This window comes from Poecilia reticulata, chromosome 7 (assembly GCF_904066995.2).
Source record: "Poecilia reticulata chromosome 7, P_reticulata-male-v2, whole genome shotgun sequence".
NCBI lineage: Eukaryota > Metazoa > Chordata > Actinopteri > Cyprinodontiformes > Poeciliidae > Poecilia > Poecilia reticulata.
This window is the reverse complement of record NC_088836.1, coordinates 9,880,907-10,447,900: the sequence shown is the minus strand read 5'-3', so window position 1 is coordinate 10,447,900 and position 566,994 is coordinate 9,880,907. Positions and strand designations below refer to the sequence as shown.

The 566,994-nt window shown below is 39.0% G+C and overlaps 15 protein-coding genes, 2 long non-coding RNA genes and 27 other non-coding genes across 58 annotated transcripts; 5 read left to right on the top strand and 39 right to left on the bottom strand.

The window, feature by feature from the left end:
• The first annotated feature begins 16,352 nt into the window (after positions 1-16,352).
• On the top strand, positions 16,353-81,231 carry sema3bl (sema domain, immunoglobulin domain (Ig), short basic domain, secreted, (semaphorin) 3bl). Its single transcript, XM_017307989.2, has 16 exons — positions 16,353-16,718; positions 36,972-37,132; positions 45,306-45,365; positions 52,132-52,251; positions 62,297-62,387; positions 65,429-65,545; positions 65,731-65,873; positions 67,854-67,968; positions 68,136-68,205; positions 68,800-68,944; positions 72,687-72,918; positions 73,451-73,542; positions 73,755-73,796; positions 73,894-74,119; positions 76,382-76,509; positions 77,487-81,231. The coding sequence occupies exons 1-16, from the start codon at positions 16,613-16,615 to the stop codon at positions 77,991-77,993; spliced, it is 2,355 nt and encodes a 784-aa protein (XP_017163478.1). The 5' UTR covers positions 16,353-16,612; the 3' UTR covers positions 77,994-81,231.
• Positions 81,232-94,062: 12,831 nt separating this feature from the next.
• sema3b (sema domain, immunoglobulin domain (Ig), short basic domain, secreted, (semaphorin) 3B) lies at positions 94,063-221,724 on the bottom strand. Of its 4 annotated transcripts, none has more exons than XM_081608830.1 (21): positions 221,580-221,724; positions 219,911-219,995; positions 171,905-171,987; positions 169,292-169,632; positions 117,581-118,087; positions 115,619-115,776; positions 114,448-114,510; positions 108,502-108,621; positions 108,283-108,376; positions 106,921-107,040; positions 106,672-106,814; positions 106,460-106,574; positions 104,977-105,046; positions 104,677-104,824; positions 102,696-102,915; positions 102,516-102,607; positions 101,688-101,729; positions 101,225-101,382; positions 101,052-101,107; positions 99,047-99,186; positions 94,063-98,172 (listed from the first exon to the last, which is right to left on the bottom strand). In XM_081608830.1, the coding sequence occupies exons 5-21, from the start codon at positions 117,759-117,761 to the stop codon at positions 97,660-97,662; spliced, it is 2,433 nt and encodes an 810-aa protein (XP_081464956.1). In that variant the 5' UTR covers positions 117,762-118,087; positions 169,292-169,632; positions 171,905-171,987; positions 219,911-219,995; positions 221,580-221,724; the 3' UTR covers positions 94,063-97,659. The 4 variants fall into 4 exon arrangements, with proteins under 4 accessions (XP_081464956.1, XP_081464957.1, XP_017163467.1 ...); XM_081608831.1 differs by having other exon boundaries at positions 104,677-104,821; positions 221,580-221,723; XM_017307978.2 differs by lacking the exons at positions 171,905-171,987; positions 219,911-219,995; positions 221,580-221,724 and having other exon boundaries at positions 169,292-169,755.
• A 2,827-nt stretch (positions 221,725-224,551) lies between these two features.
• apeh (acylaminoacyl-peptide hydrolase) lies at positions 224,552-239,235 on the bottom strand. 3 transcript variants are annotated; one of them, XM_008423835.3, is made up of 22 exons: positions 238,845-239,234; positions 231,391-231,526; positions 230,247-230,322; positions 230,101-230,176; positions 229,912-230,024; positions 229,702-229,836; positions 229,508-229,599; positions 228,856-228,893; positions 228,640-228,761; positions 228,500-228,560; positions 228,268-228,362; positions 228,097-228,148; positions 227,752-227,772; positions 227,357-227,466; positions 227,102-227,234; positions 226,659-226,742; positions 226,489-226,569; positions 226,072-226,160; positions 225,731-225,924; positions 225,363-225,465; positions 224,909-225,015; positions 224,552-224,832 (listed from the first exon to the last, which is right to left on the bottom strand). In XM_008423835.3, the coding sequence occupies exons 1-22, from the start codon at positions 238,960-238,962 to the stop codon at positions 224,733-224,735; spliced, it is 2,136 nt and encodes a 711-aa protein (XP_008422057.2). In that variant the 5' UTR covers positions 238,963-239,234; the 3' UTR covers positions 224,552-224,732. The 3 variants fall into 3 exon arrangements, with proteins under 3 accessions (XP_008422057.2, XP_081464953.1, XP_081464954.1); XM_081608827.1 differs by having other exon boundaries at positions 229,702-230,024; positions 238,845-239,235; XM_081608828.1 differs by lacking the exon at positions 227,752-227,772 and having other exon boundaries at positions 229,702-230,024; positions 238,845-239,235.
• Positions 239,236-239,889: 654 nt separating this feature from the next.
• ifrd2 (interferon-related developmental regulator 2) lies at positions 239,890-251,849 on the bottom strand. Of its 2 annotated transcripts, XM_008423837.3 has the most exons (14): positions 251,406-251,849; positions 251,190-251,322; positions 249,162-249,218; positions 245,034-245,150; positions 244,786-244,870; positions 244,184-244,308; positions 243,837-243,994; positions 243,422-243,475; positions 243,082-243,260; positions 242,281-242,389; positions 241,904-242,038; positions 241,654-241,782; positions 241,460-241,555; positions 239,890-240,852 (listed from the first exon to the last, which is right to left on the bottom strand). In XM_008423837.3, exons 2-14 carry the CDS (start codon positions 251,230-251,232, stop codon positions 240,772-240,774), a joined length of 1,368 nt encoding a protein of 455 aa, XP_008422059.1. In that variant the 5' UTR covers positions 251,233-251,322; positions 251,406-251,849; the 3' UTR covers positions 239,890-240,771. The 2 variants fall into 2 exon arrangements, with proteins under 2 accessions (XP_008422059.1, XP_008422060.1); XM_008423838.3 differs by lacking the exon at positions 249,162-249,218 and having other exon boundaries at positions 251,406-251,842.
• A 624-nt stretch (positions 251,850-252,473) lies between these two features.
• Positions 252,474-259,144, bottom strand: amt (aminomethyltransferase). Its single transcript, XM_008423839.3, has 9 exons — positions 258,491-259,144; positions 257,217-257,384; positions 256,983-257,063; positions 256,357-256,488; positions 256,126-256,204; positions 255,809-255,954; positions 254,849-255,029; positions 254,443-254,598; positions 252,474-253,953 (listed from the first exon to the last, which is right to left on the bottom strand). Exons 1-9 carry the CDS (start codon positions 258,617-258,619, stop codon positions 253,778-253,780), a joined length of 1,248 nt encoding a protein of 415 aa, XP_008422061.2. The 5' UTR covers positions 258,620-259,144; the 3' UTR covers positions 252,474-253,777.
• Positions 259,145-259,510: 366 nt separating this feature from the next.
• LOC145552199 (uncharacterized) lies at positions 259,511-262,275 on the top strand. Its single transcript, XM_081608826.1, has 4 exons — positions 259,511-260,025; positions 261,141-261,287; positions 261,399-261,614; positions 262,028-262,275. The coding sequence occupies exons 2-4, from the start codon at positions 261,152-261,154 to the stop codon at positions 262,162-262,164; spliced, it is 489 nt and encodes a 162-aa protein (XP_081464952.1). The 5' UTR covers positions 259,511-260,025; positions 261,141-261,151; the 3' UTR covers positions 262,165-262,275.
• Positions 262,276-263,644: 1,369 nt separating this feature from the next.
• Positions 263,645-316,817, bottom strand: hyal3 (hyaluronidase 3). Its single transcript, XM_081608824.1, has 7 exons — positions 316,709-316,817; positions 267,028-267,291; positions 265,577-266,012; positions 264,481-264,628; positions 264,268-264,394; positions 264,104-264,193; positions 263,645-264,022 (listed from the first exon to the last, which is right to left on the bottom strand). Exons 2-7 carry the CDS (start codon positions 267,262-267,264, stop codon positions 263,723-263,725), a joined length of 1,338 nt encoding a protein of 445 aa, XP_081464950.1. The 5' UTR covers positions 267,265-267,291; positions 316,709-316,817; the 3' UTR covers positions 263,645-263,722.
• On the top strand, positions 268,084-268,535 carry LOC108166746 (uncharacterized). Its single transcript, XR_001777128.2, has 2 exons — positions 268,084-268,186; positions 268,277-268,535. It is a non-coding gene; the product is annotated as an uncharacterized LOC108166746 (long non-coding RNA).
• On the bottom strand, positions 268,722-277,321 carry naa80 (N-alpha-acetyltransferase 80, NatH catalytic subunit). Its single transcript, XM_081608825.1, has 2 exons — positions 277,244-277,321; positions 268,722-270,132 (listed from the first exon to the last, which is right to left on the bottom strand). The coding sequence occupies exons 1-2, from the start codon at positions 277,267-277,269 to the stop codon at positions 268,947-268,949; spliced, it is 1,212 nt and encodes a 403-aa protein (XP_081464951.1). The 5' UTR covers positions 277,270-277,321; the 3' UTR covers positions 268,722-268,946.
• On the bottom strand, positions 273,129-273,240 carry LOC145552393 (U5 spliceosomal RNA). Its single transcript, XR_014088428.1, has one exon. It is a non-coding gene; the product is annotated as a U5 spliceosomal RNA (small nuclear RNA).
• LOC145552391 (U5 spliceosomal RNA) lies at positions 273,930-274,044 on the bottom strand. Its single transcript, XR_014088426.1, has one exon. It is a non-coding gene; the product is annotated as a U5 spliceosomal RNA (small nuclear RNA).
• Positions 277,202-277,316, bottom strand: LOC145552394 (U5 spliceosomal RNA). The gene has a single exon (XR_014088429.1). It is a non-coding gene; the product is annotated as a U5 spliceosomal RNA (small nuclear RNA).
• Positions 278,150-278,264, bottom strand: LOC145552404 (U5 spliceosomal RNA). The gene has a single exon (XR_014088439.1). It is a non-coding gene; the product is annotated as a U5 spliceosomal RNA (small nuclear RNA).
• Positions 280,353-280,467, bottom strand: LOC145552367 (U5 spliceosomal RNA). The gene has a single exon (XR_014088402.1). It is a non-coding gene; the product is annotated as a U5 spliceosomal RNA (small nuclear RNA).
• On the bottom strand, positions 281,145-281,260 carry LOC145552379 (U5 spliceosomal RNA). Its single transcript, XR_014088414.1, has one exon. It is a non-coding gene; the product is annotated as a U5 spliceosomal RNA (small nuclear RNA).
• On the bottom strand, positions 282,511-282,627 carry LOC145552390 (U5 spliceosomal RNA). The gene has a single exon (XR_014088425.1). It is a non-coding gene; the product is annotated as a U5 spliceosomal RNA (small nuclear RNA).
• LOC145552372 (U5 spliceosomal RNA) lies at positions 284,726-284,840 on the bottom strand. Its single transcript, XR_014088407.1, has one exon. It is a non-coding gene; the product is annotated as a U5 spliceosomal RNA (small nuclear RNA).
• Positions 286,122-286,236, bottom strand: LOC145552389 (U5 spliceosomal RNA). Its single transcript, XR_014088424.1, has one exon. It is a non-coding gene; the product is annotated as a U5 spliceosomal RNA (small nuclear RNA).
• On the bottom strand, positions 288,342-288,457 carry LOC145552377 (U5 spliceosomal RNA). Its single transcript, XR_014088412.1, has one exon. It is a non-coding gene; the product is annotated as a U5 spliceosomal RNA (small nuclear RNA).
• Positions 289,746-289,860, bottom strand: LOC145552371 (U5 spliceosomal RNA). The gene has a single exon (XR_014088406.1). It is a non-coding gene; the product is annotated as a U5 spliceosomal RNA (small nuclear RNA).
• On the bottom strand, positions 291,113-291,227 carry LOC145552385 (U5 spliceosomal RNA). Its single transcript, XR_014088420.1, has one exon. It is a non-coding gene; the product is annotated as a U5 spliceosomal RNA (small nuclear RNA).
• Positions 293,327-293,442, bottom strand: LOC145552375 (U5 spliceosomal RNA). The gene has a single exon (XR_014088410.1). It is a non-coding gene; the product is annotated as a U5 spliceosomal RNA (small nuclear RNA).
• On the bottom strand, positions 294,724-294,838 carry LOC145552386 (U5 spliceosomal RNA). The gene has a single exon (XR_014088421.1). It is a non-coding gene; the product is annotated as a U5 spliceosomal RNA (small nuclear RNA).
• Positions 296,085-296,199, bottom strand: LOC145552380 (U5 spliceosomal RNA). Its single transcript, XR_014088415.1, has one exon. It is a non-coding gene; the product is annotated as a U5 spliceosomal RNA (small nuclear RNA).
• Positions 298,304-298,417, bottom strand: LOC145552392 (U5 spliceosomal RNA). The gene has a single exon (XR_014088427.1). It is a non-coding gene; the product is annotated as a U5 spliceosomal RNA (small nuclear RNA).
• Positions 299,706-299,820, bottom strand: LOC145552370 (U5 spliceosomal RNA). Its single transcript, XR_014088405.1, has one exon. It is a non-coding gene; the product is annotated as a U5 spliceosomal RNA (small nuclear RNA).
• On the bottom strand, positions 301,070-301,184 carry LOC145552384 (U5 spliceosomal RNA). Its single transcript, XR_014088419.1, has one exon. It is a non-coding gene; the product is annotated as a U5 spliceosomal RNA (small nuclear RNA).
• On the bottom strand, positions 303,287-303,398 carry LOC145552388 (U5 spliceosomal RNA). The gene has a single exon (XR_014088423.1). It is a non-coding gene; the product is annotated as a U5 spliceosomal RNA (small nuclear RNA).
• LOC145552369 (U5 spliceosomal RNA) lies at positions 304,683-304,797 on the bottom strand. The gene has a single exon (XR_014088404.1). It is a non-coding gene; the product is annotated as a U5 spliceosomal RNA (small nuclear RNA).
• On the bottom strand, positions 306,049-306,163 carry LOC145552383 (U5 spliceosomal RNA). Its single transcript, XR_014088418.1, has one exon. It is a non-coding gene; the product is annotated as a U5 spliceosomal RNA (small nuclear RNA).
• LOC145552374 (U5 spliceosomal RNA) lies at positions 308,267-308,382 on the bottom strand. The gene has a single exon (XR_014088409.1). It is a non-coding gene; the product is annotated as a U5 spliceosomal RNA (small nuclear RNA).
• On the bottom strand, positions 309,670-309,784 carry LOC145552368 (U5 spliceosomal RNA). Its single transcript, XR_014088403.1, has one exon. It is a non-coding gene; the product is annotated as a U5 spliceosomal RNA (small nuclear RNA).
• Positions 311,032-311,146, bottom strand: LOC145552382 (U5 spliceosomal RNA). The gene has a single exon (XR_014088417.1). It is a non-coding gene; the product is annotated as a U5 spliceosomal RNA (small nuclear RNA).
• Positions 313,252-313,367, bottom strand: LOC145552373 (U5 spliceosomal RNA). The gene has a single exon (XR_014088408.1). It is a non-coding gene; the product is annotated as a U5 spliceosomal RNA (small nuclear RNA).
• LOC145552366 (U5 spliceosomal RNA) lies at positions 314,597-314,711 on the bottom strand. Its single transcript, XR_014088401.1, has one exon. It is a non-coding gene; the product is annotated as a U5 spliceosomal RNA (small nuclear RNA).
• LOC145552398 (U5 spliceosomal RNA) lies at positions 315,589-315,703 on the bottom strand. The gene has a single exon (XR_014088433.1). It is a non-coding gene; the product is annotated as a U5 spliceosomal RNA (small nuclear RNA).
• Positions 316,818-319,938: 3,121 nt separating the features above from the next.
• prkar2aa (protein kinase, cAMP-dependent, regulatory, type II, alpha A) lies at positions 319,939-362,734 on the bottom strand. Its single transcript, XM_008413198.3, has 11 exons — positions 362,050-362,734; positions 360,329-360,600; positions 336,366-336,401; positions 329,019-329,155; positions 327,557-327,663; positions 324,807-324,948; positions 324,349-324,450; positions 324,155-324,229; positions 323,991-324,056; positions 323,576-323,714; positions 319,939-321,339 (listed from the first exon to the last, which is right to left on the bottom strand). The coding sequence occupies exons 2-11, from the start codon at positions 360,564-360,566 to the stop codon at positions 321,215-321,217; spliced, it is 1,167 nt and encodes a 388-aa protein (XP_008411420.2). The 5' UTR covers positions 360,567-360,600; positions 362,050-362,734; the 3' UTR covers positions 319,939-321,214.
• A 3,377-nt stretch (positions 362,735-366,111) lies between these two features.
• Positions 366,112-404,123, bottom strand: mgll (monoglyceride lipase). 3 transcript variants are annotated; one of them, XM_008413205.3, is made up of 8 exons: positions 403,928-404,123; positions 401,306-401,444; positions 390,326-390,432; positions 386,223-386,359; positions 376,747-376,857; positions 376,271-376,360; positions 374,445-374,660; positions 366,112-373,385 (listed from the first exon to the last, which is right to left on the bottom strand). In XM_008413205.3, the coding sequence occupies exons 2-8, from the start codon at positions 401,431-401,433 to the stop codon at positions 373,254-373,256; spliced, it is 921 nt and encodes a 306-aa protein (XP_008411427.1). In that variant the 5' UTR covers positions 401,434-401,444; positions 403,928-404,123; the 3' UTR covers positions 366,112-373,253. The 3 variants fall into 3 exon arrangements, with proteins under 3 accessions (XP_008411427.1, XP_008411425.1, XP_008411426.1); XM_008413203.3 differs by lacking the exon at positions 403,928-404,123 and adding an exon at positions 402,787-403,883; XM_008413204.3 differs by lacking the exon at positions 403,928-404,123 and having other exon boundaries at positions 401,306-401,883.
• Positions 404,124-407,326: 3,203 nt separating this feature from the next.
• slc26a6.2 (solute carrier family 26 member 6, tandem duplicate 2) lies at positions 407,327-425,602 on the bottom strand. Of its 2 annotated transcripts, XM_008413200.3 has the most exons (20): positions 423,935-425,602; positions 423,389-423,528; positions 421,901-422,040; positions 421,437-421,547; positions 420,407-420,582; positions 419,427-419,591; positions 419,190-419,342; positions 419,033-419,115; positions 418,797-418,944; positions 418,580-418,693; positions 416,277-416,354; positions 415,759-415,854; positions 415,120-415,226; positions 414,802-414,871; positions 414,033-414,125; positions 412,228-412,350; positions 411,897-412,043; positions 410,620-410,674; positions 409,745-409,890; positions 407,327-408,003 (listed from the first exon to the last, which is right to left on the bottom strand). In XM_008413200.3, exons 2-20 carry the CDS (start codon positions 423,514-423,516, stop codon positions 407,980-407,982), a joined length of 2,157 nt encoding a protein of 718 aa, XP_008411422.1. In that variant the 5' UTR covers positions 423,517-423,528; positions 423,935-425,602; the 3' UTR covers positions 407,327-407,979. The 2 variants fall into 2 exon arrangements, with proteins under 2 accessions (XP_008411422.1, XP_081464949.1); XM_081608823.1 differs by lacking the exon at positions 423,935-425,602 and having other exon boundaries at positions 423,389-423,898.
• Positions 409,884-415,892, top strand: LOC103467118 (uncharacterized). The gene is made up of 4 exons (XR_534036.3): positions 409,884-410,040; positions 411,930-412,073; positions 414,045-414,143; positions 415,786-415,892. It is a non-coding gene; the product is annotated as an uncharacterized LOC103467118 (long non-coding RNA).
• Positions 425,603-435,574: 9,972 nt separating the features above from the next.
• On the bottom strand, positions 435,575-441,928 carry LOC103467121 (uncharacterized). Its single transcript, XM_008413206.3, has 4 exons — positions 438,746-441,928; positions 437,838-437,893; positions 437,058-437,405; positions 435,575-435,815 (listed from the first exon to the last, which is right to left on the bottom strand). The coding sequence occupies exons 2-4, from the start codon at positions 437,887-437,889 to the stop codon at positions 435,598-435,600; spliced, it is 618 nt and encodes a 205-aa protein (XP_008411428.2). The 5' UTR covers positions 437,890-437,893; positions 438,746-441,928; the 3' UTR covers positions 435,575-435,597.
• A 495-nt stretch (positions 441,929-442,423) lies between these two features.
• Positions 442,424-450,090, bottom strand: wdr6 (WD repeat domain 6). 4 transcript variants are annotated; one of them, XM_008413208.3, is made up of 7 exons: positions 449,961-450,090; positions 449,613-449,694; positions 448,542-448,685; positions 445,503-448,017; positions 444,739-444,816; positions 444,232-444,348; positions 442,424-443,387 (listed from the first exon to the last, which is right to left on the bottom strand). In XM_008413208.3, exons 2-7 carry the CDS (start codon positions 449,680-449,682, stop codon positions 442,565-442,567), a joined length of 3,747 nt encoding a protein of 1,248 aa, XP_008411430.2. In that variant the 5' UTR covers positions 449,683-449,694; positions 449,961-450,090; the 3' UTR covers positions 442,424-442,564. The 4 variants fall into 4 exon arrangements, with proteins under 4 accessions (XP_008411430.2, XP_008411431.2, XP_008411429.2 ...); XM_008413209.3 differs by having other exon boundaries at positions 449,613-449,732; positions 449,961-450,089; XM_008413207.3 differs by having other exon boundaries at positions 449,613-450,090.
• Positions 450,091-450,771: 681 nt separating this feature from the next.
• Positions 450,772-454,317, top strand: fsbp (fibrinogen silencer binding protein). Its single transcript, XM_008413212.3, has 4 exons — positions 450,772-451,066; positions 451,877-451,923; positions 452,050-452,218; positions 452,738-454,317. The coding sequence occupies exons 1-4, from the start codon at positions 450,862-450,864 to the stop codon at positions 453,097-453,099; spliced, it is 783 nt and encodes a 260-aa protein (XP_008411434.1). The 5' UTR covers positions 450,772-450,861; the 3' UTR covers positions 453,100-454,317.
• Positions 454,318-458,540: 4,223 nt separating this feature from the next.
• celsr3 (cadherin, EGF LAG seven-pass G-type receptor 3) lies at positions 458,541-565,557 on the bottom strand. Of its 3 annotated transcripts, none has more exons than XM_008413213.3 (37): positions 559,123-565,557; positions 538,885-539,228; positions 535,657-535,945; positions 518,518-518,740; positions 516,277-516,392; positions 515,760-515,848; positions 515,427-515,441; positions 514,918-515,075; positions 511,610-511,773; positions 510,217-510,342; positions 509,154-509,323; positions 507,466-507,651; positions 505,145-505,255; positions 504,845-505,013; positions 493,425-493,566; positions 492,041-492,161; positions 490,618-490,801; positions 490,324-490,425; positions 490,141-490,235; positions 489,515-489,724; positions 481,182-481,380; positions 475,024-475,221; positions 474,751-474,937; positions 473,947-474,114; positions 473,259-473,385; positions 472,744-472,950; positions 469,998-470,172; positions 468,854-468,966; positions 468,149-468,228; positions 467,425-467,551; positions 467,217-467,336; positions 465,228-465,325; positions 463,988-464,079; positions 463,399-463,572; positions 461,702-461,890; positions 460,372-461,193; positions 458,541-458,850 (listed from the first exon to the last, which is right to left on the bottom strand). In XM_008413213.3, coding segments are annotated over exons 1-37 (11,562 nt in total). In that variant the 5' UTR covers positions 564,593-565,557; the 3' UTR covers positions 458,541-458,848. The 3 variants fall into 3 exon arrangements, with proteins under 3 accessions (XP_008411435.3, XP_017161178.2, XP_008411436.2); XM_017305689.2 differs by having other exon boundaries at positions 460,134-461,193; positions 559,123-565,556; XM_008413214.3 differs by lacking the exon at positions 515,427-515,441 and having other exon boundaries at positions 460,134-461,193; positions 559,123-565,556.
• Between the last annotated feature and the right edge of the window lie 1,437 nt (positions 565,558-566,994).

The following is a 566,994-nucleotide window of genomic DNA, read 5'->3' as shown; positions in this document are numbered from 1 at the left end:
TGTGTGAGATAAATAGGGGTCACAGAGGCAGCTATTGACAGACATAAAAAAGGACACTTTGAACCTTCAAAAAGAAAATGCTACTCTGCCTGATGTTATAAAGAAATGAGGGTAAAATGAGCAACAAGTGAAAAATAAAAAGGAAACCGACAAATGAATTGATTTTATTCATGCTGGTATGAAATGTTTGACAATGTGGTTCTGGAAACTCAAAGTCTGATTGTAATTGTACAAAAACCTGAAACTATTATTCTCCTTTTAGTTTAATTCATATTTATTGGAGTGGCATTTGCCAGAACAGACGATAATATGAAATAGTGAACCAAATAAAGAAATAAGGAATAAGATGCAGAAAGACAAATTACATTTATGAAAGTCTTCAAGTTTTCAACTCTGAAAATAAAACAAAACAAAAAGCAGTTGAACCTGAGAGAATCTGACAAGAGTTCACTGATGTTAGTGATTAAGATTCAAATCTAAACCAGGCTTCCGGAAATTTTAAATAATAATAATAAAAAAGAAAACTAAAACGTCCAGCACAAGCAAGAACATTCAAGCCAGAAAGTACCAGACTATAACATTTGGCTTGAAAACTGAAGACGAACAATTGAAAGGCAGAAGCTGAATGAACTGAGGAAGGTGAACGACTAACACAAAGCAGGTGTTACTGTTAAAAAGCAGGAAACAAACTCTGAATAGGAAACGTCATCATGACCCAAAACAGAACGTTCAAATTCACAAAACCAAAGCGGCACAAGACAAGACAAAGAAAAACACAATCCTCAAACTATGACCCACCCAAACTTCCCAGAATGGTCCGATTCCACATAAATCATTTGATTAGATCCCTGCAGAAAATTTCAATCCAGCACACAATGTTTGGTTTATGTTTGATGTTACGGAGATTAGTCTCTGCAGCTTCGTGGAAGCAGAAGAGCAAAACATCGAACTGCAACAGAGGTCACTGAAATGGTCACTGAAGAATTAAACTGCTTGCTTTCATTCTCGTCCCTCTTTGTGACTGAAGCTCCTCTTTGTTCACTGACTGCCGTGTTTACTCAGTGATTTGGTTCTGGCTCACGCTTTTACCTGCTGGCTTTCAATCTGAGGGCACTGTACATGTTTTTGCTCACAGTTTTGTTGAACAAATGTGACACATCTTGGCTGTAATGGAGCTGTGAGAGAAAAGCTGGCAGCTGTCAGGAGCCACAAATGAGAAAATGTATAATGTGCAGCGAATGCTTGATGATGTGCTATATTGTGCCATGTCACAGATCAAGAGAGCGTGTTTACATTTTTTTTATTATACCTGATGTTAGCAAAAAACGATGACCCTATTGATATAAATGTCTGATGCATGCCAGAATTATCATTCAAGTGAAACCGCAGCTCAGAGTGAGTTAATTTCAGGCTGAAAGTTAAATCGTTTAGCAAGCCTGACAAGAAATTATTTTGCAGAAAATCAAATAACGCTTTCCAACAGTTTTTTGGTTTTTGCGACTGTTTTTGGTTTGCAGCCAGTCTGTACGCGGTTTGCAAAGGTATTCATATCCTTTGAACTTTTGACTCTCGCTCACATTACAAGAACAAATGTGAAAATATTTCATGCTGTAGATCATCATAATGTAGCATCTAACTGTGAAGTGGAAGGAAAAATCAGCTATATGGTTTCTTTTCTTTGAAAATAATCATTGGAGTGCATTTGCATTCAACCATTTTCTGTCATTTTTTTTATCTGTATTTATTCACAGTAAAAGCATTCAGAGTAAGACTCCACCTGCTTTGCATGTGCACATTGGGAATTTTGATGCCCATTCCTCTTTGCAAAACTCTCAACTTCAGTCAGTCAGACTGGACATAAAGCATCTGTGAACAATGAAAGTTCAGTTTTGGGCACATTTGACTTTCATCCACATATTTGGTGGCAAAACCTTTAAATGGAACTTCTTCTGGCTTTTATTACCCAACACTGTTTTTCTTCTTGCTACTTTTCCATAAAGGCCACATTTGTGTGCTGCATGATTAATAGAGTAATTTTGCTGTAAAATGGTTGCATAGACAAGCTGCTGCCATCATATCCATGCAGCAAAACAAAGTAGTTGCTCAGTCATCTGTCATAGCAATATTTTGAACCAATTAGAAAAAGATTGCTTGAGTGTTCTGTCTGTCTGTCTGTCTGTCTGTCTGTCTGTCTGTCTGTCTGTCTGTCTGTCTGTCTGTCTGTCTGTCTGTCTGTCTGTCTGTCTTTACCCTCATTTCTGAAATTTTTTAATACTTTAATAAGAACCGAGTTTCTGTTCTACAGAAACTCGGTTCTTCCACATCATTAATATTAAACACGTGTCAGAAGAAGTATTTTATAACTGTGTCCTAACACACGCGTTTTACTCCTTAAAGAAAATCTAATTTCTGCTGAACTCAAAGAAGCAGATTCTTTGGCTTTATTATTTTGACCAAACTGTGAGCTGCCAGCTTGAAACCGTTGGAACCTGAAATCACCCTCCACTGGGCACGCTCAGTAGCATCTGCTGGTTTGGTCTGTGGTCAGCGAAAGGCGGAGTCGGCTTTTAAGGCAAGAGGAAAGATGTAGCTGCTCGACTGGGCATCAGCGAAGCAGAAAGACTTTTATAAAAGTGCTCGGAAGTGGAAGTGAAAGAAAATGGTGAAGGGAGGGGAAGTAAATCATGAAGGTCTTTGATGGCTGGTATTAACTTTAGGGATACACAATCAGTGTCTGAGTAGACGACATTAACTCTTGAAGTTTGCCTGAAAAGTCTTTTTTTTTCTTGTTTTGCTACTGTAACTATTAAGTAAGTATTATCTGTAATAAACTGAGGGGATTTCAATAGTTTAAGAATGTCTTATTTGCATGTGAAGACACTTACCAGTAGATGTTCTTTGATTAATGCAATCCAAGATTGAGTTTATGAATACACAAGATGTTGGAACCAAATATATTTTTAGAAAAAGAATACTTTTTTGTATAGTTTTTGCAAACAAGTTTCACAAAGCAAAATTATTAATGAATTAGATTAGATTAATGTGGAATATTTCAGCCCAGGTTTGATCAATCTATAAACTACAGTTCTTTTTATTCAAAATCTGTGCTGATGCAAAAAAAAAAAAAATACAAGAAAAATTATTTGTATTTTCATAAAAACAATTAAGTCTTCATAAGTTTCAAACTCAGACCGTAAGAATTTCTGTCCTATACAGAATAAGTCATTCAGACAAGTAGGATTCCTTCAAAACGAAGGATAAAACCATTCAGCTTAGCAACAAATAGGAATGTCAAAATAGGTGTTTAGATACAATGCCAACACTTTCATTGCATTAAAATCTGATGATGGTACAACTGACAGATTTTGTTTTAGAGCTTTTTGTTGTTTCCATGGTAGAATGGTGGCCAGATCATTTGTGTAAAGCCACGTGTCGTAAAAAGAAAAAAATTGCCGACTTTAAGCTGTTGCACCTGGCTGAGTGATGAGAAACATGGCGGGTCGATGGACCAAAGGAACTGTCCTTTGTAGCAACATAAAGAAGAATGAGATTCTTTTAAGTTGGTAATTCAGTGCAGAACACAGTAAGCTATTTTTTTTGTCTTCCCCAGTTAAATGTCAGTGAAATTTGGAGCAGCTACAAACAAAACATGAAAGCTGTAAAATACCCAAGAGGACCCATGTGGGCTTCAAAGCCTTTGGACAGAAAACGAAAAGCAGAATGCTGTACAAAATATGCAATACACAACAAAAAGATGAGAAAAATGGGTAGGAGCAGATGTCGTTGTTTTACAAGTCATTTGTGCAAAAGAAGGGGAAAAGGTCATTTTGAATTCCATCAGACTATCAAAGCAGTATTTATTGAGGAATCAGTTTTCTTTTGTTTTTTTCTTCAGAGGAGTTTTTTTTTCTGCATAAGCAAAATTGTGTTCTAATTAAATTAATGAGAACTCAATAGGTCCCAGATGCTTTTTAAATTATTAATCAAAAGTGGGTTCAGTCATTTGTTATAAAAATGTAAGCAATAATTTTTCATGGCTCGGTTTCGACCTAAAGAACTGGGTATTTAAGGGTCACCCACCGTAAAAAGCTTGAACTATTTTGGGTTTGAGTATATGTTTTTCTTATATCTCCTTATTTAAAAAATCTAATTGGGGAAAACCTAAATAATTTTTTTTTTCAGTTTTCTTGTACTAGACCTTCTGTTTTAGTTTACATCCTCTTTCTGTCTGTTGGTACTATATTTTACCATAAAGCAATGATAGCATTTATGAATTTTTTTATTACTATTAGTTTTTATTTTTTTGCAAAAATGTAGGCTAGCTGCATGATGGGGGAAAATCATCAAGCTGCAGTGAATAAAAATTAAATCATAATCTCCCTTCTATTATATCACGATGCCAACAGCTGATTAGGTGTATTCAGCACACAGATGGTGGAGCATGCAGGTGGTGCATGTTTTCATCTTCATCGGAGGAGAAATTTGAACACCTGTAAGTGAAAAACAGACGCAAGCTCTCATACACACACATCCAAACTGTAGAAAAGGGAAGTGACAGATGATCAATTGTAAAAGCTCTCTCTCACACGGAGCCCTTTCTGAGCCCCAGCCGTGCTACCAGGTAGTGTTTTAAAGACTTAGATCATTTTCAGGCTTATTTTCATAAGTCTTAATGGTGATAAATTGAAGGAGGTTTGATGGAAAGAAATGTAATGTCTCATAAATTTTATGGTGACACGTTTTCTTTTCAGAGGTTTGAAAGGCAGTATACTTTCAGGGTTAAGAGACATTAAACAGAGCCTTTTGAATCCTGCCGTGAGGCCACAGCAGGAGGAAGGTGGCTGTTTTTATCTCCATATGCTGGGCTTTACTAGATCATAGATGTGGCACCAAACAATGGAAGCTACACTTATAGCACCTTACAATGACTTATAGTAAGATAAGAATTCAACAATAATATTAAAATATTAACATATGCTATAATTATATATATATTTTTGCCTTGTAAGAGTGATTTGTAACTGAACTATGTACTACAACACAAGGTGCCCTGCAGGAATCTTTTACTATTTAGCTAGTGCAATTTGCAACTTCTGTAGTCCAAATTCTCTCACGCTCCAGCGCGTCCATTCGTCATTGAGCCTTCGTCAATGAAAGGCGCCGGCAACCCTATAAATGACGATGACCTTCTGAATTCTTTCCCTTTGCTACAGGACATTTGAAGGAGACGCCTGAAAGAGCATAAGAGGAACCTGCTCTCTGTTCCTCCACAAATACATTGTGTGAGGATCCCGTTCTGTCCTCCCCTGTCCTCAGTCCCTCACCATCAATACCATGTGAAAGTCCCATTGTGTCAGTTTATGCCATCAGTCCCCCAGTCAGTGAAGATCCCGTTCTGTCATCCCCTGTCCTCAGTCGTCCATGAAGGACAGTGTTTGAGATAAAATATGTAAAAACAGTAAAATGCTGTACAGTAAAGGCAAAAAATTCAACGCAAGTACTGTGGAGTTATTAAAAGTATCATATAAATAGTGTACTCTACTCAAATGGAATGTGTAGTAAGGTATGTTAATTGAAAAAAATATTCAAAAATCAGAATTGGAATAGCATATTTACTGATAACTAGCTGGCACTTGCATCTCAACAAATGTGGCTTGTTGAACCCAGAGAACTTCAAGACTATTTACCCGTGCCGTGTCTTCACCTTGTGCCAAGAACTGCACATATTTCCCACATAACAAACAAAACTTGAACTGTCCCCAGATTTTCACCACAGAAGTCGCAAAACATGAAACATGGCCACCTAAAAAAAAAAAAAGGCACAGTTGAAACCAGATATTTATACACCAAGAAAAAGATACAAACATCTCTCTCTGTCTGTATAGATAGATTAAGATCTATCCAGAATACAAAAAACATGTGAAAAGAAATGTGGGAAGCGTGGTTCATGTATTCATTTAACCAAAAGTGAAGTGTTTGTTTTAAAGGATTTTTTTTTTTTTTTTGTCAATTAGATTATCAAACTTGGCTAGTGTAACATTCAAAGCAGTTTTGGAGAGTGTGCCCAGTTTAAAGAAAAATCAGATATATAAACATACAGTAAATACTCAAGGGTAGAAGAACCTTGAAGCTTAAAGAAGAAAACGGTGCTAAGTGAATGTTGTGTCTGTGTTGGTCCGAGACTTGTGCAGAAGGCCTTTATCATGATATGAAACTGAGCTTAAATAAACTTTTATTCCATGAAATGTTTTCATAAGATTGTAAAAATGCCTTGACTTTAAAAGTACCATTTAAATGAATGATCAAACGTGGTCTTTAAAGGTGCAGTAAAGACCATGTAAAATGACTTAAAATAAATTAAGAAAAGTTTCATACTAAAGTGAAACATCATCACAATGCATGTTAAGACCTGAAGTTAGACATGCATTAGATTGTTTGACTTTGGGATGATGATGAGTCCCTAACATGTTTTAAACTTCTCTAACTCAGATATTGTCTCCAGGATTGAATCCCGACTATGATCTCCTAATTTTTTACTCGGGAAGCTAACTTACCAACCAGCAAAGACAGTGGCCACATAAACATACATGCAATCTGTTTTTTACTGAATAAGTTCTTCCAGGTCAGGTAATATATAACCTGTGTAAATTGGAGAAAATCCTTGATGAGTTCAAGCTTTTTGTGCACATTCTTTTGTTTTTCAGATTGACTCAAGTGTTTTATCACAATTTCATGCCTGAAAGAAGAACAGGTCAAGTGCAGCACTTGACTGGTAAAGTAAACATGACTGATAATAGCCATGTTCATCTCACAAGAACTGTATATTGGAACAACTTGTCTCTGCAAGTTTAGGAAAAGTGTTCCAATGTAATTTCTGTTTTGGCAAGCTGGACCACTCTGGGTCAGATACCATCTTCACTGAGTGATTAGTAAAGATGGTGTTTCATTTCAGAAATGTGGGGATTCAATCAATATGGATCCACACTATCTAATTCTAATCTTTTATAAGATCTTCTTAAAAAAAAAAACAACCCTCTTTCAAGCAACATTTCTCAACTTGAACAACTCATCCCAGCATTATCCTCCCTCTTGAGTCTAATCGTCCAGCTGTTGTGGACGAGCGCGTCCTCGCTCCGACCACCCAGGTCACCTCCTAAATTTTAATAGAGCCAAATATTGACAAACCACATATCACTCAGCACCAGTGACGCAGCATGTGCACAATCGCACACCCCCAACACGTGCATACCTCCTCCTCTTCCTCCTCCTCCACCCTGACACTGATGATGGATGCCGTTAAGGATGGAAGAAATCAGCAGAAAAACATCTGCCACTGTGATCCTGAGGTCACGCAGGTCACAGACCGTGGCCGGTGTGTGTTTGTGTGTGGGTCTGTGTGTTCATGACACAATCACACTGATCAGCCACTTTGGGGTCCTGACCTTGGCGTGCTGTGGGAACCTCACAACAGTCATCACTTTGTCTCGACAGAGTGGACGCACACGACCGGCGTGTTTTTCTTTAATTTGCTGATAATTGTTTAACTCTTTTCTGCTCGAGTAGACGGTAAACAGTGATGAGTGATAAGATTGCAGGGGAACCGCTGGGAGGATACGGTGAGGCTCTTACACAAACTGGAAGAGTTCTCAACTCGCAGCAGTGATTAGAAGGGGTTTTTAAAAATTAGTTTGTATTTTGCATTGATCAACAGGCTCTGACGAACAACAGGAGCTTTATTAAAAATTAGAGAGCAGCTACATGATTTACCGCCTTTAAAAATAACACTAAAGGTGCTTAAAATGTAAAAATCCAAGAGCTGAAAATAATTATCTTTAACGTTCAACTGTGAAGATAAGCTAAAAGTAAACTTTTCTGTAAGTTACAGTGATACCCCGTTTGTATATCTCTGCTGGAGGATAGATTTACATTGCTGCACACCGAGGAATGCTAGCAACAGTAAACCTTGTCCCAACACACTATTAAGGGCAATTTATGTCGACATTTCTTGTGATAAGGAAGCCACTGGTAGTCCGTCTCCGTCTTCTTGCAGGGATTAGCTGGAAGCCAAAGAAACATGCACCATGATGGAAAAGGCTGGGATAAAAAAAAGTGGATGATTTAGACGAAGGAAAAGAAAGTTACGACAGGAGAGGTTTCTGATTTGAGATTTCGCCACTGTTATCTCTTCTTATCTGCACCGGAGTCGGTGCTTTCAGATCCTTTATTAAGGCTGGATTTAAAGTTTCAGCTCAGGAGGAAATATATGTTGACAACAGGACGAAAAAATGTATGTGTTGCATGACCTTTCCCTGCTAAGCCTTTTTATTTACTTTAGTGTAATTAAAGCATGGAGCAAAAAAATGTTAGGAGTTTGAAAAAAACAAGCTGTCATATTCTGAATTTTAACTGCTGTTCCAATGAAAAGTAAGATGATTGTGGGGATACTGTAACTTATATATCAAATATTGACATGATGCAATCCTTTTGAAGTGGTATGTTACTGCTAATCTGCATAATAAAGGAAACAATATGCATCTGACTGGTATGAATACTTTTTATATAAGTATTACCAGTTTACAAAGTTCATAATAGATCATGGTTCAATTCATAATGTCTCACTAGTCCATATTTTAATACAATTGTGACATCTATCTTGTGGAATACTTTATGTTTGACATGTTTCAAATTTGGGACGATGTGTTCAGGGTGATTTGAAGTTCTTGTTTTCTGAAATGCACATTGTTTCACATGCAGGTCAAAACGTTATCTGACAAGAACACCTTCTTTCATGTTGTTACATATACTTCAAAACAAAGTCTTAAAATGCATGCCACACTTTTAAGGTTATTGTCTGTAGAAATCTTTTAAAGAGCATGTAAGATTCTCCTTCCACATCACCTTCTGTGTTACTTTGTGCTCTAACAAGCAGTTTTAACACAATAAATGTCAAGACTGCAAGAAGTTAAAACATGTTTACTTTTACTGACATACAAAAAACATTTGAATATTTATTGAGATCATTTTGAAGTAGATAGCAGTAAATAAAATTATATTCCAAATCAAACTCCTCACCTCAAAACACAAAAACATTTATCATTTCATTTTTCCTAAACCCTAAGTGAGCTCACGGCCATTTTGAGGATAACAAGGAGCTTTAAATGACTTCCTCATGCAGATCCACAGCTACGGGTTTCCACTTTCTTTCCCCAGAATGGAAGCCCCCATGTGGTCTTTTAAGTATGTCAGCTGTGTTTCATCCTGGTCTGGGAGTGTTTAGCATCCAGTGGTCAGTGGCAGGGTCACAGCTTAATCAGGACAGCAAGGAGTCCTCACTGTGCGTAAACGTGGGAGTTCACTGCTAAGGTCAGCCTCTAATCAGTCTAAATTGAGTCTTGGGGCACCTAGAGGTCCTGACAGGGTGCATGTTGTGTGAGTTTTTCTTTGTGTGTTTTTGTGTGTGGAAAGGCAGCGAGTCCCCAAATGCTGGTCGTCTTTGCACCATGCATGTTGAAAGGCCTTTGAGTGAGTAGTTGCAACTTGCATCCACACTTCTATTACAGCCTCTCTCTTTCTTTTCCTCTCTCTCTCTCTTTTTAGCTCCATCAATTCTCTCCTGTTGCCTTATTCTTCTTTGATCTTCCATCCACATTTTTCCTTTACTTGTTTCCTTTCTTCTGCTGTCTTTCTCCACTCTTGCCTCCCACATTACATTCCCTCTTCCATTCGCTTTCTTTGTTCTTGTTCATGTTATTTACTCACATGAGCTATTATGCTTACCGTTATCGTTTTGTGATCTCATACTCTATCAACTTTGTGGCTGCTTTCATTCATCTAAATTTGTTTCTCTCCTTGTATGACATATAGCACCGTGAAGTAGAGTACTTCTGACATTACTACTATAAATGCCAGTGTACTTTATTTGGTATTTACATCACTGATCAACACAGAGCAGCATATAGTTAAAGAAATGAAAAAAAAAAAAATAAACGATTGCTTATTTTAACAAAAATACAAAATCTGAAAAGTGTGAAATGTCAATCTATTTAGATGACAAATGAAAAGATTCTTGTGAAACCAAATTTTCAGCCGCAGGTTGTAATTGCGGCTGAAACAAAGTCTGCCAGCCTTTGACTGGTGACTGAAATTTTTGGAAATTGTTCTTTGCAGTTGTTAGCTTGGAAGAAAAGCATCTGTGTAGATCAGTGTTCAAAGTTCTGCCACAATCCATTAATTGGATTCAGGTCTCGACTTTCGATTTAATCGTTCTAACGCGTGAATCATTTTTTGACCCTAAGAAAGAGAAGCGTCCGTGCAGCATGAAGCCTTCTCCATAATGTGGCGTCACATGGAGGGAGTGTACAGAGTTACTTGCAGTGATTCTGAAATGTGGATTATAACAGTTCCTTGTTGACTGATGCTTTTTTTCTTTTTGTTCGTTTTGGTTATGGGTAAAAGTGAAGTTTACAGTCTACAATTCCTACTAAATAAAGCCTGTCTGGAAAATATTACAAAATGTAAGAGCTAGAATTTCAAGTCTTTTTTTTTTTTTTTAATCTGAAAATACTGAAAAATATCAAACATGTGGCATTATATGGAAGTGGAGGAGACACACAATCTACTGTGGCTACACAATATGATGCAGTTCAATTGCTGGTCCCACAGCTGTGAGGATCTTTCAGTAGGACAGCTCTGATGTGGTTTCCAAAAATCTGGCCTTCATGGATGACTGGTAAGAAGAAAGCAATTGCTGAAAGAAAAGCCATAGAAAAGTCACATTGAGGACACAGCAGGCATGTGAAGAAGCTGCTCTAGTCAGAGGAGACTAAAATTGAGGGGATTTTTTTGTCTACTTGCAAAATGCCTTGCCTGGATGTCGGTGGGTGGTTCCACTCAAAGTGTGATTAAGTCTAATGTTTTAGAAAGGTCCAGTGAAAGTCCAGAACTAAATCTAAACGAGACAGTAACAAAACACAAGTGGTTCCAAAATGTTGTTCTCAAAATTTTGAGGATTACATCCCCCTACACACCACATCCACAGGCATAAGAAGAAAAAAAAAAGGTCAGTAACTTTTAGATTCTCACTAAGAGCAGTCCAGTTATCCCAGTTGGACTGCCTCAACTAACAGGAACAATCTGGCACTGAATGGAAACCCCGCTGGTTTTCCTACAGTGGCTTGATTAGAGGATGGTTTTCAGGTGGCAGAGCAGCCCAGCAGGAACATCCTCGCCTTTGGTACATATCAGCTGCAAAGAGGGGGAGGGAGGAAACGAGACAGCAGAGGAGAAAAAGAAAAGCACACAACCACTGCAGACTCAAGACATGACAGCAAAATTGGTCTTGTGCCATTTATTTTCTTTACTTATTTCCTTGTGCATTAAAATAATAATAATAAAAACGCAATCTGCACCGTTATGTCTTTGGTAAAGAATGTGTTTTAATATTTCAGTGCCAAAATAACTAACTGAAACTGCTAGTTCAATAAAAATGTTGTGTTAGCGCTGGAGAATTTGTTTTTCCTTTGACAATTCGTGTCCAGCAGCTTTCGGACATGGCTGAAATTTGTTGCAGCAGAGAAAGAATGTTAGTGGTATAATCATGCTAACTGGCTGGAACATTTGTGTGCGGTTCATTTACGGTTGTGCGTGTGGGGGTCTAATGGGCCTCGGCATATCAGATTGTAACCTTTCTGGGTGTATCCCGTCTCTTGCCAAATGCCAGCCTGGGACACCTTCCAGCTCCCCTGGCTCACTGCTGTTATTCCATTGATGTGTGTTTTTGTTCTTTGTCAACGTTTCCTTGATAAAATCAAATAATACCCTTTTTTTTAATAGGTTGGCACGGTCTCATGGCGCTGCAGAATGAGGTGAGCTGTTACTTTACTTCTCTCTTTCTGAGAAGAATCACAGCAAACAAGGTAAATATTTTCAAGACATCAGCAAATTGCTTTTATTTTTTTTTAAACTTGATTTAGCATTTTTTTAGATTAATCCACTTTAACCACAGTGAATCTTTGTTGATATTTAACTAACTTTCCATACAGTGAATAAGATGTAGAAGTCAGTAAAACCTTGTTGCTAATATATAACATATGAAGCTGAAACAGACTCTTAAAGAGGAAGCAGTATTAACTGGGTGATAATTAAAACACGAGTAATGTGACCAGTAAAATTAAATTTTACAATTTCTGTTTTAATAACTAATCATGACTACTTATCTGATTAATTGGATTAGGAGTCTTTAGAAAAACTTTTGTATCTTGATTTTTAGGCACAGGTTTTTAAAATAATTTCTTAATTTACATAATTCAAATTAAACGAAACCTCTTAAGATGAAAATATTTTTTGCTCCTTTTCATTTAGCGTCACATAAAAGCCAGTGTTTCCATTATCTGTGTGCGGTCACTTTTCTCTCATCAGGTAGAGAGAAGTTGGACGATACAATCTTTCCCACTCCCCAGTTCCTGTTTCCTGGCTGGATATTTCTGCAGTAAGTTGAAACAGTTGTTCCTTCGACCACTCTTTCGTTTCTTCTGCAGTGGGCAATAATATATCATTTTTTCAAATTTTGTGTTTATTTATCTGGGACCATTTACAGAAAATGTTAAACTCTGACTTACTTCCTCCTACAGTCCAAAAACCAAAAACCAGACTTCTTGGTTAACTGGTCTCTCTAATTGCCCTTAGGTATTAGTGTGTGATCTGTGTGTGTGTGTGTGCGCATTGTTATTTGACCCTTGTGTCTCTGTGCTGCCCTATAATGGACCGGCAACCTGTCCAGGGTGTATCCCACCTTTCTCATCTTCTGACAAAGCCTGCCCTGAATCGCTTCGTTCTGCTTTGTCTGCAGAAAAACTGTACACGACTTTCTTCCTGTCTGTCCTAAGAATGTTTAAACATTTATGAATCCTGAGGCACTTGCACAAACAAACCAGCTGTCTTGGTGCGTTGTGGCTCAAATTTGTTCTCCATTCATTATTTCTGCCCTACCTCCCACATTGTGAATTCATGAACCTCTACGCTGCCATTCCCAATCACCACTCCAGATGTTTCAGCTGGATCTTTCAGAATGACACTGCGTCAAAACGCTGTAAAGAGTTTCACGTTTCATGACTACTGACAGCTTAGAGAGCATAATTTAATTCTGGGAGAATTTAGAGAGGTGCAAAGAAAGTCCTTCAGGCACTCAGTGCATTTCCTAAAAAGTCTGGCGCACTTTTCAGAATGAATTACGTCGTTCAAGGCCTTGGAAGCCGAGCCTGAGACACAAGACGATCCTTTGTGGGATTTTTAAGAGAAAGCACCACGCAGGTTTGAAAACCACATGGGTGCTGTCAGTGATTAGAAATGACACAGAGGAAGTCAGATACGGGGTTAGGAAAGTAAAGAGCAAATCAGAGCAAAGTAAATTCACTTTGCTTAATTATCCCGGCTGCTCATGTTCCTCCAGCTTGCTTGGTTGTGGTTAGAGAGGCAACCATCGTCGTTTAAAGTCAGCAGTTTCTTTGTTAAATGCAGGGAACACTTCACAGCGATGGCAAGAAGGCTGCTGCTTTTACTATCAATTATTAAGCTCTTGAACACTTGCCCCATGTGTGGCCTCTTCTGCTGGGTTCCCACGTCTGTTTGTCCTACAGACAAGTTCTGTGCGGTCAGAAGCTTCTGAGAAACGAGAGAAAGGGCATCAGCCAAAAAATACCTCAGTAAATGCTTCTAGTAGACGGTGCCTGGCAAAGGTATTCATACACTTTCACTCTTTTAACAAGACTTCAGTTTATTTTTACTAGTGCTTAATTGAAGAGCCGACACAAAGCGGTGCACAATTCTCAAGTAGGAGAAAAAAAACATATCTGGTTTTCAACAAAGCTCGTTTTTAGCATCCTCTGAACTTTTCACATAGCATTGTAAAATCCATCATGACAAAAAATGTAAAGCGACATGCAGATCTGCTAAATTATGGCCTTGAAACAAAACCTACGTTAGTGCTGAAGATGTTTTTCTCAACGTATAGATATAAAACCAGCTGACAAAGCAGTAAAAAAAATCAGAGGAACTTTGTAGGGAGGAAAGGGCGTGCATTTCATTCTCTAGACACATACCTGAAAAGACTTAAAGCTGTTATTGCAGTGAAATGTGTTTCTTTTATAAAGAAACATGATGTCTACATCTTTTAAACTTTTTTTTCTTGCAATATCAGAGGTGAAAAGTATTAACTTCCATCACTTGATACCTCTTCGATCTTGCATATGGGTTTATTATTCCAAGACAGTGGCTTTCCTCTCAGTTGTATCTCATTTTGTTCTGTATCAGCTATATCGCTTCATGGGTCGAAACCAGAGAAGACGGAACAGATCGTGTTTAAGAGTTTCTGGCAACCTAAAACCAAAGAATTTCAAATGGATAAAAAAATCTTTCAAACATGCCTTTCCACAAAAGATGCAAAAAAAGATGAAATTGGCAGGAAATAACATCTTTTATCCATCAACAAGCACAGTGTTTAGATGAAATACAATCTTATCTTCAAGGAGAAAAAGATCACTTCAGTGGGTAAAGCACTACTACCCATTGTCAAGTAGACTTGTGGTCTCTTTTGACCAAAGGAAGCTATTTTCTTCAGTGATACATAAATATTTACTTCAAGAGGTTTTGGAAGGTCTCCTTTAAGAAGACATCCGATATCTTGTTGCCCTGTTGGATGCTGCCTCGAAACTACAACTTACTTTTCTGTGGCTCTAGAGGTCCGCTATTTCATGGCAAGTTCTCAAAAATGATAACAGCTCACATCAGCAACCAACAACTCAAAAAGAAACGCAGAGCACTTTGTTACTCGAAGCCCCGAGGGTTCCCAGAAAATAGTTACACCCGTCTTGTTTCCCACCCTTGGCCTTTCGGCCCGTATAAACCTTGTATGGGAGTTTCTTTCCTGCTGCAAACAAGTGCTCCCAGAAGAAGCAGGGCTACAGCAGCATTGATACCTTGAATGGCTCGGTCTCATTCTGCCATGACCCCTGTGTGCACTTATAGACTTGCATGTGAATGGGATGCGTGTATGAGAGGGGGGTGAGTGTTTAAAAGGTACGGCACAACTTAATTAAACCCCTGGGATGGTGACAATGGCTAGGAAGGGGTCAAAGAAGGTCACTTGCGCAGAGGTTTTGGAGGAGAGAGAAATGTCGAGATGGATGTCTTTGTCTTTTTTGTTGAAGCACAGCTCATGAATTTATGGGATTCTTATTACCCTAGCTAAGCCAGAAGGTAGGACTTCCCTCATTCACATAATATGAGCCCTGTTCGCTTCACATCACTTTAGTTCACTTTATCTGGACACTTCATGTCCCAGTTGAGCCTTCGTCATCATGCAACACATGATAAGTTGTGATTTCTTGCCGTAAACTCAATGGCATTTCATTTTGTCTCTACACTGAAAAGTAAAGTAAAAGTTTTATATGAACATCCAACATCTATAAATGTGTATTTCTATTTTATTCTATTCTACCAAAAAAGCCCCCTTTTATGTTCATTGGCAGCTCTAGTAAAGATATTCCATCTCTTATTGCTATGCCATATCTCCATCTGGAACACGTAATAAAAATATCCAACCAATAATTTGAGTGCATTTCAGGAGTCTAGAATTTTATATAAAAGTGTAAACCAACTGGAAAAGAAACAAACAAGGCTGGACGATGACCGGTTACCAGAATACCAGACATGGAAAGGTGATAGAAAGAAAATGAAAATAATATTATCTCTAAAGCTCTTTGTTAGGAAATGGCTACAAATTTTTAAGGTAATTGGGGTTATGATGTTGTAACAAAAGCTCTACATTCATTTATCAGGTACCATCAGATGGCTAATTAATTTGCTATGACAAATGTCTTCTTTGAAACTAATAAAAAATGTCAAAGTGACACCAAAATTTCCAGTTGGCATCAATGAGAGGGGAAGCTATTAAATCAGTCAACTGTGGAGGGGTTAAGCAATAAGCACAACCCACATATGGAGTCCTCAGTCCTCAACGCGGCCGTCGCAGGTTCGATTCCCGGCCTGCGACCTTCGAAGCATATCTTCCCCTTCTTTCTTTACCCTCTTTCCTGTCAATTCACTTTCAAAAAAAGACCAATAGAGCCAAGAAAAACTTTAAAAAGTCAGTGAAATGTGTTTTTCTAAATAATTTTAAACGTTTCAAAGTGAGTCACCTTTCGCCTATTTAGTATGAACTAATACCCCAGGGCAGAACTGCGCTGTGTAAAAGGATGAGCGAGAGGTCTCTCTCTCTCTCTCTCTCTCTCTCTTTCTCTCTCTCTCTCTCTCTCTCTCTCTCTCTCTCTCTCTCTCCTCTGAAAAGGCGTGGAAGAGACTGCTGATGGGCTGCTGTGGGAACTGAGCTGCGGAAAGCATTCAGAGCAGAGTCAGTGAATCTGCTCGGCAGGTCTGGCGAGCGGCGGTCACTCCACACAGAGGACAGCGTGCGTCTGTAGTTGGACGCTCCGGGAATTAACACACCGTCGAGACCAAACACCTTGATGAGAAGGGTCAAGCTAAAATTCCCTTCGGACTTTTGACGTTTAGTCCAAGAAGATCTCAGTGAGAAAAAGAGGCGCATCTGTTAGTAATTATGGGATTTACACCTTTCGTCTTCAACAAAGTTGTGGTTGCGCTGCTTGTCACCAGCATCTGCGCGACCAAAATAAACGTGCCGCGCCTGAGACTCTCCTATAAAGGTAAAGCTTTTTTCATTCTTACAGAGACGCTCTTTATAGTGGCTTGTTTGCGCGCTTTCCGGCTGCAGGTGACACTAATTGGTAGAACTGTCCATCAGATAAGGAATATTTCTTCATTGTAGTTTTCTGTACATGTCCTGCTCTTGTTTTCGTTTTTTTTTTGTTGTTTTTTTTTTCTCTCCTCTCCTTGTGGTGGTTCAAGCTGGAAGCGTTTAATCCGGGTCGCTCATTTGGCTACTGTTTCGGAGGTTTACGTGCTTTAGGAGGAGCACATGCTCTGCAGCGCAGTCAGAGGAGGTTCTTTTGGCGCAGCTTCACCTCTCTGCGGTGAGAGCCACCGGGGTGCGACCATCTTATTAAAAGAGTTTATTAGGAACGGCAACCGCGTCGGAATTCGGAAGCAAGTAACTTTACTGACATTTAAACTGCTTGAAGCACTGAGAGGAGAAGCGCTGACCGTATACTGCTCACAGTTCTTTCACGGGCAAAACTGACTGTTATAATTTCAGCAATAAAACTGCTCTGGCTAGATTTTATTTGGTATTTATGAGAAGAAAATATGTTTGCGTAACAGCGAATAAACACGTGCATACATTTGTTAAAGGTGATTAGCGATTTTAAAAGTGTACTTTATCAACTAGGTAAACTAAAAGAAGAAGCTTAGAAATGTTGCTGAATGAGTAAAATTTTTAAACTATATTCCAACAAGATGATACACCAAACAGGGCCGTATTTAGGAGGATGGGGGCCTTTGGCTGCAGCCAGTTTGGTGTCCTATCCACTTTCTTGTACACTTGCAAGAAAGTGGATAGGATAAGAAAAGATCAACATTGAGGTTTTTATCCATCAAACTAAACTTTGTTTGTATTCACTTTTCTTGAAACTTATTTATAAACAATCATTTCTAGAAGCATATTATTTATGATTTCCATTTACCTTAATGTGATTTTATATAGTCACTGCAACAATGCAAACATATACCAGGACAGGTGAAGCTTATGTTTAATGTCACCTGGTACATCTAATGTTCTTGGGGATTAAAGTTGGGTCTATGGATGTCTTGAAATACAGGCATGTTGACCCTATGGTACCAATATCTAGTGCATATTGGTTATCTTTATAACAAGTAAACACATTTTACTACCTTAATACCTTTTATGAAAGCCTATAAAATGCCATCTTGCTTTAATGCAGAAAATTGCTCAGCCTGGACAGTTCTTAACTTTTTCTAGATAATTTCAAGTCATTGTTCGATCCATATAATATAATCCTTATTCTTAATGTCTTGGGTATAGATGCCTATTCATTCTGTTTTTGGACAGTTTACATTGTTTCCTTCCCTCTAATCTGACACAGTTGTCGTCCATGACTCATTCATAGATAATGAGCTGGTTTAAGAGTGCGTAAGTACTGTTGACTGTTGTTGCCAAGTCTGGCTCATTGTTTCATCCAGTTTCACCCAAAGCAGTTCTGCAATTATCATTGGCCCAAGATATCTCACAGGATTTCCTCCTCTTCAATTTTCAGTAGAAAAGCCACCATTTGAGCTTATTGGTCTTCCCGCACTGCAAATAAACAAAGCTCAGTGGGTTGGCAAGGAATGAATAGAAGAATTGAGCGTAGGAAGGTAACTTGGATTTTTGCGAATAAAACAACAATTGCTCATTTAAAAGTTACAATAGTTGTCTTGGTAAATTCTATCTCTTAAGGCCTTTGCAGAATCTTGGACTCAGTATTTGTTTAAATTGACATTGGAGGAAATCTTTGATATGAAAATACAATTGAGTTTGAAAAAATATGTTGATATCCTCAAAGGCTAAGTTGGAAAATGGGTTAGTATGAGCTTTTGTTCAGGACCTTTGTTGGTATTTAGTCTATCAGTGCTTGTTTGTTATGGTTCATTCAACATGTTTGTAGTTGTTTTGTACATTTTCAGTGTACTGAAGAACTGGTCTGAAGTTCTGTAGACTGAACTTAAAAGATGTAACAGTGTAAAATAAACCATTTTTAACACTGTATAACACATAGCTGCACTAATAACTCTTGACATTCAGACTGTAACAATCACTGGAAATGGATGCCAATCATTTCTGTTTATGCAATTCATAAACATGACATTTTCATCACCAAATCAAAGTAATTTCCACTGCTTTGGCTTTCACTGCTGCTCGCTTGTTAAACGATCTAACCTCATCGCGCCTACTCTTTGTGGTGTGGTTACTGACTGGCGCCACCAGCTGTTTATCTTGGGGCATTTAACATCCAGCTTCCAGTGGTTACCCCACCAGGACAAGCTACGACTGACCGAAATCAAACATGAAAAATAGTTACATTTTTTAAAAATGTGATTTTTTTTTTTTTCTTCTTTTAATTCCAACTACAGGTTGCCTACTCGGGACTGAAATATGGACAACATTTTTATTAATAGAAGCTCTAGTGAGATTTCTTATCTTAAGCAACCAGGTCCAGTTAATGCACAATAAGTTCAAACCTCTTTGAGGCACTGCGTTCACAAACACTCTTCACACTAAAATGGCTTTTTAATGAATGAAACGACTTCATATGTAACTTCCAACATTCTTGCATGTGAAAGGGAACTCTCCACTTGGCCCTCAAGGAGTGTGGGAAGAGCTCTTGCATTGAAGATTCTCATTAGTGACCACACAGCTCTTTGCTTCCTGTCTCATTGACCTTTACTGTGACCTCTCACTTTGCCCTCCCATGCATTATTCCCCCTAGCGTTGGCTCTCTTCTTCTTTTGTAGCCTTTATGCATAAATCTCCTCCTGTCTTCCAGTATTCCTCGTCTGTTTTATGGATGCCTTTTTCTTGTCTTCAAACCTTCGTTTTGCACATGTTTGACTGTGTATTCAACCAGTTGCCTCGCACTCAGTTTTAATTCTCAAACACTCGGGGTGTTTGCGCTGCCAGGAGGATGTGGAAGTAATTTAGTGGAAGGAAAAGGCATCATTATCTCATTTCAATCAATTAGTGGGTTGAAGTTGAAACGGGAAGTCGAGTGTTTTTCCCACTTAACCGTATGAGTGCGTGTGCTTTGTGTCTCTCCTTTGATGTGATTTACTACACTTTTGACACCTTCACTTTTAATAAAGCTGGACTTTTCTGATAAAAAAAAGTTTGCAGGTCTGTTTACATAAAAAAAAAATTCTGTCTTTCCATAAAAATGGTAAATATCTTTTAATACACAATTTCAATATAAATACATAGATTTTATATCTCATGCACCTAACCTGATCTCTCTATGCATTTCATAAGATATTTGATCGTTTCATTGTAATAATACATCTTTCAGTTTCACTTTTTCTATTTTTTTCAAACAGTGTCTGTCTACTTTTTAGCTCACACACGGTCTTAAACACACACATTCTGTCCAATACAATATTCACTTTGTCTCACTGAAGGCAGGGGGGGGGGGGAGGCAAAGGGGCGTACTTGAAAACTCAAAAGACTCACATCAGTGTCCTGTTTTAATCCAACTGCGCTGGTTTTCTAAAGGAAAGGGTCTGTTTGTTTTTGCACCCTTTGAATAAATGAGTGTGCTTTCTCAGTCGGCCTTGCTCGAACGCCGTTACCGCTGGGCGTGAGTTGTCCGGCAGCAGGGCTGGGATAGCCGTCACCAGGAGTCAGACGGAGACTCCAGACCTGCTGGAATGCAGGGCGTCTCTTGTCCCGTCATCTTCCAGCTCTTTTCTTTGTCCGTTCGCCATCCGTCTTCATCCATCTCTTTTACGCCGTGAATAATGTAACAACTGATTCTCTGCAATCACTCATTGCAGTGTCTGTCTGACTGCAATTCTCAAGTTCAGCTGACTTGTGCTTCCAAACCTCCTGCATACGATTTCAGACTTGATATCAAAGAACTAATAAAAGAAAAAAAAGAATAGTGAGAAAAAGCTGGGAGAGTCGACAGCCAAACCCAGGGGCCAACTGGCTTGGTTCAGTCAGTTTTTTTTTTGTTTTTTTTTACATCTCTGCTGTAAGAAATTTTGGGAGGAAAGACTCTATGTCTACTTGAAATAAAACATTAGGGGGCCTGAAGCATGATCAAGAGTATAAAAACCTAAATTAGACAATAAATGAGTAAAAATCTAAATACATAAAAAGAAAACAGAATTTGCTGTGTGGTATAGTTTTATTCCTTGTTTTAAAGCCCAGTGTCCTATTTTGAAAAATAAGTTTATTGTTCTTTGCATTTTCAAATGAATTTGATGTTTGTAAAAGTAAAAAAAAAAAAGTTTGTTTCAATTTCAATCTATTGTCTTAACCTCTTCCTGGCATCATCATACATGGAACTACACCAGTTTACGTTCAGCAGAAGAGGAATGAAAGAATTGCCAGGTCTGAATGTGATCTAGACATTACAGAGTTCTGTTTTTTTCATCAAACTGTAATGATGATGCAATTCCTGCTTTTCACAGCAGGTGGCAGACCAGACATCAGGCCAGTATTGGGCAAACAGAAAGTTACCCCAATAAATAATGATCAGGTTAAGCATCTGAGAGATAGTAAAGGCGAAATGGGAGCTTGTCTAAAGGACATTTTCTTGAATGAACAAATGCAGAAACTTCGACATTTAGTGGCAGGCATTGAAAACATGCACAGTAAAATATGTATAGGTATATATATTTGCATTTGTGTTATCTCCAGTTGAAAATTTATCCAAAGTACAAAGATTTATATCAAATTAAATGAAACTAACATTATACTGCATGCTAAATTTACAATGTCAATTTAGAGTAATGCTACAACGAGTCTGTTGTGGAATAGTCCTCAAAATCAGAAAGGCAAGAAAACATGCCTTGAAAGTAAAAGAAATCTGTATTGATTTTTATACATCAGGAAACTGACAGAGACTAGGACACACCTACAGCTTTGAATTAAGTTTATTTTACACATTTTCCCAGACGCTCTGTGTTTTCTTGTGCAAATGAGCCCAAATTGCTCATTTGGTATTGCAAACACACACTGTGTACCTTTAACATGGTACATCACAACAAACTCACTGTTTGAACGGATTCAAAGGGTTGACCAGAAAGATAAAAAATATGTGCTTATTTTTGTAAGTTGCACAAAAGTAAGAGTGATTTATATACTCAGTAAATACAACATGATACCTGTTGATACCTGCGCTGGATTAAGACGGTGAATAGCTGAGACATGGCTGAGCTCAAAGCGCTCAAGTTATTAGTGCTGGCCATTTATATTAAAAGCTGTAAACACACCATTGTTAATAGCTTCCTATTACAGAGTCATCAGGTTTTCGTGAGATGTTTCACTCATCTGGTCTGTGGATCTGCTGAGGACAGTAATTTGCAATATGTACTTGTCGATGCGATGTGATGAGATAATTTGCGTGAAGAAGAGTGTTAAAAGTATTGAGAAAGCAGAATATAAATTGTCAGGGTAGTTAGGTTTCCTGGCTTAATGCTTCTGAATCAGCCAAGCTTTGGTTTGTGTGCTGCTGTTGCTGACGAGCCTCATTAATTGTGTTCCTGAGCCTTTTTATTTAAGACGTTGCAGACTGACATCTGTGTCTGCTGAGCTGCTGAATGTGTTTGTTTAAAGTCTCCGTGACACTATTGCAGTCACTCAGGGTTTACGCATCTGATGTAGACATCTGAGTGTCAGTTGTGTGGCGTGTCAGCAGTGTTTCTCCTGTAACGGCTCTCAGATGGCGGCCTGGCGACTGAAGACAACAACATCGACACCGAATGTGAGAGAGAACTGAGGACAAACGCAGTCAGATCAGAGATGACAGATGGGAAGGGAGCTGAAAAGAGCTTAAGTATTGTATCTGAAGTGGAGAAGAAAAGGTGGGAACTCACAATTAAAAAGCATAACAGGGTAATCTGCATAAAAAGAACTACAGAATCATCATAAACACATTGTCTTTCCTGTTTCTGTATTATTTTGGGACTTAATTACAACGCTGATAAAGAATAAACATCACTGCTGGCAACGTCTTTTTGTTTATAAAGAAAATTAAATGAAGCCCATTTAACTTGGCAAAGGAAAACTTAACTCACCTGGAAATCCTGGTCAGTTGTTCCAAGTTGTTTTTCTTCCATAACCAAAAAGATTAATTTTAGATGGCATGTGTTGGTTTATTTCATGTTGGGAGAAATTTTCAGAAAATGAATCTTAAACAAACTTTATGTGAAACACTGCAATGCCAAAACACAGACAATGCAGCATTTATTCATTGCAGCACTTGTAATGAACTATGACCATGAAACTTAATCAGCCTTGGATTTAAACAGCCTTTTAGACTGTGTAATTGTTTAATTTTCTAAACGTAGAGATGTACTGGTTGATTTCAGTTTGGCCGGTTTTGAATAACTTTCCTTGTGTATGTTGACCTTCTGAACTTCTAAAATCTCTGTCCTTAACCATGGAAAGTTCCTGCTCATCAGGTTCCAGGTATTTCATCATTCTCTGTTATTTAAAAAAAAAACACACAAAAAAAACAGGCTGCTTTCTTGATGCTGGATACAGCATAAATACCTTCATTAACTTTGTCAGATTGTGTCAGTTCATCAAAATTAAGCTGCGTTATGGTTTATTTTTCTGCCCGGCGAGGAATAAAGGCAGATAAAAGCTGATATTAGATGAGGTTGTCTCTGAGTCTGGAAGAACATTTTTCTGTTTTACATTTAAAACAACACTGTATAACGTCTAAAATAAATAGTTGAGAGAGGTGCAAAAATGAAGCAGTTTGCACTATTTACGTCAGAACTCAGAAGACTGAATGAATAGCGAGCTGCAGAGGAGGTTTTATAAAAAGGAGGGAAAATACAGGAGATTGAAAAGTAGTGCAGGAATGACAGTAATGAAGGGAAGAAGAGCCAACCTGAATGCTGAGGAACACTGGTCCCTTTGACAGGCAAAGGTTGAGAGTTCAAGTCCCAACAATGTGGCATTGACCATCTGTCATGCAGATTACCAAGGACCCCAAGCAAACGCAAAACACTGTGTGAAGTGTGCGTGTGTGTGTGTAGGCGTGTACATTCAGTCCCCTTATTCCTTCCATCTCTTTTCATTGGGAAATATGTATGGCTGTCCACTGTGATTCAGTTACTATTTTAAAAAAAAGTGTGTGCATAGTTCGGCTGCAAATGTAGCCAACAACAACCTAGATGTCCTCAGCATGGTGGTAAATTTAACACCAACGTCACACATCACAGTAGTAGACCTTGAGCAAGGAGGGTTCAAAACTTTAAAAAAGTATTTATCTAATCTCCCTAAACTCTATCCCACTCGTAAAGTTAAAGAAACACACCAGCTTCACTCTCAGCTGCTCTCAAAATCTCCCTGATAACTATCTGTCTGTCTTCAAATGTTGGAGGTTTTATGAGTTTTTAAAAGGTTCTTCAGTTTCTGCATGTTTGCCGGTGTGGCACACCATGCTGCTAAGACCCTTCATGTTGACCCTTACTGTGGATTTGTTTCAGAGCGTTGAAATACAGATATGAAATGTATACATAGCTGAAAAAAGTGAATTGGCTATGACAAAACCTGAACTGCATTACGTAGACAATAATATAAGTTAGTTTGTCTGTAAAAGCCAACCTAGGTTGGCATAGATACCTGAAACACATCTAGGTGATTTTGAAAGAAAAAAAAAAAAAGACACCAAGTCACTACCTGTAAGCAACACTGTGCTGCCATTTTAACTTGTCTTTAGAGATTGTGTAGTTTACTTAAATCAGAGAATTAAGTACGGCTGCAGCAGAGACAGTCAGAGCAGTGGAACCATTAAAAAAGCCCCGTTGTCTTGGTGAAGCAGGAATAAATAAAATACCCTTTCTGAATTTCTAGATTACAGAAATTCTCTCCTCTAAGTATAACATCATATTTTGTTCTTTTCCATGTTCTTTTTTTTATGTAGTCTGCCAAATGTTGAGATTTGGAACACAGTTTTCTAAAACTGGGCGTTAAAATGGCTCTTACACTGTTGGCCTGAATTCTGCCATTGAAAAATCTCTGCTAATGTGAGGAAATGAATGTGACTCTGGGGAAAATCAAGTCTTCTGACTTCTTTGAAGCCTATAATTTTTATGCGCTCCTAGTTAGCAGAGTGCTGAGACCAATGGGTTGGACTTCACAGTGTTCTTCTGCATCTTGACAGAACGTATCGCTTTTCCATAACATCACTGTTTTGCTTTAATTTTTCATATTACCCAACCAATTATGTAGAATTATTTTTTTAATGCTCTGTCTATCCAAGTGCTACGGATAATTATTAGTTAGCTATTCAAACAATAAGGGATTCCTTAAGTTTCACTTTAACAAGGCAGCATGACCTTTTTGCTGTGCAACATTTGTGAAGTTTGAGTCACAGATGCATTAGTTCTGTAGCAGGGTGCACATGTGCAGCAGCATGCCACATGAGAGCCATATGGACACATTTATCTATATTTCCAAAAGAATCTGCGGCATCTGGCATGCCAGGTGATCAAGCTACTTTGATAAATGGTTAAAGCATTTTGGGAGCATTACTTTCTCATTGCATCATGTCTTTAAACAACTAAAAAAAAAACAGATATTCTATAGTGTTAGTTATATTTTGTTGTGCAAAAATTAAATCTCTTAAACATTCAAAACAGGATAGGATCAGACATTTAAAATAATATAACTATTTGCGAAGTCAATGCTGATTTGGTTTACCAAATGTGTCTACAACAAAAGTGACATTCACTGTTTAATTGAATTTATTCTTTTTACTGCAAGTTTTCCAGTGTCTGCTTTCAAATATCTGTCAAATAAAGTCATAATATTTACTGTCATATTCTCGGAATATAATTAAGCATCTTGAAGAACAATCCAAATTAATTGGCAGGAAAATTAGTGATGTCAAAAGGGAAACAACTTTTTTTAGGCAAAGTAAAAAAAAAAAAAACAACAAAGCCCAGCCCATCTAGAACCACCAGAACTTTTTCCAGTCTTAACAAATCGGTCCACAGTTTAAGCAAAGACTTGTGTCAGACATAAAAATCAAATCTCAGAATGGAGGAAAATTAGGCAATTTACCCAAATCATAGTTTATGAAATAAAACGATGTTCTCTTTTGAATCTGACATGTGCATGCGCAAACGAGAAACCTGGAAGACTTTCAAACCAAAGTGTAATTTTCTAGTGACTCAGAGCCCATATGGTCCCCAGACTGAAATAAATCTGTTGGCTGGATCATCCCTAGCTTCCCCACAAAATGTCAGCAAACTGACAGAAGCCATATCAAAGGCTTGTGCCATTGTAGCGTAGAAATGTGAAATTACCCAAATCTGTTTTAATTTCAGGTTAAAATGTGTAGAAAAAGAATTTAATTGACAATAAAATATGACTATTAAATTTAACGGCTACAATCTGAACACTCAAATGTTTTTTTTTTGTTTGTTTTTTAAAAAAAAATGCAACAAGTGCAATCTGTTTCCAAACAGAATTGCGTTATACAACTATTTTAATATTGGTCAAAATAAGGGATTTTTTTTAACCATAATAATTGCAGCATTAATTTATCCGTGACATCCGCTATTAACAAAAACTAAAGGTCAGACAGATAAACCAAAACAAAGTGGGACTTTCTGTCTCCTGTCGTTTTATAGTCCCATGTAGCCACTTAGCATTTTGGCCCGGAGCCATTGTGAAGTGATGGAAAACAGAACAATGATGGTGGGAAACCTGGATGATGGAGAAGATTACAAACACGTAAACAAAAACACTTTTATTTAGCAATCAGTTGGTTCTGCATCTGTCCATCTGAACATGGACTATACTGAACCATGATTACTATGGTGTACCACTTTTTCAATTACACAACAAATTATATAAAGCACAAAGTGAGGAACTGAACCATTAATCAAAACTTTAATTTTCTAGACATTTTTTCTGTTGAGGATTTTTCTGGTATTTAATGTGAAAGAGCAAGTCTATGTCTAGTACATAGACATTTTCAATTATTAGAATACAACACTTATGTTAATTTATTTCAGTAAGTAAAACACATGACATGGACTAATTACACGCAGACTGATCCTTTTTCAAGCCTTTAATTTAAGCTAATCTCTGAAGAATGCATTTTGCCTTCTCTGCAACAATTTAACCCCCTCTAAAAAACAACAAAACCCTCTTCAGTGTCTTGAGTAATGGCCAGAAATAAAACCACAGTCAAATGTCGCTTGGACAGGTTGCAAGTCCACCACAGAAAACGCAGAGATACAAGTGAGCAAGCAAAATGGAGGTCAATAATAAGGAATATGTTTCTGGCCAGGAAATTAAAATTATTTATGATCATAATAAATTGAAATAAAAGCTCACACCAGATTTCAGATTTGGTTGCAATTAAAAGTGTGTTTCAACTTTTATAGTTAAGAGTTAGCCAAACCTAGGGAGTGAGAAAGTGGAATATCACATGCATCTGCTTTGAGCTGTTTTGAGTTAAAGTGTGTGTGCATGCTCGTGTACATGTGTGTGAGGCCGGTGGTGATTTGGCTGAGCACATGAAAGCAGATTTCTCTGACGGAATAAAGGCTTCAGATCAAGCTCGACGGCAGTGAAGGATGTGAGTAAAGTTGTTAATGAAGTCCAAGAAGAAAATCAGGAAACAATGGAGGATTGGTCGTTTTTAAGAGTGGATTATGAAGGGAGTGTTGCAGAGGTTAGGAGGTACATTTCAGAGGGAAACTGAGAACAAGGACATGGGGTAAAAAATGACTGGTGTTCAAAGAAAGTGATGGAGTGGGGATGAGGTTTCAATGACTGGAGTTTAAATCGTTCTGAAGGAGAGGAGGGAAAAGAGTGGTTAAATAATGGCAGAGGCAGGAGGTATAAAGAGCAGGAAAATGGATTAGATTGGGTTGAGGAGTGGGATGGGTAGAACCAAATCCAGAGAGGAGTGAAAAAGGGAGATTGATTGATGATGATGATGAAATCTGGGAAGAGAGAATGGTACATCTGTGTGGGATGGTGGGGTTGACTCTATAGAGGAGGATGAGGCAACATCCTACGCTGTGTGTCAATTCGCCTGAGAGAGAGATCAAATAACAGGAAGCATCTTTAAGGGAGAGAGATTCGTTAGCACTTATTTTGTGTGTGAGAGAAATATAGTATATAGGAGAAATATAGGATTTCTGATAGAAAAAGATAGACGGAGTAATAAACACAGCAGGTGATTACAACATTAAAAGACAAGAACCTCAACTCTTCTCTTTATTTGTGGTTATGGTTCTCACTTTTTGTTGCTGTTGTTGTTAAGTGATCTCATGTGTCTGGTTAAGATGAATAATGAGATGTGACATCTCCAGCAAGGAGCAGGAACAACTTGGCCTGGTATCTCCTAATTAAATCTGTCATCAGTTATATGTGCTGCTATTTTCTTGCCAGTGTGATTCCCTGAAACCTTAATGACTAATTGTTTGCTGGAGTTTTACAGCTCTTCATGCCAACTGCACAAGTCTTAACAATAACATCTGACATCATTTAAAAAAACAAAAACAAAAGACAATGTGCTTTAAGGAGTAAAATGTCAGAGTAAAAATGTGGTTAGCTACAAATTTGCTCATAAAAAAATGTGTATGTAGCCCGGAAAACACTTAGCCTCACAGGACACAATAACTGGGGTTCTTGATGTTCAGTATATTTTATTTTCAGTTGGGACAGATTGAACAAAGCTGTCTTGTTCCTTATTATGGTTCAAAAATCAGAACATAGGTGTACCAAACATTAGGTAACTATTCATGAAATGTGGCAGATCTCCAAAATAACAGGGAAAATACACAAAAAGAAAATGCAATATATAAAAGAAATACGGCAGTGGCCTCTGGCTGCGCAAACAAAATACAGAGAGCTGCATTACGCCACACTGATTTAGAGCGCATGGAGTTGTGATATGACTTATTTTATCAACACTTACATTTGACAGTAATGTCTCAGTTCACTCTTAATGCTGGAGAACACCGATGATCAGACATCTTATTGTCACGTGCACGAAATGGCCGCCCTGCACCGCACATTCAGGGTCCCTGAACCATCCGTTTCAGAAATACACCATCTTATTAAAATACTGACTGCTTATCACATAAATGAGAACATATTGACATATTTCAACAAGTGATGTTTACTGATTTTATGCCAAAACTATCACCTGCAGATAAACCACATACAGTTCACGTCCAAGTTCATCACGTAGCATAGCAACACCGGAAGAGAAGAAGATGCATTTCCTGCCCCGTCTTGGGAAACAGAAATCACTTTGAAACACTGCTCTCTGGTGGTCAAAATGTGCAGTACCTGAGACCAACTACCTGAACATATTTAAATGTGAAAAACATACAGATAGGAAATAAAATTACATAACTGAAACAAAATCACTCAATAGCATTGCTACCATAAGATAAAAAGAAAACCAACACCTTGAAATAGTACAATTATTTAACCAGAATTTACCACCTGGCTACATGTAGGAAAGATGTAGGTTGAAATTTGATGTAATTGTTTAGGCAAAATTTTGTCAGCAGTCAGATCTATTTTAATGGCTACTTTCTGGGCTGAATGAAGGACAAGACTAGCCAACCTTAAATGACCACATAAGAAGACCCATTGACTTTGGTTGTTTGGAGGTATGATTTTATATATTTGACAGCTGTCACAAGGCAAGTTGTGGGTTTTGTGAGCTAAACAAAGCGAACAATCTCTAGTTTTTACAAATAAAGTCTTCAAATCTCAAAGTTGTGTATTAAAGAATCTGATGTCAGTCCAGGGTTCTTCTGGCACTCATTGAATACAGCGGTATTTTCTCTGGAAACAACTTCAGCTCAAAAATAATGTTGTACATCTGAAACTGCAATCTAATAAAACACTCTGTACTATTTGATGCCACAACCAGCTCAGACATTAAGTTATATTTGAAACTTAAATATTTTTGATTATTTTAACATAACAATAACTCCAACATTAGTTCAGTAACATATTTCATACAATGGCTGACTGCACATTTTTACGCCCTTAATCCCAGTAAGCATGCCCCACACAAAACGGGGTGTAACATAAGTGACACACATTTTATCAAAATGCTTAATTTCATCTCATTTAGAGTTATAAAGAAATTATATTCAAGCCAGACTAGCCTTGTTGGTAACATGGCAAGAAAACGATGCAGAAGGAGCTTAATCAAGAAGTCTGTTTTATGTAGAATGCACAGCATATGTATATTTAGGAACGCTAGAACCAGCAAAAAATATATTGCATACTTTGTTCTTCTACGAAAAACACCATAATGCAAGCAGGGCAAGTATCGGAAGGTAACACAAAACCTGGGAGAGAAGGATGAAAAGGAGTGGAAGGGTGTGCAGTGTTTTTAGTCCACACAGCAGATTCCAGAAATATTTGACACTCTGCAATAATATACAACCGAGATCTAATGATACCCTGGGAAGTCAGTCAGCAGTGTAATGAGTCTAATGAAACCTCGTCGGTGTGTTTGCGTGTCAGAGCTCAAGACAATTAAACGTAGAGGAGTAATATTTAGAGAAACAGCCAGTTTTGACAGCTCTGATGTGGAAAGATGTGTCTGAACCAGGGTCCTATTTATTCATGCGGGGCATGGGTCTGGCATACATTTTGAAATACAGGGGGTCTAATAGGCTTCAGATGTGTCCCCCTCTCCTTCTCTTTCTAAGCCAACGATAACACCGATAGCAATCACGCAGGTGTAGATATGCATGGGTGTAAATCTGTCTGAGGTTTAATACAGCTTACTCTGTGCCTCTGAACAATTTGTACTTTGGAGATTTCAGTGCACGATTAAGCGTTTTGTGTTACCTTTTTGCTTTTAGAACAAGTACGTATTTCTTAGACTGTTTTCTTTTTCCTCCTTGAACATTAAGACGTTTTTAAAGACAATTACTTTAATTGCATTTAAATCAAATCAGACAAAACCTATAAAATGAACTCATAAATACCTATTTGCAGTGGGGGTTTTTAGCATTCATTAAAGTGTTGTAGCTTAAATAGATGGTTTTGGACCCGTTTGCATGAACATGGAAGGATGCTGTATCTTCGACGGTACAAAAATAAAAAAGGAAATACAAAAATCTGACAATAAAATCCAAATTACATGCAGTATATACTGGAAGATGAGATAAAAGAAAACGATGGATGATGCTGAACTGATTGGGGATGCAGAACGTGGGGAAAACGAGGATCTAGAGTTAATGTGGAGATTGAGAAATCTGGAGCCAAGTTTCCGAACTCAGAATAAATCACATGAGATCGAAACAAGAAGCTAAAACCCCAAGCACGACCAACAATGACACAAAGTATGCAGTCATTTACCAGATGTCAGTGTAATGTTTGTAACAGTTTATTTATTGTCATAATAAAAAAGCTAATTCAAAAGCCAGGAGTATTGTTTGATCGTTGACATTTTCTCATTCTGAAACTGGTGCAGCTTTCCTGTATGTGGGAAAGCTTTGGAAAACTTCTAAACATTTGCCGGGAAGAAATTTAATCAGTTTCCAATATTACTAACAATAGCTGCATTTGTTTGTCACACAAAATACAGGAGGCCAGGATACAAAACAACCGACTCTGTTTGCCATTTAGTGTCAGCAGAGAAGCTAAGCTGCGTGTTTTTGGACTGTCAAATCATTTATAACAGCGCTGGGACACCTTCACAGAGCAAAAAAGTTTATACAAACACAGGAAGGATGGAAAAAAAATCAGCTGCGGATAAGCTTTTCCAGAGAAAACATTTCCAACTCATTGGAAGGGAAAACTCAAATGTTTGCTGGTGTCATTTTCATCACAACTCATTTCCTCTAATCCTCATTCAGAAGTTTGATTACATTTCATTGTTCTTTGCGTAATGGTGAAATCATGTAAGCTCCCACATCAAAGGAAAACCGCAAACCGCACAAGTGAGTAAGACGTCCACATGTCCCTCCGCCAGTTCTGACAGGCGTCTCACCAGGGCAGGCTGACTAAGCAGAACGCTGCATAAATTACTGCATAAACATCTCCGCAGATCTCACAACGGGGCGATGCAAAAGCTTAGGTTGGACACAGTGAAACCAGATGCTGCTTCGCCTGTCGCTTCGGTTTGGCACGTCTGCTGTTTGTGGATGCAGCGTTGGCCCGCTGCCTGCGGGGAAACGATACACATTGAAGACAGATGTTTCACCTTGGATGCTGTCAGAACTTTGCAGCTATATATGGTCTACAGGCAAAAGATGGTTGAAGGAAAAAAAATGGCACAAAGGATGAAAAGGGATCAGGTTGCAAAGGGCAGAAAGTCGGGACGGCATCTAGACAGGCAGGAGAGATGAAACTACAGATATGGCATTTAAAGGCAACTTCAAGAGACAAGAAATAACGAGACGGGGAATTAAGGTTGAACGTGAGCGTGATGGAGATGAAGAAAGGGAAATTATTGAAGGAAGAGAGGCGCAGAAGAAAAGTCAGCAGGAGTTGAAATGTGGCTTGTGAGATGTTAGACGACGGTGTGACTTCAGCAGTGAAGTGATGAGCTGCTGGAGTGATAACAAGCCACAGATGGAAGCTGTTAACTCACCTTTTATCCTGTCGTAGTGTTGGTGTGTAATGTACTTTTATGTACTTATATTTTTCGCTTTGGCTAGAAAGGGACGTGTATATATCTGTGATTTATAAAGTTTACAGGTGGAGCTGGAGAGGAGAGACTGCTTATGCTTCCAAATGAGTTCAGGGTAAATACAAATGCCACAAAGATGAAAGTTACACACTGTGAGTTTGGTCAAGGAGCCACATAATGTTTGCTCCTTTAAAGAACACAAGGGGAGGTGACTGGATGTTTTAAGGAAGTTGTAACATACTAACCAAATGTTTGTACAAGTCGTGGTTTTGTGCAAACCACAAGTGGCTCTTTGCCTTAAAGTTTGCCTGTGTTAAAACTGCCACCATGTTGTGACAGCATAATATGAGACAGATAATCTGTAAAAAGATCAATCTCCCCCTTCTCCTCCAAGTGGTACTATTGCTGTCTGAAGAAATGCACCACTCCTGGTGGAAAAACCACCAATCAGAGACAGGAGGAGGGACTTGGCGCTGTCAATCAACCTTGTGAATGTGCTCCTAAATGTGGAAATTGTGGAGAGGCAACTCACTGTTGCAGAAAAACAACTTCATCCGCCGTCATCGGTGGCTATGCTAACTAGACTTAGCATTCATAACAGGCTCTGCTGAAGGGGAGAAGCTGAATAGAGAGAGAAGGGAGCGGGGAGGAAAGGAAGCGACATGCACACAGGCATGACTGACAGCACTAAGTGTTTCTAGTTAGCATTGGGAGCTCTGGGAGAAGGGAAAGAAGCAAAACCTTTGTCTCATACTACACTGGATGTGTAGTATGAGATATTTTTGAGGGAAACGGTACCGGAAGTGAAGTCAACTCAGCAAGAGCTTTGCCATCATGACGTAGTGACAGTAACACAAACTTGTTGAAACTGTATTTTTTTTTTTTAATAAAAGCTATGTACTGTAGCTTCAACCATCAAATTACTTTATCTGTGATGGTGCCATTTCTTTGTTTTTATATTTAAAGACCAAGCAATCATCTAGGAATAAAAGTTCATTTTGATTGTTCCCAAGTAGTCAGATGTTTGTGAGATGAGATAATAGGAAACTTTGAAAATATGTGCAGAACATATGGCTTCTCAGGACATTAATCCTGCAGAATACTTAGAAAATGCATGGCAGCCTGTTTTAGACTGAGCTCAAATTGCATACGCTTCGGTGTCAGATGCATACCGAGGTGATTTTTGGCATGTTTTTCACATAAGGCACCATATCCTCCTATGCCTCGGAAATGCACGGCAGATACAGAGCGGGATGAGGATATTAACATTCCATGGCTAATCTTCTGGATGTTTCATCAGCTGGAAAATGTGCAACAGTGTTTGTGTTTTTGGTGAAAAGAAAACAACAAAACAGTTTCTCACAATCATCTAAAACATGCCACACATACCTGACAGTCTTTATATTGTTTTGACTGACAACAACTGTATATCTGCAGGGCAGTGTTTATATGGAGACACAGCATTTAATTAAGCACTGAGGTAAATAGATGGATCATCCAAAACATTTAGCAATGAAGCCTAATCTTCTATAAACCCATATAGTGCTCACATATATTTTTTTATATATATTTGCAGACAACATTCACAGGCAAAATGTTATTGTTAAGCCAAATTACTTCCTTTGAACACAGCTAAAGTTAAAAATGAAGTTTCCAGTGTATAGAAGTAATAAACCTGCCTGCTTAGCACATAAACGGTTTGAGGTTTTTCATACATTTCTAAAATCTTCTGCATTAAGACTTGAGATTTAGCATTATGTCAGAATCTGGCACAGTGAAGCATTTAAGATGACATGACAACGGACTGCTGTGTAGCAATCCAAAACAACCACCAGAAAGATGGATGGAAAATGTTCAACGTTCTGAGGTAATCGCATGTCTTTTCCAAGAACAGAGGAAGGTTGTGGATCCAGATCATTAAAATGCCAACAGTAATACTGTCTTCAATCTTTAAAATCCTGAACTCCACTCATGTGCCATGTAACTTATGTTCTTGCATTTGTGGTCTCTCGTGTGTGATCCGAAAGAAGAGATTCATAGACATCTGAGATGTTGAATTGGTCTTTAAAAGATCACTGAGGTTTTATTGATACTTGGACATGCCTAAAATTCATACGTCTGATATTGTGAAGGCATACGGTAATTTTTTCCTTCAGCGCGATTACGTTTTATATGAATTATAAAAATGTAAACCCTAAAGGTATGTGTGAAATAAACTCAGTGACAGATAAAAGGGCAGTGACAAATTGTCAGAGGCAAAGTGAGGTCAATATTGCTTTCCTTTTCTGTCTTTCTGAATGATTCATGTTGTGATTTCCAATGAATCCTTTAGTCAGTGCTCTGCTTTCGGATTTCCTCTACGTCTTTATGTTTCTGCTCATTATTGTCTGACTTTCTGCTGCTCCTAAAGCCATGTTATCATCCTGTTCTTCCCAATTTTCCTGTCCTTGCTCTAACTCGCTTTGTTCCTACTGTGAAAATCCCTGTTGCCTTGCGACTTCCTTTTTCCTCATTATTATGTTGCCAGCAGCTATAAAGCCTTCCTCTCTTTGCTGGCTAACTAGGGTGTTTTTGTAGAAATAATTATTATAATTTATGTCTCTGTGGGCATTACATAGGATAGGACTTTTCTAGAGTGTCCGGTATGCGTGGATTTTAATTGAGCTGCTTTGAAGAAAATATCTAAGAAACATGTTAGAAATGTCTGAAATGCCAAAAAGTTCTTCACAACATAACAGCAACCACTTCCTCATGTTTAATGAGGGAATGTTTGTATGTACTAGCTTTTCTGTTTTGTTTTTTGTTTGTCTGCTTTGGCTGATTTGATTTATCACACACTGTAATATAAGTTTTAACCAAATGCTGAAAGCCTACTTTTGTCCACTTTAAACCTCAAGCTTTGCATACATTTTTTTTTACACCGGAAAGTTAATGAGGTCTCTCTTTGCCAACAGTTGCACTGTTTTGCTGAGATATTTATACGTCTTTACATTTTTCATGTCTTATCATGTCTTTTATAAATAACACCAATCAAGTAAATTTCAGAATAAGCTGTTTTGCATTGATAAACAAGATTTGGATTTTTTTTTTTTTTTTTATGAGAGCAACATGTGTAATCAACTCTTCCTCGTAACTCGCAGATATGTTTTCCCTAATGTTGCCCCATTTCAAGGGAAATTAACAAACAGTGGTAACAGACTTGTTGCTAAGAAGCACTACAACAAAGATAACGTTGACCAAACACAACTTTCTCTACTTTTTTGTGCAATGTTTACTTTTACAAGGCACTTTATACCTGCATTTACCTTCTGATAATTGCCAGTGGCTGGAGACTCTTCCAAATGAGCCGCTTGCACAGGGGCACAAGGCAGACTGCTAGGCAGACTGCTAATACAATAAATCAAGTGTTCTAAAACAAGCAAATTGATGGGAAATAAGTAAATAAAATAACATGAGCCTACAGCAAAGGTTTGCCGTCTCTGCACCTTTGTGAGGGTGAGAAATGGAGATCTCTACTAAAAACAGATCCGCAGTGACGGACAAGGTGTGACGGGGTCTTCCAGCTTCACTCCGTCAATATGCTTTGCTGAGTGCTGAGTGACTCGAGCCCCACTCTCACCATCCCCGTGTTTGCATGAGCATGTTTGCCTGGGTGTACTGGGCTGAGCGAGAGAGTGGTGCAGACGAGTGATGAGAGATGGGCAGAACGTCGATTCAGACCCGCATCGCCGTCAGCGGGGCTTTGACAGTCACTTGACATCTTCTCACGCGCAGCTTTTTTTCTCCTCGTGTCTTTACCTGGACAAAAAGAGAAGGAGTCAAAATGTTAAAGAGAAGAAGCAAGCCGAAAAGACGAGACGGATGTGAAACGCGTGTTAAGCAGTGTTTAATGGCTTCACTGTATGGTTGATGGAATATGAAATGCTAGATTTAAAATGATCGTTTGTATTGTACATAAATGATAAATATTTTAAACAAAAAGAATTGTGGATGCTTGGAAGATGTTGTTTTACTGACACTACATGTTGGCATTGTATAAGTTTACTTTCACACTCTGGAACATGACAACTGAAAAATGAAGTTGCAGTAACCTGACTGAACTTGCATACATGGGAAGAACAAACAAAGTAACAGCACTTATATATTTAATGGAAAAACCTGCTAAATAGCTGTTTTTATTCAGTGCACACTTTTTTTCTTAGTAGGTTTTAAATTAGACTATTTTGATGGCTTTGAAAAAAAGATAATTTGATTGTTAGAACCAAGAGAAATATGTTACACTTGGTGGTTGAAGGAGAAAGGTACTATAATAATAAATGGGGGAATCTGAAAAGGAATGAGATGATATAAGAGGACCATCTGGAAATTATTTCAGTTCTTGATACTTAACTTCTTAACCCCAAAACTAAGATGCATCATACGCTGAACTGTTAGATAATTGCATCCATGTTTCCTTGCAAAAGTTGAGAGCATGTTTGTGTTCCAAACACTGCGATGAGAGCAGGAACGGATGCTTGGGAAAACTCTTCATGTGATGAAATGTGTCCCTCTGTCCTTTCAACAGGGACATCAAAACAACAAGCCATGTCACTCCAGCTAACTTTTTCTTTTTCTCTGCTCTCTCTACAGACCTGCTGTCCACCAACAGGTCATCCATCTTTAGCGGCCATGACGGCCAGCTCTCACTCAGCGCTGTCCTTCTTGATGAGTACCGTGATCGGCTCTTCCTGGGAGGTAAAGATGTCCTGTACTCTGTCATGCTGAGTCCCGTCAGCAGTGAATCCAAAGAGGTGAGGTTTCAGTTTGCTTTAGACAGTTTGTTTGTGTTGAGGATATTTTTGTTTGTATCAAGTTTTCTGTTGTAAAGATTGACATAGCATTGCATATTTAATACACATTGACTCACTTATTTATAAAAGTTGCAGTCATTCTGCAACTGGTCTCAGTCTGTAGAATGATGATTTTTATGGGTAATGAGACACTGTGGGGTGAGTTTTTTTTTTTCTTTTTCTCCAGAACTGTTCTTCTATACAGAACATCTGTTTAAATAAACTCTACTATAAATCACGCACAAATAGGGAGTGGGGGGTCAAACCTGAGCAGACATATCATTTAATATTAGTGCAGTTGCATCATAGGTGAAATGTGGAAAATATTAAACACAGTTCAACAAAAGATCCCTTTACCGATAAACAGCAAAGGATGACAGAATCACAGATTCATGGTAAATTTATTGTTGCCCATCAATCCTTCCTTTGCTCTGTTTACCCTATAAACAGTGTATATCTTAGCATAATGTTCTTTTGCTCTATAGTTACCTTCTAGCCTATTCCATGTCAAGTTTAATGTTTCTTTTCTGATGCCTGAACACCTGTAAAGGGGAAGCTCCTCATAAATCATTTCAGTATTTATTATTGTTATATATTAACAGCAAAGATACAAGGAAGGTTAAACTACGAAGCAGATCTTCTAAAGAGAGTCTGGATGTTTAAATTTTCATCATATTGCATAATTATGTATCCAAAATAACAAAATGTTGTCAAGCCAATTCTAAAGTCAAGGCCATACAGTAAAGTCATATTTTTACTTGAATGTGAAACAAATTTTCAACAAAAACCTTTGAAGAGTTTTCAAATTCCTTGAACGTCACCAAAAACTTTAATGGATTTTACCGAAATTGTATCTGATAGTTCAGGGCAAAGTATTGCATAATATGAAGTGGAAAAGCAGCATCAAGTTTAATAAAACAGCTTGACATTGCGTAGAAGAGTAACCAGGGATAATGTTCTCTGGATGCTCTTTTTACACCAAAACTGAAAAGACCTGGTGCTGTAGCTGCAGACGGATCTGAAGTGTTGACTCAGAGGCTGAATACAAAATGCATGCAGATCTTCTCAAAATTTTTGTTTTAACATGTCTAAAATTATTGAACACATTGGGAAAACCATGTATTCTTTTCTTTTATCTTCATTTGTCTGTCACTCAAAATCCCGTAAAAGTACCCTAACACTTGTGGTTGTAATGTGACAAATTATGAAAAAATGTCATGTAGAAATTTTGTATGTATGCAAGAAAATGAAAAATCAAGTAACAAGCCACAGATGTCCTACTTGTAACAAGAGGTGAATATCATATATATATATTTTATTTTACTATGGACCTTTTTGTGTCTGGAATATTGATTGATTGATTGATTGATTGATTGATTGATTGATTGATTGATTGATTGATTGATTGATTGATTGATTGATTGATTGATTGATTGATTGATTGATTGATTGATTGATTAGTGGATTGGACTCTGTCAGATCAGAGTTTAAGTTTTTCAAACTTTTTAAAATCATAAAACTTATGAAACTTGGATATTATGACGCATACATATACTACAGTAAGTGATTCAAATCCTATGTTGGATGGTGTTCTTTATCTAATATAATTTATTTCATGGACGAGTAAATCAAAATGTGCTTAGGCACTACTGGTGGAGTCCTGAAACTTATACTGAACAGTGTTTTTTGGAAGACTAAGTCCTCAGGGAATTTGATGAGTTCAGTGTAAAACAAGATTTAATTTCACCAGCATGTGTTTCCAGACTGGTTGAAGGGAAAATGTGCTACATATGTTACATGTATTCATACTGTACCTTACAGCCTGTACATATGTTCCATAAACGGTTTGTGGTGAACAAAGGTAACTTTTTAAAACTGATATCCCCACTGCGGTCGCGAAAGGAGCAGAAACAACAGAATGTTCACTTTTTGACAAGTAAAAAAACGTCTTGACTGACACAAAGTGAATGTGTGAGTAGAGAAGTGAAATACACTGAAAACTATATATCAACCATTTATGTCTGATTTGTCTCTCAGTCCACAGAGAATTCACAAATATTAGAAAACACTCATGTTTTAAAAGTTGTCAACATTACCTTCTAAAAAAGGAGATTTATAATCGGATAGGGATGTGGCCTATAATCTACCACTTGTACTTTAAGTAATATCAAACATGCATTAGTACCAGTGAAACATTGTTTTTTTCATAATCCAAGATGTTCAGCAATGTTGCTGGGAGATATCAAATATCCACTTGCTGCCACTTCTTGACTGTTACAAGAAGTTAGAACCACAATTTAGTAACCTTTTAAAACCACCATATGTACAGTGGGGCAAAAAAGTATTTAGTCGGTCACCAATTGTGCAAGTTCTCCCACTTAAAAAGATGAGAGAGGCCTGTAATTTTCATCATAGATGTACCTCAACTATGAGAGACAAAAGGAGAAAAAAAATCCAGAAAATCACATTTTCTGATTTTTAAAGAATTTATTGGCAATATATGGTGGAAAATAAGTATTTGGTCAGCTACAAACAAGCAAGATTTCAGGCTCTCACAGCCGTGTAACTTCTTCTGTAAGAGGCTCCTCTGTCCTCCACTTGTTACCTGTATTAATGGCACCTATTTGAACTCGTTATCAGTATAAAACACACCTGTCCACAACCTCAAACAGTCACACTCTAAACTCCACCATGGCCAAAACTAGAGAGCTGTCAAAGGACACCCGAAACAAAATTATAAACCTGCACCTAGCTGGGAATACTGAATCTGCAATAGGTAAACAGCTTGGTGTAAAGAAATCAACTGTGGGATCAATTATTAGAAAATGGAACACTTACAAGACCACTGATAATCTCCCTCGATCTGGGGCTCCACGCAAGATCACACCCTGTGGGGTCAAAATGATCACAAGAACGGTGAGCAAAAATCCAGAACCACATGGGGGAACCTAGTGAATGACCTGCAGAGAGCTGGGACCAAAGTAACAAAGGCTACCATCAGTAACACACTACGCCGCCAGGGACTCAAACCTGCAGTGCCAGATGTGTCCCCCTGCTTAAGCCAGTACATGTCAAGGCCCGTCTCAAGTTTGCTAGAGAGCATTTGGATGATCCAGAAGATGACTGGGAGAATATCATATGGTCAGATGAAACCAAAGTAGAACGTTTTTTGGTCAAAACTCTACTCGTCGTGTTTGGAGGAGAATGAATGCTGAGTTGCATCCAAAGAACACCATGCCTACTGTGAAGCATGGGGGTGGAAACATCATGCTTTAGGGCTGTTTTTCTGCCAAGGGACCAGGACCACTGATCCGTGTAAAGGAAAGAATGAATGGGGCCATGTATCGTCACATTTTGAGTGAAAACCTCCTTCCATCAACAAGGGCATTGAAGGTGAAACGTGGCTGGGTCTTTCAGCAGGACGATGATCCCAAACACACCACCCGGGTAACGAAGGAGTGGCTTCGTAAGAAGCATTTCAAGGTCCTGGAGTGGCCTAGCCAGTCTCCAGATGTCAACCCCATAGAAAATCTGTGGAGGGAGTTGAAAGTCCGTGTTGTCCAGCGACAGCCCCAGAACATCACAGCTCTAGAGAAGATCTGCATGGAGGAATGGGCCAAAATACCACCAACAGTGTGTGAGAACCTTGTGAAGACTTACAGAAAACGTTTGATCTCTGTCATTGCCAACAAAGGGTATATAACAAAGTGTTGAGATGAACCTTTGTTATTGACCAAATACTTATTTTCCACCATATTTTGCAAATAAATTCTTTAAAAATCAGAAAATGTGATTTTCTGGATTTTTTTTCTCCTTTTGTCTCTCATAGTTGAGGTACATCTATGATGAAAATTACAGGCCTCTCTCATCTTTTTAAGTGGGAGAACTTGCACAATTGGTGGCTGACTAAATACTTTTTTGCCCCACTGTAATTGCTTCAGAAGTTATAGTGTTGTTTGTTATCCGTTTATTGACTTTTGTCATGTGGCTGTCATTTCAGGAGATGGTTCATTGTTACGCTGGCAAAAATGTGGAAAAAGAAAATTATTCACTAATTCAAAGTAAATAAATTACCATATTATAATTTGTAAGGAAACCAAAATATATCAAATAAATCAATGAAAATGTTTATTTGACATGGTCCATTTCGTCAGTGTTATATATACAGTGGTATTTAATAAAATACCTTTGGATATTGCAGCATAAATAACATGTCCAGTCTTTCTTTCCTGCATGGGCCTGGAATCGGGGTTGGCTGTCACAGACGTTTTATATGTTTCTGCACGTCCAGACAACTCGTTTATTTTGCCCAGTGTTTGGTTACGTGTGCTGAATAGTGTGAACTGTGCTACCTTGGTGATTCTCGTGATGGCATCTGTTCTGGCTCACTTAGCGTTGCTCAACTCAACAGGAATCCTTTCGGTGTGAAAGCAATACAGAGCTGGAACTGGTGTGTTGATAAAAGCAGAGGGCGTGTTGAAAGTTGGTCTCTCCTTGGAGGACCACATTTCTTATTTCTTGAGTGAGTTTTAATGGTCTTAGTGTTTCAGTCCAATATTTAAAACAAACAACATCGTACCACTGTTGCAACTTTGTTCATTACAGTGTTGGGTTTGGTTTTAATGCACAAACCCAAAAGGAAAAGGATATGCTTTAGTTTATGCAATGTGGTCCCAGCTTTTGACAAAACTTAAGGTTAGTTTTCTCTTTCTTCGGATGAGATTTATGCCTACTTTGTTGTATATTATTTGCAAATGGAGTTCATTAAAGCATTGGCGATTATCATGGCTCTAATCTTGGCGGAACGTTAAAGTATTGTTTCTGGATCTACTGATCTTTGGATAATTTATTTGCAGCAGCAGATAAAAGTCAAAAGACTTTGACTTGTTTGTGTCTCACCATGGAAAGTCATCAGTAGTTTTAAAAGACTGTCTTTTATTTATACATTTTAAGGATTAAAGAAATATTTGGCATGTTTTGGAGCCAGAAGCAAAGCATGATGGGAGAGAGAGAGCGGCAGGTGAAGGCTGGCTGGCCCAAAGATTTAGACAATGGATTGAATATTGCAACACAATGACTTGGACCCCTGGGACCTAAAATTGGGGCCGGGTGGATTTTAACAGTATCAGTTAAACGTGGCAGGTCAGAGTTTGTCGTGACGCAATGACGTCGTAGACACACACATTAGTATGGATTATTCTGGATCATGCCAAATAAAGAGCTTTAGAGAGCTGACGCATTTGGTTCCACCTTATTTTTAACTTCATTTTACTCAACATAAAACATATCATCTCTAATGATGATTCAGTTTTAGAAAAAATATCTGCTCATAAAGAAAGATTGGATGTTTGAGAGAATATCCAATCCTTTGATAAGAAGATGGAGCTGTCTGACCACGGTCATGTTAACTTTGTCATGTTGGATTACAGCATAATCAAGATCTCCCAGTTTCTATACAGAGTTTGAGTGAAAGTTGACATTTGCCAAATATTTTTCTCATTCAAAGAGATGTATGATAAAGTAAAGCATGGAAATATGATGCACCGGTCAAATATTATAATTCAGACTGATTTACAGAAAATTAGAGGAACCAAGTTTTTTTTGGTGTGAGCCATTTTCCTGGTGTTGACTACGTCAGCAGTATTTTGGAAGAACTGCAGCTGCCTGTAAAGAGGCCATCACTGTAGTCTAATCTAAGTGTTTTATTAAAAACCCTAAATTATGTCAGTTTTAAGTTTAAGATTAAAGTTTACTCTAGTTAAAGATTAAACTTTATGACAATATCAAATGTAATCTTGTCTTGATAATGATGTGTGTCTTGCATGCTTTTAGGTTTGTCAGTCTTGTTCAGTTTAATTAAGCCTTGATCTTTAACAATGTATTTTGAGACCAGAAGTAACAATTTCTTCCTCTGCTACATAAAGCTATATGGGTTTAAATAAAACCTTCTGGTTAAATTTATAATTATTAAATTACATAAGCCTAACCTCAGCTCAGTCGAAATCTTTTTGTCTACATTTCTCACCACAGAATAATTTTTACAGTTTTACATATCTCCAATATCACTGCAGCTGAGGACTGCTAAGCATCGTCATGAAATTATTGAAACAAGTCTGGAAATCATTTGGAAAACCATGTTTATTTTCTTGGTTTAGTTTTGTATAAAATGAACTTTTTAGACGAAGATTTCTAAATTATTGATAGTTGAGACTGACTACCAGAGACGTGTTTTTAATGACACCATTTTGTTAAGCGGATATGGTAAATATTGCCTTCCTGTGCAACTCCACTTGAAAAAAGTTCTCTCTTTCATCACAATCTGGGCTCGCTCTCCTTAACTCGGATTGTCTCCGGACGGTTTTCAACCAGACCAATCAGTGAACAGAAAGAAAAGTGTGAACAGCATTGATTTTTAGTCTGCCTGTAGTTTTAACAATGGCAGCAGAGGAAGTGAAGGAAGCCGTTCAGCCCGTCCCTTCTTCCAACTATTGAATTAACATTAACATTGTTCTGGTCAGCCCTTCTCTCTGCAGTGGAGGACAATTGTTTAGATTGCAGGCAATTTGTGGTAAGCGTCTTAACATTGAACTGGCATGTAACACACTGAATGGGTAAAATTTTAAATTTCAGCACAGCCCACACCTCCAGGAAGCAATCGTTTCTCAATAGTCCAGGTCCTCTGGACTGGGCTATTGATTCTTACCAGGCTGGGTCAGTAAGGTTCCTCTTGCTTTTCAGTTTTCACATTACTAATACAAATGAAACATAAAGTATAAATGATTTATACAATTTTGGGTGGATGCTTTTAGTTTTTCAGATTTACACCAAGTCCACTGGGAGGATTTTGGTGATATTGAAGTTTATGTCAGAGGATATACAGTGTGCCTTACAGTTTTACTGCTGACATGAACTCCATGTGTAATTGGTACAAGAAGAGAATGTGGTTCAGCTTTGAGGCCAACAAGGCACTTTACTGCTTCTGATTCATTCTCACTCTGTCCCTATAGTTGCGGCAGGAGCCCTAAACACATGCACATGTTCTCCATGCATATTCTGGAGTCAGTGAGCCAACCTAATGCAAGTCTGGATCATTTGTTTTTTCCCCCCACTGGTTGCTTTTATCTCGACTAGCCAAAACAAAGGCAGTTTCCTCCTGGACCAGACAAATGCTTATTGTCTTTAGAAGTCGGTACAAAACAACAGTTTTACCCACGTCACTGAACCCCGACAGAGGCAGGCCTGGACCTTTCTTTACAGAAACAGCAAGTATTAATACAACATTTGCAGACAGCAGTGGAAAGAAAAGCCTCAGTGTCTTGGGTACAGTTTTCATTTCACACACGTCACCGAGAATCCAACAGATTTTCTCATTCACGCCTCTTGGACCGTTACAGTGGGAATCTAGAGGAGAAAAAGAATAGAAAATCCTACTTTATATCTGCATTTTTTTAAAAACATACTTGTCATATTTAGTATATTTTGAGAATAGTTTTGATTCTTGTTGCACAGTTTCTCAACATTACCAATAGTCTTGAACAAAGAAATCATTTAATAATCTCTACAAACCAGGGAGCAACAGCACTTGTCAATAGAAAAATAAATCCTGGACATGAGATCATAATACAGGTTTAATGTTTGTTTAAAAAGAACCCCGTATTACTAAAGATGGGTGCGAAAACCGAACAGAATTTAATAAGACCCATAAAAAACTTTATTGCTTCGTCTGAAATTACATCAGTTTCAAGCCTGCAAATTTTATGTACCATTTTCAAATATTACCTCAGTACGTCCTATAAAGCGTTGGCTTGTCTGCTGTGAAGTTCCCCCTTTGCTCATTAAAAATCTTATGTATGTGATCTACTTAGTAAATTGCTTTCAATTCATCTGATTTAATGATACTAAAGCCGAGTACATGTTTGTTTTTGTTTATCAGAAAGTTGCGGTGAAGATGTCAATTGAGGGTAATTGTTTGCTTTACCATCAATTAGTAATTGCTTCCCCAATCACATTTTGCTACATTGCCAAATAAAATGGCTGTTTGTATAATTTCACTGTTATGAGGCTATTATCTATCCAATTCTATTTTTCTTTTACTTGTGTTCTAAATGCCCCTTTGGTTTGTCTTCTTCCACAGATCTATTGGCCTCCGTTACCTGGAAACAGAGAAGATTGCATTCAGACAGGGAAGGAACAGGTGAGCACTGCTTCTCTTTTCTACCTCTTTTAAAAATTGCAGCTTGTATTAAAAGTATTGAAACACCTGGAGCTTTTCCACATCTTTTCATGTCACTACCACATGGTCAATGGATTTTATTAGGTTTAATGTGAAAAAAACAACACAAAGTACATAATGAGTCTTCAATAGTCCAAAAATCAGCATTCACTGTTTTTTGTCAAGGTTTTCACTCCACCCAGATTATAAATAAGTGTTTTATTTCCAATGGACCATAGTTTGTCTAAAACTACAGCTTTCTGGCCTCTAAACTGTCCCTAAAGGAACAATTAGAGAAAACAAACTTGGGGCTAAACAGCTGAGGCCTGTTTTTTATTGTAAGGTCATTTCTCCAGTGTCTCCCAATGAGACATCTTACAAATGTACTGCAGCAATGTGTAAAAGATTTAAACCACCTCTACTTTCTTTATTTTGATTTTCAACATGCATACTTTATTGGAATGGTTCAGAAATTGTAAAAATTTACCAATTTCCCAGATTCTCCTAAGATTTTTAACATTTTTTGTTAACAGTATTGCTCTTTTTTTTCACATTTCACAGATTTGTGACTAAATTACTGTTGCGTACTTGGACCTTCACATGACAGCATGATATGCAGTATTTCAAGTAGGATGTAATGGTAGATGAAGCTCACAAGAACAAGACAAGATTTCAGCAACAATATTTAGAAAAGTTTTTTTTTCAGTTGACAGAGTGAATATTTCACAAATCTCAAACTAAACGTTTCAAAACTAGGTTCAGATCTAGAACCTGAACCAAGCGTTGGTGACCTCTGGCATAATTATCTATTGAATTCGATAACTCCTAGGCAGACTTTTATGAAAGCCATCAAAGTGTTGCAATATCTAGCCAGTGTTGCTCCTCTGTAGAGTAAAACTCTGTGCTTGTTATGTCATAAACACTAAATAAAGCAAGTGAATGTAATAAGGAACGCGATAAAATGTAAAAAAAATCTTAACTCCTTTAACTTGAGGAGCTGCAAAAACATGTTGGTGCAAATAAAATCCTAAGTAAGTTTAAGAATTGTTTTGGAAACAAAAAATTCCTACAATTTTTTTATTTTTTTTGTCGCACAGTGAATGCATACTGAATGAGTTATAAAAATAATGAAATTTCTTAAACAAGAAGTGTGACGGGCATCGCATCTGGAACGAGTTAGAGTTTGTGTGTCCTCTGTGCTTTCACATATAAGTTATAAGCTTTGTTTGAAGTGGCAGGTGTCTAGGGTGTCTTATAGCAGTTTTATTGTGCGTTTTTCATATGCTGTTCACAGCAGTCATGCAGGGGAAGATGCGTATGTGTGCAGAGGAGGTGCAACACTTTATCAGAGGAGTCAAAAGGCTGTGCATGTCGATGTCTTTCTGCATTCCTTCACAAATGCTGTTTTTTGTCAGTTGTTTGGTTTTAAACTGAGTGAAAGGGTTTCAGACACCAAACACTGACAGATTCACGCCGGTCTACATGTGTTATGGCCCGTCTGTTGGCTGTGCACGTCTAACACAGACAGAAGGAAGGTTGAAAGGTGAAAGGTTTTCACCTTGTTCTGCTTTACGTTTGTGTTTTGCAATGTAAAAGAGATATCTGGAGTCTTGCATGGCACTAAGAGTATACAAAACGTTTGGTTTGAGTGCTAATAGTAAGTTTATACATATATTTAAAAAATGTTAAACATGTACATGCATTTATGTACATAAAAAAAGTCTGAAAAAGCAGGGGCGTGGCATTGGCATCCATGTTAAAACCTCACAGCTGCCACAATCATTAATCACTGCTGAGACAAATAAATACCAGGCAGAGTGAAGGCATTTAGTGACTTCAGCTAAACTTGTTCTGCCTTGTTCTCGCTGCTCCATTTCTTTCCATTTCATTGATTTGCATGTTGCTCTTGGAAGCTGACTACAAATGAGTTGGGCACATATTCTTTTCCCTAGCGGAGAAAATTAGACATGTAATGCAGTGTAGTACCTTTTTATGTTTCTTGTTAGTTTCTTGTAGTACCTACCCAAAATTTAATATTGCAATGTTTATAAGCCATGACATTTAATTTTAAAAAAAATAAGAGAAAGTATGTTATTGTTTATATATAATTAATTCTTTTAGTGAAACCACTATTGTTGTCTGTAATCCAACCCTATGGTAAAGCTTCATCACAGAGGAGCTGCTACATTGTGTTCCCTCTGTGGATGAAGTGTGGTAGAAAAATGTCTTTTGGGTAAATGCCTATTAACAAGAACGTTGCGTTCTGCATGGATTTTGCATGTTTTCTACATGCATGCATGTGTTCTCTATCCAGCTACTCCAGCTTCTTCCCACAGTCCAGACATCTGAATGTTGAGATCTGGTGACGGCTGTGGTAATAAACTGTTTATGTTTGTATCTCAATGAATCAGTTGTACACAGCTGGTCAAGTCGGTGCAATATTTCTTCAGATCCAAAAAGGCAGAAAAATTCATAATTCTTGATTTGTGTTGCTAACATTAGTTATCCTGGTCATTGAGCGAAGTCCAGTGGCTACCCTTGTTCCAAATACATGCTGTGTGAGGTCCTTACTGTTGTACGAGTCAAATTCTTACCACCAGACTTAAGGTAGTTTTATATAGTACATTTAGATTTGTTCAAATAAAGTGTTGAATATCAGTCGCACAAATTCTAAAAATCTGTTTACAAACTAATGCTGAAAAAACTGGTCTGTGGTCTTTGCAGGAGCTTTTCACATTGTTTCTCTCTTTAGAGTTATTAGAAAACAAGATTGTATAAATCATTGCAAATGGTAAATAAAACTCTTTAGGCTGCTCAATTGAGGTTTTCTCAATTGAGTTTACTAAAATTACCATTTGTTTGGTAACATAATAGGAGTAGTTATGAGTGTTGGGGAAAAATGATCTCATTCCATGTTGAATGACTTTCCAGTCCTCTCTGGAAATGCATCATTTCAGATGCATTTCCAGCTGTAGAAACCAAACAACTGGATGGTCTAGTTCATCCAGCTGTGCTGCTGTCCAGGTCTTACTCACACATGCATAACATTTCTGTATTTGTTTTTATGTTTCTTGTTAGCATTACAGAATCAGTCTCATTTTCTATTCCATGTTGTTTACACTCCAAACCACTCTGTATGTCCAAAATTGCTTCTCAGTGACTTGTTTACTATTCATACATGTTTGTCAGGCAGCCAGAACCTGTCGATGGATTTCATTAATGACAAAAAAGGAACATTTTTACCTCGCAGCGGTGATTAAAAAATTTCCGCATTCTTCCTGTTGTATTGACATTTTGATAACGAGCACAGCATTGTTGCTTGCAAAACTGTTTGCCAATAATAATAAAAAAAACAAGTTTGCTCAGAATGAGAGATTTGCTCGATGCAATCGGCTTTGCTTCTGTAGATAGAAAACCTCTTATTAATAAGCATTAATTGGTCAACTGAATTAGTCTATATTGTTTTACAACTAGAACTGAACTGGACAGTTTTTAATTGGATCTGAATCTAACTATATGATTGGACTCTAAGTGTTGAACTTAAACTCATTTGCCTTCAAATTACTTTTGTGGGGGTTGTTGGTATTATACAAGTAAATTGAATTAAACTAATTGATTAAAATATTGCTTCATATATAACGGTTTTACATTAATATGCTGAAATGTTCTAAACTTTGGTAAATGATGGGATGAAATGTGACCAAAGATGCACATTTCAGATGTTGTATTATTAAATTACAGCCCAGTTAACCAGCTATACAGTTTCAGTGGCTGCTTTTGGTATATTTTCTAAAGCACTCTGTTCTTTCTTTGGAGGTTTGTAAAAAAAACATTAACATAGTGTCTATTGAGCTGGAGTCCAGCATGGAGCAACCTCTGATGTTTTTCAGAGTTACCACAAAGTCTTTAAAGACATGCACCCTGGTTGTCAATGTGCTGTCATGTATGCAAACTGAATCTGGGTCTAGTTTTTTTTTTCTTCAGTTCTGTAACACTGTTTGTAAGATCACTGGATTAGTTAGTCAAACTTCCACAAAATGACTGAATGTGGCCAGACAGTTGGGTTTCGTCAGCAATGAGGTTGCCATGTAACTTCACTACACGCTGACTCTTTGCCTGCTCTGTGCTATCCAAAACAATTAAGCTCACTATTGCTTCACTGCAGTTTTTTATCTAGATTTCCACACAGCACTGTGAACTCATACGGATCTACACTCCTACCAGAGCAAGATGAGATTACAGTAAAAAAAAGTACAGGAATTGTTTTACTGGTTTTACATCAGGGGATGAACTTTTACTGTGTTCACATGTAACTGAACTTTTGAGTGATTGATGGAAACACATTTTCTTCTTGTTTCATGCTGTAAATTGCAAAGCCCCAGGGAAACCTACTTGACAATATGATATTACTCATATTTATTTATATTAATGATTGAAATGGCAAAAAAGGAATAAAACTATGTTTTGGATACAAAATTGTTCATGTCAGAACTATTATACATGCCAATGTGGTTTTTGTGGGCAACATTAAAAAAATGTAGCATGTATTTCTGTGCAGGAATATTTGTGGTCACCCAAATCTTTCCTAATAATCAGAGTTAAATACAAGGAACATTGCTGGCCTTTGTCTTCTCCAGATATTTATGCTGTAATTTTCAATTCTGGCCAGAAGAGCTGAGAGCTGAGTGTGTTAGAAATCAAACCGCTTCATTTTTTGCTGAACCACCCTTCCTCTGCTGCCACTTCTTCTCTGAAAGACCACACAGAATCGTAACACCCAAAATCCCTGAGTGGAAGGCTGGAGACATATTTCAGCTTTTCAACATTTCATTCCACTTTTTGGTCTCCAAGGCACCTAAGATTTCTAAGACAACTTTCTTGCTGAACGTGAGGCAGATTTACGCATGTTGGGTCCACTCAGCTCAGTGGGATTTTGTGCATCCTGTTGCAAAATACAGACAAAGAGAAATCCAATGTTTTCTTTTTTGGTTGGCACACTACCAGTGCCAAAGCTTTTCTGACAAACACTCAACCTAAGATAAACTGCTTATTGTGCATTTTTAAATTTGTGGTTGCATTACTAACCGTACGCAGCAATGTCCACATGTGCTAGAGAAATGTTCCTGAAGATTTCCAAATCAACAAGTCAAAGGTAGAATCTCAAATGTCTCCTTTGCATTTTTTTGTCTGCACATATTGAGGTTGTCTGTGATTGGCCAATCTGTATTTTGACGTTAGTGGTTCACCTTTCAGAGAAGTCACTGAAATGAGAGGCTTCTATGTGATATGTATTCAGATACGAGCAAATTATGCGGATTTTGTCCTGTGATGTCTGAAGTCTGTGTGTCACTTGTTTGATGAAAGTTGTTTCTCAAATCAAAGCAACACGAATTACGTCATGCAGACATTGTTGCTAAAGCACTGAAGGAAAAAAGAGCTTAACAGCAACTTTATAAGCACATAAATAAAAAAGAAAATACGGAAAAGCACAAATATTCTTGAGTATAGTCCTTGAAATTTGCCAATAATACTTTTCTCTTGGCATATATACATTTTTATGAATGCATATTTACCTCGATTGTTTTACTCAGTCTCTCCTGTCTGTTTTGCTGGTAGCAACAAATATTTTATCACCAAAATATTTAAAATTTGTTGAAAGCCACAGTCAAAATGGATCACCTTTTATCCAAAGGAAAAGTAAAAAAAAAAAAAAAAACTAAATGTAATAGTACTTTTATACATAATTACATAAAAAATGGAATAAACTGTGTGTAAACTAAAATGTGTTTACTGTTTAAACTTATTTTGATCATGAATATTTTGGACTGCATGCATGAAGCGCATACTTGAGCTTAATTAATCTTCAAGAAATGACAACTGACAATTCAATTTCTTCTCGCTAGAAAACAATCTTTGGTCAGCTGCTGTTTTTGTAGCTCCTCCATATTCATCTGAATCCTTGTAGAAATATCATGATACTTATATCCTTAGACATAAAGCCTTTTGGTTTATGTCACTGATTTTATTTATTTATTTATTTTTATCTGAGCCTTTGTCCATCACCTTTTTCTAGCTGTTTCAGTAAAATATTAACTTTTGAATCTTTCGTGATTTAGCCTTCTGTCATTTTCTATGCTTAATGTGACGTTTTTGCTTTTCCAAAAACCTTTACAGGAAACTAAAATATTGTGCAGGCTGGACTGATTGTTTTTATAAGTCATATTTTATGAGAAAAGTATGGAGATATTTAGGCTTGCATACAGGCATCCATTCTGTTTTTGACGTCCTTTTGATATTTTCATAGCTTTTTCTGCCAGTCATGGCTGCCGTCCAAAATTCAATCCAAAATATGAGTAGTTGGAAAACTTTTAGATTTTATCAGATGACATTCTTCTTGGCCTTCTCTGAAAACATATGTGATCAATAAGCCTCATTAAAAAAAAAAAAATCATTTAGGCCATGGAAATCAGCTTATCTGCATTTTGACAACAGTCACTATGATTTGATTTATTGTTTGGTTCTCCCTTTATTCGCCCAGATGTTTGTGTGCACAACAAAGCGCTCTTTCATCATGTTTTTGGGCAGAAGTTTCCTGTTGATATACCATAAACATTTAGCCTCCTTTTTTTATATGTTGCGTGCACTTAAGGGCTTTCTGCACTCAGACGCTTTAATGACATGCGCATGTCAGAGATGTAAAAAAAAAAAAAAAAGAGCTTTAATTAGTCTGTGTGGATTTGTTTTGCAGACGGAGTGTGCCAACTTTGTTCGCCTCCTGCAGCCATACAATCGCACTCACCTATTGGCCTGTGGTACCGGAGCATTCCAGCCCATGTGTGCCTTTATCTATGTGGGCCACAGAGGAGAGGTAAGTGGAGGAGTGAAGGAACGTTGTGCATCTGTTCTTTGTCTGGATGGATATAAGCAAACAACTTTGCACACACATGGAGCAACAAATAACAGGGCTTTTGAGGAAGCATATGACCTAAACAAAAAATGTTTAGCTGAATGTATGCTGAGCTGCACTACAGCACATTATCTGAATGAACTTTGAATGTTAATTTCAATAGAGAAGATAAAAACACCAACATTTCCACTAAGATGGTAATTATAGACTTTTGGGACGAACTATGGAGCTTTTAAAACATTTCTGCACTAAAATGTCAAATATTTACTTACTTTTTTATTATTTGCACACTTTTCACAGTGCAGGTTCTTTGAGGAACAATACCTACAAGGTACTACAAGAGTGGACAGCTAAGAATGAAAATTATAGATTTACTTTTTTTTTTCTTTCTGACATATTTTGAAGGAAAATCTGTGTTGTAATCTGGAGAGAAGTGTAGAGTAGAGATCACCTCAGAATCTGATAGACTTAATTAACTTTGGCAAAAAGAGCAAATATTCTTAACTCAAAGATGCATCAACAAAAGCATTTATATAAAATACTTGTAGCTTTATTTTTTTCTCACTACAGTTGAATGGGAGATGTGTCACATTAGAGGTAGAAAAAGTTTTTCTTTTCATGGCGCCATATTTTTATATGATGGAGAGAGTACATTGCAACAGCGGGTAATTTTATAGACATGTAGAAATATTTCATTAAAACTAAATTGTACCAAAACCACATCCCATAATTCAAAAGTGGACAAAATATGGAGGACCTTTGCAGGAACAGACGAGGTCTTCCTGGCTCATGAAGCATACAATGGGTTTCCTGTAATACTAAAAAGGATGTGACAGGTTTTTGTTTTGTTTTGTGTTTTTTTTGCTATGCATAAAGCATTTATAGAATGGTTTTGGTGGTGCAACCTGGGGACACTTGGAAGTGGGAAAGGGAGAATAAGCATGACACAGCAGGAAATGTTGATCAGAGAATTTGAGGCTAGATCGGTTGCTCCATGTAGCCCAAAGTTACAACATCAACAAAATTATTGTTGCGCTCCTGGCGCCACAGCTGCGATGCGCATTGTGCTAGTGCGCTGGTTGCTGGTGACTAAAGAGAGTTGTGATGTTTTATGTGCTCTTTGGATGCAAAACTATCTGCTGTTGTATGTGGTGGTGAGTAAGAGAGTACAACAAATTTTACATGCATATAGGTAAACGTACATGTAGGTTAAACCCTAAGCTTGGGGTTTAATATCATTTCAGTTTCAGAGTGTCTCATAACAACAGAGGCTTCAGAATCATAGGCCTCTTTTGTTGACGGTACAAAAGACGCTTATAAATGTATGCAAAGCTGAGGAAGAATTAATGAAACCTGAATGCAAAATTTTAGTCTTTTTCTTTGACTGGGAAATATTTCAACTGAACATTATCCATCTTAATGACAGCAGCTGGTGCATATGAGATGATGTCTTACTCTTGGAAACTCTAGGTTAGCATAGCAGAGTCAAGTACAAAGTTGCATTGTGTGTTGGATCAAATAATGGAATAGAAATATAATGAAACGCGAAGGATTTCCAAGTGAGATATTTGGACAGTCTGAAGAATTACTGGGTGGCACTGAAGTGCTTCTGTTAGGGAAACGTTCTTGAAAGAAGTGTGTTTTGCTTCCAGTTTCCAAAAGGAAAAAAGAAAATAAACTGAGACAGGCTGGGGGTCTGGGTACAAATCACTGGGGTCTCAACAGGCAGCTCTCTGGCATGAGTTTTGTTTAAGGGCGACTCGGCCACAGCACAACCCTCTCTATACATCTTTTTAACTGCGCCGGCTGTCCCTCCTCGTATCCACTCGGCTCACAGTCAAAGCCATATAAAGGACAAGAACCTATGAATGAAGCCATTAAAGCGATCCTGCATTATTTTGTTGTTTCAAGGCAGTTTTTCATGGTTTTCACTCCTGCTACAACCCAGCAGGAGGGGGTCAAAATCTGGATTCAGACAAGGGCTGGCTGACATTGGTAGAGCTGTGCAAGGGAAACGAGTGCAGCGGCAGAATGCCAACCATTAGCGAACAAATGCATTGATTTGTTAGCATATATAAAGGAAACTGAGTGCGGTGAAACATTATTTTTTTCTTAAGTATTCAGTTAGTCATCCATGTGTGTGTTCCCTTTCCCTTTTGGTGTGTGTGTGTGCGTGCGTGTGTGAGTGCGTGTGTGTGCTTTAGCCACTCCAACAGCAAGTCTTGTCCTCTCAGGTAGTCGATTCTGTCAGTTTTTGGTACTTCTTTTTATCTAGAAGAAATTATGAGGTAGTCTTTTGCTCACATACTTGTGTAATTACCAATAAAAGCATTAAAAACATAATAAAATGGCCAAAAACCATATAAAAACTCATCAAAAACGATAGAAAAAAAATCAAGAAGTGAATTTTCCCACTTCCCACCGTTCCTCCAGAGCGTTGTGAGAGAGTCTAATGGCCAGTGGCATAAATACATTCCTGAACCTCTTAGTTGAACAGCCCACTGACAGGAATCTGAGAGAACTCCTCTACTGGGAGAAAGAAGTGTTCAAGAGGTGGGCGGTAATTTCCTGAACTATCTTCAACTCCTCTTTTCCACCACCATCTCAAAAGACTCCAGACTCATACCAACCACAGAGCCAGCTCTCCTGATGAGACGGTCCAGCCTCTGCGTGTCCCCCTTTCCTCACCACTGCATGCAAAAGTCCACTTGAATGATCGTCTGATGAAACATGTACAGTAGCCTAGAGCTTGCATGAAAAAAGGCAAGTCTGCTCTCAAAACACATGTGGCTCTGCCCTTTTCTGTGTATCTAGTCTGTATTTGCTAACCAGTTCAAGATTTTGTCCCAATGTACACACAGGTACCTTTATCTGCTGAGCACTTCTGCATCCTTACCATCTATTAAAATGAGATGTAATGAGTGCGTTGCCCTCTGAAAGCTTAGTAACAGCTCCTTAGTGATTTTGCGCTGAGATCTATTCTTCCTGCACCACTCCATAAAGCCCTTCATCAGTCTGCTCCCCCTCCTATCCCTAACCTGCAATATTATCTGAGAATTTCTTCCATGAAATATGTATTAGAGTTGTAGTTGAAATCAGTGGTGTACAAAGTAAAGGGTTAAAAGCACCGTGCCATTTGACAGAAGAGCACCAAAGGTAGCCTGTCCATTTATTGAACCAGTCATTTACTGGCGAACACACAGCTGCCTGTTTGTGTGACCTCTCCCAGGAAATGAGTCTCCAAGGCACTCCGACTGGACACTGGGTGGGATGACCTTTAACCTAGGAGGCGTTTCATCTCTGTTAGGGGCAGATGTACCCATTTACTTTCTAATGCTCTCACATCAGCCAACTGGTGTTGTTGCAACGTTGTCTAATGCCACAAAATTTCACATAAAAATCTATAAAATCTGTGAAGAACAAGGCTTTTCTTCACAAATCAAAATCTGTTAGTATTGGAGACTTTGTTGTTTTCATATTGGCTAATTCCCACAGTATTTTTATGGGATAAAAACACAAGAGTGTGTTTGACAGCATTCTAGTCCATTAAACACTAAACACACCCTCATGATGGACAAGACTGATATCTGGCTACAGAGAACAGTAATTTCAAAGCCATAGAAAGTTTTTTTTTGTTGTTGTAACGGTTGTGTAATGAGACTGAATTAAAATCTTAAATTTTTTTAAAAAATGGCGTTATTTACAAAAGGTTTTAGTAAAACCAGCGTATTAATTAATTCTTATCATATGGTATTCATCTATGAGTCTGCTTTCCTCTGGGAACCGTAACCACAACCTGACACTTATAGATGCACATAGGCTAGAGTCCCCACGGTGAGCGACACGACTGCCTGAGGAGAGTCACAGACGTACAAATAAACCTGCGTCGTACAGCGACGACATGAGGAGGACAAGACCACACGCACATACACAAACAGCCGGTCAAACGAAACAAATGGCACCAAACTGAGCACATAAATACGCAGAGATGGCGACAGAAACATACACAAACATGATGAAAGACATGGACGTCGAAACACAAATAAAAAGAAATGAGCTGCGTGTTGAACCCCACAATGAAGAACAAAGAAGAGTTACGTTTTTGCAACAAACAATAGCTGTCAAGAGTTAGGAAATATACTGTAAATGTTTGCATACTCAGAATTCCTGAAATTGAAGCTCAGTGTTTCCTCGTTACAAACTCTCTCTCAGCTCAAATTCTGAAGGGAAAATGCAAGCAACATCTCTAAATGTTGTTTCTAACATTGTTAAAGACTAATGTAAATTGAAGCCTTGATGGCTACAGTGAGGAAAGTCCCACAATGCAGCGCCTACTCTACTGCACCACAACAATCTCTTATTTTTTTCTCTGATCCTAAACTGGAAACTGGATGGGTTGTCCTCCCTTTAATATTTTGCTGCAGCTGCTTCTGGATTTGGTCTTCAGTATTTTTGGCGCTGACCTTTGTTTGATTGAGTTCATTGTCTAAAGGTGAATGCCACCACAAGAGTCAGTCCAAGAGTTTGTCTACATTTATTCTTTAGACGTAGTAAAAAAGAAATCATTAGGCACTGTGTTGATGGACTTGGTGGCTGCCCCCATTGTTCTTGAATGATGCGCTTGGTAAATTTGTGTTTTAGTCAGACTTCATCTTATAAAAAATATCTCAAGTTTGTTCAAGTCTTGCTTTTGAAATGGTTCAGGGATCAAATCTATTAAAGATAAAAAATATCAAAGTTCAGAAGAGGTGCATCTTTATCCTAACCGAAACTTTTAGATTTTTCCAAATTCATATTTTTATAGCCATCTTATTCTCTGTACCTCATTGTTTCTACACCCTTTTGCCCTTTTTTGTCACAGTGTCCATAAACACATTGAGCAGAAGTGGAACGCCACATCTTTTCTGTGCACATGGAGACTTGTTCAGATGGGCCATATTGGGTTCAGGTCTATAGTGGTTGAGTCTTCATAGGCCAGTCGATGAAGCAAGAACAAAAGATGATCTGACTCTGGAGTAACTTAACCCAGGGGTATCGTAGTGGCACAAAGTTGAGTAAATGAACATGAGAAACTGCTGTGGGGGACTAGGGAAGTAAAGCAGAGAGGGAATGGGCAGGGTAAACCTGGAAAGAGAGAAAATCAGCAGAATATAGAATCAGAATTGGCATAAATGACTGAAAAACAAACCACGATTCACTGAGCTGAATTCAAAGTCCAGCAGATTGTGATAGTCAAACTTCTACTGGGAAGTTTTCTCTCTTTTAGCACTCAAACATCTGGGCTGCATGCACATGTCTGAACAGAGTCCTGGTGGACCTTAATGGACAGACATGAATCGACAGATCAGCAGAGTGGAGAGCGGCGTCTGAATCTGATTTTAGCAGAGAGTTAACGTAACTAAAAAGTGTTAGATTTGGATGGCTAGAAGATATTGTGTAAGGTAGAGATTAGGGAATTAGCAAAACAGAATTTTTACTTAAAATGAAAATAATGCAGCTATCTGGATTATGAGTGGGAAAGCACTATATTAAGTTCAGTCCATTTACTGTCTGCTGTGACTTTTCTCAGTTTTACTGTGGGGTTCTACAGTATTGTGTTGTATTATGCTTGGCAGAACTGAGTACAAAGAGCTCTGAATGTTTCCTTCTCTGTATCACAGAACTTGTGTGTATTTGTTTTGACAGAGTGTGGCCCGAGTGACTCTGACACACTAATGAGCTGCTCGATCCCCGTGGAGCATGATGAGAAAACACATTCAGACACAGACATTCACACGCAGCGACGCTTAGAAAACTTGACTCTTGCTCATCTGGGATGAGCAAATGAGCAGTGTAAAAACATACAAAAGGGCAAAACACAGCCAACACACACACACACACACACACACACATGCACCCATACACGCTTACAAGGAGAAAACCAGATGGGAAAACGAGATATTTTTCCATAATAATAATAAAAATCTTTGAATCCTCAAAAAAGAACCAGAATGACTAAGATTATGATGACAAAATGCAAACCTTTTCTTGATTTTTTTTTTTCATTAATAATTCATTTTGTGTGGATTTTATGTGAAAGACCAAAGAAGTAATACATAATTGTGAAATGAAAAGTAAACATTTAATGGTTTTCAAATGTTCTTCCAATAAAAATCTAAAAAGTGTGGTGATAATTTGCATTCAGTCTTCCTGAGCTAATATTTTTGCAGAACCTGCTTTTGTTGCAAAACGGCTTTAAATCATCCAGTTTTACTAGTATTTTTGGAGTTCAGATTCGTATGTGGATTTAGGTCTGGACCTGGACGCTTCTGCAAGGCGCTGCAAGTTAAGAGATTAATCAGTGTGAGCTTGTGTTTCAGCGTTGTGCGTGCTGGTGGGCTCTGCATATTCACTTCACTACCTGTAAAAGTCGTTCAAACCTCTTGACGAGCACTTAAAAAGCTATACATGTTCCAAATTTTAAAAAAAAGTTAAACATCCTGAGACTGCCAGGAAATTTTCCTGTGTCGGACCACTTTGACTCGTTCATGTTCCTCAACACGTACTGCTGTGCTGCATGTGTGTGTGTGTGCGTGTGTGTGTGTGTTGCTGCACGTCTAAAACTAAATGGGTTTTGCGCGTATTGTTTGCCGATTCTGACAGGCGTTTTTTTTTTAAGCTGCTGACTTCAATGTCATCATCTCCCCTGTGATCTCTGCTCAGCGAAGGACTCGCCCACCGTGTAACAATACTCTATTGTTTATGAGAGGAACATGGACTGAGAATCAGAGTTCACGGCCAGGGCACTTTAATTTGTCACATGGGTTTGTATCAAAGTCAGAGTTTTATAGTTGCTCCTGTCACCTTCCATTCCTACTTTTCTCCTGGAAACAGGCCGCGTTTGATCGCAGAGACATTTCTGGTACAGACGGCCTGCTGGCATTGAAGTGGAGGAAGAAAGAGTGGAAACAAAAGGGCTTTAATCCAAAGCGACCCTTTCTTGACCTAAAAAGTCACACAGTCTGAGGATGTGGACTGAGTTCATTAAGTCACTTTGACCAACCAGTGAGTTAAGTCAAAAAGACCCCGTCTACCCCCCTCAGCACTTCAGCATTTTATTAAGTTTTTTTTCCATTTCTGCAGTCAGAACAAAAGATGTGAGCAGATTCATTTTCACTCAAAGACTAGTACAGATCCTGTTCAGGATAAAGATTAAGTGTTGGTCCTAATGAGGTGTAGTGGGAAAGTGACGCCAGACAGACAAGAACACACTGGACTTTGCACCTGGTCCTGTTGCGGATGCATTCATTGAGGTTTCCCTGTCTGCCCCTTTCATCGTGCGCTGATTTGCTGAGCTTTGTGCCACATAATTCACCGGAGTGGGCAGCATGAGTTACGGCTCTGAAATTAAAAACCCTGTCGAGGTTCTGCATCTGTTAGCTGCTGTGAGGTGGGGCTATCGGGAAGCAGGAAGGAGTAATTTTGCAAAATGTTGCATCTGAATTTATTTGGAATACCAGAATACAATGTTTTAACCATGTAGAGCTATAATCAGAAAAACCAGAAGGATAAATTAATTTTTTTTAAAACAGCCAACACTCCCCAGGTCTTTGCGTTTTGTTCTGTTTTTATTAATAAACTTAAGCTTTTGTTGCTAGCATCTGCCTAAATTTTCCAAGCATTGCTTAAAGAGGCACTGATGGATCAATTATGTTTTAAAACCAATCAGTTTAGAATTTAGTATCAACATGAATATTATGTTAATGATTCATTTGAACCTTTATTCTCCAGGACTGAAAGATCACACACACAGTAAAACCAAGAGCTGAATAGACAAGTTTGAATTCAACACAGGCTTTCCATCCATCCAGTTTCAAAATTACACATAAAGTCTCAATTATAGATACACCTATTTCTTATATAGATTAATGTCCATGCAAATCAATGAATAACAAGTTTCTGGCATTAGTACCACTGGTTATTTCGCCACTTTTCTTGACAGAAATGGTAGAGCTCTTAAAAGTTCTTTAACTTCTGTAAAAAAAAAAAGTCTCTATGGTAAAATATCATTGTATTGTTTATTAATTTCTGTTTTTACTTTTTGCAAAAGTGTATTAATGTTCAACAGAATTCAGATCTACACTATTCCGTAATGTTGGCCTTTTTTAAATTAGTTTTAATGTTTGTTTGGGATCAGTGCCTCGTTCGAAAACCCAGCGGGAGCCAAGTTTCAAACATCTGACTTGACTGTAAAAGGAAATAAAACTTGTTCCTTGGAAAAAATCCAGGAATGATCAAAATGTTGCTGCTGCCAAGCTTCTTGTGCTGAAACACCAGTGTCACAATGTGACTGAAAAACATTTCCCATGGGAAGAAAGAGAGAAAGATCGGCCTTTCCACAGACTTTCAAGCATGACTGTCATTTATAGCTGCCCACGTGGAAAAGACACCTTTTCTGATCAGACAATATAAACATTGAGCTAATTGGCCACAATGACAAGATAAACTTCAAACTTAAGAGGCAACTAAGACAACTGTCAAATATTGTGCTGATAATATCAAATATTGTGCTGATATCGTGCTGAGGATGTTTTGATGCTACAACTTGTGACGCACACAAAATGGGCAGAAAATAATAAGGGCGGGATTCCTTCAAATTGTTCAACTTGACACAAATCAACAGATTGTTCAAGCTTGGACACCACAACATCCATGTGAAAATGCATAGTCTATGGTTTAAACTTGCTTTTTGACTGTAAAACCAATGGATTTAAGTGAGATCTGCCTTTTCTGCCAGTCTCTGTTGTTCCAGAACCCAAATATTAGGGTTAATGTATTTGGTATGTGAAGTAAAGAACATGAGTTAATTAGAGTGGACTCAATTAACCTTTTTTATGATCTGTGCTGAATTGTTTCTTAATTACTTTTACGGAACAGGTAATCAGCTTTATGCTTATTTGGACCGTGTTGTAACGAGAAACAAGTGCTAAACTACCAGCTGTTAAGGTCTGTTTTTGTACGACTCTGTGGTAATTTGATCCGATTTTGGTGGACTGCTTTTATTATTTCTAAAAGAAAAATGTTTTTGGCAATTTGCTCAATTGTAGGATATCACCTAAAGAAGTTCATTTACTCTTACTGGTTAATTTTCCTTTTGCGCATTTTGAAAGGCCAGATTTAAAATGTGTCTTTAGATATTTTATTTCAAAATGTACATTGTATATTTGTTGAAAACTACTCTACATGATTGACAATGGAATATTTTCTGTTGTAAACAAAAAATAATTAGTTACCTTGCCAGCATAGTTTAGCAGAAACTGATGAGTTTGCTTTTCGGTCTGCAGGAATACATTTACTGTCAACAAATTTGTTACTGTTACTAAAGTTAAAAATTTAACAGCAGATTTCATTTGATTGCAGTATTTTCTTTTATTACCCAGCTGGCTCCTCTGCAGCCAGGTCTCCCAGGACTGATCTGCACTGGGAACTGAGTGGGAAATTAGTCTGAACTCTGGCAGCTCCGCTAATCCTAAATTTCCTCTTATCTCAGACGGCCCCTTCGTTCTCAGACAGGCGAGAGTTCGATGAAAGGACGAGTAAACGTGAAAAACTGTGTGAAACTGCAAACCGTCCCAGTTGGACTAAACTGAACGTTGAGACAAAGACGAAGAATCTCTCCTCCCCCGCAATAAAATTACAGTAACGTCTTTAAAAAAAAAAGAGAATATGTTTTGTCTGCTTTGTACCTGCTGAACTTTTGCTTCACAAGATAATCAGTTTCAGGTGGTGCAACAGGCTGACCTTGTTTGTAGACGGTCAATAAAAAAAGATTTTCCACTTGGAAGAGCTGGTGAGGAAAATACGATTCAGTTAATATTTCAACTCTGTAATCTGACTCATGTGAAGCAAATCTATATTTCTCATGCGTTTCTGGAGCTGTGATAAATATCGGCTTGATAGAGTCCTCCTCGGGGCCCACCTGCTGGACTTAATTTACACACTTGTAACTGTGCCTTTTCTTCCCCAGCACGTGTTCACCACGAACCCGCTGAATGTGGAGAGCGGACGAGGAAAGGTTCCACATGACCCCAGCTTTCCGTTTACAAGCACCTTCAGCGGTATGTCACAGTTCACTTTCCATATGTGTTTATCACTTTAATATTTTGTTTGTGGAACTAATAGAGGAATGTTAATGGTGTGTGTGTAGAGTCGACCATATGGGGTGTAATGTCTGACTCTGGTTTGTTGAGATCCAAACTGATGCAACCGTAACTGTGAGTCCAGTCCAGCCCATGATAAATACATAACTCTTGTTCGTATTTCAGCACATAAACAGTCTGAACTAAGCTTACAGTCTTCTAAAAGGCAGCCTTTAATAACAGACAGATGATGATATAATTGGTCAGCATATTGACTTGACGTAACTTTTTGCAATCTGGACCTGACCTGATGATCTGCACCTGTTCTCTTTACTCAAGCTAACTGGACTTTAGTTTGGATCTGTTCTCCTTCACATAATTTCCATGATGTAGCTGTTGGAAATCAAACAGGGTTTCGGGATTTAGACATGTGACACTGATACGTTTTCCACTGCAGCAACCACTAAATTCAAATTCAACTCAAAAATACTTTATTGATCCCAAAGGGAAATGAAATAGAACACGCTGCTTGAATAGTGTTTAAGTGGTGTGTCAGGTGACATCTGTTTGGAGATGTCACCTGACAAAATCTTCACTCAACTGAACTAAAGATCCTCTTATTTCAGCCTGTTTGTTTGCAAGCCTTCCCTCCTTCTCTTGCTAATGAACAGCAGGAACTATTGCAAATTAAATCAATTTAGACTTAAAACCTCCATTTATATAGTTTCACATTTAAAGGAAAGTGGATGGTGCTATAGGTTTTGTATGTGCTGCACTGCATTGCATACTGAACTCAGGATGACTCTGGAATGCCAACGTTTTGACTTTATTAGGCATCATATTGTGTCGGAAACCAGAAAACGCAACTTCCAAGTACAAGTCATTTGCACCATTACATCCTGCATTTGTCATATCTTTAAACTGCTACCTGTAAGATTTGTTCCATATAAGGACATAAATGCACAAGTAAAATATCTGTACTTGTAACCATATTGTACACCTACAATAAAACTATTTAGTGTTGCAGGTGCTTTGTCATATCAACAAGACAAAACCTTATTAAAGGCAAACCTTTCTTGGCTTTAACATGTGGTGAAACGCACACATTATGAAAATGTCCCCTCTTAAATAAACAATTCTGGGTGTTTCTCTTGAAATGTCATTAAGTATTTATTGCACCTTGTGAAGGAACACTGATTTATGCCAGTGACAGATGATCCTGGGATTTTTTTAGGGAGGAGGCCTGCATTGTGTGTGTGTGTGTGTCTGTGTGTAATGTGTGTGTCTGCATACATCTGCACAGCTGGGTGATTCCAGCATCAGAAATCATCCAGCTTTGCTTTGTGTTTGGCAGGAGAATGTTAAAGCCAGAGCCAAATATTTGGACCCCAGCTGTCATATACAGTGGCCACATGGGCACACAAATTTTCAAGCTCACTGCAGAAATAGTGGGAGATTTAGAGAGGTTCATATAGCCAGGAACATTTGATAATGTGAACTATAAATGCAGGCTGAAGACGGCGATGTGTTCAGATTACTCAAAAACAGACGCAGTGGATTTTTTTTTTTTTTTTTTTGCCCTCCTAGCAAAGTTGTGTTCAATAAAATTAATTTCTTGTTCCATTTTTTTATCTTGGAAAATTGATTTCTTTATGATTTTCAACAATTGCAATCAGTTCCACTAATAACTTAAATGGCTTGCATTCAAAGTATAATTCTTCCAAATTTTTTTCTTTCTCTGATAACGTAGCTAAACTGTGTTAAACTCATTTGTATCAGTTATTAGCTGATGCATTTCTTGATCCTTTCTCAAAAGAAACAATGGTTTGGTCAGCACTAATTAGTTTGTCTATCTTTCTATATTTGCTAAAGAGATAACATCACAGAACAAAGCTATGTGAAGACATTGTATTTGTCTCAGTGATTTTAAGAAGACTGGGTGTGTTTCTGATAGCATTAGTACTGCCAAAGAAAATAATGGGTTTTTTTTACCATGTTGTACAAAAGCAATCTGTGGGCCAGATTCAGTTTCAACATTATCCGCGGAAAAAAAAAAATTAGAAACAGCTGAGATTTCAGAACACATGGAGTTCTTGAGAAAAACTCTGTGATGACAATTCAGTATCTAAAATGTGGGTTTTTTTTCTCTTTTTTTTTTTTTTTTTACAGTTTAGTAAGATTTGCTAATGGCATAATTATTTAATGTGTTTATGTTCACAGGTCAGAGAGAGTTGTACACAGACTTGCTCAAAATAATTGCTCTCATATTTTCAGTCAATTGTGTTCAGGCTTGTGGCTAAGCCTTCTTATATTAATCACAATGTCAGAAATCAAGGAACAAGAGAACTGCTGAAGAGCGATGACGGACCCGAGTAAGACAAACGACAACATTAATCCATAAAACAATACAGTACAACAGTACTGTGAAGTTCCTCTGTCATGAATCCAGTGTGCCTTAATTTCACCGCAGCAGAAGATGATGGTTTATGACTGAAATATGTAATTGGAAAACACATAAATTTTGGTGATGCCTTTATAATTTCTTCCACTATTCTGACCTGCATTGTCACACTAATGTGCAAAGGTCTGCAACTGCATGTTTCTTTAAGTGACTGTAACCTCAATAGCCTACTTTATATTGGCCAGGAATGCTTTAAAAAAATGCAAGTCTAAGTTTTCCCACATTATCCATCTCTTTTCCTCTGTCGTTTACTTCCAAGGACCTCACCCATGTTTACTTGACTTTTGGCTTTTCACTGGAAGGAGAGATGCTGTTTTTGTTACTGATGTCCTGCATCAGACGTGTTTATTTGTCAGGGCTCAAAAACCCTCTGGAGGTGTTGTGACGGTCTGTGCAGTCAACACGTCCTGGTCGACTGCACCGGGCACAATCTTCCCGTCATCCGTGACTTGATTCATATCAAAACTATTATTGTTTTGGTTTTCAGACACAAAGAAATTAAATTGACTGTTTAAATGTTTTTCTTTCTCTCTCCACCTCTGACTCTGCCTGCCTGCAGGTGGTGAGTTATATACCGGACTGACCGCAGATTTTCTTGGAAGAGACTCTGTGATCTTCAGGAGCATGGGAGGTCGCACCACCATGAGAACAGAGACTGACCAGAAGCTTCTTCATGGTAAAAGAATTTCACTTATTTATTTTGAAAGCTTGCACAAATGGTCTGATCTAGGAGCAAGACGATGGAAATGCGTCTCTGATACTGAAAACAGCTAAATGTAGTGATGGACATCAGTAGAAAGTCAAATTAGGATTCTCCTTTGAGGTTGTGACTTTGCTCAACCTCCCGTTTACTCCTTCCAGACCCTCGGTTCATCGCCGCCCACCTCATCCCGGATAACGATGACAGGGACGATGACAAAGTGTATTTCTTTTTCACTGAGAAGGCGTCGGAGGGAGGGGACAAGGAGGAGGCCATCCACACACGAGTTGGACGAGTGTGTGTGGTGAGACATCATAATCGCGTCTTATTATTGAGACAGTAAATGATTATGTTTCCAGCTCTGAGCTTCAGTGGAGCTTTGCTGTGAGTTTGCTTTCTCTTCCAGGAGTTGAGTCCTTCTGGGATTTACCAGTGAAAACCTCAGCAGAGCTGAAGAGCCAGTGATTAGATCTAAAATCCCGACCACGCTATTTACTTCATAAATAACCTTACAGGACAGGGGATAATGTGCTTAATACTTAAGTCTTTTTATTATGACACTTGAAAACCTTTGTGTTGAAAGGACAAATTTATCCTAAAGTATTTACATTTCCCTACAGGAGTGTGAAAGTGTCATTATATTCAGACTAAGATAAATGTTTTCGTCTCCCAAACTACATGCAGCTGTCAAATTTCCCAACCAGAGACTCGGAACGCATTCCAAGCCTTGCAGCATTCTTTCACGCATTGATTTGTCTTACAAAACCATATGTGCCTTGAGAAGTCAAAGCAATATGGCTAAAGTATACATATAGCCATACTTTTTTTATTCACTTATGCACACAGCTGCTGGTCTGCAGAGAGGTATATTGTGTCAGAAGAAAATTAAAAATATATATATATTCATAATATTATAGTTTTAACTTCCTTTGAAGACTTTTATCTCTGCATCTTCCTCTCTTTCCTTTCCTCTTGTAAATTTTTGGATTTATGGGACGACAGCACAGTAAATTCATTTAAGCTTTAAAATGAAGAGCATCCAATATGCAGCTTTAATATGGAGCTTCTACGCAGTTGGTACGTTTACATGAACGTAGGTACAATAATCAGCAAAAAATGACCAATCGGAATAAAAATGCGTAATTTAAATGCCCCAATCGAAATATTCTGATCAGTTTCAGCTTGGTAGGAATGAATTTGTAATCCGAATGAGACGGTGGTGTAAGCAGACTGATGATCCAAACGGCGTGGATGTAAACATGAACACCTTCCATTATTCTGATTGTGACAAAATGATCTGTATTGCATGTGTGTCAGGGAAACAAAACTGAATACACTACTGTGTTGTTTTCTTATGTTTAGCACAGATGAAAGTTCAAGTTCTGCACCTTTCTAGGGAAATTTCTACATATACATCAGTGTTTCTATTGTGAATAAAGCCTGGTGCATTTAGATGCCAAAACACCATTTAGCATTTATCTGGTTCAGGTTTAAATTGCATTGTGGGTGTTTGGTCATTCGCCTCTCCTTCTCCCATTATTTTCTGTTTTGTGATGATCAGCATATGTTTTGCATGTTCATAAAGGCATTTGTTGCGCCTGCTAGTCTATTTTCCTGTTTGCACGCTGTTTTTCGATGTGTATGACGAAAATCAAGTTGCATCTGTTTTCATATATGCAAACCTTTTGAAGTTCAGGCCGTAGAACCGCAAATTTAGTCATTTTCTGAGTCTGAACTGAAGAACCTCAGAATTACTTGGTCACACGGTTCATCAGTCTGTCTTTTGTTGTTGGTGTCGATGTCTCTTTCATCTCGAGACAATGTTGCACTCGAGCTCGAGCTCTTCATCACGCACTCCAGCTTCTAGAAACCCGCGGGTGAAAGTTCTTGCATTGGGCCCATCATTGTTTTAAGTCAAGTATGTGAAAAAAGTAGCGGCTTGTAATCTGGAAATTGTTCATTTCTGGATTATTTTCCTTCCATTCCAGCACTTATCGATGAAAATTTTGTTTAGCTTGTTTGAGGATACAGAATTTGTTTGACTTTTTGTAAAATCTCATTAATCAAACCATGTGCATGAGATTGATCAGGATCTCCATCTTTAAAATTGGGGTTCTTCAGACGATAAAACCCCACCTTACATTACATTATAGATGGCGTCCATATGTGTCATTCTTTAATCTAACATGTTGGTCTTTAATTAAAACCAAAAGCATGAATAATGTCTGTTGGAAATAAATGCCCAGCTGTGTTAATTTGGTTGTTTGTTTGCATTTCCCACCAGAACGATGTTGGAGGACAACGAGTTCTAGTCAATAAGTGGAGCACGTTCATAAAAGCCAGGCTGGTCTGTTCTGTTCCTGGACCTCATGGCATCGACACACATTTCAACCAGCTTGGTGAGAAAAAGGCACAGATAAATAAGAGGCACCAAAAAGTTCCATTGATACATTTAGAAACTTTCATTGGAACCGTCATTAACCCCCACCGCTTTCTTAACAAACTAAATATTTAGCTTTCTAATCAAAACTCACATTACACATATTGTTTTTCTAATTTAAATCAGAGGATGTTTTCCTGCTGCGGACCAAGGATGAGAGAAACCCGGACATCTATGCGATTTTCAGCACTATCAGGTAAACGCATCTGCAGCAAAATGTGTTTTTATCCTCAGCTGAATGACATTAGGTCACTCAGATGGTGTGGATGAAAACTAGACAATGTTTAACCCTGATTGTGACTCTTATGTCCAAAGTCGGTCCTCATTTTGCGCTGTCCTGCATGTCTTTGATGTTGCCCTGATTCAGCACAGCTGAGTTAAATAAATGGGTCATTAACGAACCTCTGCAGCTCGAGGCGACATGCTGGGGAAGCAGCTCAGCCTTGAATCAGCTGAGCTGGAGTAAAAACACATCTGAGCTCTGCAGGGTGCCTCCCTTTGAGAACTGGAGCTGGACAAAACTGCTATGTGTGATTTATTGTACGAGTCAATAACTCTGTCCAGACCAAGTTGTAGATCATTTTGAACATCTTAAATAAGTATGACTGCCATGACTCGAGTTCAGCTGTTTATAGGTTTGATTTCTCCTTACATTATGTCAGACTATATATTTTCCATATATTTGTTGGTTTATCATCTTACCATTATAAACGGGTGTAGATTTGATTTTAGAGTGTAACCACACGACATGATACACATAATCTATGTAATTGTTTTTCTCTCTCTACAGTAACGTTTTCCAGGGTTTTGCTGTATGTGTTTACCGCATGGCTGACATCAGAGAAGCTTTCAACGGGCCCTTTGCTCACAAAGAGGGCCCTAACTATCAGACGGGCCCCTATGAAGGCAGGATGCCTTATCCAAGACCAGGAGTTGTAAGTGACAGATCACCAGCCATATTTCTTGTAACTAAAGAGTTGCTCATATTTAGTAAACTTTACTTTTTCAAGTGTTTATAGTCCCAACTAAAGCATATCTACATAACAGTTGACCTGTTTAAAGTGTAAAGTGTTTTGCAACATTAGGGCGCAGCATATCTCTATATCTAGATGACATTTCAGTAATCTAAATATTTACAGATTCACGTTTATTAACTGTGTGTACAAAGGCGGGGATTCAAATTGGTGAGAAACTGCTCAGTTCAATCACTATAAACACTGTGATGTTTTGTTTGATAATCAAGAGGAAAGTTGGAACTCGTTTTAAAGCAAAGCAGTGATCCAACAAACTGAAAGCACCTCGATGCCCATAAATCCGAGTTAAAAGCTTGTAAAAGCCTTTCCAAGCTTCAGGTTCAAAGGTTGTTTGTGCATGGAACATTGCATATTAATGCATTAAGTTTTATACAGCAGAGATTGTTCTGTGGTTTTCTAATTCATTAAACATTTTTACTGCATTATTACTAGTTTCCAATGCAAGACAGAGTCAGCTGTAAGTCTTTTGTAGATGCAAAATGAGAGATGAACACGGTTATTGTGTAGTGGAGAGAGTCTGAAGGTTTGATGTTTGTGTCACTAATTATGGAAAAATTAGTGACACAAAAGTGAGTATAGAAATATGTTTGCTTCATTAAACAAACATTCAAATCAAATCAAATTTTATTTGTATAGCACATTTCAGCAACAAGGCATTTTAAAGTGCTTCACATCACAAAACTACTAAATCACAGAACACACAGTCAACAATTGAAACATTGCATTTTGCTGTTATTACACATCAGATATTGTTGATCACCGTTTCATTAATTGCGATTCAAAAGCAGCTCTGAACAGGTTGGCTTTAGTCTAGATTTGAAGACACTCTGTTTCGGCTGTTTTGCAGTTTTTTTTTCCAGACTCGGATTAAAAATCTGAATTCCTGCAATTAAGGCATTTTTAAAATACAGTTATTTATATCTTTCATCTGCTACATCACAACATACATTTTAGTCAATCATTGACTGTTTTTTCTTAGCTACTGCCAGTAAGTTCACAGATAAATGCGCACATGCTCAAAAATGTCAAAAACTGACAATTTCACTACATTTGGCTTCTAAACTGTGAGATTAGGTTTTTGAATACAATCTTTGTATCTTAAACTGGATGACAACAAAGTTATAAATACACCAGTTTTTCCTGGTGGAATGTTAAACAAATCTAAGTTGGTTCAGGTAGCCTGTCTATTCAAATATCCGCCTTAAGCTTCACCACCACTGCTGCAACTAAATGCTGACAGATTTTGATGAATCTACAGTCGTGTGCAAGGCACACAAAGCTGTTTTTCAGTTGCGCGTAAGTAGCCTAAAACTCTGATTAGGTCCCCAGGATGCACAAAAACTAAGGAAGAAAAATATTATGGGATGGAAAGGGGTATAAAAAACATTATATATGAGGTGAGGAAAGTTTCCATATTGCTAAAGTAAACTACTGTAAGTGGAAGTGCAGCTGTTTTTGACTGTACACGGCACAGACCCCCTATCCTGGATTACATCCTGACTCTGAGTGGAGCGCTCAACCACATCGCTGTAACTCAGCCTTGTTACACACACGCATGCATGTACACAGGGCATGCATACGTAAAGCGATGTCGCACGGGCTATTCTGCTCCATTACCTGAGTGAATGAGAGAGCATGGAGGAGGAAGATGAATAATGTGAGAACGGAGGAGACACCTCTGTGGTTTCCCTCCACCGACTCCCTGATTAACAGGAATGTCTTGGCTTCAAACGAAGAGGAAAAACCTGAAGGAAGACATTGAAAGAAAAAAAAAACGGTTAATCAGAGTAAAATAGTGAGGAGGTGCAGGAGGTAGAAAGAGATTTGTTGTTTCTTATCCAAGGTTTGACATCTTTGAAACCTGGGTTTCAAATATTTATCTAACATTTTCAATCAATCTTAAAAATCTAAACCTAGAGAACAATTACGTATGCCTAAGTTAGTATTTTATCTCACTAAGATAAAATAAGATGCGCAACTCTTTTCTCTGAGGCTTATAAAAAGCAGAAGATACATTTTATGCCCCTCCTAAAAATGTAAATTCCAGTGCAGTTAAGGGCGTTTTTCCTCCTGAGACATTTACATCTGCTTTTTAGCTTATAGCACATTGTTTAAAGATGTGTCAGAGCTCATCCGTTAGTTGACAATATGCTGGGATAGATTTTACTGCACACCTGCTAGAGCTTTAGATGTAGAAACTTCTCAACCATAAACTGTAACCTGCTTCCCCCAAAGTCCTTCATTGTCGTGACCTGAATCTATGTACAGCTGTCGGGTTTGATGGGTGATTCACTTAAAAACATAAAATCACATTTAAGGGTTTATTTAAAATCAACTAAACTCCCAGGCCGTCACTTATAAGGATTTGGATTCAGACAGCATTATTTCTGACTTATAAACCAAATTTCCAAAACACCAGTCTGACTCTCATTTGTCCAGATGTCACTCACAAGACAAAATATTGTCTCGCTGTCGAGTGGACTTGTACTGAAGTAAATTTTATGCTGGGAAATACACATTTAAAAATAATGAGTGCAATTTTCTTATTCCATCTTTTTTCTTTTTGGGTCAGATGTGTACCAAAAATATTATTTTTGGTGAGATAACCCAGAAGCGTTATGCCTGCTTAGTGACCTCTACTCCAAGCAGCTTTTAGAGATCATTTTTCAAGCCTCTTCTTGTCAGATGTGTTTACAAGGCCAGACGGCAGAAATTGATCTTTTTTAGTTGCATGTCGACATGATGCATTTTAAGGTGCACAACCCGTCCGTAGAGAGCCGTGTCGCAGCATTCCTCATGTCCTTTTACATTCAGAACATTCTGATGTGAAATTGACAAACTGCTATGATAATAAACCAACTCATTGAAATGACTGTAAAGCTTGACTGAAATACAAAATAATGTGGGAAAGCATAATGCTTTTGGAAAGGTAGCTCTCCTTGAACGAGTGAAATTATGGAAACTTTAGAAAAGACAAATGAGGCATCACGTTTGATGGGTTTTGCCACCTGCAGAATAAATATAGCCAGTTATCTGCCAGGATTCCAGTGTTATTACCCTTTAATTCTAAGCATAATGCAAACCAGTTGTCTGGAAGATTAATGAAAATGTAGCAGTGCATGACAAAGGCTTTGGCTGCTCCCATCAGAAATCCAGATCTGCAGTATGAGTGAACCTAGAACTCCAACAGCTTGCGTAAATGCTGACTTTTGGACCGTTTTCAGCCTTCCTGATTATTTCAGTGATACGGTATCTTTGCCAAATGCTTTGTTCATTAGATTTCCTATCCCTACAGTGGCATAAGCTGGAGTTTCTACAAAGCTCTTGATGCCATAATAGTGGTCATGAACTTTCATCCAGTTTTTCAGTGAAATAAAACTCCTAATGAGGGTTCTTTGAGTCGAATTTAAGACCATAATTAGGCTACAGTTTGTTTGGAAAACACTTACAGTGTGGTGTAAAATGGTGGGAATTTGTAATTAGAGTAGAACATGGTAATCTCTTCCATCTGTTGGTTTTACTTTGACATGTCCACTTCTTTCTCACTTGCAGCATGCTTTAGCATGTGTCAGCTAGTAAAAGCTGAACAACATGATCACTTTTATCTATTTTTTGCTCAACGCCCTTCTTCCCGTCTTGCCAGTGCCCAAGTAAAATCACCAACCAGCCCGGCAAAGAGTTTGGCAGCACAAAGGACTTCCCTGACTCTGTGCTGCAGTTCGCCCGCAGCCACCCTCTGATGTGGCGCCCGGTGCTCCCAGCACTTCGCCAGCCTGTGCTGGTGAAGGCCAACATTCCTTACAAGCTGAAACAAATTGTGGTTGACAGAGTGGAGGCAGAGGACGGGCAGTATGATGTCATGTTTATTGGTACAGGTAGGCTCGAGTGATCTAATGCCTTTTTCAAAATGCAGAACTTGCATATGGTTATTTATTGCACGTTTGGTTTTCAGACATCAGATTTTACTTGTTCAGTCGAGTTATGCTGTGTATCTGTTTCATTTTAAAAGGTTTACTTGTACCTGCAGGCAGCACACAGGATCAGACATCTTTATCATCTCACTACAGATTCTTAAGATAATTTTTTGTTTTGCTAAGATCTGATGCATTTGCATGATTTTTTAGTGTTAGAATTTAAGTGTGATGATATCAGATGTCGGTGTGAAGAGTCAACTGGCCTGAATTGACTAAAGAGAGTGTTGCTCAGAAAGAGATGCAATTCAAAAGTTTCTAAGTGAAATTATTACTAGCTCCAACAAGGGTAATTTAATGGGTTCGATGTGTCAGATATGAAAGTGAACCTATTCTGCATTAAAAAATCAGATATTGACCATATATGGGGTAAAACTATTGGATGTTCCTCTGTTGTCTCCAGTAACAAATTAATGTATTTCTGTTTTTCTTGAAGACGTTGGAACGGTTTTGAAGGTAATTTCCCTACAACGTGGAAACAGTCTGGAGGCGGAGGAGGTCACACTGGAGGAGCTACAAGTCTTTAAAGTAAGCTTTACTTCTACGACTATGCAAATGATTCTACGTTTAGATAGTTCGCACCTTCCTTTGGTTTGTATTCAAAGTATCCAGGTTTCCAAATGTTTATGTTAAGTTATAATGTCATGAATGCTGTATGAAACCAGCTGTTCATGAGATGTTTTAACATTGTTCCTTTGCTTCCACCAAATTTCATTGCAAATCAATAATTTTTTTTTCAGATACCAATCCCAATCACTTCACTGGATATATCTGTGAAAAGGGTGAGTTGATGCACTGATCTCTTACCTCTGTTGACTTCCAGAAGCTGTTCTCATATTGTGTTTTCCCCCTCATTCTTTATCTCTCGCCTCCACACAGCAAGCCTTGTATGTGGGCTCTGCAGCAGGTGTGGCGCAGGTGAAGCTGCATCGCTGCGAGACGTATGGGAAAGCCTGTGCTGAGTGCTGCCTTGCCAGAGATCCTTACTGTGCCTGGGATGGATCCTCCTGTGCGCGATTCGTTCCAAACAGCAAACGTCGCTTCCGCAGGCAAGACGTCAAACATGGGAACGCCGTGCTGCAGTGTGTGGATCAGAACGTTGGCGGTAAATGGGCATTCCTCTTCTGTCCAATGCTTTTGTTAGTGGACACAGATGCAGTTCATACCAAAAATGATTTATTTATTAGTAGTCTTTTAAATGCCCATTGTGTTTCTCCTAGTTTTAATCAAAACAAAAACTTCCAAATTGAATCTGTCAGAGAATCTATGGAGAGAAACTGCAGGCACTCCAGCCTGAGAGGCTTGGAGCACATTGAAGATGAATTGTAAAATATCAGTATAAACATTCACAAAGCCGGTTAGCAAAGGTAAGAAGAGTTTGACAGCTGTAAAGCCATTAAATACATTTCTTTTGATTACTGAGAAGGCTATAAGTAATGTTTGTGTATTTTTTTATCTCGATTACCAGAGAAATACCAGAAACAAAGTGTCTGTTTTAATAATATAATTTAAAATCTCCTGAGGTTATGAATAGTTTTGGATGAACTGGTCAAAATGTGTCTCATCTTAGTAATTGTTTTTAAAATGGAACAAGCTGAACTGAAAATGATAGGTAATTTTATGATAATTGTGATTAAACACTTGTTTGGGAAAAGAGTTTCTACATCAATGACTAATTCTTACAAAAGCCTAGAGGCCACATTCAATCAATCCATGTGTTGTTTAGATGGTTCTAAACCAGGGGTGGGCAATCCAGGTCCTGGAGGCCCGGTGTCCTGCAGCTCTTAATGTCTCCCTGGTCCAGCACACTTGAATCCAACAGTTGAATCACCTCCTAAGTGCAGTCAGGTTCTCCAGAGTCCTGCTAATGACCTCATTATTTGACTCAGGTGTGTTGAAGTAGAGACATACCTAAATGTTGCAGCAGACCGGCCCTCCAGGCCTGGAGTTGGCCACCCCTGTTCTAAACAGACTCGTATCTCTTCGGTGTTCCTGTGGCTCAAGTCTAAACTGTTTACTTGCTTGTAAAAAGAAGACCACAGACTGTTTTATTTAGCCCACATTTCTCAGGATAAACTCTTTGAGAATGTGTTATTTAACTTGTGTAAACAGGAATTTGAGGGGAAACCACTCATACCTCACAGGAGTATTCCAACCATTGACCTCATTCCATGACGGCGCTCTGATTAATGTGGCTCTGATACGAAAGGTTGCAGAGAAGATGCTGCATTAATCTTCCTGTGCTCTGGAAAACAATTTAACAAATTTAAACAATTTAAATTTCTATCCGCCTATGCAAATGTTAGATTCCTGTGTGACTGTAATGTCTGCATCCACCCATATCCTTCATTGCACCCCTCTACACCTCACAACACACCAGATTACTCCCTCAAAATCAACCCCTGCTGGTGTTCCCTGCTTCTTTGCTAAGAAAAAAAGGTGCGAGTATTTCAGCAAAGATTTGTAGCTGAAAAGGTGGAGAGAAACGACTTACAGTTAAAGACTGAACCAAGTCAAACATGATGTTACTTCATGTATGCTTGTAACGACTAACAATTATTGAAAGCTGATGGGATGAAAGAGACAGAAGCACTCATTCCACTTTTTAAATCCTTTCACAGCCAAAAGTTTAAAAAATACATGGATTCAAGTGCAAATGTTTATAATTTTGACAAGAGAGTTCAAAACAGATGGGAAGGCATAACAGTGATTTAAGAATTAGCAGATAGAGACATGTCTGAATTTGTTCACACACCTGAGTGTTCGGTGGTGGAGCGACGAAAGACGCCTCTTTCTAAGCCTTTCAGTGAACCTTAGTGGACAAGTTGTCTTTGCTGAAGACTTTTGTTGAAGTGTGAAAGGAGAGATGTTATAGTGGCTTAGTGTGAATTCATCCTTTTCTAAATTCCTGCAGCTGTTTCATAACCAATCATTACCATCTTGTCCTTTTTCATGATTTGAACTTGATGCTTACAATCAAATCACTTCATATACATGCATAAATCACTGTGTAATTATTTTAGTCAAGTATTTTAATGAATTGTTTATATAATTTGTCACAAAATAATTTCATATAATCAGATATTAAATGCTTACATTTTTTGTATAACACTTTATTTAATTTTTATTCTGCAATATTTTTAAAATATTAAGTATTTCCCATATATTTTGTCATGTTTAAGTCTAAATAATATGCATTTTTTCTAAAACACCAGCATATTTGCGTGACGTAGGCTTAACCAATTCCAATGATAATTAATTTTTTGTAGAAGTTTAGTTCTCGGTCATAAATGATTTATTGTCATGCTTTTGAATTCTAGATTTTCTCTAAATCTTTTTTTTTTTTTTTTTTTTTTTTTTTGAGAAGACCTGGACGTGACTGAGGACAAAGTTGTGTATGGGACGGAGAAAAACAGCACCTTCCTGGAGTGTGTCCCTCGCTCGCCGCAAGCTTCCGTCACCTGGCTCGTCCAGCGCGATGACCGCAAGGAAGAGGTGCGACGACACACATCAGAGGTGTCGAAATGAAATGCACGTGCGATGGTGACGAAGAGGAAAAGTGTTGGAGCGGGGTGAAACCTTTGTGTGGTTTCAACAACCGCCTGTAAAAGTGAGATTAGTCATGTGGCTGATACATTTGACAGCCATTTGGCATGTGGTTCAAATTAAGCAGTTACATTTCAAAGCAAAATGCTGAGTTGCCTCGTCGCTTGGATAAACAGCGAATTCTCCTCCGGCCTCCACATCCACATGCTGCCGACGGATCAAGTGTCACTTAAATGTCTGCGGGCCACCGTGACTTAAACACAAAGCTGTAAAGTCTCCTAAAGCTGTATTTAGAAAATGATGTTGCTGGGTGGAAGCACACCCACAGAAACCTTTCGTTCGTTTGAGGTTCTGCTCCTCTGAGCTCGAGTGAATGTCCCGCACCGCCATATTAAAGCATTACTACCCCTCTCCGTTTCCCTGCAAATAAACATTTAGCTGCCACTAGCTGACAAGACTGCATGTTTGGGTTGGCAACAGGTTACTGCTAGAGAAACAGAAGGGCAGAATGAGAAAACGTGGGAGACGGGAAGCGTGAATTATATAGGGGCAGCAGGGAGCGTTCCACTTGTTATCTGAAAAACTTGAAAGGGACAATAGGAGAAAACAAACATGAAAAAGGAAACTCTGGAGATCGTGTTGTTACGAGTTGTGCTGAGGAAAGAGAAGCAGCCGACGTTCTTGTTTTTGTTCTCATTCAATGAAAGATGAAACATTTTCTCGGCTCGCATAAATAGGAAGTGTTGGGCTTTGCCTGCAATCTTCGACGTTTTACTTTAAAACAACACTTTTCAAAGAATTTTATCGGCCATATAAATTAAATCAATGATCAAATTCAAATTTAACATACATTAGGCAGAAAATATTCTTTGTAAAATATGGTGATTAACATGCACAAACGGTTATTTTCTCTCTGTCCCATTTAGGTGAAGCTGGATGATCGTGTGATGTCAACAGATCAGGGTTTGCTGTTTCGTCATCTCTTCCGTCAGGACGAAGGTGTGTACATCTGCCGCTCCCGGGAGCACAGCTTCAGCCAAACCCTGGCGCGCATCTCCCTCCAGGTCCTCCAGGCAGACACGGTGGATGAGCTCATTGCCCGTGACATTGCGGGCATCTCTGACGGGTTCAAAGACCGGTCTCCAGGGAACCACAGGCCCTGGATGCCTTGCAGCACGGGGCCTTACAGTAGGGGTCAAATCGGCCAGTCGCGCACATGGTTCAAGGACATCATGCAGCTCATCGGGCCGTCTAACCTGCCTCACGTCGAGGAGTACTGTGAGAGGATGTGGTGCAACGACAAGCTCCGGAGGAAGCACAAGAGCATGCTGGAGAAATACCGCCAAGCTCAGGAGAGTGCCAGGAAGGCGCGCAGCAAAGGCTCCGGAGAACGCAACCGGACGCCACGAGATCTCAGAGGACGGCCAGAGTAACACCGGAGAAAATGAAGGATTCGAAATCAAAGAGAAAAAATGTGATCCTTCGTTTTCGGTTCAGGTCAGGATGGTTTTGGGAGCCAATTAAAAACCTGACTAATCAATCGGACTATGAGAATCTGGTGGATTTGTCTGTTCTTGCCATAAAATAAATAGAATGTTTTCATTTAAAAACAAAGAAAAAAGATGAACTCATTCATTCGAGTGTTTGACAGTGAGCAATTTTAATAAAGTTCATAGTTGAAGGATGTGAACTTTTCTGTCAGCAAAGACTGAGGTGTTATTAGCACATGGTAACAAGAGACTTTCATACTGAACTGTATATTACAGTATATTCCTAGAATGTTTTTTCAAGTGAGAGTTGTCAAGAATTTCTTCACTCGCATCTTTCTGTTTTTATGTTACAGTGACACATTTTATCACAGCCCTCTACGCCAAGAAAACTAAAAAACTGCAAACTTGAGATTTATAAAACATGTGCATGTAGGTGTGATTTCGCTTAGCGTGGACTTCGTTTCATGTTTGCTATTTATCCTTGGTGACTCTTATGACACTTAATGTTTTGCTGATATCAAGCTTTTCGTTGCAATTTGGAAGAACATCTGAGATTCTCCTGCACACACTCGCACATTAGCATACGTCCTTCAAGCGCCTAATCCCTGAGTGCGGTTTGTTCCATTATATATTTTATGCTTGATATTCTGTATTCTTCACAAACTCAGATTATCTGAAATTTCACTCGGCTACAACACTGAACGCATAAGCTCAAGTATCTAAAGATGAAATTTTCTGAGACGACTGTTGACGGTTCAACGGATCAAAGACACACGGTTTCATTCTTACTGCCGTGGGCTGAACTTTTCTTTAAACACAAAATAAAGATCAACACAGACCGACACAGAGATGGAAACTTCTCTGTGGCAATTGTTTTGGTTACAGACCGTAACAAACCAAGAGACGCAGGAAGACCAAAAAGTGTGTGAACGTCGTGGATGTGCGGCCAAAACCGGATCCCACCGAGCAAACCGCGCCATCTGGCACGGAGATGTTCTGCATATCTTTTGGTTCCTGTGGAAGCGATCATCAGCTTTGGACCTGACTTTGATGGCCTACAGTTATATAAATCCATTGTGGGGCAGATTGAAGGGAGTTTGGTGACCAGCTCATTGTCCAGCTGCATGGAGCTCTTAGTTGTTGCCAGTCGGCTCCAGTGTTTAGATGGATGCTACATTGTGTTTTGTTGCTTTATTGCATTACACATGAGGCAATGTTATTTATATATCTCTAAGGGTTTTGGCACAAGAGTCGCAGATCATCTTGCATGCTTGGGAACCCTTTTCATCACAATGAAATTGTTAGTTTTTCTCTCTAATTGAATTTTTGGAAAATCTGTTTTCACAATTTTTGCTGTTTTAGCTATTTTATGCAGTAACAGTTTAATCTTGTCCATGACGAGGCGATATTTGAAGGGACTTTTTCTTTGAAATGATGGTTCCTTACATCAGGTCATTTGTTTTCCACTCTTCTGTTGAGCTTCTCAGAGACATAACTGTCAAGGTTTTTGTGCTTTCTATTGTGTAAATACTATTTTCAAAATGTTACTTTTGGAACAATTCTTTGTGTTTTTTGTTGTGTATTTTTTAAAATGATTTTTGTGCTTATTTTAATTGGAATTAGCTCGGATCCACCACTATAAAGTCTATAAAGTAAGCGTATGTTAAAAGTGGAGTAGCAGGGATAGAAAATATACTAAATGGATTGAAAATGAAAGTAAAAAAATCTTTGATGTGACAAAAAAATTATTTGGAATGGAAATGTCATACACTCAAATCTGTAGCAGTAAATTGTATTTTGTAAAAAAAATTCTTTCACTTTAAGAAATGTTGTATTTCTTTCATCTTTAGTTCACTTCAGTTCCAATATGTGGGAGAAGTGCATTAAATACTAAAAATGCAAAATCTCTTTTAATTATTTAGGTATGATGTGTGTTATTACACACTAATACATGAATAATATTAATTACAAGTATGTATGTTTCATATTAAAATCCTGATTCAGAAAACGGTTTGGCTTGAATACAAAACCCTGAAGAACTCCATGGCATGAAGACAAAAAATATCACATTAATGTCAATGTAAAGAAGATGCTGTACTAATTGTGTTCCTTTTATTATTAGGGAAAAAAAACGTAATACTGATTAGCTTTCTGGCTTCACTGAATGAATTATTTTTCCAAGGTGAAACAGAGAAAAGTGGCTAGGTAAGAACAGAGGAAGGTTTTAAATGGTTTCTTTAAAAAGGTACTGAAAGCATCTGATGCAACTCTTTTTGAAACTTCAAAAATTTTTACATTTTTATATTCTGAATTATCTACAAGCTATTCCTTTATATTGACACTTTGTATTCTGGTATGTAGAGCACAGGAAAGCGCATAAAATAGCTTTAAGGCTTGCTCTAAATATCGATCGGTGTGTTTTCCTAAACTACAAAGACAAAAGAAAAATTGAAATGAAATATTGAGTAAGTTTAGTTTATGTATTCGTTTGATCTTTTTATTCTTTTAACCAAGATTTATTGCCATAAAATAACCTAATTCCTGCTCAATTTGTAACCATTAAAATAGTGTGTGAACGCGTTTGAACTGAATTTTCTACTTTAAAACAGAACTTGACTAAATCAACTTTACTCAAGTTGTGCAGTCGTTGACGTGAACAAATCTAGTTTTCTTTGCATTCAGACAAAATCCTTCAGCTGCAGTTATAATACAGTGTAAACTGTATTTTGAATTATTTTAATTTTCTTCCCGTTAGTTTGCCTCATTCAGTGTAGTAATACTTCATTGTAAAATTAATTTGAAACACTGTTTAATGCTGTGACACTTGACCCCATTAAGCACAGAGATTCAACAAACATGTTATCTTTATTTAACAGTGAATTTTTTTACAGTTCAATAAGCAGCTTCATTTTGATGTTTTACTTTTAAGCTTGTGTTCTTTTCAAAAGTTAGAAGTTTGTAGAAAAGTCTGTATTTAAAACTGAATGCAGAGTTTTAATAAAGATTTTTTTTAAAACTTGTATTAAAATGAACTTTGTGAACAACTTTGTTAGCTGGTCAATTGGTGTAAAAGGAAAATTAAATATGTATTTATGTTTTATTTAAGTCTGTTTCTACCATGCATGCTACAAACGTGTATACTGTTTGAAACAATTAAAAGTTGATTGTTTTTAAATCAAAAGCTGACCCCGCATTTGTTAACGATTTCAAGAGAAACCATTGTTTTGTTTAAAACAAAACAATGGCACCACAAAAAGCCACAACTTCTCTTCTAACTTTATATGAACACATGAAGCACTGAATTAAGAAGATGTACGCCTGCATTAGGCTAAGAATTAATAAAAGAGTCCGTTGGGATGCTGTGGTGGCGCAGGGGCAAAGCACGACCCACGTATTGAGGCCCTAGTCCTCATGACGGTGGTCGCAGGTTTGATTCCCGTCCTGTCAACATTTGCCGCATGTCTTCCCTCTCTGATTGCCCTCTTTCCTGTCTAACTACTTTCAAATAAAGGCCACTAGAGCCAACGGAAAAAAAAATAAAATCAGTTGATTGAAAATGTAAAAACTAAAGAAAATGAACCCTCCATTTTTCTGGTATTATCTGTATGCAGAGTTGTAGTATCATCTTCAGGTTACTGCAAAGGTAACTCAACCCTGAGGTGTGTTGACACATGTTGGTTATTACCAGGCACGCATATTTCAGTACTAGGGTTCAAGTCATAGTTATGCCAGATCTCACTTGTGCAACTTCAAAAGACTTTCAAACAGCAGGAAGACATGTGTTCAAGTGATTGGAGAGTTATGAGCCCAGTGCTGACCCGTGACGTTACCCAGTCACCAAGTCTGCCCATGCGTGTGATTGAAGGCTAATTGGGCTGTAACATCTGTTGAGAAGGGGGCCGACAATGGCAGCTTGTCACTTCAGCAAACACACCATTGTATTAAAAAAAAACTGCAATTCACATCTTGCCAATGGCTTCAAACATCTCAGACTTGAGTCACTTTTACCTCACATTGCCTGCTCTGTGAGGTAAAAGAGCAGGCAATGCTCTTTGCCTGCTCTTTTACCTCACAGGTAAAAGAGCAGGCAATGTTCTTTTACCTGTCTTTAGTTAACTACTATTGAAGTAGTTAACTATTTAACTACTTCAATAGTTAAAAAATCAACATCAACATAATTACAGAGTGTAATAGTTGGAAGCTAAAAGATGCTGCAGGAAATGTCTGAAAGGTTTTAGTAGGACAGTAAGACTTTATTTCTGGTTAATTAGACTCACTATGATCAATGTTGGGTGTGTGTTCAAGACAAAAGTTGCTTTAAAAATTGTCTACTTGTGTGGATACCTATGCAACCAGGTTATAAGATGTTATTTTTATTTACATTATTTAAAAGTGGAAACAGTTCTGAAATAAATTATTATGGTTTCACTTTTTTACATTATTACCAACCGTTTATGACTTTGTAAGTCAACATAAATGGATTTCATAGATGTCTAAAAAAATTATTTGTAAGCACAAATGTGTCATTCCAAGATAGTTACTCATAGGCTTTACATAGGTGCTATCTATTTAGCATTTATTCTTGGAAAAGTAAGACAGCTCATCATATGCAGGGCAAAGCAGTCACAAAGTGTCTGCAGAGTAATTGGAAAGAAGTTTCAGTGGAAAAGTCCTGACTAACCATAATGCATCTCCAAAGGCCAAGAAACAAACTGATTTGACCGAGCCAGATGGTACAGCAAAACGCATCAGTTCTAGGCTCTGAGGTGTTTAAATCCAAAGGTGTGAAGAGAAATGGCTTCATGGTCAGAGGGATTAGTTCAGCAGAGAATCTCTAGAATCCATCTTGAAAAGTTATGGATTTAAAACTTTCCTTTGTAGTTTCTTATCGGTCCATGAAAACATATCCTACACGCTCTCCTGGGATTTATCTGAGTGCTGTCCGTTAGGATCCTGAAATCTATAGTCTGCAATCGTTTGTAAACTTTCCCTCCTGATTTTCCATCGACTCATGCATACAGGCTGCAGGCCCCCAACGAACCCCAGCAGAAAGCCAGGGAGATTGTGAAATGCTTTATCTCCCCCCCTGCCCTTTGCCACCAGATGGTTCTGCTTGGATCACGTTGAATTCGTTGGAGCAGATTGTGCTATCTGATTTCATGGTAAGCTGTGTTTTTTAACACCTTGATGTTGTGCATTTTAAAGACAGAGACCAGCATACATGCTTTCATCTTATCACATCTGGATAACTACAACACTCTCTTTGCAGGCCTCAACCTAAAAACCCTTTGATTTGTTCCAGATTGTGAACAATTCAGTTTAATGCCTCGAGTGATAAGATCGCATCGAACCTGTTTAGTATCTTTGAATTAGGCCATGGTGCTTTTATAGAAAGAATATGGAAATTGTGACATTTTAAAGGTGGTTTATTGTCTCTTGGATATATATTTAAACTTAACTTTGCCTTCTTGTTTGTATTATTTAGGTCATGTGGGAAACTAGAAGGGGAAAAGACATCAAGTGCATCTGGCTGACACATTCTACTTGTTTTCAACACATCCTTATTAAATTGCTTTATGAGTCGCGTAAATGGCCATGGAGAGCTTTAGTATCAGAAATAAGCAACATAAAAAATGCACAACATAAAACACCAGCCAACGTTAAACTTCAAAATCCTCTTAAATTTTATACAGCCAAAGGTTTTCAAACCTTTTGTTTTCATTTGAACCACTTTCATGCTCACCTTTCATTGGGATTTTATGTAGTAAACTAAAGTCAAGTCCTGTATACTTGGAAAGAAATAAAAATACTTCAGATTTTCAGACTTGCTAATAGAAAATATGCTTATGTGAAAAGTATTCAAAATCTTCTGCTGCTTATTGGATATAACCAGCTTGGCTTGCTGATATTTGTCTCTATTCTTTGTTTTTGACATTGTTTTTAAGTTTTGCAACAGATTTTAGCGTAGATCCAGGTATGGACTTTGGTCTGATCTAAATTTTTACATTGTATGTTTTAGAAAGGGACTTCTGATAACTTAATCTCGACCTCTTCCTAAGAGGCCAGATTAATGCATGCCTGTGCTATTACACCTTTGAAATTATGCAGAATATTTGCCAATTTTATAATGAATTAGTAGCTTTGTGTTGGTCTGTTACAAAACCATCTACTAAAATTCAGTTGAAATTTGTAGCTGTAGTGTCACAAAATGTGGAAAACATTAAGAGGTGTGTTGTTTTTTCCAGGACACTGGAAAAAAAAAACCTTCCTTCATTTATGGTCAGTAAATGAAGGAAGGTTCACCAACTCTTTCAGACGTAAAGATGGAAAAACCTTTAAACAGTCTAACTAATTCTGATTATTTAAGTAGAATTGACCAGTATGAGGTTAGAAGCAAAAACACAAACAGAGCTGTGCCTGTTAAATGAAAAACACATGTTGGTGGAGCAGGGCAAGATCTGCAGCGTTTCAATGTGAGAACTGATCCTCTGCAGCATTCGCAAAGAAAGCCTCTTGTTTTCTATCAGCATCAATGAGTTTAGACTCCTCCTGTGGATGTAATCAGTAACAAAATAAGATGTTTGAACAAAAAAAGGTGTTTGAACTCCACCACATAAAGATAGCCCAATGGTTCAGAGCTAATAGGCCTAAATCGGAGCTTAGGAAGCAGCTGTGCCCCGTAAATTGAAATGTAAAACTTTTTCTTGGGATTCTTTTAAGTTGACTCAAGAAAACAGGAGGGAGGTTTTACACATTTTGTCACTGCAGCTGAATATGAGTAAAGGAGAACAATATATTCACCATAATTGCTGTTTCTGCTGAAGGGATACGCATTTTCAATAGACTTTTGCTGGATGTTTTTTTTTTTTTTTCAAACTCACTTGCATTTTAAATGTATTCCTATGAACTATACAATATCTGCTGTCAAGTATTGAACCACAAACAATTTTTGTACTGTTTATTGATCTATTCATCTATCTATATAACATCCTTACTTAGTACTGCTGAGGTGGAAACAGCAAATTGCAATTGATTCTCTGCTTTTGCTAAGTACTTATTCAGGAAGAGTGATTTCTGCAAAAGTCACATACTCAAACAGTCAGCTGGGATTCCTAAGAAATAAAATATTTTATCAAGAGGAAAAAAATATATAACTAAGATTAAATTCTAAGCTTTGAATCTGTTTGCATGGTTGGATTGAATTGATTCTACATATGAATAAGATTATACTTTCTAAAATGTGTATTACGGAATTGAAGCTGCATTAATGAACTGATGTAAATGAAACCAAAATTGTCCATTATGTGGTAAAAAAAAAAAAAATCCAAGATCACATGGTTTTTTACTCACTGATAAAACTTCAGTAGCTCTAATCGCAGACTCAAATTCACTCAGGAACAATTAAAGGTGAACCAGTTTTGGTTCAGACTCTTTAACCCAAGGATGCTTATTCAGTACATGCTCATGTTGTGAGTCAAACAGAGTGACTCTTGTTTTAATCTCCCCCCAAACAAGCTGTGGGAATTATTTTCTATTTCTTTATGTTTGTTTCATTTCTGTCCAATATTTAGATCAGCTGATTTTATATTTCACTCACAGCTCTGCTTCTCTACAATTGTACCTCCTATTTTATGCTTCATTAACTCTCCAAAACCTTGAAAAACAAAGCCAAAGTATTTGCCAAAGTGCTACCATTAAATTGATAAAAGTAATTCTGATTAATCTGAACCTGCTAACTCTGCTCACATGGTGTTTAAAATAGTGTCAGTTTCTCTTAAAGGCACAGGGCCCACAATTTTAAATAACTAGTTTATATTTATTACAATTTGTTGCTTTATGTTCAGCAGAAAATACTCGGATCAATACAACCATCAGGAGAACAACAGCAAATGCAAAGATTTAACTTTGATGATTAACTTACAGAAATAAGACAGAGTTGGACTGGAAGATGTTAAAAGGAAACTTCATTTTAGAGCATTTCCAGAAAATCTGCAGCAGTTATGAAAGCCAGCAACACAACAAAAAACATAGTTCGGTATTTAATGAAGACACTGAACACTGAAGGCACTTTCATACTTTAGCAAGTGATTATTAGGCCAAAATACAGACAGAGTGTGTTTAACCTTCAGCTGTGTACCTACTCTTTAACCTCATTCTTACGGAAATAGGTCATCAGTTCCGCTGCTCACTTCTCATTGTCCACCTAATGAATCATCATTGTGTCCATGAAATAGCAGTCATTAGTCAATACAGTTGATGATATGGGGGCCAGTTAATTTCCTGGTCGCAGTGATATTCTTTTCAACACTTCCAGGAAAACAGCCCCAGCTTTAAACAGATGTTTCTGCAACAACAAAAGGACAAACATGTTTTCATGCCGTTTGAGCAGTGATGCCATTGCTATTAGAAACGGATGGAGCTGCAGACTAAGTGCTGCTTCCACCCTGAACGGAATAAACAACCCTGAGCAAAACAAACACCTGGTTGGTCAGGAGTCGGGGTTAAATCGCCATGGTAAGGCTTTGGTTGCTGGGAAACCTGGCCTTTATGTGACGTACTGCTGGTTGATTACCTTTACACACACATCATTTCCTGTTCTTTTCCTGTTCAGGATCAGTGCTGAAATTGGATTTGTTTCTTTTTTTTCCCCCCAGATCGCCTTGATTGTGCTGGAGGTAATGAGCAGCCTGACAGGACCGGCGCGTTGTGAATGATGGCGGCAGCAGCTGTGCGGTTCCGTGTGGTGCTGGCTGATGAAGCAGGCACCTCTGGAACAGCCCACCTGAGACCAAACCCTTTTCAAACACACTCTGCAATACAGCTAATGTTGTAAAAGCTGTCAGTGAATCACTTGACGTACCCACGCATTCACACACACTTACACTCTACGGCCATACGATTATAGGGAAGGAAACAATTAAAAAATTTTATTTCTTCATGATTTAGAGCTGAAAAAACAATTTACCACATCTGTCTCCTGTCTCATTCAGCCCTCTTGCCTCTTGCGATATTTTGAAAAACCGATTACACACTGAGATTTAATTAACATCCAACCCCGTCATCCTCCAGTCACCTTTGTGAGGCCTGCTGTAAACAGTTTCTTTCAGTCTAGACAACACTTTGGTTCTGCTTTGTGATCAAATTTCACAGCTGTGCACCCAAGCATCAAGAATTATTCACATGTCTTTGTGTGTGTGATCCACATATAGTATATTGGGAAGTCTTTCACTTCCTGCAGATTAACCAGTGAGAATGACTCCTCACTCTTGTGAGTCATTCTCTTTCCCTGCTCTAAGAGCATGTTGAAAGCAATGCAAAAATAGAACTAAAAAAAAGAAACAGGTTTAACCTTTCATTGTGCAGTAATATGCTCTGGTTTTTAGGTTAACTCCTACTCAATAAAACCTTCAAGCAGCTGTTTTCATTTGTACTTGTAGTAATGCATTTCAGATGTCGATGGATTATTTCATTGAAGTACCTGTGTAATATTTGGTTGATTTATTGTTTATTCAGTAAGAGGTGTTTCATCCATTTAACATGTGGAAGCACTTTACAAAGAGCCTTTAAAAATATCCTGTTCACCTTTAATGATCATAAATACAAAATTCTGTATGTTTTAATCTACAGATGTCAATTTAATAGACTCGAAACATAAAAACAAAGTAGTGGGCAACAATAAATACTGCATGTTATTTACTTTTGGATAATTATTTTTGAATCATGTGAGCATTATGATTGGTTTTCCTTTTTTGGCTTTTTGAGTTCTAATTATGTCAAATACATAGAAATAACGAGAAGAAAAAGATGTGGTGAGTCGAATGAGAAGACTGGACTCAAGGTCTCAGCAGAATTGTCCCCTTTACTTGATTAGCAACCTGAGGTTGTTGACAAATGTTGTTCATTTACATTTCTTTGGAAAAGCACGGCTCCCCAGCACTGACTATCAACAGACTGAAAGAAACAACCGATCCAAAATAGGAGGTCTTAGTGCTGTCAATCATGCAGGTGTACAGTTTCTTTTCAATGTGTCGTTGCTTTACGTCTTCCTCTACAACAAAATTTAGAATTCAAAATAAATAAACATACAAGTTCATGAAATTGCTTTCCCATGAGCCTCTATGATTATTTTAACAGTGGAGTTGTTTTTAAAAAGAAATAAGTCCACCTTAGTTTTGGGCCCATGTCAGACTAGCTATTACCTTAGGCTACTGGGTCCTTAAGCTACACATAAAAAAGATGTCAACAGAGCTATCTAATGCAGGTATGAGTTATTTGTAACTTTAGGATCAGGATCAGTTCTCACACTGTTCAAAAATAAATCATTTAAAAATTAATTCATTATTTTATTATTTATGTCATTAATGTATTTATTATTTTTACAACAAAAGATATTAGTTAGTTCAAGCAATGGGACTGAACTTCCACACAAGTATGATCATATTTTGTGCCTTTAGAATTTGTTTCCATTTCCAAAACGATTCCTAAAGGAGTCGTTTTCAGAAATGTTTGTAGTTCCCTCTGACATGAAATCATGTGCCAACAATGTTGTCATCATTTGAACATGAAGTCCAAGACGCTCAAATGACTTGAGTCATGCCATTTGAGTGTCTTGGAGTGCCTTTGAGTGTCCTAAAAATTGCGACATGAATTTGATGCATTATCGTTATTATTGTTATTATGATTCAGGGAGGAAGCAAGACCTTGTGCTGACATGAAAGATTGAATTTCCTGATCTTCCTTCAGGGATATTTTCTCTTTGGCTGAAGGCGTTCCTGACTAGTCCAAAGTTCTCAGCAGCAGTAGTGCGATGTCCAAATAGTCTGCTTCTTTTCTCTGCAGAGAACATAACACTGATTAGATATGCCAATCTATTGCCTTTTCCATACAGCAATGTTTAAGCTGTAATGCAAACCCTTTGCTGCTGATGAGCCATAAATGGAGATTCTTTCATGTCTAAGTACGATAAACTTTCCCAGATTGTCGGTCAGTTAAATTTTAAAAATCCTTTCAGGTATTTTATCCCTTATTGTCTTTGTTCTCTTTTCTTGCCTAACCCACTAGTTTTCTCACAAAGAAATGTGTGATTATTAGTTTTAGCTTTTTATTGTTGTATAAATCAGAGACCTAATGTTTGAGTCTATGTGTACAGTTGTTTTTTTTTCTTCCTTATGTTGAAATGTCTTTTTCTCTTGCTGAGGGTAATCACTGAGGTAATTACTCCTAATTGGGTTCATTAATCATTAGACCTGTCAGGCTGTTTTATTATCAGGTAATAGCCAGGCATGTCTGAGTATATTTTAAGAAAAGTGGGCAAGAAATGGTTGATTTTATTCACATTATTCACATATTATACATTATTTGGTGCACTAATCAAATAACCAGTAAAAAGTCTGAAAAATGACGATTTAGCAAAAATGCTCAAAAGTTTTCAGCTCTTTGCACAGATTTGTGAATCACCTTTCAGAAGACAATAATGTTTCCATCAAACTTCTTTCTCGCTTTAAAAATGTTGTGCTTCTGTCCCATTTCTTTTCGTTTTTTGTTTGCTTGCATCTTTTTTCAAACACCATATTCAATTCTCTATAACTGAGGGATTTCAAGAGATTTTGGTTGGGCTCTGTAGATTTACTTTATGTCTGTTCTTATACATGCTACTGTAGGTTATGTACTGTGTGACTGTTTTTCAGTTCCAGGAAAACTGAAAGACTTTATGATATTTATTAACATATTTTTATCAAAAACAAACAAACAAACAAACAAACAAAAGAATCAAAATGATGTGAAAGGCAGACATACTCTGTGTGATGAAGCAAAGAGAGAAAAAGCGTCATCTGGTAAATTATGTGTAAATCTGTTCATGTCACAAATAACTTCTGTTATATTCAGGGACCGAAACTGAAGCTGAATAAAATGTGATGTTTAACAGATAAAGACAGAATGTAAGCCTTTGTCTTTCTGCAATTTAACAAGTCTTAATAATTTAGTCATATTTGGGCAAACATGGAGTAATAAAAAAAACACAGGTGCCCACAGTTTTCTGCTGCAACTTAGACTCAGTGATAAGGGTTAGTGGTAACCAGTAAAAATCAGCCAGCGGAAATGAGCTCAATTAAGACCCCACGGACCATTGCAAACCCATTTTACTCTCGCAGAATTCTGAAGGCCTTTGAAAACACAGGGGAAATAACGGGCTCCAAGTCTGAGGATTACAGACGCAATTTAATTCCCAGTGACTTTATGACTGGTGACAGCATGTTGTGCGTGTGTGTATAAGTTTAAGTGAATGCTTAAACACATGTGAGTATTCATAAATTAGGAATGAAAGCCTCACTTATTGCTGTGAGTCTCCTCCAATGTAAATGTGTGTACATGTTGCCAGTGCCCACAAGCAGTTCTTAATGGAATCAGAATGAATCATGTCGGACACGTTTACACATGCTTCGCTTTTAAAAGAGACGAGGAAAACTTTTTAACCCCTCTCCCCTGAACTTTTCTGTTTGTTTAACGTGTCGAAGGGTCTGCAAGACATCTGTCATCACATCGGCAGTTCAGCTCTGGAGATCAACTGTGAGAAAAGGTGCATGAGAGGTTGTGTTTGTTGAATACGCTTGAACAGAAATCATGGAGATAAGCCACAAAACATGATTTGAAGGAACTCTCGTAAAAAGCAACATGGTAATTATGTCGGTGTCAAGACAACTGGGTTGCAATAAAGTTGTTTTATTTAATTAGGTGAAGATTGAGATTGGCTGCAGGGCTGTTGATTTTTTTCCCCCCTGTATGTAAAGAAAAATGAATGGTCATACTTTTCTGTTCCATTGCATGCAATAGTACATTTTACACACAGCACTTCATATTTATTGACATTAATACATTTAGACTCAAATTTCAAAACAATTTTTACAGTTCATATAATAAAATCATTAACATTTTCCTTCATGCAAACATCTATCTACCATGTATGTTAACATCAATATTTACAAATATTCTGTGGAATCTGTAAAGCTTATAGACGCTAAGTCTTTTACTGCCCCCTTGTGGTTTAAACATGAAGCAACATGAAGGTAGAGTATAATTAGAAGGGGTTCGGAGTAGAAGGAGAGAAGGTGGGGGGCTGACGTATCGTTAGAGGGGTGGGGGTTGAGGGAAGAGAAGAAGGAGGGAGCGATAGAGAGACATTGAGGGGGGGTGGGGGGGGGGGGGCTAGTTTACCATTAGAAGTGTGAGGGGTCAAAGAGGGTGGGGCCGGTCTAGCGTACCGTTGAGTGCTGGGGGGGCCGGACGGACAGCGTATTGCAAGAAGGGGGAGGAGGTCTCGCTGTAGAAGGAGGGGGGCGAAGGAGAGACATTAATCCCCCGATCCCCCTATAAATGCCATTTTATTTATATAATTAGGGCTATTGTAAATGAATATTTTAGTAATCGAGTACTCTATTGATTATTCTTACGATTAATCGAGTAATCGTATAAAAAGAATTGACAAAATAAAGTATTCAATAAATCTGACATAACAGCAGTGTTACTGTCGGATATCAATATCAGTCCAATTTTTCATTTTTGAGCTTCCCTAACAGTTACTTTTTTGTAGTTTAGAAAACTAACCTGTAATAATGGGAAATGTCGCCTTAAGTGGTGGTGGGCCATAAATTAAGAGTTGGTAAATTACGGGGGGAAAAATTGCTAAATTACAGAAAAATTCTGCTGGAAATTCCATAAAAAAACTGAAAATGTATTGGCAGAAAATTACCAGGACATTTCCCTGTTTTTTTACGGAAAATTTTTACATAAAATACAGCTAAATTACGGGAAACTTCTGACGGAAATTCTGTAAAAAAAAAAACAAAACAAAAAAAAAAAACTGAAAATATCCTGATAGAGAGTTACCAGGACATTTTCTGTATTTTTTAATTATTTTAATTTTTTTTTTTTTTCAGAATTTCCATCAAAATATTTTCCATATTTTAACAGGTTTTTATGTCAAATTTACCAGTATTTTGTTAACCCAAAACTGAAATTCTCTGTCTTTTTACTCTGTCTTTTGTGATATATTCACAAACTTTAAAAAAAAAAAAATTCCAAATACTTTTGTCTTTCAAACCAACCATTGAAGTCTTTATTCTATACCATATATTAATTATAATTGAAAATATATTAAAGTTATTGTATTTAATATATTCTTAACATCTGCGACAGACTGGCGACCTGTCCAGGGTGACCCCACCTCTCGCCCGGTACGCTAGCTGGAGATGGGCACCAGCAACCCTCCCGACCCCACTGAGGGACCAGGGTGTCAGAAAATGGATGGATGGATATTCTTAACATAATTTTGAAACAAAACTAAATTCTAAGTCCACAGGAAATGTAGTTGTAGAACACAAAACACTTAGTTTGAAAGTACCTCATGCAACATGATTGAAAAATGAAACCATTTGACAATTTGCAGACTTTATTTTGCAATTTAAAACCATAAATTAACATGTCATCTAGTCTTTATAACTAACCTTTGCTATTATATATAAAGAGCTAAACATATTCTTAAGCTTGCTAATGTTTTTCTTCTGTGCATCACAACTAATTTATTGCATTTAACTATACAAATTTTCAACGTATAATCAACGTATACGTATAATTAAATGTAAAGCAGTCTTGACTGTAGTCTTTGAAGTCAAATAAACAATTTTGTTATTACTATAAAATGGAACATAAAAAAATTGCTTTTGAACATGAAAATCATAGTTTTAAACAGGACCAACATACTTCCAAATAAATGCCGAAAGTCAACCACTATTTTTATGAAATACAGGTATAAATATTTTGTTAAAAATCAAATGCTACATAAACCCAGCCGGTAACACTTTATTTGAAGGAGGGTGAATAAGACTGACATGACACCATCATAAACACCTGTCATGAACATGAATAAGCCTTCATGAATATTTATGACTGTTGTCATAAAGCGTCATTCGGTAAATCATGACACTTTTAATACAAAGTTGACATTATTGAAAATGTCTTCGTTATGACAACTTGACATTAATCTAGACAATTACTAATGATTAATAGTATTCAGCAGGTTGTTTTTTTGTCAGCACAAAGACAGTACTCTTATCTTTCATGTGACATGATAAGTGTCAATAAAATGATAGTAGCCTATTATTAAAAAAAAGCTGTGGTCAATAAATCCCCACATATTTAATTATTTCATAAGTAAATCAAAGATTCACTTCAGAAAATATTTTTTTACAATATGTAAATAAGTTACCAATTCAGACACTGCTAGGATCCTTTTATTGTCATTTAGATTGTGGTGATTTTGTTTTTTTATGCTGAGCTTGCATGCATTTCTAGGATGTGTAATATTACCGGTAATTCAAATTCTTGAAAGATTGTAGCAGTCTGTATTACAGCAAATTTGAAGAACCCTCTGACTGAAAACACTGTTTTCCCAAATCAGTCTAATGAACAGTCTGGTCAGGGTTGCCCATAATTTTTTTGATTTTATGAAGAATCCATCTTTGTATTATCATCTCCATCTCCACACTCATCCCCAGAACAGAACCATAACTAGAAATCGATAAAGTTGTTGAGCCAAAGAATAGAAAACTGTTAAGATATATTTCATACATTTAGTGAGGGTCCAACATGATCCAGGAGGGGTCAGCCCAGAACCCAACCTGATAGATAAACAGCTGCACACAGACACAATCACACATTCCCAGCCTCTTGCTCACATACAGATATTCACATCCACTCTCCCAATGTAAGGAAGAGAAAAAAATGTCTTCCTGATGGTAGTTTTATTTATTGAGATGCATGTGTAGATAATACACAGAGATTAGCAGGAAGGAGATTTGGACCATGCACACCCTTTCTTTGGTGGTTTTTAAATGTTCCTCAAGGGATGTGGATTATAGTTACCCGAGCTTAGTTTTAAAACCGCAAATTATGCACAGTTCTAGTGTATTCAATAAACAATGCGATAGTGTTCAAAAAAGTCAAGCGAATCTTTAAGTAACTGCATATTTTTATTGTATTAATCAAAAACATTTTGACATGACATTTCACAAAGACCCAGGTATATTACAGTGCACCACATTAACTTTGGCCTTTGACCTCAGACTTTCAGCTACAGACCTCCCAACACTCCACTGTTCCTTTGCCACTATATACAAAGCTCGGTTGTCCACAAAAACCGTCAGGCTGAAGACACAAATCGTGTTCAAGTGAACAGTTTACTCTTGCACACAGACACATGCACTCACTCAACATACAAACACAAAAGCCTCTCATAGTAAGCGTTGAAAAAAAAAACCCACCACATCACATAGAATTGGGATAGAAGGAAGATTTGGAACAGAGGGCTTTTAGAACAACAAAAGACTTTAATTGGACACTGTCTGCAGGAAAACAAAAGCTTTTCCATTGGTTGTAAAGGATTAAAAAAAATGCTAAGGACAAGTCCTTGTCAGCAGAACATGAACACTAGAGAAATAAATCTACATTTATAAGGAAAACACAAAAGTCCACAACAACTCAGCTTATCTTTCCACATAAATACATAGGAATAATAATGATATTTAACATTGTGCTTTCTTTACCTCTCGATCTCTCATGTCACCATGTCATTGTCAGATGCATTAGCCACAAACTTTAGTCATGCAAGTTCAAGCACAAACAAAAGCTGGGTGAAAAAGGGATACTCAGGCATGTTTGACATCACTGCTGGTTCAGAATTGGTTGGTGCACATATGTCCACAGCACTGATCAGCTGCTTCCTTAAGCATTGAAAATCCACTTGGTTAAGTCAATCCAGCCCCGCCCAATGTGGTGTCGAAATGCTGAGTGTCCCTTTCGTAGGCGTCATCGTTCAGTTTAGTTTAAAGACTTAATTACACATCTATAACAAAGGTACATAAATAACAATGACAATGATATCATACATCTAAAATCCCCACGCAAACCCGGGTTGTGCTGCCTTGCTTTTAACTGGGACGAATACACTAACTTAAGATAATTTGATTAAAACCATGATATTTGGTGGTAGCAGCACAAAACATATCAGTACAGATTTTATTTCTGTAAAACATAAACACACGTTTTATCTAAGACCCACCAGTTCCTTTCTTGCATACTGGTTATGACATACCCAAGTACCACACACAGGCTCCTTATCTGAGCCTGTTCAAGCAATGAACACTAGGGGGCAGGCTACACACACCATGTTAGCACAAACAACCAACGAATGTGGTTTCTTTACAAATAAAACACCTAGAGACTAAGACATTTATAAAGGAAAACCTTGCTGTCCTAACAGAGTTTACATCCTCAAGCAGCATCCAATGATTTCAATGACTGCAACACTACATAACAAGTGATTACAAAGTGTAGAATATTTTTTTTCACAACCTGTAGAAAACGAATTGTGCGAAATTTAGTGTGCTGAACTAGGAATCCTGTACTCACTGTGTATCAACTGCTCATCTATGCATCACTAACAATTTAGGATTGAACAGTGTGAAAGAAATGTTGTACCTCTTAGTATACAGAAAAGAAAAATCTTATTCTCACTCATAAATATCATGCTAATATATATTTATATATTTATATACTGTTCCGTAGCCCAAAAAACATGGGTTGTCATATTTTGAGTCTGCTTAAATCCTCCCCCTTTCTTCCGACCTTTCCTACCATATTTATCCATTTCCCCACACAGCACTGTTCTCATTATTTATCTTTAATGCTAAAAATGTTGGAAGCAAAAAGATAGACAGTATGTAAGAATTACTGTTCTGAATTGCGTAGAAAATTATTTTAGTTGCAATTTTTTCTTTGCAAGTGACGCTATGAGCTCTAATTTGGCTCCTAATTGTATTCTCAAATAGTTTTTTTATAGATTGATTTATTTGCTTCATTGTTTTTTTCCAGCTTTTGCTGTTCCGTAAACATCTTATTCTTCTTCCACTTTATGGAATATGAGTACATCTATCATTACTCACTCTCTAGTGGTTTTAACCAGCAATATGATTTTTTAGTAAGAGGCCAGCTATGACTCGTTCCTAACCAAGACCACATATACTGACTGAAATAAGTATTCTGATCAGAGATGCACCGAGGAAGACTTCTGACATCTGGTGATCGGAAAAGGCTGATTTTCAGCTTGACCACCTCCACTGTTGACCACTGGGTTTGAAACCTTAGCAGATTAAGTCTAGAACTGTATCACTATATGGCAGCACTGTTTCTTCAAGTAGCAGTAACCTTTGAATGGAATTTAGTGGAAACTGGTGGTTAAATTGGTTGACATTTTTTTCTATTACGACACTATAAAGCTCATACATCCTGTTAACTTTAACTGTAAACCATCACCTGTGTACTAACACTAACAGTAAAAGAGGATGTAAATCCTTCATTCAAAGTAATATTTATAAATAGATCCATACTGACTCACCATGGATCCAGATTTTTAATAGATGAAGCACTGCTACAGTTGCTGCGTGTGCATGGTCTATGTTTGTTTGGGCAAGTCTTTCAGACATTATTTATTAAATGTCTGCGGTACAAGAGTCCCACAGTGATTATAATTTTGTCATCCATCCATCTATCCACCTGGAGGGTCTCCTCCCAGTGAGACATGCCAGGATGTATTCTAACCAGACGCCTTATCCACCTTAACTGGCTCATCTGGATGTGGAAGAGCAGTGACTCTACTCCAAGTCTACTCTAAAATTGGCCAGAAAACCCCGATCGGTGCATCTCTTTGTTTTAAGTCTGTTGCTTATGATGATACAAACTCAATGTGTCAATGGAAACGGCTCCAAAAATAAAACTGACTCAAGAATCCAACCCCACAACAAATTTATAACATTTTCACAAATAGTGTGTTCCACGGGTGCTGGTAACTCTTCATGGCTCCAGGGTGTAATTTGTACAAATGACAAGTGGTGATAAGAATGGAAGGGGGGGCCACAGAAAGATGTTTGTCAATTACTCTGGTTCTTACAAATGTCACTGCAACATGCACATACATTTTAAACATAATTACTCGTTTTCAGTTCAAGACTATATTTTTGCATCATTGTTCCAGTTGTCACTTTCTCCATTCTGTCCGTATTTAGGTCACTTAATGAAATGTTATACATAGAAGAGTGCTTCTCAAAACCTTTCGGACTGTTCATGAGTGGCTGCAGCGTGTTGTCCAGAGAGTAACAGGTAACACACTAACTATTAAAGTAGTGTAAATGGCTTGTAGAATAAGCTTTAGATGTGTGTGTCAGTTTATTGCCTCCTCATGAGGGTGAATTTCCTCTCGCGTATTTGCTAGTACACGTGACTATCCTAGTGAAGAAGTGTAAAGGGATCGTGCAGAATCAGTCTGGGCAGTAAGGCAGCACATGCAGGAAGCTGGTCACAGGGATGAGGAATCAGGGGGATGGTGTACCGTATAGTGGTGGTATCCATAGATAAATAAACACAATACAGGAGGTGGAGTGTGTCTGTGCATGTCTTTATGTGTGTATTTGTATATGTGAACACCTCCATGAGTATCTGGTCTCTCAGTTACTTTATTTCACTCTCCCTCTCACTCTTTTTCATCCGTTTCTCGCCGTAGTTACTCCCGAGGACTGCGCGGTGCCCGAGAGCTCGGTTTCCCATCATGGGTCCTGCGGTTTCTCCCCTTTCGGATCTCCTGCAGGTGCTTCCACTTCTTATTGGCCGGTCGGGCAGCAGGACCCAAAGGTACGATCTCCTTCCTCGGAGACTCAAAACTTTTCGACCCCTGGTCGGCACCAGCCTGTTTCCGTGCCCAAACTTGCTCACAAATCTGGTCAACAGTGCTGAGGTTAGGGTGGTCCACCAGCTGCATGAAGTCCCGATACCAAAGCTTTTGATTGGTCAGTGAAGGAGCACCTCCGCTGCGAGGATCTAATCGAACAGGGGAGTCGGAGGGAAGATTGGAGAAGGAGGAAGATGTCGATGGTACGACTTCTAAAGTGATTCCCAGCAATGTCTGGGTGAATCCGTGCTCCATAGCGTGGCATTGGTAGACACCAACATCTCTCTTGAGGACCCGACGAATCAGTAGGCCCCTGTCTGTCTGCAGGATACGTTCATCAAGACGCACCTAGAGTCAAAGATGTGATTCAGTTCAGCTCTCACAACATGGTTCTAATTGTCTGTTGAACTGTCTCTATGGAGCCTGGTGTTTTTGTTCGGCTTCCCTGAGGGAATGACCCACCTAAATGTTGTTTCCAATGATCAAATGTCCTCTGTCTACAGAGAAAACCGAGGCCTTTTCTGTATTTAACCATTTCTCTCCTGGGTAAAGCAAATGAAAGAGCTACTAACTATGGGATATTTTTTTATTTAATAGATAAAATAGATCTCTAATAGATCTAATAGATCTCCAAGATTATGCCACAATACCTACTGCTATTTATCTGTGTGGATAGAAATTATTGACTTGTAAAGTGTCTTAAGATTACATTTGTACAGAACTGGTATTATGGAAATAAAATGTAATTACTTTCTTAGCACATCTAGTGAAATTCTTAGTTCAACTCATTCTGAATTGATGGAGTGTTTTAGAGCAACAGATTTCAAGGTTGTTTTTCTTACAGTCTCTTAATTCAACTAATATAAAATCCCTAAATTAAGTCCTGTGACCAGTTATGGTCCCGTGTGCGACAGTGCAAATTGTGAATCATTTTTAGCAGCCAGATTTTGACAGATTCTGAAGAGAATAAAAACGGCCATGTTTTTCTGATCAGTATTTTTGAAACCCAATCTAGTCAGTGGCCCCTTATTGATAGAGTTACTCTAATTACATTTTCAGTTGTCATGGGAGGTGAATCATCCAAAAGTCATGAATTAGAGCAATAAAAAGAAAATAATGAATTGGATAATCAGATAAAAACAAAACAATACGGTGACCTCAGACAGCATCGTTACAATGTGCCTTCATCCCCAACTCGTCCTCAACCTTCCCACTCTCTCACCTCCTCTCTCGGGTTCTGTGGTTGCTTCTGATAAGTCCAGGTGACTCTGGCCTGAAGGGATTTGGGGATACACTCCAAGAAAGTGCTGCTTCCCTCAACTCCATACAGCTTCCTCTCTGCAACGCGATGCTTGTGGTGGTCTGAAGGGGGCAGAAGAGACAAAGATATAATTATAGGCTTGGTATATTTGATTTAAGAAAAAAAACATTGTCTAGAAAATATTTGCCTTTTGGTACCTTGGCTTATGTTGTTTGGAAGGGGATTTAAAAAAAACTATTTAAATGTGACAGTTCTTGTACATGATAGGAAAATGTATGATTCCTCTATACAAGAGCATTTCTTCTCATTATTTATCAGAACTTAGTGAGTTGATCCAAATATTTATGCATGTCTGACTTCTAATATCCTAACTTAATGACACCTTGTGCTTTTAAGCTTTGGCTAAAATGAATGAAAGAAAAATAAATTATTCAATAAATACAGACAATGAAACTTTAGCAGCACTGGCATGGTGCTTTGAGGGGAAACAATGGTGTGTAACCTGCCAAACAGACTGACCGGCCGGTCCAGCCACATCAGAGACAATTACACTGATTTTCATCAGTTTTACTCGGCTTGAATGCCACATGATGTAATCTTATTACCCAGGAGCTCTTTCAGCTGGAGTGATTAGCCTGATTTCGTTGTGGTGTAGAAACACAGAGAGGGGCTGAATGCTCTCTTTGTGGTCTGAGAGGACAGATGTCACCAGAGGTGAAGCGTTTTGGCTGTTTTGCCATGCGGACAGTAAGACGTCACATACCAAGACTTCCATCATGTCAACACAGGAAAAGGCTCAGTGTTCATGAGAACATGTACAGCACTGTAGAATTAAAACCTGCTACATTTGGCTACATTTGTGTTTTTTTTTCACACAAATGAACCATTAACAACCAGGACTGTAACAAGATCTTATAGCACAAAAACCTTACAATACTAATACTCAGTACATTTATTGTGTTTTTCACTCAACACCATGCAGTTGCTATTAGGTTTTAGGGTAAGAAAGGAAGGAGTTCTTTAATTGCCCTGTTGTGTTGACACCATCAACTTAAGACTGATCATCAGCACTGATCAATGAAGCCGTGACCTATAGCTACATTTATTTTTAAATGTAATATAAGAAAATATACAAAAAAAGCAACAGCTGGTTCAAGTTGGAACTTTAAGCTGAGTTCATCATGTTTACATGATGAACTATGAATGTGATTATTTAACTTTGACCTGACCAAACCTAACACAGATCTAGTTTAACATAAACTGATTGGTCACCAGACTGCCCATCAACATTCACTTCCTAAAGCACTGAAGAAGCTCACATAAATTTTAAAGCATCTATAAAGCAGATTTTTTATGTAACAGAGAAAAAAAAAACTGTCACAAAGTGACCAAATGTACAAATTAACTTTAATCACACAAATAGCACAACTGACTGACTAATACCAGTTGTGCAAAAGTTGGCTTGTGATTCAGAGCCTCCAGTCAGAATTGAAGGGCTATTTTTGTTTTCAATCAACCCTGTATTGTATTTGATAAACTGTGATTCAAAATATCTCGACTTATCACACCTGAACTTTTCCACTCAGTACTGAAAAAGATTCTTTAAAAAACAAAGATTAGAGATTTCTAAAAGCTTTACTCCTAAAACAAAAAAAATTCAGCTTAATGCACTTTAGTCATTAGGATTAGACAAGCAAACCACAATATATGGACTTAAACAGGGAAGGAGATATTCTGCAGAGCCTTGTAAATACTTTTGGTAGTTAGGTCCGTGACATAACTTTAGTCACGGAAACAAACAAAAAAAGGCGATTAATAGTTTTCCTGGAAATATTGTGAAAGTCTGGTCTCCTCTTGTTCTCTTGAACCCATTATTCTACATCCTCATAAGCTGAATGTATCATTACACTTCTACTAATAAAATTTAACTGGGCCGCATTTTACAGTACGAGTGTTGTAAATTTACCTCCTGAGCAAAGGGTGTTGGGGTCCCCGTTCCTTACATCCTGTCGACGGAAACGTCTAAATGGAATATTAAAAAAAAACTGGTTATGGTAATTTCCACTTCTGTTGAGACTTCAATTTCTTTACAGCTACCTCTCCATATGGTATATATGCCATAGACATTTTGTCACAGACCTCTTTGTATTCGGTAGGTAACGAGTACAGGACGTTCCGTCCCAAGCGCAGTATGGATCTCGGGCCAGGCAGCACTCGGCGCAAGCCTTCCCGTAAACACTGCACCGGTGAAGAGGGACTTGGGCGATTCCCGTGTCCGAGCCGACGTACAGCTGTTGCTGTGAAAACAGGCAGGGACGAGATGGAAACGTTTGACAAAAAGGCCTAAAGAATGTCCATTTAACAGAATTGAAAACAGCTGGAGTTATCTGTCATAAATCAAATCGTTTATATCTCTGTAACAGTGATGACTGTGGTAATTTATGACGCCTTTCGGTGATTTGAAGTGAACTTTCTGTAACCATTCCGATTTAGTGTTGTCACTAATCACCTTCTTTTACTGTTTGTTTTTTCAACACATGGCCTCGAGGGCGGTCATGTTGTGGGCATGTTTCTGAACAGGAGAGAGTCAAAGTAAACTTACCCGTTTGGAAGAGATCTGCATGTTAATTACAGATGAGGCATCCTGAAGAAAAGAATGGATAAAAATATATTAGTACCCTTAAAGTAGAAATAAGTCTTTCTTTTGTAGCAGTTGAAGAAACACCAATTTTTTTTAGAAAGCAATATTTCAAAAACTGCTCTGTAGAAACAAGAAATGTTATCATGTAAGACGAGTGTAAAAAAAGGTGAGCATTCATATGTTTTGCTTTAAACTTCTTTCTACTTTAAAGCACAGATATCATTCAGTGTTAGAGCCATTAAAAGCAAAGTTTTTTTTTCTAATTTACTGCCCAGCTTGTAAATGTAAAGCGTTCTTGGGAAACAGTTGTTGGTTGAAAGGGATAAAAATAATATCTAACAGAATGATCCAAGTATTGTCTTTTTTTATATTTAAAAACTATTGCTAATTAAAATATTCTTTTAAATTGCTGGGTAGGGTGCCCGTCTGTTAGATCTCCAAGCTATTGTCTCTTAAATGACCATTCTCCTGATTTCCTCCTCCACACTGTATAAACAAGATCATAAATTGGTTTGTTGTATTTTAAATCAAATTTTATTTATTTATTAATTTTTTACTTTAAGCAGCATTTTTGATTGTCTTGACTTTGTTTTTCATCATATTTAATGTCTGTCTGAAGACAATTGAAAGTAAGTTGGGAAATGTGCCTTTCTGGTCACTTAAAAAAAAAACAGTGGCTACATTGTTTTTCTATAAATTGCTGCTGAACTGTTTCTGATATTTCATCTAAAAAAAATGAGGTTAGGCAAAATCATAAAATGTGGAAGTTGAAGTTAATTTTATTCTTACTTTGAAGACCTCCAGCTCTTCCAGTAAAAGTTCTTCCATGTTGTTCCAGCTCTCCTTGGGGACACTGATCACCTTTAGGACTGTCCCTTTGTCTGAAATACCACATGCTCATTATCTCCCCATCATTTTCATTTCACTAAAGAGAAAAAACGCAAAGTGAAGGAGAAACCTTTCACGTACCTGTTCCGATGAACATGACATCATACTGCCCATCAGCAGCATTGACTCTGTCCACGGCGATCTGTGTGAAGCTGTACTCCACGTTGGTCCTAACAAACACAGGCCGTCGATTCATGGGGTACACCGGGTTGTACATCAGGGGGTGGTGACGGGCAAACTGGATCACATCATCTGGGAAACCTTTTGTGGATTCAAAACTCCCAAATGTCTTGCTGGGACACTAACGGAAGGAAAGGAGAAACACATTTTGTAGTTTCCAGAACTTGCTAAAACATGAAACTGCTATGACTGAACTCATCCATTCCATTCAAAACATATTTTTGCCTTTGGTTTTATACAAGTGGAATAAAACATCTGACTCATCAGTGTTTCAGCTGGTTAAGAATGCACCAAGCCCCGGTCGTGCGGCCGCATTGAGGTCATTATGGTGTGAGGGCTGTCAAGGACTTGGAGGAGATTTACTCCAGGTCAGAGTCCAGTTTCTCTCTTTAATTAAAATTCCAGCTCTGGATTTTCTGAATACTTAGGAGCACTTTAGCACCTTGAGACATCTTAGCTTAAAGCTAGGTTATTTCTTCTTATACTCATTTACTTTGGTCCAGCCTGACCGTAAGCCTTGCAAGCCTGTGGGATCTGTATCTGAAATCCAAATCAGTAAAAATGCAGTTTTACATTATTTCTGTTGCATTCTTAAAGTATAACTTGCCTGCTAACTATGCAGTATGTCTAGAGCTGTTGAGGCCTTTTAAAATGAAGTTCAGAATGAACAACTCCTGCTGACTGAAGGCTTCTGTGGTTGGTGGAATGTCAAACCCATATTGATTGGGACAACTGTGGAAATGTTTTACACGGAAAACTGGTATTTAGCACCATACTGGGTTCTCTGAAAGTACTGCCATTAAACTGTTTTATTAACGTTATTACTGCCACTGGCATTACTGTATTTTCCACACTATAAAGCGCACCGGATTATAAGGCGCACCTTCAATGAATGGCCTATTTTAAAACTTTTTTCATATATAATGCGCACATTATAAGGTGCATAGAATAGATGCTACAGTTACATTTGGTTGCCACCCGTCCCGGGACGCAATTTGTTTCGTAATAATAAAGAAGTGGTACTTTATATAGTCGGCTGCCCCAGTCATTGTTTCACTCATGGTGTTGGTGTTGTGATATTGTGCCCAACTGCTTTCTGGGTAACACAGACCAACCGACACGCTGCCGCCGCAGTCCGTCTTCTCTTTGCCCCGCCCCTCGGCTTTAAATGTATAGGGGCTGGTCCCTTGGCAACCCTAGTCGAAGCACCCAGATGAATATCTAAAGCTGCTTTGTTGACATAAAGAATGTCAACAAAACAGTCCGACTCGGGTCGGCGAGGAGAGACTTCTGCGACTGGGCCGGGGCGTGGCCGGACGATGGTCACCCTTCTCCGTTCGCACACAGCATGTTCATGGAGAACGTGGTGCTAAATGACCTGCAGACGACCTGATTATCAGGTCGGTAGGTAGATACATAGGTCAGTCAAACTTTATTAACAAACTTTATTAACAAACTTTATTAACAAATCTGACAACTATCCCAGCATGCACTGCGCGCTTCTTCTTCTACGGGCGAAAATGAAGTCGGCGGCTGCTTACCGTAGTTGCTAGACTTGTTGTGACTCAATATTGGTCCATATATAAGCCGCACTGTCGGCTTTTGAGGAAATTGAAGGTTTTTAGGTGCGCCTTACAGTGCGGAAAATACGGTACATGATTTTTTTTTTTTGGTCAGACTCAAACCCCAATTTATTTAAAAGTAAAAAAAATAAAATAAAGAAATAAATTTAAAAATTCATTTAAAAAGATGCAACATAAGGATGGAGGTGTGCTAAATTTTAAGGAATAACCTTAAGAAAATTGGTTTTAATTATTTTAATAACCTGCTACGATTGGACGTTATTACAGTCTGTCTGCTGCTTTGTCAGTTATTAACATACCATTCCTGGGCGGGGATATGGCACTTTTCCCTGGAAAGGGACCCATTGGTAGTTAGGCCCCTCTTTGTGTGCAAAGGGCCCCAGGAAGGCCCTCCGGATGTCATTCATGGAGTAAAGACACACAGCTGAGCCTTTAAACACACTGCTGCTGGGGGAACAAGAGGAGCAGGGTTAGATACAACAAACACATGCATGACATTGTATGCACTTTGCTTCCTCGCCGTTCACTTTCCCTAATGCACACCCTCACACACTCACTCCTGCGCATAAACAAACATGCACATGTGACTCGACTCTGACCTGGAAGTAGAGAAGACAGTATAGACCAGAGGGTTCTTTTTGTCCCTCGTCTGCAGCAAGAACACGTCCCCTGAGGACAGACACACACAGACAGCCGGGTCAGGTGGCGGTAGCCCAGAGGTCAAAGGTTGGGAAAAAGATAAACAAAACCCTATGGACATGTCTAACCACTTTAAAGAGACATTTCACTGATTAGTGGGGGTCATGACATGAAACAGAATCCACCGCAGCTTAATGCGGATGTCAGGAAACTCAGTCTTGCTTCTTGAATAAAGAAGTCTTAAAATGTTACGATTTTATAGAAATAAAAAAAAGTTTACAAACTAATGAAGTCCTTTTTTTTTAACCAGATAACTCCTATAGATTACCAACGCAGTTTCACAGAAAGATTCTCTCTAATTTTGGCCTCAGGTACAGTCCCAAGCTCATCATCTAGATAAGAGACTCATCGTTCACATGGAGAAATGTGAATGGCAGGTGCAGCCCGAGGCAGGGTTAGGGTTTGGACAAAGTCTTCCACTTAGTTAACCTTTCCTTCCGTCATGAGATGAGCACAAAGGCAGGTCATATTGTGGCCCGCAGAGAGTTTCAGACACTTTGTCAGACACATCTTAAAAACTCCTGCAGCAGCTGGAAAAACCACATGACAACAGGTCTGAGAAAAACATTACATAACAAAAAGTCTTTTGGAGAAGGAATTTTGGAGAATACTGAATATTATTGTAAAACAATTGATGAATTTAGAGCATATTTATTGATGTATTACATATTATTTGGTTAAAATTTAATAAAACTTAATTCACAATGTTTTTTTATTATAATTCTTCATATTAAAAGTAATGATGCTGGTTCAGACAATTATTATTGTTTTGATTTATTTCAATGATTGGAAATGGAGGGACAGAAATATCGTAAGACATACAAGAATCATTAATTCTACGTTAAATCTGTATAGCATTTTAAATTCTGCCGTTTTACTTTAATCTCTACTTTAATATGGATCCCTTGAGGCTAAACACCGTAAATGCTTTTAAATCCTGGTGAATTTATGACGTTTTCCTAACATCTTCTCTGTTTACACCACCAGAATGTGTTTCTGGGTAGCGATCCAGAGGAAAGGGTCAGAAAATCTTCCAACTTTTTTTCCCCCCGTTTAGCTTTTCTTGAAGCCATATAAATAATCTTTTCCCTGAATTGTACAGCAGATATTTTCAGAAATGGAAACAGGAAGTATACATATCATTCCAAAGATTTCATATTTTTCCTACGCTGACTGAAAATCACTACAACAAAAGTTGAGGCACTGAAACCAGGTCAACCTTCTTCATGATTAAATTAACATACTACAAATTTTATTTAAGTTTCCTGGAGAACCCGAACTTCACATATTTTTGTATGTTATTTGACACTAAACCTAGAAATGTCCTTAAATTTGCAGTTTCATTGGAGTATTTCTGCTCCAGTGTGTGCACTGTACACTTACGCAGCTCGTCAAAGTACGTGTCGCTGCCATCAGCTCCTGGTACTGAGCAGATCAGTCGGGTCTTGAGGAACGTTGTCCATTTGTTCACCAGGCTTCTCTGTCCACCCATGTCATTCTGACAAAACAAAACTCAATTATAATCTGATTTTGCATAAACAGAGCTTTTATCCCAATTTTCCACAATGTTGCATGTTGATTAAGTGATCTCTCACCCTGCATAACTGTCCAATGCGCGAGTAAGTGGACTTTCCCAAACCTTGCGCTTCAACCGCTGTCTCCCGGAAGAAGAAAAATATCTTGTCGTCGTCTGGATTTTCACTCTCAGGGACCCAAAAGGAGCCGACAAACTTTGGTTCTGGTTGGCAGAATTAAAGGCAATTAACGCAGCGTCAGTCGTCACACCACGTTGTCCCACGAGTACGCTTGATGCTTATTTACAAGATAAACAAAAGCACACGCACCATTGAGCCAGCGTGAGTCGTGCTGTTCGGTGCGAATCGAGGGACGTTTGCCCAGACTTCTGAAGATGGTGAAGTCTCGTCCCATTAAGTCTGTGGCTACACCTGCATAAAGCTCATCGCCTGGGAAACACAAATACTGATTAGTCTATGTCAGATTCAGAACATGCATGATTTTTTTTTTTTTTACAGTTTGTCACATTGCAGCCATTAACTTCAACATGTTTTCAACACGTGGCAGAGCAACACAAAGTAATTCGTAGTAGGACACACATGGTTTTCAATAACAAAACAAGTAAATAAAACTGGAGAGCATGACACGTTCAGTCTCTGAGTCAACACTTTCTAGAACCACCTTTTGCTGCAATTACTACATGATGTCTTTTGGGAGTATGTTCCTTTGTACAAAATGAGACTAGATGTTTTTCTTAAAAAAAAATAAAGGGTTCAGTCAAAGTGAAAGAAGAATGACTGTAGCATTCAATAAACCTGCCGACTAAACTTTGATCATTATGACAATAACAGGTTTTCTTCCGACTTGACGGGTATTTGGCTCCATCCATCAACTCTTTCCAGCTTTCCATAATGAAGAAACACCTACACCCAGCATAATGACACCACATTGTTTAACCAAGGAGGATGGAGTTGTCAGGCTGATGCGCAGTGTTAGCCTCCCACCTCACATACATTCATGTAGGTTGAAAAGCAAACATTTTCTCTCATCTGACCAAAGCACTTTCTGCCACATGTCTGCTTTGTCATGTCAACGGGACTTAAAGTGTTTTTTCCACAGTGGTTTTCCTCGTGCTGCTCTTGCCTGCAGACCAGACTTGGGCAATGAAGAACTAATGACTGTGCTGTCAGCCGATTGCTTGATTAATGCTCTCCTCACCCGGCCTGTCAGCTTTAGGTAGCCACATTGTGAAAGGTCTACCACTGCAGTCTTTCCATGTTCAGATTACTGACTGAACAGGGCTGTGTGAGACCCACAAAGTTTAGGATATTAGTCTGTAATCTAACCTTGCTTTAACTTTTAAACATTCTCCTTGACCTGCCTGGTATAATCCCTAGTATTCATCCAGCTGTTTCTTAGCTAATATTATCTATCAAACCACTAAGATGGTACTTACCTGTTTGGCTTCTGTAGGTTGCAATGGATTAAACTAAAAGGTAATAGGGTCTACATGTTGTTGTGTTGGTCTAGCACAAAAAAATTAATTTCAATAAAATAGAGTTTGAGGTTGAAATTGACACAATTCGAATAAGCTCAATGTTTGAGCGTATTTGTAAGGCTTTTCAATCATAGGTGCTCTAAAACAATCACGCAAATAATCAGATCAGATAATGTTATATGGGTTCGGTTACCGATTAGCACAGAGGCAGCGTTATGCCGAGGATCGTATGGACTCTTCCCTTTCCCGTCCTCAACCTTAGAGGGGTCGATCCTAAACACATGGTCCTGTCAGGGACCCAGAGCACAAAGAAAATGATTGATACGCTACAGCAAGCAAGCTCACCTGTGAAGTGCCAGATTCAAACTGTAATGAAGTGCATTTGTGTTGGTTCGCATGGTTTGTTCCTCACCTCCATCCTGTGTCCCACCTCCACAAAGGCACAGGTAGGGTGGAAAGCCCCGGTTCCACAGGCGTACAGGTGGGTTCGATTGTAGGGATGCACAATCTTCACGTAGTTCACACAGTCAGACTGAAACACACAAAGATTGTTCTGGAATTAATTTTGCTAGGAGCTTCAATTGTGATTTTTCTTTTTTGTGCCATCGGGTTTAATAATACTTCTCCTAAGCATCATGAACTACATACATGACCACAAATTTCAGGTTTTGACAGGAAGCTGTACCAGGCAAAAGCTGGACATTGTGTCCTTCAGCTTATTGATTCACATTCCTCACATAGCTCCTCAAGCTCTGTGCCTGTGACAACACAGCCAAGCTCTTAGATCAAACTCCAGCACACTGTTGTGACGCTCTTTGTGTCCTGGCTGAACACACACATGCCTGCAGAATGTTTTTATAAGAGTGTCTACAGCTATTCGTGCCCAAATCCGAATCCAAATGAATTAAAGTTGACAAGTTTACCTCAGATCTTTAGGCTTTCAAATGAAGTATTTAGTTTAGAGTACAAGAATGAACTAAACTGAAAGCCAACTTATGGTAAATATCATTACCATAATCTTTTGCAACACCCGATACCTTCAAAACCACTTCTTGTCATCTTTGTCATTTATTCCCCTGCACATACGTTGCTTTCAGCATCTTGACCTCTTTTTGATCCTTCTTTGTCCTATCGGATAGCGTGTCATTGACCCCGAAGCACATCTGTCCATCTCAGAGTCACGTTACAGTTAGCATGTTCTCAAGGGACAGCTAATGAATGACTTATGGTGCGCTAAGAGACTACAAGATACATTAACTGTGCAACCCAAGAACAGTGAGTTCTGAGGGAGCTGGCCCTTAAATAACGAGAATGTGGACATAACAATGAGCATAACCATTATTATCATTAATGGCATTTTTCTCTAGGGGTACAGCATCATATACTGATTTGATTTGTCTGTGAAAAAAATTGCTGCGCTGTATGACTTAGCAGCAATAATGGGCCGGAAATGCAGTGTCCACTGATGCAGTGACACACAGCACTGGCAGCAAATTATGCACTTACTAATGCAGGTCATTAGTAAGTGACCTCAATTGGAGAGTGAAAAAAATGAAACAGTTTATATTTTATGTTTACTTATAAAAAATGAGAAAGTGTCCATTTCTAATCATTCACCCTTTCATCTGATCCTCCAAAAAAGAAAAAAAAGTAAAATAACTGCAGAAATATAATTTCTATATAAATCTAGCTGCTCTCTAGTCTGTATCGTATCCCATTAATTTGAACTTGTTACACACAGATTACTAAAATTAAATATATCCCATAACGACTGCTTTAACAAACAGATATTCAAATGTAAGAGACTAAAGTTTGACTCAACCTTTCCAGTAGTTGGAAGATGCTTGACATCCTCAACATAAATATCAACCCTTAGTGTGTGTAGTTGGGTTTCTATTTGCATGTCCGTGTCATGACATTGTGAGACAGTCTGGATGGCTGCGGTTCTTTGATGTGACAGGGGAGAAAAAGACACAGGACAGCATTTAAAAGATGCTTAAGAGACACACAGGACAGACACCATGACTTATGCCAGCAATCACATCTTCTCAAAGGGGGGTTTGAGGATCGGTCTGTAAATGTGCTGGTGGGGGAAGTTTAAGGGTTCAGTGACCTATGACCTTTCACTGACTCATTAGTTGAAACAGTGAGCAAAGAAAGCAGCCTGTGACCTCAACACGGCCTCACTTGACGTCTCACCTTCGCCTCTTTCAAAGCTGTATTGTCCCATTGAGGATGTCTGTTTTCCCCTCTAACCTTTTGTCTTTTCTGGAAATTATTGACCTTAAAGATCAATTTGTTTTCTGTACGCCCATCTGTCTGTTTTGATAAATAATTGCAGCAAGATAATTTCATCAATCCCCCAGCAATACTTTTATAAGTTTTATAAATAATTATTTTATTGTATTCATTCTTTTCTTTATGAACATCAGCTCCCTCTATGCTGCCTTTGACATTTCACATTTCCCACATGTGTAAAACTCATGTTTTGGTTATCGCAATATGTCTTTAGTTGCAATGGAATTAGAGCTCATCTTTCACTTCCCTTTTAAACCGTAACTTTATACAAACCATGAACCTTTAATAAAGTTAATAGCTAGGCTTTGAGTTTGCACTTGACTGGGTTGGTGGTGCACCATAGATATCCATTAGATGCACAACACCGGATAGTGTAATAGCCCTGGAAGGCCTTTGATCACCTCTACTGATCAGGACAATGCAGATGAACTGGCCAGTGTGACATTTTCCTCCAGGGGTAGGTGGATTTTTCTGGACTTTGACTTCATACAAACTGTAAAGTAAATGGATTTCTTCCTAAAACAGTTGTTTCTTATTGATTCAACATTATTTCTGCAATAATAATTTGCAATAGACACACAAGTTTATACTTGCAAAACTTTGGCAAAGACTTTGGTTACTTTCAGGAGCAGCATGGTTTCTTGTTTACATATTTAATGAGTCGCCTCACGCAAAATTCAAGAGTTCAAGGTTCCTTGTTCAGTTCAGTTCAGTTTCTCCTACAGACTTAATAATATGTATGTTGGTGTTATATCTGTGCATTCCACCGTGACCAGTAGTATTTTTACAACTTAGTGAACCATCAAGGATGTATTAATGGCACAATGATTCTTTGTCACTGAGTAGAAATGAGAATGGAGCCTCTGTTGTAATTAGTCCAGGAAAAAATCCATTGTAATTTTAGAATCCTATAAAACTATAATTTGTGCCATTGCTAAGCCTCATATTCATTTTAAGAGCTAATTTTAACTTCCTGGCAATGCCACTGCTTATTCCAGCAGTAGTACTAACTCTCTGATGAACACCTTGGTAGTCAGCTGCTCTACTGTGAAGCTTTGGTTCTGAGCTGTCACAACCGTCTTCACTCTGTCTGCACCCTTAAACCCTCACAGCTCTGAAAAATGTTTAACAATAACCGATATTTATTAGATTAATCCTGTGTCACAAGCCCCAAAAACTCTTGCACGCGCAACAGCAACAGTGCCTTGTTTCTTTCCTAATGAAAATATTCTAAATGTAAAACCATAAACTATAACTCTGGGAAAATGCAGTTAATTCAAAAATGATTACCACAGTCTTCACCCCAAAGTTCAAAGTAATAGTAATATCTCCCTCAGTGGGACGGGTTTAATTTCTATTAAGGTAATCGCTGGTCGATGCAGTAGGTGTTTAAAAATGGCCTCAGAAAAACTACCCTGGTTCCGAGGTTTCCTGAACAGAAAGTGCAGTGACAATCACTTTCTCCTGTGGATTTAAATCCAGCTTCAGAGTGTCACTCAGAGTCCTGAGTCAGACCAAGTGTCTCGGTGAAGTGTCAACTGTTTACAGCTGCAGTCTAACTGTGTTTATGTGAACACGTCTCTGTTTGTTTGGATGCTTTCCTGTGTATGCCTGTCTGTTAGAGTGATGAACCGTTGCGGTGCGGGAAATTGTTTCACTCAATTTACTGCCTTTTATAGTAAAGGCCACACTAGGTTATTGCCCAAAGTGGAATATTAAAACAAGCTTCCCACCCTAAAAACATGATAGAGTTTGATAATGTCGGGGGAAAAAAAGGAAAATATTGACGGTATTTAGGTTAAAACAGTTAAGTTGAAAACTTGTGCAAGGAGAACAGAGGACGAAGACAAAGAGAAGGAAAAAGTGTGTGAGGCAGAGATGATCCACAGAGATGGATGGAAAAACAGACTTCTCTGTAATTTGGGTCAAAAGTGTAAGGTGTTCCTGTGTGGGTGAGTTTCCACTTAGAAACCAGGAAAAAAGAGGAAGAAATGAGGAAGAAAAGGTCAACAGAAGTAAAAAGTCAATCAATCAATAGAACCAATCACACAAAAAAGAGATTTAACACTCTCAAGTTTTTAAAACTCTCTCATTCTTTTGTTTAACCTATTTACTTTTTTTCCTGAAACAATTTTAATCCTTTTTTCACCACTTATCACCGCCATCATTACTTTCTCTTTCAGACACACAAACACGCTGAAACCTGAACATACACAGTCCATCTTCTGGTCATTTGAAACTGGAGCCTGGATTTTCGTATGAATGGAGCTCGTTGTCTGTCTCCTACAGCTGTGTAATCACACTGATGACGGGTTTGCTTTACACACACACACTCACAAAGAAACACATACGTTCTGGATACTTTATACACACCATATGGAAATAAATGTAAACAGAGGCTTTATGACACACAGAGGGAAATCAATAAAATATACATGGAGACAGTTTTGTGGCACTTCACCACATTCCAAATGAACAGTAAAATATAAAACATATTAATTGAATAAAAGTTACACAAAAATGTTGCAAAGGACTTTAAACTCAAAAAGATGTATGGCCTTGCATGCGATTGATACCTGGGTGGTCTTTGGTAATCCTTAAAACAATTAGTGAAGTAGGACCAGATTTTACATGCATAATTAAATGCATGACAAGCTGCGACACCAGATCAGGGTAAGAAAAAAAGTCTGTTTAAATTTAAACCACTGACCAAAGAAAAGATACTAAGTCCATGACAAATAAAATGCACTGAATCTTGAAAATAATTATAGTAAGTTTCACATGCTTTGACTCAGTTCCTTCCATACTGTTGGTCAAGGCCACAAAATATAGTATGTTTTAAACAGTTAGTCTTTTTTTATGTTATTCAATCTCAACATGAACAACAAATAGAAATAATCTGTTCACTTCCAAGCCAATAATCACAATTCCATAAAATCTGTTTTTTTATGAATATTCCAGCACACTATAAAAATATTTATTTAGGTAAATTAATGGTCTTGCTTTGCCTTCCAATCAATTTCTGTAGTATGCATAATTTGATGCTGCCATATGCACTTCTATACAATGTCAGCTGCTCAAAACGTAGCAATAACAAAACAATAATATTACTTAATCTGAAGTCTGTTAGCACTGAGGAAGAATCACTCACATCAAGATGCTAAATGCTTGAAGTAAGTCCAACTGCAGCCCAACCTATGTTAGGATTTATGAAGCTAATATTTACTTGACAACTCAGTGGTACAGAGAGACTGCCAAAAGTACAGAAACTACACCAGATGATGATTATATTTTCTAGAAAAATACAAAGATACTGTTATGTTCAAATATTGTACCTGTCCAAATATATTTTTAATTTTACATAATTTATCCCAATATATATGTGATATACAAAACAGACAGAACAGTATATTTAATCAAATTCATGATTTTCCCTCATATTTAGACTGATGTAATGGGTCCATACACCATTATACCTAACAAAATAGAAAACAGTGTAACTACAGCTTAACTGTAATCCCAGTACAAGATGCTATGCCACAGCTCCAAAGTAATTTGATCTCTATAAGGCATCTACACCTTCGGGTTCTTAGGTGTGGGGAGGAAACAAAACAAATGTTTTTGACTTTTCATCAGAGTGTAAATCGCAGTCACATGAGGTTTAAAATAACTGGCTATTGAGGAAGTGATCTCACCACATGGTAGGTCTAAAAGTAGGGGTGCTGCACCTATTATTGCATGTTATCAGTTTACATGCTGTTATCCTGTCTTGTGATGACTCCCATGACTCCAGTGGATTAAAAGGTAGTATTGTGTTGGTCCGGGTAGGAGTGGACACCTCCATAGACCTTATTTTCATGCTCTGTGTAAAGTGTGTGATGGCTGTAGGCTCATAAGAGGTCTGATGTTCCAAAGGTTCAATAGAATTTTTACTGAACTAGTTCTTTACCAAGCTTGAGGTTTTGCTATTTTTATATTTTTCAGAGACACTTTGAAAAGGTTTTTTTTGCCTGATTCTATGACTCAGAAACTAAAAAGCAAATAAGGAAATAGGACTTACAGTGATGTCCTTGCCAGCCCAGTTACACTCCTCTCTCCAGTCAACGGGAGCTGGCCAATAGATCTGAAAAGTGGAAGAAAAGGTTAGAAATATATCAGCCATTTAAAAGATTTGTAAAGACTGACTCCACTTTTTTGAGAAAAGACACTGTCAATCTTATAGAAATGTTTTGTTTTTTTTATATGAAATGCCATCATTTTGGCTCCCAACTCACTTCCTGTCTCTCCCCTCTGTCTAAGTCTGTCATTTCCGATTTCATCTCCTCTGATACCTTCTTCCCCTGCACACGTGACCACAAAGTGTAAAAGACATCAGCTACGGTGAACCTGCAATGCCTGGCCATAAATCAAACTCACCCACATGCCAAAGTCCATCAAAGCTTTCAAGTCTCACACGTCAAACATGTAATTTACTCCAAACAGCTGTGGACACATGTTGCCACTAGACTGTTTTGCTTATGTAGCACACATAACTATAGTTTTTGTCAGTAACACTGTACATTCTTATTGTAAAAGTACACTGGTAATTCACTGAGTATTTTTAGGACTTTGGAAGTATAAGTCTCTAACTTAAAAAGGAGATTATGACTATTATGTGTTGTTATGTCTGAAGTTTCTGTTAAAGAGTTGTTTTTTTCATGTTTGTTGAAAACATTTTTTTTCAATCTTTATCTTCTCAATCTCACACTAACAGAAAATAACTTTGTGTAACTCCCTGACTCCCTGAGGTCGGAAACGGGGGTTTTCTCACCTTCAAATCCTTCCCAAACATGTGTGTTCTTGCTTGGAAGAGCAGACAAAAACTAATTCCTAGAAAGTGAACAGTAAACGTAGCCTGCAAAAAGGTCTCACTTCCCAAGAGGCCGTCTTTTGTTGCCAGAATTTCACGTTAATCTACTTTGTGATAAGCATGAATGACAATTATCCATCTCTTTTTGGTTCAAATAAAATAATCTATTTCACAGCTTTTCTTTATCTTGATACAAAATACTAAGTACACAAACACGTCTAGCCATTGTCTACGATCGCGGAAGGACTACTGCCACTCGGCAGGAAGTGGGGTGGACTCTGGAGAGGTCGCCAGTACATCTCAAGGTGGTTAAATTGATGCCCAAGTTAGTAATTACAATCTATTAAAAGGGCTTCAATATTAAAGCATATTTTAAACTTACCTTGTGTTCTTGTTTGGCAATGTTGTCCAATGACAGGGACAGCAAGAAGTTTTTGGCCCCTACAAACAGTCTGCCCCTCTCTTCATCCAGCAGCATGGTGCTGAAACAGCAGGAGCGCTCCAGCTCAAATCGCCGCACGCCGTGGTACTGTTGCAATTCTAGGCAAAAAAGTAATCAATTAACCATGGCAAGCAAAATTTAGGTGATTTATAGGCAGTGTATTTGTTACATTATCATCTACAGTATAAACATTGGGAAAATAAAGATTTGGTGACATCACTGTGGGAATAAAAATGCTTCTTTACTAACTGTGTTGATCAAATGCTCTGTAAGAGAGTTAGCAGTAGGAAAATAAGGATAGCTCCAATATGTTGTGCATTAAGAATTGATCTTGAATATTTACTAATATTTAACACTTTCCATGGAATAACTTGACAACAAACAAGCAATATCTCCTTGGGAATCAATTAAGTGTATTTTTTCTATTCTGTTCTAAAATATAACTTGGGAAAATATCAAATATCAAAACAATGTATTGGATTGTTAATGATTTCTTATTTTTAAAGTCAGCTGGCTACAGGCCTGTAATATTCTGTGGTTGATTAAAATATTTTTTTGTCATCTACTTAAATTTTCAAGGCTGTGTCCCAAGGCAAGTGACTTATGAAGAGGACAGACACAATCCTCCATCAGTAATGGTTTCAATGGAAAAAATGAGTGACTACCGTTACAAAGTTGGCAAAAACAAATCTAGGGGGAACGGTGCCCAGGAAAATCTAGCTTGTCTTTGTAAATTTAAGTTACAACAGTCCACCCAGGCAAATGGAAAAAAAACAAGCTTGCTGGCCAGAGAAGTTAGAAAAATATCCTCCCCCATTGTCCTAACTTAAACAAGGAGTTTAAGAAAACAAGGCCAAACCCATATAAATTTAAACATTTAAAAGGCTTTATTAGCTTGTTATTGCTCTAACTCCGACGCCATAAAAAGGCAGCCTGCATCACATCAGGGACTTTATTACTCAATCTTACTATCTTGCGGCTAAAACAACCTAGACTCCAATAAAAGACATGCTGAATCAAAAAAAGACAGATTTCAATCCAATAATTGGTAAAGAATGGTGCAGACAACCTCATAAATCCAACTGTCTGGTTAAAGCTACACTTGCAGCAGACATTTTGACATGTTTACTACTGGCTAGTAGCTAGCTTGCTACTAGCTAGCTAATAGTAGCTAATAGTAATATTTAAGCTTATTTACAGTTCAAGTAACCTAGCTACTTAAGCTGTAAGCTTACTTATAGTATAAGCTAGTTACTAAGCACACAAAACCAAACCTTTAAAGATAATGATGAGTTATATTAACTTTTTTGTGTTACTCTGAAATACAATCATGTCGTTACTTGCTGATGCTTTAGCAGAAAAACTAAGTTTGTAAATATGGCGACCATTTTAATTTGATGAACATTTTCTTTCAGTCTGTGACTGAATTGGAACAATTTTAGTTATACACATGAGACTTTTGTTCCTAACAAAAACATAATAATAACAAAGTAATAAAAATATTACTCAGACACGAAGCCAACACTCATTATGCTAACTTATTAAGCTTTTAATTATTCATCATCATCATTTCAATCTCTGACCTGCATGTCACCCCGAGTTGAAACTGAAGCCGGCACAAATTTCAGCTGGCTAGGCAGCTTGCAGTGAACCTCTTGTCCTTCAGACTGTAATTGCCAGTTTGAAGCAATGGCACACATCCCTGGTTCATGTGGTCATACTGGGCAGTTAGCTGCCTCCTCTAACATTAAAAAACTTGAAATGGATCAAACAATCATGCCACTGTATTTCCAAGCTGTTGGTGTATGCCTGCACACGTACAACATTCAGTTGTGTCCGGTTGCTTATATCAGTAGTGTAGGTTTAGGACAAACTGACCTTTGCAGAGAGACGTGTCCTTACCTTTATATGAAAGTTTCATGCGTGGTGAAGAGGAGGAGGTGGGAGAGGAGGATGAGGAAGATGAGGAGGAGGAGGAAGATGAAGCACGGGTTACTGAGCTGGACGAAGAGTAAGCAGCAGCCATCCCGAGCACCAGCAGAGAGCTGCAGGTGACCATCATCATCATCATCATGGTCATCATTTTGGCGCCCTTTTCACAAACCGCTTTCTATCAAAAGCTAGTGTTTAGTGGTTTTGGCCGCTTTGAGTGCTGAGTATTTGTGCTGAGAGATGATTTATTTATCTGGTTCTCGTCCAGTTCTATTTCATCGTCACGCAAAGTGTTTCTCCTAATTTGAAAAAAAAAACAAAACAAAACAAAAAAAACAGCTATCCTGGCTTGTAGTTGACGTCAGACTTATTCCCAAGAGTTTTCTGGATATATCCTCTGGTCCTCTTACAAAGGACGACCCAGATCACCTCTCACATCCGAGACAGGACAAAATCATTCCGCCTGGACACAGGGACCTAAAAATAGAGACAGAGAGAGGGAGACGATTCAGAAAGGAGCACTTCTTGTGCCAGGGATGCCCTGGTGTACACACACACACATGCAAAAACACACACACACACACACAAAAACACACACACACACACAGAGGTATATTTAGTCTGAATCAGATTGATGCTCATGCCAGGGTGTGTCAATGCCAACCTCTATTATGGCAGCCGCACTATAATCCCTTCAGTTTACAGCAAGAACCAGGAACAGAGTTTAAATCACACACACACAAGCACACGCATGCGCACGCACACACACACGCAAGCTGACCACAGCAATGAAGACAGCATGTGTGAGATAGAGATATGTAGCGCCTAATGCCAAGCCCGGCACAACCTCTCGCACTGCCAAGACAGAAGACCCACTCTCACTTTCTTTGTCCACTTTTGCAGACTGCATGAAATCATCCCATTGCTGGTAAGCCTGCAGCTGTGGATGAAGGTATCACTGCTATGTGAGAGCTGACGTATTCAAAGCAGTACTCAAATATTCTCAAGTATTTATTTTGAATTATACATCGCCACATGACTTAACAGTTTATGACTGTATTTTAGGATCTACAGAATTCAAAGTAAAACACATAGTCTCAGAAGAAACAATGACTTGAGTTGGATATGTTTTTATTTGACTCTACACAGCTGGTTCAGTAACCAGGTCACTGGTTTGCAAACTAATCAGTAGGAATGTATCTGTGGTGTTGTACTGGAAACACACAAACTTTTCTTCTAGTACTTTGGACTCTGCTGCCAGGCTGCCGGAACAGTAAAGCTATTCACTGGAATCAGCCTCCATTATATTGCACCTCATAGTTAGCATTGAGGTTTTCAATGGTTTTTTAAATTATTATTTGAATCTCTTGACAATTACTCCTCATCACTGCCTTTCATCTGTTACCTCCTCTAAGAACTAACATCTTCTGTGATGCAAGAATTAAAATAAAAGAAAAACATTTGCAATCTTAAACAACTTTGTGCCATGCTCGATTTTTAGCTACTAAAAAAAAAAGAAGGTAGAGTAAAAGTTGAAAAATAAATTGAAAAATTAGTGAAATATGGTAATCCCAGACAAAAGGAAGCTAAATGTCTTTTTTTTAGGCTTTTACAGAAACCAAGAAATCAAAGGGTCAAAAAAAAGTTCAGTTGCCCCTTCATGTTTTTTTCAGATTTCTTCAATTTCTATTGCACTGTCATCAAATACTGTGAAGAATTAAAACACAAAGACAACTTCCACTTGCACACAGACACACAGCACAGCCAAGACGGCTGGCTTTCAGTTTTATGAATAATAGAGCTATTGAGGCATTGAGATAGGAGAGCTCTCATAAGCTCATGGCTGCCAGTCCACGACACAACAGGGAAGAAGGAGGCATAAACTCCCTCGTACCCTGCAGTAAACAAACACACACAAACACGCATACATGTGATGAATGCACAAAAGCATACATTCAAGTACACACAGCGCCACTTTCGTGGACCCAACCTTTATGAGGTTTGATGCATACACGTACAGGTGCAGCGGAACAAAACATTAAAGTGCGAGCAACCCAATAACACGATAAAGTGTTAAAAAGCGAAGCAGAAAGAAAGAGACACTGTGTGTGTGTGTTTTGCGGGCTCAAAGTTGAGCACAAAGCTGGAAAAGTGCTCGCAGTATTTTCAAGGAGATGGACGTCAGCGCCCTCGTCAGCTGGAGCGCCGTGACTCGCACTCAAGCGCAATTCACGTCACAGTTCCTGGGAGTTACAGAGGCTCCAGTGAAATTCTTACTCTCCTGTCGGCTTGTATAAGCCAAACGACTGGTCCCATTGTCCCGCCAAGTCTCCCAGAGCTGTATGTGTGTGTATGTCTGATGATGCTGTCTATATGTACTCTCATCACTTTAAAAGCATGATTTCTCTTAACTAACTTGTTTATTTGAACAACACACACCTCCCAATCAGCACTTAGTTCTTCAGACACCCACTCTTGAGCTTGAGTACTCCTTAAATCTCCTGCATGCTCCATAAAGCATCTTAATAAAAAATAAATAAAAAAAGAAGAAGAAAAAGAAGGCACCAGGCTCACCGACACTTGCATTCAGTTCGGCTTCAATGGACATGGAGCGGCAGCATGCCAAGAGGGAATGGATTAAAAATAAAGACAGACATAGATTCAGAGGGGGGGAGACGAGGGGCCAAGCTGTCCTGTCAAAAACCAGCCTAAATAAGACGGGCAGACAAAGCAGGCCGCCTCCAGGGTGAGACGCGCCTTTGCAGAGAGAGGTTAGAGTGCGACACCATAGCACCAAAAGCAACAATGAGTGAATGAATATTAGCAACTTAACTTCTAGCCTTTCACTTTCAAAGGGTGGAACAAAGAATGAATGTTTGACACCCTCAAATTAATCCAAATGGTGGGTTTATGCTAATCACTAATACAGGATCCTAATGACATTATATTGTCAGATAAGGAAGAGTTTGCTCTTAATTTATAAATGTAGCAATCCTGTTTTACAGCGACAGCAACCGCCGGGATGTCATCTGTACGACTCTACTCTGATGTGATCCAGTGACCATATGTTATGCTCATATGTTAACATTAAATGGTGTTAAAGAAAGAACAATTGGATGGAAAACCTTGCTCAATATGCTGGTTCAAGTCAAGAACCCAACTCAGTTTTGTTAACTGAATGCAAGGATGGACGGGTCTATGTTTGACCCAGGATTTAATTAGCAAATTATTCCAACTAATATGGACTTGTTGACCAAGTTGTTTGAGTAAAGTGGCATAAGAAAACAAGAAGAAAGATCCGGAAACAAGAAGGACTAGAGGCACAGCACATATTACACATATTAACTCAGATGTAGGAAAAGAAATAAAAATAAATGGGTTATAATCACAAGACAAAGGCAGTAATGGGATGGTGTCATCTGATATCTGGGAAAGAACTAAAGTAATGATAAGAGCTGTGAAAAAGGGTGAAAGCAGAACTACACAAATATATAACAAAACAAAGCAGAGTTGTTAGAAATCTGATTTACAAGCACAAAGCAGAACTGAAAAGGCAGAGAAAGACAAAAACAGCATGTGAGACTGGAAGTGGAGCAAAGTTCTGAATGGACAAGACGTAGGGATTGGAGCACTTGAAGCCTGCAGCATGCCTGCATGCATACAGTCCCATGAAAAGAATGAAAACGTATAGAGGGATAGAGAAGGGGAAGAAAAGAGTATGTGATGGAAAGAAAGGAGACAATTGTTTTGCCTGCGGAGAGAAAAGAGTTTCCCTGGCCAGCAACCAACAAGGCTAAGCCTCCCTGGGACCAAGAAATGAAAGGCAGGAGAGATGGGTGGAAGAGAAGGAGGAATGAGAAGGAGCGAGTGAGGCGGAAGGAGGGGTCTACACTTTAAAGAGCAAAATGCCAAGCAGCAGGTATCTGGTGGCTTTTGGCTGACTTTGATTGGCAGGAGACGTTGAGGACAGGAGGAGGGTTAGAGTGGTCAGCTTTAATGGGATTTTACATCTCCGCACCATGTCGGCATATAATCGCATGTATTGCTCTGTGGAAAAGAAGGAAAATCTTAAGAAGGGATAAGAGTTGAACTCAAAGAGCGGCTGAAAGGGTAAGAAGGCACATAAACACAGACAGAAAAAAGCTCAACCTGAAGAGTTAACTGCTGCACAAATGGGAACTACAGAGTTTCTACAAAGAAACTACTTGTTGGGTGAAAATGAAAGCACAGATTTCACACTCATGCATTTTATTTTTTCTGTTAATTTACTTTACGGAATCTTATTAAACATGCTTACTCGTTCATGAATTTATTTAGGGAGGTCTAATTAAATGGGTTTGTATGCTTTTACGCTGAGCTTTATACCACATAACTCTGACGCTGTGAATCCCAGCAGCCTGCAGCCCAACCCACAGCTCAGCTACATGCATCTCTTTGTGTCTTTATAACTTTGGCATTAGATATAGAATTATCACAACAGAATGTAACAAATGGCAAAATGCTTTCCTTTTTTCCCAATAGTCTGCAAAATATATACCTGAGCCTCTTTATTTTTCCATTGTCTATATTCTGCCTGCTCATCTTTGCAGGGTGTGGGGCTAGTGCCCATCTCCAGCACTCAATGGGGGAGATGTGTGCTTTTTATGATTATTCATTTCATATGAATTTAGAATATTTTTAGTCACGTATATATTGACATTCTCTTCTGTTAAAAGTTTAATGTTTTAATTTTTTCAACCTACAATTAGATGAAAAGGTAATTTTATTTTAACTTGTGGTTAGTGCTAACTTTACACACAAACATAAACTCCATTTTTCTGCAAGCACTTTATTTAGGAGGAGCAAATGCCAAAATGCCTCTTAAGATTGTAAAGTTACTTACTCCTGTACTTTAACTGTGCAGTAAAACGGGTTGAAATGAAGACTCAAGATGTAAAAGAAGAAAAACAATAGGCCTTGTGATTAATAGTTTTGTTTTCATTTGTTGTTTTATCCATTTGGACAATTTATCACTCAAGATGACAAACTACGGTTCAAAAATAATATGAACATCCAAGAGACTCATCTTTTTCTGACTTCCAACTCTAGTAGCTGAAAGTCAGAAAAAGGTTCCACTCTCATTCTTACACACCAACTCATGAGGCATGTAAAAAGTTGGATGTGACTTGTGCAACATTCCAGCTTGGTCTGTCAAACAAAAACCAACGCTGGAAAAGCACCATTAGGAGCAATTGTTGTGTTTTGATTCAGAAGAGATATTCAGCCTTGGAAAGGCAGGTGCAGTTGGAGAAGCATGGCAGAACCTGGACATGCTGCAGATTTCTGCAAACACACCCGAGGCGGGAGCTAAAGCGTGGAGCAGGTACTGGGCAGCATTTAGTCTTACTCAGATTCACAGGTAGGTGAGGGGTGCCTCATTTCTCCTCTGCACGTTCAACAAAACATGAAGTGCACAGACCACCAGTGGTGTGAAAAATGTTTAGTTAAGTGATGATTCACTAAAGACATTAAACTGAAAGTAGTAGATAAGCTGACAAAAATGGACTGATTTACACCAGCGCTTAAAAGTACAAATCACATATGAAGGTTGAAAAAAAAAATAAAATTTTTTTAACTCATCCTCTGTTTCCGCTTCATAAGCATGAAAGTACAGTAACTTGTTGCAGCAGAACCTTCTAGTTCACACAGTCTCATCTAAGTACGATCTCAAACACGCCCAAGTACAGCAAGCAAAGTGAAGCAGTTTCACAACAGAAGTTAAACAGTGCTCATGGGATTGTATGCTGAAACAAGGTGAACCAGTAAATGAAAGGCGATTATAGGCAAATAAACTGAGTGCTCAGAAAGAAACCCTGTAAAATGAAGAAGCAGCGAGACCGCAGCTCTCTGCTGGCTGCTGGTACTGAGCCATCTGGCCCTGCAACATGAAGGGGAAGTTTCCCAGCCGGCAAACCTGTGGCTAATCTTTATTTGATTTGGATTAATTATTCCAAGTATTGGAGACTTAAATCGGAAAAAGAAATGTTGCAATTGGAGTGGGTTCAATTTATAGCGAGGATTAGAGTTGGGGTCGCTTTCTGCTAAATGTGCCTTATGATTGCAGCTGTTTCCACTGCCAGGTCAGTCAGGATGGACTGGACTAATCTTACTTTTGATAAAAGTATGGAGATGCACAGATCAGGCTTTTATGTAGCTAGTATCAGTATTTGAGTTTCTTTCAGATCTGCCCATCGTAATTTTGACAAATTAATTTTTATTTCATAAGAAAAATAATGTATGAATGAGAAAAAAAAGGTTCTGAAGCAGTTTCTATTGATGCATCCGAACATAATGACCTTAATCATCAGGTGATCTGTTGCAACAAAACTTGCATCAAAGTACAGTTCTGCATTTGACCTGCCAATCACTGATCAGAGCCAAGAAACATGACTTTTAAAAATGACCTCACTGTTGTGGTTCAGTAAAGTATGGCAATTAAATAACAATAAAGGTGCAATTGGAGCAAATGAAGTTTGCTGGTCACTGTTAGCATACGGCTTGGCTCTGTCAGAAACAGAAGCTGCTGTGAATCAAGACCTTGTGGAGCCGCATCTGGTCTTCTGACTGGATCTGCTCCAAAGAGCTCTCAGAGGAAAGACAACTCACTGCTGTGAGTGAAACAAGATCTCAGCTTTCACTGTAGTTCTGCGAAGAAAAATCCCACAAGCAATCAACAAAACATGAAAGTTACTTTGATATTGAATGGTTCGGGAATAGTATTGTTGCACACGTTGAGGTTCTAAAACAGCTGGCTGAGTAAAGCTTTAACAGCTGTTAAGTCTTCTTCAGATGCCCCAGTCTATGCAGCTAAAGCAACAACATTTTACATTAGCAACTAGGGATGTTGTGGAATGAAATTATCACAATAGTTTGGTCAAAGTGACTACTGCTTTCAGTACGAGCTTCTCTGGCAGATGCTTAAGGAGCATGCTTTAAATTTGACATCTTGAATCTTATTTTTAGACTTTTTAGACTCTTATTTTTTTACTCTTAAGTATAACAGAAACTAATTCTTGAGACATAACCAAAGATAACTGAGCGTAGCACATCTAGCTAACAGTTGGTCACCGTGCGGTGCTAAATTTAAGGGTTATTTCACAGTCTGAACCTCACTTTTCCTTTCTAAAACCTAAACTATTTGGACTGATCAAACTTGTCTGGATAAATTTGGATAATACGATATTGAACAGAGATCTTTAAAAAGAAGATTTTTAAAACTTATTCTATTTTTAAAAACATAAAAGGGGATCACTTAGCAGAAGGGCTTTACAAAAAGTAGAAAAGCATAAAAAAAACTCAGCACAGCTAAATTATCACAAAAAAAAATAAAATAAAAAACAGTTTGTGATCTGTGAAAGATTTATAGTGCAAGAAAATGTGGACTTTTAGATTCTCCATAAATAATCCTAGAATCTCCTCTGTTTATTCTTATGAGTCAGTATCATGTATGACCTTTTACCCAAAGGCGGTACTAGACCTAGACATTCAGGCTGCAACCCTGATGTTTAGTGAATAGTCCCTTATTCCATCCATTCATTGTTTATACTAGCAAACCCAAGCAGGGTGGGAGGGAGTCTCTTATTCCACTTGGGATCAAATTGATCAATATAAATCTAATAAAATCATTTACTCATCCTGTAAAATATGACTGCATGGTCTGTATGTTTACATAAAACCTGAGCAGATTTGTTTGCCTGTTCTCTGTATCTCATACAATCAGTGTCTGTCACAAAACCTAGCAGCATGTCTTGTATATGACAGACATACATGTGTTGTGCACCTTATTGAGTATGTGGTTTCCACCAGTTATAACTACAACATCTTTGTTCATGGATTAAATGAGACATATGTCGTGTATTTGACAGTTTCTGAATGTATGTGACAAATGCTGAATGCACTGTTAAAAAATTGTGAAGAATTTTAAAAATAGTTAAAGTGATAAATGATGTTAAACTGTGCCACCAGTTTTTTGGAATGCATACAAAATGTCACTTTTTGTCGATACAATTACACGACAGTGAACGCCTAAAGAATCCATTCTGATAAAACAAGTATCGGCCACATTTATTTAAAAAAATCTCTGTCAAAAATGTCATGTATCAAGTTTTAATGTATTAAAATATCTGTGTCTTAGTCAGAAAAGTACAGCCATGTCTGATGAGGGACAAAATGTTGCATCCTGCTGCAGAAACAGCAGTTAGACTGCTTCTTCTACAAGAATCAGGTTGATTTGATCTAACTTGGCACATTAAGCTGATATGAGACGTTTCTGTTATCATTCACAAGGAGAAATACAAAAAGTTATCTGCTAAAGCAGATAAGTAAAAATAGGAAATTTTAATATTTTTATCCTTAAAGTTAGTTTCTTTGAGTGTGTTTTACTCTCGATGCTATAAAACACAGTAAAAAGATTTTGGTCTTTTTTTATTATTATTTCACATTGGAAAAAGCAGGCCATGCAAACCATAACTCATACAACATGTCTGCTACTGTTTTCATTTTAAATGACAGAAAAATGACTTTGCTGTCTAGGTAAATTAAAGTTCTTTTAGGCTGAGCTAAGCCCCAGGATGCTCACAATGCCTCCAGTAACACCCCTATTATTAAGCTAATGTCATTCTTATACAAAAACATTCGAGCTGTTTCTGCAAGCAATTAAAACTCACCTTCCCATCCAGTTCCAAGAGATAAAAATTTGCAAAGGTTCAAAATTGTCCTGGTCAGAATCAGCATCCACCTGAGCCCTTCATGCCTCTCGTTGCACTTATTGCTTCCAGTGTGAGAAACTTTTCTGTGTCGTAGGTACTGTCAAAGTTATTGCTCATGCACACCTTTTCACTCTTGCTGAGCTCTTAATTTCCATTAAAGGTTTAACATATCAAGTCAAAGTAGGGAATGAGGATGAAATAGCAATTATCTAAATTGCAATAGAACTCAGAAAGCAGAATACATAAAACAAAATTTAACAATCCTGGAAGAACCTCTGGAAAAATTAATATTGGGAGTTCCAGTGAAGATGGGACAAAGAGTGAGCAGCTCTGCCGTCCTGGCTTGGTGAAAAATAAAAGTCCAGTTAGTCTTTAAAAAAAAAAAAGTTCTGTAAGCAGCTGTAAGTTGAAAAGTGACGCGGAGCTCTGAGTATTCCCCCGACTGCAGTCAGCTACACTGATGAACGACTGCACTTCAGCTCCTCTTAAAAAAAAAAACAGCGCTGTGCACACACATAAAACTCCTCTTAACACACACACACATACGCACACACACGCGCACACACACAGGGAGTTCACGCACACACACAGACAGGGAGTTTTCACAGGAGCTGAGTGGAGCAGAAACGCTCAGAGGGAGAACAGGCTGAAAGAATGAACCTAATTCAAAAGGGGAGAGAACGGTAGGGAGAGATAGATGGAGGGAGGGGTTGAAAAGAGGAGGAAAAAGGTGGGAGGTGAGAGGAGGGGCGTGGAAAGGGCCAGAGACATGGGGTGTGCTGTTCTTCTCTACGAGTATGAATGCTACTGTATATTTATGTAGCTACCTGGGTGAAACTGTTTCCCCTTCTGCCCTTGATTGTGACGAGAGGCTTTAACAAACCGCTGAAGGCAGAAAACCTCAACTAAGAAACTCCCTTCATAAAGCGCACACTGTTAAACACGGCATGACTTTTCTCCCAAAAGGCACCGGAAAATCTAAAACGTTCTCCCAACATAACCTCATCATACTTTCCACGTGGCTTCCCATTGTTTTTGGTTTTATTGCTGCTTTTTAAATCAAGATGTCTGCAGTGGCTTAGTGGTATGAAACTTCAGACTCTGCTAGAGGAATGAAGAGGGAAAAAAAACGCAATTCTGAGAATTTGGATGAAATCAATTTCACATTCAGACAGAAATCTGACCATCTTTTCTTTCTAAAAGAGTCGCCAAGTACATCAACACGTCTCCGGCTGATTCTGTTTGACACATTTCTCAAACAAAGGTTTTTAGCTAGAATCACCTCACACAGCGTGACATGCGATGAAACAAGCAAGTTGTTGCACGGCTCTCATCTGTCGAGGCTTAAAAACTCGGCTGTAATCGCTGGAAGACGTGACTTGACGTTTACTCTGACCGACACAAGGCTTCCCTCTGAAGACTTTGGGTGTTGGTGTATGAAGATAGCAGAACCATTTGGATTAAAATCTTTGTAAACATGCAGAGATAAAAAAAAAATTAAAAGCTTTCCAGACAAGTATAAGAACGGTTCAGGCTGACACCACAATGCCTCTCACTCTGATCCACGCCCAGTACGAGGGTAATTGGCAAAAGTTTGTGGCACATGGGGGTTTACATCATCTTGTGGTCATATCAGATGTGGGTCTGTCTTTTGTCGTGGTTCGATTCTGAAAGGTTTTTGGCAGAAAAAAAATCATGAGAGCTCAAGAATGCCTCTTAGGGAATTAAATACAGCAAAGAAAACTAAAGTTTTAAAGATATATCAGGATTGTCAGTCTCAGGCCTGTCTCTCTACTCTTTCCTATGTCAGCTGTTGATGAACAAGCCAATCTATAGAGTAACACGTTTGGCTGAAAGAACTGCAATTGGCTGCAAATAAATGCCACAACTGAGTGGTGGGCTCCACTGTACAATGGACAAACCTGAAACTATTTAAGACTGCTCCCAATAGGGGTTAGAATCAGACTGCCTTGCTAAAATATGTATATGGATTTCTGCCACAGTACGAGAGAATCATGAAGAACAGCAGAAAAAAACCATCCTCTTTAATAGTGCTTGTGCTAGAGTGACATGATGCAAACTGCAAGAGATGCAGACAAACAGAAAACTCCTGGAGCTCTGGCTCTATATGCACAATGGTCATCTTCACGTCAAACCTGTGATTTTCTGGGGATTTTTGTTGTGATTTTGGCTTTCCAAGCTGGAATTCCAGTTTCTTGGGATGTACTTTTCTTGGGATGTTGTTACCTTTTCTGTTCCCCCCCATTCGTCTGATTCATTTGTACGATTCCCTTTTAACGATTGAGGTGATTCAGACTGTCAACAAGAAGATTATTTCCAGTCAATGCCGACTTCAGTCCAGGATTTAATTGACCAGATGTGCCAACAGAGTTCGTGGTTAAGATCTTACATTTACACCAACATTACATTGATTGTTTTTCCAGCATTCCAGCAGCAGGTGCCACACTGCACCCGGCAACCGTGACTCACCCACGCTCTCAAACACACACGGCCCACTGTGACCCGATCAGGGGTCTCACATCAGGGAGCGCATAAAGCCAGGGTGGGCTCCGTCCCCAGGTTCGCAGGGAAGTCCTCAACACAATGCACACTCGTCTCCAGGCCTCTAAACACTTTTATGCACATTGGCATTTGCACAATTAAAGCTATATGTATGTCTCGACCCTGCGCCCCGCCCCCTGCTGACCCGTCTGTCATAAACCAGCCTGATGTCTCTGCAGGCTACAGAGTGAGCTCTGTGATCATGACAAAAGCCTTTGTCTCAGCCAAAGCTTCTGTGCTATTGAAACAGATGAGGGCTCGGTGCCCTAATGGTCTCCAGCTCAGTCAGTGTTTTATTGCAAGTCACTGAACCAAAATGATCTTTATATCGGAGCGGACCAGTGTCTTCATATCAGAGCCTATCTTTGGGTCTTCTAATTGTCTATTTATTACTCCATCACAGTCTCCAAAGATAACAACAAGGAAGGAGGCACTAAACTCTAACAAGAATTCATCGTGCTTACCTCAGCTGGGGCAGCCGAGGTAATACGGGTCAGCTGGATTGTGTTTTGTAAAATGATACCTTGTTTCGTTTTATCATACGTTTCAGGTTACGTAATTTGGCAGGCCAGAACTCTGACATGGCTTCTCTAATTACTTCCATTTTTTAGCCTTTTTTATAAATGTCAATCATGTGACTGAATGCGCCCTTTCAGCTGCAGCGATGCCAACTTCACCCTCTTAAGGAGATTTTTGTATAGATGACAGTTTCATAAAGAGATTCTAGAAAAAGACCTTAAATCAGTCCTGATTTAACCCGATTAAATGAATTTAGGACAGCTGCTTAAAAAAAAAAAAAAATCTTCTGAAATAAGCTTAGTACATATTTTAAGACAGAGTCATGTAACTCTGGAGGTGCAGTAAAAGGTTGTACAATATTTATACTAGGTATTATATAACCAGCACAGCTGCTATGTACTGCTTGAAACCAAAATCTTGTATCACATATTTATCACTTTTCTCAGTAGCTCTGCTGTGACAAATATATTGTGACATTTAATGATTTCTGGAGTGAAGGTTCTAACTGTTGTATATCTAATGTCAGACTTTTTCTAGAACCTAACTGGGTTTGTATACAGTCATGCAATGAAATGCAGGTCTCAAGTATGTCCAGAGATACCAGGAGCCACTTCGTAGCTTTTCTCATTAAGTTCCTGATTAATCACATTAATCATGCCTGGTCTGTATGTTCAGGTGAATGTCCATGCCTTCTTTGGTTTGCTGCTGCACTGTACTATTTCTACTTTTGGATAATGCACAGAACAGTGCTCCATTCAAAGCTCAGGTTATTGTTTTACAACCTGACTGTGATGTAAAACTCTCCACCACTTTAATTCGGACATTTTTCTCAGGTCTTCATAATGCGGTGTGTTCACCAATGTTCTGCCAAAGAATTTGCTACTGAGGTAACTTTTGGAGGCAGTTAAATAAAAACGCACACCACATTTTTTAGATTTCTTTCTTGTCAAAAAATATTAAAAATCATCTTTTGTTTTCCTTTGAATTCAGAATTATTTGCTACTTTGTGTTAGTTGGGCAGAAATTATTCCAAATAAAATACAGTGAATTTTGTTTTTGTAACCCAATCAGGGTTACAAAGATTGTTAGCAAGATTGTTCAAGGGTATGAATACTTTTTCTAGTATTCATACCCAATGAATCCCATATGTTGTGTTGAGTCATTGTGTTCTTCAATGTGAATGCAGATTTATTCAGTGGATAAACCCTTAGCTTACTCTAATGACCCCCATTTTCAAACAATTAAGTTAATCATTAATAAAGTCTGTTATGTTCACATTTCAAAAAGTAAAAACTGATGCCTACTTATAAATGTAATGCAGAAGCGTGGATAACACTAGTGCTGTTAAAAACAACCAGCAGTGCATCAACATGCATACAGCTTTATAAACAGATATTAAATTACCCATATTTAATGTGAAAACAATCCACTCAGCATCTGAAGCTGAAGTGCAACTTGAGAGAAACAGCACAGTTTCCACTGCCAAGAGGCTCAGCAACCTTCGCTGCCAAGTAAGAAAACAGAGCCTGACTTGATTTTGGCTTCTAAAACTCAGAACCCAACTTAGCAACACTGATATTAGATTAGCTATTAGATTTTTTTGAATTTTTTTTTTTTATCGCTTAATCAAATTAAGCATGCTCACTGGGTGCATATAAAAATATTAATGTAGCACTGACTCACTTCTGAAGTCAACCTTGAACGAAACACCCAGAATGAAAGGGAAACACTAACACCACGGTGCTCAAGGATCACGCTTCATTGCACTTAATGATACCATATTGACTTTAAAAACTGCACCTATTACCATAAGTGCTGTGGAAGCAGAGTGTTGCTGTTGGAAGAGATTCCCTCAGCAAAAATATTAAATCCAGGCTGTTATTTAGACAGGCTCCTCGCACAGTACATGCTGCTCGCTTCACGTGGCTGCGGAGAACGTTAAACTCATAAATGGATGCAATTTTAGAGGATGATCACTGGAATTTAAAAGTAAATACATAAAAGCAGTTTGTTCTTTCACACTTTTAACATTGCCATAATTCCATCCTTTTTAACTTTAATTCATTTCAAGTGTGTGCACATTCTGTGTGTGATGTTTCTATATTTAGGCATAGAGCACAAGCACATCATGGCGTTGCTGCGCCCCGATGAAGAATGCTCTGAAAATCCTGGTGGACAGATGTAGAGCCAGAGAGCTTCTTAAAGAGCAAGGGAGGAACAATGGCGTCAGATAACATGCATACTACAAATAACAGCAACTCCTTTTTATCGCCATGAAATTAATCTGGACATGGAGGCGCATCCAAGTCTTGAGTTCAACAGTTGCAGAAGCAGCTGGGCTCTTGGATGCAATGTCTTTATCTGCAGGAAGGTTTTATTTATTTATTTTTTGCACCCCAAAAAGCAAAAAGACTCAGCACATTTTAAATTGTTGGTGAAGAATTATTTCCTTATGGTTTCATCATGTTGTATGAATTCAGTTTTCAAAACTTTTGCCAGTTGTAATGCTTTTAAAGTGGGTAAAAGTTCACTTTTCTTCTAGTTACTGTGCCCACAATACAAGGCAGTATATCTTTGGACCATTTTAGCTTATAGCATAAAAACATAGTAAATTTTAGTATACTATGTGGAGTAGAGTTTTAGTACATTTTTTTCTTTTTCTACTCACACCTTATGCATGACAGCTCCTGTCGTCGACCACCACTAGCTGGCTAGCTTTGACGACTGATGACCGAAGATAATTTTCTGCAATCAGTTGTTGTCTGATTTTAAAAGGATCGCCTTTTCATATCAGTCCATCTCCACAATCAGAAATAATAAACCACCAAGACAAATCGACTGATACACAATGTTTGAAGTAACTGAGTCTGAAGTGGTTTGTTTACGGGTAAGAGGAAAAATAAGGGAAAGTGTGAAGGGGCAAAATGGCAATGCGTGGGCACAACGCAGGGAACAATTTTACAAAGCGGAAAACTTCTGTTTTTTTCCACAAGAAAATGGTTGCAAAATTAGAGAGGGAAGCCATAAAATGTGTAACGAACTAATTTTACATTTTCACCCGTGGCAGATGACAGAAAATTTGAATCCCCAGCCCAACTATTGCACTTATTTAGAGTTTTTAAAAGAGTATTTAAAGCAGGTACTGCCATGCTGTCAGTAGGGAGGGAGCAGAGTTAAAGAAAGAAAAAAGATTAAAGATAAAAACTTATATACAGCATGTAGCTGTCCCTTAAGTCCTAAATGGACATCATTGACACGGTCCCCTGACCTTGTGACACCATGCGGATTACAGGGGCCCTGGGGACAGTGTCAGGAATGGAAAAGTGTGTGTGTCTGCCACAGTTAGGGAGACAGAGAGGGGTCGTGTCTGGGACCCCTTGGGGCAAAGGAACCTGTAATCCCCCCTGTTGCACTTTGATGTGATCACACCCAACTGAGAAAATGGAGGATGAAAGGGGGGCAGACTGGATGTCAGAGGGCAACCTGAACGGGTTGGTTGGATGTGAAGGCTGGCTGCAGGACACACACTCTTACACACTCAAAGGCACGCAGTCACACACCTTGTGGTTCAAAGGGCCTTCAGATGGATAAGACCACCTTCAAACCCATGCATGGCTTCAGTGACACACAAACAAACAGCAGGCTGTCCAGGTCCCTCAGTGGATTAAAGCACCTTGCAAGACTACAGCCTCATCCCCTTTTTTTTCTACGAATGCATTTATACACAGGCAGAATTTTTCACTTAAATCAACTTTACTACATTTGGTGGTATTTAGTACAACATCTTAGCAAAGTAAAAAGTGTAGTGATGATTGCAATCACATCACTATTTGCCCTTCTTCCATTTTCATCAGAGGAAATGCATTACTTTTTTCCTATTTTTAAATAAGTGTTTTACGTGTAGTTGACTTTTGATGATATTCATAGTCAGACTTTGAGTAAAGTACATCTTTATCAACAGTGATAAAAATCACTTAAAAATATTCAAAAAGTGTTATCTGTGTTGTGTATTGAGGAGGTTTATGGTTGCTTGGCAAATGTACTGCAAAGGGCCTTGTAATTCTGGTGTACACTCTAATTAAACTTAGCTTGTTTTTACCCCGTTGCTGTTGGGCACAGATCTTAAGCGAATCAGATAAAAGTCAAAACATTGGAAATCACCTACTTAAAAAAAAGTCCTATAGACTTCAGACCGCACACAGTCCATATTTTCACTCCTAAATGTCACTATATCATTATTGAAATGTACCACTTCACACAGTTTCCTAGCAGCAAGGAGGTCCTGGGTTTGAATCCTGACCTGGGATCTTCCCACACAGAGTTTGGCTGTTCTCTCTCCCCACATGACTGGGTTCTCTCTGGGTACTACTGCTGCCTTCCACAGTCCAACAGCATGACGGTTTAGTCAATTGGTTACATGAGTTTGAGGTGTGCATGGTTGTTTGCTTTGTGTGTCTGTGTTGACCTGTCCAAGGCGCAACCCGCCTCTCCGGATAAAAGCACCATTAAAAACTTTCACAATCATGGCTTTTGAAGCAGCATCCTGCACCCCACCTTTCTCTGCAATTGAAAAATAAAAAATGTATTGAAATTGAAATTTAGATTAAATTATTCTCATCCAAGGTTTTATAAAACAATAAAATACTTTTGACAGTCAAGCCGTATAGAACGATGGCATTTTTGGTAAACTGGCATATTTGTTTTAAGGACTTAGAAAGTAACTTATGCAGTGAGGAATGTTTATTTTATGCCTCACAAAGTTAATAGATACGTTAAAAATGTTGAGATATGACCAGGTTCAATGCTAAACTCTTCCATCCAGCAAATTAGATCAGTAAATTTCACTCCTACCGCCTGCCGCATTCCTGTAAAACTTACTTATAATTGTAGTCTCTATTTCAAATACTTTGCAGCTTCTCCACCTATGACGTTTATGATAGCAGCGTTTGATCAATAATTCTGTAACAAATACAGCGAATGCAGTGGATGCTTTTTGTACGCCTGATAGATCTTCATTTCTGTCGTAAAGCCTGACAGCCAACAATAAAGAACTTGACTCTACAAAGACTAGGAATTGTCAGCAATATTTGTGCTAAAAAGTGGTCAAATAAGATGTAAAAAATGAAAACGCACACAGACATACGCACACACACAAATCCAGCAGAGCTGCTGAGCTGCCTCATTAAGACCTGAGATGTGATAGCAGTGAGCAGACCCAACTGATCCTGACGGGCACTGATCCAGCCAGACAGGCTGCTCTCAGCACCATTGAGGATTAATAACATACTCCCCATAGCACACACACACACACACACACACACACACACACACACACACACGAAGGAACACACACTTCCACAGGGAGCTGTTGAAACACTAGATTGTGCAGTTATTAGTGTTTGAGTGTGTGGATCAACCCCGGGGGAAATCTAAGACAAGCTCGGTGCTGAAAAGATTTCACAAGAACATCAACGGCGCTCGCTTGCACAGGTGATTCTGCTTGTCACAATATGTAACAAATATGCCGAAACACACAAACACAGACCATGCAGTTCTCCAAGACAAACAAACTGAATAGTTTCAGATCACATTACACAGTGGCTTTCTCAAATTTAAACCCCAATAAATATGACTTATGACTGATTCCCTCTTTCTAACCCAGCAGGTAAGTGAAATTTAACGTTTTTGTAATTTTAGCCCACAAATGGAAATCCTCTCTTCTTTGTATCGCTAACCTACATTTCTGAGGTGTTTCCATCTTTGTCAGAAGACAAAACAAAAGAGATTTATCACTGTGTTGTGAGCAAATTATGGCCTTGGTACACAACCAAACCCCAAAGTAAATCCTCACACAGGCTGTGTAAACCCTCACAGAAAACCTTTCCGCAGTTAGAGGCATGTGAAAAATGCAGCCTCTCATTGCAGAGTGATGCATAAAAGCATTCAAACAGAAGCTCCAATTTTCAGCGTTCCATTATTGTAATTTCACTTTCAGGTCTGAAAGCAGCAGTTTCACGAACCTCTGAGGCAAACGGTCATGTGCACCTAGACCACAGGTGAGCGGACTGTCTGGTGGGCAAGAAATCCCCCGTTGTCACCCAGCAATTCACCACAGTTAAAAGGGGGAGGATGAAAAAGGAGGAAGTACCGATCAGAAGAACTGAGGAAGGTTATGTGGTGTGTAATTGTCATATGGATTCAGATCATGTGTAGACAGTTGCAGATATGTACATTTCAAGTAAATAATCCAACACTTTGTTTTCCCAGGATATAAAATGACATAATATAGAAGAGAAATATTCTTTATCGTCTCCATATGGGGACATTTCTGACAGTTTTTTTAATTTGACCCCTGGCCACAAGGTTGGACAAAAGCCCATATTTATTCTGCCATCATCTACAGGTGGGAAGACGCCAGAGGATGTTAAGAAGCAAACATTACTTACTGCTTACTGTTTGGAAACTGCAGCAAAGAGCAGCAGCTTTGAGAGACAAAGTGTCCACAACAGCCATTATATTGAGAGCCGTGTCAGGAAAAAAACATTTTCTGTCGTATTAGTACAAACAAAAACATGCTAAGCTCTGCTGGTGTGCTTTGGTGGGGTTAGGACAAGATTGAGCTTTCAGGTAACTAATGCTCTGGGTGAGGATGTGGGAAAGCATCTAAAATTTACTGCTACGGTAAATATAGTGGAGATTCTGTGATGTTCAGGACCTGCTTCTCTTCTAAAGACCCTGGGAATACACTAAATCATCGTCTCTTTTTGAATGACCAGCCAATGTTATTTTAAACTATACTGCAAAGAAAGAGGAATTTATTTTACAGATTCTTACGCATCTTTAGCAGGTATGCCAGTGAATGTTGTCAGTTTAATGTAAATTGCTGTCCAGGGATGAAACCAAAACTAAAAGGAAAATACAGGATATTTGAAAAGTTATTTAAGTTGTCTGTCCACTTCCTCTGAGACTGTAACACTTTCTCAAGGTCACTTTTCCTCTCAAATGTCTTGAGCATTTCCTTCCTCAGTGGACTTTCTGGCTTTCCAGCAGCAACAGTGAGATTTTCTCTGGTTTCCACCTCACAAGGAATATTTTTTTTATTCAAATACCCAACAAGTTATAGGATATGAGTCGCAGGGATGGTACGCAATATGTTAAACTTGCACTATGCAACTTGTGAACAATATGGAGGACTTACTTATATTGTTGGTTGCTGCTCCAAACCAGTGTGGTAAATCATCAGTGTGGGCGAGGTGGACATAATTTAATTTTTATAAAAAATATAGATAAATAAATAAATACGAGCAGAACATACTTAGTATTTAATCAGAAAATCAAGCGTGACTATTTCAAAGAGTGTCTATGGAAACAGTTTATCTCTGCAAATCACCAAATGGGACCATGTAATTACTTAAAGTACTGCATCTGTCATGGTTTATTATTTTGTCTGCTTTTTGTTAAGCTGGCTTTTGTGTTGATATTTTATTTCCAGACTCTGCCTTTGGTATCTTTTTGTAGCTTGTTCCGATTTTTATTGTTTTCTCAATAATGAAAAGATCCCCATGGCTTGCTCTTTGCGTTTGTGTTTTAAAAAAACACATTGTTCTAAGTCATTAATTCAAGAATCGAAGTCGCCTCCCTTGCTAGAGGAAAAGTAGGTTTGTTTTTTGGCTCCATGCACTGTGATGTCAGGGCGGTGATTTTTTTTAGATCATTGAAGAAAAGAAGAAAAGCTCTCATTGATATTTAGAAGACAATTCGTAGCTTGTAATGTAGTAAAAACTCTAAAATCAAGTTCTGCAGATACAGCTAACTACTTGAGCTGACCAAGAGATGCACAGAATCTGGTCTGCTAGGAGGCTGGACAGCAGAACGATCGACAGGATGTAGCTTAAAGCTAACCTGCAGTAAATAACATTCGTATTTTGTCCTAATGATCATCCCTCTTCTTATAATTTTGATGTACTCCATCTGACAAGACAGCGAGTTACTTTTCTATATTAAGATCTGAATGCTGTCAGAGGTATTTCTGATAATGCCCCCATTTCTCCTCTTGATTAGATATAAAGCAGTTGTTTTGGGGTTTATTTGCATTGCAACATAAGAGAAGCAGGTTAAACAAGATTTGAGTTGCAAAGAAAATATTCAAAAATAAACACAAACCACAGATTTTTGCAAATAATTATAACTGGCACAAGTTATAATGGAACAATTTAACAAAGGCTAATTTCCTAATAAATACTACTTGAATATGAAGTTCCCTCAGATCTGTCCATATTGTTATGTTTAAAGGAGTTTTTATAGGATCCAGATAAATTCCAGTGTGTTCATTTTTGCAGTCTTGATGCATCGTGGAGAATAAAGCCGGGACGTCCAAGAAAAGAAAGAAACTTTTTCTTGGAAATAAACATTTTATTGTTTCCCAATCAAATCCCAACAAGAAGAAAATGTTGTAGATTTTCTTTTAAAATAAAGTTGAGCAAAAATAATGAATTGTATTTGTAGACCTCATAAATTCTAATGCAAATTTGTTTTTTTGTTGTTGTTTTTTTAAACAAATGGACATGTTCAGGAATTTTATGACTCTAAAATTTAAAGGCTCTTTAAATCCTGACCGGAGAACAAAGGCTTCTATCAACAGCGTGCAGCTGAATGGCCATTAAAGCACAATTGAGTCCATATTTAATCCAGACCCAAATCAGGGCAAATCGAGGTCTGTCTGTCTGCGTTGCACACACACACATGTGCGCACACACACGAGCAGTATAGGACACAGAGTGTGATTTTGAGTTTCCAGGGTAACATGGGAAATCACCTCATGATCACAGAGCAGCTGTCATTAGCATAGCTCTCAAATCACAAAGAACAAACAGGCATTCCAAAAAATGTGGCAGCACACCAGCATACCTTCCAGAGTCCATATCTTCTTGAGGAAATATGCAGTTTTATTTTCATGCCACTCACTGACAGGAAAAGAATAAAAAAAAAAAAATCTGAGCAGGACATCAACTCAAGATGTCACAGCTGCCCAACAGGTGAATGTATCATGGGATCACAGGCCATATGCAGCTTTCCTCTGGGCTATTTTATATGTGTTCCCTCCTTATTAGATTTGCATAGCAGATCAACAAAAATGCCACAGGTTTTTTGAGGTCAACTTCCCAGTTTAAAATCATCTGTACACCAAAACAACCTGTGGTGTCTTCTGTTTGACCATAACAGCTGGTCAGTCAACTACAGGAAGACGTGAGCTTTCCTGACCAAACTGTCATTTCCTCCCTTTTGGTCCAACATCTTTTCCTCGTTAAGCCGCTCCACTTTCTCCTCCTGTCTCTTTTAAGAGCCAACGTGTCAATGAGGGGAAAACAAAATAGACAAAACTGAAAAAATACAATAAAAATCAGAAGTAAGAGGAAGAGTGGTAAGAAATGAAAGATTAAGTGAGACAAGGTCAGTGAAATATCAAATAAAGAGAGTATTTTAATGCTGTGTAAACATCAAGATAGGAAACCCAGAAATGTCTGAACAATATGATAAAGAGAGACAGAATGTTATTTTTTTTATTTCCTGCTTAAATGGTTCTCTTTATAGCCACAAGATTTTTCCCCTTTCTATATTTTACACTACACTAATATAATGTAATTATTAAGTTTGTTTCTGTTTCTATAAACAACAAAAAGAGCATTTCTTATGTGTGTTTTTCATGAAAGGCCCAGATGAGAATCAGACCTCAACTCATCCTCATGTCGTGATTAGGAAACGTTTGCAATTTGGAAAAAACTTTTTTGTGTTTAGAAAAATAAAACTCAATGAGTCGTAGTTTTTCTAAAATCTCATCGTATCTTCTTCTTGTGAACATCATTATCGTCTTGCTTTGTTGGGCTGGGTGTGTGGTTACGTCCCTAGCAATAAAAAAAAACAACAACTTCTAAATCTGAATTCCAAACTAAATCTATTTAGCAAAATAAAAACAAAATTTAAAACCTTAAATACTGCAGCATTGGGCAACACAATATTCAGGAACAAGCAATACATTTTAAAGCCAGTGATGAAGTACAGTACATCTGCTCCAAGATTAAACACATGGAGAACACTGTACACATACGGTGTCCCTGACACGGTAAAGCTACTTTAATGCTGTGTAAACATCAGCAAAGCCACACACACTCAGCTTCCTCTTTAGTCTTTGCTCTTACAGCGATAAATTGCACAACATGTCTATTCAAGTGGTTTTGTTCTCTACAAAGTAAACTTCCAGTCTTTTTAGATCACTCCTCTCTATACTTAACGGTACTTTCTCCTCTAACAAAAACAAAAGCTTTGCAAAAACAAATGCATCACATTTGTATTTTTATGCTAAACACAATAAGAATTGTTTTGAATTCTTTAAAATTAACTTTACTTCATACTTCCTCCTAATTTGTAAGGGTTAAAGTGGGATGGTTTCATCCGTATAGTGATGTAATCATAATTCTTCTCTGTGGTATTGAAGTTGCCATTCAAAAGGTACAACAGCCCAAGGTTTCTTTTTTCAAAGAAAATCCCAAGGTCGTTCACACCAACACTCTCCTTTTGGTGGCCCACCTTTCCTAAATGTATTGAATATGTTGGCTGCAATCACAGTACACCTGCCCAACTAAGCACACCAGCTTCAAGATTTATTACCAGATCTACTGTTACAACATCTGGTAGTTGTTGCTCTTTTTCTTTCATTTGTGCAAAAAAAAAAAACAAACAAAAAAAACCCCACAGACACTGAACAAGATTATTTTTTTTTTTGACGGTGCGTGAACCAAAACTCACAGAGCAATGAAAAAGTATTTCCCTCCTTGCAGAATTCTTTAATTTTTTGTCACACTTACATGTGTTACATTATTGAATAAAGGCTTTTACCAGTCAAAGATACAAAGATATTAAATTAGAATTGTATTACTCAGGGAAAAGGCTTTCCAAACCAGCTTGGCTCTTTGTAAAAAAGATATACTGCTGTCCAAACCTACTTACTTACTGGGATTGCACCACCGGGAGCAACCACTCACTGCCTTGAAGTGTTTGCAATAACTGGCAATTCAGAAAAACTTCTGAATTGTTGACATCTCTTATTTGAACTTTCTGCAGGTCTGGTAATAATCAAGCCCATGTGTGGGCAAGAGAAATTTAACTGGTCGTTGTAAGAAATCTGATTAAGTTGATTCAATGCACAGCAAGATCGATTGCTTTTTCACACAGTACAATTGCTTTTGTTAGCTTTTTACCTTTAGCCTCCTGCAGTCTTAGCTTGATGCTCAGGTGGAACGCGGCAAATGTTACGGTTGGACAGCTGGGAAGCAGGGCGGTTGTCCTGTCAGACCGTCAGGTCTAGAAACCACACACTCACAAAAAATCTAATAAAAGTGCCGGTAACACACAGAGTAAAAAGCTTGTGGGGTCCAAATGACCCCATCTCTTAAGACCACAGCAGGGTTAATAAATTATATCATTAGAGACCTACATTGTGTCTTTAATCTGGTTATCTTTGTCTAATGTTATAATTTGTTAATCTTGAAGCTAAAACTAAAGAAATCTGCGAAGGTCTAAATATTGTTTGTGATTAAAGACACAATCATAAACAATTAAAGACTCTTTCTTACATGAAAAAAGAGAAGATGAGGAAGTGACGAGTTGTTCATGAGAAAAAGTTATGACAAAAATTTAACTTTTTACAAAGTTAGAGCAATCGTTAGTTTTTCTGTCAGGAATTGTTTGAGGAAGACTAGAATGTGAACTAAGGTTCACATTTTGCCACATGAGCCTCAATCAACATTGTGGTGACTCTCCCTCAAAAAACAAAGAGCTTGTGTTCACAAGGTTAAATATTATCTTCCCAAGTTGTTGAAAGTGTAATGGAAATGTTCACATCCTCACAAAGACACTTTAAAACAACTGCACTACTTTTAAATTGTACTTTGATGAACCAAACTAAAACTTACACATTTGTCAAGTGCCTTTTATTTTTTATTTAGTTGATATTGTAGTTCCTGTACTATAGACCTTTATTTTATCAATACATTGTGCTTGAACTTTGAAAGAAGCAGTGCTGGGAAGCAAGCACTTCACACTGAGACTTCATCTGTGCTTATTTTTACATATAGCAGAGCAGAGCAACTTTTGGAGATAGTAAGCAGGTTAACTGCCTCCTTATGGAAGTTCAGTCTTTGTTTCCCTTTGAACTCCTTCTCGGATCGCCATCTAATCTTTAATGCCAGATGGCTTGGAAAACAAATCTGTCTGGAAAGTTGGATACTGGAAAAGGCCTGGCACTTTTCAGTAAGGGCACATCTAGTGATTAAAAGGATACATGCATAAATTAAAGTAAAACAGAAATACAATTAAAGCTTAGCATCAATTCCATACAGGATAATATCCATCTTTTACTTTATTAATTTCTTATGTGAGGTTTTTGAGATCAATAGACATAATGCTCATTTGAATCACTAACATCCCAACAATGGGGTTGATAGTAAAAAATGTTACAAACTACAAAAGCAATTCAAATTGCCTTTTCAAAGAGACAAATCAGAGTTAAGATATCTGCTTTACAGACATAAAAACATCCCTTTTTCTCTGTCTGTGCAATGTACATCTTTTACTCACCTCAGGGTGGTAGATGCTTGAAAGTAAAAGTTAGACTCATGTAATCAAGTAATTTGGCAAACAATTGTCTTGCTATGTCAGAATATTTGTTGAGAATTTACATTTTATTCATAAATACTCAGTTCATTCTCGCTCTGAAATAAAAAATACACAGATGTACCCGGCCGTGACGCAACAGGCCACTGTGAACGCCACACGTTTGGCCTCAGTGTCCTGCAGTTTTCAGAATCGGAGTGCATCAGAAGTAGTGAAGATAATTCAGAGATGTGACAAGGACTTTTTGTTCCATATAATTGAATCATTTCTTCATGCTTAGATCCATGGAACTATCAGATGATTTTCTAAACTTTGATGCCTTCTTCCCCAATATTGTATTTTTCTTACCATCTCCTGAGTAAACTAATTTCATTCTGCACATGTAAAGTTTCCTTCGAGTGAGGCTGCTGTGTGCTCCAGCCACTGCTGAGCCTATTGACACTCGGCCATAATCATCTGTTCACCACAAGCCTTTCTGACGTTTAGCTGCAGTATGAGGTTGTAAATATCAACAAAACGTTAACTGTTACTATACTCTGCTAAAATGAGCTCCAGACGTAATGAATTAGTAAAACAATCATGGATTTATCATTTAATCAGCTTTGAGTTTAAAATAAATTAGCTCAGTAGTTGGCACGCTTTGAAAGTTTACTTTCTGTGGAAGTCGTAATTTGTAGCACACACACACACCGAGATTTTTTTTTTTTTTCACAGAAAAAAAGTGACCTTAGTTGAAGTCCCAACAGGCCTCTCTTGTTGAAGAAGCTTGGTGGTCAAACAAAGATGATCCCTTGTTAAATGAGGTTTTCGTTGTGTGTGCGTGTGCGTGTGTGCATGCATCTGACTGTTTTCAGCATTAGACTGAACTGGGCTTGTGCAGCTTGTACATCTGTTCATCATTAGTGGGATTCTCCCTCTGATACCCACTCTGTCCTGCTCTCTGTCTCATTGCACGCTCCACTGCCTGTGCCAGAGCCTTTTCATCCTCACTTTCCTCTCTGGCATTTATGATTTTACCATTTTCTGTATTTGAATCTTTAAAATAAGTTCTGTCATATTTAAATATTGTCTCATTTTTTTAAATGTCTTTTTTTTCTTCATTAATGGGGATCCAAACCCTCAGTTTTCCATCTGAAGTTTCACAGTCAAAAACCACAATGTATTATATACAGAAAGGATTCACATTGAAGGAGCTGGGATAAACCGTTTCAAAGAAAACATGTGAAATGAAAGTGTCATGTGAAATATATGACGAAAACTTTTTCTAGTGTTTTTTTTTTTCGTGCTGACAGCAGTAACCCTACACTAACACTAAGTTTTAAGTTTTTCTTTCTTTTTGACTATTATCAATAATCCCGTGAACGTCTTAGCGTATATAATGTAGTTATTTAACAGTGTTTTCTGTTGAGTGATGGCTTGAGGATTACCCTGCAGCGATGCACATGTGGGTCTGGTGTGGTGAAAGAAGTATGATGTTGAGACGCAAAACTATCATTTAACCATGTAACCCATGTTTACGAATCAAAAGAATAAGTTGCAAATACAAGTGGCTAAAATTAGCCTATTTCAAAAGGTGGCTGCAGATTTCACAGCCAAGTGTAAAGAGCACATGATAAAAATCAGCACTTCCAAATCCCTGACCAGAAGCCGGAAATGGGTAGATTCCTTTCTCTGGGCTGGGAATGAAGTTCTTCCTCAAGAGGAGGTGTTCAAGTATCTCAGGGTTTTGAGATGAGAAGAATGGAAAAAAGTGGAGCGGGAGATTGATAGGCAAATCAACAGGCGAATTGATGAGCGTTGTATTGGTCGATCTACGTTCCTACCCTCTTTTATGGTCACAAGCTTTCATTAGCGAACTGTAGATATAAGAAACCAAGTATTTGGGCTCTCCATCAGAGATAGAGTGAAAAAAGAAAATAAAAAGAAACGATAGGTTTAAGATATCTGGTCAAATGGGAAGGTCCTCTTCCACATCAACATGAACCAGTTGAGGATGCTGGGGCATCTGGTTGTAAATAAACCAGTGTAATTACATCAGGCAGAAAAGTTCACTTATTTCTTAGCCGAGGCCACCAGGATCAACTAAACTGGATTTTCACTTAACCAATATCCCAAGAGTTATCCAGTGCACGACTTATCAGAACCTCGTGCCAAATATTGTGAGCGATAAATTCATTGCAGCAAACACTGTATTCATAGTGAAAAAAAATTTCTTATGAAAGATTTGCATAAGCTGCATACATCTGTGGAGAAATTGCTCTGGCTCAACGCTGAAGTGCTGCAGATGCAGCATGGCTGACAGGGAGGCGCTGCCGAAGATAGTCAGTGCAAAATGAAATTACTTATTGATATCCTCTTTTTTTCTACACAACCAAAGGCTTGCTGCATAGAACCTTCAAAAAACAAAAAAAGTTTGGCTGTGAGAGTATCCTGTGTTTGGGGAATTTTGTGCAAACCTGTTATTGTGTCGATATATTGTGCCAACTTTTAGATCTCACACATGTTGTATGTGTAATTTTAAAAAAGTAACATGTCAGCACCACCACGATGATCTATTCAGGACGTGGATCAATAGAGAAATCTTCTTCTACCGTGTCTTTGAGGAAAGACTGTAAAATAGGTGATGAGTTTCAATATGTGGCTCGGGCTTCAGCAAGCAAAAAGGGAAATATATGAGCCAATAAAGCTGAGACTCAGAGGAATTGGGTTCCATCTTCTCATTCTGTCCACCCAAAATATTCTGCTTTTATAAAACCTTCTTCACATTTCATACCATTTCTTAGTCTTCATAATTCTTTCCTTTTGTGTCCGTCTTATCCTGTCTCCACCTATTTTTGCCATCAAATTATGATCAGCTTTCCAAGTCGCATGATACTAATTGTAATTTTCTTTAACATAGCCTTCTTCAACAGGTTTTGATAAAATTACAAGAAAATAAAGCAAGTATAAAGAAAAACTTAACTGTCAAGCAGCCTGTGTCCATAGTGGTTAATTATTTTTGCCTCACTTGTATCCTCAAGCCAACACAACACTCAGATGGGGAACACATCTGCTCTCGGTCACAAACAGGTTTATCTGCAGTCTTACTAAAATCTGGATAAACACACCACACCTGTCACAGAGCTCTGGCTAGAAAATCAACAATTCCTCGAAAATGCCTCTTAAACTTATAAGTAACCCAGATGAAAAAACTCAGATCCTATGACTCCTGAACTGGTGTTAGTTACACTGTAATGTTTTTTTTTTTTTGAGGTTTTGTTGGCTCTAGTGGCCTTTCTTGAAAGTAGTTCGACAGGAAGGAGGGCAATGAGAGAGGGGGAAGACAAATGTCACCAGGCTGGGAATCGAGCCTGGTGATTCCCGGCCTGGTAACAGGCCTGTCACCGGGTGCCACCACGGCACACCCCGCTGTGCCGTGGTGGCACAGCGGGGTGTGCCACCACAGCACCCCGCTGTAATGTGTTTTAAAGAAGCCAAGTCAGTCCAGTCAGAACATTTGATGTGAATAGAATAAAGAGCAGAACGCATGCGGCGTCGCTTTCATTTGATTTTATTAATGATAAGAAAATATAACTGGATATACGGTTACAGTCAGAAGTGACCTGACATTAAAGATGTCTTTATTTTTTGGGGATTTTAATGACGCTATTCAATTCTTCTTTTTTTCCAAGAGTGTAACGATAATTTAACAAACTACCTCAGCAAATATAAAAAACAAAATCTGCATTTATTGCAGACTTTTTTCAAGTCAACACAGAGTCAAAAGTATTCATGCAAGTTCACTAAATGCATAAACCTCTTCTAATATTTGAATAAAGTTGCAGCTCAGCCACACACTTTTTGTAGACATCGACACCCTTCTCTTGTTGGCAGAAGTGGTCGAGGTCATTTAAACTGGATTGTTTCCTGCACATACTTTTCTTTGAAGAGCAGTCCACAGATTTTAAAGTAGGCTGTAGTCTATCCATGCATTTGTGTCATCACATTCAGACTACTGCAATGCTCTTCTTACTGGTCCCAATCAAATATTAAAGCAAACACCCAATAATAATCTCATGCTACCATATGCAGACAGACTGTCTGCATGAATAAGGATTTACTTCCCTTAGCAGGTTAAATGCTTCAAGTGGCTCCAGTAGGTTTTCAGAGTCACTCATTTTTGGATTAAATCAGCTAAGAATATTTGACTAGTTTAAGTGCTCTCAGACAAAGTAAAGGACATTGAACTTTCAACCCAAGATAGTCTGGCAAAATGTTACTATAAGACAAATAAGTTACATCTTACACCCTTCGTCCCAATATACACAAACTATACAAAGCAGGGGCAAATAATAAGTGTCCCAATTTATGTGAAAGTCTTGAAAAGACTTGATGCACTTTAATTCTTTTCATTTAGAACCAGAAGGGATTATTTTAGATGCAACAGCATGGACAACAAAATAGACAGTGGGACAAGCTTTCACAATGGAAATGCAAACCATGACCATGAATATAATCAAAGCCAAAATTAATACCCAACTTGGACGACATAACACATCTCAAACGTATCTAAAAACTAACCCAAATCAGTTATCCATATTTGTGCGTATTTTTAACTCAAGTTGCAGTAAGTGGATAGCTCAACAACTTTAACACATTTTGAGCAACACGCAAACATAAACTAATAATCATGCATACACCCAGTGAAATCTGTGCCATATAAGGCAGAAATAGCACAGTATAGTTTTGGTGTTAAAAGAAAAAACACAATTTCTAAAGTTTCCACAGCTGTATAACTTCACCCTGGCTTTTCCTTTACAATAAGCCTAAACTATAACATAAAAAAGGTAATGACTGAAAGAAAAAGTGTAACCAGTGCTTACTTCAGCTATAAATTTAGCCTCGGTCTGAATCTTTTTGTTTTAAATTTTTATAAACATTATGCCATTTTTATTGCCACCTTGTGGAGCAGCATGAAATTTACAGCAATTTTGATTAGAATCCAATAATGCAAATCCATGAAGCCACTGACCAGAAAAATAAAAGAAGCAATGCACATGAAACGTTTTATTTATTTTATTAGCTATAATGTTTTTTATCATAAATTGGCTTGAATATCCTCTGGTTTCTGTGACTCTAATGAGTTCCTTCTTTTAATATTGGCATATAATCAAACAGAAAAATAATGGAAATAACAGTTTTCCAGCTGAGTTCTTTTTTTTAATCTTCTGTGTGTGCGGATCAGCAATGAAAAAACAAAAATCCGTCTCATTAGAATCCCTCTTGACATTTTGTCCAACTGTGGGATTTAATCGTTTCTGTTAGAGCAGTCATTTTTCATGTAAAGACCACATAATCGTGAACCAAGACGATTTGCTTCGTGCTATAATCTCTCTCTTATGACAGCTGCTCTCAAATGCCACTCATTGCTTTACTCTGCAATGTATCGTCTCCGGCCGATTTCCTAGTGGCATATTGGTCACATTGTGGAAGTATGGTGAACTTTCTCCATGCAGAGTGGATTTCAGGAAGGATATCTGCTTAAGGCCAGATGGTTAAGTAGGTTAGTCAAACAACACCCGAACTGCATGGATAGATGACAATGCTACAGCTGAAAAGAAGCCGAGGAAAGGAGGAGGCTGGATGATAAAAACAGCTGAAAAGCAAGTGAAAAATAAGAGCTGAGGAGAAGGAAGAGTGAGACAGGACCCTGAGGAATGACCAAGGAAAGAATAATACAGCTTGCCCATAAATCATTTATTTTTTTCCCTCCTTTTCTCTGTCCAACAACACCTCTAACTTCTCTCCAATTTTGTTGGTTTCTGGTGGCCAATATTCCAGTTTTATACGTCACATAATTACATCAGCAAAGGAAAGATTGAGTAAAATTTTATTTTGTAATACAGATGCTTTTGTTCAAAACTAGAATAAGCTGTCAGTCAATAAATACCCAGAAACCATAGCCAGCTTGGTTCTGGGCTTTAACTTGAGACTGGAAGTCCATGATGAATTCACATAATTCTGCTAAGGGAAACAGCATGTGGTGGATTTGTACTTAACCTCCAATATTTCATCAAAAATATCTTCACCTTTCTGGCCACAAACTTCAATAAATTTATCACTGTTTTGTGCGTGTGTGTGCGTGCGCCCGTGCGTGATAGACTAACACAAAGTGTCACACAATTATGAAAAATGATGAAAATTCTATGCAGTTTTTAAATTATTTTTGCAAATAAAAATAAAAGTTATTCCTCCACATTTCCTTTTGTTCTGGTAAATAATATAAATTACAGCTTTCTTCAGAAGTTTCCTAATTACTCAATAGAATCACAGATATCTCTCAAATCATACCGCTTTCCCATGAAACTACTAGTGATGCACTCCACATCCACATCCACATCATCATCATCAGCAGCAGCAGCTTTACTCATAAAGCTCTTTGGTAGCAGCTGAACCAAAGTGCTGGACAACAGAGATAAATAAGATAAAATAAAGCATCAAATAAAATGACAAAGTTAAACACACAAAGATGTAAAGGATCCTAGACATTATGGAAGAGAGAAAAAAATAAATCCTGTGTTGAAAGTAAACCATTTAAAATCTACTTTTGCAGTGGGACATGATGTAGGAACTCAACATGTTGAAGAAGGCTCAACGTTTACCTTTAGATCTACACACACACCCAACACACACTATCCCTCGCAGTTAAACATAGTGGTGAAGTTGGTCACCATTATGTGACTCTGACTTTGACCAAAGTCAGGGTCACTTTGGGCAAAGGATGGATTTAAATCCATAGCAATCCTAAAAGAAAACATCTGGGAGGATTCAAAAGACTCAGAAGTTCACCTTAGAGTAGGAGCAACAGAGGCAGAGTGACAGAGGAAATATTTAAATAAAGTTCAAGTCATTTTAAAAAAACAGACAAAGCTATTCTCTATGCTGGTGCAATCTTTCTTCAGCAGAGTTGCAGCTGTTTTTGCAATAAAAGGTAGTTTAATGAAGTATAGATTCAGGTTGCACACCACACTATTCAGGTTCTTTTCTAGAAAAGAAAACTGCATCCCATATCCTTTTCCTTCAGTTTTGTGCTGGTCTTGGTTGTATTCTGGCAGAAAAAAAAAAAAAAAAACATAAAATAGTTCAAGCGTCATGAGAACTTTTGCAAAAACACAGGCGAAAAAACAACTGCATTCTGGCTGACACGTGAAACCCTACAGTACAAACCACCGTTCAGAAAATCCCTTGTTATTTTCCAATTTATTTTGTTTGTTTGTGTTTTGCTTTTGCTCTAGCGACAATGCCAGATCAATGCTTCCTCTGGGACTGCAGTTCCAACGACAGAGCAAACCACAACAGAACGTGATGTGGCTGAATGGGCCTGGTGGCCTCCTCATGATTCTGGCTAATGGAGAAGACAGAGTACAAAAGAGAAGCTGAGCGGAGTCAAGTTTTACCCAAGTATTCATGCGCTCCAGTCCAAAAACTCTGAACCGCAGTGATTACCAGTGCAGAACAAGCAGTCTTGTGGTCCAACACATATAACTTTATGAAGCGTTTGGAACTTGCTTTTTGGGGCATTTAAATCCAATTTCACTCTTAAAAGACCCAGAAGTGTTGAACTAAAACGATATTCGCAGGCTTAAGGATAGAGATGTTTTCAAGGGATTCGCTTATCTTTAAGTAGATTTAGCAATGAAAATACAAACAAGGCATAAGAAAGTATTACACTATCATTTACTCTGTTTTTTTCAGTTAAGTTTCTGGCTCTTGTGCAAACACATCCAGCAAAACAGTGAGAGTAAACTATAGTCCCATAAAACAATATACCCCCCCTCCCTGTTTAGATTTCGCTTGACTTTGTTTTATTTTTATTTTTTTGACACATTTAAATGCTCCAGATCATCAAACAAGACAAAGATAGTCAGAGTAAGTACATAAAAATACTTTTTTAAGGTATAAATTGATTTATTGAAGGAAATTGTCACCTTTTAATCCATCCATCCATTTTCTTTCACCCTTGTCCCTCAGTGGGGTCGGGAGGTTTGCTGGTGCCTATCTCCAGCTAACGTTCCGGGCGAGAGGCGGGGTTCACCCTGGACAGGTCGCCAGTCTGTCGCAGGGCAACACAGAGACACACAGGACACACAACCATGCACACACACACACTCATACCTAGGGGCAATTTGGAGGAGCCAATTAACCTGACAGTCATGTTTTTGGACTGTGGGAGGAAACCGGAGTACCCGGAGAAAACCCACGCATGCACAGGGAGAACATGCAAACTCCATGCAGAAAGACCGGGGCCGGGAATCAAACCCAGAACCTTCGTGCTGCAAGGCAACAGCTCTACCAACTGCGCCACTGTGCAGCCCTGTCACCTTTTAATGCTCCAAAATATCTTGTTAATTAAGCACAGCAGGTTGTAGCTAATTCACATCTGCTTTTCCTCAAGAGAAAACAAACAGCTTAGGAACAATTCAGAACGAGAATAAGAGTAATGAACAGATATACAATAAGAAAGAAAAGGCAAACACGCACAGCCACTACTTCACCACCTATCGACGTACAAAACTACACACGTCGCACAAACATTACTATAGCGTCATCCTGAAAAGTAACAAAAACACCAATCTAATACAGAGAGCTGACTGCCCAAAAATAGTGCAAGGCAACAGCATGGTTTAATCTTTTATGAAGGATGTTCTAGTAGAATTAGTAGTTTATTGAGAAAATAGGGACAAAGTCACCAGTGGGGAGACTAAGACCCTTTAGAAACGAGACAAATTTAAAACCCACTCAAATTTCTCAAAGCTCAACAACTTCTGTTTACTAGTTGTCTACAATGTTGCTAGTTCTTGACTTTTTTTTTTATTCCAAGTGTTTAAAGTTTTGTTTAGTATATAAAGACTCAACGGGTCTTAAAGTTGTCTCACCAGCCGACGCCCAGCTTTAAATAATCTCTGAACGTTAAATGTCTGTCTGGGTGTGGCAAGTGGAGCTGAAGCTCCGAAAATCTGGCTAATTAAAGTTAATTCACGGTTTACCAGCGCACAATTACGTTTCACACTGGATCAAATTTGTTTGGATGGCTTTTTTTTTCTCCCCCTCAATAAATAAAGTTGTCACATTTTGCATCTACCCTATTTTTAAATTTATGTCACAATTTGTCATGCATGTTTCGGATCATTAAATGAGTTTTAAGTGTGACAAAACAGCAGGAATCTAAAGGAGTAAGCGTTATTTCTGCTCTCCTGTTCCTTTGAGTTGTGCCTCCTCATTAATCAGCACACTGTGTGAGTTCATACCTAACGAGTTCAGACTGACGGCCTCCTCTAATTGGCTGTGTCGAACTGCCCATGCTAATTGGCTCTTTGATTTGGGTGTTCATGAGGCTAATCAGCTAATTAACCAGTTGCGTCTGCCAGCTCAGTTTCTGTGGGATACGTCCCTGATTCGGAGGCGAGGCGGATGCTGCTGAGCAAATACTAGAAAATATTCAACTCGACAAGATCCACCAAGAGCAATGAAACAGCCAGACCCCAAAGAACATGGTGTTACAGATGAGAGGGTTTAATAATGTATGCAGGAGAGATGTAGCATTGGAACAGGATGGAACAAGGACACAAGGCTATCTGTTTCTTTAACCCTTCCAATTTAAATCATTGCAGCAGATGGTGAAAGCAAGAGGCAGGTGGAGGATAGCAGCAAATGTCTGCCTCTTTTTTTCAATGTGGAGGTTGAAATTAATTTTTTACCAACAATCAGTTGGTAAAAATGTATTAGCATAATGCTGCGGGGAAGCTTTCTGTCAAGAGCTGGTTTAGACAAACCCCAAAAAGCAAGCAGCAGCAGAGTGATACATTTGGATATATGTTCCAATAAGGCTCATTTGTCAAATTAAAAGTACCTTTTGACGATTAACGTTTCAGCAGGCATTAAACATAGTTTACTTTAAAGGCTACGTTTCTGTTTAAAAAATGTTTTTTGTTTTTTTTTTACTATTGTTCTGATGTAATTTTTTAAATGTGGTGTCATTTCCTAAAAACAGAAAATCATCATCATTAACAGGAATATAGCTTTTTAAATATCCATCTGTGTTTAATCAATCTTATGATAAAGTTCCTGAAATAAATTGATTTTTTAAATAATATTCTTAATTGCATGGGTTTGTATATGCTGTAAAAGATAGAGAATTTAATGCAAATTCAACCTAAACATAAATGTTAAACTTAGTGAAGTTACTGTATATTTTAATAGGTAGACTATTTTGTGTTGGATACAAAACTTGTGAATCGATTCAATATTAATAAACTGAATTAAATTGAATTATTCCACAGTCTGTAATGATTTGATTTGATGAAACACTTCATGCTTCCTTCTGCTGACAAACTCTATGGAGAAGTTATATATAAATATACATATAATTATTTTCTGCCCACACTTCCTAAAGTTTAAATTATTCAATTATTCAAAATAATATTTTACTATTTTTTTTTCCTTTGAGGAAATTGTTTGGCAGGAAAAAAGGTTACAAAAATTGTCAACCAAAAAAGGTTATTACTAACAAGCAGACACTAAATTGCCACAACCAGCAAATTTTACATCTCCTGAATTGCCAGCAGCAACAGTGAGTTTGAAACAGCTTAAGAAGTCAATATTTCAGCAGAACCAGTCAGTTTAAATATGAAAAGCCTCAATAAGATGACAGTTTAAATAGCTTACAAATAAAAAAATAAAAAATAAAAAAAAGCTCTGAATCCTCTATTTTTAAATGGTGACAGCATGTCTAAAATGTGATTCCTCTCTAAGAAGATGCACCACATGCATATAACCCACGACCTCAAGCAGTTTGGAGCAAGCACATCAGAGAATTAACCAAATTCAGTAATCTGTCAGTAAAAGACTTCAGCTGCACAGCTTTTCGGAGGAAATCATTGAACGTAACCAGGACAGGAGATGTTTTGCTAAAGCTGTTGTTGGCAAAAAACAAACTGTATTTATTGTCGACGTCTTATATACTGTAACTAAGAAACACACCGCCGTCATACACCGGAGCAAAGCTCCACACCTGTCTGGTTTTCTTCCCACAATTACTCAAAGGCAGAAAACTTTTATCCAGAGTTATTTTGAAGAGCTGAAAGTAAAGTCAATACCTGCGACTGGCTTTAGTCATACAGCAGCTCATTATGCTTTGATTGCCTGTAAATAATCGAACAGTATGAGCTGGGATTTGAGACCACTTAGGAAGATGACAGATGGGATTGGTAGCAAATCCCCTTATACTCAGCTCACTTCATTTCCATAAGTGTCAACATGTTTGAAGTCTTGTGGGATAGGAGTAGTTATGGTATAAGAAGATTTGAGGCTTGGTTTTTGTGAAATTAGACAAAAAAAAAAAAAAAAAAAAACACGCGTAGCTCAGTGCTGCATGCAGGAATGCCCATGCCGCAATGCAACATTAATGAAATTCAGCAACACCGCTGTGTTGGCTGTCAGCACTTTAGGAATGCGCCATGTCCGGATGAGCTTGTGTTTAATGATGAAGTCGCCTCTCCTGCTAATGAGAGCTGAAGGGAGCCTTTGCGTGCGTTCGGAAGATAAACATTTACAGACGTATGGGGCTTTAAATAAGAACAAATGTAAAAAAAAAACAAAAAAAAAACAGAACACTAATTGCACTCTGTAGCGAGCGGGAAGGTAATACGCTTCACCGTGTGTGGCTCTGTCAGAGTGAAATGATTCACAGACACAGGGGGATGGATTAGAGGATATCAAGTGTCTCTTCTGCACTCGCTCCCTGTGTTTTGAGCCACTGTTGATACGTATGGGAGTTTTTCATGGGACAAAGAATCCAGTCAGGAATTCTTTTAATTGTCCAAACTCCACCCGCCTCAGTGCTCGGCCTACTCGGCCGTGCTGAAACACACACACTGTCAATACACACGCATACCAGTCATTCTGTCTTCAAAGTGCTCAATTACCAACCTCCAACAGATTCCACATCTGGGGCTGAAAAATTACTCCAAAGTACATATATTTTTAGTTTTACCCATGAAAACGTATGATTATCCATGTGTCCAGATGAAGAAGAACTGGTGCATGTCTTAATTTAATGGGTAATGCTGTTCATATTGATTCTCCATGGTATTGAAATCAGATGAGTTTTCTGGCCAGCAACAGACAACAATCCCATGGTGAGTAAAGCAGGTATTGGCAGATACCAAATCCTTGAAAATAAAAAAATAAATAACTCTCCATGAAGTTTGTAGACAGAAAGTAGCATGAAGTGTTCTCAGTTTTCCTGTAGAATACATTTTAAAAAGATAACTAAATACTCAAGTCACTTTGGTACTGCCAAAGTGCAGTATGCACAGGTAAACACTAGGAGATGCTAGAGCACCAGCCCCTTCAGAAGGGCAAAAAAAGTGCCCTTCTGAAATATTTTCTTTTTCACAGTGTAGTGTGTGGTCTTTAATAAAACTCATGCTACTAAAGCAGCCAGTGGTTCGATGTGCCACCGAAGGTGCCCTTTTTTTAATACTTGAGCACTTTCCCACCAAAATATCCATGCACACCATTGACTAAGTACGAACGGGACAGTTACTGATATCAAGGTATTCAAGACATTTAAATGACTGTGTTTTATAAAAACATATTCCCACCATGACATTGCCAAGGCCCTTGTAATCAAATGCCAAAATAAGTAATTAGAGTTTTATCACCAATAACTGCAAGAAAGAAGCGGCAGCTCTCCTGCAATCCTGCAAGGATAAGCAGGTGTAGGCAATAATTTAATTAATGGGCAATGATTGTTTGAGGGGTGCTGCCATTATGTCATTCCAAATGTTTTTAATCACAAGCACAAACATTTACTCTAATGAGCCCAGGTTGTGTTTTTCATTTGCACCTTTAAAAAAGTCTCAAGAGTGGCTGAATGTGAGAAAGCTACTAAGAAAAAGAAGAAAAAAAATGGAGCTCTTTTTGTGGTTTATCTCTGTTGCCCCCCGTGTTCACGGTTGTCCCAGACGAAGCTGCCCTTGGGGTGAGCTTCATCCTGCCCAGGTGTGTGTCTCTCGGTCTGTGTGCGCCACATATAGAGTTTCCAAAGAGGGCGTCTCAGCAGGGCTTATTCAGAACTGGTCGAATCACTGAAATGCAACACTGGCAGATAGCTGACACTCACAGTTGACGTGGTGTCATTACCGTCCCTGCAGGATGCTGAGCAGAACTCATCATTTCATCAGACGCAGTTTTAATGTTTTTGACATCTGCTCTTAGATTTGAGATGGAGTTCTTCATGCAGATTGGAGAAAAAGAAGAAAAAAAAAGCTAAAGGTGCAAATCTGCATCAGATGCATCCACACGTATTCTAGGATGCAGGCACGAAGACGACAGAGACAGAAACATGAAAACAAATGTCACCTTGTGTCCATCTCTCTTTGGATCGTTGCCCCTACAACTGAATCTCTCTCTTTGCTACTCATTCATGCAATAACAGCATAAACCTGCAGTTTTATCACTCAGCATTCCTTCTTCCAGCCCTTCATACCTTCCCTGCATTTTGTGACAGCTGTGATCCTGCTTAGCACAACTCACAAGTAGCAATGACGTTTTTATGGTTAGATAACCTAAAAAACACACTTTTTCTTTTTTCTTCAGAGGAAAATGGTCTGATTTAGAGTTTTGAAGTTCAACAAACTAACAGTTGTTCTGTTTCATCTCGTCTTTATTTCTGGGTTCTTTCCTCTTCCCGTTGCTTCCTGCTGTTCCTGCCTGTCTCTTTTTCCATGTACCCCTGCCTTGTCTGCTCCCCTGCTTCCACTGGTTGCTTTTATTATTTAGCACCTGTCGACCGTGGAACAGAAAACCATGTCATGCGAACTGTCTGCCGTAAAAAAAACACACACCGTCCTCCCGAGCTCTCGTCCTGGCAGAAGCACCCTCTTCAGAGCGCTGACAGACATAGACCTGCATGTGGAAGGTTTCAGATACTGTATATAGATGCACACACATCAAACACGCGCAGACAGACCTGCAGGCCTCTGACGTTTTCTGATGTACATTAGCTAATGCGCAAAGACGGCTGGGCTGAATTACCTCTACACCTAATGACTATTTCATGTCATGGATGGAAAGGAGAGCAACGAGGACGAGAGGCCAGAAAGTAAATACAGGGTTGCAGTCTGTTGACCTGCATTTGTCTGCTTTGGAAGTTTTATCATCTGCTTTCTGGATTATTGGTTACATTACGATTAAAATGTATGACCTATGTCAGATTTTCTCTACAAGTTTGACTCTATGGTCTTCTCCAAGTATTGTCCAAACACATCCTCAAATTTACTGAGAATCACTGTATAGTTTAAAATTATAAGCATGCAATGCTTCTTTTATCTGTTAATAAAAGAAAAGTTTTAGTAAACAGAGAGACTTCAGTTAATTCCAGTAACAATTATCCCTTCTTACAATGTCATTTCAAGTTGAAATTATCTCAGCGTAGCAGTGAGTAACTGAGAACTTAACAGAATCCTCTGAGTTCACACTGAGGATGGATTTCAGGACCTCACAGCCGTCCCACTGAGACATCAAAACACACAGCGTGTGACGGACGTGGATTAATTTTTACACCCCGTCGCTCATGGGCTCTCGCTGAAGTCTCTCAAGCTTGTGTAATAAAAATGATTGACATTTTCTTTTTCTCTCTATTCAGGAAGTGTTGGTGTATGAGCATGTAGTTAAAGCGTGCTGTTAAACCCCGCTTCTTCACTGCAGCCCTGCAGGACTGATCATGCAGGTTTTGGACAGTGTATCTGGTTGTTTTTATGTTCACTTATTGGGATAGGAAGAAAATAAGCATGGGTTTTGCAAACATTTTGTCTTTTTCATCCACTTTCAAATATAATTTAATTAGCTTAGCGTACACACTGGTCCCAACATTGGGCAATTGCAAAATTGTTTTGCGCCACGTCTCAGGTTGATGATTCAAAACTAAAATGCAACCAAAAACAATATATTAAGAGTTTTTGATGCTAACTCATGCATCTAAAAGAAGCCTGATAATAACCAGTCCCTTATTCTACACTTTTCTTCGTACAGAGGGTCTGGACCCTTGGCCATAGAGAAACGATTGCTTGCTGGAGGCAAGAACTCTGTTCAAGTTTTCAATTTTACCCATTACGTATGTAATGTGTTCGACGCTATGAAGTTTACCAGAAATTTCCTGCACTGTAAACAAACAACCTCTCCACTGCAAAGAGAGAAGTGCTGTCGATGTTAACTCAGTATTTGAAAGCTTTCCCAACATGGACTGAACGGCTTCGTTCCTCTGCTGCCATTTCTACAACTACAGGCAGACTACGATTCTAAAACCCTGCAGAAAATTGATGTCATCTTTCACAGCTTTTTCTGTTTGCTGACTGAAATTCTACCAGAGGAATGGTAAATGGATTGAACTTATATAGCGTTTTCCCAGTCATTTTGACCACTCAAAGCACTTCACACAATGGGTGAGTCACATTCACCCATTCGCACTCACAAACATACATCGATACGCAGATCAGTAGGCACTTTGGGGTTAAGGGCACATTGACATGTGGCAGGAGGAAGCTGGAATCGAACCTACAACCTTCCGATCGCACTACCTATAGAGCCTCAGGGGCCATTTCTACAACTACAGGCAGGGCTTTGATCCAAGTGAATGGGGGAAAGCCCGGACTCTGCATACATAACCAGGCACATGTAGATAACAACTGACAGCTAAAATTTAGACAACAGAAAGAAAGGACCTAAACAGGTTCCACTGTAAACAAAAGGAAGCAACCCACGACTTTCTTCCTTTCTGTGTACATGCAATCACAGTGCTATCCATGGACATTACTTCTGATGCAGACATCCTGCTGTAACAACTTTCACTCTAATCCATCACTGGTTTAAGAAAAAAAAAAAAAAAACGCATCTATGTCTCAACTTTCAATTCAAAACTCATCTGCTGCTCCATTACTTTCTTTTCATCCTTCTGTGCAACTCTGGCTTATAACTCTAAGCAGTCACATTCAAGATCCAAGCTATCTGTCAAGCAGACTTTATGGACCCATTTCACATTTATATGTGAAAATGCACAAACAGAAATACATGTGAATATGTTGGAGATTTTCTTTCTTCGGTTTATAAATGCTTATTTTTGATTTTAAGTAAATAAACAGGTATGTACACAAAAACAAGTTTTATATGGAATATGATGAGAAAGATAATGAACTAAAGGGAATTGACAAGTCATTTCTATTAGACATTTGTTGCACTGATATAGTCAAAACTCATCAATTTACTTTAGACAATCATTGCGAATTTGTTTAATGCCATGAAAAGGGGTAACTAATATTTCAAACTAAACAATTAGCAATAAAGTAATAAATTGATTAAATGAGACAGAATGTGTCACTCGTGGGGATTATTTATTTAAGAATTTGGAGGCGTGTGGAAACAGCCAAGTAGAAAAAGACAGATAGTAAGGACTGTTCAGCACCCAATATATAATGTGAAAAATATTAATGTGCAAAAGGTTTTAAAAGCTGTGCAAAGTGCACCAGCATTTACAATGAAGTGCCTCGAGTGAGGTGGTCAAGCAATAAAGCATATTAGCCCAGTTTGTATTGCACACGCCAGTCACTCCTGTGTGCAGCAGACTTTAAAGGATCAGTGTCTCTAAATGTATTAAATTAGATCTTAAGAGGATAAAAGGATGGTACCATGACAAAATGTATTTCACTGGGTACAAAAACTTTGCTGATTCCAACTCCAAATAAAAAACGAAAATCTGAACCCAAAACAATTAAGTAAACAACTATTAAATATTCCTTAAATCGGTTATTTTGAAGAAGAGGAGACCAAACATTTTTCCATAATCTGCCCCTCGAGCTGCACAAGTTCAATATCTTTTCCACAAAAGCAGATATCTCTGAGCTCCAACTGAAATACCTGTCTCTCCATCTGAGAGTCCCATTTTGGGGATAACATATCAAATAGTTTTCCTTCAAATATTGTCAAGATGCCATCGAACTGTGCTCCTGTTATGTGTGGAAACCTTCTGCTCGCTTTAACTCTGATAGGGTTTGTGTCGTAACTGGACTAAAAATTATTTACATCTGAAATTGAACTCACCTATTTGATTTAGCAGCACAAGCAGTAGGAGCAAGTAACATACAATAATCATTTTGTAAAGTATTCAAACTGAGTATTTTTAATTATTTCTGAAACAAAGTCTCTCTGCCTGGATGTCTGGTTGTGGGTGAATGTCTGAACAAAGGAAGTGCTCAGTTTATACACATGAACACGTGCTGGGGAAAGACCAAGAGACGCACTCGGTTACGTCTGAGGTGTTTATTTGAAGATTTAGACTTTTTGAAGGTGAACCCCATGGTGAGCGAAGGCGGGTTGCTGAGCTCTGTGTGTCTGTGTGTGAGGGGGCTTTTCATACATTTATTTGTCTGTAATGTCTGGATTTGGGATTGATTGTTTGTTTTAGGTTGTTCTGGCACTAAAGACCTTTATTTACAGTAGATACTGTATGAAATGGGTGGAGAGAGAAAGGAAGAAGACATGCAGCAAAGGTCCCAGAGTTTGGACGAATGACGCGTCGAAGACTAATGGCCTCATTATGTGGGGAGGCTGCGCTACCTCTACGCCACACACCGCCCCATTGGGGTTGACTCTTGTGTTTATAGCAAGGTAAAAAAAAATGTTTCAAAGAAATAGAAATAAATACATGGTTTCCGCGCTATTTTTTGATCAAATTCAAAGAATTGCAATTACGTTTTAGGAATAAAGACAAATATGATGCATCAGGAAGATTTCAACAAAAAGAAAGGGTTGAAGGATGGGAGGATATAGCTTTTATCTGGGAAAGGAGAAGCCAAATTAGAAATGTGGCATGATCCCCCTCCTCCTGGGACTGAGTCAATTAGCCTGCCTGGAGGATCTGCCAAGAGGATGGAGCAGAAGCTGGGGGATGGTGCTGATAAAGAGGGTGTTGGTGGGCGTGAATGGGTGATATGGGGACGAGATGAGACGGGACAAGGCCAAAGGTTGGGGGATATAAAAAAAAATAAACGAATAACTGGAATAATATCAAATGTTGTGCAATTCCACATGTGGAGAAGATTTGTCTATTTTAATTTATGAGTGCTGATTCAGTTTGTGGTTAAACGACCATCAAATAAAATGGTGGTTAACTTTAAACGATGCCTGACGGTCAGAGTATCATACATATAACACATGATACCTTTGCATTAATATGGATGGGTTGGCAAATGCACTAGAGACATTAAAGAAAAAAAAAAGGAGCGATGAAAAAGAGGGTTGAAGTGATGATGGTGTAGGTGTGGCAGCAGCTGTGCTGCAGGATTAAACTGAGCACAGAATAAGGATGGTGAGAAGCTGAGTGCTCTGGCACGGAGCCACTTCTCCACCAGATCGATACGTCAAATCACAGCTGGAAACGTAGACTGGACTCCGCCAAAAACTCCCTTTAAAATATGGTGTTAGTCGTGACAAATGTTGAAAAATTAGTAAACAAGCCATTGCAAATTCAGCTTTCCTTTAATTTCTTTAGCAGTCTTCCTGTAATACAGAGCAGCTGGAGAGCAGCAGTAAGCGGGATTACAGGTGGGGGAAAAAAAAGAGAGGCAGCCAAAAAAAAGGGGGAGGGAGTCAGAAGCATGAATTGGCTTTGTGTGTAGTTAACATTAACATCTGCAAATTTAGGAGATAGAAAAAGAACAAATGCAAATAAAGACATCATCTTCAGATGCAGCTGTTGTGTTCCCTTTAACTCCTTTCACATTTTCTCCTATTACAACTCATCTCTTGAATTTGTCACTGCAGTTTTACATGACAGAAGAACATCAGCAAGAAGAGGAAAGAAAAGTATTTACACAGTCAAAGTCATTTATAACTTTAAATCCAAAAATGGTGACATCAATTTGCATTTAGCCCCTTTACTCAGGTACCCTTGAGTAAAACCCAGTGCAATCAGAAATTTCCGATTTTACAAAGTAGAGTCTACCTGTGTGACATCCAATCTCAGTGTTGGAAGATCTCTGAAGTTTTTTGTTTTTGGAGAACATTAGTTAACATTTTAAAAATTGAAATAATATGACAGAAAGTTGAGAGCTACAATAGAACGGTAAATATCAAAGTATATTCACCAATTAAATGGTCTGGCTGACGTGTTTGGGTAAATCCATTTGAGATTCTTTGGAAAGACTTGAAAATTGATTTTCACAGACACTGTCCTTTTAATCTGAACTTGAGATATTTAACAGAGAAGAACTGGTATAAATCAGTCTGTAGTCAACCAGTCTGGTGGAGAAATACCCAAAAAAACTGCAGCTATAACAGCAGCATGAGCCGGTTCTGCAAGGCCTTCAGAACATATTTTTTTGTCTGCTTTCACTTCAAATTATGTTGCAGTTTGTGTTGGTTTATCACAAAAAATCCCACCAAAAACATTTGATTTTATGTTTATAACACAATAATATAAGAAAAAGAAGTTAAACATATACAGTTAAAATACTTGCTGGGGAAAAAAATAAAAAGAGTTCACTTAAGTGTAATGTAAACCTTCTTTTGGTCTTAGGCGTCTTAAAAATTTTAATTGGGCTCATGTTTACACAGTCTGCATTTGCATACAATATCTGACTTGTGTTGCATAAAGTTATACAAATTACAGCCTAGTTTTAAATCCATTTACTTGCAAGTATGTCTTTTTTAAAATGGAGTTAAGATAGGACAGAGGTGGCAATTGCAGAGGTTTAAAACAAGAAAAGCTACAAAGGCAAACTTAGCATATGGTTTCACCCTAAGCTCCCAATCTTTCACTGACTGTTGTGCTAAATCAAATAAGTCTGTTGGACGTCCTCCAGTGAGCTTTCATCGGAACAGCCAAATTATCCAGTCACTGTCAGAGAAGGGCCAAGAATATTTTCTGGGAAAACCTCTGGAAGTGTGCGCTTGCTTCCACGTGAGGGTTTACCAGATCGGCATACCACTGAGTCCATTTGTGTAGCATCATCACAAGAGGCGGCAGAGGGTGGCAGGTACTTGAGTGGCGGGTTAAAGAGGCAAAAGCGAAGGAGGAGATACAGCAAGGCACACGCTCAGCAGTGTGTCACCAGGCAGACCGGTGTCTCCTTCCTTATCTGACAGGCACACTGCAGAACAGCAAAATCCTCTGCATAAGCCCCTCAAGCTTTCCCCTGGGACATAAGGGTAGAGCTGGAGAGAGTTCCTGAAACAATTCCAGCGCGTGTGTGTGTATTTGTGTGTTTGCCGTGTCTGCTTGAGCGTGTGACGAGTTGTCGGGAATCTCGTTATTTTGCTATTGCCTTGCGTTAAGCCCACTAATACTCCCTCACCTTCAACACCACATGACTGCTCAAGGTGATGAGACGGGGCAGGCCCAGTTTCCCTAATGCACGGGTACGCATTCAGAAACCTCTGCACAAACCCAGAGTGTAATTAATGGTCAGCCTGGCAATGAATAGATTGTTCTCCACTAGTGACAAATTCACCCACACGAGAAAAAGAAAGGAAGAAAGTGAAATGGGCCGGTTAGGAAAGAGGAAGAAAAGTAGAAGGCACTTTTATCACTAACACACGTGGTGGAGTTATTTTTGTAAAGGCTATACTGTCTAGCATCTGAAGCATAATAAGCACATTTTTACACCAACAGAAGTCTTTAAAGTTGATCACTGTAAGATATGCTTACAGACTTAAAATTAATGTGACTGTATAGCTCTATTCTGATGAGACAGAGGTGTAACACTGAATGTTTGCTTAAGGAACTCTGAATCAAACACTGAAGGATCTAAATGTCAAGCTTAGTCATTGAAAACACTGAGCTACCTGAAACTGCAACACCGAGGTTTCTTCCAGAGATTCTAGATGTTGGCATTAAAATTAACATTAAAAAAATTATTTTTTGTAGAATAATTTCTGATACCAATATAATAATTGATTTGGTGCAAATTGAAACACATCTAATCACCATAAGAAGAAGCAAAGTTTTAAACAGATTGTCATTCCTTCAATACTGCATCTGATCTCTGGATTCACTGAAGTGGCAAATCACAAACTTCTTTTTATCTACGCAGAAAATTGTTTCATTAACCAACATGGTTTTGCCTCAATATCTGAAAAAACAAAATCCTTACCGTTTCATCAGGAGAAAATGCACACATATCATAACATGAGCAGTTTATATAGGGAATGAATAAACCCTGCTGACGACACAGTAAGCCCAGTTTTATAGGAAGTTTGTTATGCACTGTGAATTTGCATTGCTAACTACGTTATACATCACCTTGTTGTGGCAACATGGTCATAAAAAAAAACCAATCCACTGCATAATAAATTTCTCAAAAGTCAGATATTGTGACGACCTTTCCTCCCAGATCCAGACGTCTGGAGTGCCTCTCTGTTAGCCGAGACGTTTTACAGCTAGGAAGAGCAGCCCTATTATGGAAATAAACCTCGCAGCCAAAAGCAACACTTATCTGGCTTTGACATCACTATAGACAACGATTTGTATGGAGTGATTAGCAAAACCCTTTGAAGTATTGTTTTGGTAACACGGGGGAAAAAAAACTTGTTATAATAAAACATCCTGCTCATCCCAAATCTCCCTACATGGAGTAAAATGTCCCTCCTAAACTTTAAAACTGGTTTAGAGAGTTTAAACCTATTGCTGAACTTTTACACTTGAGTTCAAATCCTACTTGCTCTCAGGTAAAAATCTGCCTTTCTTGATGTGGAGAATACTATTCAGTCTTCATCATGTTCTCCTGTCGTGTACTGTTGTCTTTTGTCCATGTTGGTCAGATCTTGGATCTCTAACCCAGGATATCAGTTTGTACATAGAAGTAGAAGAACATAGAAGAACAACATTACTAGCTCAGTAATGGAAAACCTAAAGCTCATTTTTGGTCTTATTTGTTTCCTATGTAAAAAAAAAAGAACAATCACAACAATGTGATAAACTGTTTTGTGTTGTACCTCAGGGATCTGATCTGGGTCCAACTCTCTTTTGGCTGTACATATTCTTTCCTGGCCAAGTTATTAGTCAGTACAATGATATTTCTCAACTTGTTTATGCTGATGACATCCAGAAGTTGCTCGTTCAAAGGTTGGACATTTTAAAAAGGATCTTGTTTAGATATTGGCCTGACAGATATCAAGCACCGGTTAAACCACAACTTTCGTCTGTAAAGCGAGGAGAAAACTGAGTCTCTGATAATAGCTCCAGATAATAGAATCCCATCAGAAAACATATCAGCTTTTTAGACTTTTTCTGTTTAATCAAATTTTAGACATTTGGTTGTCCTTTTTGATAGTTCAATATCATTTGAACATCACTCCAAATAGTTGGTACAACCTTAAAAACAGCTCAAGACTGCTGATGTCAAAAGCTGCACTTGAGGTAATTATCCACATTTTTATTTCTTTTCGTGTTCAGGTTATTGTAACATTCTTAACCTGTTTAAATAAATCAGCTTTGGATCGTCTTCAGCCCATTAAAAATGCTGCAGCAAGACTTTTAACAGGCACCAGCAGAAGGCGGCATATTGCTGTAGGCGTGGTTTCTCTTCATTTGTTGCCTGTAAATTTAAGATTTAATTTTAAGATTTAGGTCTTAACTTTTAGGGTCCTACTTTGTCAAGGCCCCTAATGTATTGCTGAGATACGGAAACCCCCGTTCTTCTTCCCATGCACTAAGATGAAGGGGTCAGACTTTGTTGGTAAACCCAAACACTCGGTGGATCTCAGTCCCGCTTTTCTTGCATCGTTCTGACTCCATCAACCCTTAAAAAGCTGCTGAAGACATTTTTTTGTACAGGAAAGCTTTTAATTAATTAACTTGATGTTTTATTGTGTGCAATGTTTTATCTGTGTGTCATTGTGCTATAGCTTGCTTTATCTGCAAAGCACTTTGTGATTTTTATCTGTGACAATTTCTATGTAAATTAAATTTACTCAAGTAACACAAACAATGTGTGCATGTGTTCCTTCTTGTCTGAGAACCTCTACCCACATAAAAAGGTTACAGTTGAACATCAATCACCAAATATCCTACCATTTTATCTACTTGTTGCAACAAACTGATGGATTGGAAAACTGTCTTTGCTGACCCAGGGCTCAACTCTATTGTTGCCCAACCATCCATCCATCCATCCAGTTGTTAGGCCATCCTCATGCATCATATAACGACTTTAAGGCATGAGTCGTTTATTTTCACAGCGCCTGCGGAAAGGTAATCAAAAAATTTGCAACTGGACTGCTTCTTTGAAAATACTGCTTGCTTCAGTGTCACAGGATATGACAAGAAAAAAATTTTGCATAGAGGAAATCACAAGGTAGTCAGGTTGGAACATAGTTTATGCAAACAATAAGCTCCAGCATCCCGGATAAGAGCAGAAAACATGCCTCTTCAAACAGTCGGTTGTACTCGATTTTCTTTAGTGACTAAACGCATATGGACACCATTAAGGATTTTTATGGGGGACAAGTGACTAGATTTAAACCGTGCTTAATTATCCTTCCACGTCACAGTTGTGCAGTACTTTGTGTTGGTCAATAGCAACAAAATACGCTGAAGTTTGTGGTTGAAATGTAACAAAATGTGAAAAAAGTTTAAGTGCTACTTCGCAAACCTTCTTCCATGTCCTCTCTAAAAAAATGCACTAATTATGCTGTTCATTAGCCAAGGCATCTAAGAATTTTTCTTTTTATCAAAAGGCAAGTAAAAGACAGCCAAAAACTGAATATTTGATGCTAACAGCCTTTTGCTTTTTATTTGAATGAGGGGATAACCTCCTCTGCAGTCTGTCCCCTCTGGCTATAGGCGAAAAAGTCAATATTTCAAGAGAGCAGAGACATTCATTTAACATTTCAAACAAAGGAAAAGTGACATTGCAGGCATAAATGCAAACAGACAAAAATTGAGCTATAGACTAGCATTATCACATTAGACACTACGACACAACCTACATCTTCTAAACTTTTCTGCGCTTGCTGTGCACACATGCTAGCCGGTTTCTGCTGACTTGGTGGACAATTTTCCACCTGAGCAAAGGGTTAAAGCAGGTCAATGTGCTTTTCTGCAGAGCCAGAGTTGAACTAGGGGTTAATGGGTTTTAAGGTGTGACAGCGGATCAGTCTAGAGGTACTTTAACCGTAAAGTTAGCTTGGTGGTCGATTCATCACCAGGCAATCAGCAGACCCACCTTGAACCCGGAGGATTGTTGGGTTAAATAAATGTTCACTGTGCAGCTCTGCAGTGTAAAAGGATTGCGCAGCATGTGACCACGTGGTACATGAGATAAAAGTAATGTCCACTGCATGTCTCGTTAGATATACCAAAGCTGTTTGTCCTGAGCGAGACCTTAAACCAGCCACCTAAAGTGCATTTGCTATACACACTTTAGGTGTAGATATAGGGTAATACCTGGACCTATGAGTTTGTGTCGTTTACTCAAAACAAACATTTCACACTATGCAGCTAAGGCATTATTTTCTTGTAGGCAAGTATCTCAAAAAGACAAAGTTTACTAAGATAAATTTACCTAATAAAAATGACCTAATTGCAGCAGATCCGTTAGTATGTTGTGTTAGAACAAAAAAAAAGTTAGAGCAGATGTTTCGAAGGGCACAGGACAGAATTATTTATCTGTACTTATCATCTTGGCTTGTAACAAGCTTCTGCCAAGAGTTTTAAAAAGGATGAGATTTAGCCACATCTGACATAATGAGAAGCATTTCCTTATAAACTAGTGCTGTTCCTACTTAACCACTTGCTAATTTTTCCCACTAATTGCTGGATACCATGGTGAGGAGAACTTACTGATATAAAATGAGTAGCAGGCTGGAAAGGAAAGGGGATTTGGTGTATGGAGAAATGGTCTTAAGAGTTCAGAAATTGCTCCTATACTCGGATTTTTCACACTCAATTATTTCAGGTTTACAAAGAATGGTCAGAAAAAGACATAGAAAAAAAATCAGTGAGCAGCAGTTGTGGGGACAAAGACGCATTTTGATGTCAGGGAAAATTAGACTGTTTCAAGATGGTAGTAAGACAACAGCAGCTTATACAACAACTTGTTAGAATCAAAGTTAGTGGAATACCATATATGAAGAACAAATCTTGAAACAAAAGGTTACAACATTTGGTGCCTCTCATGTCAGCTAGTAGCAGAAAACCGAAGCTACAATTCTCACAATCTCACTGAAGTTAGAAAATAACAGTTTGGAAAAATGCTGCCTCATCTAACGAGTCTCGATTTCAGCTACGACATTCAGAATGGATCCGTCCAGCGACTTAGACTGACTGTGTTGGTGTTATGATGTGGAGGGTATTTTTTGGGTGCCTTACAACCCCTTTGTACCAAATGCTGCATTGTTTAAATCTGGCTCATCTAACCTGAGTATCGTTGCTTTTAAGACCACAGTGTACCCATTGTCCAATAGTTACTTCCAGCAAGATATTGCAATATCTTGTCACAAAGCTCAAATCAAAAACTCATTTCTTGAAAATTATTTCATAGTACTCCAATGGCTCCAAAGCACTCCCTTTGGGATGTGATTGAGTGGAGATTTGTCAATATGGATAAAAAATGTCTAATGAATGTTTCTGACTCCTTGTTGAATTTATGAGCCAGAGAATGAAAGCAGTTCTGAAGGCAAACCTGGCTCCAACCTGGGCCCTGCATGGTGTACCTCATAAAGGAGTGCATAGTTTTTTTGTTTTTTTTTTTATCAAAAAGACACTATGTGTAGAAATCTGAGAAATCATGTAAATAACATGCAGTGAACTGAAGCACCTGAAAAGTAAAACCAAAATGAAAATAAATGCCCCACTATTGATCTGGGGAGCATTTTTTCAGTTGAAATGTTTGTGGAATAAATCCTGTGGCGTCTTGTCTGTTCCCCCCACAGACATGTCAAACCAGTCACACTGACATGTCGTTGTGGAAATATTTTTCAAAAGGGAAATCATCAAATCACAGCATAATAGCATTTTGGAAAAAACTTGAGGATGTTATTTATGGAAGGCTTTTTATTTCTGCTATTTAAAAGCATTGTAAATAGTAGCACCCAAAAAGTATGTCACTTAAGTAACTTTGACGGTTTCTTTTTAGACCCACGCAAGGGTTAATGTTTAGGCACCAAGGTATGGTAATAGAGGGGTTAGTGTGCAAAATGCATTTGGGCTGGTGGAGTGGGGGACTGCCGTATGACTGACAAAGCACGCACGTGTAAGCCAAAAACCCACTCCCTCGCACACAAAACAAGAGGATGCTTAGTGACAAGAAATAACAAAAAGCACGGCATCACACAAAAGGCAGAACAGACAAAGTCTTTATATAGGTACGTGAATAGTGAAAGAAAAGATGAAGATGAAAAGAGGAGGCAGGGGTGGGACGGCAGAGGAGCGCAGTGTGGCATGGGATAAGACACTGCTGTTTGTAAGACTGGAGAAAATGCAGAAGTAATGAGACTGTGGGGGGGAAACAGAATGCATTAGGATGAGGGTAAGAATAAGGAAAAGAGGTGAAACACAGTCCTAGCAGGTGTAAAAAAAAATCAACAAAGAAGAAATGTTTCAGATTAAACAGTCAACATTGCAAAAATGTGCTATTGTTTAACCATGTCAAGATCAGAAACTTACATAAAAGTCCTGTATGACCACATTATATAACTTTAGCTTTGCATGTAACAAAAACAACTGAAAACTGCTTGCAAAAGTAATAAAAATTGAATCCTTCACTTCCACTGATGGAAGTAACTAACACATCCCAGGCACACGTTCCCCTGCAAGCATGGAAACTATTTTCCGTCCCTAGTTTATCCTCAGGTATTTCCCTTACTTATGAACAAACACAAACACAAGGAATCTTCCTAGAGTTTGTCCCTTCAAAGATAATTCCTCTTGCACTTTTCCAGCAGTGACCCTGATGTGTAAAGTGTAATCCGTTACAAATAACACCTGAACAGGGTATTCCCAGCATCAACACACTGTGGCTTTAATTCAGAGCTATAGCTGTTTAAAAATAGAGAGAGCATCTCTATAAATATCTCCGTCTGAGTTAAAATAATCCTAAAAGCAAAAGGATGCGGGAGCTTCACGGATTATGTAATTAAATCCCGTTCTCACCTTCATCAGTAGCTTCCCTTTGCCTGCGTCCCGTTTCAGTCCTCAGCCCCTCTGAACCACTTTCCCCTGAGCAGGTGCCGTCATGGTCAGATAGTCCACAGAAAAGAGCTGTTATTTACTTTCTTTTTCTGAGCTTTTTTTTTTATCACTCCGTCTCTGAGCCTTGTAGAGATTTGTATCACAGCCGTGTTTCTGCGTGAGTGTTTGCGTGCTCACAACTACCAAAAGGTCCTGGAATCCCCGGGTCCTGCGCTACAGAGCGAGCACGGCTGAGCTCTTTCTCCGTCTCTCCTGCTGCACTCCTTTCCCTCCCATCCTGACAGAGAGGAGGGGAAGACACTCTGGGGGTGGGACAGAAGACAGAAGCTGCTTTTAGAAAAACTCTTTCTCTATCTGCTCTTCCTCCTCTCCATGCTCCTTTTTTTTCCCTGTGTCTCTTTTGCCTCAACTTTTACGCTCTGTCTTTTGGCTTGCCCTCTGTGACCGATACTCTTTCACTGCTTAGCAAGGCGTGAAAGCAAAGCCCTGTGTCTTGCATACACACAAACACACGCACGCACACACACACCCGTCTCTTTCCTTCACTGCCACTCCCTCTACCACGGTCCAGAGGTGAAGTATCTTCGTCACACAGTCACAACACACTCTTGTTCCATAAAATTGTATATATCACCAAGACTGGCCCTGGTTAAACGAAGGTCAAATAAACAAGATCATCTTGTCTATCTCCCAGGATTAGAAATAGACACTTTGACCCTGTTGAATGTCACATGTCTCAACCTCATTTCATTGTTCTTATGTTAACCTAAATGTCAATCTTGTCCAAAGATTGTATTTTTAGCTTAATTTTGCTGTATGTAGGAAATTTAGATTTTTTTTTTTTGCTGGACTTGATTATCTGAAGGAACAGATAAGCACTTTGAAATGCCTTCCTGCTAAAATGTGCTATACAAATAAAATTTGATTGATTGATTGATTGATAACAATAACCCAAACAGAGCAGTCAGTCAGTTATTTTTCCAGCAACACGTCTCTGGATTAAATTGAAAAATCAACATGCCAGAAAAAAAAAATGTCCTGATTTAGACATTTCAGAAGGTAAATTCAACAATATTACATGTAACATTAACTTTTAAGTAAAAAAATGCAACTCCAGAATTTTTAGCACTTTATGAGACACTTGCACACAATATTAGTCTGGATAATTTGTTCATTTAAAATGAAATCAATAAATACTGTTATTGATAAATAAGTTATAAATACTCCATCAAATAAATAAGTATCCCCAGAAAATATAAACAAAATTAACATACAAAATCTGTTTTAATGTAAAGCTTACTTTGTCAATCACAGTTTAATTAATTTGTTTCAACATTTATTCATTTATTTCAGGACCTATTTATGCATTTGTTTATTTTATAGTGGTGACTTATTTTGTAAAGCTTCATGGACTTTTATTTTTTAACCCGGGTTTTTATGTCTTTCTACTTTATGTTCTTATATTCAAATGAAGGAGTGGAGTTTTTCCCTGCAGGGCGGCTCTGGTCAGAGTGCAGTGACCTGCGAGAAAGCGAACTTCGGCACATCAACTGGAGAGCGTAACGTGTGAGTTATTAGCACTTTAAATGACGTGCCGGGACAACGAAACACACAGAATGTCTTTGGAGTGCTGGAACTGGTCTCCTTTTAATCAAAAGCGCTTCACAACCTGGTCAAATAAACACAACCCAGTGCAGGCAATGCCTACCTCAACAAAGCCATGCATTTCAAAATAAGAGCACGACCACAGCTTAACTACCCGGTTACAACATAAAGCAGGTTGTGCCGAAGCAGGGGAACCAAATTCTGCTTGGGATATCTACCGCAGCAGGAAACCAGTAAAATAGAATCGGATGTTAAATCATGTTGTAACAATCCTTAGCATATCATCTCAGGCTTCTCCAACGTCCTCCATATTGAATGCTATGAAATTTGTCATCCTGTCATCCCAGTTGGTCCGAACAGCGCTCGGGGGGAGGAACACTTGGTTTGACTGTTCATTAAGGTTTGAGACTCATTTGTGTGAAGCAGATGTGAACTCCCTCCCCCAAGCACTGCCCTCTGACCACAGAGAAAACTCTGTCCCCTCATTTGAATATACAAACATGGAATAAAAACAGTCTCAAATAAAGGTTTTTAAAAAGTCCCTAAAATAAGTGTCACAAAATAAAACACCACTATGAAATAAACAATGAAATAAATGCATACATATATCCTACTTAAGCCAAACAGCTCTACATTGCAGACATTCACTAACCAAACCTAAGGCCTACATTTCTTTTACTTTTTGGCATGCCATGCCTTTTGCTATTTTTTGCCTGAGTCTTATTCATTTGAGTTCATTTGGAATATTTTGTAATACACCATGTTTTCTTGCCTTGACGTTGACATTCATCATGTTTCTCATCCCAGTCAACCTTGTTTTATGTCTAGACACTGTTTAGGAACCATGAGTTCCTCACCAAAAGTATCTCTAAAGTCTCAGACTCGACACAGTTCAGCAAACTTCTGGGAGGGAGTAAAGTCAGACCTTGTTTATGCTCCGACTCCGAGAGACGCTTGGGAGGAACTCACCTGGGTTCCGAGTCCACCTCCACGGAGGAACCAGTTGGATGCTGTGGTTATGAACGCCTCAGCCAGTTTTTTCCCTTCAGTTTCTGTGACAAGGGGGCAGCAAAACAATAATCTCTTAGAAGTCTGAATCAGTGACTCCCACTTATCAGAATCTTTTTAAAAGTTTCTGTCCAACTGGACATTTTCCCTTGCTACAGTCTTCAACAACAAACTTACTGGAAACTTCACCAAGGCTGGGCATATATTTACAAAATTCATTATAGTGTAAAAATTGACAGAGAAGAGACAAACTTGTAATTTTTGTGGTTTGTTTTTAGTTGAAGCTGTTTGTTTTGGAGTTGTGCTTCACAAATTGTCACTATTTCCTATTACTAGATCTTACTACAGGCTGCACAGTGGGGCAGCTGTTAGCGCCGTTTCCTCACAGCAAGAGAGTTTTGGGTTCAAAATTCTGCTAGTTTTTATACGCTCCCTTGTGCTGGCTGTCTACCACATTACAGAAGTTAATCATTAAACCAAATATGTTGACTGGCGTTAGAACTTTTTACTGCAGTCAAAAAAAAACCCTTTGTTTTCAATGAAAACCTGCCTCCACAGCTTCCATGTTATCTTGTAATCTTGCTGTAATCCAAAATCATACTTTGCCACTTCCCAAAGATGCTCCCACTCCAGCGAGCCCTACCCGAAAATGGTTTCAAGCACAACTACGCAGCATTGAGCAGTGATTCATGGAGATGTGTAGCCCACGCTTCCACTCTCCTTTTATGTTTTAAGACTCTGACACTCCTTTTCCTGCTGGCTGGTCTTTACTTGACCTGATGATGTCTTGTTGCTCCCTCTTGTCTCCCCATCGATTCTAATTTCCTGTTACAGTCATACTGTTGCTCCTCTATTCTTGCATGATTTTTCCCATATTTTCATATTTCAAGCTATTGTCAACTGGATTTCGATGCTCTAATCAGCAAAGCTGGTCCCGGCAAACAGCCGCAGTAAATATCTTTTGCCCTCAGTATTGATTTTCATGATCATGCTGAATAACAAGACTGTGGTAATGTTAGTGTGCCTACAACCAAAAATGGGAGGAAATAAGGTGACAAAAACATTATAATGCCGTAAGTTATTTTAAATTTGGTTCCTTGTTGAAAACATTTGATGAATTATTCCAAACTCATTTCTCAGTGTATATAATAGAACTTCACTTTGAAAAAAAATCCCTAACTATCTTTTTATCGTCAGCAGACTTCGGCAGCAATTAGATTATTTTAAATGTCAAGACAGTTTTTTGACAGACTTTCTTATGTACTTCTCAGACAAGCACTACGATGACTTGCTATACAGGAAACCCTGCTATAATGATACAAAAGAAAATTCAAACCTGGACCTGAAGGGACAAATTCACGTCTGGCATGAACAAAATGAGAAGTGATGGTGGGAGATGGAATGTGATGAGCACACAATCACACAAATGTGGGATCTTGCAATGTGGACAATCTCATTGTCACTTGGAGCTTCACACCCATGCAGATACACAATCAAAGGTCAGGCCATTATGTGCACATAAACAACTTCTTCTTAATCTAAACGCTAATGTAGTTCACACTTATTAATGCACAATACACACACAGGCACACAGTGTGCCGCCTGTCTGGCGTCAAACTGGCACCATTCAGACGGCCATCTCTAGAGACTGAGGAGGGAGCCAATCACAACTGCCTGTCAGCAGCTTTTATTGTCACCCACGCAAACACACACACAGCGAAGTCATGCACTGGTGTTTATACCAGAGCATGTGTGTAGTCAAATGTAAATGTTTCTCCTGTCAAACAAAACAAAACTAATTAGAAAATCTAAAAGGGAATCTAAATTAGATCAGTTTGTCATTTTAAAGTTAGATGAAAGTGACAAGTACTAGAAACAGTTTTGTTGTAGCACATGTGAGTTATTGTGTATTTTCTGCTGCATTCCGATTTATTCAGCTGTTAAGTAATAATATGAAGTTAATTTCTAAAGCAAAGTTCCCTGTAAGGGCTTGTTTTGACTTAACCAAGTATAGATGTTACTTATACTGAATATTAATCACAAAATCAGTTTAGTGTTGTTCTTTTTCTGTAATTCACTCAGTGATTTATACTTCATAAATTCAATCTTATAACGCTCAGCTTATTAAAAGAATGCATTACACCAGCTAAACATGATATAAAGTAAAGATTTCAATGAATTAAATTAGAAAACAAATGACTTTTGAAAAACATTCACTAAGCAGTATGCTTGCTTGACATCAGTTCTTAGCAGAAAGGACCTTTATGCCTCGTTTCCATGGAGCAGTACGGCACGGGTCGATGCAGTTCGGCACGCTAGTTTATGGTCCGGGGTATTCAGAAGTGTTTCCATCCCCTGTTGGACTCACTGGGTGGACGGGGTTAAATGTAAACACCTAATGCACGTCATACTTATGCAATCACAGGCACTAACATGATGACACACACAGTACGTCTCGTACTTGTTGAAAACGGGGATGTTTTTCCATCCTCCAGTAAATGGACCGTGTTGCGTGACACCCATAGTTCCGCCCTGACCGAACCGTACTATTGTCCCATGGACATGCAAGTGAAGGGAGCCAGGAATGGTGCGATGAGGGTCGGTTGTATGGCTGCTTTTATAATGTAAACAGACAAAATGGCACATTGAAACATGCTACGCCATTTCATACTGCTCTATCAAAGAGGAGCGCGGCTTAGTGAAGCAGTAGTTAGAGCATCGTTTTATAAAAAGCTTAAAGACATTGTAAAGTGTACACTTTAAGTTAAACCTTATGAATAAAAATAAAGATGGTTCCTCAACATTCTTTCAAACATTTGAACATCATTACAGTGCCATCTAGTCAAATCTTTTACATTTCGTTTCTTCCTCCACTGTTGTGTTTGCCTTTGTGCTTCACTAGAAGGTTTATTTTGTGATGTCTGTTGCAGGATGATTGTATAGATGCCAACGCCCTGTTGACAGTTTGGAGTATGAATAAACGAAAACAAAGATATTTATTGAGACGAAACAACTGGGTTTTCTGCAGTGGTGGAGAAAACACATTATGGTGTCATGAAATCTGTTCCCAAAAAGTTCCAAAAGAGAATGTTTGGTCATCAGACAGTCGGCGACCTTGAGCTTAAGTACACTTTGGTTATTTGTTGAGTATTAATTTCAGTTAAGTTATTTTCACAACCTTGAACGGGTCGTTTTTTCTTGTGCCTCAAATGAAACAAGGAAGACTGGGGCACAATTCCTACTTCCTCCACAGAGACATAAAATACTCAGTGCCAGTGACTGAAGGCAGTTCCTGCCACAAAGAGTGAAACAATCAACAATTGGGTTTAGTTGATAATTTCCCACATAGAATAATTCAAGTGTGGATAGGTGCATGTAAAACTTAATAGTTTGATTGTGTGAAACATTCATTTTTAATCAATACATGCAAACAGAATAAACTTATAAAGTGGAGAGTAGTCCAGGTATAACTGGGAGAAGTAGTTAAAACTGTGCCACTGTTGCTGTGGCTTTAAGCCGACAAAACAAAACGACGTGTGAAAAAGGTACGTCGTCTTTACTCATCCTCTCGGTTAACTTGTTTACAAAGTTACAACAATCTATGAACAGATGGGATTTTAAATGTCTAGTCTTTGGAGGGCATTTCTAAAATCACAGTTTTTCACTTCATCTAGTGAGTGTACAAGAGGCGCAAAAGCAGAAACAAAAACTTTGCTTCTTAAAATGTCTGTGTTAATGTGGTGAGAAGTCATTTTTCATTCGTTCATACAAACTATCTTTATTTACACTACCTGTACTTACTTTTTTTTTTATTAGCCAGTCAACACTTTCATTGTTCGTGCTTCTGAAAGGGTTTTCTCACAAACTGATAACAGACACCTGACGTAAAAGACGATAAGCCTCAGAGCAAAACGGCCTCTGATGTCACACACCGGACATGAGCATGTGAAAACAGTCACGCCGCGGTGAAAACATCAACACCTACACAACCGAGCCACCGAATGTTTTCCACTGCAACAAAAGTATCCACCCCCAAGTCCATGTGCACACTGAAGCACCCATTCACTCACTTTCTTTCTCTCTTTGTTTTGTTTGTTTCTTTCTTTTTTTACCCCCCTCTGATAGCTCACGAGGGCTTGAATCATTTGTTTCTGTCAGTGCTTTTTGAATTTTTGTGGCTGATCATTTATTTATCAGTTATCGATCAGCTTCTTCCAACCGGCACATCCTGCCATACATATTAACCGTCTCTTTTCCTCCTCCCCCCACTAAAACTGGGAGAAATGTGCAAAACAAAAAGATTCTCTCCTTGTCTTCTTGTTTTGTCTTTCTTTCTTATCTCACACACTCAAACGCATTTGACCTTGTTGTCTCTTTTTTCCCCCTGTCACAGCTAACCTTTGCTCTCTGTGGTGTTCCCTTCATATTCTTGCACCCTTATCTAAAATTACCTCCTCCCCTTTAAACCCACCTATCCATCAGTCCCAATTTTCTCTTCTTACCCTTCTCTGCACCTTACCCCTCAATTCTTCTTCCTTTAATCATTTTTGCTTTATATTCTGACTTCATCTGCCCCCTTCATGCTTCCCTTCTCTGGTTTATCCTTCCCCCTCTGCTTCACTACCTCCTGAATCCCCCATGGTCACCATTTCTCTCTTAGTTGCACTTATTCCGTTTTCTCCATCTATCCGTATTTAACTCAAACTCCAACATTTAGGTCTTCTTCTCTGCAGAGCCCACAAAAACAAATCTATGCATCTGCATTTTCCCCGTCCAGCAGTCCCCCTCTAACACGGCGCTCCCTCCCGCTACCCTGACGTGTCTATGCTCTGTTTGTTCAAGGCCTTTTCTAACAAGGCCGGTCTCCTCCCAGATCTCACTAGGCTATTGTCAATACTGAGGTCTGGATGCACACACATGCAACAGAGCACACAGAGACCTATGTGCAAGCACAGACACAAACACACAGACCAATTAACATGCATTCAAAAAGTACGCATGGCTCTCTATAAAGGTCCCCACCTCTTCTTTCCTTTGCCCTGTCCTTTTTATTTCCCAATTTAGTCTTTAACACATAAACACACACACACACAGATTAAAGAGCCAAGTTCACCAGGTGTCCAGCACTAAACTTTTTTCCAGCCTGTAGTGACTGATGTAGACTGGCAGCATGTTCCCTTCTTTGAGAAGCAAACAAAGAGGTTTTTCAAGCAGCACCTTCTCCATTCACCGTTTCTTTAGATTTTCTTTGCATTTTGTGTGTTCATTTACGGCCAGAACGTTTTTTAAAGTCGTATCTATGCATTGCCATTTCTTGGCTTCTGGCTTTTTCGTACATGTTAGCAAACACATTTTTTAATCGGATACTTTCACAGCTGACTGTCGGTTTATTTCTATGTGTAGCTAATAGTTTATGTGTATCATGTAGATAGAAATACAGCTGCTCTAATCATGCATGCTATTTAACATAGTTGTAAAATATTTCTTCATTTCCATCAATTGTGGGACTGATCCACTCTTGGGCCTGAGAAGAGAAACATAAAGGCCCAGAATATGAGAAATTTAGATGCCTGCTTAAACATTATTGACTCAGAGAGATTTACTGTTGGTAGATATTATTTACTGGACAACTTTATGATAGGATATGAACATAGGAAATCGCTTGAATTTGTTGGATCTCAAAGCAAGTTTGTGCTGTCCCCCCGGTGACTACAAAATTATGCCTTATTGGTATAAAGCATGCCACAGGGATCAAATGACAAACCAATCCACAACTTTAGACGGGGTCAAAGTCTTCACAGGCACATTCTCCTCAAGCTGCACACTGAACAAGTTTAGCCTGTGTGTATTTCCTAGCATAACGATTTAGTGATGTTGATCAGAAGAGCCATTTTAACAAAAGCGTTTCTGTAAATCTGATCATGTTAAAAGAATCTGACATTTTGCTGCAGACATTTATGTTGTGTAACTTTACAAAGCAGAACAACATTTTCTAGCCCATGTGTTTTACTCAATATCAATAGTTACAGCAGATGTTTCTGCAGGCTTTTGACTTAGTCCTACCTGTTTGATTTGACTGAGTCATTTTTAAGAGCTTGATTTTGTAGATCTCCTAAAATAATCTTGTGAGAATATATTGACAGGTTAATTAAAAGCTGCAGTAACTTATGTAACTTTTATTTAAAAGAAAAACATGTTTTTTTTACATAATTATTAAAGCTGTCATTATATTGAGACAATCTGACAAGAGACAGAATCTGGGGGGAAAAAAATCAAGCTTCTCCACCTCCTCATAATGCCTCTATTGCCATCTGCAAAAGCAACCAATCAGAACTATGAGGAGGGTCTTAGCGCTGTCAATCCTGCATGTGTACATGCTGCTAAATGTGCTAATGGTAGAGAAACAACTTAGAAAATCAGGGAAACACTATCTGCCGTCATCAGTGGCCATGGTAACTAGCCTTAGCATTCATGCCAGATTCTGCCATCGGAAAGAAGCTGCAGCGTAACAGAGAGCAAGGGAAGGGTGTGAGCAGTGCATAAACAGTGTCACTGACAACATTAAGACCCTGCCTCTGATTGATTGCTTCTAACTGAGCTATGTATTTATGTAGTTAGCACTGGGAGCACTGGGAGGAGGAATAGGAGCTCGATTTCTCAGACTATCTGCCTCATATTAAACTGACAGTGGCAATTTTAATAACTACGTAAAAAAAAGAAAATTTTTATTTTTATTTATTTTTTACAAATTCCATATTGCAGCTCAACTGTTCCCTCTCAGGTTTTAGGTATTTATTGTGTAAGCATAAACTGATTCCTCTTCTTTCTGTCAAGTCTGCTCCCATAGCAGCTCTACCGTTCATATAAATATTTCACATCCAAAAGTTAAAAAGGCATGTAACTTCACACTTCACAGACCCCGGTGAATCCATCACTCCTTGCCTCTGACACAAACACACACTGAATACAGAAACGTATGTATCTGTAGTTAAATTACAACACGATCAAAGCCCACTTATTTTACAAAGAGCAGAACGCATCTAATAAAAGCACCAAAAGTGTGGTTTACCTTCACACACACACACCCACCCCCACACGCACACACACACACACAGAATTCAGGCTCCAGACTGGCCAGGGAGAGGTGAAGGCAGAAACACACACCTTCTTAATGATTTATGTTATGAGGATGAAAAGAGAAGAGCTGATAAATTCTGCTCCTAAAAACATTCCTACAGCTTCTCGCTTGACCAAAACCAGATACTGCAGAGGGTCCAATGTATGTTAAAGTCTGAAGCAGCCTGTGCTCCAACATCATTCTGCAATTTGACAGAACCAAGAACCAGGAATGCTTGAGAACAGCGTTTTCTGGTCTAGATGTGTAAAATGTAATGATCTGTAGTTATTAAGATTCATAAGGAGTGTTAGGAAGTTCTTAAATTGATCTGCTGTACAAACCATTTATTTTAATACAAGAAACTTAGGAACATCTGAACAGTCTGCGACATCTGAGGTCTTTTTAACCCGCCTACACTGGTATATCTGCATTTTGTATTAATTACTAACATTGCTTTCTAACCAACAGTCTATGCATTTCACACTCCACCACACACATAATTTTAACACCAGCTAAGCCAGGATTGCCAGTTTTTTTGTATGTTTTACCACAAGAGTGCTACAGGCCTTGCAGGCCATATTGCACCTGTGCGCCACTGTTGTAGTATTTATACAGCTCCTATTTCATTTTTCTGTAATTTCTACGATGATAAATGGAAGGAGTTGTGACAGATTATATTCCTCTGCTTAGAGGAATAGCAAAGGTTTCAGGCCTTTGTCTTAAACTATAGATACTATATTTTTTTCATAAAGTTATAAAAAAAATTATTAAAAAGAAAAATGAGATGATTGTCTATTTTAAACAATTATATATACATAAAATATGTCTCATTATCAAACCATACATTTTTAATTCTAATAATTAGTAATAATTTTCTGCCAAGTGTCACATAGCAACTATGCAACGATGCATGCTTCAGGACAAAACATCAACCGCTGTGCCAACAATCACTTCATATTTTCCTGCCAATAAATGACTGTCACAAAGATTCATACTTTTTTTTATGGTTATTATTATTATTATTATTATTCCAGATATATATTCCTTCAAAGACTTTTAAGGTATTTGTCTTTAGTCAGGGAACCATTCTTTTTTTCTTTTTCTGGCAAGCAAGGAACAATTCTTCCATCCCCTCTGCCTTTCCATGGTGTTTAAAAAGAACATAAAATGTCCTTGATTGTTCCTGAATATGTGTGTGTGTGTGTGTGTGGAGGGGGGGCGGGTAAACACACCAAACAGGTGCTTTTTAGCTGCCTAATAACAGTGAAGCAGCCTTCTGTTGGAGTCTTTGTAGGCAGACAGAATGAAGCAGAAGTCAGTGGTGTGTTAGATCCATCAAAGCCTGTCAACAGTGGACCTAAAATCATTTTACTGCTCTACAGAGCACACAGCTGCGTTGATCTGAATACCACCTGATTGGATGCGTGTGTGTGTGTGTATGTGCGTGCGTGCGGGGGGTGTGCGTGTGCATTCATGTGGACTGGTTTGATTTTTTTTTTTCTTCAAGTACGAGTCTTTATGACATTAATGTTGTGTATGTAAATGTGCAAATGTGTTTCTATGAATGTCTGTGTGGGTGCACAGACATTTTTTTTTTTTTTTTTGCTGGCTGTGACTGCTTGGCTGGGAAACGTTTGACTTTTTGACATCTGAGCCCACAGCAATTTGTCAATGATTCACAAAAAAGACAAAGAAAGTGAAAGAGCAACAGGGAAAGAAGCTGGGACAAATTAAAATGGAAGGAACAAAAAGGAGACCAGACGAAAAGAACAACGCGTTCCTTGTGTTGCTCTATGAATCCCGAAGTTCTGGGCAACCCTCCCAGGTCTGGGGGTTGACGACTCAGAACCAGAACCAAGAATCAGAACCTGGGCTAAATGGACTGAACTCTGAAGGAAATCAAAAAATTGCAACAAAGGTTCAAACGGAGACACTTAATTCACGCGTTTGATTTTTGTTTAATATTTTTGATACAAATAGGATTGTGATCTTTCATCCTGGCCATGAAAGATCATTTCGTTTAATATTTTCCATTTTTGCTGCAATGACAAATGTGCATGTTTTCACCAGGAGCAAAAAAAAAGCTACAGTGACAAGAGTTTTTAAAAAAATACTAACAAATACAAGAAGTATTATAATTACAAAAAACATAAAAGTCTCTTTACAAACATGGAAACGAGTCAGAATCACGTGTGCCATCGCGTGGCACCAATATACTTATTCCGCTTGTCTCTCTTTCAAAGACTTGTCCTTTCAGAGAGGACTTGAGACTAGAATGGCTCTAAAGTAAACACTTGGCTGATCATCCTTCACCCCCTCTGTAGTTCACTGCACTGGGCCCCTTTAATGAGATAAACCTCCTGTCCAGGAAGTGGAATTACCAGCTACTGTATCTAAACTTCACTCGTCCCTTTGTACTCTGGTCCTCCTCTCTCTTTCTTTGTCGTTTTTGTTGGATTTTTCTCCTAATCTTGACCTTTGGCTCCTTCTCTCCCACATGTTAGCTTCCTTTTTGGAATGTTTTCTTCCCCAGAAAAGCTTTAGTACTTACAGGAAGCTCACTTAAAAGAACAAAACCCATAATGAGATGCAAAAACATTGACGTAAATCAACACGGTTTTTGAAGCAGCTGGAAGTGAGTCGGGTTTGATGGATGGGCGAGATTTGATTTAGCCGCAACAAGACTGCTGCTTTTGTTTGTGCATGTGAGAAAATGGAGGAATTTTAATGTAGATTCTTGGAACATCTGCCAGTGTAAACCATGTGGTCTTTACCAAGAAAAGACACGCAGCAGGGATAAATGACAAGTGTATTTTATTAAAATTAGAACAATAAGCTGTCTTTTTGAAGTATTGAACACAGTTTCTTATTTTAATCAGATAAACATTTATATTTATTTCCTCATCACCTTCTCTTCTCACTTATTCTAGGAGTAAAGTCAGAAGTTTACATACCATGATTATATGCTTTAATATCATATGTTCTCTTCATCTGGACGAACAAACGAACAGAAAATATAAGAGTTTAGGAGTCATAATTTTACCGTCATACTCACAGGCCGACACGTCATGCTATAAGAGGAAACTTAAATGATTCAGAGATTCCACGTGCTTCCTATTCTGAAGCTAAACACAAAGGTAGATCTGCTTTAGAAGTTGGTTCACACATCAAACAGCCTCTGTGAACTTAAGCACTTCACACAGTTTAAATGAGGCATTTATGCATGCGTCAAATTGAAAACTCGCCCATATCTTTGTGTTGATGTGACACAGCCAGAGCAAACAGCTATTCATTCTCCCAACCAGGTGGTTTTCACAACACCAAAAAGCAAGGAAAAAGTGGCAGTAATTTTGGCGCAAACAATAACAAAAAATAAAAACATTTTGCACTGAAGTTATTTTTTTTAAAAAGTGATTTGTAGTAAAATCTGCCTTTTTTGTGCACTTTATTTTCTATTCAAACAAATAGTCTAAAACTCTTTAAAATCATTTTTTTATCAGTTTGTGAGACCGTTGTGCTGAGGATCTGGGGTAAAGGACGACAATGGGGACATAAAAAGGGCATCAAACTTTCAGTTTATTATGACAGGATATGTTTTATATAAGTGTCAACAGGTTGTCTATTGTTAAAATTCCCATGATTGTGGAGCAAAATTTTAACTTTTGTGGGATTAAAGACTCTTGAAATTGGACAGTGTTTCAGTTGAGACTTTTCATGAGAAAAAAATGTCTCCTTATCTTTTGCTTTGCAGGACACAGATATGTTGAAGTAAATAATGGGTTTTCAAGATCAATTAACACAATTTTTAGCACCAAACCAATTCACAGAAGCGAAATCTGTGTGTTCCCAGTGATGCTGTCTATTTATATCATCACTTCCTTTATGAGGCCTTCCTTGACCTTTACTCAAACCAAGAGCCTAAGTATGTGTGTGTGTGTGTGTGTGTGTGTGTGTGTGTGTGTGTGTGTGTGTGGGGTGGGGGAGTATGTGTGTTCGTGTGTGCGTGTGTTTATGTGCTTGTATCTGTCCCACACACACAGAAACTCACAGAGTTGTTATGACATGATAAGCCCAGACCAAAGCCTAACAGACCAAACACACTCGCCCTCCACCGTGGGAACCAAGTGTGTGTTCTGTGTCTAAAACAGTCTGTTTGTCTTTATCTTCTACGCTACGGTAAAAGTGTCTGGTTTTCTCATCCGTTTTGTTTTTCTTTGTCCAACATATTTTTAAAAAATGAAACGCAGCGAAGGTGAACGCAAACTCGAAGGTGAATGTGTGTGAGTCACGCGGGCGTTCCCGTTTGTGGCTGTATGTGATTTGCAGTGCGACTCAAGGGCACTTCAACACTGATAAGTGGCTCGACACAACAGCCTCTACATCAGGAAACCTTGAGAGCAAGCCTGCCAAAGAGTCTCACACACAAACACAAAAACACACACGCATACACACACAGAAAGAAACCGATACTTAGGGGTAGAAAACGGGCCGCCATTGGGAATGGAAGACAAATGAACACCGCTTTAGACCGCTGGAAGGGACACAAACAGATAACATGTATCCACTCACAGTGGGAGTTGTCAAACATTTCATCATACTTATAGTCTCCGTTACCAAGAAAAATGAAGGCCTTCTTGAGCGTGTAAATAATACAAAGAGCCAATGAGCTCTCTAATGACAAATTTCTTTTAAACCATCAAGTTACTGTACAAAACGCAGAGGGTAAGCTGATGATCAGTTCAAAACATACATAGCTGGATCTTATTAATCGGTTCACTTGATTCTCATAAAATGGTGAATCTTACCAACCCTAGTAAATATAAACAAACGCTTACAGCTGCCTCTCTTTCTACATTCATCTAATTGACTCTTCTGTCCCCATTTTTATTCCCTCCCCTCCCTCGACTCCCTCGCTCCTCCGTCCTGTCCTTGGCTTTAATGTGTTCCTCTGTTCCATCTTTTCTCTTGCCACTTTCTGCTTCAGTCTCTCTCCCTTATGTCCTTGCCTCGCCTCCTTTGTTCTGTTCTGTCCACTCCAATTATGATCCATACCCTTTCTATCTCTCTGCGTCTGTCCTGCTTCATCTCGGTAGAAAATTGTCAAGCACACTGACGCTTCCTTGTGAGCTGGTTTATTAGCGACGTAGGATATTACGTGTGTTTTTTGCATTTTTAAAGAAGTTAATGTCTCCTTGTAACATAAAAAAGCAAAAGAAAAAGTGAAATAAGGAGAAAAGTATGGGACAGATATGCTTTGGCTCCAAAGGGAGGCATCCAGACCAGATGAGGTGGAGAAGAAGCGGCTATGCGACAACTTCTTCCTGGTTGGTGAAACTCATGATACTATCCCTAATGCTGAGTCTTATAAGGGAAGGTCATCTCAGCTGCTCGTCTCTGATGATCCAGAACTCAAGAGAGTGAAGGTTTAGCTGTGACCAGACTAGCAATTCAGAGCTTCACTTTTTGACTGAGCTCTTTTTGACCTAAGCAAAACTCCAGTGCCTGCAGTAATTGGAGGAGTATCTAAACCAAAGATACAGAATTAATAAATGAGAAATACAGAGTGTTAATAAGAAAATCCCTCAATGGGGATCCATACAGGTTGTAAAGTACACATTGAATAGGCACAAGCAGAGCATTACACCATTGTTAGAGTTAGCCGAATGGAGGGTTTGGGTGGATGTGCTGAAGGAAGAGGAGGAAGGTGAATCTGTAGACGAGTGAGGGGATGGAGGCAACGGTTTGATGAATGGGATTGTGGGGAGGATGGCAGGCCTTGAATGTGTGCAGAGGGGATAAGAAAGTGACCTAAAGGAGAGGGAGAAGCTGCCAGATGGATTGCATGAAAAAATGAGCCAGAAAAAAAGGAAACTGTGGATAGAGAACAGAAAGACAGAAGCGTTCTAGGAATAGACTTCACTATTGTCAGAGACTCAGCTCGTGCCAGACATGATTAAAAATGTTGCCAACAACCCTTAAGCATTGGTAAACCCTTTTGTTGAATTTCAGGAGCTAAAGGGATGAGTGGGTGTTTGTAGAATCGTGCATTTAAAAAAAAGAGAGAAAGAGCTGGGAGGAGTGAGGAAGATGTGATTGAAAAGTTATGAGAGGATTCTGTTTCAGGATCAAATAGGCTTATATGACGCTGCTGCACAGAAAGAAAAAGAGTCATGACCGGTAATTTCTGTTTAAATGCACACACATGGTGGACAGCACCCGAGATGTCTCCCCACCAACCCGAGAACATTCAGGCAGTGACACACTCAGACAAAGACTTAAACCTGCAGACACACTCACTGTACATATCCAAGAGATCCAAAAACACACGGAAAATCGAAAGAAAATCAACGGGAAGATGATGGCATAACGAGCAGATTTACAAAACAAAGAGGTTGTAAATGCGTGAGCAAAACCCTAAAGATTTATCTTCTGTCAAGCTTCAGTTCGAGAATTTATCTCTACTGGATAAATCGCTGAGAAGGCGAAACCCTTCACATGTTGAAGCCAAACCTCAGTAAACTGGATTTCTCAAGCCTTGTTTTATTTGGAACTTGTCTTGTATTTTATTTTTTCATCAACCTTTTAGAAATAAAAGTACAGTCTGTATTGAACGTAGGCTTAATGCACGGACTTTCTTTGGACGAAATCGTTGAGAACTTGGAAGTCTTTAGTTGGGATTACCTTAAATGCAATTTAAAAAATGACCCATGGAAAACCTCAATGCTAGTTTTTTTTTTTTTTTGTCCTTTCATTTTATTGGGTTTTTACTAGTTGTCTGTGTGTGTCCTGTGTTACTTTGCACTCTTAAGTACATGTATTTAACTCTTCCAAAGTCTTTGTTGTCATCTTTGGCACATCGTTCACATGGCTGAATGTGAGAAAAGAGAAAAGTCTCTACACCCATGTTAGCAATGAGACTTCTGTCTTCTCTATCCTGACCAAGCAAGGATTTTTCTCATGACTCTTTGACTCCCATTTTGTCTCCTTATGATAGGAGAAACTACTTCTGATAATAGAATATACTGAAATGGACAAGTTTTAACTAAAATTTTAATAAAAGAAAAATTTGCTTTAAATTATTTGGCAAGGTGCCAGTTCGTTAGGTTTTCAAGTATCTGCTCCTAAATTACACTTTTCATTTTTTTCTCCCTCACTGGACAACCCACATTTAAATATCCAGTATTAACTATTTTCATCTCGGGTTGCCACTCTGTTATTCATCGATGCACAGATTCAACGATTCACTCGTAACATCCTCAAAGCGCAGCAGTTCTTAAACTACAATTTAAGAAATGACTATTTCTGTTCTTATTAAACCTGAAGTAAATTTCTTGCTTATAAAGAGACTAATTTGCTTCTGGACCATTTCTTCAAACTCTGCTCTCCCTTTTCTTCACCTGCTGATGTAGGTCATGGGTTTTCCACATCAAAAACTATAACAAACTTTCACTCTTAATTTTTTCCTCACCATCACATTCATTGCCCTTCACACCCCCCTAGCCGCCATAATATTACTTTCTCCAGACCGCTTTAAATATTTGGTGGATTTTCTTTAAGCCTGTTCAACAACCACTTTTCCTCATTTAATGCTTCGTTAAAAACGTCTCTACAAATCTTAGACAAGCGTTATTTAGCTGACAGGGTATGGCTCCAAAAACACGACGGCTTTGCCATGTGGGTGAAGTTTGGAACAGGAGGATGGCACTCACGCCTGCCACAAGTCGAGGCAGACAAGAAGCAGATACCGTCTGTGAAGCCGTTACCGTTTTCTGTGACCAAGCAGAGAAATAAGTTTACACAACCGTGTATTTGTTGATTCTGGTCAATAAGAACACAACAGAAACAGAATGTCGTTTTGCTAAAACATTTCTCCAGATTTTGATAGAATAAACTAATTTCAGCTTAAAATAAATTGTATGATGTGAATGTGTGCAGGTGTGTTTTCAGGTGTCATAATTGTCCTTGAACTTTATTAGTGATGATTTCGCCCAAAGTCAAGATGTTTGAGCAAGTTAGTTTAGTTTAGAAAAGCCTGACATTATCTTGTGCTTTATCTTGCACAATTTGCTTCGTACTCACAACCTACGTCTCTTATCAAAGAGTTATAGTTTAGTATTTCGAAATCTTTTTACTGCTGCATAAATAATCACTTTTATTACTGTAATAGACACTCGGCCCACTTATTCATGTTTAATTATTGCCACCATGTTTATGTCTAACCTTTCATCCGCCGGATCAGTTTCAGTCTGCAAACTTCCTCTAACCCCGTTCTCTCCTAACGTGGCTGGAGATCTGCTCGTTTTCTTCAGCTGTTTTTTTTTTTCTTTCTTTCATGCCTGTTTTATTCCATGATGTGAGTCAAGCTGCTCTTCCCTGGAAACTACTCACTCAGCAGCCTCCATCTCACCCCTCATCGACCACATTTGAACCAGCAGGGGAAAGAAGAATATTTTTAAGCCACTTACATTTGGCGATATTCTCTGTATAGTTGAACTCTCAGAGTTTACATTAGACTCTTATTTTTAGGATAGGTTTTTAAAAAACTCTGCCGTATACATGCCGCTCGATGCTACCGTGCTCTTGATGTTGAGCAGTAGAGATGCAAGTGGACTGCGTTTGGGCTAAGATCATTTTTCAATTTAACCTGCTCAGTCGCTCAGAGAAACCACCTGACCTTTCTTGTCAATTTATTGTATTAAGACAAATATGTAATAAAACGAAATTCTAAAATATTCAGTGAATAGTTCAAAGATATTTGAAAATAATCAGTGAGAGAGTGATGTATTATTAATCTGTGGGTAGAAATCATTCAGCTGTTCTGACACTGACAGATGTGCGGTACTGTCCAGATGCGGCTGTGGATTTGACCCGGACCACAGCCCGCGTCTGTCGTGTTGTAGTTGTGCTTCACGCTCCGGTAAGTGGAAGTCCACAAGATGTCAAGTCAGCAGATTTAATGAATACCATTCCTGTGTTTTTTTGTGTGTGTTTTTTTTTAGTAATGTTAACTTTTTAGATTTCTCTTCCTGGATGGAAGATCCTGATGACCCTTAAATGGAGAACACACCATTTTATCATCAGCAACATTATTAAGAGTTTCCACTGTTGGCCACTTTTGAGAAAACTTTTCCATGAATCTTTATTTTATTTTTTTTTTATTACTGGCTTTCACAGCTCTTGTTGCAGCGTTTAATTTGTGTAAATCCTTTATTGTCTATTAGAAGTCAGAAAGTTAAGGAGATCTGGCTTATATTAAATATAAACCTCCGGCAACATAAAGTAATAACTCTTCGAGGATGTTTGCTCAGTTGTTTCCGATTTCCCAGGGACAAAGAGAAAAATCACACATGACCAAGACTGTTTTAATTAACAGCTAAATGACATCTTGAAAATAATATAACATTTTAGGTGAAATCAGGTTTTCCTTCAAACAGCCACGTGTAACGGTTTGAAACTGCTGAACAACTTGGTTTTTCGACGTTTCCGTTTGGACTGATTAAAACGTTTTTCATTCCCCTTAATAAATGATTCCTTATATCAAAAATGGAGTTAAAAATATATATTTTTTATTTTTTGAAAAAAAAAAAAAAAACATAGGGAAGTGGTAACTAAAACTACTTCCCTTTATCACAGCCCTTTTTATTCAATAGGTTTTATTTTCAGTACATGAAATGACTCAAGAGGATAAGAAAAGCTCTTAAGTCCAGAGCAACTGCTCTTGCTGCTGCTGCTTCTTCTTCTTCTTCTTCTTCCTCTGACACTAAATGTGTTTTTAATCAAAACTAGAATAAAACTTAGTTGGTATTTGGGAAACTACAGATCCAATAGACCGACTGTTTTAGCCTGACCAGGGAAGGAAAGCATGATGTGGTCTGATTAGAGACAGAGGACGGGCAACAGAGCTATGAGTGGATGTTGCTTTAAGCATAAAAAAGTTTCACCAATGCTGCCTCATTCCTGCTTTTGTTCATTCCATAGACAAGAAGAAATTAGCTTTTGTTTTTGACTGGCTCTATAATACATGTGTTGGTTGCCAACATGTTCTTATTTAGAGGATAAAGCAGAAGCTCTGCTGCATAACTGCCTTGGTAGATGCTAAGAAAAGTGTCTTATGCCAACGTACAACAACCACAGGATCCGGTAGTCGTGATTGTTATTTTACACATGCAGTGAGTGTTTGAGATGCGACCACAACGCAGTAGAAAACACCAGTTTCCTGTAATTATTTTCAAGCCATTGCCTTTAAAAAAATGCCTGCCATTAGTCCAGAATCAAGAACATTAAGAGAAAAAAAAACATTTCAAAACTATTGGAGCGTGATTCTACTCAGATGTTACCAGTCGTACTACAACTCCCTTCTCTGCAGAAATATATTTATTGGAGCCTTGTTTGTGTTCCTAATCGGACTTTATTCATCACATTGTTTTCACGGTTAATCCAGTTAATCTATTAAGTCACTAAAGAAAAACATACATGACCTCAGCAGGTCTGCTTCTTTCATCGGTCGTTCATGTTGCTTTTCTGTCCCTCTCTTTCCTATATGCTGAACTGGTTTTAATGCAAGACTGTCAGATTTTGTTACCCCTAAATGTTATGTTGGTGAGTCAAAAACCTTTGACATTTTAATTTTTTCTGGAAGAAGATTTAAGTAAGCCATTTTTCACTTAAAGCTGCTTTGCCTGTGCCCTTGACATGGTTAACATTTGTGTTTTTTTGTTTGCTTTAAGTATACCCTGTAAAGTCTGCCTTTACTTTGTTTTTCTTTTTTAAAATCTACTACTCTCCTTGCATTTGGAGCAAGTGTTGTGCTCAGTAGACACGTTACCTCTGAATTGCCAGATTTTCTGTTCCTCTGCATACAGAGCTATGACTTTGTTCTTAGTAACCTTCACTAGTTTCCCCTCCCATGGTTAAAGCAGATGTTTGGCTGCTCTGATCATTAACTTTTATGACACCAAAAAAAAAAATCTCCAGTAATGCCCACAGATTTTTCTCCCACATATTCATGTTGAGTAGCTCTTTAAAAACCAAGCTACCATTCTTCCTAATTTTAAAATTGTTCATTGCTGTCAAAAATATGTAAAAAAGTCACATCCTTGTTCTTCTTTTAATTATGTTTTCTTTGACACTGAACAACTTGTCAGTCACTATGCAGTTCTTCAAAGAACAGTGCTAATAAGTTCCAATGGCAACATATATAATATGTTCTGACTATTCAACTGGCCTCTAAGTGGAGCTGCAGATGGAAAATATCACTGGATTAATGAAGCTTATATAAAAACTCAACGTTTGTGTCTCTGCCGCAAGCAGTTTTTAATTAAAACAAAGTTATTCATTCAATGAAGTAAACTGACGTAGGTTGAGCAGCCAGAAATTGTACTCAAGTTGCGCTTCCTCAAAATAAAAATAAAAAACATGCATATAACAATGCAGCAACTCCTATAAGCATTTTTTTTTCTTCCTTGAACGTTTCTTAAGTAAATGTAAGTAGTTACTACCCACCTCTGGACACATTCCTACTGTAAAAAAAAGAAAGACGCATGCAGGTTTGAACGTGTCCCTCAGTGGTCATTTAGTCTGAACTATCAACTGCAGAGTGACACGACCAACCTGTGCAGGTGTAGAAGCTGAGCAGCTACGACCACACACAACGAAATCTGCAAAATGTTAACAGTACTGAAGAATGCCACGCTTCGGCTGTTTCTGGTCTTCATCCATTTTTTTTTGTAAATTTTTTATTAGTTTCATTTTTTTTAAATCTCATCTCAGCACATAATAAAAGTAGCTCTAAAAAACACCACCGCTTTTTTGAAGCTTTTGGGTTTTTTCCAAGTGCCTCATTTCAGACAGGTTTAGCCACGTCTCCACTCATAAGACAACTCAGATTGGAATAGTTTAATTTGGACATGAGAGCTGATTGATCTGTTGACCTCACCTCATCTCCAGTTTTATACTTGAGAAGTGTTTAAATTATCGTCCCACACAAGTGACCTAAGAAATGGGGGGAAAACCCGTCTCCAGGGCAGCCCGGCGTCTTCCTAGCGTTTCCATTTTTCAAATTGGAAGAAATTTCAAGTATGTGATTTGTCAAAACGTATGTGTGGTCTAATCTCTTGCCTTGCTGACGGTCTTGTTGCAGAGCTCCTTGGGGGGAGGTTTTGACCCCGAGCCTCTGTTTCTACCCCTGAAGCACATCTCCTGCTGCTCCTTTATCACACTTTGTTTTCCTCGGCTGTCGCTACACGCTTTCACCCCTCCGCTCCCTCTCCTTTCTGGACCAGTATTCAGTCGGCCGTTCTGCACGGCTTCGCTTCCTTTCCAAACAAACTGTTTTCTTTCGGTCAAGCATTCTGCAAAGAAATTTCTCCTTTTCTTGCTGTACTCACAGCCCACTAACTGTGTGAGAGCAGCGAACCACAAGCGACGGACAATATGTCAAATCAGGATAACAATAATAAGAAAAAGACTAGAGTGCAACAATCCCTACACCTTCTCTCATTCATTCTTTGGAGTGAACATAAAACACAATTTTTCATCTATTTTTCATCAGTGAATCCAAATGTTGGACTCCATTAGGAATCACAAATCAACAAGCTTCGGGTATTAAGATCCTCTTCAAACTAAATAACTAAAGTGGCAGCAGCAAAGCATAGTTATTCTGTAAATTTTGGAAGAGAGTGAAAAGCAGAGCTTACAAAAACGTGTGTTTTATCTTACATAGTGTGTGTGTGCGTGCGTGTGCGTGTGGAAACACCTGCAGCATGTGTGGCTACAGCATAGCTTTACATCAAGTATTAGCAATGCTAACACTCAGACACAAAGCTGCCCTAACCGAACATGGATTGCTTTTTGATTCATGTTGTTTTTGCACTGTATAATTGTCCGGATAAAAACATGGATTATAATTAAACCTTCTTGAAAACTCATCATAAATGATTGACATGTAGCTAGCTAATCTATAGCAGCCAAAACTGAAAGAGAAGCCTTCCCTAATTGCTTGTAAACCTTTTGATGATATCAGTCTGTCCAAGGGAAGTTTTTTTTTTTTTCTTAAGTGGGGTCAATTTCAGGAAGAGAATGCTCCTTCACACTGACTACTCATGCATGCAGAAACATACAATACAGCTGTTAAGGGTTACAAAACTTCAGGAAATACGAGTTACAAAGAACAATAAGACAGAACTGTGAACTTGAAGCAATGCCATTAAACAGGATCTGTTAGAAAAGAGATTCATTGCTAAATAAAGGGTTTAAGGAAGTGTTCAAATAGCTGTGGAACATCATCTTTGCTCAAGTTTTGAAGCAAGAAAAACATAGGTAAACATTCCCAAGCAACTACATATTTCTCATGATATTGTAAGTAAATAATTGACAAGCCTTGATTTAAAAAAAAAAAGAAATCTGTTTTTTTTTTGTTTGTTTGTTTGCTTTTTACTTATTTTCTTGACTGATATTTTTTTTTAATAAATTTTTCCAAAATGGCCCGATTCTGGACCCCAGTTGGTTTCAATAAAGCTTTAGCACAAAACCTGAATTTGTTACGCGTTTGTTGGACTTGCCTTAGTTAAATCATCTCTGCGTCGTCAACAATGAAGTCTGTTACCTTCTGTAGCCGTTTTTATTTTTACCCAAATTTACAAACTCATCCACACAAAATCCAATCAGAACCCAAAAGTGTTGTTTTCCCTCCCTTACAAAAAAATAAAACTCTCCCCCTCTGCACACACCTCACTGTTTTTGTCTGCTTTCTACCCTGAGGCGATTCAGTCCAGTGCAGCTTCACATGGCTCACTTTGCATGCAATTACTGTTTAGACATGAAACACGGGGGATGGAAGGCTAGGAAGAAGATGATGGAAGAAGACAGAACACCAGAACCTGGAATTGACAAGATGGGATATAACATAAATAATTGAAGAGGAGAACGAAAGCCAAAAAAAAAAGAAGAAAAAAAAAAGACAAAACAATTTAGAATGAACTTTTTTAATGACGGCCCTCGCAAAATTCAGGTCCAATAGGTCAAATCTTACCGAATATACCCCAGCAGCACATATGGTTCTGGCTCAAAATCATTCATAAGTTTATTCCTGATAAGAAATGACAAACGCACCTACACAAAGAAATGGTTTTGTAAAAGGAGAGCGGCTACTGCTTTAACTCTGTGTGACGTTAAGCTGTATTAAAATATTTCCACTTAAGGTATGAGCCATGAAAAGCAAACAAAGATCCACATTTTCCAATGCCACATTTATTACAGCAGTGAACCTCGAAACTAAATCCCAGAGAATGGCCCCGGGCTCAATATATTTCAAACAGCAGGACGGAAACTGGATCCCGTCAAAGTGTTTTTTTGAGGTTAGATGCCCATCACTGATAAAATGAGAAGATCTGAATAGGAACATTTTTAAGGAAGCCTTGCAAAACCTACTCGGATTTCAAAAAGCAGAAGGAAACAATTTGACCCCTGGTTCTGAAATGTAATGGTTTAATGGACTGAATGTTAAACAACGACAGGGCCAATGATTACATTTCCTGACGAAGTTACAAAAGGGTTATTTTTCAACCGTAGATGAAAGGCATAACGAATAACTTTCCCTGCAGCTAAATAAATGCAACTTACTATCATGGTTATGCACACAACATAAAACTTGTTTCTGACCATTGACACTTCTAGAAAGTCATTATCTTAAAAAAATATTCTAGACCTCGAAGTTCCTTAAAGGCACTAAAGGCTACGCGTTGAAATGACGGGACATTTGGCGAACCTGTTCAAGTAGAGACCTGTTTCGCCAACAGGAAGAGGATATGAAGGAAAGTCACCTGTGACCTCATTCTGCCTGGAGCAACAAGGTCAAACTTCCTGGGGTTGTTGGCTGACAGACATCAAGACCAAACTGAGTAAGGAACTAAGATGCAAAGAAACAAGGGAGAGACATATTGGGACTTCACTATTTGGATTTTACAATCACCTGTCAAAAATGTTTGTTTGTGTTACCCGTTTCAAAATATTGTCCGTTTAAGAGTTTAAGTAGTATTAAATATTCTTGCTTTGATCAAACAAAATTAGATCAGGATGAGAGTTTTAACTACTCTCTGCTGTCCCTCAGGTTAACCTGTTTCTTAGCCAATATAGTGAAAGATTAGGGGTCAAAGGTCAGGAGTCACAGGTCAAAGGGATGAGTGCCGCTGCAAGGACAAGTCTGGACTGGTCCGTCTTCACACTCTGATGATGTGATGTAGAGTTCACTCTCTGAAACAAAGCATGGGAAGCACAAGGTGTGCACAAGCAGCCCTGAAGCTTAGAGTGCTGGAAAACATTTTGGTCTCAAAACTAATTAAAAAATTAAGAGACAACCACTGAATTTCTACCAAAGGGAGTGTGATGCGTTACTTTTTGTTTTTGTGGCATTATACGGCTTCAATTTGGAAGAATGGCTCGGATCTAGAATTAAATCCGAGACAAATGAATCGAGGACGGTAGTCTAACCAAAGTTGGTCAGAAAGTGTCGTTTCTGACCCACATGGTGCCCCAGACTGGCTTGATTTAAGTGATTTCCAAACTTTCCAAACAGGTCAGGTAGTAATCCGATTTGGATGGCGCCAAAGAAATCAAACCAAGCCTCTGCCACATGCTTAGATGACATTCAGATAAGGTTTATGCAGGCAATAGCAAATTTGACAAGTCTAGTCATTTTCCATGCAACTATAAATCCATAGAGCTGTATGAATAATGAACCTGTAATCAGGTGCATGAAAACCCAGTCCAATGAAGACTGGATTTTAAATCTAAAACCCCAAACAAGCTCATCCGTGAAAAGAAGCAAAGAAAGAGAGAGAGAGAGGGAGTCCAGGTTCTGCAACTCTGTTGGTGGCTTCATACCTTGTGTCCCGAAACTGACCAATGGCTCGGAAGGTCGCAAGAGTGGGCTGATCCAATCAGAATAAAGTACAACAGGAATCCATGAGGTGACCAGAGAACAGCAGGAGGGAAAAAAGAAGGAGTTGAATTTTCCCCGGAAAGAAAAACTCCAGAACCTCTTACAACGGAGCATAATCGGATTCTGAGAAGCTTACTGGAAATTTGCCCAGACAAATTGTCTTATTATTATGAAATTCTTTGTTTTGCTTATACCCTTATCTCCAGCCTGAATTAGGGGGGGATTAGGCTTTTATTCCGTTTTCAACCTTTTCCTCCATAATTAGGGCTAAGTGCGCTTGTTTGGTTTGCCCCCACCAGCACAGTGTGGCTCACGGCACAGCATGACGAGTTAGCATGAACTTGTACCCCACACTACAAAGTACGCAAGGCAAAGACCAACACTGGTTCGTTTAGTGTGTTGGTTGTTTTTTCAGCAGGAGAACAACAAAGTGTGGGAAAAGTTTCTCTGATGATTCCCAACAGTGGGCCAGCGTTTATGAGCGAACCACCAGTCACAATGCAAATGCTAATGAAATGATAGAAAGAACAAATAAGGAGTTTTTGGTTATGAATGTGTTTATGATTGTGACTTTGTTTTGAATTTAGTTAAAACTTTAATTGTTGAGGAGTAATAAGTTAAAACATGTTTGGCTACCACTTATTATTTAAAGCACTACATTAATTAATAAGGAGTTGCTGTTATCAGTTTATCTTTGTAATGTTTTATACAAAAAAGCACAAGATGAAAAAAAGCCTCATGTTATGAGAATAAACTCTAATTGTCCAAACAAATTGCATCAGAGTGGGATTAAAACTAGCCTGGTTAAAAAAAAAAAAAGCCGCTCGGTTATACTTCACAGAGGGCCTTTACCCTCAGCTATTAAGAAACAATTGCTTGCTGGAGACGTGGGTTCTGTTGAACTTTTAAATGACTGGATCTGATTTTATTTTATCCAATCTTTAAGATGTTAGAAATCCCCAAATGTTAAACATTCCTCTTGCTCCAACTTTAATTTATTGATTTTTAAAGCAAGGCCAACTGAAAGACTTCTTTCACTCTTCGCACAAAAGTTATCTGAAAAAACTTTTAGCAAGAAAAGAGTTTAAAATACCCCAAAAAAACAGCCCCATAAAAACTTTGCCAAAACAAAAAAGAAGGGGAAAATCAGTAAACTGGGTGTAAGAAGTGTGAAACGGTTCCTGAGATCCAAGACCAGCTCCCATAACCCATCCAGAAGATCCATGTCTTTACGTCTGTGAACATCAGACATTGATGCTGACCCCTCTGATGTCTGCATGCTGTAAAAATGAAAAATTTAAGTAAAGGGCCTGAACTCTAACAACAAGATGTCCCTGAGAAGTTCTGGTATATGTTGAGGCAACGATCGGACCATTTCGAAGTTTTTAGTTTATCTGTTCGCCTTGTACAACTGTGGCTGTTAATGATTTAGAAGAAATGCGTTCATGATGTTCAGCTGGTATCTTTGATGTCCAGGAAAAGCTGCAAATAAAGAGAAAAGGGCAGTAAAAATACTGACTTTGATGCAAACCTGAAGGCTTTTCTCCTCCGTTAATAACTTTTCAGATAGCATTCATCTATGACCTATGATAAGACCAGTGTCACACATATGTAACGATGCCCTATTCATGGCTGAACGTTGCCATCGGTCTCCAGATGGCCTTCAGTCTATCCGTCATCGTCCTCATCCAATCATACTAGCACATTTTAAGGCACTCAGAAGCAGCTGTTCTGTGTTTTTACCCACATTCCTCTCATCTGTAGAGGTTTACGCTTCTTTAGTCTATCCAGTTTTTTTTTCTTGTTGTAAACAAAAATACAGATTTGTTGTTTTCTCTTCCACCGTAGAATCATAATCAAATCACCGACTATAAAAGTTGCTATAAATACACACCTGACGATCGAAATGGTCTCACTGGATACAAGTCCACAGTCGGCCATGCATGGACAGTTTCAGAGCTGCAGCTCTACACAGTGTTTGCCTCTTCAGTAACTCTTAACTACAATACAAACCGCCTCAGTCCCAATACCACAAATGTCTCCAGAGGAATGTTTTTGTTTAGTTTCTAAATTAGATCCAGACCAACGTTACCTAATTCATATTGGATAATGTTAGATAAACATCTGCTACTGTGACAACACTGATGCTTTAAATGTGTTGTTTTTTTGCAGGCTGGCCTAGTTACAAAAAGATTTTAAAAAGAAATAGCCTCTTGTTCTATACTTTGCTTCATACAGCGAGTCTGGGTTCTCTGGTGTTGAGAAATGATCGCTTCCTCAAGGCGTGGACTGTGTTGCGGTTTTAAATTTTACTCATTTGCTAATGTTTACCTGTGACATATGTAATAGTTACCAGAGATTGAATGCACTGTAAACAAATCGTCCTCCGCTGGGAAGAGAGAAGTCGAACGAGATGTTAATTCAATAACCGGAAGCGTTACAAACATGGACTGAACAACTTCGTTCACTTCCACTGCTGCCACTGTTAAAGCTACAGGCAGACTACTGTTCTAAAAACGGCGCAGAAAATCAATGTCATAGTTCATCAGCTCTTCTTCTGTTCGCTGATTGACCAAAATCAAATATCGACAGGAGAGAATCCGAGTCAAGGCGAGAAAACCCAGACCGTGCTGGAAGTGAAAACTTTTAGCAAGAAAGCCAGCAAATTTTCAGTGAAAAATATTTTCTCTATATGTTGAGACTCAAGTCTTAAAATGTGGACAAAAACTTGGAAAAGATCCATTTGGACAATACGACGGAAGTGCTCAACATTCAGTTGCTAAAACAACTCAAACCTCCGGAAGATCAAGTTAATAATACGTTATTAGGCTTAACAATAATGCAACATGTTGCACAACAGACTGCAACCACATGAGTATAAATAACCATAATCTGCTATGAAACTAATGTTCTTGCACAAGAGTGACACTGTTGATAAATTTGCCTGAACCTCTATGAATGTTTTGTATTGAGTTTTAGATTTTCCTTTAATCAACTGGTTGGAAAAAAAAATCATGTTACAAGCCATGTGAACAGGTGTCATAGAGTGTGTGATAACCTCTTTGTTTTGGTAGCGCCTGTCTGTGTTTTTCCGTTTACGTGTCCTGGTTGGCTGCGGCATCTGACCAGTCATCCCAGAATCTTAAAAACCGAGTGAAGCCCACCACCGAGTGCGTGTTTCCTCCTTCTCATTTCCAACCAAAGACGGAAAGAAGTTGTCACTGTGGGTCCCGCTGGCACACCCAAGATGGACACTTTTATTCCGCTCATAAACCGATGAATAAACGATATGGACTTGGTCTACTTTAATTTATGTTAGCTGGAGTTATTGTGTTGTCATTTGTCACGGCCAAAGAAGCCAAGACATGACAAGCGGTAAACCAAGACGCCCAGCCACCAGTTATCAAAGTTAAACTGCTAACTAGCTAAGCAAATCAGATCATATTGCTTTTAAAAACTTTACAACTTATTCCTGAGCTAAAGGGCCCACACATGAAGTCGTGATGCGTTACAAATATAAGATAAAGCCAGGGTGAAAATCTCCTTTCCTGACCTGGCAGGTGTGCTCTCCTTTTTCACACATACACACACACACACACCACATCTGTCATTTATCAGGAAAATAACACGGGAAGCTCTGCTGCAAATTACTGCCAAGTTACAGGCCTGCAACACAAGCGCTTCGGTATCAGAAGCTCACAAAACTCTTGGATGTGACTTCAAGGGATGTATGTAAAACTTCACAGATAAATACGTTAAAGGGACCGAAATAGACACGCAACTGTGTGTCTTTAATCAAGACGGGTGCATCTGTCAACCACTCTACCAACACAAGGATCTTCACCACAACAAAGAGCCGCCCGTGTCTTTGAGCAGACGTGACGAAACGCATCCCTCCATCCATCATATCAGCAGAACAAAATAACTGGAGCCGTTTTTTAATGTTAAGAGGACATGTCCACTGCAACCAATTAGCTTGATCTTTATGGACGGGCTGGAAGGCAGCATCTGTTTATTGTGAATCTTTTTTTTTTTGTGTGTTGATGCCAATAAAAACTTTATCCCCTGCGGAAAAAAAAAAAAATGAATACAACGCAAGATCAAAAAGTGAAGGTGAGGACAGAATGCTTTTATCCACGTGCGCACATACTTTGGAGCAAAAGCTGCACAAAACGCTTCTGCTGGCATGCAGTCAGATGCAGGCGGAGATGCTTTGATGTGGAAATCAGAGTGATGCTACGAAAGCTACAAGCCGATAAAACATTAAACTGTCACATTAGAGTACGTTCATAATCATATTCATCAGCTATACATGAACATTAAGACTGCCAGCCAAAAACAAGAGTGAGGAATAAGGATGGAATATAAAAGGCTTTGCAGCAAATGTAAAAAAAATTTTTAAATGAATAAAAACTTCTGCAAATTAGGTATGTAGGGCTGATCTAAACTATTTATTTAGCATGAGCACAAATGATTTACAATAAAAGTTTAGCCATCATTATTGTGGTTAAAGCAACATTTTTTATCTGTATTTGAATCAAGATCCTGATTACAGTCCAGCACTGCATTCCAGGTGTGTTGCAGTTTTCTGTGATAAGCATGTGGGTGAGCCTGCAGCGCATTTATGTATGCGTGTGTCTCCAGTGTGTGAGGTTAGGCAACTGTTCATCAACAGCAGTGTGCACGTTTTACAGGCATAGTGATCTTTTATGCGTTTTTGATTGTTGTGAGCCTGATTTTGTAAAAAAAAAAAAAAAAAAAGTAACTGGACACAGTGAAACTATAAATATGGTTAAGAATAGGAGTGAAGTCAGATTTTCTTTTCTCTTTGAAATCTTTTAATGTTGTTGCCGCCAGCTCTGGTTTATGGCATCAGTAATCTGTCATGATCTGAAGACGTTCTGCGATGCGCTTAGGAATGGAGATGATGGGCAGTTCTGGGAGAAACATGGGCTAGCCAGTGCATAGCCAGACTGTAATACAAAACATAAGGACTACTGTATCAAGGTCTCTTTGTATAATGAACACTACATTATTTGTTATAATTAAATCAACCTTTAAACATGTTATCAATGGGATTTAGGTTTGGACTGTGACAGGAATGGAAGAAGGCTGGTTTAATGAGCGACTGAAGTCAGCTGGCTGATTTTACGCCCCTCGTCCACCAAAGCAGACAAAACAACTGCAGCAGCGATAGCAACACTGATGCGCACAGAGCAGAGTCAGAATTTCCTCCATGTGCATCTGATCAGATTTTTATTGAAGATGACGCACAAAAACTTGTATTAGGAAGACAAAAAGGAAAATGTTTCTTTCAGAAAAGAGTCTACAACATTTATAATTCAAAGAGCCGTTTTTGCCCTAAAAAGCTAAATGAAGTTCGTCAACAATCGCTGAAGTTACATGACCTTCAGAATAAAAATACAATAAGATTTGATATGCATCTGCTAATGAAAATGTGTAGTCACTATTAAAGAACCACTATTTTATTTATTTAGATTTTAGAATAAAGGAAAAAATAAACTATGAACATTATATTTTATGGGGAGGAGGGTTGATATTTGCGAAAGATTATTTCTAAAAATGGGAGTTTCCAATTTATGATCAGAAAAATATATGTACAGTATTTTGCTTGCTCTTTTAGTGTCATTCTGTTGTGGAAATTTAATGCAATCACTCCACAAAAAAATTTAATTCTGCATTTGCAATTACATCTATATTTGAAAGCATTGTTGGTTCTTTTTAACCAAAGTTATTAAGAGTCACACAATAGGGTGCGTTCACACTGCAGCCTGAAGTGACCCAATTCACTTGGCTGAAGTGACCCAATTCCGATTTTTTTGATGTAATGTGACCTGTATCCGATCTTTTCATGGCAGTGAACAGCACAGGTCAGATACTTTTCCGAATGTAACACATATCCGATACGTATCCGATTCAAATGCGACCTAACGTTCAGGTCGCATTCATACGAACTGAACGTCACTGATTCTCAGCAAATCTCACTATTCTGCGTCCTGATACGCGCAAGTGGGAAGAAAAACAACAAACATGACGGACTATATGAGGATTAAGTTGTTAATATGTTGCTCCGGCCGGGCAACAACTTCAAATATGTAAGCTAAGCTGCACCGTTAGCCTCCATGTTTACTTCCGCAAACACTGAGCACTTCTTCTTTTTATGGCGGTTGGCAGAACACTGAACGCTGACGCTATTGCGCCCTCTACTGCGCATGCGGGACACTTTCAGGTCGTTTGCCCGTTCACACTGCAAAACGCATACAGGGCGCTTTTACTGGCAGTGTGAACAGCCCAGGCAAAATAATCGGAATTGCCAAAAAATTGGAATTGGGTCACTTCAGGCTGCAGTGTGAACGCACCCTCATGAATGTTCCTAAGGGCAATTCTCAGGCCTGGAGCTTCACGTTCCTGCTTTAAGTGTTAAGAGTTCAAATAGTCTGTGAAAAGCATCTCGCTTATGGCTATTTATGTCATTTCCTGTTTATGTTCACCTTCAGCTCAAATGCCAGAAATGAAGTCAAGCCGTGGTTTAAACAGTATGTGGGTCTACACCTAAGTGTGCAGATGTTTGGATTGAAGGATTACCTGCATGGCCCTGACCTGATGCCTATCTCACCTGGGCCAGCTCGCTCCAGCACTGCACCTCGTCTCCCTCATTTACAAGATGGAAGATACTCTGTCTGATGCACTTTAACACATCACCAGCATGACGTGAGGTCCGGGGTTTTAGAGAGGTGGGGGAGATTAAGACGTTTCAGGAACTTCCCAAACATTTCATGGATGACATCATATGTAAATTGGTAATCAGTGTCGAGTGCCTGAGGTTGATCAAAAGAGGCTCATTTTGAATTTGCCATACTGGTTTTTAAACATGGATTTAAAAATTAAAAGAGAAAGATAAAAAAAACTGCATATTCCACACGACTCTGGGATGCAACAGAAAGCGTATGGCTTGTTGTCTGCAGGGAAAGGTCACAGGGAGCAGCGAGGAGTGAATCAAAAGGGGGTGCAGCTGCATGTGCAGGAGGTGTTGGCAACATCAGCAAAATTAAAATGAGAGAGGAGACGAGCAGGAACATGGAAACTACTATAAATCTGTAGCCTTTTAGATAATAAGGAGAGGGCTGAATCTGGGAAATGAACAGTAAATATTTTTCATTTAACCTTTCAGATGATTTGTCTCCGCGTGGAAGTGTCTGTGTGAAAACATGATTAAATCACGTCTCCATTCGAGTGTTTTATCACAGCGCAGAGCTCTTAGTCTTATGAGGATCTGTATGCATTCATCCTTCTGTTCATCTGTTCATTCTTTGTTGGCATCATCTCCCCCCAGCCCCCATCTCTGGTCACTGTTGATAACAGAGACAGAAGCAGACAGGCCATCATAAATTATTATTCTTTTAAAACTAAAGTTTTTTGAGGCAACGTCACTCAATTTCAACTAATGTGAGAACAAAAAAAAAAAAACTGTCTAAATGTGCAAAGGAGGTGGATAAAGTGTTTGTTACACCCATATTATGTAACACCTTCTGTTGGCGAGTAGCAAAACGTCTCAACAAAACACTTAAGATTATAACAACTAAATCTGAAAGTTTTGGAAAATAAATAATTTTGTGAGACACTGTAAACCAAAAATAGGAATGTCACAATATATGATTATGTGTTTGGACAATATGGAAAAGCAGTAAGAATATGAAGAGGTATTGAGAGGTATTTATAGAAAAGACGTCTGCCTGGCAATGCTTTCAGGGACGTTCCCGTTTTGATCATCTGAAAGCCTAGTCGATACGACTGCTCCTCTTTGGAGCTGTGTCGATACCTCGTTGCCCATGTAATGATCCGTACTTTAGTCCAGAGGTGCCATAGTGCATTCGATCCCAGTGGAAAACAATTATTTATAAACAGACGTAGAAAGCAGTGCTTTACTCATACGTCCTTTCGTTGTCTTCCTTTTACTTCTGATCAGATCGCAGTTAAACATCCTCCTGATTAGATGCCTAAACCACATCAGCTGATTTTTGAGCTGAAGGCTCTAAACCAAGTCTGTCCACATAAAAAAAGTCCTCCTTTCTGTAATGTACTGGCTTCAGTCAGCACAACGGAGTAGCAAATGATTCCAAGTACTAAAACATGAAGCATGATGTTGGTGTCTGTTCTCAGCTTTTAGCTGCACGGTGTCCCCCATTTGATTCTTTGCAGTCATTAAGAAATCGCAAACCGTTTTATTTATTTATTTAAAAGAAGGATAGAAAAGTGAAACAAGCAGAGAGGCACTTTTTACATAACTTGGAAAGCGTAAGAGAAAGCCAGCGCTACGCTCATCCAACTATTCAGCTCCGTGCCCCAGAGCTTTTCTGAAAATTTTTTATTTTGACCCCTCAGTGATTTGATGCACTTGAATAATTGTCAGTTCTGTAAGTGTGTGAATACAACACAGAGCATGACATAATATGTTTTTGTAAAGCAGCGGTTTCTTTTTGCCAGCTTGTTTTTCTGTCAATTATTTCTGCCGTGTTCATCTAAAGTCAGTAAATCCACATTGCGTTATGCACCAATCCCTTTCCACTGGTGTCACCCTTCTGGCCTGTCACAAGCAATAGTAGAAAATTCTCTCTAACTTGAGCAGAATCACATTTTCATCGTCTAAATAATACCCAAGCAAACTAAAATCACAATGACACGAAGGCAGTAAAATAAAATCCGTACATTACGCAATCTTTACTTAGTCATGAATAATATAAATGGAAATCTTAAATGTAATTTTAGCAAAAACCATTAAGCTGTTAGATTGCTTAACTTTTTTCAGAGATCCAATTAAAGTAACTGGATCACAGTTAAAGTAACAATCCATATTTGTAAGCTTATTCACTCACTCTGAAGTTTTGAAAAGAACTCTTAAGAAATCTACTTGTTTTCTCAGATTTTTACCCAACCACAGAAAAACAAACACGTCATGCACAACAAAAAACGGGGAAAAAAATTACTGTGATGTGAGCTCAAACCCCCAGATCACCAAAAGTCCTAGTTTCTCTATCAAAGATGCTTCCCTCTAGGCCTGTCGCGATAAACGATAGGTTTAATTTATCGTGCGAGTAATTGATTTATCTACCTCATTTTAATTATCGGCTTATCGTCTCTTCCTGCCTTTTTTCCCCCTTTCTGTTGATGACACTGAATGAAAAAAGGCTCAGCTCCGGTGCTCTCCACTGACCCTCCCTTCCTCATTTCCTTAGTCTAATGTCCAGCGCAGAGGCGCAAAAAGTGGGTATGCAGGGTATGCAACGCATAGGGGCGCAGCACCAGAGGGGGCGCCAAAACCCCGTCTGAAGGGGGCGGCGCGCCGATGATGTTTTCCCGTACACTGTTGCGCGCCTTACGCTCCTTCACCTCGCGCACATAACGAGGTAAATGTAGCGAGTTTTACCCTTCACGTATCTTCGCCTCGGGGGGGGGGGGGGGGGCCTGAGTGAGCGTTCGCTCCTTCACCCTGACGTTCCTTCCCTCGGTCGGGGGGGGCGCCGATCTATGTTTTCGCATCCACCTGAATAATGTGTAGTTGCGCCACTGGTCCAGCGCACACAACACGAGTTGTCTGCCCATTTTCTAAACCTGAGAGACACATTAGCCGACAGAAATCCTAGGTATAACGGTTCGATCGGGTTCGTTGTGCCGTGTGGTGTCCAGCCACACGGGCACAAAATAATGGCTACAAGTCCAGTTAACTAATTTTAAAATCAGGCATTAATCAATGCTTTACTAGAATCCACCTGTGATGCATGTGGCTAGAGTCAGCGTAAAGTCCTGACTGAATGAAAATCATTATAACCTATGTATGTCACGTTAAGTAAGAACAGCTGAAAACTTACCAGGTTTATCAACTGCGGTAGCAATTTGGCTCCAAATCCTCCCCTTGTCATTTCTATATTCTTTGCACGAAATGTTGAATAAATATTAATGTTGTTTCTACATATCATCTAAATGTCCGCTGGACTTCGAGTTGCGCCGTGTCAGCTGTTTGGGATTCCCCTCCGTAATTTCCCCTCAGAAAGCAGGAGGAGAATCCGCGCTTTCGGATTGGCTACCTGTCACATTCAGCGTTAAGCTCCCGGTCGGGGAAAACCCCCGATTTAGATCGGAGCGGCCACGACGATCTACCGTAACACACCACACACTGCAGGATGATCGGTTACGAAATCACCAGCGATAATCTTAGATCGGCCAATGTTCTAAGATTGTCATAAGGGGGAAAAAGGGGGAAAAAATCGTGTAGTATGAACTACTGCATTAGGTAGCTGGATGTGCTCATCTTCTCTATTTAAATCTAGTGATTACTGAAGGGCAATATAGTATACAGACTTCATAATCTGCTCTCCTTTGGTTGAATGCAGTATTTATTTCCACTTTGGCTTTATGTTGTTTAGTTTTTATTCAAGTACGTTTTTGTTAATGGAGACTGAGAATCCATTTTGTTTTTGGTTGTTTTGTTTATTTAGTTTATCAGTTCCAGTGTTATGTGTTCTTTTGAAAATAAAGTGCATCTATCTATGGCAGGAAATAGCATGCATTATTACGTCATTTCCATTAAATCAGTGTCAAAAGGTCTTGACACAATATTATCGTTTATCGCAATAAGTTTTTAGACAATCGTCCAGCAAAATTTGTTATTGTGACAGGCCTACTTCCCTCTTATCCACAAGATACAAAAAATTAAAATGTTTTGTTTGTCTGATATTTTAATCTTCCATATCATATTTAATATCCAGAGTAGGGCTATAAAGTAAATGTGAGGGTAGAGGCCCATATGAGGGCTTTCCAAGAGTTCTGCACTCAAGTTTCTCTTAAAATAAAAACAGTGTAGCAAGATCCACCTTTGCTACACTCTGTTTTGGTGAACAGAGTGTAGCAAAACAGAGTGCAAGTTATAGCCTGTATAACGTGCATTTATACAGGCTATAAGTGCAAGTTATAAGGTATTCCACATAGCTCGACACCCTGCTACCTTTATGAGACGTTTTTGGAAGTTAGATAGATTTTCTTGACAGCACAATAGAAATGAAACAATGCTAGAATACCACAACAGGTTATCTGGAAACTTAAAGTTAACATCTTCATAGCTTCCTATTGGCACTAGTTTATTATTTTTTTGTTTTCTTCTTCAAGAGTCTTGACTCCAGTAGATCATCTGAAGTTCAAAACCTAATAAAATACACCCCAAGGTTTAAAGCTAATATCTTTATTTTCCCCACTCCTTCTTTCTGACTGGGTATAATTAAGTTGAGTCATTAGGTCTCCAACTCATCCAAACTATTGCCTAAATTGACGTATTTTAAAAACTTTGAAACTTCTTTGGCTGAGTCACAGCAGTGCTGGCAAAGAATTTGCTTCCCTTGGAGTCTTTCCACTGACTTCCTATGTAGGTCTGAAATTGCATTGGCTTATGCGCACATTTAATCTGGCAGCAGGCATCTGAAAACCTTTGGTGATTTACCTTTATTCTTTAATGTACACATTTATTTAAAAACACACGAGACCAATTAACCAAATCAACTGCTTCTTGTATTTTTTTTACGTGGATTTTTTTTAACCATTTGTTTTTAGCTGTTGTTTATGCTCCGGTTGAGGAAAAGAAAACTATTTGGATTGGCAGGTTCTGACATGGTTTGGCTTGGATACAGAGGTGCAGTAAACCATGTTCCTGCTTGTAAGCTGTAAATCTCTTCACAGTTTGTTGAGCTGACGGAGGAAGGGAAGGATGACGGATGGAGAAAGTAATCGGAGGAGAAAGATGGGACGATACGAGACAGGAGAGGGTTGTGCGCTTCTCAAAGTCCAGCTGGGAAAAGGAGATCTGCTGGGAGGGGTTGGTGTTATTGAGGCGCTTGTGCAAGACGGGCGTAGGTTGAATTTGTCAGTGTCCCCCTCAAATGTCAATGTAGGTCATGGCACATCCTAGAAGGTATCAGAGTAAATCAGATAAAGTCATGTAAAGTTAATAACTTAAATTCACTCTTTAATGAGATTTCAAGAATCTTTCCTCAACTGGCTGGTAAAACTTGTTTTTTCATGTACTTTAGATTAAATCGTTTTATATCGCTAATAGATGTAATGTTCCTGATGTGGCAGCTGCAAAATGCTGCGTAATGAATTATGTCTGAAGATGTAGTACAACTTTACAATTAAACTGCATCATGCACCTCCAGACCAATATTTTTAAATAATCTAAATATGAAGATAATTTGTGCTGGGTGTCTTTTAAACTTGTATGTATAAACCCTGTAAATCACAAAGTAAACAAGATGAAAAGGTGTGATGTTCAGCCCGAGTTTCTAGTTGCTAAAATGTAGTTGCTGTCAAATTTAGAGCCTCCAGGTGAGTCATGCTAAATAAATGCTCTGCTTCAGAGAAGAAAGAGTGAAGTCCCAGCCTTCAGCCCTGAGCTCTGCACCCCTCACTGAAAATGAGTCCATGCTTGTGGATGCTGTGTGCACATCGATGCCAATTATGGCTGGAAACCCCAAAAAGCCCACGACTTCTGTTAAACCATTTGACACTGGATTTTCCCACTGCACTCAGACGCTTACGTGCCTTTTTTTATTTAAGAGTATGAACAGTGCTTTACAAAATAAATCAGTGTTATGAACTGACAAAAGGACACTGGAAAGACGATTTATGGTTGGATTTTAGTGTTTGAACAGAAACCGTGTCGCGGGTATTTTTGCTTGTTTTTTGGGGGAAGTCCTAAAACTTAATTGGAAGACTCTGTTTCTGCTGACAGCTTTACCTGGGCTTGGTACAAATTTATCTTTGATGTGTCCCCACCAACCACATTCTGTACCTTGTAGAAAATTAATTAATATTCACTATCAAAAATCTTCTTCCTTGCTCTTCTCTTTGGATACTTTGCAATTTAAATCTTCTTCCTTAGAGCAGGTTCACTGACAATCCATATTTCCCTCCTTCTGCTTGTGGCATTTTAAACTTTAAATTGGCTGAACAAACAAAGTCAGAAGACATTGTGGAAGAAGCCAAAACATTTTGTGTTTGGGATGGGACCGGGGTTATGGAGAAAAAAGTAGAAAAGGTTTTACGTAGCTTAAATACCAGGTTATGGTTCCTTCTTTGGAACCAGGAGAACAGTCCATTGCCCCCTTCTCAGAGGTTGTGTCTGCCTGTTACGTGGGTACGACGTACATAGATAAATGTCTCAAAAAACAGGCTTTACCTCACTGAACTTTGATTCAAACCTGTTTCAATATGATTCATGGAATTCTGACATCAACTTTTCCTGTATTTTGGATGTCATGCTGCCTGCACGGATCTTCAGCCAAGACAAATGTTAACCGAAGGCTGTACAAGAACTCAGCTCTCAACACCGCTTGGAAATACTTGTACTGAAAATGTCTTACATTTCTAGCTATTTCTACAAGAACCTGCAAACACTTTCTGTCAGCTAAATGAAACAAACACATGCTGTGGTCACGTAGCCAGAGCATCTGACTGAAACTCCTGTTATTTAACATAAAGCCAGCGAGTTATTTCCAAAAAGCTTCAAAGGAGGTGGCCTTGGGGGCTATTATATGCCTTTGTGTTTATCTTAGTTTATCTTTTAGAAAAACCTCTGACAAAGATGTACACACACACAAAAGTAACAGGAACTCCTTCTGCAAAGGACAGATTTTGCTCTGGGCCTGAAGCCCTTTCAGAAAAATGAGCCAGCACTTCAAATTAATGCATCAGCAACAGAACAAAGTGATCCCTGCAAAACATCATCATCCCTGAATACCCCACGATTTAACAGACTTGCTTTTTTCTTTTGTTGTAACTTTTCAATTCTCAAGGTGTTTTTAAACTCAAGAAACAAAGATATTTTCCTGTTGTAGATTGTGTTGAAATTCTTTGTATTGTGAAAATATAAAAGTTACAATATTTTATCTGCTTGGATAAACATTATAGACAGTCAAACATGGTGGTGGCAGTCTTTGTTTCTTTAGTGACTTTTGGCAATTGATAAAACAATTAATCCTCTATAATAGGAAAAAATATAAGTATTTTTATTGGCCCAATTAAAGTCTGAGACGAGATACTGCCACACGCTCTTAAACATGGTTTTATTCATGCCTCAAACCTTCCAATGTAGCTTAATGAAGACAATTCTGCAAATAAAAGTGCATCGGAATTTCTTCACCTGTATGTAAAATACTTTTGCCAGATTCCAAAACGGTCAAATTGTTGCCAAAAAGGGGGGCACAACCAGCTTTTGTATGGGTATTTTTCCCCGATGTAGTAAACCAACTCATTTGAAAACAGATTTTTGTTTTATTCGGGTAATATTTGTCTAATATTAACATTTGTTTGAAGAGCCGAACCATCCAAGTATGAAAGAGAAGCAAAAACAAAAGAAATATGAGAAGTGCAAATCGTCTTTCACTGCACTGTTGAAGCTGCTCCTCTTTACACTTCATTATGTTCATATCATCATAGATTTTATGTGAGATGACACTTAGTAAACTTAAAAATAGTAAGGGCAGCTAATATATATCCATTTTTTATTATCTGTAAGATGAAAGAATGTTGTATCACTGGTAAGCATTATAGACAGCCTCAATGCATCCCAAGATGAATCTCAGATCAAATTGCTGATTTTATGGTTTCTTCTGCCAGCTGGCACGAGTCCATAAACACTAGATACAAAGAAAAACGAGTTTCGGCCTCAGGCTCTGCTCATCTCCATTGAAACCTTCAGCCAATACACTCATATAGATCGTTATCAGTGGCGGCCATCTGTAAAATACTAATATGTTGTGCAAGGACAAAATACCAAAAACATAGCAATATTTCCACATGTAAAATACAAGATACCACTTGATAAGAATAAATGTTACTGGTGCCAAAGGAAAGTACAACTTGTGCACTATTACAAACACACCTGAAGGGGGTTTGGCAAAGATAAATCATTTATATTCATAGTGACTCCCAAGTTTCTGCATGACTAATTAGAGCTGAGGACTCACCTATGTATTTTTTATGCAAGATAACTAACCAATATTAAAAACAATATTCTTGCAATGACCTGTTATTACAGACACAATCCAAAAATTGCACATTTATATCTTACCTACTCATAAATTGGTGTCCTAAAGCCTCTTCATTATGGTTGCTATTATTATATTATTATTATCATCATCATAGGACACTTGGGTGGATCAAACTTTTCAAAAAACTGTGGAGTCGATGATCTGTTTGCATCTTTAAATCCAAGATGATTCACCAACATACATATGTGGTGAGTCATTAGAAAATGAGCTGGCATCAGTTTGATAGCGAGTTTCCATGTATAAAACAAGTACTTATAAAATTGGTTTTGAAAACATTTAATCGTGTGCATGAATTGTTGTCATAGTCAGTTATTAATTATGACTAAACCTAACCACTTGCAAGTACCAGCCGAGATGAAAACTGGAATGGGTGATGGAAAATATCATGGGTTCTTCAAAGTCCTTCCTACTAGAGGGTTGTGAAAGAAAATTATGCAAGAACCTACTTGTATTAGTGGATCTAGTTTGATGGAGGGGTTTTTTGTTTGTTTTTTTAACTATAGTGTTTTAAAAAAAATAGCACAGGCAATTTCTGGTAAGCCTCATAGCGTTGTATTGGCTTGTCATGACTAAGTATTAACGATGGAGTAAAATTTAAAAGTTCAACATAATCCACGCCTCCAGCAAGCAATAGTTTCTAAATAGCTGAGGGTCTGGACCCTCTGTCTGCAGCGATGTGTAGAACACATTGCAATAATACCGGTATACAGAGAACTGAGAAGAATATGACAAGATACAAAGAGATGATGCAAATGCAATCCAAAGAAACACAATGCAACACTTGAAATCTAAAGTAAAGTGACATAAAGGAAAAGTGAATCCCAATGTCTGGTCGGTTTAGCATTTTTAATCTGAAAACTACTCTGACCAACTTGGAATAGTGAATGGGGGAATCTGTGGGTATGAATGTTAATGTGCGTCAAGAAGTTCAGAGGCAAGTTCAGAGTCTGCATTCTGCAGCGTGTTTGTGGGAGTTTCTTCATTTTTTCCCTGGCTCAGCAGTTTGAGTGATCTGCAGATCAAAGTGCACAGAGTTAACTTAGTACTGCAGAGAAGTTTGAGCAGTTGATGAATAAACATGAGGTGGGACATTTAGACAACATGCACATACACGCAGCTCTTTCTAACTAAAGCAGTACATTACATTGGACGCCGCTGCACACTGGAAGGAAGCCTGCTGAATCTTAACATGCATGAAGGATAATTGCACATGCACAAGTTTAGATTTCTAACCATATTAGGACTTTGTGTTGACTTACATTAATATTAATAACTCAGTCTGTGGCTAACCCTAATACTTACATCAAACCTTAACAATTATTCATACATTCCTAACCCTTACAATAAAAATGGGGGTCTGCCACAGTAATGCTGGGTTTTGGACTTTGTAAGGCCAATTAGTCTATTAGCAAAAAGCAATTCAATATACCAGAAACGAACAGGCAACATAAACGCGCCCGCACACACACACGCACGCACACACACACGGTGTAAAGCTGGTCCTTGGAAGTGCAATTTATATTGAAGGTTAAATAGACCCAGAGAAGAAACAAAGCTCACATTCAGTGGACTTATAATGGTATGTGTAAGACTGGTGGTGAATTTAATTTCAGGGTATTCGATTACTGCCTGTTTATCTTCGAGTATGAGAAGCTAGGGCTAATCCTTCATTTATGAATGATGCATTAAGTTAGTCCTTATATACCTTGAGCCCCTGAAACGCACCCTGGACTGGCTAAGATGTTGCAGCCAAACCCAGCTTACCCACACACGTCTTCCTGAAACTCTTGCCAGTCAAAATTAATGCACATGCACATATGAAAGTGCTTAAGAGGCAAACATTTATTCTTAACACACTGCTTTCCCCCCTATTCTCTGCACTCTGTAGTTAGCAGAAGCCAACACCGACCGGTGAATAAACTGTAACCAACTTCATTAATCAGTAGCAGAAAGAAGCCTTGGCAGACCAAGTAGTGGACATTTAAGAAGAAAAGAGGCAGATCTGCATATTTCCATGTTGAAAATAAAGAAAAGATGACCAAATGCTATGTGCTGCATGAGTCAGAAAGTCTTAGTAAAAAAAAAATATGCAAAACATACACAGAAATAATAAATTTGTAAGATTTGTTGAACTTCTGTGGAAGTGTTACCAATCTTGTTTTTCACTAAAATACGAGATTATTTTCAAGTTACAAGAATTGTTTTTGTTAGTATGGTCAAGCCATGACCATCATACAATAGACAGAGTGACAGAGCCGAGTGTGACGCAACAAGGATGAGAGTCTGCTCTTTTTAACTGTAAGGTCATGTTTCTCAACCACCAGTAATGGTGGAACTTCCTCTTAACTGAATTCATCTATATTTCAAGTATCATGTATGATGATGGTGAGAGTCATGACCCAAAGGCAACTCTCTGTGGAGGAGGCTGGTATAAGTTTCCTTCTTCCTCTATATCAAAGTAGTTTGTTGATTTGCCAATAAATCTACAAAATTGAGAATAAACGTGACTAAGATTCTTTTTGTTTCCCGTCACTTTTTTTTCTTCTTGGTCTTGGGTCAGAGGTTTGGCAGGTAAATCTGTGTGGTTCAGGTATTAGAAGTGTCTAGTTTGAAAGATGAAAACCTGATGGTTCACACTGAAAGTACTTTGTCTGGTAGAGGCAAATACATTGAGTATCACTTAAAAACATTACCTACTGTGGAGAAAAGTTAAAACAGGTATATTCTTAGGATCAAACAAAGGCCTGTCTGGCACATTGTAGAAAATCCTTGCTGTACATAAGTGTACTATAGCTGACTGGTGCCAGTGCCTAAAACCAAAAAAGTAAAACGTTTCTAAAAACAAAAAATACAAAATAAATTAAATTAAAATTATTTTACTTAATATTGCTTTCCAATTTAGCAGACTGCAGAAAACATCGTTTCTAATGGCACGCCAGAGCAGTGGGAAACTCTAAACACCGTAGTCACAATGCAACACTCAAATGGTTCCCGTGTGCGACTCACTGAGCAGCGTAATAACAGGTGGCGTTCACAGCAGCTTTAAACTTGACTAATGAAAGTCTATCCCATTTCGTATCGATGAATTATGCATAACAAGCATTACTAAATGCCCCACTGCATAGATTATTCATGCAAAAACACACACTCTGCATATATAGACAGATAGGCGCACACGCCGACACAAACAAAATGCTGACGTGGACAAAAAAATAAATAACCTGCACAACAACAAAAATATTTAAATATTTAATTTAAAAATCCTTCTTCATTAGGGTTTTATTATTATGTAGAAAACAATAAGTGTCTTAGCTTGTAAAGAATAAGTATATCTTATAGATTGATTGTCATACATTATTAAATTCAAGCACCAAAAGGTGTCCTCTAAATTAGATCCACAACAAGCCAGCAGAATAGATTACATAAAACTAAGATCTAAAGAGAACATAAGCATTTTAAAACATGAATGCACATTTCAGACATTCACCTAAGGGGCATTGGAATGCATTGATAATTCAAGTATCTGTAGCTCTACTGGTTAAAGTTCAATAGAGCTTTAACCAATAGCTCTTCATGAAAGAAGAGTTTGTGAATAGTTCAGCACACCACCATGTAAAGGAGATGTAATGGATTGTAGTAGTATTAATGTCTTAGATTCTCGATCAGGAGTAATACAATTATAATCTCTCCTGATCAAGATCTTGCATCAGAACGGCCAAATATTTTATTTTGCTGCCTCACATTTCCATTCTTTGGTGCAAGTTGTTTTCGAGGTAGGAGCTGAAATCTCCTCCCCTCAGCCCGCTATTATCCTGCATGGCACTGATACAAGAAGTAGCTTAGGACACAGCATGGGGATCGAGAGATAGCAAAATGCGACAAAAGGAAGATGGAGGCAAGCCAAATATTTGGATGAGGGCAGATGAATGAGGGTTGTTTGTGATGGAGTTCAGACAGCTCCTACTGTTAAAGTGGAGCAGAGGGGGGATATTCCCAGGATCCTGGATGGTGCAGGAGACAGCATTCTTTTATGCATCATCTCTGCATAAGGGTGATCTTTATTTACATGTTAAGAGATGGGAAAACAAAAATAATGTCAATTTATATTTGAAATTTAGGGATGAAAAACAATTTTTACTGGATTGTCTCTGAAGTTTGCATGTTCTTCTAATGTATGGTCTTTCTTTGGTTCCCTTCTCTTGCTCCAAAACTACTGCAGGCTATTTGGCAACTTATTTACTCTTAGGTGTGAGTGCGTCGGTATATTGTTGTCTCTGTGTTGGAGTTGTAATGAACTGGTGAGGAGATGCCTTGCCTTTCATCCATCCATCCATCCATCATCTAAACCTGCTTTTCCTTGCAGGGGGGGCTGGTGCTTATGTCCAACAGTCATTGGACAAGAGGTAGGGTATACTCTGCACAGTTACCAGTCCTCCTCCCCTACACCTCCCATGAGCAAGAGGCAAATTTTAGAAACTACTGAGCTGGAAAAGAAGAAAGTTTACACTGAACATGTAATTGCATGCGACATGTACACCCTCAAGTTCTTTTTGGGGGTAGAATTGTGCTCATAAACTAACGTATAGTTAGTGACAGCAGTAGCTCCTTCAAAGCATCTGTGAAGGGAAAAAATATGGAAAAAAATATATAATTCCTTCTCCCATCTGCTTCTAAGGCAAAGTTAAGAATTTGGTTTCCAGTAGAACAGGGGAAAATCATTTAAAGCAGAAGATAATCATTTGCAAGACGTAAGACCTAGAATGAGACATTTTTGGCAGTTAACATCAGATATGAAGTCAGATCAGATAAACAGTAAAGATCCTGATGAAAGCAGGACACAGGATGTTGAAAAAAAAAAAATCTATTGTGTTGGTACATTTAGGAAACGGCACACATGGAAGATGCAGGGTGATGTAAAAAGCCAGACAACCAGAATAAAATGAACAAATATTGACTGATTGGTTGGGAAAAACAGGTTATGCGGTAGAAGCAGTGACTTTTAAAGAATCGGATTTGTTTTTGCAAGAGTAGAAAAGAGACAGCGGTGAAAAAAGGAAGGATTTGTAAATTGTCACCATCTTAAATCTTTTTTCACCATTTAAAGGGCCCAAACCAGCTCCACCTTTTAAGAAACACAATGTGACCATATCCACAAACAAGCAATAACAAACCTGAAAAAAAGGACAGCCTAAGGAAAAAAAGAAAAAAAAAGAAAATAATGAGATAAAAGATAAAAGAGAACAAAAGTGGCAGTGGCGTAATACTAAATCACTCCTTTACAAATTGCGACCCATTCTCTTCAAACAACCCTCAACAGCTAAATAATGAATCCAAAAGGAGATTCCTTTCAGTGAAGGCCAGCTTTAATAGGCTTTTGAATGAACACTGTACACAGACCTACAAATGGCTGCTCATGGTGGACGCCAGAGGACAAAGACAATGGGATTAAAGGCAGGAAGAGAGCTTATTGGTGGGAAGAGCATGAATGGAAAAATAGGCATAAGAGACTAAAGTCCTCATTTTACTGAATCGTGTGAAGTCAAACTCTCAAAAAGAACTACTCTACGGTTACAGAGGCTTTGTGAGAAAGGCATACGGTCTCTGCACACAACCAGGATTTCACTCAAGGTCAAGGGCTTGAGGGTTGGGACAAAAGGAGGGGAAGTCAGCATTAGTTTAAGGAGATGCAGATGTTGAAACTTTGTTGTTGGGAATTAGATCTACTCTTCTTGTAAATTCGACTTTCGCATTATCCAACCGGAAATTAAGTTTCAGATAAACTCTTGAAGTGCCAAAAGTTAAATGCCGTTAATGTCATTCTGATCTAATGTCTTCTTGGCCTTTAGCAGTGCCACACATACGTTTTCAGTCAATCGTTCAGGGTTGAACACCTTTTCTATGGAAAGACAGCATGCAGTAATGTAAAGCCAGAATTCAAAACATCCTAAACAATTCTTCATTCATCAGACTAAGACCCATTTTAAAAGCACTTGAATAGAACAGCCTCATATTTCCATCCAAGGTCTAAACTATCGGATGTTACCTTTAACGGATTAAAGGAGACGTACTGTGGCATGTAATATGACATGTTTAGTGTTGGTAATCAGATATTTCTGACTTTAGACAAAACCAGGCTTGTTGCTTCCCTGAACTGTTTCCTGTCGTGCTGAGCTGAAAGCCTGCTGGCATTAGCTCCGGCGCCCAACCCGTTGCTTTACTTCAAGGGAGCTGATCCACAGCAGCTGCCGGTCCACCATGAAATATTTCAAGAGTGTATTTCGACTACTGATGTTTTGATGATGGCTGCAGTGCAACAATGCAGGCAGGGTTTCCACTTGAGCAAGAATGAAGTCTCAGTTGCCACTGACTTCTTGTGCTTCTCCAGAGCAACAATCTGGTTGTTAAAATCCCACAACCATTGCAACAAACAGTTGGGACTCAGCTAAGATCTATGGCTTCAGCATAAACCTAACTCAAAGTTATTCACACCATTTTTACCAACAAGTTTCCTCTTACGGGGAGAAATAGCCTTTTGAAATAGCCCTACGGATTCCCGTCTTTAATCTGAAGAGGTGTCTAGAGATTAGGGTGATGCTAGGGAGGCCTTTCAACTTTAAAGGCTTGACCAGCAAAGATAAAATCGACAAAACACCAGCGGAAAAATGCAAAAAGCTGGTCAGCAGTCGTATGGTGAGATAAGATCTCTGTATGTCTTTTTAAGGTAAGTCAAATCTAAAGGGACGTAACTCAGACTCGAGGGCTATTTTTGCTGAGTCTTTCCTGTCCATCTGTGCTAAACTTGTTGTTTTTCTCTATAGGCGATTAAAGAGGGAAAGCACCAGAAAACACAGACACCAAAGGACTCTTTGTCCAGCAGCGTCAGAAAACAACACTTTCACTCTTTCCTCCTTTGTCTCCATACCTCCTACATGCACCAAGCTTTGAGCATGAATCTTCCCCCCTGCCTCTGGCTTTTTAACAATACTTTGTCTCTTTGCACCATCCCACATGTCAGAATACCACAGAGGGACGCCATGAGCCTGTCCTATTATCTGGCTCGCTCTCCATCTCCAACACCCGCTCATCTGTCTATCACTTCTTTTTTTCCCCTCTTCATACGTCACTTCCTCATCATCACTTCCATTCTGCCCTCCATCCATTCATCTCCTACACCAGTGACCTCACCCAGCGCCCACATCACAGTGACTTCATCAGACAACAGCTGCGGTCAAGGCTGCAGATCTGGGTGTTGGTGAAGACAATCAATGCCGCCACCGTGTCTGGCTGATATCTTCTGGACAACAGAAGATATGAACCAAGTCAGTGCTTCAGCTCACATCACCATCAGTATCATGTCAGGGGGAGCCATGTTGTGGGAAATGAAAATGGTGTCACTGCTCATGGTCAAATTAAATGTCAACATGAAAGAAGCTGCAATAAATATTAGTGGACACTTTAAGTACCATGCGTTCAGGCTCTCTACCCTTTTAGACATAATGGACTTGTTTGTTGAGGATCGCTGATGATTAATGCAGCATAAAATGCTTTAGGAGGTAAAGTGGTGGTAATGTCATTACAAAACTGCCATGAGTTAGTTAATTACATTTGTAATGAAATCACAACAGTAGGATCAACACTGTTAGGTGTTTATCACAAGTCATGTCAGGAGTTATATCACATATTTTCCTACTTCTGTGATACACCAAACATGTGAGTCATTGTTTTCTTAAAATAGAACATTGAAGGCAGATGCTCACTCCCCATTGACTACCCAAGCAACAAAGCAATAAAAAAAAAACTAAATTAGCGGCAACTGACTGCAGGCATGGCCAAGGGCTTTGGGCTTTGTCACCCTTGGCCCTGAATAAGCCAGCGTTGGAACAAAGAGCTGTTTTAGATAGTTCGACTATTCATAGTCAGTCATAAAACATTACTTATTTGAACCTAATGCACAGATTTATATTGATTCATATTTTGAACAATGTTCTATGGTCCACATCCATCCATATTTCATTGTGTGAAAGGTTTGGTTTACCTTGGACTCTTCTGTCCTTTGTCATTTAGGCTGAAATTGAAATATATCAGGTGTAAAAGTGATGTCTAAATGCAAACTCATTTTAAACATAATTGAATTCCTAAGTGTAGAATGGGGTAATCTTAAATTAAGGACCTCGCAATCTCTAAAATAGTCTACTCAGTGACCTACACAATCACATGCATGTATCAGATGTGCAAATGTTTTAAATAGGACCAGGACTTTTCATGTGAACTAGAAATAGTTTTACTGCCATTACTTCTTTATCACAAGCGCAAATTAAACTACATTTCTTATCCCAGAGAAATTGTAACAGCAGAGAGTTACCTATTTTGAGTGCTTTTTTTATACTTTGATCTTTTGGGGTAAATAAAAAATGTTTTTATGGAAACTATTCTTGTGTCTCCTATGCCTTTGCTGCTCCGTTATTCATGCTGTAAAAATTAATAATTTTTCATGCAGACATTTTGACTAATTTTTTAAAACTTTTTGGTTATTAATTTCCAAGAAAAAATAGAGGAGAGGGGTTTCTCTTGAATGACAATAATTGAGATTGACTGTAGGTAACTGAACTTGAATTGGATTATTCTTACGCAACTTTTCTTGAAATGATGTTTCAGTGAACTGAGGTTATATGAAAATAAACTGGATTGTATAGACTGGGTTATTATGGCTTCCCTTTCAAGTAGATTGCTTTATTGGATCCTGTTTCAATCTCTTGACTTGAAGGTCAGCAGTATAGCTCTACATGCTCAGCCGGTCCCTTGAGAAAGCTGGCCAAGAGACTCATTAAAAGGATATTACATTTCAGGTGGTCTAGATCCATGCAACCAGTCTCTGTGGTTACTAAGCCTCTGATGTTGAGTATCTCCTGGCACCCTAAGACTTTTTTTATCTTTACTTTGCTTTAAGCACAAGTAGAATTGCTTCAGTTTAAAAAGGTAATGCAGTTTTTGTTTTTATTTAATTACAGCATCTTTATTGTTTTCCAGAGCTCTAAAGATACACATGATAAACCTGCAGATTCAACCAGGCATCATCTTTTACTAAATAAGTAGACTGCCATCTGCTGTACAACTTTCTGAATTACATTCACGGTGCAGTTTTAACCCAAGTTTGAAAAAGTTTTACAATCACTAATGTTGTTTGCTTAAGAAAAGTGACTCAGGTGAGACACATTCCTTAACACTACACTAAGGAGTGGTGGGTCTTCACAACTGTTTCTGTGCAGTTGGTAGTTGCAGAGTTAAAACTCCAACCACCAGATGCACCACAATATAAAGTCATGTGGAAATTTAAGTACTTTAAAAACAAAAAAAAGACTTTTTTTTTTTACTTGTAAAAAAAAATTAAGTAAAATCATATTGGAAAAAAATAAAGTAACATTTTTCTGGCCAATACACACTGTAATCCTGACCAAAGTCTTAAACTTGGGAAGCGTTACAGGTATTGTGAAACAGGTATTCCCCCCCCACTCAGCTCCATCAGATTATAACCCTGTTGTACATTGAGCTTTGAATGTGACTAAGAGAGACAGCAGAAAGACGGAGAAGAAAATGTAATTTATTCAAAAATTACTCAAATTCTAACAGGTCTTGCCTCAGCTCATCACAGGATAAAAACTATCATCCTGAAAATCCATCTATGGTTTGGAAATGAATTCTGATTTTGTAAATCTCGCTTCCCATATGTTCCCAAACATTTGTAGAAGGATTTAGACAACAGGAAGATGCAGGTCGATTCAAAAAAGGATGCCACTCACTTGGAAGAAGTCATTTGCCAGATGGGAGTTATGAGGATCCTCAGTCAAAAGAAATGCTCACCGCAGCAGACTTGCTCCGGTGCTCCTGCAAAACATGACGTTCCATTATTCCCCTGAAGGAGAAAGTTCCAGTTTCACAATAGTCTTCTCCACTGTGATGCATTGGAAATACCTGAATTGGAACCTGCTTGTCATGTCATGATCACTGGAGATTTGTCTAAGATTTTTCTTCCACCTTACCATGTTTTGTTCTTCCATTCAACAAACTGCTCTGTTTGGACTGTGGAGGATGTATGAGCTTTGAAGTCTTTGTTTTGTTCCTTAAGGACTTCTCTTACAGATGCTGTCTTATGGTCTGATGAGCTGCCTGTGTTTTCATGGACATCCAGTTTGACCCTCCAGCTAAGTGGAGATTAACTTTTTGGAGGGGTTGCGAGGGAATTTAGCATTTCTGTCCCATAAACCCTCTTAAGAAGCGACTGTCTCACTGTCTCCAACCTCATTCATTTCAAAATATCTTTATTTGCCTGTGATCCACCAGGAACTAAAAGCAAATACTTGGAATTCCTCCTCAGTGTTAAGATTTTGTTCAAAAGTGACAATTACAAAAACAACAAACACTAACAGTTTCAACGCAACGTCCTACTTAAAGATAAATGTCCAGTAAATGTAAAAGGTTTAGACATATTTAAGTGTATGTCAAGTGCATTTTAACTTTTTAAAAGGTTTTTGAAGCGCTAGTAGTCTTTATTAATCTGTAGCTGGGCAGAGAGAGGGATGAAACAATGCAAATGACCCAGGGAATCAAGCCAGGGATATTTGCAGCCTTTGTATGGTGGTTCTGTTCTACCACTGAGCCATCTGAAGTAAAAACAACTTTCCAACTCAACCTGGCTCTAGGTGAAGTGTAAGCAGGCATGTAACAAGCCCTCCATGTTAGATTGCGAGTTAATCACGATTCCCCATATCGTTTGGCTAGCTGAGCTCACATTCATTACCCACACCCAATTGTGATTATTGCCCATCCCGTCAAATTAAGAAATCACAAACAGAACCTGCCTGACAAAAAAATAATATAAAAACATGTCATTCCCTAATCCAGAGGTTCAAAAACTGTGCCAAAAACATGCCATTGCAGGGGGGCGCGGGAAGCCGTCTGGATGAAAACAAAAAAGTCAAAAAAAAACACATGAACGCTGTATGCGCTGGATTTTTACCTTAGAATGGCCAACTCTGGTTATTCCTCTGTCAATTTGATACAATTTGATACTTCCACACTTCCCATATCTGTGTCCTCTGTCACTTTTATCAGCAGTTAAAACTGTTTAATCCGTTAACATGTGGTAACCCGTTTTTCCGAGCCGCCTTCAAATGCAACATGAGCGCTACGACGCTGGGTTTACACCTGCTGTGCGCTACGCAGGTGTGTGTTAGAATCATGGCAGCAAACCAGCAAAATACAAAGAACTTTTCACAGTTTTCCCCCCAAACTAACAGGTTGAGTACAGCGGTTGGATACAGGTAATGTTAACTAAAAGATGACTAGCTAGCTAATATCAATGCAGCACCTTAAGCTTGTTAACAAGTAGCTTGTAGGCTACTGGTGTTGTCTATGTTCAGCTACGTACATTTATTTTGTAGGTAAGACACGTCGTTCAACCAGACTCACCTTCGTATCTGTGAATGTATAACGAGGCGTACGTCTTAAAACTTTTCTCCAGCTCACTTGTTGGAGCTTCGGGTCGATGTACATTGTTAACTTGTGCAAGCACTGTCAGCACCGAGCGTAAATTGCCATTTTCAATCGACCAGAAGCGACCGAGCCGCTTATCCCCGACCACGGAAGCTGACGTCCATAGGCTCTTTGGGCGCCTTCATGACGTGGAGAAGGCGGAGCGTAGGAAAGAGTAGGAGCTTCTTAAAGAGATAGATTGGGTCCAATTTCAAGTTGTCAAATTTCTTTTCTTTTATAAAGACAAAAAACTGAACAAATTGTATTTCATTAAAAATTGTAAATTATTTTTATTACATCAAATCAATCTCTTTTTTAGGGAACATCAGGTGTATTTTGTTCATTCTAAAAAAATAATGCACGTTTATGCAGCTACTATATTAAAAATCTCTACCTGAAATTAGGGTTAAGACAACCATAGGAATACAGTTCAGCTTTATACTCAACCAAGATGTAACAAAATGACCCCTAAGGGTATAAATAAATTCCGCTGACAAAAACACAAAAGTAAATCACTTATAGCCTCACAGCTATTAGATTTAATAAGAAACTTTGGTACCTCTGTAAAGGTAAGATGTCATAGAATGGTTTTCTGGTGTCAGCACCATTGTAGCTTTGACCCTGCCTGAAATATTAGGGACAAATACAAATATTTGCATTTTTTTAACCTCGCCAAATTTCTTTGAAATAAACATTGAAACACTACCAAATAGTATTGTAACACAAAAAGTAGTACAGACTTTAAATCTAAATGTTGTGTAAAGTATACCAATTTGGACTCAATCAGATGAATCATATTTATTTTAGAATGGTATTAGTGAGAAATTTCTTAGGCGGAGAGGCCATTTTGGCACATTTATCCAAAATGTCACCAAACTGTGCCAAATGTGTTTTTTACATCAATACTGGGGGTTTGTTAAAATTAAATAGCTTATTACCACCTAATGACACTTTCTACATATAATATAACCATTGGTCATGACATTTACCCCATTTATATGCAAAATGTACCATTATGCACAGTGTAATATGTATAATAATGATGATGTGAAAGCTCTTTCTTTGACTCCAAATAGAAAACTTTTATTGAAACAAGATAAAACAGTCAAAAATACTTTTTGAATAATTTAAAAGAGCAAATAAACAATTTTGAAAATCCACCACCACCATCACCACCAAAAAATGGACATCTTACCTCAAAGAAGGTGAAGAATCATGAGAAGTGGGGGAGGTGGGGGGAGGTTCAGCGTCACCCGAGCTTGATGGTTCGGCTTCCACTCGACTATAAATAAAAATAAAGTATTTGAAGAATTAGAGGTTTATTACAAAGTAATGAACCAAAGTAAACATGAAATCCTTACTAGTAAAATAAAACATATTTTAGTAAAACATAAATAAACAAATAACCACGTGGTTTTACTTCCTGCCGTTATTACAAGCATATAATCACTGAAATAAATAAATAAATAAATAGAACCAAAACATCAAATATATTGTGTGAAATTGCGGCGGAAAACTTACACAACACCGAGATCAAGTCTGTCTGCTGTGTCCTGCTCTTCCTCTTCCTCCTCGTCCGAATCCCACCAGCTATCAGAAGCGTCTTCCAGCTCAACATCGCTCCGAAATAGTTCTTCCAGCGCCTCCACATCGGACACTTTCCTCCGCGCCATTGAGAGAATTTTTCCAAGATTTAGCTCCACTCCTAGCAAATCGAAAAACCGTTGTTGTTCAAAAGCCTCTAAATCGTCAAGTTTCTGCTGCTATGATCGATTTATCATAAATAAATCAAAACTGAACTCACGGAACCGAGATAACTCCACGTGCTCAGACTCCCGTATACCACACATGCTTACGCACGGAGAACGCTTGGAGAGCGCAAGAATTACGCATTCATTTAGATGGGGTTCCGGAAAATACGTTATGATTTTGCGTAGCCGACATCTTGTGCCATACTCTGAGAGTCTTTCCACTCTCACGTGAAGCCATAAAATGGCCGTGATGATCAGCTGATCGGGTGTTTTCCAGGCAGTTGCGTCATCGCCCGAGGACCTTTAAATCTCATCAGCTGTTTTTAAATAGCTCTAAAATCTTAACATTTTGGGCAAAACCTTTATGCGGAATAGTTTTTGAAAGATTAAAGCCTCTTTTAGCGGATAATAATAAAAAAAAATGTAAAGGCACACGGAGCCTTTGTTTACAGAGCGAGTCGAGGTCACATGGCAGCTGGAACCCTCGGAGGGTCCGTCGGGCTTAACAGGTTAAGCTTGTTAACAAGTAGCTTGTAGGCTACTGGTGTTGTCTATGTTCAGCTACGTACATTTATTTTGTAGGTAAGACACGTCGTTCAACCAGACTCACCTTCGTATCTGTGAATGTATAACGAGGCGTACGTCTTAAAACTTTTCTCCAGCTCACTTGTTGGAGCTTCGGGTCGATGTACATTGTTAACTTGTGCAAGCACTGTCAGCACCGAGCGTAAATTGCCATTTTCAATCGACCAGAAGCGACCGAGCCGCTTATCCCCGACCACGGAAGCTGACGTCCATAGGCTCTTTGGGCGCCTTCATGACGTGGAGAAGGCGGAGCGTAGGAAAGAGTAGGAGCTTCTTAAAGAGATAGATTGGGTCCAATTTCAAGTTGTCAAATTTCTTTTCTTTTTATAAAGACAAAAAACTGAACAAATTTGTATTTCATTTTAAAAATTGTAAATTTATTTTTTATTACATCAAATCAGATCTCTTTTTTTAGGGAACATCAGGTGTATTTTTGTTCATTCTTAAAAAAATAATGCACGTTTATGTCAGCTACTAGTATTAAAAATCTCTACCTGAAATTAGGGTTAAGACAACCATAGGAGATACAGTTCAGCTTTATACTCAACCAAGATGTAACAAAATGATCCAATCTGCAGATCACGACCAGTATTTATTGCATGATTTTGTTTCAAACACAGTTTTATAAAATTAGGATTCATTTTAGTACAAAGAAGGGTTTCTGTTTCATTACAAATGAGGCGTGTCAAAAATTCAGCAGCAGTCAGCAAAATCACAGCAGCCTCGTCACAGGGGTTTGTTTGGAAGGATTTGCTCAGAGGTGTTGGTTCAGCCACAGCACGGTGTTGAGGAAGCAGTCAACCTGAGTGTCCACCCTGGACAGAGAGTGTCCGTCCTCTGGAAACCACAACAACCTGGAGAGAGAAATGAAACGGCAGAAGTCTAAGGGTCTGGGCCACCATTTTAGGTTTTTATGCTGCTTGCTTGTACCTGACAGGTGAGCCTCTGCTCTTCAGTACTTTGTAGAGCTCTAGACCCTGATGAGGAGAAACTCGTCTGTCCTTCCCACCCAACATCAGTAGCACTGGTGCTTTGATCTACACACATTAAACACAATGACATTGACTTGATAAAGGTCAGGTAAACTCTTTCTTCCCGTAACTAGAAGTAACTATAATTCAAAAATCCTATCTGTTGATGAAAGTAATGTTTTATAGCGTCTCTAAACCTCGAAACTGTTATGTGAACATTTTTATGTTGGAGATTAGCACCCTCTAGAGGGCATTTTTGGTAATACAGGGAGCTTTTAAATGTTCAATAAATCATGTTAAGAATTGCTACTGAAACATTTGACAATAGAAATTAACTTCTGGCCTAAATAAGGTTATTTATCTGTTTCTTCAAAGCTGTAATATAATAAAGTGTGTGTTTATATGAGTCTTACCTGTGCTGCATGTGTGATGGGAGACTTCAGTAACATTGCAGCCAGGGTTTCAGCATTAGGGATGTTGTCATATGAGAACTGAAAGCCTGCGCTTGTGTATCTCCTGTAAGCAGGAAGACAGAAAAACAAAACTCATGTCATAAAGTGACTATTACAGTCCCATGTGAAAGTATCCCCACCCATTGAGCTTTTGAAGAGAACAAACTTACACAATGTTTTATTTCCCTTTCACTTAATTTGTGTTTTTATGTGCTCATCCAAAAAAGAAATCCAACAAAACCAACAAAAACGGAAGAGGCCCATGAGGTGTGAATACTTTTTCACATCCCACCAGTGCTGCTGTGAATATTGTGCACAGGTTTTCTCACCAGTCCACTATGTCACTGGTTCCCAGTAGCGTAGCGGCGTTAATGACCGGATTCCTGGCTGCGCACGCTCTGTAGGAGTCTGGGTACTGACCAATCAGATGACAGGACAGGAAACCACCATGGGAACCACCAATCACAGCCAAGCGTTTGGGATCGAGGGTTTTGTCACTTTGGAGCGAAGCCATAACAGCCCGCTGTATTACAGGGTGAACACAGACAAGATTAATTTGATGGTGTTAAGGTGAAGGATCTCTGTGTTGTGACAAACACTCATCTGCTAGAACATCAACACTTCGCTCATCATAGGTTTATTTCAAGAGACACACAAGGAAACTTGATACCTGAACATCTTTTACATCCTGACTCCCAATCTGACCAATCAGGGATAAAATGCTGTCTTGTCCGAATCCTGTGGATCCCCGATAGTTCACTGGATGGAAACAGAAAAAAAGGCAGAGCGATGACAGCTGAATTACAAAGGGATCAAATACTTGGAACCCCAAAAAAAATAATACAATCTGGTTATGATTGTGATCGCTGGCATACGATGTAATCCAAAACAGATATTTAAAGTAAACTTTTAAAGTGCAGGAAAAAAATCCAGGCTGACATTGCCACAACTGATACACACAGCAACTTTACACACATGGGATCTTTCCAGGTGTTTTCCTCATACACATCTGTAAGCTTATGAAAGTCGCTATCTGTGTGTTTCTGGGAGAATTTCTGCAAACGAGCAAGGAAACAAAATATCTCACCCATAAGCACGGCAAAGCCCAGTTCAACCAGTCCAGCGGTGGTGCTGTTCCACTCTGCAGGGAACTGGGAGTGAGGGCCACCTAAACGAGCAAGGCATTATTCTGGGTGTTTATATGTGCCGTTTTGCTATGTGAATATTACCCATGCAAAGCCAAAGAGAGGTCCAGACCATGGATGAAGACAACTACAGGTGTTCCGGTTTCACAGAAGAGACGGGACGGTTTGACCAAGATGGAGCCGAAATCTAAACCAGCTGTTTAGAAAACAAACAATGAAGAAGAACGAAGAACAGAACTTACTCAAACATTTGGTTTTTTTGAAAGTTTTTTTATTCTAAACCTTGCAGGAATTCACAAGTGGGAAAATCTCAAATGTTTTTTGTTATATTATTGTTCATATTAATGATCCAGCTCTTAAATGTGCAGTAACATTTATTAAAAAACAAATATGTTTTTTTTTTTTTTTTTACATATTTGTTAAAACTGTTACCATGTCGTTCTTGTATGTCCTGAGACAGATAATCTGTCCATCCAGGTTTGACAGATTACATCACACGTTTACCATGTTACTCCCCAAGGAAATCTTCTAATGAGACAGAAGCTGAAAGCTCACGGTAACGTTGGTTGTCCTCGTCTGATGTAGGTTTGACATCAAAGATCGTCCAGAGGTAATCAAACGTCGTGACGGGCTGCTGCAGAGTTCTCCAGGTTACAGTCTCGTCTGCTGATGGGAGGAATCCCACCCTCTGCACACACCAGAGCAACACATTACCTGAGCAGGAAAACCCATTCGTCTGGGTTACATGATGTAGGTTGGTGTCGGTGTGTGTGTGTGTGCGTGTGTGTGTGTGTGCGCAGTGTGTCTGACCAGCGTGGGAGGCAAGTTGGGGCTGGAGCAGCAGACGACCATCAGGTCTCTTTGGACTGTCAGTAGCTTCCAGCTTCCATAAACCTTAGAAAGATCAGAGACGTCTGCAGCTGAAATGCAGGAAAGACAAAAAAAAATGTCAAACTCATGTATTAAATCCTTCTACTCCACAACTGTGTGCAATTTATTTATTTATTTATTTTTGCTCTATTACAGTAAATCTCAATAAAACACACTTGACATTAGTAGTTGTAATGTGACCAAACGTGGAAAGGTTTGAATACTTTTAAAAGATGTATGAGTTTATGATACATATATAACAACTGCACTGTCAAAAGTGTTCTTCCAATTTTATAGAGTTCGCAACGCGGGGCTTTTATTTTTAAATGTCATACCTTCCACCTGTCTCTGGTGTTCTTGGTGAAGATGAGACGAGGAATGAGGAGGAGGAGAAGGAGGAGGATTTGGAAAGTAAGAGTCGGCAGGAAGAGGAGGGGCCGAATTTTGGGCAAAAGGAGAAGGAGGAGGTGGAAGAACAGGAGACAGAAGAGGAGGAGGGAAGAGAGGGACAGCTGGTGGAGGAGGTGGTGGTGGAGGTGAATACAAACACCAATAAGGGGATGGAGGGGGAGGAAGGACAGGAGTGGGAGGCTGGGAGGGAGGAGGAGGGAAAATGAAAGATGGAGATGAGGACAGAAGAGAGGAAGGGGGGGGAGGCGGAGGAGAGGACGGACTCTTACTATCAGAGAGGGAAGAGACTTTCTTTGTTCCTCTGTCCACCATGAAGACATCCTGACAGAAAACACAGAGCATTTTAACTGCTAATGACTCAAAATCAAACACAACTCGCTTTATTTTGAAAGTATGGCATGAATATCTTCTTGTTGGTTGCAGACAGCTGTGAGCGTTACCTTCCAGTTTCTAACGGCGCTGCTGAACACGACTTTCTGACCGTCTGCAGACCAGCAGCGGGACGGCAGCGCTTCATACACGCCCGCAAATTCACCTGGAACCACCAGAAATGTACAAGATTACTAATCCAGATATAATCTAGATGTTAATTAATTAAAGCTCCAACCGTTTAGACCAACGCGTTGCACTGAGTGGGTCTTCATTGGGTGGCCTGATCGACCTTTAACCCACCAGTCTGAGGTCTGCTGATCACGTCCAGCAAGGTTGAGGTCTTCCCACTGCTCAGGTCCAGCTGTGCAGGTTTAATATTCAACTGTTAACGGACAGAAAACACACAGAGAAGTACGAAACAACCCAAACACACCCCACACCTGCTGCACACTGAGGCACTGGTTGTGAGGCCCAAACACACTGCCCTGCAGGTAGATCAACGTGGACCCATCTGGACTCAGCCTGGGACAGGACACGGAGAGGTTGTCCCCCGATATACACTCTGGGACAGGAGAGAGGAGGGTGTAGATCGCAGAGGTCAAAGGTCAGACGATCAGAGACGAAGACGTTAATAGAGACGGAGGTAAAGGTCTCACCACAGCGTCCATCCAGGCTGAGTCTGAATAAAGCCGACCTGGAACACAAGGAAGATTTTAAAAAAAAGGGAACAGAGACGGTAAACCCTAATTTCTCTACATCATGCTTTAGATACATTTCTGGAAAGGTTTTGAAAAATTGTTTGAAAAAATAAGACAGAGAAATGAATAATCCACGCACAATCCTGGGATTTTTTAATTTAACTGAATTTATTAAGCTACGATCGAGAGTCAAGGCAGGAAAATATTAGAATCGATTCCAATCAGGAAGTAAACACTTACGCCAGGCTTTTAGAATAAAACACACTCTGAATCCTCCTGGTAAATACTTGGTAGTGTGAAAAAAGTTTCCATATCAACAGCAAAGAAATATTCTAAAGCGAGGGATAGAAGCAGATGTATTTCTAAACAGCAGACGCTCTTTAAGGGTTTTTTTTCTCATTTCTGTTGATGTCCAATATAAATATCTAAAGACATAAAGGACATTTTACTACTTTGAGAAGCTCCCAATCTTCCCCCAGCCTGTAGCTCGATCATTTATACATGTTCTCGTGTTAAATACTTAAAAGTTCAAGATATAAATTAGATTAAAGTGATAAACTACTTTTTGTCATTCTTCTTCACTCTAGGTGTGTGTAATAAAGTCTGAAACCTGCGGTTGGAGCAGAACTTCAGTCCAAGTCTGAAAGGTTCATGGTACCAGCCGACAAAAAACACAGCCTGGCTGCCGGGAGCCCACAGCGCCTGAGGAAAACATTCATATATTGGTTAACCATCAGAAAATAAAGTTTCTGCTGTGATTAAAAACATCAGTGATGAAGAAGTGAGGTTGGCGTCTCTCCTCACCTGTCCAGGTGAGACGTCCTGCGGGACGCCCTGCAGCACATGGACCTCACCATGATGCAAATCCACCACACAGAGCACTGGGACACTCTTACTGGTCAGAGCCTCGCCCCAGTCCTCACAGTACACGCTCCTGTCCTGTGTGGACACAAAGACATCTCCGTACAGCGAACTCGATATAGGGGGGGTGTTTCCGTGGCGATGTCTGTCAACCTTTCTGCTCGCGGATTCTCCAGAGCGCGTTTCTGCCGACGAGCTGCGGCTACGCTCAGCTACGAACAGCAGCTTGCTCTCACACTCTGACCAGGACAGGCAGCCGAACTGGGCTGGACGCACACAGCGAGATATGAGGGACGTGTCAAAGTACCACACTCACGGACGATGCTCAGTCCGATCTCTTACTGTCGTCGTACACTCTGCCGTGGATGTTCAGGGCCGACAGGTTGAGGCTTTTCCTGAGGCCGTGTCGGTCCCAGATCTGAACAGGAACGAGAACAAGCAGCAGCTTATTGAGATGTTAAAGCGTTTAAAGCAGGTATCGTTCTTACCTCTAGGAGCTGCTGGCTGCCCGTCTCCCTGACAACAGCCCTCAGGCCACGAATTGGCGACAGTTCACTCAGTAACCTGAAGAACAGAAATGAATTACTTCTGCAAAATAGTCACCATTGTCATCTGAAGAAAAACAGAACTGGAACTGCCAAGTTATTGACCTAAAGTTGATTGAGCTTATCAATCACAATTGACCAATGATTAATTGATAAGTGGCCATTTTCTCTTCTTTCCATGACACGATGGACTATGTTTTTCATCATTTAGAAAACAAAACACATTTTTATATTTTAATCATTTGTGGTTGAGAAGTTCACACTGCTTTATCAGGAAGCGCAGATGAATGAGTCACATGAAGTGCATTTTCCATCTCATGCCGAACTTTGGACTGTTTCACTTTCCCGTTCTGGTATGGCTCCACCACCTTTGTTTCTGCATTAACTGGCTGGGATTAAGGATGTCCAGTCGCACCATCTTCTGGATGGCGGGCACACAACAACACTAAAAGTGGGTCTAAGCAGATATCATCAGTTATTCGACTGGGACTCATTTTAAGCGATTATCACAAGTCAATTAATTGTTTGCATCCCTAGCCGAGCCACATCTCCTGTGCCGGCAGTTTTTCACAATAACTATTTCCGTGTGCACAGCTTGAACACAAACATTGCTCCTTTGTTTTTCACTTTTTATAATCCCATGCATGGTGAAAAAGAGAATGCATCTTCTATTCTGTAAGATCTGGTGGATCGTTGAATCATTGTTTGTGCCGATTACAACAAATTGTATAGCCTGTAGGCTGATATAGTTTTAAAAGTATAGACATTTATTCTTGCCTAGTAAACCTCAATATTTACTTTTCTTTTATGTAAAGGCATGGGTCAATTCCAGTTGAGCAAGAGGGAGGAAACATTTCTGCAGTGTTAAGTCTTTGAAGCTTAAAAGCAGTCTGCTCTGCCTGACTAAAGTATTTTGTTTCACTGAAGGTTTTATAAAGCTACAATCATTCACTTCAGGAAGTCTTTTATTCCAGCAGCTATCACTCAAACAAATGAAACATTTGTACAGGTTTTATGGTTAAGGTTTAATAGCAGCTGTAAATCTAACTGAGGATGAAACAGTTGCATTAAAGCAAGCACCACTCACTCTCCAGACAGAGGTGAACATGGCCCAGGTGGGAGGACGGTCCTGATGCTCTTGTGGTTGTTGCTGTCAGCGATCAGAGTCCACTGCTGTGAGTAGCGAAGTCTGGAGTTTCGGACCAGGTCAGTCTGGATCCACTCTGCATGTGTACACAGTAAAAAGTTTGGATTTGTTAAAATGGGCCTCTGGCAAAAGGATTAGATCAATTTATGTTACACAAAGGCTTTATTTTGTGTCTCTATAATTGTTTGCAGGAATGTGATAGTTACAGTATCATTAATGTCCTCAGGCGAAGGGAGGCAGATCTGCAAAAACTTTACAATGTAGAGATCTGGGAAACAGCTCAACAAAATAGAAATGGCTTAATCAAAGTCTGGACGTAAATCCTATTGAAATGTGACCTTAAACAGGTTTACATGTACAAATATTCCTCCACAGCAATATGCCAGTTATCACAAACAGTTTATGGCAGATGTTGTCAGTAAGCATGGCCCAAAAAAGTTATTAGATTTATGGGGTGAACATTTTTCATAGAGAAAAATCTGTTAAATTGCCAGTTTTTATGGTAAGATTTGATTTCAGCAAAGTGTTTAAAAATGTAATTAGTTAATTTTATTGTTAGGATTATTTTAAAACAGAAGAAACATGACGGCTTTAATAATAACTAGAACATTTCTGAAGAACTTTAAATGGGGCTTGCCAAAGTGTGCCCGTCTGATGCTACAAATTATCATCAATGCTAAAGTAAGCTGCAATGTACTCAATAGCATGCAGAGACTCACAAACATGTTCAGTAACATGGACTTACTCCATTATGTATGTTAAAATTAGTTTACAAGTTAAAATGAGCCAAATTGCTAACATTAGCCTAAATGCTGTCACTAGCATGTTATTTTACATTTTCTTCCTCCATTCAGTATACCAAGTGTGACTAATAAATAAGAAAAATAGATAAAAGGCTAATGCTAATGGGGAGCAGTGAAATGCTAATATTTGTGCTAATGTTGATATACCTCCTTTCTGCACAGTGTATTAACCGACAAAAGAGATGTAACTTCTATCATGAATATAGATTAGCCAAAAACCCTATAAATTACGATGAAATACTGCTACTTTTACTAGCCACCAGAAGTAAGACCCATAATCGTTTCCCCAGTAAGCCTCTCATGAAAGTGGATAGAATGTTCAGTTCCAATGGTATCAATGACATCAGCAGTGATGCCATCACTCTATGATATCACAAGGGGATTTCTCTCTTGAATGTAGCTGGCAGACAGGATTTTCTCTGATCTGCTCCACAGTTCTATCGCGACAGATCACCCTTCAGAGCACGTTCGACGTTCAGAGAAGCAAGAAGTTACTAGAATACAAATATGAAGCAACAACAGATTGTTTGCGAGCATGAAGCTTTTCCAGCTAAGCTTTCATGGGTCGACATGGTAGACCTCAACATCCAAGTTGACTACAACGCTGTCATTTTCCCTGTTGAAGATGACAGCCCCATTGAGCCGGAAGTTGAATCAGAGATCCAGGGGGAATCAAGTCCTTCCGGAAACTTTGAGAGACCAACATCTTTTGAAGTCAAGCAGGAAACAACACCCTCTGCTGGCTTCAAGATCACCTCCTCAGTGGAAGACGTGGCAGAGACTAGCCAACACGTCAAAGATCTGACTAAGCAGGTAGACGATCTTAAAACAGAACTGCAGAGAAAGAATTTTGAACTCCATCAGGAAAGAGACAGAAGGATTACATGTCAGACTGAAGTCAAAGCCCAGCAGGAGGAGATTCAAAGACTGCAAAAACTGTTGGAAAAAGAACGTCACCAGCAAGTCAAACGTGAACAAGTTTCTTGCTCTACCAAAGTTACAACTGACAAGACCGTTCTTCAACAGCTGGAATACTTCAAGTGGGAGGCTGTAAAATACGCCTCCCACAATAAAGGTCTGATTGAAGTAATGATGGAAGAATACCGAGTGAGACTCAAATATGAGGAGCAGCTCAAAAGTCACTCTGAGCAAGCTTCCAAATTTAAGGCTCAGGAAGAAATGGTGAAAGCTCTGCAGGGTCAGGTTGCGGACCTGAAGGTGGAGTTAAAACTTGCTCTAGAAAACCATCCTAGAGTCTCCACCCAACCACAGGTCCCCCTGCAAAGAGAAGGCTCCCCACAAACAGAGGAGACCAAGGATAGACAGACCTCCAATCAACCAGGGAGGTCCGAAGAAAGACAGACCTCCAATCAACCAGGGAAGTCTGAGGAAAGATGGGCCTCCAATCAACCAGGGAGGTCCGAAGAAAGACGGACTTCCAATCAACCAGGGAGGTCCGAAGAAAGACAGACCTCCAATCAACCAGGGAGGTCCGAGGAAATATGGTCCGAGGAAAGATGGACCTCCAATCAACCAGGGAGGTCCGAAGAAAGACCGACCTACAATCAACCAGGGAGGTCCGAAGAAAGACCGACCTCCAATCAACCAGGGAGGTCCGAGGAAAGATGGACCTCCAATCAACCAGGGAGGTCCGAAGAAAGACAGACCTTAAATCAACAAGGGGTCTCCACTCACAGCCTGGCTCAGCCTTTGCACCAACCCAAGCTCAGGTTGCAAACAGAGGAGTCCACGGAAAGCCAAACCTCCGCACAAACATGGAGGTCCGAGGAAAGACAGACATCCATGCAATCAACCACCACTGGTTGCATGGAGGGTCTTCATGTTGGCGTTGGCAGGAAGGCCAAGAAGCTAAGCCCGGCTCGGCCTTTAAAGCGACCCACACCCAGGTGGCACTAACCTAGGTCATTATCCAAGCCCAGGTTTTGCTAACACTTTGCATTATGAAATTTTGAGGCTTTGCACAAATATGGCAAAGCCTCAAACTGTTTAACATCCATCATCATCATTTTAACTGTTTAAAAAGTTCCTTATTCATCCATCATCTTAGATGATGGATTAATATTTGTTAAACAGTTGACAATAAAATACGAAACAGAGAATTTGTGAAAATTCATTTGGCTCTGCTACTGTCTACAACTACAACCAATCAGAACCAAAAGACAAACTTTTGGTTCTGATTGGTTTCTAATGTGTTGAATGTGTCTCAGCATACTCAACATATTAGACTACTAGTGTACTGCGGCTATGCAATTGGCAGAAAAACAACCTAACATTATATCATCATTATTTATAGAATGATTTAGAAAACAAAATTCTATACAGGCTGGTCAAAACTATTTCGACCCAAATTAGAACTTTGCATTAATTTCCTTTCATTTTAGTAGCTGCGATTTTGCCTAACCCAGACATTTTCCCTAACCCAAACCAACACTAGTCTATTCCTAACATTAACTAAACCTTAATTCACATCTTACCTCTAAACATTACCCCTGACCCAAAGTAATGAATCCATCATATTAGGACAAGACTTTGGTCCTAATATGGTGGACCTAATATGACACTGGACATATAATGGTGTGTTCACACCAAACACATTTTGACCGTCAGGCGCATCTGGTTTACATTCAAACTCTATGTGGAGGCGCGTCGAGGGCGGTTGTGGTGCTCTTCGAGCGTCTAGCGCAGCGCCATTTGAACAGTTCGAAGCATTTGACACGTCCAACGCATCCAATACTTCACATAATCTTTGAATATAAAGCAGACTTGCCTGACACTCAAAACGTGTTTGGTGTTAATGCACCATTAGAATGTTTAGGTCCTATCAGTGGCGCAAAAAGTGGGTATGCAGCGCATGCAACGCATAGGGGCGCAGCACCAGAGGGGGCGTCAAAATCCCGTCTGGGGGAGTGGGGGGGGGCGCCAATTTATGTTTTCGCATCCACCTGAATAATGTGTAGTTGCACCACTGGTTCCTATGGTAACAATGACATCAGTGATGACATCACTCTTTGATGCATCAAATGAATCTCTCTCTTGAGTGTAGCACACAGACTGTTTTTTCAGACCTGTTCCTTATAAGTTAACTTGTAGGTTCCTGTGACTTTTAAGTTATGAATCGTCTACAGGAGCATTAAAATTATTTGAAGGCACAGAATCAGCCTAGTAGGTTCACATTCTCAGGTGAGAGACTCACCTGGTATAAAGTTAATTTTTCAGTACTGGAATTGCACCGAGGATAAATTACTTTAATCAAAGCATGTCATGAATATACGTGCATATATTCCATCAAGTACATAGCATAATAGTTTTTTGTTGCTTTTTCCATCACTAAATGATATAACCTAAACAGCACTATTCAGAGATCCAATGAGTTTATAGCAGCAGCCCTGATGCCAACATCTCCAGAAAACATATTAAAGATTGTAGCATGTGTTACACACATCAGGGCTGGTGTCGGTGCAACAGATGTTGATTTTCCTGTAAAAAGTCTAGAACAGGTAGGAGTGATGAGGCAGAAACAAATCTGTGCTTCACTAATCCTCCTGGAATCTGTTCTGGTTAAATATTTAAGATTTCCAAACACCACCATATCTGATCTTTCTTCAAAATAATCATTGTGTCCACGTTATTTTCTTTGTCATTCTAGACAATATACTTATTTATGTAATAAACAGTTTTAGATCCTTTAATACAAAGGTATCTTCGTCACACACTTAAGTCTCAGAATAACCCCCTTCTGCTGCTGCATAAAAAATATGCAATATATTTGGAGGGGGAGGGGGGGTTCCCTGTACACCAACATTTTCCTAAACATGTCAATAATACTTTCCAACAACTACCAGAACCATTTTATTTCAAAGCTGATAACTGACGGTGTATTAAGCAATCTGTACATATAAACAGATCGCAATTCAGCTCCTGCACAGTAGGTTTATATCTCAGCTAACTAGAACCGCTGTCGCTCTTTTTCCTCCCAGGGCCCGATGGTTCAGTTGCTATGACAATGGTAAATAAAACGCAAAAGGAAAAGGTCTAGTAACGGAGTGTTCCACCATGTCTGTAGTAGTTCTAAAGAGCAGCTCAGAGGGGCAAACAAAAGTCTACGTCTATTTTGAGTGGCACTGTTTTGTGTCAGACTTTTGTTTTGAGTTGAATTTGGCTCGTTTTGTGTTAACTATGTCGCCACAGTTACTCGAAATGCCAACAAAAGCAATTGCTCCCCACATGAGATCATTTTTTCAACCTTCATACTAAGGATTTTAATTCACACTCAAAAATTCAGAGAAATAATAATTTTATGTAAGCAAACAATGCAGTCACAGGAAATGTGTATTCTTCCCACAATGCATTGTGAGACCTGTCACTGTGCCTGTTTATGAAACTACTCACTGCCTCTCTCTGGGCCCCATTGCTATGGCAATTGATTATCCACCATCCAGCCACCTTGGCTGGCTCTCTCTGTCAAACAATATGCTGGAGACAGAGTTTCTATACTTGAGAGACACCCAGCGACAATATCAAGATTACCATTGTCCAATGACTGAAAAGCTTGCCAGATCCATCACCATGTTTCTATAACTGATCATCAGCTGAACCCAATTCTCAAAGAAATTCAGCTCCAGACTGACGACTATAAACTTCGCACATGGTGTTCTCACTCACGGTCTGAAATAAAATAAAACAAAAAGGCAGTGGGTAATTGTTTATTTCTCGAAAATTTTCAAGCTTCATACCAAGTATTTTAATTCACATTAAAAAATTCAAAGAAATACAAAATTTATGTAAGCAAAATATGAATAGTCAGGAAATATTTATTCTTCCCACAATGCATTGTGAGACCTCTCTTTGAGCCCATTTGTGAGACTACTCACTGCCTCTCTGGGACCCGTTGCTATGGTAATTAATAATCTGGACCTGGGCTCACTCTCTCTGTCAGACAGTTTGGTGGAGTCATTCTATACTTGACACTCAACGTCGGTCTGAAGGACCCTGACAAAAAAACCATAATCTCTAGCAACATTTTGAAAACATTTTAATATTATATCTTATATTATTTTTTAATCTAATATAACTAATTTGAGGGGAAACGATAATAAAAGCTAATATTATCACTTACCTGAGAGGATTATTGAGGCTTTTATTTTGAAATTTTCATTAAACTTCATTTGAAATGGCCACACTAATCCCATGTGTAATAGTAATTGGGTTAAATCAGTTATATAATGCTCAAAACAGGAGTAGTTCTCAATACCAACCAAGTCATCCTCTCTAGTAACAGACAGTTCCTCCATGTTGTAGTTCTGACATTCTTCTCAACCCCCTGTTAATAACTGAGTGTTCAGACATAGTTGGAACTACAATGATGGCGTGTTTGTAGTCCTAAGGAGCTCCTCTGTAATTCTAAGCAACTCCTCTGGTGTGTTCCGTTGCTATGGTAATTAATTCCCTGCACCTGTTGGTGGCACAGAGGGTGAGAGAATTCTCTGTTTAAAACAAGCCTCTCTCTCACAAAAACAGCACTTCGAACAACTCCTTCCCGTTCAGGAACCGTAACACGTATTCGAAAACCGTTCAAAGCGTATGAGAGGTTTATTTGTCTTCTCCGATATTCTCGCGTTTCATATCTCTACCTCACTCACAGTATTAACAGCGATGAGAGAAATATGATGTGCGCTCAGGTCTGACATTTTTCAGAAATATATGGGAAAAGATAGGCCTGAGCGTGAGTTTATCCTGTTGCGCCACATCGGTCGAAAGCACCTGGAGAGAAAACCGTAAAACATTTTACCGGAGCAGGAATGCGTATCTACCTCCTGACCGACTTTTAGGCAAATCGGGCGATATTTGTGGGCGTGAGGGCGAGTTAGAAATTATTTTGGGGTCATAAATCCACTCTCTCCCACACTCTAGCGGAGAGGCACTCACACTCTAACTTTTCGAAAAATTGAAAACTTTAGGTCGCTTGGAGACAAGTTGCGGACAATCCGTAATTCGTATCGACGTACCGTCTTCACTTTAGATAAGATGACGGGCGTATCTACAAACTGAAGTTTGAATGGAATTTCTACATGAATTTATGATGACACAGTTATTGCTCAAAAATAGGGTATTTTTAGGATCTCGCTCCATTAAAATGAATGGGGTTTTTGGGGGTCTTCAGACCCAATTTGTGTTGCCGTGGTAACTCCGAATCCCACCAGAAATAATATCTCCCCTCCCGTGATCCGAGCCGCAATTTCTGATACCACATTTGTGGGGGTGCACGCAGCGGTTCGGGCCGCATTAACGGTGACGGAAGAAAAATAAATATTAATATAGAGACATTCTATTAGGTGAAGAACAAACAATAGGTGCCTGCCATGCAATGCATGGAGGCTCCCTATGCATTGCTATGGGCAGGCCCCAATAATAATAATAATAATAATAATAAAAGAGTAACAATTGTACTACAGTTATTACTTATTTATTTATGCAGCTGACTTTAATCCATTTAGTTCCAAATGTGTAATTAACAAATAAATAGCGTTCACCATCAGTGGAAGAAGTCTGTGTTAGCTGCAGCTAACTCACCTGCTGTCACGGTGTAGATCCGGACTTCCGGCAGCTGCTCCTCGCTCACATGAGCTGAAACTGGAGCAGCCAGGCCGCTGACCTTTCCGTACAGCCCGGTGATTTGGTCGGAGTCCATCCGCGTCTGCGGCACCACACACCGCTCACTATAAAACACCAGGCTCGGCTAACAAGCCTGATAATGGCACCGTCGTTGCATGAAAGTGTTACTCCTCAGGAGCAGCAGCCAAATGCCTCTATTGCAGACCAAGAGTTAAGCGCATCCCTCGGTCAATGACTTGAGTGCTTTTCATGAAGCCGCTTCAACGCCAAACCCGAATGATTTTTGCTCTACCTGCGCTACGCCTCCATGTTGGGACTATACCACCTTGCTCAGTTCAAAGTGGATGTAGTGATTAAAGTAACCACAAGGAGGCAGCAGAAACACCAAAATAAAAGCATTTTCCTTCTGTTAAATATAAATATGGGCCACTGCTAAAATGGTAGTGGGACTTTACTTGGAAATGTATACTTTTCCCGGAAAAGACGCGTTGAATTTTCTCTATTGAATACATTTTTATTATGCTAATCCAATAAAACATTTGTTTTAAGTCCCCACCTCCCATTTTTCCATGTGGTCAGTATGGACTCTGTATGAACATTAATTAAAAAGATGATGCACTAAATAATATCCATAATTTCAGATCAAAAGTCAAGATAAAAACCTTTAAACGCTAATACAGCGCATTCTTTGATTTTTAAAACCATAGAAAAAGTATGACTTTTTAAATTCGCACACATATTAGCGTTATGCTGACTTTACCAAGAAAACTTACTAGTTTGAAATCAATGCAACATTTCAACAATTTGGAATAACTAAAAACAATTTGTAGATGAAGTGCTTTTTATTTCATTTGATTCCCTCCAAGAAGGATTAACATTCTCACTTCTTCTGGTTTATCACCAGTTCAAACTGTTAAGCAGCCATCAAGTTCACTAAATCAAAGTCATTTAAACAGATGGATGTATAATGTGAACTTATCAGTTAAAAATAATGTAGTCAAACTTGTTGATCAGCAGCTAAGAATGCATTTATTGTTGTTTAGAGAATAAAATTCATTTAATTCATCTCACATACACACATGTCCTTGAATACATGTGCTATGTGTTACATACACGTAAATATTTTATGACCCGGTAACCCTCGTTAAAAATGAATCGGAAAGAAAACTTATATAAACTTCTGTCATCTTTAACCATAGTTGTCTCTGTAAACAGTTTATAATTTCAAGTTTCTTAAAAAACACTTATTACAGCTCTTATAATAAATTAAAAACAGTAAAATACAAATTTTTTTCCACCAGAAAAATCTCACTTCTTTTCTAAAAGCAAAAACAATACAGAGATGACAATAATAATGTTTTCTTTTTTTTAATTAGGCATCTTCTGGATTCACATGGTAAGTGTTTTATTTCATGGTTAAATTAATGTCAGATAAAACACACTCGCACACAAACACCACACACATTTTTCTCAAAGGTTGCATTGTTTGTAAAAAGCTTTTTTTGGCCGCTGAAGAAGCCACTCTGGCTGGGTGAGAGACATGGTGCTTTCAGGGGGGTAAACAAGGAATCGGACATCCCGTACAGTAAAGACACTTAGCAGAACGTTTCCTTGGCTCCTTTTTTTTTGGACAGAATCAGATTCTTTTAATGATTGGTTCAGATTTCAACCCTGTTCTGCTACTTATTAATACAAAAACCAAAAAGCATCAAAATGTTTTCATTAAAACCACACAACTGGTCTGGCAAAAACACTTAATAGCAGGTAAAGCTCTTTGTAGAGCAAATGAAGAGCACAAGGGGAAAAAATCTGAGTCTTTTTGTGTGTGATGGGTGAAGATCCGAAGGCATCTCGGTTCCTCATCCGCTCCCTTCTTGTCCATCCCTCACATGACATCAGCGCGTTTGTCCCTGACTTTATTCCTCAGTTTCGTTCGAGCTTTGAAGGCAGCCGAGTTGAATAAATGCTGTTACAGGGGGGAAAAAAGTGTTTATGCTACATTAGGAGGAATGTTTTGTAGGGTCTAAGGTTTCTTCACCAGAAAGAACAATTTTTACGTGAGGAGGTAAAAAAAAAAAAAAGAAATGACCAGTGTTTCCCCCAGTGCATTATAAGCCTGGCAGGCCACCAGGCTTTACATGTGCCCCCACCAGGCTAAGCATAGCTTATTTTTTTAAAGTCTTTTTAAAATGTTTGCATCTTTTAAAACTTTATAGTTGGTGTTCAAGTGTTAATCTTCCAATCTTTCCATAACACATAATTATCAAGTGATATTTTAAAATTTCCTCTCCACTTTAAACATTTAACTCAAAAACACCCAACCACCGGGCTTAGCAAGCTTTCTGGGGGAAACCTTAAATGACTATTTCATAAACTAAGACTGAATAGCAATACATACCAGTAGAGAATGTATTAGCCTTTATTTTAAACCAATGCAAATTTAATGGGTCATGTTTTAATGTTAAAAATGAAATGGCTAGTAAACTCGGTTTTCAAACATACTTATTATTCTGAACAGGTATTAACGGTTTAAGAGCCAGGAGTAAGCTAGTGAAAAAATGCATCAACTTTACCTTCTCTACCCGAGAGATCTTACTGCCTTTGATAGTAGCAGCATCTAAGATGAGGGGAGGTCCAAGGCCAAAGATGTCTCGGAGAAGCTGGTTGTACTGCACCAAAACAAAAGTTGCATATAGAGGTTGGTTGAGGACAAATCGCCTTAATGTTCTATACAGCGTGTTTTATTGTCTTGGAGCGTCGTTAACACCTGTAGATGGTGTCTAACTCCAGATTCTAGGATCTCCTTGAAGGCATCGTAGATTCTTTTCCTCATCCACCCATCGATGTAAACGCTCTCCACCCCAAATCTGATCTTCTCCTCAGTGAAATCCTCATTCTGTGACAAAAACTGGATGTCAGGAACTAAAGAGGCAGCAGGGATGCAGAAGAAACCTACTGCAAACAGGAAAGCAAAAGTCAAAGCCTCCAAGTTGGAAATACTTGAGACATCTACCAACCTCTATGTAATGTAGCACCTCTCTGAAGATGGAGCGCTGTTTCCTCCTGTCGTTTTTGGCTCTGTGTTTGTTGCCGTCTGTGGCTAAACTCTTCAGACATTCGCACAGACTTTCGGTGTCCTCCACCTCAAACTCCTACAAGAGCAACATAGTGTTAGTGACACTAAGTCAAATGCATTTACAGCACTTAGCAAAAGGATTTATGTCCCTTGGTATTTTTTTCCCCCATTCTATCAAGTTACAACTCCAAATTTCAATGGATTTTAATGGAATTTTATGGAATAGATTGATTTGCATTCAACAAAGTATTCATCCATTATTCATCACCAATAGTTACACTATCCTCCACCATGCAGGTAGTATTTGTTTGCATTTACCTCATCTATATCTCGGCCTAACTCCACCAGCAGAGCGATCGTCTCTCCCACTGCAATCCTGTAGTTGACGTCGCTGCTCTGCAGACAGGCCTGAAGCTTAGGAAGGTGCCTACAAAGAACACAGTGAACACAGAAAAAGTATTTGGTAACGATTACTACCTATTAATGACATTATACAATAACTACGGAGTGCATTAGATAAAGTCCTGGGTTTAAAATTTCAGCTCTCAAGGGACGGCGTCCTCTGAAGTCTGAGGCTCAACTGTGTTGGGCATTCATTGCATCTGGACATTCATGTGTCCAGATGCAAATTTCTTCTTCCACTGGAAGGCATGGACAACTGTCTTCCAGCTGATAAGTTACCTAACCCCAGTTGATGCAATGAGTAGCTTCTCATTTCTAAGACAGCCTGTGAATGCATGTGATATTCAAGACGGCGCGATGAAATATCAGTGTGTGTGAGCTGTTTTGGTGGTGTCTGTGTTTTGATTTAATACAGATTTCTGTTAATCTTGGCTGATGTTGCAATGTGCGTTTCGAGTATTTGTCCATAAAATAAGATATACACATTCCACAAGCACAAATTTGTGGAATGGGAAAATTAGTATGGTGGGTATTTTTTTTATTGTGAAAATGAATAAATTTGTACCTTTAGATGGAAAACAAAGGATAAAAAACTGAATTTTGAGTCAAATTTTACATTTACTTGTTTATTCAACTGAAAAAGAATGTATCAAAACAAAAGTGAGATATTAATCTTTATGTAGCGTATTAATATTCATGTTTTTCATGTCCACTCACAGTTCCAGCAGCTCACTGAGTTTGGAAGTGGGACAGAGCGTGGCCAGCAGTGACCAGGCCTGCAGGGCGGCAGTGTGAAGGCCGGGCAGACCCGGTTTGTGTGTGGGCAGCGTTCCTTCTCTGTTAGGGTAGGAAGACGAGAAGACACTCTCCAGAAGAGCCAGCGACTTGACCAGGTCCTGCAACAGTTCGGACACCATGTTAAAAATGTGCATTGAGCAAAAACCAAATACAAAACCCAACATATCGGAAACTCATTGATGCTTTTTTGGGTGTTTTTTCCCCAGGTTTGTTATTGAGTAGTTGTGTGTTGGCACAAAAAGTTGCAAACAAATCTCACCTCTCCTTCTTCTGCAGTGGAGACATAGCAACACAGCCCCAAAGCCCTGGCACACTGATGAGACAGGAAGTAAGCAGATGTGCATTAAAACACTGACATTTCCTTTTTAAGCCATATTAATGTACATAAAAGTTTTCATCCGTTTTTTTTTTTTTTTGTCTAAACAGTGACGGTGAACTGAAACAATTGTGATGCTTCTCTTTTTAAAACATCCAAAAAGAAGCAGAAATCTTCATTTAAAAACAAAGTAGTCTGTAAAAAAGTGTATGCGTATAAAATGTTCTGAAGCAGATGTGTTTAAAAATGCTAATGCCACATTTTCATCTTGATCTTTTTTTTTATCGTCCAGAGCCTCTAATCAGAAACGGCGCTTTCGTTTTAAAGGGCGATTTGCTAAGAAGGGGGCATCACTCACGCTCTGACGAGCTGCTATGTTGGCACCGCCGTCATTCAGGATGGAGGTGAGAACAGGACGAAGCGACTTGAAGCCCTCCTCGGCCTCGTCCCCTCCTCCCAGCTGGATGCACAGCAGGGTGAAAACGTTTGCGGCCGCGGCCTGCTCCTCTCCGCCGCCTGCAGACGCGACGGGACAGAGGAAGAAAGTCAAGTTTGGGCGACCTAACCAAGAACGACGTTTTATATTGCATCAAACAAGCTCAGGCAAAGCTTCTGTAAAATAATCGGAAAGTTTGTGCGCAAACAAACGTGACGCATCAATGGCGGCACACAATGTCAATCTATTAACTCGCTTGTCTTCAGAACCTTTTTTGAGACTTCTCTCCAGGCAGTCGCGCACGGTGAGACGCTGGCCTGTCAGGAAGTCGTACAGAACTCTGGAGGAGAAAGCTTGTCGTAGTGACTCCAGGCCTGCCAGACGAGTCTTTGCACTGGAAGAGGGAGACAAACAGAGCGAGACTTTACAATGAGACATTAGAGACAGTCAAAGCCATTTGATGTTGTGGGAAGAACAAACAATATGTTATTGTAAAGCAGAGTTTCATGCACAGAACTTTGATGATCAGAATCCAACAAGCTGAAGAAAACTACACAGTAGAGTGATGAATATATTTGCATAAGTTTAATAGAAAATGGCACTTTATAGGAGAATACAGATAGTTACACTGCAGCCCATAAACTCTTGCGTTTTCAAACCTTTAGTTGTTTGACATCATCTTGTTGCCAATCATTAATTCAAACAAGTTATCTGTCCAACAACATTTTTATCTCCACACACCAATTCTTAGCGTTTTGATTTTCAGAATATATTGTCCTGGAAATCAGTTTTCAGGATATAATGTCAGGTTCTAGCAGAGCATTGTGCTGTCATCATTTCTGTTTTAGATAAGCTACATAAAAACCTTCACCTTTTGTCCATTAGGTTGTCTATACACTGCTTGAGCTTGTCTTCCGTTTCTTCTTGTGCAGTCTGTTCATCCACCTGCTCACTCCCTAAATATGACCAGAGAACACTTAGAAGATCAATGTTGCGCAAAGTAGTTGTGAAAAAACGTATCTAATATTCACTTCAGCAAAAGGAACTAAACTTGTTTAATCAGCTGCTCTGATTTAATCAGCCTGCTTTGTGCACTATAATGTCTGTCTCTGTACAGACCTGGGCCCTCTTCCAGGACAGAAGCAGTTTCACTGGCGCTACTGTAGTGGCTGAGAATGTCCGATGTCAGCTCATCGTCACTGGCTGCAGATTCTCCCTTCATCCCGTTTTTAACACCTGGAGACAAAAACAAAACACCCACAGAACGTGAAGCACTTGGAGGAAAAAAAACAACAAAGAAATCTTTTTAGTAGTAAGTTAAAATGAAGTGGGCTGAGAGATTAAGTCAACAAACGCTGTTACAATGATCAGCAGCAATGATTGTTATTTCCACAAGTCAGGAAAAATAAAAAAGTTTGAAATCAGGAGCTTTTGGAAAATAAACTCACTGCCAGCACATGTTGGTACCAAGTGAGGGTAGAACCAAGGTTTGTGCTTAGTGGACCAAGAAAAGACTTGGAACCCAGACAAAGTTGCAGAGTGAGTGTGAGTGGAAGAGTTAATTACTCTTAGAGAGAAAAAGATGGAGATCGTCTATGTTCTTTTGCTTTGCAACTATTAGCCTTTCAATAATTTGTGTAACTTGCGACCTGGGTCAGTTTCTGGTTTCTAGACACAGTGGACCCCGCCCGTTTGCCATTATGTATTCACGGATTATCTTGTATGCAGATTTTTTTATGTGGAACATAACCGAGTTATTCATGGAAAATTAGCCTATTTATGGGTTTTTCTGTAGAACAATCCATAAACAGGCAAATATCTAAAATATTTGAAATACCCCAAAAGTAGCCAGGAAGACTATACATTAGCTTCTGCACTAGTGCCAAGACTATTTCTACTGCGTGTATTAATACATATTAAGGAATATAAAAATATGACGTTTTTAGAAGGAGTCTGAAGTTTTAATATTTTGGCAGTTCGCAGGTGGTTGTGGACCCTGAACCCAATGAATACTGAGTGCAAACTGTCTACTCTAGAATTAAATGGAAATGCAAAGAGAAATTTGACAACATAAATCTTGACTGGCCATGATCTCATCAGACACTAAAAATCCAACATTTTCTCGAATCAGTGAATGCAGCTCAGTGAGATGCTACCAGCTCAAACTGCCTGCAACACACTTCGGTGACAACGTTTTTACTAAGGGAAGACTGAACGCTAACCATTCAGTTTATTTTACTGTTAAGTCAGAAGAAGCAAAGAAGCTTCTAGAAAGGAAACGGTGTATTCTACAGAAACTCCATGACTTTTAGAAGTGGAGAAAACAAAAAGCCTGGAATCTGCAACATGCGGAATAACAAACAATTAATAGTGATTAGAAATTGGCCACAAAATCTACAATCCTTGCATATGTAGTTTTCAAAAATTCACAATGAATGATAACATTTTGCACACACACATTCATGCATGATTGCAACTTGCTACAAACTGGGCCAGGCTTGTACCAAGGATGACACTCACCAAGTAAAATGGCTTTCAGGATAACATCCACCAGAGGAACAGGTGTTTTTTTGTTTTTTTTTTATGGCTAACTATCAGGACATAATAGCTGGAAACCGCTGAACTGGAAAGGTTTTCATATTAAGCAGTACTACGTGATGGTTTAGGCTTTTATTAGCACACCGGGGGTTTGTTTCAGCACAGCTCTGCCATGTGTGCTGGAGGAAGAAGAGGCAGGCAGGCTAAGCTAGGCTAACTCTCATGTTTCTGCCAGCTCAGGACTTTCTACTGTTGGTGGGATTACTGAAGACCAGCGAGGCCGATCATCTGTCCCCTTCATTGGGCGTTCACGATCCAGAATGGTCACGCTGTGTTGAAATCAACTGGTACGGGAAAAGTGATTCAGAGGTCACTCATACAGCAGGAAAGCAGAGCGATTTTATTTGAAATACCAGCTGAGGTGATTTAGTTTTAACAAACATTCGGCAGTTACTCCAAACTGAACAGAAACTACAAAAGTGAGAGGAATTACAACGTCAGCAACATTTCCTCTTGTATTATTCATCTGTTTCCACCTGACTAAAGAAAAAAAAAAACTGTTCATAGTCAACCTATGAATAACTGGAATGAGAATGTGTAACCAGAGTGATAATAGGGGAAAGTTCAGCTTTTCAAACCTGAGCGGACCCAGTGTTAGATTCATTGTTGTAGGTTGCCTTATTATTAGTCCACTCATAAATGCATCCACTAATACTATAGGGAACTACATTCATGAATTACATTTTTTTTTAAATCAACTAGTGACTGGAATTATGCAAATAAAAAATACCAGCTTTTACCAATCAGTGAACTAACCATATTCACTGTCAGCCATTTTCATTACGTTAAAAAAACTACATATCACATCTGTAAGACATCATTTAATAGAAAACTGCATGCCCTATTACGTTTGTGGTTCATTCAGACTGTGACAGAAGACTGTCAGCAAATAATAGAAATAATTAATTTTCTGTTTTCTACTGAGCGTCCAATCTTAGGAAATCAGAACAAAGAAAGGAACGAGTCGTTTTAGTAACACTCCATTATCATTTTCTTTCTTAATAAAATAGTCAAAGTATTTTTAACAGTGACTTATGTTATGAAGTCGCCCCTCCTCTGTTATAAATAATAATGGTTCACAACTAGAATTTACAAAAGAACTCAATGCTGTTCTATCTTCCTGCACGGTTATCAAAGATAGCCGCTTTAATAAAGCTTTTAAAAACAATGGATCAGAATTTGAGAAACTGACTAATCATACAATATGATTTTGTCTCATTTGTTATATTAAACGCTACATGACACACTCTGTGTTTTATTTTTATACTCTTTATCACTGTTGTGAACCTGTAAAAATTTGTTTCCATAATCAGAGATTGGGATCAACAAACAGGTTCGGTGGGAAGGTAAAGCGCTCTGTGAGCGCGGACCAGTCGGCAGTTTTTCCAGTTATCCTTGAACTCCTGATCACTGCCTGCTGACTCCCACTTCAGCCCCACATACAGCGATACACCTTCCCACGCAGACCCACCCACACCTCTGTTATCTGCCTGCCACGACTCACATGGCGTCTCATCGATCGAACAAAAGACTCCGGCAGTCGGTGACCCTGACCCTAATATCACTGGACGGCTTTGTTTGGGAAATAGCCTGTCATCTGAAACCACAAATCCATTTCAGTAGGCAAAGGCGACTGCTGGGACTCCAGATGACTGTACAAGCAAACTGTCACTTGGAGCCAAAAAAAACAAAAAAAAACGTCTCTAATTTTATCTTCATTCAGGGAAGCCAAACGAGCAACACGTGTACACAGCTCACTGCAGCCCGCTTCCCTTCCTCAAGTCCTTATCACCCAGTGGCCACACACTGCAGTCACGTTCTGGTGGGAGCCGGAAACTGTTTTGCCGAACCTTTAGCTGCTTCAGGAGGAACTGGGATTCAGGTTGGGAATGGGGAACTTATTTTAAGTCCTTCTGCGCTCGAGTTTCAGCAGTGAAATAGGTTGGACGTTTGGGTCAGGTCAGTTTCATTAGACAGTTTTAGTTTTAAAAAATAAACTATTACAATGACGATTTAGTGCTTTTAACACTCTGAAGAAAAAAAGCTAAACTAAAAACAATGTATTATTTTCAGAAAGGAGAGAAAATTGCTCACATTTTACATTCTAGACATATTTAAGGCACATTTCCTGTACTAAATTAGTCAAAAGTTCACTGTTCACATGTAAGCTAGTTGTATTTTGCTACAAATAGCAACCAGCAGTAAATGTGGCCCATCATTGTCTTTAAATAAAAAAACAAAAGCCTGATTTTCTCAGGTGCGTAAAAGCTGCCTCTCTCTGGACATTTTGACTAACAGTAGCCTTTTAAAAATGACCCCAACCACAATTATGCTGTTTTTGCCATCGTTTGGAACCAAAATCCAAATAATACATTTTAAAAATTCTACATCCCCATCTATAAAGAGAAAAAACAATCCCTCACCATCATCATCACTTCTAGTCAGGTCATATGGAAGTTGACTAATAATTTCAGTAAGAAAAAAAAAAAGTGTTAAATGTCAAGTGAGGCATATGGGTGAAGAAATGAAATGGTTTCATTGCTATTTAGCATTTCAGTTGATGTTAAAGTTTACTGCATGCACCTCACTGAGGGGCATCACAGGGTTTGAGCTCAACGGGGATCTGATGTTAGGAATCAGAGAAGTTACCTTTCAACGATCCTTTAGCTGAAAGCTGCAGCTGAAGAACCTCCTGACGCAGAGAACCTAATGGAGTTGGGAGGCGGACGGGCAAAAGGACCAAAATGATGTTTGACATACAAACGTAAGTGGATGGGGAATAAAAATATTGGATAGGAGAATAAATCAGGGGAGAGTGGGGGGCGGGGGAGGATGGGAAAATGAGGGATGGTCATGATGGAGAGAAAAACAGCAGAAGTGAGCTTTATTTCTAAATCACGTTACATTATGAGCACCAGTGCTCAAATGCTCCATGATCTCACTGCAGCACCACATTTAATGACTCTGTAGATGCATTAGTTTATTTCTTTACGACTTCCCTCCTCGTAATTTCCGTTGATAATCAATGCGATAGAGTTTGTGTGTACAGATGCATGCTTTCCAAACAGGTTGGACCAGGGATAAACAAGATTCACATCGTTGTCATACAACATCAGGAACCTGTTAGTGTGGCTGCAGGAAAAAAAAAGAGAGACTTGCACGTGGCGCGCAGCTTTCCCACTTTCAGCACTCTGAAACCTAACTGTACAACCAGCTGTGCACAGTTTAAGTAGTATGATATCACTGCTGCTAAAAATAATATGCAGTTCACCGTAGCCCTGCATGCAAGAGTACACTATGTTAGTACTGTAAATATCTGAGTAATCAGAAAGATGAACCTCGTACGGATAAAAAGTGTTTCTAAAGGGAAAGTCCATCACGAGTGTTGGTGTAGTAACGAATTAGTTTCGTCGCAATTTTGAGATATTTGAAAAAAAAAAGGATGGAAAAAAAATACTCCACAATATATTATAGCTAAGATCAGGGTCAGCTATGAGGAACAGAGATTGCTTTGCTATTCTTGCTGATCTATAATAAAAAATAAAAAAAAAATTGGAAAATAGTTTAAAACATCAACTCTACCACCATGTTGTCTTTGTTTTAAAATATTTGTGAAATCCGCATAGTGTGACATTACGTCTGGTGCCAATATAAATACTAATCATTCATGACAAAAAGGTTTCTTCAGGCTTAAACATAGTTATTTATAAAATAACTTGCAGAAAAAAGTTCAATAAATGATGACATTCTACACTGCTGCAGCCTCAGGTGTGCAAAAGGTAGGGAGCCACAGTCTTTCTAATACAAATTGGTATGCTGCAGTTAATTATGCACAATCTTTTCCCGAATTCTAAATTCTTATTTTCTTTAAAGGTTTGATTTACTGATATGTATTTTAATCTACTCTTGTTTTTAGGACTAAATAAAGTTTTTTTTTGCATATGCATTTACCCTACTGATCCCCAATAAGAGCCTACTGAGGGGTAAAATAGTCGATTAGATTGTCTCAGTGATGTTTTTGTGCATTTGTGCTTAGTTGTAGGTGTGCAAATAGCCCTGTCCAATGTGGAGCATTTTACTGCATGTTTAGCTTTTCTCTGAAAAAGAGCAACACAGCAATGTAAACATATGGTTGTTTCTTCTTGTTTTAAATAGTCATTCTCCATTTGTCAAAAAAATATTTTTTATTGTTTTTTTAGAGTTCTTATACAGAAATCGGAATTGGCTAAAATCAGCATTAACAGCTTTGAAAAATTGGTGGTTAGCCACAAATGATCACAAATAGGTGCATCTCCAAACACCTATTTATATTCATGACAAAACCACATTTTATTTACAAAACTGCATTCATTTGTAAATATGCTAATGTTTGATCAAAAGTCACGTGTTATGCTAAAAGGAGTAATGGGTGAAAAATCGCGCTAAAACCTTACAAAAAACATTCTGCAAATATTACGAATCGTAATAAATTGTAAAAAATAGCTTAAAAACGCTGTGGTTGCCAGGTGCAACAATGACAGGTTTACACGCTGAAGTCAGAAGAGCAACAGGCTGCTGTCACCACATGGACATGATAATTATTACTAAAAGATGTAAAGCCTGTTTTCAGATTATGCGTCCTGTTGTTTTCTTGCGTCTATAAAGGTGGACGGGGGTTTCCATGCTACTGTTACTCACCCGGCTTACTGGAGCCACGTTTCCCTTTTTTACTCCGCGGCATGTCGAGCAGATCCTCCGGGTCACAACAAAGCTAGCTGAGGTAGCAGCGTCGCTTAGCCTCCTTCAAGTCCGCTCCTCCGTTATTTAACAGCTGGAGACAGAGAAAGACGCCTGTCTAAATTATCCCTGTTGCCCAAACTTCTGTTTATGAGTCAAAGACTATGAAACCGACACCTTTTTTCAAACTCTTCTGTTGACACTTCGCCTAGCGTCAGTGACGAGCAACACCAACCACGTTTTGCAACTCTCTGCCGTCTTCAATCCCGGAAAAAAGAACTGTCCAGGGCGGAATATGTCCCACTTTTTACCAGTTTTTCTGTGTATTATCTGTGATTGTCCCCGGGTAATCTATACCTAACGCCAGGTTGGGATGGTAAATATTTCTCGAAGTGTTTAGGACGGAGTTTGGAGCACGCTGCTGTCACCAGGTCCACCATCTTCCCCACAGAAACTACTGAACCCACCGGTTACGCGGGTTGCCAGATTGGTTGGTTCTGGTGATATCCCCCGTTTCCGGATAGGTCAGACACCAAAACCATTATTTTTGAAATGCTCAGTAAAAAATATATTATTGTCATACTACCCAGGCCTATTTATTTGGCCTACACGCCATGTTTCTATGTAAAGGAGAAATTGTTTGCTTATCTCTTATTAGACTGTAATATTCCACTGCACAAAATTATCAACATTAAACCCAACTGAACCTCTCCCATTTTAGGGGAGTTAAGATTAGCAGTATTTTCCTATTGTGTAAACCCTAGATTAATAAACCTGAGATTTTTTATATATATATTTTTTCCTTTACTTTATTAAATTCGGAAGTGGGAATGTTTGGCCCAAACCTTTTGGCCTAATCTGACTTAGCTTGAGGCATTTTGAAAAGAATAATGTGTAAAAATGTTGGTCTCTTGTTGAAGGTGAGAAAATTGTGCTATTTATTTGAAAGCTAAATAAAATAAAATAAAATTCTACCATTGCTATTCCAAACAATGAATGTGCTGCTTTGTGTTGGTCTATCACACGAGATAATTTTTGACTGAAATGTGACAAAACATGAAAAACTGGGTTTAAGCACTTTTGCAAGGCACCATATATGAGAAATGCCTATGGTCAGGACCTGCTTGGATATTTTGCAAGTGAAAATAATAACGGCAAGAGCTGTAAGACATTTTCTTAATTGGCCCGTCTTAAGTTAATAAGTTTCCATTTCAGAAGCAAAATAAGTAAACGATCAGAGGCAACTAGAAAAGCACATTTTATTTATTCAAAAGTAACTCTCTACTGAAAAATGCTTTAAGAAGTTCACACAAACATTCAGCTGCACATAAAAACGCAAGTTAATCGCATTGTTGCATAGTTTCAAGTTGGCAAGTCAGTAGTACATTTCATCAAGCCACTAGAAACCTCATGTTAAAATAGAAAGCTCTAACTACATCTTGACTACTTTTATTAGAGGCTAGAGTAAAGATTAAACATTAAACTAAATAAATTCTATAAATTAGACTGCTATTTTCCCATCTGGATTTATGAATTGATACTATCAAAACATACAAATTAACATTGTCATCATTATTATTATATGATAAAAAAAACACCAGACCCCATCATATTTGTTCATAACTACTGTAAATGCAAATATTTCTATGCATATTTGCATTTACAGCATTAGAAGACGAAAAACCGTGCACGAATGTACTGCAGCCTAATTCACAAAACAGTAGTTTGCTAGTCACACACACAGTCTCGCTTGTCAGGTTCTGTGACATTTGTCTCCATCTTTCCCGTTGTACCCTCATATTTCAACCAAAGTGGAGCATTTTCTTTTCTTCATAGTTAAATTGATTATTGAGACTGATGGTCATAAAAATGCTAAAATCTCATATGTAACTCAAAATGTTTGCTGAAAACTTTACAATAACTCTATAATGACTTGGAGTGACCTCCAGCTGGTCGATGTCATTTGCTAGAGTCATGTAACCAAATTTTCTCCATTAGGAGAACAATGTGGGAATGTACTTAATTGTTGTCAAGTTGAGTGCAGATTTACAAATGGTCCATATAAAGTGTACCACGGACGATGGCTCCATTTGGTACTAGAAAGGAAAAATAAAATAAAATAAAATAAAGAAGTGAGGGACAAAAAGAGTAGACTGCAAATTGTTGGTTTGTATCATAATGACTTGACAAATAAAAGTTTCTATTGGGGTCCCATAAAGGTGCTAACATCATCAGTGCTACCTGTACTCTCATGCCACCTGCTTTTCATTCCAAACAGTTTAATCCGTGTTATCAAACTATGGATTCATTCAAGTCAGCCTGCCTAAAACTTACAGTCTTTACATCTTCCATAACCTATCAGTTTTCTGTATTGAATATGGCTGTTCACAGCTGAACACCAACCACGTTTACAGTGTTGCTTTTTTTCCCCCACCCTTATTGGAAAGTATTTTTAAATCCTAAATTGGCCTTTTATTGCTGGAGTTAAACACCAGGGGACGATGACAGTAAATGAGAGAGGAATAGTAGAATGATCCAGTGTGCAGTTCCTATCCAGTGTAGTAGTTTGTGGGGACGAAGGGCATCTTGCTGACGATGGCTGGGATTGTTTTCTTTCTGATTTCAACTTGGACGGCTGCTCCGTTCTTGGCAAATGCTGCGTCCACGTAACCCATGGCAACGTTCTTTTTCAGACAGGGAGAGGGACAGCCGCTGGTCACTTCCCCTATCAAGAACAAGAAAGGTGTCAGTGAAAATAAATAAACTATGTGATGACGCTAGTTTAATAAACCCTCCTGCAATAGACTCATGAAAAACAACGTTCAGACATTGATTTCCAGATAATGGATTACTGCTCATTTATTTAGAAAGTAGCAAGTATTTGAATTCATCTATGGCTAATAAATTGCCTTACAATTGAAAAATGCGAAGTAATGCATGACTTTTTAAATTAAATGGTACATTTTGTGAAGAGTTACGGTTTAGGGAAATGCAAGGGTTTTGCTGACCCCTAGTGGTCAAATTATTTAAGCCTGTTTCAAACAACAAACAAAAAGGTGATTCAGATATTTCAATGCTTAATCTAACAAATAAATAGTTCTATTTATCTAACAGTGATATGCAGTTGCATTACTTTCTTATATGATTCTCTCCACATGATTCTACTCTCAATTTCAAATTCAGATAAGTCCTCGGCTCCTTGTCGATCCCTCACCTATGACCTGTCCATCAGGGCTGAGGATTGGGGTGTGCTGTCTCACTGGGGGACCGGTGGACACCAGTCCAACTCTTTTTCTGGCTGTCTTGGCTTTGATTTGCGGCACAATGATGTCAGCGCCAGGGAAATCCTTCGTCTGACGCCTGCGCTTCCCTGCAAGTGAGACGGAAAACCAACAGAGCCCTTTTAAAATGTTTAATTAAGCAGGTTTCCAATAAGATAGGCCTTATCAAATATTAGAAAATATCCAAAAACGATAGGCAGGAGAGAGCATTACTTGCCGCCTTGCTCAGGCTGAAGTAAAAAATGCATCGACTTAACACACTTATGAGTGTCTGTGCTCAATTATGCATTTATGCATTCAATAGCTACACGTCGACTGTTACCACAAAAAAAACCTAACCTATCGTCCAAACAAGACTGGCTTCCACAGGTGTGGTGGTCTCATCTATGTCGTTGCCGTAGAGACAAAGTCCCGCCTCCAGCCGAAGACTGTCTCTGGCTCCCAGACCGGACAGCTTCACCTCACTGTTGCTAAGCAGCTTCTCTGCCAGCTCAACCACTCTGGAACGAGGAACAGAAATCTGGGAGACACAGACAGACAGAGTAACTTTAACGTCGACATCCTACATGTTAAAGTTTCTGTTGCACGAATAAAACCCAAAAGACTACTGACATCTACCAACCCTGGAGGAGCTATGGAGATCCACAGCTCAGGTGGGAGACTTTACAGGACAACTAGGACTTGGTCATTCTGTAGAGCTGATCTTTTTGGGAGAATGGGACAGAAAGTTGGAAAAAGTAGGGGGGAAAAAAAAGCTTTTTGTAGTTTGCCACAAGAGACCCAAACATGCAAGAAAGTGCTCTGGTCACAAAAGACCACAAATGTTTGGGTCTTCATGGAAACTGCATTTAGCACTTCATTTTAAACAACTGATCTCCATGTTGGTGTGGCATCATGCTGTGTGGATGCAAACCTTTGGGAATTTTCTAATGTATAAACTGTTTCTTCAAAAACCTAAGATGCATCCAACCAAGTCGCTGAGCTGCTAAATGTTTGTGGTACTTACCATGAAGTCAAAGTGAAAACAGAAAGCTTGGTTAATTAAGATTTTAAATCTCTCGAGTTGAAATGGAGAGATTTCATTTGGTCACCCCTGGTTTAGGTCGAAGTGTACTTCAGTACTAGAATGGTCCAAAGATTTATCACTATGAATACAACTTTCGACCCTTTTGACACATTTTTTTAAACATTCAGTCAGAATATTCTGGGGAAGGTCTGAGAAAAGAAGCCCAATGTTGGACAGAAATGAACAACCAGACCCCGATCCAAAGTTTTTAGCGTCGCATTGGAGATGCTCACCTCCACCCCGTCCTCTCCGGTGTACCCGCAGCGGGTCACCCTGCAGTCAGGAATACCGAACACCGTGACCAGGGTGGAGGTCATGAAGGTCAGCTTACTGAGGTCTCCTTTCAGCCCAGCCTGAAGCACCTGAGCCGTGGTGGGACCTGATGACACAAAAAGACTTGGAAATTTAAGCACAGAGCGAAGCACAGAGCGAGCTTTAGCTTGTCTTAGAACTAAAAGTAAAGCAATGTATATGAAACCAATTAAGGAATGAAATAACAAAGGATACTTTAAGAAGGGAGAGCAAAAGAAAGACAGAATGGGTGCTTGACCTTGAAGTGCAATCAGGGCTTCGTCAATGAACTCCAGGTCCACATCAAACCCGGCAGCTTTGTACTCTGCCAGTCTGGCCTAAGAGTTAAAACACACACACACACACCCACCCACACACACACACACACACACACACACACACACACACACACACACACACACACACACACACACCCATCAGTCATTTCCCAGGCGATTCCAGGCCAGTCAGCTTCCACAGATTCCTTCACCTTCATATGAGCCGAGTCTTTGTCGGCGCAGCCGGCGTTGGAGACCACGTAGAGGTAACCCTGGTTGGTCTTTGTCACGATGAGGTCATCAATGATTCCTCCTTTCTCGTTGGTGAAGAGAGACAACGTACCCTGAGAGGAGAGAAGAAAAAGGAGTGGGAGGAGAGGGTGAAGAGTTAAAAGAGAAACTCAAGAATTTACTGTAAGGATATGAATAGATCTGCTTCTCTGCAAAAACAATGATAAACTTAGAGATTTATCTTTTTTTGCGTTCAGGATTATCGGTGTCCTGATGCAGAGAGAGATGAAAGCCAAACTGAATTCTACTGTATATTAGGAAATGTGGTTTAACAAAGTTAAAGCCATCTCGTAATTTAAAGGTCAGTAAAGACTTCGATAAGCTGTCTAAAGTGTCTATTCACTACTATGTAGTAAAAAAAAGAAGATGGACTGCACTTTGAAAGTTTTTAGAACTTATTTCTGCATTGTTCTCGTGTATTTGGAAGTAGAAAGACATTTGGAAAGCAGTTAAAGCTCTGTTATGGTAGTTCAGCGACAGATCATCTTGTTGGAATCACACAGAGATTTACAAGGTGAGAACTGGTAACAGCGAATCCTTCTTCTACCTGGTTGTCCTTCAGCTCTACGATATCTGCAACCACCAGAGACTCCATGAACTTTATCCGGTCTTTTCCGTAGATTTTGGTCTGACTCAAGAAACGAGAGGAAAATAGGAATACAGTGGTCAAATGTACGAAAAGAATGTATTTCTATAAAGGCTAATCTCCGTTTGTCTTGTCCCGATTTCAAACCGGCGAGCAAAGCCAAATGTGGAGCACTTGAGCTTTAGCGTGCCTCACCTGGAGCATGTGGCTGACATCAAAGATGGAGCAGTGCTCCCTGGTGTGCATGTGTGAGGTGATGTGGCTGTCTTTGTACTGGACAGGCATACTCCAGCCAGCAAACTCCACCATCTTTCCACCATTGTTCCTGTGGAAGTCAAAGAGGGGGGTTTTCTTCAGGGCAGCCTGGCAGGGAGAGGGGAGGAAAAAAACAAAACAAAACAACGACCAACTGAGTCAGAGGAGTTAACAAAAACACAGCAACTACACGTTTTTTTTTGTTGTTGTTTTTTTTAAAATGCGTGACTTTGAAACCAACAGACTGCATTGGACTTCATTTAGGGGTGCTGGAGTAGAAGGGGTTGAAAAACAAAATGCAAGAAATGCATTTATTTATTTATTTTGCAACTATAAACCGTATGCAAATAGACATGGAGAAAATTGTTTTGCAAGGAAGTAGAAACAGAATGAAAGTGACGATTTTGCCTGATATGCAAAACTACTGAGATAATATGTAATCAAGCAAAATCCTGACACACAGCTCTGTCACAATCCCAACTTCAGCTTTTTTTTTTTTTTTTTGATGACCTTTAAACTGGCTGGTGAAGGGAGAACGGACTTATCAGCCTGCTCTGATAACAACGGAGACTCACTCGTGGTTCCAATAAAAATCATTTTGTGCAGCTCGGTGAAGTGAAGCAGACAGAGCTTCTGTCTGCTGGGACTCATGTACATCATGTCTGCATGAGCAGGCTGCTGATGTAGAGCACAATTCTGTTATTACTGAAACACGAAGCCACGCAGACACAGCCAGGTTTACACTGAGGGAATCCAAGACATGACTGTGAACTGAAGTGCAAAACACACTCCGCAGGCTCCGTCACCAGAAGGCATTTCTGATTTAGTAAAAGGTGATCAGATTTGGTCAGATTATTTGTGTGTGGATTAGGACATTTAGGGCTGAGTGTGGGTTGAAGGGTTCATGTGCATTTGAGCAGGATACAACCCCTGGTTCAAAGTGCCTGGGCTGACACTGAACTGTCACTAGCCGTTCATTAAGCACTTGAAATAGTTGGAATCTTTCAAATAATTTTGACTTGCAGATTGGGGAACCTAAAAAGACGACAAACAAAACATACATTTGAAACACTTCCACCAAATGGTTTCAAGCACTGTAAAGACAAATATCATTTTCTGCATATTAAACCACGATGTAATGGTCTGCTCAAAGCAGTCACAGTCCTCCAGAAAGGCAACAAAAAAAAGAAATCAATCTGCAGCTTTCCACATACCTCTGCACTGAAATCCCGTCTCTCCTGTGGCGTCTTCCCCGCACATCCAGCACCCGTGACCCGCAGCACGCACTCCCTGGAAGCCCGCAGCCCGAGCCCGGAGCCCGCGGCCGCAACCCGAGCCCACATCCTGCAGCCTGATCCCCGCTCAAGTGTTTAACTTGGACCCGCTCGATGCTCCAGCCGTGTTAGCACTTCCGCTTTGCTTCCAAACTGTTTGAACTCAACAACGTGGGATTCCTGCTTTCATTGCAAAAAAAAAAAAAAAAAACACATGGAGCGTAGGTAACGACGAAGGAAGAAGCAAAGACTTGTGGGAAACGTAGTTAATAAGTTCACTTTAGTTCACTGGAGATCAGCGTTTTTAAAGCGGGATTAGGATGTTTTGGTCATGTCCCGGAGTGAGCAACAAATTACTCTCTGATCACATTAGCGTGACAGATCATCACCATGGCAACAGGGGGAAACAGGAATATCTTCACACTGCAACTACATTGATTTTAAGTCATGAACAAATACTTAAATTGTAATTTTAAGGTTGAACAAAAAATAATGTTCTTTTATTAACAATAAGTAAATAGATAACAGGAGCTGTGTGTTTTGTTTTGTAAACAGCTCCAGCTCTGTCAGATTGGATGGAGATCACGGGTTTATTGCCACACAGATTCTCAATTTTAAACATTGACTTTCTCTTGATGATTGGATGGATGTTTGTACAACATTAACATTTTCCAAGGGTTTCAAAAACCCTTAAAAAAAAGCTACTATTCAGCAAAATATTCCAGACATTTTTACTTAACTGTAACCATGACACCAGCTTCACAAACAGATGCAGTTGTTTTCAGAGGAGCACATGCAGAAGCAACAGGAAAAGGACAATTTCACAGACTCTGTCTGCGCTGATTTGTTTGTTAAAGCTTTAGATCTGCTTCCTTCAATCAAAGTCTCTCATATTTTTTTCTGTGTCAGTGTTTGTGTGTGTTGATCCCATCATGCCTTTCACCCGGGTCACTGAGTCATCCTTTTGGCCAGAGGAACTAATAATAATCTCATGTCTCTGGTGCTATTTTGGACTGTGAAGGCCTGCAAAGCCAAGCATGTGCATGTTGGGAGGGGGGCGCACTAAGGCAGAGAAAAAAAACTTCCTCTGCTGCTCATATCTCTTTTCTTACGTCTCCTATGGTGCGGCTGTGGTGGGTTAAATCTGAGTATTCAGACTCAAACCCAGTTTGGCCTCTGTTTGTTCCGGAGCGTCCTGAAACTTTGTTGAGACTTTAGGAAATTTGTACCTGGAACCAACAAGCTTTTTTTTTTTTCTTTGTGAAGGAACAAAGTGGACCAAATGTATCTGGATTAACCTGGCTTCAGTTGATAGCGCTCCTGGAATGTGGATTTTCACTCAAAATACATTTTGATGCTAATCTTGTTGGCTCAGATGCATGTTTTGGCAGTTTGCTGTCAGCATGTGAGAGGCGAACCAGAAGACTAGAAGACCACAATCCGGCAAACGGGATTTTCTTTACCAGTGTCGCAAGGTAAGAGGAATTGTCAGACAGGTGGCTAACTATTCCATCAGACTAATTCACAGAGTGAGTGTGTGTACTGATTTATTCTGTCAGTCATTTATTTATCAGTCATGAGCACATTCTGTCCTTTAACCCTTGATTCAAATTCCAGCAGCATCATGTTTGATAAGCAGCTCTAATAATAGGTCTCATACCTAAGATATTCATGCATGTTTTTGTTGTCAAATAGACCGAAATGATCTGTTCTTTTCTTTGACATATGAATAGATTCTATCTTAACATCAAGATCAGAATCTATTTCACATATTCCCACATTACCAAGAAGAAAATGTTATTGTCTTTCTGTGATGTGATGTGTATAAACCAAAACAAAACGAGTTAGTGCAACACCATGAGACAGGAGAAATGGAAATCCATTCACCAAATTAGTCCGTATGAATCTAGCCATTCTCTGGACGTGTTGGAGGTTTCTGTTAGAAAACGTCGCAGATCAAACAGCGTCATGAAGGTCAGCGAGAAAGCTGTGGAGAAGTTTAAGTCAGGTGTGGGGATTAAAATAATATTCCAAGCTTTGAACATTTTGCAGAGTTTCTGTTCAGTTCATAATCTGCAAAATGGAAAGGATATGACACGACTGCAAACCCACCAAGACATGGCCGTCCGACTAAACTAATAAGTTGGACACGGAAAGCAGTAAGCAGAGGAACAGACAAGAGGTCCGCGGTCACTCAGGAGGGAGAATCTGTTGACACGAACCTGGCCTTTTACAGAAGACTGGCAATAATGGGGAATCCTAGAAACTGGAGATAGCAAGAGACTTGAGAACGGGGATAGGTTTTCACCGTCCTGCAGAAAAACAACCCGTAACATGCAGCCGGAGCTGCATTTGGATGGTTCAAATCAAGGTGTGTTTATTTGCTAGAACAGCCCAGTGAAAGTCCTAATCTAAATCCAATTCATAATTTTCTATTTAGGAGCATCAGGGTATATAATGTGTCGAATACACAGAAAATCTCTTCAGTTTTATTTGCAAGAAGGTGTCCTCCTACTTCTCCATAGTAAGGTACTTCATGATTGTCATTAAATATCACCAAAGTCACATCTGCCCCCGCATTTTCCATCAGCTCAGAGAGACATGTCGAGGCCTCCGTCGTCCCAGACCACCCCTCAGTTCTACAGGGTGAGCGAGAGAGACCTCACTGAGATCGAGCTGCATTCCGTCGACTCCATCAACGACCTCCACCGAACGCACCCCGAGCACAGCCACAAAGGTGCTCACAGTCTCAGCACACACACACACACACGCACACACACACACACACACACACACACACACCCACATTCGACCAACCGACTTACTTTTCACCCTGTGTCCTTTTCAGGGATGAGGCCTCCTCGTCCTGCGTACACACCGTCCCCAAACGGGAATCTGTACACACACGACGGGACAGCGGTCAGTCAGAGAGGGCGCCCGCTGGGCAGCAAATGGCAGAGACGTCTTCAGGACATGTTGACGGCGAGTACATCGAGGGCCTACGCCGCAGGCTGCGCCATCGTCACCCTGCTTCTGCTCACTCTGTTGCTCATCTTCGTTTTAGGTAATACGTCTGTTTTCATTCGAATTTCGCAAAGATTCTGCTGTTCTTGACCCTTAGGCCAAAAATGTCTGCTTCAGTTTTTACATTTTTCTCAAATAACAAAAAATGTTTCTCAAAAATGTATCTCTTTTTCAGGAATTTAGAAAATCATAGTATTCCCAACATTTCTTGAACCGGAAAAGTTTAGTCTGACTTGAGAAAAATAAGATTTTGTGTATTTTTACACAGCGTATGTAAAAACGACTAAATCGGCTTTAAATGGGCATCACCTACATAGGCGTATTATCTTTCCTAATCATGAAATAATTTCAGCCCATTTCTATCCTTAGGGTCCCCATATACCAAATAAAATGTAATGACTTCTTTAAAAATAAATAATAAACACAATATCTGCATTTTTGTGCCTCCTCCAGTCCAGCAGGGCAGTGCCATCAGGACGCTGACTGAGGCTGTGAGGGAAAAGGAGGCTGCAGCCGACAAGCTGGAGCTGCTGATCCAGGAGCTGCAGGAACTGAGGCGAAACATGACGGCCATGAGACGGGGGACATGAGGAGGACACGCACAGAGTCCTCAGCGCTGTGCTAGTGTACCCACACAAGATTGTTTTATAGATGGTGTCAAATACTTTTGCAATGTGAAGTATAAAACTTTGTTTCATGTTGGTTTTGGTCTTTTGTCTCCAAACACTACCTGTGCTTTGAGTTGAAATGTAACAATGATATTACTTGTCTTTTCACGTATAAATTGCAGAAATTAAGCAAAACAAAAATAAATATATATATATTTATATATATATATATTTAAAAATGTGGTAAATTGCTAAGAACATTTTTTTTTCTCATTTTGACAAGAAGTTGATAAAGAGGAAAACTGTGTATCTTTATTAACCAAAATTTATGAAATTCTATTTCGTCTTATTTAGTTTCCCAAATAGAAATAAAAGTTGTGGAGGAGCAGAGTAATCCAGGCTCATTCAAACGGGGTTTAACAGCAGATAATGTTGTAATTCTGCCAAAAACACAGAACTGATAATGCTGATATCAGATCCTAAATTAGAATAGGCAATTTGTTATTCATAATGCTTCTCAATTTTAACAGCTCACGTGCTGTTTTTATACTTTTTTATATAATATATTCATATTAGTCCTAACTTCAGCTTTGGATATGCAAGAGGATCCTGGAACCAAAATATATCCTACATTAAACAACAACAACAAAAACCCAGGGCCTTTATTATAAAAAAGCTCTCATCAGCAACGCGAGTTTTCTCAGTGTGCTACTAGCAGCATTGTTATGTACACATTATGTCACAAACTGGAATTATCTTAGAAACTACTAATAGATTAGCTAAGATATAGCTTGTTGTTAGCTAATATGCTAACAGTTTATGTGCAATCATTATTGTACTTTAATTAAACAAGACAGTCACCATTATCTACTAAGCTGAAGGAAGTTGATATCTATCCATCTATCCATTTTCTGTTCACCTTTGTCCCTAGCAGGGTCAGGAGGGGTGCTGGGGCCCATTAATTTGAAAATACTATTTGATACACTGACAGTAGCTTATAGGTGATCTTCAGCTAAATAGCAAGCATATGCTAAAATGCTAACATTATGTTGTTGGCTAACACCAATAAAAGTAGATGTTGAAAACAAGAAAATGCTGCATTTTATAAGAAACTCAAGCAGTTTTTCCAATATTGTAGCTTCTGGTGTGGCAGCAGTATTGCCTGTCACATGGCAACCACAGCAGGAAGGGATTATTGGTAGAATTTATGTTCTTTGTTAATCATTTAGGTTAGCTACTTAGCTTTTAGTGATTAGTCTGATCTTGTTACTCTCGTTTATGTGTTAATTATTTGTTAAAATCTGTTAGACGATAAGTGAGGGAGGTAGTTGTCATGACGAGGTGTGAATGTTTAAATATAGGAACTAAAATACCATCTGCTGCCTTGTTCCTGACCACTGTTGAACTACGGCATGTTGCAATAGCTTTACAAATTATATTGTAAAAAAAAAAAAAAACTTAGTAAAGTTACCTATAGCAGGTTTTTTTATTATTATTATTCAAAACCCTGCAATGCAGTTTCCTGACTGAAGGACACTCGTCAACTCTTGTCCTGACCACTCCCAACCATCTTCCTCTGGCACCAGGTTCCAGTCCAGCCTGAGTAGCACCGACACCTAAAATGCTGCTGAAAGTATTTGCTGCTGGCGGAGTCCGTGCCATTGTGAGAGACAGAGACGGGCGTAGATGATAGACTGCGACCGGAGTTGGGGCGTCGCCTAGCGCAGCGGCCATGACTGTAGCAGAGCTGGAGGCTGCATCGCGACGCCTCGGCCCTCAGGGTCTGAATGAAGGGGCCCAGGACTGTGTGGATGTAGTCTCTGAGGAGGACGCACTGTTTCTGGTAGACGGGAGAAGACAACATGGTTACACACACCGGCTCTGGTACGCACATGCATCATGATTTTGGTCAGTCACGCACTTTTGATTTGGCGAACTTCATCTCTCCCCACAGCACGACTCCAGCTGCGCCGAGCGACGCGCTCTCTCCAAGTGTGTGCTCCAAGTCCGTCTGCAAGCCCAGACATTCTGCTATGCTTACAAGCTTAATTTCACCGTTTTATATTGACGTGAACGAGCGGCTACCTCGCTGAGAAAGTTGAGAGTATGTGTGAACGCCAGTCGAGCGTACGGAAGGACGGGCGTGGCCTGGTTGTTACTGTTGCCATGACGCCACGTTGACGCCACTCTCAAAGCCTCCAGCAGTCTGTGTCTGAGTGGAGGAAACGGATCGGTTTATGTCTTTGGTTTCAAACAAAAGGCTGTGGTAAAACAGAACATAAATGTGTGTGTTTGTACCGGATCATCAGAGCAGCATCTGTGGACCCTGCCAGCCGCTGCGGCAGGTAGATGCTGGGATAGAGAGCTGTGGACTGAGCCCACAGCCAGGACAGCCGCTCGTTCTTCTGCTTCGTCCCCCAGTGGCAACGTCCTGTGTAGGTTTTATCTGATATCACACATGAAGTAAAACACACTGATGTCAGTTTTTACAATTGGTTAAATGATCAGAGTTACATTTTGAAGTTGAAGCTTAAGTAGAAACTATTTGCAGCGTTTTGCAAAGTTGTTCATAGCCCTCATATGTTTTCACATTTTGTGTATTTTAATGGGATTTGTGATGTGGAAGGAAAATAGTTGGCAGTTTTCTATATTTTCTGCCAATTAAAATCTGAAAAGTGTGTCATGCGTTTTATTCACCCCCCCGTCCCCCACCCCCACCTCATTCTGATACCTATGCTAGCTTTGAAGAGTCTGCAACATACAACACCTCAAATGTGAAAAACTTACAAGAAGGCAACCATGAGCTGTGTCTTCACAGATCTGGGCTTCATAGAGGAGTAGCGAGAAGAAAGTCAATGTTGCAAAAAGATAAAAATGAGATAAGTCCTGTGTGCAGTTTCTTTTCTCAAATCCATGTAGCAAACACGTGGAAGAAAATGCTCTGATAAAATTAACTAATTTAACCTTTTGACCTACATACAAAATGCTCTGTGTAGCAGGGAAAAAAAAGAAATTGCACATTATTCTGAACACGCCATGCCAGCTGGATAACAGCATTATCTGAATCTTAATTAATATGAGCTGTAACCACATTTAATTTCCCTTTGGGCTCAATAAAGTATTCTTGAATTGAGTTTTATTCTGTGGGGATGCTTCCTGCAAAAAGCTGGACGGAGCAGTAGCTATTTCCCATAGAAGACATGTAAATATACAGTAGTGGTAGAGATATGTCTCTGAAAAGATTTAGGAACTTTGAATATTTTTTGGCACTTATCTGACTAAACATGCCTCTTTTCATTAAAACAATGCATTTTAAGACATTTTTAAACTTGTATATGTACAACAATGAACCCCACCCAGTAGGTAACAACAATCCAGTTTCTGTTTGCTTCACCTCTCTTTCTCTTGTGCTTATTAAAGCAGGAAGGGAAACCGTAAAAGCCCCAGAATCCTCTGGGCCGGCGCCTGACCACCAGCCTCAGCGTCTCCTCCATAAACATCCGAGCGCTCTCCTCAAACTCCTGCTGAGCCAACAGCTTCACGTCCTTCTCAGACAAATCCAGTCTCTCCTGTCTCACCAGATCCTTGGAAAACCTGCGGTACTCCATCTTGGATCCGAAGTTGTTCTCCCACAGGGGCAGCCACTCTTCCCAGTCGATGACTCCGACTCCGGAGAAGCCGGGGTGCAGCAGGATGTCCAGCTGCCCCTCTGCGAGGGAGAGGTGAGAGGTCAGGTCGCCAAGCTGCGGGATTCCTCCGTTCACCTCCCTGCCGTCATGGGAGATGTAGGGGTACTTCCCCAGGCGGTCCCGATAGAAGATGGTCACATTCTGGAAAAATGAAGAAAAAAAAAATTAAAAATAGATAAATTAAATAAATAAACAAGTAAAAAGTTTGTACCGAGCTCTGTAGGTCTTGTTTGCAGGGTTTGTACACTTTTCCCATTGTAAAATTTAGTCACTTTTCAAGCATTTCCAAGGTAAGTTTTCTAACTTTTCCAGCACCACACTCTGGAGTTAAAAACAACACAAATCAACTAAAGGAGACAGTTTCAATTCACTATTATATTATATCATTTTTTTAAATACTGTTATTAATAATATCTTGTGAAAGGATAACAGGGAAAAGTAAACTAAAACTTTAAATCCAGCCAAATCACGTTCAGGTAAATGCTCAAATTAAATGCTTAGGCACAATGTAGAAAGAAAGTTACAAAAATATATATCTTATATATATATCTTATATATATATTATATATATATATATATATATATATATATATATATATATATATACAGGCTGGATGATATATATCTATATATATACTTTTAGCAAATCAAAAATAATTTGGCAATTCGAATTTACTTAAAAGATGAGAAGTTTGGTCTAATTTAACTTCAGATGGTGGAAAAAAACATGTCTTTCAACTGTAAATTATCCAAATTTAGGCTTTTAATGAAGTGTTAGATTGCACTTTATTACAAAACTGTGCCGTTTCAATAAGAAGCACTTTCAGGCACTTTGTACAGAAATGATGAGCTTTCCAAACCTTGAAGATACAAAATTGAAGTTCAAGGATTTCAAGCATAAGAACCCTAAAGTTAACAGTCAGCTGTCCTTCTCTATAGTTTGCTTCCAGTTGCCAAGGTTTCCAGTCCTGATCAGAAGGTCTGGAACCTTTTTTCTGTCATTTTTTAAGAAAACTGTTAACATAAAAATCATGCAGAACTGTTGACCAAAACCAAAGATCCCTGGCACTGTGCAGATAGAGTATGTATAGTGAGTTTAGAAGGTAATTATGCGATAGACTATTATCTCTTTAGTCTATCTAAATCATTTCATCACCTGTCCCTGGAAACGCTGCCTTTGATTCTCCACAATCCCAAAGTCCTGCAGGTCCAGGTGGACGTTGTGGCGCTTCTGACAGTTAGCTGTGGGCATGTTCCACACGACGACAAAGGGCCGGTCCCGCAGGTCCAGACCCGCAGCAGCCGCATCAGGGTGGCTGAGGTTCTCCGACAGCGAGGCGCGGGGCAGCAACGTGATGAGGAGGATGAGAAAGCGAAGGTGAGACAGCACCATGGCTGCTCAGCAGTGAGCGTGTCCTTCCTGCTCAGAGACACAGAACAACCTGCATTATTTAAAATCCCTCCACAGAGACAGAATGTGATTTTTTGAAATTCTTTGCCTGTTTTAAATGTTATTTTTATTCGCCTGATTTTATCAAGAATCTTTTTTATTTACTCCTCTTGTTTTAAATTTATGTCGTTTTTTAAAAACTTTTTTCTCCATGTATTCTAGCTGTTTACTAAAGATTTAGTAGTGGCTTCATATATATATATATATATATATATATATATATATATTAAACCTAAAGCATTCAAACCTTACCAAGTCATGGCTTGTCTGACAGTTCAACAAGGGACATTTGTAACCACAGTCTTAGCAACTCAGGATCACATGATCTGAACAGCTAAAACACAGGCTAGTTTTGATTCTTAAATATGCTAATTTATTTGTTGGTGTTGAATTTTACTATAAAATATTTGCTGTTTATTATACTTTTGGATTGACTGGTTTAAAGGGGTTTAAATCTATTTAATTATTTCACAATGTATTTATCTTGTTAATTTCAGAACGTAATGGACGTGTTTCTGTTTCTTTTGGGGTTTTCACCTATGTGCCTGAAAGGCTAAATCACTATGGTGACCATCATACAAAAATAAAGATGAATCAGCTAAATTGAAGGCTCTTTGAATGAAATCCTGTTCAAAGTTTCACTGCAGAGACTATCCCTATCAAGTTGGGAATCGTACAGTAAAGCAAACCTGACAAAACTTGACAGTATCCATAACAACAGTCAGGTGCCGTTTACATGACAACAAGTTGTCTGGATCGAAAACCAGCTCTGTGCTTTGGTGAGAAGAAACTAGAGTTGAGATTTTTGGCAACCAAAAGAAACACAGAATGAATGTGTTGTAAAACACAACATAACTACTGTGAAGTAAGTTAAAGGATCCAAAGGTTCTGGAATCTTGTTAATGTCCATAACTTCTCAGAACTTTTTATTTATAAATCCGGTGCTCTCTTCCAGATCTTTGATTGTTTTCAGTCGGATAGCAACACAAAAACATGACATGATTAGATTAGCAGACACCAAATCAAGCTTCTTCCACCTCAACCTCCTGGACTAAACCCATAGAAAACCTGTGGAATGAGCTGAAGGGACGAGAGCTTCAGAGAGAAGCCAAGGACAAAGTGGACAAAGAATAGAGAAAGATCTACATCTTCCAATGTTTGGATCTGTTTTCTTCACAAAAAGGACACTGCATAAAATGTTGACAGCATTGGTATCATTAGAGACTACACGTTTATTTCTTTAAAAATGGTTTATTAAGTTTCCCAAAGGATTTTTTTGTTGTTGCTCAAATCAGTTTGAAATCATGACATAGTGATAAATGAATTTAAGTAAAAGGTCTTTAACATTATTCTTCCAGAAATGCTAATAGATGTGTTTCTATCCTCTTACTCCATCTTACAAGATTTTGTCTCTTTGTTGGTGTTTTGTCCGTCTTTGGTTCTTCTGCAACTGGTTCCGGACCTTGAAGGTTAGCTTGTTCAAGAAGTGCATCGATCTTTGATTGTTTGGTTTCCTAATGCCGTCTCTGAGGTTTAAGGCAGTTTTCCCTGAGTGTGTCTCAGTGTGTTATTTTAGAAATGTTTAGGAGTGTATACGTGCACTCCCAGACATGTCCAACTGTTCATCAAATGTCCTTGTGCATCCAAAAGATGGGAACTCCTCTGGCATCTCTGTAGGGGGTTTCCGTCAAAGTCTGAACTACAGGGTGTCCTGAAGACTGGGGCGGTGGAGGAGGTAGAGGAAGCACTGAGGAGGAAAGAGAAGGAGGAGGAGGAGGTAGTGGAGGTACGGAGGAAAGAGGAGGAGGTAGTGGAGGTACGGAGGGAAGAGGAGGAGGTGGTGGAGGTACGGAGGAAAGAGGAGGAGGTAGTGGAGGTATGGAGGAAAGAGGAGGAGGTGGTGGAGGTATGGAGGAAAAAGGAGGAGGTGGTGGAGGCATTGAGGGAAGAGGAGGAGGTGGTGGAGGTATGGAGGAAAAAGGAGGAGGTGGTGGAGGCATTGGGGGAAGAGGAGGAGGTGGTGGAGGTATGGAGGAAAAAGGAGGAGGTGGTGGAGGTACGGAAGAAAGAAGAGGAGGTGGTTGAGAGGAACTAAGAGGATTTTGTAAACTAGAAGGTGAAGGTGACCCATCAATACAACTACGTTCTAAGTCTTCCATTCTTGTTGTCGTTTGTTTCGCTGCGTTTGCTTCCGCGTTTGGAGCTCTGGAAAGTCTCATGAGCATCCCCACAGGGAGGAGCGCCATCACAGTACCCATGCTCTGCACCGGCGTGGACAGGACGTAGCCGAGATGGGCGTAGAAGTGCTGCTTGTCATGGGTGGTCAAGCACAGACGCTTGAAGCCTCTGCGTTTAGCGTACAGCTCCGTCTCCTCCATCAGAACCCGACCGTAGCCCTTCCCCCGCTCCTGTTTGGACACAACTACCGACTCTACAAACAGGCTGCTGCCATGACCCACGACCTGGGTGAGCCGGGCGTGGCCAAGGAGCCTCTCCTCTGTCCCTCTGGGGCCCTGAAGGAGAACAAGGCAGACGGGGAACTCCGAGCAGGACTTCTGGAGGGAGTGGACCCGGGCTGCCTGGCTCCTCTGCCACTCGGAGTTGACCAGGTCCGCGCAGGGTACCAGCAGGTCCGGACGCTGGTGGACCGGAACCACTCGGATCCTCCCTCCTTCCTCGGCATCGTCGTGTTTGCTGTTCTGAACGTCTCCATCCAGCAACGAGACTTTTTCGGCGTAATGTGAATTTGGGAGGTTCTGCGGCTCAACATCCCGCTGGTTTCCTCTCCCTGAGGACGTTAGAGTTTCAGACCTGTGACGATCAGGGTTCAAGTCAGTCTGAGCTCTGAAGCTGATTGTTAAAATGTTACACAAGGTTTGGATGTACAGTTTCTCAATTTTCCAATGAAGCAAAAATAACACAAGTCTGCCTTATGCAACAGGTAGTTAGAAACAAGAAGTCTAAAATGAAAAAGAGATATTTAATTCTATTCAGTTTTCTATTCTTTGGACAGCAGCTTTAGAAATGTAATCATTTAATCAGCTGGCAGCTTTTAAGACCTTTATCTGTTGGAGACAGGAGAAGAAAACTAATTTTTTTTTTGTCTTTTTAATGTCTATGCTTCTTATTTAACTTTCATGCTCTGTTTCTCTCACAAACTTCAATAGCTGGAAGGAATTTAAATTCTTTTCAATTTAGTGATGCAGATTAAAATTTCAGTTCCTGACAGATGTATTATGCAAGTGTGTGTGTCATCTAGAGGCGCGGCTGTTACTTTCAGAGGTGGGAGAGCAACTAGCTGCACAACAACATTGATGTTTTTTTTAATTATTTGTGTAAAGTGGTTTGTAAATAAATCACTTCACCTGTGTTAATTTAAAGAATGCCATAGAGAACTGTGTGTTAATGTAAATTTTCTAAATTTTATGAAGGCCATTACCTTCCAAATTCCCCAATAACCATATATAATAAATATTCATGAATATTTTGAATGTTTATCCCATTAAACCCCAATATTAACAATACATTTATTGGTAAAAGAAAAAAAAAAAAAAAAAAAAAGGAAAAAAAATCCTTGAAACATAAGCAAACTTGTAGATCTACATTTGGTCACAAAACCAGCATAACATTGAGCAATAACACTGTTTTGAGCTGGATGAAACATTTGAATATAGATTAGATAAAGTGGCAAATGAGCCCAAAAAAATTCACGGCAGCTTCGCTTAGCTGGAGATCGAGCAACATAAGCTAATGTGCAACATGCATAGAAGGTCAACGCTGGTACGTCACTTACTTAACCTGTGTGTCATGCATAGAATGCTTGTTACAGGGAATATATATAAAAAATTGTCTTTCAAACGAATAACAAAATTTAAATTTCAACATGTTCTAGATTTACAGATGCTAAAAGCATCATCGTATTCGCCTAATGTTTTGTTCTTATCCCTGGAGTGTGATCAGCTTTTTAAAAACATACAAAAAACAAAAAGCACATCTTCACCAGGTATTAGAGAAAAATGGAAAGTTTTAAAACAGCAGACAAGTAAGGAAATGCGCACCTATTTTATCTTGCCTTAATTTGCAAGATAATGTTTCAACGTCTTGCTAACTGATATTGCGAAATATACATATTTCGCAATATCAGTAAGATGTAAGATATATCTTGTAAGATAATGTCTTACAATATCAACTGCAAGATTACATAATGGCATATGCAATGCCTTTTTTTCCTCCATTATCATAACCTCTTTCACGACTTCTTGTTAAATACCTGCAGATGTGTCAACACTTCTACCTATCTATGCATCTGGCGTTCCTCTACGTGGAACTTTAAGAGAACATGGAAGTCCACTCACGGCAAAAACAGGCGTGGATCGTTATTTATTCCTGAACGCAGCTGAGATGTACAGACAGAACTGCATATGGAGAGGTTTGTTGTGTGGCTAAATATGTTTAATGCCATAAATATAACACACAGCTCAGTATAGTGTAATTACAGCAGGACCCTAAAGACAGACAGTAGCTGATTCGGCCATAAAAGCTGTAATTTTCTTCATATAATTTCAAGTCGCCTGCTGTAGCACAGTGTCATCTTTGGCTAAAACGAAATGGACATCATGGTGTGGGGAAAAAAAAGGAAAGTTGTTTAATGATCTATTTGATGGGTGGACTGACCTGCACCACTCTGAAAAGGTGCTTTTAAACCCAGGTAAAAGAAGAAATGGAAAAACCGTCAGATTTCAAGTCACGTCACATGTACGGGCATGATCTTTGCACAAAAGACATAAATGCAATCGCTTTTATTGAGCATAATTCATGAGAATGTATTCCAGTTTGTTACAGAGTTAACACCCTGCAGCTAATAGGGAAGTGGTAGCTATCTGACACGTCCCCACCAAGAAACATGTAAAGAACACTTAAAGCAGCTCAGTATACTGAATTCTTCCTTCTTCTTTCCACAGAAACACTGTATTAAGTGCTGTATAATTTGGCCAAAATTACATGTCAGCATAGCCAATTTATGAAAAAGTCACAGAGAGATCTTTTCCAACGATGGTCTACTTTTATCAAATTTACGTTAGTTACAGATCCAATCATTTCCCTGCGAACAACTACCAGCGAGTCTCTATGAATGAGAGCTCATTTTAACAGTAGAAAGATGCAACGGTTCCATACAGTTTAAATGTAACAATATTTAAAGGAAAAATTTGAACACAGAAAAAAAAAAAAGAACCAACAACTGAGTAATATTGACTCACCCTGAGAGAGCAGCTGAGGACTAATCGCTGCCTGTTCTACAAGTATTTAACTCGCCTCTGACCACACCGGACTACTTCACATTCTGCTTGTAAGAGGAAACTGGTTGCTGGCTAATTGCCACATACTGCCGAATAAAGAAGAAAAAGAAGCAGCAGCAGTAGATCTTCACTAAAGATAAGTGCTAATGTCCCTTCCGAGACCAGAGAGAGAAAAACTTTTAATACTTGTGCAGAACTTTAGGACTTCGTTTCTTTCTTCTTTAAGATGTCGTTATTTTCTCTCAATTTAATTCACAATATAAGTTGTAATTACTTGTAATTAATATTTATTGAAACTTATTCAAGATGACCTAAGTCCACCTTTAGGATTCTGAGCCTAAGTTGTCTGGATTGTGTATGCTGACATTTCTTTGTCACACAGGAGTAATACCTAAAAAATAATGTGTAGCCGAAGATTCCTGGTTGTTTGTCTCTTACAGTCAGAATGCACTCAACGAGAGTAATTTATTACATTTGGGAAAACATTTTAATATTGAACAGAGAATGAGCACTGCACCAAATAGTTGAGTATCAAAAATTGGGATAAACTTTCCTTGTTTCTCTCCACAGAAATCTTTAGTAAAAGGCAAAAGATTTATACGAGCTGAACAGAAACAAGACTGCATGACCTATTGAGGTTGTAGGTGCCCAATTTCTTCCTACATCATATCCACTTCTCTCACGGTGCTATTTGACTAAGAACCCAAAAATTCAAAGACTTTTGCCGGCTATGGCAGGCCGTTTTAACATAAATTCTGTTTCACTAATATCTTGAGTTGGTATTCTGTCTAGTAGGTCAAACTTTACAGATTAACATAGAATTTTGAAAGTTCAATAAAACCATGAAATCTTAAATTGTAATTATGGATGTGTGACGTCATTTGAAATATCCTGAAAGGAATTCTGACTCGTCAAAATGTAATGGAAGATATCTTGAGTTATTATTTATGCTAGTCAGAATGTAAATGTAGATGTCTTAAATTACAATTCCGGACAGTGAAACTATAGTTTGGCCTCATCAAAATGCATTTTTAAATATCTAGAATGCGGATTGTCAGCCTAAACCGATTTTATGTTAAGACGGCCTGTGATACACTCCCCTTCTTCAAGAGGACTGAAAAACTGACCTACACAACAAAGACACGACGTGACATTGCGAGTTTAAGCTACAGGTTAAGAATAAATCCTTTTTCAATACAATGAATTGTGGGAAAACAAGTGGGATGAAACTAATTTGTACATACTTTACTATCACGTAGAACTTAATAATTACTTGATATTATATTTTCCTATTTAACAGAGAAAAAAAGCACCCTACCACACGGCGGGGTATCAAAAATTTGAGATACAATCTTATTGCTTCTCTCCACGGAAATCTTTAGTAAAAGGCGAAAGATTTATACGATTTGAAGAGAAACATGAGTGACTAACAAATGTCGGTGCCCCATTTCTTTCGACATCATACCCACTTCGCTGACGGTGTTATTTGACTGCACAACAGCAGAACTCATTTTAGCCTCAAAAATTCAGACTGTGATGTTGAAAACGTCACCGACACGATGTAAACTCGGGGCATAACGAGTTAAAGACATGGTTTAAAAATAAAGGTACCGACATTCATCATGCAAAGTGCCGAAATTGGTTCTCATCGACGTAGACGAAAATTGCGTCCTCCGTAGAGAGGCACCCGGCCGAACTATTTCGACGGAGCTCTGTGCGAAGTGTTGTCTGATTGGATAGAAGTTTGTTGCAGCGCTTCGTGCGAACATTGCTGTTTGAGCGACACTAAGTAACTTAACTAAAATACGACGGGTTTATTTAATTCCTGGATGTAAATTGTAACATCGTCGTACCCGGAGAAGGTTGTCTGATTAAAAGTGTGGCGCTAGCTCAGTGACCGCTCCGTAAAAGCAAAACAGAGGGGGCCTGAAAGAAGGGGGGAACCCCGCGGATAGCGGCGTGACGTATACCCACAGGTGGTCTACGTCGTTGTACGAAAGGTGAGTGTGAATGGACACGCTGAAAGCACATCAACTGGATGTGTTGTGTTGAGTCCTGAAATCCATGAGAACACAATGCTTCGCTTAAATACAAAGAATCCTTCCTTTATCTTGTTATGGTCTGGCTCTTAAACCATAACAAATGAAAGGGAAGCAATGCATGGAATAACTTAAAAAGGAATTTATTTAACAAAAGTCATAACTGGTTGGGAAAGAAAGGGACAAAGGGAGAGAGTGGCAGGGAGACAGAAAGAAAAGAGCTGATCAGTCAGAGGAAGTGGTGAGTCTTAAGGTGGATCTGGAGACACTGGCCAGCTGCCTCCACTTCCAATCAGCACCAATTAAAGACATGGATGTTAGAGACCCAGAGGAAAAGGCCTTGGGCCGTAACACCCCCCCTCTTCAAGACAGGGTCCCCACTGGAACCCTGGGCAACCTGTGCATTAACATCTGGAAATAGAGAAAAACAAAATTAAGTGCACTAATATCTCAGACCAGCTGAAATGAAATAAAACTTAGATTCTCTCCGATCCCATCCATACACAACCACTGGTACCTTGAAGTGACTATTAGACAGGTAACAAAGCAAGTGACCAACAAATTATGGAGAGCGACACCCACAACACGATGACCCTTAGCATGGTCCAGCACCATACTCAAAGTTACTGCCGTCTCACAGCCAGCAACACCAAAAGGGCATCAACCAAAAGCGAGTCAACATCTCCACAAAACCAAACAGTCACATCACTGCTTGAAAAATGTCAGGGTGTGATTTTTCATTTTCATCAGGACCACTGCTGATCAAAGGTACTGAAACAACAACTGGAGACTCTGGTTGATCAGGCCAGACTTTCCGTCCAGCTATATTGTTCCCCAGTATAACTGTAACACCCCTCACAGGCAGAGCTGGTCTCACACCCATTCTTACTTCTCCTTCAAACAACTCTGAATGGAGCACAAGTTTATGTACTGGAACACAAAACACAGACATGCCCATACCCAACACAGGTATAGATAATCCAGTGTCAGACTCATCTGAAAAAGGTAAAACGGATGCCAAAATGAATGAATCGTATGCACCAGTATCTCTTAAGATTGTAACTGGCATCTTAACGTCACTCCCAACCAAAGAAACATGTCCCTCCAACAGAAATGGTTTGTAAGAACTCAAGTCAGGTTTCCCAGAAGATGACACTTCAGCCATTTTGTGAGGAACATTCACAGAAACTGATGCAGCAAACGCTGCTGGTTTAACCCGAGTTCCATTTTTATTTCTGGATTTCAGCAAAGCACAGTCTTTTTTCCAATGACCTTTTCTGTGACAATAATTACAAATTTTGTCCAGATCATGGTTACTGCGATCCAAAAAAAAAGAACCTCCAGAATGTGTGCACTCGTAACCTCTCTAAAGCAAACTCCTTTTCTTTCTCCAGTTGCATTCTCAACCTTAACATCTCTTTTTGTTGTTCAAAATCCAAAACGTCAGACTTTACAACCTGAGCACCCAAATCGTCAGGTCTGGAAGGTGACGACAAAACACCCAACTCAATTAAATTCTCCCTTAAAATTGCTTTAACATTGTCTTTCAACCTTTTATCACCGACACTTATTTTGTAGTGTTCAGCAATTTTTACTAGTTGTTCTCTAGAACACTTCTCCAAAAACCCTGCTGATGGACATTTATTAAAGTCTTCCACAGACATGACTAAAGTCTTAATCACAAAACAGTGTTTCAAACTTTTAATTGCTGACAATCTGTGCAACACAAACCAATCAACCCAAACCTCCCCTCTAACTGCCTATCAGAAACTTTCTAGCTCAACCCTAGTCTTCAGAGATCAGGGACGGTGGGTATTTATGCACTTAATACCAATAGAGTGGAAAAGGCGACCAGAAAATTGGCAACCCCCCCAACACTATGGCCGTGCCCCCGAGACAACTGCTCCAACCATATGATCCCACACTACTGTTTTTGAGCACATGAATCCCAAAGGGGAGACACGCTGAGGCCTACAGGGGAATCAGTTCAGATGAGACATAATGAATTGCACAAATCAGTCAACAATTAAGACTTACCAATGAGCTCATCAGAAAGGACGAAATCAGGTAACTTACACCAAACCAGAGAAGAGAGAAAAAAAAAAAAATCATTTTCCCAAAACTAAACTCAAGATTTCCACACTATGTTTACCACTTAACTAACTCAAACTAACATAAATTTGAACGAGCCCCCAATTTGTTATGGTCTGGCTCTTAAACCATAACAAATGAAAGGGAAGCAATGCATGGAATAACTTAAAAAGGAATTTATTTAACAAAAGTCATAACTGGTTGGGAAAGAAAGGGACAAAGGGAGAGAGTGGCAGGGAGACAGAAAGAAAAGAGCTGATCAGTCAGAGGAAGTGGTGAGTCTTAAGGTGGATCTGGAGACACTGGCCAGCTGCCTCCACTTCCAATCAGCACCAATTAAAGACATGGATGTTAGAGACCCAGAGGAAAAGGCCTTGGGCCGTAACAATCTTTACATGAGTTTAATGCTACATTGACATATCCGTTGTATTTCATATTGTACAATGAAAGAAGACGCCACCAATGACAAGGGAATCAAAAAATTGAAATACTCACTTATTATTCCTCTCCATGAAAATCATTAGTAAAAGGCAAAAGATTTATACGACCTGAAGCGAAACAAGAGTGCATGACCTACACAAGATGTAGGTGCAGCATTTCTTTTGACGTCATATCCACTTCAGTGACGGTTCTATTTGAATGACCATAAATCATATAAAACTTCAGGATGTAACTCTTATAAAAATATACATATTTTTAATATTTCATAATTGTCACTATGTCTTCACAGTAATCAGTGAAATTATGAAGCTCCTCTGCTTTAGCCCTGTGCTATCTAGAAACAACCAATCAGACACAGGGGGAGGGTCTTGGCGGTGTCATTCAAAATCTGCTCATCCTCCTCCTTTCAGTACATTGTTTTTCCGCCATTAATTTAGCAACCAGTACATGAAGAAGGATGATAGCATTAAGACCCTCCTCCTAGCTCTGATTGGTTGTTTTTGATCAGGAGTGGACCAAAAACGCCCCTGAGTAAAGGTAGGCTATAATAACTCAGGATGAGGTGGAAGAAATTGATCTTTTCACAGATTATCTCATAACATACTGTCACGACATGTTGGCAGTTTTAACAAGTATGTGAGAAACATATTCAAGAGTTACATGCTGCAGCTTTAAGGATAAAAAAATCCAAAACTTTACTGCCATTTATTAAACGGACTGGAAACGTGACCTACCACACAACGCAAAAACACAGCATAACAAGCTAAAATCATAGTTTAAAAGTACATCCATTTGGACAAAATGCATTGTGTACTGTGTGTAAATATGCATAATATTTAATTACAACCTGACTTTTTCTTGAAAACCTGTCAGTTGAACCACTTACTGTGAACACATTCTTAATGCTCAACACTATCTACACTATATAGAGCTAAATTTCTTATTTGACAGAAAAAGGTAACCCCACCAAAAGGTAGGGTATCAAAAAATTGAGATAAACTCTTGTTGTTCCTCTCCACGGAAATCTTTAGTAAAAGGCGAAAGATTTATACGATCTGAAAAGAAACAAGAGTGTATGACCTACACAAGATGTTGGTGCAGCATTTCTTTTGACGTCATATCCACTTCAGTGACGGTTCTATTTGAATGACCAACATAACTCATTTCAAACTTCAGGATGCAACTCTCATAAAAAGTATATATATATATATTTTTAATATTTCTTGAAATTGTCACTATATCTTGACAGTAATCAGTGAAATTATGAAGCTCCTCTGCTTTAGCCCTGTGCTATCTAAAAACAACCAATCAGACACAGGGGGAGGGTCTTGGCGGTGTCAATCAAAATCTGCTCATCCTCCTCCTTTCAGTACATTGTTTTTCCGCTATTAGCACATTTAGCAGCTAGTACATGAAGTTGGATGACAGCATGAAGACCCTCCTCCTAGCTCTGATCGGTTGTTTTCAGAGGTGTGCCGATCGATCGGCCACCGATCATAATCGGCCGATTTCCGTGAAAAAGTGTATGATCGGTGATCGCCGATCCCGGTCTCTTGTTGCCGATCACACAAACTGATCACCTGCATCTCATTTCGCAGCCTGCCTGTGCAGCTGGTCTCCTCTTTCCTTCATTCTGCGCAAACGCGCAGCAACAAATCCTAAGCGATGTGGAACTACAACGCACTGAGTGAATGGGGAAATTTGCGTGTTGCAGCGGAAAATTACCTCGGGGTGAAGCGGGTCAAAATGCATCAGCACGACGAATCTAATACGACATAAAACAATGTCATACTTGACGGAGTTTGGCTACATCGAGGCTCACTGCAGTTAAAAAGACATATGGAGGATCAGATGGCAGGTAAAGCAGCGCACAGCTACAAACACTCACCCGGATTAGCATGACGGTCAGAAAGCTAAACAAATAACCCGCAAAATAATTTAAGTCTTCGAGCTGCGATGTAAGAAGCTTTTTCTGTTCTCGCTGTTGAACCGCTGCTACGCGCTACAGGTAGTAATATTTGACAGACGGAGTTTCGCTTCCGCTCCACCTGGTAGAGACTCTAACACCGAACCTCTGCTTAAAGCTGCAGCATCTAACTTAAAATAATACATTTTACATACGTATTAAAACTTTCGTTGTCCTGACATGAGACAGATAATCTCTGGAAAAATAATCGATCTCCTCCCGTTCTGCATAATTACTCCGCTCAGTCAGAAACAGCCAATCAGAACTAGCAGTAATCAGCTAGCCGCCATGCTATCAGGAAGTTTTCATTCAGTATCTCAGGATTGTTTATTTTAATGGATCCTGTATTTGCCTTTGAATGTTAAGTTTTATACTTGATTTTTTTGGCAATGTTGAGAGGTTTTATTTTGGCTCTTTGCATTATTTAGCCTCTTCAGAGCCATCATATATTTTCAGTCTGATAAAGATAGTATTACCGATAGCAGTACAATTTGCACAATGTCTGTTTTGTTTTCTTCTTGGAAAAAGTGATTAAAAACAAGTTTTTGTCTAAATTAAGGTGAATTCATGGTTCCTTTTTCCACATAAGGAACCGGTAGTGCTTATGATTAAAAAAAAATTATTTGATCGTTAATCGGCCGTGATCGGCTCTCATGGGTGATCAGAATCGGCAGGAAAAAACCTGATCTGCACATCTCTAGTTGTTTTTGATCAGGAGTGGACCAAAAACGCCCCTGAGTAAATGGAGGCTATAATAACTCAGGATGAGGTGGAAGAAATTGATCTTTTCACAGATTATCTCATAACATACAGCGGTGTGCCGACATTATCTGATATATAATGTCACAACATGTTGACAGTTTTAACAATTATGTGAGAAACATATTTAAGAGTTACATGCTGCAGCTTTAAGCCTAAAAAAATCCAAAACTTTACTGCCATTCATTAAACGAACTGGAAACGTGACCTACCACACAACGCAAAAACACAGCATAACAAGCTAAAATCATAGTTTAAAAGTACATCCATTTGGATAAAATGCATTGTGTACTGTGTGTAAATATGCATAATATTTAATTACAACCTGACTTTTTCTTGAAAACCTGTCAGTTGAACAACTTACTGTGAACACATTCTTAATGCTCAACACTATCTACACTATATAGAGCTAAATTTCTTATTTGACAGAAAAAGGTAACCCCACCAAAAGGTAGGGTATCAAAAAATTGGGATAAACTCTTGTTGTTCCTCTCCACGGAAATCTTTAGTAAAAGGCGAAAGATTTATACGATCTGAAAAGAAACAAGAGTGCATGACCTACACAAGATGTTGGTGCAGCATTTCTTTTGACGTCATATCCACTTCAGTGACGGTTCTATTTGAATGACCAACATAACTCATTTCAAACTTCAGGATGCAACTCTCATAAAAAGTATATATATATATATTTTTAATATTTCTTGAAATTGTCACTATATCTTGACAGGAGTGGACCAAAAACGCCCCTGAGTAAAGGGAGGCAATAATAGCTCAGGATGAGGTGGAAGAAATTGATCTTTTCACACATTATCTCATAACATACAGCGGTGTGCCGACATTATCTGATATATAATGTCACAACATGTTTACAGTTGTAACAAGTATGTGAGAAACATATTCAAGAGTTACATGCTGCAGCTTTAAGCCTAAAAAAATTCAAAACTTTACTGCTATTCATTAAACGGACTGGAAACGTGACCTACCACACAACGCAAAAACACAGCATAACAAGCTAAAATCATAGTTTAAAAGTACATCCATTTGGATAAAATGCATTGTGTACTGTGTGTAAATATGCATAATATTTAATTACAACCTGGCTTTTTCTTTGAAAAACTTAGATTTGAAAATAAATTTTATGTGTCAGTTGAACCACTTATTGTGAACGCATTCTTAATGCTCAACACTATTACATTATACAGTTAAATTTCTTATTTGACAGAAAAAGGTAACCCCATCAAAAAGTAGGGTATCAAAAAATTGGGATAAACTCTTGTTGTTCCTCTCCACGGAAATCTTTAGTAAAAGGCGAAAGATTTATACGATCTGAAAAGAAACAAGAGTGCATGACCTACACAAGATGTTGGTGCAGCATTTCTTTTGACGTCATATCCACTTCAGTGACGGTTCTATTTGAATGACCAACATAACTCATTTCAAACTTCAGGATCCAACTCTCATAAAAAATATATATATATATTTTAAATATTTCTTGAAATTGTCACTATATCTTGACAGTAATCAGTGAAATTATGAAGCTTCTCTGCTTTAGCCCTGTGCTATCTAGAAACAACCAATCAGACACAGGAGGAGGGTCTTGGCGAAACAAATAATAAAATAATCGATCTCCTCCCGTTCTGCATAATTACTCCGCTCAGTCAGAAACAGCCAATCAGAACTAGCAGTAATCAGCTAGCCGCCATGCTATCAGGAAGTTTTCATTCAGTATCTCAGGATTGTTTATTTTAATGGATCCTGTATTTGTCTTTGAATGTTAAGTTTTATACTTGATTTTTTTGGCAATGTTGAGAGGTTTTATTTTGGCTCTTTGCATTATTTAGCCTCTTCAGAGCCATCATATATTTTCAGTCTGATAAAGATAGTATTACCGATAGCAGTACAATTTGCACAATGTCTGTTTTGTTTTCTTCTTGGAAAAAGTGATTAAAAACAAGTTTTTGTCTAAATTAAGGTGAATTCATGGTTCCTTTTTCCACATAATGTAACCGGTAGTGCTTATGATTAAAAAAAAATTATTTGATCGTTAATCGGCCGTGATCGGCTCTCATGGGTGATCAGAATCGGCAGGAAAAAACCTGATCTGCACATCTCTAGTTGTTTTTGATCAGGAGTGGACCAAAAACGCCCCTGAGTAAATGGAGGCTATAATAACTCAGGATGAGGTGGAAGAAATTGATCTTTTCACAGATTATCTCATAACATACTGTCACGACATGTTGACAGTTTTAACAATTATGTGAGAAACATATTCAAGAGTTACATGCTGCAGCTTTAAGCCTAAAAAAATCCAAAACTTTACTGCTATTCATTAAACGGACTGGAAACGTGACCTACCACACAACGCAAAAACACAGCATAACAAGCTAAAATCATAGTTTAAAAGTAAATCAATTTGGACAAAATGCATTGTGTACGGTTTATAGGCTACATGCATAATATTTCATTACAAATTGGCTTTTTCTTTCAAAAACTTATGTTCATAATGTGTCAGTTGAACCACTTACTGTGAACACATTTTTAATGCTCAACACTATCTACATTATACAGTTAAATTTCTTATTTGACAGAAAAAGGTAACCCCACCAAAAGGTAGGGTATCAAAGAAATTGGGATAAACTCTTGTTGTTCCTCTCCACGGAAATCTTTAGTAAAAGGCGAAAGATTTATACGATCTGAAAAGAAACAAGAGTGCATGACCTACACAAGATGTTGGTGCAGCATTTCTTTTGACGTCATATCCACTTCAGTGACGGTTCTATTTAAATGAACAACATAACTCATTTCAAAATTCAGGATGCAACTCGCATAAAAAATATATATTTTTTAAATATTTCATGAAATTGTCACTATGTACTGACAGTATAGTATGTAACAGATAATCAGTGAAATTATGAAGCTCCTCTGCTTTAGCCCTGTGCTATCTAGAAACAACCAATCAGACACAGGGGGAGGGTCTTGGCGGTGTCAATCAAAATCTGCTCATCCTCCTCCTTTCAGTACATTGTTTTTCCGCTATTAGCACATTTAGCAGCTAGTACATAAAGTTGGATGACAGCATGAAGACCCTCCTCCTAGCTCTGATCGGTTGTTTTTAGAGGTGTGCCGATTGATCGGCCACCGATCATAATCGGCCGACTTCCGTGAAAAAGTGTATGATCGGTGATCGCCGATCCCGGTCTCTTGTTGCCGATCACACAAACTGATCACCTGCATCTCATTTCGCAGCCTGCCTGTGCAGCTGGTCTCCTCTTTCCTTCATTCTGCGCAAACGCGCAGCAACAAATCCTAAGGGAACTACAACGCACTGAGCGAATGGGGAAGTTTGCGTGTTGCAGCTGAAAATTACCTCGGGGTGAAGCGGGTCAAAATGCATCAGCACGACGAATCTAATACGACATAAAAACAATGTCATACTTGACGGAGTTTGGCTACATCGAGGCTCACTGCAGTTAAAAAGACATATGGAGGATCAGATGGCAGGTAAAGCAGCGCACAGCTACAAACACTCACCCGGATTAGCACGACGGTCAGAAAGCTAAACAAATAACCCGTAAAATAATTTAAGTCTTCGAGCTGCGATGTAAGAAGCTTTTTCTGTTCTCGCTGTTGAACCGCTGCTACGCGCTACAGGAGTTTCGCTTCTGCTCCACCTGGTAGAGACTCTAACACCGAACCTCTGCTTAAAGCTGCAGCATCTAACTTAAAATAATACATTTTACATACGTATTAAAACTTTCGTTGTCCTGACATGAGACAGATAATCTCTGGAAAAATAATCGATCTCCTCCTTGTTCTGCATAATTACTCCGCTCAGTCAGAAACAGCCAATCAGAACTAGCAGTGATCAACTAGCCGCCATGCTATCAGGAAGTTTTCATTCAGTATCTCAGGATTGTTTATTTTAATGGATCCTGTATTTGTCTTTGAATGTTAAGTTTTATACTTGATTTTTTTGGCAATGTTGAGAGGTTTTATTTTGGCTCTTTGCATTATTTAGCCTCTTCAGAGCCATCATATATTTTCAGTCTGATAAAGATAGTATTACCGATAGCAGTACAATTTGCACAATGTCTGTTTTGTTTTCTTCTTGGAAAAAGTGATTAAAAACAAGTTTTTGTCTAAATTAAGGTGAATTCCTGGTTCCTTTTTCCACATAATGTAACCGGTAGTGCTTATGATTAAAAAAAAATTATTTGATCGTTAATCGGCCGTGATCGGCTCTCATGGGTGATCAGAATCGGCAGGAAAAAACCTGATCTGCACATCTCTAGTTGTTTTTGATCAGGAGTGGACCAAAAACGCCCCTGAGTAAATGGAGGCAATAATAACTCAGGATGAGGTGGAAGAAATTGATCTTTTCACAGATTATCTCATAACATACAGCGGTGTGCCGACATTATCTGATATATAATGTCACAACATGTTTACAGTTGTAACAAGTATGTGAGAAACATATTCAAGAGTTACATGCTGCAGCTTTAAGCCTAAAAAAATTCAAAACTTTACTGCTATTCATTAAACGGACTGGAAACGTGACCTACCACACAACGCAAAAACACAGCATAACAAGCTAAAATCATAGTTTAAAAGTAAATCCATTTGGACAAAATGCATTGTGTACTGTGTGTAAATATGCATAATATTTAATTACAACCTGGCTTTTTCTTTGAAAAACTTAAGATTTGAAAATAAATTTTATGTGTCAGTTGAACCACTTATTGTGAACACATTTTTAATGCTCAACACTATTACATTATACAGTTAAATTTCTTATTTGACAGAAAAAGGTAACCCCACCAAAAAGTAGGGCATCAAAAAATTGGGATAAACTCTTGTTGTTCCTCTCCACGGAAATCTTTAGTAAAAGGCGAAAGATTTATACGATCTGAAAAGAAACAAGAGTGCATAACCTACACAAGATGTTGGTGCAGCATTTCTTTTGACGTCATATGCACTTCAGTGACGGTTCTATTTGAATGAACAACATAACTCATTTCAAACTTCAGGATGCAACTCTCGTAAAAAAAATATATATATTTTAAATATTTCTTGAAATTGTCACTATATCTTGACAGTAATCAGTGAAATTATGAAGCTTCTCTGCTTTAGCCCTGTGCTATCTAGAAACAACCAATCAGACACAGGAGGAGGGTCTTGGCGAAACAAATAATAAAATAATCGATCTCCTCCTTGTTCTGCATAATTACTCCGCTCAGTCAGAAACAGCCAATCAGAACTAGCAGTAATCAGCTAGCCGCCATGCTATCAGGAAGTTTTCATTCAGTATCTCAGGATTGTTTATTTTAATGGATCCTGTATTTGTCTTTGAATGTTAAGTTTTATACTTGATTTTTTTGGCAATGTTGAGAGGTTTTATTTTGGCTCTTTGCATTATTTAGCCTCTTCAGAGCCATCATATATTTTCAGTCTGATAAAGATAGTATTACCGATAGCAGTACAATTTGCACAATGTCTGTTTTGTTTTCTTCTTGGAAAAAGTGATTAAAAACAAGTTTTTGTCTAAATTAAGGTGAATTCATGGTTCCTTTTTCCACATAATGTAACCGGTAGTGCTTATGATTAAAAAAAAAATTATTTGATCGTTAATCGGCCGTGATCGGCTCTCATGGGTGATCAGAATCGGCAGGAAAAAACCTGATCTGCACATCTCTAGTTGTTTTTGATCAGGAGTGGACCAAAAACACCCCTGAGTAAAGGGAGGCAATAATAGCTCAGGATGAGGTGGAAGAAATTGATCTTTTCACACATTATCTCATAACATACAGCGGTGTGCCGACATTATCTGATATATAATGTCACAACATGTTGACAGTTTTAACAATTATGTGAGAAACATATTCAAGAGTTACATGCTGCAGCTTTAAGCCTAAAAAAATCCAAAACTTTACTGCTATTCATTAAACGGACTGGAAACGTGACCTACCACACAACGCAAAAACACAGCATAACAAGCTAAAATCATAGTTTAAAAGTAAATCAATTTGGACAAAATGCATTGTGTACTGTTTATAGGCTACATGCATAATATTTCATTACAAATTGGCTTTTTCTTTCAAAAACTTATGTTCATAATGTGTCAGTTGAACCACTTATTGTGAACACATTTTTAATGCTCAACACTATCTACATTATACAGTTAAATTTCTTATTTGACAGAAAAAGGTAACCCCACCAAAAGGTAGGGCATCAAAAAATTGGGATAAACTCTTGTTGTTCCTCTCCACGGAAACCTTTAGTAAAAGGCGAAAGATTTATACGATCTGAAAAGAAACAAGAGTGCATGACCTACACAAGATGTTGGTGCAGCATTTCTTTTGACGTCATATCCACTTGAGTGACGGTTCTATTTGAATGAACAACATAACTCATTTCAAACTTCAGGATGCAACTCGCATAAAAAATATATATTTTTTAAATATTTCATGAAATTGTCACTATGTACTGACAGTATAGTATGTAACAGATAATCAGTGAAATTATGAAGCTCCTCTGCTTTAGCCCTGTGCTATCTAGGAACAACCAATCAGACACAGGGGGAGGGTCTTGGCGGTGTCAATCAAAATCTGCTCATCCTCCTCCTTTCAGTACATTGTTTTTCCGCTATTAGCACATTTAGCAGCTAGTACATGAAGTTGGATGACAGCATGAAGACCCTCCTCCTAGCTCTGATCGGTTGTTTTTAGAGGTGTGCCGATCGATCGGCCACCGATCATAATCGGCCGATTTCCGTGAAAAAGTGTATGATCGGTGATCGCCGATCCCGGTCTCTTGTTGCCGATCACACAAACTGATCACCTGCATCTCATTTCGCAGCCTGCCTGTGCAGCTGGTCTCCTCTTTCCTTCATTCTGCGCAAACGCGCAGCAACAAATTCTAAGCGATGTGGAACTACAACGCACTGAGTGAATGGGGAAATTTGCGTGTTGCAGCTGAAAATTACCTCGGGGTGAAGCGGGTCAAAATGCATCAGCACGACGAATCTAATACGACATAAAAACAATGTCATACTTGACGGAGTTTGGCTACATCGAGGCTCACTGCAGTTAAAAAGACATATGGAGGATCAGATGGCAGGTAAAGCAGCGCACAGCTACAAACACTCACCCGGATTAGCACGACGGTCAGAAAGCTAAACAAATAACCCGTAAAATAATTTAAGTCTTCGAGCTGCGATGTAAGAAGCTTTTTCTGTTCTCGCTGTTGAACCGCTGCTACGCGCTACAGGAGTTTCGCTTCTGCTCCACCTGGTAGAGACTCTAACACCGAACCTCTGCTTAAAGCTGCAGCATCTAACTTAAAATAATACATTTTACATACGTATTAAAACTTTCGTTGTCCTGACATGAGACAGATAATCTCTGGAAAAATAATCGATCTCCTCCTTGTTCTGCATAATTACTCCGCTCAGTCAGAAACAGCCAATCAGAACTAGCAGTAATCAGCTAGCCGCCATGCTATCAGGAAGTTTCATTCAGTATCTCAGGATTGTTTATTTTAATGGATCCTGTATTTGCCTTTGAATGTTAAGTTTTATACTTGATTTTTTTGGCAATGTTGAGAGGTTTTATTTTGGCTCATTGCATTATTTAGCCTCTTCAGAGCCATCATATATTTTCAGTCTGATAAAGATAGTATTACCGATAGCAGTACAATTTGCACAATGTCTGTTTTGTTTTCTTCTTGGAAAAAGTGATTAAAAACAAGTTTTTGTCTAAATTAAGGTGAATTCATGGTTCCTTTTTCCACATAAGGAACCGGTAGTGCTTATGATTACAAAATAAAATTATTTGATCGTTAATCGGCCGTGATCGGCTCTCATGGGTGATCAGAATCGGCAGGAAAAAACCTGATCTGCACATCTCTAGTTGTTTTTGATCAGGAGTGGACCAAAAACACCCCTGAGTAAAGGGAGGCAATAATAGCTCAGGATGAGGTGGAAGAAATTGATCTTTTCACACATTATCTCATAACATACAGCGGTGTGCCGACATTATCTGATATATAATGTCACAACATGTTGACAGTTTTAACAATTATGTGAGAAACATATTCAAGAGTTACATGCTGCAGCTTTAAGCATAAAAAAATTCAAAACTTTACTGCTATTCATTAAACGGACTGGAAACGTGACCTACCACACAACGCAAAAACACAGCATAAGAAGCTAAAATCATAGTTTAAAAGTAAATCAATTTGGACAAAATGCATTGTGTACTGTTTATAGGCTACATGCATAATATTTCATTACAAATTGGCTTTTTCTTTCAAAAACTTAGATTTGAAAATAAATTTTATGTGTCAGTTGAACCACTTATTGTGAACGTATTCTTAATGCTCAACACTATTACATTATACAGTTAAATTTCTTATTTGACAGAAAAAGGTAACCCCATCAAAAAGTAGGGCATCAAAAAATTGGGATAAACTCTTGTTGTTCCTCTCCACGGAAATCTTTAGTAAAAGGCGAAAGATTTATACGATCTGAAGAGAAACAAGAGTGCATGACCTACACAAGATGTTGGTGCAGCATTTCTTTTGACGTCATATGCACTTCAGTGACGGTTCTATTTAAATGAACAACATAACTCATTTCAAACTTCAGGATCCAACTCTCATAAAAAAAAATATATATATATTAAATATTTCTTGAAATTGTCACTATATCTTGACAGTAATCAGTGAAATTATGAAGCTTCTCTGCTTTAGCCCTGTGCTATCTAGAAACAACCAATCAGACACAGGAGGAGGGTCTTGGCGAAACAAATAATAAAATAATTGATCTCCTCCTTGTTCTGCATAATTACTCCGCTCAGTCAGAAACAGCCAATCAGAACTAGCAGTGATCAACTAGCCGCCATGCTATCAGGAAGTTTTCATTCAGTATCTCAGGATTGTTTATTTTAATGGATCCTGTATTTGTCTTTGAATGTTAAGTTTTATACTTGATTTTTTTGGCAATGTTGAGAGGTTTTATTTTGGCTCTTTGCATTATTTAGCCTCTTCAGAGCCATCATATATTTTCAGTCTGATAAAGATAGTATTACCGATAGCAGTACAATTTGCACAATGTCTGTTTTGTTTTCTTCTTGGAAAAAGTGATTAAAAACAAGTTTTTGTCTAAATTAAGGTGAATTCCTGGTTCCTTTTTCCACATAATGTAACCGGTAGTGCTTATGATTCAAAAAAAATTATTTGATCGTTAATCGGCCGTGATCGGCTCTCATGGGTGATCAGAATCGGCAGGAAAAAACCTGATCTGCACATCTCTAGTTGTTTTTGATCAGGAGTGGACCAAAAACGCCCCTGAGTAAATGGAGGCAATAATAACTCAGGATGAGGTGGAAGAAATTGATCTTTTCACAGATTATCTCATAACATACAGCGGTGTGCCGACATTATCTGATATATAATGTCACAACATGTTTACAGTTGTAACAATTATGTGAGAAACATATTCAAGAGTTACATGCTGCAGCTTTAAGCCTAAAAAAATTCAAAACTTTACTGCTATTCATTAAACGGACTGGAAACGTGACCTACCACACAACGCAAAAACACAGCATAACAAGCTAAAATCATAGTTTAAAAGTAAATCCATTTGGACAAAATGCATTGTGTACTGTGTGTAAATATGCATAATATTTAATTACAACCTGGCTTTTTCTTTGAAAAACTTAAGATTTGAAAATAAATTTTATGTGTCAGTTGAACCACTTATTGTGAACACATTTTTAATGCTCAACACTATTACATTATACAGTTAAATTTCTTATTTGACAGAAAAAGGTAACCCCACCAAAAAGTAGGGCATCAAAAAATTGGGATAAACTCTTGTTGTTCCTCTCCACGGAAATCTTTAGTAAAAGGCGAAAGATTTATACGATCTGAAAAGAAACAAGAGTGCATGACCTACACAAGATGTTGGTGCAGCATTTCTTTTGACGTCATATCCACTTCAGTGACGGTTCTATTTGAATGAACAACATAACTCATTTCAAACTTCAGGATGCAACTCTCATAAAAAAAATATATATATTTTAAATATTTCTTGAAATTGTCACTATATCTTGACAGTAATCAGTGAAATTATGAAGCTTCTCTGCTTTAGCCCTGTGCTATCTAGAAACAACCAATCAGACACAGGAGGAGGGTCTTGGCGAAACAAATAATAAAATAATCGATCTCCTCCTTGTTCTGCATAATTACTCCGCTCAGTCAGAAACAGCCAATCAGAACTAGCAGTAATCAGCTAGCCGCCATGCTATCAGGAAGTTTTCATTCAGTATCTCAGGATTGTTTATTTTAATGGATCCTGTATTTGTCTTTGAATGTTAAGTTTTATACTTGATTTTTTTGGCAATGTTGAGAGGTTTTATTTTGGCTCTTTGCATTATTTAGCCTCTTCAGAGCCATCATATATTTTCAGTCTGATAAAGATAGTATTACCGATAGCAGTACAATTTGCACAATGTCTGTTTTGTTTTCTTCTTGGAAAAAGTGATTAAAAACAAGTTTTTGTCTAAATTAAGGTGAATTCATGGTTCCTTTTTCCACATAATGTAACCGGTAGTGCTTATGATTAAAAAAAAAAATTATTTGATCGTTAATCGGCCGTGATCGGCTCTCATGGGTGATCAGAATCGGCAGGAAAAAACCTGATCTGCACATCTCTAGTTGTTTTTGATCAGGAGTGGACCAAAAACACCCCTGAGTAAATGGAGGCTATAATAACTCAGGATGAGGTGGAAGAAATTGATCTTTTCACAGATTATCTCATAACATACTGTCACAACATGTTGACAGTTTTAACAATTATGTGAGAAACATATTCAAGAGTTACATGCTGCAGCTTTAAGCCTAAAAAAATCCAAAACTTTACTGCTATTCATTAAACGGACTGGAAACGTGACCTACCACACAACGCAAAAACACAGCATAACAAGCTAAAATCATAGTTTAAAAGTAAATCAATTTGGACAAAATGCATTGTGTACTGTTTATAGGCTACATGCATAATATTTCATTACAAATTGGCTTTTTCTTTCAAAAACTTATGTTCATAATGTGTCAGTTGAACCACTTATTGTGAACACATTTTTAACGCTCAACACTATCTACATTATACAGTTAAATTTCTTATTTGACAGAAAAAGGTAACCCCACCAAAAGGTAGGGCATCAAAAAATTGGGATAAACTCTTGTTGTTCCTCTCCACGGAAATCTTTAGTAAAAGGCGAAAGATTTATACGATCTGAAAAGAAACAAGAGTGCATGACCTACACAAGATGTTGGTGCAGCATTTCTTTTGACGTCATATCCACTTCAGTGACGGTTCTATTAGAATGAACAACATAACTCATTTCAAACTTCAGGATGCAACTCGCATAAAAAATATATATTTTTTAAATATTTCATGAAATTGTCACTATGTACTGACAGTATAGTATGTAACAGATAATCTGTGAAATTATGAAGCTCCTCTGCTTTAGCCCTGTGCTATCTAGAAACAACCAATCAGACACAGGGGAGGGTCTTGGCGGTGTCAATCAAAATCTGCTCATCCTCCTCCTTTCAGTACATTGTTTTTCCGCTATTAGCACATTTAGCAGCTAGTACATGAAGTTGGATGACAGCATGAAGACCCTCCTCCTAGCTCTGATCGGTTGTTTTTAGAGGTGTGCCGATCGATCGGCCACCGATCATAATCGGCCGATTTCCGTGAAAAAGTGTATGATCGGTGATCGCCGATCCCGGTCTCTTGTTGCCGATCACACAAACTGATCACCTGCATCTCATTTCGCAGCCTGCCTGTGCAGCTGGTCTCCTCTTTCCTTCATTCTGCGCAAACGCGCAGCAACAAATTCTAAGCGATGTGGAACTACAACGCACTGAGTGAATGGGGAAATTTGCGTGTTGCAGCTGAAAATTACCTCGGGGTGAAGCGGGTCAAAATGCATCAGCACGACGAATCTAATACGACATAAAAACAATGTCATACTTGACGGAGTTTGGCTACATCGAGGCTCACTGCAGTTAAAAAGACATATGGAGGATCAGATGGCAGGTAAAGCAGCGCACAGCTACAAACACTCACCCGGATTAGCATGACGGTCAGAAAGCTAAACAAATAACCCGCAAAATAATTTAAGTCTTCGAGCTGCGATGTAAGAAGCTTTTTCTGTTCTCGCTGTTGAACCGCTGCTACGCGCTACAGGAGTTTCGCTTCTGCTCCACCTGGTAGAGACTCTAACACCGAACCTCTGCTTAAAGCTGCAGCATCTAACTTAAAATAATACATTTTACATACGTATTAAAACTTTCGTTGTCCTGACATGAGACAGATAATCTCTGGAAAAATAATCGATCTCCTCCTTGTTCTGCATAATTACTCCGCTCAGTCAGAAACAGCCAATCAGAACTAGCAGTAATCAGCTAGCCGCCATGCTATCAGGAAGTTTCATTCAGTATCTCAGGATTGTTTATTTTAATGGATCCTGTATTTGCCTTTGAATGTTAAGTTTTATACTTGATTTTTTTGGCAATGTTGAGAGGTTTTATTTTGGCTCATTGCATTATTTAGCCTCTTCAGAGACATCATATATTTTCAGTCTGATAAAGATAGTATTACCGATAGCAGTACAATTTGCACAATGTCTGTTTTGTTTTCTTCTTGGAAAAAGTGATTAAAAACAAGTTTTTGTCTAAATTAAGGTGAATTCATGGTTCCTTTTCCACATAAGGAACCGGTAGTGCTTATGATTACAAAATAAAATTATTTGATCGTTAATCGGCCGTGATCGGCTCTCATGGGTGATCAGAATCGGCAGGAAAAAACCTGATCTGCACATCTCTAGTTGTTTTTGATCAGGAGTGGACCAAAAACACCCCTGAGTAAAGGGAGGCAATAATAGCTCAGGATGAGGTGGAAGAAATTGATCTTTTCACACATTATCTCATAACATACAGCGGTGTGCCGACATTATCTGATATATAATGTCACAACATGTTGACAGTTTTAACAATTATGTGAGAAACATATTCAAGAGTTACATGCTGCAGCTTTAAGCATAAAAAAATTCAAAACTTTACTGCTATTCATTAAACGGACTGGAAACGTGACCTACCACACAACGCAAAACACAGCATAAAAGCTAAAATCATAGTTTAAAAGTAAATCAATTTGGACAAAATGCATTGTGTACTGTTTATAGGCTACATGCATAATATTCATTACAAATTGGCTTTTTCTTTCAAAAACTTAGATTTGAAAATAAATTTATGTGTCAGTTGAACCACTTATTGTGAATGTATTCTTAATGCTCAACACTATTACATTATACAGTTAAATTTCTTATTTGACAGAAAAAGGTAACCCCATCAAAAAGTAGGGCATCAAAAAATTGGGATAAACTCTTGTTGTTCCTCTCCACGGAAATCTTTAGTAAAAGGCGAAAGATTTATACGATCTGAAGAGAAACAAGAGTGCATGACCTACACAAGATGTTGGTGCAGCATTTCTTTTGACGTCATATGCACTTCAGTGACGGTTCTATTTAAATGAACAACATAACTCATTTCAAACTTCAGGATCCAACTCTCATAAAAAAAAATATATATATATTAAATATTTCTTGAAATTGTCACTATATCTTGACAGTAATCAGTGAAATTATGAAGCTTCTCTGCTTTAGCCCTGTGCTATCTAGAAACAACCAATCAGACACAGGAGGAGGGTCTTGGCGAAACAAATAATAAAATAATTGATCTCCTCCTTGTTCTGCATAATTACTCCGCTCAGTCAGAAACAGCCAATCAGAACTAGCAGTGATCAACTAGCCGCCATGCTATCAGGAAGTTTTCATTCAGTATCTCAGGATTGTTTATTTTAATGGATCCTGTATTTGTCTTTGAATGTTAAGTTTTATACTTGATTTTTTGGCAATGTTGAGAGGTTTATTTTGGCTCTTTGCATTATTTAGCCTCTTCAGAGCCATCATATATTTTCAGTCTGATAAAGATAGTATTACCGATAGCAGTACAATTTGCACAATGTCTGTTTTGTTTTCTTCTTGGAAAAAGTGATTAAAAACAAGTTTTTGTCTAAATTAAGGTGAATTCCTGGTTCCTTTTCCACATAATGTAACCGGTAGTGCTTATGATTAAAAAAAAATTATTTGATCGTTAATCGGCCGTGATCGGCTCTCATGGGTGATCAGAATCGGCAGGAAAAAACCTGATCTGCACATCTCTAGTTGTTTTTGATCAGGAGTGGACCAAAAACGCCCCTGAGTAAATGGAGGCAATAATAATCAGGATGAGGTGGAAGAAATTGATCTTTTCACAGATTATCTCATAACATACAGCGGTGTGCCGACATTATCTGATATATAATGTCACAACATGTTTACAGTTGTAACAAGTATGTGAGAAACATATTCAAGAGTTACATGCTGCAGCTTTAAGCCTAAAAAAATTCAAAACTTTACTGCTATTCATTAAACGGACTGGAAACGTGACCTACCACACAACGCAAAAACACAGCATAACAAGCTAAATCATAGTTTAAAAGTAAATCCATTTGGACAAAATGCATTGTGTACTGTGTGTAAATATGCATAATATTTAATTACAACCTGGCTTTTTCTTTGAAAACTTAAGATTTGAAAATAAATTTTATGTGTCAGTTGAACCACTTATTGTGAACACATTTTTAATGCTCAACACTATTACATTATACAGTTAAATTTCTTATTTGACAGAAAAAGGTAACCCACCAAAAAGTAGGGCATCAAAAAATTGGGATAAACTCTTGTTGTTCCTCTCCACGGAAATCTTTAGTAAAAGGCGAAAGATTTATACGATCTGAAAAGAAACAAGAGTGCATAACCTACACAAGATGTTGGTGCAGCATTTCTTTTGACGTCATATCCACTTCAGTGACGGTTCTATTTGAATGAACAACATAACTCATTTCAAACTTCAGGATGCAACTCTCATAAAAAAAAAATATATATTTTAAATATTTCTTGAAATTGTCACTATATCTTGACAGTAATCAGTGAAATTATGAAGCTTCTCTGCTTTAGCCCTGTGCTATCTAGAAACAACCAATCAGACACAGGAGGAGGGTCTTGGCGAAACAAATAATAAAATAATCGATCTCCTCCTTGTTCTGCATAATTACTCCGCTCAGTCAGAAACAGCCAATCAGAACTAGCAGTAATCAGCTAGCCGCCATGCTATCAGGAAGTTTTCATTCAGTATCTCAGGATTGTTTATTTTAATGGATCCTGTATTGTCTTTGAATGTTAAGTTTTATACTTGATTTTTTTGGCAATGTTGAGAGGTTTTATTTTGGCTCTTTGCATTATTTAGCCTCTTCAGAGCCATCATATATTTTCAGTCTGATAAAGATAGTATTACCGATAGCAGTACAATTTGCACAATGTCTGTTTTGTTTCTTCTTGGAAAAAGTGATTAAAAACAAGTTTTTGTCTAAATTAAGGTGAATTCATGGTTCCTTTTTCCACATAATGTAACCGGTAGTGCTTATGATTAAAAAAAAATTATTTGATCGTTAATCGGCCGTGATCGGCTCTCATGGGTGATCAGAATCGGCAGGAAAAAACCTGATCTGCACATCTCTAGTTGTTTTGATCAGGAGTGGACCAAAAACACCCCTGAGTAAATGGAGGCTATAATAACTCAGGATGAGGTGGAAGAAATTGATCTTTTCACAGATTATCTCATAACATACTGTCACAACATGTTGACAGTTTTAACAATTATGTGAGAAACATATTCAAGAGTTACATGCTGCAGCTTTAAGCCTAAAAAAATCCAAAACTTTACTGCTATTCATTAAACGGACTGGAAACGTGACCTACCACACAACGCAAAAACACAGCATAACAAGCTAAAATCATAGTTTAAAAGTAAATCAATTTGGACAAAATGCATTGTGTACTGTTTATAGGCTACATGCATAATATTTCATTACAAATTGGCTTTTTCTTTCAAAAACTTATGTTCATAATGTGTCAGTTGAACCACTTATTGTGAACACATTTTTAACGCTCAACACTATTACATTATACAGTTAAATTTCTTATTTGACAGAAAAAGGTAACCCCACCAAAAGGTAGGGCATCAAAAAATTGAGATAAACTCTTGTTGTTCCTCTCCACGGAAATCTTTAGTAAAAGGCGAAAGATTTATACGATCTGAAAAGAAACAAGAGTGCATGACCTACACAAGATGTTGGTGCAGCATTTCTTTTGACGTCATATCCACTTCAGTGACGGTTCTATTAGAATGAACAACATAACTCATTTCAAACTTCAGGATGCAACTCGCATAAAAAATATATATTTTTTAAATATTTCATGAAATTGTCACTATGTACTGACAGTATAGTATGTAACAGATAATCTGTGAAATTATGAAGCTCCTCTGCTTTAGCCCTGTGCTATCTAGAAACAACCAATCAGACACAGGGGGAGGGTCTTGGCGGTGTCAATCAAAATCTGCTCATCCTCCTCCTTTCAGTACATTGTTTTTCCGCTATTAGCACATTTAGCAGCTAGTACATGAAGTTGGATGACAGCATGAAGACCCTCCTCCTAGCTCTGATCGGTTGTTTTTAGAGGTGTGCCGATCGATCGGCCACCGATCATAATCGGCCGATTTCCGTGAAAAAGTGTATGATCGGTGATCGCCGATCCCGGTCTCTTGTTGCCGATCACACAAACTGATCACCTGCATCTCATTTCGCAGCCTGCCTGTGCAGCTGGTCTCCTCTTTCCTTCATTCTGCGCAAACGCGCAGCAACAAATTCTAAGCGATGTGGAACTACAACGCACTGAGTGAATGGGGAAATTTGCGTGTTGCAGCTGAAAATTACCTCGGGGTGAAGCGGGTCAAAATGCATCAGCACGACGAATCTAATACGACATAAAAACAATGTCATACTTGACGGAGTTTGGCTACATCGAGGCTCACTGCAGTTAAAAGACATATGGAGGATCAGATGGCAGGTAAAGCAGCGCACAGCTACAAACACTCACCCGGATTAGCATGACGGTCAGAAAGCTAAACAAATAACCCGCAAAATAATTTAAGTCTTCGAGCTGCGATGTAAGAAGCTTTTTCTGTTCTCGCTGTTGAACCGCTGCTACGCGCTACAGGAGTTTCGCTTCTGCTCCACCTGGTAGAGACTCTAACACCGAACCTCTGCTTAAAGCTGCAGCATCTAACTTAAAATAATACATTTTACATACGTATTAAAACTTTCGTTGTCCTGACATGAGACAGATAATCTCTGGAAAAATAATCGATCTCCTCCTTGTTCTGCATAATTACTCCGCTCAGTCAGAAACAGCCAATCAGAACTAGCAGTAATCAGCTAGCCGCCATGCTATCAGGAAGTTTCATTCAGTATCTCAGGATTGTTTATTTTAATGGATCCTGTATTTGCCTTTGAATGTTAAGTTTTATACTTGATTTTTTTGGCAATGTTGAGAGGTTTTATTTTGGCTCATTGCATTATTTAGCCTCTTCAGAGCCATCATATATTTTCAGTCTGATAAAGATAGTATTACCGATAGCAGTACAATTTGCACAATGTCTGTTTTGTTTTCTTCTTGGAAAAAGTGATTAAAAACAAGTTTTTGTCTAAATTAAGGTGAATTCATGGTTCCTTTTTCCACATAAGGAACCGGTAGTGCTTATGATTACAAAATAAAATTATTTGATCGTTAATCGGCCGTGATCGGCTCTCATGGGTGATCAGAATCGGCAGGAAAAAACCTGATCTGCACATCTCTAGTTGTTTTTGATCAGGAGTGGACCAAAAACACCCCTGAGTAAAGGGAGGCAATAATAGCTCAGGATGAGGTGGAAGAAATTGATCTTTTCACACATTATCTCATAACATACAGCGGTGTGCCGACATTATCTGATATATAATGTCACAACATGTTGACAGTTTTAACAATTATGTGAGAAACATATTCAAGAGTTACATGCTGCAGCTTTAAGCATAAAAAAATTCAAAACTTTACTGCTATTCATTAAACGGACTGGAAACGTGACCTACCACACAACGCAAAAACACAGCATAAGAAGCTAAAATCATAGTTTAAAAGTAAATCAATTTGGACAAAATGCATTGTGTACTGTTTATAGGCTACATGCATAATATTTCATTACAAATTGGCTTTTTCTTTCAAAAACTTAGATTTGAAAATAAATTTTATGTGTCAGTTGAACCACTTATTGTGAACGTATTCTTAATGCTCAACACTATTACATTATACAGTTAAATTTCTTATTTGACAGAAAAAGGTAACCCCATCAAAAAGTAGGGCATCAAAAAATTGGGATAAACTCTTGTTGTTCCTCTCCACGGAAATCTTTAGTAAAAGGCGAAAGATTTATACGATCTGAGAGAAACAAGAGTGCATGACCTACACAAGATGTTGGTGCAGCATTTCTTTTGACGTCATATGCACTTCAGTGACGGTTCTATTTAAATGAACAACATAACTCATTTCAAACTTCAGGATCCAACTCTCATAAAAAAAATATATATATATTAAATATTTCTTGAAATTGTCACTATATCTTGACAGTAATCAGTGAAATTATGAAGCTTCTCTGCTTTAGCCCTGTGCTATCTAGAAACAACCAATCAGACACAGGAGGAGGGTCTTGGCGAAACAAATAATAAAATAATTGATCTCCTCCTTGTTCTGCATAATTACTCCGCTCAGTCAGAAACAGCCAATCAGAACTAGCAGTGATCAACTAGCCGCCATGCTATCAGGAAGTTTTCATTCAGTATCTCAGGATTGTTTATTTTAATGGATCCTGTATTTGTCTTTGAATGTTAAGTTTTATACTTGATTTTTTTGGCAATGTTGAGAGGTTTTATTTTGGCTCTTTGCATTATTTAGCCTCTTCAGAGCCATCATATATTTTCAGTCTGATAAAGATAGTATTACCGATAGCAGTACAATTTGCACAATGTCTGTTTTGTTTTCTTCTTGGAAAAAGTGATTAAAAACAAGTTTTTGTCTAAATTAAGGTGAATTCCTGGTTCCTTTTTCCACATAATGTAACCGGTAGTGCTTATGATTAAAAAAAAATTATTTGATCGTTAATCGGCCGTGATCGGCTCTCATGGGTGATCAGAATCGGCAGGAAAAAACCTGATCTGCACATCTCTAGTTGTTTTTGATCAGGAGTGGACCAAAAACACCCCTGAGTAAATGGAGGCAATAATAACTCAGGATGAGGTGGAAGAAATTGATCTTTTCACAGATTATCTCATAACATACAGCGGTGTGCCGACATTATCTGATATATAATGTCACAACATGTTTACAGTTGTAACAAGTATGTGAGAAACATATTCAAGAGTTACATGCTGCAGCTTTAAGCCTAAAAAAATTCAAAACTTTACTGCTATTCATTAAACGGACTGGAAACGTGACCTACCACACAACGCAAAAACACAGCATAACAAGCTAAAATCATAGTTTAAAAGTAAATCCATTTGGACAAAATGCATTGTGTACTGTGTGTAAATATGCATAATATTTAATTACAACCTGGCTTTTTCTTTGAAAAACTTAAGATTTGAAAATAAATTTTATGTGTCAGTTGAACCACTTATTGTGAACACATTTTTAATGCTCAACACTATTACATTATACAGTTAAATTTCTTATTTGACAGAAAAAGGTAACCCCACCAAAAAGTAGGGCATCAAAAAATTGGGATAAACTCTTGTTGTTCCTCTCCACGGAAATCTTTAGTAAAAGGCGAAAGATTTATACGATCTGAAAAGAAACAAGAGTGCATAACCTACACAAGATGTTGGTGCAGCATTTCTTTTGACGTCATATCCACTTCAGTGACGGTTCTATTTAAATGAACAACATAACTCATTTCAAACTTCAGGATGCAACTCTCATAAAAAAAAAATATATATTTTAAATATTTCTTGAAATTGTCACTATATCTTGACAGTAATCAGTGAAATTATGAAGCTTCTCTGCTTTAGCCCTGTGCTATCTAGAAACAACCAATCAGACACAGGAGGAGGGTCTTGGCGAAACAAATAATAAAATAATCGATCTCCTCCTTGTTCTGCATAATTACTCCGCTCAGTCAGAAACAGCCAATCAGAACTAGCAGTAATCAGCTAGCCGCCATGCTATCAGGAAGTTTTCATTCAGTATCTCAGGATTGTTTATTTTAATGGATCCTGTATTTGTCTTTGAATGTTAAGTTTTATACTTGATTTTTTTGGCAATGTTGAGAGGTTTTATTTTGGCTCTTTGCATTATTTAGCCTCTTCAGAGCCATCATATATTTTCAGTCTGATAAAGATAGTATTACCGATAGCAGTACAATTTGCACAATGTCTGTTTTGTTTTCTTCTTGGAAAAGTGATTAAAAACAAGTTTTTGTCTAAATTAAGGTGAATTCATGGTTCCTTTTTCCACATAATGTAACCGGTAGTGCTTATGATTAAAAAAAAATTATTTGATCGTTAATCGGCCGTGATCGGCTCTCATGGGTGATCAGAATCGGCAGGAAAAAACCTGATCTGCACATCTCTAGTTGTTTTTGATCAGGAGTGGACCAAAAACACCCCTGAGTAAATGGAGGCTATAATAACTCAGGATGAGGTGGAAGAAATTGATCTTTTCACAGATTATCTCATAACATACTGTCACAACATGTTGACAGTTTTAACAATTATGTGAGAAACATATTCAAGAGTTACATGCTGCAGCTTTAAGCCTAAAAAAATCCAAAACTTTACTGCTATTCATTAAACGGACTGGAAACGTGACCTACCACACAACGCAAAAACACAGCATAACAAGCTAAAATCATAGTTTAAAAGTAAATCAATTTGGACAAAATGCATTGTGTACTGTTTATAGGCTACATGCATAATATTTCATTACAAATTGGCTTTTTCTTTCAAAAACTTATGTTCATAATGTGTCAGTTGAACCACTTATTGTGAACACATTTTTAATGCTCAACACTATCTACATTATACAGTTAAATTTCTTATTTGACAGAAAAAGGTAACCCCACCAAAAGGTAGGGCATCAAAAAATTGGGATAAACTCTTGTTGTTCCTCTCCACGGAAATCTTTAGTAAAAGGCGAAAGATTTATACGATCTGAAAAGAAACAAGAGTGCATGACCTACACAAGATGTTGGTGCAGCATTTCTTTTGACGTCATATCCACTTCAGTGACGGTTCTATTTAAATGAACAACATAACTCATTTCAAACTTCAGGATGCAACTCGCATAAAAAATATATATTTTTTAAATATTTCATGAAATTGTCACTATGTACTGACAGTATAGTATGTAACAGATAATCTGTGAAATTATGAAGCTCCTCTGCTTTAGCCCTGTGCTATCTAGAAACAACCAATCAGACACAGGGGGAGGGTCTTGGCGGTGTCAATCAAAATCTGCTCATCCTCCTCCTTTCAGTACATTGTTTTTCCGCTATTAGCACATTTAGCAGCTAGTACATGAAGTTGGATGACAGCATGAAGACCCTCCTCCTAGCTCTGATCGGTTGTTTTTAGAGGTGTGCCGATCGATCGGCCACCGATCATAATCGGCCGATTTCCGTGAAAAAGTGTATGATCGGTGATCGCCGATCCCGGTCTCTTGTTGCCGATCACACAAACTGATCACCTGCATCTCATTTCGCAGCCTGCCTGTGCAGCTGGTCTCCTCTTTCCTTCATTCTGCGCAAACGCGCAGCAACAAATTCTAAGCGATGTGGAACTACAACGCACTGAGTGAATGGGGAAATTTGCGTGTTGCAGCTGAAAATTACCTCGGGGTGAAGCGGGTCAAAATGCATCAGCACGACGAATCTAATACGACATAAAAACAATGTCATACTTGACGGAGTTTGGCTACATCGAGGCTCACTGCAGTTAAAAAGACATATGGAGGATCAGATGGCAGGTAAAGCAGCGCACAGCTACAAACACTCACCCGGATTAGCATGACGGTCAGAAAGCTAAACAAATAACCCGCAAAATAATTTAAGTCTTCGAGCTGCGATGTAAGAAGCTTTTTCTGTTCTCGCTGTTGAACCGCTGCTACGCGCTACAGGAGTTTCGCTTCTGCTCCACCTGGTAGAGACTCTAACACCGAACCTCTGCTTAAAGCTGCAGCATCTAACTTAAAATAATACATTTTACATACGTATTAAAACTTTCGTTGTCCTGACATGAGACAGATAATCTCTGGAAAAATAATCGATCTCCTCCCGTTCTGCATAATTACTCCGCTCAGTCAGAAACAGCCAATCAGAACTAGCAGTAATCAGCTAACCGCCATGCTATCAGGAAGTTTCATTCAGTATCTCAGGATTGTTTATTTTAATGGATCCTGTATTTGCCTTTGAATGTTAAGTTTTATACTTGATTTTTTTGGCAATGTTGAGAGGTTTTATTTTGGCTCATTGCATTATTTAGCCTCTTCAGAGACATCATATATTTTCAGTCTGATAAAGATAGTATTACCGATAGCAGTACAATTTGCACAATGTCTGTTTTGTTTTCTTCTTGGAAAAAGTGATTAAAAACAAGTTTTTGTCTAAATTAAGGTGAATTCATGGTTCCTTTTTCCACATAAGGAACCGGTAGTGCTTATGATTAAAAAAAAATTATTTGATCGTTAATCGGCCGTGATCGGCTCTCATGGGTGATCAGAATCGGCAGGAAAAAACCTGATCTGCACATCTCTAGTTGTTTTTGATCAGGAGTGGACCAAAAACGCCCCTGAGTAAATGGAGGCTATAATAACTCAGGATGAGGTGGAAGAAATTGATCTTTTCACAGATTATCTCATAACATACAGCGGTGTGCCGACATTATCTGATATATAATGTCACAACATGTTTACAGTTGTAACAATTATGTGAGAAACATATTCAAGAGTTACATGCTGCAGCTTTAAGCATAAAAAAATTCAAAACTTTACTGCTATTCATTAAACGGACTGGAAACGTGACCTACCACACAACGCAAAAACACAGCATAAGAAGCTAAAATCATAGTTTAAAAGTAAATCAATTTGGACAAAATGCATTGTGTACTGTTTATAGGCTACATGCATAATATTTCATTACAAATTGGCTTTTCTTTCAAAAACTTAGATTTGAAAATAAATTTTATGTGTCAGTTGAACCACTTATTGTGAACGTATTCTTAATGCTCAACACTATTACATTATACAGTTAAATTTCTTATTTGACAGAAAAAGGTAACCCATCAAAAGTAGGGCATCAAAAATTGGGATAAACTCTTGTTGTTCCTCTCCACGGAAATCTTTAGTAAAAGGCGAAAGATTTATACGATCTGAAGAGAAACAAGAGTGCATGACCTACACAAGATGTTGGTAGAGCATTTCTTTTGACGTCATATCCACTTCAGTGACGGTTCTATTTAAATGAACAACATAACTCATTTCAAACTTCAGGATCCAACTCTCATAAAAAAAATATATATATTTTAAATATTTCTTGAAATTGTCACTATATCTTGACAGTAATCAGTGAAATTATGAAGCTTCTCTGCTTTAGCCCTGTGCTATCTAGAAACAACCAATCAGACACAGGAGGAGGGTCTTGGCGAAACAAATAATAAAATAATTGATCTCCTCCTTGTTCTGCATAATTACTCCGCTCAGTCAGAAACAGCCAATCAGAACTAGCAGTGATCAACTAGCCGCCATGCTATCAGGAAGTTTTCATTCAGTATCTCAGGATTGTTTATTTTAATGGATCCTGTATTTGTCTTTGAATGTTAAGTTTTATACTTGATTTTTTTGGCAATGTTGAGAGGTTTTATTTTGGCTCTTTGCATTATTTAGCCTCTTCAGAGCCATCATATATTTTCAGTCTGATAAAGATAGTATTACCGATAGCAGTACAATTTGCACAATGTCTGTTTTGTTTTCTTCTTGGAAAAAGTGATTAAAACAAGTTTTTGTCTAAATTAAGGTGAATTCATGGTTCCTTTTTCCACATAATGTAACCGGTAGTGCTTATGATTAAAAAAAATTATTTGATCGTTAATCGGCCGTGATCGGCTCTCATGGGTGATCAGAATCGGCAGGAAAAAACCTGATCTGCACATCTCTAGTTGTTTTTGATCAGGAGTGGACCAAAAACGCCCCTGAGTAAATGGAGGCAATAATAACTCAGGATGAGGTGGAAGAAATTGATCTTTTCACAGATTATCTCATAACATACAGCGGTGTGCCGACATTATCTGATATATAATGTCACAACATGTTTACAGTTGTAACAAGTATGTGAGAAACATATTCAAGAGTTACATGCTGCAGCTTTAAGCCTAAAAAATCCAAAACTTTACTGCTATTCATTAAACGGACTGGAAACGTGACCTACCACACAACGCAAAAACACAGCATAACAAGCTAAAATCATAGTTTAAAAGTAAATCCATTTGGACAAAATGCATTGTGTACTGTGTGTAAATATGCATAATATTTAATTACAACCTGGCTTTTTCTTTGAAAAACTTAAGATTTGAAAATAAATTTTATGTGTCAGTTGAACCACTTATTGTGAACACATTTTTAATGCTCAACACTATTACATTATACAGTTAAATTTCTTATGTGACAGAAAAAGGTAACCCCACCAAAAAGTAGGGCATCAAAAAATTGGGATAAACTCTTGTTGTTCCTCTCCACGGAAATCTTTAGTAAAAGGCGAAAGATTTATACGATCTGAAAAGAAACAAGAGTGCATAACCTACACAAGATGTTGGTGCAGCATTTCTTTTGACGTCATATCCACTTCAGTGACGGTTCTATTTGAATGAACAACATAACTCATTTCAAACTTCAGGATGCAACTCTCATAAAAAAAATATATATATTTTAAATATTTCTTGAAATTGTCACTATATCTTGACAGTAATCAGTGAAATTATGAAGCTTCTCTGCTTTAGCCCTGTGCTATCTAGAAACAACCAATCAGACACAGGAGGAGGGTCTTGGCGAAACAAATAATAAAATAATCGATCTCCTCCTTGTTCTGCATAATTACTCCGCTCAGTCAGAAACAGCCAATCAGAACTAGCAGTAATCAGCTAGCCGCCATGCTATCAGGAAGTTTTCATTCAGTATCTCAGGATTGTTTATTTTAATGGATCCTGTATTTGTCTTTGAATGTTAAGTTTTATACTTGATTTTTTTGGCAATGTTGAGAGGTTTTATTTTGGCTCTTTGCATTATTTAGCCTCTTCAGAGCCATCATATATTTTCAGTCTGATAAAGATAGTATTACCGATAGCAGTACAATTTGCACAATGTCTGTTTTGTTTTCTTCTTGGAAAAAGTGATTAAAAACAAGTTTTTGTCTAAATTAAGGTGAATTCATGGTTCCTTTTTCCACATAATGTAACCGGTAGTGCTTATGATTAAAAAAAAAATTATTTGATCGTTAATCGGCCGTGATCGGCTCTCATGGGTGATCAGAATCGGCAGGAAAAAACCTGATCTGCACATCTCTAGTTGTTTTTGATCAGGAGTGGACCAAAAACACCCCTGAGTAAATGGAGGCTATAATAACTCAGGATGAGGTGGAAGAAATTGATCTTTTCACAGATTATCTCATAACATACTGTCACAACATGTTGACAGTTTTAACAATTATGTGAGAAACATATTCAAGAGTTACATGCTGCAGCTTTAAGCCTAAAAAAATCCAAAACTTTACTGCTATTCATTAAACGGACTGGAAACGTGACCTACCACACAACGCAAAAACACAGCATAACAAGCTAAAATCATAGTTTAAAAGTAAATCAATTTGGACAAAATGCATTGTGTACTGTTTATAGGCTACATGCATAATATTTCATTACAAATTGGCTTTTTCTTTCAAAAACTTATGTTCATAATGTGTCAGTTGAACCACTTATTGTGAACACATTTTTAACGCTCAACACTATCTACATTATACAGTTAAATTTCTTATTTGACAGAAAAAGGTAACCCCACCAAAAGGTAGGGCATCAAAAAATTGGGATAAACTCTTGTTGTTCCTCTCCACGGAAATCTTTAGTAAAAGGCGAAAGATTTATACGATCTGAAAAGAAACAAGAGTGCATGACCTACACAAGATGTTGGTGCAGCATTTCTTTTGACGTCATATCCACTTCAGTGACGGTTCTATTAGAATGAACAACATAACTCATTTCAAACTTCAGGATGCAACTCGCATAAAAAATATATATTTTTTAAATATTTCATGAAATTGTCACTATGTACTGACAGTATAGTATGTAACAGATAATCTGTGAAATTATGAAGCTCCTCTGCTTTAGCCCTGTGCTATCTAGAAACAACCAATCAGACACAGGGGGAGGGTCTTGGCGGTGTCAATCAAAATCTGCTCATCCTCCTCCTTTCAGTACATTGTTTTTCCGCTATTAGCACATTTAGCAGCTAGTACATGAAGTTGGATGACAGCATGAAGACCCTCCTCCTAGCTCTGATCGGTTGTTTTTAGAGGTGTGCCGATCGATCGGCCACCGATCATAATCGGCCGATTTCCGTGAAAAAGTGTATGATCGGTGATCGCCGATCCCGGTCTCTTGTTGCCGATCACACAAACTGATCACCTGCATCTCATTTCGCAGCCTGCCTGTGCAGCTGGTCTCCTCTTTCCTTCATTCTGCGCAAACGCGCAGCAACAAATTCTAAGCGATGTGGAACTACAACGCACTGAGTGAATGGGGAAATTTGCGTGTTGCAGCTGAAAATTACCTCGGGGTGAAGCGGGTCAAAATGCATCAGCACGACGAATCTAATACGACATAAAAACAATGTCATACTTGACGGAGTTTGGCTACATCGAGGCTCACTGCAGTTAAAAAGACATATGGAGGATCAGATGGCAGGTAAAGCAGCGCACAGCTACAAACACTCACCCGGATTAGCATGACGGTCAGAAAGCTAAACAAATAACCCGCAAAATAATTTAAGTCTTCGAGCTGCGATGTAAGAAGCTTTTTCTGTTCTCGCTGTTGAACCGCTGCTACGCGCTACAGGAGTTTCGCTTCTGCTCCACCTGGTAGAGACTCTAACACCGAACCTCTGCTTAAAGCTGCAGCATCTAACTTAAAATAATACATTTTACATACGTATTAAAACTTTCGTTGTCCTGACATGAGACAGATAATCTCTGGAAAAATAATCGATCTCCTCCTTGTTCTGCATAATTACTCCGCTCAGTCAGAAACAGCCAATCAGAACTAGCAGTAATCAGCTAGCCGCCATGCTATCAGGAAGTTTCATTCAGTATCTCAGGATTGTTTATTTTAATGGATCCTGTATTTGCCTTTGAATGTTAAGTTTTATACTTGATTTTTTTGGCAATGTTGAGAGGTTTTATTTTGGCTCATTGCATTATTTAGCCTCTTCAGAGACATCATATATTTTCAGTCTGATAAAGATAGTATTACCGATAGCAGTACAATTTGCACAATGTCTGTTTTGTTTTCTTCTTGGAAAAAGTGATTAAAAACAAGTTTTTGTCTAAATTAAGGTGAATTCATGGTTCCTTTTTCCACATAAGGAACCGGTAGTGCTTATGATTACAAAATAAATTATTTGATCGTTAATCGGCCGTGATCGGCTCTCATGGGTGATCAGAATCGGCAGGAAAAAACCTGATCTGCACATCTCTAGTTGTTTTTGATCAGGAGTGGACCAAAAACGCCCCTGAGTAAATGGAGGCTATAATAACTCAGGATGAGGTGGAAGAAATTGATCTTTTCACAGATTATCTCATAACATACAGCGGTGTGCCGACATTATCTGATATATAATGTCACAACATGTTTACAGTTGTAACAATTATGTGAGAAACATATTCAAGAGTTACATGCTGCAGCTTTAAGCATAAAAAAATTCAAAACTTTACTGCTATTCATTAAACGGACTGGAAACGTGACCTACCACACAACGCAAAACACAGCATAAGAAGCTAAAATCATAGTTTAAAAGTAAATCAATTTGGACAAAATGCATTGTGTACTGTTTATAGGCTACATGCATAATATTTCATTACAAATTGGCTTTTTCTTTCAAAAACTTAGATTTGAAAATAAATTTTATGTGTCAGTTGAACCACTTATTGTGAACGTATTCTTAATGCTCAACACTATTACATTATACAGTTAAATTTCTTATTTGACAGAAAAAGGTAACCCCATCAAAAAGTAGGGCATCAAAAAATTGGGATAAACTCTTGTTGTTCCTCTCCACGGAAATCTTTAGTAAAAGGCGAAAGATTTATACGATCTGAAGAGAAACAAGAGTGCATGACCTACACAAGATGTTGGTGCAGCATTTCTTTTGACGTCATATCCACTTCAGTGACGGTTCTATTTAAATGAACAACATAACTCATTTCAAACTTCAGGATCCAACTCTCATAAAAAAAAATATATATATTTTAAATATTTCTTGAAATTGTCACTATATCTTGACAGTAATCAGTGAAATTATGAAGCTTCTCTGCTTTAGCCCTGTGCTATCTAGAAACAACCAATCAGACACAGGAGGAGGGTCTTGGCGAAACAAATAATAAAATAATTGATCTCCTCCTTGTTCTGCATAATTACTCCGCTCAGTCAGAAACAGCCAATCAGAACTAGCAGTGATCAACTAGCCGCCATGCTATCAGGAAGTTTTCATTCAGTATCTCAGGATTGTTTATTTTAATGGATCCTGTATTTGTCTTTGAATGTTAAGTTTTATACTTGATTTTTTTGGCAATGTTGAGAGGTTTTATTTTGGCTCTTTGCATTATTTAGCCTCTTCAGAGCCATCATATATTTTCAGTCTGATAAAGATAGTATTACCGATAGCAGTACAATTTGCACAATGTCTGTTTTGTTTTCTTCTTGGAAAAAGTGATTAAAAACAAGTTTTTGTCTAAATTAAGGTGAATTCATGGTTCCTTTTTCCACATAATGTAACCGGTAGTGCTTATGATTAAAAAAAAATTATTTGATCGTTAATCGGCCGTGATCGGCTCTCATGGGTGATCAGAATCGGCAGGAAAAAACCTGATCTGCACATCTCTAGTTGTTTTTGATCAGGAGTGGACCAAAAACGCCCCTGAGTAAATGGAGGCAATAATAACTCAGGATGAGGTGGAAGAAATTGATCTTTTCACAGATTATCTCATAACATACAGCGGTGTGCCGACATTATCTGATATATAATGTCACAACATGTTTACAGTTGTAACAATTATGTGAGAAACATATTCAAAAGTTACATGCTGCAGCTTTAAGCATAAAAAATCCAAAACTTTACTGCTATTCATTAAACGGACTGGAAACGTGACCTACCACACAACGCAAAAACACAGCATAACAAGCTAAAATCATAGTTTAAAAGTAAATCCATTTGGACAAAATGCATTGTGTACTGTGTGTAAATATGCATAATATTTAATTACAACCTGGCTTTTTCTTTGAAAAACTTAAGATTTGAAAATAAATTTTATGTGTCAGTTGAACCACTTATTGTGAACACATTTTTAATGCTCAACACTATTACATTATACAGTTAAATTTCTTATTTGACAGAAAAAGGTAACCCCACCAAAAAGTAGGGCATCAAAAAATTGGGATAAACTCTTGTTGTTCCTCTCCACGGAAATCTTTAGTAAAAGGCGAAAGATTTATACGATCTGAAAAGAAACAAGAGTGCATGACCTACACAAGATGTTGGTGCAGCATTTCTTTTGACGTCATATCCACTTCAGTGACGGTTCTATTTGAATGAACAACATAACTCATTTCAAACTTCAGGATGCAACTCTCATAAAAAAATATATATATTTTAAATATTTCTTGAAATTGTCACTATATCTTGACAGTAATCAGTGAAATTATGAAGCTTCTCTGCTTTAGCCCTGTGCTATCTAGAAACAACCAATCAGACACAGGAGGAGGGTCTTGGCGAAACAAATAATAAAATAATCGATCTCCTCCTTGTTCTGCATAATTACTCCGCTCAGTCAGAAACAGCCAATCAGAACTAGCAGTAATCAGCTAGCCGCCATGCTATCAGGAAGTTTTCATTCAGTATCTCAGGATTGTTTATTTTAATGGATCCTGTATTTGTCTTTGAATGTTAAGTTTTATACTTGATTTTTTGGCAATGTTGAGAGGTTTTATTTTGGCTCTTTGCATTATTTAGCCTCTTCAGAGCCATCATATATTTTCAGTCTGATAAAGATAGTATTACCGATAGCAGTACAATTTGCACAATGTCTGTTTTGTTTTCTTCTTGGAAAAAGTGATTAAAAAAAAGTTTTTGTCTAAATTAAGGTGAATTCATGGTTCCTTTTTCCACATAATGTAACCGGTAGTGCTTATGATTAAAAAAAAATTATTTGATCGTTAATCGGCCGTGATCGGCTCTCATGGGTGATCAGAATCGGCAGGAAAAAACCTGATCTGCACATCTCTAGTTGTTTTTGATCAGGAGTGGACCAAAAACACCCCTGAGTAAATGGAGGCTATAATAACTCAGGATGAGGTGGAAGAAATTGATCTTTTCACAGATTATCTCATAACATACTGTCACAACATGTTGACAGTTTTAACAATTATGTGAGAAACATATTCAAGAGTTACATGCTGCAGCTTTAAGCATAAAAAATCCAAAACTTTACTGCTATTCATTAAACGGACTGGAAACGTGACCTACCACACAACGCAAAAACACAGCATAACAAGCTAAAATCATAGTTTAAAAGTAAATCAATTTGGACAAAATGCATTGTGTACTGTTTATAGGCTACATGCATAATATTTCATTACAAATTGGCTTTTTCTTTCAAAAACTTATGTTCATAATGTGTCAGTTGAACCACTTATTGTGAACACATTTTTAACGCTCAACACTATCTACATTATACAGTTAAATTTCTTATTTGACAGAAAAAGGTAACCCCACCAAAAGGTAGGGCATCAAAAAATTGGGATAAACTCTTGTTGTTCCTCTCCACGGAAATCTTTAGTAAAAGGCGAAAGATTTATACGATCTGAAAAGAAACAAGAGTGCATGACCTACACAAGATGTTGGTGCAGCATTTCTTTTGACGTCATATCCACTTCAGTGACGGTTCTATTAGAATGAACAACATAACTCATTTCAAACTTCAGGATGCAACTCGCATAAAAAATATATATTTTTTAAATATTTCATGAAATTGTCACTATGTACTGACAGTATAGTATGTAACAGATAATCTGTGAAATTATGAAGCTCCTCTGCTTTAGCCCTGTGCTATCTAGAAACAACCAATCAGACACAGGGGGAGGGTCTTGGCGGTGTCAATCAAAATCTGCTCATCCTCCTCCTTTCAGTACATTGTTTTTCCGCTATTAGCACATTTAGCAGCTAGTACATGAAGTTGGATGACAGCATGAAGACCCTCCTCCTAGCTCTGATCGGTTGTTTTTAGAGGTGTGCCGATCGATCGGCCACCGATCATAATCGGCCGATTTCCGTGAAAAAGTGTATGATCGGTGATCGCCGATCCCGGTCTCTTGTTGCCGATCACACAAACTGATCACCTGCATCTCATTTCGCAGCCTGCCTGTGCAGCTGGTCTCCTCTTTCCTTCATTCTGCGCAAACGCGCAGCAACAAATTCTAAGCGATGTGGAACTACAACGCACTGAGTGAATGGGGAAATTTGCGTGTTGCAGCTGAAAATTACCTCGGGGTGAAGCGGGTCAAAATGCATCAGCACGACGAATCTAATACGACATAAAAACAATGTCATACTTGACGGAGTTTGGCTACATCGAGGCTCACTGCAGTTAAAAAGACATATGGAGGATCAGATGGCAGGTAAAGCAGCGCACAGCTACAAACACTCACCCGGATTAGCATGACGGTCAGAAAGCTAAACAAATAACCCGCAAAATAATTTAAGTCTTCGAGCTGCGATGTAAGAAGCTTTTTCTGTTCTCGCTGTTGAACCGCTGCTACGCGCTACAGGAGTTTCGCTTCTGCTCCACCTGGTAGAGACTCTAACACCGAACCTCTGCTTAAAGCTGCAGCATCTAACTTAAAATAATACATTTTACATACGTATTAAAACTTTCGTTGTCCTGACATGAGACAGATAATCTCTGGAAAAATAATCGATCTCCTCCTTGTTCTGCATAATTACTCCGCTCAGTCAGAAACAGCCAATCAGAACTAGCAGTAATCAGCTAGCCGCCATGCTATCAGGAAGTTTCATTCAGTATCTCAGGATTGTTTATTTTAATGGATCCTGTATTTGCCTTTGAATGTTAAGTTTTATACTTGATTTTTTTGGCAATGTTGAGAGGTTTTATTTTGGCTCATTGCATTATTTAGCCTCTTCAGAGACATCATATATTTTCAGTCTGATAAAGATAGTATTACCGATAGCAGTACAATTTGCACAATGTCTGTTTTGTTTTCTTCTTGGAAAAAGTGATTAAAAACAAGTTTTTGTCTAAATTAAGGTGAATTCATGGTTCCTTTTTCCACATAAGGAACCGGTAGTGCTTATGATTACAAAATAAAATTATTTGATCGTTAATCGGCCGTGATCGGCTCTCATGGGTGATCAGAATCGGCAGGAAAAAACCTGATCTGCACATCTCTAGTTGTTTTTGATCAGGAGTGGACCAAAAACGCCCCTGAGTAAATGGAGGCTATAATAACTCAGGATGAGGTGGAAGAAATTGATCTTTTCACAGATTATCTCATAACATACAGCGGTGTGCCGACATTATCTGATATATAATGTCACAACATGTTTACAGTTGTAACAATTATGTGAGAAACATATTCAAGAGTTACATGCTGCAGCTTTAAGCATAAAAAAATTCAAAACTTTACTGCTATTCATTAAACGGACTGGAAACGTGACCTACCACACAACGCAAAAACACAGCATAAGAAGCTAAAATCATAGTTTAAAAGTAAATCAATTTGGACAAAATGCATTGTGTACTGTTTATAGGCTACATGCATAATATTTCATTACAAATTGGCTTTTTCTTTCAAAAACTTAGATTTGAAAATAAATTTTATGTGTCAGTTGAACCACTTATTGTGAACGTATTCTTAATGCTCAACACTATTACATTATACAGTTAAATTTCTTATTTGACAGAAAAAGGTAACCCCATCAAAAAGTAGGGCATCAAAAAATTGGGATAAACTCTTGTTGTTCCTCTCCACGGAAATCTTTAGTAAAAGGCGAAAGATTTATACGATCTGAAGAGAAACAAGAGTGCATGACCTACACAAGATGTTGGTGCAGCATTTCTTTTGACGTCATATCCACTTCAGTGACGGTTCTATTTAAATGAACAACATAACTCATTTCAAACTTCAGGATCCAACTCTCATAAAAAAAAATATATATATTTTAAATATTTCTTGAAATTGTCACTATATCTTGACAGTAATCAGTGAAATTATGAAGCTTCTCTGCTTTAGCCCTGTGCTATCTAGAAACAACCAATCAGACACAGGAGGAGGGTCTTGGCGAAACAAATAATAAAATAATTGATCTCCTCCTTGTTCTGCATAATTACTCCGCTCAGTCAGAAACAGCCAATCAGAACTAGCAGTAATCAGCTAGCCGCCATGCTATCAGGAAGTTTTCATTCAGTATCTCAGGATTGTTTATTTTAATGGATCCTGTATTTGTCTTTGAATGTTAAGTTTTATACTTGATTTTTTTGGCAATGTTGAGAGGTTTTATTTTGGCTCTTTGCATTATTTAGCCTCTTCAGAGCCATCATATATTTTCAGTCTGATAAAGATAGTATTACCGATAGCAGTACAATTTGCACAATGTCTGTTTTGTTTTCTTCTTGGAAAAAGTGATTAAAAACAAGTTTTTGTCTAAATTAAGGTGAATTCATGGTTCCTTTTTCCACATAATGTAACCGGTAGTGCTTATGATTAAAAAAAAAATTATTTGATCGTTAATCGGCCGTGATCGGCTCTCATGGGTGATCAGAATCGGCAGGAAAAAACCTGATCTGCACATCTCTAGTTGTTTTTGATCAGGAGTGGACCAAAAACACCCCTGAGTAAAGGGAGGCAATAATAGCTCAGGATGAGGTGGAAGAAATTGATCTTTTCACAGATTATCTCATAACATACAGCGGTGTGCCGACATTATCTGATATATAATGTCACAACATGTTTACAGTTGTAACAATTATGTGAGAAACATATTCAAGAGTTACATGCTGCAGCTTTAAGCATAAAAAAATTCAAAACTTTACTGCTATTCATTAAACGGACTGGAAACGTGACCTACCACACAACGCAAAAACACAGCATAACAAGCTAAAATCATAGTTTAAAAGTACATCCATTTGGACAAAATGCATTGTGTACTGTTTATAGGCTATATGCATAATATTTCATTACAAATTGGCAATGCATTTTTAATGCTCAACACTATCTACATTATACAGTTAAATTTCTTATTTGACAGAAAAAGGTAACCCCACCAAAAGGTAGGGTATCAAAAAATTGGGATAAACTCTTGTTGTTCCTCTCCACGGAAATCTTTAGTAAAAGGCGAAAGATTTATACGATCTGAAAAGAAACAAGAGTGCATAACCTACACAAGATGTTGGTGCAGCATTTCTTTTGACGTCATATCCACTTGAGTGACGGTTCTATTTGAATGAACAACATAACTCATTTCAAACTTCAGGATGCAACTCGCATAAAAAATATATATTTTTTAAATATTTCATGAAATTGTCACTATGTACTGACAGTATAGTATGTAACAGATAATCAGTGAAATTATGAAGCTCCTCTGCTTTAGCCCTGTGCTATCTAGGAACAACCAATCAGACACAGGGGGAGGGTCTTGGCGGTGTCAATCAAAATCTGCTCATCCTCCTCCTTTCAGTACATTGTTTTTCCGCTATTAGCACATTTAGCAGCTAGTACATGAAGTTGGATGATAGCATTAAGACCCTCCTCCTAGCTCTGATCGGTTGTTTTTGATCAGGAGTGGACCAAAAACGCCCCTGAGTAAAGGGAGGCTATAATAACTCAGGATGAGGTGGAAGAAATTGATCTTTTCACAGATTATCTCATAACATACTGTCACGACATGTTGACAGTTTTAACAAGTATGTGAGAAACATATTTTTTAAAAGAGTTACATGCTGCAGCTTTAAGCCTAAAAAATCCAAAACCTTACCCAAAAATTCATTAAACGGACTGGAAACGTGACCTACCACACAACGCAAAAACACAGCATAACAAGCTAAAATCAGTTTTTTTTTAAGTAAATCCATTTGGACAAAATGCATTGTGTACTGTGTGTAAATATGCATAATATTTAATTACAACCTGACTTTTTCTGTGAAAAACGTAAGATTTGAAAATTAAAGTTTTATGTGTCAGTTGAAAATTCTTAATGCTGAACACTAGGCATATTTTATATAAAAATTTCTTATTTGACAGAAACAGGTAACCCCACCAAAAGGTAGGGTGTCAAAAAATTGGGATAAACTCTTGTTGTTCCTCTCCACGGAAATCTTTAGTAAAAGGCGAAAGATTTATACGATCTGAAGAGAAACAAGAGTGCATGACCTACACAAGATGTAGCCGCTGTATTTGTTTCGACATCACACCCGTTTCACTTACGGTGCTATTTGACTGGCAAACATAAGAACGAATTTAAGCCTAAAAAAAAACAACCTCACAGTCATTCATTGAGTATACTGAAAACTTTACATGGACAACGTAATAACACGACTTTACGTGTTAAACGCATAGTTTAAAAGCAAATTCATTTGGACACAATGCATTGTGGGAACGCAACGGAAATCACCACGCCTTTATATTATTTAACCACTCTATTCTTGCTCAAACCCTGTGTACTGTAAAAAATTAAGACAGTGTACGCTTTTATACAATGTAGCACAACGATTAAGTTTTCATTCGATTTAACACTCCCTGTAAAAAGCTAGAGAAGGTGTTTTCTATTTCAAGGATTCATACCTGCGCACTGAGCGTTTTTAACCGAACAAGCCTGCAAGAGTCAACACAATCTAGGATCTCTGAGCAAGTTTTTAAAAAAAGCAAACGTACTAAAACAAGAAAACACTTCTAAAATATATAACTGTTTTAACACGGTGACCATATTATTTCAAAAATGAGTAACTAGGATTTTGAAGGAGAACTGAACAGCTCTCACAAAAAAATATTATACTAGTGGGATGTGGTATATTGAAAAGGCTGGGCAAGTTAAAAATACCATAACTGAGTGGGAATGATTTACGTTATTTTTATAGCACCAAACATAGACTGTTCAGTTCTAATCATAAATCTTATTCAGAGTTTCTGTATAAGGGGGACGTATTCATACCGATTTCTCCCACAGTTAATATTTCATCTCCTGTCTCCGTAGCTGCCACTTCCATGTAAGGTAAGAGCAGAAATAGCATGATTTTGGTTGACGTAGTTGTTCATGTAGAACTTTAAAAACTGCTTTAATTCACAGTGTTTATGTTAAATACCAAGAGGAACCGCATGTTTAACTTCTAATTCACCTCAATTAGAAGCTTAGTGATATTTAAACGCTACCTACATTTTCAGTCTCGCGGTCAGACGCTGGTTGTGCTCCCGTCAAAGCGCTCTCATTGGACAGACAGCTGATCTCCAGTCAGCGTCGGTAACGGCGGCAGCCAATAGCAAGAGAAAGACAAAGAGAACAGTCAGCTGCAACTGATCCAGAATCAGGGCTAAATATCATAAACACCATCCTTGTTGATAGTTTCTTCTGCAGAAGAACATAGATCTCATCACTGACACTCTACGGATTGGAGTGGTATTACACAATGGTCTCCTATCTTTTCTTAACTTTGTGTAGCGCCCACATTTATAGGCATATTTCCAATGAGTCTCGTTTGATTGAAAGTATATTTTGAAAATAACCTTATTTACAACGAGCCCACATTATTATTATTTTTTTTATTGCTGATTTAATTATAATTTGAAATGTCTTTATTAGCTGTATGTAGAAAATCATAATTAAAACCATTAATTTAAGTAGGATTTTTCATCAATCAGGTTTAAAATTTTGAATCATACTTGACTTAAGAAGATCTTAAAAGTAAAATTAAATGTAACTTACAAACGTTTGCTGCTGCTGTTGCCAAAATTGTTTGGGCCCCCCTGCGCAGCTGCTGTTACAGTTTTTTGGGTCTATTTGACCAATAAAAAGCATCGCAATTTTAAAGGCTTGCATCTGCCTTGCTTTCTTTGGTTCAAAACTGATAATTAGCACAATATTTACTGCTCATGAATTTAACATCCAACAGTCCATGCAAGTAGGTTGCATAAATGTTTATTACTTTTAGATACTGAAATGTCTCTCCCCACAAGCAACAGTCAAGAGCAACATGCAACTACACATAAAGCAATTCCAGATTTCTCAAAAATGCTATGTAATTGCATTTTTTTCAAGCTTCAGTACATAACTTTAATAAAAAATATGTTATCTCCATATTTGTTAAAGCTGTCACAATGTCGTAGCAGTTTGTTATGAGACAGATAAACAATCAATCTCCTCAATCTCCTTCCTGAATTACTAGTAATGCACCCTTCTGACCAAAACAACCAATCAGAACTAGTAGGACGCTCTTGAATTAGCCTCATTCACTCACTGCTAAATGTGCTAATGGTGGAGAAACAACTTCATTACAAGAAACCGTTTATCTGCCGTCATTGGTAGCTATGCTAACTAAACTCACAGTTTGAATCTGCCAGTTCTGTGCTATGCTAACTGCAGCACAGCACAAATCGAGGGGGAGGAAGAATGAGCAGTACCACATGAGATTGTGATTGACAGCACTAAAACTCTCCTGCCACTGACTGGTTGTTTCTAGCACTGGGAGAAGGCAGAGGAAATAGATTTTTCACAGATTACCTCTCATACCATACTGTCACAACGTAATGAGTTTTAAAAAATATGTGACAGAAATATTGATAAAAAAGTGACATACTGCAGCTTTAATTTCACTCAGGAGAGAACAGGTCAGGAGGGATGTGGGTTAGAGCTGCTGCAGACTGACTCATCTGTTAAGTGGTAAAAGGTACAAGTTAAGAATATGAATATGTTGGTATAATTTTTTCCTTAATTCATTAAATGCTAGTGAATTAATTAGCTTAGTTTGTAGCTAAGCTAATTGTGCTAAATGGTTGATAATCTCACAGTTTACCCACCTCTCGGAGAAAAACTGGGTTATAAATTAACACTCTTGCCTTTTTCTCTCTCCCCCTCTTTTTTTTTGAAAACCTGATTTTATAACTTTTCGTAGCAGCATAGTAACTGTCACAATCATTCGTGTCTTCGACTGTCTGCTGCTAACGAACCATTTAACGCAGATAGGGGGTGGGGGAGTTCAGGGCAAATATGGATATGTGTTTATTGATCTGGGAGTGGGAACATTAAATTTTTACAGCTAAAAACAATCTTTGAAAATACAATATGATTAATTTTGTAACTGACAGGGCCCTGATTTCTTTTTTTTTATATAAACAGAAAATAATTAAATTGTGGAGGCCCCCTGTTGGTCAGGGCCCCTAGAATTGTCATCACTTTCCCTTCTAATACCGCACACCTGGTGACGAATGCAGGAGTCAAATCCCGTCGCTAACGTAAATACAACCGCTATAAATGTCTGGGCAAGGCGAGATTATTGATCAATTAAAAATCAATTTCATATATGTAGACCTTTATGCACACTCATGGCTGGGAAACACTTTTCGGGGTAAAAACACTGATCTGCAACACATAAAATGAATAGAGCTGCTAAACAATAAAACCAGCTTATTTAGCAGGTCTGGGATTTTTTAAAATCCCATTCACAACGTGTTCATGAAACACACCGGAGTTACCAGTCACCAACTCCTGCCTCATCACCTCCCAAAGACGAAGCTGAAGTGAATGCGTCATACCAATTTTATTTATAAAGGACTTGAAAAACCCACAGGACCAAAGTGCTGTACATATATAATACAAATATCATAAAAATCAATGAGCAGTAAATAAATCTTTACCAGAGATGATTGTGGCCAGCGCAGTATTTGTTTACGTACATCTGAGTTTCTTCTAATTTATTAGCATCTATTGTTATTCTTTAATGTCTGCCTTTCTTTCTGCAAAATACTTTGAATTATGTTGTACAGAAATTATGCTTTAGCCTCCAAATGATTGCGACTCCTGTAGCTCTATGTCAGAAAAGGGCTTCTGTTGCACATGTGCCACCTATACCCTCCTGTAGTCCTCATTTTCTGTGTATAGGGAAAACACGTACAAATCTTGGTCATTTTGACCCGAGGACAACAGGAGGGTTAAATCCAGAGATCCTTAAGGTACATTTAGATATTTATGACCACCTAAGGTGTAATAGCTACAGATTTGTTTTGTTTACAGTATTTGAATGAGATTAGAATATCTCTCAACATCCTCAGATTCTTAAGTACTCAAGGTATTTTTTTAACAAAGCTGCATAAAAGCTAATCAGTAAAATCACTGAAAAAAATGGGTCTGTCTTTAATGTTCACCCACAAGATAACAGTATTGGACTCTTAAAAATAATTTTAAAAAGGGTTAAAATCTAAAACACAGCAGATGTGTCCAAAATTGGATTATTTCAGTTGTAAAAACAAAAAAATATCATGCTAATTCGCTTCCATCCTGTAGGGTAAAGAATATGAATTTTGTATGCCTGAATCATTACAAATTTGCAGCATTTAGACCCAGTGCAAAAAAAAAAATCTTGCGTTTCAGCAGGAAGTAAAAGGAGGCAAGAGTGTTACCAAAATGTTTACTTTATTTTTCAGCTTTTATTTTAATTCAGGACAACTCATTCAAGAACAATCAAGAAGAATTAAGCACTAATATGTTTATTAGATTTTTCTCTCTTTTTACATTTTGTCAGAGATGGATGGTGAATTTTTATCCAGAACTCGTCAACGTAAAACAAACAAACAAAAAAAAAAAAAGAATATATAATAACAATACATTAATAATCAATTCAATACAATGAAGTGTGGCGTCCGACAGAATAACAATGGCCCAGAAGGTGTAGGTTTGTTGTTTTCACTGCTTCCTCCGTGGTACTGCAACAATCACCAGCACTAACTCAACTCAATCAACGACAGCAGAGGAAGAAAACGGAGTGCGCTCACAAAGTTCTGCAACCCAGCCTCCCAAAGAGGAAACACTTTTTTTTTTTATTATTTAAATAATATTTTATCAAAGCTTCTGTTTTTATCTTCATAAAATGTTTCTAAAACTTATCTGTCTAAACTTTTTTTTTTTTTTTTTTTTTGCATTTTTGGATTCATCTCCCTTCAGAGATTTTGCTTTTTTTTTTTTAATTTTTTTTAATTTTTTTAAAGATTTCTGTCTCCATGGTGTGTATGGGAGTGTGTGTTGTGTGTGTGTTTGAGCATCTACACCTGTCACATGTGTGCGCTTGTATTTTTGATGTGTCCTTGGCTGAGGCTGGGAACAAGTCTGAGTTGTTCAAGTGCTCATGTGAATATAAAGCCTGCACTAACAGAGCTCGAAGGTGCGATGCTGAATATGTTTGGAGTGTGTGTGTGTGTAGTTCATGCCCTTACGCTGCTCTGCCTGCATAAGGTCACCGCAGGTAAGACATTCATACTGAGAGGTTGAAACTAACTCAAGCAACAACTTGGGTGGCCTGTAGTAGGATGTGTGTGAGAGTGTGTGTGTACATCTAACCAAAGTGAGCTTATCAAGGAATCTGTTTAGCTTGGATGTGCTCGAGGGTGAGCAAACATTTTGGAGTGTGCGTCTCTCAGTGCCTACCGCATGCGTTTGTGTGTGTGTGTGAGGAAAAAGAGAGGGCTGAGTGTTTGAAAACTGAGGATTCATGTACCTGCAGGTGAGCCGAGCACGCTTTCCCGTGCTTTTGCACCGGGTGTAAAGCACATGAGTCCATTTAACCACTTCCTGTTGTTGGAGAGGACTTGTATCTGTGTGTTGATTGTTTGTCTGTCTGTTTGCGTGTTTGTTTGTGTGTTTGTAAAAGAAGGCACGGAGGGTGGTGTGGGAGGCTCAGTCTCTCAGGTCCATGCTGGAGCCGAACAGAGCCACCAGCTGCTCCTCGTAGTGGGCGATGTTCCTCTTCATGATTTCCTTACAGGAGCCCAAGAGGCGCTCGAACGCCTGCACGTCTATTACTGCACAGAGAGGAGGAGAGGAGGTTATGTGCCGTTCAGCGGCCCCAAGTACTGAACTACATCACATACGGATCAACTTTTATCTCCTGAAAGCTTCTGGTTCTTATTAAAGGGGCGGTGTTATGCGTTTTCCGGGCGCACAGTGCTGTTTTATGGTACAATCAAGTAACTATGTTACGTTCAGTTACTCTAAAATTGGGAGGAGCTTTGTTGAAATAGGCACCGCTTTGTATATCAAGCACTAAGGGAGCCTGAATGGTTGCCATGGGAGACTCAAGGATTTCTCAAATATGCATAAAAGAGTCAAAACAATACTAAAGGTATGTTTATGATTAAGGAATAACATATGACAAAGCTCAAAATATTTATTTTTCATAATACTGTCCCTTTAATGATCTGTTAAACATTTTAATCCGCTATTTTCAGTTTTTGTTGTCAGAAATGCACTAAAAACAGGCTGTTGACGACAGAGGAGAGTTGTAGTAGCCGAACATTAGACAATGTAGTTAAATCCTTTTTGCAAGCAAACTCCCTGATACTAAACTACTTTGACAAGAGCTTTTAGAATTTTGTTAGCACTGGAATCACTCACAAAAGTTGCTTTCCACTCCTCAAAGAAGGGTCAAGTAAAACAAAAGGTACATTTTGACTATGGGCTCGTCAACGTTTTTTCCTCCAGGCATTTCTCTGAATCTCGTTACCAACGTAGGGAGTTTGCGAGCACTTTTGTTGTGAGGTCCTAAATCCTGCCATTCGTATGAATAACATCCATGATACCGAGGAGCTCCTCAGCCGAGTCCAGAATGCGCTCGTTGACTGTGAACAAGCAAAATCCGCTTAAAAAAAAGTCAAGATGTAACTTCTATTATAAGTGATTGTTTTCTATTAATTAAACAATATTACTCTCTTATAATCCCCAATATAAAGAGCAGAATAAAATGTTCTCAGTCTCAAAGGAGGCTCAGCGGTAAAATGAATTAGTGCTAATCCTTCACAGCAGCAGAAGGCAGGGAGAGCGACGAGAAAAAAAAAAAACTTTAAAGAGAAACCCAGAGCAACAAACAATATTGCTACAGGACAGCTGAATTACATTTTCTCTGCTTCACAAGCCAATCAGCAGTTGTGGCAGACAGCTGGTGATAACTGCCAGCTCAGTCAGCTGATAGACGAGAGTGACAGGTTTGTGTGGAAAGGTGCATGGATCCACTCATGAAGACGAGGAGACGGCGTCCATATTTCATAGGAGGAGGAGGGGAGAGGTGACAAGCTGAAGCACAGCTGTTAAAACTGCTGCTCATTTCTTCCATTTAAAGAAAAGCATGGATATTAACATCCACTCAGAAAATTAGAAACTACAAGGTTATGGCAGATGAGTTGATTATGAAATAATAATACTTTTAAACCAGTGGTGTCTAAACTTTGTCACATGGGCCAAAATTGTCAAGTCTTTTTTTATTTATGGGCCAAAGAAATGCAAATTTCAAAATACTAAAACCACAAATAAAAGATAGATGTCTTACTACTCAAGAATAAACTAAGCATACAATATTTGAAATTAAACGTATAAGAAATGTCAGTTTTTTCTTGTAGGAAACGGAAAGGTTAGTTTAAAACGTTGTAGAATCAATTCTTCAAATGAAAATAAGAAAAATATTCAGCCTATTTTCAGGATTGACAGCAAAGTTTGGGTCAATTTTTGTAAGAAAAAAATATATTCTGTATTAAGTCAATTTGATAAACTAATTAAAAGCAAATATAGATCCCCTAAAGTCCGTTTCTGAGTACAAGTCAGTTGTTAAATCTACTTCTATTTACAATAAAATAAATGAGAAACCAAAAGCATGTTTCGCTTAATGTTTTCTATTTTATAAAAATTTTATTGGCAAGAATTTTGCTCTAATTAAAGATAAAAAAGTCTCAACCACCTGTTCTGGTGGGCCACATGCAATCAATTCAGGGGCCGCAAAACTGTTCAATCAGTGAGAAATAAACACACGCGGTGCTGAAGTCGTCAGATGTTTACTTATCAGCTCTAAATTAAATTATTTTATTTACCAATAATCAGAGAAGCAAGGAACCACACAATATCCCTATGGAGCCATTTAGCTTAGATGCTGAATATCTTTTCCTTAAACATCCACATGCTGCGTCACACCAGCAGATCTCATCTCATCATTGTCTAATGTTCAGGATTACCACCAATGCTAACGGGAGTTTGTCCAACAATTAGTCTTACCCAAACATTTGACATCTCCTACTGCGTAGGCTGAGGCGGCCCGGGGCTTGTTGGTGACCAAGGCCAGCTCCCCGAAGTACTGGCCCCTGTTAGAGCGTGCTATCTCCACCTCAGAGTTGTCTGCGTGGTCTGCCTTCGTCTGCAGGGAGGAAGATGAAAAGGTTAGGAGCTCCCCGAGCGCTGCCTGTTCTTGGCGCGGCGAGAGCCGCTGAGAGGCTGTGATGGATTCCCTGCTGTTGCTAAGCAAAACCTGGAAGCCCTCCTGCAGCCTGGCAGATATTAATTGAGTGTGTGGGCTGCAGTACTCCATTGTGCTCAATAGAAATCAGCTAGTGAAAACAGTTCAAGACAATAAAAGAATTACATTGTAAAGCTGCTAAACTACAAGTGGAGGTGAGGAGGGTCTGTGCCTTACTTTACTCTTCATCATGATTTTGACTTCTCCAGATTCTACAATGTAGAAGCAATCAGCCTTGTCTCCCTAAAAATGAAAAAAGCAAAAAAAACAAAAAAAACAACAACAATAAATCAGAAATGGAAGTTCAGGGTAAAAAACAGTGGAAACCTGTAGTTTCCCACCTGTGTGATGATGCACTCTCCATCTGAGAACTGCTTCACTCCTAATACATCCACTATCTTCATCCTCTCTGTTGCCTGGAAAAGAAAAAAAAAGGATGTTGAAAGAAAGCAGAGCCAGGAAGCGGTCGGGACCGTCTCACTCACCGCTCACTCTCATTCAACCATTTCACACTTGTTGGGTGATCTAAGCTTACCTCCAGCGATTTCAGCAGCGGCACGGACTCGATGAAAGTCTCGTACATCCTCCTCTTCTTGGCATTGTTCTTGACAATGAGTCTTCGAAATGTTGCACGGTCCTAGGAACAAAAACATTGTGAGAACATAAAAAAAAGAAAAAATATCTCTCCTGCACAGAATGGATGTCTGGCTGTTGTCTTTCTGATTTTAGCCACCAGGAGGAGCTGCAGCAGCATAAATCATCAGACTGGAGCAGAGCTCCATTCATAGATTACATGGCTCCATTCTTAACCAGTTTGAGCATCACAGAAAGCATCGCTAGGCGTTCAGACTGTGGTCTATCTTGACAGTATGCAAAAACTCCACTCTTGCTTTTAGCAAAAATAAAGCATGAGATTGGATTTTGTAAGACTTTAAATAGTGTCCCTTCAGTTATTTTACTTTTTACAATTCAGCTTTTCATTTGCGTTCTTACCAAGCCCCAAAGTGCGCCCTCCTCGGTGGCTACGATGGTGGCGGCACGTGGCGTGTTGTACATGAGGGCCAGCTCTCCAAAGCTGCCCTTATTGTTGTACTGACCCACAGTATTTCCTGATACCTCAATGTCATACACGCCCCTAGAGAGAGGGAGAGTTGGACCAAAACAAAACAAAACAAAAGGTTAGCAAAATATTACATCAGACAGTCATTTTGTAAACTGGCCTAATGCTTTAATCAGCGACCCTGGATGGATTTTTTTTCTGCACAGTGGGTGACAATATAATTAAGAGTTTATATACAGTACGTGAAAGCAGTCAAATGAAACCAATTTTGTTTAATCCATCACAAAATATCCTCACCTCAAAAAAAGCACAACTTGATTTTTATACCACTTCCACAGTTTTTCTTCAAAATTCACCATTAATTTTTTTTTGCGGAATCCTGAATCCAATCTCTGTTTCACATTTGTTTTGCAGGATAGTATGTTTAATATGTCGAGTCATTTTTTCAGAATTAAAGTAAACTTTTTTTTTTACCTATACATTTCTTCCAACTCTTAGAGAACTTGTTTAGGGATCCAAACATTGGAGATTAGGGATTCATTTCACAATTAACAAGAAATTGTAATAATTTAAATCCAAATCTGCCAGGGGTTTGAACAGTTTTGGTCTTAACTATACGTGTCCCAAATAAAAACCTCGTCTGTTTAATTGTTAATAACTGAATTCTTTACAAAAACAAATTGTATGTAGAAGGAAAGGCCACAAAGTGCAGATCAATGCTTTGCTAATGAGTGCAACATTTGAACAGAGCAGCTCTGAACTGCCTCCTCTTTCCATCTCTATGAGGATTATACATAAGGAAGGTAATTTGCATTGATGTTGCTCGGCAGGATTAATCAGTCATTTTCTAAGAAGGCCTGTCCTCTCATTGGTTGTGCGGAGGGGCTAAAGCCCTCGTTGCTGTTGGGAGTATTAGCTTACTTTGGATTAGCATGACCATGGGGACAGCGATCGCCTGTGTTCTCAGGTAGCTCTGTATGCATGTGCCACTGAACGGCTAAGTTTCTAGCCCTTTAATTCGACGCGCAAAGAAGCCGTGATCAACGATAAATCGGTCAGCACAGAGTTAACTTTAAGCAGGAAGAAGCAGTATTTTATTTAAATAAATGCTTGAATGAAGGCAGTAATAATCAATGGTAATAATGGAGTGGGCTAGTGCTCTGACTTGTGCACAAAGTGGTGAGAGAAGACACACAGGGCGAGTGTCTGCATTGGAAATAATTTACTATCCATCCCGTTGCTGCTCTGCTCTGTGATGATTTCATTTCCTGTGATAAAATATGAAAACCTGTCACTGCATTAAACAACTGATCTTGATTGCTGAATCGCAATTACACGCAAGCATCTAGAACAATAAAGCATGTGGTCCACAAAAGAGAAACAACTGGATTGACATGCTGAGGTTAAAACTAAAGTCTTGGAGTAAATTACGCAAGCGTGCTCCATAATGTTTTACAATGATCCTTATCGCTTTATTCCATGCTCCGTCCAAATCATATTCCGGCTTCTCCCTACGGACTTGCACAGGATTTTCAGCTACTTCCTGTTTTATGGGCCTCAGAGAAGGTTGTTTATTCTTTACTGAAACGCTGCCAAATGGGAGCACACTGGCAGGGCAAGAGGCTGGATTTAGAAACAGCTGAAAGCAAGGGACAAGTAAAGCTGCCCAGAGGTTGATGAATAAATTGATATACACTGAAGTGTGGAGGAGGAGACGTGATCACTGCCTAAATAGGGACAAAACGGGAGTCATTTTGCTGTATTCTGCTCATCTTTCATGATAGCAGTATCTGTGTGCTAATGCTCACATCCCACCCTGCTGATGACATTAACTACCACTCATTACTTTGTCCACGGAAAACCCCGGCACAGTATACGACCAGGCAGGCGTGCCGCTCTCAAAGGTCATCGCTTGCATTGTACAAGGCGGCAGGCTGCGCGGGAAGGTGTGGGAGATTGAGCCCAAATGGAGCTATAACAATGTGTTGAGCCGATGTGTCGAGAATGAATAGAGGCAAATGACAGACAAACCAGCCACCGGCCAAACACCGGCAACGATACGCTCTCCTAAATGGCAGGTTTAAAACTTAGACATGTTTAAGTGGAGATGGCACATACAAAAAAGTTTGGTATTTTAATGCCTGGATATGAAAATCGGAATAAAACTGCAGCAATTTTGCTCTCGACTTCTTTTACATCCATAAAAACATCAATAGGTGTTTAAAGGCAATCTAGAAAAGGTGCAAAAATACTTGCAGATTTGTAGCTTTAAACTATGGCTGCGCAAATTTAGGAAGAAAATAAGGTGGTAACATCTCAGCTGTGATGTAGACCACAGTTAACAGCAGAATTTTATCGCTACTCTTTTCCATTATTGTGATGTCTTAACCTCGCTTCCTTGGATTCAAGCGTCTTAGTCACCGAGATCTAATTCAGGTGTGTGTATAAAAGCCAGTGAAAGTCCACTCAACTGGCCACATATACAATATTATTTGCAATCAGAGTTTGAATAAACTGCACTAACAGTACTGCACCAACATCCGTGACTGAAACAGCTGACGTCTCGTGACGATGAATGTGAACACTGTACGTTTTTAAAGACTTCAACACCCCTTGAAGGAAATAGATCATCTTTAAATGCAATTAAGTAGCCATTTATAAAAAAATTAAAAAAAAGTCCTACCTCTCTATGACATAAAAGTTGTCTCCATCGTCTCCCTGATCGATGACATGCTCCTGTGGTTGAACCTTCAACTCAAACATGGCGTCCAGTACCTGTGAGAACTGCTCCTGCAAGATGGAAGAAAATCAAAAGTTAAGAAGTGAGACATTGAATTTCACATGGGCACCATTTCTGAATGTAGAAATGATTAGATTTCATAATGACATCAACAGAACAACTGAGAGACAAAACAGGGGAATGAATGACTGGTTGGAATTCAATAGTGCAGGTGGCGTCTATGATTTTCTAGGATACGTTTCGTATAAAATGAAATGCTGGTGCTCCCTTGAAAACAGCAGGACTTAAAAGATGTGAATTTAATAACTCAATTTTTGCAACCATAACAACCAACAGTCCAGTGTCGCTCAAGTCTTCCTTTGGAACCATTCAGCAATCCCCGAAGTAGAAAAAAACGTTTTGCTGGGAAACATCCATCTGATTAATATCAAACTTCAATAAGGCCAAGAATATTAAGATGAAAAAAAGAGATTATTCTTAAAGGAAAGCAACAAAACAAAGACTCTTTTGAACATTTTCTTTGAAGCAAAATTAAAGATGAAAAAAAAAAACCCAGATAATAGTTCTGAATAGTAAAAAAACGTTACTAGATAGTCTCAATTTATTTTTTTCCTCAAACAAAAAAATGTTGACTGATGCATTTATAGACCAAATAAAGGGAGTTTTTTGTTTTGATGTATTTAATTAAAAAAGTAAAAAAAGAAAAACTTGATTCTAGTGTTCAACATGCAGATCACTAAACAAAAAAAGTTGATATTGATCAGTCTGATTTGTGCATTTTCGATTAAAACGAATGTGCATATGGTAGCATAAAGATGGATGCACATCTTCGGTGAAGATTGTTAGAAATATGTGTTATCACTTTTACAATAGTAGTTAGTTTGTTTTTTTATTTAAAGGGATTTAGCTTTCTACTGTGTGTGAGCTGATATTAGGTTGAAACCTGTGTCTTCCCATTATTTACAAGAATGTCTTTGTAACATGATTATAACAGGAGGCCCCATCTTCCTTTCTGCCCTCATGTGAAAGAATTAACTGTGTGAAAAGATAAAACTTGCTTTTCCCTCCATCTTGAATCCTTATCTACCGGGACAATCCTTACTTGTGAAACTGCCTGTGTGCAGAAGCAGTTTCTGTTTCCCCCTCTTGCCTTTCCTCCCCCCCTCCCTTTTCTTGATAAGACAAGCTTTGACCAGAGGTTTTCAGAAAATACAGTGAACCGCTTGGAGTAGAGGTTCACTGTATTTTCTCCTTTTGCAAAAGTCTGGTTTAAAATTGATATATGTTGTCTGTGGTTCTTGTATGTAGGTTAAGAAAATACCTATTGAAGATGCATTGTTTTTAATTTCACCATTCTCCAATGTCATCAGTAGCTACATTTCCTCAGTGTCGCAACACAGTCTACCTGATCTAGTGTTTTGAAGAGGAGTATGTCTCGGCAGGCCTCCTGCAGTCTGCAGCGCTGTTCGTCTGTTTTTGGGTGAACCACTCTGGGCTCAGCGTCTTCGTCGTCTTCGTCTGGGTTGAATGCTTCGGCACAAACTGACAGAAAGACATGCAATTCCATTACATTCATCCATGTTCCACATTTATACAAATAAACTATTACATAAAGAGGAAAAAAAAACACACACAGACGACAGTGGAGAGCATATAATGAGGCGACAGCCTGCAGGATAAGTGAGATGCTGGAGGAGCCCAGAGGAGGAAATGACACGTACACTGAAACATGTTTTGCCACACCAGAAGACAAACCCTGACAAGGTCATTTCAAATTGTCACTACGTATCTGCGTTTCTCCTCCTCTGCAGACACACTACACTTCTCACATGACATCTATACTAAACACACTATCGTCTCAGAATGTGTGCGTGTGTGTGCGGAAATCAAGCGAGTAACGTCTTTCCTCCCAGGAGCGGTGCCAGTGATGTTCGCAGCAGTGTGACCTCGGGAGTGTCAACGTGTCAGCTCCTTTAGTTCAGCTTGATCAGGTAGTTTAAAAAAACCCCAAAAAACAACAACAAATAGAAGAGAAAACACAGCTAAAAGTGTGAATCTGGATGCAGAACCCAGACCAATCAAAATACTGAATATGAGGTTATAAAAGGCAGACCTCGTCCTCAACATGTTGGTGTGAATATACGCAGTGATGTGTATTCTTCACTGATATCCTTTTAGATCAGATAATGGAGCAGGCAGGCTTGCTGCAATAACATTTTGTTTCTCAGCGCCGACAGATCCTTTTCCCCAGGCCGGGGGGGAAATTAAGGACAAGACTCTTAAAAATCAGAGTTCATTTCTGACATGGTACTTTGGTCAAGCCAAATACAAAAAATATTGAAACAATATTTTACAGATGTATAAGTATATCACGTGTTTTGTCAAAATGTTCTAAACCGACGTATGAGCTTCTAAAGGAAGAGGTCGTATTACACCGTCTGTCAGATGCGGTAGAGTAGAATATTAAGACAGTTTAATTTGTGATTGGATTGTGGGAGTCAGATGTACACAGCAGGAAGCAGAGAGCCGCTGGTCATCACTTTGCAGCCTGGCAGGCTGGATATGTTAGCAGCTTCTGTGAACACGAACAGCGTTGTTCCCCAGTGGAGCCATATGTTATTATGGTCCCATTGACTTGCATCTGCAGCAATACCCACTAATGGTAAGTTGTAACATTTCCCCCTGAAATGGGGTCACGTTTGTAAGGAAAATGTGTTTGAGGGTTGAGCAGCAGAGCGGAGTATGTGGGTTGTGCCCATGAAAAAAAACAAATAAAATGAAATAAAAATGCGCCAGAGCCTTTCTGCCAAAGCCAAACGGCTTGTTCTGCTGTTGGATCTCGCTTGGTGACCTTTATTCGATTTGCTGTAGGAAGAAGCCAGATATCCTGGCAGTAATGCATTAAAGAGCCATATACAACCACAACAAACAAGGAACCGCCTTCCTCATGCTGGTCACCAGTTTGGTCACGTGTTGCGGTGGGATGGCATTCCATTCCTCAACCATTTTTTGTGGGAAGTCAGCTGACGTGGTTGTGTTGGTCAGTCCAACATGAACCGCAAAGCCCAATCTGATCCCACAAGTGCTTTCCATGGCATACAGTTAATTGCATAGAAGCATTGTGATGACAATCACAAAAACCCACACAAACCTCTATTGTTTATGGTCTAATTACCAGCATTTGTTAGAATTTTTCATTTTTGAACACTACAGCAAATTGTTCACTGAAGGAGATGGTAGGAGATGTATTTCAAAGGTTCAATGAGATGCACATTGGCAGATGTGCCAGTATTGTTCAACTGATTTTCATTGCATCAATCAAGGGATTAAAGGTATGGCAGCTACATTGGATTCTAGGGTCAGGCTGGTGCAAAAATGGCACTTATATTTGGAATTCTGATAAAATGCAAATCAAACACACAATTAATAGGACGATCTGTGTTATGTATAAAATTCAATGTTTAACATGTTAATGTTTGAATTAATTGTGAATGTTAAGTTTTTTTTTTTTTTTGCTCAGTCCAATAAGCAGTAAACAAACAACTGGAGAAAATGTTATTTATACACCATTTATTGGCTAATCTCTTAGCAGGAATGTATAGTTTTATAGTTGATTGGGGGGATTGACTATATCAACCATATTTTTAGTTTCTATCAAATGTAGCTCCAATATCAATAGATTATGCTGCTTCATATTTTTTTGTGTTGGGTATAAGCAGCAAAAACAACCCAGTAGGGAGAAAAACAAAACAACAAAACAATAAATATTGAATATTTATGTTTGTGGAAGGAGAAAGAATTTAATGCTATGACTGAGTGCAAATAGTAACACTACCTATTTTTTAAAAAAGGATGTTTTATTAATTGCTAAACTTTTAAGTTGCTGGTTTTTCTTTTTTTTCCATCATTTGGAAAATATACAATTTGGGGTTTAAACAGCAAGTACAAAATGAGTACTTATATTTGAGTTGCGCTTCTGCTGCGTGACATCAGGGAGAAGGGATCTGTATAATAATTTTCAATTCCACTCAAAAATACTTTTTTGATCCCAAAGGGAAAAGAATCGCTATTTAATTGCCAACAAATTTAAGAATCCTGGAAGATTCTTGTTATGGATTCTGAAGTAGTCAAAAACTGTACATAAACCAAATAACTGCTTGGACGACAACAAATGGTCATAATTAAGGTATTTTTGCACTCCATTTGTAATAGCTTTGGTGACATCGGGTTAAAGCAGCAAAGAGATTTTTAGACGGTGAAGCGGTTGTGAGTTAGTCAAGTCATTACAGAACAACTAAATTGTTTCATTGCCAAAACAGAAGTTGTCTGCCAGAAGCAACTTTACATAAAACCTTGAGATGAAAATAATTAACTTTATTTTATTTCCAGTAGCTGCGTAAACTATTCATTATCTGTGATCTGATATAAACACAAACCATTAAATCATTAACTTTTTACCGTCGTACAACACCATGATAGTAGTCTTGTTATAGAACAAGACAGCACTGTCACAGTGACTGCTCTCGCACATCAGAATGAGTGAAAATCTTATTAAAAACTAGATTTCAAATAGGCCACAAAGTTTTGATTGAAGCACCTTTAGGTAAGGGGGTTCTTTCTTACTCCCAACAAGCAGAATCCATCAAAATTTTTAAAATGATCTTAAGCAAAAACTCTAAAGATCTAAATGTAGAGGACAAACATAAAGTTGGCAAACCTTGCTGGATAAAAGACTTCAGAACTATCTTGATTTAAACCAACTGGGGAAAAAAGCAAAACACTATTATTTATACATCTATGTTTACATATGCAGTTTTTAGATGAACTTGCTTGTGAGCATTGCTTCTCATCTGGCACCAACTGCTAAAAAGGAAAAGCCAGCTCCGTCCCAAGTATCTTTTTTAGGTTAAACTCAGAGTGTGTGAACAAAGTCGGCTTCAACAGCAGCCGAGTGCTCCGGGTGGAAGTAAATGTTGCCATGGTGAACTTAATAGCTACTGAGAAAAAATTGTAACTCCTGAGGACCCAGTGAGCAACCAAAAGCCTTTCCTGCATACATTTGTGTTTGTTTGGTGTGAAAATCTTGACAGAGGAATGAGTTTAAATCAGGGACACTTCCTTCTTTTTGTCTATCTAGATCTGTAAACAATACATGATTGTTTTAAGGTTTCTGGCCTAATAAGTGTTTGATTTCAAATTTTAGAGTAAATTTTTAACTATGGGATTTTTTAAAAAAATAAAAGCAAAAAAAAAAAAATTTCCCAAGTAGAAAACAGATTTTTTTTTACCAGTAAGCTCTCTTCATATACCAGATAAAATACATACCAAATAAACCTTGAAAAATAGCAACTCAAGTTTTAGTTTTTTTTTTTCCTGTTTCATTTTTTACTGTGACCTGGTATTACCATTTTTTGTAAAAAATAAAAAAATAAAATAATAATGCAAGTCTTTCATATAGAAAAAAGACTAGCCTTTTTTCTATAAAAAAATAATAATTTTAAGCATACTTGTTAAAACTGTCGTGACATATACTGAAAAAAAATTAAAGGCCTCCCCCTGTGGTCTTACAGCCATCTGAAGAAATACACTGCTCCCGGTCAGAAACAATCAATCAAAGCTTTAAAAGTATGAGTGTCAGAGAAACTGCACCATGCTGATGTAAATGTTTAGTAGAGAATAACATTCAAGTAAAATTAACTCCAGGAATGTGAAGCCGCTTTTAGGACTGAATGCCATTTCTTTCAGATTTTATATTAAATATTCAATGATGAATTTTTATGTGTGGATGGTTAGTCTACATACATTTACCTAAACTAACCATCCCTAGCAATTCCCACAAATTCATAGATTTGATTTCCTTTACCTTTCCTGACAAGCAGTGAATGGGATTGGGGGAAAAAAAAGAAAGATGGGGAATATGGTAGAAGAGATGAACGTTTATTTATTCACTTAAACCATGCAACACTGCAGCCACCCAATAAATTGGGCTCATGTCTCTGACTGTAATGAAAATTACCGCCTCTTTGCTCATGCATAAGTCATCACCAGTGACCTGCAGGATCCATCTCCCTGCAGCACGAAGAGCAGAGTGGGTGAGACTCATTTCCCATATACAGACGGCAAACCAGAGCAATTGCATCCATCTTCCTTCCTTACTGGTTAAACAAGCTGTAGAGGACTAAAAATCTGCAGTGAGAACACCAACTTTCAAAGTTGCCTTGTGACCTGCTCTGAAATGCAGCAAAACCAAGCAGCAGTGAAAAAGTAAGCTGCCTCATCCCTAAGAAAGTGTCATTGTCCCACGATGAATCAACTTTGACGTTTTCCATATAAAAACTCAGTATTCACCCATAATTGGTTCTTTTCCTTTTTGATTTACTCACAAATATGATTAGTAGTCTTCAGATTAATGCAGAATGTTCCCATCTTTGCCTTTTTGGTACATTCTGTTGCACATTTCTGGTGTAACCCTGCACCTGAAGTCCTGATAGAAAGGAACTAATCATCTTTAGAGTTTTTCAAAGTTCTACTGAAGCAGTGGAGTTTAATTTAAAAACATGGCGCGCTGAAATATGGAGACATAAAACCAGACAGTGAAGTGGGTACTGACCAGGATCTAATTAAGTTGGTTTATTATGCAGTTTGCAGTGTTGCTTCTGCAATATAAATAGCTCAAAATTAAATGAATAGACTTGTGGTACTTCAAACTAAAATCTACACCTGGAGTGGGCAACTCCAGGCCTCGAGGGCCGGTCTCCTGCAACTTTTAGATGCGTCTCAACTTCAACACACCTGAGTCAAATAATGAGTTCGTTAGGAGGACTCTGGAGAACCTGACTGCACTTAGGAGGCGATTCTGCTGTTGGATTCAAGTGTGTTGGACCAGGGAGACATCTAAGAGCTCAAGGATCTGGATTGCCCACCCCTGATCTAGACTTTCTGCATCAATAACGTCGCTATACTACATCTGTCTATTATTGTGCAGCGCTACTAGAGGCAAAGATTAGGATTTTGTGGCCGATTTTTAATCTTTGGTATTAGTCTGACCTGCTAGAACTTACTTTTGCAGAAGAACAGCATGGAAATATTTTTACTAGAATTCCTGCTACGAGTGAGCATTACAGTTAATAGGTATGACGTCATGTAGCTGTATGAGAGCTCAATTGCTTTCAAAGTAAGTTTTATAAATATTTTAAAAGAAAAAATGTTTCACCAGAGTTGATATTTTAAACTTGCTTCAGCATCTTGAGACAATTATATCTGTATGTGGATATTCTAGAGAATGCAGCTTGTTACGAAATATATCATTAAATCCAGTTGTGAGGTCGAGCAGGTGACTGAACTACGCACAAAGCGTAAGTCAGTAGATGCATTTCTAATGGCTGCACTCACAGCTGATTAATTTGTTGTGAATCCATAAATGTTGACAGTTCTTTAACACTGTCAGTATTTTAATATTCCACGTGTTAATATATCCGTCTCTAAACACCGTCTCTTTTCACGCTGGTGAGTGTGAGAGATTAGTTGATTAGAATTGTGAAGCATTCACAATTACCGCTGTTAATGAACTAAGGTAGTGATATTGATGTACCTGTTTGCAGGGATGTTGTGATAAGTAATTTTTGTTTGGCTAAATTGTGCACATGCAATATAATCCTCTACAAAACAGAGGATATAACACAGGTGGATTAACTGGATGAGATATTTATGAAGACAGAAACAAAGCGGTTCTTTTACAGACATGACAAAGAACTGGCTGCAGCATCAGCCTAGTTAAGAAATGCAACTTTTTTTGGTGGAAAAATTCTTATAGAGTGTCAATAAAACAATATGGCAAGACCAAATTCGGTGCGTTTACAGACCAGAAAGACATCAGGTTGTAGAGTCTCTAATAAACGGGTTACCAGACAGGGTTGATTAATCTAAAACAAACTACATAAACTGAACAAGCAACAAACACTTATTTAAATCTATTAAAACACAAAAACATGCTCATTTCCTCCAGCAGTAAACTTTTTCTAATTTCTAAAATATTCTTCTGCATGTTGAGCGGAATTCCTCTCCAGTATAACTAACCTATTTGAACCAGTGATGCTTAATCATAGTTTAAAAAGGATCATTACCTTACAGCAAAAACACAAGTGTCTGTATGGTCCATTCAACATTAATTGCCATGTTATGGCAACAAGAACCTCTAAAACCTTATTACAATTGAAAAACATCACATCATAATGATCAAGATACCGGCAACATTGAATATTAACAAGGAGGACAGCTGCTGAAACAAAGACAGCAGAGCTTAGAAAAGATAAACATCAGTCGACACTCAAGACACACCCACGGCCTAATCTAAGTGCAGCGCTCTGTGACGGCTGACGACATTCAATCACTCATATGTAAACACTAAACGGGCACAGCAGAGCGTGAGAAAACAAGTGTGCTCTCCAGGCAGGACCACAGAGATGGAGACGACACACTAAACACCAGATCCTCAGAGGAAAAACGTTGCAAAAAACATTCATTATTAAAACATTGACTAAACATGGTTCGACGCAAGACTCGTCAAAAAAAAAAAGAAAAAAGAAAAAAAAAAGAAGCCAAAAGCCTAAATATAATGTCAGTGAGGCAGAGATGTACGCAGAGACATAACTATGGTGGATTTCCCCTCTCTGAGGACATGACGTCAAACCCACATGCATACACACAAACGCATAGATTTACACATAATTGAATTCACAACCAGACTCCTTACCTGACACTCTCCTGTTGAATCTGCTTGGTGGTGGAGCTGCAAAGAGAAAAAAGAAAAATTAACATCACTGTCATAACGTGTACCACAAATCTGTGATTACTCTGAAGTCCTGAGGATATTTATGAACAGATGAGATTTAATTGGCTGGCAGAGAAGAGAGACTTATAAAAAGAAAAAGAAAAAAGGAGGAAACATGATAGGTGTAATAATTCAATAGATGAAAATTGATTATATCTCACAACTGTAAAAGAATAAAACAGAAGATTAACTTGAGATTTGTTTTCAAAAGCTTTTCAAGTTTGGTGTTCTATTACAGTCTGACTATCAAATTAGATTTGCAGTATGAATTACAGTAACATTTAGCCAGCTCCTGCAAATTGTAGAGAAGTCCCCGTGGTACAGTGTTTCCTAAGTTAAAGAGAATCATCATCCCAAGAGTTAAGTCCGTCTGCAATTTATTTGCAGAACACACAACAGCAGCCAGATGCCCTGCTGGTTCCTCCTTAAGCAAAGTAACCAGAAACAAATCAAAACTGCAGAGTTGTGAAGGAACCAACTAGAATCTTTCCATCATAACTCACACATAAATACACACTCACACACTGTGCGTCACTCACTCTCTTCATAGCTCAGTGTCAGAGTCCATTAGATCTAGGCTGTTAGGAGACTAAGGGGGTATTCACACACACACACAATACCGTCCTGCAGTTATCTGAGAATGAGGTCAAAGATCAACACACTACTCTCAGGAGACCATCATCAATAAAAAGAAAAAGCCACAGGAGAGGCCAGGTTACTTATTCACACACAAATGTGTATTAAACACAAAAATTCATATAATTTGTGAATTTCTAAAAATGGCGCTATAATCAACTAGATTAGCTTTCATACACAGAAAAAAAAAATCAAAAACCTGGAGCTTTTTCAACCCCATTTGCATAAACGTGTTAACCGTCTCTCACACACAGACACGCACACCAGATATTCAGGATTAGCCAGCTGCATTACTTTAGTCATTCTGCCATAGTGCTAGGCTTCAACAGTGGGCAGAATTTATTATCCTGCTTTAACATCCATCCATATCATCTGTTGCTAGTATCACAAACTGGCAACGTTGCCATAAATAAAACTGGTCTGATATGAACAACCAATGTTTATCTCCATCTTGTTGCTGTTTGTGTTTTAGGTAGCATTGTCCATGTGATATTTGTTTAGGCATGTGACACTGATAGTCATGCAGTGCAGGATTGTGCGGTGTTTAACTGAAACAGAGAAGCCCTGTCAGAGGCCTTGTTGTCTTTTCACAGGGTCAAAAGGGGATGGAAACCATATAATATTAAATTTGATTATGGCTCATAACAGAAATATTTAGGTCTGCTAGAGACATTCTCCTAGAATCTCCACACCACAATGGCTTTGCTGCATGATACAAGTCAAATGTGCAATAAAAAAAAGGAGAAAAAAACAAAACAAAACATGGTTTTTACTGAAAAGTTGAAGCTGTCTTTATGTGCTATTGTAGCTCTTTAATGACTTCACCAGAATATCTTCATCGTCCCCTTTAGAGTGTTTAAAATATCTATTCAATGCACGACAATATAATATTTTCCAATTGAGTAATAATTCAGAAAAATGCTCTGATTAACTAGGGCGTCAGTTGTGGTGTTCATATGCAAGCACCTGCGATTGCAAAGTGTTATAGAACAAAAAAAAGTTTTTTTAAGAAGATGATGCGATGGTTGGACTTTCAGAGCAACTGACCCCTACATGACTGTCTCTTCTCATTACATTTGTGAAGAGTCAAATGTCCTGGGGACCAAGCCCTGCACAAAAGCTACACAGAGAGCAATATAGCAAAATTGTTGACAGAAGTAATGAATTAATGGGGATTAATGGAGAAAGTGCCTGCAATTGTCACCAATAATGTTGGTAACATGGTACGTCCCGTCAGTGTACAACCTGTACAACTTGATCTTCAGAAAAGGTGTTTAATGTTTATATAATCAGGACTTTCTTTTCCCTGTACACAATCATCTTTACGATCCTGGAAAAAATTCAGGATTGTAAGAAAATAATATTTATTAAAATTTTATTTTTATTTCAAGGTACATGAGCTTGAAGGCTGAACTCTCCACACCCTCAGCTCTAGACCGACGCTTCGAGGCCTGGCCCTTTCTTTCTGATGAGGAACGTGAGGAAGTCCTTGACCGTCTCATCACTGTCACTGTGACACTGGGAATTGAGAAAAGCTCTGCAAGTAAAGATGTGTAATAAATGAATAAGCACACCGTGTACACAGAGAATATTTCTGTTGTAAGGAATGCAGTAACATGCACTTCAATATTGATATCAATAATGTAATGTCAAGTATTATTGTCCTACTGCTTTATTTTCAGATATTTCTTTTTCATGTTAACATATTTCTGTTTATACAGGCAAGAACATAAATGTCCAAAAATTATCCAGAGGGCTTAAATCTACTTGTGTACTTTTTATTATAAACTCAACACAAGAGTTTAAAACAACACAAATTGTGACTCAAAAAAAATCTAACCCAAACTGAATTGTGGCAGCTCTAGCTTCCTTCAACATTTCCTGCAGCATTAAACAAGCATCAGCAAATATATTAATTAACTATACTATATTAATTATACTCTACGCAGTTCTTGGCAATATTGACATTATGAATGTTGTCATTCCATTAATAATACATTTACTATACATTGTGCAACCAGTGTTCACAGCCTAACACATGCAAACCAGCTGTTCTACTTCATTAATATTCCCCGACCTTCCCTTTGCTGTGGGGTAGGGTGTGTGTGTGTTTGTGAGGCAAAAGATATGCAACAACAAAACAGACAAAACAGAGGAGCGCATTCTCACAGGCTCCAGTTTATTAAGACCAGCTATACTAACAACTCACAGGCAAAACCAACCAAAATCTGGCTCTACTGTCCTCATTGGTTATGTTAAAGTAACAAAGTGTACAGATATGTTGACTGGCAAAATGGGAGTCCCGGCTGTTGCAGCTCACTAATTGACAAATGATCCAGATCGCTTCTTGAACACTGAAGACGTGAAGTACATTGAGTTGTCTTGGTAACAGGACAACCTAATGCTCTTTTAGCTCGTTGGTGGGCTCACCTTGCTCAGTTTCTTCAAAGTTTAGCAGCAGCTTATTGTCCACTAAATAGAATAACACCAATACATTAGCGTACATAAGCACACTAGCATGCTTTCTGCTTTATTTGTCTCATTGTTGTCATAGAATCAAAAATACAGTTAAAAAGTATAACCGAGTAAGTCTCAAAGTCGACTACAAACTCATCCCACTGCACTCAGCTGATCCACCATTGGGGGGAATTATGTCTGGCGACTTGATGTAAATGATGGATAAGTACGCCACACCTCATATACATCATAGTATTTAACTTTCATCTCCATCTCCTTATATGTCAATTTTGCCGGGCAGCTGGACATAAAACAAAGGGATGTGTGCGTGTGTGTGTGTGTGTGTGTGTGTGTGTGTGTGTGTACACACAGACTGTGTGGGTGCAGGAGTCCGAGTGTGTAACGTGTGAAGTGCTCTTCCTGCAGTCATGTGGCTGATAGGGTTCGGAGTGTGATGGGGTAGTAGTGGTGGCTGTATGAAGAGTGTGACTGAAGTTGCCTTGGCAACCAAACACAAAGAGGATCTCTCATCACCATAACAACACAGTCCCTTTCACCTCCCTCTCCAGCCCCCCCAGTAACCATCCATCCCCCTTTTCTATCCAGCTAGTGATAAGTGGAAGATCACCCTTCCTGTCCTTCACACATACACGGTCTGTCCATCCTCCCTATACACACCCACTGGGTGTTATGGCAGCATTAACAGCAGTGAAAAAAATTAGGAGCAAAGAAAAGAAGAAAGGAACGACAGAAGAAGAACCAGAGGGGGAAACAATTAGACCAGAAGGGGCAGAAGTGTGAGTTCTACAACAATCGCTGACAAAAAAAAAGAAAAAAAAAAGACGTATAGGGACATAGTGATAAGAAATGAGAATTAAGCCATTACATGAACCCAAAAATATGGAAAAGATGGGAGAAAAATGACAAAGCCCATTTTTCTTGTCACTTTTATGTAATTACACACTCAAAAAAAAAAAAAAGAAATGTTGAAAACGAGGCAGGAGAGACAAAAACCCATGGGAACGAAAAGAGAGCAATTGAACTATCTCTGCTTGGCATTTCCCATTGATTTATCTTTCAGTCCTTCTAATTGTGAGACTGTCGGCCTTGTCCGTCAATAGCTCATATAGCTGGCTGAAGGGGATGAATGTGGCTGCGGTACTTGAGACAAAAAAATTACATTTAATAATTTCCCTTGACAAAGTGAGTGAAGATGGATGAGAAAGGAAAGAAAGATTCAATCTGGAAAAAAAACTTAATGTGTATTGAGAAAGCAAAGACTGGCTTTGAGGGGGCAAAATAATAAAATATATAACAACAGCTTAACCTTTTTTAATTTTTTACCAACCTGCTGTAACTTACACCCCCCTGATTTTCCTACAACTATTCTACTTCCTGGAATAGAAACAGTGAAAGGCTAAAAAAGCTTTTAAACAGACTAGTCTGGAACAGAAATTTGGCAGCGAGTCAACCTTTTGGAGCCATTCATTTATTCAACTGAATTTTTTTGTTTTTGTTACTTCATGTTCACAAATAAATGTTTTTCTGGTAGTGAAATAAAAAACTAAAAAATATTTAAAACTTTGAAAGAGACATGATTTTGTGCATCTTTTAATCAAATTACTAATCCTTAACATTTAGTAGTCTCACATCATACACTGAGTTTTTAGCATCTCAGTGTTAGGCACCACTGCAGCACACCTGCACATGGAAATCCTTCTCCAAATGCTTCTAATTATACATCATAGCAAAGTGTTTAAATGAGAGTCTAGTCTTTCCATTCAACCTCGTTTCTCTTCAGCAGGCCCGTTTACGAGCCTGTGAATCTGTCTCACCGTTGCTTTGGATGTAATTGATAGATTACAGAGCCTGTCAAAATATTGAGCCCGTATGCGTTTGGCATGTCACAAAAAAGGGGTATCATCATCATTTTCCACCAGACCCGAGTATTTACGAGTAAACTTCCTGTTCTAAAGTGCAGAGCTACAGCTCCATGTGGAAGGTTTTGACTTAAAAAACAAACAAAAAAAGAAAGGGTATTGATGTTTTTATTGCTTCCAACTAAATGCAAGAGTTTCTGCAACTAATACATTTCAAAGTCACAAATGTCTAATTTATCCCTAAACTGCAACTTGCCCCCTCCACATTTCTTCTTCCAGCTCTCCCACCTCTGTTCACCCACCTCCCCTCACCCCCAAATCAGCCTCAAGGCCCAAATGATAACAACAGGGAGAGATATGTTTCAAGGAACTCCCCCCCATGTGTTACTTCTCCTCCAGTGCAAGCAGCCTTGGATGTCCCAACAAGTCTAACTCCCTCAAAAAAACAACAACTGCATCCTTCATCTGGGCACACAGTGAGGTCAGCAAACACAAACAGCGTGAGACATGTGCAGGCTCACAAAACACAGCAAATGGAAGACAACTAGAAACGCAGAAAACCCATCAGCTTCAGCTTCAGTTTGTACACCCACACATGCAATGAAGTCCCAATTCCCCCTTGAATATTGCCCTAGCGATGCATGCGTGCGGAGTCTGAACAGGAAAAAACAAAACGGGGGGAAAAAAACAAAAACAAAGGGATTTTTGTTTTCCGCCATTATTTGAATGTTTGACTCTGGCACAATACGATACTTCCTCTCAGACGGTACAAAAAGAATTGTTGAAGAGACATACAGTAAGAGGCAACTCAGCTTTTTCACCATGGACTGAAATTCAAAATGACCAATCCTAAAACTTTTTTTTTTTTTTGGTTCTTCTGTGTTCATTTTAGTGATTCTAAATGAACATCTGTGTACTTTGTTTTACACGGCTGATGTGCTACTAGCCTCGAGTTAAAGGAAGTCAGTGTTTCAGCATCTTTGCCATTTTATGGAACTTTCTCCCAGATTTGTGGTGCATAGAAACTGAATGCGTTATTTTCTTTCCATAATAAAGGTTTGTGATTTTTTTTTTTTTTTTACAAAACTGACAAACTGATAATATAGAAGACAAAAGGTAGATTAAAGAACTAGAAACCTCACTGTGGAGTTATATAAAAATGCTTCTTTTCTGAAACACAATTTAACTTTTTTATAATCAGTACATCATGTCCTTGTAGAGGGGACAGTCAAATCTAGCTTTAAATACCCCCCCCCCCCACAAAAAAAAAGTCTTGTTCCAGTGGGGTAATGATGCATTTAAAAGATTATGTTGTCTTTCTCAATACTTTAAGTTCAAGCCTTTTATAGCCATATTACATCAAATAAAACCAATTCACCCAAACTGGACACACACAGTAGAAAGGACGGGTATCTTTTTATCCATTTCCAAACTGTTTTTGTCATACAAGAGATAGACTGCAGATAATCATCCTGATGGCATCTTTTGTATCATTCTAGGTAAAATATGTAGTGCCATGCAGGCATCAGGTCTGCTGACGTGTGTCTTCAGGCTGCAGTGCGTCATACCACAGTCAAATTATGAGTGTCAAACAACATGCCAATTATTGCCTCTTGCAAATTGAAGCTTTACTACATGGACTGAGCACAAGCTGGAGGAGCTGAATGCTTATCCAGTATCTGGGATGTCAATGTGATTGTGTTTTACAGTCAAGTTTGTTGCTGCTAGAGGAATTTATTGTGTGCCGTCAGAGACAGACAAGAGTCAGCTGAGAAAAGATGTCACCGGAGTAAGGTTGATATATAAAGTAGAGTAATGTGCTTTTGTTTATTTTTGTCACAGTTTAAAGAGCCCAACGCAAAACACTGGAATCGCTCAGGTTGTTGAAGACATCAGTTTTCCCAAAGCTGTTCAGGCAACAATACCAAAAAGATAACTTTTGAATATGTTTCAATTACCATATCAGACAAAATAAATACTAAAAAAAAAAAAAAAAAAAGCTTGTGGTTTATTAAATGAGAGGGCAGGGCAATTAATCAAATCTGCATTTCAATTTTGGCTCCAATCAATTACAGAAAATTGTATCAACAAACAGTAATTACTGTTCCACAATAGTTTTTGCCTGTGTTTTTTATAGTGCATAAAAAGGTTTTCAAACTCAATTAGCAATTATGTAAAATTGTGATTGTATTATTCACAAAAATAGTAATTATTTCTTCCCCATAACTGAACAGCCCTGATATTTGCAAATATTATTAAAAGACTTGGAGGTTTTTAAATTAAAAGTTTATTTCCGTTTTAGAATATTTACCCAAGCGTTCAAACATTTTTAACCTCTAAAACAAAACAAAAAAAAAAACAAACACTAACTTAGTTATTAGAACGAATACTTCAATGATAATTATGTCAAGAAGCTTTCAAACAAATAGTCAGTTAAAGGGTTACATTGAACTTTATGTTCGAGGTGACAATGTAGAGGAGCTTTAAAAAGGCTAAAGCTGAAACTCAAAAGCATTTTCTCATTCATCAGGAACTCATTGTTATTCTCATACTGCTCATCATGTGAAGTTACTGTTTTATCCAAAGTTTCAGCTTCCCACTAACCCTAAGCATTTCTCTTCTTAGAACTCAATATGCAAGATTCCTATTAAAACTTTTCCCCTTGTCCCATATGTGACTCAATCTACTTTCCCAGTGTTTCAACCCTCTCATCGCAAACTCGCTGAAACTTAAGCCCTTAAAAGGAAGTAACTCTGGCCTGCTTATAGCTGGGCAGCATTGCTTTCATTGCACTTCAACTCTTGGTGATGTAATTTAACCCACTTTGAGCCTGACAGGCCCTGTTCTTACTCTATATTTATTACTAATAGATTGTGTACTCAGTTTAACATTAGGATCCACTGACCAAAACAGTGGGGAAAAAAACTGGAAGTGGGGGGGGAATAAAAAATTACAGCTGGTAAATTATGTCAGTTGAGTTGAAAAGTTAAGCCAATCTGCTGCTTAAAAAAAAAGAGGGAAATTATTCCTTTCCCCTTTCTGCAATTCTCACCAAACTAAAACATGTTCACAAGACAAGAACTTCACTCTGTTAAAAAAAAAAAAAAAAAAGTCAGAGAGAAACAGCTTTTGGCTACAAACAGGAAAGCAACAATCGGCTTACTTTTCATTTACGGTTACTGGACACTTTTGTTGTCACTATAAAACTTTATGGTACTTGACGTCTACATGTTTTTTGGTACAGCAGCTACCTCCTGATTAGGGTTTAGCATCATAAACATGTATTCCCATCATTAGGAGTCTCTGTTGAAGCATTTTAGAGCATCATGAGAAGACATTTATCGTCCGTGGAAATCCCCACTCCGATAATATGCTGCCGTTCCCTTTACGTTCACCAGGTTAGAAGTATGGAGAGGAAAGAAACAAACAGATGTGTTTTTCTGCATTTATATTTTCAGAAAATAATGAAAAACACAGAAATTCACATAACATCAAAATAAGAATGCCCAACCTGTAGTCTTCACCTAAACCCCAATCCTTGAAATGCAAACCACCCATCTCTCATTCCGTAAATAACTCCATATTCTAAACCTTAAAATCTAGATCAGGGGTGGGAAACTCCAGGCCTCAAGCACCGGTCTCCTGCAACTTTTAGATGCATCTCTACTTCATCACACCTGAGTCAAATAATGAGGTCATTAGCAGGACTCTGGAGAACCTGACTGCACTTAGGAGGTGATTCAACTGTTGGATTCAAGTGTGCTGGACCAGGGAGACATCAACAAACCAGGGATGTCTAAGAGTTGCAGGACACCGGCCCTCGAGGACCAGGATTGCCCACCCCTGATCTAGATGGTTACTAGAATTCATCTTACTCAGTTTTAACATATAATTTTATAAAAAGATTTTAAAGCACTAATATTGTAGTAATTGTTATTTTCTTCTAGAAATAGACTGAAAACATTTACTACCATACAGTGTGGTATGTGTTTTGCTATAATGATAAAAAGGTTAATAAAAAAATTTGGTTTCCAGCCATCATGGCATAGGATTGTCACTATAAAATCATTATTATGAGAATTATTTCTAAAAAAAAGTATATGATACTAGCAAATGCTTAGATAATTACCTCTCCCTGGTGCCAGCTATGACTTATAACAAAAGCAGAATCTAAACTGTGGCTTGTTTCAAATCTAGTTTCCCAGCCTTATTTACTCAGGGGGAAATACGTTGTTTTTTTTTTCCTTCATTCAGAAGTCGCTGGCCAGAAAGATTCCCAGAAGTAACTAATGTGTGGAGGAACCGGTAGGCACTGGTTGCTGATGACTGCTTAATATATTGACGTCAAAGCTGATGCATGGTGTAATTTGAACTTGTTCTGCTGCTGAGAAACATGCAGAGTGCAGAGCTTTCTGTGCATGACTTTACCTTTGAAGATAAAAAAAGATCTAAATATTTGCCTCGCATTTTATTTCTGTAAGTTTAAAGCCGCCTTGGTTGCTGATGACTGGTTATGCCCCCAAAAACCACATGAGTTCCCTTTCAACTAAAATCATTTAGACCAGTCTAAAGTTTGTTTAAGCCATCTGCCAAAATCCTCAACATCATCAGTGAAAACGTGCACAATTAAAAACTAGAAGAACCACTTAACTCCTATCAGTCATCTGAAGAATGAGACACAAATCTGTAGATCTGCAGGATTCATGGCCCCATGATGTTCCAGGTTTTTCTTTTGTGGCAAATTTCAGCTCCAGCAATCAATAGCTTGCAAAATAAAAAATTTTCATGAAGAAAGACTGAAACTATACTCTGACTAAGAAAGCTTGTGCACTGGAGATGAATCATTAAGGCAAAGGCAATTTTTACATGAAAAGTCCCAACATCTATCTTTTTATTACAGGGAGGCAAAGCAAACAGGAAGTGAAACAGTTTCCCATATTGAGCTATCCTGGTAAAGGGCCAGCATCTTGACTATGGACTGGTACTTTGAGAAAAGGAATATGCATAATGATTTGGGTATACAACATACTTGGGAAACAACCGACAATTGTAGTTGATCAGGAAAAAAAAAAAAAAAAGCCAATATGAAAAAAACAAAAAACAAATATAAATCAAAACTGCAACACTGAGAAAATCTGTGACGATACTGAAATTTACAGAAGGGGAATGTTTGGAGGCATCTAGTAGTTCACAGAACCCTTTCACTCGTTATCTGAACCATCAGAAAATGAGGCCACCGCCTATCACAGCTACTACCAGCAGAAATGGGCTGAAACTGGTTTCAAGGACTGTTGTCACTACAGTGACCTTGACTGTGTTGGTTCACAGATCTACAAAGCCATCAGCGTACGCAAATCCCAATGAGAACCACTTGAAACCAAAAAGCAAGGATATTTAAGTTTGCCCGATCTTTGTCTTTCGACGCTTTTCGGATCAGCTTGGGTGTGCTCTTCATGCCAGAGTTTTCAACATAACCCTGCTGACTGACTCGCAACATGCTGGTTGAGAAAATTGGATGCCATCCCACAGCAGTGTGCGACCAAGCTGGTGGCCAGCATGAAGAGCAGGTGCCAGGATGTCGGGGTTGTGCATGGGTTTTCCATTCCCAGTAATTCTTCAATCCCCCAATCCAAAGAAAGACACCAATGAGAAGACAGTAGCAGAATGAGCAGTTTGGCATTTGGAAAGGATTTGGCTACGTTTTTCATGAGCGCACAACCCACATATTCTACTCTGCTGCTCAATCCATAAAAGCATTTTCTTAAAGTTTATATTTACAATTCCATTTTTAATTTCCATAAAAAAGGAGTAAAAAACAAACAAACAGCTAATTCGTAATGATCATCTTTCAGCTTTGTTAAAAGTCAATCAAAAGGCTACGTAAGCCACCAGAGCTGCATAACATCGCCATTGTGGTATCAGTATGTTTAATATCCCAATCGCAAAGCTATGCAACAACCTCTCAAAGCCGTATGATACATTCACATTCTATGTACCAATATTATGTTAAACAGTCACAGGGTTTCCCCCAGAAAACTTGCTAAGCCCGGTGGTCAGGGCGCCGAGGCGGTCCACCGTGTTTTTGTATTAAAAGATGTTAAGTAGACAATAAAAGTAAAAATATCACTGGGTAATTATATGTTATGGGAAAACATAGTCAGTGAACTGCTATATAAACCCACAACTAGTCTTAAAAACAACTAATCAAAAAATACAATTAAAATAAATATAAATTATGTCCACTTCTGTTAAATCCAAATTAAGTCAGCGGCTCCATCAGGTCCCCCAGAGCTTCAGGGGCCCCATAAATGCTAATATTTTAACATAGACCAGCAATGAGATTATCATTGCTGCTAAATTGGACATAATGGTTTCAGCGTATATAAATTAAAAGACTTTAAATTATTTAACATTTATATGTAAGATTTTAAGGAGCTGGCAAGTTTACTTTGTAGAAGTTCAAAGAACAATATTCATAGTCAGATTGGTTTGTTGCCACAGCTACAATCTGATGCTGTGAGTTTAATCTTTGAGTTTCAGCTCCGTTTGTTCACAAATACAAATGATTAAGCTGCAGTTATAATTTATTGCTTTTTAGGTTAAACTACTCCCCCTGTCCTAGATTTCACTAAATCCAACACAGAAGCTGTTAGAGGTGCTGATGTTTTTATCAACAAAAAGGGCCCCCAAGTCAGATTCTGCTCCAGGCCTCATACACCCTTGGACCGGCCCTGCATGATATAGTAATCCGCTGCACTGAGTAGAGATGCGCAACAAATGGGAGATTTAATTCAATGCTGCTAATGTGGCTTTAGTAGCTCTTTCATTTCGTGTCTCTAGAGCTTTTTACAAGGGAACACAGAAATTATTTAGTTTTTTTATTGTTTATTCAATGTTGCAAAACTCAGAATTTTTGTGTTTATTGATGTAAAGCACTTTGAAATGCTTGCTGCTGAAATGTGCTATACAAATAAAATTTGATTGATTGGTCGAGTTTCTGGACGAGTTTTTCAGATGTCCGGTGGCCGCGCGCATTAACTCTGACTATTTGGGCAAAACATTTGATACGGCTTTGGTGCTTAGTGTAACCGGAAAAATAATACTAGTAATAATAATAAAATAATATAAAATCAGCGTGATGCATGACTGCGAGGAGAGCGCAAAAGCTCCTCACCGGGTTAAACCTGCACAATGAGTGATTAGCACTGGGTCGTTAACCACTAACGCACCGGCTAACCAGGAACACAGACCTAAACTTTATCGGGAAGACGGGGCCAAACGCTGGGCAGCGTGTTGAGATGTAAACGTCGCATAATGTTTTGTTCACAAATATACATCATTCTCACCGCTCCTCAAAGCACGACTACAAGATATTCCTGCGGTTCACGTAGAGCTGCGCAACCAGAGCTAACGCAGTGGGTTTAAATGGTTTAAATGCATAAACTATAAATATATCTTCTATAAACATATCTTTTAGGAATAAATCTGCTATGATAGTGAAACGCTCAGAGCAACAGAGCAATCCGGCTTAAAGAAAAGGCGATTTTTTATTTTATTTTATTTTCCTACAAAAAAAATAAATAAACAAGAAAGGCTTAGCCTGACGGTGGCGCTAGTAAAGCATGGCGGGCCGCCAGGCCTATAATACACTGGGGGAAACCCTGCAGTCAGGTAGACTCCATACTTACTGCGCCCAGTCTGCCATGGACTTTCAGTCCAAGATTCATTGTGACATTAGTCATGTATAAAGAATTAAAAGTCCTTGCCATCATTCCCATTATGTGTTTTCGTAGTAACTTCTGGAAAACACAACTTCAGTCAGAATATCATTAACAGAATCAATTTTTAACTCTATATAAGCTGGGCCAACTAGAGTTCTCTTAAAGTTTACTTGGAAACCTGTCAGACTAATTCATGCTACCCAAATTGCTCCTGTAAATAGGTCTACCACCATCCTTTTGACTGGTCTAATAACCAATTCAGCAGGAAACCATTTATCTGTCATGCCAGTAAGCTTCTGCCGTTACCACATGAAGAAAGTTTATTACTCAGCTCAAGGCTCCTGAACAAAATACTAAAATATATGTATTGTTCTAATGTTTCAACATAATTTGACTAATGGCTTAAGAACAGCTAGTTGTCAAGCATTTTAACACATGTGCCGAGTATTTAACTGTTCTCTGAAAAAAATGTTTACAGTTTACACAAATCTGGCAATATCTGGTTAACTGCATATCTAGCTTCCACATTCATTTAGTTTCTTCTTCTCATTCATGCTTTCTTGTCTTCTCTCCTCTTTTTGTCAAATCTTTCTTACCCTGCTGAAGGCATTCAGCTAAACCGGCCTAATAACATCTTCCCTCTAAGCCATCTGGTCTAATGAGATTGGGGCTTTGCACCAAGACAGACACATGCAAAGCAAGTACCAGGGGACAAATGTGACATAGGTGGGTTGAAGGCCAACAGGACAAGAGAGTGATGGATTTTTTTTATTAATTAAACACCCAGGAATGCACAGGCCTTGAGAGAAAATGTCACACATGGCTCACACATGGCTTATCTCTGGAAGTATTAAGAAATAGACAAACAACTCAACAACAATGGAGGACAAACTACATGTGTTTGTGTGACCCATTTTTAGAGGCTTTTCTGCCGGAGCACGGGGCTGAAGATAAGAATGAACGCTTTGCCACTGAATAACCCTAAACCCCGAGTGAATTCAAGCTTATCTGACACTCCGTGGAAAACACAAACAACTGCTTGCAGTCAGTTCATCAACTGTAAAAGCCTCTGTGATGACTGAGCAGTCAATTTTAATTAAAAACAAACTGATCGATATAAGGTTAAAGTATTCTTAATCCACTGCTTGATTTTGCTCTGCATTCTATCTAGCTTACAAGATCTCGAGCATTTAATGAGATTGAAAAGATTTGGCTTGTCAAATCAAAATCAGCTTCTTTATGCAAACACAATGACACTCAACCTCAGGGGTTCTGGATTTTTCTCTATGAGCACCAGGGAGCAAAGATTAGTTTGAGTGTATGATCATGAATTCTCTTTGAACAATATCTGTTAGGATAATACGTCTACATATTTTTAAGCGAGTAATGTTTCTTTAGTACCCGCTTTATAATTAGACATACTGTCGAAGATGTTTCATTTTATTCTTATTTGAGATTGCTTTTTAGCATGCTAGTTTGGACAGAACTAAAGCAGTGCTGCCATTTGCTCTGGCTCTTTCCCTCATCTTTTAAATGCCATCTCTCTCAGTAGGTATGTTTACATGCACACAACTATTCATACACACAATAATTCTACACAGGAGACTGCCATGTTCACAATATTTTCTGCAAACCTTTGCTTAAATAAGATCAGGTTTAAATTAAGCAATCAAAGAATATTCAAACACAATCATGTTCAGTAACAGAGCTCGCCTGCTTTATACCTCGTTATATTGATATTTGTGCCATTTTCAAACACTCACAGCTGTTCTACGGTGCAGGTCCTCAACCTGAGCAGAAAAGGTGCTGTACGAAAAGATTTGGGTGCAAGTCAGAACAACAAATGAAGCCCCTTGTTCCAAGGTTTGTAAAGATAAGAAGGATTGGGCTGGAGACGTTACAGATGGAAAGAAATGTGAAAAACCCTGCAAATGCCTCATGTAAACAGCATTTTCATTTCATTCAGTCATGACTGAACAGATTTTTGTTTATTCCCAGTGTAATCTCATCAATGTCCACATTATGTAAATGCATAAACAAGGTTTTCCATTCAGTTTATTTTTGTAAAGCTGGAAGATGAGTTTTATTTCACACTTTAAAATCTAAACCTTTATATTTTATTTAGTTATGTTAAAAAAAAAAGAAAATTGTACATTTTTATTTAGAAATGGCTTTTTTGGGGGTGAATACATAAGTGAAAGTGAGTCCACAGAATAATAAACATTTTAACTGGCAGTCATTCTTCGTCATATCTATGTTTGAAACTTATTCTGAAATAAGAACAGACAAACTCTCAGTTGCTCCACTTGTTTACGTCTTCCTGTCGGTGTTAAACAATTTCACCTCTGGAAGATCCAAAAAGCTTTTGCACCTCTTCAAAGTCTAAAATATTTAGAGTGACCAAACCTGATGATAATTCCTCACCTAGAAGATGTTTTTTAACCAAAATAAAATGAATAAAAAACAAGTGGAGGATTACAAAGCCTATATGGATCGACAACCCATCTTCAGAATTAGAAGCATCTGAAATTACACAGAATTGTTGGGATCATATTCTGCTCACTGTTAGTTCAATGAGAGCAGGCAAAGTACATTTATTTGATAATATGATGTGAATATAGGTAGTGTAAAAAGTGCGCTATTTAATGAAATTAATATTCCCAACTAGCCTATTTGATTGGTTGTTGGTGTAGTGGGGAGGTTGTCAGGCGGAGGCCAGTTTGAAACCTTGAATAGAGGTGAAGCTGAATTTAATTAGGAAAAAACATCATTAGATTTTTGTGCAACTCTTAAGTTTGTGATTACCATAAAACCAAACCAGTCTTGTGGGTCCAACAGTGGGGTGATGACTACCAAGAAATGAATTAAGTTACTACGCTCAACTGTTTCGCTCAACTACATTTCAGCGTAGTAAGAAATATTGCATTGTTTACAATTCAGAAGGGATATTGTTTTGCTGGGAAAAGAGGAAGCCTGCCCACTCCAAGGAGCAATGAAGCACAGTGCAGACTCCCTCCTAAAGGCATGTCACATCCTACCATTTCCTCATTTTTTTTATAACTCCACCAAAGATGCCCAAGAACAAGATGAGGAAGTAACAAAGTTCAAATGATCTTTATCAGTACATATATGCATCACGTAACACAAGCTCACGTGCCTCTATATTTGATTCATCCCTTTTTCTCATGGTTGATTTATGATTGTGTGCATTGCGTTTTATTTACTTGTAATTATCTTATTTAGCTCCTTCCTTTATTTAGGAATTGTTCAAATTTTGCCCCTTGCACAGGAAGCTCTGTCAGCTTTAATGAACTCCTGACCGCAAGGAAAAAGTTGCAGCTGTGTTTATGGTAGAAAAGAAATTATGCATTTAAACAGTGAACAGAACAAAAGTACTTAATTGAGAGACAACATGCTCAAAGTAATCATTTCCTTGTGGCCCACCATCACAATAAAAACGCCAGCATACAACACTTACATAGATTAAAATAATAATGAAAAAAATCCCAGAGGTACTTTGAATTGATCCAGGCTTTAAGTTCACTGATCTTATAGCAGATAACTGTTGGAGCTGCTTAAGATTTACTTACATTCTGAATGTAAAGACAAGCCAAAACCACTACCAGTATGAGAGCATACTGAATTGGCTGAGAAGTAAAAATATTGAGCTGTTGCTGACAAGTTCAGAACTCCAGTAACATCACAGACATGGCAGGAAACGAGTCATTCTGACCACCTTTCCTGTAAAAAGACAAATGTGTTTGGGGTCATTTTGGATGCAAGGCAACCAGACAGGGGAAGAAAAAAAAAAAAAAAAAAAAGGTAAGCGCTTATTCAAAGTGTGACAGCTTGTTAGTGGTTAATGTCTAGTTAGTTCTACATACTTGGTTTTAACAACACCATTTAATAAATTTAAACAGGTCAGTTAACTTATACTTATAAAAGTATTAAACAAGGTGGCTGGCATTTAAGTTAATGTCGCCTGTTTGAATATTAGCAACTTGCTGATAGTCCAATCATGACTCCGTCTCACTGCAAACCCAAACTTTATTCAGTCGGGTAGGAAACGGGCAACACTGAAATGTGAAGGTCAAAATAACCAGCATTTCCTTCCCATCGCTACTCTGTTAAATAATGAAGGAATTGGCAGCTGTGGCAAATTATACATTAAATATGTAGTAGATGCTATACTTTAAGGTTAAACCATTAATTCAAAAAGAGTTGCATTTATTTTTCCCCCTTTTCACAGGGTCAGACTGGAGCTAACAGAATCAAACAGTTCCAACGTAGCCTGCAAATTCTAGTTGCTCAAGGAAAATACAAATATATAATGGATATGATATTACTTAGTATAAAAGACAGATGTCACTCTTTTCCAAAAAGAAAAGGAGAAAAAAAGTCAGTATGAGGAGTTTAATCTGTCCTTAGAGCCATCAGTCTGTCAGTGAGCCTGGTCTCTAAGCTAGGCAGCATAAGATTTACCAACAGGCTACAAACCCATTGGACACACACACTGCTGCATACTAATCAGGTCACCTGTTGCATAGCATTACACTCAAACCAGGCACATGCATGCATTCAAACACATGTAGATTCCCAACTGTATACAGTAATGGTGCCTTTTAAGCTCACAGATGTTACCTCTGAGTTTTAATCTCTACTGTGCATGTGCAGAAGCAGTCCATAAGAAAAAACAATGAAGCTCACTAAAGGTCTTCAATTTTTCCAACAATGTCAAAGTAAAATAATTGGGTAATTAAGGTATAAAGGCTGAATCAACAAAACGGAACGGGGCTAAAAGCAACTCGGACGTTATGATGAAGAAAAAAACAAAAACAAAACATTTTCAGCAGGTAAAGCAGCGCACAGCTACAAACACTCACCCGGATTAGCATGACGGTCAGAAAGCTAAACAAATAACTCGCAAAATTATTTAAGTCTTCGAGCTGCGATGTAAGACGCTGGTTCAGTTCTCGCTGTTGAACCGCTGCTACGCGCTACAGGTAGTAATATTTGACAGACGGAGCTTCGCTTCTGCTCCACCTGGTAGAGACTCTAACACCGAACCTCTGCTTAAAGCTGTGGCATCCAACTTAAAATAATACATTTTACATACGTATTAAAACTTTCGCTGTCCTAACATGAGACAGATAATCTCTGAAAAAATAATTGATCTCCTCCTTGTTCTGCATAATTACTAGCAGTAATCAGCTAGCCGCCATGCTAACAGGAAGTTTTCATTCAGTATCTCAGGATTGTTTATTGTAATGGATCCTGTATTTGCCTTTGAATGTTAAGTTTTATACTTGAATTTCTTTGGCAATGTTGAGAGGTTTTATTTTGACTTTTTGCATTATTTAGCCTCTTCAGAGCCTTCATATGTTATCAGTCTGTTAAAGATAGTATTACCGATAGCAGTACAATTTGCACAATGTCTGTTTTGTTTTTTTCTTGGAAAAAGTTATTAAAAACTAGTTTTTGTCTAAATTAAGGTAAATTCATGGCTCCTTTTCCCACATAATGTAACCGGTAGTGCTTATGATTAAAAACATAAATAAATTATGTGATCGGTTCCTTTTTCATGGTTCCTTTTTCCACATAATGTAACTGGTAGTGCTTATGATTAAAAAAATAATTATGTGATCGGTATCGGTGATCGGCCCTCATGGGTGATCAGAATCAGAATCGGCAGGAAAAAACATGATCGACACATCACTACTAAAGAGTCAAAGATCACAAATGTACCAGGAAAAAAGGCTATCATTAGTTAAGGGCAAAGTGCTAGTCAGTGTTTGACGTCAATTAAATATTGCATAGTTTAAAAGTCTGACGATAACTATGGTAGTTTCTTTAAATATAGGATTGAACTTTAGGTTTGGTAGGTTGTGCAGATTGACTGTACGTCAGTTGTTGTGGGGCATCACTGTCTAGAGTTATTTTCATACATGCCACTCATCAAAACCTAAGGATTCCAGCGCATGTGTGAAGAATGGCAATCACTTGCTTCAATGCTCTAAAGAGTTTGTTTTACATTTGCACCATGAAATACTGTATTTGGTATGAAGATTTTAAGAAGCCAATAGCATTTAGGTGTCCTTGGTGAACATTTATTTCCTCAAATAAATTAAATAAAGGCTTGCAGTAGGATTGGAATGATTGAAAGAGATTGTATTACCGTTATTAATACAAACAGTCATGTTGCATTTGTCACAATTTCACCATTATTCCCAGTTAATGGATTTCTGCACTACTTTGGACCAGAGTGAGCTGTGAATAAATAAAGCTATGAATGCAGATTTTTCACACTAATCCCTAGAAATAACAGGAATCTAATTACATTTAATAAAGCGTATAAAAATCTAAAATAAAGTAAAGACAAATCATCCTCTTATCTTTTTTTTTTTTAACTGCTTATGTTCAATATTTGGTCTGGGTTGTATTCACAGATCCACGCTCATCTGCCTATTTACTGAAGTGTTTACCAGTAAGAGAAGGTCTGCTGTCAAAAATAAACACCAACCATCTGTGGAGTTTTGCATATACTGACGGAAGAGGGCTGTTGGAATGAAAAGAAAACACTTGGCTGGCTTCTAGGGATGTTATGCATCTTCTGCTTTCAAAATACCAGTGTTTATGCATAATCACCACATACCTGAGAGGCATTTAAAAAAAAATATAGACGGACAGCAAAATATACCAACTGATAGTTTGAAAAACCCCCATTATCATGTTGGTTAACATTTCCCAGTGATCTGAAAAAAAACCCCAGCCCTTTTTACACAAAAGGTATTAATTGTCTAGGTAGCTGATCCATTTGCATGGCTTTGTCATGTTCTGCAAACAACACAGATGTTTTCCTAATAGACAGAGAGCCTCTCTGAATACTCATTGACATATTTTTTTCCTCCAACAGCCACTGCTTCATTCCAGCCGTCTTTCATATAAAAACACATCTAATTCATTTCCAATATCATCACTGGGACACACCGTCTCCCACCCCCATCTATCTCATTATAAATAGCCGCAGTCTTTTCAGTCACAAAGGTGTCCATTCATTCAGAGTTTGTCTAGACACACATGCACTGCTAAACTGATACTACGCAGGCCAGCTCTAAGAAAAAGGCTTAACATATTAGGAAGATGGAAACATGGTGCCTGTGCTCTGGTGCTCCTAAGTATGCCTTCTTCAGGAAAGAAGATATTTATAACTCTGTTGTAAGCCAAACACATTTACTCTTGAAATAAGTCTTTAGTGTCCAGCCAAACATATGCCAGCAGAAATGTAAAATACAATCTGCAAATATATTAAGTAAGGCAGACATTAGGGCGCCATTGTATAAAGACAACATGAAACTGTAATATTGCAAAAGTAATACAAATAATGACATTGGTTGCAAATAACATGTTTTTACCAACTCTTCTTCTAGAAGAGGTAGTAAAACTCTTCTAGTGATGTTAAGATCAAGATGTCCAAACCACTCTGACATTTAGCATCTCAGCAACTAAAACCTGCATCAGTGTGCCAGCTAAGTGTGCTAGCATAGCATGCTAGTCAATAATTAATGATGATGCTGTCCTGCATCTTTTTCTGTCAGTTCCAGTCACACATAATGAATTAGAACTGTATTAAAATATATTACAAGTCAAATTACATGCAAGCTAATGTTTGCCTGCCCGTAAATTTTTTAAGGGAGCTTAATTAGGGAAGAGTAATAAAACAAAGCCTGGAATAATAGAGAAAATTAGAACACACACAAAATAACCCTGCAGCTCAAGTACACCATAAACACAAATAGGAGATTATTTTATTTAAAATAAGTTAATACACAAGCAATGGAAACAATTCATGGAATAAAGAGATGGCAGGTTTTTCAGGCAATTTAGTGCCAAAATTAAGACAATGTAATACTGTAAAAGCAAAATTCATTGGTTCATCTTGGTAGAATTTCGATTTCTGATAAGTCACTGAACAGGTAACTTATGAGGCAACTTTCCATATCAGCAACAGTGATGCATATAATGACAGTCTGATAGTTTGTACTGAAAACAAAACCTCCTTTTTGCTAAGCTTAGGCTTATATACTGATCCTGCAGTAGCTTTAAGCTACAAGAGCTAAAGAGAATCTATGCAAAAAATGATATCATGCTTTCAAGATTACAGTGTACTAACCCCATATATTTCATTTACATATAAAGCATTAAGCCAATGCTCGCTCTCTCTCACACACACACCAGTTTCCTGCGGTGCAATCTAAAGGTTACGAGCACAGTGATGAATCATCAAAACTGTAAGAAGCCTACGAAGGAAAAAAAAAAACTGGCAAAATTTTTGAATGCGAAACAAAAAGTATCATACACAGTCACAGCTCAAACCAAACAACCTTTCAGAGAGCAAATTGATTCTGAGTTGCCTCAAACATTTCGAAACAACTATGTCTTTCTTAAACAAAGTGTCAACACCCAAAAGTGTGATTGGCCTACTTACAGAAAGCCTTTGTGAGACAACACTAGATACCTCTGACATGCTTTAAAAGGGGAGCGATGTCGCTCATCCTCTAAACGAGAGCATCTCAGTCGTGCTTTCAGGAACCTCAAACCAAAATAGGTTAGAAAAGCCACAATAGGTTTGAAATATACATTTTATTTTTGATGATGGGTAATGCACTATAAAGCTGTTGAGATGCATTTAAAACAGAAAGGTGATGATACTCATTAATACACAATGATCCTTAGAGCAGTGTCACTGAGTGCTGCAGAGTGTGATTAGCTTAATTGCTAAAGTTCTGCAGTACTAAGGAGTTTAATCACTTTAAAAAAATGTAGTCATTTAGTTTCAGTGGCAGCTGATAAAGTAAAAAAAATGCTTATGAAAGTACAGGTTTTTAAATGTAATACTTACAGTTTGACCCTAATTAAATGTGCATGTTAATTTCTACTACCTATGTTTATCTCTAAACCACTTCACTAAGAAGGCTTTTAATGTAAATAGTATTTTTCAACAGATTTTTAAATTATTTTACTGCATGTTTGGGCCCAGTATCTTATAGTAGTTAAATTTTTTTTAAATTCATTTTTACCAGTAACCAGCCCGTGCATAACAGTAGAACAGCAAAAAACAATCCATTTTGAACTGATAAGCTTTAGTTTTGCTTTCAAAAAGAAATACAACTTGTAGTTTATGAATACTTTCCACATACTAAATATAGACAATGCTGAAATATTAAAAGAAGAAGTAATGTAGCTAATAATGCACATATTTATGTTTAAAGATTTGTTTTCAGCAGATCTATAATATTCACATCCATTGGCTAATCCAGTCGTCTTTCAAACAGCACATGATTTCTTTCAATATACAGTCCTGTGTGCCTCCACAGAGCCAGAATCCTCTGGGAGCAGCACACACAGAGGCCTGCTTGGATAACTTAATGCCATGGAGGTCATGTGTGTAACCTCAAGCATTTAGAGTAAAGCTTCCTCCTGAAGCATGACTGTATCTACTCTACGTTTACTGGATGAGCTGTACGAGTACTGCTGAGGTTTATTCAGGGCACACAGAGGTACAAGAGCGTTGTGACGTCAGTAGAATGGAATCTGAACCGGTGTGAAAAAGTCGGAATACAACAATGTGCCTTAACAAGCACACACATGTTCACTTATTAACTCAAAGGCAAGAAGAAACCGAAGATGCGCATGTGTGAATACACACTCACTCTTCTCTCGGTTAAGGTTACAGCTGTTAGACAGCAGCCAAACTGTGTGAGAATAAACACAGAATACATAATCTATCTTGTTTGTACCAGACTGCAGCATCTGCCAACGCTACTTTTACCTGAAATAACATTTACATAAGAGATGATGGTTAACTCATAAAAACACGGTGAAACTAAAACTAAAAATTACAACCGAAGAGGGCAAAACGGGTGTCCCAGAACCCGTTCTCTCTGAACGTCATCATTTACAATGCCTGACAGTCCAATCTCTGTCAAACATCACATCATGCCCTCACTTCTTACTTTTATTGCCCTGTTAGTTGAGCTTTAACATCTATTGTAAATAGCCTAGTGCAGAAATAGAGCATTATAAATCAAAACATGGTAAAAAGACAACAGCAGCCAGAGCTGAATTTCTTTTGTGCGCTGACAGACTTGGATAATAAAACTTAATTTTCAAACAGCCATAAAAATCTAACATTCGCTCCAATTCACTGCATCCAATGTTGATTTGGGGGAAAAAAAAAAAAAACTCTGCAGCCACAATCACACTTGCACCATTTAGACAACATTAACCATTAACTTGCAGATAAATTGCTTCACTTTTTTTCCACTGCACACCTCTGAATTGCAGAGGTTCCCCAAATAGATTAAAGCACATACATGAACTGTAAAGTCCCATTCACAGCATTGGAACGCGAGTAGATCTGGGCCATACTGCTCTGAAGAGAGCTGGGCTATGGAACGGCTTACATCCTGTGCCAGTGTCTCAAACACAGGGGAGTGATGCACCAGAGATGAGGCTGTGTGCAGTGTGGGAACTTCAGGGTCCCATTAATCTACCCTTCAGATGTGCAAACACGCAACCTAAAGGCCACAGGATGTGCGGTTCTTCCTTTTCTGAAAACATACTAGGAGGAGGATCACAATAGAGCTGCATCGATGTAAGGAATCAATCTTTGAGCAGTGTTAAACAGGAGGCTTCAATGCAGGTCTGAAAAGACGCAACAAACCGACATTTTGTTTAAAAAAAAATAAAAAATACATGACAAAAGCCTAAAAAGTTAAAAGCACTCACAAAACCACAGGAATTTTCTGCAGAATTTTACCTTGACTTCTTATGTAGCCAAGCTTTTTCCCCCACTTTCACAAATTCTTAGAAAAGAAACATCTAAAGACCCTGAAACTTCAAAACATGAATAGAATGTGCAAGTCTGATGACCACAAAAACAAAAGGATGAAGAACATGTCAATTAGAAGAGTGACAAGTAAAGGACTACAGTCCCAAAAAGTCAACCAGGAAAATACTTTCTATAAAAATATGATGGGATTAAATACTAAAGTAACCCATCCCTCAAAAAGAGAGATTCAGACACTGCTTCAGTGTCTGAATCTCAATTTATCTCCTCATGGAAACCCAAAATACTACATCTGATTTTTCTCAGACAAACCCGTCTAACAAAGCGACAGCGTCGACTCACGTTCAAAGTCAGAGTCGTCGTCTTCATCCTCCTCGCCGTTGGACTCCGTCTGCATGGGCTCCCCATCAAACACCACTCCTTTCCCTGGTTTACCGGATCGATCCTGATTTCTGGAGTCCCGCAAACGGGTGAAGTACTGTACAGCAAAATCAACCAGGTCTGTTGGCCTTTGTCGCAGCACCTCCACAGTGTAGCCCTGTAGCAGTTCTGTCAACCCCACCGGTATCTCAATACTCATGGCTGTGTTTGGCTTGTTGATAGCTCCTAGATATCTAAAACAAGATGAAACAAAAAGACATGAACGTTGGATTTCTTTGATTTTACACTGCTTTTGAGCGCTGCTGCCTAGGATAATAACTTGGCATCAATCTGTGGACAATTTATTAAACCATTTTCAGGTTTTAAACTTTGGCAAAAATTATAACCGTTTCTTACACCGCTGTGTTAGCAAAAGTACACAATATGTCAATGGTATAGGTTTAAGTTGAAAAAATAAGGTTGTACTGGACATAGATGGTATATAAGACAAAATCAAATCAAGTTTTGAACTTGTTTTACAAGCTAAATCTCTGTTAGCTTTTCACTGAAACAGCACATCTATCTCCCAGAGTCTCAGAAAATGGTTAAGTTATTCTAATGGAAAGAAAAGAGAAAATGCAGGAGTAAGAAATTATGGATAAACTGTAACAGTATATTATAATGTTTCATAATTTTTGCAGCTACATGTTTTTCTAATATTGTTCAGTCATAACCAGATGTATATTTTTTTATTACCATCTTACTTTGTGGTGTACTGGGAACCACAATGCTGCCTTTTGGAAAACACTAAATAAAATTGCTCCTTCTTTCCATTTACATTAATAGAGAATAATAGTGACAACCCTAATGGTGTTGGCAAAATAATTTTCATGTGTCGAGGACTGGCACGTGGTGTGATCTATAACAGCCTGACTGTTGATTGAAACAGATGTGACTTGTAATTTCAACACAATGCATGTCTGTTAAGGCGCACTAGGTGATGACAGCCTAGCATGACGACAAAAAAAAAAAAAAAAAGAAAAAAAAAAAGGATGCACTCGGGCTAAAGTTTGACAGCCAAAAGGAGAAAGCATCGCGCAGCCTTTTGAACGCAAAAGAGTTTACCAGCCTTGTGTGACACTGCTACAACTAAGTGGCGACTTTATCTGAAGCTGAGCTGAAGAACACAGAGTTCTCACAGCTGCAAGCGGCAGATAATGAGTTTGCTTAGGGATGGACACAAATTCACTAAAACTGGTTGGGTTCACACAAATACGAGTGCTTTGCATCGTCTGAAACTGAGCTGTCAACTTGGGTGGGTGGTCGGCTCAGAGCAGCTAGCACATCTAGCTAAGCTAATACTACTGGCAAACAGCTGATTTAGAGCTAAACAAATAACTTAACCAAACTGGCTGGTAAGCGTTGGTTAAAACGTGATACCTGTATAAAGTGCAATGAAACTAAGACTGAAGTGCTGTTTCGACTTAAAGCTCATCAGTGCTAAGCTGTCATGCTAGCTAGAGAGACGACCCCCCTTTTAGCTTACGTTATAGTATGGCGCACTGGCTGTGGGTGCTAAGCCACCAGAACAGCGGCATCCAGGATAAACGTTGCCATGCAAGCGCTGCAAGTTGTGTTGGACAGGTCATGTAAGCCGTTTAACAAGCCACTTTCACGACACCAGCTATGTATGAGTCACTTACGTTCACAAATGTGTCTCCCCGGCTAAACAAGCCAGTCACCTCCTCCTCAGTCTTCCTTGTTCTCGCTCTTTATTTCGCCTCTTCTTTTTGAGCCAGTCCCTTTATCAGTATTCCTTCATAGAGAAAAAAGAACACTCTCCGAACGTAAAAACGGCCAATTTCCGTTAGCGCCACCTAACTACGCTAACCTTTGAAGGGGCTAATCTCTCCTGCCGGCCAGGTATACAAGGATGCTAGCCAAGTTCAGAGGAAGCAAAAATATTATACTTGTCTTCACCGCTGCAGCCCGACGTTTACGCACACGGTGAGGGTGGGACTTAGTGTGGCAGTAAGGCTAGCTGGCGGGCTAAGTGGCTGACCTGCTAACTAGCAACCGCTAGTTTTCCTTTGGCAACTCCGATCTCCGCGAGACACGAGTCAGCTGCTACGGCCAGGTGACACAAAAACCTGCTGCGAGCTCTCCGTTCACACCGTAGCACCACACCTCTATTATTAAAAGCTGTCCGAAACACTGAAGAAAAAAAACGCAAAACTTTTAAGGTAAGTTAATTTATAAGACGGCTAATGATATGGGGGAAAAAAACCCTGCTAAATTAATAGAAAGCAGGTCTGCTCCCCCCTAAAGAGGTAATCCTCAGCTCCTCTTGCACGGATGAACCGCTGGTTTCAGAAAGCGTGAGAAGGCGGGGCTTCTCAGACTGACAGAACGCAGAACCAATAAAAATTAAGAATGATAGCAAGACAGCCAATTGCATACAACCATGGAAGAAAGGGTGGGATTGAAGGCAGAACTATATTTGTACACTCCAAAAAAGGCCGCACCCACAAAGGTGGCTTTGAGAGCCTGACAGAAATGTTAAATCATATTTATAATTGAAGAACTTTAAAAGTAGACAAAGTAAAATCGATCTACGAGAGGTTAATGAGTTCATTAAGGTTCCCATAAAATAATCTCGATTTGATTAAACTGAAATAACCTCAAACTCTAATGTTACTTATCTCTAAATGAAAAAACTGAATGAGTATGGTAGAAAAATTTCCACTGTTTTAAAATAAGTTAGATGCGTTTTTCAGGTAGTTTATATTTGACCAAATTTAAAAAGTGAAAAACGACAGCTAAGGTTCCAGGATATGGAAGTTTAACAACAGCAACCATTTTTGTTTCGACAACAATACAAAAATATTACTAATATATTAACTTCATGGCCATAAGCCTACACTATTTCATAAACTTTTATTTCGTAAATTGACATGTGTTTTATTAAGCTGTTCTGTCCTCTTTCAAGTAAATAAATTAGTTAAAATCAAATTCAAGCTTAATGCCATTGCATTCCAAATAGGTGTGTGCATATCTACTCACTCTGCATGAACTGTGCCTTGCAAAAGTATTTCAACCCTTGAAATTTCTTGCATTTTGTCAAGTTATATAAATTCTGGGAAAACAGTTGGAGACTGCAGGAGACTTGCAGCCTCCATTGTAACAGCCAGAGATACAATGAAATGGTTTAAGTTAAACCATATTATTGTGGAAACCCAATTTGAAACGTGATGTTGACAGACTATTCTGATTGACTTTGAGCTATTTTGAACAGGCAAATTTTTCCATTGCTAGATGTGCAAAGACATGGGCGACTGAATACATATACACACCATTTATCCATCAATGTGAGAGGCTGGATAGCTTGGAAGTCCATCTCAAACCAACACAGAAACCCACAGGACAAGAAAAAAAACATGTATTCCAAGAACAATTTAGAGATACCAATTAACCTAACAGCCATGTTAGGTTAATTGGTTAATTTTTCTAGGTATAATGTTAAATTTTTCTCATTCACTTTGTTGTAATATGACATATCTTCAGTTGCAGGACTACTGATGACTCCCATTTTCCAGTTCACCTTTCTTACCTTAGCTTTCTCTGATTATTTGGTTAAGTCTTCTGTTAGAGTTCGTAGACAGAAAGAGGTCAAAAGGCACTCAGGTCACCAAGGTTTACTGTAAAGATACTGCAAACTCTCCAGTGAAGTTTGCAGTAACCCACTGACTCCAGGCAATAATGCATTAGCCCCTCTTCCATCTCTATCTTTCACCTTCTATCTGTCACTGAGGTAAAACTGTTGCCATGGCCACAAAGAACCCTTATTTAATTCCTTGAGCTGGTTTCTGATTGGCTCATCTCTCTGTTTTTAACAGAGAGATGTTAAAAAATGGACTCCTTGTGGGAATACATTTTTCTGCATGTTGAATTCCTCGTGGACCTACAGGAGCAGGAGTTAGAGGCAGTGCATCCTTCATGTATGGAGAAAGACGAAAATCAACAAGAGTGTGGATTCAGGTCATGGCTTTCCTCGAAGTGTTTCCCCTTAGAGAATTACAGCTAATGTGGTTCCAGCCAATTCCAAAAGTGACTCAACGAGAGCTGCAAGGCCTACATATTCAGAGTGAGAGGGACGCGGAAAGAGAAATATGGGACAGAAAGAAAAAAAAAAAGAAACCATAAAAAGAGTGACAACAGTATTATCAAGCACTGATATTGCAATATGGCTAGCTATGTTTAATGATGTTAGATTTAAGCAACAACAATACCAATAGAGGATGCATAACTTAAACATCAGAGCACAAAATAATAGGTATTTTGCTTTTAAATGTCAAGCTACATGCTTTAAACTTGCAGGCAATTAAACAGTGTTTGACGTTTTTGTGACATATTGACCTCACAAAAGTAAAATCAAAGCCACACACCCAAAGCAAATCTCTGAATAGATCCCACGTTCATTCATGTATCGCATGTATGAATTCAACAAGCAGCACATTCATACAAATAGGCTGACGTTAATTGTTACTACAATGCAATGCTGCCATCTATTGGTCAATAAATATAAGACAAGTGAAGAACAGCTGCTGGGTACCTGAATACCAGATAGTTTTTGGTACACACACACATCTCAATAAACTAAAATATCAATGAAAAGCCCAATTCATAAACTAAAGCTTATTTATAATATTTCATTACACCATGTGATGTATTTCAAACACTTATTTTTGTTCACATAGTTTACAGCTAATAAAACCTCAAAGTCACAGTCTCAGAAGATTAAAATATTACATAAGACTGAAAATAAATATATATGTATTTATTGTATTTTCCCGGACTGCTGAAATCAATTGGGGGAGGGAGAATGTCGATTTTTCATTTAACATTAGTCTTTCAGTTTGCATGTATGGAATGGGAAAGCATAAACATTTTTGTTGATATCCAAAAGTCTGATGATGTTTTAATTGCTAAAATTCGAGTTTAAGGAATCAAACCTAAATAAAATTCCAAAATATTTGTTTGGAATGTTAATGACTGAAGTAAAAAAAAAAAAAAAAAAAAGCCAATTATGATAACCCTAATAATAATGGAAAGCATAATGTTGACACAAGAGGGTGCAACATACTTACAAATAGAATTTGATCTGTGTTGCTGTGAATTTTTGACACTCTGAAGTATGGGTGATTATCCTCTCCAAAATTTCCAATTTCCAGTGAGCAAAAGATGGAGCAGAATATAAAGAAGCTGTAAGATCAGAAGTATTTCTATTTTAATGACTAACCTTATGTGACACTATCTATGATTTTGGTTTGTGGCTATAAAGTGTGGTTATTTTCAATTATGTTACTCTTTCATTACCCTTCCACTGTTTAATACTATCTTAATATACATAAAAGCCCATCTAGGGACAAGTGCTGCAAATTGGCTCATGCTGTAAACACCTGCTGCTTTATTCAGTCGGTCCATGTTATTGTGTCTGCTCTATAATATAAGCTTAATAAATAAATACAAATAAATATGAATTTTACTTCGCTTATTTGAGATCAGCACAAACAAGGATTTATATGCTGTGGAAAAATCTGCCCCATGCAGGAGCTAGTTACCCTCATTACACTAAATATGCGTTTTTACTTTTTCAGAAACATTTTCATCTTTAAAATAAGTTTTAACATGAAGTTAAGAGTAAAATAACATTTAAACTCCCACAAGACAGAGAATACGATACAAAAAAAAGTCACACAGGGCAGTTAAACAGTCATGTTATTTATTTTAAAAGACATGTGGACATCGTGAACAGTCTAGCAATAAGTAGATTGACATTCAAAAGAATTTTCAGTGTTATTTTTTTATACCCATCTTATTTACAGTTGCAAACTTTCAAACGCTGACACCCGACCAATGATGTGATTCTATTATCTCAGCGAAAAGCAGATTTAATACCTGAATTTAAGTTGGGTTACAGCTTGGAGGACATAGAAGAACACCAGCGCAGGAATATTGAAACTGTCCTTCAGTAACATTACAACATGTTAAAACAGATCAACACAGAAAATATACAAGGAAGACTTAAATATCCAATCCTCTGTGTTTTATTTCCCTACAAATACAATCTAATCTCTGCAGGCTTTGTATTACATCGGGGAGTTTCCCTTCATAGACACTTAAAGTCCCTTGAAAGAAGCCAGGATGATTCATGGAGAGAGTTACTCCAGACACACGTGCAAATTAACCAATCATTCAACGTAGTCACACTGATGGAAAACTGTATTTTAAAATTCCATTTTAAGCTCCCACAAAAAACAACAACATAAAACCCCTGGTTTATCTATTTTATAAAATTTTGATCAACGCTTATGCATCAACTCAGTAATTTAGCTACCATTAGTCTTGGTAAACTCAAACAGTTTTCATCTAAAGTCTTTTTTTTGGTATTAACATAAAATGGACTTGAACAGGTGTGTAACAAAGCTGGGAGGTATTTAAGTAGCGAAGTTCATCCTGCATCAAAAGGAGCAGAAGCAGTTTTTAATGTACTGTATGTCTGCTTCCTTGTTTGCACATTAATAAGGACTAATAGACATACATTTAATGAGACTGATTAGAGCAAGCAGGTGGACACGACAGTAGATGTCAGAAAGTCAGGAGCAACATGAATGTTAACCTTCATGTATGTTAAAAGATCTTTATTATATATGCACCAATCAGATGTGAGCTAGCCAATCCCCCTTATCGATGAGCCAATCAGGACAAAGCGTCTAATTCCAGTCTCTAGCAGTTCTGGTGCATTTCTAATTAGCTTATGGTTCAATGCAGGCAAACAACTATAATATGCACATTCATCAGCAATAAGGCATAAACAATATAGACAAAACAAAGTTTTACAATGCATGTATTGTCACGAATAACTCGTAAATTGTGTATTAAGAAATGCAATCAAAGGTTTTCTTTGTTCCTGATTAGTGCTTAAGATTTTGGATGAGTTCCATACACTCTCAAAGCTGCTGAGTTACATTGAATATTTGTTAAACATGACATATTCACAGACACATTTTACGTTTTGAAGAGTAAGATCACCTTTAGATGTTAACAACATGAACATGAATTCAATACTCTGTAAAATGATGTGGCAGTAGTTTCATTTTGCGTCCAGCACCATCTAAAACGTACTGGAGTAAATTCCTTACCGTATAAATCTCCTTAGAAAAGCAATGTTTGATTGCTGACTACATATACAGCTTATAAGGGGAATATGTGAACGTCAGGATGTCTGAATAGGTTCTGGTATAAAACGTGCATTGACATTGTGTAACTAGTACATACATGCCAATACAGGAAGTTCTTTGTTAATAGTACTCTACACAAGATAAATAAAAAATAGCTAAAATACAATACAATTGTCATTTTTGTGTGTTATAAATACAAAGCTATTGTACAGTAATTGTACAAGGTTTCTTAACAACAGCAAGATTTGAACAGGAGTTCTAAAATTTGCTGCCATACTCCATTACCTCTTTCAGGACAAGGGTGAAACTAACTACCATGACTTTATTTACTTATTTTTAGTATTTGCAGCAAATTGGAGAAGTGCCTGTTCTAATCTTGCTGACAGCTTGAGCACAACAACACGAGCAACTTAAAGGGATAATTCAGCATTTTTGAGATGAGGTTCTGTTGAAAAAAAATAAAAATAAAAAACAGCGGGATCCAGACTAAACAACACGTCTGCCTTTTAAAACAACTGTTTTTATTTTAAAGACCTTTAGGCCATCAACACATTACCAGGGTGGTTCATCTAAATAAAGTGCTGATGAGTGTTTACACAGGAAATGGAGGTGTGGTGGTGTGCCACCAATGTCACAATAGCTACTGAATAGAAGAAGAAAGACTCCTGCTCCATTTTTTCTACTGGACTGTATGGTTACACTTCAATTGTCCATTCCAGCATTTCTGCTTGATGTGTCCACATTATGGGGTAACACTTTATTTGAAGGGGGGTGAATAAGACTGACATGACACTTTCATAAACATGATATAACACATGTCATGAACATGAATAAGCCTTTATTTATGACTGTCATGAAGTGTCATTCGGTAAAATATGACACTTTTAATACAATGTTGACATTATTCAAAATGTCTTTGTTATGACAACTTGACATTAACCAAGAAATCATTACTGATATAAATTTGTTATAAAAGTATTACTGATTGCACTTTAAAAATTAGGTAACTTTATCTTATTAAGGGTAAAGTTTAAACAGTAATGATTTCTTGGTTAATGTCAAGTTGTCATAACAAAGACATTTTGAATAATGTCAACTTTGTATTAAAAGTGTCATAATTTAGCGAATGTCTTAAAGACAGCATTTGAATGAACTTCTATGGCATTTTTGAGACTGAAGATGTTCTAAAATGGCAGAAATCTGCTTTGGTCTCGTTCCCTCTCAGAGAAACTGTCAGACTTAGCCTGTATCACATACTAAGTTAGACTTTATAAATCCCAAGAAGGTTTTCAATACATGTAAGATATCAGCAGCTTATAATCTTTGAATAGAACCTCACTCCAAAAAATAAATGCAAACTATCCCATTAAAGGAACACTTCACGGAGTCTCCTCAGAACAGATTAATCTCATGAAACTATAGAAAGACTGGCCTTTGCCCCTTCAGTCCTCCGTCATAAATAACAGCTCTTTTCATAGAAACAGTCCTAAAGTCGTAAAAGAAAAAAAGAAAACTCAAACAGAAACAGTGACCCCATTGATAAACCAGCAGGCAGGATGAATCTGGCTTTGTTATAAAAGCCGCAGCCCAATTGGGATTCAGCTCTGTTCTGCCCCCTTCATTTCCCTCCCCAGTTACTTAATATAGAGCATCTGTCCGAAGTCGGGATCTGAACAGTTGAAAGGATCACCAGTTATTAACTGAGCATTTTCACATGGCTGTCTCAGTGTGAGCAATCTGACCACAACGCATGTCACTGGAAAAGAGTGTTGGCTTTGAAATAAGTGAAGCCAGAGATTGTTGACTGTTGGGATGAACAGGAATGTAATCTATTGGGGAAAGTGCTGGACTGCATTTTATCACTATTTAATAGAGACATGGAATGTATGTGTAAAAAAATTAAACAAACGTATGACGAAGAAAAAAAGGGAAATTCCAACCACACAATGTCCAAGGAAAGCTCCTCGTTTGACAAAAATGGTGTATAAACCCTGCTGTTTAGGATTCAGCGCATGCAGCTCTTATTATTCACTGCGAGCTGATGATGCTTTAGTCTCTTATCTCAACACTCACACAAAAAGGGAATCCTCAAAGCAGCAAATGGACAACAAGCTTCGAGACCCTCTAGTCTGCCAGACGATCCACAAAATTAATGAGGATATTTATTTTTACTGAGTGATTTCACAGAGGAGAGAGATAGAGAGAGAGAAAGAAGAAGAAACAGAAAGCGCTGCCATGGTTACTGTTGGCTTCTTTCCTCGCTTTTTCTTCTCGCTGCATCCCGGTTTCTCTCTCTACTGTCAAAGCAAACAACAGTAATATCCACTCACGTAGTCTGACAGGTAGAGCTCTTTACCTGTCAGAGCTCACAGCTCACGCTCGCAGCGTAATTTTTTTTCTAAATTACGCTGCGAGCTGAGGTCATTGTGCTGATGCTGTGCAGCAGGGGAGCCATTAGGAGTTTGAATACAACTGGGGACTGGGCAGCCTTTGTGTGCTGCTGGGTCTGCTGCAGCCTAATCAGGAGGAGATTGTCTTTGAAGTGCGAGCGGTTCTGGTTGGGGGTAAATGGGTCTGACTCCTGCTGAGAGTCAGGAATACATTACGTTTCTGTCTATATCTGCACACAGGGTGATGCAGGTTGAGGGTAAATCTTCTGTGTGATGTGATAATAAATGATCACAAAAAAAACAACAATTGTCTGTGGAAGAGAAATTTTAGAGGATGCTCACTTGGACACTATGTGGTGTGATCCGGCACTAAGCTGAGCTAAATCTTTCAGGTTTACCAGAGTTGTACATCCTACAGGACAACAAGAGCGCTCTAAGGCAAAAACAACATCTCCACAAAGCATCCCCGCAGCCTGTTGCTGCCGAGATAGTTCCCTGCGTGTGACGATGTGGGTGTCCGTGGACAACATGTCTGAATCTGTGACAGAGCAAAGGCGTACGTGATGGATAGAACAAAGAGCAATCGTTAGCACTTGTAGCCAAAAAAAAAAAGGAGAGGAAGATGAAAGACGAAACAAAAACGCCAGACCCAGCTCACGGTAAAACGAGGCGTGACCAGAGGAGACGAAAAAGTTGGAAAGATGTATAGGACCCAGAGATTCCTCTCATTCTGTCACTTCAGCCGGGATCCCCCTGGTGACGGCACATGTGAAGCGCGTTTGAAACAATAGAACTGCTGCTGCAGATAAACATGGCAGCCGGTCATCACCATGTTCCCCACGTCTCCTGCACAAGCGTCTTTGAACTCTGTGTGATTCATTTAAGCTCATCCACCACTAATAACTACAATTCTTCTAAAACGGGGCATATAAAAAGTTGGTGGTGAATACCGACAATGAGCTAACTGTGATCCTGATGTTGGAGCCCTGACTTCTAAAATGTTTTCTCAATGTGAACGATTCAAAGCAACAGGTAGCGACAGCGGCTAATTACAGTCCGCAGGACGGTGCGGCGCAGTGTGTGTCCGCTTAGCTTACAATTAAAGAGCTACCAAAAATAAAAGCCGTTGTGACATGATTGCTTAGGTGTTTAAAGCCAAGGTTGACTTCAGGGGGGACACACTGCTGTTTGGGGAGGGGGCAAAGAATGAAAGAGGTGGCAGCTGCTTCTGTTACTCCTTCAACTGTGGCTTTCTATAAAGAAGTCCATTTTAGAATAATTGTAGTAATTATTTCTATCAGGCATTCAAACTCAGAATAAGACAGCTATTCCAAAGCTTTCTACCTTAAAACAAAGTTTTATATTGACTTCTGACATACAACTATATTTATACACTTAAAGTGAATTTTTTTAAAAAGTAGCAAGAAGAAAGTTTTACTAAAAGGGGAAAAATGTCCCATATGCAGTTTTATTTTTTACATGGTATTTAGGGGACAAACGTGGAAAAATGGAGTCCAAGTTAGATGAAACCAACATTGAACTTTGTGGTTGACATGAAAAACGCCCCTTGTGATGGAAAGAAACATTACACCGCACATCACCGAGAACATGCGTATTCACAGGGAAACATGGTGGTGGGCAACATCATGCTGCGGGGCTGACATTTCCAGCTGTGACAGAGAAACCAGGCAATGTTGATGGGAAGAGTGTGGAGCTATAGACAGGGTCAACCTGGAAGAAAACCTTTTATAGACAGCAAACGACCTGAGACTGAGCCTGAGGTTCACCTTCCAGCAGAACAACTAACCTAAACATAGAGCCAGAGCTGCAGCGTAATGGTTCACATCACAGTATGCCCAGTCAAAGTCCAGACCTAAATCCAACTGAGAATCTATCTGTGGGAAGACTTGAACTGACAATCATTTATGCCCACCATCTGACCGAACTTGAGCTATGCTGCCTACAAAAAGGTGCAAAAAATGTTATGTGCAAAGCTGGCAGCGACCTCAAAAGATCTGCTCTGCAATTATACAAAAGGTACATTGACAGAGTGTTGACTGCTCAGATTTGTTTGTTCAACTTCCCCCTTAGCTGCTACTTTGTCTTGTTCTGTCACACAGAAGTCCAACAGAATGTGTTTGACAAAATCTGACTAAATTCAAGGGTGTGATTCGTTTTGTGAGACAGTGGAGCTTCTTCCCCCGAGAAAACCACGTTAATTCCTCTCACAGCTTTGAGGTATTCCCTATTCACCAAACAGATGCTACATGAACCACTAACAGTGAAGTCAACCGTGGCCTTAAATGGGGTCAAAACATTTGACCTTTGACCTCTCAGTATGAGGCCCCATCTGCAGAGAAAGTCACAACAGCGTCACCTGGTCAAATTGCCTCCTAGAAACGATTGTGCTCACGATTCTGTCATTGAAAGCACTCATTTATTTAAAAAAGGTAAACAATGCCATGTATAAAATGTCTTCAAATCTATCAGCTAAAAAAAAAAACTTTCCTGAATCTTCTTTACTGAAAAAGTATTGATTTTGAGCCATTTATTAGACCTTCTGTCTTCAGGCCAAAGGAGACATATGAAAGAAGAAAAGATAGGATTTCTTAATAATATAAAGAAAGCTCAGAAAGATTTATGACAGCGTTTATGTTGGAATATTGGAGAAACCAGTTATTGACAGTTTGAGGTGACCTTAGCCATCGGCCCCCAGCGGAGATCAGACAACAACTTGACCTTTTGATGTATTGTGAATTTGAGGGAGGGATAAGCAAGAGATATTTCTTCGGGTCAGTAACGCAATGTGTTACATTTGGTATTAGTATCTAAAAGATCAATTCAGTAACTAATAGAGGGTAATGTCATTATTGCACTTAGAACCATAGCTTAATGTGATTTCAACTTCACTCGAGCAGTGCAGGAGACCAGGAGATGATGACAAAACCAACACACCCACCAGCCGGACCGCATGAGGCACATCCCTGATTGTAGATGCTGCTCGGAAATTTTTTTTTATTTTTGCTGAGTTTCTAGGATCAAAGTTTGTGATGGCATCATCCTCGTAAAGAAGATGGAAAATGATGTTAGTAAACCCTTCAGACAGAGAACGTGACGTCAGATCAGTGAGCGCAAACACCTCACTTGGACAGGAAAGAAGTGTTACGCCTCACATGGCTTCGGGAAAGGATGTACATCTGGCGGGATACGGTTTGGGAGTCTCCTTGGAGCGCTGACTGAGTTCTTTTTTTTTTTTTTTTTTTTTACGTTGGAGATCTACGAGCCTTGCTGCGGTGGCGTTGAAGCTGGAGGGAGTCGATCTGTGATCCAGCTCGTCACGTCCTTCAGCACAGTCTCGGCCACTTCAGGGAGGTCGTGATGGAGAGCGTGGTATCCTCCTTCAAAGATCTGGGAAAACATTTGGCCACGTTAGAGAAACGATATGCATAAAAACCCCTCTGAAATCTGTTATTGTTAAGGAAAACAGAACATTTTCTAATATGGCAGCCATTTGGTGAGCACTAAATCTAAATCACTGAATCTGTTTGGGTTGTAAGGAGTAACACAATTTCAGGGTGAGTTTTGGTGAGAAAATGTGAATATTTTAAAAACCTTGTACTGTATATGTGTGGACCGGATGTCTGGAGGTTCTTAGAAACCTTGACATAATCAAAAATAGCACTCTCACTTTCACCCTTACAAAATCTTCAATTTACAAAACTTCAGTCTAATTCAGAAATAATTGTTTTTAGTCACAAAAATGCACAGTTAGAAGTCATCATTTAACTAGATTTGATGCCATGGCGTAGGACTTGAAATTTAACAACTAGGTAATCTATTACTAAATCAACCATTACACCCTAAAACAGACAGAATAGATGTTTGTTGTAATAAAACAACAACAAAAAAATTCATATAAGCTTTTATTTTAACAAAAGCTAGTACGCTTGTTTTAATTGTGCCTTTAAATGTCACCGTAAATACATAAACATGGCAGCTGCAGTTGATCCTGAATGAACTGCGGCTAACCAAAATCAGAAAGAAGTTGTTATATTTTACCAGTACTCTCCTCAGCTCAGGAAGAAACTCTTAGTTCATAAACTGTTATTTCTTATAGATCAGAACCAAAACATAATTTTTTCTGTATCTTTCTTCAAAAGGTCAAATACAGTTTAATCAGTTAGTTTATGTCATTTCTCATCTGTTCATTTGCTTAAATTTGAGGTTTTTTCTTTTTATGCAATTTCGAAATGAACAATTCTTTTAGCATGTCTTGGATATAAATGTGACTTTTATTACTTCTGTGCTGTTGATTTTCCTGCATAGCACTTTGAATTACATTATCTTTCAACGATGCTGTGCAAATAAACCTACCACACTTTGCTCAGCTAAAAATATCACGTCACATGTTTTTCTTCCACCTCTCAAAAAACAGAAGGGCTCGCCTCTCTGAGAACTCACACCTACCGTTAGTTTCTTATCTGAACTTGCAGCATTCTCGTACATCATCTTGGAGCCTCGGATGTCACAGAGCTTGTCAGCGTCGCCGTGGAGGAGCAGGAAGGGCCAGCTGATGGATGGGATCTCCCTCTCGATCCTCTCGGCAGCCGCCATCAACTGGATGCCAAATGACACCCGTAACCTGCCGTGGTAGTTCAGCTCGTCGTTGTCATACGCCTCCACCTGACGGGAGACAGCCGTACAAAAGAGTTGTGAGCAGAAAGAACAGTGTTGGACGGACTCCGTAACGTTGTTAATGCAGCATTCCTCCATGCTTTGATATCAAGCAATGTTTTAGAACAACAAAAAGAAAATAAATCCCACATGGCAGTAAAATAAACCCAGAAGCAGATTTGAGATTTATGAAACACAATGATAATAGATGCAAACATAACCTCCAAACCAACAACTCATCTTCATCTACACAGTATGTTTTTGGTTTAGTCGTTATGTTTTTTGAAATCTTTTTTTTCTATTGCTCTTACTGTTATGCATTTTTTTTCCCAGCACAGATTTATGGTTTGTTTTTCTTGGGTCGCTGGTGATTTTTGCAGTTTTGGATTCGTGTCGGTGAAGCAGCTGGTTACAGGCTGGCTACTGGAGCAGATAGGGTTAAGGTTAGGGTTAGGGTTTTCAGTATTCAACATTTTCATTGTTCCCCACATGATAGACAGAATGTAACTGTGTGCTTTCTGCAGATGTATCTCTTGCATCTCACACAAGAGGTACTTGTTTTACTGTCATCTCATTCCAAAAACTTGCAGTTGCTTCAAACCTTTGACCTGTATATTCCAGCTAATACCAGGATTAAAACGTATGCATACAAGACAGTTAGATCCAGCGGTTTCCATTTTTTTTTAAAGACACGCCTCCCCTCCAAGTTAATCATGTCGAGGATTATCTTCTCCACGAGTGGGGATATAAAGAGCTGAAATGTTAATTCAATATCATCAATTCTTGTGACAGCAAATCTTGTAGGACCAGGAGTCATTTCGATGACAACAATCTACCTGGGATTTGGTGTGGTGATGTTGACCGTGTTGTTTTACCATCTGACCCGCAACATCATTTTTGTATGCAAACTGCATGCAGACATTTGACGCAGCAGTTCATGACCTTAGATGCAAAAAAATCACATTTCACGGAAAGAAATGAAAGTATAACCTGCACTTTTATCAACACAAAAACTGAAACAGGTCAAATTGACCCGAAACATAATGCAAGGGTTAAAGCCTCCTATTGTTAAACACAAAAACTTCCCTGTCTTATTATAGGAAGCAGAAATAACAGGATGTGTGGCCGCTGAGACGCATATGCATGTAAAGTTTCACAAACCTGCATGAATACGTGGTTTCACAGGTGTGTGAACGTGATGGCATGTTTGTATTTGGCTCCCTCGTGGTTCAACCTGCAGCTATTTTAAATGTAACACAAAAAGTAAATGCACTTTGTTTGTCTTTGTCAAACAGGTGCGGTCTTCATCCTGGGATTGTTCAAAAGTTGCTCAACTTCACATGAATGTACACTACTGAACACATTTTCCCATGAGAGACACACACACACACACACACACACACACACACACACACACACACACACACACACACACACACACACACACACAGACACACACACACCCACACGCACACACACACACGCGTGCGCACGCACGCACACGCACACACACACCCACACGTACACATACACACACACACAAACCACTTGACAAGTCAGATACATCAGCAACAGAGCATACCTACTCAGATTCACAGCAACCAGTGTCTGTCTCTCACCTGTGTTTTGTCCCTTGAGACCCATTTGGACTCGATGGATCCCAGAGTGAGGCTCGGCAGCATGTGGTTGAGGAGCTTCGCCACGAAAACCTTTGGGGAGAAAAAGCCGGCTGAGATTTTTTAAATATTTTTTAGTTTGTTTTCACAATCTGACACCTTCGTCAGGAGAATCCTACTTTGTCTGAACATTTTCACAGCTCTCTTCACATCCGAGTGTTTTGCTATTTTAAGTTGGCACCAATTAAAAAAAACAAACAAACAAACAGATGTGTTCATATTAAAATAAATATCTAGGTCAAACAAACCCTCTCTGTCCCATTAAAGATTTAGATTTAGCGGAAGTCTGGCTTTGAAAAAATGACACTGGTTGCAGGAACTGAAATCTGATTGACAGCAGTAGGAAAGGGAAGAAAAACATAAATAAAGAGAAAAGAAGTGCAATTCTGATAATAAACACATAGACCGTGAGGCAGTACCTTAAACGGCGTCGCAGACTCTGGGTTCATCTGGACCATCGGGCCTATCAGGACCACTCCAGTGAAATCACTGGGTCTTTCACAGGCAGTGAGAATGGCGATAGCACCACCCTAAGGAGGAGTAAACGTCAGATAAAGCTTTAGTTTCACCTAATTTGTTTTTGTTGCAGTAGTAAATGCTGGAACTTAAACACCCCTTCAGATTAACTGTGACTATAAAGAACTGTGAAAAAATATTTGGCTCCTTAAAGTTTCACATCATCACACTAATTTTAATAATGTAATAATTTAGACAGAAATTTTCAGTAAAGACCCTAACCCATTTTCACATGATGAATCCATTAATAAAGGGAAGAAAACTATCAAGAACTTGGTTAAATGTGAAACTTGCCCCGTTTATGAAATCATAAATTATCACTGGTTTTGGTCTCAATTCATCCCCGATGACTCCCAGAAATGTATCCTCAAGAGAATTAAACAGAGCCTGTCTGACAATATGAAGTAGGCTCAAAGATCTTAAAAAGCAACACATCATTTCGCCATGAAGAAACCGAAGCACAGATGACAAAGTCCTCAATGTCTATCAGTTAGGGAGAAGTTACAAATCGTTTTCCAAGGTTTGGGTGTGAGCCACTATCCACATGTGGAAAATTATTCACAGGAAGGGAGAACCTGACAAAATTACTCCAAGAGTTCATCGATGACTCTTTGTTTTTGATTTGTCAGTGTTGTTGATTTAACAAAAAGAAAGAGACTGGGCACAAAGGCTTTCGTAAGAGAATCTGTAAAATTAACATAACACATCAGATAAGAAAAAAAACCAACTAAATAAATCATAGAAACAGTCAAGCATAACATGTTTTGTTTCTTCTGGATATGAATAACTTGCTGAACCTGAAGGAATCCCGTCTCCTGTTCAATACAAAAAGGCTTAATGGGAAAAATTTCAATGTCAATATGTTGTTTTTCTACTTCCAGTCTGCATTAATGTCGACTAAGGCAGAGATTTTAGTGCCTTCTGCAAATCTTTAGACGTGAGCTGAAGCTTGGGAGGCTAATTTGTTTCTTTAATATCGGATTTTAATATTCCCACTCAATCCAGTTCATTAGATTTGCAAAGAAGTTACCAGATGTAATTCCATACAAGCTAGTCATTTTGATCATAAATACAGGCTTTTTGTGGATTTTATTCCAATCAAAAAGTTATCCTCATTTTCAATCACAATTTCTCAGAATAACATTAGAATAAAAGGCTCTTTCTAATGAGAAAGAGTCTTTCAAGATTTGTAATTCACGGATTATCACATTGAAACTTGAAAACAAATTTAATGGTTCAGAATGAGGCACCTGAACTAAAAACTTGTCTAAACTGCATGAGTGCCGACAAATGGAAAATTAAGTAAAATACACATAAATGTTTTTATGTAATCAGTAGTTCACCAAGATTATCTGCAAGATAAAAATGGCTGCATGTTATACTAATAACAGCTCATGTTGTACTACCATGCTGTCATGATTTGTGATGTTAAAAGTGCTGAACGTACATGCTGTCCTCAGAGATGTGCTGGTAAACCAATTATAGTGATCTTAGCAAGTAACGTGGGTAAAAGATGCACAGATACTGACAATACAGAAAAAAAGGAAAGGGCAACAGATAATAGATGCGAAGTTACGTGTTACGGTTCAATATTATGATCCATCTGTCTGTAACAAGTGATGGGGAGATTCGTCTCCCCTGTGGCAGCAATGGGAAGGTTATTCCAGAGAGGTTCTGATGCAACGAGCAGTGGGAAAAATACCAGTAGGTCAAGACCAACACAAAACAATCCATCTTTTGTTTATTTGGGTGTGAATTTCCACCCGCCTTCTCAGTAATCCACACACACTGAGAGTGAAATGTGACTGAAAAGCCCTCAGGGTGAAACACGCACTGCTTCGCTGCTTCACATGAGGACAAGTCCACACTTTGACAGCTATGCAGACATTTCCTGTTTTTGATTTGAACCTTGTGATGTTGGCTGATGATAATTAGCAGCTCTGTGACCATCAGGGCTAAAATCAATTAGCCATGGATGACTTTGGTACAGTTCCTCTCCTTGTGTGCAACAAGTGGTAGACACACACACAGGCATCCTGCTTGGGCAAATCTCTCTCTCTCTCTCTCTCTCTCTCTTTCTCTCTCTCTCACTCTCTTGCTCTCTCACTCTCTCACTCTCTCACTAGAAACTAATTGCCTTCATCTTTGTTTATCTGTGCACTCTTTGTCAGTTGTGTGAATATTCATCAGCTCAGGGCCAATGACAGGTCCACTTCATGAAAAGAAGCACCACAGGAAGACAGGCCATTTCCCACAGGACAACATGTCCGCTTGCAAACACGCACATTTCTTTAGGAAACGAGTAGCCCGTTTCTTCCATGTTTGGTTTCCTGAATCCCTCCTCATATCGACAGTAAAACTTCAATGTATGAAAATAAATAATAATAATAATAATAATAATAATAATAATAATAATAATAATAATAATAATAATAATAATAATAATAATAATAATAATAAAAACATTTACACGATACCTGAATTATCACTCTACTTCAGGGTGAAAATGTGTTCGGTTTTATTTAACACCCAACATGATCATCCATCCATCCATCCATCCATCCATCCATCCATCCATCCATCCATCCATCCATCCATCCATCCATCCATCCATCCATCCATCCATCCATCCATCCATCCATCCATCCATCCATCCATCCATCCATTTTCTGCCACTTATCCGGGGTTGGGTCGCGGGGGCAGCAGCTTCAGAAGGGAGGCCCAGACTTCTGTCTCCCCAGCCACTTCTTCCAGCTCCTCTGGGGGAATCCCAAGGCGTTCCCAGGCCAGCCGAGAGACGTAATCCCTCCAGCGTGTCCTCGGTCTTCCCCGAGGCCTCCTCCCGGTGGGACGTGCCCGGAACACCTCACCAGGGAGGCGTCCAGTAGGCATCCTGACCAGATGCCCGAGCCACCTCAACTGGCTCCTCTCGACGTGGAGGAGCAGCGGCTCTACTCTGAGTCCCTCCCGGATGACCGAGCTTCTCTAAGGGAGAGCCCAGCCACCCTGCGGAGGAAACCCATTTCTGCCGCTTGTATCCGTGATCTCATTCTTTCGGTCATGACCCAAAGCTCATGACCATAGATGAGGGTGGGAATGTAGATCGACCGGTAAATCGAGAGATTCGCTTTTTGACTCAGCTCTCTCTTCACCACAGCGCCCGCTTCACGGCAGACGCTGCCCCAATCCGCCTGTCGATCTCCCGCTCCCTTCTTCCCTCATTCGTGAACAAGATCCCCAGATACTTAAACTCCTCCACTTGAGGCAGGACGACCCCCCTGACCCAGAGAAGGCACTCTACCCTTTTCCGGCTCAAGACCATGGCCTCGGATTTGGAGGCACTGAGCCTCATCCCGGCCGCTTCACACTCGGCTGCGAACCGCTCCAGTGAGAGCTGCAGATCACGTTCCGATGAAGCCAACAAGACCACATCATCCGCAAAAAGCAGAGATGCGATCCTAAGGCCACCAAAACAGATCCCCTCAACACCTCGGCTGCACCTATAAATTCTATCCATGAAAGTAATGAACAGAAACGGTGACAAAGGGCAGCCTTGGCGGAGTCCAACTCTCACCGGAAACAAGCCTGACTTACTGCCGGCAATGCAAACCAGACTCTGACACCGGTCATACAGGGACTTGACAGCCAGTATCAGGCCCCTGATAAGGGCTGTATCAGGGACCTAGAAGTTTTTTCTTTCTTTAAAAATCTTCTAGGATTTTTAAAGAAAATTTTGTATTTTCCCTAGAGGTTTGGTACATGCATAAATAAAGGACTGAGACAGTGAAGATTTTTCAAACACTGCCTACTGCTCACCTTCCACTCTCTTCCTCTAACACTTAGGGCAGTGAATGCTGGTAATGTCCCACTGCTCTGACACTCTGACTTAACCTGGTCAAAAACAGTCTGTGTATTTCATAGCTTGATTACTCTAAAGAGAGCAAGTAAACTGCTAATAGCTGAAAAAGCTACATTTAGAAATGTGCATCATTTTTAAACAGACAGAAGGTGGCCTACACAAATTCATTAAACCTTTAGTAAAAAAGGCAAAATCTATGAAACTGGAGAAAAGTTTTAACTAAAAATCTGCAAGGTTAAGCTTAGACATCAGAAACAAAAGAATATTTTCAAAAATTATTTTCTCAAGTGTTGCCTTGCAGCAGTGGGTTCATAGGTTATAATCTTGGCCTGAGGTTTTTCTGTGCGGTGCTAAAACACGTGGGTTGTTTTCGCATGACTGCTGACCGGTCCAGCATCACGCCCATCGACTGCTGGAGACAGGCACCAGTTCAAGACTTCAAGGATGAGCAGGGTTATAAGAGGGATGGATGGATGGACGCAAAATGAAAAAGTATTAAAAATGCTACAATTATGACATTACAAAAAGGGAAATACATATGCCACCAAAAGGACACATGTTTTTTAAGTTGAGAGAACAGAAAATAAAATGCTGAGAAACACATCAGGACATCAAGTAAGAACAAGCAAGAGAGGAAATGTACAAGACAATAAAGAAAAATAATATGCTGATACCCGGGATGCCAGGAAAGCCTGTTGTAAATACAGGAGTTTTCTTTGCCACTCTTATCTAATTTTCTATTGTAGTTTTTCCCCTTTAAATAATAGATTTTAAAAAATTTATAATAGTAATAAAAAATAAACATAGAGCCGTAATAACAATCCCAGTAACCACGTTGGCAAGACGCTGAATGTGAGATACATACAGAGGAAAAGGATGAGCAAATAGGCACTAAACAGTGCCTATTTGCTCATAGGGACTGTTTAGTGCCTATGAGAGGGGGAAAAAAACTTTAGCTGGAGGGAGAAGCAGAAGCTTGAAACATGCTGGAGCAATCCTATGAGCTCATACAAAACAGCTGAAATTCCTTAGTGCCAGCTCAAATGGGGGACATGCAGAGAGTTCACAGTGCTGAAGCTGAGGCTTAGGATATATAGCTGAAATCTAGAGCTCTCCAGAGATTGATCACATAACAGACTAGAAATTTATGGTTCTAAACTAAGCTACAAAGTAAAACCCTAAACTACCGTTCCTCCAGTAAAGGACCACATATTTCTACCCATGCAGCTGAACTGAGTAAATATAAAGGAGTGAGAAACCTATCTGGATTCACACCCCATCAATTACTTTTGTCCAGGACCAAATCTCTAAAAAAATAAAATAAAATAAAATAAAAATACAGTCCGAATGGAATCCCTTATTGCGTTTTCGCTCAATCTAAACAAAAAGGGAAAGTGCTTCTGCAGTTGTTGGTTCTGGATCCTGCAATCTCCATCACAATGTCAGCAGCACGCATACTGGAGTCTACAGATGGTTCATTGTCTTGTAGTTTTTACGTCATTCAAGACCTTTTTAAAACAGATTCGAGTACACACAGAGGAACAGAGGAACAGGCTAATGGAAACAGGATGCATCGCTACAACACTGGGAAGCCGGAGAGTGAGGCCTGTGAAAACACGCTGACACAACACTGAGCATGGGCTTGGTTTCCGTAGCACCCAGTCTGGGGTTTTGTTGCTTTTAAGGAAAACATAAAGAAGGATTGGAATGAAAATATAGCGAGGTGATAGGAGGGTGAGGAATAATAAAAGAAGAAACTGATGGATACAAATTGGTGGATTAACAATACAGACAGATGTGGCGGATATCTGCATAAAAATACAACCCCTCCCGCCCCCCCCAAACAATCAGATGAAAAAGTAAGACAATGAGCAAACACATCAGAGAAGAAGAAATGTAAAGATAAACAATAACCATGGAAGGATACGGTCCTAAACTTAGTTCTGATTTTTAGACACTCCCTTTGTCCGTGACCACACAGCAAGAGTTTACATTTACAGCCCAGGGTTTATAGTACAAAAGAAAAAGCTTCCCTAGATGCTCCTTTAAACAATGAGCTATGTAAGCCAAACCAATTCACATTAATCAAGTGATGCTAAAAGCTTCCGAAGCTCAACTTACTGCAATAAACAAGTATTCATTTACAAGGAGATAGAAGAAGAGGCCTAAGTGAAGAACAATTTGATTTTCAAACGCAGTAATTATAAGTAGCAGAAAAAAATATCACATTTATTAAAAATGTTCTGCAGTTTCAGTCAAACTTGAAGGCAGTGCAGCGTTACGTACATAGAACCAGTCCGTTCATCCATCCATGGTGTTGGCTTTCTGGTTTTAGCCCCTTATCAAGTCTGGAGGAGGCCAAAGCCCTTCACCATTCATGCACACACTCACACACACGCTGATGGTGGCAAGCTACTGGATAGTAGCCACAGCTGCCCTGGGGCAGTCTGACAGAAGCAAGGCTGCAATGCACCAGCGCCACCCATTAGCTGGGTGAAGTGCTTTGCCCAAGGACACATCGACATTTGATCCGATTTTCCATCAGATCAAATGCCAAAATGGATCCAGGGCCTAAGACTCAATCCAGAAACCTTACAGAAGAGCTCCTTTCAGCCTCCATATCTCATGATCTTGGGTGCAGCAAGGTAAGTAGATCAACCGGTAAATCAAGACCGTTGCTTTATGACTCAGATCGTTCTTCGTCATGACAGACCAAAATAAGAACAGCATAACGATTCCCTATGTAGCATATCTGACACTGTATTGTACCATCACTCATCAACAAGACGACAAGATACCTGAACTTCTCTCCTCTCCCCAGTTCAAGGTAGAGACTGACCCACACCCTGGAGGGAAGAGTTTGCTTTGTTATCCTGTGAACAACCATGGTTCTCAGATTTTCTTAAAATGTATCTTTATGGGTTAAAATTATACAAGGGCCAATGCAGGATTTGTCTGCAATAGCCAATTGTTTTGAGACACGATACTGAACAAACTTATACCCAAGAGAAGGAGACCTGATTATCTGGGCAACTTTGTTTGCAATAAAAATGCTTCAAATGGGGATTGTTTGTTATGATACCTCTTTGACTGCTATCTAATTCATAATAATTGAGCTTCCAAACTGAAATCTAGAAAAGGGATGTTACAATTAAAGATTCATTAAGACAGAGATCTTCTTTCAGATACCCTTAGAAACTATAAAAAAGGACAAGAAAAACAAAAACGCTGATGCAAATAACCTGGCCAGTCTTGAAGTTAAGCTCTCAAAGTCCTAAATACCTTGCGGACTTGGAGGAGTTTATTCTTGAAAGCGGATAACCTTTTCTTTAAAATGTAATCTTATGTTTAATTCTTCAAACAACTTGGTTCTAATTTCTCTGTAAAGCTCATTAAATCTGCAATAAAATCTTTCTTTGTGTTGAGTTTCACTTATAACTGCTGATGTACAACTAAGGCAAAGCTCCTTACTAAAGGAGGACAGTTCTTGAGTGAATTAGCAGTTCTTCTTTTTGCTCTCTGATTTATGCGGTCATGAGCTGTCACGTTCCTGACTTGTGCATGAGCCTTTGTACTTTATTACCCTATCAATCCCCTAACTCTATAAAAAATTATATAAAGCATGACACTATGTCAAACACTCATAAAGCACAAGTACAGACTGTGAGTAGCTTGTTAATCCAACAGAGATGAGTTCAATGAGATCCAACTTGACTCAGCCCACTAACACCGACAGTAATCATTCATTATGTAACTCATCTCTAATGTTTTTGTTCTGTTTGTTTGTGCTCAGAGTTAGTGGGTCACGGAGATACAACAATGAGAGGCTGTGCTGTTTTGGTGCGGCTCTGTGAAACGCTCTGAACCGATCACTTGAAAATAATTCAGGAGCTGCCCTTCAGACTTTTTCTAGATTTATTTAATTGCCCTGTTTCATCAGTCACAAAACTCCACTAAAATCTTTTAACTCTGTTCTGAAATTCATACCCATCTATATTCCTCAAACAGTTAAACTTACGACCCTTACAGTAAAAACAGTGATCAGCTGAAAACATTTTGACTCATTTTCAAGCTTTAAAGCTAGCTAATGCTTAAGCTACTGTTAGCTTAAGGTTAAGCTAACGATTAGCTAACGTTCCAAAAAATTGGATTTTGTTTATAGATTCTACCAGAACTGTTCACAGCTGTCTACATGGGAATAACCACACTGGATTCTGAACTCAGGATTGCTCACCAAGCTATAATATTCCCAGTCTTGTCGTTTTTGCGACAGGGAACCAGTGACTTCTTTTTCCACTGCAGAAGGCACAGACGCTGGTATCACCAGCTCTCTCTGGACCAGATGAACAGCTTTTGTAATAAACTTGCTTTACTGTATTTGTATAATTTGAGTGTTGCAGAGAGAGATCATACTAATACATAAAAATCTGTTTATTATTATGTACATACATACAGTGTAACAAATGATTGTACTTTCTGACATTACTTCTAAATCTAAACTTGGTATTGGATTGTTTTGGGACATAATCATTCATCAAAAATCAGGTTTTAAAAGCAGTTTCATGCTTATATACAAGAACAGTAAGATTGGAAGACAGGCCTGGGAGAGAAACTGATGCTAACAAAGACAATAAAATTACTTAAAAAGCTATCTATGCTCCAATGCAACTTAATGGAGTGACAGTTTGATGGGGCTGGAGCAGTTATTGCTCTGCTGCCATTTACTGCTACATTGAACAGTCTTGAGCAGAAAGTAACTCTAGTAACAACAATAAACCATTTCTAACTAAATACAGATGATACTAATCTCACACTCCTTAAACTGTAGGTAATGGTGAACTACAACAGGCATCGGGAGGGTCTGTAAAATGACACTGTGCTGGATGTGAGAACAGGTTCTCTTCTCTGTCCACGAGCAAAACCACGGTGACATTTGGCATGCCACGTAACCTGCAACTTGCTCTGTTAGGATTTTTTTTTTGTTGTTACTCTGAAGCAGCTGCAGCTGTGTGGAATATGTGTTACTGTGTGAAAAGTAAAGTGCAGTTTACTGAAAAAGATAAAGCTAACAAACCTTCCCTGAGCTGTTGGCGTCTGCCCTTCACACATCAATTAGACACATGGCGCTCCAATCCAGCCAAAAACAAATATAATGGGAGCTTAAAGTGAGGAAAGAATTAGCACAGGCATGCTCTTCTTTGTTGGTTTTGTGGTTCTGGCAGGATGTTGGAACGTATATGAAACTAGCTCAGCTCTCTTTACGGTTAAACCATATCTTTGATTTCAGAGAATTATAACGGCACGTGGTTTGGCTTCACAGCAAGACTAAATTATAAAGATCTTACTTTAATCTCCAAGAAACTATTCAGTTCACGCCACACCAGATGGTTTTAAAATCTAAAATATTCAAAAAGACCCAAAAAGAGAAACTAATAATTCACAAAGCAAACATAGAAGTAACATCCGCAATCAACGGAAAATCACTGAAAGCACTGAAACTGGTGTTGGGAAGCGTCTTACCATAGAGTGGCCCACAATAAAGACAGGAAGATCCGGGTGGCGGGACTTCATGAGGTCAATGTGCTGCAGGGAATCCCTGATGTAAATCTGAAAGTCCCTGATGTTCAACCTCTCTCCTTCACTCTGACCATGGCCAACTGCAAGACGAGACAGTGACAGACTAGTCAATATGCATGGTGTTATTTAAAGACCTTTTATGCAAAAACACCAAGGCTTTGGTGGATGTTTAACAAATGGCTTTTTTAGGAACTCTTCTCTCTGTTCCAGTGTAATCCTTCTGCTTTGTTTTAGACAACAAATGACTGAAATGGTGGATTGTTAAAAGGACTAAAGAATGAATGAAAAAACATCGAGGGGAAGCCAAACTGATGAGAATGAGGGAAACTGTGGCTAAGATGATGAGGTCATTAGAAGAGATGGGACAGGCTAAATAGCCAAATAAGGCAAAATGAGCTGGGAAAGAGAATAAAGTCTGATTGAAATAGAAAGCTGCCCTGGAGGAGAATTGGATGAGAGAAGGATGCAAAGTGGGCAAACAAAAAAGAAATGAAGAAATCAAACCAGACGTAAAAAGAAACATTAACTTAAATTTACATTTTGTTAGCAGAGTACAGTGAGATGATTTATGTGGAAAGATGCAAAGAGAAATCATCTGGTGACTGGAATCTAACAATTTTCAGCTGACCATCAAATCGGCAACTTAAAAAACAAAAACAAATCTTTTGAACACACATTGCTGCTAAGCTCAACTGCGTAATGATGAAATAAACTTTTTCAGCTTAGTGGGGGAAGAAAACTCAATGTAGGCTATTTTCAGAAACAAGGAGATGTTTAATTTAAAGTTGGAGGAGCCCCAGAGATGTAAGACGGTTTAAAGGGAAACTGCATTTTCTATGACATGTTGTCTGAGGTTCATTAAGGCTGCAATAGGACTTCAGCAGTTAAAAAAAGTGCAGCAAAATATGTTTTTACCCCTTTGGGTTTTCCTGGAGGATGTTGGATTTAAAAACATTAGCTGCCTTTTGGAAATCTTAGACCCCAAATAAAGATCTATATATTTTAGGAAAACACATGCAGTCTTATGTTGCAGTGCTGCCCATAATACTGTCAAAAAAGAGCCTAAAGACAGTTTATTTTATCTTTGAAATAAACTGTCACACACCCCATGTAACTTGGCTTGTGTTCCTAATATCAAGGCTGGAAAAAATATATTTTGAATGCTGTTATGTCTGCTGCATAGATAGGTCTTAAAGAGAAATCCTCCGATCAAACATCTACAAAAATCAGAGACCGGAAATTGGCATTAAAATCCTGATCTTTGTCTAAATCTAAGCATTTTATAAGACGATGCTGAAACAATGTTGACTGCTAACAGATGGGAAATTTATAAGACAGGAGAAACAATTAATCTCTGCAGGCTGTGAATGAAAAAGACCTTACAGTTCTTTATATAGACAGAAATACCCATGACAGAGTGTGGAAAAGAAACAGACTCAATTGATGAACTCAGTTGGGAACTCCCTAAGGCGATGTGTGTTCCTGTGCATCTGTGTTTGCAGATGAAGCAAAGTCTACAGGGACTCGCTCCAGTTCAGTATTTTTCATTTAACAATGTCATACTTCAAAAGGTGTCACTGTGCATATATGTTCAGAGTAATTCACCTTCTTTTATTGTGTTTGCCAGTGTTTCATTACTTAAGCACCTCTTTCTCCGCCTTTTTTACTTTAAGAGAGTGTCATAAGGAAGCCAAGTGTTTATATTTAATGTGAAAATTATGCACTTTACTGACATTACACAACAGAGATTTAATTGAATTTAATTTCCTCCTGATTTTTAAAGCAGTGTTTTTGTTCAGAAGAAAGTTTTAACGTAATACATAAAAACCTAATACAAATGAGTTATAACCCACAGCACTTGTGCTGGGCACCATTGGGACCTAGCATCCAGCACAACAGCTGGTTACTATGGATACTGAATGCAAGCTGGTGGACAGATGTTGGTGTACAAGGAGTTACAATAATTACTTCCAGTCCTTCTGCTGCTTTCACCACATACACAGATGCTGCTCCTCTCCTGATTTGACCTCCTGATTTCTAAAGAAAGATAACACTTCATCCATATCCACACAATGAAAACACCGTTTCAAAAAAGTACTTTTTTTACTCAATATTTTGAGAACATCTTAGAGAGACGTTAATACTGATCTTTGGCTATGCCTGCACTGTCAGATTAGTTGCAATGAACCCAGCCCAGATATGAAATTTTCACTAGTTCCACATCCAATTTATAACATGTCAGAGATTTTGAAAGTGTTTTTATGTAAAAACAAATTTGGCTCAGGTGAAGTATGTGACTGAGCATTATAATTTCTGCCTTCCCTGTCATTCCCATAAATAAAACATATAACAACATTCACATTTAAACCACTTGAAGACTGTCCTGCTCCAACTAGAAAAAAAAACAAAACGATATTATTTATTGAACCTAACAATAAAACAGTGGACATGCATGCTTTTATCTTCATCTTCATACCCAAAGATGGGAACTGCAAGTTGTTTGAACAAAAGACTCATGGCCACAATGTGGTAACCTGAGAAGTTGCCATAGTTCTGCTTTTCGTCAAAGCTTTCGGCGGATGTGAGATTGGTCACTAACAGACTGTGTGAAATGTTCGACATTCACTCACAGGCCACATCATTAGGTCCATCAGGTGTTTGTTAACTAAAATAGAGAATCAGATCATCACACGGCAGCAACGCAATCCACTTAGGCATTGAGATGTGATGAAGGTGACTTCCTGAAGCTCAAACCGGAATGGATCAGAAACTGGACTGTGAATGTGGCATGGCTGTCAACACTGGGCATGTCTGGGTATTTCAGAAACTGTTGATTTACTGGGAATCTTACGATTCATCATCTCTTGGATTTACAAATGATCCAAAAAGGAGAAAATAGCCAATGAGCAGCAGATCTGTGCATGAGAATGGATGACAGAAACCAACTAAACAGTAACTCAAATTACTAAAGATGCAGTATGTCAAACCTTGAGGCAGATGGGCTACAGCAGCAGAAGACCACACAGGGTGCCACTCTTGTCAGCTAAAACGTGTAACTATAGTTACAATTCATACAGGCTCACCAAAATTGGAAGACAACAGATGGGCAAAATTTCGCCTTGTCCAATGAGTTTCTATTTCAGCTGCAACATTCAGATGGTAGGGTGAGAAATTAGTGTAAACAACGTGAAGGCATGAATCCATACTGCCTTGTTATCGGTTATTAATGCAGGTGGGGGATGGTGTAGCGTTTTCACACACGATCTGAAAACTGCTGTTGGTCATGTCCATCCCTTTATGACCACAGATGTGGTGGATTTGCATTCTAGATGTTCAGATGACTATTCTGATGCAACTGTGTGATGTTGTCATGCTGGACCACAATTTCTGAAGAATGTTTCAGCCTTCAAGAGGAATCTGTGACCAAAAAATTACAACATTTCAGAGAGGCCCCACCCTCTGACAGCAAAGTGTGCCTGATAAAGTGCCTGGTGAATGAATGTATATCCAACCCTTGGCGCAAAGCGGCATTTTAAGAAAACAAAGGATTAACCCAGTGTTTCTCAATTCCTGTCTTCAGGGACTGCTGACCCTGCATATTTTAGATGCGTCTCTGTTCCAAAACACCTGACTCAAATTATTGCATGACCTCCTCTTCATGCCACAGCAAGTCATTCAAGTGTGTGGCAGAAGGTAAACGCTTCCTGGTTCCTGAGGACCGGAATTGAGAAACACTGGATTAACCGAAGGTCCAGAGAACAACAGGTCTGTGTCTTGTTGTGAACCGGTTCTTCGTGCTCTGACTGGTAGGGCTGGAGAGTGTTTTGAAAACTTGTGCACAGCAACATGTTTCAGGAAGAAAAACAACTTCCATTGAAAGCTGCAGAACAAAATCATTTTCTCAAACAGGATTAGTTGGCTCCAACACGAATAATCTGTGTCAGCCAGAGCTGTATGCGACTACTGATAAACATGAGGGACACAGTGAGCGTGGGTGTAAATGTATGCATGGGCTTACAGTCCTGTGATGTGCGTTTGTCACTCACCGTGGTCATGAGCAAACACCAGCAGGGACCGTTCTTTCAGTCTCTGTGCAATTTCTTCATATGGCCCACTGTGTTCTCCCGCTCCATGAGCAATAAACACCAGAGCCCTGAGAGGAGATGAGAGGGAAAATGTTGATTTATTTATTTTTTTTCTGGAACGGATATGCGCGTGACTTCTTTTATCCCCTTCCTATCTCTTGCGTGCGGTGATAAACTGAAGTTTATATTCTGCACGGGAGTGGCATCCTTCCTCGATTTACTGATAATCAGGCTCTACAATGCAACAGTTTATGACTGGAAAAAACCTCAGAATCTCCCCCTGACAGGCGCCATGGATGAGCTGCGGATGAGCCATGGAGGACCGAAACGGACTTGCAGGATGATGGAAGAAAATCATGAGCAACAGCAGAAAAAGACAAGCTGAGAACGAAGCAGACTGTGTGTTCAGAGATAACAGCCACCATCCATCTGTCAGTCTGCCTGCCTCTACACACCCCTGCCTGCCTGACTCAAAACACACATATGAGATGCCACCAAAACATGGCATAGCACATGAATTTAGTGAGAGCAGCAACTGTATATTCTTGCAGCTCTTTCAAGACCGAAACACGAGAACACGAGCTACAAATGCAGATTTCAGCAATGCCCTGTTTAGTGAAGCAGTTTAAAAAGACTGTTTTTGTTTGCAGTGACGTTAATCATACTGTAAAGTGTGGTACAAAAGTATTCATACTCCCTTTATATTGATCGCATTTCAGCAGCATGCTTTACTGTATTTTGAGGCAATAGACAACACAAAGTAATGAAACCAAATAACACAGTTTGCCTTAATTTTACAAAGAACAGCCAAAATTATGAGCAGCCAATTTTTTTTTCTCTTGTGAAAAAAGAACATGCACATAAAATACGGAATTACATAAATACTAACCCAATTAATTACAAGTTTTCTATAAAATTTAGGTCTGGACTTTAACTGTGCCACTCCAGAACATCTACCCCGTTGAATTCAAACCATTTCTGTGCAGCTATAGTTAAATGCTTTAACTTTTTCATTGTGATCTCATCAGACCAATTACTTTCTTCCACTTGACCATATAGTCTCCCAACACTAGTTTCATCCTCAATCTGAGTTTTCTTCAGCAGTGATTTTCTCATTGCCACATTCCCAGAAAGCTTTGAATGGTGAAGAACCCGGACAACAATTGTTGTCTGTAGAGTTTCTCCATTTCAGCTGGCTGATGTAGGCAGATTTAGATATGTGGCATATTCGTTCCATTTTTTCATGAAAGCATGTTTTTCTATCCATCCCCTGACAGATACTTTTCAGTAACCTTTTCTCTAATTTACTTGGAGTGTTCTTTTGTCTTTATGCTGCAAGGGTATCCAGGAATCCCGATTAACCAGTGAGACAGGTTTCTTTATATTTCAATCACTTGAGACACAGTCACAGCACTCAGCTGATGTCCATTTCACTCACTGTGAGACTGCTAGCACCAATTAGCTGGACATATGTTTCATTAGGCCAGTCACTTTAAAGGTGGTGAATAATGATGCAACCACCTATTTTACTCTACGTATTTTTATTTACGTGTCATTATTTTGTAGAAACCAGTTTTCAGCTAAACGTTACAGGACTTTTTCATAAAAAATGCCATATTTTTAAATGAAGATTATTTTTGCAAAATCAATAAGAAAGGTAAGACATCCAAAGAGGTGTACTCTTCTGTACATATCTTTAGAAAGACAACTTATTCTGATTGGCTGCAGACTGACAGGCATGATATGTTATCAGTGACGTTAGATCACATTCCTCCTGCAGTCACCTCTTCATCTTCAACACCACATTCAATTTAGAAAAGTTCTCAGTTTGTATTGTACCTGAAGAACTGTTTAAAAGACTAAAACATTATTATTATTTTTTTTATCAATGGTTATCCAGACTTTCTAAAGGTATTTTTCTCCTAAACTACAGTTTTTACCTGTCCTATGTTAACACACAACAGATAACATGACAGTAAATTCAGGGGTTTTGAACATCGCCCTGCAAATGGGGAATATGCTGGATTTTTATTCATACAATGGGGCTTGTTAGGGTGACACTTGATTTTATCAAATGTTTTGCGTCTTCTATCAGTGCATACTAAGCAGGGGAAGCTGAGCGTTCCTTCTCTTAGAAGCATCAGTGGTGCTGAGAAGCCTGCAAGAGCTTCACTAATCAGCAGCAGACAATTAACCCAAATGCATTCAGCGACAGAGGAAGGAGGGGACAAAGTGAAACGAGGCAGGAGGAAAATGAGCGAAAGTGTTACGGGCGGGGTGGTGAGGAGGAGTGGAACAGTAGTGACTGTTCATCAGGGGTTCGGTGTCACTCACAGCTCTTCCTCTCCTTTTTTTAGGCATCCATCGCTTGGGGCTAAGACTTCCTCTGCACTTGTAACGAGTGAACTTGAGTGTGAATCAGTGTCTTTGTGCGACCATAATGTTCTGCAACACACAACCAGAGGAGCTGCGGTATATTAGCGGTGGTAATTTGGCTTTGCTGTCAAGGCAACTGTAGTGAGCAGCATGCTGCAGACTCCATTTGTAATTTCTTTTCCAGATTTTCTTCATCCATAATTTCACCAAAAGGGTTTTTGATTCAATGGATGAGCTCATATTTTATTTCGGTCCTGTAACAAAACATATGAAAACAATGAAATAAATTGTGTTTTCAGTTTAAATGCTCTGAATAGTCGCATACTGGTTTTGTTCAGTAACAAACTGCAGACAGATAGGTGACGTGACCAAGATATCCTCAGTCACCTCACTTTTTTCAGGCCCTTTTCAACCATTTGTTTTGCATTATTATTTGAATTGGATACTACGTTTTGGTATTATTCGTGTAAAAGAAAAACTGATTTTCTGACAATACGAAATTCATTTAAACACCAGTAGGAAACATGAGATGGATCAGTAGGAAACATGAGATGGATCAGTAGAGGACCTTCCTAGGAATTGTCGACCTAAAAAATATTACTGAAAGAGCTCATCCACGACTCATCCAGGAGGTCGCAGAATAAGCTAGACATACATCTACAGTCCAGCAGCCCAGCAGGTAATAGCCTCAGCTAAGGTCAGTGTCTTTGAGTCAACAGTAAGAATAAGACAGGACTAAATAGCATCCAAGGTAGAGTTGCAAGTTTGTTTGTGATAAAAGTAGACTAATGTTTAATCATTAGTCCAATGATTAAACAGACTAGTTTGCAGTTGATGGATTTAGGGACAGTTACATTTTCACATTGCTTTTTCCAGTTGCAAATGAAATCACCAGTTGGAAACAGTTTTTTATCAGGTTGGACTTTTACTCAGGTTGTCTTTGTCTGATATTAAAATCTGTTTGTTGACCTAGAAAAGGAGCATGTGCCAAAAAACTGAAAAGGAAGAAATCTGTATGGGTGAAAATACTTCTTGACAGCACAATGACATTACCTTCAATTCAAATGAGCTCTACGCTTCATCTAAAGTGCACCATGTTTGCCCAAGGTTTGCATCATCACCTCCATAATTAATCTGTCCTGATTACGTAAAGCTGGAAAACTTTCAGATTTTCCTCCTTTCAAGGGATTCTCGCTTTTCATTGCCTCTTCTATCATGGGAACTGGAAATCTACTTCTCTCTCACACAGCTTCCGCTGCTGGAACAACGTGGCTTAGAACAAGTCCCATTAAACTACCCAGAGAGTGAGAGACAGGTTGTGGCTCCTACTGCTTTAACACAAGGCTAGTCCAAACAGCCACAGGGTCTAAACAAAGCCACAGGCCTAATCCACCTTATGTATAGCCTGTGGGGTGCAGCGAGGTTATAAGCTTTATAAAGCTCTCAATGGTCCTCAAATTCTCCACCTTCACTGGTGAACATTACTTGGAACAGGAACTTACCAGATTTTCAAACACCAGCCTGTACTACTTTTCTGCTGTCATGTTTTCACATTGCTGCTAGTAACAAGGTTTGACATGCTTAAAATTACTCATCTTCATTAAGAAAATTTAATTATTATATTTTTTAATATTCATGAGTGTGAATTTAGAGATAGTAATCTATGGCTTTCTATTTTTCAGGGATTTAATTATGACTTGATGCTGAGGTGACCCTTCAAAATGGGAAAGATCAGAAAACAGGCCATTCTGTTAAAGCACATGTATGTTCACTTCTGTAAACCAAGAAAATGACTCCTCCAAACTACCTTGCTAAATGTAAACAGAAGGTCATGAGACCCAAAGCATAATTTAAGTTGCCTATTCGCAGACGTTTCTATGGAACGTAAAATCGTATCTGGATTGTAGGAATAAAAAAGCCAATAACAAAACAGAAGCTAAAGAAAAAGTGGACTTCAAGATGTCTTGATATTTTTTGAAGGTAATCAAACACTAGAAAGCGTTTCCGTCTGTCCATTTTATTTTACTCTTATTACAAGTAAATTTGTATATATTTCCACTGTTAATCCCTTTCCCAGTATCCTGAAGTACAGTGCAAAAAGACTCACAAAGACTCAACTGTAACTCAAGTGTCCTTAATTCAATACAACTCAGAACCATTTAAGACACATTCAGGCTGAACTCCCAGGTGGCAGGAAGAGTTGATGCACTTGGAGCAAAAAATAAAATGCATGTGACAGATAAGAACTGCGCCGACAGCTGCAAAACAAGGCAGAGTTTGACAAGTAGAAAGTTAATGTGACAGACCAGTACGGAAAAGGATGCTGGAAACGGGGAAGTTATTATGTTTGTGTCAAAGTGTGCTGAGCAGAGACGGAAAAAAAAGACAAGAAACAGGAAATTGCTGCATGATGGAGAGAGACCGAGGCAGACAAGCTGTGACAGTAGGAAAGCCTAAATCAATGGTGATACTTTTATATCTAAAATATTCCTTTGCACAGGGATTTTTTTTATAGAAACAATTAATCAAAAAGACATAAATAAAATGGAAGCTAATTTTGCAAAGAGCTGATCTTAAAATGAAAAGCTCAAGAACAACAAATTTGCACATTACATATATAACAATGGCAATTAAAACTACATAGAAAAATTCTATTGCCACATTTAATTCTTCCCATTTGGTCACCTTCCTAAAATAATAGCTCAATTTTTTGGCAAAAAAATGGCTTATGCCATTAATTTACAAAGGTGACAAAATAATCCTTTAAATGACCTGATTTTGTGAAGTAAGTTGGATGCTCAAAAACACAGTAATTTCACAGTATAAATTATTAAATCCCTTAGAAGCATCCTCTGAACCCTATGCTACCACAGAAACCTCCACAAACTGCCCTCCATGAACTGCTTAGCAACTTGGCAAGGGAAAAGTATGGTTTTCTAATCCACTGCCAGGACAGATGCCACACTGCACTTCTTGAATGTGAGGTTTGTGAACTAAACATTCCCAAAGACAATACAGCATCTCAGGACAAATATAGCATTATTGAACATCCTCAAAGACCTCTGGTATGATTTATAACTGGATTACTCATACCTCAGCCAAATTAAAAGACACTACCGAAAAACTACATCAGTTCCTGATATTTAAAGTGAGTTGCCACCTAAAGTCAATATCATAGATTTTCCCTCATTCGTTATAGATCTGCCATAAAGCGTTAAAACAAAGAGAGCCATTGTAATGAAAGTATTGTCCACAGGCACAGGAGGAGAGTTTAAAGCTCCTGACATTGCTAAAATGCAAACAGAAAAGGGATCCCTGACCCCATCTGACGTTTCACTGTGAGGGGCTCTAGCTGTCCGCTCTATGCAAAAAGAGTTGGTAAAGTACAGGTGCAGGTTTCAGATACAGCTCCAAATCTGTCAGTGTGTTCATGTTTGTTGACGGTTAACCCAAGTCAAACATCTGCTAGGACCCTGTAAATGATTACAGACGTCCCTATGTCTGTCTTGATACCTTTCACCTGTTTCTTGGTAAAATAGGACCATTCAGAAACCTTTGACCTGATTTTTTTGTTATGCTCACCTCGTGTGAAAATAAAGTAACACCTTTTTAAGCAGCTTCACAGTGGTGATCTAGTTTCCCTCTTAACATGAGCTACTTAGCAAACTTCGGTAAAAAATAAATAGTAATGTAAAGAATAACCTTGAATGCTGAGTTGATATTTTGCCCCAAACACTTCAGTTATTGCTGTTTTGAGTAAGCAGTAAGACAAGTACTGTCGTACTGGTAATATGTGTGACAGTAGTATCCACTAATTCACTGAAAGAGTAATTTCAACTTACTAAAGAATTTTTTTTTCCAGATGACTTTTAATAAAACAGGGTAGTAAATTTTAACAACAAAAATGTCCATTAATATTTAGCTCATCCTTCATAATTATTTCCCTGTAAAATAATAAGCTACCAGAAAGGTAGCTATATCTTCTATTTTTGCCCAGAATAGAGAGATTTTGTAAAAAGTTCTGGTTCTAAAATGGCAAAATAAATAAATAAATTGTGATATTGTTCCTACATAAATTTGATGTGTCATTCCAGTGGCACATTATACATTAAACTTTTTGTTTTAGACATTTGTATGCTAATACCTGCTTATCTTTATGTTTGAGGTACATTACCAACCTTTAAATACATTTAAATAAAAATGGTGCTAAGTGGTTGGATTTTTCCCTTTGAATTAGTTTCTTATGATTTGCCTGGTGGGTGCAGGTCTGTATTCTTTAACCGTTATATTTTTATTTTAAATATTTCTGGTCATGAACTATACCTGCATTCGGTCATCTAATCCTCTAGTATGTTCAAACAAAGGTCACTATGAACACCCTGCTTGGGTTTCCCCCTTTCAGTCACCATGGGGTTTCATTTTAGCCTGAATGATTCATTTCTGCTTTTTAACACTTCAATGCATTTACTATTTGGAGTAGCTGCAGAATTATTGCTTTGTATTATACTTTGGTTGTAATGCAAACGGCATTGTGATACCCTGTAGAAATGGGAATGTAAAAGACCGGCTTTAATATATCCCCTGGTGATGAATACTGAACTGCTTATTATGACTACATAAATCATCTTCATGGTTTTTGTCTGAGTGCTTTGTTGTTCAAAAACCTAATGATTCTGATTAGCATTTAGATAACTGCTAAATTAATGTTAATTACCCCTTTTTTGTGAAAAACGTAAATTGCTACAAGCAATCTTTTTGTATTTATCTCCTTTGGGTCTTGTTTATATCAAGAAAAAATCCTTAATCTTTTTATGTAATGCAAATAAACTTCTACTATATCCAAAAATATATACCGGATTTTCCGCACTATAAGGCGCACTGGATTATAAGGTGCATAGAATAGACGCTACAGCTGTCTTCACATTTGAAGAGTACGATTTGTTCCGTACTCTACAAATGTGGATGTGTAATAATAAAGAAATGGTCCCGAGTACTTTATATAGTAGGCTGCCCCAGTCATTGTTTCACTCATGGTATTGGTGTTGTGATATTGTGCCCAACTGCTTTCTGGGTAACACAGACCAACTAACACGCTGCAGCCGCAGTCTCTGTCTCCCTTCCCCCCCTAGCCTCCCCCACCGGCTTTAAATGTATAGGGGCTGGTCCCTTGGTAACCCTAGTCGAAGCACCCTGGATGAATATCTAAAGCCACTTTGTTGACATAAAGAATGTCAATAAAACAGTCCGACTCGGGTCGGCGAGGAGAGCCTTCCGCGACTGGGCCGGGGCGTGGCCGGACGATGGTCACCCTTCTCCGTTTGCGCACAACATGTTTGTGGAGAACGTGGTGCTAAATGACCTGCAGACAACCTGATTATCAGGTCGGTAGGTAGATAGGTCAGTCAAACTTTATTAACAAACCAGCGTTATGACAACTATCCCAGCATGCACCGCGTGCTTCTTCTTCTATGGACGAAAATGAAGTCGGCGGCTGCTTACCGTAGTTGCTAGACTTGTTGTGGCTCAATATTGGTCCATATATAAGGCGCACTGGATTATAAGGCGCATTGTTGGCTTTTGAGGAAATTGAAGGTTTTTAGATGCGCCTTATAGTTTGGAAAATACGGTACCTAAAATGTATTTATATTATTGTTTTATTTATTTTTTGTTGCTGAAATTTAAGTTTTGTTTTCTTCATTTTCTTTGATCTAAATCTGTTTCTCGTTGAGCAAGAAGGCAGATTCGAACAGCGATGTAGAAACCTCTACATCGATAATATATCACAGTTACTGCATCTCATGATAATAATCTTACAGCAGTTGCACATGGTCACTGTAAGCCTGTGGATCTATTACAGGAAACCTTCAGTCTGTGTCTTTTCTTAGTAAAGATAGAAGCTGCTTTTATCCAAACCACCTCAGGGTGAACAGATGCCAGTAAGTCTATCAGAGAAAATCGGAAGTTCACACGTTTGCCAACAAGTCTTTAGCTCACGGCTGGGTTAGTGATTTAACCCTGACTTTCCAGTTAAAGACAATCCCTCCACCAAACTATTTCTAGAACCCAACATTGTTGATTTGTCATAAACAATGCAGTTTAAAACTACAACTGTAAATCCACCGTCACTACGGAGCTGCTGCAATTCTTCACCCAGTAAAACTGAAAAGTACTTTGTCTGTAATTACGACAACCGCAAACTCAATGAAAAACTTTTAATACGTCTGGGTAAAGAATGCAACCATCACATTAAAGCTTAATTGCAGCTTCTGTTGTTTCACACTTTGGAGTCATGCTTGCTCAAGACAGATCAGCTGTCTAAAACTTAAACAGCTGATCTGTTTTAAACAACTCCAATGAATAACACTGTCACATGACTGATCTAAACTGTCGGTGAAGACGTGAACATAACTCGATACAGCCCACAGGGGCTACTCAGTCTCCTTCTACTGTGCCTGCTTGCGGTTTTAGCAAGTTTACTGGTTGCTCTCCAGTGAGAAAGCGCCTACATAGGCCATAAAAAGCTGCAGCTTTAAAACAGTTACAGCACAAGCGACTCTACAGATATTCCAGTGCTACACTGATTCAGCTTTTTAGCACATGTGTAAGAGAAATTCATATCTGCAAAGATCTACCAGCAGAAGGTAATACACTAAAGGATGGATGTAGTGTGAGTGCGCTGTTGTTTAGATCCACAGTGGGCAGCATTTGCCTCATCAGTCATAGTTACACAAAAACAACACCTCAGTGTGTGGCTTCTCATCTGCCCAAGCATATACACACACAAGTATACAAGTAACCCCGTGTACAAACACAGAGTTAATCACGGATGACTGCTGTGTAAACACACACACACAGATGTGGCTGTAAGACGTGAATCTGCTCCACAGCTGAGTCAGAAAACAAACCGTGGTCTTTATGAAATGTGTGGGCCCATGTGTCAATTCCAGATGTTCTGTTTAGCATGGCATCATTTTCTGGCACGCATGCAGCTTTGCGGCTGGCAGGAGAGGTTGGCATCTCAGAGATGTGAGTAATGCGTTGGGTTTCGTACACACCGCCATAGACTCACATGTGACGGGTGGAGAGGACTTGAAAAGCTAGAGACTGCATACCAGAGGGGGCCCAACAGCAGGAGGCCGAGGGAAGCATCAGCACTACAGTAAAGTACTCAGAAGTGTTGTTTTAATACTTCTGTGATTTGATGTCGCTTTGCCAAGGACACAATGATGTTATTTATCCATCAGAATGGAGAATGAGTCAGGATTTCAGACATTTATGCTGTTCAGTTGTGACCACTACATGTACAGAGTAGATTCTGTCCACAGGGGTTAAAAAGCACACTTTTAATTCCTAATATTTGTGACATGAACTTGGACTGGGAATTGTCTCCTGGGCTGATGCATGTCCTTTAACGCTTGACTGTATTGAGGTAACAAACAGCGACACTCTTCAATGTTTATATTACTGAGGGAAAAAAAATAATCCAGGTTAGCTCTTTTTGGCATCAGCGAGTTGTTTAAAGAAAAAAAAAGTCAGAAGAAGACTTTAAAAACTGTAATAAGCTATTTATCCTATATGACATGTTTAGACATGAAAGAAAGAAATATGTTTTTATGTATTTTATAGTATAATTCTTATACAAATCAGCTCAAATCACTTTTATCAAACCAACAACGAAACTCAGAACAATGCATCTTTACTTCTTATTTTGACCTGTGTTGCTCCCCTTCATGCTGCTATTACAATCCTATTAGTATTAATTAACAACGCCGTTTTAAAAGCAGAGTTTGAACTGTCCAAATAAAAGAGTCTGCAGGCCAGGTCTGATTCTGTAAAAGCTAAATGCATAATAACATCAGTGACTATTTTAGCTTACAGCCTGAGTCAAACATTCAGATTCTGCGTGTTTTTTTTAAAACAGAGTCATAATAACCAAGTGTCAGTAAACATGTTGTTTATGCAGGGATTATCATAATTAAAATGTCTTTGTGATGCACAATGAGTAGAAATAATCCAGACTTCCTATAGATTAGAGCAGTTTTTAGTCATTATTGACTCCAAATACTGACCTACTTTAATTGTTTAAAGCTCCACGATATCCAAACAGAAAACCTCCAGTCAATAAATAAAGGTTAACAGCCAATAAAAGATTAAGACAGACAGTTTTTTTAGCACTGATGAAACACTCTGAACAACTCTTGTCTTTTGAAAAGTTAAACCTTAATATAAAATAAAGTAGGTCGGACTAACTGGTGCACTATCACAGGGTGCTGGACAGCTGATGGCTCAGCCTTGGTGGTTTACACCCACAGCAGCGCAAGTACCTAGCAGGGTTTCAAAAGACAACCCAACTGTCATCTGAACCGCAGTTCCCCATCTGTTAAACTTAAAGTCATGTGACTCCATGACGGGAAACAGCCATGTGCTCTGAATTACTTGTAACGTCACATCACAAGATCACACATTGGCGGCCAGAATTAAAGCATATCAAAACTGGTGGAGTGTTTTTCTATCGATTTTGTCATGACTACGGATCACGTATTCCCCACTCTGCTTTTCACTGACCTTGGAGGACTTGCGGGCTCCCAGTAGCGGCAGAACAGGTGCAGTCCGTCGGCGTTGACGATGTGCCGCAGCTCGGTGTAGGGAACTCCCTGCGGGCTTCGCCGCGGAGCATCTCCCGGCTCGGGCATGGAGGGTTCGTCTGCAGAAAAGACACCGAGCAGCGATGACAGCACGTCGCTGCCGCCGTAGAGGTAGTAGCTGAAGGCAGCGACGAGCAGGCAGGCTGCGGTGGTCACGGCGTTCATCGTTTAGTTTTTTTTTTTTTTTAAATAAATAATGTATGTCGTTGTCCTTCTTCGTCGCGCGAGGCTGCGAGCGGGGACCGTGTGATGTCACACGGTGTTTGTGGGTCGGTAAGGATCTAATGTGGAGCTGCGCGTGCTCATTACACACACACACACTAACCGACGCGCACGCATAGAGGCAATGTTGTCATTGATGTTACGTCACAGACCATATGGTGTGCTTAACTACAAGCTCGCTCTACCAGCTCTTCTCTTTCTCTTTACACCTGCCCAATTAAAAACAGGTTCATTGTCATACAGTGTGGTGGTTCATTATTCATACTGCGGACATACACCATACAAGACGTTGATCCAATATGTAGAAATATTCATGTAATTTTAATAGAATTACTGAATTGGATTATATTGCCATTATGTCCAATAATCAGTGGCGGCTGGTTAAAAATAAACAAACAAAAAATATCTTGGGGTTGATATATTTCTCTTCCAGGTCCAGTATGGATTCCAATGAACAGTAGGAAACTGACTACAGTTTCACAATTATATAACATTCTTCCTACAGTGAAATACTATGGAGTATGGAGTGTTAAATTAGCTAAAAATAAAAGTTCTGTTCGTTAACTTGTGAAATATACAGTATTCAATCATGAAATCAAACTCAAAAACTATGAGAACCAACAAGCAAAATTCTATTAAGACTGAAGATTATCAATAATTACACTAGACAAGGCCTTCCTGTCATAAATAACAGAAAACACACTGGTGTGGGATGGAATAATCATGTGTACTTTGACAAAAGTAACCCATAAATTAGAAGGACTAAAGCTCCGTTGGAACCAAAACACCAAGCTCCCCTCTGGATTTATTTATTAATGTCCATACATCTGAGTCAGCAAACAGAACTTCAGCTTGTTTTTGTCCAACACCATATAAGAATCTGAACATCATTTAAAGCAAACATTATTAGGACAGAAACTCAAAACATACAACAAAAGAGCATAACCATTAATAACAATTTAAAAAGAGAAGAAATCTCAGAAACATTTACCCAGAGCAGTATTAGCATTTTGCTGACAAAGGAAACAAAACGCATAAAATAATTCACGTTCAATAACTGATTGTCAACAAAGACCAAGTGATAGCAGATGGACAGAAAAATTAAATAATGGAAAAGAGCTGAGCAATATGGAAGCTAAAACTAATAAAGCAGGCTGAGGAACAGAAACCGTAGCTTACATATCTGCTGGAAAAAGCTTAACATTTTCAAGCAAGATCTCCCTCCCCGACTGCTGTTGTCGCCATATTTAACTTTATCACCATGGCGACCCAAAACTTTCGGCATCTTCGATGTCAGGGCAAAATTCCGAGCAAGTCAAAGGGTTAGAAATGCTGATTGGTCAATTGTTTATTATTTTTCCACACACGATTCCCTTCTTGGCGGTATATCGCCCCAGCCGCCACTGCTAATGTCCACTTATTTGAGCTACTTAAAAAAATCGACTAGTTCATTGTATCTTTTGTGAACACACTTCTGCCTGACACTGTTAAAAGTGGATATCTGCTCTTACACCTCCACTATAGAAACAGAAAAAAAAATCCTGCAATCGTCTTTCTTGTTTAGTGACTTGACGGCATACCTTTTACCTTACGGTCAACGTTTCAAAGAATTTGGGTAATTTCTTTCTTTCCTTGGAAACAAAGAAAGAAAAAACAAAAACAAACAATCACCGTCCTAATATCGTTTCAGAGCCTTTCTTTTTTATTTTTTTTGTAATTTTTTTTTTTTTTTACAGCGGGGACATTTAAAGCAAGTTGTCTTTATTTTGTCTGATTAGAGCTCAGAGTTATGTTACTGTTCGCGCATTTTGCGCATAGGACCTCGCACATCATGTGTGTCGAGATGTTGTTATGACGTTGGACTGAGGAGACCCTTACTCGGAAAATGCTTTTCTGGAAGCAAGCGTGCGTAAAACCTCGCTTTTGTTTTGCGCTGGGGTCCAACGTTCCAAATCCAAACGCTCCGTGAAGGTATCCCCGCTAACCGGACAGCGTAATGATGGGAGATTTCACCACAAGCGCCAAGCGACTGCTCTTAGATTTGAAGCTGGCACCAAAAACCCTGCAGTCAATCCATAAACTTGGTCGATTGCAGGTCCCTTTTGCGTGCACGCAAAAGAATGAGATGTGCGATTTGACATCATCAGCAACATTTGAGGTTTGCCAGGTTTGAACGCGCAAAGGTGGAGAAGAATATAGATGCAAATCTGCAACTTAAACCAAATGAGCAATTCGCGCTGGCGATGGACAGTGTCCCGCAGACGCACTCTTGAGTCTGGACTGTCATAAGAATATTAAAAGATTATGAAGATCGACTGACCTGCACAAGGAGCGTCTGCAGCCAAGTTTCAGCTCCAATCTGCCTCTCTGATTCCTTCCTCTCTCTCTCTCTCTCTCTCTCTCTCTCTCTCTCTCTCTCTCGCTCTCTCTCTCTGTCTTTCTCTCTATGTGTTTAAATCGCTCTCCGTTCGCCTCCAGTCAAGACAAGAATGCGGTGAACGACGTTAGGGGAGAAACTAAATAACTGTTCACACACACTCCCATCCTTTCTTCCCCCTCTCTCTTTCGAAACACACACACATACACATTTCCCCAGAGGGAGAGATGCAGTTTCTCTGTCCCTCCCTCAGTTTAGCCTCATTTACAGTTTGGAAGGACGCAGCACGCTTCAGCCCACATGGTTCCCGTTTGTGCACACCAGGGTAATATATATTTAATATTAATGTCATGAATCTTTCTTTTCTCTGTTGCCCCTATGCTTTCCTGACTACCAGGAAAAAAAATATTGTCTAGTCACCATTTTTTTTAATTCCACAATCTTTGTAAGGTAATTAGAATACTGAAAACAAAAATTTTGGGAAAAAAGTTTTGATTTTTTAAATATCATGTGTCCACTACAGTGGACATCGAAATGCCATATAATTGAACCTTGATGGCAACCAGTTTGTCCCAAAGAAAATATCCAAACATCAACATAAGAATGAATTTCACATCGACAAAACTGAGCACTGTTGCCTAGCAAGAAGGTTCTGGGTTTGATTCCCGGCCTGGGATTTTTCTGCATGGAGTTTGCATGTTCTCCCTGTGTATGGTGGGTTCTCTCCGGGTACTCTGGTTTCCTCACTGTCCAAAAACATGACTGTCAGGTTAATTGGTTAGCTGGAGAGGCACCAGCAACTACCGACCCCACTATGGGATTTGGGATTCGAGTTTTTTTTTAAATCCCAAACTCCGACTCTCACAGTCAGTGTAGAAAGATTAATTTTAGGTTGTAACAGTCTGCGTGCTGCTTTTGTCTTGCTTGTCTCAATCTCTGACAGCCCCGATGTCAAGAATTGGATATGCACACTCCTTCACGGTCGTATTGCTCATGTCAGTAAACCGAACCCTATCACTGGGAAAGAACCCTGAGTCATATTGAAACACACTGTAACTGTTTTTTCATCACCATACATGTTGAACGTTCAGCGGTGCATTCAGTAGGTGTGGTACTGACAGATATGCTAAATGCAAGAAGTTGCCATTGCCCAATTGGAGGCATTTCAAGTTCAGCAAGTACCAACTAAGGCTGTAAGCAGATCAAACTTGTTTGTTGGAAACTCCTGGAGAGGCTTGTTTGAATCTCTTTAAAATAACTGAATGTCTTTTCTTCTTCTTCTACTCTGCTGAAAGCGGTATCTACTTTTAGAAAGGTTTCTCGATTGGGTGTTTTCGTTGTCAGCACCAACTTCCTCTGCTGGTAGATTTATAACCAAGTGTAAGTGTGGCAAGGACTCAAAGCAGAGTCTGGCCCAAAATGTCACACTTCTGCAGATGTCACCTCATTGCCTCATCTGCACCTGAAACACTTTGTGCCTCAGCAGCCAGATGTGTTTTATTTGGGGATCGGGATTTTAATAGCATAATTATAATATACAAACTTTAAGCTAAGTAACATTACACATACAAATGACTCCAGTCCAACATGTGGCTCCAGATGTAATTTATTATCTCAACCAGCTGGTAAGGGGAAACAGTGCATATGCTTGTGAAAGTCTAACCAGTCTGATAACTGGTCTGCAGCCGACAGCAGTCACTGTTGGACAGCAACCTTAAAATCTTATTTCTGCTGACCTCTACTGGCTTAACTTCTCACTTTACTGCAATGATTTTAAAGGAATCTTCTCCTTTATTTTTATCTTCTAATGCACCACTTTTCAACGACTTTCCCCTCACTGTGTATATAATCTTAAAAAAAACTCCTCTTATTTACTTTTGGTTTAGACAACAGCACCAATGTTCTTCACACCTGGTTGCCTAGTTGAAAGCTTTCTGGACCATTCTTTAATGTCAACTGCAAAATAATAAAACAATTTATTATTATTATAAAATTAAGCCCTGAAAACAAAATGCAGAGAAGTGTCTAAATGCCATTTAATTGGGATGATTAATGGAGCATCCATTTGTTTCAAAATGACTAAGTTATGATTCACTGTGTTCTCATTCCCAAGAATAAATGACTCATCATACCTGGTTTCAATTAACAAAGGAATGTTGTGGATGCAAATGACTTCTGAGGAACAATAGAAATAAATTTCTTCGCGCTCCTCTAATTGCACACAGGGACATAAAAAAAAAAAAAAGTAGGAATTGATCCAGGACAGAAGATTAGCAAAAGCCTTTTTCTGTCACATTTTAGCACTTCTCACCACATGTGATGCTGGTTCTTGTAAAACAACAGAATAAAAACAGAGTAAGTTGCCGCGTGGCAGCCACAAACCTTCATCCTTTTTGTCGTTTTGTGTTAGACCAGCACAAAGGAAAGCATAGCTGTGAATTAGAAGCATGACTTTACTGAAAGGAGAGAAATAACCTAAAAAAATCTGGTCTGTATTTGTTTCCCCCATTCTTATTCTGATTCTTGTGCAGCCGTTTCCCATCCGAAGCCGCCGAATTAGTAAAAAGTTTTCTACCAGATTCATCTTAACAAACTGCATCATAAAAGTTGTGAAACATTAAAAGCAGAGCTGGCTCATAAAACAATGTGCCATGTTTTGGAAAATTTGCACAGTGCAGAGATCTACAGCTCAGCTGGGTGGATCTGTTGAAAGGATCGGCCATTCACACATTGAATCTGGCATTTTAAGCCATTAGAAATCCCATCAGGAGTTCACCACAAGTCGTGTAAGAAACAGCTCAAACATGTGGCAAAAGGCCATCTGATTGGATGAAACCAAACTTGAACTTTTAGGCCTATAGCTGCAAAATGTGTGTTGCAGAAAACTGAAAACTTACATCCTGGTGGGAGAATCAATCATGATTCTTTATATTCAGCAACACTGATGGGACGATAAGTGGGACTAAATACAGGACAAACCTGGAATAAAACCCTTTTAGTGGTTGCTATTGACTGGGGTGGGACACCATCCATGCTGATATTAAATATTGACATTAGGTCAGATCCAGATCTAAAGTCAATTGGCAAGTCTAGAACATGTATGAAGATGTATTTTCAGAGCGGTTCTTCATCTGGCTGGCTGAGCTTAAGCTATTTTGCAAAAAAATAAATAAATAATAGGGCAAAATGTCCAGCAAAGCTGGTGGAGAGGCGGACCAGAAGACTTGCAGTTGGACCTGTAGTTTCCACAAAGTATTAGCTCAGGAGGAATTAATACAGTTGCCATGCTTTTCAATATTTTATTTAGAAAAAAACAAAACAAATTGAAAGCAATGTGTCGTTTTCATTCCACTTCACAATCATGGGCTACGTTGTACTGATCTATCACATAAAATTTTCCAATCAGCTAAATTGAAGCTTATGACTGTAACGTGACAACATTTGAAAAATCTTAAAGTGCAGAAACACGTCAGTTTTGTATTGTTCTAATTAAAATAATGTGCAGATTTTCCGTCACTCTGAGAGGGAATTTCTTCTCTCATGCTGCCCGATTTTCTGATTTGGTCTGTAATTAATGCAAATGAGCAGTTTTTAAAAAATAACATATGTTTGCTAATATTTATTTAGAGATTAAAAATCAACACATTAGTGTATACATAAGCAGAAACAAAGATATATTTAAGCAATTAACAAGTTATGGTCCAGACGTTCTGATCAATACAGTATATGTACAACATACAGAACAGTAAATAACACATTTGAAATTGTGAGTACCCATGGACAAAAACGTGTAGGTTTAGCTTAATACAATATAATGATGCTGAATACATTTACTTCAAGCAAATACATTTAGTAGAAAAAAATAAAATAAAACCTTTTCTCAGTAGGTTTCCAAAAAGAGGATGTCCCAGATTTTTCCGAAGCCCTCTGGATAAAATCCTCCTGCAGAGTGTCTGTCACTTCTCCATAACATCCTTCATCACTTCTCTCAGGACTCAGAAATTTGTTTCGTTCAACTCCTACGAAGCAAGAAGGACACGGGGAAAAAAAATCGAGAGCTTAAAAAGGAAAAAGTCCTTGCACGGAAAAGGAAACTTGACTTTCTAAAATATGTTCTCAGTAGACTTGATCTCAGAGTTTAATGAGGAGGAAAACCGAAGCTGCTGCTTGAAATTGTGACTCAGCATGAAACTGTCTCTGAAGTAATGGCTTGGAGATAAGTTTTAAATCATCATCTGACACTCTTGGGTTGTTTTGAACTTTGTAAACTGAATTTATAATAGTGAGGCTTTGAAGTAAATTTAACTACTTGCGAGTTTTTTTTTCCATGTAACTCTTATATAGCAATTTCTTTTCACATTAGCTACATTTTTTACATGCGTGCATGTGTGTGTGAGTGGTTTTATTGCACAAAACACCATATGATCTCATGTTGCCTTTGAAAGAAACACATGCAGGCTGGCTTGCATGCAAAGTTGAGCAATGATCTTCCCATTTGAATCTGCCTATTTCCTCTCATTGTTGTCGTGTGCATGCACTTATAATTATTTCAGTGCTGTTCTGGGTGTAAATCACGTTGATAGCCATGTATTTTATTTATTTATCTATGTTCTTTGCATAATTCCTCGGTCATAACAGAAACATAAGGCCGCTTGCACAACATAAACACAAGACAGAGCATGGACAAACAAAAGCGTGCAGGCGAGAATGCACAGGTGTTTAAATGTGAGGAGATCAGCACAAATGCAAACACAGCCAACGTAAGCCTTTAACTAGGCTATTTGTGTGTTTGTGCTGAACTCAGGGAGGACGTTTGCAGTCCTGGTCTGGTGGTGGAATGAAGAGTAATCTTCTAGCAAACAGCAAAGGTTGTCTGCTAAATTGTGCACGGGAAAGCATAAGTAATTTGACATCAAAACCCATTTAAGTGCAATTATGCACATCGATTCTGTGTGTTTAATTTGCAGTCTTGGTCGAGCCGCGTGGACGTGGCAGCGGTAAATGGGCCGAGCAAATGGGCTGTATTTTTATCACTGTTTATGGGGAGAAACCTGAGGCACAAACTGCTGAGGGGAACTGAGTCACATTCCCTCGCTTTAGTCTTTAGTTGGCTGAGGATTAAAGTCAGCAAACCTTCAAGTTCTACATAACAAAAAAAAAAATAAAAAATCTGTCCCGAAAACAAAAATGGTGAATTTAGCAAACAAACTGAGACAGTAATAACACATCAACAACTTTGGAAGAATTACATAAAGTAATATAGTGATATGATTCTTAGTATTGAAATGTTGTAATGAAACATGATGGGGTGTGCATAAGACTGACATGTCACTGTCATAAACATGACATAATGCATAGCATGAACATGAAGGATGCTTTATGAGTGTTTAGAACTGTTTGCAATGAAGTGTTTTTCGTCAAATAATAACACTTTTAATGCAAATGTGAATTAAAAGTTGCATCAAAAGTCAATTAAAAGCATCAGCTTAGCATTATTTGGTAAATCATTGCAATTTTATGCAAAGTTGCATTAAAACTTACATTAAAAGTCAATTAAAAGAGTCAACTTTGCGTTAAAAGGGACATTATTTACCAGTCTGCACAACCCTTCAAATAAAGTGTTACTTAAAATACTTCAGGAAATATTTTGTAATTTTTAAATTACAAAAATGCTTCCTAAAAATAATTCCTAATTTCTTTCTTAACCCGTTTTGCCTCAGGATGGACACAACGTCAGTCGACGTGAATGCCTGCTCTCACCTCTTGTTCATATTCTTCATCATACCGACTCTTTGATTTTTCAGACTGACAGTACAGGACCGCATCGTGGATGGAGTTGAAGAGGCAGGACTTTGTCACATTGCTGCTGAAGAATCCCCCGGCCTGTAGGCTCTCCACCACGCCGCCTAGGCACAACGATAACATTCAGAGATGAAACGTTGCACTAAGAAGCGAGAGAAGCTGAAAAGGCATGGAGCAACTAGAGGGATGCAGTAGAAAGGAAATCTGCAGAGTTGAGAAGAGAACAAACAACAGGAGGCTTTTTCTTGTCTACGGTGAAATGCACTATATTTTATGAATGCATGAATAATTTTGGCAGCTCTATTGCAGGGCTAAACACTTTAAATGAGCCAGTTTTTTCCTATCAAGTGCCATCAGCTCGCTGCAGGCTAATTAGTGCTGCTGGTCCTTTGAAGTAATCTGGACGGGTCCCAGCTTCCTGCACCAGCAGATTGTTTGTCCCCCAGAGATCCATGGGCTTTTTTTCTCTACATAGAAAATCAGGTCTAAATTTGTCAACCATTATCTAAACATAAAAAAGAAGAAAAGAAACAAACTGACACACTAGATTTTACTAAAGAAATGCTTATTTTCTCATGACACAGCAAAAAAAAAAAAGCTCAAATTGGCTGTGCCCGTCTAGAATACAGTTTAACAAAAGAGAAACCGAAATATAAACCTTATATGCTGACAAAGTCTGCTGTGAAAACCACACCAATGCAACTTAAGTAAAAAAAAAAAAAATTTCACTTTCAGTTTGACCAAAATTACTACAGATATTTGGGTCCTGATTCTGATGACACCAGTTTATATTCTGGTAATAGGCAGTACAAAAACCTGAAGGCTGGACTTACTTTGGCAGCAAGCTAAAATAACCTCAATGTCGATCTCTCCGTAGTCTCGCCGAATCTGAAACAGAAGCACAAATGTCTGAATCATTTATTTAATCCAGTTCACAGTAAACTTAAAAGTTTAAATGACAGGTAAATACTTGAGGAATGGATAAAGCATACTTCACAAAGGTATGAAAAATGCTGGTTTAAAGTTAGAGATTTTATGACATGTTGGTGTGTGTTCATCATTTTTCCCCTGGAACCTCTTCACCCTGAACCTCTCCCCTAGGCTGCTTGCTCCGATGTTCAGCTGTTTATGCTAATTACATCTTCTGGTACTGGGAGGGTTGATTCTGCTTAGTATACTGCCTGCAGGAGAGCTGCTGAGTGTGTGGGAGAGAGTTGAAAAAAATAAAGAACTGAGAATTTCAGCAAAAGACTGTTACCACGTGAATATATCACACTGGCTTTGCTCCAAAATGTATATCAAATCCCAAGATACTTCATGCAAAGGTGTAACTAACAAGCTTTATGAATATCATACAGATACAGACCTCTTTAACTGTTCTGATTTCTGATTGGTTTTTAATAGTGGCTACAAGGGGTGCACCAATTGCAGTTTCTTTGGCCAATCACTGATGACCGATTTTTAAAAACCCTGAGCTGCCGATTGTGATTTTGGATGATGATGATTTTGTTTTTTAGTTTAAAATGTCACTAAATGTTGAAAGAAAGTCGCTGAGTTGGCAACAGTCTAGACATGACCTGGAGGGTGGGTCCGTCAGTCAACCCTCTCTCACAACACAGCAAAAATAAACAGTGGTTTAATTTTTGAAACCCCTCAATGTTAAATGAAATTGGAGCCGGTTCATCGACTGGCCGATTTAATGTTGCACCATAGCGGTTACACTATACAACTCAACTGAAATCCCTCCAAGAAAGTGTAGGATGAACAAATGATTCAGAAACTGAGTCTAAACAACATCTACAAGAAAACATCTCACAACAGCTTGACAATATGAAGCGGTAGAAACTGGAATGACTAAAACATAATATTGGGAAAATTCTGTCATTCAAAAAAGTTCTACTAGCTCCCTACAAAGGGTTTTTTTTTATTTCTGTGGTCAAATTCAACCTTATTTGGTTGAATTTTTCAACCTTATTTGGTTGAATTTTTCAACCTTATTTGGTTGAATTTGACCACAGGTGTTGCTTTTATGTGCTGCTTAATTTTTTAAAATATATTTTGATAATCAATATTTTGCCTTTGTTCAGTCGTACAGGTCTTATTTTCTTACGCTTTTAATTGTCTTGACCCCGACTGTGTCCAGGAAGTTCACAGGGCTCAGGTCAAGGATAATGGCCCTTGGCAGCGAGGGGTCCGGATCGTTGTCCACGCCGATGATGGCGATGCCCTTCTGGTGCTCTGAATTTGGCTCCTCCTGCTGGATGGAAGAAGGCACGACAAAGTTAAGGTAAAAAAACAAAACAAAACAAACTTCAATTATCTCCCACAAAAATAGTTAAAACTGGGGAAATTCCTGAGTAGGAAGATCCGGTATGACAAAAAAAAAAATCTTGTCTGATAAATACTTCTTTCATTTTTTTCACTCTTTAGCTTTTGCTCACCATGTCGGCTTTATTCTTCTTGAGCTCTTTCTTCGCTTTCTTGGCCAGCCTCTTCTCGTGCCTCTTTCGTTTGGCTGCCAGTTTCTTCTTTATTGACAGCATCTTAGTGATGTCCAGGCCGCTCTAAAAGAAACAGCAAAGAAAATCATCCTTAAGTTTATTTTAAATGTTCCGTCGACAGGCGAGATCTACTGTAAGTCAACAGAACACAGGTTTTTATATGTCAGTCAAGATAAATCCAACTGCAACACCAGAATAAACAGACACACCAGGTTTGTTTGAATGACATGAAGAAACCTCCTTTATGCAAGGATTAAATATGCATAACACTAACTGCCTGTTTTATTTATATAAGACACTGTAGTACTCGCCACATTGATCCAGTGTGACGATTTCATTCATTTTTATTTCCAAGCGCATGTTTCCTGAAGTACAAGTTTAACGTTGCTCCTGCTGGTTCAAGCGTTCAACTCAAACGACTTTATCAACAAAACTTTTGCAAAACTACCAACTACATTCGCACAAGAAATGTAGTTGTAGTTGGGAGGCGGGTTTCAACACCCATCACTTGAATCGGTTCAGGCCTTAAAATAGCCTGAGGGATTATTGGAACATGCACGGTTAAAGTAATAATGGATAAACATGAACTCGAAGCTACACTTTAGAACAAGAAAAACTGGGAAAAGAATTAGAACCAAAAAAAAAGACGCTAAAACGTAGACGCCAATTACGCTTCATTAGCTTTCAAGTGCTCTCTGTGCAGACCATTCTGCATTTTCATTCATTATGAAAAAGACGAAGAAGCTGTCATTGACAGATATTAATCATGTCAAAGCAATCGCCTCTCCTCTACAGGTCATGCCCCTGAAAGCAGATTGTGAACATCACTGAATTTCTCTATTATCTCCAATCAACTGAGTTGTCCAGAAACAAAGCCGGACCAGGATTGGTCTGGTGGTGATTTCTCACCCTGTAAACAATCCCTGCAGCCTGTGCATGACGGCTCAATGAGAGCTCATATTAGTGCCTCCGAGATAAGAAAGCAAACGAGAAATGCTTTGGTTTTGACATGCTGACATTTTAATGAATGAGACGTTCCATTATCTCCTTCCCTGATTCAGTCTCTGCACCCCTCTCCGCTCCTGTCTGCTGGCATCTTTTGTCCACTTTCCCTCGATTTGTCTTCCCATGAGCAACAAGGAGAAGGGGAAGAAGGAGGAGGAGGAGGAGAAGGAGGAGGAAGACGAGGAGGGAGAAAAGGAAGAAGAGGGGGGAGGCAGAGGACGGGGTGTTGGAGGAAAAACTTAAAAAGAGAGGAGAAATTAGAGGGATGGCGTTTTTAACAATGTCTGTCATGGCTGTGATGTGTGAAAACGGTAACGTGCCTCATCTGTTGTTAGTGTGTCAGAAGTGATGTTTGTAAAAGAGAAGTTGATTGCACAGAAAAATGTGACAAGATGGATTGGAGCTGCTGCTGGTTCTTCTATTTTGCTTGCATGTTGCATGTGTGTGCGTGTGTGTGTGTGTGTGCCTGCATATGAGTCTGCCTGGTTCATTAAATCAGGGCTTAGTGTCCGTCATGGTGCTCGCGTGACTCCGATACTGCTTTTGGGTGCAGACACATTAATATATCAGCATGCATGATTATGCGTGTTTTCCTTCAGGAAAAAAAAAAAAAAAGAAAACGAGAGCATATTTTGTTGTCACTTTTCAAAATATTAGGGCTTGAAGCCAAGTTTGAATACATCAAGTCCCATTAGGAGCGGATTGTGGCTTTAATGTTGTGTTTGTGTTCGTGCTGTCACCTTTTCTCCCAGAGCTTCCTGGTACATCTCAGCATTGGCAAAGTAGAGGGTGGCAGAGGAACGGAAGATTAATATTCCTGGCACCTGCTTCGCCTAAAATCAGTTAATGAGGTAAACACAGAAAAACATTTAGTAAATGCTCCAACTAAAGTCAGACTATAAACTAAAGCTAATATTACAGCAAATATCTAATATCTGCACAACATGTTGTGCAGATACAATCTGGTTGTTGTCCCACTAATCTTGAATCATATGATAGTTGTAACTTGAATCTGCTGGTGAAGCTGAATACGCATCAGGCTTTTCACATTTTGTCAGTTTACAGTGGCTATGTAATGTATCACAGCAGCAGCAACTCATTGCATTTATGCATCTAAATCCAGCCTGGTGTCATAAAATAAATTGGTTGGTGAGTGTATTGTAAAATAGTAAGCAGATCAAACTGATCAGGCTGGCCTATGTCTCCTTCCACAGACAAATATCGGCACAAAAATGAAACTAAAAAGAAAATTAAAATATTTTAACATGGACAAATAGAGATGTAAACTAAAATCGTTAAAATATATAATTGTTTCTCAAAATATCTTAGCTGTATGTCTTGTGCCAAATAGACTCACAAGATACAAACAGGCCAAAAGCATAGAGGTCACAGTACTGACCTTTTCCATGCATGAATGTTAGTTTTGCACTGACTTGTTTTTTATATATATTCTCAATTTATTAACCAAATCTTAATAAATGTTTATGTCAAACGGTTTTTAGAATTTACCTTATCATAGTCTTCCACAGGCTTGTAAATGTCAGTGCCTGCCACTTGTCCGAGCAGAGAGTATTTGGGTCTGAAACGCACACAAAACAAAGAAGTGAACTGCACTTCATGTTGAAATTTTATTGCTATATGTTGTAAATGTTAATAAAGTGCATGGCAAAGTTTAGATCTATGTTATCACGTTGCTCAAAAGGAGAAAAAACATTCAGTGCTTCCTCTACTGCCTCTGAGCTCAGACTCTCTCAGTAGGTGTGACATTTCTAATCCTTCTTATATTTAAACTTCATCATGTAGACGTAAGCAGCAAGGTCTCCTTACAGCTGTGTCCTGAAGATCACAGTGAGCATGGAGAAGGCGATGGCAGCAGCCAGTCCCAGGTCAGGGTTCAACAGCACGGTCAAGATGAAGGTGGCCACCCAGACCAGCTGAAGAAACAGAGAATTACATGAGGACCCAAAACAAAACAATGGCTGTATAGTAAAGTATAAGGATTTAGTAACAAAAACTATCAAGAAAATTTAAATTCCCTGATTGTGTACAGCAAAAGAAGTGTTTTGGAGAATTTTGGAGTGGTCTAGTCAAAGTCCAGACTTAAATGCGACTGAGATATTTTTTTAAAGCTTTTGTCGTTTAAAAAAAAACATTATAATTTGAAAACTTAGATGTTAATATTCTTGATAATAAAACATTTACATGTATCAACAAAATATATAAGAAATTCCTAAAGGGGATTTTTTTCAGCATAGTTCAGTGAACAAGCATTAACCTCTGATGTCTGGAGGATTTACATTAAACCAGCAGAAAAGCAGGAGAGATGTTTCGAGTGATAATATATTGATAATGGAGAATAAATAACATAAAAGTGTAAACATTTTTGTCAAAATGAAAAACAAAAAAGAAAAGAGAATCTGTCTTTGCTAATAAACCTCTTCCTTGCCAACATTTTGGCACACTCACCATGTCGATTTTATTGCTTTTCCACAGAGCGGGGATGTCCAAGAACTGCTTCATCATGCCATGGAGATTAACGAAGATGATGGCAGCCAGCACTGCCTGAAAAAAAAATCATCAAGCAGAGCAATTTGTGTGGGTGTGCAAAACGAAGTTTGATGAGATCAACACTGGAGTTAAAGGGCCACGAAAGGCAACTTGGACATAAACTCAGACATTAAAGTTTATTTTAAGGATTTTAAACGACTGACATGACCTAACAGAGACCCGCACATATTAGATGACGTGGTGAAAAGCATTATGGCAGGATAAAAAGCATCCCAAACCCTTAATCCTGAACAATCTGGTTGCATTTTAGAGCACAATCCTCAGCTGTGAGGTAAGTCTCTCCTGAGCCGGGCTCAGAGTGGGCCTTGTAATTCTGCACACATTTTCCCACTTGGCTTTGGATGTGTGTTGTTCACCACTGTGTGTGTGTGTCTGTGTGTGTGGGTGCGTGTGTGTGCAAACACACATGCGAATACCTTGGGTAGATCTTCAAAGAGAGATCCAATCCAGAGAGTGATGAAAAGGATAACCACTGCCGACAGAGCCCCAGCAACCTGCAGCGAACAGAAAGGAAAAACAGGCACATGATGAATGGATGGATATCGAGCGAAAAAGATCAGAGGAAAAAACATTAGAGAGTAACTTTAAAGAGATTAACGAGGCAGCGATTAGCAGTGTGAACTGAAAGAGGGAGAAGAATTAGTGAAGCGTAGGTAAATGTTCATGTTTTTTGTTCAAACGGGCTGGTTGGTTAATAACGACATGGGCTTGAATCTGGTTTAAGGTGAAGTGTAGACAGCAGTCTGTATAGCATGTGTTTTAGGAATAACTTATGGAGTTCTTTAAACGTTTTCAAATCTGTCAAGGAGACAAACTGTAAATGCTGCATGACATTTCTGAGAATCGTTTTCTTCAAAATGTTTCAAGTTTGAAGAAGCTAAGACTTTCCATCACGGTGTTGAACTTCAGGTGAATAAGGTGGTGACATGTTGTATTGCATTCCCTGATAAAAATTGGTAAAAATCAATTGAATAAATGTATCTTAACATATTTTTTGACCTCAATCCTGTGTGGTGGAAAGATAAACTCAGTTATGACAACTTGACATTAACCAAGAAATCATTACTGTTATAAATTTGTTATAAAAGTATTACTGATTGCACTTTAAAAATTAGGTAACTTTATGTTATTAAAGGTAAAGTTTAAATGGTAATGATTTCTTGGTTAATGTCAAATTGTCATAACAAAGACATTTTGAATAATGTCAACTTTGTATTAAAAGTGTCATAATTTACCGAATGACGCTTTATGACAACAGTCATAAATATTCATGAAGGCTTATTCATGTTCATGACAGATTTTATGTCATGTTTATGAAAGTGTCATGACAGTCTTATTCACCCCCCTTCAACTAAAGTGTTACCAAATTTTCATTATCAGCACACATCTGCCTTCTTTTTAAAAGCATGTCTTCTTCTCTTTCCCATTTTGAATTGTGGCTGCAGGACATCAGATCCTGTCAGGAAGACGTAGACAACTTATTGAACTTTCCTAAGCACTTTGATCAATTGGAAACAGTAAATCAAAAGATGACTCGGAAACATTTACTGGTGCTGCTGGTTTAGGATCTATACAAAGTGGCATTTTTCTTTTAAAAATGTGTAGAAATTAAAAGATGCCTAATTTAGCGCTCTATATCACAGGTGCTGACATTTGTGGAGGATAAATTACATGCAATGTGAATGAAACAAAATCTAATTTAAATCCATATTAGTCTTTAAGAGGTGAAAAAAGGCCAGAGCTCAAAGGTCAAAGTAGAATTTCTATGGCCTGAAATGAAAGAGGGAATGAATATCAAAGCTGGAGCCGTCATGCGACTCTGTTTAACTAGTGCTGTCTGTAATGAACACCATTCACAGGCTCTAATAGGCAACATATTGTGTGCTGCAAACCAGACACAGACTTTCTTTTTTCCTCCTGTCAGGGAAGGCATTGCTTCTTTTTATAGCAGCAGAATGTCAGATCACTTTCTAAACACGTTACAACACGAAGTAAATATTTAAACATTTAAACATTTCACTTTTAGATCTAGAGTGTCTCCTCTCCTCAGGTGACTCATGCCTTTTTCTGTTTTGGCAAGTTATTGATGTTAAAGTTAAATCTATCATATTCTTTTTTAAAACAAACTTGTCCATTTGACTGCTCATTACTATCTTTGTTCTTCTGTTACTCGTTGCTAGAGACAAGCACATTTTGTCTCTAGATCTTAGCTTCATTTCTGAAGGAGCCGAATCAGAACATCAGCATAACCTCACAACATTATGACCACCTCTCTAATAACGCTCGGTCGCTTCTCCCTTCCCGTTTGCTGCCAAAACAATCCTGACATACATCGACTCCATCAGACTCCTGAAGAAGTTGTGTGTCTGGTACTGGCAGCAGATCCTTCAAGTCCTGCATGCTGCAAGGAGAGGCCTGTATGGATCAAACCTGTCTGTTGGTCACGTTTACTCGAGACTGGTGTCTGGAAACTGCGGGTATTTTTGGACGTTGGCTGGGGAAAAGTTCCACGTTTACACGGTACTGCCAAGACATCTCGAATCCACTGTAGTTGTCATGCCAGGCCACTGTGCGGCGCTGTGATTTCAGAATGTCGCTGAACATGCACGCGCTTTTGACCCTTGGCTTCCACTTCATTTAGAAAATAGCAAAACAGCAACTAGTCTCTGATGAACCAGTGCTAATGTAACATTTATATATTCTGTGCATGCATTCCAACCTGGGTTTTTCCTCCGGTGCTTTCCTGAACCAAACTGCGAGACATTGAGCAGCTGATGGCGAAACACTGGAAAATTCCTCCAATTGAATTACTTAAGCCAAGGGCGATTAGCTCCTAAACCAACCAAACAAACAAACAAACAAAAAAACAAGACTTATACACTAGAGTCAACAGCGAAACACATTAGATATTATTAATCAGTCCCTAATCACACTACCTGGTTGCTGTCGACTTTGTAGCCATATTTCAGTGCAAATATTCGTCCCAGGGAGATAGCAATGCCGTAACCTACAACAGCGAGGGCAAAGGCATCCCCAACCACCTGGCCAAACAGGGACATATCAGGTACAGCAGGTGGCTGGAGACTGCCACACAAAGATGGCGGACAGAAAAAGAGACATTACACACTCCTCTTGTACAAGAGATGCTAAGTAGTGCATGTGTTTTCCTCACCCAGAGGGAATGTTTCCCACTACATCCACTCCATATCTCTCCTCCAGGTTGACTTGCCAAGAGACAACTGTTGCTATGATTACCTAGAAAGACCATAATAGATCAATTCAATGGTCTAATTAGTGTTTTGCTCATGCAAACTTTCCTTTGTACTTACAGCAAGTAGCTCCATGGGCAGGGGGACAGGGAGCTTTTTACTCAAGAATGCATTTAGCTCCTTGGCAAGAATGAGGGCGACAATGGACACGATAGTGACCACCAATGTGCCAATATTTGTCTTTGGAAGGAGATAGCAGATCTCCACCACCGTCTGAGAAGGAAAAACAAAGTACTGTCATATCATCTTAGAAGGTATTTCTACCTTACACGTAGAAATAAAAGTGGTTTTTCTTACGTAAATCAAGGAAATGGGTCCACTGTGTCTCTTTGGGTGGAGACCAAAGATATATTTCAGCTGAGAAACAATGACGTGTATGGCAGCTCCCGTTGTATAGCCTCGGACGAGGGGTTCGGACAGGTAAGTTACCACAAAACCAAACTGGACCAAACCGAGCAGAATCTGCACACATGGCAAACAGAAATCTGAATGTTCGCAATCAGGAAGTTTTGCAAATGTTTTTACGTTTATGCAGATTTTCTTGCACCTGGGAAAGAAGACTTTAAGTTGAAATCCTGCTCTAAATCTTCATTGGAATGGTTTAAATAAAAAATTTGATTCAGGATCCTCTTAGGGTATTTGAGTTTTTTTATTTTCTGCCCTTGAATCAACCAAAATGTGGCAATTTACTGATTTTCAACCCTGTTTGTCTTCCACTTGGTGAGATATTTACTAGTACAAGGGCAAAAGACATTCAAAGCACTACATTTTCCTAAAATTGCACAGCTTTTTCCTAAAGATAACAATTTTCCTAGAAAGCAATTGTTCTGCCATCTTCACCTTTTATCCAAAACGAAAAAACAAAAAACAACAAGAAGATGTAATTGCTCATGTATAATCTTTAAAATCTGTATAATTTTGGGTATTTCTACTTTTACACATCAGACTTCTGAACCCAGCTTTGATATTTTACTTGTTAAATACAAAAGTCTACTGGTTCAGTTCACATGTTGCGTTCATGCTGACTCTGATTATCAGATTGGAAATCTCTCTTAGACGATCCAGTCATGTTGTGGATAAATACTCTTCCCTATGCAGACTCAGTATTAGCACTCATCTTTTTAGAGTGTATGAAGTGTTTTATTTGCACTACACTGTGTTGTTTAAAACGTGTGCCTAGCAGGAAGCATTTCGTGAGCTGATGGTGCTGGTAGATAGTCATCGTCCAGCATTCACTGAGGTGTAAATGAAGCTGCAAAGTCTGCTTTACAACGCACCTGAAACAAGCCCGATATAAAAGTGACTGCAACAGCTATTCGGACCCGCTCTTGATCCCGGGAAGCGAAGTCGGTGTCGCTGGTGTTGGTCACGTTGTTCCAGAACTCAAAGTCAGAATCTGGTGCCAGTCGGTCGACCACCCCTCCTATCATTACGCTCATCACCGCGTATGTTCCTGAGGAAGGACGGCACAATTAGAAAACATTGATCTTAACGACGTAATTGCAGCTCTGGCTCTTTTTATCTGTGGCTGTTGTCCTGTTGGAAGATCAATCTCAGCCTCATTCTCTAGTGTTTTGTAGCCTCTGACAAGTTTTCTTCCAGGACTGTCCTAAATTTAACTCTATCCGTCCTCCCCACCCACTCTGACCAGCTCAATTCGACCCCAGCAGTGTCGTCACTAACTGGGAATAATTTAAAGCAAACATGAGGGATTTGATTATTTCATTATGTTCTAAAAAAAAAAAAGAAAACCTCAGTCCCCTATAATTTTTAATATAATAGATACTGAAGTTAGTCAAGCTTAATTGTCATCCCCCCAAAAGCTGATTTAATCAAGAAACATGTGTCCCCACAGCCACAGTTTAATATTTTATCCAACTTCAATGCCAAATATCTTGTTTTCAAATTAACATTTCAAAATTATGAATACGAAGAGAAGGCAGCTTGTTTATTTGTTCAACAATTAAAGCAAAAATGAATCTGCTAACAAGGACTAACGCATACCAATAGCTTAGGTATGAATAGCTCCTTTAATAACTTTTACCAATCACTGTATTCTTCCAGTCCACCTTTGGATGCGTCAGACTTTTTAAATCCCTGGATATTCCTTTTATCAACCTTGTTTTATTGCCGCAATAGAATGTAAAGTGGTAAATCTCCAAGACAAGATCGATTTCAAAACAGATTTGTTTAATCACAACTTTTCCACTATTACTGTCTAGATCCAAGAGACATGATGATTTTTCTGGGAATTGGATCAGTTGCCAGTTATAAAAGTAACTTAATGGGTCAGTGCAACAAACCTACCAATCGAGATGTGCTTCGATGTGCCAAAAATGAAGTAGATGAGGACTGGGTAGAAGGAGGAGTAAAGACCAAATATCGGAGGAACGGATGCCAGCAGTGCATAGGCCATGCCTACAGGGATACAAGCACAAAGAGAAATAATAGTTTCTGCCATACGGAGACTTTTTATGGTTATGAAAACTAATTGAGCTCTAATCCAGTTCATCTCAAGAACTTGAATGCAGCAGAGAATGAGTTAGAAGACCAGGGCTCACTACACTTTAGGAAGGATTGAGCTGAAAACTGATTGTTTTAAGGTCAAACCAAAAGAAAGTCAAATACAGCTTGATTTGCTTATTAAAAGACTGACTATCTTGGTACTAATTAACTTACCACTATAAACAAATCATTTATGGCTCCGTCTCTCCCTTCTGATTCTGCAACCATCCCCACCTCCACCCACACCCACTGGCGCTCCGTCTCACCCTGTGGCAGCTGCATGATCCCCACGCTGATTCCTGACACCAAGTCACCCAAAGCATTTTCTCTGAACGCGTAGCGAGGCAGCCATGATGCAACAGGGAACGTCCCCAGCATGCAGTTCTTCACCTTGGGCCCACTGCAGCTGAGCGTGTCGAAGTGATAGAATGAAAAAAACAAAAACAAAACAAAAAAACAAGAAATTTAGAACATAACACTGATATCAGCCCAGAAGTATATTCCACAACCTAATTTTAAAATTTGCTCCCAAGCCAACTGGAAATGTCTTTGTGTTGATTCGAGCTCATTTGGGATGTTGACTCATCATGTTTCCCTCCATTAGAAGGACCCGAAGCCTTTAGTTTTAAGTAAATCAAATAAATTCCACCAAACTTGGGGAATTTGACTCAAATGTAACTTTTCACATCCTCACTTGGCAGGATTTATGATTCCGGGAACATGTGACTTTGCAGCTGCATTTATTTTTAGCGACCCAACGTGTGATATGTTTTCCACAACCACGTGTGTTTATTTCTGCTTTCTGTATTTGTTACCGCAGAAAGCAGTTCTCTGAGTGTTAAAGAGTTGAAAAAGTACTTTTATGAAGTAAACAAATGAGTTCATGAATGAAAAAAAAAATTCGTTTGAGGCATTTCACAATTTATTTAAGCATCATAAAAATAATTTTTAAAAGATAAACGACGTTATTTAGTTTTTCTTCTGCTCTGGTTCCTCTTGAGAACATGGAACACTGTAACTTTGAGAGGCCAATGCTAATTGGAACAATTCACCTTGGAAACACTTTGAAAACACATTTGGAAGGTAAAATCTTGAACTAAGTGAATGCTGTACGCAGTGACAGAATCACAGAACTTCATAAATCTACGTTTTTTTCCTATTTTTTCAGTGAAGCCTTTTCTCAAACCCGGTGGCAGGCGGTCCAATTGGACCAGCGGCCCCAAACCAAACAACTGCTGGTGAAATGCAGCATGAAATAATTCAGCATTTGATTGGTTAACCTGCACCACGGCTCCACTTCAGACCCATTGAATTGAACTGAGTAGTTAACCACACCCACTAATTCTGACGAATGCAGCTCGCAAAATAAAACTAATTCCTGTGACCGTGAAATAATTACCATTAGTATTTCCATATGTGTTTTGTAAAATACAGATTGTTATTAGTGAGAATAAGGTGTACATATTCCACGTAAATAATATATAATAATTTATTTCCAGTTTTAAGTGAATTATTGGCCGAAATGAGTTATGAATTTATTAAAACCCTGACCTACAGTCAGATGAGGCTGATGTAACTAAAGAGGATGTACCACTTGATATGTCTGATAGGTAAAAAAAAGGAGTAATTTATTAAGAATTTGAAAAATGCCTGTTTTTTTAAGACTTTGTATTTTTCACTCAGTTTGTTTGTCACATATTTATTTCAAAGTCCTTCTGAGTGGACATGTGCTTTTTGACATGGCCTGGATTTACCTCGCTGAGTCTTTTAGTTTGTCAAGCAGAGATGGTTTGGTGTGGCTCTTCTCTCCCATCTCGTCCAGATCGTCTTCGTCCAGGACGTTCCTGTTGACTTTGTAGGTCACTCGTCTTCTTCCCTCCATGGCTCCAATGAGCTGCCAGCAAATTCTCAATTAGTATTGGAAAACATTAGAGCCACATCGGTGGCCCCAGTACGTCTTGAGGCATCCGTTGTTGTAGTGTTAATGCTGTCAAGGAGTCAAAGCTTCTCATCTTTTTTTTTTTTTTTAAAGTACATTCGAAAGGCTTTTCTGTGACTGATTGACTTTTTATGACTGAGTTATTGCTTCTGACTGATTCACTGTTTTGAATTTGAAGTTATGTAACTTGGTGAAAAATGTTCTGCTGAAGCTGATCAGAACGGCTGATAAAGACAGTTAAAAAAAAGAAGTTTATCAGCAAAATATGAGAAAAATATTTTTGAGACCCCAGGATGTGATTGGTTAATTTAAAATGCAGTTTTATATTTCAAACTTGTGATAAAAATAAACCAATAATTACCTTGGTGTATTTCAGTAAAAAAAAAGAAAAAAGAAAGAAAAGATAAAATTCCAATCTTCAGCTCCCAAACTTAGACACGAATCCTGGATTCCTTTGAAACTCTGATGAGAACCATGCAGGTTTGATGCTACATGATATAAATGTTTCTGTCTGATGTTCAGATATTCTGTTCAGAAGCTCCAAATCCAAAAGTAATCAGGACTTTAATAAAATGGTTTTAAATGTATATTTTCCTCCAGTGAAGGCTTCCTCATAAGTCATACGTTTGCACTTCTCTCTTTGTGGTGAATAAATCCAGCCTGAGCGCAGAGACAGATCCTGGAGGACAAACTCAGTCTGCTGCAGAGTTTTCATCAGCTCCAAGAGCCTCAGAGCTAAATGTCCTCGAGGCTGTCACTTTTACAACTGTGGACTAGCTGCTCTTCTGTTGTGGCTTAAGTGCCTCAGATACTGATACGACACCAGACTTGGTTAAGGAGAGTCGGAGCAAAGTTCTTTGAATGGAAAGAGCAAATGGAAACAGAGGAGGCAGAGATAACTGTTGTCCATGCACGTTGTGTGTGTGTGCACGCATGTGTGTGTGTGTGTGTACCAGGTTTTCTTATCCTTATGGGGTACCTATTTCTGTCTACAATGTGGGGTTATGGGGACCATTGCTCCTTGTGGGGACATTTTCTTGGTCCCCATGAGGGAAATTGTTGTTATTGGGTTAGTGGTTATGTATGTGATGGATGGGGTTAGGGTTAGGATTATGGTAAGGGTTAGGCTGTAGAAATTAATGAAAGTCAATGTGAAGTCCCCACAAGTGATGAAAACACGACTGTGTGTGTGTAAGCGTGTGTGCGTGTGTGTAAGCGTGTGTGTGTGTGTGTGTGTGTGCGTGTGTGTGTGGGGGTGTGTGTGTGTGTGTGTTATTACTGACTAAATGAGTCAGCACACTGCTTTTTTAACACTGCAATCCCAGTTTTCAGAATTTCAATAACTCACATGATGCAAAGACTATGTTTAAAAAAATCTGCAAAAGTGAACCAAGTGGATGTCAGTTTAAGGACATACGGATCTGCAGAATTTATGAAGCACTCTTTAAACTGTGCAAAAGCTCTTAAATGTGTTTTATCTGTTCGTCATTATTTATGACAAGATTAGCGTGTAATTTCCCTCTTGTCAATGGTATCCTTGCTAATTTGGTTTCACAATTGTGCCAAAGGAATGTGGAAAAGATTTTTACGTAACTGACACTGCTTGCCTAAACAGGGTTTAGACTTATTCACTTCCAAGACAGAAGGATTAATATCACTAAATTCTACTTGCAAACTGAATATGCAGAAAGCCGAGAGGCACACTTACAATTAAATCACACGACTGCCATTCGGAACAATGTTCACTGTGAAATCTTTTATCAGCCATACATGTGTCAAAGGTCAGGTTGTGTTTTCTTCAAATAAAAACAGCTTTCCAGGGATTTTTATTCAAAGTTTCCACATCACTTTCATGAAGAGTTTCACCACTGCCCCGATGCTGCCGCGGAGGCCACACGAATGCACACTAACGCAATGTTTACCGAGTAATTTATGATTAGCCTTAATGATTGAAAGTCTTAATGGACACATGGTTAATGATCAACGTCTTTAAGGAGTTCATCTCAAGCACTGACACATCTCATTTAGCTCAGGTTCACTCACGGTCAGTCACAGAGCAAGCATGTGTGAAAACATCTAAAGAGTTATTTAAAATTAAATAGTGTTGTATTCCTTTTTAATTGTGTTATTTTTAGTTAAAAAAAAACAGATGTGCAACAGCATTAAAAATATAGTTGGGTAATAAGGCATGGATTGTAGTATAGTTTTGGTATAGTTCTTAAAAAGCTAACTGAGAACTAAGAATACTAAACCTGCAAGCTCATCAATTGATATTTGTAAAAAACTGTAGTGTATGTTTGTCCTGTATGTTGTTTGGACAAAAGTAGCTAATTCTTTTTTTAATCATTGTTACAAACTCCTAATCTCTCTCTGCATACAGAGTACTCTGTCACCTTCAGGTGACCAGACCAAGCTCTGCACCGGCAGTGGCTGCATGGTTCTGTTGCATTCTCCTGAGGAGGAGACGGTTCTGCAGTTTTCTCAGCACTCCCAGTCAGTTTAAAGTCTTCTTCTGGACAGTAAATGTGGCTCCATGACGTTTTGAATTTGGCTCATGCTGGATTTGCTTCTGTACAGTAAAAAATTTAAATTAAAAATCACCATCATTAGCATCCCATAATTGTATGAGTCGACATCCAGCACTTGTAATTTTCCCACTTGTAGCTCTGCCACACAACTGGTGTGTTGGCGGTTTCCATTTCTGGGAAGAGTTCAGCTTGTGTCACAGGTGACAGCTCAAGTTAAATGAGGGGAACTTTGACACCACGGGGTTTCCCTATAGGATAATGGTCCCAAACACAAACAAAACCTGTTTTTGGAATGAATAAACGTTAACCTTCCAGAACTGACTTGACCTTCAACCTTGTTGAAGATTTAACATCCCTGCTTAAAAAGTAGCACCTAACCAAAATACCAAGCACTCTGTGACCTCTCTCAGAAGACAGGCCAAATATCCACCTAAAACTGTGCAAGAAGCCAGACGATGGCTGCAAGAAATGTGCCTTATTAAAAATATTTAGCCAAATATCAGTGAGGGTGTACACATATTTTTATGTTTGACCATGATTACAACTGGACTCATTTAAAAACTATTTTGTACTTATTTTTACTGTGTATTAAATATAGCATCTATAGCGCCTTACACAGTTTTATGTTAAACTGTGAAAGGTGACCTTGGGGGTCAAGAAAGGTGCCTACAAATAAAATGAAGCATAAAATTGTTGTTATGCCTGTCCTACTTGTGAGCGGCGGTAAAACTTTGCACAGACGAAACTTTGGTTTGACCTGGTTTCTTTCCCCGACGAGGTGAGACATTCAAATTAAAAAGGCATCAAAGTCTAACCTTTACCTTTATTCTCTTGGTTTTCGAGTTCAACTCGTTCAGGTACTCATTGACAGACGGTGCCACTGTCATGTCGTTTCTTCTTGTTGATTTGTGAGGGAATTTTGACTCAGCCTAAAATGTTCAATGAAAACAACATGCAGTCAGGCCATTTCGCACATTTTGTAAACGTTTTTACAGCTTCCAGCTGGAACAGCTTGTTCGGTGTGTAAAAGGTGAACTATGCCAAGGATTAAAATCTGTCATGATATGTACTGGTTTATAGAACCAATAAGAAAAGCGATGAGTCATAATTGTAAAAATAACCGTGATAATATTTTTTTTGGTATAATTTATGGAAAGCAGAGGCAACCAATGAATTAGGATCTAAAGGTAGACCTTTACATTATTGTTATCTTTTACCTGCTGTGTGATTTGTTGTCTCACCTGGATAAAGAGAAGCATAATTAAAGTCAAATTCTTGATACATTTTTTAGGAAAAATGACAAGAAAGATTAACTCTTAATGTGCTTAAAAAGAACCCAAGTGACGAAAAACAAACGTAATCCTCACTACTCTGTTTTTTTTGTTTGGTTCAGTTTTGATGAGACAAAATGTAAAAAAAACAAACAAAAACAAAACAAAAAAACAAAACAAAAACTTTAGCGAAGCAATGTAGGTGTGTGAGTGAGTGACTGGAAACTGGAATTGGAAAAGACGTCAAGAATGACAGCTGGATGTGGAAACCTGTCCTAAAAATGCCGCCACATCCACACGGACACCGAGCACGGCCCAGTCTTCCCTGAGCAGGTTAGTGTGCGAACGCGCAATGTGGAAAAAATAAAATGAAATAAAAAAATCACAGAGAACACCATAAATCTGTTTTCATCTTCTTCACGCACGTGTTTACACAGGGAGGCAAACAGGAAGAGATAAGAGGTCTGTCAGCACTTCTTATCTGTAAACTGAGGAGTGCGCTCAGACAGGTGAGGATGTTTATCACATTTTGAGTTTACAGCATGCAGTCTAGTCGTGTCCCATATCATAAAAAGATGCAGATGGGTTTGATGAATGGAGATGAGCTACAGCGAGCAATCACACTTAATTAGAATACCAACTTCTGGTTTGGATGACTGACAAAAGGGAGCTGGACGGTTTTGTTGGGGTTAAAATCCTTGGTAAAAACTTAATCAAACGGTCAGAAGGAATCATAAATAAGAATCTGCGAGCTGCACTTCACCTTTTTCTCTGTTCTCTCATCTTGCAAAGTGGGAGAACGAAAGAGACAGTTTGGCAAAGAGTGCCATTGAAAACGAAGGTAACAAAGGCTGCATTGCAAACACCGCCTGGGTTGTCTGTTCAGCAAATTGTGGTTTGGATCAGCAAAGAGTAGAGAAAAACTCTGGGGAATCCAGAGGGGAACATTAAGTTATTTTCTGATTTGGTCCCAAGGCTGCTGACAATCATAAAACTTTACTTGACATTGTTACGTATTGACCTTATGTATATGCAGCTCTGGAAAAAAAATGAAGAGCCCACTGCACTGAACCCCACTAAAAACCTCATGGTTATTCCACCAAATATTGGTTTCTGAACTCTTCCTGAGTCAAAACGTTAGTATTGTTGTTTCTAAATGAACATGGACTTTGTTTTCTTTGCATTATTTGAGCTCTGAAAGCACTGCATCTTTTTCATTATTTTGACCATTTCTCATTTTCTGCAAAAAAACAATTACTGAATTTGTGCTTGTAATTTCAGAGACATGTTGTCAGTAGTTCATTTTACTTAAACGTGTACCTACAAAAGGTAAAGTCAGAGAAACCGATCATTTTAAGTGGTCTTTTATTTTTTTTCTAGAGCTATATATCTTGCACAAACATATTAAAAATGAATTAAAACAGGTTGAAAATGTTCTAATATTTCAATGATTGTGTCCAATCTACAACTTAAAAAAAAATCTTTACAACCACAAACACCAAAGTATTTAGTCCCATTTATTCTTATAAAGCCATAAGAAGTTTTATTTGATGTTTGCCACAAACTGTCGAGGGGACAGCATGTTCAGTATACTAAAAGTGTGTAGTACACTAAACAGAAGGGCTAATGCTAATGCTACCACTGCTAATGTTTGTGCTAGTAACAGAAGAAAAACAAATAATGAATGGGCATTCTATTGAGGGTAGACCAGTAGGTGCCTCCATGCATTGCTTCAAGCTCTCCTTATGCATTGCTATGGCAGGATCCAAATAGAGTAAAATGTGGTTCTACAAAGCATCGACTCAATATGAATGTACATTAAAGCTTTTTTTTCCCCTTTCTATTTCTTAGAATTTAATTTTATTTTTTGTTTCTTTTTACCCTTCCAGTTCCCAAATATGAATTTTACATAAAATCCAAACAAAATCCACAGAAGATGGTAACCATAATGTGACATAAAGTGGAAAAGTTTGGTGTGAGCACTTCTGCATGACCACTGTTCTGTTTATGATCTTCTGTTTAATTTCGTTCTTTCGGCAGCTTTGTTTTGTCCACCGCTTTGGACTTTGTTTAGACGTAATGACAGTTTGTTGGCATTCCTTCCCATGGAGATCACTTAGATGTTTTTCAGAATCTGGGTCGAGTGTTTACATTCGGCTAATCCTTGTGCTTTCCACTACCGTCCAAAAACAACTATCTGCATACCACCAAACCTACAAAAAAAAAAATCACAACAGGGATCGATACAGTTTTCAGAACTTAAAAATTATTTCATTATTAAAACAAAAAGGGAAACTAAATGGATAAAATTACATTACTAAGGTTAAAACTAAAACTTTTTTACAAATAAAAATAAAATTACACTTAAAATAAAAAGATACATCCTTTAGATGAAAGAAATCCAATCTTTAACAGCTGTAAGTTAAAGACACTTCTTACAGATACATTTCTCTTTTCCTGCGAACAATAGCAGATACAAAGAGAGCTCAATTAGCCATCTCTTTTGTGCCATCATTGTTTAAACACCCACTCAGGAAAAAAAAACATTCCAGAAAAAGATGTAAATGTGTTATTAACTTGGGGTTAGATCGTAAAAGAACAATATTTAAACAGTGCACAGTTTATTAAGTGGTTGTTTCATGGTCTTTTGAGGGCATTAGTAGTTAACTAGTTAGCTCTGGGATCAATCAAATAAAACAAATCCATGCCAAGTTTATTCATGGAGGATCTTCCTCAAAGAAACCAGCAGTATGCAATGCAATTAATGCATAACGGACCAGCACCGGGGGGGGTGTTGGTGTAGGGGGGGGGTGGGGGGGGTCAGAACAGCAGCCCCACGTTAAACAGACTGAGGAGAAAATAAAATACAGAGAACAGAGAGGACTGATAGAAACTCAGGGATCCGCTGAGCCCAGACAGACTGCCTGTGATGACAGTTTGGTGTGTTGATGTGTGACAGATGGTGGATTTAATCCTGAAATTTATTTTCAGCATGTTTCGGCTGTATCCTGATTGCTGTGTTTAGAGTTTTGTGTGAGGTTGGCAAAATTTTGACCTTAATTGTGGATCTGAGTGCCGTTTTCAAAAGGAAAAAATATTCAGCAATGATATATATATATATATATATATATATATATGTGTGTGTGTGTGTGTGTGTGTGTGTGTGTAGCATCAAAAAATGCACACATTTAACATAAACTTACTTTTTTAATGCTTTTCCATTATGTTCAAGAATTGAAAACAAATACTTCTCTAGTCCTCGATGTGCATTTTACATTTCATTCAGCTGCACACTTGAAATCAGGTTGAACATTTGTTTCCAGAAATGAGCTGTAGAATAATCATTATTAACTTTTTTCACACCGGTGACATTTCACATACGCCAGTCCACAGGAGATCATCAGGAGCCGTGTCAGTGGGACTCATGTCTGCCAATCAGTCTCAAGGCCTCTCAGCATATTAACTGTCTGAATCCAATTAAGAATTATTATGTTATTAAATCCCATCACTCCATGGCTAAATTTGTCGCACAGCCTTTGCTCAACTTTTTCTGCCTTCATTTCCTGCAGCAGGAGCAGAAGTGTTTTCCGCCCCTTAAATATGTGGGTGCATTGCCAAAGGCTTCATCTGACGAGAACAAGCTTGCGAGTCTAGAAAAATACCTCAAATTATTGGAAAACATGGGAAAATATTTTTTTGAAGCTGCAAATAAATGTTCCAGTTTGGTGTTTTTGAACATCCCAGCTTCCTGAAAAGTGCTCTACCTCAATATCTGTGAACTTGTTTTCTTGTCAGACAATAGACAACAGATACCCTGAGTGTTGTGAACAAACAGAAGTAATAAAATGAAAGCTAGATACAAGAAATTTGTCTTTACTTCCAGGCTTTGATATCCTCCTCGGTTTGCATCAGTACGAGTTCTGCGACATGCCGTCAGACTCCAAAGAGTTTTAAGATGTGAAAACGTATCTCACACAGACGGAGACTCCTGCTGGGAGTGAGTGGGAGCAGAGGAAGTTTGGGCCTGATTTCTCTGACATTCTTCTCAAATGAAGATAGCATATGTTTGGGCCTGCAGAAAAATCCCTGAAATTACATCTGATCTAACCTCTGCTCCTTTCTTGTTTTGATTGGATATGCCAAGAAGACAAAATGATGCATGAACACGAGATTATTTCTGTCCAAACGCAGCTCTTACCCATCAGAGAGGGCGCCACCTGACAGCAACAATGGAGGATCTGCAGGAAATTCTCTTTAGTACTTCTTGGTGTTCAGAGTGACTGTGTAGATTTATTGAAATCTAAAAGTTGCAGATTCAGTTTCAGCTCTCTCCTGCCGCTTGGGCGAGGTGCTTATCTCTACCGCAGGTTGCCTAGTGATCTGCGTGTCAGTGTGTGGATGTGTGCGTGTTCGTGAGAGTGTATTTAAATATAGCTGCAATGCTTAGCTTCAAAACAGAGCGACGGACAACTTGAAGGAGAAAAAAAGGAAGGCATTCGGAAAAATTTGCAAGTCACGAATCCATAAACCAATCCATTTTTTCAAGTCAGAAGAAAAGCCCAGCAAACGTGATGCTTGAGTTTATTGATTTATTAGAATGATAAGAGCACAGCAATAAAAATGTCATAAATAAAACACAACTTCACCCCTTGATCTCCTCACATAAGATCTGATCATGTTTAACTGAGTTATAGAAAAAACTTTCTTTTAAACAGCAGGTGGGAAACATCTGATTAGTTCGACCTCATTTGTTTAATCGCAGAGGAAACCAAAACACAAACCTGCATGTCATTTAGTTTCAGTATAAATAGAGCCTCAGAAGTTCATTATTCAATCATATAAAATATAAACTGTTTTGTTCTTACGCAGATCCTACATTGTGTAGAGATTATCACTTTGAATATAGCACATAGTACACCTACACATATCAAACTGTACTTATATATTCAGGTATGATGCAAATTAGCAACATTGGGTATAATTTGTTATAATATTTAAATAAATTTCTTTTCAGTGTCAGGTATAAATATTATTGTTGCTATTTCCAAACAGTGTTAGGAAACTCAATAACAACAAACACAGAACTCCAGCCAGATGTTGTTCACACTCCGACTGGTAGGTGGCAGCAAAATATGTGTGTCCAACATGCATCAATGGGCGTCTTGGCTGCATTTAAATCAAAAGGTTCAGTTGATTTCTAAAATGTGACATGCCACTGCAAAACCAGGAGCAAGACACCAGAGCAGAAATAGAGAAAAAATAAAAATAAGGATCATCAACTCCTGCTAAAATAATGATTAACTGTTGTTTTTTTCTTTTTTTTTTTTTTTACAAAATATTCTAGTTGAAGTAGTGACAAAATCACTCCATGATTTAAATTGCAGTTTAGGATGTTTTAAATGGCAGACATTGTGTTTGAATTCAGCTTGTTTACAGAGTATTATCTGAGCAGTCAGGGCTGCAGGAAACTCAAAGCTGATTAACGTACCAAAGCCAATAACACACTTTGTTATTGGCTTTGTTCAATAAGCTGCACGTTTGAAAGAAACCCATGGCAAATAGTGTTAAGTTAAGCTGCACTTCTCAAATCTGGTCTTCTTTGTATTCATCCAAAGCATTAAAATCATGTGAGGTTAATGGCATACTCAAACTTTTGCAAAGGATTTTTGTATTAAAACCTTTGCAAGGATCTTTGGTCCAGGAACTGGAAAGTGAAGAAAGTCAGACACACTGACTCAATGTCACAAATAGAAAAACTGTAAGCAGTCTGCTCCATGGTGTTTAAAGAGAAAGCGGCTACATCAACAAGCTGATTAATACATTGTTTAAACCATCCATCCATTATCTTACATGTTTATCCTTAGTGGCGTCGTAAGGGGTTCTGGTGCCTCTCTCCAGCGGACAGCGGGCGAGAGGCGGGGCACACCCTGGACAGGTCACCAGTCCAAAGCAGGGCACCATGGTAAATATAAATTAAAACAATTACTTTGTGTGTGTGTGTGTGCTCAAAATACAGCAATTCAAAATTCAATAAAATATGACCAAGCTGATAAAATCTTGTTGTGGAAAGCCAAACATTAAAAAAATAACCCAGTTCTACTGACCCACTCGGTTTGCATCCCACCACCTGGACCGTCCATCTGCACTGACAGGATGAAACCAATGAATGTGACTATTTCTGACTAAAAAACCAGAATATCAACTAGGCTGTCTAAACATTAAATAAATCTGTCTGTGCACACTCAGTGTGCCAACAAAATCCTTCTATTCATCTGTCCATTCACTTAGGTACCTAACAGATTTACAGACAATATGCTCTGTTTTCTGCTTTTCTCCATGTTTAAATTACAAGCCTTGAACCTGACTGAATTCTCTGCCCCGACTAAAACAAAGGCCACGCAGATTTAATTATCACCAGCCCCATCAGAGAAGATAATGATGACTAATAGGCGGCCAGGTGCAGATATCTATCGTATCTGCTCATTGGTGGTTATGGAGATAAAAACAGATTATTATATAATAATGAGTCACTCGTCAGTTTAACAGTGTGGCATCTGTCCATCTGGGCGCGTCTTATGGACACGAGTCTCCTCAGTGTTTTATGAGTGTGTGCGTCTTCAGTAAAAGTTCCCAAGACGTGGTGAAAGGCAGCTTCTTTTCAGACCACTTATTCAGTACCTTGCATCAAATGAGGATAGAAGTAAATCTATTTTTCTTTCTGCCAGGTGACAAACAACCCAGAAGTTAAGCTGATCGGCTGAAACCTTCCCCAAATGTCCAAGCTAACACAAAGCCTTGGAAAAGCATTCACTCCCGTAAAGCTTTAATCAACCTTGCCATGTTTCGACTACAAACACCACCCCTGACCTGAAACACGGTGGTGGCAGCAATGAGGATTCTTTTTCAACTGGTTCATGAATCTGATAAGAGTTGCAGTAAACATGGAAGGAGCTAAAAATCCAGGGTGATCTTTAAAGAAAGTCTGTTCAAAGATGCATGAATTCAAAGAGGTCATGGTCCTTCTGATAGGACAATGACCTAAACATTTCCAACACTATAATAGTTTATTTGATGGAAGAATGTTTATGATTTATGAATCAAAGTGCAGACCTCATGTGAGGATATGTGGCAGTCCTTGAAAATTGCTCCTACTTATTGCAGTAACTTCATGTACAGGCAGCTGGACGATGATGAACACTGACTTCTGTTGTCAGATTGTCGCCGCTGTTTTCTCTAAACAAACGTAAGGCAGCAATGACAGGATAAAAACAGACATAAAGCCAGCAGAGCTTGGAATGTCTGAATTGGTCTAGTTCCAAAAAAAAAAAAAAAGGTTAGGCTGAACAGGAAGAAGCTGCCCAGCAGCAAAGCTTTGAGTTCCTTCACCTCCTACAAAAATGACAAAGACTTATTTTTCAACCCCTGACCTGGGACATGCAGCTGTGCATCATCCCAAATTACTGTTTGCAATAAGAACTTTGTATTTCTATTTGAAATCCCTGGTCTTTTTAAATGCAACCTTTTTCTTTGCTTTTGCTAAGGGTGAGGATTTCTTTAACGTACCGCTTCACCACACGAAAAGTAACTTTCGAAAGAACTGCAGCAAAATCAAAAGGAGCACGTGAGCAACATAGAGAAACGTCTAACAGAGAGAAGCCGAATCAGTACAGTGGGTTCACACATGTGACTGTGATAGTGCATAGTTCTATTGCGTAGTTCACACACTGAGCTACACAAGCTGTTACACGTGAATCAGGGAATGAGGAAGACAGCCTTGAACTCTGCACACTGATGCCATTTTATCGCCCCTTTCTTTCCCCTTCAGCAGTCTTTCAGAGCCAGTGAATGGCTGCATTATCCCGACTCAGCTTTCAGGGATGTTTGCAGAGGCAGACAAAAAAGAGAGCGAGGGACTAAATGATGTTTTTATAAATATGATGTTTTGAGTCTATTTTAAGGTATTCCACTCCTAAAGTTGACAAAGAGAAACCGGAGGGATTCGTGAACAGCAGCAGTTTGAAACTGTTCAATCCACTCAATAGGGCTGTTAATGGGTATTTTACTGACACCACAGCCGAGTGAAGCATGCGAGACGCAGCACAATGTGCCCATATGATGGGAGTGACGAGTTATAAATTCAGAGTGTTCGTTGTTTTCTTCACCACCATTAATTTGACAATTCAGACATTTAGATTTGTTTCACAGTCCTTTATTGCAAAGAGTCCTCAGTAGTGTATCTGCTTCAGCAGCTGAAAGAGGTTTCTGGCACGTTCTGCCCGACAGTGAGGGGAGTGATGCAGCGGCAGCTCGAAGAAGGAAAACGTGAAGCTTCGAGAGAAGCTGAGCTCGGTGATTGGATTCAGCGGCGGCAGGCGTGGAAGGCGAGGAACCTGGCACTGAGGTACGACCCTGCTTCTCGCCTGCAGCCTTCTGCCCACTCCACCTACACACAAGGTAACAGACAACGCTTCTGTTAGTGAAAGACAGTCATTAAAAAAATAAAATAAAATAAATGTTTAAGTTGCATTGATCACATCCTTCTGTTAACATGTGTGAGACATGTTAACAGTATTGACAATACCAAAGTATTGAGACTTTTCATGCTTTCTGGTGAAGCTGCAAACAGTTCACCACAAAGCTGTTCACGAAGTTTTAATTCAGCTTAGTCCAAACATACTTTATTGATCCCAAAGGGAAATTGGTGCCTTTGGGGACTCTTTGTGGAAATATTTGATCAATATTCTAGCATGGCTCGCAGATTTGTCTTTGACTCGTCCCTAAGGTGCTCCGTCAGGCTGATGCCAGGGCTATGGGCATTTCCTCCATAGTTAACACACTCATTATGTCCTTAAAGACCTTGCATTGCAAACTGGTGTGCAGTCATGTTGGAATGGGTAGGAAGCATTTCCAAGATGTTTCCACAGAATCAAGAAAATATAATTTAACAAAATGTCTTGGTTACACAAAGAATCAAGAGTTGTCATTGTACAGGCAGCCAATGCGAAACATGAACTCTATGATTTGTTTTTACTGCATTCTTCAGTACCCCACATACTCTGATGTATTTCACTCTCCAAAGGTCAGAGGAAGTGGACTCAAAGCAGGAAGATACGTTTTTACAACCGTGCGCGAATACTTGGTGACATAGAGTAAACTGCTTGGTGGGAAACTGTGTTTACATCAGACTTTTTTGTATGTGACATCAAGCTGATAAGGTTGAGAATCTGTGCAACCAGTCGCAAGGACACGCATCAGTCAGACTGCCACTTTGTGCCACACTGACAACTAACCAGTGGCTGCACTAATGGAGGATAAAAGGGCTAGGTGCCCAACTCACTTATCAAACTATCCACCGTCCATTTGGACTGTGGCAAATGAAGGAATTTGTTACAAGAAATGTATGCAATTAGTACACTTGTCTATGAAATCTCAATTGTCTCAACTGGATTTTGCTTAGCTCCATTGTTTCACAAATGTTTGTAGAGGAAATCTCCATCCCTAGGTGGTGGATACAAGTTGGAACGTTTTGGATTGTCTGAATTTAATGAGTCGGCTGTGTCACAAAATACTTTTGGGAATGTGACGTAGACACTTTAGTGCCTAAAGGCATATTTTTCTTGTCCCTTTCATCAATAAAAAGAAAGGAAATTAGTCATTCTTTAGTAAATATAGTCTGATATCGCACCTGTGTTTTTCCGAGGGACCAACAGGCATGGAGTTGATATTTCGGAGCTGAAACCTGAACATGAACATTCATCGTTTTCCTCCTCCTCCTCATGAGGATTGGTAACCATCGGCTGAGGACCAGGTGGGACGGATGGGGGTCTTGTTGGTGTAATTGCTGGGGTTGTTATGGCAAAGGAGGATTCGGAGTGAGCAAGGCCACCCCACGGTGTTACGTTGTCTGAGAGGAGGATGGAAGAAGGTCCTGGGTGATGCTGAGAGGACGACAAAGTCTGGAGCTGTCGGTTAGGTTTCTTGCGATTCGTGAGGCGTGGTTGATGGAGAGCAGTGGAATTAAAGGGAGGCGGGCCTGTATACGTTTGCACAGAAAAACAGAAAAGAAAGAAACACTTTTAAGATATGTCCTTGAAGAGGTTACATGCATTATGTGCCTTGGTGAGTTATTGTGAGCTTTTTCTCTGCATTTCATTTCTGCCAGAGTTTCAGCAGGAATCGCAAGAACGCTACATTTAAAATCCATCTCACCGCTTTCAATAAATAACTGTGTAATCAACATCATGCGCTAATTTGTAAGTGACAGATGTTGGTGCTGAATATATGATGAGTTATGATCTAAACCCCTAATGAAACTTTTCCTTAATAGAAAGCATAGACGTACTGTATTCATTTTTAGGAGACCATTGTTGTGAGCCTCATATTAGACTGTTAGATTCACAGACAATGCCTGAGCTGAAGATCCTGCTCTGTGTTGAAACCTCAGTGTGTATATGTAAAGCGTTACCTGTTCCGCTCCCAGATGAACCAATGAGAGGAATTTGTTTGCGAGGCATCATAAATCTGGGGAGCCAGAAAGCAAAATTCAATATCACTTTCCAAAGCCATTAGAGGTTTCCTGAAAACATGTCATCAATTCACGCTCCATCATAACAGACAGAAATAGCTCACAGGCACTAAAACACAAACATCAAGGTTGTAAAGTATAAATTGTACTAATTTGTCACCCCGTGTCCTTAGTTGAAATATACAATTATTGTGGCTCTTGAGGTGGTACACCACTGTTCTGTTCTCTTATGCTCTTTAAATAAAAAATACAAAAGTTAATCAGATTCACAACTTTGTGGGTAAAAACATTTAAGTTTGGATAGTTTTTTTTTCTATTAATGAATGATATCATATTTTCATATCTGCATTTTTAAAAAAAAATTATCTGATATTAAAATGTGTTTAATAATATCTAAAAATGAATAAAAAAATTGAGAAAATAGAAAAACTGTGTGACATAAAGCTGTTGTTCCAGCTTTATGCCATGAATATTCTCTCATAAAACAATTCAATCTGTTTGCAGGGGTCTGGATGAGCCTCTTGACATTTAAGCTTGCGGCTGATGAGCACAGGATGCTCTTTAAAGTCTTTGCAGTTTTGCTCTCAAGCTGGGCTTCCAGTGTTTTTTATGGTGGGGAAATGGAAAGCTGGGAGATGAGGAACGGCCATTACCGCGTCTGAAACTGTCCTGACAGCGGCAGGAAAAAAAATCGACTTTTATAGAAAGCTGACATTTCTGAGACGGACATTGGGACTAAGGGTAAACAGAGGACACAAACAGAGACAGTGACAGGAGCCACTGAGTGTGTGTGTGTGCGTGCGTGTGTGTGTGTGCGTGTGCGTGTGTGTGGGGGTGTGCGTGTGTACCTCTTTGACTGATGCAAAATGTTGCTCGTTCTCCACTTTTGACAGCTGTGCTCTTATGCCTCGCTCTCATGGGTGATGCAAAACATCCTTCACGGGAACAGTTCCCCTACTGGCACTTCATCACTACAGATGGTGATGATTTCTCAGGCTCTATTCCATAAGTTATTTCTTCTCTCCACACATGTTGGACGGCTGAAAAAGGACTACACAACACAGCCTTCTCCTAAGCCACAAAACAAAAAACAAACACAAATCCAGGCCTGGGCAGGCATCTCCCTCTGCATCTAGTCCCAAAATGTCTTGTGTGATGATTGTTTTTTTTTTCTTTCTGTTTCCTCTATTTTGACGCAGTTTCCAGAAAAACCACTGGGACTTTCAGCGCAGCAGGAAACGTCTCTACATCGACCTCGCTCTTCTTAACGTCACGTTTATGTTTTCAGCTCCCCACTTCCTCACTCTTCTCCCATCCTTTCTTTACTTTATGTATGACAGAGCAGAGAACAAAGGGCGCTAAAGGAAACCGGATCCGAGGAGCTTTCATCAACTTTCTCTTCATGTCCCTCCTCCTCTAGAACCACTTGGCCCCGTTTTCTCCTTCACTCAAGCTTCCCCTCGCTTTCTTTCTCCTCTTTCATGCCGAGTGCAGGTTAGTGAGATGGGCACAAGACAAAAGGTAATTTGAGATCATAATAAAATATTCATATATTCATGAATACCTGCAGCCTGTCTGCTCTAACCTCAATAAAGCCCCCCATGCATGGAGATAAAGTGGCATGCAAATTGGCATGTAACGGGGCTCCCATGGTTAAAACGTCTCTTATCAAAAGAAGCCAAATGAATTAAAGGGGCATGCACTGTACTATCACTTTTACGTTTCCTTTTCAATTGTTTTCTGGTTTGTAGCTCACTGCAGATCTTTCATTTCAATGTCTAAAATTGAGTAAAAGGTAAAAGAAGAAAGGTTGTAAGGCAAAAAAAAAAGACAATCACAAAACAGTCACAAAAACAACAAAAAGATGAGGTGGATCATGTTTTGTTTGGAAACATCTGGACATCAGTGGATAATAAGATGTCAAACCAATACAAAAGAAGTGAAGCAATTTGTCTGGTTTCAGTTTTAGTTCACAAAGTGAAGATGTACGTAATGCTCCAAGTGAGGAAGAGGAAGTCAGGAGAAATGTTGTCTGATGGCAGACGTAACAAACCGACACCTTTAAAAAAGATTTAAAAGCATTCTGCGACGGACTCAGTCTGTTGATAATTCAACACGCCATGACAAGAACTGCAGCATGAAGCACAGAGTTCATATTGGTGTACTTTCTGCTCCAGTTCTGACTAGCATTGTTATTCTAGTTGCGTCAACACAATCCTTCTATGATAGCCCAACCATTGAATGATTAACAACATAAACTATATCAATCTGCTTGAGGCAGGTTTTGCCACCACCAGCTAACGCTATATGTAATGGATGGAAGAAAAGTAAAAATACTGACATATTGTCAATCTACAGCTACAATCAGACAATCTCTCATTTTTTTCCATGTTTAGACATAGAAAAAAAATCTGTACCATTCAACCACATAAATGCTAAGTCATTCCTTTGAAGCGATGGCTCTGTTTAGGCTTTTCATCCTGGTGAATCTTCACAGAGATCGCTGTTGCGGTGTCGTAGCTCATTATTTTTTACTGTGAAAATTCAGTGGTGCAAAACAAATACATGACAAATTAGTTTATTGATGAGTGTAATTAACTTTTGTAGAGAACTTAGAAGCCAGCAATGCTGTTTTTCACATGATGACCTCGAGGTCAGCTTCTGTCAACAACCCTAGAACTGTTATTGCTTTCCAAAAGATGAAGCAGGGAAACATTTGAGTGGAGCTTTATTAATAATTCATAAACTAGTTTATGCTGTGCCTGTTGTTGTTAAGGTTAAGCAAGAGGGGGAGTGAACTGAGCTTGTTTTTGTGAAGGGGAAACTTTATGCAACGTCTCCTTCAATTTTAAATGCTTCTGACACAAGGCTCGTCTTTTGCAGGTTTTCTTCCTGTATTGACCCCCATTCATTTTCTGATCATCTCTGATCAGTTTCCCTGAGGACATATTGAGAGCATGATGCCATCACTGTTTCTTTGTGTGGAAAACGTGTTAGTGGCGATTTGGACTTAGTGATTTAGTTACTGATTAACAGAGGGGGACTTTCTCCATGTCCTCACAAGAAAAGACGGCTCCACTATGAGCCTGCAAAACCAGTTATGACACCACAGAGTATCCACTCTAAGACTGCACTCACACAGAGGTGACGGTTTGAAATTCCCAGCAGATGACTTTAAGCTACCATATGCCTGTGTTCACCCTCTTATTCGACATTTAGCATGACGCACACGAACAAGGTTCAAGCTGCCTCACACCTCATGACGCAGCTACATTTACATTCTGAGACACACAGATACAAGATATATGCAAAAGTCGGTTTTGAACACCACAAACTAGGAGATAAAAAGACAACGGTTTGCACAAAAGACTAAGAAATGAACATTATTTTTTGTGGTTGCAGAAATTGTGCAGGACGCTCTTCTAAATGACGCCTGGATTGATTGTGGCCTTGAGCTGGACATGTCACAAGTTGGCTTTGGTATTTAATATCAGGAATGGACGATGCATTTCTGTGTGCAATTCCAAGGGAACTGCATGGTTTTTTTTTTGTCTAACGTTCAAATAGAGTAGAGTAGCTATACACAGAAAGCATCTGTCATACTTCCTCATTCTAAACAATATTTCTTAACACTGTGGATAGTCACTGTGAGCAGTTCTGGATTTGTTTTCATTAGGACTAAACACAGTCCCAGAACTGCCATAAATGAACAATTTGGCATCATTCGCTGGAGCATATACCACAGATGAGCCAAGATACTTTTTAGTATGAATTTAAAAACAGCCAGAAAAATTTGAAGCAGCTCTTGATGAGAAACAAATGTTTGTTGTGCTTATTATTGAAAGCCAAAGGATCACTTGGAGCACAAACCACATTTTACAAATTAGTTATTGGCAAAAATCCAAACTGTTCTTCAAGTTTTTTTGTAATAAAACCAGTTATGTGAAACTACTCTCACTAGGATTATATTCAAATTCAAATCTAAATCCCACTTTCAAAGGCAACTAGTCTCAAAATTGATTGAAGGGTCTGATTAGAGCCAACATTTAGAATAAGCATTTAACACGAGCGTTATTATTTACAGGTGAGCCTCATGTTAACTGAATTCATTTCAAACATTTGTGAACTTTCTACAGGAAAATAGTTAAAATTCTTCTAGAAAATCCTGCCAGAAGTTGATGTCTGGTCATAACGTTTGCAGCAGGGCAAGACAACAAAACAGTGCTACAAACTGCTAGACATGCTTGTAATGAAGGAGTTTAATAATTTTAGGAACAAATTGTGTTTCATTTGATAAAACCTTGTAGTATTAATTGTGTTGATTAATTTACTTCATCTATTAGTTTGTTTAATTTGCCAATAATTCTAAATTGTAGTTGTGGTCGAATCATTTTCGGCTGAGCTGTACATACTGTAATGTATTTGCGTTAATTCTGTTAAAACTGTTTCTAAAACAGATTCCTATCATCTTCATTCATCCACAAACACAATGCTTTTGTAGAAAAAAACCCAACGCACAATAAATCTGGAAAATTTTAGACCTTTAATTAAAAATGGTTTGACTTATAAAACATCAGTCAAGATAAAAATATCAACGAAAGTCTTTTAAAAATAAATTATGCACTGCTTTGATCCTCTGACTGCATTTATGGCGTCTAACTCCAAAGTCACTTTTTCTTTTGCCACGTCTCTGCATCCATCCCAGCGTTCCTGAGTCGCAGGAGCTGGAGGCCGTGGCCGCAGACCAGGATCCATCCCACCTTCGTCGTCTTCTTCCTGTCCTCACAGGAAGCTGTGCTGATGTCTCCGTCCTCCGCTGGATTCTCTGGGTCATCGGTTGTCTCTTCCTCTTCGCTGCTCTTACAAACTGGGTCAACTGTTTCCTCCAAAACTGCATCAAACCCCATCATTTCATCCACTTCTTTCTCCTCCTCCTCCCACACTGCGAGCCCTGTGGCATCTGCAACGTGGGAGCACAGCGCCCCATTGTGGCTGATGCCGGTACCGCTGACTCTCCACAGACAAACCCTCTGATCAGAGGAGGTGGAAACCAGGAGACCGGGGCTCAGGAGCTTCAGGGCGGTGAGGGAGGCAGCGTGGGCCAGCGGGATGCTGAACTGGGAGTGCAGTCGAACCTGAAACTGGTTGGAAGGATTATCCTGCGCGGCGCGCTCATCGCCTATCTGAGAAAAGCCCCGGCTCCCCACAAGCTCCCCGTCTTCTGGGTGCTGCGCCCTCACTGTGGACACTGTCAGCTGCCCGTCATCTCCTCCGCTCGCAACTGTTACCAGGCAACCATCCTCTTGTTGTCCCAGTTTCTCCACCCAAACAGCCAATGAGTTGACGCCGCTCTGGTGGGCGGGGATGACGAGGCAGGGGACTGGCGAGGCTGCGGCGCCACTTGAATTCTGGGCCGGCACGGACAGACTTTCAGTCAAACGCCACACTGCGATGTTTCCATCTGTGGCTGCGCTGAGCAGGAGCCTGGACCTGTGGGAGGGAAACACATTCCTGCATCACGGCTAAAGAATGTCTAAAAACAGCTTTTTCTTTTTTTTTTTCCAAGGTGGAATGATTAAACATGGCATTTATATATTTACACTTTCGGGGTTGAATGCAGTTGGAAAACTCATGCATGGAGAGAGAGAACATGCAAACTCAAATAGAACGGGCCCAGCTGCGATTTGGATCAAAGAAATTTCAGTAACATTTTATTTGAAGGGGTGTGCGTAAGACTGATAAGACAGTGTCATGAATATGACATAACATCTGTTATGAACATGAAGAAGCCTTTATGAATGTTTATGGCTGCTGTCATGAAGTGTCATTGGGTAAATCATGACACTTTTAATAGAAAGCTGCTTTAAAAGCTGAGTCTATTTGGTGAACAAGTCCATGTTAACAGGGTTTCATTGATGACAGTGGCACTGATACTCCAGTATATTTCAGTTTATCATCATCTTTTATGCTTTTTATCAGAAACCAACCGATTTGAATCAACTATCAATTCTATCGCTGATCACCTATAAGTTCGGAGCTTATAGGTGATCAGCGGTTAAGCTGTCATTTGCTGAAGCATTTTGTGGAAATGTTTCTATATGTTTGGGTTTATATAATATATGTCTGAATATTTTTTTTAGATCCCATGGAATCAAGACAACTCACAAACTTCTGGACCCAGCTCTTTTTTTCAAAGATTCATTGAAGTTGTTTTGTTCCAGACTGAAGAAAACAACTGTTGAAGTAAATCATCACAAATATGATATGCACGACGGTGCTGAATGTATGCAAGCATCTTACAAATGTAACATGTATGAAGCAAAGACTTGATCACCTGTTGCCTTTGTCGTCCTGCAGGCTGCAAGTGGCGACGCAGAGAACACAGCGCTGGTGGTAAAACGTCTCCCACAGCAGGTCGATCTGATTTTCGCCTTCATTGACAGAAAACAATCTGGAGAAATAGCAACAAAATAATAGCAAAAAAAGTGTGTAAAACACGAGAACAGCCAAAGCTTATACAGATAGTTGGTTGGTTTTATTCTAATTCGCTGAGCCTAATTTTGTACAAATGTTTTGCGAAAGCGGAACAACCTGCAAGGTTCCCACTTCCAACAAATTACAACATTCAAAACTTTTCCAGGTTCAAATGATCATATCCAAAATGTTTGTTCCTCGTGTTTTCCTGGCAAAATTATTCGAACCACATATCCACAAGTCCAAACACTGAGAGACACCATTTATTCTCTTGATTAAGTAAAGACACCATACCGACCCGTCTGACAGTCATCAACACGTTCAGAAACATTGCAGCACTTAAAAAGCCTTCATCAACCAGACTAACCTGAGCGCCCCGTCACTGCAGGACAGAGCCACGAGGACGCAGCCCGTCTCTTCCTGCAGAACTTCTATGGACATGTACCTGCAAAAGGCCAAACCCAAGAGGACAAAGTTTATCCAGAACCTCAAATCTGAAGAACAAATCCGGTCATTTTCATTTCCTTGAACACATTTCAGCCCCACGTCTTCTGAGAAAATCTTTCTGTTCTGGAAGTGCCTTGTTGTTCCTGCAGAGTAATGAAGACCGATTGGCTAAATTAACTGTCTGACCAATCAGAGGGCTGTTCTTAACGTGCTAAGATGTCAGTGGAGCTGAAACGATTAATCAGATTAATTGTGACAAATCAATATTTGAAATTGCAATTAACCAATTTATTAATTGATTAATCATTAATGGAGATAAAAAAAATAAAAAAATTTTCTCAGAACAGTAATTAAATCAAGACTGTATAAAAAATCTATACATTTTGCATTTTAAGATAAAGGAATAGTTGCATTGTTTAATTATTAGTCATGATACAGACATGTCAAGATTTTGCTAACTTTTATTATCCTGTTCAAATTCTTAAGTTCATTGACAAAAAGGAATGAAAAACATCCCTTTGGTCCATTTTAACTGGCGCCACCTGGTGGCCACATCTCAATCCTACAAAATGAAACTGCACCTGGCTAGAATAGTAACATGGTTCTATTAAATAAATAAATGAATAAATAAATAAATGGATTATTAAGAATCAACTCAATCTAAATCATCCTATCTAAACTTGCCTTGACTCTGGGTCCATTTTCACAGTTTTGTGTCGGTTCCGCTTCTTCTCCCACTGCGCGTCCAGTCGGTGGCTCGCCACCTGGATCACCTGACAGGAAGGAGCCAGCCTCTGCCTGTCCCAGGCGACCAGCAGCCGATTGCACTGAATCTGAGCCCGGCCTCCGGCGGACAGCACCAGGGCGGAGAGAGTCTCTCCCTGCAGTCGAGTTATCGCTGTCGCTGTTCGCACACCCGAGATGTGGTCGGTAAGAACCGAGAGAACCTTGATGGTCCCAGAAACTGGGTTTATAGCCAGGACCGCTAAGCTAGTGTCCTCCCCTCCTGTCACCACTATCTCCCAATATGATTTGCTGCTTCCTGTACGTGCTTGTGAGTCAAATCCAGTCTCTTCTATCCTTCCCAGCCTGCAAACACACCAGATCCCCCTGCCATGTATGCCGTCTCTCAAGCTCCATCCTCCAGTTCTCCCTGCGTCCCCAGCACAGCCAAGCATCTCCCCCGGGGGCTGCGAAGTCAGGACGGCCCCCTGCTTGATGAAGACCAAAGCCCCCCGTCCGGGCCAAACCCTTGTGTGCGACGGCCAGAGGCTCCAGGAGCGATGCCCGCCGCCACAGGACACTGCCATCAGCCTCTCCTGTCTCACAGGGTCCCATACCACAAAGTGGACGCCGTGGAAGCCGGCGATGACGAATCTGACCTCCCTCGGCTCCTCTCCGATCGCATCTTCCGGTACCTCTCCTGTCTTGATTTCAGACTCAAGGATGAAAACTTTCTCCAGCCACTCCATGCCCCGGCAGGCCCGTTGGACTCTGAGCACCTCCAGCCGAAACTCGCCGTCTTCACGCCGAGTCCTGAAGATCCTCACACAGCCATCCTTCCCGGTGCTGTAAAGCAACCCCTGGTACTCGCACACCGAGGTCACGCCGTGTTTCCCGTGCACGCCGAACAGACAGCTCAGAGGCCGAAATGCAGAGTCACGCTCTTCTTCCTCTTTCCTCTGCAAGCCTTCACCGAGTTTCTCATGATCGGTTTTGTTCAGCTCAACATTTTCCCCTTCCTGAAACAACAGCAGCGACCCTCTCCTGTCTCCACACACCCACAGCACCTTGTTGGAGTGACGCCGGAGGCAGATGGCGGCTGTGAGCCAGCGCTTGGAGCAGAGAGGGAGGAGAAAAGGTGAAAGAGGTTCCACACTTAGGACTAATGAGCTGTTTTCACTCATTTCTACCTCCACACACCAGCGACAGACGAATCCTTCGGCACCTGATGCGAGTAAATACAGATTATCCGTTTCCTTTTTCCAAATTACACTGTGGATCTTTCCTGGTCTGCCTGTAAGACGTACATCAGACAGAGGACTGGAAGTGGGAAACACCTGGATGGAGCCGCTGATGTTCCCAACAGCACACAACGTGACCAAGGTGTCTGAATTTCTCACTAACACAGTTACTGTCTCCATCACACAATATGATGAAAACTCAGCTGGGCCTTCCCATATCGTCTCCCAGCTCCCACTGCTGTACTGGAAAACTGTCCCTCTGTCAGTACAAACCAAAAACCGACTCCAGTAAGTCTTCTCCTCCTCTCCTCCCACTAGACAAACCACTTTCGGAAGAGCAGGACCTGGAAACTTCAGGTCTGTTAGTTTCTCTTCCAGGCTCTTTTTCTCCTCACCATCTCCTACTTTCCACAGCCTAACCCCCCCATCTGCTCCTCCTGTTGCCACCCATTTGTCACCATCTCCTGTTCCCCTACCTACTGCTAGGGAACGCACTCCACCCGCGCGGTGTCCCTTCAGCGTGCGAATCAGCTTTCCCCCTCCTATCAAGTCCCAGACTAAACAGGCGCCGTCCTCTCCTCCGCTGAACGCGTACCTGCCTGAGAGACGGACAGAGAAGACTCTGGCCTGGTGGCCGTACAGGACCCTTAAACACGTCGGGTTAGGGTCTCCGCATTTCCCTCCAGGGCCGCCCAAGGTACCGACACCCCAAATCCGAATGCTGCGGTCGTCTGATGCCGATGCGAGGTACCCGTTCTCCTGGAGGTAAGAGATGCTGAAGATGACTCCGCTGTGACCCAACAGTCTGCACTCAATTGAAGCCTTGTGACCAGCGTTGATCATTTCATCACCTCGAGCGGGCTTCCAGATGATGATCTGGTTGAAAACAGTCCCACCAACCAAGACGGTGTCCGCCCATGAGTCATGCACCAGAAGAAGGGCAGAGTACAGCAGGCAGCCCTCCAGGCAGGAACAGTGAACCAGGGCGCTTCCTGTGGTAGAGTCCAGGAGAAGAGCGGCGTTATGAGCAAGGGCAACACAGAGCAGGAACTGCTTGTCTGAGGAAAGCCAGCGGACATCTAGGGCCCAGTCCCGGAGCTCCAACAGGGGCCCCAGGGCCTCCAAGCGAAGAGTCTCCACATCCTGGCACTCTAAATGAAGCCTGACGAGCCTCACTGCCTTTCCTCCAAATATGGCGAGGTCGTAGAAGCTGCTTGTAGAGGCAGAGTTATTTTCTAGAGATCAGAAATAAATAGACAAACAGATCAAGACAGCTGTGAGCTGAAATAGAGTTAACTCTTTTTTACAAGCATTGAACAAACATATCACAAATAACCCCAACCACAGATAAAGATTAGAGATGCACCAACATCAGTCAGAGTTTCCTTAAGAAACGTTTTTAAATTTAATAAAAATCAGACAGGACAGATGCTTCAATGGCTAAAGAGCGGTAATCTAACATACATATATCTTTGTTTTTTATTTCTTAGAGGAAAAAAAAATCTAACAAAAAACCATCAGTATGTGTCAGAGCTGGCAAAATTACTGCATCTCTAATAAAGCATCACTTTGACCATTTTTTTTCAACAAGGGCAAAAAAACCTGATTTGTTTTAGGCTCAAAACAACATTTTAAGCCAAAATATTTTGTAAATGTTGTAAGTGCAACTTTTACATTTATAACATTTAAGTGCAACATTCAGATTCAGAGAAAATCCGGGAAACTATTTTCCCGCTGTTTGAAAATGAATGCATAGCACCTGAGACGGTGGAGCTCTGCGTTGGCACCGTGTCCCGGCTCCTCACTCTGATCCCGTGGATCCTATAATGTTGCAGGACACTCAGCGAGGCACCGACATTTGGCCGGGGCAGGAGACTGTACACGGACAAGACTGGTCCTTCACCTGCCACAAAGGACAATGGGAAGACAGGCATAAGAGTGTGCATGAGTCCATAAAAAAAAGAAAAATATATATATATTTATATATATGTGTGTGTTATTTTGATTACCTTTAATTACTTTGAGTTTTTGCTAATCATATACCCTTTGCAAAAACTATTAGTTAAAATACTAATCATCAAAATCAATACTGACATCATTAAGATTTCAGCATCATTATATTAAGTTTAGCTCTAATCTCTTTGCTCATCAGCTTCTGTAGTTCATTGGTTAATTACCACTTTATGTGGTAGTAAAAGAAGAACGCTGCCAACTGATGATGGTTTCCAAAATTATAAGAAAAACTCTAAAACAAAATGTGGCATGCATTTATATTCAGTCCAGATGAGTCAGTCCTGAAACCACCTTTTTGCAATAATTACAGCTGCAGGTCTTTAGGGGTTTGTCTCTACCAGCTGTGCACACACAAAAACAGAATATTTTGACAATTATTCTTTGAAAAACTCAACCTAAGCCAGTTTGGACAGAAAGCATGCAGGTGTGAAGAGCAATTTCAAGTCTTGTCACTTGTTCTCATTTTGGTCTGGACTTTGACTGGGCCATTCCTTTATGGCCCAGTCATAAACATATATGGCTATATGTTTAATGTTGTCTCATTTTAAGATGAACCTTCAATCCAGTATCAAATCTTTTGCAGCTTTTAAACTGGGTTTCTTGCAGGACTGGCCTGCATTTAGCTTTATCCATCTTCTCATCAACTCTGACCAGCATCCCTATCCCCGCTGAAGAAAAGCATCACCACAGCATGCGTGAGGATGGCGTGTTCAGAGTGATGAGCAGTGTTTACATCTTTGTTTTTTTTTTTATTTAATCATACCCAAAAACCATGTAATTGAAGTGTGTGGTTCTAACGTGACAGAATGTGACTTACCTGTCAGCAGGAACCGATCCTGAAACAACTCCAAACCTGTGATAGGAGCCACCAGGGCAGCAGTCTCCATCTTTGCAGGTTACTGTTTAGTTTCAATTAGAAAATCATTCTGAATGCTTTCTAAAAGACACAAAGCTACTAATTAGAATTTGTAGTTTTGACGATAAAGCGTGTTTGGTGAACGCTGAAATGGATAGTGTGTTTAACTCATCTTAGCAATGAAAACAACACAACACGAAAAAGCTTTCAGTTAGCAAAACATGCTAACAGCAGGAGCATTTCATTTACATTTATTAAACAGAGGAATAAAATGCTCGCTTTTCGTATGGAATGGTAATCAATGCGTACCTCTTTAAAGCTCTAAATACAGCTGAAACATGTCTCTGACTTGTATTTTTTACATTGCTATACAGTTCTGTGAAAAGCAATTTTGTCCACATGTTTCTGTACTAATTCCGGTCTAACTCAACCAATAAAACTACAGGATCCGATTTCTGAAGGCTGATTGGCTGCAGGAACAATGACCTGTGCTTATTGGCCAAAAAACACACGTGATAAAAGGTGAAAAGTTGTGCTGCATTGAGGTGTTGTCTGTAATTGAAAAAGTGAGTATTGTTCACTGTAAGAAATACATTTAAGCTCACATTATTTAAAACCTCTTGTGATTTAAAAAAAAGTTTGTCTCAGATTGAAAATGATCTGTTTGTCTTTCAAAACAGTAAGAGATATGTCTTTTTAAAATTTTTCTTTCTGCACTGTAATGAAACAGATATAATTGCTATTTCTAGTAGTATTTATTAATATTTGCAATCTTCTTAATAATGAAAAGGAAAATATTAATTACATTTTATATATTTCCCATTAGAGCAAGCAAAGTCTTATAATTGCTGAGTCTCCGAGGTTGAATTGGCTTTTTCGTCATCACCCACATTTTTGGCTTCTTCCACAGATAGTTTATTTATTTATATTTTCATGAATAATTATGAGTGATTGTGTGCCTTATCAAGGTTTTTAATGTATGTGGTTCTATTTATCTTTTCAAAAATAATGACACATATGGAATAGTTGAAATTGGTAAGTGTCATTTATAGAATATTTTTACCTGATATTATTATTATTTTTAAATATCAGATTGAATACTGCTTTGAACACACTTTCACAGAGGACCTAAACGCATCACATGGCAAAATACTGTAAATAGGATTCTTGTCCGTGTTAGGTAGCGGTCCAGCTAACTTTGAAGCTAACAATGCCTGGCAAGTGTAAATTCCAGGATTCCTGGCTGACAAAGGACGCTTTCAAGGACTGGCTGGTCAAAGACGCCGATGACATTCATTTCGCTCGGTGCAGGGCCTGCTGTAAATCAATAAAACTTCAGACCATGGGCGAGGCTGCTCTCACCAGCCACGCAGGCGGAGCTGGCCACAAAGCTGCGGTCCGAAAGCTGCTGGAAGGTCAGTTCGCCTCCCTCTGTGTTTATGACAGGAAAATGACTGGTAATAACAACGTATGTTGAATGGGACGCGTTGTGTTTGTTTGTTTGTTTGTTTGAACTCTTAATTGGAGTATTTTTCCTTCAATCACAACCAGACTCTCTGCAGGGTTCAGTAGAGACGATGCACCAGCACCTTTCTCAGCACACATGCATGTTAGGATGTGGATGACTGAGTTTTTGATCACGTGGTTTAAAACTCATCGTATAAACAAAGTCAGCGGTGAAAGCTGTGGCTTGCCTCTTGTCAATCTCATAATGTTAAAACAGTTTTAGAAAAGAAAAAAAAAAGCCAGCTGCTTTTTGCAATATTGCCAATTGCCCTTAAATATGATTTAATAAAAATATGATTTATAACTGGATTGAAGTCTAAAACGATAGAGAGCTATGGGTGTGATGTGCAGCAACCGGTAGACCAGAGATGTTGACACAGAATAAAGCTTGTAAAATAAACGTGATCATCAACAGAGAGAGAGAAACCTGAGCAGCGGCTAGCTGGAGGATTTACAATCCCCTTTTGTCCAAGTCTTTCTGTGCTAAACTATTAGTTGTTTTTACAAATAATAGCTTGTGAAAACTATTATTTATTAGTATCCAAATTTTTTCAGAAGGTTGTTGTAGTTTTGTGAATTTTAACTGCAATTGTTTTTTTTGTTTAAACCTAAGTATAATGTTATGCCTGCGTCCACCAGATGGAGGCGCTCTTTGCAAACTGTTCTGAGACACATTTTCCTTCCCCATCTGTCTCTGTCCTTCTTGTCTATTATTGCAGGTGTTTTAATAGGCGATGCAAGACAGATGAACGGCAACACAAATCTGGTAAACATGTGTTTTCTTTTCTGATTTAAGTTCATTTAAGTGATATTAATAAATTCTAAGTTGCTCATAAATCATAACCATTGGATTCTTGAGAGGGAATTTTATTGCCCGCTGCCTCCCTATTAGGTAGAGAAGAGCAAGGAGCAGATGGCCCTTGCCCTCCAGCGTGAAGCTTTGGACAGAATCACAGGCAGCGACTGGTCAGACCTGCATCAGAGTCCCTCTACAAACTCCAGCTCCCACAATGCAGAGCTGCAGGATGCAGCCTTTCCTGTTGCGTACTTCACAGTCCCAGGTACTGGCAGACCTACAATAAAGATCAAATATTTTAACCTTACTGTTGAGACATTTTGTTTTTTATCTTGCTAGCCAATCAGGTACTAACCTGATTAGAAATTTTTATTTTATGTCAGAAATAATAATATGAAAAAAAAAACATACCCTATGTTTGAATTTATTTATTGGATAGATTTCAGAATGAAAGAAAACACTGAAGCTCTGTATGACATACAGGTCTATTAAATCAAATTTTGTTAAAGAATCTGTGTACAAAGGTCACTATTACAGTTTAAGTCTGCTTTTATCTTAGCAACTTAGATTTTAAACTAGAGATAATCAAGTGCAGTTCTTAAGAAATCCCCTTAAATAGCCCATTAGCATTGAATTTGAAGATCTGAATCACATCATACCTTTCTAGTGCTGCCAGGCAACGGTTGCCACCTTGAGCAGTGAGCCATTAGTGAAATGGTTCCCCAGTTGTTTTGGTTTACGCAACTTTAAACCTGGGCTTCCTTTGTCACCTCCATCCACACAGGAACCTCGAGAACCATCAACCATCACCTTCATCCGTCCGACATCAAGGAGGAGGAGGTCAGCCGCCGCCTGACCCCTCATGACTCTGTGGACTTTTCAAGACTGGAGCTTCAGCAGCGGACAGAGGCTTTGGAGCAGCTGGATCAGATGAAGATCCTGGAGTGGGAAAACCGGATGAAGGTACTTGCCTGGGAACAGGAGCTGGTCCGGGAGAAAAGGAAAGCAGCTCGACAGAAGGAGAAGGCCTTCCGGATGAAAAAGGCCTATTACAAGGCCAAGCTAAAGAGGCTGGGTGAAGACGTGCCACCGTCCTCCTCTAGCAGTGGTGAAGAAGACGAAAAGATATCCGAGCTCAACGGCTGATCTGATCTTTTTCATACTTGTTTCATTCTCGTGGTGTTTGTCTATAATCTTTGGGACTATTTCTTTTGGATAGATTTCTATATCGAAGGTTCTGGTGTGGGTTAGTGGATATAGACTGTGGGCGTCAAAAGTCATTGATTGGATATTCACAATGCGGAACACACACACAAAAAAACCCCTTTTGGTTCCTAGGTGGTCTGGAAAAATCTGGAATTTGATTCAGTTTGTTTTTTCAAGAATGGAAACGACTGAGAAAAATCTAAATATTTGTCGTTCCTTCCCTCCCTCATGTTCTACCTTCCTTAATTCATCCTTCCTTCTGTCCTCGTGTCCTACCGCCTTCCTCTCTTCCCTGCATCCTTCATTTGGTTGTTTTTATTTTTTTGTAGAAAAATCCACCATACAGTCTTGGCAAATGTTAGTATTTTATATTTTAAAGTGAAAGTAAAGGCCGAGTCTGGAAGTTTTCCACGAATAACTTGTTGCAACCATGATGACATATGCACCGTGACACATGGCAGTGACGGTTGTCAGTTCGAATCCTCACTCCGTCTGACTAGGTCGTCATGTTCTTGGGCAAAATGCATCACCTGCCTGGTGGCGGTCAGAGAGCTCGGTGGCGGTCAGAGAGTCCGGTGGCGCTGAAGCATGTGAATGGGTGAATGATTGAAGTGTGGTGTGTTTTGGGGTTCTCTGGACTTGATGAAACTCTACACAAGTACTGGCCAGTTGACATGGGCAGGTTTGTGTGTGAAGGCAGCTGGTTGTGTGGCTGCTTTCCTAAAAATATAAGATAAAATAAAACAACACAACTCTTATTTGGAACGAAGCCGTTCTAAAGTGAATGTGGTACTAATGTTTAAACACAAACAGGCACAATAATGTTGTGAAGTTGAAAAAAATATATATATTTGATTACTTTGTGAAATGCACATTAGCCACAACAGTAATGCTGTCTGCAGTTTTTTTTTTTTTTTTTACATAATGACATTGTTTTTGTTGTTGCATTATGTTCTTTTAAGGTAATGTGTTCTTTATAGTTGCTTCAGCTGATGTATTCGGTTCATTATGAATTCATTGGTCCTCTCTAAATGCAGTTTTTAACACTCTTATTGAGCATGTTATTAGATTTTGCTGTTCAAATCAACATGTTTGTTCAAATAAATGTAATTTTCATTAACAAAGGAATGAATAGTAAAATTTCCTTCAGAGACTTGACCATTTTTTGTGTGTCTGTTGCATCATTCTGATATTACTCAACTGACTTTAGTTACTTATTAGTGAAAACAGGATTACTGAGATTGTGCTCTAGTATTTGCTATTCAGTTGTTTTTTCTGGCTTTTGATCAAGAACCTGATAATGAAAGAAGTTATTTGCAGACAAGACAAGCGGCTCAATTCATTCGCACTCTACAATTATGCACTACTTTTAGTGTGTCTGCTATAAAAACTGGAACCGAATGTCAAAACGTTCAAGTGATGTGAATAATTTTGCAAATAGCTGCATTAAAAGTTTGCTTCACACGTAAATCTTACTTTTTATCTGAGAAACGGTGATATTGTAACAGAGCTGACTGTATTAAGTTGGCATCTGAGCCACTGACTGTGACAGAGCACTTTGAGAACCAAAACAAGTCAGCAAAAAGCACCTTAACAAAAAATAAAAATAAAAAAATAACGCTCTGTCAGAATGTGTCCTCTCCTCGCTGCCTCACTCCCTAAAATGTCCTCATGAATATGAAACAGTTACAGGCAGAATATAAACACACACACACAGTCTGGTAGGAATAAGTCTTTTTTTTTTTTAATGTCCAACATTTCTCTTGTTTTTCTGCGAAAACAGGGGAACAGCTGTTTCTGTCCCGACGGCGGGACAGAAGGCATCTCATAACGAACACACAGGCCAACAAATACAATCTCTCATCATTCTGCCACCTTTTCCCTGCCTTTCTTCTCCCCCCTCCCCCTTTTGTTTTCCTTTTCAATCTCCAGAACAGATGACCACATTTTCGACTCAAATCTGCCCTCTCTGGCTCTGGTTGTATGGCTTCTACTGGTTTAAAACAAATTATCTGGGAGTTGTAGCTTTTGTTCTGGTTCTCTCCCCTCAGAGTGCCAACGCAGACAAATGACCAGTTTTGTGCAGGTTTGCAATGAGGCGTCGCTGCAATTGTAAATCACACATTCATCAAACCCAAGTGAGTCATTTAAGGAAGATAAATATAACTTTAACTGACTGCAGTCTGTTGGTGTTGGCAGGTTCTTGCAGGTCCTGTACTTTGTGCCTGGCATTAGATTTTATTTTTGCTGTTTACATATAAACATTTATTTTAACACATTTCCCCATTGTTCATCAAACTGGGAACTTGTGGCCTTGAGAAACAAAATTGATGATCATAATAAACAATAAATAAAAGTCACATGCGTAAGACAAAAAAAAGGAGAACTTTTGGGTTTAAAAAGAAAACACATTCATGATTAAAAATAGATATGGTTTAAAAGAAATCGTAAAACAACTCTTTCATAAAATGTCAATAAATTATCACTAAATAAAATAGATCTCGTCAGTTTGATCTTAGGGAAAAAGGTGGAAAGAAAAGGAAAAAATAATTTTTTTTTTTAGGCGGACTGCTTCTTTAACAGGTGGCATTCCCCCAGCAGGAACATTTTTTGGCAGTAATCCTGTCAGGAACAGATTTGGTGTCACGTTCTGAGGAGACGAGGCTGACAAGAGATACAGTCAGAGCGGGAAGATACGCGTTTGCTTTTGATGCCCGTTTTTATCTCCACTGTCTGCATTTCCCTCCTCTTTTCTGAATTTCTGACTATTTCTGTCTCCGTGACGGGCGGCGTCCACGCCTTCCTCCCTGCAGCTACACGTTTTACAACACAGTCATGATTTCTGACCCAGTTTATCCTCCTACTGATGACGTCTAGCTTTGTAACATTCGATGTCTTGTGTCCATTCTGCTGGATTTTAGCCCACTTTGTAGTTTGCGTCCATTCTTGATCTTGCTCATTCAGACAAACTTCGGCCAAATTGTTTTTTTTGTTTTAACAAAACACCTCTCTTTCATTCATACATCTGAAGATGTGTTTTTCTCTTAAAGGGTTCAAAATTGAGAGAATACTGGCAGTAACCATTTTACCTGATGCCTGTAACCCTCTTATCATCATTTAGTGTAAATTAGATGAGCTGGTTCTGCAGGCTGAAGTTAACTTATACTCTGAGAAGAATCAAGATCCAAATTTACCATCTTAAACATCTCAGATCTCAAAAGTGTCAAAGCAGTGCATGCAAACAATACATCACAAACCTATAGTTCCGCGTGTTGAAATTCCTGCTTTTGTTTTTTTTTGTCATAAAGGATGGAGGCAGTGTTTTGCTTGTGATCTTCCTATAAGAACACGAGTCCTACATCTAAAGGGAGTGGTGCACACAGCAAACATTTTATTTCAAATTGTATTTTGATTTTTGCACTTTTATTTCTCCAGTAGTCTGAAAGAATTTTCATGTTTCACACAAGAAGATTAATGGTGGCGCACCGCCTCCTGTTCATTTGGTCTCTTCATAAATATCCACCTAATTTAAAAATGGCAGCGGTTGATTGGTTCAATATTTAAGAGTTAATTGTTAACTTGAGCCATTAGGACCAACTCGTGTGAATTCATACTAAAAGAAGAAGCCGAGATTGATACAACACGTCGTAACTTTTCAAAAGAACCTCACTTAAGAATCCTGAACCTTTAAAACATGAACTTGTTGCTTTTTGCAAACATGCGTGTAAAATAATCAGCAGCTGATTCAAATACCTACATCTGAAAAAAAACAACAAAAAAAACAAATTATAGCTTTTAGCGCCGACACGGCTGACACCTCTTCTTTCCTTTTGTTAGCCAACGCACTGCAGCAGAAGCTTCGACTGATCTCAAATAATGCCTCCTTCTCCATTAATCCTCCAAATGGAGGGAAGAAACAATGTGTCTGAAAGAGTAGGAAACACTTTATCTGAGCTCGTGGTGAACATTTTGGAGCCTGATTAGATTTGAAAATAAGTGCTTCCTGTCTGGAATATTTCCTTTAGGGAGCATCTAGGAGTAAAAAGATGCTAAAGACGTGAGCTGACATATTCAGGTAGACACCACGTCGCATGCAAGCATCACGTTTGCTTTCATGTCTTCAATAAATATTTGAGCACGCCGGGATTCAACAGCATTGTTCTCGTTATTTTTATTATTTTTTTTCTCTTCCGTCATTCAGAATCAAAATCAGTTTGCACAGTGAGATAAAACGCCAAACAGCTGTTTATATTCTAGTGGAGAACTAAGTCCTCAGTAACAAAAAAAATGTTTCATTTTGGTTCATATTTGTGTAAAAAAAAACCAAACAAAAGCAGTTTACTTCTACAGCCATCACACCGTGTAGGAAGCATTTTCTAAACGAAGAGCAACACAAAGTTTCATACTGATTTATGTCCCTTTGGCTTTAGGTTTGGGCGAGAGGCTTCTGCATGAGAAGCTTTTGGAAATGAGCTTCCTGGTTGCTGCTGGAGAGACTCGGCTGCTCCTGTGCTGCCCCCGGAGGCAGGTTGAGTCATGATGCATCAAAGTGTAAAAAGATGCCTCGAGGGGTTCTTAAAAGTGGTTGTGACTCGATCCTGCCTCATGGAGCGAGGCAGACGGCGAGATCAACTTTCACCCACCAGGTTTTTAAAACTGCGCTGATTATGTTCCCGTTACGTCAGCGGATTGATACGGTCTGCTTCAGAGAGCACCGGGTCGTGATTATATGCACCAGCTCAAAAAAAAAAAAAAAAAAAGCACAATCTCCCTCTTGCAGCAGACACATCATGTCACTGAGCTTTAGTAGTTAGGCAACCATCTTTGAGTCTAATGTGTTGTTAGCAATCTTTCTTTGCACAATCATCTTGCTCCATCAGCTCTCCTCTCCTATAATATTTCCTTCCTCTGTTTACAATCACGTTTCGATACTTTGATATTACCCCTTCAACCGAGTCTTCCCATAATCTCGTCACTCTATTGCCAGACCCCTGCCGCTTTACATGAAGTTCAAAGGTTTGAGGGACAACATTCTGAGGGAAATGTATTTCTGGGGAGAAATTTTAGTTTTTTTTTTTTTTTTTACTTTGTAGAGGAAATTTCTTCCATCGGCAACACACAAGACAGCACTCGCTTCACCCTCTTTCACAACCTCACACACGGACACGACTGCGTAAAAAAAAAAAAGAAACTTCACAAGATATTTTTTCACCTTCAATGAAAAAGATAAAAAATGTATAAAAAGGCTATTTACAGACACTTTTCTTCTTCTGTTTCGACAGGTCTTATCGCATATGGTCGTGTGTGTGTATGTGTGTGTAACATCTGAGAAGATTTTTTTGTCTGCTTGTAATTTTCTTTTTTGTCTAACTGTTCTTAGGTAGTAGAATTAGGTGGTTTATTCAACGTCCGTGGAACGACAGATCGCGAGCGGTGGGACTTAAAAACTCGATATACACAAAACGACCCACTCACAACCTTCTTCTTTTGTCACAGACCATCTCTCTTTTTTGTCTGTAAATGTTCTTTTTGCCTCTTCGCCTTTTCTGTCTCCTCTGAGTCAATTCTGTTTCTACTTCCCAGGTTGTCCATTTAGTTCATCCTTGACCTTTGAGCTTTGTTCCAGCACTGTTGCAATGCATTAATGGGTGTGGAGGCTGTCATCAAGACTGTCCCTCGCTTTTGTGGGCTCTGAGGTGAAGGGGAAAGAAAAGGAGCATCAGAAAGTTCATACGCCAATGCTCCCAATTTCAATTTACTAAAATAAAATGAACAAAAGCAAACTCACATTTTTTTTTTTTTAGGTTTAAGAAAGGTGGTGTCATGAACATTACTGGGAGCATGCACTGTAGCAGTGAGAACAATTTCAGTTTGAAGAAGCAAGCTAGCAACAATTTAGTGTCAAGCTAATTAAGCTACTAAGATTCAAGCTAAAAACGATTTGGAGTCAAGCTAACAGCTAATTAGAGTCAAACTAAGAGCCACTAAGACTGAAATGATTATGAAGGGAATTTTCACACGTGTAGTTCATTTAATTTGGTTCAAGTCAGTTGGTGAGTTTGTTAATTTGTAACTTTTTCTGATGCCAACATTGTTTATTATGTTCTTTTCTCTGCTGCATGATCCCGCAAGGCAACGCAAACCTGACTACAGAAAAGCAATTGGCTCATACACCTGGTAGCTGTGTTAGGTTGAGGTTGAATCACATTCAGAAATGAACTGATCAAGAGTTCATCTGAAATGGTACTGAGCCTAGTGATCTGGGTATATTTTGTTTTGGTCCACACCCTAGCGTGATTGCTGTAGTCACATTGACACAAACCACACAAAGGGGTGAGACGAACCAAAGTTTGTTTTAAAATGACTTAATACCAACAGGTGTGAAACCACCCTCAGAGTTATGTTAATAGTTACTCAGAATCAAGCTAACAGCCCCTCATGCTATTGGTCTCTGAAGTCGGGGTTAGACTGACTTCCTACCTGAGTTGAAAGCATTCTAGTTCTAAGTTGTTTTGGTGCTTACTGTTTGTTCTATGTGTTCAAAGCGGCTGCATTCTCAAATAGGTATCCATACAACTATGTATAATACCTGTTTAATGAGCAACAAACTATTAAGACTGCACACTTTCTTGTAGATTGCATTAGTTACTTAGAAACAAGTTGACAGCTCTTTAGAGATGAGCTAAAGGCTGTAAGCTGAAAAAAAACTAAAAACTATTTCAGGACCACAAAATGCAGAAGAAAATGATAAGGAAGTCAGTCCTCAAGGGCCAGTATCCTCCATGTTTTAGTTCTCTCCCTGGTTCAACACACCTGGACCCAGCAATGGTTCGTTAGCAGAACCTCTGTAAAACGTTGACATGCTGAGGAGGTAGTTATTACCACCAGGGAGAGAACAAAAACATGCCGGATAACAAACCTGGAGGACTGACGTTGGTCACCTCTGGCTTGGAATGAAGCACAGACAAACTTACTCTGAATCGGGGGAGACTTCCGACATGCTGTGAGTGGTGGACTGGGGCGGGGAGGGGGAGGGTCCGTGGACAGAGCCATTAGGGCCGGGGTTAGAGGCAGCTGGAGGAGTAAGGACAGAGGAACTGAAGGATGCCAGGATGGAGGATAAGATGTCCAGCTGCTCACTGGATGGCTGTCGGACCAGAGGGTTTGGATTTGAACCTGCAAGCTGGGGGACAGTCTGACCAGGGTACCTACATGAAGGTGCAGAGTCCAGGCGTCCTCTGACATGAGCTGGAGGAGGTAGCTGTTCTTGTTGTGGCTCCTCTGAGATTGGCGGAGGAGGAGAGGCGGACAGAGGCTGGTCGGGGTGCGAGGGCTGCCGGGGGGGTAGACTGCGGAGCCACTCCCGACAAGGCTGAGCCTGAGCCCCCACCCCGTTGGCCTCCAACTGCTCCCTCGACCTGCTGCTCATCAGAGCTCCTCCGAGGTGCTCTCGCGACGAGGCCTGCCGCCGAGTTAATGTGTTCAACTGGGACCTGGAACCACTGAGGTATCCCTCCATCCCTGCTCCTACGGCTCCTCCATTCCCACTCAAGTCCTCCCTTGACGCATGGAAGCTGGCGGTGTGATGGTTGTCCAGTCTGTCCCTGGATCCTGACAAGTTTTCCCTGGATGACGAGACTCGTTGGTGATCCAAGCCCCCGAGCCCTGCCCCTAGTCCCAACCCCAGTTCCCTCCTCCTGGGAAGAAGATCCAGGTTATCCCGGGAGCCGCGGGAGTCAAGACGCTCTCTCGACCCCCCGACTGTCTGTCTTCCGAGGGGATCCCTAGACAGCTGCCTCCTGGCCAGCGAGTCTAGGTGCTCCCTGGATGAGTAGCGGGAAGCCGGCTGGGAGAGAGAACCAGAGCCTCCTGTAGCACCGGCGGTGGCGGAGTACATGCGACCATAGGAGGCTGCTGGAACGCCTCGGTGGCCGAGCGTGGAGGTACGGTACCAGTTGAGCTCACTGGGGACCCGGCCCATGGTGGAGAGACCCTGCAATGCTGGTTGGCAACCGAGGCGATTCTTCAGGATACCTGCGAAAGAAAAATAGGAAAATGGGAATGAACAATATCACCTGAGAGGAATGTAAGAGAAGATTTGAAAGAGAAATGAGATTTTAGGTTTATGCAGAAAAAAACCGAGAATGAAAAGAAGAAGACAACAGTGACACTTTGGATATTTTAAGTCTGCCTTCAGCCGCTGTTAAAAGGCTATGAATCATAAAACCACATCGGTTTCGGTTGTGAAAAATGAACAGCCTGAGGCAGACATGAAAATCAGACTCAGATTTCCTACGCTAAAGCTTCTGACTTTCAGACGTCTTCAATAGGAGTTGAAGTTTTCCGTCTGGAGACATTTTTGGGAGAATACATCGAAGACATTAATATATGGATGAAAATCAAGCCTGATTGCAGATTGCACATGATAATCTTGCAATGATGCAAATCAGATGCAACAAGAAACATTTTAATTCTTTCTTTTGCATGTGATTAAACTATACGACAGGAGACAGAGGAAGAAGTAGCTTCACGTCTCTCTCACCCTTGCGGTGCCTGTGTGGCTGGGTGAGGCCGTTTTCATCGCCGCTGGTGAGCGCTGCGTCAAGCTGGTTGTTGTTGGCGGCGTCCTTGTTGTAATCCCCCCCCAGGGGGCGCTCTGAGCCCCACTTCTGCAAGGTGTCGCATTCGTCCAAAGCAGGCCAGTAGGACAGAAGGTCATTGCCGTCCAAATCTGTTTGCATGAAAAACAGAAGCGACTTCTTTTGGGTTACGGACGACGACCGCTAGTCACTTATAGTGGGATGAGTTTTTGGTTTTCAGTTCTGGAACATGCATTACTGCTTCCAGGGTTAGACTTTTATTACTTCATTCTTCAGGTTGACATTAAGCCTTCAATGTATTTTACCAATAAAATCTGAAAAGTTCGACAAGCATTTGTGTTCAGCTTCCCTTACTCTACTTGTATATCCACAAGTAAAGCTCAGTGCCTTCAGAAGTCATTTTTATCAATAAATAGAGTCAATTTGTTTGTGATTAAATCTTAATAAAAAAACAGCAAACGCGGCACACAGGTTAAAAAGAAAGAGATAAACATGTAAAGTAAATAAAATCATCTGGAGATTTAATTGCGATTTGAAGGTGCCTCTACAGAGCACTGACTATTTGGGGGACTGAATAAAAACACATGACACACTTTTCAGATTTTTACTAGTAAAAAAAACAAAAAAAAATCACATATCAGTTCCCTTCAATTTTCAATTTGTCCCACTTTACGTTGCTCTGTCAAAACAGATTCAGAAAAGTGAAGAAGTACAAACACAAGGTGAGAACTGAACTGTGGATTATAACAGAACAATACATTCTGTTATTCAAGTCTCTGTTCACAGAGCAAGGCTTTAAGGAGCTTGTGGTCGTTTTTATTGCTCTGATTTTCCTGGCCTGGGACATTTTCCCCACCGTCGTCTGAATCGGCAGTGATGGGAGGTTAACTGCTGCTCAGCTGACAGCCTCTAACATATTTTGCTCCTTCAGGGGTTAATGCTTTGTCGTAGTCAATGGGTCCCTTCACACTGTGACCTTTTGGCTATCTCAGCGCTGCTCTTAGATTTGACGGCAGTGATGTATTGATTGGACCCGGCCGGCCATCTGGATCTCGCAGCAGACCGCTGCGCTCTGGTTTAAACCCAAATGACGTTCAACTGATCCAAACAGCTTATTAGGGGGGAAAAAAGATTACTTTATGGATTTATTGATTTACACATATCTGGCATTTCAGAAGAACAATTCAAGCATGACATTTATCTCACCAATTGTCAAGAGAATGAGAAAATGATATAAGTTAACGAGCTTCGGAAAGAGAAAGGTGTTCGATAGTGACGACTTGTGCTGGCATTTTTCTTCCTCTGGCTGTTTGACGTCGTGCCAATCTCTGCTACGTGTTTTCATCGTATGAATCGACAGATCAGCGAAGATGCTTGAAGGGTTTCCATGGACTTTACTATTTTTAATTATCTGTCTTGAGTCGGCATGGACCCCAAAATAACAGCAAAAATGTTCATCCGAACTGCATCAAGTTATAACCACAAACTTTTTGCGAAAGCCCAACACGAGAAGGTTCACATTTTTTCAACTGGAAGGAAAATGATGTTTGACGAGTTCATTACCAAGCATTATGATGAAATCCCACTTCCCATGAGCGAGTTCGCTCAGAAATTGAAAACAGGAAAGGAGCTCATCTACCTTTGGTGCCGTTGTTGGTGGGTTCGGTGAGCAGGCGCTCGCTGTGATTGGAGCGCTTGAATCGCCGCTGGATGCGCCCCCGCAGACGCACATTGTCGTCGCTCTCAGAGGAAGGGATGGAGAGACTTCGCTCCTCATCCATGGAGAGGTCCGAGTCCGAATCCGAATCCCCGCCTGAACAGGGCCGGGTTGAAGCATGAAGAAGAGACATAAACATAAGACCAGAGCACTGAAAACTTTCTCCTTTCTGGATGCACTGAAGGTGATTTATCTTTTATGAAGAAAAGAGCCCAGATGTGGAGAGAGTTCGGCGTACAAACCGGTGATGTTAAATTTCAGCCCTCAGGGATGTTCTGCGTGTTTCCCTGCATCACCACAGCCCGTTAGCAGGCACCTGCAGAGCTCGGTGACATGCTGAGCGGGCAGTTTACCCGTCCAATCAGGTGTGCTGTGGCAGGGATGCATCTAAAACGTGCAACACACTTCCCTGAGGACTGGAATTAGACACTGCTGATGTGAAACCTTCCCTGTTAGTGTGTGTGCGTCTATGTGTGTGTGCGTGGGCATGTGTGTGTGCCTGCACCCTAACCTCCATCTCTGTGGAACATGGCTACATCCAGGTCAGTCGCGCCAGTGTGGACGATGTTTTGCTCCAGATTCTGACGCGCCAACAGATTTTCTCTAACAGGCGGAGGAGACAAGCGAGGACAGATGAGTACATACACAACTCACAGTAGACCTACATATATTTAAAGCACATCCGGCCATCTAGTGTGTGTGTGTGCTGTACATAAACTCTGAGACAATCATTGAGCCCTAAAGACATCAACTGCGATTTTAAGAGTCCATTAGTGTCGCTCTACATGTAGTACAGTTCATTGTTCAATCCAATCTTCTTCATCTTTACTCCACTGACCCAAAAAAAGGACACAGTGGGGATTTTACTAACCAGGGAATTTCCTCTCTGAAGCAATCTAATCCTAACTCAGACAGCAGCAGAGATGAGACAAACCCCCAATGCAGTCCCTGCTGAATGATGATCTCTCCGTCATTCAGAGCCAACATCGGTTTATCCTTTTAATGTTCTGTCTGTTATGGCTGATGCTGTAGACTTCTTGCAGTGGTCACACAAAGAGACAATTTGTTGTCACCACTCTTGAAGATGTATAAAAAAGCCTGAAAGTGATTTAGTCTTTTAAAAACGTTGTATAATTTCCAAACTTTTATTCTAGTACATTCATTCAGTGGAGAACCCCCTCGCGCTGTTCCTCCATAAAAATATAAATACATGCAATTAGAGTTGTTTTAAAATCCCAGATGGTGGAATTATTGGTTTCTGCATTTTTTGCACTTTTTTTTTCTTTCTATATCCACTGAGTCAACAGAATTGGAATGAAAGCGCAACGAGTTTCATGTACATCTGAACTGACTCTTTGCAAATTGAAGGCTTAAAAATAATTTAAAACACAAATACTATCAGCACAGGTTTTATATAAAGAAATGAAATAAACTAGAAATAAAATAGGACCAAGAACATAACCCTGCAGAACATAATAGTTAAAAATAAGAAACTTACCTGAACTGTAAATTGGACAAAAATATTTCTTCATATTTGTGAATACATGTTCTCGCATTAAAGGTTGGACTTTAATTTTAGAAAAATAAAAGTCCTACAGTGGTACAGGAATAAAAGTAAAACAAATAATTAACCTAGATGCTTTTTGAACATCGTTATCAGGGCTGTAATTAAATTAGTCAAAGTGTGTAAGCGTTTCAAAGCAGACTGATTTCTAGTACGTTGGTAAAAGTGTAAACCGTTTGCTGAATACCTGGCAGAGCTGACAGAGGAGACGGTGGAGGTTCCCAGGGTGATGCGGTGCAACCCACTCTGCTCCAGCAGAGATGCATCATGGTAGAGATTCTGAACCTGGACACACATGAACAACACAACTCACACAAAACATGACTGATTCATACCAGAGGACAACAAGATTTCAAAAATGTCTTTAGTTTAATGAATAAAATGCCAGTATTTTTTGTTCCTGACTATTCTTGCCATATATTAACATCAGGATGATTATCTGAGGGTTTCATAAGATCTTGTGAAATTAACTCTTTGTAGGATGGAAGTAAGCCTGTTGTGTTAATGTGTCTCACAACACTTTTTTACATAAAGAAACCCTCCATAGTTTTTGATTTTTTTTCTCCATGCTTGTTTTGAAACCATTATGTGCATATTTGGTTTATAAGCACACAACTACAGCATTGCACGCCACATTAGATCTGACCAACCTCACTATATACTCAGCATCTGCTTTGTTACTTCAGCACTAGAGTAAAAACCTTTCAGATCGTTTTAAAGGGATATCGACTTCATTTGATCCTCGCTAAGCTCTAAAAAGACTAAATATTTACACTGAGCTACATGAACATGAACTGAGATTTATTTGCCTCTCGAAATCAAAAAGGGAGCCTTCAATTGTTTTGTATTAGGGTCACCTCAGATTGAGACAGAACATAATAGACCTTTCAAACCCGGAGTTATCATTCTGCTTTGAGATTTTACAAATAACAGTGGATTTCAGTCAATCAAAATTTTTCTCAAAGCTTTTGTTAAGCTTTGTTAGCCCTAAAGAACGCCACCAATGTATTTTTCCATTACCTTGAAAACGTGTAGATAGCCATAGGAAATAAAGTGGAGCATGAGCTCCAGCATTTAACTGACGCAGCCCTTCCTACTCCGCACACTATAAGTAGCGACTCATAAATAACATGCAGCAGGACATGAGTCAGACAGGAGAAAAGCACGCTAATAAGCAGCCATTAATATATGTTGCCCATCAAAGATAAAAACCCCAAAGTATTCTTCTAATAATAGCTGCAGGCTTCTTCCCCAGATGACTCAGTGATGGAGAGGAAAAGCGAAACGGGGAGTAAAACACACACATACACGCACACACACACGCGCACAATTGCTCATCCAAGCACATCCCTACCATACAAATATCTCACAAATGCATTCATGCTTCTCTTGGGGCCGTGTGCATATTGTATTCAAATTGTATACGAGGCATACAAAGCACATGGATGTGCTCGCTCTCTCACACACACACGCACACACACACCCACACACGCACACACACACAAACTAGAGAGGAAAATCGAGAGTCCTTAGCTGAGAATAGCAGCGGCTAATGTGCACTGAGCTGAACTAATAAACACGCGAGGCAGAAGAGAGTAAAGATGTTAAAGTAGGATAGGATTTTACTGACACACGCACGCACGCACACACACACACACACACACACACACACACACATGCAGTCATGAAATAAGTACAGCGTAGTGCTTTCATTGAAGAGGCTAAAGAACAGGCAGCGTTCCAGTGGATGGTGTATTGTTTAATGTGGGTCAGCAGCAAACCCTGAGGGCAGCTGAAGAGTAGTAAAGGGAGGGCAGGAAAGATTGATGGATGGACTGAGGGAAGTAGAAACGAAGGACAGGAGAGTTTTTGTGTCAACAAGTAATGGGACGCGGTGAAAATGTGTCTCGGAGAGACCGCGCTGGGATAAACCACAGAGAAAAGCTCTGGGGTCATGCAGAGAGATGATTTATGGCTTCACATTGGGACTTTAGAGTCACTCTGTGAGTCATTACGGCTCAATAATGGCCAGCCTGTTGGGACATTAAAGATTATTTCAACGGCGCTGACAATGCTCCGTCCTTATTTTCAGGCTAAATCACATGAAAGTTCCTCTAATGCCAACGACGGGTAAAATCCGCGTATGGTTTAGGAAAACCAAACGTGTGGGACTCACGGTGCTCTGCGCCGGCCTCGGCAGCTCTTCTCCAGGGCTCTTCTTACCCAAACAGGCAACTCTCCAGGCCTCCTGAACCTCAGAGTTGAACACAGTGAAGACCAGCATCACAGACATGCCCTGAGGAAGAGAAAGCAACGGAGTAAGATTTGAGACCTGACCTGAATCCGTGCAGATTCGGAGCGCGCGCTCTGCACTTTGTTTGTACCTGCAGCAGGCAGAGAACATCGAAGATGTAGTAGAAGGCGAGGATGCTGTTATTTACAGCCATCAGGCCACACAGCCAGGTGGAGGTGGCGACCAGCAACAGCAGGAAGGCATTTCGGATAGTAGCACTGAAACAGTGAGAGGCAGCACAGAGAAGAAGGAAATCTACATTAAACTGGAGGTAAGCTCTATTAAAGACGTTCACAGTCATTTATATATACACACAAATCATTCATGTTTTATAAAGGAATTTGTTTTTATTATAGAGAACCTGCATATTTGAGTAAAGCAGAGAGAAACAGGGGCAGGCTGTGCCCATACAGAGTCTGGTTCTGGTTCTCTTTTAAGAATGGGTCCACAGTCGTCACTTTCTTGATCCGGATGAGGGATTGCTCCAAAGTTTACAGCTCTACGAAGTCATCTGGGCTCTTTTAGATTATTTTTTACCAAATATGATTGTTTGATCAACTGGATTGGACTGTAAATTCTTCCAGTTTGGATTGTATTGTACTTAGATCTGAATCTGGATTGCACTGAAACATTTTCACGCGTCCCACATTTTATTCTGCAGCAACATGTGAAACAAGAGACCATGTTATGTTGGTTAAGAGATTGCCTCTTCACCCCTTTGTCAGCAAAAAATAATTTAATTTAATTTAGCTTAGCACAGTCAATATATAGCATCGTGTCTGTAAACTGAAAACAGAGTTGAGAAGGAAACTTACATGACGGGAAGTTTCTTCGTCTCCTTCTGCGACGGGTTACAGGACATCTTGGCTACAACTGTGAAAATCCCTCCATTCATCTGGATAAAGGGAGATCAATAACCATGGTAAGGCAACGCACAGAATGCGTTTCAACAAATCCAATTCTGCTCCTGGAAACGTCTGGTATCGGGTTAAACAGCTGACACAAAATCGATGGGGATAAAATAGTTGCCCATCGGCAACCAATTCGACTTCAAACAAATTTATCCACACCTCAGAGAACAATCGTTCAGTAAAATGATTCATACCATGATGAGACGTTACACTGAAGTGGAAGATTCATTTGAGGATCGGTAAAAGTGGGTTGTTGTTTTCAAATTGAAAGGCGTTAACACAATGAGGAAAGCAATTAAAACTGTGCTCCAGTAAAGTTCAAGTAGGCTCTCATCCTGAAATCAAGTGTAGCGTTGCCACTTGTGGCGGATGACATAAACCTGCTTAGAAGTTAAGCTAAAGATTAAAAGCCAGGAAGCAAGTTTTCACGCAATGTTCAAAGAACTAGACCATTTTTTTCTTAGGTGGTACTATTTTCACATCATTAGACACGAAGCCAAAAAAAAAAAAAAAATCATTCTTTGCTTCACTGCTTTGATAACATTTAATTTAGGTTTGGGTGCTTTCAGAGTTAAGTGCAGGATATGTGATGTGCAGGGAGACGGTTACCAGTAAGACGATTGCTACAGGGCCAGCGAAGCTCCAGATGAGTTTGTCATACATGGAGATCCAGCAGAAATCTGGGTTGCCGTAACCTTCAGGATCCAAACCCACAGCCAGGCCTGCAGGACAGAGAGACAGAGAGACGGAGAGACAGAGAAACAGAGAGACGAGACGTCAAGGTTGTGTCTGTGGTCAATCGCAAAGATCTAAATGAAGCGCCGTCTGTGACATGCAGTTCAGTTTTTACACTTTGCTTCACACGCTCAAAGTATTAAAGCATCTATTCAGGGGGCTCAGATACAAATGCCACATTTTTTTTATTATTTTTATTTCTAAAAAAAAAAAAGAGAACAAAAGGAAAACATGTATCCTTTTCTTTTGAACTCACAACTATGTACAAACTTGTTTTGGTTTGCCAAAGAAAATCTAAAAAAAAATGCATTGAAGATTAAGGTTGTAATATGACACAATGGGAACAATATAAAAGTTAATTAATGGATGTGGTATCTCATTGCAGGTATTCATTTGACATTGTCCTCGTGTGCTAGATGCGGCTGCCAGGACATCGACGATGTTTTCAGTCCAGCTGTATCCTTAGAGATCACTGTCCAGGTTCTGACATTCACAGATGTGTATATTCAAAATTGAATTGCAAAACCATAAGAGATTGGAAAAGCCTAAACGAAGGCAGACAGATTAGCGCACCTTCCTTGCCCGAGGCGAACGACACGCGCGCGTGTGTGAGTAGGTGTGTGCAAGGTAGCGGGAGACGGATCCGTTCTCCAGGTGAAGGGAGACGGCAGCTTGCAGGTCTGACGGTGACAGAAGCAGCAGCAGATAGAGGTGAGCTGACAGCACATTACGACTCGGGATGGAAACCGCACATGTACGCGTGTGAAGGGAGAGGAGAGAAAGTAAAGCCGGCAGATATTACATGTCTCACAGCGGTAATTGCTTGCTTGCGAGTTTCTGCTTCGCTATCGCAATATTAAAATGCCACCGAAACGGTTTTAATGGAAGTGTCAATAGGAAGGCCTTATCTCCACAGCCAAGCTGGCGCTGAAGCGAACGTGACGGATATGACGGTGCAGATCCTGTGCGAGGCGAGACCCGCCTTGCGTTTCCACGGAGACGTGTTTCCGCGTTATACCTGTGATGATGGCAGGCACGCCCCAGCCGATGGCATAGTAGAACCTCATGGCTCCGTAGTTGATGTTGCGCTGTTCAGTCTGCATGCGGTAGATATGGAGACCCTCGACAAACATCCAAGCGAACGTCGACATGAAGAAGTAATGCAGCAGGATGGCGACGACCGTGCACAAGAACTGGAGGGAAAACAGAGAGAGAAATGAAAAACCTGGGGGTGGAGGGAATGGAAAATCGAATACAGCGGCAAGAACATGGATATGTAAAAGGAAGTACAAAAATACTAGACATGGGAGCACAAATAAAAGTAGTGCTAAAAGAAGGGAAAAGAGAAAAACTGAGTGCCCAGCTAATGCAAAGCAGGTTCTCCCCGCAAATCAACAAGATGTCTTCATTAAAGCGCAGCAGCGCAGGTGTTAGCTGTGAAAGAGCAGCCGTTCATGATTCAATTACTAATGAACAGAGTTTAGGGCATGGTGCTGCAGAATATTTCCAGGAAAAAGCACAAAAACGACTGAAAGTCAATATTGTGGAATCGCTGTGATCGAGAAATTCGAGCCAGTAGAGCCTTTTAACTGTGATTACGACAAAAAACACGAAAGTTACAGAGAGTGATGATTATAAAAGCTGCATTTTCTTTTACAGCAACATGGTAGAAATGTTTTTGCTAATTGCAGTCAGCTGAAGTCCTAATAGCATAGCTTACAGCGAATATTACTGGAGCAGATAAAAGCTTCACAAACACATCATCCTTAAAGTGAAGATGTGTTTGTTGTGGAAGTTATGTTGACGTCATTTAAATAATGTAGAAAACAAGCATTTAAGATCTGTCAGATATTACTCTCAGACTGCAGGAGTGATGTTGGAACTGGTTGATTTAAGTCTTTACTATCTTGAATTACAGCACCCACAAAGTCTTCTGAGTGAACTGTGGGGCTAAAACCAGAAAGACCATCAAAACAACTTGACAGTACTCAAGTTTGGGAATTTTGCATAGACTGATTGTCAGGAGAAAAAAAAGAAAAGAAAAAAAAGAGAGCAGTCATACAAACCGGTGATGTTGTATCCTGCTCTGGATTAGGATATACTTTGACTAACTCCTTCTGTCAAAAATCCTAAAGGCTGACTAAGTATTCTGCTAAATTAATAGGTCTCCTGTGAGCCATTTTAACTTTTTACGTGTCTTTTTTTTAAAAAAATCAATTAGTGAGAAAAGGCTTTGAGAGGCTACAGATATCAAAGTATAGAAAGTTTTAAATAGTTATATTTTCTACATATTTCATCACACCATCTCTATGATTTAACATCTTAAGAAGACAACACTTCTCCCATAGGTTGACTGCAGATTGGCTAACTATGCAGAAAGCCAGAATAATCAGCAAATATCAACTAATTGTTCCTTTAACTTTAACTACACAAACACTTTCTGTCCCCGTTAAAGGCCAAGCATCAATACTGATTAGTATTTTTTTTTTGTTATAATAAATTCCACTTTATTCCCATTTACTACCATTATTTTGCATGGAAGGTTTTATTGTTTTAAAAAGTCTAGAAATTTTGCTTAAACTTAAATTTGACAGATTGGTGTGGAGGACAAAAAATATATCTGTTTATTTTCTGTTAAATTTTTTGCTTAAATTCTATGGTATCCTGAACAAGGTGTAGCAAAACTGGATTATATTTACTCAAGGTTTTCACAAAACGCATAACAGACAGATATTATAAACATTTACAAACTTCACAACCGCTAATCAACCTGACTGGTGTTTCTTCAGGATAGTTTTCTACCAAAGGACAGAAACCTGGAATGAGACTTTAGGATGTCTGAGATGTGCTAGTTATGCTGGAATGAGCATGTATGGCTCTAAACCTTTGTAGTTGAGCTCTGTGTGTATGTCTAGCTTAAAGAAAGCAGAAGGCTAAATTTCATATTTTGAGGCCAGAGAAGCTTAGCACAAATTGACAGTGACAAGGACGATGCAAAAATAAAAAGGAGAAAAAAAAAAAAAAGACAGCAGCCTTGGCAGCGATACAGCCAGACGATGAATTTCACACTCCCACACACAAACAGGAGCGTGCTAACACAGAAAGAGGCACAAACTAGTAAAAAAAATAAATAAAAGTGAATACACAGCACAGCTGCGAGCACTAACATGCTTTACGGAGCGTGATGTTCATGAGTTAGAGAACATATTGTTCAGCTAGAAGTTACCAATCGCTCTGCAAAGAACCTTACAGTCCACAGAGTGGTGGGATACAGCTTAATTAATTGGATTTCACGCAGAGTGAGCACATATTTGCACTTCCCTCTTTGCAGGATTCACTGCTCTGCAAACACACTCCAACACGAGAACATGTGTTATGTAACCAAGCAGACATCCTTACGTTAGAAAAGGCGAGGGGGGGGGAGAAACAACAAAGTGGAGGTAACTATAGGAAGACAGTGATCACACACTGATGAGTGGAGCCATGTTTTTCTGATTTCAGACAGGTTCGGTTAAAAACTTTCTCAAAATGTCAAGACTGAAACAGCTCAACATAAAAGTCAATAAAATTATTGAATAAAAAGACATAAGCTTTTAAAAAGAATGAAAATAGATGTAAATAATTGTTAATGTGTCTTGGAAATGACATATTACACATGGACTGAATTAAAAAGCCGGCCTATATCGCATACATTACAGACAAAATAACACGACAGGTAAGAACAGACCAACATTTAGGGGAAAAAACACACCACACATCTCTACCTGTTGTTCAGTCTGATTGACCCCCAGTAAGTACACCAGCTCAGACAGAAACATGGCTGCCGCTGTGTTCGAGTGGATGCTTCGAGTGTTGGACTTCAGGCCCCGGAGGCAAGACAGCGCCAGGACGGTGAGGAGGAGGGCCAGCATGGAGACGCACAAGGAGGAGTAAGTCACCATGGCCAGCGTCTCCAGATCCCCCTCCAACTGCTGCTCACACACAGAGAAGATAGGAAAGAAGGGAAAGGAAAGAAACTCTGTCAGACCTTTGTTGATCAGCCTTGTGTGTTAATGAGGCATGACGACATGACTAGATTCTGTGCATAAACATAAAGAGAAAAAACTAGCCAAATTAGCTTCCATAACCATTTAAGATGTTCAGATGAAAAGAGAAATGCTGCGACAGACAGTTTTACACATAAGGGTTAGCAATGGTAGATTGTTTGAGCAGCACATCATGATAGAACCTGTCATGGTATAAATCAGCATTAGATATGAATGCTTGATGTGTGTCCGACCTCTCTATGGGAGCTGTCCATCAGCACGCCGAAGGTGCCCAGTCTCTGGCATTGACAGCGGACGTGAGAGGTGTTCCTGTACACCACTGTACAGTCCCTCACCGTCCAGCAGCCTCCGCTCTCGTGTCTGCAAACAGAAGGGTTTCAATTGCAGGACCATGGGAAACGACTCGTCAAAATACAAGTGAAGTATTTCCAGAAGTTCGTTAGTAAAGTTTGGACAGTTTTTCCACTTCTGCAGTGGTAAAACCACGCTGGTGTGTTGCTACGAAATGTCTCAAACCCACTCAACAGCCTCCATCAGCTCTGCTTCTTACCCTTATACTCAGAATAAACTCCAGCGACTCTTTATAGTGCTCAACTACCATTATTTTAATCATATATATATTGATGTCTTCTCTGCTATGACAGCTCAGCAGAAATTAAGGAGTTCAGGGTTCTTACACAGCCTGGAAAATTGTAGAAATATATTTTCTGACTTATGAGAAACACTCACTTTTTCAAATCAATGTGTAAAATTAGGGGAGATCAAATCATTAATGCGCCCTAAGAAACGTACTATCCACAACAACGTTTCTAATACAGAATTGTATTATGAAAAACTAAGCAAATCAGCCCTATGAGCACACACGGTGCCGACGTTGCTGCATTGCTGTGTCCACGCATTCATGTGTGGATTTGCACTCACGGGCTGCTGTGGTTCCACTGCACACACAGAGGCTTGCTGCGATTGGCCGTCTCCAGCAGCTTAAACTCCAGCAGTATGGGCTGGTCCAAGTGACCGCCCACAAACGTCTGGTTGTTGTAGACGGAGATGGTCACCACCGGGGAGTTCATAACCGGGTGTCTGGGAAGCCTTGGTGGGGAGGAGAGAGAGAGACAGTGCAGCATTTCCAACCAGTCACTTGATCGGACTAATAGAGTTTTATATTCGGCGGTGAAGAATAAAGGCAGCGGGATTTGCATTTTAGATTAGATATGAATGGCTTTTCATTGATGCCGACTGCAAACTGGACAGCTCGTTACTATGTAATTAAGCCCAGAGGAGAGGTGAGAAACGGCAGACGGGAGGGAAGATGCCGTTAGAATGAGACAGAGAAAAAAAAGAACAGATGTCAAATAAGGCAATATTGTAATTAATGCTAAAGCAGTTTCTCCACTAACCTAGAAGCTAGCCGACTTCTATGTTCAATGTTTAATGTTCACGCCATCCAGGAGGAAAGGAACCAAATACCAAAACCATGTGCTTTAGTTTTGTGAGCTTATGTTTTTGTTAGAAGATTAACAAACAGTAGAAAGAGGCCCTGCTCTTTAGAAAGGCTGTAAAAGAGATTGCAGCACATAGCACTTAAAACAATTTAGATATTTTGGAATAAAATTAATGATAGACGGTTTAGTATTGAATAAAGGTAATGATTTACTAGTTGCTTCAGTAACTGAATGGCCTCACTCAGCAAAGTATCAAAACATTTTAGGAACGACTCCTTCCCACCTCACTCCTCTGCGGTCTGCGTGGTACTTCGGAGGCAGCGCGGCCCCAAGGCTTCGATAGATCAACAAGATGACGATGGTGATGGGAGGATCAGTCAATGAAACGCTGCGTCTAGCTGCTGCATATTCCTTGGTCTGATTGGCTGAGATGCTGGCAGGGGCCGAGGCGACACTCTGAGGGGCCGAGGCTGGAAAGGAGAAGCCAGAGTCAGAATATTTTTGTGGTTCTAGACCTCGGACGTTTCAGTGATTCCATTAGCGTGTCTTCGCTTACGTTCTTTCTCTGAGCGCTCCTTCTCCTTCCAGCTGTGCTGCTGCTGCTGCTGCTGTCGCTGCGGCACCAGGGCAGCAGGGGGCAGTATCACGTGAGTGTAAGGGTCCCACAAAGCTTGACCACGGAACAAGGTGTTCTGATAACGTGGGAAGCGCCGTCGCACGTGGGTGTGGTTCTCCACGCGGTCCAGGTTCATGACTGAGGGGCAAACAGATCAAATTCTATATGTGAAAAATTTCAACAACTACGAATGGTATCAAGTAGATTTTGATCAATGACAGCATCGTGGTCTTCCAGTACTTCAGGGTTTGTTCTCCATTCAAACACATCAGTTGATTTTCCTATTGTACTCTCCTGTGAAAGCGCCACTGTGACGGAGTGAAAGCTTCTTCATTCAGGACGCAGGCTCGGATGTCTTCTCCTGAACATTTCTGTTCAGTTTTTTATTAAGGTGAAAAACGGCGACAGCTGATAACGGCGACAACTGTTCGTAACCCAGCAACCAAAAATCAACAAAAGCAAGACAGTGACAAAAAAAAAACAGAACAAGATCCTGTTAAGCATTCTTCAAAATAAAAGACTTCCTCTATTCAAATAAATCATGTCTCGCACTAAAATATATTTCACTTCACCTTTGTAATTATATACAATCATGTTCAATGAATAATAATCATTATGCTTAACATAATTGTAAACCAGTCACTTATCATGCAAATATACTGAACAACATATAAGTGTAAAAAAGTCACAACAACCACAGCACATACAACAGCAAAACCTATTAAAGATAAAGTTGGCTGAAAGTGTGAACTTGAGATTATTTAACTGACATTGTAAAATTTTAATGTTGAAAACCAGAACCTGTTTGAAATGCTTAGCACTCTCTCTTCACAACACTCTGTCTAAAAACTCCTGGGCAGGGAAGTTGTTTTTAAATTTCAGCCACTTTAGCCTTGGTAATCTGTTTTGTCGTTTTATTTTTGCTGCACTGCTGTCTATTCTTTTTTGTGCTTTTCTGGAAGTTTTTTCTCCAGGAGGGCTGAAACAATTAAATTGATTAATTGTGATGAATTGACTATTAAAATAGTTAGCCATCTGATTAAGTAATTGATTAACTGCCAAGTGGAGTAAACAAACATAAAAAAGGCCATTTGATGAATAACAACACAGTCAGAGCGTGTTAAGCCAAAACTGTCCAAAACATGTTGTGATGGTCACACCTGCAGCCACTCAGTCGGTAACCACACTCACCAACACCTTTTCACTTTCAGCTTTCATATACTTTTCACATCCACTGCAGCACCAACAGATTTTTGTTTCTATATTTGTTTGTTTGATAATGTTAAAATAGATTAGTTCTAATGTTTGTTTTCTTATTAAAAAAATGATTTTTATCTGTTCATTTGCATCTGTTAATGTATTAACTTTGCATAAACAAGGCTCAAGTGGTGAAATAAAAAACAGCAAAATATGCCATTTTTGTATCCAATTAATTGATTAATCGTCAGGGTAATCAATTACAAAAAAAAAAATCAATACTAGCAGCCCTATTCTCCAGATTGATTAAATATATATTAAAATTTATACCAAAATTCTTCTTTCCCATCAGGTTCCCCCGATGGCCGCCTGCAACATTCTGCATTTGAATCCTTCTTTCACCCTCAACTTATGCTACCAAGGACACATAAGATGTCAGAATTATACTGTTATCGACTCTCTGTCAGAAAGAAGACGGCCCCTGCTGCCCTCAACGGATCCGAACACAGGAGCATTTCAATCTAACTAAAAATCAAACTTGATTTCAAGGACAGATTAAAATTATGAACCATCTACATTCACCAGCTGGCAAACAGAAATGGAACAACCTTAGAAATTAACCAAATCATTCTTTTTAGAGGATATGTAAAACATGTTTGGAGCTGCTGATGTGCTAAAAAGTTTTTTGGGTTTTTTTTGCCTGATTTTAAAAATCACATGGAGAAATTTGATTTATTTATTTATTTTTAATCGTTGCCAAATAAATATGTTAATTCATGGAAATAACAGCAAAAGAGGGAAATCATATTGTCGAGTTGGAATCTCCTGGCATCTATTCAATCCTATTTGCCTGAAGACAAAAACAATGTCTCCATATGTGTAGGAGTAAGAAAATAGCATTAGTCATGTCTACTGGTCCCTCTGCTTACACCAGTCATGGTATTTCTATAGTATACCCACCTACTGAGCACCAGGCTTCACTTTCACTGCAACTTAGATGATTTCCAATGTGAAGAGACACATCCACTGAATTAAGAGAAGATGACTTTGGGGGCAAAATATACTTGAAACCAGCAGAGACAAACAGTATACTTTCACATGCATTATTAAGGCTTGTTAGTAAACCCACTTTGGGAGACGAAGCTGAAGTTGGTTTCCAATTCTAGCTTCCGATAGCTAAAGGGCAATTCCACCAAATGTTTCACTACCTTCCGCATCTTGAATTGATTCTAGTTTAAAAACTACAACATCTAGACACTTGAAACTTGGACTGGATTATTCTCCTCTTCAAGCTGAATATTTAAAACCAGGTTTGTGATTTGTGAAACCTTTTTCTGATTTGTGAAAACTGAATAAAGTTTGATTTACGCAATTTTTTTTGTGTCTGGATCACACTACATCTGCTCTAATTACAAATCCACAACACTTAGACACTTCACACCTGGACTAGATTATTCTCTTCAATCACAATATTTAAAACCATGTTTGGGATTTGTGAAACCTTTTTCTGATTGGTGAAACTTCAATAAAAAATTATTTTTAACACTTTTTTCATCTGGGTTACAATAGGACAGCTCCGAAACTACAACACCTAGACACTTCAAACTTGAACTGGAACATTACGCTCTTCAAGCCAAATATTTATAACCTTGTTTGGGATTTCTGAAACTTCAATAAAGGACAATTTTCATCCTTTTTTGGTCTCGGTCACATGAGATCTGCTCTAATTCCAAAACTACAACACCTAGACTCTTCAAACTTGGACTTGATTATCCTGCTGTAATAGCAGAATATTTAAAACCATGTTTAGGTTTTGTGAAACCTTTATTGGATTTGTGAAACTTCAATAAAGATTGATTTTACCACTTTTTTGCATCTGGATCATATTAAACTGACCCAGCTCCAAAAATGTTTAGAAATGTTTTTCTTAAACACAAACAAACAACAAAACAACATTTTGAGCAGAATGAAAACTGAAAGTGGGCAAGTGATGCAAAAAAAAAAAAGTGTTTTTTTTTTGCAACATTTTGAGAAAATGAAAACTCAAAATGGACAAGTGATTATTAGTATGATATGTCCTAGTTGGAACAATAACAAATGTCAAACTTCAAACGTAGAAATATTTTTGCTTCACGGCTTTTCCTTCATTTTAGGTCTTCGAACACCTCTTTATTTCTGATTTTTCGTTTCATTCTGCTCAAAATGTTTAGCCAGGTGCAAGTATTCCACTCCAAGACTGAAGAGTTTAGATGTAGTTTTGGAGCTGCAGAAAATTTAATGTGATCCAGAAGCAAAAAAGATCTGAAATCACCCTTTCTCAAAGTTTAACAAATCAGAAAAATGTTTCACACATCAGAAAAAAAATTCACAAATCAGATGAAAGTTTCACAAATCACTAACATGGTTCTAAATATTCTGGTACTAGTTGAGAATAATCCACTGCTGGTTTGAAGTGTCTAGGTGTAGTGTTGGAGCTGGGTCAGTTGTGTGATCCAGAAGCAAAAATGTGTTAAAAATACATTTTTATTGAAGTTTCACAAATCAAAAAAAGGTTTCACAAATCCCAAACAAATATTGTGATTGAAGAGGAGAATAATCTAGTTCAGGTTTAAAGAGTCTAGGTGCAATAGGTTTTTAATTAGAGCAGATTTAGTGTGATTAGGATTGCAAAAAAGTGTTAAAAAACAAACTTTATTCTCTGCCCCTGGCCGTACTCCAAGCATCACTCCAGTCATTTTAAGGACTGGAGTGACGCAAACCACACCAGTGTTCTCTGGCATCGGTTTCTGCTGTCTGACTGACGGCCGCAGTTACCTGAGGCGCGCAGTTACCAGTTACGGTTGCTCGAGGTTTTTGTTGTTCACAGGTTGTCCCAACCTGTGAACACGTTAACGTTTTCCCAAGGGTCACTGAAAAAGACATGCATCAATGCACACATACTTAAGATCAATTTCTATCTGTTGTGTCCCACTAGCCTGGAAAAAAAACAGCTCCTTGATTTATGCTTTGCTTCATACACGGGGTCTAGACCCGATTGGCTATTGAGAAAATGATTGTCTAATGGAGGTGTGAACTTCAAGTTCCAAAGAATTCGATTATGATACCCAAATGTTTGGCGTTTGGCCGTGACGTATAAAATGTGCCAGCTTGATCATGAAAGAAACTACCCAATGAAGCTTACCAGAAAATGCAAACCATCCCAAAATAGAAATTGCCAAGCCAAATGGCATCTTTACCAGCAATAAAATGTCTTAAACATTCTTCTTGGTCCGACTTTAATTTCTCAATGCTTGGAAAAGTGGCCAACACAGACTGCAAGACTTTGTTCACTGCGGAGTCAGTGAACGAAGCTACAAGCAGGTTATAACCCTAAAGGAGCCCAGAAAATGGATATCATCGTTCACAAGTTCTCCTTCTGTTCGCCGATTGGTCTGGAGAAACCAAAGTCAATGGGAGAAATCTCAGACAGAGCACTGAGGGGAGATGAGAATAAAGCTGAACTGCATGGAAAGGCATTTGCCCAGCTAGTTTTCCACATCGGGTTGATGGGGTAACAGGTTCAGAAAGGAACCACAGACATCTCTCCCAGGCCAGACTAGACACATCAGTTCATTTTAAATCCTGCATCGTACTCAAAAATTATTATTATTAATAATAATGTCACCAAAAGCTGCTAATGCTGCTCATCTCACGGAGACATAAAAGAAAAGCTACTATTCTTTTAAAAACAGATATAAACATTTGTTTACCAGTTGGTTTAACAGTTAAAATAGAAGAAAAGTGAAAAACCAACAGACTCACAACCAGTTTACAGGAAAGCATAGAAATGGACTCATTTATCTCCTTCCCAGCTATCAGCAGTGTGGGCTGCTGACGCTGTGCTGCTGTTGGTGTCGAGCTCTCAGCTACACAGAAAAAGCTGGAAGACATTACGTTCTGTTTATCGTTTACGTTTTTGCACCGTACAGAACAAATGTGTTCGAGTGAATTGTTTACAACCCATAAAATATGGAGCGGCAGCACCATTTCTTTGGGATCATTCTTTATTCTATTTCTATGCGAACGTGTAAAATTATTAGGGCTGTTGCAAACGAATATTTTAGTAATCAAGTAATCTATCAATTATTCTTATGATTAATCGGGTAATCGGATAAACAAAAAAAAATAAAACATTGGTAAATCTAACATAACAGCAGTATTACTAGTATTACTATCACATATGATAGTAATCAGTCCAATTTTTCACATTTGAGGTTCCCTAACTATTACTTTTCTGTAGTTTAGAAAATTAACCTGTAACAATAATAGCTCACTTTCTAAATTAACCTGAAGAAAAGTTATACAAAAATCTGGAATTATATTCAATGTAATAATAAAGAGGCAGACTCACAAATAACCATTATAAAAAAATGTCTATACTCCAGCTTTCTGTTGTATTCATCTTCAGTTTAATCTGACTAATGTTAAAACTAATATTAGCTCCTATTAGTGTGTGTCTGCAGCATGTTTGCATTCCTGTCTCGTGTTCCTCAGCGTGTGTGAGTGTGTACGTCTGGCATCTGTTATTCTGAATGGTGCGTTGGCCAGAGCGTTCGCGCCTCAGGGTTTTTGTGCATGTGCTCATAGAATTAGCTGCTATGTTTGAGTGGGAGTGTGAAATTCAGTCGTTTTGTGCTCCTGCCAAGGGCTCCGGCTGTGCCATCATCATTTGCATTAGCGCTCTTCATCTCCCGCTTCACAATGAGTCATTCTGGTTGATTTCACAGCAGAGATTTTGAGAATTATAAGAAAACCAAATCGAATTTTCTGCAAAGATTAGCACTTTACAAGCGACCCGTTCGTTTTTATTGGTTTTGACGATACCGTGCGTCCGCCTGCGAGTGTGATCATCCTATTCTCACCTATGTTGGGGGAGACCAAGGCCACAGGGTTGAGGTAGGTAAGCTTCATGTTCTGGGCGAGGTTCTTGGAGTACTGCTCCAGCAGCTCCGTCAGCTCAGCCGGACCACCGCCGAGAAGGTGATTCTGATTTTGAGCGAGAGCCCGCCAAAGCCCGGAGGTAGCGGGACCCAACAGCACGCTGCAGCCTCGAAGGACATTCTGAAAGCAGCAGGAACATGAACAGTCAGAAAATGCAGATAGGAACATGGTGCAAGAAAATTTGAACTGTTGGAACATGGTCTCAACTGGAACTTTATGCTACAGACCAACACAAAGTGTAGCAAAATTGTTAAGCGGAAGGAAAAATGAAATGGTCACAGTTTTTTTACAAATCAAAATTTGGAATGTGTGGCGCGGTTTTGTCCTTTATTTTATATAATGTCAAACATTTTAATGAACTACGAGATGCTTCCCTGGCCACGACGACGGAAAACATCCCCAGCCCCCACAGCCTGATACTGCCTCCACTATGCTTCACTGTGGGAGATGTGATATGCCTTCTTGGTGTTATTATGATTTGCATGCTGGCCAGAAAGTTTGATTTTGGTCTCCTCTCACCACAGCAACTCTTCCACTAATGTACGTTGACCCCATACATCGAGGGATGAACAACCAACAGTCTCTTGCACCTGAGCTGTGAACCTCCGCAGCTCTTCCAAAGTTACAGAGGGCCTTTTGGCTGATTCCCCGACTAACTGTCTCCTTATCCGGCCTGTTGGTTTATGTGGACGGCTTACTTGTCAGTCGCTTTACATTTTCTGATCTTTTATTAAAGAAATATTCACAACGTTCTCTGACTTCCTTGGTCTTTATGGTGCCGTTTGTTCACTAAAACCCTCTGAGTTCTTCACAGAACAACTGGATTCACATTAAGACCAAATTAATGGTCTCTCTCTATTACCCGTGGCTTCATGAGTCGAAGCATAACACGTCCTTATTAAACACTTTAAAGTGTCAAACTCTTTCACATCAAATGTAAATCTTGGATGTATGAGCAGAGAAATGAAAAGGAACCGTTTCTGTTCTTATACAGCAATGTAAACCCTTTCAGCTGTGTTTCACCATGAATGACAAAAATGTAAGCTGAACGTTAAACCAGACAAAATCTTCATTGCAATTAAGAGCCGGTTTCACCAGCGTCCGTGACGCCTGTCATTTCCTTTCGTGGCGACCCTGGATGGAAGCCAGTTAGAGGCATCGCAGACAAAGGCCACAGCCTTGCAGACTCCTCTGAACAAAGAGTAATATTTGAGGCGGTGATTCTTTGCAGTCAGGCTGCACTGAAACTAATAAACTACTGCAGTGTCATGAAGGCTCAAGGGAGGAGAAAAAAAAATACATATGACAACCTCCAGACAAACAAGGGAAATTACAGACAGTGCAGTATTAGAAGAAGGTGGTGAAATGCTCAGGGAATTAGGAAGGGTGTAGAAGAATGAAAAAATTAAAGAGATTGAGGAGGAATAGGAGGATGGAAAGCAGACACAGTTGGGATGAAATAGAAAAATTCAAACCAGCAAAGGAAATCTTTTGGGGCAGAGATAAAATACATGACTACTGAAGGTTTCATACTTTTTGGTATACTTGATGTTGCTGAAATGCAGTTTTGTAGGCAAGCCATGAGTCTTTTATTGTCTTTATTGTTCGAGCTCCCCGGGTTCTACTCATGTTTTGAAATATGGTTTTCAGAACATGATGAAGTTGTTTATTTATATCCCTACATCAGTCATCATCATTACATAGTCTGCTGGTTATGATATATTTAGCACTAAAAGCAAATATGTAAATAATACATATCTACACTTTTGATGATAAAAATAACCTAAATCCAAATCACAATCTTGATATGTCAGGTCAGACTTGCTTGAGTTTGTAGCTAAAGGAAATGCAAGTGAACACAATCTGATTTGTTTTTCTTAGTTTTGGATGCTGTTATGGCAGCAAATGTTAAAACACGCACAATGAATAAAGAACAACACAATGAATGAATTACTCTGTAGTAAATAAAGGAGAGAGGATGTTAAGCGTCTGACTGAATATAACAGGAAGTGCTTTTATTTTGACAAGCAGGAAGTGTCTGGATAATTAGCTCTGCCAGCTTAGATTTTATTTAGCTCATAATAAAATACTTAGACTGATGAAATGTCTAAAAACACTGAAACATGTTTCTATCTGCAAAATAAAATTAAAAAAACAATAATTTCCATGGTTAAATTGGCATTCGGTCAACCTTAGAATTAGACAAGCACAGTGGTGGGAAGTACTTAAGTACAATTTTCGTGTATCTGTACTTTACTTAAGTAGATTTAATAATGGATACTTTCTACTTTCACTCCACTACATTTTACAGTAAGTATCTGTACTTTCTACTTCACTACATTTCTACAAAACTTTTTTTCCATTAAAATGTGAAGTTCAGGGACTTAAGGTGGAGCTGTAAAATCCAAGCAATAACGTGACTTACGTGTCACCTATCGCCTCCCCCTTTACTCGCACACGGCACGGTGGTTTTCTCTGAGTGGGAAAAGATATCTGTTTAATCCAGTGTTTCTCAACCTCTGTTCCGTGGCACACTAGTGTGCCGTGGAAATTATTAAATTCCACCTACGGTACCGTATTTTCCGGACTATAAGCTGCTACTTTTTTCCTGAGCTTTGAACCATGCGGATTGTAGCCCGGTGTGGCTTTTCTGTGGATTTTTCTTCAACCACCAGGGGGCTCTCTAGCATGAAGTGAATCATTAGAAGTCAAAATTGTAAATCAAAGAAGAACGCGCCAATTTTCATTTAGAACAACCACATGCTAGCAGCAGGCATGACGGAGAAATGTTTTCAAAATCATATGATGCAGCTTTTAAGTTGAGAGCTGTCGATCAGGCACTACAGGAGGGAAATAGAGCCGCTGCATTTAAGCTCGGTGTGAACGAAACCATGGTTCGGCTTCGGAGACGGAGTGCTGCGTCCAGCAGATTTATTAGGACGCAGCATTCTGCTGGGTCCTAATGGAAAACCGAGAGCAGCTTCCAGTTTTTTTTTTGAAGGTGCTAGTATGGTGCGCTCTATAGTCTGAAAAATATGATAATTGGTTTTAAAAGATTTTTTGAAAATGAATTATCTGCAAATAATGCCATCTTCGAGTGTCTGCTGTAGTAGTAGAGGTGTAATCATGAAATTTTCTTATCACTAGATGGCAGTAGGTACAGAGCATTTTACATTAAAACGAGAATTAGTGATGCATGAATGTTACAGGTAACTGTGACGACAGTGATGGAAAAGACAGTGAAGCTCAGCAGTAGTTGGAAAGAACATGAGTCCATTTCCCACAACATATCTGTGTGAAGTGAGCTTCTCAAGCCAGGCTACTATAAAAACTAAAACCAGAGAGAGACTGAGAGCTGTTGAGGAAGAGCTTTGTCTTTCTTCAATTTCTGCCAGGAAATCGGCTGTTTTCATCCAAACATGCACATGTTTCACACTAGGTGGGTAAAATATACAGATATTGACATTTTGTACATGCAACTCTTCATACTGTAACAGTGAATATGAAGTGAAATGTTTCCCAAATATTATTGCTTCTTTCAGAATAAGAATTATTATTTTCTGTATTCCGGCTATAAGAATGCTTGTGGATTAGTTTGTAAAACACTTTGAAGTTTTCTACAACTTGTTTAAATTTAACACCACAGTGTTGTATTACTGTTCAGGTGTATTTTTGAAGTAGATATGTTAAATGCAATTTGAAATAAGAAATGTAAAATGTGATAAAATGCATTTTGTGTTTATTCGATTCCTATTCAAGACACTTTGATAAGAATGACTATATATGTAATATAGGCGGCTACAGAGTATCTTTGTTTCCATTTTTGGTTGGTGGTGTGCCTCATGATTTTTTCAATTAAAACAATATACCTTGGCTCAAAAAAGGTTGAAAAACACTGGTCTAATCGTCAGTAACATAGTAGCGTTGCATAAATCATGAGATATGGCAACATATAAAATCAGCAGCGCTTCGCTTTCACAGACTGTGGGGACTTCGTCCAACTTTTAGCGTCACTTGGAAAGGAAAGCTTAAAGAAAGGTATGATCTGTGGACGTGATGCTAGCAAAGCTAGCTGTACTGACTGAGACACACATGTTGCATCTGCGATGAAAAAAAGTTGTCACTCGTGCTGAATTATTGTGTGGAGGTGTTGACTGAGGTGTCGCAAATATGGAACAACGCTGTGACCAAAGTCTGCAATGTAGTGATATGACATTCAGGAACGATCCGATTCTTCTGGACGGATCTTTACTAAGGTTGATAGGACTGAAACCTCACAGAGAGACGTTCTTTGTTCTTGTAATGCTCTTCGTACACTGCAGTAGCTATTATTTTATTTCATTAAAAAAAATATTTATTTATTTATTTAATTGGGAAATAAATAAAACAGGAACGTAAGAACGCAGAACATGCTCATTGCTCTTTGTTTTTGTCTCCTGTCATGGTGGCAGACATTGCAGCAGGAGGTAGGATGAGAACAGTCACCGCTTGCTTGGTTACTTCTTGCTTATTGTTCCTTGGACAGTGTTCATAGTTGAGCATTGTTTACCATTAATTGCTATGTTTAATGGTGCAGACAGTTGTGGTTTCTGACATTGGCAATATGGGCAACCACCCAGGGCGTTATTTTTTTGGGATGGCAGGAGACCTCTGCAGATTTTGGCACAGAGATGAAAGCAAAACAGAATGAAGAAGAGTTTGAATTGATACTGGTTCAATTTATTTCAGCTCTAAGTATTTAATATCTAGGTGTTTTTATGGGATTGTGGATCTTCCAGATCAATTTGAGAAGCAATTTTGATAGGTGCACTTAATTTTATTGTGTCATGTAGCGCGGGGTGCAGGTCTTGGTCTTGATTTGGTCTTGGGTTCGGTGGTCTAGACTACAACTCTGCTACATGGCTCCTTGGTTCCATGTCCTCCCCTGCCCACCCTTTCAGTTGGATTTCTTTCAAAATAAAAGCTACTAGTGGCAAAAAAGTGAAGTTCATACTATTTTAGGACATAATTTCCATCTCTGAAATTATGATGCATAGAATCACAGAGTCTAAACTATGTTGCAGAGAGAAAACACAATAAAACATAATAAAAACATGCTTTATCTGTGGCATTGTTCATTAAAATGGCATATTAATGTATTAAAATTAAATACGATCGATTACATACGATCTTAATGATATTAGCGATTAGGTAATGCATTCAGCAAGTACTTTTACTTTTAATACTTAAGTATTTTTAAAAGCCAGTACTTTTTTACTTTTACTTAAGTAAAATGTTAATTTGGTACTTTTACCTTTACTTGAGTACATTTTTGTCTGTGTATTTGTACTTTTACTTAAGTACATTTTTTGAGTACTTTCTCCACCATTGGACAAGCATCACAATAGCAATAAGTGAAGCCAGTAACCCACTCAAAAAGTGTGGAGGGACTGAAGATGTACACTCAAACAGATTGACACTAATAGGGTGTTGTTTCCCATCCTGCTTCTTTAGTTACATTAAGTCTAGCAGGAGGAAGAGGCTGGGAAACAAGGTAAAAGGTAAATCATTTTGCAGAGAAAATAAATGACAGGCTGAAAATGAGGCGGCGTGAACGTAATTGTTGACAAATTGCATGTGCCAGTCAAACAACAGGCTTTAATATTCACGCTGTTTTGAGCAAAACAGTTTTAATCACATGATTTCTGGTTCTACACAATTTATACTAAAACGGCAATTAATACCCCAAATACAACGTTATCATACAGTAGCCATAATTACGCTAACATGCAGCTCTATAAACTGACATAAGGGTTCTATTTAAATAATGTGTATTGTAATAATTACAGTTTCAAATGTTTAACATTCAGATTTTTCCAGAAAACGTACAGTAAGGACTCCAAACGGTGCTGTCATCCACAGATCCATTTTTTAGCACAGCTTGATCTTGAAATGTTTTACATCTTCTTTATTCCTGGCTGAAAACTCTACTGTCAATCGTGCCTTTATTCATTTTTCCTGTAGCTACAAATCTCAGCTGCCTCCACCGTGTTACTATAGAAACTGTCCTCTGCCTCACCTGCTCATGTGGCCTAATAGCTGCTGTCTAAAGTGGGGTGTCACCTGTTATCAGATGTATATTCTTGGCCTTTTTTGAGTAAAAAACAAAAACAAAAAAACACTAGGCTGTCTGTGATTGTGCTTCAGAGATAAACGCTTATTAACTTTAAAGAGACAACATAAAGACAACAGGACTGCTTCACACAGGTAGAGCTTCAGATTACAAAGCCAGTGATTTCAGGTTTTTGTTCAAGAATAAGCAAAAAATATATATAAAAACTACTATTGCACTACTGTGGCAATGCACAATGGATTTATTGCACTATAAAACAGCTGAAGGTGTAATGGTGATTTATTGGCAGATGAAATGTCAGATAGGAGGTTCTTTTTTGGTTCCTTTTGGTTTCCCTCTGTATAGGATATAATTTATGCTGCTGCTGGGTTGGCATAGAAACTGCCTTTGTCAGACAATCACGTATTTGGCAACAGGGAGAATTTGAGCTACATTTGGCATTAGTCTGGGCACCACACTATAATTAGCTGCACATTTACTCTTTAAAATGCAACAAAATTAAGTTTATCGACACCTCTCAGTTTTTAATAGGATAAATCTCTTTGACAAAAGAAATACAGCACACAAATAATTGAACATTTTGCCAGATTTAAACATGGATTAGGTTTGAAATTAGGCACACAAACTTGAAAATATAGGACGGATTCTTTTGCTTCATTTAATTAGAATCTTGTCGGTTTTTCAGCATTTGTTTACCTCCACAGGGTGTGGCTACGTCTGTCAGGAGACGGATGAAATCCTGAGTTTTAGCAAAGACTAATTATTTTTACCAGATTTGTAAATCAGAGAAAACCGTTTCACTTTTTTTTTTCTTTTTCATGCGCTATGGACCTTATTAAAATGAATAAATGACTCCCTAGAAACTGAACAGCTAAAGATTACAGAGTGAAAAATATGTGGTAGTGTTGGATCACCACTAATGTGCATAAAATCTTAAATGTGTTAAGAAAAGCTGGATAATACTGTCATAAGCTTCGTCACCACTGACTTTGCTAGAAAGAGATGCTGTGAACTGCTGTGGTGTGTAAGAATGTTTTCGAGTGACAGTGATAAAGCAGAAAATGAAAATATTTTTCATGAAAGAAGGCTCTAAGTTCATGTCTTTGCAACAACAAAAAATTTAGAGATACTTGAAGCATCAACTGATACCTCGCAAATGGAAAAGGTGACTTTTTTAAAATTCAGTTTAATTGTCTTTTTCTGCTAAATTTGAGAAGCACATTAAATATTTGAAGAACCCAAAAGAAATGTCTGTCAGTCGACTGTGATCGCCTCAGCTGGCGCATCCTCAGCTGTCAGGGTTGCAGCAGGAGAAACGAGATTCTGATGCGTTTAGTTGACATGTTGCAATCTCTCCTGGGTTATGTCAAAGCAGCAGCACTTCCCATTTCAGAGAGGTAGACATCTTATTTTAACATTGAGTCACCTACTCTGTCCCTTACAATGGTGCAGTCTATCAATCATGTGCAGGCAGTGCTTAGAAAAAAGCAGCTTTTTCAAACTCAAGGTAAAATATAAAGCAGTGAGATCGAGACGAGGTTTCAAAGTGAGAAATCTTAAAGCTAGCTAACATCAAAAACTAGCATACTGTGACTGAAAGGTCTCGTTAGCCTACTTGTTTGAATAAATTATTAATAATTGTTTTAAGCTGTGCTTAACTGGTATCTCAAAATACCAGCTATGCCAAATTTCAAGTCAAGTCTTGAAGCTCAGTGTGGCAAAATTGCAACACTTAGCAAATAACAGAAATTACCTGTGCATAGTGATAATTAGTTTTCACACTGCTTGAAAATCTGTGCAACTTCTTTTAATCATTTAATAACTTATTAGTCTGAAGATTAAAGCATTACACGTCATCTTCTCAGTATGTTTCACACAGGAAAATAATTGATGGTGCACCAACTCCAACCTGCATTTCCTCTGTAAGTAACCATCAGCAACTTAACTCAACATGGCAACCTAACTTTACACATCCAGAATTAAAACAGGAATACTAGCATTAGCACCTCAGTAAAGCGGGCTATTTAGCAGTTTAAAACTGGAACTAATAAAGGTAACGGCAATCTGCGTTCGACGTATGCACACCACACGCACGGGAAATGCTGGAACCACGTAGATAAAAACAACGTGACAGTCCGTTACCTCATTAAAGTGAGCGTCCTGAGTGGCGGTGAGGCCGAAGCCGCTCTGCTGGGTCTCAAATGTCAAGAGGCGGGAGAGGAGACGTTCGGCAATCTGCAGGTCATTGCCGTAGAGCCGGCCGGTAGCCTCGGTAACATCCCTGAGTTGGTGAGCAAGCTTCTTCTCCATGATGGTGTTGAGCTCTGTCTCGTTACGTTCCAGGGAGTCAAGCTACACAAAATAACAACAAAAAAATAGAAATGCATCATTTACATCCTCGAAAATGTTAATAGGATTTCACACACAAAAAAATATTAGCATGGAAATCTCAAGGTACTCAAAGTATAAGCTACAAACACTATCCTTGATCCTAAGAGAGAATTTAATTTGGTTCACCAAAAGTTATATTTCTATTTCCTTCCCTTACTTTTCAATACAGTAATAAATTCACAGATTAGCATGTTGATGTCTGAATGAGTTGGTGACCATACAAAACAACTTTGAGCTTTAAAAGGAGACAGAATGAATCAGACGCAAATTAATCTTTTCACTCATCGCCCCGTTTTAAATGAATAATCTTGTACAGTCGAATGAAACCAATAAACACAAGTATCTCATTGGGTACGTCTGTAAAGTCGTCTACATACAGCAATGTTGAGCTCCACAAACGGAGGCGAGGTGCAGTTGTAAAGGTCGGGTTCCAGCCACCCTCTCTCCGCATCACAGTGTCTGATTGCTGCGCCTGACGGAGGCAGAAAGGGAAGCTTTAAAGACGTTGCTTGAAACGGACAAGGATTATAATGGGGCGGCATTAATATGCGCGTGCTGACCAACAGAGCCTTTGGGGCAGGGGACGGCAGCAGGAAGGTTAAACTTGGTTCGGGGCCACCAGATCCCCTGAGTGATGGTCTTTGGACAGCCATCATAGATAACTGCAAGGGGAAAAAAAGTTTTACACATCAGGATAAAAAGCCAAGCCACTGAAATTATAAGATTTGAAAATAAACCAGCAAACGCAGACACAGTCAGAGACGTCCAAGCAAACGAATCAGAAATAACAGACGCTACGAGAAAAAGAAGGCAAAATGAAATAGATTTGAAAGGATTAGTTTCTTCCTTCTCACCTTCACATCCTGAATTGGTGACTTCGGCGAAAGGGTTGTCACACATGTTGCACTGGCGGCCAATCACGCCAGGCCTGCACTGACACTGACCCGTCTCTGGTTCACACGACCGTGAAAAGGAGCCCACCGGGTAGCAGTCACACGGGAGGCAGGTGTCAGAGGCCCGAGGTCGATAGTGAAACTCCTGAACAGAGAAGACGGGGTCATGCAGTGACCGCACTCCCCAAACTCAGCCTGACTTTTGTCAAAAATGTTCTGCAGTTCAGTTTTGGAAACGGTATCAACACATCAGGTACGTACAGGTATGTGATGTGGGAAAATATCTGGAAATTTGGACAAATTCGCTGTGATGCAACATGATAAAGGTGAGACATTTTGGTGTAATTATATAATTCCCCTTTGGGAATAATAATAAGTGTATTTGAAATTACAATAGAGTTAAAAAAAAAAACTTTTTCTCCACGATTTTTCACTTTCCCACTGCTTTCCAGATCTGCACCTTCACATCTTTCCCTGACAGCAGAAGCTTAACGATCGCCAGAAGTGCATCGACTATTGCTTTTTTTCTTTCTGTGCACTCAAAAACAAAAGCAGCAATAACATGAATTACCAATCCAATGTCAAATTAGCTGTAGGCGCTGTATGAGCTGGATTTACTGGACATACAAGTGCCACTTTGCGGCAGGAAGGGGGGGTGAGAGGTGTAATTATTATGGAAACACTGGCCAGTGGAGAAACACAGAGGAGAAGCAAAGCAATGCTTAGACATTGATCTGGATCATTGTACAAAAATCTGGAGATTCTCCAAGTCTCCAGGAACCATAAAATGTCTTCCTCTGGGATGGGTATAGATCTGTCTGTGTCTTTGTGTGTGAGTGTGCAACGTGTGTGTTAGGGTCAGAGCTGAGGTCAATATCAGAGATTAAAGATTGTGGTCAAAACATCAGATTAAGTGCAGGGTATATCTGGGTTAAGCACACAAACATTTTACAGCTCAAATAAATGAACAGAAGGTAGATGTGTTGAAACGAAGGACTCGTCTTACAGCAGTGTGTCTTGATTAGTCTGTAATACTCTGTGACATCTGGCCTCAGCCACCCACCGCATGTTTTCCTCTGTTTTTAGGTGAACTTTGAACCAAAGAGCTAGCAATTATTTAATAAGTTTTTTTTTTTGGTTTTTTGGGGGGAAAAGCTCTAGTCCATTTTTAATTCAAAACTGTTCAAAGATCTGTGTCTGATGTTGCCTCAGCTGCCGTGTAAATAATAAATTACTTTTGTTTCCTTCAACCGTTCTTTCGTGTTTCTGTAATCAATACACACACTTTTCCACTAAATTTTTGATACTTTTTTTTTTTTTTTTTGAAATATTGCAGATGCACGGGTTGCCCACAAAACCAAGCTGTTGCGTTTGCGTTGATTACCTTGCAGTGACAGTGTCCACTCGTCTTGTTACAGTCGGGGTCAAAACCTTTGTTCATGTCACAGTGACAAGGTCCACAGGTGGGAGATCCCCACCAGCCCCTGGGGCACTGGTGGTCGATCCTGCGTGTTGAAAACACAGACAGCAGCAGACGAGTGAAGCAGATCAACAATATGCATCGGTAGTAGTGTCAGTCTGGCAATTTTTTTATTCTGAAATGACTCGAAAAGAGGAGACTTTAAAGTCGCAGCTGAGTCTCTGCTCCTTACAAATAAATCTCAAGGCTTTACAATCAAGTATGAAGTTTGAGAAGTCATTGAAAAACAGATTTTCATTGGTTGTCTGCATCTCTTTATTGCATCTGGCAGGAAGTTACTTTGAATTCCTTCAATATAACAAACACAAGATGTAATTGATCTGGGGAGAATGCATTCATTGACTCCTCCATTAGTGCATATTTGCTTTATAAAAGACAAACTGCTTCGCTTGACGATAATCCTTGATGGGAGAACAGAGGCGAAGAAGAAAAGACTTTCCTCACAATTGAAACGTTTGTACAAATTACAAGCCTTCCCTCAGGGAGAAATCTGATTCACCTGTCAACTTATTTAATGTTATTTATTATGTCAGGTTTAGAGATGATTGAGAAAAAAAAACTTCTCAGCATGTTATTGCACCACATAGCCTGGTTTTACTTATTAAAGAAGAATTTGCATAACTTAAAAACAAATTTAAGATCAGAAAATCTTCAAGCTGCATTTCATTTTTTTTTTTACATTTCTTCTTTTCTCCACTTTATAGTTTACAGTATGTGATTAATGGGGCTTTGTAAGTGGCAGTACATGCATATATGTATGAACACTGATTATATAAGAGACATTTGAAAAGATCAATGAATCAAACTTCTAAATTTAATCGTAACAGATTATTAGAAGATATTAGAAGAAGTGTTTAATTTACTAGTATCTGTCAAGGAGCAACTTAAAGGAAAACACACACATTAGTTGAACTGCGAATCACCTGAACTCAAACAAAGAGCAGATGATGTGGAAAAGCCGAAGCGGAGTGAATTTCTCTGAGAGGCAGAGAGCTCGGTGTCAGGTCAGAGTCACTCTCGCTGTGAAAAAAATTGAGCGCACGCGTGAAACCTTAACGCGCGAGAGTATCTTCTGACTCCTGCCTGAACCTGTCCCGCAGTGAATTACAAGCAGCACCGGAGATGTGGGGCAACAAGTCAGAGAGGGAGCTAACAAGACACACCGACGCTCACCGAGCTTAAATGGTTTAGACTTCAAAGTACTTCAGACGCTGTTGACATCTCACAGGTAAATTGGGGTTCACTTGCTGAATCAATTAAGCTTGTTTGCGTCTACGTGTGTGTGTACCTGTGCTGGCAGTACTGCCCGTAGTGATTATCTCCACAGTCACAAATGTATCCGTGGGAAGAACTCGGCTTCCGGTGGCACTGAGCCTCGTTTTCACACGGGTTCAGGTGGCAGGCGTCGGTGCAGCTCTTCCCGTAGTACCCTGTGAACAACAGAGGGAAACCGTTCTTAAGCAAAATATGCAACTTTGTAAACGGGTGCAATTGCCAAGTTATTTATATTCACAATTAATACAAAATATTCCGTCTTTTACAGATCAGTGAATATATTTCAACACGTTTTCGTGTTGAAGATGTGACAGATCAAAGAAATCACGTTAGTAATTATTAGTCAGAAGATGTGAGACGTTCTTGCAGACAAAAAAAAGGTTTCATGACAGAATGAGACGTATAGAGGCTTGTTCAAATATGTCTACAGACGTATTCAAACAGCTGCAACAATGAGACTTTCAGCAAACTTTGCATGTTTTCAAATCTCTTTTAAAACGTCGGTCCAGTCGGAGTCGCTCTCTCTACTTCCAGACTGCTAATGATCTGAGTTTGCACGAAGCAATCGAGAGCAGATTGTTTTAGTCATAAATACACATTTTTCGTTTTTATGGTGTCTTTATGATCAGCTTAGATTTCATTAGAAACAATCCCTAAACAAAAAGTGGTTTTACTCGCTTACCTTCACTCACACAACATTAGACAGTTCTAAATAACACCGTTCATACACAAGACAATCTAAAGGGCTTTGCAGGAGATGAAAGGAAAGAGAAATAAAAATAAAGCATAAGCATGGAAGCAATTCTTAAAAGACATATAAGTTGCAATGCAGATATGAAAGATATCCTTTGATATTTATTCATTAGTCTGATCATTTGTGATCAAAAGCTGCAGTAAACAGTCCGGATTTAAAGGTACAAACCGTTTCTGTACATCTCAAGTTTTAAGGCGGTTTGTTCCAGAGCTGGTGAGCTCAGAAGCTAAACACTGCCTCATCTTGTTTAGCTGTGGTCTGAAAAACGCTGAGCAAGCAAATCTCCAAAGACCAAAACGGTGCAGAAAATTATAAATTACTGTTTTATACAATAATAGAAATATTACTGTGAAAGCTCTTGAAAACAGAGGGAAGAAATAGTTTCGATATCCTAACTATGTATCAAACTTAAATTAAAAACCCTTTCAGTTAATCAGAGACATTAAATATTCAATTTGCTAAAAAAAACATATTGACTAAATATTACCATAAAACATTTTTTATCGTCTTTATTGGGCAATTTCACTAATTAAATCATTCCTTTTTATAATGACCCCCAACTACAAGTTTACATAGTAAAGCACTGATCATGAGAGAAAAACCAGTGGGAATGAATAATTAATAAACATGAATTTATCTAAGCAACACAAACTTCTCTCTCTGGTAAGAGCCCCCAGGTCTCCAGCAGCATATATACTTTAAAACACTCCAAGGTAGTTGAAAACACTTCTGCAACACACCGACTGCGCTCCCTTCAGAGCTGCACCTGTGTGTTGCGGTGAATGAAGCCGTCACTCACTCCAGTGCGATCCCCAGACACTCCACACAAAACACACAGCGGCCTCTTACATGGTAATAGAGGCCCACACATGAAGCCCCTTTTTAATCTAACGACTAAAGCGGAGTGCTTCATGAACACTTTGGGGTGTGTTCATGAACAAATGGAATCAGCTTCTCACCAAGGGCTTATTTTAATACGAAAATGACATAATTGGGCAATTTAGTCTTTAAGGAAGGGTTATTTACAGAAGCAATAACTCAACTCTGGGGTAATAAACGGTAAAACACCTTTAATTTCGGGAGGTGAATAAAAGTTTCTGGTATATTGACTGAGATGGAAACAGTGAATAAAAAGACAGTTTTCCTTTAGTGTAAAATAGATGTTTAGAATAAAAATATCGGAGGGATTTCACTTATCCTTGGGATAAAGCATTTCATTTTCTACTGATTCCAGAGCAAAAACAATTCACATCATTGTATTATGCTCTGTGTTTATATGCTCATAAAGACATTCACTTTTAGGAAAATCTTAAAGCATGACTTATTTGTTGATCTGCTATAACAAGCATATTTTGCTCCGGAGCCCCTTTTCCTGTTAAGAACGTTACCAACACTTTGAGCGCTTCAGATGAGGAGAAATCTGGGACACCAAGCATGACTGGCTGGTTTTAAAAGAAGTGATAGGTTTATATTGTGGTGTTGTTGAGATGTGTTTGTGAACAAACTGAGCTTAAACAAAAAGAAAACATTAAACTCACACCATCAGATTGTAACCATGCCAACACAACCATCAAGTGAAAATTATTATTCGCACTTCTACAAAGTAGACTTGCCAATTACTTTAAAACTTTAATTTAGATAAAAATGTTAAATATTTTCATTTATTTATGCTGATACATCTAACTAATTATTTCCTTTCTTCAGTAAAGAAATACTAATCATATCTATGGTATGTGTTAAAATGTATGCATTTATATAAGGACCTTTGATGATTTGGAGCTTCGTTTGAACACCGGGTCACGTGACTGTTGAAGAATATACCATATTTTCCGGACTATAGAGGGCACCTCACTATAAGCCGCATTTACAAAGTAAAAAAACACAACTGGAAACGTACATATAAGCCGCACCAGGTTTTCCGCCGCTCTCGGTTTTCCACAAGGACGCAGCGTCTCCAACATCGAACCATGGATTCGTTCACGCCAAGCTTACGTACAGCGTCTATTGATCTGTACTGCTAAATCGATAGCCTTCAACTTAAAAACTGCATCATATGAACTTCATGTTGTTTCCGTGATGAGGGGGTATGAGTTTGAAAACATTTCTCCATCGTACCTGCTGCTAGCATGCGATTGCTCTAAATGAAAATTAGCATTTTCTTCTTTGATTTCCAATTTTGACTTCTAATGATTCACTTCCTGCTAAAGAGCCCCCTGGTGGTTGAAGAAAAATACACAGAAAAGCCGCACCGGGCTGTAAGCCGCATGGTTCAAAGCGTGGGAAAAAAGTAGCGCCTTATAGTCCGGAAAATACGGTCACATAAATGTTAACATCCAAGGAAACAAGGAAAACATACACGTACAAAAGGAATACAGCGGCACAGTTGAACTCTTTGTTCTGTTCATACACAATGTGAGAATAAAAATGCACGTATGCACATATCGGGTTAAAATGCAACTTTTGCAGGAAGATCTCACACTGTACCCAAAGCATCATCTTAATCGGTAAAAATCTCTGCTTTCACCTGCTTAACCCTTGTGCGTGTGAGGACTGAGGCAAACATAGAGGACTATGGCAAATGATACAAGTTTTACATGTGTGGGGTCAGTTGGACCCCATTTCTAGACACAAGGGTTAAAGCAAACAACCACAGCCTCCAGGCTCCCTTTTTAATTTCACAGCAATGAACTGAGGGATTTTTGTTATGGATTGAAGAGGCACTGACTGATGCGCGCAGCTCACTGAGCACTTCTCTCCCCTCCCTCTGGAGCCGACAATGATGTGTGAGGTGGGCTTTTGTGTGTTTGTCTGTAGAAAATGCAGCAGAGAGTCTCCATTAAGCCTTTGGCCTTGGACTGCAGCTGCAGATCCACACAGCTTTTCAGCGACTTCTGCTTATTATCTCCTACCTTCGTTCTTTATGAAATTTAAAAAAAAGAAAAAGTACATATATAAATTAAAAAAGAGAAATCGAGTGTCATTGATTTTCTAATACAATCTGCATCACATTTCTTTTTAGTCATCCTGTCTAAAGGTTGTGAGTTATGCAAAGAAAAAACTGAGGCGCTTATATTTTTAGTTTCCAGTTCTGGATTTTTTCCACACATAAACAAGAGTTCAAGCAAAATAACGGCTTAAGAAACGTAACGTAATCGTCTTTCTTTTTTCCTTTTCATCTCCTCCCGGGTGCTCATCATGCACACACTCGGTTATTCCGTCAAGCGTATACATCTTCACGCTCTCACCATGGAAACGGGCTGAGGGAGGAACCGGCGGCCTTGGCCGTTTTCGGATTCTCGTAATGACACTGGCCTTGTCACAACAATAGACACAGATAGGGGGAGGTTTGAGTCTGGGAAAACAACGAGGCATACATCATTTGAAGTTAAATATGTTTCTGACTTCCCAAGTCAAGGTCTATAAGTTTGTTTCAAAAGTTATGCCCACTGAGCTTTGCTTGCATCCGGAGTGACTCACCGTTCCTCGTCTGACTTTGTTGTATCACAACAGCAGGTTGACTTTCCCCAAAAGACTTTAATCAGGGTAGATCAATAGGCCATCTGTTCTCTGAACCAGCCTTTCTTCTCATGTGTTTCCAATGGCATCTTTGACTCTACAAAGGTCGCGAATGCCAAAGTATCCAATCACCAGGACAAAACTGTCACACCGATTTTACTGCTTGAATCAAACTGTCGAATCTTAAAACACATCGAGCTCACATGACGAGACCATACATGAAATAGTGTGGTCTCGTCAAGAGAACAAGACGTGAGAAGACTTTGGCTTCATTACTTGGGAACGTGCACATTTTTTGGTTCACACAAATGTGACATGCAGTACAAACCGTGTTTTAAAGGCTTTGTAGTCAGCGCCTGTTAATCCAGTCCAGGGCTTGAGTTTACTGCAAATTACCTTGTTGGTTTTGAAGTTCTATTTTACTTCCTTCCATCTTCATCAAATGATTTTATCTTTGGAAATTTAAAAGGGTTCAAGAAAGAAATGCAAGCAAATTGTGTGTCTACAGCAAACAAACTGATAAGATCTAAGGTCCAATTTTTAAATGACACAAAACTGCTTCAAGTTTTATAAAAGCATAATTCATATATAACTGGATAACAATCGCTGGCTGATAAATTTCTAATCTTCATAGTCAATCTTGGTCAATAAACGCCATTCTCAGGTGTGAAGTCGTTTGTCACAGAGAACAACGTTATCCTGATTCAGCAGCTTGAGGAGATCCAGCACCTCCTGCAGGTTCCAACACAGAAAATGTAGCTCGAAACTCATAAATCATTTCTCCGTCCCTTTTTGTCCCTGAGGGATGGAGCCAAACAAACTGCAGCTGCGCGCCACACAAAAAACAATAACCTTCATTCAGTTCTTCCCAGGAAAAAAAAAATATCCTCAGGTACAAATATACATATGTTTTGTTTTTTTTAGTTGTTTTCAATCACCGACATCATAACAAATAGTCCCACTTCCACTAAATGACTCTTTCCTCCACAGAGATTGTAATTGAGTTGGTTTTTAACCAACTCTGGGAACTCAATTCAGTGAATTGCATGGCTGTAATTTATCACTTTAGGCCGAATTTTCTTACAGCAGAAAATTAGCCAGTGGCAACTGTCTGACGCCGACATGCCAGGTAAGCAAACGCCTGTGTGGATGTACTTCCAGACACACAAAGCGAGGAGCTGGAAAAGCTCGCATCTTTGCGCAGAGCCTCGTCTCAGTGTGGTTTACACAGAAGGCATCTGTTCTCCACGTAGGAGGCTGTATCGCTCAAATCTGAATAACTGTCAGCAGTGTGAAACTTATTAGGCTTGGCCCAGCACGAGGCTAAAAACACACACACGTAAATGAAAGGGAATTATTCACACGGCACCTCTTCTCTTCTCCCTCCCATCTACATTTATTAAAGTTTGATTTGTCTCTAAGCAGCATTCATTGTATAACACTTTTAAATTTTAATTCTTATTGTGCTGATGAAACATAATGATAATGAGAACGTCACCCTGAGCAAGTTTACAGTAAATAGGTGTGCGCACATCAAGCTTGCAGATCTGCGTGTGTGTGTGTGTGTTCATGTATCTGTAATCCCGTCTAGGTGTGAAAACATCTGTGCGTGCTCCCATCTTAATGAGTCACGGTGTTAGCATTTGCTTGCAGGCTAGCAGAGGATGCTACAGGGATGCAGCGCCTCTCTGCTTCCTCCCCGCGCTCCCACACCCGAGGCTCTGCTACAACCACACTCTTATTCAGAGCACATTCATTTTTCCTTCACACCATCCTCTTTTACTTTCATCTTTTCATTTCTTTTGATCAACTACTCCTCTGTTGCTAACTTTGTTTCAAGTTTCCTCTCCATCCACTGAACTTAGCAGCAGCAACATTTGCTAGAGCTGTTGAGGACGGGTCTTCAGTCGCAACAGAACATTTTCTTAAATAGTATCTACCAACAGGAAGTTGCTCACAGTGGCTTTTGTTTGATCTGGGCTCCAAAAGTTTATCGGAGTAGCACAATCGCATTTGTTTGTAAAAGAATATACACACAGAAAATAACATTTGAGATTCAAAAACAAATTCTGTTTGAAATGTTTTAGACTCGCATTGGTGAGACTCAAACAACCAATGTAAGCCTGCCAGCTCCTAACCAGCTTCCAATCTAAAACAATTAACTGGACACAGGTAGAGCGCCCTCTCTGTGTCAGCAGTGGCGGAGCCAGAGGGGGGGAGATGGGGGCCAGTGCCCCCCCTGTCATCTGATTGGCCCCCCTAGTGGCCCCCCCAGATGATTGACATGTAACAGCACCAGGTCATTCCTGTACATTATTTGGAATCATTCTAAGCCAACCTAATATCTAAAGAAGAAAAACAATAATAAATATATCAAGAGAAAATGTATAAAACTTTATATAAGCCCATGTGACATAAATAAATAGATTTTTATCAGGCGCGATACCAGCCTCCTTTATACTCATAACAACAAGCTGATATTCTTCTCCTGGGTGTTTCAGTTATGCTGCGCTGTGGTGCAACTCAAAGGCTAAAGCCCTTCATACCTGGTGGTTGTAAAACACCAATAAGTTATGTATTAATCCTCCGCAAAAAAAACGAAGAGGGGCCGACAATGTTCATAGTTTGGAGCAGAGGTGGCGCTACAGTTTTTTTCGTTGTCCGTCAAAGAAAAAAAGTAATTTTATTTCCAATTTGTATAGTCATCAAACGAAACATTTATTATTTCTCTGCTAGAACGTTTTTGAAATCAGGTAAGATTTCACGAAATGACGTGATTAGAAGACGGCAGAACTCTGATCGTTTCCTGATCCCGCATCACTTCCCTCAGCGGAGAAAAACCCCGCAGAAGTGGATCAGCTGCTGGACGCTCCAAAGCCTCTGGTCCGTTAAAGCGTCCAGATCAGAGGTGATTCTCTGACTGATATTGTTCTTAGTCTGATTAATAATTAGCTCCACGATGTCCTCTGTGCGTAAAGTTGAAACTGTCTGCGCACCAAGTGGTCAGCTGCGCTTCATCACTGTCTGGACAGAAACCAGCGAACTGCTCTCTGTTCTTATTAAGACGAGGGAGAGGAGGGAATCTGACATATTAACTAGGTTAAGTTTTTACTGGTTTTGCTTTTAAAACACCATTAACATAAGCAGTGTAACTATATATTGTATATTTGGCGTTTGTCATCTCATGTGTGATTAACTGGAGCATTTATGCACATTTATTGCCCAGCGCACTGCGCTTGTTTCTGCCTAACGGATCTGCACTTTAATTTCTTTCCTCTCTCAACAGTCAGCTGTTATTCCTCTACTTAAACTATAATAAGTAGATCACAATCTCTTTAGGTTTTCTCTGTGTGCTGCAAACTCATTAAATGTAAACTCATTAGAAGCCCGAACCACCATCAGGCAAATAATTCTGGTCCGACCCGAAATATTGTTACCCGTCAAATTACCTGTCAAGCCAGAGCTTCCTAACCAAGGTGTCCATAACTCTTCAACACGCTGTCAGCTCCCGGTCAGAAAGACGCATTTAGTTCAGTGTCCATGAGATGATATTCAGAAAGGATCTTTTATTTGATTGATTTTAGTTTCCTCTGCGATGAACTCTGCGTAAAGTCTATCATGTCTCCATGTGCACCAGTCAAAGGTGTTAATTATAACATGACAGAGGGGCTTAAAAACTAACCAAATATTCAGTTTGGTTATTTTTTAAAATTATATATATGTGCACACACACATTTAAAATTTTGCCCCCCCAGAGGTAGTCCTGGCCCCCCTTGGCCCCCCCAACTTTAAAAGTCTAGCTCCGCCACTGTGTGTCAGTGACGGTTCTGCCCCACACAGAGGCTGTTTGGGGTCTTTTTGACAAATGATGGAAGAAGACTGATAGATTGATAAGTGGAGTGATGCAGCGTCTACGGTGATGCAAGAGCTGCACCGGTGTGTCACAGAAAAGAGAGAGTCACAAGATGTTCCTACCCTCATCTATGCTCTGTTTAGTGACTGAAAGCAGACCACTGCAGATCAGCAACATGTTAGCTTAGCTGCTTAGAGCTCCAGCTTTGATGGCTTTTAAGAACAGAGGGGGAAAAAGAGAGTTGATTTTATTCAAAACCGGATGGGAAAACGTTTCATTTTAACTAATAAAGACATGATTCAATGTAATAAACGTTTCGTTCAATACATTTACAATTGGAGTCAATGAAAATGTTGCCAGCATAAGGTTTATGTGTATCTGTAGCAGCTAAACATTTTAGATGGTTAACTCTACTTTTCATTTAGTTTTAAGATAACTTAGGAAGACAAAGAATGAGAATATGAAGAGAGGCAACTAAAAAGAGAATCAGCTTTCTGATTGAATAATGGAGCCGTCTTTTCTTTCTGTTCTCCTTTTCCTTTTTTCATTAATATCCCATCAGACCTTTGGTTCCCCGTTCTCCTTTAATCATAAGTATGAATAACATGCCTTAATCATCTCTGCTCAGTTGGTCTTGCATGTTTAATCAATACCTGCAGAACTGAACTGCAGCTGTCGTTAATAAATCTCTGAATTATCACCAGATGTCTGTTCGTCTTCTCTCTTCAGCTTTCGCTGTTGCCTTTTTACTTTTCCTGTTGGGTGTGCAGCTGTCATCTTAATTTTTCTGCACTTTTGTGTGAGCTTTTAATGCATCTATTCCCAAATGTGTCACAAGAGTTTTCAGGCTATTTGATGTGATTTTATGTGCCCTTGCGTTGCCTCAAAACTTTCATTTTTGCACCATTTCTGCCATGTGCTTTTTTTCCCCCCAACTCATTAATCATTAAAATATTTGGGCGCTTTTGTTCCTCCTCTGCATTTTTAATCCTTCCTATTGTTTCTCTCCATCTCTCCACAAATACTATATTTTCAATTTTCTCTCATCTGTTTCCCCTCCCTCCTCCGTTTCTTCTTTTAATCATCTTTTTCTCCAGTGTGGTAATTCCGCCTCATTATATTTCACCTAACCAAGGGGATTTGGAAGTTAGCCTGGCCTCAACCTCTTTCTCTGGCTTCAACTGAGAGCTCGTTATGTTTACTTAAACATCAGTTTAACCCAGTCAGAGTGCTGGCAGACCCCTACAGAGAGAAGGGGGTGTAATAATTTAATTTCTCCTTCCATTTCAGAAAGTCTACCTAACTTTTTTTTTTTTTAATTCAATAAAAAGGACACTTTGACATACCTTTCAGGTAAGTGTGTCCTGAAGGACACATCATCATGCAGCACCCATTCACACCTATTAGCAACTATGGCAAAGATGCCATTAAAAAAGCTGCACTTCCAGCCATTAAACAGTCTCACACTGATAACGTTGGGAAATGTCAAAACTTTAATTTGAATGTTTTTATCCGGTGAAGAACCAAATCTCCTGTTAAGAACTAATTGTGAAATTCTCGGTGCAATAATCAGCAAATCCTGCAAGTAAAATACATTTTTGAACTTCATTTTTTTTCAGTTGATTACAGGATAAAAATTATATGATGTCCTATTACTTGATTATACTTAAAAAAAAAAGAAAAAGAAAGGAAAAGAAGAAACCAGAATGAATATGCAATGCAAGTTAGGAAAAGATTTGCTGAACTTTATAAATCAGAAAAAGAAAAAAAGACAAAAGTTACTTTGACAAAAGGATCTATATTTCAGCTTTCCAGCACAAAGTGACAAGGATGGTAATGAAAGAAAACAGTTTCTGTAGGTTTCAGTAAGTAAACCTCTTAATGATCATTTGATTTTTTTTTTTGTGATGCTATGTTGCCTCAGAACTAAAGTGCTGTAAACAGAAACCCTTACATTGTTTAAAGATTATGATCAACTCCTGAAAACCTTTATTTCAATCAAATCCAAACCTTGTAAATTATGAGCTTTTATCACAACAAAGTAGCTGGAATTAAATACTTAATTGGAACATTTTGACTTCATTCCTCTGAGGAAATGATCAAGAGTTAGATTTTGCTAAATACTTGTTTTTCAGGGGGTTATTGTGAATCTTAATGTTTTGGATTAAATTCTTTCCTACAGGTCTGTTTACTGCTCCTTATGAAGGGCTCTTTGGTTTTGTCAAAGTACAATAGTGCTTAAATCCTGCAGTAAGAACTACGACAATTGTAAATAAAAGCTGTAAGTTAATAAAACAAAACGAGCAACAAATTACATAACTAAAGCCCTCATGAAATAGTTTTAATATATTAAGCTTTTTGGTTTGTTTCTTGTGAGTAATAATTGTGTAAATACATAAGAACACAAGAGTTCAAACTAAAAATAGCAACATAGAAGAAAAACGTCAGATTTTAGGGAACCGTCTCTGTTATAGATTGAAATCCATGTTTCAAAGTGTAAGATTAAACTTGATGTTTAAGAGGACGCACTCATTTTCGCTGCACATTCGCTTTGTGATCATGATGGAAGAAAAGCTCATAATTACAACATCTCCAAACAAAATGAAACCAGCAAGATTTCTATGAAAAAGATATAAAAATAATGTGGTTAACAGGAGATGTCAGAATAGTCGGTTCAGGAAAAAAAGAGAATCTCATCAAAATAAATTAATGTAGGCAACCCAATTTCCAGCTTCTGCATCTTTACACAAAACAAAGTGAAAAAAAACAAAAAAGCCAAAACAAAAAAACATCTATACTGTCTTGTCTTAATGTAATAAAGTTTCAACCAAAGAACTAATCATTTCATAGCAAGAAGTCTTTTTAAATGTTCAAAATGGGGTAAAAATAAATAAATAAAACATGATTGTTGCTGCTGTGTTTTTTTCACACACGCTGAGTGGTCAAAGTAAAGGATCCAAGTCGTCACTATGAAGACCTTTAGCTGTGTTTTCTGTGAAGTGTTTGCACGTCGATGTCATAAAATATTCACAGCAGAAAACGCATATCTCTTTAAAAATATGAGTGTTCGTTTACACTTATGTTTGACCAGTAAAATCTTGAATCAAAACTGAGTAAACCATAAATCAGAAGGCAAAGCAATGCAATAATAATATTCTTCATATTTACAAACGGAATTAAGCAGATGGTTTAGTTAGAGTTAACTGAGCCTAAGAGCCCAAGAGCAAGTGTTTCAGTATTATGACATCGTCATCAGCAGACTAATACATTCGGCCACTTAAAGCAGAAAACCAGCTGCGTGTGTCCTGACCTGGTTCACAGATGCACGTGTGGCGCTCCCAGACGTCGGTGCAGCGGCTGTGAGCTGGACAAGGAGACGAGACACAGGGGTTTCCGACATTACAGCCAGTCTCCACCTTGACAACCCTGGATGGGCGCGGGAGGGCGGGGGCATCCGGCCTCACGCCCAGACGAACTCCCTGCAGGCGAAGCAAGGATGGTGTCGAAGTGAGGTAAGAAATAGCTGAGAAGTGACTGATTTCCTCTGACATTGAAAGCCTCCATCTACCCATCCGCCGAAACATTAAAAATTCAGCGCATTAATCTTCACCTGTATGCATCCTTTTATCCCGTTCTGGACCTCGCCAGAGCCCAGCACTCCTCCGACATGCAGGTGTTTCACTTTCAAGCCGTGAATGTCATTTCCCACAATCACTGTTCCCTAATGGGGGCAAGCAAAGACACAGAGCTGAAAGGGTTAGTTTGATAAGAGTGCTGCTGCTTTTATTAATTATTTAAAAATGTATAAAAAAAATCTAATAATCTACATAAGTCCCAAAGTAAGAATTTAAAGATTTAAATGTTCATATCACTTTGACAATTTAACTTTTTTCACACTAGAGCTACAATCATTTTCATTGGGGAAAGTTTGCACACAGTATAATATTTTTTCAGATAAAATCACAAAAGCTTCAATTTATATTCAGCCCGACTGTCACTTTAGAAAACCTACAGTAGTTACAGGGGTACATCTTGACAGGGCTCTGCACATAAGGAGATATTTTTTTCCCCATTCTGCTTTGCAACACAGTGTATATCAGACTGGATTAAGAGTGAACAGTCTTTGATCTAAACCACCTTATTATAGCTCTGGCTTAATGTTTCAGCTGGTTGCCGTTCTTCCATAAAGGCCAGATTAGTGGAGCGTTTGACTAATATTCATCCTGTTAACATCTGACCTTTGGATTTCTGTAGTTCTTCCAGATTTACCAGATTTGCCTCTTGACTGCTTCACTGAACAATGAGAAGCTTTAACACAGCAGCTGTCTGTATTTATACGGAAATTAAATTAAGCAAAGGTGCATTTATTTGCTACTTGGGTTTTCTAGGTACATTGTGCCACTTTATAGCAGGATCATTATTACCTTCAGTTGTTATAAAAATGCTAAATATGTCAAGTATGACTTAAAAGAAATGTTACTTCTTGTTAAGTGCCTTGAAATTGGGCCTCTGTCTTCTTAAAAACTCCTGCTCTTTCTGAAACAATGCCTTCAGGAAGTAATTCACAACAACGCTGCAATATTAACCCTTTAAGAATGTTTTTATCAGCATTTCACTGAGAAGTGGCTCATAAAATGAGCTCAGCCAACAGATGTTCCACCAGGTGTTTGCTAATTGCTGCTGGCTAGTCTGAATGAGCTGAGTGGGGGAGGGATGCCTCTGTGTGGCCGAAACTCTGAAGCCTCAACTCTGAGGAGAGGCTATGTCCACCCAGGGGTGTGTGAGAGATGAAATAATTTCTTAGATATGTATGAAACAAACAGGGTTGGACTTCAGGTATGTTTTTGATGAGGGAATTATATCAGAACATGATGTACAGCTCAAAAGATGTTGATATTACAAGACGCTGCCCCTTTGAGACAATTAGAGGAGTTAATTTAGGGGTATCAGAGTAAAGAGGATGAAAACCAAATGCACAAGACACATTTCAGGCACACTATTAAAAATGGTCTATCATGTAAAATTTAAATCAAATATATAGATCTAACTGCAAAAAAACTTACAACAATTCAGTGTAGGGTCAATAATCTTCCCCTGAAAACATGACCGACTCTCTTTTTTCAAATGTCAGTAAGATACTGAAGAGAGGTCAGTACTCGGATGACAACCCTGAGGCAAAACTGACGAGGTGAGTAACTCTCAGGAAGAATGAACATGAAATCAACGAGCTCCATTCATTACTGTTTCAAGGGAAGACGCTCGCATGCATCTTGTAATCCCTGAATGCAACAACCTTTCAGAAATATTCAGGGTTTAATTTTCTCCAGAAATGTTTCAAATCTACAAATGCTTTCTGCAACGTCTAACCTGCGTGTTTTTTTTTCATGCACTTTGAGGAACATCTGAAAAAACAACAGCAAACATGAAAGGCGTTACGTAACCAAGGATCATTTCTGAATCCCGGCAACATGAAACAAGTGTTTATTCGACTTCAGACAAGCCAAAAATGATGAAGCGTATCTGCTTCTCTCCGTACTTACGGGCTGCCCCACGCTTCACACAAACCCAGGCAGACACACACATGGAATAGACATCATCCACCATAATCTGACACAGTAATCCAGCAGAGATTAGGCAAACTGGGATTAGTGTCCCACATCTTGGGGGACTCTGATTCTGTGCAGGGATGTAGAAAACCTGTGCATGCTGCAAACATTTCTATTTTACTATGATTTATACGCCGGCAGGGCGGAATGACAAAATTAATAACGGTTGAATCACAGATTTTGAAACACGACTGGATATCTTTTATTTATTTTAAAAAGCTACAGACAGAAATTCATAGTATCTAAAAAAAAAAATGCTCAAAAATATTGTTGGTATCCATCTCAGTTAGAGACTCAGTTAGAAGTCTCAATAGTGACGATTTACCTGATAGAGTCCGAAGTCAAGCCGCAGCGTGGCGACGTAGCGCGTCTCGCGGCCGCTGCGGACGTCTCGCAGTTCCAGCTGGAGGTCGTGCCACCGGCCATCTGCCACTTGAACCTGATCCAATCGCAAGCGCACAGGTCTGGTGGCGCCGCGGGTCACTGAGAACACCAGTTGACCGTTTATCACCTGCGACGTAAGAGAGAACGGTAAAACAGAAAAGTAAAACACAAGAACGGGTGAGGACAAAAAAAAAAGAAACGGATCCCATGTAAATGTAGCGTCTGATCTTGTGAGCGTGGTCGTGTGTGAAAACAAGAGCATGAAATCTAATGACACTCCTGCCAAGATTCAGAAAATGTAAGAATTTATTTTTTATTTTTTTGGCTTTACAAGAAGGAAAAAGCTCTCATTAGAGCACATTTCACAGCAGTATATAATTTAGAATTAAAACCTAAATAGATCAGCATTGAATGAGTCTGACAGTGAAGTGTTATCACTTTCAGTGCAACTGCAGCCAACACATTTAACCGCCTCCAAACGGTATTTTATATTGTGTGGCAGGATTTAGTCTAAAATAGCTACAAGACAAACTGCTGAAAAGACAAGCAAGAAAATTAGGATGTTATTTATGTTACAGCATTCATGAGAGAATATATTCTCATATAGAAGACAAAAAAAATAGCTAACTAGCCACAGAAATTATTATCACAAACGTTCTCGTTCACACCAATGTTCAGTACAGTAAAGATGTCTCATTGGGATGTAAACGAATCGCTTGCAATATTAAAACGCACCATTATTGTATCTTTATTGTATATGTTATGTATATGTTATTATATTTCCTGTCAAAGTGAAGTGAGTCTATTGAAGTGTTTAGGCCAGAACACATGACGATGCATAACTCTTATTTTGAAGGAAAGGAAGTAGTTCTTGATTTACCACACTTGGCTAACCATTAGCTAAAATCGCTAAAGGTACCGTCCTCTTCCTAGCTTCTGCTTAAAGGTTCATTCACTGTTTTTATTCTGTCTGAACCAGGGTTGCAAAGATCCAAAATCTTTCCATAGGTTGTTGATCTGGAATGTTTTGAAAATATTCCAGGTGGGAAACTTTAAATTTTTGTTCTTTTACTTGTTGATGCTTTAACGTCTGTCCAGCAATATGAACACCATTTAAAAGGTGGCACAAAATCAAACAATTATGCTAGTAATTAAACAAATATACATGAGATTACCATGTAGATGAAGGATAAATCAAAATTGATTCAATATAAAATAATCTACAATGTGCATGTAGGTCAGAATTTTAGTGATAGATGAATCAGCATCAGTTATGGTTGAACGGTGAGTCAACATGTAATTCATCGACCACTTTCTGTATAATTTAAACGTCAGGCTTCAGCATGGACTTAATATTTCTGCCTAACCATATTTCAACCTTGATTCACTCATATTTTGATACAGCTGCACAATGAACCGAAGAAAAACAACTCAAACCGTAAAGCTTTTTGGTCGTTTCGGTCTGATTGGTGTAAAAGCAGAGGGAATGACGGTGCGGCTCTACGATCCACTGAGTGAGGTTGTCATAGAGACAAAGTCCTGAGTAGGTGTGCAGTGGGGAATCAACTAACTGTTCCTGGTAAACTTTGGGCTTTTATTAAAACATCAATAGAAACAAACTGCACCCACCTGGAACAGCAGACTGGTGTACTGACCAGCCTGGGCCTGCAGCAGCGTCCCGTCTCTTGCTCTGGTTCTGAACACCAAACCCAGGTACCAGGGTGTGGAGATGGTCACGTCATTCTTCAGGTCCCACCAGAGGGCGCTGTTCCCGAGGAAGCGATGTGGGTGTGGCATGGCTGCAGGGGATTGAGGCGAAAAGTGGGAATATAAACCGCTACCATCAAATGATCTTCATGAACATGTTGTGAATTATGAAACAGGTGTGCTGTAGGGTAATAAAACATAACAGCGATGGTAAAAATGAAGATTTTATTCATCTTTAAGTGATTAAAAAAAACAGCTTTACTAAATGATTTCCCTTTAGGGTTGGGTTGGATGTTTTAACTCACAATCAAGAAGTGTCAGTAAAAATAACTGATTAATAACCAGTTGGCATCCGCCTGAGCAAAACATTGTCCAACCATAGAGGAAATCAGCCTGTGTTCATCTTTGTCCAATTATAGCCCAATAAATAAAGCCAAACATCCAGGAAAAGTTTAGGTAGTTTTCAAAGATACTTCTAAATACAGCAGTTTTTGATTGTCCTTTTTTGCCTTAATTACATCCATATGATTAAACTTCACCAGGCCTAACTCTACAGATGAACATGGTTCTTCTCAATCCTTACATTTTCTGAAAGCCCTCAGCTGTGAATGTGAAATAATAGCTCTGCAGGAAAGAATGAGCAAGAACAAAGGAAAACACCAACGAACGAATGTCTTAGCACTCCTGACGATGCATGACTGAGGAAGGAAACGTGCAGCTGAAGAAGGAAAGTCTCGGCATTCACACCTCAGCTTAAACATGGCCAAGTGATTACAGCCATTACTTGATTTACTATTTCACAGAAAGATTATAATGGACTAATATTACAGTAGATTAATGATAGCGCAATTATTAACACAACATGTAATAATTGTGTTATTGCATGTTGTGTAATAACACAACATGTTAAACCACTTACGTGGTTATAAACCACTTACATGGTTTATAACCACGTAAGTGGTTATAAACAGATGAAGGCTCTTACTGTAGCTGCAGTCCTTTCCTCCATAACCTAGAGGACAATCACAGGAGAAGGTCTCCCAGCTCACCCGGCAGGTTCCCCCATTCTGACACGGGTTGGACTTGCAGAACGGGTGTTTGGCACTGCAACCTGCAAACAACAACATAAATAAAAAAAGGTTGCCTTAAACACTGCCTGCAGAGAAATGCAACACGTGCAGCAGAGCAGATTATTAGGGATTAGTATGTTTTGTTTTAGTTGTTTAAAGAAGTCTTGATAACTAATCTTTAAATTTCAGACGTTAATATTAATATTAATTATTAATATTAAGAAAATGAGGTTACTGTTCTTTTTTGTAATTATGTTTAAATTCTTACATCAATATGTTGATGAATGTGTCTGTTGAATAAGTGCTTGCTAAAAAATGTTAGAAATTAAGGGAAATAATTCTTTTTGATTGCCCTTTTGTAGCCTTTTAGATGGTTTGGACTTTACTTTTTCAGTCTGTTTAAATGTTGCTGCAATGCAGCAGTATTTGTGTTCAATATTTTAAAATGTGGTTCTTTTTTGAAAAAGAACCACATTTTCTTTTTATAAAAGGCGTTTATATAAAAGAACATCTTTTATATATATAAAAAAACATTTTAATTAGCTATCAAGGAAAATTTGGTAGCATGTAGTTTTCTCAGTTTTTCAAGAGTCAAATAATTGGCCTTGTTTACTGCATTTGTTTTCGTCTTTTGATACAATTAGGACATTTCTATGCCATTCCTGCTTAAACTCTTGGTGGGGATTTTATTAGCAGGGTTTTGGTCTTTATCAAGGGTAAAGACCAAAGCATGCTGACCTTAGCCATAGTGCCAAATGGTCATACTGAACTGATTATTTATGTATCTGAGCAGCGACTTATGTGCTGTGCAAAAGTTTCAAAATGATACCTATACACATATGGTAATTTCTTGACTTTGGAGTTTAAAAAGACAAAAGAGAAAGACTTAGCAAAGCATAATTCTATATTTATAAAATTATTTTCTTTTCTTAATGACACAAATGACAAAGTCACTCTCTTATGTTTTGCATCTTGAATGGCATAAATACTATGAGTCACTGTATGCATAAGACTAAACAAAATAACGGATATGAAGCCTTATCCTTTAATGTAATTAAATTCTGGGCTTTAAGATCGTTAGTCATGCTATATTTCAATTCCTGGTGATGTCACAAAATGCAAACCTGAAGGCAAATAAACTAGATAGGATTATTCTGCGTGCTGTTTTCTTCAAAAGAAGATTACAATAAATAAACTATTACAATAACCTACATCTGTCATTTGTTTATTAAAAACAGCTAAGAATCTATTACATTTCTTAACATTAATTCATGCATCAAGGCAATATATTGCAGTAGCAGCGCTGACCTGGAAGTGTCCCGTTGTTAGCGATAAATCCAGCCAGATCCAGCGCCTTGCTGTCAATGTGCAGGTCTTTCATGCAACCGATAAACTCCCTGCTGCCAAAGGGAAAGTTGTCAGGCACATTGGGGACTCCACCCAGAAATAAAGGGCCAGTCAGATCCAGAGACCTAAGAAACAAGAGGGGGATTAAAAAGAGAGAAAATATGAGTAAAATGGAATAAAATCTGAATTAAAGAGTGGGAGGGAGATGAATGAAAAACAAAAAACAAAAATCAGGAACCTGATAAGTGTAAAGGTGCATATGTGAGAAAAGGATTTACATACTCAACAGATTAAATGTGACATCAAAGGTGAACATTAAAAACAACCAGATTTAGAGTTCAGGAGAGACGAATGTAAAAGGCCGGGACGCTTTTTGGAGAAAACTTCGGGTCACCGAGGAGGAGACGTGTTGGAAAAGTTGAGGCAGAACAGAAAGCAGATGGTGAACATACAAAAGATTAAACATGAGTTACAGCAAATCTCTGGAGCACTGCAGGAAACAGAAAGAAGTCAAACATGAAGAACTGTAGATGTTAGTGGACATCAAAACATAGCAAGATAAGAGAAAATGGATCCCTGTGGATGGGACAGGAGAGAGAGACAGAAACAAATAAAAGATTAAATAATGATAGAGGGAAAGCGTAAAGACAAGATGAAGATGTTGACGGCAGCTCTGAGAAAATGCTGTCTGTTCAGCATGTTTATCTTTACTGAAGAATGAGCTTTCATCCTTCTTCAGAACTACGACCAGAAGTGCTGAACGCCAGGAAACAGACAGCGGAGAATGTTTTATAAAAGCAAGAAGACAAACGATACCACAGCGTCAAACACACGAGAGCTTAAGTAACAACTGGAGCAAATATCAACAGAAAGAGTCATTAGCAAAGGATGTGGAGTCTGCATCAGAGGAGGCTGAGCTGGTAATGGATAAATGGAAAAGAAAAAAACGCGTTGAAGTGAAGTGAGTCTTCGGCCTTCGTCTTTGATCAGTCTCCTCTTCCTCCTGCGTTCAGGACACAGTGAGCCTGATCAGAGGACAGAGATTCACTCTGTGGCACGATGCCTTCTGAGCCACTGGTCCTGCATAAACTGTCTGGGTTTTATGCACCTGTTGGTGCATCTTATTTCATATATTCATAAAACAGATTGCAGTTCCTTAAAAATTTATTTATTCCCCTTGAACGTTTTCACACTTTGGACATTTTGGATGGAGTGTGTAGTGTTTTTTTTTTTTTTTTACTAAAGATGGAAGTTTATATGTTGTGTTCAAATATTCTCACACCTGAGCTGTGGATCTCTGCGGCTCCTCCAGAGTCGTAATGGACCTCTTGGCCGCTTCTTATTTTGCAGTCTCTCATTTTAAATGAGCAGCAGTGTGTTAGTAGTTTGCACTGGTGCCATACTTTTCTATTTGTTCTGTGAGATGCTGAAAGCTTGGTGTATTGTTTTTTTTTTATCAATTTAAAAACTCCTCTACAGTCTTTATGAAGCTGTTTGTTCAACAATGTTCTCTAACAGCCTTTACTGAAATGTTTGACAGTATTTACCAAATTAGATTGCATTTGGAGACATTGGTGAATACTTTTGCAAGGGGTTTCGTGAGTTCGCAGAAATGACGATGTAGAGCATTGATATACAGATGTAAAAGAAATATTCAGACAGACAATTAATAAGGATAATTAATAAGGAAATCTCTTTGCTTCAGTATCGCTTTTACTGCTTCAGTTTCCCCACAAAATTCCCTCAGTTGCCTCTTTGCAAAGATTAGACCTGGGAATCCTTTCTGGCTGGCTTCAGAGCAGGATTTTAACAGATTAGACAGAGTAAATCTGAGCTGGATTATTTTACTTCTCCAGTTTTTGTTTGCTAAGAAAGAGGGCAATGTGCTCACTAACCTGACTAGAAACCTTAGTAGGTTTTTAGGTGAAACAAAATAATACCAAGCAATGCAGTAATTTGCACCAGTGATGAGAAGCTTTTCCAGTTTTATGAAATTCACGATTGAGATTTATTATTTTTTTTTTAATTTGCTAGGAAATATTGTTTTTCAGCACACCACGAAACAGTAATTCAACAAATACCTAAAATTTGCCTAAACAAATACCGGGATACTTTCTGTAGCTGAGTCGTTTTAAAACTAATCTAGTGGCTCACTGCCAGCTGGGCTGACACCAGTAAACTTTATTGGATTTTTACTTTGTGGAAATTACCTCTGAATAAACACTGAGGGCCTTGATCAGTCCCAGATTATATTTAATGAAAGCTATCTGTGCGACGCCGCCGCCACCTCTTGTGCAAACACCACTGACAGCGCAGGGTTGGCAGCAATTAAGAGGTTTTCAGTCAGTGAACCAGAAATAAAATCTGTTCCTAAACAGATGAGGTTTAAATCAAGGTAGTATAGAGGAGAGCATATTCTCTTAAAATAGATATATAAAGGTTTCAAACTGTGACCAGTTTTCAGTTAGTTCAGACTCTTAGTTTATATTTCTTAGTCCAAAAACCATTGAGTTTATTGTGATTCCAGTTCAGATCAATTTAATCTGCATCAGTTGACTCCTGAATATTTTCACAAGTAAAAACTTTGGTTTTTGTGTTCTGGTGGAAATCCTCACTATTGGTCACATTTTACATCTGCCTGTGGTTCCATAAAAATAGAAAATAAAAACAGTGAATGTATCAAGAATAGCATAAAACTAAAGATAACCAAAGAGCAGAAATTAATTTTTTAAAAGCAACTTCTTAATATAGCAAATTTACTCCTAGTAGATTAATAACTAAGATTATTTCATTCAAATAAAATGTTTGTGAAATTAAACAAAACAAACATCATACAAAATATTATAAAACAATTTGAAAGTTATTTTTCTTTTGTATTGATATTTCAGAAAAATCTAAAATTATGTGTACCCTTCTCAATAATTAACACAAATACTTGGTTTACAGAAATCAAACCCTAACAACAGGCACTGAGGAGCTTTGTGCATGTTTCCACTGGGATTATAACAATTTACCAAAACAGCAGAGATGTGATTGTGGCATTAAAACCAGGTGAGTAAAATCAATATATGCAGAACAGCTGGGAGAAAATCAGAGCAGAGAGCCGGGAGAAGGAAGAATAAGGAGAGAGAAACTGAATGGAAACCGAGAATCTAAATACTAACACAAGTTAACCCAAACAACTGCAACAGGAGGAAAGTAGGGAAACAAAGAGAGAATAAAGAGAGGCTCAAAAAAGATCTATATACCAGGATATACTATATACTCACTTCTTGCTACTGGTCTGTTTGCCCTGTGCAGCACAGCTATAGTTTCCAAGCTGCATACCGAAGCGAAGCGAGAGAGCCGTGTCGCAGTCATCGATGCTCACCACGGCCACCTTCTCGTCAGAGGGACCCTGGGCTTCTCCGATCAAACTGCGTCTGGGCTGAACACATACATTCACATACGCAGGATTAAAAAGCAATCCAAAGAGCTAGAAGAGAATGAAACAAGTTGAGTTAGGATGACATGCAGGACAGAGAACAGATTCTGCTTGTTAAATCTAAGAACCACGACTGAGAAACACTGTGCTACAGTAATAAATAAAAAAAAAGGTGGGTGGGAATCATAGTTAGTGTGACAAGAAGTAAAAGCAGACATTTAGCAAAAACAAAGAACAGCAGGGAGAAGATATTCCTAATCTTTTCATCGGGTTTTTAGTTTTAAAAAGGGAAAGCTTGACAGGATGTAAGGAAGAGGGATGTTTTTGGGCATCATGACACACATTCATACTCACATAGCGTGTAGCCGGCTGAAGAAAATGAAACAAACAAACAAACAAACAAAAAACAATGTAGAAAATTAAAAAAGATGTGCAGCAAATATGCAGGAGAATAATGGGGACAAGCAAACGCCCACATAAAAAAATAAGCGCACGCAGAAACAAATTGTCTCAAGCCAAAGTGCTCCGTCAGCACCAAAAACTTTTCTGCCAACATATCAGAAGCACGAACAACAAGCGAAACACGAACTGAGGCGTTATGCCATCCGACAGGAATCGGATATCAAAGTCGAGGGATGAAAACTGTGGAGGTTCACGGGGAGTGGTGGCGACGCGCGGCAAACCCACCTTGTTGTAGTAATGGATGTGAACCGTGTGCCAGTTTCCGTCGCTCACGCCACCGAGCAGGAAGGGGCTCACCTGAGTGGATGACTCACCTGGAGGCGGACGGAGGAAGACGTGTTAAACCCGAGCAGGCGGCATCGTAGCTGTGCCTGTTCGTCACAGAAACGCTTTACTTTGAATGTGGCCTGCTGTATGTCCCGATTAAAATAAACGCGCACATTTACAGCGATATACGCAACTCTATGTGCAAAATAAATGAATTTTCATTCAACAACATCTTTGTTTTGACTCAAAGCGTTTCCTCCCTGGAGGCACAAGGAGACAGATAATTAGATATTATCGTCCCTGCAGGGAAATTCCTTTCCAACTGCCTGCACATGTTCATGAGGCATGAACAAAAATTACAGCTTTATGAGAAAAATACAGTAGACGTATGCGCTATATTTACACTCCCGCAAAGCTTCCTTCCGGGAACACGAACAGTGTTGAGCAGAGCCTCACTCCTCTGCTGATGACGTACCTGTGGAATATTTGAAGACCACTTGTCCTTCTTGGATCTCCAGCGCGATGAAATCGTGTTTCTCATTGAAGCGTCCATTGTAGAAGAGAAGGCCGCTCTTCTCCAGAGTGGCAAAACTAGACAAGACACACACACACACACACACACATGATTCATCCAATAAGTATTAGCGAACAGACATTATCATAGTTTTACGAACTATCATGAAGGCTAACTGGATACAACCCAACCGTCCCAAGAGAATATATTTTTAACTCCACCAATGTTAAAGGTCAGGTTCGGCTGTGTTCAAACTAAGAGTTAATTAATGTGTGATACGGCTGAATAAACCATAAAGTCTAGAAGGTTAAACTTTATACAGTTACAAATCCTTGTTAATGTTTTCTTATGGTACAGAAAAGCTGCAATGTGTAGAAATCTACAGAGAAGAAAAGCTTTCTATGGAACGTAAGATAATCTGTCATAAAACCTTATCTGGGGACAATTTCTCGCCTACATGAACTCCAGTCTCATCCTTGTGCATCCGACGTGTCATTGTGCCATCTTTTAATGCATGCAGATCAAATCTCTACATGCCTCCAGAAACAGCAGGAAAAAAAAGGGAACATCCTGACCTTTGTCTGCAGAGTTAATGTATCAGAGATGCACACAACTAGAGGGAGCAAACATATGCAAAGAAGCTTGCTTTACATCTTCTAGATAGCGTAATTACTGTTGGGGGAAATTCATTATTTGAACTCCTCATCAAAACGAAGTGACTTATTCCCACTAGCAATAAAACTGCATGAATAAATATTATGTCGTCGTTATAAATTCCTTTTCCTAAAACTGGTTCAACTCGTCAGTCGGCTGTGACTTCAAGCAGAGCTGAAGAAATGAAAAATGTCTGAAAAAACAAAGCAAAACAAAACAAAAACAGCTTGTAGACTCACATTTTTCTCCAACTGGGCTGTAAATACGTTTCTACCTCAGGGTAAAACATTGTGTTTTCATATTTCAATTCAGCAGCGCAATAATTACCAATACTTTAACACAGTGGGTTACAAATACAAAAACCTTTGTAGTTGTAAACAGAGATCTAACCTATGTCACAAAACACAGAAAGTCGAATAAACTTAGAAACTACGACTGTGGCGTCCGTTTCTAAGCTCTTAATCTCATGTTTCAGGGGAAACTGATTTATCGCTTATTGCAACAGAGCTAGGAGCGGCCAGCATCAATCGGTCTATCTTCTATAAAGGAGTAACGTTAACAGATTTGTTAAAAGCTCATAAATTAAGTCTCTTCTTAAGAAAGACCCCCTGTTAACCCTTAACTTCATTCCTCCACTTATCATCGCTACACAAATGGACGCCACAAATCAATAGAACAAATCAGATGCAGCGCTTTAAGGCACCAACGACTGACGTCTCCCAGAAACCACTAATGGTGGCCGTACCAGGCCAGCAACAACCCCACGGGCAACATCACCTTAGCAACTATCGTTAGATGACTTCACCCATGGCAACCATCCCATAATCCTGCATGGCCACTCCTTGAGATCTCCCTTGGAGAGCTAATCGGCATGTTAAGAGGCTGCAGACAGATGAGCGTGGGGGTCGTAGCGTACTATTAGAGTTAATCAAAAGCAGACAAGCAAGACTGGAAACTATAGTTAATTGGTAGCTTATTAGTAAACAATGTTCTGGCAAGCTCATAAGCCTTTATATATGCATTCATTTACTTCACAGAAGTAAAAACAAATCTTTTTATTAGCCTTTGGTAATTAAATAAGTTGGATATTTATGTCTAATGTCATGAAAAACAAAAAAAACAAAAAAAAACAACTTATCAGCTCTGATAACCGAGCTTTTTATTTAAGAATAAGGTCACCCATGTTTAAGCCTAAAGAACAGGAGACAAAAACGGGAATGAGATGTAAGATAAGAACATACATTTTAAGGACAGGAGGCCAAGGAGACGCTACTGAAACCAGCAATGGCTAGAATAGTTAAAGAAAAGTGTGTGGAGAAAACGTCCCTCCTCAATGGAGGGAGTCGGCAAAGATGAGTAACAAGATTGATCTCACATACCGATGAAATAAATAGATAAAAGAAAAGATGCTCTGTGAGGGAAGCCAGAATCAAAGACGAATTCTTCTGCATCTCAGTCTGACGGAGGCTGGATGATGAGGTACGGGAGCAGACAGGAGACAAGCTACAAAGGAAGACTTTCTAATTGTGCGCTTTAAGCTCTACTGACCTCAGTGAAATGGAGAGGTGAAATCTCTGCCTGAGGCCCCGGAACATGGCAAAGGATTTGGGTGGGAAGGACCTGGCGGTGACGGTGCAGTACGGCCGCTCATAGCCTCCCAGCGGACACTCGCAGCGGAAACCTCCGCCAGAAAGCTCCCGACACGTCCCTCCGTTACGACACACGCCGGGCACGCACCGACCCTGCCTCCGGTCCAACTCACATCGGTCACCTGAAGGAAGGAAAGTAAATCATCATTTTACATGTTAACGAATGAAACAACTGAAATGAAACCTCTAGAAAATACACATTTGCTGTAAAACAGTTCTCATTTCACACCAGAGCTTCTACACTGTGGAATGATATATGGAGTTATTAGATGTTTCAAAAAAGAAGGAACAAACACCCTGAAATACAGAGATCCTTTTCAGGAAGTATTTCTTTAAAGTGGGATAAAAAAAAAAAAACAAGCCACTGAAAAAAGCAGATGCTTTAGGCGAACATTGTTCAGACGGGCAGATCTTTACCTCTGTGACAAACATTCTGGTTAATACTTGTGGCTCAGATTAAACACTTTAAAACGAGGCTGATGAGGCTGCATGAGGCACTAAGTGAATGCTCAGGGAGAATGCAGCAGAAAGGGTCAGAATAGCAGATTAAATGTATTCTAATCCTGAAAAACGTGTAGCTGGATTATTATATACTACCTGTCCGAAGTTTAGTCACACTCTTCAGGGGAATAGTTAATGGATTTATTATGGGCTCCTAATGATTTATATCAACCTTTTTTTTTTTTTCATTTTGTGCAAAAAAACTTTAATATGTTCCTTTTTTAAAGACATGAACATTAAACACAGTAAAGTAAAGTCAGAGCTTGTCTCTTCAAAAACCAGTCATATAGAAATCCTTAATAAAAGGCACTGAGTGCAACTGACTTACATACGAAGGGTTTATGGTAAGGAGAGGAAAGACAGGCTTTTAAAAAAGTTCTTAATTCAAGCAGTGATAAACCAGGTTGGTCGTTTCTCCGCACCAAACACTTGACATTTATTTTACTAATTGGGGGAAAATGAAGGTAAAGCTATTTACAAGAGTTCACCTGCTGGTTTTGCCGGGTGGAGGAAGCACTAATTAGAGAAAAGAAGAGCCCACTTGGTTAATATGTGTTCCTGTTATCGAACAGAAGGGTGAGCTACTGACTGATGACAGAAACATCTGGTGAAAGATGTATCCAGTCACAATGTCTTATGGGGAAACATGACTAGCATCATCAGCTCATCCTGATCAGATTTTACCCAAATGATTTCAACTCACTTCTTTCAATGTGGAACAGCACAATGGAGCATCTCAACATAGGGATTCATGATCCCTTTTCTTCAGTCGTGACCCAGAAAAGACAAAAGGTCAGTCAGAGTGAAGACAGACCAGAAAATCTGGAGTTTAATGTTTTCAACAAGAAAGACCTTCTCAGTGCCTGTAATACTGCAAACGTTGCACCAACCTGTCCAACCTTCTCCAAAACCACCCACGTGGAAAAAACAAATTACACCTTCCTCTCAATGACTATGCCATGAGATCCTGTTATTGAACATGTTACTCTGGCCACATGGGCGTGAATGTTGAATATTCCGCGGTTCATAAGCTCCTAAAGACCCGGGAAATTGATCATGTCTTTTGGTTTTGAAAACAGAGAAATTCAGATATGCAATCAGCTAATCAGTCTCTCTGCTGCTCTGTGGATCATCAAATACTGTGTGGGACTTGAAAACCTTCTGATGAGTTAAAGAAGGTTTTCCAACATGGGAGTTTTTATTATTATTTAACACGTATGGCAGTGGTTTATCAGAATGCTAAAAAATGTCCATTCCTCTTTGATTAGAGAATGGATGAAGCTATGCTAATTTCTAGCCGCGGTAGCATCAGGCTAATATTTTCCATTCCTTTCAAAAGAAATCAAAATTACATTTGAAAGTTTCCTCCTTAAAGCCATGAGATATTCTGAGGCCGTTTGAAGCTGAAGCTGCGTCTCTGCAGGATAAAAAGAGAAAGAAACATTTTTCTGTTTCTTTGGAACTGGGTGGCAAAACAAAAACAGCATGAACAAATCTGTAGACGGGAATAAACACAAATTTGGCTGCGAGTCAAGAAAGTGCTAGTCTGTAAGTTTGAGCCCCTCTTGGTCCCACACACACACACGCACACACACACACGCAAACAGAAGCACTGCAGAAATAGGTACATAGGGAAGCACATTGACTTTCTCTTTTCACCTTTCCTTGAGCGCATTTGGACACACACACTGTCTGACATTTAGCAGCTGCACACAAAGAACACCCACACACACTGCCCCCTCACATCGGCAGAGCAGACGAGTTTGAAAGTAGCCTAAAGACAGATGGCTCCTTGAGGACCCACTTTAGAACCTGCTGACGGCCCCAGAATACACACAGACAGTGAGATACCAGACAAAACCAAACCAAATTGCTAACACATCAATAATTAACACAATGCAGATATATTTTATATCCGAAACGGACATAAACACTTTATTTCCCTCTCTTTCTACCTCACACACACACACATCAACACATACATGGATCATTGCCCCTGCCCTCGAGGCTGTCGGGTTTGATCATGTAACTGTCTCTGCTGGCACTTTGTTTTCGCTGCTTTTAGATGCCAGAGAAGCCGCTGGCAGCGACCTCACATCTTTACAGGGACACACACAGACACACACACACACACATGCGCACGCACGCATACAGCACTGCAGCTGTGAGTCAATAAAAGTCCTCACCTTTCCCTGTGATCAATTAGATGTAAATTTGACACGACACACGCAAGACACAGCCACTTCCAGACCACCATCCCACATGCAGTGGAAAAACACACATTCTGGGAAACGCATAAAGATTCTGCAGGGCGACTCAAAGGAACACACCGAGAGGAAGGCTGGAAGAGCTCACAAAGTCATGTCTGATTCACATGTTGATACGGAGTCTGTCTGACACAGGACAAATCGAATGGCACACTGTTATTTCTAAAGCTTTTGGAGCTTTTACAAGAACATTCAGCTGCTTCGTGTCATTTCTCTCCAATCTCTGCAGTCAGCAAGTATTCGCTGGACTCTTGATCATTTCCTGTTGATTCGAACCATGATTTCTCCTTGCAAATGTCTTCTGAACCATTTCACTTTTCAAGAAATCCAGTCTGTTGACGGGACAACTGTTAGCGGTGTGTTCACAAACCTCGCCTTTTTTGAAAGAGTGTTGAGAGAGAGAGAGACGGAACCCACTTCTGAAGGTCCTGTTTGTAGTTTGCAACGAGTCACCTTTGGGATGCAGCAAACAAGCAGAAGCACAGCTTAGCCCAAATGCTATGCTTTGACCACCCTGAACACACACTGCCCACTTTGAAACACGATGGAGGTGGTATGATGTTGTGGGGATTCTGTTTCTGCCAACAGAGAGAAGATACGAGGCCAACAACAAACAATCTGAGCTACAAAGTGATGATTCAGATCAAACGTGTCAATTCTTTTTGTTGAGTCCATCACCAAAATGTTCCCAATAAATCATTGAAGTTTGTGTTTTTGAACAAGATAAAAATGTGAAAAAGTTTATCAGGGTGTTAATATTTGGTAGTATAAAGCATCAAATCTGTGTAAAAACAATATAATAAACCCGCTGCATTTGTTAGCACCCATCTGATCTCATCAATTAATAAGTGATCTCTGTTTCTCGAAGGCTCTCGCCGTTTAATCCGAGCCGCGTTTTCTTCCATATATCACTCTCTCGCAGTTTGTCCACTCTGCTTTTAATCACCCCGTTTCTCCGCCTCACTTAATTTGCCATGGCTCCGGGCGGGCCCGTATCTTCCCGATTTTGGCTGACAAGCACTCTCTCTTTCACACCGCGGCTGCATCAACCCCCCCTGGGGGGTGCGAACGCTCTCACCCATACAGAGAGACACTCAGACACAATCCCAGCTCAGCTTACAACGACCCGGGGACGATTCAGAATGATCACATCTGTCTGGCCGTGTTTTGCCTTCCCTCGTACCGTCGGTCATCGCAGGTTAAGTCTACACTCGCCTGTGAGTGCACACAACGGGGAAACAATGATATTGAAAAAAAAAATAAGTATATAGACTGGGAGAACCACCACTCCATATTCCTGCCTTTGTTTGCAGCAACCGCTCATCCGTAGAGACCCTCTCATTAATATTAAAATAAATAAATACGCATTAATACTCATGAATTATGCGTGAGGTGAGACCTTAACACAGACAACTACAAACGCATCCACACACACACACACACACACACACACACACACACACACACACACACACACACACACACACACACACACACACACACACACACACACACACACACACACACACACAGACGCAGACATACACTGTTTATTATGCACACAGAGTTGAGCTCAAGTTGACAGACAGACAGAAAATAAATTGGCTGAAGGAAGACAGTCAAATAGGCAAAAAATAAAACATATGTGCAGATGCACAACATCAAAAAGAGAACAAACAGAAATCCGCATCCAGAGGAATGTATACCTTGTGATTATAGTTAGAAAACCAGCAGACATAGTTTCTCAGACTGAATCAAAGATGGGTTTAATTCTTGTCTCATAAGGCGTTAACTCCATCGAGGCTCCCACTGATCAACAGCAGCGCGACACACACAACACGAGAGTAGTGAAATGGTGTGGGGTTCCTCATGCAGATGGACACAAAGGTCAAGCGATTACAAAACAGTGGGAGTCCTATTGCAAGAAAGCACTTTGAAATTCATGCAAAAAAAAAAAAGCACACATAAGCTGCATGCACAGATGGTTTTTAATGAGCATACCATAATGGAAGCGAACACGCCCACACAGCCACGCAGGCGAGGTGGCATTTAATAGAAACATGCAGCCGAACAAAGAAGAGCATATAGAGTGAGACGCGTCACGCAGACAAGCCCTACTGAAGGCAAACGGGGAACATTACAGCAACATGTCAGGTGGGATCATTAAACTTTTTACTCCACTTCACTGCCACTAATAACTGCTTTGGCAGTCCCAGGTTTTAACAAACATAAAGCAGTTTGACAGCTCCATTGACTGTAATTGGGTCGCTTAAAATGTTTAGCAGCACAAAGAAGAAGAGAGAAGACTAGTGTGTGTGTGTGTGTGTGTGTGTGTGTGTGTGTGTGTGTGTGTGTGTGTGTGTGTGTGCGTGCGTGTGCGTGTGTGTGTGTGTGTGTGTGCGTGTGTGTGTGTGTGTGTGTGTGTGTGTGTGTGTGTGTGTGGGTGGGTGTGTGCGTTTAGATATAGATAAACGCTACATTATACTGGGTGTGAGCAGGTTTATGGAAACGGCCTCAGACCGTTTTGATGGTTTTAAGTCATTTGATGTGACTCTTTGACTGTTTGCTATGGGAACAAAGAGTGATACAGCACTCCCCCGTCCTCAGGCTGTTGTTGTACACTGCTGGTCAGCTGGCTGAAAAAGACAGCTACTATCGTTTTTCCTCGCTTTCAAGCAGATCAATTTGGCCGTTTGGGAAAAGTATTCAAGCCGTGAAAAACACAAGCAGTTGTGATCTGCAAGCTAAAGGAGTACAGCTCATTGTTGAAACTGTCAATGTGTCATATTGTTTTTGTGGTAAAATGAATACATTTTGTTTTAAGCTGAAACAGAGTAAACAAAGCATATTTTTATAGTAATTCAAGTGTTTTTTTTTGTTGTTTTTTTTCCTTAATATTAATTTACACAGATGTTTAGCACCAAAGTATATAAGATTTTAAGAAGTTATGGTTTATTTATTAATTTTTGTTACAGTTTAAAGTCTTCTGATCCTAAAATAAATGCTGGAGTGATTGGTGTTTTCTCCAGATTTGTGAACCAGTGAGTAATGCTCTTCTATAATAGAAATGCTTTTTGGAACCAAAACCAAAGCTTTTCTGTACTTTCGACTCCAAAATCCTTTATTGGAACCAAAACGCTTTTCTACATACAAAAAAATACATATATAAAAACATAAACAGTTATACCAAAGCTAAATTACCAGCAGTTACCCTGATTTAAACAACGGTTAATAAATTAAGAGTGCTAAGCTGCTAAGTGCAGGCTAGCTACCTTTGCATATAGCCTAACTAACTAACCAGCTACATCAACGTGTTCAGCATGAGAATCTCATTTCAGCTCAATATTTCCATGTATCCCATCTACGTTTTCACTGCACAATCCAGCTTGTGCGAGTCTCACACCTTGTCCAGAATTCAAGAAACATATCAAGACCTCAGATTAGTTTTCTGCTCCCAGTTTGGATTTATTGCTTCATTAATCTAATGTTATGTTCTCACGTTCCCTCCCTGCATCCTCATGTTTCTTACTTTCTTACGTCCTTCTACAATTCCCTCTGTTCCCGCTCTCTCTCTCTATCTCTCCAAATCTCACCCTTTCTTTTTTTCCCCTTTTCTTCCTCTGTGCCTGCCTTAATGCATTCACACCGCCCCTTCATTCACGCAGATGTTTTATTCATCAAAGCGGGTATTCTTCAACCACCCCCCCGCGGCATCTTGCTTCACTCCGCCCCATCGCCCTCTTCCTCCTCCTCCTCTTCTTCCTCCAGCCCAACACATGGTGCTTCCCCAGAGGCCAGCACGCTCCCACTTGCTTCCCCCTACTCCTTCCTAATGCACTTGCTCTTCCTTACTTGTGGGTCTTTACGAAGCTTGGACCACATGTAGTGTTTTAACTACTCATTTAAAACAAAGTTATGCAAAGATTCACATTTTTCAGGGTGGGACAAAACATTCTCAACCGCTGCGCCGCAAGCAAGCAGAAAAAACTTGCAAACCCCCCCCCCAAAAGTACGCCGTACAAAACTGGAACAAATGTTTTGGCTAGAAGTAAGTAAAACACAGGCGCCGTTTGATGAGGCTGCGACTTTGATGTATAAAATCAATAACCATAAACACAGTCTGGTGCGCCCTTTCGACGGGAATCAGAGCCGAGAGGCATAAATAGAGATGATGTCATGAAACGACACTGGCCAGCCGTCAGCCTGCAGACTGATCATCTCAGGGATGTGTCATCCAAAGGAGAGCTGCTGTCAAACAGCCTGGTATAGTGTACTTCATTATTTATTAGTGTGGCGGTGATCTCACCACTACGGTGGGTCTTTGTGCAATGCCAATTTATTCCTTTCAAATCTCGGGGCTTTGTTTGTAAAATCTGATGGCCTTCTTGAGAATGACTCGTCAGACTTGAAGAAACAAAAGCACAGAGGAAGAAGCATCTGGTCCGGGTTAAGTTAATATTATCGTTCAAAATCAGTTTCGGTAAAAGTATCATCTGGCACAACGCCTTGCAAAAATAACCATGCGCCCACAACCTGTCCACATTCTTGCCACCAGCAGGCATTCCAAGGTATTTTATGTGATTTTATGAGAGCACAACTGTAAGGTGAAAGGTAAGGGTCATGGGTCGTGCAAAAACTCTCTGTCCCGCTTCATCAGCACTTTGTAGAACTTTGTTTTATTTCAACTACAGCAACAGGTATTTTCTGGTGTGTCTCAAACAAGCTTTGCACATTCAGAAATTGAACAGAGCCTGCATGTAGGACAAAAAGTTTGATCACCGAACCTTCTTGCACGTATTTGCTGACTCGACTTATTGTGGAAACCTGCAAACAATGGCTTCCTTGACGCTCGTCTGCCCCCCCCCAAAAAAAAGCAGGACTGGAAAATGTCAGAAAAACAAGCAACTGGTATATTATTGTTTAAATATGACATTCATATTTTGCGATTCTCCTCCTCTTTCTTCATTGTCGTGTCTCTAGGCGTCTTTTCTGTGGCGCGTCAGCAAAAGCAAAGAGAGTTCATAACTGGAACATGAATGTATAACATTTAAAGCCCACAAAATATTCTTTGCAGATTAACATGGTTCTTATGTTGTGATTTGATTTGGTAACCAGTAGGGAAAAAAAAGCTAAAACCTTACGTAATTCTCCTCTTACTCTGCATTTTTGCACTACTTTGTGAAGATTTATCACATAAAAGTCCAAAGAAATACATTGTTTTTGGATGTATCATGACAAAAAAATGTGAAACGTGAAAGATAGACTGTGCAGTACATATTTGTGTTTTTTTATGGTAATACAAGGAAATTATGCTTTTCTTTGTTTTTATTTTTACATAACATTAATTTATATAGGTGTTTAGCACCAAAGTATACCAAGACTTTTTAGTCTATCCTTCATCCTTTTGGAAAACAGGAACACTGAAGATAACTTACTTTCTAATTTATTGGTACAGGAATAGCAAGGTTATGTGAATTTTCACAGACTCGATAAAGTTTTGATCTGTATTTTCCACTTTTAAAAGAAGCCAGAAATGCCCTGGAGGAGCCTGAACCTGCACCTCACAGCTCTCAGCGTTATCTTCCTAACACAAACCCTGCCTTCTTTTACTGTACTCACCAAACGCTTTTATTCATTTATCCCACTTAGTTCAGCAAATTATGCCCACTGCAGTAAAAAAAAAATTCCCATTCAACATGCATATTTTAAATAGTGCCTATTGTGTATTTAGATGCCCCTGTTTCCTCCAACTACTTGAAAAACGGATCGCTTTGGGAACTGATGGCACTCACTTAATTCTCTGCTGTCGGGTCTCAACGCACGAGAGACACAATCAGTCACTCGGTTAATGACCTTTATAATGAATGTCACTCGCTGAATCCATTCTATGCCATTATCTCTTTTCGTGCCTGGCTCTCCTGTCTTTGAACGGTTTTTATCTTCCCAACAACCCGCTGCCCTCATCTTCCTCTTCAGCCGTCGTCTCAAGCTGTTTGTTTCCATTTCTAACTCATCTCCCACTTTAAACATTTTATTCAAGCTGCTTTTCTTCTAAATTATCTTCTTTTTTCCTTCAACATGTAATCTTAACTCCCATTCTTGAAGCATCAGTCATTTCCTCGGCGTTTTATCTCAGCAGCGATTTCTTTTGCCGTCACTTTCATTGCATTTTCTCCCAGCTGTCCGACTCGCTTTACAACTAATTGAGTTTGCATTTGTTTTACTTTCTCTCCTCACGAATGGCTCTTAAAAAACGTCAGACTGTTGTGCCCTGCAAATCTTTAATAGGGTATTTGTACACTGAAAAACAGCACAAATACTGTGTAATAAACAAGGACCAGCTACTTATTCTTGTATTTAGACCACAACAAAATTTAAATAACTAATTATTGTTTCTCAAATGGTTTTCTTTCGAATTTTACAATCTTTGCTCAAATTCACAGAATAAAAAGGACAAAAAAAACAAATAAATAGAACATGGAAATAAATTCTTGCCTTATCAAAATAATTGATGTAAAACATCGATTTTTTTTGGAGTCCTAAGAGAGTTTCAGTGTGCTGCATAATTAGCTCCATAACCTTTACACCTGGCTCTGCGTCTGTGTTCATTCCTGCCTCTGGCTACTTTACATTCACATCTCCTCCAAAAATAATTTCAGAAATACATGATGCAAAATATTAGACTTGTTTCCAAAATCTGTGCACCATCCTTTCATATTTTTCTGTCTACTCATATTTTATAATTTTTTCTTTTTGTAATTGTTGACTGGTTGCTGTAATGCCAATAAAGGTATAGTTTTATTTTTCATTGATGGCCATTTTAGAATTGGCAACAATGTAAATTAAAGCAGATACTTTTTTCAGAACCTGCCCTCCTCATATGCCATGTAACCTTTGTGAGCTGCTTGTCTCACTTCCAGAACGAAAACTTTTGACTGACTCTACAGCATCTAACTGTGACAGAAGTATGAATAATCTTTGGCTTACATATACAAAAAAAATTGAAGTTTTTGTTATTCAAAGTAAAATATTAAAGAAAATCTCTTTCTGCTGCAAAGAGTTCAGGTGTGCACTCTGCTTTTGTGATGTGTTATTTTAAAGAAACTATTAAAACAATATATTTTGTGTCCATCTTTGATTTCCTGTCTCTTGTCATTTTGTCCAGCCTGGTTAAAGATCACAGTCTACCCTTTTTGTCTTTTTCTCCATTTATAAATCCTTCTCTTCCCACGTCGCTTCCTGTCTTGACTTTTAAACCCGGCCCATTTATAAATGATAAAAAGTAGCATTTGCTTATTTCAAGCATTTTTCTTCTCGAGCCTCATCCGGTTAATGTACTCTCTGTGTGGGATCCGTCTCCTCTCCCTATCGGCAGGATTAGATTTCTCAGTCTAACATGCATATCTACTTTATCACACCCAAAACTAATCTGATCTCTGCCTACCGCATTTCTTCTCCAGCTTGCTCTGTGCTGCTAACTCCTATGTTGTGCTTCTACCTCCCCTGGTGTAAAAATACAAATTGCTTCTGCAGAACCAACAGATTTAATTTCTGTCTCTGTCCTCTCTTCTCGCCGTTCACCAGTTTATCCTTTCACAAACTAATTTAGTGCGGATCCTCGCTTCCGTCTCCCTGACTTGCGTCTCCCTTGCATCTCATGAATTTTTTCTTTGTATCGTTCAGCTCTGTGAGGCGTTGCCCCCTGTGTTACAGCGAGTGTAATCACATATCTGCCCTTTCTGTCAGCTTTTATCTCCACCTGTAAGGTTCATTGTCTGCTGGGAACTTCCTGAAACCACCGACTACTTTCAGAGCTAATAAACGGTGCACTGCTGTTTATGTCAGAGATGCAGAATATGCATTTTTATTTTAGATAAATGCTACTTCTGTTATGAATAAAAACCAAAATATTCTTGTTTTCTACGTTTTCGTAAGTTACCGTAACCTCATACATCACAATGTATGATAAGATTTTTGCACAGTGAGCCAGTAGGTTCTCTAAAGATATCACTCAAGGCAAAAATCAATAAATCAATTAAATATAGAAACGTCTCACATATTTACAGGATGTCCCATCATATAGAACAGTTTATGGAAAGATTGATGGCTGGAAAAGTAACGAGAAATTTCTTGGAGTGCAAATATCATTAGATTTTGGAGCCAGATAACTCCTCTAACACAAAACGAACTTATTACAACACGTCTCTAAAATAAAAAAGTGCTATGAGCCATCTGGACCACCAGAGCACAGCGAGAACACTAAAAAGAAGCAGTTGTTGTTAACAAGAAAAAACACTTTCTAATGGAAATATAACTCAAATCAATGTTACTTATTGGCAACACAGAAAGTGATGGAGTGAGCACTTTTACTTTCACTATAGATTCTCTATGCAGGAAATGTGTGTGAGTAAAGAGAGAGGACTTCTCCTCATCCAGCTTCTCTATTCAGAATACTTTTATTTATTTATTTATTTATTATTATTATTATTTTTATTTTTTTTTGCCTCCAGTGAATATGAAGCAATTGTAAAGTTGGCTTCCAAGAAACAACCCAAAGCTGAAGGACAGGAACATAACGCAGTTCATGCCAAATCGAAAACAAAAAGCTCCACTGTGGATGTTATTAGGGAAATATGCTCTGTTTTAGTGATGCTTGGGCTTTTTGTGTTTCTTTTTTTTTTTGTAAAACATATTGGCTGATCTCAGCAGATAGCGCCATTATAAATTAAATCAAAACAGTTTTCTATAAATGGTCCTCCTACACATTTACCCGTTGTAATTAATGGCAGCGACCAATTGTTATCTGAAGATGGTTAATTATTGCAGCTGCTTTTTGAATTTTACGTCAGAACTTTAGCTTCCCTTGTGTAGGATGAACTTGAAGAGGATTTTTGGGGCTTACAGCAAGTGTAAAAATGTAAAAGCTGACAGTCACATTATTACAAGGTTTACATGTTACAATTTTACAAAACTGAGATTTTCAGCTGCTTCTCTTCACTGCTGCTCTTACACTGTAATTAAAAGAAGTTATGGGAGCTGGAAAGCATCTTGCATATCAGAGCAGATACGCTGAGCAGAACCTGAACAGACGATGTGTCTGCCTGATAGCAGCTAGAGCTTTAGTTTTATTCAGTCATAGTTTATCACAAGGAGATTATTTTCCATTTTTGGAAGTTTCTGTAGACATGCAGTCTAGACTCCCAACAAAGAGGATTCATTTTTAACTGAACCTAACATTTTTGTAATTCAAACCAAGCTTATGCTCCAATACCAAACCCTAAGCCTGTATCAACATCAACAACAGCCCTTATGTTTAATATCTTTACATTTGACAAGCACATTTTGATTGTACAGGAAGCGTATCTGACGATGGTCATGAATGTATTCGACTAAGTGGAAGGTTAGAAACCAACTTTTCGACCAGTTTTGCTCTTTGGCCAGCAGACATCCTCTGAGGTTTGGACTCACTAATATAAAACACCACAGCAGCTGTTTCATTCCCAGTTTAGATTAATTATTTAAGAAGGCAGATGTCAGGTCACGAGAAATTTGCAGGCGCTTAAGAGCTGATTTTTTTTTCTTTTCCAAAGACTCAGTCAGTGAGTGTATTTCTCTTTTGTTTCCTTATAACATCAGACTTTTCTGTAAAATCAGATGAGCCCATTTTGACCTAGTTTGGAATAATGTAGAACATGACATTGTCAGGTTTTATTGTTATTTTTGATATTTAAAACCAAAATGAAATTCATTTCAAAAATATGTTTCCATGCAGATACGTTACTCCGGTGTAGATGCTGATGCTCCTACAGAGCCGCTGCCAGAAAACGTTGAGTTGCTCAGACGAGCTGTAGTAGAATGAGTTTAGGATGCCTGCACTGCCACTGTATTGGTAAATCACATAACACAGAATTTAGTCATTTTATCAGTGAGGACACTGAACCTTAACCAATCAGATGGGAACATAAACAGGAAATGGAACAGATTTGCCACTACTGACAGGTTTGAAGACAATCATCATTCTCACCGTTTGCCTCCGAATCCTCATTAAAGGCTCAGGTTAACCCATTTGTAATTCAAATGTGACTTGTTCCAGAATGTCAAAATCTACCAAAAATCGCTCATCCTGTATTGTTTCTACTAATCCCTGATGAACAGTTTAAGGCTTGTGTCTCAGAGAAGCAAAACCTTGCGTTATGTGAAATCAAACATTGCAGATCTATATTTTATTACCCATTTGGGTTTTTGTTGCCTTCATAGAAATGGTGGCATCTTTAAGCTTGGCACAAATAGATGAAGAAACTGTTAATGATTAGGTGAGTTTTCCCTCAATGTGGATAAAAAAACTTTTAAATAGGTGGCATTATTGCCCAACAATATGCGTCTATAAGTGACCGCAACGAAAAGACCTGAACATAGTTAAAGCTCTGACACAACAGCAATACATCTACGGGCTTTTAAGCCTGGATTGATGCTTGTTGAGGTTTACATACATTAAAGTTTTATTTAATTCCTTGCTCACCTCTGGGGATCCAACTGGGGATATTTCAGAGAGTAAATTACAATAAACCATCTAAATATCTCTTTTAAAGGGTTAAATTCTGACTAAGTTAAGGCTAAATGTGTTTTGTTGTCACCCTGATTGATTATTTTTTGTCTGACTTTTGTATTTTGTGCCTTGTGTTTTTGAGTTATTTTTGTGTGAAAGTTGATAATTATTCTACATTTCTAATCTCCCCAGTTTCTTAGACTTGTTCCCTGCTGTTTCCAGTCCCTTGGTCTCTGCATTTGGGTATTCATCAAAATTAAAACGTCACCGCCACATCTTGCTTTCCCACAAGATGAGAAAACAATTTTTTAGATTTTCTTTGAAGTTAGGTGTAGGTGTAGGCTCTACACTAATCTCTTTTCAGAGCTTGTGTGCTGCAAAGGGACACCTGCGCAGTTGTTCACCATCAAACCTGACTCAGATCTGATGCCGACTTCTGTTTCTGACTGAAAAAATAAAAATAAAGATACGACTCCCTCTGTGGAAAACCAAGGTTTCCAAGTGTTGATGAAAACCCCGGGCAAGCTCAGTTCCTGCCTGTGAGAGCGATCCATAGAGTTTCAGGGAAAAAACCGAATCAAAGAAAGGATAAGAGGGGGAAGGGGTAACGGCGGGGCCGGACGGAAAACCGAAAGAAACACAGAGCAAACAAGGTTAGTAGATGTCTGGAGATTTCTAGGAGTTGCAGAATCAATTCGTCCCTGACTATTCCTCGTCATCCCTCTTTCTTTTTCCTTCTGTTTGCCCCGGGGCGGTGAGGAGACGCTACAACTCCCGACACCTACGCAGGAAGAGCTCAGCAACAACAGACCGGGCTGATTTCCCTTGTTCTTGCTCACCCCTCTTCATCCATTTCCCCCGGAAGCTTCACCTCTTTATTATTCTCACTCAGTCCATCCGTCTCCCTCCATCCACAACTAAAACCGTTGTCATACTCCACCCTCTCCTTTCAAGCCGACTCCATTAATTCTCAATTTTTCTTGTTAAGTTTTTGCAAAACATTTTTTTTTTCTTTTTAATATTTATCACTTTATTTTGCAATTATTCTATCCCCTCTGTCTTTATTTGTTAGACTTAAATCTTTTTTAAATAATTAACAAATCATAGTTTAGGATTTGGGAAACACCCAAAAGTTAAAAGGTTTTTTTACTTGCAGCAGGAAGTGACATGTTATGCCATAAATTCAACATCATGTCACTTCCTTCTCCAATAAAACACAGTGGAAAAAAAAACAAAAAAACTTGACCTTAGTGTTGCAGCGTTTCAATGTATTGCTAGTTGCGTTTAGCTTGGTTTCAGAGCATTAACTGGGAAATCCCACTGGTTCCCGTCAATCCCAGCTCCAAGCTCCAACTTCCATCAAATTATTTCCATTCACTGTCATAAAATCTACCACTTTAAAACATTCCCACATCTCTTCGTGACTCATCGTTTTTAAGTCGCTGCCCGTCTCATTTTAACTGAACTCACATTACCGGTCCAGAGGAGCTCCGGTCTGGAAATCTGAATCCTGTCTGGTAATGTTTTGGTGGGATCCGCCCACACACAGACCAAACTTTTTACCGCATTTCTTACCCGGTAAATAACTTTTCTCTCCTAAATCCGATTATCTGAAATGATCTCCACCTCTTTCCTATTTTCCCTAATAAAGATTTTATTACTTCTTCTCCCTCATGTTCCCGTCAGCTCTACTTCTCGGATTTCTCTCCATCCTATAAGCTTTCCTGGGCTCCTTCATCTCTCTTTCACTTTGTCACTACACTTCTCTTTCTGCTCTCCTCATTTCTTATCTCTCTGCTCATCTCTTCCCCTCCCTCTGTCTCGGTGGGAGGCTGGAAAACGCTCCGTCTCGCTCATGAAAGAGAAGTGCCGCTTCCTTCTTCCAGCTCTCTTTTGACTCGAAATAAAAAGAAATGTAAAATATCCCCCAGACTCACATATAGTCGCACACAACCTATACTCCATACTCTTTTATATCAAGTCAATGGCTGAGGCAATATAAAGGGACAGAGAAGAGGGATGATGTCTTGAAAAGAGTTTGGTGTATTGGGCAAGGTAAGAAAAGATGCAACAGCTTTTGTGTCTGGGTTAGAGCAGGCGAGAAGATGACAAATTAAAAAATAGCAACTGCCTCTCTGCGTGTGTGTGTGTCTGCGTGTGAATGCCTGTGTGTTACAGACGAACTAACAGGTAGTTCGGGAGGAGGAATGGCTCCCGTGAGGCTGAGTGTGTGTGTGTGTGTTTTCATGTTGTTCGGCTCAACATGACAAAAGAGAGAAAACGGAGTGGATCAGAAAAGAAGTCAGTGTGGGACAAGAACAAAGAATCCCTGACAGTCTGCGTTACTTTACCAGAGCACACTTAAAGACTTAAAACAAAAACAGACGGATGCACTGCCTGCTCTTTATTTTCATCGTGTCTTCAGCTTCTACATCAATAATGTGGGAGCAAACATTGGTTGGTTTCTACCTCTAATGTCTATGTATTTTTTTTATTAAATCAAGTAATTCAAATGCCTTCAAGTTTTCAAACATTTATGTCAGGGTTAGTATATTGAGAAAGAATATAAAAAAATGTACCTTTGGTTTTGGGTAAAAAAAAAAAAAAAAAACAGTTAAAAAAATTAAAGAAAAAAATTATAAAATTAATTGCAAAAGTTTGATTGTGATTTTTTTTTTCATTCACACAGAACTAAACTCTGTGCTGAAACACCCACAAACAACCAACATGATATTGGAGCTAAGTGTATTTCAGCTCGTTGCAAAGAAGCAACAAAGTTTTTGATGCCATTAAAAAGATCCTGTTAATATTCTTGGAGTGCAAAATAGACCCTCAGAATGCTACTGCCACCTCCGTGCTTCACAGTTGAGCTGAATCTTTGACTCTTTGACTGACAGCTGCAAATACGTTATGCTTTAATGTATTCATTATTTAAACTTTGGCTTCCTTCTTAGTTTCTGCTTTCTTTGTCCATATTGATTGTGCCTTTCATCTGAGCGATACAGTTTGGGAAAAAATGTGAACAGAACTTTGTGCTTCAACAATAAATCCAATTTGTAATTTAATTGGAAGATATTTTCCCTGAAAAGTCTGGTGTGTTCCGAGATACCAACCTATTCAATGAAGCTCTCCCTATTCTGACAAGAAGACTGGTCAAATATGCAGCCGAAATGGTACGAGGGACAATAAGAGTGTTTTTATTATTTATGGGATTAGGTATAGCTGAAAATCAGCCCACGCTCAAAAAATAAGGGTCACTAAATCACTAAAAGGCCAAAATTATATTATGTCATTCATACACATGATGGTCTGTACAAAAAGTTCACTGGAACTAAACATGCTAAATATGACCAGTTATATGGTTCTGGTTACAATGACCTTCAATGTTTATACGCATTGAGCCTTGATTTTCACTACTGCTGCTGCAACCCAATGAAGGTCCAGTTTATAGCCAAGTTCACACATCCTTTATAGAGTCCGATGTTTCATTGTAGCAACCAGTTAATACAAACCATGTAGGTTGGGGAGTGCATGGAAAATCGGAGGCGGTACAGCATGTTCTGCCAACCAGAGCAGTCAGAACCAACACATGGATATTATAAAGGTTCAATACCAGGAGAGAAATCTGAAATCGCTCACATTTCAGAGTTTTCTATATCACAGATCAAGCTGTGCCTGCAACTCTTTCTTTGCCCTCATCCACGACTCTCTCCATCCCACTCACCGGTGTAGTCTTCACGGCAGATGCAGGTGTAGCCTCCCTCTCTGCGGGCACACACTCCTCCATTCAGGCAGGGGTTGGAGTAGCACAGGTTGATCTCCGTCTCGCAGTAATCGCCCGTGAAGCCCACCGGGCACCGGCACCGCAAGCCAGCAATGGGATGGATCGGGCGGAACAAGATGGAAGGCGACGAGATGAACGGCGCCGAACTATTGAAGCGCAGCACTGAGATGCACTTCATGTAGTTCTGGCAGGGCTCTCGCAAACACACGTTGTCATCGAATGGGAGAACCTTGAACAATGGAAGCGGAGAGAGGAAAGAGAAAGGTACTTGAGGAGAACAATCCATCCAATGATGGTCCACAGACCATCATTGCTCGGTATGCTAGTTGCTTTCATCCCAATGTGTCAGATGCCTCTGTTAGCTGTGTCGCTGTAGATATTCACCGTCAGCGGGATCAGGCCTCTGCACAGTTCATGTTCTCCCTTCCAGCTTTTCAGTTGTTATCTGAACTTTACAATTAAACCAGAACCGGCCGACCTCCATCTAGCTCAGACTTCGGCCAGCTTTGCATAAGCGGGAGCAGAGTTTGATGGAAACTTTAATGGCTCTTTTAATGGATATTCCTATGAGTCATAAAAAGCAGTGATAGAAAAATTAATACTCTTCCCTTGTGAAGCCGAATCAATAAAATAAAGCATGTTCCATTACAAACCAAGACCTTCAGCCAGAACCCCAATCACCGCTCAGCACTTTCTGTAAGTAACAATGTACATGATGTGTCGATGTAAAAAAGACTCTCGGATGGATGGATGGATGGATGGATGGATGGATGGATGGATGGATGGATGGATGGATGGATGGATGGATGGATGGATGGATGGATGGATGGATGGATGGATGGATGGATGGATGGATGGATGGATGGATGGATGGATGGATGGATGGATGGATGGATCTCAGAGTCTGGCTCATCAACTTTCCATGTATTTCTAATGTTTTCTAAAAGTTTATCAATTAAAACCATTTTATCTTGTCAAAATAAATCTCATGATTAATTTGATTACTCTAAATCTCCTTAGTGCATGATCCATACTCTACTGGATCCTCAGCTGCATCTGTACCTGCTCCTGTGTTGGTGAGGATGAGTGTTTGCAGTTCTTCATCGTCACTGTGTTTGTATGGAATAATGCGCCACGTGTCATTGAGAAATTTTCACTGCCACTTGGTTTTTTATCCAGATGTTGGTTATTTATGTTGAATGTCTCTCTGTCCTGAGACACTTTTGATCGTGTCCTCTGCCTGTCCTGTTTTCTGCAAATCTGTGATCACTTCCTGTCTTTCATGTGCAAATATCTTCAGTATCTAAGGACAGATTTGCTCTCCATGGAGAGCCTTTACTCTTTGATGTTGGGTTTGAAGCTGAATCTCCACTTGTGCACTTTAAATTGCCAAATGATTTGTTTTTGATGTACACTTTTAAATTGTAAACGTTATTTGTTCTTTTTTTATTCTTTTCTAAAAACAAAAGTATTAGATTAAGATGGATGGCATTAGCACCTCTCCATAAAATTCCTTCACTACATATTAGAAATATTATGCCGGGAATTCAATGGTATGAGGAGACCTTTAAGTAGCCTGTCACTAAACTGTGTAAGATCAAATAATTTCCAGAAACCGACCATCTTTTTCCTCATCAGATCTGGTAAATTAAATAAAAAATCAACTTGAATTCTTAAACTCAAAGTTCTTCTTTCTTACCCATGAATTGGCAGCCATACACAATTCACAATGCATCTCTTCATTTCACTTTAGAAATGTTCTTCCCTGCAGATTTCACACGTTCACATGTTCAGATCTGTGTTGGTTTTTTTTTGTTTTTTTCGGTTCTGTGTGCACAGAATTGCTCAGGGCTGTGTACACGTGTAGATAACTGATGCCCAGTGTTGTGTGCAGGTATGTGGATTTCATGCATGGTGACATATGGTGGTGTTATTTGTGTAGTCTTGCGTGAAGCCATATGGCTGCTGTGTGATTAGCATCTGGCTCGTGTTACTGTCAGTTCATGTCAGATATTCCTGAGATCCCTCTTGGTAAGTCAAGAGAAATCTGAACTATTTGAGTTAGGTGCTGTAACAAACATTCGTTCTTCTCGACAAATGAGTAGATCATCTCCATTAAAGCATGTCAGCACATGAAAGCATTAAGAGCTCTACGACTTCCTGGTAGAGAGCTGTGCTAACTTTGGACGTGATGAACGAGAAACTTGGATGACGTGCATCTGCATTCTACCTCCAAATTCTTGACCCTTAACTTCCAAAAGAAATGTACGTGTCACCTTCTCCTGAAAACAGTATTTTTGTCTCCTTTGACATTGATCCCAATGCTGTCTCTGATTCAGGAGAGACCTAATACAAGTAACACCACAGGAACATGGCTTTATTTACAATTTTCTCAAGGCTACACGTATCCCTGTGGTGCCGTATTTTCCTTCTCTCCACTCTACCTTTGGTCCCTCCTTGTGGATAATGACAATGGCTGTCTATTTGGGCAGTTGTCAAATCAACCATTTTCCTTGCATTTCTGTATTGAAAATATTTTTTTATTGGGGTAATGTAAAATTCAGAATTTTTGCAAGCCATAATCATAATAATGAACAGAAATAAACAAATAAATGTGCAATTATACATGTAGCAGGTTGAGGTTCACATTTTCAACTGAATTACTGAAATCCCTTAACTTTTCGGTTCTTTTTTTTTTATTGTGGTGGAGCTGCATATTTGTGTTGTTTGATTGGTAAAGTTTCTGCTTATTAGGTTCTATTTATTTCTATTTAAGTCAAAGACATTTCACTAATACCTAAAGAAAGAAAGTCAATCTGTACAAAAGGGCATGATTGTCTCCTTTAAATGTATATTTGTGAATCTAAAAATAACTACGAAATTGGTAAAAAAAAAATATATATATATATATATATGGTTAGTAATAAACTTTTATCAACCTTTTCCTTTTTGAGATAAGCTTTATTTTGTTGTAAATATATATTTGTAATCATGCTCAAGTAAGACACTAAGTATTGTTCAAGATAAAAAATATATAAATTTGTTGTTCAGTAAAATGGCTACACAATGGCACTTCGGGTTGAATAAGGACACAGGACTAAGTGAAGCAGCTACTTGCCTGTTGGCTATGCATGAGCATCTCTGTGTCGTGTCTTAATGTAAACAAACCTCCATCTGCGTCAGCGACGTCAGTCTGGGCCTGTTCAAATACAGCTGCTCCTCCAGCGTCTCGGAGGGGAAGAAATGGCCGCCCGGCAACGCGGCAGAGAAGCTGACGTTCAGAATGCGTCCCGGTGTCGCGTCCAAGTCCGGCTGGATGTTGAAGATGAAAACGTCCTCGACGGGCACAGAGAGAACCGCGGACACACCCTCCAGGAAGTTACCGAGCAGCGGGGAGAGGAAGTGCCCCTGGGACATGTTCTGCAGGCGGACGGTGACGCTGCTTCCCAGCATGTCCTCTGTGATGATGAGGACACGCAGGACACACTGGGCTGAGATGCTGTGGACGCCGTCTGAAAAGTGAAGAGTCAAGAGGGGAAAATTGTTGGTGTGAATGCAAATCTGTTTTTTTTTTTGTTTTTTGTTTTTTCAGAGCGTCTGTTGGCTGCTGGCATATTTTAAAACATGCAGCTAAGACCCAAATGCTGTTTAATAAAGATAATCAAACAAAATAAAACATATATCACATAAATATTTATTAAAAAATACATATAAGCATCAATAAAAAAAAAACTAAAATGTTCACATAAAATAAGATTTAAAATACGTGCACAGAGAAACACAATACTACTGGAATTAAATACCAATAAACAACATGTTTGTTTTTTTTCATAATTCCAATCTTTCTAAAGTACAGGCAGTCTTTATTTTAATCAACTTGTTCCTCAAATTGGTGAAACAGTTGCCTCCGTTATTGTTTGGTTTTGCAAAAAAAAAAAAAAAGACATTAAACAGTTAAAATTGCAATAAACTGGTTTTGAATGTACTTGAGTAAATATATTTGGGCAACATCTAAAGTGATGAATACCACATGAAATAATAGCTGCAGCTAAATTACATGTATTAATGTGGTCTAAAAACCCTCCTGTGTGTTTTGTGTGACCTAATCCAGGACAGCAATGAGAAAAGAAAAACAGACAGAGAGAAATGAAAGAGCAACAGACACGAAATATGCAGTGACTGTAATACAATAAAACAATTGCTCACTGCGTACTCCACTTGTGTATGATCATAAATTACAGATACATACATTCATGGTAAGAGAGGCTGCCAGCAAATTAAATATTCGGGTAATGGCTGCTGTTTTTAAAGAACTACATTAGCCACAAAACCCTCAATAAGCCCATTTTAATTAAACTGTCAAGATAAATCAAATGTGATTGACTTTTTGCATCTATTTTCACCAGAGCAAATTTATATTTAATCTTCTTGAATCTGTTTATTCAAGTAAGAATAACTTTGAGAAAAGTTGCATTTATGGGTCATATATAATTAAAATAGTAAGAAATCAAATACAGTGACTGCTTTTGGAGAAGTAAACGGGCAGGGAGAAACGTATCCTTCTGAACGATCCCATTTGTCACGTGAGGAAACGTTTCTATGCTGTGGGTGTTACAATAAAATCATCCAACTTCCAACCTTTGGCTTCATGCAATGTCTACAGCAGTCAGAATCAAAATGTTTCTGATTTTTAATGACAGCTTCAGATGTCACTGCTGGTAAATCTTTATCTCAAATTTCAGATGTGGTGAATAAGAATCCACAGAGCTTTTAAGAAAATGGACAATTCCAGAACCATCAATGTAAACATGAAATTAATCAATTTCACATCACAGCATAAATATACTGTATTAAATATTGTTGCGAGTGTTGGAAATACTGTTGTAAATACACTCCGCGAAAGTTTTAATAAGTCACAAAGATGCACAAAACAATTATTTCTCATTACTTCCAACACCAGTCGCGCTCCTTTAGTTAGAAACGGTTCATCATTGACCTAAAGCTACTTCATCCACAACCTGTGTTTCATCATCAATACAGAATACACAGCAGGCTGCAGCTCTGAGTGTCTGTAAAGCAATCCACTGTGACAAAGGGGTCGCACCGACTGGAGGAGGTAATTTCTAACAGTGCGGTGGTGACTTGGTGTTAAAGTCAAACAAATAAAAGGCAGTAAATCTTGAATGAATGAGGAATGCGGCAATATAAGAAAAAAGGCCCTGAAGCAGGAAAACATACTACTGTGATGAAGGAAAGAGAGGAACATGGCAGAAATTGATGGAGGGTGAGGGGCAGAGGAAGAGACGGACACAGAGGATCAGGAGGACAGAGAGGCAGCGGAGGATGAAGGACAGCAAATGAGGTTTATTAAAAAACCAGGAAGAGGGAAAAGCACGCAACGGTGAAGGAGCGGAGAAAAAAAAGAGTGCTTTTAAAAAAATAATAAAAGACATACTTGTCAATATATGAAGAATAAAGAAACCAAATACTTGTTTGAATATTTTTGTCAATTACTATGGACTGAAACTGTGCAAACAAAGGCGGGAAAGGAGAGATTAAACAAAAAAAATACAAATATATATATATATACAAATAAAACCACTGGTCAGAATCACTGAAACAGGAGGAAGAAATGGAGGGAGGATGGGAGAAATAACACAGGAGTACAAAAGTGGGGGGTTGGGTTCGGTGGCAGCTGGTTTGATTACTGGATTACAAGGAGCCTCACTGCCTGCTGACCCCCAACACACACACACGCACACGCACACACACGTTCAAAACCAAATGGCCTTCATAATACATTTACAGCAGGAGGAAGAGCAACTCTACAATATAGACACCCACACGTAACAGACATGTTTATTCTGCTCATGTTAAATGGCCCAAATTATTTATTACTAGGCTGAATCCAAAAGCAAACAAAATCCAGTAATTGATTCTGATCCTTCTCTGTCATTAAAATGATCTTAGGATCCGTGACAAAAGCTGGGATAATCAGCTGGGATAAGCACCCGATCACGTCATTAAATACACTGTTAAATGCACAGTTCAGCCTGGAAGTGGTTACTAAACTCTGGTTTTACATCATATAACTGAGTTCCTATGAGAGGAGGTGCGTCACTTTTATTCAGGTAGAGCCATTTTAAAACTGGAGCTAACAAACTATGACTGGCTCATCTGTAAGGCAGCCGATTGCAGGCTTGTTACTAAGCAGATCTCTTGATTCAATGATAAAAGCTGATGTCATGTTGTTAGACTCCCAATGTTACATTATAAGAGGCAAAACTGTATGATATTCTTTGTAGCAAGCACTCAAAATATGTGGTGCTTGCTACAAAGCACCACATACTTTGTTTATTCTATATTTTTGCTTCAGTTTATGACTCAAATAGAAATGTTTGTATTAGCTTTTTAAAAAATGTGGTATTTTCAGTGAAGCTTTTCCCCCAAAAAACAAAAAATGATTCTTCCCACAGACACTCCAGGGCCTTGATGTGTTTTTTGTTTTTTTTTTTTACTTTGCCAGGCTGTTTTATGCACAGTAAGCATGGTAGCCTTCTGCAGTCCATGTGCTTGTTTTCAGACAAACAAAAAAAAAAGCAATCCCACTGCCAGACAAAGAGGAAATGTTCATCTGAGTCACAGCCTCACGGGAATCCTCTTTCAGAGGCTCGCTGCAGATACGTGGGGCGTTCAAGCGGCAAATTTTGACAAATCAACGGCATCAGGTCTCCTGGTGGTTTCCAGGGCAGCATTGTGATGCAGTTGGTATCACCGTTCCCAAGCAGCAACGCAGTCCAATCCCAACGTGGTTTCTTCCTACAAAGAGCTTGTGTATTCTCCTATTTTCTCATGTTAGTTGGTCTCTTTAAATTGCTTGTATGTGTGTGAGTGTGCAGGCACAGTTGGTTGCTCTGTGTTGCTGATGGACTGTTGATTTGTCCAGGTTGTACCCTGCCTCCGGCCCAATGACCGCTGCAGATAGGGACCAGCTCCCCGCCTCACCACCCAGCGACTCCGCCAGGATAAACAGGTTCAGACGACAAATGACTGGATGGTGACTTCTAAATTCAGGGAGATTTTATCAGACTTCAGAGCATTTTATGCCCTCGAGCTGCAATTCTAGCCTCTGACTGTAAACTAGATATACTGTACATCTGTTTCACGCCAAAACTCAGTGGAGTCTCATCTTTGGATTTTATTAGATTTTTGTTTATTGGACTGATTTTAGTTTTGCTAACCCTTTTTCAGCCAGTCAAAACCATTACTGTGTGAAGTCTTCTTTTTGCTTTACCTCCATGTCTTTTCTAGTCATGATTATTAATGAATTAGTGATTACCAGAGCCAGCATGTAGATTGGCATGAGATGTTATAGTTAGGTGCTCTCCGCTCGACCACAGATATCGAGTAAAACAGACATTTTCTTCAACATTTCCAGCTGCTGTAAACATGCAAATTGAGTTTTCCCCGTGAGGAAAACAGATTTTTTTTTTTTTGTGGCACACAAGTGAGGACAGGATCTCAGGAGACAATTCAAAATGTTGACCTGGAGGCCTATATTGTAACGTCTATTACCATTTTAATGTTTCTCCCCCTGACCTGACATCCGTCTCACTTTCTCCTGACACTATGTCTAATAAATGCTAAATGCGTATGAACTGTAAGAAGTTAAAACAGGCCAAACAGGCTAAGGGAGAATATTGCTTGACCCTGCTACGGTTTTTGTGGGGTTTTTTCGGTTTTTTTCGGTTTTGGTGTTGTTAGTGTAGACGTGATCGCCACCTGCTGGCACGGCATACGTACCACATTTGACTGCAACCCCAAAGACAGAATAGACACAGACTTTATTCACTGAGGAAAAAAATATCAGCTCCAAAAAGATGAAGCAGTGTCGGCGGAATCTTTCTATGCCATTCTTTAGTTACCTACGATCAAATCTTGTCAAATAAAATCTGTTTGAAAAATCATGTTGTGTTCAACATTTTGTTTGAGCTTTTAGACATTTGTTCAGTTCTGTTGCTGTCTGCTTTCAAGTCTTTTTCACAGCTATCTTTTCAGTTGCAGTAAAGCTAATCTGAGCAGCTGACATTAGCACAGGAACTTTCACACAAACCAGTTTGGAGGCCTGAGAATGAGGAGTAAAACCACCACAGGGCTGTTACAAGGTTTTGTGCCATGAGATCTTATGAAATTCGTTGCCAAAGGGGAGTTTGTCTCGCAGAGCGCTAAAAGGTTCTCCTCAGTATTTGAAGTTGTGCTTTAAGCTTCAGAACTTGTGTCTAAGATCCTTTCAGTCCCTTATCCACATGTGTTCTCTACTTTTATGATATCATGAAAGTTCCCAGCATGGATGAGGGTTAAAGTGGACCATCAATCATCAAACATCTGTTTAAACATGTAATGACCTTGAGCTGTAAAGGTAAAGGTAATAAATACTTAGTTACCTAAATAGTCCACATATCTATTATCTTATTGATATTAATTTTTGCATCCCAACACAGCCAGTAGATAAAAATCTTTAAAGTTCAGTTTTGCTTCTTGCACCTTCATGGTATTAATTTCTACCCAGTAACATGAATTTTTACTTCTATGTATTGTTGTGAAATTGTAATTATGAATAAAGTATGACTTGGAACATGGAGCAACACCGACTGTAATTTGCTTTCTTCGTACATTTGTTTTGCTTGGGGCTTTGACTAGGCAGCACATGATGTGAATGTTTTACTGCTGCATGTTAAAAACTCTTGTAATATTCTCCTGTGTTAAAGGGCTTCAACTAAACAGTTCATAATGTGGCTATTCAGGATTGTTGCAGGAGAATAGATGGGGAACGTCAAAACAACGTTTGCTTTGACGATGCAGATCAGCTCAGGTTTAGTAAGGCTTGGTGCGCAAATGCTGATCAGCAGAAGACTTTAGAACAATTTTTGCTGTATTTAACACTGAATACATTTGGACATTCTGCATGAGGACTCTGACACAGCTCAGCTGGACATGTGAGAAATTAAGAAGAAAGAAAATGATGTGATAAGATTCGCCTTTTTAGTTCAGTCGTCCTACTTGCATGCTGAAAACCCACACGGTCTATCATTATGTTGCTGCGACTTGAATGTTGTGAATTGTAGCATCAGGTTTTCTATTATCATCATTTTCCAACGCCATATATAGAAAGTCGTATTTTTCTGCTATTGTCCAGAAAATGATCCATCCCATTCCAGACTTTACAATACTGTTGCACATTTTCCTTCCCAATTTAAAAGGTCTATTCAGTATTTTGCAGCCAACCTCATATATATCCAACCTCTGAGTTGGCGATAAATTTAATCTAAACGGTCAGTACTGAAACTGACTAAACAGACATAAAAGCAAATATGCCTTTTTCATCAGTCAATAACAAGTCTGTTTAAGTGGCCAACTCTTCCTTTAATATTAGCCCATCAGATCGACCTCAGAGTAACATAAAGACTCTATGAAATGTGGATTGCTTTAGGTGAGGAGGGGTAATCCTCCCCTGAAGCCAGAAAGTCATAACTAATGCATCCGACAGCCTCCAATACATATTCACTTCAGTGTGCATAAAAACAATGAAACATTAATAACCCCCCAAAATTGAAAACCGAACAAATGGAAGGTTACTCTGACGTCTTTTGCACCGAGGGGAAAACAAAGCTTTTCGCCAATAACAACTTTGAGACACTTTTGGAAGCTTTTACTGCTCCTATGGGTTTCCTTCTGGCGTTTTCCCCCTGCATGTGTCCGCACTTCAAAGGAGGAGGAGAGTCGGGGGGTTGGCATGCATAGAAACTCTAAGAATAACCACGCTGATTTAGAATCAACGGCGACGCGTTCAGCCGACGAGCGAGCCATGAAAGAGTGAGGCTGCGGCTCCCTGAGACGCTTTTGTGGGGAGAAGCAGTCCCAGCGTTTCAAAGGGTTGAGGGAGTTCGGTGCTATCTCTCTGCGCCAGGTAGCCTGACTAATAACACACTCAAAGCTTCTTGAATGTCAGAACATCCTGAGCCTGCTGCCAGGAAATCTGAACGGAAATAGTGTATTAAGAAGCGTTCAGCAGAAAGGCAGGAAACAGCTTCAGAAATACTTAAAAAGTGGTCAACATACGTCAGAGCAAGGGGTTATTAACAAGAGCCCTGGCATTTTCCCCTACAGCAGGAAGAGGGACAAATTCAGACATGCCACTTAGCTGAGTTGTGATTTCAAAAGGCTTTCAATATTTAAATCAAATATTTTACGGTCTGAAGACAACTTAAAGGTACGTGGCCTTTGCAGGAGGGTTAAAAATATGAACTTTTTTACGTTTTGTTCTGTCACACCCACAAATCTCCCGACCGAAAAGAAGAAGAACATTACTGTGAAGCGGGAAGCAAAATGACAAAGGATTTTCATATTTAACCAACTAACAGAAATCAGAAACGCGTGGCGGACATTTGCATTCAGCGCCCTGCCACCTCTAGATAAAACGTAGTGCAAACATTTACCTTCAAATATCACATAGTTAGTAACAAGACGTAATTTCATCTCGGTGTGTTGACGTTAGAAGATTTCTTACAGAACATCTGAGACCGAGGAACACAGCAGACTGGTGAGAGATGAATTAGATTAACACATGCATGGTTACTTTAAAAGACATCCTTCCAGGCCTTGAAAAGCTCTGAAAACATTGTTCAAACCATCAAACTTCAGAAAACTGTGGCAACGCTAAAAACCGACCAACTCTGGAGCAGCCGCACAACTCAGGTGGGAGAATCTGTTAAAGAGACCATGTTTTAATCTTTCTTCTCACAAATCTGGACTTTACGGAGAAATGGTAAGAAGAAAATCAGTGTTCAAAAAAAGCGAAACAACTTCCAGTTTGCACTTTTCCACAAGCCACACAGCAAAGAAGAACATGCTCTCATTAGAGGAGACCAACATGTAACTATTGGGCTACAAAATGCAACCGTGACAGATTTTAAATATCCCTTATTTTCAAACCATAGGTTAAAAATCCATTTATATATATATACATAAAAAATAAAAAACAATTCCCTTCTCACCCTCCGCGGGTGGTCTGTTTCATCCTCTGAGCTCGGGTCCTCTACCAAAGGCCTGGGAGCTTGAGGGTTCTGCGCAGTATCTTGGCTGTGCCTAGAACTGCACATTTCTGGACTGAGATGTCTGATGTTGTTCCTGGGATCTGTTTTAGCCACTGCTCCAGTTTGGGGGTGACTGCCCCGAGGGCCCCGATGACCACAGGCACCACTGTGGTCTTCACCTTCCAGGTCTTTTCCAGTTCCTCCCTGAGGCCCTGGTATTTCTCCAATTTCTCATGCTCCTTTTTCCTGAGGTTGTAGTCACTTGGTATTGCTACATCCACCACAACGGCTTTCCTCTGTTCTTTATCCACCACAACAATGTCCGGTTGGTTCGCCATTACCATCTTGTCTGTCTGGATCTGGAAGTCCCACAGGATCTTAGCTCAGTCATTCTCCACCACTTTTGGGGGTGTTCCCCACTTTGATCTCGGGGCTTCCAGTCCATATTCTGCACAGATGTTCCTGTACACTATGCCCGCCACTTGGTTATGTCGTTCCATGTATGCTTTCCCTGCCAGCATCTTGCACCCTGCTATTATGTGCTGGACTGTCTCAGGGGCCTCCTTGGACAACCTACACCTTGGGTCTTGTCTGGTGTGGTAGATCTGAGCCTCTATTGCTCTGGTGTTTATATATATATATATATATATATATATATATATATATATATATATATATATATATATATATATATATATATATATATATATATATACACACATATATATATGTATGTATATATATATATGTATAAAATGACAGAAGGTCATGTTGTACACTTAATTTCTGGACTGTAGAGCCTACGGTGTCATAAATCCATTTCTTTTTTATCAGTCATGGTGGCTCAGCCTGTGAAGACTCACACTGCCAGGGTTAGAAGTTCAAATCCCTCCATGCTTCAGCAATGCTTCACTCATGACATTAACACTGCTGCTGCAGCAAAGGGTCTGACTGGAACGGTTTGCGCTCGTAAAATGGTAATGGGGCCGGATTAAAAGGAAATAAACCAAACGGGAAGATAGTGCAGCTTGCATGCAAAAAAACTAGGAATTAAATAAATAAATAAATAAATAAATAAATAAAAGAGTACAATCGGATTTACAGTGAACAAAAGCTACGCTGGTTTACCCTCAAACGTTCCAGACTCTGTCTAAGCGCCCTCAACCCGTTACTTCACAGGCTGCGCACTCACAATCACATGGTTTTAAATCCCATTTCACACTGTGTTGTTCAGTCTTCTTCCCCCTTCGCTCCTCCGTTGCTCGCTGTCCCCGAGAAGTCCCAACAAAAGGCGGCGCAGGGGAGAATTTTCAAAAACCCCGTGTAACGAATCCGGCGGCGTTCCCAGCTGCCCTCGGCTCTGTCAAATAAATGGCTGCCGCTGCTGCTGAACAAATGCAGCCACTTCTGAACGCGGCTGTTAATGGAGCTCAGAGACGGCTGCTGGAAGCGCTCACGCCCCAAAGGGGGGAAAAAATGACTTCCCTCCTAAAGACAGTGTGAAAGTGTGAAGAGTCAAAATAAAGAAACACTTCAGTTAAGGAAAGGCTGAAGAGAAAGAGAGAGAGAGACCATATATTAAAGCCTGTAGAATAACACAAGAATTAAAGTGCATTATGCATCATTACAACAATGCCCAGGCATCGGCCTGGCAGCGGATTTCTGTTTGCGGATTCTGCTGATTGCCAAAGTCTTTGCACCCATGGGATCTATGGAGTTTAACTTTATGCATTCTTATGAAAATAAAAATCAGAAAAGCTGCAAACAACAGCAACCTAAATTATGGTTTATAATTCAGTTCAAACCTAAAGTAAATTACTAGTCAACTGTCCAATCCTAGCAGTTACACTTAAAAGTCACTGAATCTTCCCAAGTTTCCAGCTTGAGTCACTTTCAGACAAATCCTGATGGTTATTGTTCTGCAGTGACCTGCAGTGACCTCTCCACTGAGCGCGTGCAGCACGGGGCAGCAGCTGTTAGCAGCTGCAGCTGTCCTCCTCACCTGCACCTGCCTCTGGTTGCATGCCATTCTCTCAGATGTGCAGCTTCAACAACAACTTTGCAAGTGGATTTCAAGTTTCCGTTACTCTTAATATCATCATGTTAAATATTCAGTGCCTTGCAAAACGTATTCATACGTATTCTAATTATGTCAGTGTATCTAAAAACAGAAATATTTGACATGTCCTCTTTGCAAAATTGGTCAAACACAGCTGGATTAATCAGAGTCTATCTATTGACATCAATATTCAAGTCTTGCCACTAGTTTTTAACTGGATTTAGGCTTAGCCTTTGACTAGGCCATTTTTAAACTTGAAAATCTAAGCCATTAGACTGCAGCTATGGTTGTTTATTTGTTAACAAGTTTATTACTGGATTTCTCTTTCCTGCTGAACAAAAGCAGACCCAAAGAATGATGCTGCCACCACCATGCTTCACCTTGGTGATTGAGGATGAATCACCAAGGTGTTGGTTTTCGGACACATACGGTGTTTTCAGTGTAAGCCATGAAGTTTCATTCTGATCTCATCTGACCTCAATATCTTATTCAACACGTTTCATGTGTCCAACATGGTTTTTGTTTGTTCTCAAAACTCTCTGTTGCTGTAAACACACACAGACTGACTGCATTTACCGACTAGAGACTTCCTGAAAGCATTTGGCTGCATTTGTTTTTTTCTTTAGTATCTTCAGAATGAAGGGGGGCAAACTTTTCAAAACTTTACAATCATAATTAATAATGAAAATAAAGTTAATCATTTTTAGCTTTACAAGAAAACACAGAAAAGGAAAACAAAGTTTTGAATTACACTAAAGCGGTAAACACACAGGGCCTGAGTGTTTTCTTTTATACAAATAAATACTAAAACCCCACAAACCCCGACAAACCCCTCAGAATCAATAGTCAGACAATAGTCTGCTATTAATAACAGTGCCTCTTTTGTGACAGTGGTTCATCATTTCAGTCGCATGATGATTTCACTGATACAGACTCATCTTATTCACCACCGGCTTCAAATGTGGACAGACATATTTGTTGCTGATAAACTCATGGATTACTTTTTTCCACTCCACACTTTACTCTTTGTTCTCTAAAAACCCTTTAACTGTAAGCATCTATTTTCATTTTTAGACACTTTCCTTATCTAAACTCAATCTTCTGTGGTATTTTAAAAACTCACCCAACCATATGTTCAAAAAGCTGCTAATGAGAAACAAACAGGAGACAAATGTTAAGATAAAGTAGCGGAGCACAGAAACAATTTAGCTCCTCGACTATACGGTAATGATTTATGTGAAACATTTGAGTTCACTTCATCGTTATAAAACGCTACTCCGTTTCTCTAATGATTTAAGTATGTCTCCAGGATATAGAAAAAAAAAGGGTAGTAGTTTTCCTGTTCCTGTTATGTGTGGATGCCTTTTTCATGTGAATTGGACCTAAAAGGTGTGAGGAGCAGCTTTCGGCAGCAGAGGTTCCCCAGCCTCGCTGCAAAGCTCTCAGCGGGGAGCGTGAATTTGTTACGCTTGAACTGTATGGAAACCATTCCTGTCAGAATGTTCATCCGTTCCAAAGCGTAAACTCGCCGCCACAGCATGCCCCCCCGCAGTATAAAGCTGCTGCATTTATCTCAACTTCCCAAGAATTATTCTGTCACTCAAATCACTTTGGAATGAAAGACGCTCATCAAGGAAACCTCTTTTTTTTATTTTGTGCAGGGCAATTCCGAGAAGATAATGACTAAAGCCTCCTGATGACAACGTAGGGGGGGGGGGATCCTACAAGTTCAGGAAACAAATGTTTTTCAGACAGACAGCCCACTTTACTTTCAGTGCCAGTGTAATGTCAAGCAATTACACATGTGACGGTGTAACATACATGACCCAAAACAACGACATCTTTGGCCTGCAGCTGGTTAAACGACATGGCATGAAATAAGATTAGCGCTGCTATAGGCTAATCCTATATTCTGTGTCAGAAACAGTCCTACACGTTTCTAAAACATTCTGAAGCGGAGGTGTGTGTCTGCTGTCGGGGAAGCGCGATGAAAGCAACAAGCTTAAAAGATGTAAAGATATATATATTTTTTTTAAATAAAAAAGCTGCAAATTTAGGTCAATGTGAAGACTCACCTGTGTCGCAGGTTTTTTCATTGTGTCATAGTTGCACACAAACTAGATGGCCTCATACACAACGATGTCTACAAATGAGTGTTAGAAAAGAAATAGTGCAGGTTTGATTGGAATACTTTTTTTTATCTGCTCCATCAGAGGATAAAGTTGAAATTTTATTTCCAGAATCATGATGCAACGAGCCCATGTTCTATTTTGTGATTTTGTGACTAGAAGATTGTTGCTCGGTATTTTAAAAGTGTTTATGCCTCAGATGTTTAGTTTGGTTTCTGTTTGCAATGACAGCGAAGAGCTCACAATTCTGAACTTTTCAAGTCAAAATCTCTGCTACTATTACTTTGGAGGATAAAGAACCTTCCTGTGAGTCAAAAGATCAAAATGTTTTCATCCGAACACGACTTTGACTTTGAGAGTCTCGTCTTCTCTGTTCGTTGTGGTTTTAAACGACACCACTACTGCAGCAGAACACTGAAATGTAATCGAGCATTAAACGTCTTGGATGGCCAGGAGAAAAGAAATTACGGTTCTTATCAGTAGCATCAACTGCAGGAGGCAAAAAGGAGAGCGACGTAAATGGAGGTTATCTTGTTATTGACCACTCAAAGCTCTTTACATCGAAAGCGTCGTCCATCCAGCTGAGCATCTTATCCTATGTACAACACTCCTTTTTCTCCCTGATCCATCAGAGAGGCCGGTGGACTCAGTGTTCTCGCCCAATGCCCTTTGACACGTGGACTGGAGAAGCTGGAGATCAAACCGGTGACATATCGACAAGAGAACAACCTGCTGCACCTCAGGAGCTACTGCAACTTTAATCTCTCCTCGTTCTCCTCTCCTTGTTTTAAACGAGAATGAAAGCAAAAAAACCAAAAAAAAACACTGCCTTCTCAGATGGACTTAATCAAGAATAAAAGCATATTCACTCGGGACCTGACCTCTCTCAGCTGACCCACATTAGACAAGAACCATCAGCGTGCTCACCCAGAAGACGGTGGTTAACTTCAGAGCGTTGACCTATATGTATTGTAAGTGAATTTTCTGTGCACTGATCTGTATCCAGGCTTGAAAATACTATATAATGTGCTCACCATCTGAGCTCTTGGAATACCTGGCAAAAAGCAGGAGAAAAAAAGAAAAAAAGCTTGAGCCGGGGTAGAAAAATAGTTGCGTAATCCGTTTTTCCAGTAAGCGCCGGATAGTACACGGAATGCTAACTCTTCAACACACGCGTTCAAGCTCAGGAAACTTTGTGTTGCAAATCTGGACAGAGAAGTCGATGTAAAAAAAAAGGTATAAAAAAATGCAGCATCAGCAATAACAGGCAAATCTGGGCACATCTAAACTTACAATTACACAATTACAATTATACTTATTTTTGCATCAAGTGAGTCTAACCAAATCACTAAAATTTATTTATTAACTTGTAATCATTACAGAAAATGGCTCATAACTTTTTTTTAATTTGCAGACACATACACCATTAACGGCTTTGAAGGGGTTACATCATCTGTTTTTTTGCTATTTTCCCGCATGGAAACGGATGCAATATTAATTTGCCCGCGTATGTTACGTAAAACTTGCCAGCAGCACACTTCAGCATGCGTTATTTTATACGCTTGTTAAGATGGATGAGAATGACAAGGACGTAAACATAAAATTCACCAAAGCAAATATTACAAGTACAAGTATTCGCACCTCTTATGCTTTGATTTCATTTCGTTTATCATTTTGTCAGATCACAAGCAGGCACTGTGGAGTATTTCACCGGCTGTAGAGACCTGCAGCTCTGGTAGGTAGATTTGGTGAATGCCACGAATCTGGTTGTTACCAAAAAGAGTCAAAAGGAGCAATGCTGTTGCAGGAGGTGTTCTCATCAGATGAAACCAAAACTGAATGTTTTCTGCTACATACATTCTATTGTGGTAAACCAACATTAGACAGCCACCATCTCAACTATGAGGTAGGGAGGTTGCAGATGAATGGAGTTAAATATGGGCCAAAAATGGAGGATAATCTGTTCTCCTTTTTATTCTTCTGTGGGACCATAAAGGGCATAATTTCTATTCTATTCTTCCACTTTACACTCACTTTGCGTTAGTCAATCAAATAAAATTCATTGCGGTTCGTAGACGTAACATGACAAAGAGTGGAAAAGTTCACGGCAGGTGAATACTTTTTGTAGCTGCTGGCTTAAAGCGTTCCCCTAAGACATTCCTGTCCCTCTTCGCCATCGCTTTGTGTCACCAAAAGCATCGGAAAACCCTGACTGCTTAACATAAATGTGTGAAAAATCGGAGTAAAGCTCCAGAGAATCAGCCTCAGTTTGTCGTTTTCTTTTTTCCTCCATCTGGCCCTCAAACGCATCCCTCCCATGAAAATTAAACCAGACAAATTGCTGCACGTACTTATTTTAAGCATTTAATTGCGCAACTTGACCCTCAAACAGAAGGAGAAAACGTGTCTGGGCAGACGCTGACGTTTGTCTCTTCTCTAAACGTCTTCTCAGACAAACGCTGACTGAAAACGTCCCCCAGACATGTTCACGCCACACCGACTTTGCCTTAACCTTCCTTCACCCAGAGACGTCTACTTAGGCACAAGTTTCTTCTCCCAGCAAAGCTCTGCTCTACATTCAGACGGCCAGCCACAGCCGCCACTGGGTGTCTGCCAGTACAACCAGCCACAGACTCTGCTGCTGGCCACTGGAGCTGGTGAGGGTTACTTTGCTCAAGGGCACCTTGAGCAGCTGCTGTTTGGGGTGCCAAGTGGTCTCATTACGGCCTCAACCCTAAAGCCAGCTTCATGTGTGTGTTTTTGTGGGCATAAACCCGCGGCTCTTTGCTCTTTGCGGCTCTTTGCACGACAAACCCCTCAGAATCAATAGTCAGACACCAACGTCACAAAGAGAACAAAGAAGAGATTTAGAGAAGGAAAGTGGACAGACAACACGGGCAAAGAGAGAAACAGAGGGAGGGAAGAGCAAAGGGAAGCACTTGAGAAAAGCACGAAGGGCAAAAACGGGAGGAAAGCAGTCCCAGCACTCTGGCGTGTGCAGATATTATTCATAGAGAAGATATGAATGCACCCTCAAGTGCGATCCAGAGCCACCTGAGAATACACAAACGCAAGTGATGCACAAAAACCTATACACACACACACGGCAAAAAAAAATCTATCTGCTACAGGAAAACACTGCTCAGAAACACAAATAAATAAAGCATGCCCATGTCTGCAAATAACACGGAGCGCGCAACCCTACACAACGCAGACACACACACAGGGAGGAAGTACTGTAAGCAATGAAATAAAAGAAAAAGAAGCAGAGAAATGTTGCGAGGAGACAGAACAGAAGGAGTCGGGAATATGTAGTTTAAAGAAACAGCCAGCGAGAGTTACTGTATGAGAGGATTACAGGCAGAGGCCGAGGGAGAGAGGGATAATCAGAGGAGAGAGGGATTAAACAGGCGAACACTCAGAGAGAAAGAGAAAATAGGTGAGGTGAGGTTTTTTGATGCCCTTAGTAATGCTCATAAAATTGCAATTCTCTACATTTTACTAATTTTCTAACATCTCAAATCTTATTACACGAACCAGCAGACATGGATTAAGCCTGTGTGAGTTTACAAAACTAAAATAACTGATGTTTGTCAAACAGCAGGAGGAGTGTGTTATGCTGCTAATCTAATTAAAACTATGATCAGAGAAATAAGCATTTAAGGTTATAGTTAAAACAGATGAATTAGAAGTTTGATAAAAAATGAAGATAAAACTTTGATCCACTGAAGAACAAATCTTCTATGGCATTCAGCACACACTAGAATGTTGATGCTTTGCATGGACACAAAAACGGGCAACTTTTCATAATCTTCTCCAATTGGACATTTAAATTACAAGTTTGAAAATGTAAAGAAATATAAAGTCATTTTAAAACAAGCCATACAAACTGATAAAGGCAAAACACAACTCTGTGGCATTTTTGAGCGGAAACAACAGAAGAATTGCATTAAACTAAGAGTAAAATTGGTAACACTTTATTTGAAGGAGGGTGAATAAGACTGTCATGACACTGTCATAAACATGACATAACATCTGTCATGAACATGAATAAGCCTTCATGAATATATATGACTGTTGTCATAAAGTGTCATTCGGTAAATTATGACACTTTTAATACAAAGTTGACATTATTCAAAATGTCCTTGTTATGACAACTTGACATTAACCAAGAAATCATTACTGATATAAATTTGTTATGAAAGTATTACTGATTGCACTTTAAAATATAGGTAACTTTATGTTATTAAAGGTCTATCTTGATGACGTGCAGGTAATTTATCACAGACAGAGCAATGAACTCAGTTAAGCATTGATATTAAACAAGAACAAATTATGAAGAAGATGAAGCACCTCTGGATATCCACAAAGGGATTTTATTTTTATCACGACTCTCACTGCTCTATTAGGTCCAAACTGTGTTATTTAGTGGAATGAGCAAAATCTGACAGAAACATGCTTTACAAAAACTTCTTCAAGTACGTTTCCCTTTTCCACTCTTGAAATAACAAAATTGCTCAAAACGTGTTCAATTTTTACATTTCTGCATTTGGAAATCAAGCCATCATTCACTTGCAGTGTTGTTCACAGAAGTAAGCTACAGCCAGGGGCCCTTCTTCTGTGCTCCAGTGTGAAAAGTATCCCAGGTGGGATGAAAATAAGACAAAAACGTAGGGAGCAAAATGCAGTAAGTCAAGGCCTATGAAAAAAAACACACATGTAAAAAAAAAGGTCAGGAAAGAGGGGGTAATAGATACATTAAAACAGAGAAACTTAGCTCTACAAATGCAGTGAAAGACAGAAAAAGGCAAGCGGAAGTGAGTCGTGAGCTGGGAGCCGACATGGAGACACAGATAACACACAGCAAACAATGAAAGTGACAGCTTTGCTCTGACAGTGACTCTGGCTGACTGTTGTTTCATTATAATCTCATAACTGTCACATCCTGGAGCGGCGGAGAAGGAGAGGAGGAATAGAAAAGGGTGAGGGAGGAAGGGAGTGAGGGAGGGCTTAATGGCTTCATAGAGGAGGAAAAACAGACTGAAAATGGAAATGGATCAACATGTGGCTCGTCTGACCTCTGGAAGAGGCGGATGGAAGCAAAGGCTGACGAATGTAAGTAAAGGTAAATGATGGAGACGTACTAAAGCATCTTGATCGAGACCCATCTCTATCTGACCATAAGCTCAGAGAGCGAGATGGTAAGGAGGAGCAGCAGTAGACGCTCTGTGTGCTAAAATGTTTGCTAAGCTCTACTAAAACTATATGTTTTGCATAGACGAGATCTTTTTGAAAACATGTATTTGTTGTGAAACAAAGGAGGAGTAAGGCCTGGCTGCTGCAGGCATAGGGAAGGACCTCTGCTGCCCTATTTTAAAATTTATTTTGTGTGCCAGAAACCTTTTTAGAGTGAAATGAGAAACTGTTAAAGAGGGTTTTTTTCCTTAACTGTCACTTTCTGACAGCAGTAGAAGAGACACGTGACCCTGACTATCAGCTGAGTCGACTACAGAGGAAGTACTGTACAACCAACATCGTCTAATTGCAAGTGTTGTTTTTCATTTCTCCTCACAATTTCTATGATAGAGATGCTTTGCCATCCTCTTGTTCGTGAGTTTAAGTTTTGAAGTGGATTTTAAAACTCCGTGTTTGTTGAAGTTTTGTCCTCTGGTTTGAAGTGCCAGGAAATTTTTAATAGAAATCCAGTAAAATCCTTATGAAGTCCTTCTGAAACAACAGCAGCAGACTGAGTGCTGCTCAATTGCCAAACTGGGTTGTATAAACTATTGTTCCACAAGGGATTTAAAAAAAAATCTTAATATTGACTTTTTTTTTTCCTAACTGAAATAGATTAACACAAATGAAGTTTTGCTTGGTTTTATATTCAGTGTGAGATTGCTGGCCCTAAAAATGATGAATTCATTTTAAGGCTTATTACACATTTTGGAGTTAATCACCACTCTGCTTCATAATCATTGTAATTTATGTATAAACTCATCTGCTTTCACAAAGTCATTCTATCTTCATCTTTTCTCACTCTGCTACTTGGATGATTAGTGAAGCAACTTCTACTAAACCTATTTACACACTCACTTATCTACTAAGACTGTCTACTTTCTCGCTAAAACTCGTTCACCGTCACTCACTCCCAAGTAATGAATCCCAAAAAAACCCCTCATATTTCATTCTCTCTCATTCACTTTCATTATGCTTTCCGCCGCTTTCTCATCCTCTCACACAGTATTTTCCTCGTTTAGTCGTGCAAAATGACACCAGAGTAAATATTAATCAACTGACATCTAAGCAAATGAAGCTCTTTTTTTTTAAATAAAAAAAAACTTTAAAAAAACTGTGTTAGTAGGATAGCAGGTCACACACAATCCCATGCAACCTCTCCGCTGAGCAGAACGCAAACAGAAAAACAATCACATCCTCAAAGCATGAATGTTGCTCTCCTTTTAATTTTCTGGAGCTTATTTGGTCTCCAAGGCTTTGATCACTGACAGCAGAGGATCTGTGAAGCTTTAGAGCTAAACCCAATAAGAGCAAAGGAAAGCTTCTTTAAAGGCACATTAAAGAAAAACAGATTTGAATAATAAAAAAAAACGTCCTGTTTGGTGGTGGTACATTTAAGCAGCTTGAAACTATTCATTCTCATGATATGACTGCGTTAAAAGTAAGTGAAGTCATAAAGGTTGTTGCCTTCGCAATGTTTTCTGAGCTGTATCATTCAAGCAGCAAACACATTACAATACTAAATTCAATGATAGTCAATTATAGATATTTGACCAATAAAGGCACTTAAATCTGCCAGGTAGAACTTTGTCATTTTATGCTATTATTTTAGCTTTTACAGTTTCTTTATTCAAATGAAATAGTTATAAGGCAATTTGGGCCACATTTTTTTCTCAGATCTAATCAATTAATTGTGTTTGCAGAGCAGTGAAATTGATCACTGCTTGTAAACACACAGCTCCATCCATTTCTCCATAAAAATTGGACATCCAAGTAGAAATTAAACAGCATTCAGATCACATGCAACACTGCAAACAAATTTGGAATGTCTAACACATAATTGTAATCTGGTATCACACATTGAAGAGTTGCAATATTTCCTACTAAAATAAGTTTTGATCACAGACAATAAAATCCTCGCCATGAGTCACAAAGAGCGATTAACTGTGTTTCCAGATAGAGTGACAGTCAGTCTTTATGAATTTGCATGACTTCATGCAAATCTTGCTAAAACAATTACCTTCTTCACTCTCTATAGCCCATCTAATGTTACTGTTAGAATCTGCAAACACAAAAGCTACTCTGGTCAGAACAAAAACAATTTTAACACCCATATAAAAAAAATGCTTAAAATTAACTATTACTATTGGTGGCCTCAGAATGGAAACCATTGCTTTTTCTGTTTGCCACAGTTTGAGTTGTTTATGTATTGTAGTGTCTGTGTATTTCTGCAAGTTTAGTAAGGCAGCTATTTTGTACTTAGCAATTCCAGATTTTGGACGATTAAAACCAAATTAACCTAAATGTTTTACTGTTTTTACAGAAAGCCTGTAAAACAAAGAAAGTTAAAGTAATATAAACCAAATGATTTGAGACACTCTGGCCAACTTTTGACGTATTTTGGGTAAAACCAATATTTATTAAAGATTAGGCTTTATTTCCTTACTGAATTAAGGGTTTAATTTCTTAAAATTGCTTAAGTGTGAGATTATTCTATTTCAAAACAAACAAACAAAAATACAAAAGTAGATAAAATACATTTATTTTACTGTCTGAATAGTGGATGGAGTTGCAATATATTTTTTCTGTTGGTTTACCAACAGAAAAAATGGTAACCAACATGTAATTTCAAGAGGGGTTTAAAAATGCCAGCTTGTGCTTTTACTAAAAGCATTTTCTTCAAGAGAAACTCAAAAGGTAACCCCCTCATTCTCCAGCTTTAGCATTTATCTTTTACTCCCAACCTTGCATAGCTGAAGTTCTTATCTTCACACTATTTTCTTTGCTGGATAAAGCTCTAGGGGCATCTAAATGAGCTTAACACACACACAGACACACACACAATTTCCAGTCCACATTTGCCACACATTTTCCCTTCACGGTCTCTTACCTGTGACAGTGATCAGCATGGGAGCAACCAGGGGCCTGTTGTTATCCAGTTTTCGGCTCAGTCGAATCTCTCCGCTGGTGTGATTCAGGAGCAGAAGGTGAAGCTCATTGCCCCTGTCGATGGTGTAATACAGCCTGTCAGACACATCAGGGTCATGGGCTGGTACTCTGCCAATCACCCCACTGGGGAAACTGTTGGACCGATTGGAAACAAAGTTGTTGAAAATGATTTGAAAGTCCTGCAGGGTTGGCCGATTGTCGTTCTGGTCCACCAAACGGATTCTGACGGTAGCCCTGCTCACTAGAGGTGCTGATGTGGCCTGGACTACAATGACGTATTCATTGCGAGCCTCATAGTCAAGATCAATGAGTGAGGTGAGCTCTCCTGAAAAGATGTCCATCTGAAAGATCTCAGGGATATTGCCCTCAACAATTTGGTACATGATCTGAGCATTAGCACCTTCATCCGGGTCAGTGGCAGTAATCTGGGCTACCACAGACCCCACAGCGCTATTTTCCTTAACCAAAACCTCAAAATCATCAGCAGGGAAGACAGGAGCATTGTCATTTACGTCAAGAACTGTCACCTGGATGTGGACAGGTGTTCTTTGAGGGGGCACCCCACGATCCACGGCATAGGCTGTGAGCTCGTAAAATGGCACACTCTCCCGATCCAAACGGCGAACAGTTCGTACAATGCCAGAAGTGGGTTCAATGGTAAAATCTCCATCTCCATCCTCACCATTTTGAAACGTGTACTGAACCCGGCCATTGGCGTGTGCGTCACGGTCAGTGGCCGAGATCTGCAGGACACTAGTGAAGGGGGGAGCATCTTCACTCACTGTCCCCTGATATCTGGGACTGAGGAACTGAGGTGCATTGTCATTCACGTCATTCACGTTCACTTCAACATATGTTGTGTCAGATTTCTGTGGTATGCCATTGTCTTTTGCTGTGATAGCTAAAGTGTAGGTCATTTGGTCCTCATAGTCAAGCTCTGCCTGGAGTGTGATCGCTCCTGTTGCCGGATCGATGCGGAACTGGGGGATGTTGTCTTCAAGAAAGTACGTGATCCGAGCATTTTCTCCTACATCATCATCCGTAGCACTAATCACAACCACTGTACTTCCTGGTGGCCTGTCCTCATTCACGCTGACAGAGTAATGGGCACTCTGGAAAACAGGTCGGTGTGTGTTGGCATCAGTAATGTTTATGTGCACCTGGCAAGTGTCATGGAGTGTTTGATCTGAGGCGGCAACAGTTAGGACGTAACGACGCTCCTGTTTATAGTCCAGTGGTAGAGCTAAGGAGAGAAGCCCCGCTCCTCCTGCTGTGCTGATAGCAAAACGGTTTCTGGTGTTTCCGCCTGTGATCTGATAAGTCACTGCACTGTTTACATCTCTGTCCACAGCCGTGACAGTCACTACACTGGTGCCAACAGCAGCATCCTCATTCAGGCGGGAATAATACTCCTTTTGGAGGAACTCGGGGCGATTGTCATTAACATCCATGACTGTAATGGTGACACTCGCTGTAGCAGAGAGAGGTGGCATGCCATAATCTCTGGCCTCCACACCAAAGAAATAGTGTTCCACAGACTCCCTGTCGAGAATCGAGCTGACAGTGACCCAGCCCGTTGCGGAGTTGATGACAAAGGGTGTGTCTGAGCCAGTCTCAGTCAGCCTGTACTCCAGCCGAGAATTGTCAGCTGTATCTGTATCTATAGCTTGGATGTGGAGGATTGAACTACCAACTGGGGCACTCTCAAGTACAGATGCTTGGAATGGTGTGGATACAAAGATAGGAGGGTTATCATTGACATCGGTCACCTGCACACTCACAATTCCAGTATTGTTGGAGAGAGGTGGCCGGCCATTGTCCTGAGCGCGAACACGGAGCGTATACTCCCGCTCAGATTCATAGTCCAGGTTTGCCACCACCTGAATTTCACCTGTTACGCTATCAATGGAAAACTGTCCACGGCTATTACCACTGATGATATTGTAGTGAACAGCAGCATTGCTGTCCTTGTCCCTGTCTGTAGCGCTCACACGTAGGATCTCAGAGTGAGGTCGAACATCCTCCTTCACTGCCACCACATAGCGCTTTTCGCTGAACTGTGGCACATTGTCATTTTCATCCAGAACGGTTATAAAAACTTTGACGGTGGCAGAGCGTGGACCTGGATCCTTCCCCTGGTCACTGGCCTCCACCTGAAGAGTGTAATGTTCATTTGTTTCCCTGTCCACAGATCCTCTGGTTGTAATTAGTCCTGAACGTGGGTCAATCTCGAAAGCAGCTCGTGCTATTGCAGCGGAGTCACCGATAAACCGGTAACGGATATTGGCGTTGGACGGGGAGTCTGAATCTGTTGCTCTCAACTGTAAAATTGGATAACCTTCTTCCACGTTCTCCCTAATTGTCTCTCTGTACTCTGACTGTTCAAATATAGGCGAATGATCGTTGCGGTCTGAAACAGTAATGGCTACCATTGTGGTCCCAGAGTGCCGAGGGGATCCGTGATCTGTCGCTGTGACCCGGAAATAATGCAGATCCATATGTTCTCTGTCCAGAATCTGAGTGCTGGTGATGAGGCCTGTGTCTGGATGGATGTGAAAATAGTCAGATGATCGACTGTTCATCAGTGGGGCCATTGTGTAGCTCACCCGGCCTGCATCACCTCCATCAGGGTCTGTGGCTGACATTATAATGACGGAGGTGCCTGGCGGCTGGTTCTCTGCCACCTGGACTTGGTAGTTATACAGTGAGAAATGAGGGTGTCTATTGGCTGCGCGTCTGGATCGAGACCATGGCATCAAAATCCTCCTCGCCTTTTCTCCCTGAGAGCTATCATCATCTGCCACTATTATCAGGCGTTCCAGGCTCCTCTCTCCCCTTGAAGTGTGTCTTTTCTCCCACTCAACCTCATCCCCCTCAGCTCCCTGGTGGCTTTCATCTGCTTGGGTTTCTCTCTTCCCTCTATTGCGATCAAACTGTGTGATGGTTGAGGTGCTGCTGCCCCTATACCGACCCATCCCTGCCTCTGCCTCACTTTCTTCCTGGCCGGCCTTTGTTACTCCCTTTACCCTTTCCTTCTCCCACACCTCCTCTTCCTCTTCTGCAAGTGGTTCCTTGCCTCCCGTCAGCCTCGTCTCGCCCTCCCCCACCTGTAATTTTCCTCCCCAAACAGCATCAGCAACAGCAGCGGACCCCTCCAAGCCCTCTCCCTCCCTTTCAGCACTCCTCTCTCTTTCTTCTCCAGTCCCCATCTGCTGCCTATCTGACTGTCTGACACCTTCGGGCTCTAATGGCTCTTGATCACTAGATTTTAATTGCATATGTGTGCCTTCACCTCGCTCAGTAGCTGAGCAGTCATTGGAAATACTCTCAGCGCACCCAAGATCCCCTTGTTGCATCTCGCTGTGCCACGAGGATTTTCCACTATCAGATTCCTGACCATGCCCATTACTCTCGTTACTTTCTTTCTTTTCATTGTTGTTATTGCTGTTAGTGTTGAATCTGCTCCACAAAAGCACATGCAGAGCTTCTTTTGGTGCCGAAACGACCTCCTCTGCAGAGGATGAGTGAAGCATGGTTACATCCTGCTGAGTTGTTGTATTAACTTGCGAGGAAAACAAGACGTTCTTTACTACTGGGTGATTAGGCTGCATAGGGAGAAAGGGATTATCTTCAGCAGCAGAGTAAGACGTGGCAGACACAGCACAAGGAGATGTAACTGGAAACTTAGCGGGCAAGAAAAGGCCTGAGTCACCAGTAGACTCAGCCTCTGACGTTTCCCTCACCCTTAGAGCACACACTTGGAGCTTTTCAGCTTGTTTAACTCTCACTGAAAAATGATCTACATCTGTCTGAATGAGTGGCGTAATGGCTCTTTTGTTGGGTAAAACCTGTCGGCCACGCATCTCTGCAATGCTGTTGAGTGCAAATTGGATGAGGAGATTCATCTGAGCCATGCCTCCCATGGGGGTCATAAAGAGAGCCGCCCCCATTTTTTTTCGGCCCAAACAGCTAAAGCAACCACCGGCAACCTCCCTCCTTCCTCCCTGGGTTTGACTGCTCTGCTGCCTGGATGCAGGCACTAATTTCCCCCGTGTCGGAGATGGAAAAACTAAATCATTATCCGGGTAATTAGACAAGTTAACGTGTTTGTTGACGTGGTCAACCCCTCCTCCTCTGAGATCATTTCCATCTGTACCATCACCCCTCCCTTCATCAGTAATTCTGGCAGGCTTGGGTTTTGTAAACCCACAACCAAAAAGGGAACTATCTAAGAAAGCCCCTCCTCTTGTCTTGGACCAAGCCACCTTTCCATCACCACCCCACTCTCTGCTGCTGTTTCGATTGATAACATTGTGCCTCCTTAAATAAGAACAATCACCAGCCCTCCTCCCCACACTAGCCGAGTTCCCCTTGGCTCCCCAAGCCATCCTGCTGCTGCTTTCCCTGTAAACTGGTTGCTGATTGCTTCTATAAATGCAGCCATTGTTGCAGAGATTAAAAGTTGGAAACTGACAGATGCAGTCCAGTTTTGTTGCTCTGACACAGTCTGAAATGCTACAAACTGTGTAACATCCGAAGATGTCATCTGAAGCGTCAGTATGAGGTAAACTGCATCCAGAAATAGGATGATTGCACCAGGAGGGAGTGGCTGTAAAGGAGCCAAGTAAAGGCTTGTTGGCTGAAAGGATGTGTTGCTTGTTAGGGATTAGACAGCGGACACGCCGTGGTGCTGAGAGTCTCTTCACCTCAGGAGCCCCTCTGCACACCTTTCCCCCTCTCCTCTCGCAACTTCCGGGTGAGCTGCGCGGTCCGGAGGCGTGCACAAAGGCTCTGTCAGCACCACGTTGGACGAGGTGTGGCCTCGGCGCCGACCACCGTTGCACGCACGTTTTAGTCCTTTGTACTGCCCTTTTCTTGCCGTTTTGAGCCGGCAAAGAAGTAAAGGCAGGTGAAGCGAGAGGTGAAACAACGCCCTGTCTCCCCATCTCGCCTCTCTCCACACCCTCTGCAGCGCCGAAGCCATCAGAGGTAGAGGTGCTCCTGGTGCTGGGGAGGCGATGAGTAAAAGGTGGTAGTAAAGGAGCCCGAGGGCGTTGTAATCCTCTCAGCCTCTCTTTCCGTGCCCCATCCAGTTGCTCTCCTCCCAGGGTCCCTCCTGCGCGCTGCGCTCCGGTGCATTCCTCTCTCTGTATCCGCACTACAGTCCACCTGCTCCAGCGGAGATCCCAGCTGCCCCTCGGTAATCCGCCTGCTTCCCCACACCGATGCTGCTGCTGCTGCTGGTTTACTTCACCGGCGACTCGGTAGCTGAGGGCAGAGGTCCTTCTGCTGGAAGCCCCTCCTGTGCTCACCGTCCCCGGGGTGAGGGCTAACAAAGGACCGAGGAGAAGCAGGTGGAGCGCCAGAGACGAGAGCAGGAGCGGGGTGAAGCCCGTTATAGGTGCAGCCATTTAGTCTCTTCCTTTCTCCGTATCCCTCCCCTCCTTTCTCCCTTCTCCACTTCAGACTATCCTCTACCTTTCTCTCCAGAGTGCGCGCTTCCACTTCCACTTCTCCACGTCTCCACCTTACTTCTCTCCACCCTCGTTCCGCTCCGGCTAGGTGGCCACTTCCAGGACCGCCAGCACCGCCCGACACCTTCCCCCAGGCTCCCCCGTCTCTCTGCCGGCCTGGAGAGTTGGCATCTACCCGCTGTGCTCCGTGGAGCTGGAGGCGTGAGCGTTAGGATCGGCGCGGCGGCGGCAGCATCTCTCCTCTTGTTCATTCACATCCAACATGGCTCACACACTCACACTGACTGGCGGGCTGGCTCACACACTGTCTCTCAGCGTGTGTGTGTGTGTGTGTGTGTGTGTGTGTGTGTGTGTGTGTGTGTGTGTGTGTGTGTGTGTGTGTGTGTGAGAGAGAGAGAGAGATAGAGTGAGAGAGAGGCAGTATGAATGTGTAGCATCCATCCACACACACCATCACGCTCTCCTCCATCTCTCCTCCCCTCCCCCTTTTGCTTGCATCTCCGCCGTCTCTCCCTCTCTCCTTTTTTCTCTTTAAATGCGCGGCTCCGGTAAGCAGGGCTGTTACACAGCACCCGCGGCGTCGCCACATCCCCTCAGCTGGAAAAGGAGGGGGAAGCGGTCCATATCTCACCCAATCACACCGTCATCACCTTGCATGAAGCATGACGGTCCTTACAGACAGCGCCCGCAGGACGGGCACTATCAACAAGAGCACAAACTTATGAGGTGATGAAAGGGAATCCTCTGAAACTTAAAGAGATGCAGACAAGCTAAAGAAGGACTGAGGCTGCCGTTTCAGATTGTTCAGATTTTCTTGCTTTGCGCACACCCTCACTGTGAGGTCAGCTCCGGTTATATCAGATTAAATCATGTAAAAGTGACGTAATCTGCTTGTTATTCCCATTACTACATCTCCCTCACAAGCAGGCATGGGTTACTGAAATTTCAGCTGTTACTTATATTTTCTGTAAGGTTGGGTATCCAAAGATGTCGCACTTAATATTAAACACCATATTTTGGTGTTTTACTAAAATATGGTGATATATGTATCAGCTGGGGTCGTTTTAAAGTGCTTTATAAATAAAGCTGGATTGGATTGTATTGGTTATATATATATTATATTCATTTATGTGTAGCATCCATCCACACACACACTTATTCATTTATTACAGTTCTGTGAAAAAGCTTCTGGTTCCTTATAAATATCTTCTGTTTTCTTTTTTTATTGCACATGTTTTAGGTTATCAATTACATCTTCCAAAAAGCATAATACATTATAAGGAAACAACAGAAAGGCAAAAATTTCCAGATGATGATAAAAGATTAATTTTATTTATTAAAGGGCAAGGGGTATCAACAGTGTCCCAGAAAGTTGAGTGGAAGAAAAAAAAAGTGGTATAGAAAAGATGGTACAGTCAACAGGGATCACCACAGCCTTGAAAGTATTGAAAAGCCCTTTCAAGATGGAGAGTCAAGATGGAGAGGTTCAGAATCTACGTTTCTTGTTTTCACATTAGTTATGATACCTGGAAACAGGTCATCTGTTGGTCTGTTCTGTTTCATCAAGTCCAAAGTCAGCAGAGTTAACGTGGCCCAAAGTTTTAGATCACTTCATGTTTCCATCCACCTTCAAGCTTTGAGGAGATTCTCTTTTAACAGTATTAGTATTTTTTTTTTGTGAGACAATGAAATAGTTTTATGTGAATAAAAACAATTTTTTGAATGTAAATACATAGCTACCTTCAATAAGCTGTGTGTTTGCTTCCCATTTTAATTGATGAATGAAACATGATAATGATTTTCTTATTTATTTGGAAAATATTTTGGCAATTTTGGATCTCCATCATAGCGTCTCCCCCAAAACCTAACATATGGGATTAGTGATGCGAATAATTACAGGCACATCCGCGCAAATCATCCCGGTTTAACACTAATTTGCACACGGCTAAATGGGCAGATCAATTTCCTGATACTTAGTTTTGGGGGCTGAAAAATAAAATCGCATTATGCAAATTTTTAAGCTTCAAATTTCCTCCAACATTGACTCACAGTCTCCCCATTCAGTACCAATTTATAATGCTGTCTGGGTGGTACACAGTTTCTAATGACGCGGCTCAAATTCAATATCAGGTTTTTTTTTCTCCCCATCACGGCTGATCGGAGGAGATACACAAGGCGGGGACGAGCAGCCCAGAGGAGCAGACAGAGCTGCGTCCACGGCCGGAGAGCTGCGTGACCGCGCGCCTGCACGTGCTCGCGCGCGTCCACTTGGTTTACTCTAGCCTAGGTCTTGAAGATACAATAACGAAGGGAAAGTGTCTCAAACTGTGAACGTGTTA

Excerpts from the sequence above, each read along its gene's own strand:
- naa80 (XM_081608825.1), bottom strand. The coding sequence starts at position 277,269 with ATGATTTTCATGGAGAGGAATAATAA. Across the intron at positions 270,133-277,243 it reads TTCATGGAGAGGAATAATAA|GTCTGAAACTCTAACGTCCT; the intron begins GTGAGTATTTCA and ends TGATCGTCACAG.
- ifrd2 (XM_008423837.3), bottom strand. The coding sequence starts at position 251,232 with ATGCCGCGGAGTAAAAAAGGGAAACGTGGCTCCAGTAAGCCGG. Across the intron at positions 249,219-251,189 it reads ACGTGGCTCCAGTAAGCCGG|GTTCTCTGCGTCAGGAGGTT; the intron begins GTGAGTAACAGT and ends CAACTCCATTAG. Across the intron at positions 243,476-243,836 it reads ACATAGCAGCTCGTCAGAGC|TGTGCCAGGGCTTTGGGGCT; the intron begins GTGAGTGATGCC and ends CTGTCTCATCAG.
- mgll (XM_008413203.3), bottom strand. The coding sequence starts at position 402,892 with ATGCCGAAAGTTTTGGGTCGCCATGGTGATAAAGTTAAATATGGCGAC. Across the intron at positions 376,361-376,746 it reads AGTCTGCGACGCCGTTTAAG|GTTTTCGTGGCGAAGCTCCT; the intron begins GTACTGCCTCAC and ends TTCTCCCCAAAG. Across the intron at positions 373,386-374,444 it reads GTTCAGATAAGAAACTAACG|ATCTTTGAAGGAGGATACCA; the intron begins GTAGGTGTGAGT and ends ATGTTTTCCCAG.
- celsr3 (XM_017305689.2), bottom strand. The coding sequence starts at position 564,592 with ATGGCTGCACCTATAACGGGCTTCACCCCGCTCCTGCTCTCGTCTCTG. Across the intron at positions 493,567-504,844 it reads CACGTGCATCTGTGAACCAG|GGTACTACGGGAAGAGCTGC; the intron begins GTCAGGACACAC and ends TGTTGTTCACAG. Across the intron at positions 472,951-473,258 it reads TGGACAGCTCCCATAGAGAG|CAGTTGGAGGGGGATCTGGA; the intron begins GTCGGACACACA and ends GTGTGTGAGCAG.
- hyal3 (XM_081608824.1), bottom strand. The coding sequence starts at position 267,264 with ATGGTGCTGTCTCACCTTCGCTTTCTCATCCTCCTCATCACGTTGCTG. Across the intron at positions 266,013-267,027 it reads GGCAGCGTTTCCAGGGACAG|AATGTGACCATCTTCTATCG; the intron begins GTGATGAAATGA and ends TCATTTTTCCAG. Across the intron at positions 264,395-264,480 it reads GATGCTGCTCTGATGATCCG|ACACAGACTGCTGGAGGCTT; the intron begins GTACAAACACAC and ends TCCTCCACTCAG.
- apeh (XM_081608827.1), bottom strand. The coding sequence starts at position 238,962 with ATGGACTCCGACCAAATCACCGGGCTGTACGGAAAGGTCAGCGGCCTG. Across the intron at positions 230,025-230,100 it reads CGGCAGAGTGTACGACGACA|CCCAGTTCGGCTGCCTGTCC; the intron begins GTAAGAGATCGG and ends GTGTGCGTCCAG. Across the intron at positions 225,466-225,730 it reads ACCAGTGACATAGTGGACTG|GAGATACACAAGCGCAGGCT; the intron begins GTGAGAAAACCT and ends TCCTGCTTACAG.
- prkar2aa (XM_008413198.3), bottom strand. The coding sequence starts at position 360,566 with ATGAGTATTGAGATACCGGTGGGGTTGACAGAACTGCTACAGGGCTAC. Across the intron at positions 336,402-360,328 it reads CGACGACTCTGACTTTGAAC|CTCCACCACCAAGCAGATTC; the intron begins GTGAGTCGACGC and ends TTCTCTTTGCAG. Across the intron at positions 329,156-336,365 it reads ATTCAACAGGAGAGTGTCAG|TTTGTGCCGAAGCATTCAAC; the intron begins GTAAGGAGTCTG and ends TCTTTCTGTCAG.
- amt (XM_008423839.3), bottom strand. The coding sequence starts at position 258,619 with ATGTGGGCTCGGGTTGCGGCCGCGGGCTCCGGGCTCGGGCTGCGGGCT. Across the intron at positions 257,385-258,490 it reads GACGGGATTTCAGTGCAGAG|GCTGCCCTGAAGAAAACCCC; the intron begins GTATGTGGAAAG and ends TCTCCCTGCCAG. Across the intron at positions 256,205-256,356 it reads AAGACTCGGCTCATATGAAG|GCCAGACTGGCAGAGTACAA; the intron begins GTGAAGGAATCT and ends TTTAACTCTTAG.
- slc26a6.2 (XM_008413200.3), bottom strand. The coding sequence starts at position 423,516 with ATGGAGGGAAGAAGACGAGTGACCTACAAAGTCAACAGGAACGTCCTG. Across the intron at positions 418,945-419,032 it reads GTGGGAAACATTCCCTCTGG|TCTCCAGCCACCTGCTGTAC; the intron begins GTGAGGAAAACA and ends TTTGTGTGGCAG. Across the intron at positions 412,044-412,227 it reads AGAAGAATAAAGCCGACATG|CAGGAGGAGCCAAATTCAGA; the intron begins GTGAGCAAAAGC and ends TCTTCCATCCAG.
- sema3b (XM_081608830.1), bottom strand. The coding sequence starts at position 117,761 with ATGATGACCATGATGATGATGATGATGGTCACCTGCAGCTCTCTGCTG. Across the intron at positions 104,825-104,976 it reads ACTGTCTTCTCTACTTCCAG|CAGCAGTGTGTTTAAAGGCT; the intron begins GTCAGAGTCGAG and ends TTGTTCCCCCAG. Across the intron at positions 101,108-101,224 it reads TACCTACCGAATACAAAGAG|ACGTTTCCGTCGACAGGATG; the intron begins GTCTGTGACAAA and ends TATTCCATTTAG.
- sema3bl (XM_017307989.2), top strand. The coding sequence starts at position 16,613 with ATGGGATTTACACCTTTCGTCTTCAACAAAGTTGTGGTTGCGCTGCTT. Across the intron at positions 62,388-65,428 it reads GTTTACAAGCACCTTCAGCG|GTGGTGAGTTATATACCGGA; the intron begins GTATGTCACAGT and ends GCCTGCCTGCAG. Across the intron at positions 76,510-77,486 it reads GCGATGACCGCAAGGAAGAG|GTGAAGCTGGATGATCGTGT; the intron begins GTGCGACGACAC and ends TGTCCCATTTAG.
- fsbp (XM_008413212.3), top strand. The coding sequence starts at position 450,862 with ATGCCTGGCAAGTGTAAATTCCAGGATTCCTGGCTGACAAAGGACGCT. Across the intron at positions 451,067-451,876 it reads GGTCCGAAAGCTGCTGGAAG|GTGTTTTAATAGGCGATGCA; the intron begins GTCAGTTCGCCT and ends CTATTATTGCAG. Across the intron at positions 452,219-452,737 it reads TGCGTACTTCACAGTCCCAG|GAACCTCGAGAACCATCAAC; the intron begins GTACTGGCAGAC and ends CCATCCACACAG.
- LOC145552199 (XM_081608826.1), top strand. The coding sequence starts at position 261,152 with ATGTCGAGGCCTCCGTCGTCCCAGACCACCCCTCAGTTCTACAGGGTG. Across the intron at positions 261,288-261,398 it reads CCCCGAGCACAGCCACAAAG|GGATGAGGCCTCCTCGTCCT; the intron begins GTGCTCACAGTC and ends TGTCCTTTTCAG. Across the intron at positions 261,615-262,027 it reads GTTGCTCATCTTCGTTTTAG|TCCAGCAGGGCAGTGCCATC; the intron begins GTAATACGTCTG and ends TGCCTCCTCCAG.
- LOC103467121 (XM_008413206.3), bottom strand. The coding sequence starts at position 437,889 with ATGATGCCTCGCAAACAAATTCCTCTCATTGGTTCATCTGGGAGCGGA. Across the intron at positions 437,406-437,837 it reads TTCATCTGGGAGCGGAACAG|GCCCGCCTCCCTTTAATTCC; the intron begins GTAACGCTTTAC and ends AAACGTATACAG. Across the intron at positions 435,816-437,057 it reads GGTCCCTCGGAAAAACACAG|GTGGAGTGGGCAGAAGGCTG; the intron begins GTGCGATATCAG and ends CCTTGTGTGTAG.
- wdr6 (XM_008413207.3), bottom strand. The coding sequence starts at position 449,682 with ATGGAGACTGCTGCCCTGGTGGCTCCTATCACAGGTTTGGAGTTGTTT. Across the intron at positions 444,817-445,502 it reads AAAATGGACCCAGAGTCAAG|GTACATGTCCATAGAAGTTC; the intron begins GCAAGTTTAGAT and ends GGCCTTTTGCAG. Across the intron at positions 443,388-444,231 it reads CAGGACGACAAAGGCAACAG|GTCCAGGCTCCTGCTCAGCG; the intron begins GTGATCAAGTCT and ends TCCCTCCCACAG.